Genomic DNA, 444,374 nt, shown 5'->3' with positions numbered 1-444,374 from the left:
TGAGGGAGTCAGCAAACCCGGGGGCAGCCAGCAGAAGAGCAGGCCTTTAGTTCCATCTACAATACTCAGCAATGGCCTGGAGGTGCTGGAGGCAGGTGACACCAAAAACACCATGTCACCAGAGAAAACCTTGGGAAAGGAGGCACCTATGCCTCACCCCAGGACAGCTGGGATTCACATAGCCACAGGGTGTGTTTGTAAGCTTCCTGGGTTATTCTGAGGTAGAGTGAGAGTAAAAAACTGTTTGCTCAGTGAGAGAGGCCCTGGGGCCTTACAATTTGAATTACACACACCAGCCTTAGTTTACTGGCCTCCATTCCCTACAGCAGCTCTGTCTCCACGCGGGCTCTGTGGCCCCAGGAAGGCTCTTCACCTCTCAGCCTCATTCTGATCTTTACTCTTTAGCTGTCTGATTAGCGAGCTGCTGTTTTGGTTGGCCTCATTAATCACCATTCCAGGGCAGGGATGGCGATTGGTTGTGAGGAGTTTTGGCAATACAATTGACACCATCTCTGTAGCCTGCAGAGAGCAGTGAAGGGAGGAAAGCAGGCAGGCAGGCATCCATCTCCATGGGACCACAAAGGGGTGGGTACTGGACACAGTCCACCTGCTAAGAAAAACACACGCCTCCTATCCAGGTTACCGTGGTTGCTGAGAACACCTGCCCTGAGAGCCATGGGAGAGGCAGGAGGAGGGAGGACGGGCCATTCTGCTTGGGTGTTTGTGGGGATTGGGAGATGGGAGGTTTTCGGTTCAGTGGCCTATATCATCTAGATCCTAGCTGGCTGTGGTCCCGCCCCGCACAGAAGCTCCTGGCCTCTCCTACAGCAGGATTTTTCAGGTGGTCACATCTGAAGGCTGCAAGCCAGGCCTTCCCCCAGACCACCACTCCCTGTGCCCGTCGTGGGTTCTTTTCTCTCATTGTTTCTGGAACATTCCCTGGTAAAGGGATTTGAATTTTGTTCCCAACTCAGAATCTTCTCCCTGTCCTTCCTTCTCTGCTCCTATGCACGCCACCGTCCAAAGTCAGACCCCCAGCAGGACAGTAGGACCTGAGCTCCTGGTCGGTCCGCCCTCTGTCCCCTCTCCCCCTGCCCACCGGCCAGAGCCCTCCTCCCTGTGCCAGGCTAAACCTTGTTCTCAGGACTGAAAAGCACTCAGGGACAGGCCCACATCAATAAAGAAGGAAGGTGGTCGTTGTTATTACTATTATTATTATTATATTTTGCCAGTCCTGGGCTTGAACTCAGGGCTTGAACACTGTCCTTAGGCTTTTTTCTCAAGGCTATCACTCTGCCACTTGAGCCACAGCACCACTTCCAGCTTTTCCACATATGTGGTACCAAGGAATTGAACCCAGGTCTTTGTGCATGCTTGTTTGTTTTTGTTTTTTGCCAGTCCTGGGCTTGAGCTCAGGGCCTGAGCACTGTCCTTGGACTTTCTCAAAGCTAGAGCTCTACCACTTGAGCCTCAGCATCACTTCCGGCTTTTTTCTATATATGTGGTACCAAGGAATCGAACCCGGGTCTTCATGCATGCTAGGCAAGCACTTTAACCACTAGGCCAGACTCCCCGCCCCTTACTATTTTTATTTTAAAGCCAGTCCTAGGGCTTGAATGGAGAGCCTCAGTGCCGTCCCTGAGCTTTTTTGCTCATGCCTAACACACTAGGCATTGAGCCACAGTTATATATTTTGCTTTTATTGGCTAGATTATTGGAGATAAGAGTTTCAGGGACTTTTCTTTCTGGGCTGGCTTCAAACTTCAGGGTCAGAATTGAGCCTTCTGAGTAGCTGGGATTGCAGGCTCGAGCCCCTGGCAGTGTATGTTATTGGATTTCTAAGCAAAAAAATCCAAATCATGTTTCGAAGTGCCATACACTGAAATTCTGTTCAAGGACACTTTGCTGTCTCTCCTACCTACCTGCTCATCAGTTTCGTGACTATGACAGGGACTGTAAGAGAAGTCAGGGAAGACTAACAGCTACTAGTGTGGCCTATCTCTGAAAATCACTAACCAGTTTGATTCGCTCAACCAAGGCGAGCGGATTGTTTAACTGAATTGCTTTTGTCTTCATATGCCCAAATTACAGCGTGTCCTGTATCTCTCCCTAACATACCCTGGCCCTGGCCCAAGAATTTTTTTTTTTTAATTGCTCAAGAATGCCAGACTTCACTCAAACAATCCATCTCAGCTCTGACCAGCAGGCCAAGATGAAAGCCGCAGCACCTTGGCCATTTTTGCCAGGATCCAGTTTGCTACTATTGTAATTCATTTTTTTTTTCGTAATTCATTTTGCCACGGTACCACTGTTGAGAAATGGTGCTTGCGGTTCAGAGCCCTTGCTTTCTGCACTTCAAGGGATGTTTGATTTTGATGGAGGACAAAAGGACAATCTCCAGCTTGCCAGCTAGGACCACCTACCATTCTGTGCCTCCCCAACCACAACCCTCACTCCCCACAGAACTGGGGAGTCATCAGTCACCCTTAGACATGCAGATGATCTGCCCAAGACAGCCCCCCAGCCAACACCCCACACCATGGATCTTAGCAAAAGGGCTGAGAATAATCAGCCCCCAACTTTACTCCTCATCCAGGTCCCACAGGCCACCCAGGCCTTTGCGGAGCGCCCCCCCCTCGCCCTGTTCTTGCTCCCCAGGGTTCCCTCCCTGCTGGCTTTGAGGTTTAAGGGAATGGTCTACAAAATAACATCTGCTGAGGGGTTCATGCTAATTGGAGTTATTAACAAATTCTTCAAGTTTCCTGCAGAATGGTTTTCCGCTCCAAAGACAGAGAGAGCATAGAGCTTGTTTGGGGAAATGTGTTCCAAAGAGGCAGAAAGTGGTTTTGTTTATTTGTTTTGTTGTTGTTGTTTTACATATCAAGAAACCACATTTGGCTCAGCGGGGTGTGGGCAAATGTTTGTGTGGTTGGGCTCATTCTGTGAGACAGTCAACATTTTGTTTAAAACATTCACTATCACATGTGAGATGACTCTGTCTACTTGTAGGCTAATGGAATGTTCCGGGCAGATAGGCCGGTGAGGCTAAGCCTGGAGATCCAGTAATGGTAGTGGTGTATGTGAGTCCTGATGAACCTCAGTTGAGAGGAGAAGAACGCACATGCACAAAGTGGCTGCCATCTTCTCATCGACCCTCCATGTTACGTAGTGGGCATATTGTCGCCTGTCCATAGATCCCTTTCTCAAGTGGCAGTGTATTAGGCATGCTCTGTAGTTTGTTGTCAATGCAGTTCATTCGTTTATTCATTCGACAGATATTCACTGCGTTTGTTAATTTTGAATTCTGAGACCATGTACCTCTCCTGCTTGGACCCGTGCGTACTAAACATCTTGGTGTGAAGTGCATGAAGGGAAGAAGGGTATATTTGACCTTCCAGTGTCAGTCCATTGCGGTGGAGAGGGGGTGACAGAAGAGAGCCGTTCACATCATGATGACTAGGAAGCAGAAAAAGGGAGAGATGAGGTAGCCAGGGTCAGGACACCCGCAAAAAAGACCTGTTTCCTCCACCTAGACCCGTTTTCCAAGGTTTCCAGAACCTTCCAGAAATAACACCATCGTCTGAGAACCTGGGCTTTAATACACCAGCCATGGGAGATGCCTTATATTTCAATCCCATGACCCTGTATTTCTAGCACACTGATCCAGAGCCTGAGTGATCATCTTAACCTCTGTGCAATGGAAAGCTTGCTTCATTCATTCATTTGTTCATGTATTCATTCAGCGATTTTCCACAGGCATGCCCATACTAATTTCTGTATCCTCAGGCATCCGGAGATGGCTGAGGCCCTACTTTCCAAGAACAGAGAATAAGATGGTAGAAAAGAGCAAGGGACAAATAAGCCGGGCTGTTAGATGGCTTTCCCAAGGTGACTCTTAAATATATGCGAAGAATCTTAGCGGTCTTAATTAATATAACAGATAAGCCAAGACGCTAAATGGTCCTAGGGAATATTTGAATGAACACATTGGTTAATAGATGGCTCTCTTTAATGATGAATTTAACATTATTCATTTATCTTGCTGGCATGCTCCACAATGGAGGTATTTAAGGAATAGGTATACTCAACCCTAGATGATCATTCTTAGGCAGATTTCAGAGTTGCTAGCATGCTTGATTAAAACACGCATAGGTATAAGGTCTTTCGATGGGAGACAAAATTGTGTAATAGTTTAACACATAGCAAAAGAACTCAGAAAATTGTCTTTGTAGCGCCACATCCGCTCATGTCCTCTCTAGAGACTCTCAGACCTCATTCCTGGAAGTGAATTCTTGTAGACCAGGCCTTTGAGAACACAGCCCTCAGGGGACTTGAACAGACATTCACTAGAGTGAGGAGTAAAAACAGGAACACATCTGCCTGTCCTGACGGTAATGAATCAGTGCACCTGTCTCACACATGTCACTGGCATGGTTAGACTTCATGTCACTGAGGAAAACATTTTGTCTGTTCTCCAGAGACTCTCGAGGGGCTCCAGTTGCCATGTGACCATGGAAGAGTTATTACTGAAATGGTCCTTACAGATGATATACATGAACTTGAGTAACACAGGCTCCGTGGACAATGAGACAGAGAGAGGCGGAGGGTACTTCCATCCTCCAGTGATACAATATCACCCCATCATCATTTTATTCTGTCTTGTAAGAAGTTAACCAAGGGGCTGGGAATGTGGCTTAGTGGTAGAGTGCTTGCCTAGCATGCATTGAAGCCCTGGGTTCGATTCCTTAATAACACATACGCAGAAAAAGCCAAAAGTGGAAATATGCAGGGCTTGAGCACAAAGAAGCTCAGGGATAGTGCTCAGGACGTGAGTTCAAGCCCTAGGACCAGCAAAAAAAGAAATTAGTAAAACTTCTTAGAAGAGCAAGACATTTTAAAATGAGTGTAAATTAAGCTGTGTTTAGGGGTGCACTGTGGCATATACTAAAATGCACAGACTGGACCCTGATCAAACTCATCCCTTCTATTATGTTTTTCCATCCCAGAACATTTTCAGACCTCTGTTAACTGGGATGCTAAGGGCATGATATTTAGCTATAGATTTCTCAATAGTATGCATATGGAACTATTTTTTGAGTCCAGGAATTATGTATTGATTTTCCGTTACCCTAGATGAAAATTTAATACCTCTATATTCCCTAGCTCACAAGGACTCTCGCCATCCTACCGCTGTGCTGTTCCACGTTTAGCTAAATCAATAAGCCTATAGATGGTGGTATATTCTTATAAATAATATTCATTGCAAACCCTAGCTTACCTTCAGTTTTCCTTCTTACAAAATGTTGTATTTATTTTCCTGGAGCTATCATTGTTTCATTATGTATTGAGACAATTTTCTTCCATCAGATTATTTATATATGAATCAAAGTTTTAAGTGCTGAAGCATATAAGATAGCTGTTAATGTTATTATTACCTGTGGCTTTTTCGACACAAAAAGATCCAGATTGTCAGCTTTCTAAGTCAGTCTCAATGTTATCCCATTATCCTAGACTTTGCAGGGAACTAGAAGGAAAGGTGGATTGGAGCAATGTAATCAAGAGGTTTTTGTGAGAAAGTTCTTATTAAGTCACTGAAGAACTATAATGAACACGAGATGAAAACTGGATTTGAGAGTCATTATACCTCAGTAACTGAGGGTCAAAGGCACCCTTCATCCTGAAAGCAAGGGTTTGTGGGCTGCCATTAGCCGTGCTAGCTTTCTGGGATCTATCATGCATGCACTTGAGCTGTGAACACATTGACCTGTAATTATGAAGCAAAATATCCAGCAAAAAGCTGGGCTGGAGGCAAAACTCAAGTGGCAGAATACTGGCAGAACAAGCTTGAGACCCTGAATTTAAATCCTAATAGTGGCAAAACAAAAACCCTTCAGGATAAAGATTTTCAGTGTCACGATGATTCAAAGCTAACCAATGTTTATCTGTAGATTTCTCATCGATTTAACATTTTCAAAAGTCCAGACCAGAACAAGTTTTTATTTAAAGTGTCAATGTAGAGGTTGGAAATGAGGATATCAGGACTATTCAAAATATCACAACAATGTCCAGGCACTGGTGACTCTCACCTATGACCCTCACTGCTGAGTAGGCTGAGATCTGAGGATCATGGTTTAAGCTAACTTGGACTGGGAAGTCTGTGAGACTCTTATCTCTAATGCTAGAAGTGGAGCTTTCTCAAGACTAGAGCTCTACCACTTGAGCCTCAGCACCACTTATAGCTTTTTTCTATGTATGTGGCACCAAGGAATCGAACCCGGGTCTTTGTGCATGCTAGGCAAACACTCTACCACTAGGCCAAACTCCCGGCCAGCTTTTAAGTCTTTTGATAGCATGTAAGGGAGACGGACAGGCTTGGTGGGACAATTCTGTTTTTATATATGAGGTTACAGAGAGAGGCTTAATGACTTAACCAAGAGCAAGACACCCTACTTGGCAGTCTCAGTGGTTTGAAGGAGTAGAATTTTTCAACTGTCAGCAGTGTTTAATCTTTTCCTCTCAGAACTTCCTACCTCATTTCCCATTTCAACTCCATTCTTTTTTTCCCCTGTTTCTTTAGCATGAAAAATCTGTAAAACCTATATAGCGGTGCCCCACCAGGGATAGATACAATCCAAAGCCCATCTAAGTGAATTCTTTCCTTGTGGAGTTTTACATGTTCATACCTTGGGCTTATCACTAGGGTCAAATCATTTGATTTTTTTATGTCTCCATTTCCTCATCTGCAAATTAAGGATACTGAAAATAAATATCCCTTGGAACAAAGGGGAATATAAGATGAGTTCATATTTATAAGAATACTTGGAATTGTATTTTGCTTAGAGCAAGCCCTATGGAAAGAGGGTGTTGAATGAAATAGTGAAAGCACTATAAATCTATTCTTACATTAGTCTTTAAGGCAGTGAACTAAACATTTGTCTTCCTTTAATATTCACAGGCTGAGGCAGCCCTAATCACCAATGTACCAATAGCTGGAGATCCAAAGGAAATGATAAAAGTTAAAAATGGGCACAAAGCCAGGCCTAATCTAGTAGGGCTGAGGACAGGCAGAAGCCTCAGGGCTCGCCCTCTGTGGGCACACAAGCACCAAGGCCAGGGCACCTGAGACTGTGGCTTAGCCTTCTAGGTTGAAGGGCGTAGCCTTCTCATCGCTTAGTGGCTTCATGCTGTGTCCACTTGTCTCAAGTAGAACTGCTTTCCAAATCCCCTTACGATATGGTTCTGAGGAAGAGATGGCCGAAAGAAAGTTGTCAACTGAGCATCTTTGAAAAATTGACCCTGAGATGCCAGTTATTTTCTGTTTGTCTTCTGCTTTCCTACTCTGGGCCGGGCTACTAGGCAGCTATGGTAAACAATAGAAACCCTGGGCCACCACTAGAGCCAGGAGCCCGGGATAGATAGCTGTGCACATGGCGCACCACTGTGGCTTCTCACCACTACCTGGAATGCTTGGCCTTGGGTTCTCTGAGATCTCAGGCCCATCATCACCCCCATTACTGTGTGAGCTCTGTTTCCTACAGTACGGCCCTATCCCATAATGCTTATCTCCATCCTCCTTCCTGATGGGACTTTCCCCCACTGTGAAAAAATATGCTCACCCAGTTCCCCCAAATATGGGGGAATGTAGACTAATGCTCTGTGAGCACACACACACACACACACACACACACACACACACACACACACACACGGCAATATTCAGGGCCTGGGCAATGTCCCTTAGCTTTTTCCCCTCAAAGCTGGTGCTCTACCATTTAATCCACAGCTCTACTCCAGGTTTTTGGTCCTTAATCAAATATAAGAGTGTCACAGACTTTCCTGCCCAGGCAGTCTTTGAACCTAAATCCTCAGTTCTCAGTCTCCTCAGTAGCTAAGATCACAGACTCAAGCCACTGGCCTCTGGCTTGTTTTATGGAAATCATTTAAGTAAATACTACATAGTAGAAAATATAACTGACACAGAAATGGATTGTTTTACGGTTGCTGTTAGTATGTTGAAACCAAGTGTCCAGAATGAAGGAAAAAAAGAAGAAGAATTGGAAGGAGAGGCCCATGCTGAGAATGAGAGAGTGACTAGCATTGGGAGCCTCTGCCCAGTCAGTGCTCCTCTACAGCAGGACTCATTTTCCTTGAGTGTTACACAACCAAAGCCAAGGTGGGAGCCGAACACCAACCACACTGGTTTATTCAATGACAAAACAACTTAGCAGCAGGAGTCTAGCTCACACATGGACATCTCAGCCCGGCAGATGTGATGTCATGCATACAGGGTTAAGGTAATAAGAATAAGAGGTGGGGTCAAGCAATAGGGAGAAGGCAAGGAACGTTCTGAACTTGTCTTAAAATAGGCAGAGATTTTTTCCAGGAATTTGGGCACCCTTGCCTTTAAAGCATGCCTTTTTAAATTCTGTCTGTCACCATGGCAATTGTCAACTATCATGAGCTTGGTGATGTGTCATTTAGCAGGCAGATGAATTATAATGGGTCTTGGGGTCCATTAGAAATCATTTAGGTAGCCATCTTGGCTCCAGGCTATTCCCATAGGTTGGTCACAGAAGATTGTTACCCATAAACACTCTGTCTTAAAAATAAGCAGAACCTGGAGCGGGGCAAGAGTTCAGCTAGGCTGAACAATATACTGGGTATAATTTACTGGATAACAATGTAATGAGGAGGGCTCTGACTCAAGAGCCAGGAGACTGCTTGTATCACCTCCTCCACTAGACAGAATGGAAGAGGTAAATGGATATTCCCTTCCCAGAGGGCCCTCCAGCCCCTGCCTGTCTCTGGATCTTTCAAGTGTCTTCTTTTCATCTGGCACAACTCCCCAGTCATCCAGCCCATCTCCAAACATCTGCAATTACTTAAACACTTACTTCTTGCCATGACTAAACTTTCTCTCCCTGACTGGTGACCCTATTACACAAACATTGTCAGCTATCATCCCCTTTCACATCCTTTTTCTTGACTTTCTAAAACTGTATTTGAAGTAGTGATCAAAGAGATCGATGTTCACGATTACCATGAGTAGTTGCTCACTGGAGAAATAGACACAATAAAATGAAATATAAAAGGCAATCCTTGTTCACAGATTACTTTCAGTGAAATGTCCTTTTCCAAGGGAGACCTCTTCTCCAGTTAATGTAGGATCTCCCATGACTTTTTCCCATTTAAATGTTTGCACCGGTGATTAAAAAATAAATAAAATGGATGTTCTATGTTTGCTATTCAAGACATTCCTTTTTTCTATTCATCGATGAATCCTAGATGTTCTATCACACTCTGTACAAGCCAGATAGATAGATATATAAGCCCAAATTACCAGTCAGATAGATAGATAGATAGATAGATAGATAGATAGATAGATAGATAGATGATAGAGGCACTTATTCATCTACTTAAAAAGATGTATAGAATTTTCAAGCATGCTTCTTTCAAAACTGGCTTCTTTTTCTCCCTCCCCACCTTTCTTTCTTTCTTCTGACAGTCTTGGGCCTTGAACTCAGGGCCTGGGAATTGTTCTTGATCTTTTGCTCAAGGTTAGCACTTACTACTTGAGCCACAGCTCCACTTCCTGTGTTTTCTTGTGATTATTGAAGGATAAGAGTCTCATAGACTATTCTGCCTGGCCTTCAAACTGTAATCCTCACAACTCAGCCTCCTGAGTAGCGAGGATTACAGGCATGAGGCACTGGCGACCAGCTTTGAAAAGGCTGGCCTTTAGAAGTCACTGAGCCTTTCATGTGTCTACAGCAAGTCCAAGACTGTCATCAAGCCGCGATGTCTCCATTACAGGTCATGAGTTAACTTCTTTTCTAAGTCTCGGATGCTGCTAATATGTAACATCCTTGGAAGAATTGCAAATATAATGATGTAAGTCATTTTCTACGCTCAATGCTCTGATGAGAACCTCCACTCAAGACTAGATCACAGACCCAACTCTGTTTTTTTTCTCTGCTTTCCATGAGGGTTCACCCAAATCTCAGATGTTCTCCTGGTCATCTCTTCAAAATTATCCTGTGTCCACGTGGCATGTTTGAGGGTGGTATGTCTGAATTTCCTGCAATGCATACCAGGTAGTCTAAATGGTTTCTGATGGGTCACTGCATTTAATGTTATCCCTTATTATTCATGTCAATGATCCCATCAAATTCTTCTGGACACATTTTCTTTGCCATGCTCTCTCAACAACTCCATGAGGCTCACAGAGGTTAAGTTGACCTTTCTATAGTCCCACACCTAGCGAGTGGAGATGATCTGAGAAGTAAACTCCACTGTGCACCAGTGCAGGTGGATTCTAGTTTCCCTACAGACTCACCACCACTGCTGGGCTCAGCTCAGCCAGGAGGGGCTAGAGTGAAGTGCTCTTTCCTGTGTTTCTATTTTGCTGTGCCAAGCAGCCCCAAGGGCTAAAAGACTTGTGCATTATCCATCTTAACTTGTTAGCCCTGAGAAGTCTTTAGTCGCAGCGGGCACTAAATCCACTTGAATGATGACTTGTGCTGCTTTCTAAGTTGACAGCCAGGAGGCCAGGAGTCCAGTACTCCGGTTGTTCAATAAATCCCTTGTCAGGAGCATTGCTAATGGCTGTGTTTCCTTTCCTCTTCTGGACTATTTATAGGCAAACTCATAGCAAGCTCCAAATCAGAATATTCTCCAGGGGTACTTTTTAGATCTTCAAACTATGTGTTGAAAAATTCCATGTCCTGAAAAAAAAATTGCTAGGAGTTTGGATAAGACTCAAATATTGATTTGTAAGTATCTCTCAGAGTGCTCAGGCATGCAGAGTGAATCCTATGTTATTTTTATTCAGTTCTACCACTACTTAAAATGAACTGCTAACAAAGTCAAATACGTTCTGCTAAGATGACTTTTTTAAAAGAATTATTTTAGCAATGAATTCCATTGTATAAAATAAGTTGTTAAATCATTTCAAACTCTTTCAAAATCCAAGGGTGAAATGAGAAACTTAGAAACCACACATTCCAGTACTGTAATTTTCAGAGTAGGGCAGGGATTCTGAGGGATCTGAACTTACATGACAACCTAAAGCTACTCTTATCTGTCTTATGAGCAAACATACAAAATGTAATGGCTATAATAAATGCTTTAAGATGTCACTGTTCTTTATCTGAATTTAGTGATTAATGTTGTAAGTGTACTGCCTGGCAAAATACAAATATGATAAGTGCTCAAAAATGTTTACTGGAAGTGTATCAAAAAGATGATATGCTTTAAATCTAGGTGCCACTGCCTCACACCTATAATCTCAGTTACTTGAGAAGCTGAGAATGGGAGGGTCTAGGCTTGAAGCCAGCCTAGGAAGAAAAGTTCCCTTATCTTAGCTACATGGGATGCTGAATTGAAGTTCCAGACCAACCAGGCAGAAGTTGTGAAACAACATTTCATTAAGATGTAATTTGGTGTGGTGGCATGCACCTGTCATTCTAACTATGACAAGGACGCTCAAGTCAGAAGGTAAGAATCTAGGCATGCATCTGCAAAAGAAGTGAGACCCTACCTCAAAAATAAGTAGCACAGGGGCCGGGAGTTTGGCCTAGTGGTAGAGTGCTTGCCTAGCATGCATGAACACCCGGGTTCGATTCCTCAGTACCACATACATAGCAAAAAGCCAGAAGTGGTGCTGAGGCTCAAGTGGTAGAGCTCTAGCCTTGAGAAAGTCCAAGGAGAGCTCAGGCCCTGAGCCCAAGCCCAGGACTGGAAAAAACAAAAACAAAAACAAAAAAATAAGCAGCTCAAAAAAGGCTGGAGGAGTGCCCCAGTGGCAAAACTCCTGCCTAGCAAGTGCAAGGCCTGAGTTTAAACCCTAGTATCCTCAAAAAAATTACAATGTACTGTATTTTCAGATAAAATGTTTGCTATTATTCTTTAATAATCAATTTTTAAATATAAAAAGAAAACTTAAACTAAAATTAGAGTCAGGGCAGTTCCCATTCAATATTATTACAATAGGGAAAATAGACTGAATTCACTAGTGTGAGCTTCTGGGAAAGCATTGGAAGCCAGAGATGTGTTCATTAATTTGTAGAGTGCATTAATTCATAGAAGAGTCAGCCTTCTATTTCAAAGCCACCATCTTTCCCTGATTATTGCTTTTCAAAGGAAAGCACCCTCGGTCCTTGAGAAAGACATCCATGGGTCATAAAACTGGCCTGATGCTGGTACATGATCCACATTACCACTGGACCAAAACAGATTTTATGATTGCAGAGTTTCTAGAGTAAATGCTCTATAGAAAGAAAACCCAAGTATACAAATCAGGAAGAAATATGAGCAATTTTGTGCCAGCTGAGAGGAATAATAAGACCATCAGCTAGTACCGCTTGGTAAGGAGAAAAGATTAAACACACATAATTACTTTGACTCTGTCCTAAATCCCAATAAACTGATAACAAAAAACACAAAAGCCATGTTTTTATTAAGGCTTAAAATCACAGGGACAAAAAAAACAATAGGAGTGGAGGCAAATAATAATATTTTGGAAACTAGAGAACAGCTAGTACAGCACAAACTAACTCTTGGTAAAGACATTTTACTCGTAATGTGGCCAGGTTAAGCAACAACAAACAAAGAAACAAACAAAACCCAAGAAATCGACCCACCCCAATCCTTACAACCAGGTGTTTGGAATTAATAGCTTCAGGAATCTTGGCATGAAGGGGTAATCCCCAATTTCACCAGTTATCCACATTGTTCTGTAGAATCTCATGTGTGCTACATAAATTAACCATAAGAAGAAGATGCAGGAAACAGAAATGAGGAATTCTGATACAACACAGCGGGGAAATGCAGGTTGGGGAGTTCTAAGGTCACAGGGGTACCTACCCAGAAGGCAAGTCTAGACTGAGACAGAATAAAGGACTGTGAGTACTTTTCCTGATGAAGATGAAAGTGATGAATCCCTGAGAAGATATTTAGATACCTGATGATAATTTAGGACTTACATTTAGGGTAAGGGCATAGAACCCTAAAGAAATGAATAGGCAAGTGGACAATGCCAAGTTCCTATACTAAAAAGAAAAAAAAGAAAAGAAAAGGAAAGGAAAGCAACTTTGACCATAGGCTGCAACAAGTATCTGAGGCAAACAATACATTATCTGCAGGAAAACCCAGGAGGCAAACCAGCTATCTACAACTCAGAAATCAGAATGGTGCAGAAAGGCAAATGTAACCTGAGCAGCCAGAGCCCATGTCAGATAGGACTTGATTGCTAGCTGCCTCAGACTTTGGTTCCTGCTTCCAACTTAGGACCTGTCAGAGAAAGCCAAGTGTGTAACTGCATCGAATGCCCCAGTTCTACTTCACTCACCTACAGCTTCCTGATCCCAGTAGTTTATAGGCTGTGTCCACTTGAAACACATTTTTTACTGCTACAAATCTTTCCCACTCTTCTACTTACCTTTGGGTTTCTGCTAAAGTATAGGTAACAGGACCCAATCCCTTACAAGCTCTATATAATAGCATAGCCAATTTAGTCCCAAGAGAGCCAGGTTTTATTTTCCCAGAATACAAATAATTTTGAATGTTTATTATCAACCCATATAATCTTTTGTCTGTGTTTGTTTTTCTTGATTGGCTTTATTTATTTCCATAAATCTAGTCAAATAACATCAGAAATTTATGGACAGGAAGACCAGTGATGATCTCCCATAGTGTGGAACTGTTACTCACAGCTAAGTCAGATAGTCATTACATCTAAAAATTATCTAGGAGGCATTGATTTTCCAGAGTAAAAATGACTTCTGCTTTATTTACTTCATTTGGTATTTACTGTCCCCACTCCACCTCACCTACCTACTCACCATTTATTTTTGTTTTTCTGTATAATTTTTTTTCTCTTCAAATAGTTGTACAAAGGGGTTCTAATTCAACATGGAAGTTTATCAGCACAGTGCAACTTGATCAGTGTTACCCCTTCTGTTTTCTCCCCTCATCTTTCCCAACCCACCGCCCTTTAACATTAATAATTTTCTAAATATCTAACAGATATTTAATCTTTATAATTTAAGAATATTACTATAATATTATAAACTTATGATTAATACAAAAGTTTCATAAGGAAACAATCATTAACTCCTACCATATGAATAAGCATGAACTTAAACTGCTAACATTTTATATCTGCCCACAGTCAGGTAGATGCTAATAACAGACCTAAGACTTCCAAATACTACGTAATTTATCCACCAGAACACAATCTCATCCTTTCTCTACTCTCTTAGTGAATGGTCAAATTATTTTTCCTCAGCTAGTCTTGCTTTTAGCTGTAATATTTTATACTATTTTGTTGTTGTCATTGCTTATTTCAGAGCTTTTCAAACATGCAGGAATGACAGAAGAAAATTCCTCTAGTTAGCAGAATCCTTTATAAAATAAACATGGATATGTGTTGCTGATGCTTCTCTCTTGATGAGCACGTAAGAATCTTAAAGGTTGTTTGTAATTCTTCTTGTGCATAGTGTTGGATGCCCAACTTTTGAGTCGTTGGTGCATCCCTATCCCTGTAAAATTAATTCCCCTCCTCCACAAAGAACTATGGATATTAGTAGTATTACCTTAGAATATTTCTCTTTCTTGTCTTTCTCCCTACTGCTCCTGCTTTGTACTATTAAGGACATAACATAATTATGTAATTAATAGCGCTACTAAACTAACAAAAAACTCGCAATCTGGCCTACAAATGCACAAATGTTTCCTTTGCACAGGACTTTGATGACCTGTGCTCAGCTGCCAAATTAAACACCCCAGAGCTTCCACGTAAAAATTTGAATTTTCGTACAGTCTTGACAAAAAATTCAGAATATTTTGCCACACTGGAACCCCAATCCCTCCAATAAAAGCTGAGTTTTGGCTGTACCTCATAAGCCCTCATTCCCTATTTCCTTATTTATTTGTTTTACCCAATCTAAGTTAGTGAGACCCAACAACCTATGTCAAAACCAACATGTCTAGGCACAGACCTGCTGCCATCTGTTGGCCAAGTGCAACAAAGATGGTGGACTTTTTCTTTGAAAAATATTGTTCTTATTTACGTATGTGTATGAGGTGAACGTTTGCAACTAGGGAAGCACCTGTAATTATTTGGTATGACTATATAGCAGTGGAATTTCTCTTTTTTCTTTTTCTTTTTTCACCAGTCCTGGGGCTTGAACTCAGGGCCTGGCCACTGTCCTTGGACACTTTTTACTCAAGGCTGGCATTCTGCCACTTGAGCCACAGCACCACTTCTGGCTTTTACTGAGTATGTGGTACCGAGGAATTGAACCCAAAGCTTTGTGCATGCTAGGTGAGCACTCTACCATTAGACTATGCTCCCGGCCCTAGCAGTGGAATTTCTCCTCATGTGTTCCATATCTGTGTACCTGAAAGTAGACCATGGTTCCTTTCCTGACCTTGGCAGGCCTTACAGGAGATTGGTATATGTGTATGTACATGTACACCGTGGGATATGGGGAGAGAAGTTAGTAGCTCACTTACCTTGAAACTCTTTGAAGAGCGGACATTGTAGACATTTCTTCATTTAGCTTTTTGGAAAAGCTTTATTTCTGCCACTTGCTATTTAATCTGAACTTACCAAATACCTATGGCCTTTGGTTCTTCTCATCTAAGAATCTAAGAATCAGGTAGAATCTGGGCAAGTATTTGTGTTATAAACTACAAAAGAGCCTTACATAAAAACCTTGATATACTTGGTCCTAGCACATATTTTTGTTTTGTTTTATTTTTTGTTAGTCATAGGGCTTGAACTCTGGGCCTGGGCACTGTCCCTGAGCATTTCAGCTCAAGGCTAGTGCTCTACCACTTTGAGCCACAGTGCCACTTCCAGTTTCTAGTGCTTAGTTGGAGATAAGAGTCTCATGAACTTTCATGCCTGGGCTGGCTTTGAGCCATGATTTTAATATCTCAGCCTCCTGAGTAGCTAAGATTACGGATCTGAGTCACCAGTGCCTGGCCCTACCGTATTGCTTACCAGAGATAGTAGAAGACCTAAGTTAGTCTCATGTCATGTTTGATTTACCTAGTATTTGGGGCCCAGGGTTTGATACTCATTTCATTAGTTTTGGAAACTAATATTTTTGTATTTAGCAAAACCAATACATTCAAGAAATCGTTCTCGCACAGGGTTTCCTTTAATCAAGTGTGGTTGGGTTTTGTATAGAACTCTGATTCTGTTCTAGCTCTCAGCTCTGCCAGACCTTTTATACCAAATCCAATGATCCTTGTGTGGAAGAGAAAGCATCAGGGACGCTTAACGGGGACCGCTGCCCTTTGTTCATTGCGTCCTCTCTTCCTTGGGCTGGTTCACCATAATTGCGGGCTTAGGGCCACAGTCTTGAAGACAGCTCTTCTTACCTAATAGATTGTCTAAAAAACCATTGGGATGTTCCCTGATCATTTTTTCATTTCTTTTAATCCAGTCATTCCTCTCAGTCAGCAGTGTGGCCATTTTCTCAGTTCTATACCAGGAGCATTCATTCTGTGATATCATGAGACCAGACACTGGGTTGGAACAATATATGCCTTAGTCATCTCAAGTCCTTGTACTCAGACTTGGCAGTTCCTTCCCAAGGTCAGTCCCATCTCTCTTTACCATGAAAGACCCTATCTATCCTATCTAGTCTATCCTGCTTTATATAGACCACTGACCTTGAAATTTACCTCTTTATCCAAACCTCTCAGTGGTTCCTGGTGAACTACCCTAATAAGTCTGAATTCCTCTGTGTATTGTAAGGATTTTCATTTTCTAACCTTGTCTGCATTTGTATCTCATTTCTCACCAGTCAAAACCTCTATTCCTGTGGTCTAATCTGACTATAGATAATTCTTCCTATGTGGCTAGCCACCTCCAACCAGACTGTAGGTCCTTAAGACCTACTGGCTTCCTTTCCTGGTTCCTTTCTCCTAAGCTATGATGGCCACTCTCTGTGCCATGCACTCACTACTCTATCCATTCTCCTTGTGTTGACAATCACTAATGAGTGTCCCTGCACCTTTTCATCTACACTGAACTTCCCAAGGAGAGAGATCACACCATGCTGGCTCTCTACCTCACCAAGATCTCTGTGTTTGCTGGAAAGTGTTGAAGGAAAGATTTAATGCCTTGTTGATTTATTGAAATACACATGAGTTCAGCTGAATATTTGGTTCAATTATGTTTTGCTAAAGCATCATTTATTCTCCTTACATGCATCCTTCTTAGGCAAAACGTATTTTTAATAAGTCTACTAGAGGAAATAACATGACTGATATTTAAAGTAAATACTCAGGAACAATGTGACAAGTACAACATGTACTTTAGAGGGTAATGGCACAGGATATGCAAAATTGGCTCATTCTAGAAAAATCTGAGATATTTGGGGGAAAATATTTCAGATCTCCTAAATTCATTGCCTTTCTAATACTTAAATACCTCTATTTCCCAAGACAGGAAATCGGGGACTAATTGGCTGTAAATTCTGACAATGGGATTGATCGCCTAAAGAAAGTGACAGGAAACCTTCCGCCCACACAAGTACCATGTCATTTTTCCATGAACTGGGCTTGCAGTGATTAAGTAAGTATACTTCAGAATGCTTCCAAAGGTTGAGCAATCCATCTGGCAAAAGCGTCTGACACTATGGGGTTTGTTATTGTGGTGCTGTGCCGGAACCAAGACTTACTCAATTGCCTTAGTCATCAGGAAGCACTGCCACTCATCTTGGATCTTACTGAGGGGTCTCTGGCTCAGGGAGTTGAAAGACCAAACCAACAAAACCCAACAACTCCCGAGTTCTCCCACATAGGACTCTAAGGGCTGTAGATTCTGACCTCAGCTTCCCACCAGCCCTGCGGTAAAGCTGAAAGGGTCACTGCTATACAAAAGAGGCATACACCAAGGGCACAATGACAAGCCATGGAAGCTTCTAGAAAGCTTTGTCCAGGCAGAACACAATCAACCTGTCAAATTGTGCTAAATGTCCTCAAGTTGCCATTGGAGAGATTTCTGTAGTATTTCAACAACCTATCTAAGAAGTCCTAGTTTAAATATATACAGATTACTTGTGTATGTCTGTTACCGATGAAGCCTTTTGTTTTCTATATCCATTCTAGCTGTCTTTCTCAGATTAGATGCAGAGGGAAATGGAGTGCAGTGTGGTTTGACAGATTCATGACTGCAAAGGCTATGACCAAGTGTTCCTTCAGGCCAACCATAATAGGTTCTAGAAGATGCATCCTGATAAAGTAGCCATCATATGACAAAGAAGAGGAGATGGGAGGGGGGAGAGAAAAAAACTTCCTACCTCATGGTTTTCCCTTTAGTTGACCTGCATTCCATGCCTTCTCATGGAAGGTACCAAGTGCCAGCTATCCTTAGACTATAATTCATTCATTATTCTGTGGGACCTTTTAGCTTTGCCAGTTGACACATTAGAAACTTACTCAATATTTCCTCCTGATTCTAAAAGTTCAGCCAAGAATAAAAAGTAGTTGCAAGCAGAGGAGATAAAAAAGAAACAGACATTCTGTTTCAAAGAAAAATCAACTTACTTCTTTCTGTGAAAGTTTCCTTGTCTGAAAAAATGTTGCTGTATTGCTGGAAAGTTGGTCATTCTGTTTGTATAGCCCCTTGGACTCATCCTATCTTCCTTGGGGCTTTTCCGAGAATAAAGTAGTCCAGGGCAACTAAACTTCCTGTGGTCTATAGCAGGAGAGTTTAAATAGCATTTCAGAGTGACTAAGAAAAACTCAAGATGAGACTTCTTTGGGATGAGACTTCCATTGGAGAGGCAAGGTCAGAAACAAGACATGTGGCTCTGACAGGTGAACTTGAGGCAGCAGAGGAGAATGTGCAGGTAACCATAATAAGAGAGACTCTAAAACATGCTCCATACTCACTACTAACTTAGAATCTCTGATTCAAGAAATATATTACACTGTCATCTATTGTTTCAGTTAACTCTAGGCAACACAATAATCCAAACTAAATAATGTAAACTCATCTTCAGGGTATAAAATAGATACCATTTCCTTCTCTTCACTTTTAAACAGCCACTTTCCTTTCTTTTTAAAAATGTATTTATTTTTTATTGTTATTGTAGAGTTGACATACAGAGGGGTAAAGTTATATGAGTCAAGTAATGAGCACATTTTTTTTTTAATGTATAAACAAGGTAAATTTACTGCTATCGTTCTGAAGTTTTGGAGTTTAGCAGGGTTGGTGTCTGGTGAGGGCAGCTCCTTATACAGAGTGCCTCTGGAGCACAATTCTTCTTGAACCATGTCTTTCCTTCTGTTGCTCTCTCCTAGTTTTTCATCCAGTCCCCACCCAAGGATATACAGTTCACTCTTCCACATAGTGTCTCGTGAATTGTATTTGCTCACCTTGTTCCACCTTTTCTGGGTGCTCCTTTCCCCTCCCAAATACAAACAAACAAGACTAAAAGAAAAGAAAACAAAAACAGCAATAATGGCAACTAAAAATGTCTCCTATCTCCTTTTCTTGGCATTCAATCATAGAATATTATTTAATATGATCATGTATACATAGCTACAAAACTGCATTTCCATCAAGGTCTTGAAAGGACTAAGATTCAATACCTATGCAAATTTCAAAAGCAGAAATTAAGGCAGGTTTTATTCATTAGTAAAATAATCCACACACATGCAATTATTTCTCCACAAAAAATAAACTTCCGTTTATGGATGCCCATAAACTTCTGGATGTCCAGATAACAGTAATAGCCAAGAACAGAAAGAGAGAGAAGATGAAGAGAAAGGGAAGAGAGATGAGGAAGAATTACTTTTCAGTTTCTCATCTCATCATTCTCTTGGGTCCCAAGACCCCCACATATTATTTCCATACATGGCTGTCCCGCTTTGGCCTCTACTTGACGTGGAAGGGAGCTGAGAGACTACAGCAGGAATACAAAACAGCCAGTGATGCCTCAGTTCAGAACTCAGGACGAAACAGTCTGAATGTTGAAGGCCTTTTCCTCGATCCCCTACAGCCGTCTCTGTGACCACCCCAAGAAGGTCTTGAGAATATGTTGTGGATGCAGGGAAGTGCTTCCTGTTGCTGCTCATCTGTGTGCTTGGCAGACGCACATCTTCAAGTTCAATTCGGGACTTTCAATGGCCGAGAGAGACTGAGATGAAGTATACTTGGCTCCATTGATCTGGAGTCTGTTCTTGGCCCCAAACCCAGGGCACTGACTTGAGTAGTTAGATTTCCAAAATACCAAAAGGAAACAGCCTGGGGGAAAGGAGAAAGAGAATGGTAAGGTAAGTGAAGAGACAAAGAGCGAACCAACAGATGAGAAGCCATGCCCAACCACTTACATACACTGAATGATCTCTTCTGCCAGGTGCTGGATGCTTCTACTTGTCTTTCCAGGGTCACTTCTTTCCCTTCTCGAAGGTGACCTTTCCCTAGGAAGTGACCCTGACAGATCTTATCACAGTCCTCTCTAGCTTCCTATGGGATTTGCCAGTGGGAGGCACTTGGAGCAGTTTGAAAGCTGGAAGAGAGAGGTCACAGTTTGTAGGAGTTGGTGGTAGGCTTCTCTGAAAGCCTCAACTCCTGCCAAGTGCTGTCCTCTGCACATTCTGACAATTCACCTCCCATTTTAGAATTAAAGGTGATAATGATCACAGGGACCCCTCAGAATTAAAGATGGTAATGATCACAGGGGCTCTTGCGACTGCCACTCTGGGGATTCTGCATTCTTGTTTGTGAGTTCCTCTAAACTCTACCCACAGCTGTGTAAATAAACCTTTCATTTAACTCTCCCCAAGCCAAATGTGCCAGCAAGCCATTGCATTTCCATCAAGAGTTGGATGGATGAAGTCTAACTGCAAGGGATTTTCAAAAGAGGTGATGGAGACTGAACTTGAGAAGGACAGATGGAAAGTATAGTCATTTCAGTCCAGGGTTTTATCCATAGCAACGGAACAAGCCCATCCTGTCTCTAGGCATAAACCCAAAGAAAAGTATCAGTGAACTGGAAGTCGTGTCTTCTCATCTGAGATGTGCCCCTATGACCATAGGACCCCATTTGCTTATTTGCATACTGAAAGTAATGTGCTCTCTTTATTTCAATGTACTGCTAAGAGACTGAAAGGACCACAGTGGTCTGAAAAGGGTGTGGCTTGATATGTACCTGTTGTAAAAATCCAGTAGTGTTTTCCCCGGGCCTTCAAGAAGTATTAACTCCTTTGAAGATTTCTCAAATCTCCCAGGAAAAATGAATTCTTCCTTTGCTTTCACATGGCCTGCTAAAGAAGCAGTCATATCCCTGTTACAGAGTCCATGGAGAGCTTTTACTAATATTGCAAGTTTCAGATTTGAAGTATGCATCCAGTAAAGCAAGCATCTCTCATTTTACAGAGGAGTGTGTGCATATTTATTACTTTAGTTAGATGATATGTTCTTTACTAGTATACTAAAAAACCAAGCTAGCCCCATAAAAAGCTCAACAATGTATCATGTTTCAGTGACTGAGTGCACATATCCTTCTCTTTGATTCTCTTCTTTCTGTCATACTTGTACGTTTCTGTTAGTCTCTCCACCATCTTGGTGGTATGTGTCACGATAGCTTATGTCATGATGCCATTTCATTATTTCTTGAAACTGCAGCCTCAAGTACCATGGGCAGACGGAGCAGCCAGCCAGCCTTATGAAATGTGGTAGGGACAGAGAGATGATTTATCCCAGCCAGAGATTTTCCTCCCAATTTGAGCACTTGTAGAAAGACTTAAAGGGTTTTGAATCAGGGAAGCATTAGAAACCTGGCACTTAAGAGTGGATATTTTGAGAAGGTAAAGTGATGTGGAGGCATATGAGAAGAAAGAGAACAGAGAAGGCCTACCAAGACAGGCAGAGGTGAGAGCCCACCCCACCCCAGATAAATGGAAATTCTATTCTTAGAGTCTTTTCAGACCCTGGGAGTCAGAGACATACATACATACATACATGCATACATACATAATATATATTATGTATGTATGCAAGAGATATATGTGTATATAATACCATGTAATATATAGTAATGTATTATATTTATGTATTATATATTCATATATATTACATTTTTACCAGCCTTAAATTTTTTGGCAGCTCTTCATGTCTGATAAAGTTTCCTTTTCAACTGATTGAGTATCCAAAGTTTTGTGTTCTGGACAATCCAGTAAACTTCAATGGGAAGAATCACTCCAACTCCTCTTTCCTGGTCCTAGTTGCTGACAGTGAGTGACTTAAACCTGGCCAGTTATTGCCAAATCTGCAATTTGAGCGCCTTCTTCCTTGTCAGTGGTTTCTTACGGCTTACCTCAGTTCTTACACCCATAGCTTTCTTCTTCATTCTACAGCTTCCTCAGCTTTGATCATTTACCTCTTCTCCTTTGCCACCAAGTCACACCCATTTCTATGTAGTCAGCTCCTTTATTCTCATGCTTCATTGTTCCTTTTCTCTATAGAGTCCCACACTATACACAAATTCTCATACCCTCAAGGTCTCCAGGAAGCAAATAAGATTAAGAACCAATAAAGAATAGGGCAGGGCTGGGAGTGTAGCCTAGTGGTAGAGTGCTCGCCTAGAATGCAGGAAGCCCTGGGTTCCATTCCTCAGTACCATATAAACAGAAAAAGCTGGAAGTGGCACAGTGGCCCAAGGGGTAGATTGCTAACCTTGAGCCAAGTGTTCAAGGACAGTGTCCCGACCCTGAGTTCAAGCCCCAGGACTGGCAAAAAACAAAACAGAATAGTGCATCCTTAAAGTTAGGGTAGTTCCGATCTTTTCTTCTCTCCCAGCTCTGAATTAGAACCAGTCCCTCTCAAGGCTCTTGGTTGACAGTGATTCCAGAGGACCCAGTCCCACCCCCGCTCCTCGCCCCGCCCCTGCCCCAGCCATGTGACAGAGAGGATTTGATCTATCTCAGGGATTTCCCTCTAGGGGTCAATTGAAGGGAAAAAACCCCTCTCCCAGGGTGGCTAAAGTCATTTAATTCCTCCAAAATTTGGAACCAACCAACCTATTTCCAGTTCTTAGGATGGGAACATTTCCAGGGCTCATTCTAGCAGCTGGAGATGCTCAGAATCAAAACTCATAAGTAAATCCACTCTAAATTTAGCATCCAGTCTCAGAGGTGGTGGTTTGAGAAGGTGTTGAGGCAGGCAGAGCAGGGGAAGCAGGAACCTGAAAGAGGAAAAGGAGAAAAAGCAGCCCTGGGAGTCTGTGTCATTTCTGGGAGAGGTGTTACTTTTCAGTCCATGCCTTCTTTCTGAAGTGGTTTCTGTGAGAGAGAAAAAAAAAATCACAAATGCATTCTGCTTCTAGCAACTTTATGCTCATAGAGTTCACCAAGTAATTACCCACAGTAATAAATTCATTTTATTTTTGATTATTAAAGAAATGAACTCATTTCCTGTTACAGAGTTCACGGAGAGCTTTTTATTAATATTGCAAGTTGCAAACTTCTTTACTTTTGTTTTTCTTCCTGTTTGTTTTTCTTTTGACTTCATAATGGCTTCAATAAAATGGATAGTACAAAAGAAAAATTGACAGTGTGACCAATAGCTTGGCTGTACTCGCAAGGATCCTATCTGATCATCTGATTGGCACATGGAAAGGGGAAAACCAAAACAGGAAACCTAAATTCTTTGTTCAGATGCTCCATGTGTTTCTGCCAGACTCCTTCCACCATCTTTCTCTGTGTCTGGGTTGAGAGGGTCATCGTACCCTTCACCTGTGAACAGAGTTATAAGGAATATTAATTCCTCTCCCAGCTCTGGGAACACAGGGCTTTGTTCTCTGTATCAAAAGGAAAATGCAGACTTAGAAGTTTATTTTAAAAACTTACTGCAAAAGCAGCAGGGGATAAAATGCAATACATATCATGGTTAAAAAGATAGATGGATAGATAGATAGATATAGATAGCTCTAGATATCTTCATTTTAAGCAAAAGGTAATGATAAACTCATTTAACCTGAGCTGTAAATCCAGATCTTGAAATCTGAGAGCCCTTTCCCATATGAACTTTGGCAAAATGGTCTAGAATCACATTCTTCTTGTCACAATTAAGTATTCACTTAAGGTTATTATTTGATATTTCTAAATCTCAGTTCCTTTTATATGAGACAGACAGAAAGTCAAACAGAGGCAGGCTCCTATTTCTCAGTGATATTATGAAAAGTATTTTGTTTAAGACACACCACTGCAGTGAGTGATAATAGGAAGCTGGAAGATGCAGCACCGGGTACATGCCCTTGAGCTCCACACCATCTGAACCACATCCAACTTCCTGTGCTATGAAAGGCAAAGAGCACACTTCCTATCTCTACGCATGGCTTGCTTTTTGTCCTACTGGGAGGCCAGAGGTGACCCCAGCACCATAATCACAGTCTGCCTTGGCTTGGACCATTTGCCTTGGATACTGATTCACTTCCTGAGATCTTTCCTCTTCAGTTTTTCTGTCCTGCTTTTCTGCAGGTATCCCAGCCTGCCTTTTTTTTAAAATATCTTTCCTTCTCTCTTTTTACCCAATATATTTATTACTCTTCAAATTTCTAATAATAATTGTATGCATACAGATACTATTAAGCAGACAGTTCCTAAGAAAGGCTAAATCAAAGGTCAACAAAATAAACACCAGGAAGTGAATACTTGAAAGGGGTCACGATAAGGGCAGTAGACAAAAGAGGGGGAAAATTCAATGTATATCCTACAAAATTAAGAATTAAGTATGGGTTGGGAAGGATTGGAAAGGATTAGTAAGAATGCTGAAAACGGTGAGAGTGATCAAGACACATTGATCTGTGCAAAATGGCAAATCCTTTGCACATTTTAAAAAGAATAATTCTAAGGATGATTTTTCCATATATTTTTATTGTAATTAATAGAAGGGTTACATTATATTCACCAGGTAGAAGGTACATTACTTCACAAATGTTGATACCCTTCTCATGTCTTGGTCCCCATTTCCCTCCCCTCACCCCCGCCCCTCAGCTTGTTTTCCTCCCCTTCCCTATCTGATTTCAAATAACCAAATAAGCATATATAAAATATATCAGATAACAAGGTAAAATACTGTAACAATATGAGATAATCAAGGAACAGCAAAAGAGATGAGAGATAACATAGTATATTAAGGATAACAGTCACTCATTATATGGTTTTTGTTTCTATATCCTGGAGGTCCTTTCATTTAGCATCATCCTATATGGCTTTGTGTATCTAGGTTTTGCTCTATTGTAAATCTGTGCTAGGAGAGCCCAAGGTTTCTACTGATATGACAAATGAGGGAAACCATTGAGCCTATGTTCCTTTGAGTCTGGCTTATTTCACTTAATATGATTTTTTCTAAGTCTTTCCATTTCCTTACAAATGGGGTGATGTCATTCTTTCTGACAGCAGCATAGAATTCCATTGTATATAAATACCACATCTTGTTGATCCACTTATCAACTGAGGGGCATCAGGGTTGGTTCCATATCTTTGCTATGGTAAATAGTGCTGCAATGAACATGGTTGTTCTAGTGTGTTTAGTATATCCTTGTTTCTGGATGATTGGGTAAATGCCAAGTAGTGGAATTGCTGGGTCATAGGGGAGCTTTATGTTTAGTCTTTTGAGGAACTGCCATACTGCTTTCCATAGTGGTTGAACAAGTTTGCACTTCCATCAACAGTGTAGTAGTGATCCCTCCTGGCCACATGCCCTCCAGCATCTGTTGTTATGAGATTTCTTGAATGGATGCTTTTTTTTAAAAAACTAGAAAGCTATATGTGAATATAAAAAGATTCAATATCATCATCCTACATATTTTGTAAACGGGCCTTTTAGGGCAGGTCAAAAGTCTCTTCCTCTATTTTTTTCCCCTCTATTCAATTTTCTCTCTTTTTGTTCTAATCAATATACTTCTATTTTCAAACATCAATGTGCAAAATTAAACACTTAAATATAATTTCTTTTTTTTAAAATTTTTTATTGTAATTAGTTAAGGGGTTACATGATATTTGCCAGATAGAAGGTGCATTAATTCACATACATTGATACCCTTTCACATGTCTTGGTACCCATTTCCCTCCCCCCCCACGCACCCCCCACCCGTCTTGGTTTTCCCCCCTTCTCTATCAAATTTCAAATATCCAAATACAAATAAATTCAATATATCAGATAACAAAGTGAGATACTATACCAATATGAGATAACCAAGGGACAGCAAAGGAGATGAGAGACAACATAGTACATTAAGGACAACAATCATTCATTATATGGCTTTTGTTTCAATATCCTGGAGGTCCTTTCAATTAGCTTCACATTATATGGCCTTATGTATCAAGATTTTGCTCTATTGCAGATCTCTGCTAGTAGAGCCCAAGGTTTCTACTGATTATGACGAATGAGGGAAACCATTGAGCCTAAGTTCCTTTGAGTTTGGCTTACTTCACTTAATATGATTTTTTCTAAGTCTTTCCATTTCCTAACAAATGGGGCGATGTCATTCTTTCTGACAGCAGCATAGAATTCCATTGTGTACAAATACCATAACTTGTTGATCCACTCATCAACTGAGGGACATCTAGGTTGGTTCCATATCTTTGCTATGGTGAGTAGTGCTGCAATGAACATTGTTGTGCTAGTAGATTTAGTATATCCTTGTTTCTGGGTGGTTGGGTAAATGCCAAGTAGTGGAATTGCTGGGTCATAGGGGAGTTCTATGTTTAGCCTTTTGAGGCACTGCCACACTGCTTTCCATAGTGGTTGAACGAGTTTGCACTCCCACCAACAGTGTAGTAGTGATCCCTCCTGGCCACATCCCCTCCAGCATCTGTTATTATTCGTTTTCCTGATCCTGGCCATTCTAACTGGAGTGAGGTGGAATCTTAGAGTTGTTTTGATTTGCATTTCTTTTATGACCAGAGATGTTGAGCATTTCTTCATGTGTCTATAGGCCATTTTTGTTTCTTCTTCAGAGAAGACTCTCTTTAAGTCTTTGGCCCATTTTTTTAATGGGATGGTTGTTACTTTGGAGGTTAGTTTTGGAGTGATTCAATTTTTTGAGTTGTTGATATATTTTAGATATGAGGCCTTTGTCCGTTGTTTGGTTGGTGAAGATCTTCTCCCACTCTGTAGGCTTCCTGATTAGTTTACTAGCTATGTCCTTTGCCATACAAAAGCTCTGCAGTTTAATGCAGTCCCACTTATCCAGCCTTTCTCTGATTTGTTGTGATTCTTGGTCCTTATTAAGAAAGTTTCGACCTGTGCCAAGGAGGCCTAGTGTATCTCCTATTCCTTCCTGTAAAGTTTTCAGTGTGTCAGCTTTTACCTCCAGGTCTTTGATCCATTTGGAGTTAATTCTAGTGCAAGGTGACAAAGAAGGATCCAACTTTAGTTTTCTGCAGATGCTTAACTAGTTCTGCCAGCACAACTTGTTGAAGAGGCTGTCTTTCTTCCATTCTATTTTTTTGGCTCCCTTGTCAAAGATTAGGTGGCCATAGGTCTGTGGTTTAATATCTGGGTCATCAGTTCTATTCCATTGGTCTTCAGGCCTGTTCTTGTGCCAGTACCAAGCTGTTTTCAGAATTATAGCTCTGTAATAGAGTCTAAAGTTTGGAATTGAAATTCCTCCTGCGCTGTTCTTTCTGCTCAGAAGTGTTTTTGCTATACGGGGTCTTTTATTATTCCATATGAAATTTTGGATTGCCTCTTCTATTTCTTTAAAGAATTACATTGGGATGTTGATGGGTATTGCATTGAATTTGTAGATAGCTCTTGGCAAGATTGTCATTTTCACAATGTTGATTCTTCCAATCCAGGAGCATGGGAGGTTTTTCCATTTCCTTAGTTCTGCTTTAATTTCCTTTTTTAGGGTTTTAAAGTTTTCGTCAAAAAGGTCCTTTACATTCTTAGTTAAGCTAATTCCTAGGTACTTTATTTTCTTTGAGGCTATTGTGAAAGGAGTTTCTTTCCTGATTATTGCCTCATTCCTCTCACTGTTGGCGTAAAGGAAGGCAGTTGATTTTTGAGGGTTGATTTTATAGCCTGCTACTCTTCCAAAGCTTTGAAACAGCTCAAGGAGCTTGGGAGTAGAGTCTATAGGATTCTTTAAATACAGAATCATGTCATCTGCAAAGAGGGATAGTTTTATTTCCTCTTTCCCTACTTGGATCCCCTTTATGCTTGCTTCTTGCCTTATTGCACTGGCTAGGAATTCTAGTACTATGTTAAAGAGTAGTGGAGAGAGTGGGCATCCTTGTCTCGTTCCTGATTTTAGAGGGAATGGCTTTAGATTTTCATCATTAAGTGTAATACTAGCAGTAGGTTTCTCATACACAGCCTTTATTACATTGAGGAATGTTCCATGGATTCCTAGTTTCTCCAGAGCTTTTAACATAAAAGGGTGTTGGACCTTGTCAAATGCCTTTTCCGCGTCTATTGAGAGAATCATGTGATTTTTGTCCTTGCTCCTGTTGATGTGTTGAATTATATTAATTGATTTGCGTATGTTGAACCAGCTTTGCTCCCCATGATGAATCCAGTTTGATCATAGTGTACAATTTTTTTGATGAGTTGTTGTAGACGGTTGGCCAGTATTTTGTTGAGAAGTTTTGCATCGATGTTCATCAAAGATATAGGTCTATAGTTCTCTTTCTTTGATGAATCTCTGTCTGGTTTGGGGATGAGGGTTATACTGGCTTCATAGAATGAGTTTGGTAAGGAACCTTCATTTTCAATTTCGTTGAAGAGCTTGAGGAGTATTGGTGTGAGCTCTGCTTTGAAGACCTTATAGAATTCAGCTGTGAATCCATCTGGCCCTGGGCTTTTCTTCGGTGGAAGTTCTCTTATTGCCATTTCTATTTCAGAGCTTGAACTAGGCCTGTTGAGTTGGCTTAGTTCTTGTTGGTTCAGTGTGGGTATGTTAATATTGGCTAGGAACTCATCCATTTCATCTAGATTCTCAAATTTGTTGGCATAAAGGTTTGAGAAGTATTCCCTCATGATATTCTGGATCTTGGTAATTTCTGTCGTGATATTACCATTTTCATCTGCGATTTTGTTTATTTCGATATGCTCTCTTCTTTTTTTGGTAAGATTTGCTAAGGACTTGTCAATTTTGTTAATTCTTTCAAAGAACCAACTCCTTGTTTTGTTGATTCTTTCTATAGTTTTTTTGGATTCCAAATCATTTAATTCTGCTTTGATTTTAATTATTTGCTTTCTTCTACTGGGATTAGGGTTGGTTTGTTGCTCTTTTTCCAGGAGCTTAAGGTGAGACATTAACTTGTTGGTTTGCAATTTTTCCAACTTGTTGTTGTAGGCACTCAGCGCTATAAATTTTCCTCTGAGTACTGCCTTTGCTGTGTCCCAAAGGAGTTGGTATTTTGTGTGCTCCTTACTGTTAAATTTCATAAACTGTTGGATTTCTGTTCTGATCTCTTCGATGACCCATTGGTGATTCAGCAATGTGTTGTTCAGTCTCCATGAGTTACAGGGTTTTCGTTGGTGGAGATGTGTGTTCAGTTCCAGTTTGATGCCTTTGTGGTCTGAGAGTGTGCATGGAATAATTTCAGTGTTTCTGAATCTGTCCAGGTTTGTTTTATGACCTAAGATGTGATCTATTTTGGAAAATATTCCATGTGCTGCTGAGAAAAACGTATATTGTGTTGTTGCTGGGTGGAATATTCTGCAGATGTCTGTTAGATCTAGTTGGTCTATATAGTTGTTCAGTTCTAAGGTTTCTCTGTTGAGTTTTTGCCTTGTTGATCTGTCCATAGGTGAGAGTGGTGTGTTAAAGTCACCGACAATCACTGTATTTCGATCTATGTATGGTTTCAGTGTAAGTAAAGTTTGCTTGATGAAGTTTGGAGCTCCGGGATTGGGTGTGTAAATATTTAGGATCGTTATGTCTTCCTGGAGGAAAGATCCCTTTAGTAGTATGTAGTAACCTTCTTTGTCTTTTCTTACTAATTTTGGTTTGAAGTCTATTTTATCTGATATGAGGATGGCAACTCCAGCCTGTTTATGGGGGCCGTTAGCTTGATAGAGTTTATTCCAACCTCTCACTTTCAAAAGATGATTGTTTTTTTGGGTAAGATGTGTCTCTTGAAGACAGCAGAACGATGGCTCTTGCTTTTTGATCCAACTAGACAGCCTATGCCGTTTAATTGGAGAGTTAAGTCCATTGATATTGAGAGTTAGGATTGAGAGATATTTATTAGGTCCTACCATTTTTAAAAGCTTTTATTTGGGCCTGTGTCTTGACAGTTCTTGTGGTCCTTAGATGGTATGCTGTTTAGGTGCCATTTCTTTCCCTATATTGCATTTATTTTGGTTTTCTATGTATAGAAAATCTTTCAGAATTCTCTATAGTGTTGGTTTTGTTGGGACATATTGTTGCAGCTTTTCCCTGGAATGGAATGTTTTTATTGTTCCCTCAGTTATGAATGAGAGCTTAGCTGGGTACAGTATTCTTGGTTGGTAGTTATTTGACTTAAGGGCATGACATATATGCTTCCAGTCACTTCTTGCTTGCATGGTCTCTGCTGAGTAATCTGGGGTTATTCTGATTGGTTTTCCTTTATAGGTTACTGAACCCTTTTCCCTGGCTGCTTTTAGGATCCTTTTTTTGGTTTCTATTGATCCAGTTCGGATTACGATGTGGCGGTGGGATGTTCTTTTCTGGTCAGGTCTGTTTGGGGTTCTAAAAGCTTCTTGTATCTGGATGGGTCTGCCCTTCTGGATATTTGGGAAATTCTCTGAGATGATTCCCTGAAGTATATTTCCAATACCATTGACCTCTTTCTCCAGACCCTCCTCAATACCAATTAGCCTTAAATTAGGCTTCCTAATTGTATCTTGGACCTCCTGAAGCGCTCTCTCATTTTTCCTAGATTTGGATTGACTCATTTTCTGTTCTTTCTCTATAATAACTAAATTATCTTCAGCCCCGGAAATTCTCTCCTCTGCATTGTCTAACCTGCTATCAAAGCTATCTACTTTATTTTTCATCTCTCTTGCTACTAATTGCTCATTTTTGATGCCTTGCATCTCTTCTTTTAGATCATATATGGATTTCTTTAGCTCCTTGATTTCCATTTGAGTGGTTAGCTCAGTAGCTTTATTTTCTTTGAACATTTGCTGGAGTTCGGTCACCTTTTTATTTGTGGATTCTATGAATTCATCCATTTTTCTTTGAACAACCTTTATTATGGCCTCCTTTATGGCTTCTTCTTTTTCACTTATCACCTTGTTTATGGTTTCCTCTTGTTCAGCTATGGCTTCCTCCCTTATCTCTTTCTTTATATTTTCACATTTTTCATTAATGATGTTTATCAATTGCATTTGTGCAGCACTTGGAAGACTCTCCTCTAGGTTTGCCAGTGACTGTTCTATTGGCTGTTTACATTGGGTGGGGGGGGTGGGGGATGTTGTTTCTTGATTTGACATTTTTTTTGAGTTTCTTGTTCTGCCCATTTGAAAATGGGAGCAAGATTAATACTAAACACGAGTATAGGTTTTCAGATATAATCAACCTAGACCTCTGTAGCTGGCAGACTCTAGATGTTCACAAGTTTTGATTGGTGTTATCACTCTTTCTTTTTGTGTGGTTACCGACTAGTCTAATAATTCACTGATAAGCGATTTATATCCAAAACAATAAGCCTCTCAATCCAATCTCTATTGTCTTTAAGTCCCTCTGAGCCTAGAGAATAATTAAACACCTACATATACAATGTTGCTCAACAGCCATCAAGTGTAGATCCATGCAGTATAAGGGTTGAAAGAGGAACGGAGGTCCAGAGATAGAAAAATAGAATGAGAGAGGTCAGGGGGTAAGTAGGTAGAGTATTTGAGTACAAAGTTTGGAAAGTATTAGAATAAAACTTATGTGTTGCTGCGCGACTAGCTCTTAGCCTCACAGTGGACCATGGGATGGATCTGTGAGCTTCCGTCTGAGTGCGGTTGGCGGACGTTTTCCTGTGCTGTTTCCAGGGGCGGCCCCAAGCCAAGGGTCTGGGGATTGAGAGTTTCAGGAGCTCTCAGCAGGACCAGCAGGAGACCCCTCTGTTCCCAGGGGTGGGGCCCAGCTGGGAACGTGGGCTCCAAGGGCAGAGCCGCGCCTTTTTGGTTCTCAGAAGGGGAGCTTGGCTGCTGGTCGGCCCTTCAGATCCCTGCTGTGTTTCGACTGCTTTGTCAGAGTCTGTGACTGTGGGGGGGGCCCTCGGTGGTGTCTTGCTCAGGATTCCCAGCTGGAGGATGCCCAGCTCAAGAATTGAGGGGGGGCAGATGCAGGCTCCTATTTACCTGCACCCCCTACCCACTGTTGTAAGGCAGGGTCCCAACACCCTCCACTCTCCAGATCCAATGGCTTGGGAGAGGAGCCTGGTGGGCGGGTGGGAGCTGGGACAGCTCCGCCTCCCCTGGTGGGGTGCTGAGTCTTAGGGTCCGCCCGCTTGTCAGTCTCCAGTCAGAGGGCTGGGGGTTGATCCCGTTGGGCGGGTGGGAGTTGGGACAGCCCCGCCTCCCTTGGTGGGGTGCTGGGACTTATGGGTAGCCCGCCTGTCAATCTCCAGTCAATGGCCTGAGGGAGGGGGCTGTTGAGGGGAGGGACAGGATTCTAAATTCCTTGCCCCCCTGCTCCCGCCAGTGTTTCTCGGGCGGGGTGTTGGGGTCTGAGTTAAGTTCTATTGCTTGGCACCCGCTCCGTTTTCCCGATGTGTTTGGGGATGCGCTGTATTACTCACGCCTCTGCGTCCGTCTGCGGGTGCTCCACGGTGGTGGGGAGTCTTTCACTCCCCTCGGGTCTCCGCAGCCGCCTGTGTTCTGCGTCTGGGTTCCGCTGCTTGCTGTTCTGGTTCCGCGTCTGGGTTCAGCTGCTTCCGCCGTTCGCTGGCCCGGTTCTGTGCTGGTTTCTGCAGCCGTTGGGCTTCCAGCCTGGCGCCCTCCACTGCCGCCACTTTTCGTGGATTAGAGCCGGTGCCCGCCCCGCTTTCCCCGCGTGGAGCCGGTGCCCGCTCAAGCCACTGTTCGGGGCTTGGTCAGGCGCGGCTTTCCGCAGCTTTGGGCGAGAGGTGGGGGAGGGGTCCTTGCGTTCCGAATTCTTTGAGAAAGTTGGATGTGAGCTTTATCTGGATTTCTTTTCCGGTTTGAGTCCTTCTCCATTGCTTTTTGAGTTTGTTGTTGTGGATTTCTTTAGAAAGTTGGCTCGTGGGACTCCCTGGTTCTCTCTTTTTGTCAGAGAAAGCTAGGCAGCATCCCTATTGTCTCGGCGCCATCTTCCTTCTCGTCTTACAACTTTCTATAATTAGCTTAAATATAATTTCTTAAAGAATGGATTGGTTTGTCCTATGGTTTATTCTATAGCTTTTACTCTTTGATTCAATAAAAAAAAGTATAATTACAGTCACTAGTGAACCAGGGGAACATCAGTTTGTTACCACTGACCTTGGACTTGGCCATCATGGGAAACTCAAGAGTCGTGTTGGAATAACTGTTAGGGACAATTCAGAATGAAAAGTTAGCACTGCAAAGTAGCAAAGGGCTAACAGACGCCAGACTCACTGTTACTATTTTTATCTTTTTTAAAGTTTCCTTTGAGATAAGCTTTTGAATTCAAAACCAGATGTGAAATGTGAACTAGCTTAGAGAAATGTTAGGTAGTTTTGCAGCTGGCTGGCTAATTAGGCCCCAAGGCTGTGAACGGATAGTCAGGTTTAAGTAAACATATTTCCAGGAGAGAACAACAGGGCTCTGAGGCCTTCTCAAACTCAACTTTTATAGTAATGGTTTAAAATGAAGCCTCAGACCCATAGCCATACACACACACACACACACACACACACACACACACACACACATTCACACACACACTCGAAACAACTAATTCAAACAATGAAGGACTCAGAATTTATAGTGTATTGAGACACTGCAGCAATATAACATATCCAACTTATAAGGAAGAAGAGAAGGTTTAATTTATGATTTGATGATTATTTATTAGAATATACTCATTATGGCCAGGCACTAGTAGCTTACACCTGTAATCCTAGCTACTCAGGAAGCTGAGATCTGAGGATCACAGTTCAAACCCAGTCCAAGCAGGAAAGGCCATGAGACCCTTCGCTTCAGTTAACCACCAGAAAGAAGTGGAGCTGTGGCTCAATGTACTAGAATACTAACCTTACGCAAGAAAGCTCAGGAACAGCGCCCAGGCCTTGAGCACAAGCCCTACAACCAACCCCTCCAAAAAAGAGAAGAGAATGTCCTCATTATGCTCATTATATTAATTTCTCGTACCACAACTGAGAGATTTCAAACTAAGACAACTGATAATGATGGGGTGGGGGTGGGGAGATCTGATACTGAGGATCAGGATCCTGAGTGTTTGCATGGGTCCACGAGAGGAGCAGATTTGGACTTAGCCATGGTCTGCTTTCTCACCATCACAGAGACAAGGGTGGCTCTGTTGGTTAATTTGGTTTTAGATTTAAAATGATAATAATAATAAAACTCAAAACCAGGAAAGTAGGAATCGGGTGTTCTACTTACAAATTCTAGAGATTAAGCCTATTTCTGGCAGAGCTAGAGCCCCAGCACTCAAACTATGTGGGAATCTACCTTTCTCAAAATCTTCATTTTTGTTTCTGAGTGTTATAGTTATCCTTAGGCAGGTTGTCATCGAATGGCAGCCAATATAATCCACATCTGTGGCTTACTTTCTATTAACTTAGCAAAATTCAAGTCTTATCATGACAAAAGCCCTTTCTCATTAGTTTCAGACAACTTGGATCACCTCTAGCTTGATTCATGGCCCTGTCAATCACTGTGCCCAGGTGGAGATATTCCTCCTTTGAGTGTGTTTAGTGTCCTGAAACAGGTTCCCATATGAAAGAGATAGCGCCCAGCAGATACCCACCCTAAGAGTAACGTTCCCATCATTCTTCATGATGACGATACTCTTCATGGATGAGAATGATAAGAAGAGGTATGGGTGAGAAAATGCAAGGGAGGGAGAAAGCTTGTGACAAGTCTTAATGGAGAAGTCTTAATGCAGTCTTTGATTGTTTTTATATTCAGAAGGTGGAAATAAGACAAATTAGAGAAGATTTTTGGAAGCTTATTTTAGTTCAATATGTATAAAAATTTTATAATGACTTAAATTGTCCTATAATGGTCCATGCATTGAACAAGCTGTCTCCAAAGAGAGGAACTGAATGGGATATTTTACTGTAGAACTTCTCACTGAGTAAATATGGCTAGTGATTGTCTATAATCCCAGCTACTCAGGGGACAGAGATGCTAAGATCATAAGTTTGAGGTAAACTTATGCCAACATAGAAAACATTGTCTCAAAAACCATACAAACAAAAGGGCTTGATATATGACTCATGCAATGGAGATCTTGCCTAGTATGTACAAGAAGGCCTGGGTCAACCCTGCCAAACTTAGAATAAAATCAGTAATGACAATGATGATGATTAACACTCCAATATATTGAGCACTTACTCTCTTTAAAAGCTAACATTTAGGCCTGAGATGATGTTGACATCTCTGTATTAACTACTGGGTAAACAGAAATGGGAGAGTTGTAATTCAATGGCAGTTATTGAAATCCTGCTTCAAAAAAAAAAACACTGAAAAATAAAAGGTATATGGCTCAAGTGATAGAGTACTTGCCTATGAACATGAGTTCAAACCCCCATACTAGGGAAAGAAATATAGCTAATATTTATGGCTACTAACAAAAAATAGTTGATACTATGTACCAGAAATGATTTTGTCTTATTTAATGCTTACCACATCCCTCAAAGGGTCATGCCTTGTGATTATTTTCATACTGCAAAGGAGATGATGATGAGTAAGAGTTGAATAACCTTAAGTAGCAGTAAGAGGATATACCCCAAATATTTGCCACATGCATTGCCTTCTTTCAATTTTACAAGCCTATAAAGAAAGTACAAATAATTCTACTTTATAAATGATAAAATTGATATCAATATTTGATTTGCCTGTGTTGCACATAGTGGCATATGCTGTCTAAGGCTGGCCCTGTGCACAAACCAAAACCTTATCAATCATCATCATCATCATCATCATCATCATCATCATCATCCTAAAAAGCAAAGAACTAGAGGTCTGACGGACACAGAAGGCCCTGAGTTCAAATCCTATTCAAATGCAATTAACTGCCTAAGATATCACACAACTAGTAAGTACTGAGTCATAATTTTGGTTACTCTGACTCTAAAACTTGTGTTTTATTGTTCTCACATCTCCAAATACAAGATATCTGATGCCCTACTAATGTGAACTGTTTTCTTTTCTTTGGAGAAGATTCTACCACACTGTCCTCTGCTAGTCTAGGCCACAGCTGAGAGCCTCAAGGAATGGCGGGAAACTCCCCAGTTCCTTAGTCACTTTGTTACCACATTGAAGTTCCTTGGGGACCCATAGTTCTGTTCTTTCGGTCAGTGGGTTTTCAGGGATGCTCCAAGAGTAGCTTTCTTCACTTTCCTGCTTCCAGGGACTGGCTGCAGGAGCTGAGAGTCATGGCGTAGGTGCCATGTGTCCTTTTCCTTGGACATGTGTCTATGTGGCAATTGGCAGAGATCTGGAGAAAGGAGTGAGAAGCCAGTGATGACTAACTCAGTAGCGTGTCTTAGGACTCAAGATAAATTTCCCATTTCACCTCAGGGTAAGTCTTCTGCTGGCTTTGGGTGTTGAGCTGTGTTATGGAAGTCAAGAATCTGAGAAACAAAATCATGTCCCCAGACTTCCACGAGTGAGGCTACAACATTAGAAAGATATACATTTACATATTTCAGATTTCTATTATAAGAACATGTCTTTACTAGTCTCTATTTTTTTGCTCCATGTTTTAGTCTACTTTTCATAAATTTTATAGTGCTGAATACAATGACTTTTTCCTGAAAATAGGCCCAGGTCATCGCTGACATGGTCCAGGGTCCAGGTGGTAATAGCTCAATGGTGGGGAAGTGGTCTCAGGAATGAGAAGGTAGTGGGGCTGGGAGGGGGCTGCGAGGATGGGGGTAAGGGAAGCTAGGAAGCAACAACAGATCCAAAAAATTAGAGAAAAGGCTGTGATGTCATCTCCCAAAGAAACACAAGACCCTTAACAGATGAACAGATTTCCCCAAAACAGCAGTGTTGCCCAAACTAGACTCTATATTTGCATTTTTGTTCAGAGAAAGAGGCAAACAAATAAACCATGTCTGAGCTCTTTATAGAAGCTTCTCCCTGAGTGTCTGTGTTCAGGTGGCTCTTTTCTTTCTTGGCTCATTTCTTCTCCTGACAAGCAATTTTCCCAAAATGAAACTCCATTCAGGACTTCCAAATGATGGCATAAACAAGTGCCCTCAAATTTAGAGACTGGAGGAAAATAGCATCTCAGCCCCTAGGGTTGCTGCCTGAAGCTCAGCTTCCTTTGTGTCTTTTCATCAGTCTTGGCTGTTGTCTTCGGCAAGTGAATGTGCCCAGGTCTTGAAAGCCTAACCCACTGTATTACTTCTGATGCCAGCCAAGAACTAGGAGGGAATGACAAAGGGTAATTATTTGATCCATTGTGGCAAGAAAGAGGGAAAGAAGGAAAAAGAAAGAAAGAAAGAGGGAAACAAAGAACGAGGGAAACAAAGAAAAAATAGTATTCCCAAGAATCATGAAAGAAGATAACTCAAATACCTGCCTATAGTTATTTATCTGGGATTGGTAATCAAGCAGAAAGAGACTCATAGATCCAATGGTGTTAAGTTAGCCAAATTAACAGAGACGAATGATAATTTTATTGATTAATTTAATGTCTCTTTAAATGATCGGCTCTTTGGACAGTATATTCTACATTGGGTTTCTTCATTATGAAAAAGACTTAATGCACTTTTTTTGGCTTTCAGGAGCCAAGGGATTGGTGATATGGCATGAAATTAACCTATTCACTCACATCACTCAAGTACATATAAATGGTTCTGATTGAGACATCTCTTGCAAAGCTTCTTGCTTCCCTGTGTCCTACCACATGAGACAGCACCTCAATGTTTGAGGAACTGCCCCTCCTCCCATTGCCCCATCCAGAACTGACTTGTTGTCTCTTATATGCAATTAGCCAACAGAAAGCTTGAAGTGGAAATATGGCTAAAGTGGTAGAACACCAGCTTTGGAATGAAAAACCTAAATGACCCCCCAGGCTCTCAGTTCAAATCCTAGTATTAGCACACATGTGTGTGTGTGTGTGTGTGTGTGTGTGTGTGTGTGTGTGTGTGTGTGTGTGTGCATGCCTGCATGTACACGCATGCGTGCGAGCCATCACACACACACACGTGCACACATACACATACACACACAGATTAAAAACAAACCTTAGAATGATCCACAACAAATAATTCTCAAAGGACTGGAAAAAATAACTTGAAAGTTAGCTTCCCAACAGAAATTGCTAATAATTTTGTAAATTAAATTAACTTGAGCCATTTGGATAATGTTAAAAAAAGTATTTACCTAAACATGTTTTGAAAGTTCATTTCCTGGAAATGAAGTGTTTAAAATAACTTCACCGTGGTAAACACATGAATGTAATTTTGCTAAAGGGTTTATTTTGGTCAGAAGCCATCCAATTGGTTAATTAGTAAAGGATGATGTAGTCCCTGGGGAGAAAGTATGTCAGTATGACATTTGAAAACCATTTTTAAACATCACTTACAAGCTTGAAAATATTTAGAGATACAAATTGAAGGGTTGAAACAGTACATATGAAATGTGTATGTTTCTTTATCTGAGTACAAAATAATTATCATGTAATTACTAGAATTCATCCAGCTCAGAGATAAAATAATTAGTACAAAATAGATATCATGAATTTGATAAATATAAAATCCCCCTTGGGGTAAATGGATTTATTTTGAAAGCAATTTTAATTGAAGTACTAGCTACGTATAATAAAGGTAAATTTTTGTTGAAGCTATGTTTTTTAAATTTTCTTTTTTGCCCAATATATTTGTGGAACAAGACAATAAAGAAAAATGTACTGGGGCTCACCAAAAATTTTTTTAAAAGAAGCTTGGCCAGGTGCCAGTGACTTAGGTCTATTATGCTACCTACTCCGCAGACTTGAGGATTGCAATTTCATGAGCAGACAACTCTAAGAGACTCTTTTTTTAATTTTTATTTATTTTTATTTTTTATTGTTGGGATAACAAATCTAAGAGACTCTTATCTTCAACTAACCTGCAAAAAGCCATAGTGGAGGAGTGACATAAGTGGTAGGGCAAAAAAACTAAGCAAGAGTGCAATGCCCCTGGGGAGTTTCCTTCCATTCCCTGAGGCTACCAGCTGTGGCCTAGACTAGTGGAGGACACTGTGGTAGAATCTGCTCCAAAGAAGTCTGGATAAGTGGAACTGCATTAAACTGCAGAGCTTCTGTATGGCAAAGGACATAGCTAGCAAATTAACTAGAAAGCCTACAGAGTGGGAGAAGATCTTCACTAACAATACAACAAAGACCTCATATCTAAATATATCAACAGCTCAAAAAATTGAATCAGTCCAAAACTAATCTCTAAAGAAACAACCATCCCATTAAAACATGGGCCAAAGACTTAAAGAGAGTTCTCTGAAGAAGAAATACGAATGGCATATAGACACATGAAGAAATGCTTGACATCTCTGGTCATAAATGCAAATCAAAACAACTCTAAGATTCACCTCACTCCAGTTAGAATGGCCATGATCAAGAAATCTAATAACAACAGATGCTGGAGGGGATGTGGCCAGGAGGGATCACTACTACACTGTTTGGTGGGAGTGCAAACTCATTCAGCCACTATGGAAAGCAATATGGCAGTTCCTCAAAAGACTAAACATAAAGCTCCCCTATGACCCAGCAATTCCACTACTTGGCATTTACCCAATCATCTAGAAACAAGGACATACTAAATCCACTAGAACAACCATGTTCATTGCAGCACTATTTACCATAGCAAAGATATGGAACCAACCCAGATGCCCCTCAGTTAATGAATGGATCAACAAGATGTGGTATTTATATACAATGGAATTCTATGCTACTGTCAGAAAGAATGATATCACCCCATTTGTAAGGAAATGGAAAGACTTAGAAAAAATCATATTAAGTGAAATAAGCCAGACTCAAAGGAACATAGGCTCAATGGTTTCCCTCATTTGTCATATCAGTAGAAACCTTGGGCTCTACTAGCAGAGATTTACAATAGAACAAAACCTAGATATATAAGGCCATATAGGATGATGCTAAATGAAAGGACCTCCAGGATATAGAAACAAAAACCATATAATGAGTGACTGTTATCCTTAATATACTATGTTATCTCTCATCTCTTTTGCTGTTCCTTGATTATCTCATATTGTTACAGTATTTTACCTTGTTATCTGATATATTTTATATATGCTTATTTGGTTATTTGAAATCGGATAGGGAAGGGGGAAAACAAGATTAGGGGAGGGGATTGGGGGAGGGAAATGGGGACCAAGACGTGAGAAAGGGTATCAATGTATGTGAAGTAATGCACCTTCTATCTGGTGAATATAATGTAACCCTTCTATTAATAACAATAAAAAATATGAAGAAAAGAATCTGCTCCAAAGAAAAGAGAATAGTTCACATTAGTAGGGCATTGTATTTGGAGATGTGGGAGCAATAAAACGTAAGTTTTAGAGTCAGAGTGACCAAAATTATGACTCAGTACTTCCTAGTCTGTATCTTGGGCAGGCAATTCTGTTTGAACAGGATTTGAACTAGGGCCTTCTGGGTTGGTCATACCTGTAGTTCTCCTTTGCTTTTTAGGATTATTATTATTATGACCTTCATTAAATCCCTCGCTCCCAAGTTCTTTCAGCTGTATTAAATGGGTAATCATTATTATCATCTAAATAATTTTTGAGGAGTTTGGTAGGTTTTTTTTTTAAGTTTATTGTCATGGTGATGTTTAGAGGGGTTATAGTTATATTCGTAAGATGATGAGTATGTTACTTCTCAAACATTATTACCCCTTCCAGTGTTTTTCTCCCACTTTCCCTCTACCCACTTCTGAGTTGTAAAATTCATAACATATTGTCTTGAGAATGTTGTTGTTACATTAATTCACCCTTTGTCCTTTGTCTCATTATCTTGTTGTTCCACTTCTCTTTCCTAATTCAATAAATAAATAAATGCATATACAATACACTAGGGTACCAAAGTCAGATACAGTAACAACGGGATAAACCACAAGGGGATTAGAAAAAAAGAAGACAAAAGAGAACAAAGTAACTTCACATATTATATTAGAAACAACATCCAGAAAAATAAATCTCTGGATTCCATATCCTGGAGTTCGTTTTGCTTAGCATCATCCAATATGATGATATCCACATAACTGTGGCGCTATTGTGATCCTCTGCTAGGAAAAATATTAACAGAAGGAAAAGCAAGAATGTTTACCCCTCTCATTTCAATCCAGCAATAGTTGTGTTAAATGTCTTTCTAATATGTCCATCCATTTATCCATCCCTCCATCAATCCATTCATCCATCCATTCATCTATCAATCCTTTCATCCATCATCCATCCATCTATCCATTCATTTATCATCAATTTATCTATTCTTCTATCATCTATCCATCCATCCATTCATCTATCCATCTATCCATCCATCCATCCATCCATCCATCCATCTATTCATTTATCTACTCAACCATCCATCCATCTATCCATTCATTCATTCATCCATACATCAATCTATCCATCTACCCACCCATCTATAATTGCACTAAAAACAATGAGAATTTTTGTGGAAAGTATCTCAGATGCGAACAATCAGAGATTATAGGACATGCAAAAGAATATAAACTAAGCATAGATCCAGCCTGAGTCTCCTTACAAGTTTGATGGCATTCCAGAGGCAAATTCTGACATCTTTCTTGTCTCGGGTGTAAGGAATGTACTGATCCTGTACACACAAGAGCAATTGACAAATGCACTGGAGCCCTGTGTTAAACTCAGACCGGGGAAAATGGAGAGAATTGGTGTTAAATATGCATGTGATGTAGATGTCATGCTAGTTTTCTCCATTTAAGAAAAACCTTATATGTGAAGATTCAGACATCTACATGTCTATGACATGCTGGGGAAGTTTATTTCTTCTGCTATACCCAGTAACAAATAATAAGAGCTTTTTCATTTTTGATATTTTTCAGAACACAGCTTATTTTTCAGTGACAGATTATTTTAGGGATAATCTGGATATAACCTGGACATTTTGGGAAGAAGAGGCTTTGCTCCAGAAGAAGAGGGAGAATGGTCTTCTAGAATGTCACAGCATCCTAAGCAGAAATAAAGAGAAGGAGAGCAAGGCACATGTAGGGTAATTTAGCTTTGAAAACTGCCTATCTCAGGACTGTTTTAAAATATGGCCCCAGAAATAAGGTAGTTTATAAAATGACTCCTGCTAAGGAATTGGCTTTAGGGAAGACTTGTTCTTCATCAGTCCTTGCTATTTTATTTCACTCTTTATCTTTCTGAAGAGCATGCTTTAATTAAATCAATTCTGAAGGCCAACATCAGAGTCTAAATGGCCACACAGAAAGTCTTTTATAAAAATCTATTCTTTCTTCACAGAAGGCAACCTTAATTTGCCTGAATGTAATGGTAATTTTTTTCCCTTTTCAGTATGAGTGTGGAGAAAAAAAGTAGTTACCCAACTCTTCTTTTGAAATATGCCTCAGCCAAACTTTAGAATCAAATGAAAATGACCTTTTTACACACAGGCAGCCAAGTAATTCAGTTCTGTTTTAGCAGTGAATCAAGAATATATACTTTGACAGGGTTTATTTTCAAGTTGATAGTAAGAAAGGACAAAGAGAGGCTTTTCTTCTTGACTTCCTGTAGAGCAAATTTGTCACTTTGCTGGACAGATTGTGTCTTTCTAGTGACATTTGGGAAATAAGCTATTACCACACATGGGGGTAGCATCCTTCATGTCTCTGATCAATATAAATGCTAAATGGTTCCCTCTCTCTCTCTGGAAGATTTTAGGACTGCCTAGTAAGAAGAGGTTGTTAAATAGAGTCCAGACCCATGAGAATCCGTTCTCCTAAACCAAAACAGTGCTTGAAGCATGAGTCCCCACATAGATTTCCAGATTGTGGAACATTTGGTAAATTTCCTTGTTGTTACCCAGGAACTTCTATTTACTTTATTGGTTAAAGTAAAGCCAAAAACTTACCAGGGAGCCAGAAACGCTTGGTTTGTAACACAACTCCTCTTCCATTCAGTCACAAATGTTCATCACATTTCTATTGTGTGGAGTCCATTTTGTTAAAGACTGGAGAAGACAAATGATACCAGATCACAAGTCTGCATCCTCAAAGAAAGATTAATTTGTAGGAGAAACAGGCATACATATACATAAATGTAATGAATGCTCAGTGACGACATGTGACATCTGTTCTACCTTTCAACAAATTTTATTTGTTATCTAATGTCAGACGGACACTCGGCCTGTCTTGCTGAAGAGTTGAGGTTTCATCTATGGGCAATGGAAATCACTAATATAATTAAAGAATCAGAAGTTCAAGATTGTGCTTTAGAGTGACCTATCTTTTGCCAAATGGCAAGATTAGAATCAAAGCAACAAAGTTGCTGTTTCCATGATCAAGGTGAGAGTAGATGGGACTGTACTGTGGCAAAGAAGTAAACTATAGAGAAATCTGAGAAAATAGGAAGGGATAGAGGAGAAAACTTCCCCGATGGCAGGGGCCTCATAGAAGAAGCATGAGCACATGTTTGTAGGAGATGTAGAATATGGAAACAGACTTGATGTCCTGTCTCTAGGCAAGGCAGAAGTAGATAAAACTTTCACTACAGTTTAAGCATCTGAGAGACTTTGCTGACAGTACAGTTAGACAATGTTTTTCAAATGGATCATGACCCACTAAAAGTCCAAGAAATTAATTTGGTGGGTTTTGACTGGCACTTTTAATTTTAAAGTAGCATTATTGAGTAATTTAGATATTATATGACTCATTCATTGTAAATGTATATAGAGTTCAGTGGATTTTAGTAAATCTGTGTATAAAACCATTTTTCACAATCCACTATTAGAACAGTTCTTATACCCGCAAAGTTCTAACACCTCCCAAAAGTTTCCTGTGTTCATCATTCACCTCTGTTTCTATCCTCAGCCCTGGGCAACTATGGGTTTGCTTTCTGGATATTTCTGTAAATGCAATTCTACAGTTTGTAGTATTTTTCTGTCTAGCTCCATTTACTTTGCCATGATTGTTTCTTTCATTTTCAATTTTTTTTTGTTGGTCATGGGGCTTGAACTCAGGGCCTGGCCACTGTTACTGAGTTCTTCAGCTCAAGTCGTGTGCTCTGTCACTGTGTCACATTCCCACCAACAAAATGTTTCACTCGTTCCAAACTGCACGGTTGATGGTGTTAGTCTCACTACAGCTCTTACAGTGGCTGTGTTGTGAAATCTCCTTGCGATTCTGCCTGTCCTCATAGCCATATGATCAAGCACATTTCTGTGTGCACATTCACTGATCAAAGAGCATCACATTTTTTCTATATTTTCCCTTGGGTAGTTTACTTTATATTATGGAATTGTGATAGTCTTTGATATATTGTTTTATCTGATGTTTGATGAGAAAAATATCATAGCATGGTCACTAATATATAAAAATGCTCAATATTATTAAGAATCAGGAAAATGCAAATCCAAACTATAAGGAAATATCATCTTCTAGTGATAATGCATGTGTAACATCCATGTTACTAAAAAGAGACACTGGTGAGGATAATGAGAAAGGGAGAGTCCCATAGGCTAAGGGTGAGAGTGGGAGATTTCCAGATATTACTGAAAACAGCATGGATGTTCATCAACAAAATAGAATCCGAACTTCTATCTCAGTAATCCCACTACAAAACAGATTCAAAGGAATTGAAACTAGTATGTTATAGATGTATCCATGTTCTCATCTTTATTACAGTCTTATTCACAATAGGCAAGATATGGTGTCATGGAGGTGGGAATGGAGAAAATGCCTAGTAGGGGACAAGGGGACCATTGGACAGAAAGTATAACTTCTAATTTTCCATAGCACAGTAGAATCAGTGTAGTTGACAACAATTAAATATGTCAATATAACTAGAATAGAGAAGCATGAGGAAATGATATATATCTTAGATGAGAAAGAGAGCCAGATCTGATCACTCTACACCAAGTTGTACTAACCTATTGCTCTGTTGCATAATATGTATAAATTATGATATGCTAATTTAAAAGAAAAATATAAAAAATAAATTGAACAAATGAAATATATGGTGTGATATAAAGATTTAAGTACAACTTATAGAATAAATAGCTGCATTAGTCATCTTTCCATTACTGTAACAAACACCTGATAGAAGTAAGGAGATAAAAGTTTATCTCTACAAATAGTTCTGTTGTTTTCAGTCCCTGGTTTGTTGATCCATTGCTTTGGGTCTGTGGTGGCAGCATGGATCAACTGCTCCCCTCCTGGCTAGGATGTAAAGATATAGACAGGAGGTACCTGCCACCCCAAAATGTCTTTGAAGGGCACACACCCAATGACCTATGATCTCCTACTAGGTTCCACTGCTTCAAGTTTGATCATCTCTCCATAGCACCATGGACAGGGGACCAAACCTTTAAAACACAGGACTTTGAGGGAACACATAGCCAAATGTTGCATATGACATGAAGAAAGACCAGAAGACTATGAAAATGAGTAGGTCAGACAGACAGAAAAGAGTCATTAGCTTTGGGCAGTGTGAGAGGCTCAAAAAGTCAACTAGGAGAAAAATTCCACCAGTGGAAAAAATCTAGGCTTCAAAGTTTATAGAACCCAAACCTTCCATGGGTCTCACTACCCAAGTACAAAAGGACTGATACTTGTATGTTTTCCAATCATCTTTTATTTAAAAGCTTGACTAAAAGTAGCAATGCTTGTTGTACATTTTTTAGGGAATGCAGTTGTATTTTATTAACTATTTAGTCATTCTTTAATTTCTTAATTCTTACTTCTATTCCAACTGACAAGCATCTTTTACGGTAACAACATATTCATGATGTCTCCATGCATTTTTATTGTTATTATAAGGGAGATGTACAAAGGGGTTATAGATATATAAGTCAATGAATGCCGCCCCTTCCCTCCCTCTATACCAGTTTCTCCCTCCATCTCCACCCAGAAGTTACTTAGTTAATTTATGTCTAGTATCACTGCTGCATTTGTCTCACCATTTCTGTGCCCCTCTTAACCTCCTAAAGAAAGATAAATGAACAAAGGAAAAGAAAAAAAAACAGCAACAAAGAAAAAATACCCTCTTGTTTCCATTTCCTGGAGTCCATTTTGATAAATATTATTTTATATGATCAGATGTACATAGCTATTGAGCCTTTATGATCCTCTCCTAAGAATAGCCTCCTTTGGTCTGTGTGAATACCTAGAGACCTGTATAATTTATCATGTCCCATTGTATTAATTTTTTAATATTCAAAGTGTTTACTTGTAGATTTATAAGTACAGTCTGTTACTACAATGAGGGAAACCATGAAACCTACATTTGTTTCTGGCTTGCTTTGCTTAATATATTTTTTTCCAAGTTGTTCCATTTCCTTATGAATGGTACCAATCTTTCTTTCTGATGAATGCATAGAATTCCATTGTGTATACATACCACATTTTCTTGATCCATTCTTTCATTGAGGGGCATCTGGGATGATTCCATATCTTGGCTCTGGTAAATAATTCTGCAATGAACATGGTTGTGCTGGTAGCTTTAGTGTGGCACTGTTTGTGTTCTACTGAATAAAAGCCAGGAGTGGAAATGCTGGGTCATAGGGAAGCTCAGTTTTGTTTAGTGTTTTTATACTGCATATATTCACCTTTAAAAAAAAGAGCACAAGGGGCTAGGAGTTTGGCCTAGTGGTAGAGTGCTTGCCTAACATGCATAAAGACCTGGATTCGATTCCTCAGTACCACATACATAGAAAAAAGCCAGAAGTGGTGCTGAGGCTCAAGTGGTAGAACTCTAGCCTTGAGAAAGTCCAAGGACAGTGCTCAGGCTTGGAGCTCAAGGCCAGGACTGGCAAAAAATAAATAAATAAAATAAAAATTTAAAAAAATTTTAAAAAGAACACACAATATATCCTACAGTATCAGGAGAAGTCTGTCCCTCACTGCTCCCCTTCTTTTTTATTATAATTAATAGAAGGGTTACAATTATATTTGCCAGATAGAATGTACATTACTTCACACACATTGATACCCCTTCTCATGTTTTTGTCCCCATTTCCCTCTCCCCATCCCTTTCCCTCATTCCCCTTCTTTTACTACCCTAATAATCCACTTTGATGCATTACGCCTTCACTTCTAGAACATTCTTTACAAACTGAGGCTGAGCTAATGGTATTTTCCATAAGATCCTTAATCCAGGTATAATTTTAATTCTTTTCTAAGTGTCAATTTCAACTGTAGAAGTTGGAAAAAACAGAGGTGTATGTATTTTTATAGATCATAAATACATTAAAAAGAATTTTACATCAGTAGCAAATACAGACATCTGCAATAATCTTGCTTTTCAACCTTGAACAACTTGAGTTTACCAGGACTTGATTACCTTAATGGTATATTAAGAAACTAACAGCACATTGTTTCTTTTTCTACACTTGAACCACTACTACCTTAGGTATTCATGTCAGTCATGGTCTCCAGCACAAGCCAATGTCCAAAAGAAACACATAAATCCAGTGCACTGAGCAGGGTAGTTAGTAAAAAGAATAGCCACGTATACATATTAATAAGATGCATATTTTGTCATTTTTTACATTTTTAATCTTAAACATAGTTAATACATATTCTTTTGCAACTGGTTTGCAACTGATGAGAATTTTTGCCTTAGGCAGATGCTCTTAGTCATTTTTTTAAATTCAGCAAACATTTATGGATCAGGTAGTCTTTGCCAAGCACTGCTCTGGGTGCTATAACAGGCAAAAACACGAGGAAATGATGTTGTTTGATAGAATCGGAGAGAGAGCTAAAGAAATTGAGCTAGAATGGTATTAGTATGAATGATCAAAGATCTGGGGAGTCATGTAAAAGAAAGGAAGTAATCGGCCGGGAGTTTGGCCTAGTGGTTAAAGTGCCTGCCTAGCATGCACGAAGACCCGGGTTCGATTCCTTGGTAACACATACATAGAAAAAAGCCAGAAGTGGTGCTGAGGCTCAAGTGGTAGAGCTCTAGCCTTGAGAAAGTCCAAGGACAGTGCTCAGGCCCTGAGCTCAAGCCCAGGACTGGCAAAAAAAAAAAAAGAAAGGAAGTAATCATGTCCAAATAGTTTGACAGAACCCAGGGAGAAAATCCTTTTCATCTCAAGCTGCACCTGCTCCAAGAATGACGGGGACCATTGGAAGGTTGGCTCATCTTGGCAAGGAATAACAACATAATTTGTGAGGGTGTGTGCCTGTGAACCCAGACCAGTGGAACTCTGGGTCCATAATCCTTGACAGTGTTCCTCATAAGGTCTCAGGGTGGTGTCTGGAAATGACCCTGGTTTTGGTGTTGCATCTGCTGCCCTACAGTTTACTTTTCTGGCTGTTAGTTTACAGTCAGTGCTATATCACAGAAGTACAGGAAGTTTCTGTAATGTTTACTGCTAATTGGAATAGAACTTAGGAAATAAGAGATATTTTAGAATGTCATTTTAAATATCACACTTCCTCTTTTTTTAACTGGCATAAGTCCTAATTTCTTTGAATGTCTACAAAGTCTGAGTCATAGGTTTCTTCTGATTTATTTTTTACAAGTGATAAAACCCAATTTTGGAAAACAGGTAGAAGCAATATATTATATATGTATATATTATAGCACCAATTATTAAATAGTGCTGTAATGAGAGGCTAGGACTCAGGAGTTAATGTTCAGTTCTTCCATTGACTAGTTGTTAAGGCTTGAGTAAATTCTTAATTTTACTAAAAGGTGTTTTCTCCATTCTATGATTTTCATGGCATCAAGAACTTTTAAATTCTCCTTCAGTTCTTAATAATTTCGCTCTCCATTTGTGATTTATTCTGTGTATTGGCAAATACTCAATGTTTATAGATCACTATTTGTTTTTCCTTTGTGTAAGTACTAAGAAAGTCTCCTTAAGTAGAAGCAGATAAGCCTGAGAGAACGATTGTGGATAAATGTCTGGGAGAGCGGGGCTTAAAGTCCAATGGCATTTTGCTTCTGTGTCAGTATTGTATTAATCAAATGGTTAAATCAGCTCTGAACCCTTTGCAAATCAACCTCACTCATTTACAAATGAGGAAATTCTGAAAGAATAATTGCTTGGCATTTAGTCTGAGAGCTCTAAATATAATGAGTTAATTGCTCAATAATATGAAAATAATAGCTCTCACAAAATTGCCTTTAAAAAACCAAGGCATAAAAAGAAAACTGAGCACCACAAAAGCTTGCAAGTGGTTTCCAGTAGGTGACAACGTTCTTTAACCAATGACATGTTCCTGGGTGACGTGAAGTCAGCCCCCACACAGCTGTCTCTTCTGTCCACTGTTCAAATCTGCTCCTATTTTCCTAAGAATTCTAGCAAATGCTACACCAAAGTTTTTTAACACTAGATAGGCTTTGCAGAAGGGTTTTGTTGCCTTGAGTCTTGACTGAAATATACTAAATTAGGAACATTCCTAGCATTATCCAGTGCCTAAAGAAAGTAAATGGGCATTCTCAAAATGGCCGTTTCCGAATGTGGCCAAGGATGGCTGAGAGCTGCTGGTAGTATCTAGAACATCCCAAACTGGCAGGTGCTTAGAGGGAATGCCCCAGAAACTGTGCTGCTCACGTAATTGAATATGTGCTGACCTGGAGACTGTGAGCAAGCCTGAGACCTGGCCTTACTATCCGGCACAAAAGCCCATCTCATTCTAATGACAGGCCATCTGCCAGTTGAAAATATGGATTGGAGTAGGCAGAGGTACCAGGAGAACAAGTCTCGGTAGAGGAGCTGGAAGGATGAAGGCACAGACGGGAGAGGGGTTCAAAAAACAAGCAATATCAATGACATGCTGTAGTGAATAGAATGCAGACTTGGAAGGTTTTCATCTTTGGCTTCTGTGTCCTAACTACGTAACTATGCTACAGTTTCCTCATCTACAAATTAAAAACAATGACTTCAACCTCCCAAGGCTATGTGAGGTTGAAATAAACTGTGGGATTTCTCAAATGCAACAAGCACTAAATAGCTGCTTTGTCCCTTCCCACCCCTCCTCCGGCACAGCTAGAGGATAGATCATGAAACTCCACTATTAATAGTGTTCACGTGTGGAAGTTTTAACCTCCCCTATCCCAGGAAGTGACAATTGAGCGATAGTGTCTATAAATTCAAATGAGGTCATTAGGGTGAGCCTTGCGTCATGACAGTTTGATGTGGTAGCTTGTGCCTATTGACCAACTACTTGGGAGGCAGAAATTGAGAGGATAGTGCTTGGAGGCCATCTCCCAGCCCCCCCCAAATGAGACCCTACTGGAAAAATAAAGGAAAGGAGTTGTGAGTGTCATGATTCAAGCAATAGACTAGCTTCCTAGAAAGCTTGAAGCTCTAGTATTATCAAAATAAATAAAGGAGGAGGGAAGAGGGAGAAGGAGGAAGAGGAAGATAGAGGACAATGAACATATGAAGAAGGAATATAGGCAGAAAGCCTAGAACCAGCAACTCTCCTGACATTTTCATGTTGGATTTATGAATATGATCAAATAAACATATTTATTCATTTGTTTTTGCCAATCCTGGGGCTTGAACTCAGGGAGTGAGCACTGTCCTTGAATTTTCCTCAAGTCTAGAGCTCTACCACTCAAGGAATCAAACCCAGGTCTTTGTGCATGCTAGGCAGCGCTCTTCCAGTAGGCCAAACTCCCAGTCTTCAAGTAAATTTAATAACATAGTAAATAGTAGGTAAAGAAAAGGGGAAATTAGCTGGGTGGGGTGGCTCATGCCTGTAATCCTAGCTACTCAGGAGGCTGGAATCTGAGAAAGTCAGCCTGGACACTAAAAAGTCTATAAGACTCTTATCTCCAATTAATCACCAGAAAAGCAGAAGTGGCTCTGTGGCTCAAGGGGTAGGGAAGTAGCCTTGACCTGAAGTGCTCAAGGACAGCATCCAGGCCCAGAGTTCAAGTCCCATGACCAACAAAAAGAAAAAAAATGGGGGAGGGAAAGGAGAAATTATTAGAAATACATGCATACTGAAGAGTCCAAAGTCCTTAGTTATTGTTTCAATCAGCATAATGATAACCAATGAGAGAAATTTTAAGTCACTTAAAAATCTGCTTGTGTGTGTTGGTATGCTAGAATGCTTCCATTTACATTGTATAGACTTGGTTAGCCAAATGGAGACTGTATTCCACCAGTTGGACCAACTACCACTGCTCATTCACCTCACCTACTGCTTCCTGGAAGCACAGGGAATCAGAGCTTTCAGCAAAATGTCTACCTATCAAAGACTGCTGTTAGATAATGTTCCACAGGAAGTGCAAACGAGTTTGGAAGGTCTGTGTGGGCTCTTGTTAATTTGATAGAGACCATTTAATCTTAATAATTGTAAACTGGGTCTGGAATAATGCTAATCACATCAGTTTAGCTTAAACTCTTACCAACAAATGTCAGCCCTTAACTCTAGCCTGAATTTAGGAGCATAAAAATAATTGAAGTAAAACCAATGGTAGTATTTTACTATAGTTGCTTCAGAAAAGAAAGAGAAAAGGAAAGAATAAGACAGAAAAAAAATGAAACTTAAGAGAGAGGAAATCATTTCATAGTTCCAATAAGTGCTAGGACGTTATCGCTCCCATTCTCACAAGAAAAATAACTGAACAAGTTGAAACTTGATGATTTTTTTCTTAGATTCTTACATCTTTTCTTAGATTTCTTAGATTAGACCAAGGAATTTCGGTCACAGGGCAAGCCACCTCCACAAAACTGGAGAGACAAGTACATAAAGAAAAGCACAGACAAGATAAGCTTACCTGAACAGGAACTCCTAAAGTCTGTAAGTAAAAAGAACACTTAGACAGTAGTTTGGATAAATTCCAGGAGGCTGCATGTGGCTTATAAAAGTAAGCAGTCATGTTCCTAGATATTTACATGATTGGGTGGAAAAATCTAACTTTTACCCCCAAAGCTGCACATATATATTTATTAGTGGCTTTATTCAGAATCACCAAAAACTAGAAGCAACCATGTCTTTGAACAGAAAAATAGATGAATGAGCTATCACACACCCAAACAGTAGAATACTATTCAGTAATAAAAAATGAATGAGCTACCAGACCACAAAACAAGTCAGAAAACCTAAACCTAAGTCAAAGAAGCTGGTCTCTAAGACCAGCTTGATAACTTGATTTTAACTAGATGACATTCCAGAAAAGACAAAACTACAGAACCAGGCAGAAAAAAAAAATCTGTAGTTTTCATGGGTTCAGGGAAAATGTGGAAGGGAAAAAACATGAAACATAGGGGTTTTAGTGCAATGGAACTGTTCTGTGTGATACTTGATATGTTATTCCTCAAAACTTGTAAAATAATACAGTATCAAAAGTAAACCTAAACATAGATTAGGGATTTTGGTTAATAATAATGTGTTGATATTCATTAATTGATGAATTAATTCATCAATTGGTTCATTAATCATAATTAATGAAGCACAGTAGTGCAAGATGTTTATAATGGATGCTATTAATACTGATTTATACCAGTTATCTGCCCAATTTTTCTATAAATCTAAAAATTTTGTTAAATATAAGATCTATTACAAGAAGGAAGCAAAAGAAGGTAGAAGGAAGAAAGAGGGAGGTAGTGTAAGGAAAGAAGATAACAAGTGCTAGAGAAAATCATTGAGCACTGTTGGTGAGATACAGATTTATGTATCCATTATGGAAAATATGTGGAATTTCTCAAAAAATGAATAATAGAATAAATGCACATAGATAAGCCAGCAGTACTAGAGATATAATCATAAGAAATGAAATCGATAGCTGGGCACGGTGGCTCACGCCTGTCATCCTAGCTACTCAGGAGGCTGAGATCTGAGGATCAAGGTTCAAAGCCAGCCCAGGCACAAAAGGACCTGAGACTCTTATCTCCAATTAACTTCTAGAAAATGGGAAGTGGGGTTTGGCTCAAGGGTAGGGTGGTAGCCTTGAGCTGAAGAGCTCAGGAACAACACCCAGGCCCAGGGGTAAGGCTGAGTTCAAGCCCCATGACCCACAAAAATAAAAAGGAAAAGAAAAGAACGAAAGAGAGAGAGAGAGAGAGAGAGAGAGAGAGAGAGAGAGAGAGAGAGAGAGAGAAAGAAAGAGAGAAAGAAAGAAAGAAAGAAAGAAAGAAAGAAAGAAAGAAAGAAAGAAAGAAAGAAAGAAAGAAATGAAATCAGGATGTTGAAGAGATCTGAAATCCAATTTTCATCACAGCATGACCCACTATGGTCAAAGCATACATCAACAGATGGATAGAGAAATATCATAGCGTGCATGCATGCACACACACACACACTGCACATGGCATTCTATTCTGCATCTCAAATGTAGGAAATCCTGTCATTTGTGACAACATGGATGGATGAACCTGAAGGACATTATAGTAAATGGAATAAGCTAGGAACAGAAAGACAAGTACCACATGATCTAATTTATATATAGAATTAAGCAAATTAAACTCATAGAAGACAGAATACTTGATACTGAGGTGGTTACTCAGTGGTGATATCAGTCAAATGATTCAAATGATTGGTTAGCTAGGAGGTTAATTCAAGAGACATATAGTTAATAACATTAATATATTATTAAGGATTAATAAAAGTAGATTTTTTGTGTGATTTAAACTCAGTGCCTCAAGCTTGCTCAGTGTGCTTGTTCATGGTTTACTCTATATCACTTGAGCTATGCCTTCTGCTTGGCATTTTGTTGGTTATTTTGTAAATAGACTCTCACAGACTTTCCTGCTCAGTCTGGCTTCAAACTTAGGTCTTCCTCAGGGCCGGGAGCATGGTAGAGTGCTTGCCTAGCATGCACAAATCCATGTGCATTCCTCAGTAGCACGTAGACAGAAAAAGCCAGAAGTGGTGCTATGGCTCAAGTGGTAGAGCTCTAGCCTTGAGAAAGCCCAACAACAATGTTCAGGCCCCAAGATCAAGCCCCAGAACTGGAAAAACAAACAAACACGCACCCACAAACACCTGAATCTTCCAGATCTCAGCCTACTGTATAGCTAGGATTTTAGGCATGAGTCCCTGTTACCTAGTTTTAAAATACTGTAAATGTTTTTAGTATAAAAGGTGATAAATATATTAATTAATCTCATTGAGCCATTTCACAGTGTATACATGTTTCAAAGCAATATGTTGTACATGATAAATGTATTCAATTGCTATGTGTGAGTAAAAATAAATCTTACACCTTGAATGGCTATAAATTTCTCAAATTTGATAACCCCTAAAGGCAGTAGTCTCCATACTTAATGAGCTCAGGAAAATGCAAGAATGTTCACATGTAAGTATATCAGAGCTAAAGTTAGAAAGTTGAAAATAAAGAATCTCAATAGTAAGAGGAAAAACAAAAGACTTAACCATGTAGGAAGGAACCTAATAAGGTTAACAACTGAGTTTCCACCAGAAACAATAGGGGTCAGGAGACACTGGGATAACATATTCAAATTCAAAAATAAAAACTATCAAGTATCTTATATCCAGAATTTTTTTCAAAACTAAAAGTGAAATGATGACAATCCAGATAAACAAATTCTTTTAATTCTTTATAAGTATACTTATAAGAAATTGAAAAGATAGATCTTTAAGCTGAGAGTAAGTAATACCAATCAGGAATTTGAATCCATATAAATAACTAGAGTTCCAGTAGGCAATTACATAAGACATTATTTTGTATTTCTTTTCCTTTCTTCCCTTCATGGATTTAAAAGCAATTGCATGAAAAAATATGTATAAAATTATGTCATAAAGAAATACAATATACTTGACAATTATAGAGCAAAAAAGGCAAGTGGGAATAAGGTTCTGTTGCAGTAAGAAGATGGTGCCAGATGGCAAATTGAATTTACAAGAGGAGAGGACAAGGATTAGAAATGGTAAATATGAAGTTTAATACAACAATCTCTATAAATACTATTGAAACATATGATTATATTAAGTATTGACCATGAAAATGGAATATTAGGTTTATATCAAGTCTACCATATGTGTGTATACATGTATGTATATATAATATTGGGATTTTTAAAGGGTGGGAAAGGAGTTAAGTTTCTGTATTTCACTGGAACACATTTTGGCAAGGTAATGTGTATATTGTAGGCAAGGTATGGTGGTTCATGCCTATAATACTATCTATTCAGAAGGTGGAAATTGTGGTACAAGGCCAACGTGGACAAAAGAATTCATGAAACACCTCCACCTCAATGTACGACCTTGGCATGGTAGTATATACCTGCAACCCCAGCTATGAGGGAGATATATGTAGGAGGATCATAATCTGAGGCCAGCCCTGGGCAAAAATGTAAGAGAGAGGCCTTATCTGAATAGGAACTAAAAGCACAAAAGAAACAGGACTCTGTTCAAAGGTATAGCATCTGCTTACCAACCACGAAGGCCTGAATTCAAATTCTGGTGCTACCAAAGATGTTTGTATTAAAAGCCTTAGAACAAAAAAAGGACAATAATTTAAACATAATTCAGGTGAGGGAAAGGGAAAGGAAGGGATAGGAGAAGAGAGAAAGAGGAGGCGGAGAAGAAAGGGAGAGGAAGAGAGGGACAGGGGAAAGGAGGAAAAGGGGAGGAAGGGAGAAGACAGGCAGGATGAAGTTCTGTATCTCACTTCCTCTTTTTGGTCTTCAAGTCAGGAGGAATAGACAAGGTGCTGGGCAGTGTGATTGGCCTGGCCAGCATTTCCGGTCATTGTGGTGGTCTCAGTGTTCCCTACAGTCTACCGTCTGAAGTCTAGAATTCCCCTTAATGATTCTCCTCCTCCTGTCCACATCTCAGGGGCTTCTGCCTGGGAGGCCTGCAATTTTCCTCAGGACTAGAGCTCACAGGAGCGCCAGCACCTATGCAGGCAAATGCAGCCCTGGGCCCGCTGACACACTAATGCTCTCCAGAGCTTTGACCTCTAATGTACTTAATGTGCACTTCATTCATAGCTGCCGGGCATTATGGATGACAAGACCATGCATTCTTGGAAGGCAAAAATGGTCCCCCAGCTACTGTGCATGTTCAGTGACAGAAGGGAAGAGGTATGACAGCCACATTATAAATTCCAGCCCACATCCATCTTCACCAGAATGAGTTACATTATAGAAGCGAAGGAACAGCTACCAGAAGGCTATTGCAGGCTTAAAGAAATTTAGCTCCTTTATTGCAAAAAGGAGGGGAAAAAAAATCCTGATAGGTTGTTCAGGGTAAATGGTCCTTGAAAGCAAGAGCCATAATCGGGAAGACAGACATATCCTGAGAAATGGGCCATGCTGAATACCAGAAATGTTTCCTCCTCTCTCTCTCCTCCTCCTCCTCTTTCTCTTCCTCCTCCTCCTCCTCCTCTTCCTCCACCTCCACACTTTCTTCAAAATTCTGTGTTATAGTTTCCTCTGCTCCAAGTGAGCAAAGATTTCCCTCATTTTTCAGTATCTTCACTCTGTTGGTTGTCTCCTTTACTAGGCAGCGTTTTGGTTTGTTTTTGTTTTGTAATTGGATGCAATGCCACTTGTCAATTCTTGCTTTTATCTCTTGAGTTACTGGTCCCCTATTTAGAATATTAATGCCTATTCTTTTTTCATATATTTTTATTGTAATTAATAGAAGGGTTACATGATATTCGCCAGATGGAAGGTGCATTAATTCACATACATTGATACCCTTGGTACCCATTTCCCTCCCCTTAATGCCTATTCTTATTTGAAGTTTTTCTCCTATGCTTTCCTCTAGTAGTCTCAAAGTTTCAGGTCTTATACTAAGGCTTTAGCATGCTTGGAGTCAGTAAGGACTTGGAATTTAATTACAATCTACTCAGGGCCTTGCACCTTCACAAGGCTATTTTCCCTCACAGCTGGCACAATACCACTTGAGACTCACTTCCAGTTCAGCTTTTTTGCTGGTTAATTTGGAACAGAGTTTCTCAGACTTTTCTGCCAAGATTGGCTTTGAACCTCGCCCCTCAGATCTCAGCCTCATTCTTCATTTTATCTATCTTTTTTTTCCTTGAATAGCTTTTTTTCCTCACATCTTTGTTAGTCAGTTCATTGTTGGTAGATATAAAGGCTGATACTTGTTTTTAAATTTTCCATATATTTTTATTGTAATTAATAGAAGGGTTACATGATATTCACCAGATAGAAGGTGCATTACTTCACATACATTGATACCCTTTCTCATGTCTTGATCCCCATTTCCCTCTCCCCACCCCTACCCCTCATCCTGTTTTCCCCCCTTCCCTATCCGACTTCAAATAACCAAATACGCATATATACAATATATCAGATAACAAGGTGAAATACTGTGATAATATCAGATAGCCAAGGGACAGCAAAAGAAATGAGAGATAACATAGCACATTAAGGACAACACTCACTCATTATATGGCTTTTGTTTCTATATCCTGGAGGTCCTTTCATTTAGCATCATCCTATATGGCCTTACATATCTAGGTTTTGTTCTATTGTAAATCTCTGCTAGGAGAGCCCAAGGTTTCTACTGATTATGACAAATGAGGGAAACCATTGAGCCTATGTTCCTTATGATTTTTTTCTAAGTCTTACCATTTCCTTACAAATGGGGTGATGTCATTCTTTCTGACAGCAGCATAGAATTCCATTGTATATAAATCCACATCTTGTTGATCCATTCATCAACTGAGGCACATCTAGGTTGGTTCCATATCTTTGCTATGGTAAATAGTGCTGCTATGAATGTGGTTGTTCTAGTGGCTTTAGTATGTCCTTGTTTCTGAATGATTGGGTAAATGCTAAGTAGTGGAACTGCTGGGTCATAGGGGAGCTCTTTGTTTAGTCTTTTGAGGAACTGCCATACTGCTTTCCATAGTGGTTGAATGAGTTTGCACTCCCACCAACAGTGTAGTAGTGATTAAAGGCTGATACTCTTATAGACTGATTCTGTAATCTGCTACTTTACTGAAAGCATTCATCACATCTGCAGTCTTTGTGATATTTTAATATAGAATCAAACTACCTGAAAATAGAGGTAGGTTAATTTTCACTTTTCTATTTGTATTTAAAATTTTTTTTTTCCCTTATCTTATTGCTCTGGTAAAATTTCAAGCAATATGTTAAATAAGAGTGATAGCCTATGGCCCTGAGTTCAAGGCCTAGTAAACACATAGACAGACACAGACACAGACATAGACACACATACACACACACACACACACACACACACACACACACACACACACACACACACACAACAATAAATAAAAGGCCTTACAGCAAAAAGGGTTGGAGTCATGGCCAGGATGGTAACGATCCTACCCAACATGCATAGAGTCCCTGTGTTCAAATATCAGTACTATCAAGGGAACGAAAGAAGGAAGGAAGGAAGGAAGGAAGGAAGGAAGGAAGGAAGGAAGGAAGGAAGGAAGGAAGGAAGGAAGGAAAGAAAAAAACAAAGAAAGAAAAGGAAGAAAGAAGGAAAGAAAGAAAGAAAGAAAGAAAGAAAGAAAGAAAGAAAGAAAGAAAGAAAGCAAGCAAGCAAGCAGGCAGGCAGGTATAAATCTTAAATGTACATTTCTAACATTTTTTATTTTTAATTAAATAATAAACTACAGATACATTTATTTAGTGTGTATGATATTTTGAAGTATATATCTATTAAGTCACACACAACACTTTTGTTAGAGAGAGCATTTCAAATCTACTCTCATCGATTTTCAAGTTTATGATATTAGCTCCAGTCCCTATGGTTGTAACATAAAGATCTCTCACTAATTCTTCCTAAATGAAATTTTATTTCCTTTAACCAACATCTTCACAGTGCTTCCTCTTTTTAAATTAGAAATGTTTTGTTTTATTTATTTATTTTTTTGCTTGGTCATGGGGCTTGGACTCTGGGCCTGAGCACTGTCCCTGAGCTCTTCAGCTCTACCACTCTACCTCTTGAGACATAGCATCACTTCTGGTTTTCTGGTGGTTAATTGGAGATAAGAGTCTCACAGATTTTTTTGTACCCGGGCTGACTTTGAATTGTAATCACCAGATCTCAACCTCCTGAGTAGCTAGAATAAGAGGCATGAGCCACCAGCACCTGGCTTTTAGAAGTCTTAAGGAAGAAAAACAAAACAAGGACTGAAATAAGTAAGTTCCATGTAAGAGTATTTTGGAAAATCCACTGGCTAGGAAAGACCACCTTGTAAATATCCTCAAAAGTCAATGCTTGACTGACTGTGGCTTGATTTAATTTTCTCAAGACCTTTGAATGTACTTGCATGGGTCTTATGGGGACATATGACCAAAGCTAGGTCCTCATATTGTAGATATTAAGGCCACTTCTTGCATCCTAGGATGCAGCTGGGTTTGCTGGGCATGGTGGGCTATGCACAATCCATTTGGCTTCTCCCAAAGCTGCCCTGGGGGTGGTGGCTAGCAGATCAAGGCCAATGTTTGATGCTGGGGAAGGGGATGCTTGTAATCATGCTAATCTGCACCTCTGCATTCAATCCAGCAGAGGTCTAAACCAGATGGAAGGAAACCAAAAAGCTGAAGAAAATGGGAGGGCCCATTAGTCTTTCACTTTCCCTGATCATCAGTGTGGATAGACCGGGCATGGCCAGAGAGATCTCTGAGAACTTGAGACTTGGATGGGAACCTACAGTAAGAGGCTTTGCAGTGGCTGGGCACCCACCTTAGCAAGAGGACTTTGGTTTCTGGGGAAAAAAGAATAAGAAACTGTAACTGGGTGTGGGTGGCTCAAGCTGTAATCCTAGCTACTCAGAAGACAGATCTGTAGATCCAAGTTCAAAGCCAGCCTGGGTAGGCAAGCCTGTGGCACTCTTATCTCCAATTAGCCACCTGAAAGCAGGAAGTAGATCTGTGGCTCAAGTACTAGCCTTGAGAAAACAAAAAGGAAAAAGAAAAGAACATTAGGCCCTTACAGCTTGAAAATAGAAATAAACCCTGTACTAACTGAGGAAAATTAGACATGAGAGGGGGATAGAATTTGTTAATAGTGTCTATGAATAAGTTATGTCTTCCATCTCAATACATATTTTATTGCAGAGCTTGGCAAGCATACATATGCCCATTTACATAATTCAGAGTGCTTTATGAAACCATGACCTTGCAGACTGAGAGATTGGTAGTATTATTGCCTCAAATCTTTTCAGATAGTGGAGTGAATTTTTGCTTATCCCATCTGAAGTTACCCTGTTTTCATAGACGACCATGAAATATCACAATGCAATGCCTTTGCTGAGTCTGCAATATGTGTTAGAATAGAATGTGAGTGGGTCTTAGGGCACTAGAAGAAATTGGAGTTTCTATAGTTTTGGTTTATCTACCAGAAATAAAATATAATATAAAATTTCAGCTGCCCTTTAGCACTAATTGCATGAAGCTTAAGCATTACACAATGATACATAAATAAAGGTGTCACATTATGGAAAGTAGTTTAAAGCCCCATATATTTAGCTAAATTTAACTATGACTCAATGTAGTTGAGACTCCTGCTGCTGCTGCTTCATTTCTTCAGGGGAATCTACAGACTTCCTTTGCAAACAGACAGTAACCTCATGATCTCAAGAAATTCTCTACCTAGGATATGTTATAAAAAATATTTTTTTGCAGGTCCTGAAACTTGAACTCAGGACTTGGATGCTATCCCTGAACTTCTTTTTTGCTCAAGGCTAGTACTCTACCACTTGAACCACAGTTCCATTTCAGGCTTTTTTTTTTGGCAGTTTATTGAGGATAAGAATCTCATGCCCTGTCTGGCTTTAAATTGTGATCCTCAGATCTCAGCCTCCTGAGTAGCCAGGATTACAGGCGGGAGCCACTGGCATCCAGAGGAAAAATAAATTTTATGAATAAATTCTTTTCCTGAAACTTAACTTAGAAATTGAAATACAGAAAGTTATCCAATATTATCAGAGTAGTGGTTTTATCTGGAAGTTATTTAGAATAAATTTTCCTTCTAATTATAGTGTACTGGGTTGATAATATAGTATGGATTGACACATCTCTAACTCTTGAAGAGGCTAGAAGGGTTGAGAGAGATGGAAGGCCAACATAGGACAAATCCATCTTTAAAAACTCAAAGTAAAAAGAGACAACAACCATCATCACCAAAAGTACAACCTTACTGTAAGCAATTTGATTAGTTACATCCACACATGTATAACACCATAGCTAAACTACGGTAATATATCTATCCCTTCCCAAAGATTCCTTATGTACCTTATTTTATTTTCTGTGTGTGTGTGTACACACTGAGAATACACTTATGTAGTGTATACACTAAGAATATAGATGAAGCCATACTTAAGTCTTGGGTTTCGATCGCTGGAGACCAGTACCACTAAACATAGTCACAAACTATTTTATTTTGCTCTCTTACCTTTTTCACTCAAATTTTTCCCCCTTACATCTCTTTCCTCTATAATTTTTCTAGTTTGACCTACTGGTAGAGTGTTTGCCTAGCATGCATGAAGACCTGGGTTCAATTCCTTGGTGCCACATACATAGAAAAAGCTAGAAGTGGTACTATGGCTCAAGTGGTAGAACTCTATCCTTGAGAAAATTTCAAGGACAATGCTCAGGCCCTGAGCTCAAGCCCCATGACTGGCACAGAAGGAAAAGAAAAAGAAATAAATAAGCATGTATATATTTTTTTCTTTTTCATTCTTCCATCTTAATTTGAGTGGTCTAAAATAGGCCACTTAGGAGAAATGATGAAATCCCATGTTTTAAGAATGTGTGACCAAACTTTCAGGAAGGCTGTTTCACAACATCATGAAAAGCTTGATGAATATTCGTTCTTTGAACTGGCAGTTCTACCTCTAGAAACATGTCCTAAGGGACAGCTTGTGAGTGATAACAACTAATATTCATTGGGTTCATATCATGGGCCAGTCCTTGGCTCTGCATGTGTCAATGTATTTCATGTCTGCAGCAGTGTGTATGATGTGTCACCCCAGGAGGCAATTGAAGAACAGTGAAATGAAGCAACTTTCCCAAGAGAACCCAGCATGAAGTCCAGCTGTGAAACTAGCACTCTTAATTAGGGCTGTCCTTAAGATATGTGAGCCCTGCCCTCATCATTATTGTGGGACCTCTTTCTACGCAAACAGATTTCTTAAATACAGTTATTCCTAGTTCATAGATTCACGTATGTTCTAGTGCTTTCTCAATGATGACTAATGCACACAAGGAGTGTTTGCCTGTTTATTTTCTAATCAGATTTTGATACCAACACCATCTCTTCTTGTGCAGATCCAGGAATATCTTTATTGACAAAAATTCTATCCTAGGCTAATTAAGAAATCCCCCAGGAGAAGGATTAATAATAGTAATAGAGCAGGTGTGGTGGCTCACACCTATAATCTTAACTATTTAGGAGGCTGAGATCTGAGGGTCAAGGTTCAAAGCCAGAGATTATTTCCAGTTAACCTCTAGAAAATGGGAAGTGGGGCTTGGCTCAAGGGTAGGGCAGTAGCCTTGAGCCGAAGAGCTCAGAGACAACGCCCAGGCCCAGGGTAGGGTGTTAGCTTTGAGCTAAAGAGGTCAGGGACAGTGCCCAGGCCAAGTTCAAGCTCCAAGACCCACAAATAATAATAATAATAATAATAATAATAATAATAAATAGTCACCAATATGACCACAAATAGAGATTGCTAAAATGAAATATGAATGACAATGGTTCTAAAAAAATGCCCCAATGTGTTCTGCCTGAGTAGGCTTGTCCCGTCCAGTATGATACAGGAAGCAGTTTCCTGGATTACTTTGATACAGTTCTCTGATAATGTGAGAAATGGCAAGAAAGTCAAGATTACAAATCTTTTTCAATGACTTTCTTATAGAGGGGTGAAAGGATTTGTTTGTTTTTTAATCTCACCATCTACCTACCCTGCTCTTCCAAATTTTGGGTTATACAGGGATTTTCTCATTGTGAAATCCCTGATGTTACAGAATGTAGAAGACAATTTTAACAAATGGACCCCATTTATAAAAGACTTCTCACTTCAATTATGCTTTAGGATCTTCAATCATGCTTTAGAACCTTTGGTTACCTGAAGGTTGGTAATGATTTTGTGTTATAAACAATCTATAGTGCAACATCAAATAATTCAAAAGAAACATTGCAAAGCTTGTCACATAGAGAAAATTTCATAAAGTCTTTGACAAAAACAGTTAAAGAACTATTATACTCACCTACGATGCCCCTTGTAGATAAGGGGCTAGAAAAGCTACATGGATTGACAAAGAAGATAAATTTGTCAAGAGTTATGATACATGGAAAAGAATAATTTTAATATAGAAGGATTAAGAAAAGACCTTGTGAAATATAACGGAATGCTCGACTATATTTGAATAGAAAAATGAGTCTCTAGTTTGCAGTGGAACTTGGATGTTAAGAATGCCAAGCTATGCTCTCAGCTAACTTTGGTGGAAAAATTATGCCTCTCCAAAAGCAATTACTATTTAATCCCTCTTTTATCCTAAGAAAGAATCATTGCAGATGCAATTATAGCCTTTTTTTAAGGAATGCATCTCGTTTTCATTATTTTAGCTTTCCTTTTCAGGATAAAATTCTAATCAAATTTTACTTTTCATTTTCTATTTACCATTAAATATTGGCTCCCATTTTGTGCAGTCACTCTTAATTGGATCTTTCCCAGAACCAATTATTCTTAGATAATGATTTTCTATACTACTTTTACAGAGTACTGGATTGAACTCAGGGGGTTTTACTAAGCTTTACCACTCCAGCCAGGCTCTTCAGTTCCTTTTGTTTGAGTTTACTTTTCAGATGGGGTCTCGTTCATTTGCCCACCTATTCTCCGACAATGATCCTGCTCCTTCTGTATTCTGATGGCTGAGGTTACAGGCAGCACCACAGTTGAATCACTTTTGCCTTGCTTTACATCCATGAGCTTCTCATGAGCTGCTTTCTTGCCTAGCCCTTGCAGCCTTGCAGAAATAGGCAGATGTTGATAGACTTAGGCTTAGGAGCAACTAAGAAAAAACTCACATCTTCAGTGTAAACCTGGCTGAGGTCAAGTCATAGGCTAGAAACATCTTTCCTTAGAAATTTTAAATGAAATAGTTCACATTTCCATACATAGAAAAAGTACTACATAAACAATACTTGGATAAATTCCTTTTGTCTCTCTCAGAAATACTCCTATTAAGTGCTTAAGAATCTTACAGAAACTGTTGGTAATGTAGTTTACTGACACAAAATAGATATTTTATTTATTCATAGTTGCATCATGGAGTAATTTTCTCACAAATGACTTAATAGCAGGTCATTATTTTTTAAGTGTCCAAAAATGATTTATTGAAAACACAAATCAGCTACCAAGCACTGTCTCTGTCTCCTCAAACACCAGTGCTTCTAGTAGATTTTATCCTGTAACCCAGATATTAACCCACAGACCTATGGCCACCTAATCTTTAATAAGGGAGCCAAAAAAATAGAATGGAAGAAAGACAGCCTCTTCAACAAGTGGTGCTGGCAGAACTGGTTAAGCACCTGCAGAAAACTAAAGTTGGATCCTTCTTTGTTACCCTGCACCAGGATTAACTCCAAATGGATCAAAGACCGCGAGGTAAAAGCAGATACACTGAAAACTTTACAAGAAGGAATTGGAGATACTCTAGGTCTCCTTGGCACAGGTCAAAACTTTCTTTTTTTTTTTTTTTGCCAGTCCTGCGCTTGAGCTCAGTGCCTGAGCACTGTCCTTGGACTTTCTCAAGGCTAGAGCTCTACCACTTGAGCCTTAGCACCACTTCCGGCTTTTTTCTATGTATGTGGTACCGAGGAATCGAACCCGGGTCTTCATGCATGCTAGGCAAGCACTTTAACCACTAGGCCAAACTCCCGGCCCCAAAACTTTCTTAATAAGGACCCAGAAACAACAAATCAGAGAAAAGTCTGGATAAGTGGGATTGCATTAAACCGCAGAGCTTTTGTATGGCAAAGGACATAGCTAGTAAATTAACTAGAAAGCCTACAGAGTAGGAGAAGATCTTCACTAACTGTGCAACAGACAAAGGCCTCATATCTAAAATATATCAACAGCTCAAAAAACTGACTCACTCAAAAACTAATCTCCAAAGCAACAACCATCCCATTAAAACATGGGCCAAAGACTTAAAGAGAGTCTTCTCTGAAGAAGAAATAAGAATGGCCTATAGACACATGAAGAAACGCTTGACATCTCTGGCCATTAAAGAAGTGCAAATCAAAAAAACAACTCTTAAGATTCCACCTCACTCCAGTTAGAATGGCCAGGATTAAGAAATCTAATAACAACAGATGCTGGAGGGGATGTGGCCAGGAGGGATCACTACCACACTGTTGGTATGAGTGCAAACTCATTCAACCACTATGGAAAGCAGTATGGCAGTTCCTCTAAAGACGAAACATAGAGCTCCCCTATGACCCAGCAATTCCACTATTTGGCATTTACCCAATCATCCAGAAACAAGGGCATACTAAATCCACTAGAACAACCATGTTCATTGCAGCACTATTTACCATAGCAAAGATATGGAACCAACCCAGATGCCCCTCAGTTGATGAATGGATCAACAAGATGTGGTATTTATATACAATGGAATTCTATGCTGCTGTCAGAAAGAATGACATCACCCTATTTGTAAGGAAATGGAAAGACTTAGAAAAAATCATATTAAGTGAAATAAGCCAGACTCAAAGGAACATAGGCTCAATGGTTTCTCTCATTTGTCATAATCAGTAGAAACCGTGGGCTCTCCTAGCAGAGATTTACAATAGAACAAAACGTAGATTCACAAGGCCATATAGGATGATGCTAAATGAAAGGGCCTCCAGGATATATAAACAAAGCCATATAATGAGAGATTGTTGCCCTTAATGTACTATGTTATCTCTCATCTCTTTTGCTGTCCCTTGGCTATCTGATATTGTCACAGTATTTCACCTTGTTTTCTGATATATTGTATATATGCGTATTTGGTTATTTGAAATCAGATAGGGAAGGGGAAAACAACATGAGCGGTGGGGGAAATGGGAACCAAGACATGAGAAAGGGTATCAATGTATGAGAAGTAATGCACCTTCTATCTGGTGAATATAATGTAACCCTTCTATTAATTACAATTTTAAAAAGAACAAAAAATGATTTTATCCTGTAAAAACTGTTTAATAATCTTACTTGATGAGGGAGCATATAAGGAAAATGGTAAAAATGAGTCTTTAATTTGGATAGTTTCATACTTGAAGAAATTCCATTGAAACTGAGAAAATTTCTTAAAAAAGTAAAAGGAATAAAAATTTTTTATATATTTACCATGGAAGTTTTTCATAGATGTCTAGGCGGCTTTTTCCTGGGTCAGTTATTCCCCTCTTGGCTGCCAAGATGAAATGTGATGAGTGTCAACATCTCCTTTCCTCAATTTATAACCAAACATGTAATCTTTGGTTCTGCTGGCCTCCAACCATGTGAGCCAGCTTGAGGCTTCTTTAAAGGGCCAAAGTTTGTTCTGGAGAGTCATAATGTCTTTATTTTGTGTTGAAGAAAAGTTATACTGGAAGACCTTATACTACTGGCATTCAAAATAATATCATCTAAAACCAGATCCTCTCTCTTTTTGTATTACATTCTTTTTTTTTTTAACTAGCATCACTATAGCAGGGTTTTATTCTGACGGGTCCCAATATGTACAGAATGTATCTTCATCAGCCTCATCTGAGCTCCCTCTCTCATTCCCTTCCCCCCTTTCCCAAACCAATCTCAGCAAGCTTTATTTAAAACATGATCTTTAATTCAGGAAAAAAAACAGATTAAGATGAAAACAAGTCCAATCAGAGGTAGACAAAATTATTCTTCATCCATACTGGGATGTTATAATACTAGCTTTAGAATATCTCAGTGTAATCTCTCTTAACGCACAGACTTGTCAGTGTGTCTGTTTTCTTATTCTGTTGTCTATTTGACCTTTGGTGTTTCTCCTTCCTAAACACATGGCTCATTCACTAGAGAAGAGAATTATAGGAAGCCAAACTTGAACCCTGGATTCATCCATCTCAATTGTTGTTTGCAATGTTTTCATGCACTTCACTTGGTTGGGTTGTTCCACAATTCCTTTCCTTTTTGAATGGACTCTTGTATCCAGGATTAACAACTAACTAAATTAAAATATATCACTACTTTAAATTTTTTTTTTTTCAAAAACCAAATTGGGTCAAATTCCAACAGAAAACTTACTGGTCGTCCTACTGATGATTTGGTTTTCTCTATCCCTGGTTGGCATCCAGAGGCCTTTGAGGTTTTCTGTGGTCTTAGTGAACAATTGGGAAGTTCCAGGGCTCTGGGGCCAAACTTGAGATTCTCATACATCACAGTTTGTGGAAGAGGCTCCATAGTTTGGGAGCTTCCCTTGCATTAGGGATTTGGTGCCCAGGGTCCAGCTTTGGTTTCTGGTCAGGCAAAAATTTTCATCTCAACCCTTGAGATGAAAACCCTGAGAAGGCCACCAGATGTGGGCCACTTCTCTTACTGTGCTGTACCTTCTCCATCCATTGCTAAAAGGAAAAGTCCACACACAGTATCTCTGTTACCCAGGTGAATCATTTATTTCCTCAGGCTCCCCTTTTCTTCTCTCTCACTCCCAGAACTGGGCACCTGTCTCTTTTTGCTATGTCAAAATCTTCAGATTATTATGATTTCCAAACAAAGCCAGATGAACCCATGCAAATTCCACTTGACTTTGAGAATCATAAAGTACCAGAAAGGAAGATTCCAAAACTCCTCTCTCCTTTTGGGAAAGGAGGAAAGGATAAGCTCCCACAGGGCCAGTTCAGTGTAGAGTGTCTCAGAGACTATTTATAGTGCAGTTTCGAATCAGGTAAACAACAAGAAAGATAAAAATGCAAAACATTGCAATGAGTTCAAGGAGGAAAGAAGGATGTAAAATGGAAATGGCAAAAGATACTGGTAATCACTAAACATGGAGTTGTTTTGATTTAACCTGACCAAGATGATTTGTGTTAACCTGATCCCTCAGTTTCTAGCCTACTGTCTCTTCAATAAGGGGTAAAATATTCAGCTTTGATATTTGAATTTGGGCCTCAAAAATCAATTCCAAGCCTGTACTATGATGCAAATCTGTGATTCACGTCCCGTGGAGCTGAGACAGGAGGATTGAGAACTCAAGGCCAGCCTGGGCTATGGAGTGAGACCTTGTAAAAAACAATCACAACACAAATGATTCAATTCCAGCAGCATTCAGTGCTTTTTCAAGTGTGGGACTATAGGAATAAAATCTGTGCTGTCAAAGCCAGGCAGTGCAGAAACTCTTCTTTGTTTTGTAGTCCACGTACTTTTAGGAACACCACAGACTTTGTCAAAGGCAACTGGTGTATGTGTGTGTGTGTGCGTGTGTGTGTGTGTGTGTGCGTGTGTGTGTGTGTGTGTGCGCGCGCGTGTGTGTGTGTGTGTGTGTGTGTGTGTGTGTCTATACTGAGGTTAGAACTCAGGGCCTTTTTTCTTGCTTAGCTTTTCCACTCATGCTGCTGGTCTACCAACTGAACCACAACTGCACTTCTGGATGTTGAGTGTTTGTGTCACTGACTTTCCTGCTGAGACTTGTCTTCCAACCTTGATTCTCAGATCTCAGCCCCTTGAGTAGCTAGGATTCCAGGTGAGAGCCATACGCATGCAGCTACAACTACTCTTTTAGTCAATGACCAAGTAAGTTTTTTGCGTGTCAACCCTTCTACTCACCTCTCAAGCTCCATTAAACCCCCTTCTTCCATCTCGGCATGTTTCAAGGGGCATGGGAATGCATATCACAGGCAGAGATGGTGAGCTGTATAGGTGATTGGCTCCTGCCTGGCTTGATTATTTTTCAATGCCTGTACTTATTGCTGTAAGAATTGCATCATTGCTGTAAGCAGAGATGTCACTTGTCCCATAAGAAAGTCTGAGTCCTGAACAAAAAAAAAAAAACAAGGAATTCATCCATGGAATCCTTATCTATTAATTCTTAGGTTTGTGAATTTACCTTGAGCACATGCTAGGTGTTACTAAAGCAGAGTAGAGTACCACAGACTGCACAGACTATATAATTAAAACAAAAATAGCTTTTTTCCTTTCAGTTCTAGCGGTGGGAAGGCCAAAGGTTTGATCGGCTCCTGTACAGCGAGGGTCTTCACGTAGCCTCATTGCATGCACAAAGACAGAAGGGCAAGACAGTGTGACGGCATGTGAGGGGTCCAAACACACCTTATAACAACTCCCTTCTCTGATAACTAACCCAGTGTCTTGACTCATTTGTTGAAGCAGAGTCCTCAAGACTCAGTTACATCTTCCTAAGCCCCACCTCCTAACACTGTTGCATTTGGGGGTTACATTTCCAACATGTAACCTTTAGGGGACCCTTTCAAGCTATAGCAGTTAACTGCAGCTTTCCAGCCTTCCACAAGGAGACATCGCAGCTCTACTTTTCTTTCTCTCACTGCTGAGGGCTCACTTCTAGGCCGTGTCTCATTTCTCAATGGTGTAGCTCTATTTTGGCATTCAGGACAGTTGGTTATTTAATGGAATAAAAGCATATGATGGGAATCCCTGGATAAAGCATTTGAAATTGTGTCAGTCATAGCCAGGGTGACCTTGTAATGGTCTATGTGGGATCCCTACTGAGTGAGAAGGAGATGACATTGATTATAGCAGGACATGAGCTGGGCAGAACCACCCCCAGACAGCCTGAGATTATGTGGTGACAGACACTCTTAAGAAGCATGACAATGACCACACATTATTTTTTCTTTGTCTGATTTCAGCTTTCCCTTTTAGCCTCTATTTCTGCTGTGAGCTGAAAAAAACAAAACAAAACACCATAACAATCCCAATAAGACTCAGATGTACAGCTTTCACCTATGGTCTCTGTAGTCTAGTGCTCATTTTCTCCATGCCTCTCTTCTCCCAGTCACATCCAGTGCCCGAGGATTGTGAAATCATGGGGATCCTGGAGACCTGTTGGTCCCAGGGGGCTGTTGGGCAGTCCTTGTTGACTGTATTGTCTTTTAGTTGATGGACAGCTCAATATTCCTAAGTCCTTAGGCCGGGAGCTCTATCTTACCTATATGGCTACAGAGGGGGAGGGTGAATGGGAAGGGTACATACTAGTTGGTTTTCAGCATTATCCAGGTTCTGTGGTCATGTTCCCTGTCACTTTGTCCTCATGGCTTGCAAACCCTGTGTGACATACAGGAATGTCTATACTTCAGTAGGCACCACTCACAGGCTCTGAAGGGAAGGGGTGGGTTAGGAGAGTTGCCTTTGATTTGGCAGACCCACTGCAAGCTTTTATTCTTCTTGCTTTTCTAGCTTCATAGTCTACAGTTCTGTGGGACTTGCTTCATTGAAATCCAGTCTTCACAGTTGTCTTCTAAAGCAGGCATCTCCCTTGTTTTAGGTGAAGATGCAGTCACAAAGCATAATTTGTGTGAGATCCCTCAACAAATGAGGAATAGAGCCAGATTTTGGTCTAGGCAGATGGTACAAGGTGAGTCCTCTGAAACACTCTGCAGGAGAAAGTCTCTCTGGGTTTTAAGATTAGTCTGATAAAGTAATTATTCAAAAGAAAGCAAAGCTAAAGCAAAATTTTCTCTTCTAAATAAAGCCTTTTGGTATAAAGATTTTTTTCTGACATGAGCATTCTTGACAGTGAATAATTTAGAAAATTAAATCAATGTAGAGGGCAGGTCGGCCTCTGCTTTCTGCAAACCTCATTATGATGAACCTTAAAAAAATATCAACATCTCCATTAATCTACTGCTTTTAAATCTCACCGGTATGATTGTGTGATAAATGATTATACTTTATTCAGAATTAAGTTGCTGGGCTCTGGAGTCTTTAACGTTTATTAATTGAATTAACTTCATGTCAATAAATATGGGACTAGGTTTGGGTACATTAAATGTCAATGTGCTTGTGTATAATGCACGTATATGGATAAATGTATATATAAGGTATACAAACATGTGTGTTTACATGTATACACACACATATATATTATAATGTATACACATATATATGGAGTGTGCTTACTGGAGCTTGAGCCCAGAGACTTTGTGCTTGCTAAACAGATACCTTCTTGATTCACATGCCCAGCACTTTGCTTTCATTGCTGAATAGGGTCTCATTTTTTTGCATAGACTAATCTGGATTATTATCCTCCTATTTAAGATTTTTTCACAACGGGAATGATGAGCATATAGTGCTATGCCCAGCTTTTCATCGCTTGACATGGGATCGCACAACCTTTCCTGCACGATTCTCCCAATTGCAGCCTCAGAAGTAGCTAGGATTACAGGCATGTACCACTGTGCCAGGCTTAAATGTATTCTTAAAAAAAATGTTAAGTCTTCTCCTTAAATATTTGTTTTTCCTTTTCTCCCTTTTTTCCTGTCCTTCCTTAACAAGGTCAATGTTGGTTTCAGATACAGAGGAACCACCCACTCTGTTCTCAGCGTTCCCTTCTGTTTACATCTAATTTAACCTGGTACTAATTCCAAAGAGTAGTCCCACCATGTGGCTCTTTGGGAAATTTCTCCTCCCCATTTCCTGCAACTTCAGAAGCACATTTCTCCACAATGTTCCCGGCTCCAAACCTTTTCTCTTTTTGTCACCTCTCTCTCTATTTTTGACTCCAAGTTTGTCTGTCTCCCAAACCTCTACATTTAAAAGCAAGAGGTCAGCCAGACACAGTGGCTAATGTCTGTAATCCTAGCTACTCAGGAAGCTGAGATCTGAGGATCAAGGTTCAAAGCCAGCCCGGCACAAAAGGACCTGAATCTCTTATCTCCAATTAACCTCTAGAAAATGGGAAGTGGGGCTTTGGCTGAAGAGCTCAGGGACAAGGTCCAGGCTGAGTTCAAGCTCCATGATCCACAAAAAAAAAATTAAAAATAAAAATAAAAACAAGAGGTCACTGTCCTTTACCTTATTTTCTAGTGTTTGAGGGAGTTTTATTTCTACCATTTTCTCCCTTTTCCTGGATTCTTTTGATGATTTGGTTTCTGGGTTCCCAATGTACTGTTGCCAGGTTTTGTTTGTTTTACTACCATTGACCATAAAATGATGCCCAGTAACTTGGCTGTGGAAAAGTGAGTGCAAAATTGCTGTAGTTACCTGTCCATGAGTCCCGCTGCAGTCACTGGGGCACAGGGCCCTGCCTGCCTGAGAGCCTGGAGCCCTGAACCCAAGTGATGGGAAGCTGTCACCACGGGGTGCCACTAACCTATTAAATACTGCTAGTTTCCCTTGGTTTGAACTGACATATTGCTCCTACAGAGAGCACACAGAAGGTTTTTTTCTTTTTCTTTTTGGCCAGTCCTGGGCCTTGAACTCAAGGTCTAGGCTTTCTCAAGGCTGGAGCTCTACCACTTGAGCCATGGCAGCCACTTCCAGCTTTTTTCTAAGTATGTGGTACTGCGGAATCGAACCCAGGTCTTCATGGATGCTAGACAAGCACTCCACCTCTAGGCTAAACTCCCAGCCCGAGAAGGTTTTCTTTAAAGTGATTTTTAATTACTTATTTAAGACAACTGAATTTTATTAACAAATCTAAGTGAAATAATCTTATTTGTTACAACTCAGCAATTGATCAACATTAATTTCTTGATGAGTGACGTTTCCTAATTTACTTGCCATAATGTGCGTTGGTATACCAATCTCACACAGGTATCTATGGGATTAGTACTTAGAAACTTCTTTTCTTTCCAAACAAGCAACATCAGCCTACGGAGACTTGGATAGAATGCAGAGAGCTGGTGCCTGAGCAGGGCATGGTAGAAGCATTTCATTAAGAGAGAGGTAGAAGAAGCTACGGCCTGTGCAAGAAACTAAAACAGTGGCTGGGCGTGGTGGCTCGGCCTTGTAATTCCACACAGTTTAGGAGGATTCCTGTTCACGGGGAGCATGTTCACAGGGGGCTAGAAGTTAGTGAGACCCTATTTTAAGATTTTAAGAACAACCTGGGCGTGGCACCTCAGGCCTATACTCCCCGCTATTCAGTAGGTATGCATAGGAGGATTGCCATTCAAAGCTGGCCTAGAACCTCTGAAAATAACTGAAAGCTTGCATAAGGCTCAGAGTTCTGACCTAATACCATACAAAAGAGGAGAGAGAGAGAGAGAGAGGGAGAATGAAAGTTACCCATCTTGGAGCTGACAATCCCAGGAAGATGTGTTAGTCTTCCTGTGCTGCCCTAACAGAATATCCTAGGCTAAGAAAAGAAACATATTTGCTCAGTGATGGAGGCCGAAAGTGCTGGCATGTGGCCAAGGCCTTGTGGCCATATCATAACATAGCGGAAGGAGGTGACAGGACAGCAGGGTTGAACAGAGAGGAGGGATGGGAGAGAGAGCACCCGAGCACACATGAGACAGAACATTCCAGTCCACTGAAGCAACCAACACCAGTCTGGTGGGCAACGCTGGCATAAAATCAGTTAAATTCAACCATGGTGGGAGAAAATGACATAGAAACCAGATCCATTCACAGCTGACGTGCAGGTGCACTTTCTCATCTGAGTCTCATGGCATCATATCTAAAAAGGGACAGAGCTGGAATTTGCCCCCACAGAAGTGTCCAGCGAGCCAATGTCCCAGACAGGAGTGAGTGGATGCATGATTGCTGGGACCATGCCACCACGCCTTGTCTGTTCTATACTCCCAAGATTTTAAAGACCGTGCTCAGATTGGGGCAAAGACCTAGGGACCTCCCCTCAGCCATCAGATTCCACAGAGCATTGTATCGAGAGAAAAAAAAATAAAGGGTTGTTTGTGCTTTTGCTTGTGGCATGATTGCTTAGAATTCTCATCATACTGGGTTATGGTTGTGTTTGGTCTTGTTTTTACTTTGAGTACATCTGTTCTCTTTTCTCTCTAGCTGCAATTCCCTCTCATTTATAGTGTGGTTTGTTTTGCTACAAGAGGCAATGGTCCTAGCATTCACATCCATTCACTAAACTCTCCTTGGGAGTGTTTAGGTGTTTAATGCCAATGCTATGCTTTTGTCTAAAGGCTTATAGTCATATAGTTATATTTCTCCCATTCGTTTTTAAAATAATTTTCCCTTTATTTTGTAAGCTTTTATTTGATAGATGATCTTCTTTTTAGAACTTTTAGGCTTACATTAAAAACTAAACTAAGGGGCCAGGACTTTGGCCTAGTGGTAGAGTGCTTGCCTAGCATGCACGAAGACCCGGGTTCGATTCCTCGGTACCACACACATAGAAAAAAGCCAGAAGTGGTGCTGAGGCTCAAGTGGTAGAGCTCTAACCTTGAGAAAGTCCAAGGACAGTGCTCAGGCCCTGAGCTCAAGCCCAGGACTGGCAAAAATAAATAAATAAATAAATAAATAAATAAAACTAAACAGGAAGTAGAGCCCCCATTCCTTCCCATCAGTGCATACCGTTTGTTGAAAAGACCTCTTTCTTTATGGTAATACTTTGTTCGCTGGTCCAAATGAGTGGACTCGGCTTCCGTGGCTTTATTTGTGGGCTCTTTTGTTCTATTGGTCTCTTTGCCTACCATTTTAACGATGCCAGTAATAATCACAATGTCAGTAATAATCACAGCACAGATTACTGTATCTTTACAGTAATCCTTGAGGTTGGATGGTGTGTCCTCTTTTCAGCTCACATTCAGTGCTCTGTTCTGGATCTTTAGATACTCCATCTACATGTTAGAATCCAGTTTGTCAATGAGGACAAACAAATAAAACTTTTCTGGTTTTTTGACTGACATTGCAGATGTCTAGTTTGAAAGAAGCATTGTTTCACAAAGTTAAATCTTTTCCCTCTTTGCAAATGGATTATCTCTCTATGCATTTCAGTGCTCCTTGATGTTCTTTACCAGGTTTATAACCGCTGTATTTATCCCTAATTCATGTTTCATCTGATGTATACTTAAGTATATATTTTTGCGATCCTAATGTTAGTGGCATTACATTCAAACTTTGTTTTTGCCAGTACTGGGACTTGACTTCAAGGACTGGGCACTGTCCTTGAGCACTTTTGCTGAAGACTAGTTCTCTACCACTTGAGCTGCAGTACTGCTTCTAGCTTTTCCTGTGTATATGATATTCAGGAATCGAACCCAGGCTTCATGCATGCTAGGCAAGCTCTCTATCACTAGGCCATACTCCCAGCCCACATTCAAACCTTTAAATTCCAATTTTGCACATCTGTCATCTATATGAATACAATTTTAAATATTATAAACCTTGGGACCTGAAACATTGATATTAATCCCAGGAAATTATTTTTGTTATTGATCCATTAGAGAATTTTTTTCACATAGACAAATCATATCATCTATATACAAAGAGAGTTTGCTTTCTTTCTTCATCTATATACAAAGACAGTTTGCTTTCTTTCTTCCCAATCAATGTTTCTTTTATTTCCTTTTCCTGTCTTATTGTATGGGGAGGGAATAAAAAGGGTGACAGCAGACATCCTTGCCTCTTTCCTGATATTAGGACATTGTCCATGCTTTCAGCTCTAAGGTTGATGTTGACTGTAAGGTTTTTTTCCATGTTCTCTGGTAATTTGAGCAAGTTCCTCTCTTCCTAATAGGCTGAAAGTTTTTGTGGGAAGTGGTTGTTGGATTTCACCAAGTTCTTTTCTTTCTGTATCTATATTCTGGATCTATATACTGCTTCTTCAGCCAGTTGTTAAGATTGATGACATCAATTAATTTTTCAAATATTGAACCAGACTTGCATATCTGGAATGCATTTCATCTGGTCATGCTATATAATTAATTTGATGCGCTATTGGAGTCAATTTACTAACATTCTGTTGAGAAGTTTTGCATCTGAGAAATCTGTGTGGATTGTTTCCCTTTCATGTTGTGTCTCTGTCTAGTTTGGGTGTTACACTACAGCGGCCTTGAGTTAGACTGGCTTAGGAAGTATTCCTTCTATTTGCATTTCTCCTTGCCTCTCTATACTTAGTTTCACATGAGTCTCAAGAAGGCCAGTAATGTCAAACTCATATATGGTGTGATGTGTGGATGTTGCATTGTGTTTTCTATAGGGGCACAATGACCACAACTAACTTTTAATCATTTTGTAGCCTTAGGTTTTGATACTATGGCTTCTTTTTTATAAAGCTTCTATTCCAGGCACAGATGTCCCACTAGCCACAATCATATAAAGAAACATTTTCTGAAAGTTATCTTTGCTGTATAAATGACCATACACTGTCAATAAATGTCTTTCTATTTGTCTGACATGATTGTAAAGCAAGCAGTGAAGCTTTCAGAAAATGTCCCTTAAGAGAATAATTCTGGACTGAAGAGATATCGCCTTGAAAATAAGCAGCCTTTTATAAGGAAAATTCCTATCGATAAAACTGCTTTCAAAATATTTTGCAACAAAATAAAAAGAACTTCTGCAAAAACAAAACAAAAATGTCTCTAATTCTATAGCCAGTGTCATCACACTGTATGTGATAAACATCCTTTTGTGCAAAAGTGAGAACCTTAAGCAAGGGCGGCATTTATGAGCTATGAGTGATATTGTGGTCGATTGAAGGGAAACAGCAGTCATAGACTGCAATCCAATTTTTCTTCTGTCTAGAAAAATCAATGCACCACAAGCATCTAATAAATTGGTCAATTATATATAGATGCCAGGCTCTACAAAAAGATGTGATATTCGGGTTTGCAAATCAGTGCTGTCTCACTGAGGTTTTATGACAATGAGTTCCACTAATTAGAATGTCAGTATAAAACATGGCCTTTCATTCAAATAGCTGGTTCAGACTTGCCCTCTGTAATGATGGAATGTAATAATTAGATAGCAAGGAGAGCCCACAGGTTTACAGACAACAACCAGAAGCAGACTGCTCCAAGGCAATTAAACAGCTGGTGAAGCACAGCCAAGGTGGTCTTAGGTTCAGCTCCGCACTGCAAACACTGGAGCCCCGCCAGGGCATGTTTCCATGACAGCAAGGAAGACATGGCCTGCCCAGGATTCATCTTCCCCTGGCAGGTAGAGTTAGGGTTTCTCTGAAGAGGAAATAGACGATAAAAATATAGGTAAAAATTTACCTCAAGATTAATACTTTAGACTCTATAATCTCTATATTTTTATTTAACCAAGTATTTTATATTATTAATTTTAACATTAATATTAAATTTTAATACTAATAACTGGTTAATATTTTACATTTCTTCTTTTCCTCCTCCCCCTCCTTCTCCTTTTCGATACACTCTCAGTCCCAGTGTCCCTAATTCTTAAAATTTGGGATCATTATTTATGTATTTACTGGCAGTACTGGGCTTTGAACTCAGGCAGGTACTCTACCACCTGAGCCACATTTCCAACCCTTCTTGCCCTGGCCACCTTTGAGACAGGATCTTGCTTTTTCCTGAGCCAGCCTGGATTGAGATCTACGCATTTATTCTCCCCACTGGAGTTGGGATGACAGGTACACAGCACCACATTTGACTTTGTTGAGATAGTTTCATGAGCATTTTTGGAAGCCTGTCCTGCAATTTTCTTCCTGAGTAGCTAGCATTGTATGTAAGATCCACTGGCATCCAGCTTAGAGATAATTTCTAAAGACTTCAAGTTCTTTCTGAGCCTCATTTCCTAGAATACAATTTCACACATGGCAAATTCCATTTTCTCTTCTACAGTGAGACATTTTACTTGACCAGGCCAGACTTCTGAGCAGGGCTGGCTTACTTGTTATTCCCGGGCCACACAATCATCCACATAACTGGACCGGAGTGAAGACAAGCTTTATTAGGGGAGAGAAGTAGATATTTCCACTGTAATGGACCAGATAAAAACCTTCATGTGGAATTCCTCTGTCCCTGTTATTTTTACTCAGTCCTGGCTCTCTGGGCAATGAAAGATATGTCTCTGTCATTGACCTTTTTCTTTTTTCTGCACATTAGTACTCAGTAGTAAGGTTCATGGTGCTAAAGGCTTGAGTCCAAATTGTAGAGTCACAATGGAAATGTTCCAAATTTTGAGGTCCTTCTCAGATTTGTAATTTGTATTCCTAAATCTCAGTGTGGCTATCATGGCATCTCTAAGGTTTGTCTTGATCTGATAGGATTGGTGTTCTTAGGAGTGTTGAAAACAGAGAACACTCCTACATCTTCTTCCTGGGGCATGAAGAAGAGGCCATGTGAGAACATAGGGAAAAGTGACCATCCACAAGCTAAGAAGTCAGATCTTGCCAAACTTGAGTCCACTCAAAACCTTGATCATAGCCTTCCCGCCTCCAGAACCATCCAATCCAGTATGTTTTGTAGTGGCAGCCCAAACCAACTGATACATTTACCTCACCTTCACTAAAGATGGAAACAGCCATCAGACAAGATCTTGCCTTTTCTACCCACACAACCCATGAACATCAACCTAACATGTTGGAGAGACAGTGTTTTCCCATTCATATGCATGTATCTTGGAAAGCCTGAAATCAAAGCATTTTCAGAGTCACTTCTGGGGACTAACTGCCTGTGTGTTTGTTAGCTCATGTGACTGAGGCTGCTCAAACTTCAGGACATGATTGTTGGACAGATCAAACATAGTCATAACATCTTACAGCTGGAGCACAGATGACAGTGGCTTCTGCCAAAGTTAGACAACCTGATTATGGTCAGGAAGAAACCACAGGGATTCAACATTTCAATCTCTCTGTTTCTCCTGTGCAACCTTTGGCAACAAAATAGAGACATTCTTTTTGGCCTCTTTACCAAAAACAAGGCCCTTGGTTGTTACCAACCTCCCTCTCATTTCTCCATCTGCCACCTGTCCTAAGTTGCTGCTTCTATTGGGCACAGCTCTATGAGAATATTTGCAAGTAGCATGGAGGGAGAGGAATTGGTATACATTGGGCTGGTGAGACTTGTTCATTCTCATAGTTATCAATGGCACAATGAATTCACTCTCACTTGAGTGACCTCATTATTTCTGCTTACCGCTAAGTCATTTCTTCCTCCTGTTCTCTTTCCACATTTTCATCCTTTTGCATGGAACATTCTCTGAAAGATTTTTGGCCCTGAATATGTTCTGTGCTTATTAGGTGTTGCTTAGGCCATACATACTTGTATTAATAAACTGTCAGTGTGGGTTCTGATTTAGCTATTTATTCTCTAGGGAGTTTTGAAGTTCATCCTTCATGACCTGTCAATTGGTAAGTGAACAAGAACAATGAAAAATACCAGGCATAGTAGCTCACGCCTGTAATCCTAGCTACTCAGGAGGCTGAGATCTGAGGATCACCTTTCAAAGCCAGCCTGGACACTAAAGTCCATGAGACTCTTTTATCTCCAATTAACTACCAGAAACCTGGAAGTGACACTGTGGTTCAAGGGGTAAGGCGGTAGCCTTGAGCTGCAGAGCTCAGGAACAGCGCCCAAGCTCGGAGTTCAAGCCCTATGACTGACAAAAAAAGGAAGAAAGAAAAAAGAACAACACAAATTTTGTTTTGCAGTATATGCTTAGGTGTTTTGGGAATGCAGTGTTATGCGCAGACTCCTTTAACTTGCTCTCTAGTAGTTCAGATATAGTACATACCTCCCTGGCAGCAATGCACTGGTAAACATTTAACAGATGATGCCCCCCAAAAGTGTGGCCAGTTCCCACAGTATAAGTACTCCCACACAGCCTATTTTGAACAACCAATATGGCACCACTGAAAGTGGAACTTGAAAATGGTGTATGTCGTTGGTTCTCTGCTACTGCACAGCATGAAGTAGACACTGTGGGAAAGGGGTTAGGCATTCATCTCTGAACTTGAGCTTGGACATGAACCCTATTTTCAGGGACTCCTTGTTCTTCCATATCAGCCTTTGATATATGCACTGGCTTCCTGACATGGTGATAAGAAAATATAACAAGGATTGATGAATACAGCAACAGTTGAATGTATCCATGTTCCTCTTTCGCTCTCCTAGGCCACACATCTCACCTGTTAACGCTTCACTCTAGATAACCACATAACCACATCTGTATGACCAAGGATGTTTGGTAAACATTCTAATGTTTAATTTTCTGACTCAGTGGAAGAGGAAATGGCGTTGGTGAACTAGTGGTATATTCAATTTGGTTGAGGTTTTAAAAAAAGAAGAAAACACGAGACTTTCCTTTGTCTGCTGAGGTTGAACATGAGCAATGCATTTTCTATATGTCATACAAATCAGAGAGGGACAGTGGCTTCTCACCAGGGAATCTGTGCTTTGTGGTTTCAAGGATTCTTCTAGGCTGTCTGGCCTTATGCCTCTTTCTCTAACATCCCTAAAAGTTCAGTGGGTTGCCTACTTTTCTTTGGGAAACACGTTTTCTGCTCAGTTAAATAAAGTTGAGTTTTGCTTACAGCCCAGGTTCTCAGGTTACACAGCTCAAATCCAAATCCCAGAGGCCTAAGCCACTGGCTTCTCCTTAAGTAAATTTCTCTTCATCACTCAGGTTCGTCATTAAAAGAAAGACAGTGCTTGGCATGAAGCTTAAATGAATGAGTGCCTACCAACCCCTTAGGATTGTCCCTGGCATACACAAGCCCTCAGTAACTGGTAGCTATTATCATCATGCCTGGAACATTTGAGTGAAATATGGCTGACGTCAACCAGTTCCAGATACAAAGGAGAAACAAACAGCCACTAAGCCATTGCTTTTTATGGCACATATTTTACATTTTCTCAGATGTAAGAAACCCCTTCATAGTCTAATAGCTTCCAACTTGGTACAGAGCAGTGAATATGTATTTGATTTTTCCATGGTAATCAGCAGTTTACAAGTTGATCACTCCTTAAACCCAGCATCTGTTAATGTTTAAAGCAATTCATACTTTTCCTTCGAGCACATGATTTTGGACAAAGTCAACAACAAATCAAATGCCAAAATGGGCTCCCTCGCTGGGTTCCCTCGCTGGGCTTCAGAATACAAGCTGGTCTAAAGGAAATCTTTATATGGACTAACACATTTCCAGGCTAACAAGACCTTCCATTGTCCTTTTCAAAAATCCTCTGATATCTGCCTTCACAGACTTGAGAAAGGCCACAGTCATTTCAAAGTCAAACTCTTATATCCTTCTTGGCAAAATGTATTGTTTTGCTTTAGTGTTCTGAAAGTGTTTTTTTGTTTCTTAATGCCTCCAACATTTCTAACACATGGGCAATTTTTAAAACTCTGTCCTTTTGCTTTTAAATTTTCTGTTCCCTTTGGTTCATCAAATTTAGGGAGAAGTAAAACCCTTTGCATTTTTCTAAAACATATTAAGTGTTTCTGTTTTTATGAAACTGGTAAATGGTTTTTCTAGAGATAATTCATTTACTTGTTCAAAAAACATAGAGCGCAGTAAGGCATCAGTGGCTCATGTCTATTATCCTAGCTACTCAAGTGGCTGAGATCTGAGGATGGGGGTTCAGAGCCAGCCTGGGCAGGAAGATCTGTAAGACTCTTATTTTCAGAAACTATTCAGAGAAAGCTGAAAGTGTTGATGCAGCTCAAGTGGTAGAGTATTAGCCTTGAGCAAACAAAGCTTAGGGACAGGGCCCAGGCCCTGAGTTCAAGCCCAGGACTGAAAAAAAAAATAGAATACATTTAGGCATCTGATTCATGCCTGTTATCCTAGCTAATCAAAAGGCTGAGATCTGAAGATTGCAGTTCAAAAGTAGCCTGGGCAGAAAAGTCTTCATAGACTCTTAATTCCAATTAGCAGACGCAAAAGCCAGAAGTAGATGTGACTCTCCGTAATAATAGAGCTAGCAAAAAAACCTAAAGGACAGCACCTAAGCTCTAAATTTAAGACTCAGTAGTACCAGCACACACATACACACAAAAAGGAACCCTTAATTTGTGTGGTGCAAGACCAGATGCCAGGGATACCATGATGACTCAGTCATGGCTAGCCCAATCCTCTAAGAACTTAAAAGTTAAGTAAGAAATACAAAATTAATAATATATTTTTTGCCATTCCTGGGGCTTGAACTCATGGCCTGGGCACTGTCCTTGAGCTTTCTCAAGTCTAGTGCTCTACCACTTGAATCACAGCTCCACTTCCTGCTTTTTCTGTGTATATGATTGATTACCGAGGAATTGGCACCAGGCCTTCATGCATGCTAGGCAAGCACGCTACTGCTAAGTCACACTCCCAGCCCCCAAATTAACAATTTTTAAATGTAGTAAGTAGATATCCAGAAATAATATGGATCTTAAAACACACGGGAATAACTACCTTAAAACATAAGGTATAAACATATAGGACAACAGCAAGTTAAAAGTTCCATTGGAGTGATACTTTATGGGCTTGTCTTGGTCAGCTGCTATTAAAAAAAATACCATATATTGAGCACTTAACCAGCAAGTATTTCTTTATTTCCTTCCTTAACTCTGGAGGCCACAGGTCCAAGGGTGGGGCCAACAGAATCAGGTTCCTGCTGAGGGCCAGTCTGGCTTGTGGATAGGCAGGTACCTTCCAGCTACAGCTTTGAATGGAGAAAGGGAGGGGGCAGAGGCAGGAGAGTGAGAGAGAAAGGCAGAGGAAAGAAAGAGGGAAATGGGAAATGAAAGAGAGAGACACACAGAGAGAAGTGCAGAGGGAAAAGGAGAAAGAGCTGTCCAGAGAGGGGAAAAGGCAGAGAAAGAGAGAAGCAGACAAAAGGAGAAAGAGAGTAAGAAGGAGACAGCGAGGGAAAAGAGGGCAGTGGTCTCTCATCCCCCTAAGAGCACCAGCATCGAGGGAATCTCTGTCTTCATTTCCTTGTCCCATCTCAATCCCATCCCGTTGAGGAGTAGGCTTCAGCAAATGGATTTGGGCATGACATCAATATTGAGATCACAGATATTATTCTTGATTATCTAGCCTTTTTCTTACATGTGAAATAACTAAACTCATGTTAGTCTTTACAGTAGTCTAGTAATAAACCAAATGCATTAAGATAAAATGTTGAAATTCCAGCCCAGTGAAAAATTATTACCTTCAAATCAAGTTCCTTAACTCCCACTGGACATTCCTCTATATAATTTAAACTTGGTCCTGCTGTTGTTCAAGATACTTCTGTGATACGTACTTTTAAAGACTCACATCCACGAGGCACAGTTGCATGTAATCTTGTATTGGTTGTGAAACGCGACATTTTTTCAATGCTAGCATACTAAAATATGGTACACCGAGTCTACCCATGCCAACTTTGCTTGCCACCTTCTCAATGCTATTGTATTATAGTGGTTCCGTGGCTAAGCCCCTACACAGCTCAGTCGCACCCTTGCAAATGCTTCAAAAATCCTTTTCACTCGCATGACTATTGACATTTCATGCCCAGCCACAAACCTCCACGAGCACTCCATGTCTCTCAGTAACCCCAAGTTACCCTGGTAACTTTATCCTTCTCCTCTGTGATAACTATTTTAAATCCTCTCCCTTCTGCTTCAACGGCCTACACAGCCTTTCCCTCCCCACTCTGTGCTGGGACTCGGCCTTATGCCCAGTCACTTGGGAAATGGAGATGAGAAGATCAGTTTGTGGCCAGCCTGAGCAAAAAGTTAGCAAGACCTTATCTCGGGCACCTGAGTAGTGGTTTACACTTGTAATAAATGAGAGGTTTCAATAACAAGACCATGGTTCAAGGCCAACCCTGGACAAGAGTGAATCTCTATCTGAAAAATAGCTAAACCAAACAGGACGAGCAGAACAGCTCGAATGGTAGATCCCTTGCTTAGCAAACATAGACCTTAACTTCAAACCCCAGTACAGGCCCCCCAAACAACCAGACAAGGAACAGTAGAAACAACTCTCACAATGAATGTCAGTGTGAAAAACACAATTTATTTCTCTACAACAGTGTCTCCTACAGTTCTCCTTCATGAAGCACAGAACATTGAATTCCACATTTCTTCGGACTTTTTTCCAGCACTTTCAAACTCAGTGCCTTCACCTACACATTTCCTAGAGTGCTTTGAAGGGCTAGGGGCTCTGTGGGTTGTAATGTGGAAGGAGTACATTATTCTAGCTTCAAAAACTGAAAAGTCCTGATAGAATGACCAGCTCACTAACACACAGTATTTTTGCTGAGAGCTGCTAGAGCATCAAGTTCCAGTGCTATGGTCTGGGTGCTCCTTCCTTCCAAAAGTATTATTGAAGATAATGTTCAGTATCATATGTCAGTATTCAGGGGGTACTTGGGAATGGAGTAGAAGAAGTGAAGATAATAGGAGGTGCTGAACAAGAAGGCCTGAAGGAGGGAACCACAAAACTCTGGGACACGATGTATGGGTTGACTTGCTACATGACCGAAAGCATTCTGCTTGATTTGCATCTTATACTAATGTCGTGCTGTATAGCTCACAGCTACCCACAAAGATGTATTTTTAAATGTACTTTAGAGAAACCTGCTATACAACAAAAAAGAACAATGTGAAAAAGAAATGAGCAGGGCGCCACTGGCTCGCACCTATAACCCTAGCTACTCAGGAGGCTGAGATCTGAGGATGGAGGTTCAAAGCTAGCTTAGGCACGCAAGTCGGTGAGACTCAGTTAACTACCAGAAAACCAGAAGTGGCAGTGTGTTTCAATGTTGTAGAGTGGTAGCCTTTAGCTGAAGAGCTCAGGGGCAGCACCCAGGCCAGACCCACCAAAAAAAAAAAAAAAAAAAAAAAAAGAACACTTTTATGTTCAAAGTAAACATAATGAAACTCTAGGAGGTGAGACCCCATTATTGCGTCAGTGACTTTGTAACCGGTGGAAAGGACTCAGGTTAGCCTTCTGCTCTGTCTAGGCCACTCAGGACTCTGCTGTACTTAGCAGTAGGCTGGCTCCTGCCACAGGCTGAGCAGAGGCTGCCACCCTGCTCTCAGATTTCTATAACTGCAAGCTAAACAAACCCCTATTCTTCCAAAACTGCTTAAGCTGTACTTCTCCAGAATAGCAACGAAATACAGTCAAAGCCATCAAGGCAGCAGGAACTCTACTTAGTCCCAGCAATATCAATCTATTCATCCTTCTCTCCACACCACCTGTCCTACTTGTCAGGAACAATTGAGAAGATAAACTCAAATCTCACATAAGTATTGTCTGATTTTATCCTAACTTATAGGAGAAAATAATGTGGGATTAATAATACTAGTGTTTGTGTAGTCTGATTGAGAAAAAATGATTTCTTGAGAGCTCTCCCATTTTGAGGGTTAGTTAAACAATTTTTATATGTTCAGGATGAGATACTTGTTTTTTTCTCCTGTTTCTCAGTCAGTGTTAATTCTCCTTGTAAGTATACATCTAGGGCTCACTACTTATCTTTATGCTTATATTTTTTCTATCATTTTCTCCAGCTTCCATTGACAGCCCCAGAGGAACTGTTTCCTGAGGTGTAGAATTTTAATCACAGTGTGTGTATGGTCTTTAACATCTGATTGTCATTATGGATAGACATAAATCCTTGGCTCACATGTCTTTTTCATTTGAGTCTCGCAAGCATCTTGAATATGTTCTAGATTTCTTCTAGCATAGAGCATTCCTGTCAAAATATTTGAGGATAATCTGCTTTTATTTCTCTCAGGCTATCATCTGATCTTTTTAAAAAAGTATTATTATTATTATTACTACTACTACTATTACTAGTATTTCACTGGTTTGAAATTAGAGTCACTAATTGGACTTAGAGTCTAACACTTACTTGGTTTGCTTACTAACAGCTGGTACTTTACTGTTTAAGCCATGGCTCTATCTTGGATTTTGCTGGTTAGCTTGGAGATGGAGTTTCTCTGATGTTTTTGTCTGAGCTAGCTTTGAACCACAGTTCTTTGTAACTCAGCCGATAGCTAAGATGCTATCAGCAACCAGTTTAAAAACATAAGTAGTGTTTGAGAATTTATTGCCATAATGGTCACCGCAGGTTGGCGCCACTGTGATTTCATTGTGCCTTGTCAACGTGTACCATTGATTTCATTATTTTTACTTTGAACAAAGTGCTCTTCTTTTTATTCTTTTTTATATTGTTCTTTTTTTGTTGGATGGTAGGTTTCTCTAAAATACATTTAAAAATATATCTCTGTGTACGGATGCCAGCCACACAGCATAATGTTATTATAAGTTGCAAATGAAGTAAGTGGTTTCTGTCGTGGAGCAAGTCAACACATGCCAGAGTTTTGTGCTTCCCCCTGTTGGTTCTATTTCGTTCATTCAGGCTTTCTTACTCAGAGCCTCCTATTTTATTTTTGTCTGCTTTCTGTATTAGCACTTTCTTTCTGATCATTGTTACCTCCTTAATTCTTTGATATTTCATGTGAAATAATTGCACTTTTAAATCTTTAATTTCCTTAAAGATGATCTGTTTTATTCATTGTTATGTTTCTTCTGGCTTAGTGCTTCCTTCCTTCCCCCTTCCTTCCCTTTCTTACCTTTCATTCATTCTATTTGTTTCAGAAAGAATCTTGTTAAGTAGACCAGGGTGACTTTGCCATTCTCCTGCCTCAGCTTCCCAATTGCTGGGTTTACCAGCATGTGCAGCCTTGCAAGGGGTGTATTTATTATACAAATTTTAATTATTTCACTTGTCACATTTCCTCCATCATCCTTCAGGTTTTCTTTGGATCTTTTCCTGCTCTTCTATGCATTTTCCTAATTTATCTTCTTTTTGAAAATGGGGATAATGAAAATACTAAGAAAAAAGCCACTGGATAAGTCCTTTGTCATTCTTAAGTGATAAGCATTGTAGAATTTCAAATTAAATAATAAACTAGTATGTAAAGAGTTTAAGTGTCTTGGACAATGAAACCAGGTCATTTGACAGATTCCCTAGCACTGGCATGAGAGGGAGCCCATGAGTATGCACTGAGGGACCTTTCACAGAGTGAGTGGATGAATGAGTCAGAAGTAATGTGGGAACTCTCCTGCTTTGAAATCTATTTAGTTTGCTTGCATACCCCCAAAATTTATGTGCTGGAACTTTGATTTGCAAGTTCATCAGACTGCAATGAATTCACTGGGCGGAACTTGCATGATGGCACTGGTTGGTTTTTAAGAAGAGGAAGACAGACCTAAGCTACCACATGTGCTCTGTCTCACCAGATGAGGCCCTATGCCATGATGCAGCCAGACAACTCCACAAGCAGTGCCATGTTCTTGGGTCTTGCCAGCCTCTAGCAGCAAGGGTCTAGCAAACCTTTATTCTTTTTAAGCTACCATGTCCAAGTATGTTGTTATAGCAACAGAAAACAGCAAGATAATACACATATTAGACACATAAATTGTGGTCATAACATGTATATAGCCCTAGGAGTCTAGGTGGCATTTGTTAGTCCAAATAACAGTGCTACTACAACATTGTAACATTGTTACATGTTAATAGGAGTGTACTGTGTGTGTATATATGTGTACTCACACTCATGCTTCTGTGTGTGCCAGTACAGAGGCTTAAACTCAGGGCCTAAAACTCTCATCAGTGTTTTTGCTCATGATTGGCACATCCCAGCCATTTGCTGGTTAATTGAAAGTAGAGTAGAGGCTTGTGGACTTTGCTGCCTCTGCTAGCTTTGATCCTCAATCCTCAGATCTCAAGTTCCTAAATAAATGGGATTATAGGCATTGGTCATCAGTCACTGGACCCTGGCTGGGATTATATTTACACAAATAGGTATAAAATATATACATTTTTCTAATGACATAAAACAAGTCCTAACTGAAAAGAAAAGATGGATGAAGGCAGCTAGTTATGAAATGAATGGTCACCTTCCTTTTGCCAAAATGCCGTGGCTTAAGTTTTCTGCTTAACTTCTCCATTACTTTTCTTACTTGTTCAGTCCCTGTTAAGTAAGAAACAATAAGACTTGCTTTTGCATAAGAAGGAATGAAAAGCTAAGATAAAGAAGATCAGGGTCTTTTAATAACAGTTTATCTTTTTTTGTGCTGATGTATGCACCTGACTGAGGATAGTCCAGAATTTCTCAATTACAGTTCAGCCTTCTTGAGACTCACAGGAAGCTAAAAGACAATGTCAAGTGCAAGGAAAATCCTTGAAAGAATTTTTTTAATGATGACTATAATTAGTTTTAAAAATCTGCAATTTCAAATTACTCTGATTTTCCTCTTCTCACTTTTCTTACTTTGCTCTGCTTTCACCACCCAAAACAGTCTTGAAGAGAAACTTAAACATTTAGAAAATCAGACATATTAATCAAAACACTATCAATATATCCTTTAAAACTCTGATTTGTTAGGGAGAAAAATGAGACAAAACTTGAGGGTATTTTATACTAATTCCTTTTTTTTTACATAAACTTTAAACACAACCCGGCAAGCACTTTTTGAGCACCCATTTATTTTAGAAGAAATTAAATCTGTCTGTTTTTAAATTGTTTAGCATCCAACAAAACACCACTTTGTGAGATTTAGTTCACATCCAAGGGGGCATGAATCCATTTTATAAGCAATTAGCATTGAGTCACAGGGAGTTAAATACACATTTTAAGGAGTCTAATCCTGGAAGGATTTTTTTTTTGGATCAAATTTCAACTTTTAAACCACAAAATGAAAGTGTGTTAAAAAAAATTAGGGAAATGACCGCTAATTTATAAAAGATGTCAGTAGTTTTCTAAACACTTATAAAAGCCACAGGCCATAATGTTCAAGCATAATGTTCAAACATAATGACTTTCCTGAGTCTTGAGTAATTACATGAGTAGTATCAAAATTGTGGCTCACAAGGTAGAGATTCAGAAGTCCCCACTTGACAGGCATGTCTAACAGGCTGCTTGACTGGGTCTTCCAGAAAGGCAATGATACAAAGCTGGAAGGAAAAAGGACTTTAAGTCTGAACGTTCAAAGAGCAACATTTCCAAGCCCTCCCCCACCGCCACATCCCTGGCAAACCAGAGGCATCATTTCTCTTCTGCATGGTATGTCAGATGAGGACAGGATCACCTCAACAAGAGTACAGGGAGAGACTCAATGCTGAGATTGTTGAGTGTATTTTCATATCACTGATGGTTCGTCCTTTCTGGACCAAGGCTAAAGGGCCAGGTAAGTTTGTAGTATGGTGGCCCTTGGAAAGCCAGTAAAATCAACCTTCCGGTCTTAGTTTCCTCCATGGAAAGAACCTGTGATTCCTGAGACTTCCAGCTTCCATAAAGGCAGAAGCAAATCTGTGAAGTTTGGGACAGAATTGACAAACGAGTCTGCTTTTCTTTTTTTCAGCTTTTCAAGAATTTTACTTTTTTTTTCAAGTAAGATTACATTTATTCTGTAACTGATATCTAAATGTGCAGACATTGTACCAATTAATGGAGATAGATATCATGAGACTTTTTTCAGTGCACATATTCTTTGTATAATAAGGTTAAACATACATCTTGAGGATTTCATCATTTCTTTATGACAACAATGTTAAAAATCCAGTCTTTCAGACAACTTCTCAAATCACTTACTCCTAGAAAGAGAAAGAAAGAAGGAAAGAAAGACAAAAAATGTCCCATTTGGCTTAGTGTGACCTGATTGTTTATGTTGGTTTTCTACTAAATACAAGAGGTAGTTGTCTCTCATATAGACAGAACTTCTTTGCCTCTCTCCTTCAGATTACAGGAAAGTGCACAGAGAAGGCACAGGCAGGAGCTCTGAGTCAGATTTCCCTGGTCCAGTCCTGTCCCCTTGACTGCTAGGCACCCTGCTGGCATTGTAAACTGAGAAGCACAACCGCCAAGCCTAGGAAGTCTCAGGCTGACAAGCTTTCCTTTGACTAGGGGCCAGTACCCCACCCAGGCTCCCATTCTTTGTCGCATACCCTCCAGCCATCCTGGTCTCCAGCTTTCCAGGTGGCCTGACTGTCCACTCCCAGTGTTTATGATGGGAATCACCCTGCTCACCCTCCCAGTAAGTCCCTGGACATCTTACCAGCTTTCCATTCAACATTTGGATTAGTCATAAAAACACAGTGTGATTCTCCTGGCCCGGTGGCTTGGGGTCAGTGGCCAGGCAGCTCATCATGGCAGCTTCTTGTGGTGATCAGGAAGGGAAAAAGAGGACCCAAGGTCTCAGTCTCCCCCATGGGCGCATCTGTAATGACTTAAAAATTCTGAAAGTTTTGACTAATCTCTAGGAGCCTCTGCCTGGAGACTTACCTTCCACAGCTTTTGGGAGACGTTCAGAATCTGAATGGCATGCACGGTGAGTGAGGTAGGAAGAAGCAGAAGATTGGGGGGAGGGAGGAGGAGAGAAAGAGTAAGGGGATAGATCATTCTAGTCCTTGTACACAAGAAAGTTTTAATTTTTCGGTAAATGTGACAGAAAGCCATCACAGTAACTATAAAGTATGAAATAGATTTTTTTTTTTTTGCTTTAAAGCATTGCTGTAGCTGCTGTTTGAGAGACTGAACTTAAGCATAAGTTTGAAATCCTAATTGAAGTAGTCCAGGCTAGGAACAATGGTGGCTTGTGCCTGAAGGACAAAGGTGAAGGTAATGAGAAGTACACTGGTGTGTGTGTGTGTGTGTGTGTGTGTGTGTGTGTAGGACAAACAAATCTCTGAGATATTATGTAGGGGAATGAGAGATGAGGCAAAAACCGGAACCCTAATATTGTCTTAACTTTTTTATTAAGATGACTTTGAGGATCTTTCATCCCACTAAGGTTTTTGAACTAGAAAGCTGACTCTCATCTTCATAGATTAGCAGTTGGCTGTTCTTCAAAAAGTGATTTTAAAGTACTTTACAAAGCTTGAGCAATATTCTTTCATAAGCGAACAGGAAGGTCCATGACACGCTCATTGAACAAGGACTAATGACATTGTTTGGAAAGCAGGAAAAAAGATACCACCTCTACATTGATTTCAGCTCCTATTAACACCAGATGGTGGCCTCTAAAATAAGAACAGCACAAGTTTAACACAGTAAATTGGCAAGGTCCTTGGAAATGAGGAACTAAGGTTGGTTAGACATTTAGCTTGCTCCATAGTTATAAGGCTCACTAAGAACCAACTGAAAAAAAAAACATGAATGCAAGTACAAGTATTCAGCATGAAACCATTATTCAAGCTGATTCTAGCAATGTTTTCTTATGCTTTGCAGAAATAGAGAGACACCCGAGACAATTTCCAACCGAGCTTTTTAGGTGCCCAGTATTGGTACTCCACTCCATCCTTGGAACTAGCTGAGAAGCTCAGCTTTTGGATGAAAATACATGTGTCCTCAGGTGTAAAAGCTTCACTAAAAACAGTTGTATTGTTGAGCCCACACTGCAGTGGCTCATGCCTTCAATCCTCATGCAGATGTACCTTTAGATTGCAGACACTGGCCAGATTTGTTTACAAGAGACATGTCAGGCCAAAGCAGAAACCACAGGTCTGGGACTATTTAGGGGGTATTTTTCTGTTCCTCAAGACCAAACAACTCTCCAGTTATTTTTCCATTATGGGTTGTGTCCTCCAAATTCATGTTGAAATTTGGTTATCCTTGTGGCAGTGTTGACAAGTGGGCCTTTGAGAGCTGGCTGGGTTATTGAATGGCGTTGATGCCGTTCACGCTCCATGGTGTGAATTAGCTCCTAGGAGAGGATTGCTGCTGCTGTATTGGTCAAAGAGCTCATCTGCTTTATGCAGTAGAGTTGCTATGGAATGATATGGCTCTCTAGGAAATCAAGTCAGTCTTCAAAGGATGAAGATCCATTTCTTTCAAGTAACTTAGAGTACCAAAAGGAATTCAGAACCAAAAGGCCTGAAGGTAAAAAAGGAAGATGCTCAGTTTGAATTGTTTCCTTCATTATTTCCCCGATGTTCAAGTTTCTTTCTCAGTAACTCTTGTCAATATTGGGGGGGGACTCCATAAAGACAGGTTATAAGAGGGGAACCTCAGGAACAGTCTGTGTACTTGTAAGAAGAGGAGACAAGAGCTGGCTCTTTTAGCTCTGCCAGGTGAGGATACAAGCCAGAAAAGATCTCATCCCCTGCATCCAGCTCCTTGGAGCTTGTACTTCCCAGCATCCAGTACAGTGAGAAATGAATGGTTATGGCTTTAGCCACTCAGTCTGTGGTATTTTTATGATAGCAGCCGCCACTGAGGAAAGCAAGGATCTTTCAGGAACTGTGAGGTTTATTTGCTCTGCCTTGGAATGGAGAAGATACTCCTGGAGGACCACTGGACTGACCTAGAGCTAACTAGTAGGTCAGTCACTAACTGGCCCAAAGTAGTGATGGGAGAAAGATTCTAAGGAGGAGAGTATAAAGATGGCCAGTCTGCATTGGCTAAGTAGGCATACCAAGTCGCAAATATTTCCAGGCTGAGTGTGTGGCCCAGTGGTAGAGTGCTTGCCCAGCATGTATGTAGCCCCAGGTTTGATTCCTTGGTACCAGATATACACAGAAAAGACGCAGATCATTCCTGGAGTCCTCTGGGTGGGTTAGTGTGCACAAACATGGTTTATTTGGAGCCAGTGGTTATTTCATATTAGTTGAGATTTTTGCATCAAAGGCTATTGAATAAATGGCACTAAACTAGGACCACACCTTAAGAGCCAGAGCATAAATGTGTTTTCTCTAGCTGTGCACTGCAGGGACAGAATGAAGGATGGTATCCACAGTGCCCTGGGTGAGCCACAGCGCCCTCATCTGTCTCTAGGGGGTACTTACACTCTCCCAGCAATGAACCATCTTGGGCAGGGATAGAGAGCAACCTGTGCAGGGAGTTTGCACCTGCAATTTGACTGAATATAATCCCCAAGCAGACGTAAGTGCAATCTGCAAGAGATTGTTTCCAACAGAAAGTACTGAACCAGGTGAATTCGTGCCCTCTGATCCTCTTCAAGAGGAAATAACCTCTGGAATAAGTGTGATCAGTTCCAGGAAGTAAGAAACATTTATAGACTAAGGCAGGACCTTAGGATTCAAAGGAACCTAATTGTTTGAAGGGAACAGCAGTCATTTCGATTATTTATTTTCATTCCATGACTTTGAAGCAAAGATTGAGTCAATCAGATTACTGATCTAATAAGTACTGGCAAAGGAAAAAAAATCATGTGCTAAATGAACAAATTTGAATTCCTACGTGTACTGGACTACATAAATAGCACTAGGCATATTTCCTTATAGGCCGATAATATTACATTGCAGTATAGGAAGTTCACATGGAAAGACAGATGTTCAATGAGTTGTTGGAAATTGGCATTAGAAGCCCAGTGTGAATTTATTCTTTACCAGACTGTTCTTGATGCTCCTTCTCTAATGCCTTTCTTTCCCCCACCAATACTAAGCACAGATACAGTAAGTAAATACCACACCAGGAGATCCTCCTTAGAGAAACCCCACTCCTGGGTCAAAATGAATTCCCATTATTTACTTCATTTGAGATACCAACATATCTTTCAGCTGGGCTTGGTACACCTGTAGTCCCAGCTCTCAGGAGGATGAGGAATAGATGTCATTTCAGCCCCGAGTTCAAGGCAGCCTTGATCATGGGCTGCATAAAGTGAGACGATGCTCTTAAACATTAAAAAAATAGCATTCATTAATTATAACCTGAAAGAGGCTGTGTCATGGTCACATTTCCATACATGCAAAAAGTGTACTCTTATTTCTGTAAATCCCCCCCCACCATGGGCCAGTTCTAGGGCATGAACTTAGGGCCTGGGTGCTGTCCTTTAGCTTCTTTTAATCAAGGCAAGTGCACTACCACTTGAGCCTCAGCTCTACTTCTGGCTTTTTAAAAATTGTTTATTGGAAATTAAAATCTCTCAGACTTTATTGCTCAGGTAGGCTTTGAACTGTGATCCTCAGATCTCAGCCTCCTGAGTAGCTAGGATTCCAGATATGAACCACCAGTGCCTGGCTGCATTTCTACTCTCAAAAGACAAAATTCTGTAAAGCAAGTGGAAAAATGGAAGAGAAATTATTCCTTTTTGTAAATAAATGGAATATTTGGTATATTAGTATTTGCAATGTAGAAAACAAAAACTATAGCATTTAATACACTATTTTCACATTTCTACACTTATGCCAAGTCTTGCTGAAAACGTGAATTTTTGAAGATCTCATGCTTTTTCTGTTTAGCTAAGTGGCACCTACCAAAAAAGGGCTAAATATTTACTTACTACATTATCTCAAGAAAGATAGTGACTTGGTATTAAGAGACATTGATTCTATTAAGGAATTTTTTTTTTGCCAGTCCTGGGCTTGGGTTCAGGTCTTGAGCACTGTCCTTGGGTTTTCTCAAAGCTAGAGCTCTACCACTTGAGCCTCAGCACCACTTCTGGCTTTTTGCTATGTATGTGGGGTACCAAGGAATTGAACCCGGGTCTTCGTTCATGTTAGGCAAGCACTCTACCACTAGGCCAAACTCCCGGCCCCTATTAAGGAATTTTTAAAAAGATAAGCAAAAAATTATATTCAGTTCAGATCCTTTCTTTTGAATATGACAAAGCTAGTAAGCTTTCAAATGTTGGTATTGCTAAGAGACAGAATTGTTGGTCCCAACAATTATATCACTTTGTAAAAGTGTTATATTTCTTACCTATGAAGGTGGTCAACCCTCTGGCATATTAAGAAGACTTTCTTAAAAAACTTTGCTTCAGTAAATTTATATATTAATTGACTAAAGTTTTAAGATAGACTAAATCAAGAGTTTTAAAGAAAATCCACTCTAGAATAAAAGTACCCACTTTGGGCCCTTCCTTTTCTCAGATTGGAAAGATGGCACTAAAGTATAACAATTAGACTTGAGCTGTCTGTTGGGAAAAAATAAATAAAATAAACAGTGCCTGCATTTAATGGTACCTTTTTGAGTAACTGATTTCTTTCTTTTTCTTTTTTTTTTTTTTTTTTTTTTTTGCCAGTCCTGGGCTTGAGCTCAGGGCCTGAGCACTGTCCTTGGACTTTCTCAAGGCTAGAGCTCTACCACTTGAGCCTCAGCACCACTTCCGGCTTTTTTGCTATGTACGTGGGGTACCAAGGAATTGAACCCGGGTCTTCGTGCATGCTAGGCAAGCACTCTACCACTAGGCCAAACTCCCGGCCCCCTTGAGTAACTGATTTCTTTCTTGGCACCCTTTATATGAATTCTATCATCCTTCAGCACCCATTTAATTAAAATATGATCAATCCCTTTGCCCAATGCTTGCTCTATCAGTATATTTTCTGTTGCTCTAACAAGGTATTCAAGGGTGGATGCTTTACAAAGAAGAGGTTTCTTTAGCTCACTGTTTTGGAGCCCTGACGCTCATGATCAAACTGTATCATTGCTTCAGCCTCTGGTGAGACCCTAATGAATGATGGCTTTGTGGTGAGGGTCTATGCCAAAAGGAGAGAGAACTTGATGAGACCCACCTTTACAGGAACTAACTCATTCTATGAGCCCAGCATTAATCTCTGAATGTGGGCTGAGCCCCAGATGAGTTAATTACCTTGTACTAAGCCCCACCTTTTAAAAGTTCTCCACCTTTTAATAGCCCACATTGGGAACTATGCTTGTAGCTCACGAACCCCTGGGGAACAAACCTAATACATAGCACTCAGCTAAGAGCTTAGAGTTCTGTGTGCCTGGCCCTGGGCAGAGAATCACTAAAGAACCCTTGGACAGAACTCCAGTCCTTTCCTAAGGTTGGGGTCCCTTGTCATCAGCAGTGCAGTAGCCTCAGAAATCTCTTCCTTCCTTTTTCTCACAGGTTCTCCATAGTTTTTGTATTGTATCTCCCTCGATTTTGCATTTTTTTTTTTTTGCCATCCTGGGGCTTGAACTCAGGGCTTGGCCATTGTCCTTGAGCTTTCTCAAGGATAATGCTCTACCACTTGAGCCACCACACCACTTCGGGAATGTACCCAGGGCTTCATGGGTGCTAGGCAAGCACTCTCTCTCTAGGCCACATTCCCGGTCTCTTTGCACTCTTTCTCAATCACTCTTGTCCTAGAGACCACTGCCAAGCTATAAATCCTACCCATATTTAAGTATAGTATGGAATCTTCCAGGAAGCCTTCCTCCCATGAATCAGCCATAGAGATTCTCAATAAACTATTATCTATGGACAGTTTCCTTACTTGTAAAATGTGGAAATGTGCTTATAGGATACAATTGTTGTGAGGATCAAATGACTTAGTGTAGGCACATTTAGTAGAACACTCTAGAAACATAGTAATGTAAGCATATGTCACTATGATTCCTCATAAACATTTGAGATCGTAATGTACTCATCCCTGTAATGCTAGCTACTCTAGAGAACCTCAGTTTGAAGCTAACCTGGGCCGAAAAGTTCTTGAGATTTTGCTTCTAAGATAAAAAGGCAAAAAGAAAGACTGTTGGCATGGGTCAAGAGGTTGAACATCAGTTGAGCAAGCATCGTGGGCAAACTCCAGACTCGGAGTTGAAATCCTGGTTACTTACAAAAATAAATAGAAGGATGAGGTAGCTGAGGAAAGAAAAGTCACAGAAAGGGAAAGAATTGAGGATTAGAAATGGCATTAAGTAAAGCATATTTAGTTACAGGACTAGTAACAAAAAGTTGTTCCCAGATTTGTACAATTAGTAGGGTTATTATCTGGTTCAATAAAAGCACTACTTATTATTTTTAAGTTATAACAAAAATTTAAGGAATGTCTTTAGGACTTCTAAGAACATAGCTTAACTAAACATCTAAGTTTTAGTTGGATGAAAACACAAATTTTTTCCACCAATGCGAAACATCTTTGAATCTTGATGTCTTTCTTTTCTTTTTGTGAGGATTTTTTTCTGCTATTGTTGTTATTTTAAAGCGGTCTGTTCACTAACACAACTTTAAAAAATCTGACCTATTTTTCCTCCTAAAATTCTTACTTCTTCTAAGCTGGGCTCTGTCCCTTTGTCCTTTCTTTATGACTTTCCACTACTGATTTTTCTTTAAGTTTTTGTTCTTCTATTTACTTCTTTCCTCTGCTGTTTGTGTATTCCCTTTCTTCCTTCTCTGTCTCTCTGTTCCTCTGATTTCTTTCCCTAGGAGAAAGGCTTGGCTAACTTTCCAAAGTCATGTCTCCCACAGTAGGGCAGCCAGAGGACATAGATGGTTTGGAAAACCATTTTACACCCAGTAAAATCAGAGCTCAGGATCGGGCTTCAGCGCCAGGTCCAATCTGTGAAAGGTGGTCTCCAAAAGGTTACAAAAATTGCTTGGCTACTTCTGTCTCCTAGTCCCACTTTCTAAGCTCAAATTATTAATTGGGGAATCTATTCTGAGCCACTCACTGGACCGAGGAAAATAATTCACATTAATGGCTAATGACTGATGGGCTTAATTCTCTAAGGGGTAGTGACATTTCTAAAATGTGCACAGTAATCCAGATAAACCTCCAACACGTGGAACAAATGTGAAGCAAACCATTAGCATTCTGTTCAAGGGTTCCTGGGATGGAACAAAGGGGAGCTTTCTTCCACCAGGGATCCCATAGTATCTTTCCTTTTCCTTAAGAAAGGGCCAAAATGGGGCAAAATGGGGAGAATTGTGGGCATGTCCTGGGTGGATCTGCTTGCATGGGTGTAGATGTGTATGAGAAGCCACCTGTGTTGATCATCTCTCCCATTATGTTATTGTCACCTGCTGGGTAAGCCATAGTGTTCTTTATTCTTTTCTTTTGAACTCAGTGGCCTGGGTGCTTGTTCCTTAGCTTTTTGGCTCAGGGTTAGTGGCTCTACCACTTGAGCTCAGCTCCAATTATGGCTTTTTGCTGGTTTTAGAGATGTGTGTGAGGAATGTTCCAATCTGAGCTGCCTTAGAACCGTGATCCTCAGATCTCACCCTTTGAGTAGCTAGCAATTGTAAGTGTAATAGGAACTTTTTGCTTTCAGGATCCTCTTCGCTAATATTCCATAGAAAATTCTTTCGAGTTTGATCAAGGTTTTCGGGCGCATGGTCTTGGAACCAGAGAAGTTTTTGGTTTCTGATTTTCCCGTTAATCCGGGGGCTCGTGTATTGGAAAATAAAGAACAAATTGGGAGTCAGAGAGGAGAGGCAGCAGATGGTGAGGTTTCTAATTCCCGGCCTGACCTGCATCCTCCAGTCAGGAATGGGTCTGGAGGGCCCTGGCTTGGGGTTCCAGGGTCAAACCCACCTCATTGCCCATCCCAACCCTCTCCCAGGAGCTGGGTCACCTTGGGCAAGTCACAGAAGCCTCTGGTGGTGCAGGCTCTCTACAGTGATGGGCTATTCTTCAAGCATGGTTGCTGAGCTCTGCTCTTTGTGAATCACCTGCCTGCTGGGCAGGGGATCTGCCTGATGCGCTCCAGGTGGGGGTTCCAGAAGCTTCTCCAGGGAAGGAAGAGAGGCACAACATAAGACTGTGTCTGCTGGAGGAATTACACCCCCCCCCCTCCTCCTCATCCTCCCAGTCCCTGGGCGATGTGCAGTGTTTGGAGGGCCTGCAGGGGAAGGAAGTGTCCTAGCGCTCTTCTCTCCCGGGGTGGGGGGGCGAGCCCATCCCTCCCCCCGCCCGTGTGTGTGTGTGTGTGTGTGTGTGTGTGTGTGTGTGTGTGTGTGTGTGTTGGGGGGGGTATTATGTTAAATCATCTCCCATCCTGCCCATCCTGTCCCCATCCTAGCTCCGTCTTCCCCCAGCATCCCGTCCCCTGATCCGACTTTCGTACCAAGCTCGCATGCGATGTGCAAGAACCGAGTTTTTCACACGAAAGCACAAATCCGGCCCGAGCGCGCGTGTGCGTCGCCGGCTGTGCGCGAGACGGAGCCGGCGGGCCCCAAGAGGTCGCTGGTGGTGCAGGAACGGAGCCCGCCGGGCTGTGGAGAGCGAGGGAAGGAAAGGGAAAAAAAAAAAAAAAAAGGACGACACACACCCAGAAACTTTCTTCCCGGCGGCCGCCCGGGCCCCCGCCCCGGCAGAGGCCGTAACGTGACACCGGGGAGCGGGGCGGGCGGGCGGGGCGGGGCGGGAGGCTGCGGGGCGCCTGGAGGGGAGCCGGGCGGGGAGGGGGGAAACCCCTGGTTGGAGGTGGAGCGAGGGGCCGGTGTCCGCCTCCCGATCCTCCCCGCCGCCGCTGGCTGGCGGAGCCCGGACTGGGACAACACACACCCACACACACGCACCGGGAGAGCAAGGCTCGCCAAGCCCGGGGGGGTCCACGCTGGCGCCCGCGGCGAACCCCGGAGGCCGCGATCGAACCCGGGGCGCGGCGGCAGCGCGCGGGACGCGGGGGCGCTAAGGGGTCGCGGGACGGACGCAGGCAGCGCCCCCGCGAGTCGGGGCCGGGCAGCTCGGCCGCCCGGGCGGCGGCAGGCGTTGGGGACCATGCCGGGGAAAGTCTCCTGAGCCCGGCCACTTGGGGCCCTCCCCGCCCCCACCCGGCGGCCCCCCGGCCCATGTGCAGCCGGCCGGCCGCGCTGTCCCGGCGGCGGATGGGCGCCCTCTTCCTGGCCCGGGCCGGCTGCGCGAGGCGGTGGAGGAGCAGGCGATGAAGAAGCAGCAGCAGCCCCCCAGCCAGCTGCAGCCCCCCGGCGCCGGCGGCGGCGCGGCGCCCCGACCCCATGCGGCCCCCGCGGGGGGCGCCCCTCCGGGCCTGGGCGGCTGGAAGCGCCGGGTCCCGCCGCTGCCTTTCCTGCGCTTCTCCCTCCGGGACTACGCCTTCTGCATGGCCACGCTGCTGGTCTTCTGCCTGGGCTCGCTCCTCTACCAGCTGGGCGGAGGAGCCCCGCGCTTCCTGCTCGACCTGCGGCAGTATTTGGGTAAGGAGGGACGGCAGGCGCCAGGGCGGCGCCCACGGGCCAAGTTGTGCCCCGGGTAAGAGCCGGGCGCGCGGGGATCCCTGGTGCCGTCTCCCCGATCCGAGGCTCCCCGGGTCGGATGCCCGCGAGCAGCCGTCGAGGCAGCCTCCGGGGGGCGCCTGTGACCCCCAAGCAGAGCGCGCGCGTGGAGATGTCCGGGCGCAGCCGGGGTGAGGGGACCCCCGCGTACCCTCCACACCTGCGCTGCATCTGGGGCGGGGTGGTTGCGTGTGTGTGTGTGTGTGTGTGAGAGAGAGAGAGAGAGAGAGAGAGAGAGAGAGAGAGAGAGAGAGAGAGAGAGAGAGAGAGAGAGAGAGAGAGAGAGAGAGAGAGAGAGAGAGAGAGAGAGAGAGAGAGTGTGTGCATGCGCGTCCTCCCGCCTGGCCAGGCAGGGCAGGGCCAACCCCCTCCATCAAATCGTCCCGTCCCGCGCTCTCGGGTCTGTGGTTTAGGAGAGAGGCTAAACCCTCTCCTAGGTCCGTTTTCCGATTCTGTCCCTCCCGTGACCCCCACGGGACTGACTGGCCCCGGGGCAGCCCCTGCGCACCCCTCAGCGCCCTGGACCTGGGCCGTCGAAAGATGCGCCACAGCCAGGCCAGCAGCGTGGATCCGCAGTCCTAAGTCAAATCGTGGTGGGTTGGTTTGCTCGAGACCATCTAGGCTTGGGAGTCCGGGTGCCCGCGCTTGGCAAGCGCACGCGCCAGGTCGGCAGGTCAACGCCGGCGCCTAGGCCAGAAAGGGGTGCAATCCTTGCATGTCTGCAGCCAGGAGAGGTCGTGCAGGGGTTCCGGGAGAGGCGGGGAGAGCTCCAGCTCCTTGAGAATATCTGAAGAGGCGAACCGAGGGAAGGGAACACCTGTCACCCGCAGATTAGGAACCCAAAACGATGGCCTTGGAATCCTGGGGCAGAATGGATGAAGGGATCTAGTCAAATGCAGGCTGCTTCTGTTCCCCAAAGAGGCTGCAAGTCCAGACAAGAGGAGCAAACAACACCAGCCAAGTGTCAGATGTAGAGGATTTGAAACTACAGAGAGATTTAAAAAATGGTTTTTCCCATATAGAAAAGCTCAGATTTCAAACAGTACATTATTCTATCAGTAAAAACTTGGGGGCACTCTTTTTTTTTTTTTTTTTTGGCAAGATGTTTGAGAGAGAAATGTTGCCCAAGTTGAGCCTTTGATCTTTATAAAGGGTGGGAAGGCGGTAACTGTCTCTTTCTTCCCAAGTTCAGTGAAGTTTCTTGTTGCTTCCCCGCTTCCTGACACCTGTTTCTGGCCCAAAGGTAACTTAATTTCTTCCATGAACAGCAGTCACATTAACTTACTCTGGGAGGTAAACGGTGACATTCTGAAGTGTGTCTCTTTGAATCTGATCATAGACTTTGTATTTTCTTTCTTTCAGGGATGAGTTTCTTTTAAGCAGAATATAGAGTAGTAGTACAGGGAAGAGACTGTAGAATGGAGCTCAGAGACAGCTGTGTCCACCGTTCTTAAGAGGTCTTGGCTCTTGGCAAGCTGCCAACTTTACAGATTTTTTTTTTTATCTTGACAAAATTAGTGATTGATTTAAAATATTCCCTCAACTGCTAAAGTTTTGTGATTCCAGTACCCTTCTTGAGGAAGCAAAGGCACTGTGAGGGTTAAATGAAGAAACTTCAAGGACTGGTACTGTGTTTTATAATTGCCATCCCAGCTACTTGGGAGGTGGAAATGAGGAAAGTAGTGGTTCTAGCCATCCTTGGCAAGATCCAATCTCGACAAAGAAACAAGGCACAGTGATATGTTCCTATAATCTTAGCTACACAGGAAGTGGAGCTTGGTCTAGACTCACCAGGGGGAAAATAGAAGAGCCTGTCTGAAAAATAAGTAAAGCAAAAATGACCAGGGTCTAAGTGGTGGAGCACCTGCCTGGCAAATGTGAGGCCTTAAGCTCCAAAAAAAAAGAAAAAGAAAAAGAAAAGAAAACTTCTCCTGAGAGATTGCTGTTTTCTGTGACTTTACTAACTAGGTTTGTGACTGACAGGAAGGTTTGATGAGAGTAACATCTTTGTGCACTGGAAATAGGGTTGTCTTGGCTAAAAGGGTTTGTTGCTCTCTCACATAAAGAAAACAACATTTCTTTTTTGGGGGGAAGGAAGGTTGTGGTCTCTAGCCTGATCTAAAACATGCCCTGCCCGCCAAGGTATCTGCAGAACTATATTCACATTTTCCTCCATTCTGTTATTTTAGTGTCTATCCAAACACAGTTTGTGGTTAAGTAAACATATCCTGACAGTTGCCTTAGCCAATTTTGAAGGCAGGTTCTTCTGATAAGTGTGTGTATAAAGTCAAAATTTTCCACATAAAACTAATACTTATGTCAAATTCTTTTCTTTACTAATCATAGCTTCCATATATCTTGGCAGCATTACACATTTAATACAGAGTAGCCTCTTGATCATGATTGGCTAAATTAATAGGTGAACCTATTGTGTCAAGGGGATAGTATAGTGTTTTCTCAAGGGGAAGCCAAAAGACCTGGGCATACATGCTAAGAGCAGACACTTAGACCTGGGCTTTCATGCTAAGAGCAGACACTTATCATGTCACACCCAGGTAGAATGGAAGCTAATTTTCATATTCACCATATTGGGACATCCTCCTGCCTTTTCCTTTTTTTTTTTTTTTTTTTTTTTTGCCAGTCCTGGGCCTTGAACTCAGGGCCTGAGCACTGTCCTTGGGCTTTCTCAAGGCTAGAGCTGTACCATTTCTAGCTTTTTTTTTTCTTTCTATATTTGTGGTTCCGAAGAATCAAACCTGGGTCTTCGTACATGCTAGGCAAACACTCTTACCACTAAGCCAAACTCCCGGCCACTTTTTTTTTTCCCCATGGGGCTTGAACCCTGGGCCTGGGCACTGTCCCTGAGCTCTTCAGCTCAAGGCTACTGCCCTACTCTGAGCCACAGTCTCACTTCCTGTTTTCTAGTGGTTAATTGGAGATAAGAGTGTAATGTTCTTTAGTGCAGGGCTGGCTTTGAACCTTGATTATCAGATCTCAGCTTCCTGAGATCTAGGATTACAGGTATGAGCTACTGCTCCTGGCTCCTTCTCCATTTCTGATACTGGGAAATGAGGGTAAAAAGGTATGGAGGGGCTGTAGTTAGGATTTTGAATGACTCTCCAAGGCCCAGGTGTGAAGGGTTGACCCTCAGGGTGCTATTGGGAGATGGTGGAAATCTTAAAGAGAGCAGTGCCTATAGGGAGATTTTAGGTCCTTGACTTGTGCCCCTTCTGGAAGGGGATTGTGGGATAGTGGTCTCTTTTCTCTTTCTGGGCAAGCTATGAGGTGAAAGGGGCTCTGCTGCCATGTGTGTGCTCCTGCCACAGACACATTGTGTCACCTCAAGCCCAGAACAATCAAGGGCCAATCACTCATGAATGAAATCTCCAAAACCAGGGATCTAAATGAACTTCTCTCTTTATAACTAGATTCATCCCAGGTATTTGTGGTGGCATTGGAAAGCTGACTAGCACAGGAAGGCATCCTCACAGCAAGTAAAGCAGGCCTTCCACCCAAATGTGTCTAATTCCAGTACCCACTGCAGATCTGCGGGTAATTTTAAGGGAGAAAATGGAATCACTGCCAAGACACAAATGAGAACCTAAAGCTCCTATCATTTAAAAGGTTGGAGTAATTGTTCAGTAATATCACATACTTTCTTGATACTTTGAGCATCTTGAGGGGAGAGCAAAGCAGCTGGTTTATTCTGCCCTACTGTCTCCCTGGATTAGAGACCTGCGTGGTCCAGTTTCATGGCAACTGGCGGTGAGGCTCAATGGAATTTCAACTCCTGGACTGCACCTCTTTCTCTTGCAATCTTTTAGTGTCTGGGCTAGCAGTTCTCGGTCCCTAGACCAGCAGCATCAACATTACCTAGCAGTTTGTTACAAATGCAGTCTCTAAAATATCTTCCGGGACCTGGAAAATGAGTCTGGGCATGAGGCCCTGCTTGGTTGCCTTAGCAAGTCTTCCAACTGACCCTGTTGAAACTAGAGTTGGAGAGTTTTTGTTCTAGAGCAAAGTAATGCTTTCAAGAGGCTTTCTAGGTATTTGAGAGGAAGAAGTAAGATGGATGACTCTGTGTGTGTGTATGTGTGCGCGTGTGTGTGTGTCTGCGCACGCGTGCATGTGCCAGTAGTGGCTGGGGCTTGAACTCAGGGCCTGGGTACTTTCCTTTTAAGATGCAAGTGGAACTCTAAAGCTCTACACTTAAGTCTAGCTAAATCTCTACACTTGATCCATGACTGCACTTGTGACTTTTGGTGATTATTTGGAGTTAAGCATCTCATGGACTTTCCTGCCTGGCTTCGAACCTCAGATCTCATCTTCTTCAGTAGGTAGGATTACAGGTGTGAACCACCACTGCACTTAAGGGCTGAGATCTAAAGTTTAAAGGCCATGTCATGGTTTCATGACATCTGGCTTTTCCAAATGCCTCTGCTTCATTGAGTGCGCCCCTCTCTTTTGAGGGAAGGACCAGCCAGCAGCTGCAGCCTTTCAATTGGCTTTAGCATTCTCAAGGTTTGGGGAGTGAGGAGGTGAAGCAAGTGGACAGCCAGAAAGCCAAGGGTGGAGAGGCAGAGACAAGAGACAATAACAATGTGCTATCTTCTTCCTCACAGCAGTCAAGGCAACTACTTCCTTCTTCCAGGCAGTTTGGGGAAAAGCAGAATATGTTCTCCTAAAGTATATTGCCTACAGTGGCAAATTTGAAAAGAGGAAGGGAGTGAGGGTGGGTAGGAAACTGGACAGAGATAATTGTTGTCTTGATCTAGCTGCCTCTTTCCCCCAACAGGCCAAGGGAGAAGAACAGAAACATTCCAGAAGGTAAAGAATAAACACAGCAAATACTGTGTATGAATGTTGGAGACCTTAGGCTTTCCAATTCAGTGAAATCTTTTTTTTAAAGTGATATTGAACTTTTGCTTTGCTATAGGAAATTAACAAAAAGGAAATAAAAACTCCCGTCTTCTAGCACATCTGTAATCCTAGCTACTCAAGAGGCTGAGATCTGAGGATCAAGATTCAATACAGCTTAGGCAGACAAAATTGGGAAACTCTTATTTTCAATTAACCAGCAACAAACTGAAAGTGAGGGTGTGGATTAAGCACAGAATTTAGTGGAAAAAAAAAACCCAACAAAACTAAGCTACAGTGCAAGAGCCTGAGTTTAAGCACCAGACTGGATACACACGCACACACACACACATATCTCCTTACCCCTCAGAAATTAGGTGAGGAATGGGGAAGGGAAGGAAAATGCAATCAAGAATTTAAATTAAAAAAAAATAAGAGAAGAAGGGGTGGAGCGAAGTGGGGGTGAGAATGCTGAAAGGGTGACACTATAATCAAGATACATTGTGTTCATCAACTGCTTTGGTCTATGGCACCTCCTTTGTATAACTTCTAAAAAGATAATTAAAAAATAAGCAAATAAAGAGAAATTAGGTGATGATGGAGTGTATCTGTCTTATTCCTTCTGGGGCCTGAAAATATAAAAAAAACTTGGACTGACACTGTTTAAATTGACAGAAACAGAATGAGCCAGATGGTTCAGTACTGTTTTATGGAAGACACAGGCTTTAGTGATTTAGCACTGGTGCTGTGATTTAGCCTTTATGAGAGTTCAGTTCATGGGATTCATCTTCAGCTGATAGGCTTTCCATTCCATTTTGAACATACGCTGTTTACATGAGTGCCTTAGTTCTCAGAACTCCCTATCTTTCTGTGTAGTTTATTGATCCTAGACATTTAGAGTCGGAAGGTGAAGGAGTGTCATTCAATTATAAATAATCGAATTTATAATTCTCCAAGTTTACGTACATGTAAGGAAAAAGGGGATTCAGATGTGTTCCAAAAGTTTCTTAAAACCTTAAAAGCCCCGTTTTACTTTCCTTTTTACACACTCTCCTATGTCTCACACAGTTTAACTCTAGTACTTTAGGCTCCACACAGTAATCTAGGAAATCAATGCACAGAATATGATGTTAGCAATAGATGTGGTTGACATAAAAAATGACATTCTTGTTCATAGCTGCAAATTGATCTCAGAGGGTTGGTTGGGGACACAGAAGCACTGTGTTAGAGAAAAGACAGAAAACACATTTTACTCTGGCTGTCTGTCCTGTAAACACGTAGCATGAATGGTAAAAAGCACTCTGCATTGTAAACTGTGGTTAATGTACACTGGTCTTAGTAGGAATTGTTTAAAAGACCAAATAAATATGAATCATTTGGACACTGTTTTTCTTCAAATTCTTTGTAATTGATCCAGGTTTAAGACACTAGTGGGTTTTGTTTTGGAAACACTAGAAATAAAGTGGTCAGGTCTTTTCAGTCTCAAGAGAAATAGTATCTTTAAGCCGAAAGAACAGAAACAGTCCTTTGCCACACAGCTGTACTGATGGGCTTCCGAGATGAACAGTGGAAAAACACCGTATTTGATGGATTGCAACCACTCAGGTTATTAAAGGTTATGGCTTGCCTTTTTGTTTTGTGTTTATGGTATGGGGAGAAGCAAGCACCAACACACTTTGTCATGCCTATTTATTTGTATTAGCAAACCTAACCTCTACCTAGACCTTTGATTTGTTTAAGACAGGACAGAACCAATAACCTTTTACTAAAAAGTATTTGCAAAACTCAGGAACATGCAGTATCTATCGTGCAAGAATACTCCAGATGAAGCTCACTGCAGTATTCTGATTCACTTTCTGAATCAGTTTCACATACTCTCCAATTTACCCATTTAGGGGTTTTAAGTAGTCATCAGTAGTTTTTAGTGTTAGGCATATCTAGCCATTCCCCCAGTCATTTTCATTTCCAGAACACCACACAGAGTGTTTCATTACAAGGAGTAACCAGGTACCCTGAATCTTTTACTCCACTAATAGGCTAATACCGTCACCCCCAGCCCTAAGCAAACAGGAATCTACTTTTGGTCCCACTAGCTTTGACTATTTTTTTTTTTTTTGCCAGTCCTGGGCTTGAGCTTAGGGCCTGAGCACTGTCCTTGGACTTTCTCAAGGCTAGAGCTCTACCACTTGAGTCCAGCACCACTTCCGGCTTTTTTCTATGTATGTGGTACCGAGGAATCGAACCCGGGTCTTCATGCATGCTAGGCAAGCACTTTAACCACTAGACCAAACTCCCGGCCTACCTTTGACTATTTTGACCCGTTGAAAAAAATGAGTCATGTAGTCTTTTTCCCTTTGTCGCTTTTTCACTTGACATAGTGTTTTCAAGGAACATCAGTATTATGGCATGTACTTAATTTACTTTTATAGTTGATAGTAGCAATACTAATTTTTTTTTAGAAAGTGTACCACATTTTCTTTATCTGTTTGTCTATGAATGGGCAGTCAGTTGCATACCTTTTAGTTGCACTGAACATGTGAGGACAGATTTTGGTTGGCAAAGATTTTGTTCTCTTTATTTATTTATGTGTGTGTGTGTGTGTGTGTGCCCATATGGTAATACTGGGGCTTGAACTCAGGGCTTGGGCACTGTCCTTTAGCTTTCTTGCTCAAGGCTAGTGTTCTACAGCTCCACTACCAGCTTTTTTTTTTTTGCTAGTTAATTAAAGAATCTCATGGACTTTTCTTTCTAAGGCTGGTTTTAAACTGTGGTCCTCAGATCTCAGCCTCTTGAACTAGGATTATATGCATAAGTCATCTTTGCCTGGCTCATTTTTTTGTTCTTTTAACTATAAATCAATGAATGGAGTGCTGGATCTCCTGGGATCTGGGTTGAACTTACAGCTGCCAAGCCTTATCCACGGTGGCTGCGTCATTTTCAAACCCCAGCAGCAGTGTATGAGAAATCAGACCTTCTCAGCATCCACTAGTACTTCCTATCTGTCATTTTACACAGTTGTTCTTGCCATCATCCTAATGAGTATGTATCTATTCTTATGGCTGTGTTTTGAATTTTCCTAATGATTGGTGAGAATATCTTTTCATGTGTTTTTGCTGTTTGTGTATTTTTTTTGCCAGTCCTGGGGCTTGTCGTTGGACACTTTTGCTCAAGGCTAGTGCTCTGCCACTTGAGCCATGTGCCACTTCCAGCTTTTTCTGAGTATGTGGTATCAAGGAATTGAACCTAGGGCTTCATGCATGCTAGATTATTATGCCACTAAGTTATGCTTCTGGCCCCATTGTGTATCTTTCTGTTGGGAAAAAATGTCCTATCCTTGCCTAGTTTTTAAATGGATTGTTTGTTTTAGTCATAGAGTTGTAAGCATTCTTTGTATTTTTTTACATACTAAATCTTTACTAGACACACTATGTTGCTGTTACATTGGAGGTTGGAAAGATAATATTGCTATAACATAATACTGTTATGTATTATGTTCATATGATAGATATATACTGTCTTTTATTATTTGTTGTTGGGGTTACAGTAGATACATACTTTTGTAAGGAATAGGAAATTAGTTTTGTACTTTAGTTTTTCAGCTGTGAGATACAGCATCTAGATGTAAAGTGAAGCCTAAATAGCATCCTGATTGATTTTTGTAAACAAGAACCTTTTCCAAAGAATTTTAAGAAGCTTGTTTTAAAGTGTTGGGTTACTTTGAATATAAACAATGGTTGTATGCATTCAGTTCTAATGTATACCTGGGCATTAGCACTTACTAGTTTGGAGCTGCCACAAAGAGAGCAGTAGCTTGCATGTGGCCTGTGAATGTAGCTATTTTTGAATTGCAGATTATGAACAAGGGATGTATTTTGCCTTTGTATTTGCCACTAGAATGGAGCTGATGAGCTCAGCAGGGTAGAAAACTTGGTACATTACTTTCCTTATACAATGTACTGTGAAGTTACAAAAGTAATCTGGGGCATTCTTGGAAGATTGGAATTCCTATGCAATTAACTCACATTGTGTTCTCATCATGTTATATTCTGTAGGATGAGTTTATAGTAGGCATCTTTTTTACATGTGTTTCTAATTAATTTCCTAAATGTGTTAGAAAAAATTAGGTTTCAAAAATATAAATGATCAAAAGAAGGAGATTAAAAGTATATTTAGATGCTGAGCAGTAGAGCCTTGATAAAAATTTTGTGACTCTCTCATACTGAGCAGGCACTTAGCTGTGGAACCATAGCTGTGTAGTACTTCCTGGTCTGATTCAGGTTTTAGGTTGGCAGTCTGTAATTTTCGAAAGATGGCCAGCTTCTCACTGTTGTTGTCTCACTGTCTATCTTAGTTAGTGCAAGCATTCCTGTGCTGTTTGTTACACTGAAACTTATTTGTTAATTGAAGTTAAAGACTCTATTAAGAGCACCAAGTTTCTGTAGGAGTCACTACAGCATCTCTTCTGAAGTTTTGTACCTGGTATTGTGATGAGTCTGAGCTCACTCCTTGTTTGCCATGTAGATTGTCCCTTGCTAAGATTCTAATCACTGATTATTGGATCTATATTAAGTAGAGAATCTGCCAGCAGTGCTGAGCTCAATGGATATCTTCAGAGCCTCGCTCTTCCTTGCCGTTTGAAGATAATGTGGCAACAGATAATAAAATCCCATGTGAAATAGAGCTCTGTAAATATGTCCATCTGTGCTATGGAATAATTGTTTTTAGAGTCCTCTGGAATTCAAAATACATAAGATCAGTTTTGTAATTTAGCTATATACAACTAGAATACCAACTTCTTTCTTGTCATGTTTCTTTGCTCTGTCTGCCTTCCTCTGCTTTGACTTTGTGTACATATTATTTGTTCCTCAGCAGTGGGGAGGGAATATCCTGACTTTCTGGGGAGCTGAATATGCCAGGACTGGAATAGTCATCCCTAAGTTAGACCCGTAAGTTTACAACAATTAATGAGACCAGACCTACACTATGACCAGGCCTAGAACTTTCTTTTGGTGGTATAGCCACCACGTTGAGCACCACAAACACTTTAGTTCCCTAGTTCCCCATGTTGAAGTCCAGGCAAAGGTGACAAGCCATGTAAGGATGACTTCTTTCTCAAGTTCTCATGAACTTGCTTCTGCAAGGGGGAAGGGAGGAGGGAGGTAGGGAGAGAGGAGGAAGGAAGGAAGGAAAGAAGGAAGAAAGGAAGGAAGGAGGGAAGGAAGGAAGGAAGAGAAAATAAGACAAGAAAATAATTTTAATAAAAATTAGTGGCACCATCCCCTGAGTCCACCCGTTTTCCCTAGAATGGACAGTAAGAGGGTAAAATATTGGTTCAGAAAATTCTAGAAGTCAGAATGTCCCTGAGAAGGCAGCGAAAAATAGGAAAAGACGTGATTTTCCAGAATTCAGTGTCAGGATGTGAGAGGGAGAAAAAGTAATAAGCAGGGATGTGTCAGCTGTGCAATTCAGAGACGCTTGCTACATTCTCTGCCTGGCCTCTGCCCATCTTATTCCATGGTGGACAAATCCAGCAGTCAAGGTGATTTCTTGGGGTCTCAGCTCCTTCCTTTAGATTCCATTGACTTCTGCTACTTTGAATATTCTCTTGGACTTGCTAAGTCATCTAAATAGTTGGTGCAAAGTTAACTGTCATTTACTTCTCCATGCACTCATACTGCCTTCTAGTAGTTTCTCTTCTGAACACAGAAGAGACAGAGCAAAGGGGAAGGGAAACCCCAAAACATAAGAGCCAAAGCAAGACAAACACAAGACAAAGCAAAAAACTCAGATTGGAGGCAGGTGTTTCCAAAGGAAATGGGAGTCATCAGGAGATATTTAACAATGAAGTGGTCACAAAAAATCCAGCTCATGAGATAGATGGTCAAATCAGAGGAGCTGACGATTCCCACCTAGAAATGGAAACAAATGGCTTTGTCACTTTTCTCTCTTTCTACGACTCTTCTCTGGCCAGAAGAACTGAGGAAGGTTCCAGATTCCTTAGATTATAAGCCATTTTCCTTGGAGAACTGCTGTACTATGTCCCTGCTGTGTTGCTGAGAGGTGAGCAGACCTGACTTTGCTGGCTGGAGGCTCTGGGGTCTTCCCTGCAGATGTGATCCAGCTCTTCCAGCCACCTTTATGCTGGATGAGCTGCCCCTTGAGATGTCCCCTCTCCCCCCAGAGCCACACTCAGCCAGCCAGATGCAGATGATCAGAGCTAGCATCCCGCCATCGCTCTGTTGACTGATGCTTGGAGCCCAGCATCCTGCCTGGAAGCCATTACTCAGTCTCTCAGAACACAGTGGAACTGACTCAGCTGCTCGGTTTCATAGAAGTATGATTGCCGATCTCTTGTGATTTCATTCTGCTTTAGTGTCAGAATTCAGCCCATGCTATGCCAAAAAAAAAAAGGTATGTAAAATCACATGCAGATTCAGAAACTTCAAGAGGAAGTTATATATATATATATATTTTTATCTTTTTCTTTTTACCATGGAAGAGCGGAGGGGAAGTGAAGAGGGACCACAAAGTGACGATTGGTGGGGAAGCAAAGGCTGGGCTAAAGGGATGTATTTGGGCAGCCAGGGCAGCGCTGCCTGGCCCTGTAGACTGGCCCAGCTTGTGCTAAGGCCACCTGTGAGTGGATGGAGGAAGAAGTTCCCGGGCAGAGGATCACCTGAGGGAGAGAAATGTTGACATAACCTCCAAGAGAGTTGGTTTGAGCACCATGTGGTGACATTGGGTATTCTCTGGAATGTGTGGTGTGGTGACATTGGGTATTCTCTGGAATGTGTGGTGAGCTTTCCAGGCAATCCATAGAAGCTCTTCTGCAACTGATAGCTATGGAAAACACAGAGGACAAGATGGAGGAAGGCACGCCAGGCCACGGCAGAAATGCAAGCTCTAAACTTCACTCTTTAGCAGGTAAAAGACTCGAGCGTAGTTTTTAATTTTTCTTTTTCTTTTTTTGCCAGTCCTGGCCTTGAGCTCAGGGTCTGAGCGATGTCCTTGGGCTTTCTCAAGGCTAGTGCTCTGCCACTTCTGATTTTTTTCTATGTATGTGGTACCAAGCAATTGAACCCAGGCCTTTGTGCATGCTAGGCAAGCACTCTACCACTAGGTCAACTCCCAGCCCAAGTATTTTTTTTTTCTTGTACTTCCTTCTGATCAAAAGGATGTTCTTGTTTGCCTGCTAAGCAGTGATCCAAGGATTCTGAACTATTCATGGTTGTGAGATGAAGAGGTCCCCAGAAAGCAGGAGTTGAAGGAGCTGCGTGTAGCATCTGTGATGTCCCCCCTTGGATTGCCCATTCTCATCTGGGTAAAGTTAACTAGAGCAACACGGAGGGAGGATATTTTGAGTCTTGTACATTTGTTGTATGATAATCAATTTGTGTGTGTGAGAGAGTGTGTGTGTATGTGTGCATCTGCATGCTAGTACTCGGGCTTGAACTCAGGGTCTTGTAGTCTTGCTTTATTTCTTTTTTTTTTTCATTCATGGCTGGTACTCTATCAGTTGAGACATGCTTTACATTCTGGCTTTTTACTGGCCAACTGAAGATAAGAGTCTGCTGGATTTGCAGCCCCAGGCTAGATTTGAACCTCAGTCCTTCAATCTTAGCCTTTGAATTAGCTATGATTATAAGCATGATTACAAGTAGCTGTGATTACAGTGCCCCATGATTGTTCATTTCTCAATATTGTATTTGGTAAGTCCTGGAGGCAAAGACTTGTGTTCTCCGTATGGAGAGAGATGGGCAGTGTGTGCATGTGTGTGTGTGTGTGTGTGTATCGATGAATACAGCTGGAGATGTTCTTTTCCTGACTTGAACTCTAGCCTAGAGCGTATATACAGACATGTTGTTTTGGTTGTCTTGTAGAGAGAACCAACTAAGAGCATGCTTTGATTGCAGGGAAAGCTTCCATTTTGCTGTTTATTTTTGAGCATAATGCATTGCTGATCAAAATCTTCGTCCTTCTTACTGTGCTTTTCATTTCCCTCTGACCACCTTGTGGACATCGTAGGTGATGTTTGGGTTCATTTCGGGCGTATCTTACTCCTAAAGCTTATGTTTCATTGAAGTCTCATATCAGTGAGATGCAAAGGATCAAACACATGTGTTTTCCTATTGCTTTCACATGCTAAAAATCCTCTGCCTTAGGCCTGGCAGCCTTCCACTCTTTTATCTGTTACCGCCTCCTACCTCGCACTATAGCAGTTCCCTCCTTCAACGCATGCTCCATCAAGCCACAGTGAGTGAGGTGCTGGGTGTTGGTGACTCCATATCCCTGTTGAGCCTTTGCCTCATCGATCTCCCCACTCCATCTGTGGCTCCCTTGCTACCCTGCCCTGTAGCTCCTGTCCTCGTGCAGGTTCCCCAGCTTCCCACCCACCCATCATTATTTCTGAAAAGAAGGTACCCCATCAGTGGATCCTATATTGTCTGCTACTCTGTCCACATTGGTAAGTTACCCCAGTGCAGAACTGAGTAGACTTAACTGGCTTCAACTTCCCAATGCTTACTGTGTCATAAGCAAGAATTGAGCCCTCTGATTAGCCACATGCACCTGGCATCTGTGCCCTTCCTTGGGTGAACGTAACTCCAGATTCACTGTTCATATCCTTGGCCCATAGGGCCCTTTGGAGACAGAGAAAGTTCTCATTTTAACATTATTCAAAAAATATCTTATTATAAAGGTGATGTATAGAGGGGTTACAGTTAAATGAGTCAGCTAATGACTACATTTCCTTTTGAACAGTGTCACCCCTTCCCACATTTTCTCCCAGCTTTTCCCCTCCTGACTTCCCTTCCCCCAAAGTTGTATAGTTCATTTCCAACATAATGTCTAGTGGGGTTCATTGCTGAATTGGTTCACTCTATGTCCCACAGTTTCTGGGCTACTTCTTCTCCTCCCCAAATTAGATAAACTTATATACAAGACAAATGGTACTGAAATCAAAAACAGTGACAGAAGGGAATAAACGAAAGAAAAAAGGAAAGAAGAAAAAATAACAGATCTGCAAACCATATAAGAAACCTCCTACTTTCGGTTTTTGGAGTTAATTCCAATCATTTTATATAGTTTTGATCATTTTCTATGATCTTTCGTACATAGCTGTTGAACCCTTGCAATCCTCTCCTAAGAATATCCTCCTTTGTTTTCACTGTGCAAATGTTTAGACTGATACTTCAGTAGTCATGTCCAGATGTAATTATTTGTCTTTTACTTTCCATTGGGTCTACTTAAAGATTTAGAGGGACATTCTTGTTATAACAAAGCAGGTAAAGCATGTAGTCTATGTTTCTTTGGGTGTGGCTTAGTTCACTTAGTATAATATTTTCCAAGTCTATTTCCTTATGAATAGGAGAATGTCATTCTTTCTGATAGAAGCCTAGAATTCCATTGTGTATATGTACCACAGTTGTTATAAGCGACTACATGACCAGATGTTAGATCCCTATGTATGGTAATATTTTTGAATATTCCTAAGACTCCAGGGACCACGACTTGGAAAAATGGACATTTGAAGGCCCACACAATGCACTAGTAAGGCTGCATTTTCGTTTCTAGAAACGAAATTTTCTCCCATGAATTTGCCCCAACAGGCTGTTTAAGATGACCAGAGGCAGTGTAATGATTATAGTACGTTGGACTTCAAATCAGAAGTCCTCTGTCTGGTTCCTGGCATTTACCACCACACAGCTGTGTGACCTTGGGTAATTCACGTCACCTCTCTGAGCCTCTGTTGGAATTTTAGAGGGAGCCATTCTGTTCGAGAACAACCACTATCAGATTATGAAGAGAATGCTATCTTGCATTCTCCTGCCTGGAATGTTGTGAAAAGATGCATTTATAATATCTGCTAGTACACATCTTCAATTTAATCAGGAGTCTGCCTGGAGCAGGTGGCAGATGGTAGTGTAGGAATGTGACAGCCAGTGTGTGTCTCCTCCACTCTCCAATTCTTATCCCCAAAACCAAAAAAGCGATTTTCTGTCTATCTGGAGACCACTGACCGTTTTAATCTGCAAAGAACAGTCTCATCATCAGAAGTTCTATATTGACCCTGTGATCACTTCAGCAAAGAAATGATTGTCAAAACAGTTGTTAGCTTAGCCTCAGATACAGATATATGAATGCATCATTTCACACAGATGTCTTTCTCAGGTCCTGGAAAACATTGAGTAGTACATAGGTTACCATGAAGAAAGCTTCATGGGAGAGATGTTCAAGCATAGATGTGAGTTTGCCAGATGATGTGGGACAGGGCATTCTGAACGGGAGGAACTGCATCTGCAAAGGTGAGCCACTGGCCAGAGTGGTGGCCTTTTTGGAGATGTCAGTGTTGGGAAGGTTGGTAGAAGACTGGAAAGGCAGGCGCAGGGAAGAGTTGCTGCGAGGCAGGCTTCTAAGCAGGTTACATTCTGAGGCTGGGCATGGTGGAATATGCCTGTAATCTCAGCACTTGGGAGGCAAATGCAGGGAGCTAGTCCATTTGTGTCAAGGCACTGTGGCCAAAAAAAAAAAAAAGATTTAAAGGCTGCAGAAACTTCTATTATCTTACTTAGTGTGCAGTAGAGAAGTCCTTGGCCGTTTTCAGACCATAGAACAGCATCCTTTTTATTTAGAGAGGGTCATAAGCATGATCTCAAGAAGCTCCTTCCTTCTGGAGTAGGAGTTGCTGAGCTTCCTCTGCAGATCGGGTTGTACAGACAGCAAGGCCTGGGCAGCTGGGCTGTGGGTGTGGGAAGGCGGGGGTGGGCCGACCCCCAGGAGAGGACCAAGCCATCTCATTCCCACCCCATGCCACAAGGAAGCAAACTTCAAATGTTCTCTTTTGATAGGGTTGGGGTTCAACTCATTTGCCAGGAAGGCACTCCACCACGTTTTTTTCTATTTATTCTTCCCTTATAGCTGGGATGACTGGCGTGTACCACTGCACCCAGCTCCTAAGGAGAATAACTTTATTTCTGGCTAGTACTGAGATTTGAACTCAGGGCTTTGTGTTCACTCTGCTTGCTTGCTCAGGTGTGCCTCTCACACTTCAGTGATGCCTCCAGCTCTGCTTTTTGCTAGTTAACCGGAGCTGGAGTCTCAGACTTTTCCTCCTCCAGCTGACTTTGAACCATTTCCTCCGGATGTCAGCCTCTTGAGTAGCTAGGAATGTAGACATGGCCACCAAGAGGCTTGGGAAGTGACTTTTGAAGTGGCTTTCATCTGGATAAAGTTTATCTGGACCATCAACCCTTCTCCTGCTGATATTTATTAGTATTACTAGAGTCTTGTCAGTTTGCCTCAGTGCTGACACTTGCCTGTTAGGGTAGTAGTTCGAATGTAAGGGGTCATTATTTTCTGTGTAGCTAAAATAGAAAGAAAAAAAATCCCAGTGCCTTTTTATTAGCTTAGGATGTAATATATCTTGAGTTTGTATTTTGGTTAATTCTGTCACTTTGCTGATGACATTTTGTCAGAGCTTTAAGTTAGCATAGAAGCTGTAATTTCTTGCTATTGGAAATGACTGTGCACTGACTATTTGTTTGCTCTGTGGTGTTCTTGAAAATTCCTTGCTAGGGGCTTTAATCACATAGTACTGGAGCGAGCTGGAGACCTGTCATTCTGAGCTGCCTTGAAGCTGATAGCGTCCTGCCCTGCCCTGTGCTGTCAACTGCTCTGATGTCAGCATTCACTTTTGTTTAAACCAGGAACGGCTCTCTCCATCTTCTATTTTGTTCAAATGCAGTTGGAGGGGCTAGGTCACAGAGAATTGAGGTGGGCTCGGTTTCAGGAGGTGGATCATCCTAGAAATGATTCAATGGCAGTTTGAAGATAAAGGTATGTATTGATGTAGGGAAGAGAGGGTACACACCAAAACTTAAATGGAAGCTCCATGCTGGACTTGAGCCTGTGAGAATTTGTACCGGGTTTAGTATTTATTGTTTATTAAAACAATTATAACATGAATCTAAAGTGAGAGTGTTTTTTGCAGCTGAATGTTATGTTTGTGTTTGAATTTTCTGGAAGCCAATGAAAAAAGGGACAAAAAACACACCCAGCTTACTAGGAATAGATGGCCTCTTCTTACCTCTCCCTTTGGAGACATCTGTTAGACCTTAGGGTACTAGTATGATCGCTGTTCTTCACAAGACTGTGTCACATGTTGGCCTTTATACAGGTGGACCAAGTTATCAGAAATCACAGCTTGAAGCAGGGTACTAGAGACTCACACTTGTAGTCTTAGCTACTCAGGAGGCTGCGATCTGAGCCAGCCTAGACATGCAAGTCCGTCAGATTCTCATCCCCAGTTAATCAGCAGAAAAACAGAAGTGGAAGGTGGCTCCAATGGTAGCAACACAACCTCGAGCAGAAAAAGCCCAGTGAGAGTATAAGGCCATGAGTTCAAACCCCCGTACAGTCACAAAAAGAAAAAAAAAAGAGTGATCTCACAGCTTAGCAATGGTGTTTCCTTGGGGAGCTGAGCTTTCTGGGGTCTGATTATGTAGAACAGGAAATATGGTGGTGGTTTCTTCGCCTTTAATCTCGGCAGAAACAGGAGTTGCATGATGCTGAAGTCCCTGGGGGAGAGAAATTGCAGGTGACTGGCACATGAGGTGTGGGTGATGATTTAGCAGCCATGTTCTAGTTAGTTATGGCCCAGTGCCACACAGTCTGCTTGGATCTGGGGTGGCTGGTGTGGACTGTATCTTGAACATGGCTTCAGGAACAAGGACCCAGGCCAGTATCATCCTCAGAAAGAGAAACTCTGGACAAGTGTTCTGTGAATGTGCCAAAACTAGCCCTCTTAGAAGGGTCGGTTGTTATTTCCAATTGGACACTTTCAGTTTTATAGCAGTTGTCAATGCGGGAATGAAATTGATTTACCTGGTTTTCCTTCTATAGCCTTGTTAAATGTGTTTCCATAACCTCGTTTTCCAATCCAGCAACTTTCTGTGTCTTGCCATATTTTAGGCTCTCTTAAGTTTATGATCTAATGAAAATGTGTGAGGAACTTTGTAAAGAAAATTATGAAAAATAAGGTCTCTGGTAAAATCAGTTATAAAATAAGCTATAATTTAGAACTTAATTTTCTTTCCATATCTTTTAGTTTCACTGGAATTTATATGAATTGGAAAATGATGCAGTTTCATGTTTGGAATATGATAACAAATATCTAGAGAGTGTAATTTATTTTTCAAGTGTAATGAACTAAATGGAAGCACCACGAAGTAGAGATATGTGTTTTATTTCTTATACACTTGCCACAGGCAGCACACCTACACCTAGAGACATGCTACACCCACTGGCATACACGGCATACACACACAGTCACACCCCCCCTAAATCACACCCACAGATATACACTTCATCCACACAGAGTTACACACCCCCTAAATTGGTCTCATAGACACTCACCACATCCACACACAATCACAACCCCCCTACATCACACCCAGAGGGACACCACATCCACAAACACAGTCACACACACCCTAAATCACAACTACAGAAGCATACTACATTCACACACAGTCACAACCTCTAAATAACACCCACAGATGTGCACCCCATCCATATACAGTCACAACCCCCCTAAATCACACCCACAGGCAGCACATCCACAAACGCAGTCACATACACCCTAAATCACAACCACAAACACACACCACATCAAAACACACAATCACACATGCCCTAAATCACATTCACAGACACACACAACATCTATACACAGAGTTACACTCTAAATCACCCACAGACCCACAACACATTCACACACAGTCACACCCTCCTAAGTCACACCCATGGACACCACATTTACACACAGTCACAGCTGCCTACACAGACACTTCACATCACATCCACAGACACATACCACCCTCACGCACACACCACAGTTTCTTAGCTCACAATAAAAGGAAAATTTTCATGTTCTCATTGTCAGGTGACATTTTGCCTAGAAATTTCTGTAGAGCATCCATGCTTTGTTTTTCCCTTAAGAAATGGTCAGTGTAAAGGACGCTGTGGGTACATGGGTGGGTATGCACCAGGTGCCAGGTGTGGGGGCAGGCTGGGTGGACCTTTGGGCACACAGAGGCTCTCCAGAGGTCTGGTCTGGGAGGAATCACGTTCCCACTTGTTGGCTGCCAGATTCTTTATTGTAAAAATGATCTCCCTGAGAACTTGGCATGTGGCCTTTCACAGCTCCCCTTCCTGGTGCCCTGCCCCCACTTTATGAAAGGAGCCGATCAGATTATGAACACTTCCAGGTGCCAAAGGGAATTCAGAACACTGGTCTAGAAAGCGAGTGACTCGTGACTGCCAGCTGCTTTTCTGTGGTCAGCTATCTCCATTCTTTGCATTCAGTCCAAATAATAGAGGATCTAATGAAATCACTCTTGGGGTAGATCATCAATGGATCATCGTGGAGTATACATAGACATTGAGTAGCAAATGACATTGCCAGACTTCTTTTCTTTCCATCTCTTATTTTTAGCACACAATTTCTCAGTGCTTACATTTATTAAAATGAAAAATAAGAGGTCTGGGAGCAGGGGCTCAGGCTTGTGACCCAGGTACTCAGGAGGCAGAGATAGAGGAGAACCTTGTGCAAGATTGACATCTCAATTAATAGAAAAAGACATGACTGGGCCGGGAGTTTGGCCTAGAAGTAGAGTGCTTGCCTAGCATGCACAAAGACCTGGGTTAGATTCCTCAGCACCACATATATAGAAAAAAGCCAGAAGTGGTGCTGAGGCTCAAATGGTAGAGTTCTAGCCTTGAGAAAGTCCAAGGACAGTGCTCAGGCCCTAAGCCCAAGCCCAGGACTGGCAAAAAAAAAAAAAAATAAATAAATAAAGACATGAGGCTAGAAGTGTGGCCTAGCAGTAGAGTGCTCACTTGGAGTGCATGAAATCCTGGAAGTGGTGCGGTGGCTCGAATGACAGAGTGCTAAACTTGAGAAAGCTCAAGGACCATGCCAGGTCCTGAGTTCAAGCCCCAGGACTGGCAGAAACAAAGCAAAACAAAACGAACAGACATGGTAGTTCATGCTGTCATCCTAGCTACGCAGGTTGCAGAAGTAGGCAAATCCTGGAAATGGAAATGAGACCCTGTTCAAAAAATAATGAGAGCAAAATGATCTAGGGGAATGACTCAAATGACAGAGTACCTGCCTAGCAAGCAAGACTAAGATCCTGAGTTCAAATACCAATATACTGTTCACACATATACAGAGGAGTGAAGTTGGAATAAGTGAAAGTCAATTGTGTCTGAGTAGAATTTTACACTTGACTGTCAAGTATTTGTTGTTAGTTGTACATCAATGGAAATCTTAATAATTCCACGCACCGTATGTATTTTATTTATTTTTATACCAGAACTCAGGACCTCAAACTCTTGCTTTACTTTTTCTCTCACAGCTGGTGCTCTGCCACTTAAGCCACACCTCCAGTCGACATTTTGCTGGAGACTCTGTCTCCAATTAACAGAATAAAGAGTTCTAGATGTTAAATTGCAAGGTACTAGGGCCTCGAGGTTTTTCAGTGGGCTATGGATGCATAGAAGCTGGAAGGCCGTGTGGTGTAGTCCTCAGGCATCCTGAACAATGGAACTTTGTGGGAAGAGCACAGAGCTGACCGCCTGAGGAGGACGTGGGTCCTCTGGTGTGCTCAGAGGTTTCTGAACGATGGACCCACATGCTCACCGGAAGCTCTGCAGGTCATGGTGCCAGAGCCTGGCTGCACATGGAAACAGGGCAGCTTCTTCCATGCCCTCCCTTCTTCCCTTCGTCTCTGTCCATCTCCACCTCACTTAGGCTGGCACTTCCGTGAGTAACACCTTTGATTAGGAGCAAGTTCGACTGTGCCAGTTTTCATCTTCCATTGTCTGGTCTCCCTTGAAGCTTCTGAACTTTCTCTGAGCCCTTCCACACCCATCCCTCACTCCGCAGAGGAAGGTCATTCAGTTGCCCAGCGTTGAGAGGCAGCAGGACTAATAAATGGCATGACATTTGAACAATATCACCATAGTAAAGCCTTCGTCTCACTTGGTGGCAGGCAGATCTTAACTTGATTCTGCCAGTTTTGCCGTGTGCCACTCGTGTCTTTTACGATTGTCCAGAACGTCAGGAGTTATATCAGTACTGGGTGACTTTCTGATGGATAAGCTGAGCTTAGGGATGTTATGGAATTTGCTAGATAATTGGAGGTACAGGATTTGAACCCAGTCAAAACTACAGACCACAAATTCTTGACAGCTCCATTATTGGTCCTTGAGAATAGACTGGTTTTTGAGCTACATTTTGATTTAATTAGAAAAGAACTGTAAATGTGGGAACTACTTGATAATATCACAGTGTACCTATTGATAAAAAGTGAATTCTATGCTTGGGACTTGAGGAGAATAAGACATAATATCTTTTCTTGTTATTAGTGAGGAAGTCTGGACTGAAAATTTTGGTCCTGGTGTTTTACGTTCTACATTTTTCTTTTGGCAGTATTAGGATTGGAACTCAGGATTTGTTCTCCCTTGGCTTCCTTGCTCACAGCTGGCACTGTATAGTCTAGCATTTCCCCGGTTAATTGGAGTCTCATAGATTTTTTTTTCCTGCCCTAGCTGGCTTCAAACTATGATCTTCTAGGTCCCAGTTTCCTAACAGACACTAGGATTACAGGCTTGAGCCTCTAGTGCCCAGCTTTGTTCAGCATTTTACAAAGAATGTAGGAATTTCTGAGACCTGTTCTTGTTGACCTTAGCTGGATCACTAGAGTACATGGACTCCTGTGAACACATTAAATGCAGAAAGATCTTGTGCTTACCCACCAACACCAAGCTGTTCCAGGTCAGGGCAGTATGACACTGGCTGTAAGCCGGGACTTTTGGTTTCCTGCAGAGGTATGCTTCTAGTTAGCTCTCATTCAGGCACTTTAGGAACCCTTTTCCAAGTTGTTGTTTTTTTTTTTTTAAAGTGAAAGTTAGCTTACATTTTCCAGTGTGTTCAACCCTCTCAGCAGAAAGATTTGTGGTGGAATTTTGAAGGTGAGAATGTGGTTGGTGATGTAACAGAATTTCAGGGACTTGGAAACACAAGCCCTTTCTTCTCTTTCTTTCTTTCTTTCTTTCTCTCTCTCTCTCTCTCTCTCTCTCTCTCTCTCTCTCTCTCTCTCTCTCTCTCTCTCTCTCTCTCTCTCTCTCTCTCTTGTGTGTGTGTGCCTACCATTTTGTGCTGAATTTCGAATTCTTTTATTGACATGGCTAATTTTGAAGCAGAAAAGAGTAATTTAATGAAATAGAGCAATTGAAGGTAGACATTTTTACAGAGGCGAAGAGACACAATCATGAACAAAATGTCAAGATTTAATTATCTACAATACTAAGGAATTGGAATTTTCTAGAAAAGGAAGGTATAGGTCATTAGCTATCATATCCCTTTTTACTTTAATCATTTGGACATGTCTTTAAAACATTTTTGTGCATTCTTTTCTCTCAAATAGGGCTATTGTATTTGTTATCTTGAAGTAGTTGTACGTGCAGTTTCCATTCAACATTCCATACATGTGAATCAATGTTACTCTTCTCATCATTCATAACATTCAGTGTATGTATATGAAAACAGAACGAGGCAAATTGAGGGGATATGTGGGGCTGGGAGAGATGTCTCACAATCATTACTGAAGAATCATTTTCGGACCAGGGATTCTCTGGTTTGAGATTGGAGGGGACTCACCATTCTCCCACCCCTGTCTGAGCTGTCATGTTTTTCAGTTTGGATCTTTTCTGATCTCAGGTGGGAGATCTTAGTCTGTCTTAGTGATTACTTGCTGCTCCTTTTTTTTTTGTCAGTTGTGGGACTTGAACTCATGGCTTCAGTGCTATCTCTAGAGCAATTTTACTCAAGGCTAGTGCTCTACCACTTCGAGCCATTGTTCTACTTCTGATTTTGTGGTGATTAATTGGAGACAAGAGTCTCAGGGGCTGGGAGTTTGGCCTAGTGGTTAAAGTGCTTGCCTAGCATGCATGAAGACCGGGGTTCGATTCCTCGGTACCATATACATAGAAAAAAAAGCCGGAAGTGGTGCTGAGGCTCAAGTGGTAGAGCTCTAGCCTTGAGAAAGTCCAAGGACAGTGCTCAGGCCCTGAGCTCAAGCCCAGGACTGGCAAAAAAAAAAAAAAAAGAGTCTCAGGAGCTTTCCTGCCCAGGCTGGCTTCAAACTGGAATGCTCAGATCTCAGCCTTCTGAGTGGCTAGCATTACAGGTATTTGCCACTGGTACCCAGCCACCTTCTGCTTCTGATGAGCAGCAGACGGCAAATGGTACAACTTACTAGAATGACCTGTGTAATTTGGGAGAAGGGCTCTCCTTCAAGTTCTAAATCCATGATGGAGCCACACCTGGTTTGTTGTTGTGAATTAAGAGACAGCTCAGCACAAGCCTTTTAATTTTTCTTTCTGCTTCGCGGTTTTTGTCTGACTCCCAAGGTAAGCCTGTTGTATAATGGAGGAAGCAACCAAAGCTCCATTGAATTATGCAATTCTGAGTTTTACTCAGATAATAGCAAACCAAACATAAATCTAACCAGAAAGAAAAGTAGAAAAAATCATCTTTTAGATTTATATTGCAACACAATTATAAAAATTAAAAGAATACTGTGATTGTGACAATGCATTGACTTATTTAATTTTCAGCTTGGAAAGAGGAATAAAGGCATTGCCTGGAGTATGAAGTCCCCGTTCCTAATTGTTTTCTTTCCTAAGTAACTTAGGAAGAATTGTTAAACCTTTTCATTTTGTCTTCTAAACAATAATTTCAGAAGTAAAGTAAGATTTTGCTACTAGAGTTTCAGGGCCTGGGCACTGTCCCTCAGCTTTTTTGTTTAAAGTGACACTCTACTACTTGAACCACAGCTCCACTTCTAGCTTTTTGCTGGTTAATTGTGAATAAGAAGCTCATGGACTTTCCTGCCCAAGCATGGCTTTGAGCCATGATCCGAAGATCTCAGCTCTCTGCGTAGTTACGATTAGAGACATGATACATGATCACTTTTTTTTTTTTTTTTTTTTTTTTTTTAGCTCTGGGCCTGGGCTGTCCCTGAGCTCTTCAGCTCAAGACTACCACCCTACCACTGAGCCACAGTGCCACTTTTGGTTTTCTGATGGTTAACTGGTGATAAGAGTCTCACTGTCTTTTGTGCCTGGGCTGGCTTTGAACAAGGATCCCAAGATCTCAGCCTCCTGAGTAGCTGGGATTACAGGTGTGAGCCACTAGTCTAGCATCTTATTTTGTTTTATATCAAGTAATTTTACAAAAGGATGTAGAGTTCTGAGGCCCCTCTGAGGACTGAGTCACGAGGTCTGGACCTGAAGCGCTTCATGTTATAGACCACGTTCCCTCTGGGACTAATTAAAAAGTGGCACCCTCAGGGCCGGGAGTTTGGCCTAGTGGTAGAATGCTTGCCTAGCATGCATGAAGGCCCAGGTTCTGTGCTACTCAAGCACCACCTAGGCCTTTCCTGTCCTGCACAGAAGGCATTGCTCACAGCACAGCCCCCACTCATTCCACTCTGCTCCCCATCCCTGTGGAGGGTAGGTAGGACTCTGGCCCACACCAGCCCCAGAGTTCAGGCCCCCAACCATGGGGATCCTTACCACGCTGGGTCCCCATAGAGAACTTTGTCTTAGAGTGACTAAGCTTTGACTACAAAAAGAATATTCTTTGATGAGTTTTTTTCAAACCATCAAGTGCTACCTAAAGTCTGGAAAATTCCTCTGGGGTTTAAGAAATACCTTTGTCCTTTTATCAACTTAGCACTTTTGAAGCATTTTCAAGTATAGATTTCAGATCTATATCATTTCACTGAGGAAAATGAAATCAAGATTTAAGGTGAAACCATAGGCAATATTAAACTGCATCACAATTCTCTCTACAAGAATACCTTCAGAGTTTCAGGGTATTCTCAAGGAAATCTGTTTTAGTTGAGCTTCTCTTTTTGGCTCCTTACTGACTAATCAGCAAGGAAGTTTCACCTCTGAGAGGATGGGGTTGAAGGCCCTGAGAGTTAGTGAGCTGAGCCTGGAGGAGCAAGCTCTGGTGACAGAGTCTCACCCTGGCCTGGTCCCACTGCTTACCATCCCAGAGAAACTGGATTTCTCGCTCAGCCCATGCTGCAGGGTGTAGCCAGGGAAAAATGAGATGCAATATATGTAAAAGCACTTCAGAAATGCCAAAGTGTCTCCATTACTAGAAATGCTAATCTTTAAGATAATGGAAGGCCTTTATCAGCTAAGTTGAGAAACAGTAAGTTCTTCTTCCCTTGGGGATGTTGCATTTGTTAACATAGTCAAGGCTTCTCTAAGGACTGCAGGCAAGAGTTCTTTAACACCATGAAACTTAGTGTTTCTCAGGGTTTTTCCTTTTATTGTTATCCTGGTCTGTGAACTGCCATGAGTGGAATATTTAGAGGAAACAAGGACTGTCATGGAATGACTCTATATATATATATATGTATATATATTTATTTTTATTTTTACCTGTTTCTCAGGGTTCTTTTAGATAGAAGAGCTCTTCTTCAGAAACTGTGTGATGGATCAGAATGATGCTGTTGTATCTTATATAATGTGTGGATGCGTGAGCAAACACATGTACATACTAACATATTAAAGTATGGTATTTGCAGAGGAGAATTCAAATGATGTATTGTTTCAGAACAACGAACTCACAGTCTGACCAAACAAATAGCAAAACTGGTACTTGAAAGCCGTGTGTGTGGCAAGGTCAAGGGAGTGGGGGGGATAGATGAGTGAAGAGAGGAAGGTGAGAGAATGCAGTCATACTATTCAATGTATATCCTAGGAAACTAGGAAGATTGAGGGGAGAGTTTGGGTTGGGAGGCATGGGGGAGAATGATGAAAGGAGTGTCATGGATCTAGGTACATTGAACTTATAAACACACTTGTTGAATGGTAACCCCTTTGAATAATTACTTAAAGATAACAAAAGTAAGTTTAAAAAAGAACATGCAGGGCCAGAAGTTTGGCCTAGTGGTAGAGTGCTTGCCTAGCATGCATGAAGACCCTGGTTCAAATCCTTGGTACCACATACGTAGAAAAAGTCACAAGTGGTGGTATGGTACAAGTGGTAGAACTCTAACCTTGAGAAGTGCCCAAGGACAGTGCTAAGGCCCTAAGTTCAAGCCCCAGGGCTGGGAAAAAAAAAAAGAACATGCAAATCAAAGCAAAAAATACTTCTAAATATGCATACCTATGTACATACATACACGCCCTCACACATTACATAATAGCGTTCTATAACCAGGTAGTGGTGTTTTCAGCAGATTCATAGGCTTGCTGTTCTTATCTAGTAGATTTTAGCCAACTTCTCAGGAATCTTGCCCATAGATACTTTCCACATTCTTCATCCTTAAGAAAACCACACACTTGTTTTTTTTTCTTACCTTAAATATGCTCAATACCTCTGTAACCCCATTTTGTACAATTAGAGAACAGCACTTCAGGCAGGAAGAGGCATTAGAGTTGATTTCATTGAATGGCTGGTACGCTCAAGCCCTGTCCCAGCATCATGATCAAGAGCATGCACTCTTCTGGATTCCGAAAGTGAAAGCCCAGAGAACTGCAAAAGAATTACATATGTCCTTCTATCTTCCTAACAGCTAGTCTGCCATCCTTGTAGTTCGTAGGTCCCTCTTTCCACAGGCAGTGTGTGGCACATTTAGGGGGATGAGGACAAACATGTTATACCATGGACCACGTCCAGCCCCTTAATTTACCAATGAAGATGATAAGACTGCAAAGTTGGATGACATCTTCAAAGTCACACAGGCCGGCTGGGAGTCGAGCTGCCTATGACTCAGCCCCTGCTTTCATCTCCTAATGCCAGCAATTTCTGTATTATCATAATGTATGCCATATCACCTACTCTCATCTGCCATCGTGCACTTCATAATTTTAAATATAGACTGACTTTTATAGATAAATAATTTATGGAAGAGCCTTCCTATCCCTATTCCATATGGAAAGTTAACACCAGTTTTACATGCTATGAAAAAAAAGGTAATACTGTACTAAAAATAAATGCAATGCAAAGATAAATGAAGTTAGATAGAAGTGCTGTTCAAAGTTTTGAGCTGGAAGATTTCTCTTGGCTAAAATTGGTTTATCAAGTTCTCAGAGATGGTTAAAGTATACTAGTCATCAACAATGGCATTTTTATGTAATAAGAAAGATCAACAGAGCACTATTTCTTCTGAAATAAGTCTGCCCACCACACACACTGTGAGACTCCATAAATTCTCCTGGTGAGTGACCCATGTCTTCTATATTAGGAACTGTCCTCCCGAATAGCAGGCCAGGCCAGGGTAACTCGCCCTTACTCTATATCCAGGCTACTTACAAAAACCATAGACTTATCATCTGACTTGACCACTGGAAAGAAGAGTAAGTAGGATGCTGGGTGCATTTTGGCTGTTTATATTGTGTGTACCCACCAGTGCCACTGGAAAGACTGAAAACACATTGCTTGCTGCATAGTAGATACCCATTAAGTACTTTGGGAATGAGTGGATGAGTGGTAAATGATAGTGTTGTATGGAGTCAGACAGAATTAACACTGGTAATAGCAGGTTGTTGTATTTTGTTTCATGAACCTTGAAATATCTTAGCCATGAAGTGATACTCAGCAGCAATGGTGGAATATTTAACTCATTTGGAAGAACAACAGGAGCATTTGTGCATTAGGGAGTCTTAGCGTATTATCTTTAACAAGTTGGGGCACACTTCATCAAGAGGAGAAAAGCAGTGAAAACCAAGATTCCAGTTGAACTTAGGATAGTTCAAAATAGATTGCTCAACTGAATCCTAGTTTTCCTTACTTTATAAATGGCCTGGCGATTTGGGGAGAAGACGTAAGTTCTTTGGGGCTCTTTATATCTGAAAACAAAGACAATAATCATGCTTAGTCCAAAGACTGTTTTGTGGGTCAAATGAGACAACATACAGGAATGTCGCTTTACAAGGTCTAAAGTACTGTATTTAGCTGTCTTTATTAAAATGACCAAATAAACTACCATTTATGCACAATGGTGGAGTATATGGCATTCTGGTTATTTGAATGTTCTGGAAGATAAAAGTAGAGTATATATATTTCCAGTAAAAAATACAGTAAAATACCTTAAAAATAGAAGTTATGCTCACACAATCATTTAGAATTTAGAATATACCCATATATTGTATAATCAATAGTTGAACAATTGAATAATATTACAATATGCAAAAAGTAAAAGTGTTAACTCTTATTTGGATACTCTAAAACATTGAAAAATGTAGTTTTTAACTCAAGGGAATGGGTGGGGCTGGGTTAAATGAAGGGAAATGATGGAAGGAATGACACTGATCAACATGGATTGTGTGTATTGTGCTCATAAATTGAAATATTGTATTGGATCCCCTCTGTACAACTGTTTATAGATAATCATTTAAAACCTAGCTGCTTAAAATATGTTTTACTGCTCATCATTAATCTTTTAATTACAAAAATACTTGAATTGAGGAGGTAGAATCAGAATTTGTTTTTGATTGTGAGTAGATTCCAACATTTTATGTTCAGACAAAAAAAGTCAACTTTCAGAAATTAATACACTGTAATCAGAATTGTTTCTTTTTTTCCATGTAAGTTCTACTGCTGCAAATTTTGAGAATTTAAGTAATGACCATACTATTAAAATTGTAATCAAACCCACTAATACTACATTCTAAATTATTGTGAATCCTTTCTCCTTATGACATATTTGTAAATAATTTATTTGCTTTCCTGAATTTTAGACTAGTTGGAAAACATAGATTGTTTAACTGAAAACACATACATATTTTCATTTTGTCAATCAGAATAAACTTCATTGAGTATTTAAACAATATAGACACAGATTACTAAAGAAGGATTAGAGTATGGAAAATGCTATGAAGGTACACAAAGAATTTCTTTTAAAAACTCAGTTACTACTCTGGAAAGCAGTGTGGAGGTTTCTTAAAGAACTGAAAATAGATTTTCCCTACGATCCCGCCATACCACTTCTGGGCATCTACCCTGAACATCATAACCCAAGATATGATAAGGACACCTGCTCAGCTATGTTCATCTCTGCACTATTCACAATAGCCAGGCAGTGGAAACAATCCAGATGCCCTACTGTAGATGAATGGATACAGAAAATGTGCTATATACACACAATGGAATTCTACATAGCCAACAGACAAGATAAAATAATGGCATTCGCAGGGAAGTGGATGACTCTAGAGCGAATCATGTTGAGTGAGACAAGTCAAGAGCTAAGGAACAAAAGGTGCATGGTATCCTTAATATGTGGCTATTAAATCCAAAGAGTACAAGAGCGAGGACTCAGTATTTGCATACCCAATGCTATGGACATGGTAATGGAAATATAAACATAACTATATAGACATAAAAACCTATGACTCTATAAAAACAACAACAAAAAACTCGGTTACTATACCGTTACTCATTTCTCGAAGATCTGCTCATGTCCGTAAACTTGAACTGTTCACCAAGATCACACGTCATCCTCATGTAGTGACTTCCTCACATATCCAACCTGGAAGACTCTGAAAAAAATATGATCCAAGATGCTGATTTATTGTATGTCTTGAGAGTGATTTAAAAAACTATTTAAATGCTGACCAGTTTCTAGAAAAAAATGTCCAGAGATGCTCAACTAGTTTGGGCTCTGTCTTTGTCTTATTTTTGTCTACTGTTACTCTTTTGTTAAAAATGTTCAATAACCATCTTTCTTATTGCTGTGTGCTCTGTAACAAATTTGTTTTGCTTAAAGGTTCAGGCCTGACATTCACATTAAAGGGTTGTGCATACTAGTTTGGCCAGGAAAACCCTTGGCTGTAGTCTGGACCATTTTCACATGGTGTAGTGTTACTCGGCTCTTGTTGGGTAGTATTTACTTTGTAAGTAATATGTCCCTCGTGTAAGAAGCCACCTATACCTGCCAGGTAGTGGCACCTACTTTGCCTTGTCTGAGATCCAAAGGCTCAAGTTTAAATGCTGGAGCTTTGGTTCAGGGAAGGTCGCATTTTGCTGTTGAGACATCAGAGCTCAAAGGACTAGATCGTTGGTGTAATATTGTTTGTGTATTTCTTCTTCTTTCCTGCTTACTGTTAATTTCTCCACGTAAGTGTTACCAACCATTTGATCTGAATGATCTAGAAACTCTGCTTGGCGTGTGGTCTGTGAATTAGCAGTGTTGGTATCACTTGTGAATACACATGCGTGGACTTGAGAGTCCACCCCTTGAATGGACTGAATTGGGATGTGCAGCTGATGGAATTGCCTCTATGAAAACTGCATTGTCTCAGCCTTTCCTATGAGTAGCAGAAGTCTAGTCTTTTTACATATTAAGACATACAATGTTTTCAAAATCATTATTGTTGTTATTATCCATGGTACTGAGGATTGAACTCTGGACTTCAGACATTCGAGATAACATATATTCCATCACTTGAGCCATTCACCAATCCTCTTGAGTATTAGTTCATATTTTTCAGATACAAGTCTCTCACTTTTGCCTAGGTTAGCCTCAATCTGCGATTATCCTACCTCTGCCTCCTGAGTACAGGTGTGTGCCACCCTGCCTGGCCTCAGAAGTATTTGACTTGTTTGATTAATGCTTTTGGTCATCCAGTCAGAAGAATATAATGGCAATGGAGGCTCACAAATAAATATTACACATGTTAATTAATTACTATATTTTCAGGGCATATTTAGCATTAAACTGTTGGTTTTTTCTCCAGAACAGCTGATTCCTTCAGTGCTTTCTGTTTTTCTTTCTCTTTTCTTAAATTCACAGTATTGTCTTGCTATGAGTAAATCAGCTATAGGCTTTAGCTTACTAGGGCTCATTCCCTGGCTCATTCCCTGGCTGTGTGCACTCAAAGTCTCTTCCTGGGGCTACCAACCTTTTGCATGGACAGAGAAGTTACCTTAGGCTAACAGTTCCTGTAGTCATCTCACTTCTTGCTTTTCTCTGCCTTTCTCCTAGAGTGAAAGCTTTTGGTAAGTAGAGACAGCTGCATCATTGGTTCTGACACCAGTGTCTATTGGTGCCTGCTGTGGAATAATCTCTCACTGTGCAGCAGCTAGATGGGTCCACAGAAGGAAGGAAGACTCAGATGAGAACAGGCCCAGAGATGGCTTCCTGCCTAGATAATCTGATTACCAGGTCCTTTTTGCTACTCAGTCCCACAGATCTCCTCAAGCCAACTACCACTTCCCCATCTATACTGGGTCCTGGGTGTGCTACCATCTCGAGAGGTACTCCGTGGCCAGCTTCTGCTGTTTTGGCTTCTGGGTGGTGCTTCCATCAACCTACAGGGGAGTGCAGCATCCCATGCCTTCTCCATGGTCATGCTGCTTTCCTGGGGCCAGCCCACATCCAGTGATTGTGAGTGCATAGGGACACAGAAGCCTCTTTCATTGTCTCAGTTGGGGGCAACTCTGAAGGGCCACCCAGCTCCAGAGCCACTGTGGGAGAAGCTAAGAGTCCGGCTGTGGGTGCTCTCTCTACAACTTGTTCTCTCTGTCTCTGTCTCTGTGTGTCTGCTTTTCTCCCTCTCCCCTTCTCCCTCTCCACCCTTCCCTCTCCCTTTCTCCCTCTCCTCCCTCCCTCCCTTCCCCCCTCTCTCTGTCCTGCACTCCCTCATGGTTGTTCCTGAGGAGCACTCTGTGTTGATTGAAAGCTTTTCCGAAGTCATCACACTGAGTCTCTGTGCACTGGCTCCTGATGGGTTATTCCATTCCCCAGATGATGTCGGGCAATGTATTCTGAGGTTTTCCCTGGTGTCTTATGGGTGGGTGCTGCACATACTGCTCCACATCGTAAAGTGCCTAAGGCAGGACCCTACCAAAGAATTATATTATGCCAAATGGCAGTGGCAAGGTTGAGTAATGCTCTCAGTGGATGTGTGAGAGGAAGTAAGGATTAACTATTATACCATCATCCTATTTTCCATGGTACAGAGTTCACATTGTAAACATTTTTTTATCTTAAAACTAGTCTGTGGTTGCATATGTTACCTATATTTTCCATTGTTTGTTTGCTCGAATTTCATTCACAAGAAGTGTGTAGGCTCAACCCCCCATCGGGGTTAAGGCTCATTCAATCCCTGTGGGAAGATGGGTTTCTTTGGTCATCCTGGGGTTCGCAGCAATGCTGATCTGAAGTAGGGTGGAGAACCAGATTTGAATGCAGCACTCCCACCGTCCCAGGTCCCAGGTCTCATGGTGACCTGTCTAGAGTTTCTGTTTTTCTTGGGCTAGAAATAGTAAATCTTTCCTTTTGCTTCTATTCTGAGATACAGTAAGGGAGCATGCTCCAGGAATTCCATACCAGGATCCTGCAGTGTGTTTCCTTGTATTCTTTATACTTGTAAATGTCACTTGGGAGCTTGTATCCAGAAGCAAAAAGCTCAGGAAAAGGATGAATTGAAGCTGGGTGTGGAGACACATGGCTGTAATCCTAGCTACTCCAGAGGTTGAGGTGAGGATCCTGGGTGAAGCCAGCCCAGGAATATTCAATTAACCAGCAGAAGGCCAGAAATGGAGTGATGGCATAAGTGATTGAGTCTCAGCTCGAAGTAAGCAAAGCTCAGGGATAGCACCCAGATCCTGAGTTTAAGATTCAGTACAGGTATTAGAAAAAAAAAATAATAAAAGTAGGCACTGAAGTTTTAGCCATCTGCCCTAGGCTTCTGTAGCTGAGCTTGTAAACTTCCTCTAGGTCGTTTGAAGGAAACCCCATCCTCAAGTGGAAAATTGAAACTCCCTGATGCTGTTAAGCATTAGTGCAAAGGCACGAGCTTGCAGATTCCTCAAAGGCAGAGGTCAAGGCGCCTGAGAAGAGTGACAAGAGCCTGCCAAGTCAGCAGGGAGCAGGAGGGTAGGGGGCTGTCTCTCTACTTTCTTGCAAGCCCTACAGAATTCCAGGACCTGGGGACTAATGTAGATGAGAAACTGTGGGACAATCGGGTTTCCACCAGCATGCTTTTAAAAAACATTTTTGACCTTTGAATGAATTATTCCTTGAAACTAGGCAACCCAAAATATATTCAGATTGTAGGAGTTTCATATGCTGGATAAAAGCAAGTTAACTGTCACTTTGTCCATGACAGACAATCCTAGGCTGATAGGGAAGGCTCAATTTTCCTGCCTCAGGAAGAAATGCCAGGCTAGCCTCAAAGCGCAAGTCCTTTGGTCCTGGTGACATTTGCAGACTCCACAGCCTCTGACTGAAGGGTCAAGACACCTTTGTCATGGCCATCAGAAAGCAAGTGTGAGGGCTGAATGGCTGTCCTCTGTTTCCTGGTGTCCCCTTTTGCTGTTAGCAAAGGACGCTGTCCACAACTGCCTGAACTCACTCTTCAGGCAAAGACTTGTTTGTCCCACAGCAGAGTTTTTCAATTTTATTGGACATTTCATAGTTGAACTTCTTGGACTATCTTTCTGAGATCCATTAAAAAAAATTCCTACACGTGTAGAGAAAAAGCCTAGTGATGGATATAACTTAAACTATGTTTTGCTGTATGGACTCTTCAAAAACTAACTTCCTGTCAACAGGAAGTCTTGAACACATTCTTTAGGGATGTAAATTAGCAACACTTTCCTGGAGGTACTTTTTTATGTACTCATTGGTTATTAAATGCCCTGTAGGGCATTTATCTTAAGGAAATATTCATTCTTGGTGATAAAAGATCTAAAGATGTCTGTTTCTTAACTATGCTGTTTATAATAATTATTAATTGCCAACAACTTAACTGTCTGGCAAAGCAAAGTATAGGTTAAAATAATTCACTGTATATGCATGTTTTGTAATACAGAAATGGACAAAAGATCTGGCAGACTAGTCAATGACCTTCAATTATTTCTGACATCAAGTGGAAAGCAAACCATGAGGATGAGCCTGTGTAGAACTGGTTTTTCTGGGGTGGCAGCTGAATTTTTGTTTATATTTTCTATAGATTCTACATCAACTAACTCGGAGTTACTTTTGTGACAAGCAGAATCATAAAAGTTACTAAAAGTAAAGACAACATACGTCATTTGTTCATATCATAGCATCCTCAAATCATGGGACAGGTGGTCATGCCTGTGTAGACAGTTGCAACTCAAACAGGTCATGCCAGGGCCCCAGAGGCCCTCTGGCCCCTTCTCTTCATTCAGTCCCTTCTCCGCTACCCTCTGTATCTGCAGAGGTTACGGCCTGTGTTGAAACTCTGTCATTGGACTCACAGGGTTCTGTCCTTTGGGGTTCATGACTGCTTCTGCTCACCATTGTTTATGAGTCATCCCTCGGGCGTGTTGGCTCTGGTCCATTCAGTTTCATGCCTCTGAAAGCCGTGCCCTTTTCATTCCTGCCTCCATTGCGGGTGCCCCGAGCTTCTTTGCAGTCCAGCACTGCTCTGTGTTTTGCTGCTAAAGTGTCATTCTGCTAATGACCACATTGAGCATAGCCTAGGGAAGGAAAAGGATGCTAGTTCAGGACCTGGTTCTGTTTTCCAGAGTGCTTTATTTACTTATTTGGGCAGTAGTGTAGTTTGAACTCAGGGCTGTGTGGTTGCTTTGGCAGACACTCCTTCTGCTAGAGCCACACTTCTAGCCCTTTTTCGATCTGGTTATTTTTTTGAGATAGGGTTTCAGTTCCTGCCCACCCCCTCCGGGGCTAACCTGGACAGTGATCCTCCTGTTTATATCTATAACTATAGCTAGGATCACAGATGTGAACCACCATGCCCATTGAACATGGGAGTTGGCTTAGAACTGTGATTCTCCTGATCTCAGCCACCCTAACGTATACTCCATGTCAGGCCAAGCTGAAGTTTTTCTTTTCTTTTTCTTTTTCTTTTTTTTTTTTTTTTTTTGGTAGGGGAAGCTTTGGGTGGGTGTCAGTGTTCTAGCATTTAGAAGTGGAAATAATTGTGGCATTCTGGAAGGCAGCAAACCTACTAGCAGAAATTTCCACTTGGAGATGGCTTGCTTCGACCCAGAGCTCAAGCAACTGCCCACCGCTGCTCGTGCAGAACCCTAGGACATCAGATGAGCGCACAGAGGCTTCATGGAGATCTTTCATTTGAGACCTGAGCTGTGAATGAAGTGTGGAAGTTATGTCTAGTAAGTTCTCTACTTTTTCCTGTGCACATTTCTTGTCCTCTTAAAATGCCCTTCTGTCTCTGCGTGTTCACTATTTAAGAACCCAGGGCTGAGATTCCTTGGAAGTCTGTGTTGTCTTTTCCACATCCCAAGGAAAGGCAGTCAGTCACCCTAAACACAGACCTGACTCATGCTGTTTTTAAATGCTGGAGGCCACTGGTTGTTGATGCAGAGGCCTTACCAAAAAGGTTCTGGATTTCTAGGTCCAGTCAAATGTTCATTTTCTGGGATGTGGTTTGTGACCTTTCTTTAAAAAACAAAACAGTCTGAAAGTTGGAATAAGAGGGATTTGAGTGTGTTGGATGGGGAGGATGGAGAGAGGAAGGGGGGATTTCAGGAAGGAGGGAAAGAATGGGAGGCTGCCCACGCTCTGGTGTCCATGCCAAGTTGAACACAGGCTCAATTCTCAGGTCTAGGGTGCTCCCCTTGTCTGTCACAGACAACCAGAGAGCCTTCTTGCTGGCGATCGTAGCAGCCTGACCTCCGTGCAGCTTTGCGTCTGTGAACTGTGACTGCGCATGCTCCTGAGGCACTTCCAAATTTCCAACACCAAGTTTCTCCTTGTCTGCGTTCTTGAACATGTTTTCTTAAGAGTCAATTTCCCCAAAACTTTGTACTAGGTCTTAGAAAATGTTTTTTTTTTACTCCACCTTACATAGAAAAAAGAATCTACTCAAGGTCTGCTATATCTTACCCAGCTACTTTTGACGAAAATAAAAACAAAACATAGCCTTAGGCAGAATAGTAACGCTTTCAGGTTGAGTTGCAGGTTGAGAGTCGGTGGCTTGTGCTGCTCGAAAATATTCCAACTTTGCTGAGATTCTGGATTTTTGCATTTCAACAGAGCCATAAAACCATGCATGCCCTGGGCTGGATTTGGATGCAGTGTCAGCTGCAATAAATGCAAATGTAATAATATGGATTCATTCATTCTGCTGAATCATTGTGGGCCAGCTACAATGATGCATAGTCATTAGTTTTGCTTTCTGTGCTGAGGTAGTTTCTTAGAAGCAAAACAGAAGATTCTTTTTATTTTTTAAACTATACTAGCATGTGCTATCATTGGGGGAAAATATCTGTGGTTCGATGAGCCTACTGTAGACCTTAGGTAGCTGTGATTTAATTGCTTAGCAACAAGATAGGCAATCTTGGTGGTTAATGGCAGCTATACCTTTCAAGAGATCGAAACCAATGTACGTGTAACTTTCATGACCCAAAACACTGAGCCGTGGTTTAGAATCACCTGCAGGAGAATGAAAATGAGAATGCCCCGTTCTTCACTGTGTCTAGAAGGGAGGCAGGCTTGGAAAGAACCAAAGAGGATCATTTCTCAGGAATTCTAAGTTGATTGAATCAGAGCTGAAGGGCTGGAAAGAGTAGATGATACCCTGTCATTGAAATCCTGCAAGGAAACCTATGCCCTGCTTTTCTATCACACACACACACACACACACACACACACACACACACACACACACACACACACACACACACACACTTATTCCTTGGAAGTAAACTCCCGTCACTGGGTTCTCCTCTCTAGATTGGAGATCAGGACATTGATGTGAATGTGTACACAGCACAACGGGCAAAAGGCTATATGACAGCAACTGCAACCATAGATCAGGCATGGTGGCACTTGCCTGTAATCCCTGCTATGCAAAAGGTAGAATTAGGGGGATCACAGTCCAAGACACTGTATGGCTCAGGTGGTAGGGTATCTGCCTAGAAAGCCAGAGTCCCCGAGTTCAAACTGGAGCAAGTGATGAGGCAGGTCTCCCACATCTTTGACCTCTTGTCTAGGTCATGGTTTAAGTCATGGAATTCAGCATGGCCGTGGGCTAAACTTTCTCTGGTAGGAGTGGAAGGAACCCCTTTGGCACTGCTAGGAAGTGGGAAGGGAGAACCAGTGCTGTTTGGGGCCACTGCATTCTGATCCCTTGTGTAAAATTCATTTCATCTTCACCTTGTCTTCTCTCTGCTTCAGTTGGGAGCTCCCTTTTGCAGCTGTAATTCTTTGCTGGGGTGGGGGAAGGGATGCTGGTCCTGGGGTTGAACTCAGGCCAGGTGCTGTCCCTGAGCTTTGCTTTTCTTTTTCTTTTTTCTTTTTTCCGGTGCCAGGGCTTGAACTCGGGGCTTGGACACTGCCCTGGGGCTTTCTCAAGGCCCCTGCTCTACCACTTGAGCCACAATGCCACTTCTGGCTTTTTCTGTATATGTGGTACCAAGGAATCAAACCCAGGGCAAGCACTTTGACACTAGGCCATGCTCGAGACCCTGTCCTTGAGTTTTCTTTTTCTTTTTCTTTTTTTTGTTTAGGGTTAGCTTTCTGCCTCTTGAGCCACAGCTTCACTTCTGGGATTTTGATGCTTAATTGGAGATAGGAGTCTCCTGCCCAGATTGACTTCAAAACACGATTCTCAGATCTCAGCCTCTGGAGTAGCTAGGACTACAAGTGCGAGCCATGGGTGCTCAGCTCCAGCTGTAACTCTCAGTCCACACTGTTACTAGGACATAGCCCCTGCCCACCTAGTGTGGAGTTGTTTGTGTATAGGCCAGGCTCTCCTCTCCCACTGAACCTCAGCTCTGTGCTGGTAGGAATTCTGTCTCCATGATCTGTGCCAGCTGGGAGAACTGGTGAGTGGGGGGCCACTGGGGACAGAAGCCAACTCCCATTTGTGGTGCTTGTTCAGGAACCACATTATATCCTTCTGTAGAGAGACTATTCCAGAAAAGATTTGCCTCTTATCTTCTCTCCAAGTCCCCTTTATTTCTCTTGCTCTTCTTTCTCCATTCATCTTTTCTTCTTCTTCCTCTTCCTCTTCTCCTTCTTCTTCTTCTTCTTCTTCTTCTTCTTCTTCTCCTTCTCCTTCTTCCTCTTCCTCTTCCTCTTCCTCTTCCTCCTCCTCCTCCTCCTCCTCCTCCTCCTCCTCTTCCTCCTCCTCTTCTTCCTCCTCCTCCTCCTCCTCCTCTTCTTCTTCTTCTTCTTCTTCTTCTTCTTCTTCTTCTTCTTCTTCTTCTTCTTCTTCTCCTCCTCCTCCTCCTCCTCCTCCTCCTTTTTCTACTTGGCTTTCCTCTCTACCTTTTCTCTTTTACTTTGCTCCCTCCATCCTCCTCTTCCTCATTCTTTTTTCCTGTCTCCCCTCTTCCCTCCATTTATCTTCCCCGTCACCACCACTCTCTTTCCTTCCTCCTTTCAGAAAGCACCTCGAAACCCAGAAAGCTCAAACTCAGTCTTTTATTTTGCCTGTGTGGCACTGAGCTGGTCTCCGCTTGATGGATGGAAATTGTTGTTGTGAAATACTTTGGATCTCACGTTGGCCTAGATGTGAAGTAGAATTGGAAGTAGGCAGGCAGAGCCTTTCTCTTTGTCTCTGTCTCTCTCTGACTCTCCATTAGGTGTCCACACAAAGCATTACTGACATGGAGAATGAACCCAAAGCTTCAGCGGCTCACACCTGTAATCCTAGCTACTCAGGAGGCTGAGATCTGAGATCACAATTAGAAACCAGCTTGGCAGGAAAGTCCATGGGACCCTTCAATTAAGGATCAAAAATGCTGAAAGTGGAGCTGTAGCTCAAGTGGCAGAGCTATATAGCCTTGAGCATAAAAGCTCAAGGACAGTGGCCAGGCCCTGATTTCAAGCCCAAGAACGGGCACAAAACAAACAAAAAGAAAAATCTGAATCCCAGAGAAGATGAGAGTTTTCTTCTCCCTGAAGATCCAAAAAGAAAGATCCTTTTCTTCGCTAGCTTCCGTGAACCTTGGATGGAATTGGGATTTTATGAACTGGTTCTCATGAAAACACTGACCTTTGGTGACAGAAAGTTATGGACAACTCTTCCACCAGATAGCTCTGCGGCTGTGTCATGACAGCCATTGAGGCCCTTTCTGGTTGATCCTCATGTGGATGAGGCTGAGAAGCCAACCTCATGTGGACTTGGGGAGGAGCCTGTGGAAAATGGAGCCAGTCTTCTCCCTCCAGTTTCTTCCTCCTGACCTTCGTCCCGAGTACAAAGCATCGAAAAAAATCAGACTAATGATTTTTTTCTGTGCAGGGAAGAATTCCCTTTCCTCTCCTGGGGTCTGGCTTTGACCCTGAATTGGAAGTTGTCTTTCTTCATGGTGGGGGACTTTGGGTTGTTCTGCAGAACAACTATGGCTGTTTACACCAGGCCGTTTTGGATTTCTGCAAGGGATATCTGTGTTATTTGTGATCCACTCTTAGAGGGAGACTGCAAGTATGAAGGAGTTGGGCTTTTCTAGTCTAGTTACTGTTTTGGTTGGCAGGGACTGCAGCCTCCTCACCCACCCTCTTTCTGATTACAGCCAATGATTTTATTTTTTTGAACACAGAGGGAGACACGTGGCTCTAAAGGAATCCTCATGGATGCCTAAAACCTTAAGGGAATTCTAGAAGAAGACTACTGACTTGCCTCTGACTAGATCCATGTTTACATTATGTAAGAGAGAGATTGGTAAGCCCTTGTATTTTAGGAATTAGATGTGTTCACTTAAGAAAATTTGATTTTTGACGATTTAATGTAATACAGTGGGAAACATGCATGTCCATGAACTCAGGACCCAGCCAATATGAAACCGCCTTATCTGCTAAGTCTCCTGAAGATGAACAGGAGACAGCACATTTGACATTGTAAGTGTGAGGTTCTGGCTCTGCTGTGTGTTGTGTCTGTGGTGTATTTATGGTGGGCTTTTCCCGCACTTGGGGGTTTTGTTGTTTTGAGTTGTGGGCGTCTCTTCAGTGGACTGGTGAAAACGATTTCTCTCCGGAGAGGTTTGTATTTGTCTTCGAGTTCTGCTCCAGATGCCTTTGATCAGAGAGCCCTTAAATGAATCGCTTATCATGGGAGTTCTGAGACTCAGCGGTAGTGGAGATTTTACTTTGAAACTCAGACAGAAGTTAGATTACAAGTTCTCTGAAAGGTGCTTTTATGTTTTCCTACTTTTCTCTCCCAGAGCACACATGGAGATAAGCATTCTGGTTCCAGGTTTGTGATGATCGGTCTTTTATACAGTGTCATGTTTGCCATGTGTTCCTCAAAAACAAAATAAAAGCCAGTGATGGAAATAGAATCCTCTGAGCAGCAGTGCTTTTGAGGTAAGGTCTAATGGACGTGCAAGCCATGGCTTTTCCATAGTCATGTACGTGCCATTCGCAACGGGGCCTAAGGCCGCAAGTGCCATCTCCTGCCTTTTCCCTTCTATCTTTGCCCTTCCACCTCCAAGCATGAGATGCAGCCTCACCAGATGTGGTCCCTCAATTTTGGGCTTTTAAGATTCATGAGCTGTCTGTCAAGTGAACTTCTTTTGTTTATGTATCACACAGCCTGTGGCATTCTGTTATAGCAGCACAAATGGATGAGGTAGTCAGTTCTTCCACTATTCTGTAGGGTCTAAAGGTAAACCTCCAGCCATGTTTGGCCATTAAATCTAATTCCTGGGTTTCCTCCCCTTGTCCTTCTGGGCTTCCTGAGCATTGTCACCTAAGGACCACTCACTATCATTGGGTTTTTTGTTTGTTTGTTGGTTTTGTTTTGTTTTTTGTCGGTCATGAGGGTTGAACTCTGGGCCTTGGTGCTGTCCCTGAACTCTTCAGCTCAAGGCTACCACCCTACCCCTGGAGCCACAGTCCCACGTCCCATTTCTAGTGATTAATTGGAGATAAGAGTCTCACATTCTTAAAACCCCGGGCTGGATTTAAGTCTTGATCCTCGAATCTCAACCTTCTGGTAGCTAGGATTGCAGGTGTGAGCCACTGTGCCGGCTCATCCTTCTTTCCTGTCTCTAGGCATATCCTGTTCTCTGTCTTGAGCTTAACCATGATTGTAAAATCAAAGTATACTTTATCCAGCAAGTCAGAAGATTTTATATTTTAGAAAGGTTGACTATGTCATTCAAGTTGAGGAAATGGAAGTTGAAGTTTGAAGATTTCTGTTAATATAGTGGTTCTACCTCTCTTACATTTCTGCTTTCTCAGCAAGCGCCTCATCAGGTACTTTGCATACTGGAAGGTTTTACAAGAAACTAAGTCGGCCTTGTAAACTCTAGCCTGGTGTTCATATTGGCGATACCTGGCCCAGGCCTTCCGTTCTAGTGACTGATGCTGGTAAGGAAACGGCTGCCCTCCACTGGATGAGCACATCCACTCACCATCTCAGACTTGCTCAAGAGCCCAACCAAAGGCATTGACGCTGTGCCTTTACCCCGGCTGTCACAGTGCTTCCAAACATACATGACTTTAAGCTTGCAGATAGGATTTCACAAGCCAGCAAAGCAAGAATAATTACTTGTCATATTTTTGAAGTTATTTCAGTATATCCATATCTTTACTCTTTACCTTTAACAACATACAAGTTTATTTGAAGTTCAATAGAAACAGTCTTTGGTAGGTGTGGACATAAGTGTACAAGTAGAAAAGATTATGGATCTTTAGAACTCAGAACTTTAAGCCACACATTGACATCTTTCTAGATATGCCCTCTGAATTATAGAATTCTACAGGCATTCTCTTCGCCAGACTCAGTATTTAGTGTTAAGTACTGAGGCCTAGGCAAGAAAGAAATGATGATATGTTTTCTCAGGTTTGTTGTTTTTGGTTTTAACTTTTTTTGTGACAAGGTCATGCTGTGTAGCACAAGCTGGCCTAGAATATGGGACCCTCCTGCTTCAACCTTTCAAGAGCTGGGATTACAGGTATATACCCCTGCTCCTGTCCTCCCAGGTCTTAGGCTTGGAAAGTACAAAAAATATTCAGAAACCAAGGTGTTATCAAGGGTGTACATATCCTTTACCCAAAGAAGCAAGGATAATTGTAGAGCTGAAGCCATGAATGGAATCTTAGCGATTCCCGTGTCACAGTAGGTCACCCTGAAACGATTTCTGACCCTTTCCAGACAGTTTTACTCAGGAACTCTTGGTTTCATTTGCTTCATGCATTGAAAGGTAATTGTGTAAAGATTAAACATGCTAGTTCTGCTGCCTACTATGGATGCACTCGGTGCCTGTTTACTAATTGTGTGATCAGTGAAGGGATGGTGTACAATTTTGTCATATTAGCATTCCCATCATTGTCAGAGGCTGTAAGTTTAGCTGTGGGGGCTGCAGTTGTGGGTTTAGAAGCCTGGGAGAGTAACCTAATCCACAGAACACTGAAAGTGCTGGCTTTACTGATGACAAGATTTTATGCTCAAGAAGCACAAGGCTTTGAAGATTCATCCAAAAGAAAAAAGAAATCCCCTGCATCCTCTCCCCTTTTTTCCTCCGTCCATTTCTACTCTCCTCAGAAAGGGGAGAGTCTGCAGCTGAGTACAGGATCTAAGTTCATGCTATTGAACCATTCTTGTGATGTTCTAGAAACTGGTTTTTCCTTGCTAGGTTGGGCATCACATCTAACACAACGTGTCTGTGCAGCCGATCTGCAGTCCTGTCCTGTGGGCTTTACTTCCTAAATCTCTCTCCAGTGCTAGTACCTTGGCTGCTGACAGCATAAGAGAAGCCATGATATTTACTCCCTTAGGCTACCAAAGTAGCTTCCTAACTGGTGTTACCTTGTTACCTGTTATCTATTCAGCTTTCAGGCCAAAAGGTCTCCTCTGTAGAGTCAGAGTACATGTTTTCAAAATGTAAATCTGACCCAGCCTCTCCCATCTCCCTTCTCCCCATCTTCAACCCTCCAATCCTCAGTAGTTTCCTCTGGCCCCTGGAATTCCAACATGGTGGATGAGGTCTTACTTGATCCTGCTGTTTCCATACCCCCCAACCCCCGCGTGGGTGTCCTGTCTCTAGTCATGCTGCCCTTAAATTTTCCCTGCTTTGTTCTGCTATCGGGCCTTTTCATACAAAGTATCTATAATGAGAAAGTACTATTTACTATTTGACTCCCCACTTGTCCAGATCTCAGGGGACATATTCATGGGTGAACAACTGCAGAAATTTGTGTCCTCGTGCTGAAAAATCACAGAACTTTTTCACTTCATTTTTCTGATGAGTGTTGAAGGTATTGTCTTTCATAAGACAGTTATAAAACAGTGTATAGTGGTCAGGAGTGTGGCCTAATGGTAGAGTGCTTGCCCGGAATGCCGAAAGCCCTGGGTTTGATTCCTTGGTATCACATGCACAGAAATAAGCTGGAAGTGGTAATATGGCTCAAGTGGGAGAGTGTTTGCCTTGAGAAAGCTCAAGGACAGTACCCAGGCTCTAAGTTCAAGCTCTAGGACTGGCAAAAAAGTGTGTAAAACAATATTTAATAAGTATTATATGATTGTTTAGTTTGTACTTTATTCCTTGTACTAATTATCATCTATTGTCAACTTATCTGTCTATTCATGTCTATTGGATTCATAAAATGAAAATATGCTTGCAAATATATGAAATTCTAATTTTCATGTGTAGCATTTTTCCAGAGTGATGATTTATTTTATTTTTCATTTTTTTTGTAATTGATAGAAGGGTTACATTATTTTCGCGATAGAAGGTGCATTACTTCACATACATTGATACCCTTTCTCATGTCTTGGTCCCCATTTCCCTCCCCTCACCCCCGCCCTCATCTTGTTTTACCCCCTTCCCTATTCAGTTTCAAATAATCAAATACACATATATACAATATATCAGATAACAAGGTGAAATACTGTCACAATATCAGATAGCCAAGGGACATCAAAAGAGATGAGTGATAACATAGTACATTAAGGACAACAATCACTTATTATATGCCTTTTGTTTCAATATCCTGGAGGTCCTTTCATTTAGCATCATCCTATATGGCTTTGTGTATCTAGGTTTTGCTCTATTGTAAATCTCTGCTAGGAGAGCCCAAGGTTTCTACTGATTATGACAAATGAGGGAAACCATTGAGCCTATGTTCCTTTGAGTCTGGCTTATTTCACTTAATATGATTTTTTTCTAAGTCTTTCCATTTCCTTATTAATGGGGCCATGTTGTTCTTTCTGACAGCAGCATAGAATTCCATTGTGTATAAATACCACATCTTGTTGATCCACTCATCAACTGAGGGGCATCTGGGTTGATTCCATATCTTTGCTATGGTAAATAGTGCTGCAATGAACATTGTTGTGCTGGTGGATTTAGTATGTCCTTGTTTCTGGATGGTTGGGTAAATGCCAAGTAGTGGAATTGCTGGGTCATAGGGGAGCTCTGTGTTTAGTCTTTAGAGGAACTGCCATACTACTTTCCATAGTAGTTGGACAAGTTTGCAGTCCCACCAACAGTGTGGTAGTGATCCCTCCTGGCCACATCCCTTCCAGATTCTGTTGTTATTAGATTTCTTGATCCTGGCCATTCTAACTGGAGTCAAGTGGAATCTTAGAGTTGTTTTGATTTGCATTTCTTTTATGACCAGAGATGTTGAACATTTCTTCATGTGTCCCATAGGCCATTTTTGTTTCTTCTTCAGAGAAGACTCTCTTTAAGTCTTTGGCCCATCTTTTAATGGGATGGTTGTTTCTTTGGAGATTTGTTTTGGAGTGTTTCAATTTTTTGAGCTGTTGATATATTTTAGATATGAGGCCTTCGTCCATTGTATGGGTAGTGAAGATCCTCTCCAGAGGGGTGGTTTATATACTTGTTTGACTTCCACAGGGCCACAGTTGTGGTGTTAGCATGACCATATTCATAACAGACTTTCGGATAGTTGGGACTCAGATTGTTCTCCCCAGATAATCTCGTTCATATCCCATTTCCCTCTTAGAGGATATTGATCAGTATTCCAAAGTCATTATGCAATTTGGTTGCTTGTGTAAATGTCTTCAAGAGATTCTGGAGAGGAAACAGTTCACTGTTTTGCTGGGTAGAACTATTCATGCATCATGTTAATTAGAAAAACAATGGGAAGTGATGGATCTTCCTATGGATTTGATTTCATATCAGCTCTGCAAAGTCAATTGGAAAAAGCCTGAGGTACTAGGAAAATTAGTGAGAAAGATTTGACTTGATGTGTGTGTGTGTGTGTGTGTGTGTGTTTCTTCTAAAAGACATGTAGAAAAGGCATGTCAGGAAGAGGATTTTCTTTTAAAAGCTTAGTATCCTGAAAGTCATTGCATTGTAAGTGAAAATGCTCCAGACTGGTGGAAATAACTAGAATAAGTTTCCTTGAATAGGAAAGAACCTGCTTTCATTTCTAAAACCTCATCACATTTGAAAAGGCAATTTAGAAGTCTTACACTTCTCCAACATGCTGCAGAACACCAGCTTTAAAATTTCTTTTTCTTAAACTGTTTTTTGGTCATAGTGCTTGAACTTAGGACACTGTCCCTGAGCTTTTTTGCTCAAGGCTAGTGCTCTACCACTTTGAGCCAAAGTGCCATTTCCAGGTTTCTGGAGGTTAATTGGTGATAAGTCTCATGGACTTTCCTGCCTAGGCTGGTTTCAAATAGTGATCCTCAGATCTGAGCCTCCTGAGTCATTAGGATTACAGGCATAAGCCATCAGCGTCTACCTTCTTAAAGTTTTTATTTTCTTCCAAATCAAATTTTGAGACTTACTCTGATCTCTTGTAACTGAAGATAGTGATTGCCATATTACCTGGGAGGCCAGAACACAACTGGACTTGAGGATGATTTTTACTTTCCTCTCTGTAAGGAAACTGTGTGGACCCAAGGAAGGGAGACTTTACAGAAGTCCTTACTAGGTGCTTAAGTTAATCTTTTCTATCTTTACCTGATATTCGTAATCAAGAGGCATGGTGAGGGTAAGGATGGCAGTGGAGATGAAGCCTCAGGTTTACTGCAATCAAGAAAATGGTTGCCATGTTGACCTAAGAATACATTTTGAGAAATCAAAGGGATGCATTTTTCCCTCTTGTCTGTGTTTACAGTAAAATTGTTGCCTGGCTTGGAAACAATGCTGCCTTACTGTTTATAATTTGAACCAAATTCATTTCAAGTTCATTTTGCAGCGAATCCTGAGATTGGTTAACTGTTTAGTTTCTGTATTTAATCAGACCAATCTTAGGTATTTTTTCCCATGGCTATGGTACAAGTTATTGCTAGGCAGGCTTAGTCTTGAAATGTAAAGGAGAAAGGCTGACTTCCCCTTATACCTTTTTTTCCCCTGTTAATTTCTATGTGTTGAAAGTAACTTGGGGTTAGATTTTCTAAAGTGGAAAGGAGAGAAGCAATGGAAAGAGCCCCTAAATGAGCGAGTTCCTCCATGGAAGCCTGGAAAATTCTGCTTCTGTACATCTGGCTGGCGCCTTGGCATCTGCCTGGAGTGACTGCATTTAAATGCGCTCATGGATCACCAGACCTGGATGGTATAAGTACAATGCCTTTGCTGCCTTACCTGTTCAAGCCTTCCTGTAATCCATGAGGTACTGGAGGAAACCACAGGGGCCCTGCAATTTGTGGATTTAATCTCAGTCCTCCATTTACCCAATCACATGACCATTGATGAGTTAGCCGAGCCTTTGTTTCTTTGGGGACTTAGTAACTCAGCTAGGAGAATGGACTGTAGTTGTACAAAGAGGATTAGCCCCTTTCTCTTTTCTCTCTGGAAGGTCATGAGGGAGCCTGACGGTGGAGCAATGTGGCCATGGTTTCCTGGGCTGGGATGGCTGGATTGGGTAAAAAGTCGGAAGGAAAGGAGATATTTCTATGTTGTGAGTGGCCTGCTATGACCAGGATGATGTGGTAATATCATCACCTTGCATGACTGCCAGGTACAGGGAGGATGTCAGGTGTGAACGGCAGTGCGGTGGCTTCAACACTTCTGGTGGGACTACGAATAGGCCATTTAAATTAACTTTCTACCTGAGTCTGAACCAAACAGCCAGGGACAGCAAGGCACTTCCAGGTAGCAGTAACACATTTCCAGGTAGGAATAAGACACTTCCGGGTAGCAGTAAGACACTTCTGGGGAGTCTGCTCGAGGTCCTGGTGACACTTTATATCCAGGCAATGGACAGCAGAAGAGTCGAGAGGTAAGGAGAGCAGGGGCTGACTGAGGTCAGAGTTCTCATTCAGGGGACACCACAGGCCAGGATAGGCCGTCTCCTACTACAGCATCAGCAATGTGTGAGAACCAGAGCACAGGACATGTCTTGTGGGGTCAGTGGTGTTCACATGGGGACTGGCACTGTAGCTGCTCCTGCATCTTTCCTTATATTTCAGTGTCAGACTCACATACACAGCCTGTGGTGGCATTCTCACATTGCCTTTTGTTCAGTCTAGTGTGTCCTATGCCCGTGCTCACTCTACCTCTGCTGTATGTATCAATGGATAGTTGTAGCTGTGTACAGAAAAATTGATATCACTTTGACTGGGGAAGTATATTTCCTACTAGAACACGAGGTACATCCTATCTGCTTCTCTCACTCTGTGTGTGTGTGTGTTTGTGTGTGTGTGTGTGTGTGTGTGTGTGTGTGTGTGCACGCCAGTTCTGGGGCATGATCCTAGGGCCTGAGTGCTGCCCCTGAGCCTTTGTTTTCAAAGCCAGCTTGAGCCACAGCTCTACTTCTGGCTCTTTGGTGCTTAATTCGAAGAGTTTCATGGGTGTTTTTGCCCTGGCTGGCTTTGAACCTCTATCCTCAGATTTCTGGTTCCCAGATATTTTAATGTGTTGCCAGAGTCAAATTTTAGGATTCACTTAAGTTACTAGCTGGAAGAAAATCCAGCAACCAGAAGTACCAGACAGTTAAAACTCTTGACCTCTGACCATCGGTTTAAAGGTTAGAAAGAGGGCAGACTAAGTCGCAATGTATTTTTGGCCTGCTTAGAATTATAGTTGCCTTTGGAAATTTTTGGTAAGCTGCCATAGATCAGAATTAGAATGAAGGCCATAAATGTGGCTCCTGAAAAATGTCCTTATGATGCTTCATTATATGGTGTGTTACTGGCTTCAGCTGTGGGACGTTGTCTGAAATGATGTAAATAGCATTTAAACTGATCTTTTCCTCTGCGTAATAAGTATTGTATGTGGAGACTTTCTGCCTCTATTACTTAAATAGATCACCCAGTAGTTTGGTACACAGTTGCTGTAAACATAATTACCTCATGGCTATTATTAGGGAAATCATGTGGGTAAAACCAACCCTGCTATTTGGCTGTGCCGGAACCTTGCGCTCTTCTGGTAAGCAATATGGGGATCAAAATAAGCACCCGGGCCTTTATGGAAATGGGCTCAACTCTGTATTCTCTTCATAGTACCAAAGGCACCATGATAGAAAATGCCAGAGAGGGGGAAAGTAATTTGAAAACCAAATTGCTACTCCCATCATGCATTACCTGAGCCTGGCTCTGAGTTTCAATAATTTCTTTTCAACAAAAAATCCTCTCGTATAGGTCAGTCTGCGTTTCAGATTGTGAGTTAAATTACATAATAATAATTCTTACTGGTGGGAGCATTGTATACGAATTCCTCTTTATGGAGTCACAACAGAAAATCTGACACATGTAATATAATATCATTGAGCACTTACAGGCTATCATTTTCAAGTAATATAAAAGATACATCAGTTTATCAAAGATACCTTTTATATGATTTTTGTATTGGCTCTCTATTACATTAATAATGTCATGTAATAAAAACATCCACAAAAACTTCTTGGCCTACACAACACATGGATTTGTTATTTGCTCAAGATGCGTGGGTTAGCTGGACAGATTTTCTGAGCTGGAGACTCATTTCTGTATTGAGACCTCCCTAACTGGCTGCTCTCCTCCCATCAGCCCAGCCTTTGCATGGCCTTTCATTCTTTTTTTTTTTTTTTTGCCAGTCCTGGGCTTGAGCTCAGGGCCTGAGCACTGTCCTTGGACTTTCTCAAGGCTAGAGCTCTACCACTTGAGCCTCAGCACCACTTCTGGCTTTTTTGTATGTATGTGGTACCAAGGAATCGAACCCAGGTCTTTGTGCATGCTAGGCAAGCACTTTAACCACTACGCCAAACTCCCAGCCCCGGCCTTTCATTCTTAACCAGCGGGTCTTTCAACCCAGCAGCTTGTTCTCAGAACAGTGGCAAGGACTGAAGATATTGGGAGAGCAGGAGGCTGTTTGAAGCCTAAGCAACACACCATTCCTTCTATTGTGTTCTGTGGGCTCACACCAGCCACAGTCCAGACCGGACTCAAAAGGGATGTAAAAGGGCCAGGAGTTGGGCCATTCATGCAACCCACTCAAGAAGAAGAGAATTTTATTCTCTATCTTGGTACAAGGAGTGTCCCAGGACTTTTACATGTGCTTTAGAATCTCCCCACTGCTACCACAGCTATTCTGGGAGCAATGAGTTCCTTCACAGGAAGAAATAAATCAGTTCATTCAATAACTCTTCTGTTCAATTTCCTCCAGACACAGGCTGTATGTCCAGTGCTGTTAGCTTTGTAGTTTTAGCACATTATATGGTGTAGGTATAGTTTTATATATACTTTTAGCTGCTTTTTTTGATAAAGTTCTAATACTTTCAACTAGCCTGAGAAATGATCTTTCAGAAAAATTCACACATGCGTATTTCTATGAAGTTTTAGTTAGTGTATTGTACATATGTGTGTTGTAGGAGTGCTTGCGTGTTTGCTTCAGGCAGGATCTTGCTGTGTCACCCAAGCTGACTTCCATCTTGTGATTCTTGTATCTCAGCCTCTGGAATTCTGGTATTACAAGTATGCATCACCAAGTGGGCCTTATATTTTAGTGGTGTGTGTGTGTGTGTGTGTGTGTGTGTGTACTTACATATCTAGGAAGAACACAGAATTGCTCCTAACTCTTAGATATAATTGCTTTGGCATTCCTCCAAATGAGGTACCATAATTGGCTTGGCAGTTTCTCAACTGGGAACCTCTGTTACTTAACAGTTGTATGCACTTGGTAGTGTTAGGTTGGTTATCTATTACTTTGTAATAAGTGACCGCCACTGAACACCTCCCAGCAATGAGCATCAGTTATTCTAGACAGTTTCCATGAGTCAGGCATGGAGGACTGGCTTGGCTTCTTATTCGGTCTCTCATGAGGGTGCAGAGAAGCTGTGAACTTGGACTACGCAGTCTTGTCTGAGAGCCTTGCTTAGGCTCTTCCATCTTTACTCACAGAAGACAGCAAGGAGGCTCTATTATGGGTACATGAGTCTCTCCATGGGGCTTCTTTGACATGGCCACTGATTTCCCTCAGAGTGAGGAGAGAAAGGGGGAGGGGGCAGGATATCACTTGCACTGAAGCCATATTTTTTTTTAGCTAATCTTGAAAGTGACGTACCTTCGCCCTGCCATGCTCTGCTGGCCACACAGACTGAGCTGGTGAGCTGGCCTGTGGGAGGTGGGAGGGGAAAGCCAGGAGGTGGGAGCCTCTGCTCATTGACTGGGTCATTTTGGAACCTGGAGGCTGCCTATTGCTATAAACAGCTTTCTACAAATGGCCCTTTCTTGGTAAATGGGAAGGCAACACTTCCTTTTGGCCTATCCAGCTAATGTAGAATTACCACAACATAGAGGTGATCAATTTAATAGCTCTTCTTTTTTCATCTTAAGATATTTTTATATAATGTATGTTTATGCATAAGTATTATATATTCTGTATAATGATCCTTACGTTTTAAATGTGTACATAAAATGCTTCAAGACAGTTTATGTGGCTGCTGGTGAATTTCCAGAAAATGCCCTCTGCTGGCCGTGATTTTTAGAGGAGAAAGAGGGTGAATATATGTTAGGGTGAATCCTAACATATATACATATATATATATATGTATATATGTTCATAGTATGTATACATACACACATATACACAGACATATGTCTATATATGTATTTCCTTTTTAATGGATGAGATGTTAACGGTCAAGTGTTCTGACCACTGCAAACAGAAACCCTCATCCTGTTGACACCTGGGGATGCTTATGCCATCCACGTAAGGGAAATGTGCTCACAGCCAGGCACTGAGGGACCTTTCTATGTGCAGCAGTTTTGTAAAGCCTGTATTACGATCTGTGAACTACTTTAATGGGTTATAAATGAGAACTCATACGTTTTTTGAGTTCACACCCTCCCTTTGCCATTTTTATATGAGATAAAATGTAACCAATTCATTCTCATGTTTGTCAAAATCTTGTTTAGCTTTTTGAGAAATCCACCTGGATTCGTTCACACGATGCACTTTCCATCATTGCAAACTTTAATAAGTTTTCTGGCACCTTCCAAGGTGTGGGCCCAGGATACATGGTCATCCTCAAGTTAAATGATGGGGGGGGGTATACGAACAGGACCTGGGTCCTTATAATAACAGGCTTTGCATTTATAATGGTGGCCAGGCCACCAAGAGTGGGCAGAGTCACCTGTATGGGGAGTTTGTGGGGAAGAGTTGCCCTTTACACCAAGCCCTAAGGGTTGTGCTGCACAAATGAACCTCATTGTACATGGGTGGTCCTCTCTAGGCCCCTTGGACTTTGGACGGGGTTAAAGGAGCTGCCAAATCTCCCATAGAAGGTGTTTGATTTAAAAGGCAATTAATTCTCCAGTTCCACCTTGTCCTAGGGCATGTAAGCAAGCAGCAAGGGATAAGAAAAAAAAACTCTAAGCACTTAACAGTGGGGTTTTTTTGTGGGGGGCTGGGTGGTGGGGAGAAGGGGATCACACTAACAGGGCTTTTGAGGGAAAAACAATCCTTGCTGATTCCTACTGCCAGGGGTCTGAACTCAGTGTGCCAGGCCCGAGCTCTGGGAGTGTTTAACCCTGTGGCAGATCTGGTCAACTTCGAGCTGCACTGAGATGATGTTGGCCATGATTGTTTGGAGAACTCAGAAAAAAACTACATGATTATTTGCAGATTTCCAGAATCTCCCCTGAGCTTTGTACTTTCCCTTTTCTTCAAGGAAATTTGCCAAGACTGGCTTTCTCTTCCCCTTGACGTATCTCCTCAGGGGTGGGAGAGTCAGGTCAGCTCCCCTTGCTTCTGTGTAGGGTTTGGAAATGCCCTGCATGTACAAGGTATAAACTAAGTAACTCCAATAGTGAGTAAAAAGTATATGCATATATATATATATGTGGGTATATATAGGTGTGTGTATATGTGTATAAATGTATATATATACCTATTCAAACCAAATTAAATATATATTTACATTCAAACCAAATTAAATGTATATAGTTTAAATGGGCATGTATGAATATATATATGTATATGTGTATGCATCTCTATATATGTATGTATATATTTAAGCCACATTAAATATATATTTACTTAAAGTATATGAATGTTAAACATATGTTCATAGTTTTAAATGAAAATATCAAAATTTGCATAATGGCCTATTAAAGACATTTGTTCAATAAATTACACTATACAATGGAATACCATGCAGCTGTAAACAGAATATACTCAAAGTGAGCTCCAAGACTTACCATTCATGAAAAGTCATGTGTGAAAAGCAAAGTGTAAACCCACAGCGTAGAAATCATATATTTACTTTATTTCAAGAAAGGAAAGAAATAGCATATACTCATTTGCTCAAGAAAAATATAGCATTTGTCTGAAAAGCTATGTAAGCAACTAATACTGGTTATTTTGGAGGAGGGAGATGGGAAATTGGGGTGGGGAGAAATGGGAAATATATTGTTTATTCTATAACCTTTTGTGACTTTAAAAACCTTAAACCAAATAAAATGATATCTACACACACATATATATGCATATACATACATATGCACGCACAAACACACATATGCACACATATGTAGCAACTCTGGACAAGGCTTAGAGTACAAAGACAGGGGGTATAGGCAACTAATAAACACCAAGAGGATCATGATCTAAATTCCTGCCATGCACCCCTTTACTGCTATGTCCGCAAGTACATATGTGACTGGCACATGGTGGATTTACTGCTGTTAGATGGTAAATCTATGTGGTAGATTACTACTGTTTTCATCTGCCCACCTTTCTCTTTTTCTTCTTTTCTGGGGCCACTCCCCATATATTGGCTGCAGACAGATAGATCTTCTGTTTGAGACAATTCTTCTGTGGGTGAGAGGAGGGGCCGTGTCCTGCAGAGAGACCCTCATTCTTCACTGTTTCTGGTTGGGCTGGCTGGGACATAAACAGAGTATGTGAATCGGCTTCCTGTGTCATTTGCCACACTTGGGGTAAAATTCCCAGGAGAGGGCAAGGAAAGTAAGTCAGTACATTGCAAGACCCATGGTTCCTTGAAGAATCCCCAACAATTCATTCTAGCCAAAAGGTTACCATGGAGATGGGAAAGAATGAATGCCAGCACAGCGCAACATGACCTTTCAGGGAAATGGGTGATGGACCGGAAGGGTGTAGCTCAACCTAGGTGAATAATAACTAAATTCCAAATTGAGCAGATGTTATCAAAAGAAGACATAAGCCAGGTGCTGGTGGCTCATACCTGTAACCTTAGCTACTCAGGAGGCTGAGATCTGAGGATCAAGGTTCAAAACCAAGCCAGACCTTGAGACTCTTATCTCTAATTATCCACCAGAACCACCAGGGAAGTAGAATTGTGTCTCAAATAGTAAAACACTAGCCTTGAGCTGAAAAGCTCAGGACAAGACCCAGGCCCAGAGTTCGAGACCCATGACCTGCAAAAAAAAAACACCCCAAACAAAAAACAAAACAACAACAACAAAAAGACATAAAAGTAATAAAAAGGACTTTTGTGACTCCTGGAAAGGGCATTTCTATAAAGCCTAATGCTTTGTGGGAGGTCATGGAACCCTGAATCTGCCCGTGTGTATTCCATTGCTGATTCCAGTGAAAAGTTTTCTAAGCACCACTAGCACCAAACAGAACAGAACAAGAGACTGATGTGCTGTTGTCAAGTCACGCAATACATGTCAGCTTTTAATGCTCCATTAGCTATTCACATACGAGAGAGCCAGAGCCAGGTTTAAGTGCTTTTCTATGAGAGAAACAGAGAACAGGGCTTTTTCCTTGTTGTTTTAATAAGCTAAAGGTTATAGTCATCTTTTGGGTAAATAAACAGTACTCGAGATGAGAAAGCATCTCTCCTTTGAGATTAAGGTTCTACCAGATTATGATTTTATTTCCTATCCTACACATTTAGTAAAGAGTTAACTGGGAAGCTTGTAAACAGCTTCCCACTCCTGGGGATCCTCATTCAGAAAAATGGGATTGGAGCCCAGAAATATGAATAGCCTTCAAACATGCTGGGAGATTCTGATGCAGATCACATGTGATTGCTCTTTTAGAAACTCCATCTTACTGTGATTTGTTTGTTTGTTTGTCTTGGGTTTTGTTTTGCTAAATAATGGCTAACTCTCATTACCTAGCAAAGCCAAGAAATACTCGAGTTGGGGGTCAGTAAACTACAGTTCACAGGCCAAATCTGAATCTGCTTCTGTTTTTGTAAATAAAGTTTTATTAGCACACAGCCATGACCTTGGTTTACTAAAGTCTTTGATTCCTTCCTGTCAGAACCCAGTGGAAGAGATGATTCATTCAGGCAAAGACAGTATGGCCTAAATTATGTACTAGTTAGCCCTTTGAAGGAAGCTTACCAGGCACTTGTTAGAGGATGAGTATTCATCTGATACACTACATACAAAACTTTCAGCAGAGGACTTGATATTTAGCAAGTGAGTAGGAAGTGTTTCCAATTATGACAAAAATAAAAAAGATACAGAATGAAATAAGCTCAGATTTGAAGATTTAAGAAGTATGGAACACAGGAACTGAAGATGTCATAGGCCACTGAAATAAAAAGATTCACTTCAGTTACCAAAGTGACTCTGGTCCCTGGCTGAAGTAAACCCTCTTGTGTTCACAAGACTTGTTCTGCTGTCCCGTTTCTATGTAAGTAGACAGGTGCATTAGGTGATATGGAAAAGGGGGTAAACCATAGGCCTTCAGTTTTCCATGGAAAGAGAACGCTATCCCTAGTTGAGTTGGTGGGAAATGGATTTCTTGGCTTTGATAATTAAGCTGGCAAAGCAAATTCGGTTCCAACATTTTAATGAGCTAGTGTGGGTGGCCAACAAATTACAGGTTCAGGCATAAATGTTTCAAATGTGGGTGGTTGGCTTTTAACCCCAGGGAAAATTCTGTGATTCTGAGGAAGTTTTAGGCTGATATCCAAGTTCAAAGAGTAATTGCTAAATATTAAGAAAAATGTGAACTATTTTAAGCAATATCATATTATTTGAGGACAGGATTACATTGTTCATTGAGTATGAGTGGCATGATCCATTAGCATCATTTTGGCTCAAATTAATTATTTGTAAACATTCATGCTTGTCTATTTGTGTTTGAAGTTCATACAGGAAATTTTCCTGAATGAGTGGGAAAAGTTGGAACAAGTAGAGTTGTTTCCCTTTTTCTACCTTTTGCTTCCTGTCCCACTATTTGTTTGTGTCTTTATTTTCTGGTTGTGGGGCTTGAACTCAGGGTATTGGTGCTGTACCTGAGCTCTTTTTGCTCAAGGTTAGCATTCTACCACTTTTTGAGCCACAGCACCACTTCTGGTTTTCTGCAGGTTAACGGGAAACAATAGTCTAACAGACTTCCCTGCTGAAGCTGGCTTTGATTCACAATCCCCAGATCGCAGCCTCCAGAGTAGCCCACCAGGGCTCAGCTTGCTAGGTATTTAGACCCTCATAATACTCTTTGCCCATCCTTTGGCATTCTATGTTGGGAACAGTGAAAATTTGGGTTCCTACCTACTATATATGCTTCCTCTATTTGGAGTAAAATATAAGTAGGGATTCAAACAAGGAAGGATTCATTCTTGTTGAATTTCTACCATCATAGGGGGTTATATAGACGCACTCTTGTGGCAAACCTCACATCACAAAGGTAGGGTAAGTTTTCTAAAGAAAGTCATAAATTTCAGTATAGGTTACTTTTCAGCCTGAAAATCAGTCTGAATTCTATCACTGGTTCCTGTTAGCAGATAAAATTCAAAGCCAGCATGGTGTAAATGTTAAAAAAAGAAACTGTAAAAATACCGAGGAAGGTTCTTGATTTCCTCTGTCTCATTACCCAGGAGAACAAAAGATGATTTGACATCATGATCACTGACATCGGGGTCAGAAAACTAAGTCTTGTTGCCTCATGCTTCTCACATCTGCAAAAGTAATCAAGACTATGATTTAAATTTAACTGGGAAAATGTATTGACTTAGAGAAGAGAAAGCTACTCAATCTTTTTCTATTACTTTCTCTTATTTACCTACTGACAACTTATAAAGGCTTTGTGAGTTTTCAACTGGAAAGCTATCCAGGAAGAGAACATGTATTCTATACTTCTAATGAAATTAATTATTGGAGTTGTATTTTTTGCATATTGTTTCTTCAAACAAATGTTCACCTACCTTTTAACATAAATGATTATGTGCAGAATCAATTATTTCCTAATGATATTGTGATTTCCAGATTAGTGCCAAGTGGTACTTCTTTTTCTTCTCCCTCTTGCCAGATTTATATCTGGTCTTATGCTGTAAAAATCTATCTTGTTCTTTTCTTTTTTTCTTTCTTTTTTCCTTCCACGTATCCCTCCCTTTTCCTTTTTTCTTCTTTCTTTCCTTTTTCACTTCCTTCTTTCCTTCTCCTTCCCATCTCCTTCTCCCTCTCTTTCTTTTGTCAACATAGAATCATAGAGTGATCCATCCTTCCTTCCTTCCTTCCTTCCTTCCTTCCTTCGTTCCTTCCGTCCGTCCGTCCGTCCGTCCTTCCTTCCTTCCTTCCTTTCTTCCTTCCTTCCTTCTTTTTTTTGTCAACATAGACTCATGGACTCTTATTTGATCCCATGGGCAATAATCTGTCAATTATTAGTTTCTCAGACTTGACTAATGAGGATTCCATCATCCTGGCTTCTGTGTCTTTTTGACATGTCCCCATCATTCCTTTCCATTGTGGTTCAACACGATGGTCCAGATTCATGTGGCACATTCCCTGTGGTACATTCCCTATTTCTCCTATGATATCTGTTTCCTTGTACTAAAGGATACAAGTTTTGGGATTCACTTTGTTACTGAGGGTTGCTGCTCCCAAGACCTCTCACTGAACAGAAAATGTGTGAATGTGCATGCATTCATGTACACACTCTCTCTCTCTCTCTCTGTCTCTCTCTCTCTGTCTCTCTCTCTCTGTCTCTCTCTGTCTCTCTCTCTGTCTCCCTCTCTGTCTCTCTGTCTCTGTCTCTGTCTCTGTCTCTGTCTCTGTCTCTGTCTCTCTCTCTCTCTCTCTCTCTCTCTCTCTCTGTCTCTCTCTCTCTCTCTCTCTTTCTCACAAATCACACCTCTGTATTGATTCCTTATCTATTTGTTTGCTAAATAGCCTTTGCCTATGTTGAAACTCCAATTCCAATCCAATATTCTAGGTTTGCTCAATATCCCTTCTTTCCATACTGATACCTCGCTGATGGAGAATAAATTCCCCCCCCCCCCACTATCTTCAGTGAATTCTCTGCCTTACTCTAGCAGCCCATGCTCCTCCATCATTCTGGCCTAGGGGCCCACGCTGCATAATGGTTCCAGTTCTGTCTTATTGTTAGTTGCTCGTGCTGGTACAGGGCTTGCACTCAGGGACTTGTGTTCGTGCCTGTATTTTTGTTTGTTTTTGTTGTTGGTCAAAGTCAGTGTTCTACCACCTGAGGCACATCTCTGCTTCTAGCATTTTACTTATTTATTAGAGGTGAATCTTTTGGATTTGTCTACCTGGGCTGGCTTTCAACTGAGAGCCTCGGCTCTCAGCTTCCTAGATAACTGGATGACAGACATGAACCACAAGCACTCAACACAAGGGTAGATTAAAAATAAATAAATAACAAGGTAGATAAATAGAAGAAAGAGAGGCAGAGAGAGAATATATATATATGTATGTGTATGTATGTATGTATGTATGTATGTATGTATGTGTAAATGAAGAGTCTGATGTGAGATCTCAAAGCAGGCCTTGACTTCCAGAGCCAAAGTGGAGCAGGAAACTTCTGCATATAGGGGAAAATTTGAGTAATCTTCTATTTAGTAAATGATACAAACAAACCAGATCTCCCTTCCTTTTGGAGGGGGCTTGGAATCTCAGTGGTAAAATCGAAATGTATATGCCTAAAATATTCCTTTTTTATGGGTAGTAAAGTTTGCGGGGGAAGAGGTTAAGGAGGCAAATTATGTGCAATAGGTGGATAGGTACATGATAGTGTCATTGGTACATTTTTTTACATGAAGAATGAATAGGATCTTAATTGTTTAAATTCATAAATTAAATAGCCTTACCATTAAAAAGTGCTCGTAGAGCTGATGCAATGTGTTTCTGGCTCTTTCCTGGCTCTTAAATGACCTGTGTGCGGTTGGGTTGTGGTCAGAAAGGCAAACACTGAAAGTAGTGTGCCTCCATGTGACCAGCGAGGAACAAGAGGCGGTTGGAAGAGATCATTCCTTCGGCTGAAGTCTGTAAAACATCACACAAAATATTGTTGACTTTTGAGGGTGCTTTTCTTGTATCATTGCATGTGTTCTCACACTTGGTAAAGGTTTCCAAGAGAATCTAAAAGAATGGTTGAGGAAGATATTTATCTTCCGTTAAGCCAAAATCGGGATGAGGAGGAAGTTTTCATCACTGACAATGTAAAAGATATCCCTGGGAAGAAAAAAGAAAGTCACCTGTAAATCACTGTGGAGTCCTTTGCTCCAAGAATGCTTCCCACATCTTCACTTAAATCAGACTTTGTGGAACTCGGTCTTGTAATCTGATTATCCAGACAGATCTGTTGCCCTCCTGAAGGTACAAAGGAACTACACGTCATGGGGCTAAACATAAGTTAGAAGAAGGTTGTATTTTCTTCCTTAACGTCTTAACTCCTGGGCCACCTTATCTTTGTACTCACATTTCCTTCCCTTCTTTTCTTGATAGCACCGAGAAAGAAACGCAGCATTACCATTGGTAGGGATGCATCTTAATCTGGAAGGATGGAAAGTAAAATCTGTTCTAAACTTTAAAACAGGGATGATAAGATTGACATATAAATAAAACACTTGGATCAATTGCTAATCCACAGTAAGTAATAAAAGTATTTACTATGATAAAGAATGTTTGTTATTATTATTTCAGTATAATTGAACACCTACAAGCACTGGTCACTTATCAGAACTTATGAATCATTTAATCAGATCAACAGTAAAAACAATTTAATATTATGATAACGTTTTGTGACCAGTAGTACATTGTGGTAAACTTTTTTTTATTAGTGCTCTATTTGAATAAGTCAACTAAAAACAGACTTGCCTATTCCTTAAAACTTTGAAATCAGATGCTATTTGTTTGGAGGGAATAAGTAGTAATGATTCAAAATATACATCGTTTTACCAGAAACACAATGGCTTCAGTTCTTTGGCGAAGCCCGTGTGTATGTGCGCGGCTGTGTTATTACTGAGGCTTTCACTCGGCTTGAGTACTGTTCTTTAGTGTTTTCATTCAAGGCTAGTGCTCTACCACGTGGGCTGTGTTTCCTCTTCTGGCATTTTGGTAGTTAATTGGAGATAAGTGCCTCATGGACTTCCCTGCCTGGGCTGAATTTGAACCACAATCCCCAGATCTCAGCCTTCTGAGTAGCTCGGATTGCGGGCGTGAGTCACTGTTATCTGGCAAGAAGAGAAGTGGAATATAGAAACAAGAGGTTTATCTTTGTGATTATTGTTCTTAAGGTACTATGTGAACCTATTTCTTTTCTTTTCTTTTCCCCTAATGGTTTAATCTCATGTTGTTATTGTATCTGAATGTGGTATCTGGTATATTGAATATACATTTATTTGTTTATTTGAAAAAGGAAAGTAATGGAAAAACAAGATGAGTGGCAGGGAATGGGGACAGGGAAAGTGAGGAGAAAAACAGGGATAACAATATTCAAGAAGTAATGTACCCACTACCTGATGAATGTAACTAACCTCTCTGTACATCACCCCAACAATAAAATAGAGAAAAAGGAAAAAAATAGAGGAAAAAGAAAAAGAAAAGTTGTACCCAATCCAAATTTAGGGGCCCCACAAACAAAATGGAAAATTGCAGTTCAGCTGTGGGATGGATGATGGATGGATGGATCTCACTGGTTAAACTTGAGATCAGGCGGGGCTGTGGCTCAGTGGAGGGTCAATGGTAATGTGCATGGGTAGCAGAAATGTAACTCTGGGTTCGATGCCCAGCTCCCTCTCCCCCCAAAAGAAAAAAATGGTTAGGAAAAGAAAGGGAAGAGAGTCCAGCTCAGACTTCATTTGGGCATGCAGTCTCCTTTCCCAGCCCTTCCTTCCTGCTGGGCCTGGCTCTGCCTCTCCTGGCAGGCTCCGCCCCTCCCAGCAGGCATCTAGCCATCTGTGCACCAGAACATCTGTGTACCTGAGTTTCTCCATCTGAAAAATGCAGGCATTGTCAGCCGTGACCAGACATCACAGCATAACAGAATAATCGGCAATTCCAGATATGATGATTGTTATGTGTTTTCTGGGTTCTTCAGCTACTGCCAAATCCAGCTTGAATCCTCCCTGTTTCTCTACACACCCCTACTCCCACCCCACCTCTTCCTGCCCTTTTTACTTTAGCAGTGCTCTCTGCTGAACCTCGTGTCACTCTCTCCCCCTTGGATCCACCTATACTAGTTATTTTGACTTCACATGTGTTTTGAATGATTTAAGGCTATCCTTCCTTCCTTCCTTCCTTCCTTCCTTCCTTCCTTCCTTCCTTCCTTCCTTCCTTCTTTTCTTCCTTCCTTCCTCTCTCCCTCTCTCCCTCTCTCTTTCCCTCTCTCCCTCTCTCCCTCTCTCCCTTCCTCTCTCCCTCTCTTCCTCTCTCCCTCTCTCCCTCTCTCCCCCCCCTCTCTCTTTCTCTCTTTCTTTCTTTCGCCAAACCTGAGCTTGAACTCTGTGCTGGAGCTTTGCTCCAGACCTCTTTCTTCCACAGGTCTGGTGCTCTGCCAGAGCCACAGCACTACTTCTGGCTTTTCTGAGTAGTTTGCCAGAGATAGGAGTCCCCCAGACTTTCCTGCCTGAGCTGGTTTTGAACCATAGTCCTCAGATCTCAGCCATCTGAGTAGGTAGGATTACAGGCATGTGCCACTAACATCTAGCTGAGGCTAAGCTTAATGGCTTTAAAATAAGGACAGCACCCAGGCCTTGAGTTCAAGCCCTAGGACTGGCAAATCAGTCAATCAACCAATCATAAAAAATTGTCCTAGTTGGGTGCTGGTGGCTCACCCCTGTGACCCTAGCTACTCAGGAGGCTGAGACCTGAGGATTGTGGTCCAAAGCCAGATCAGGGAAAGAAAGTTCAGAAAGCCAGAAGTGGTGCTATGGCTCAAGGAGTAGAGTGATATAGTCCTGAGCTGAAGAGCTCAGGGATAGCACCCAGGCCCAGAGTTCAAGCCCCACGATCGACAAAAAAAAATAAAAAAAAAATAATAATAAATAAATAAATCTTCCAGCCCAGCACCAGTGGCTCATGCCTGTAATCCTCGCTACTCAGGAAGCAGAAATCTGAGGAACACTGTTTAAAGTCAGCTTAAGCCGGGAAAGTCTGTGAGACTCTTATTTCCAATTAACCACTAAACAACTGGAAGTGTGGCTGTGGCTCAAATAGTACAGTACCAGTCTTGAGTTCAAAAGCTAATGGAAGTGCACCAGGCCCTAAGTTCAAGTCCCAGTGCCAGCATAGAACAGTCTTCTTTGCATTCTTCTTTCTAGTAGCAACTCATAGCATAAGGTCCAAAAAAAAGCCATTTGTATTCCACATATCATTATTCATCATTTTATATTTCTTGACTTTACTTTGGTATGCCCTGGAGAATATTGTTCTAAAGGGTTTTGTTGCTAAATTTTAAAATTTATCTCTTAATTAGACGTCTGATGTGCAGTCTTTCTAGTTTAGTAACGTAAGGGTGAAGATTTGCCTATGGTTTTCCCAAACATTCCAAAGCTACCAGCTGTGCACTTAGCAGATATGTAAATAACTGCCGCTTGCAGACTACAAGGTCAGAAACATCCTGTCCTTTAAATTATATAGTCCTTCACGACATGTAAGTAAAAAATAGCAAGACTTGAGATATCTGTCTTCCTAAATAAAGTGACTTACTGAACTGTTCAAAGGGCAGACATGAGGAGATGCTTGGTAAAATTTGCAGGAAACAGGACCACACCCAGCAATTTCATGCCAACCAGTGGCAAGTAGGCCAAGGTTTCGTCTGGCAACCTGAAGTATGTGTTTAAAAAGTTATTTTCCACTTATCCTTTCATTCTTACAGTTCCAATATGTTTAGAGCGTAAGAGAGATATGAGAAGTAATGGGCCATGAGTCATTATGGATGACTGAGAAGCAGCATTTTTGCTGTGTTTGCCCAAGTTCACAGAGCCCCCAAGCACAGCATGCAGGGAGCTGCTGCAAGTCAAACCCTGATGCTGCCCTGAACCTTGGTGGTAGGGTTGCGGTGTATCAGTCTTAGGTGAGACATTAGACATTTTCTAGTCCAGTGGTCTGGGGCTTTTGAAGGAGAAATTACTGAAGAGCTTTACTTGAGTCTATCAAGTAAGAATATTAAAGTAAAGCCCTTCCTTGATGGCATTATATGAAGCAAAATAAGCTAAACACCAAAGGGCAAGTATCACTTGTTCCTGCCTATATGAAGGGTCTAGAGGAGCCAGATTCATAGAAAAGTTGTTGCCAGAGAAAGTGGAGAGGGGAGAATAGGAAATGGTTGTTCAATGGACATGTTATTTCAGGTTGTCCTGATGATAAATTCTGGAACTGGGCAATGTTGATGGCTGAAAATTCATCTGAAAGTGTATAAAACCTCAGAGCAGAACACTTAAAAGTGGTCAATTTTAGGGCCAGGTCTGCTTGCACATGCATGTAATCTCCACTCTGTAGGACGTGGAGAGAGGAGAACTGAAGTCCTAAGGCTAGGGAATTTTTTTTTTTTTTGCCAGTCCTGTCCTTTAGCTCAGGGCTTGAGCACTGTCCTTGGACTTTCTCAAGGTTAGAGCTCTACCACTTGAGCCTCAGCACCACTTCCAGCTTTTTATTCTATGCATGTGGTACCAAGGAATCGAACCCGGGTCTTCGTGCATGCTAGGCAAGCACTCTACCACTAGGCCAAACTCCTGGCCTGGGGAAAAATAACTAATGCAAAAAGATTTTGGGACATGACTCTGGTGATAGAGCCTTTACCTAGTAAGTAGGTGGCCCTAAGTTTGAACCCCAGTTCCACCTAAAAATGTAGTAAATTTTATCATACTAAAAAATTCTACTATCTCCTTTCATGACTATTGCTTAAAAAAAAGGAAAAATTTTCATATTGAAAGTAAAGGAAGAAAGGAAAAGAGATAGAAGGAGACAGGAAAGAGGAAACCAATGAGAATGAAAGGACATTCCTTTAACTTTCATTGATAAATGCAGACTTACGATCTGGTCAGTGATTTACTTTCCTTTGTTTTTTCCCCTTGTCTGCTTGTACCTGTACCCAGGGTAGGTAGGTTGATCCTACTGTGATGCAGCTCTTCCATTTGCAGATGGGAAAAGTCAGGTGCTGAGACCGAAGTCACAGTGTGTATTTATGACGAAGACATGAATTGATGCTTCAAAGAAAGTATCTTTAGATGAATTGGTGCCATTATTATAGGGAACTTGCTTTACAGTTTTACTTTGTTTTATGAAGTTTCTCTCACCTTTGGTTCCATATCTTACTATCATTTATTGAATTCCTTCTATGTGCCAGACATTGTGAGTGTCTTCTGTTTTTACTTGGCAGAAAATTGTCAAGTATTTATTAGAAGCATGGCATTGTTCCAAGTGCCCTATAAATAATCTCATGTAATTCTTGCAAGGACCCTAAAAGATAAGTAGAATTATCACATTTCAAAACTGTGGAAAGTGAGGTTCAAATTGCGTAAGTAACTTGCTCAAAATCAGGAGCTGTTAATAAACACACATTCCCTTTTGACATGTTGCCATTAAATTCATTTACTGATCCTAATTATCAGTTATAGATCTGATTCTTATAACTGTGCTAGATAGCCTTTTAATTAACTTTGGACCAGAACTATAAAATAGTTTTCACCCTTTTACTCTGACTTGTATCTAAAGATACTCTGAGATTGACTGAAATCAGCCAGAATTAACCTGCAAAATTTGGGTAGGGAATTTGGCCGGGAATTTGGCCTAGTGGTTAAAGTGCTTGCCTAGCAAGCACGAAGACCTGGGTTCGATTCCTTGGTACCACATATGTAGAAAAAGCCGGTAGTGGTGCTGAGGCTCAAGTGGTAGAGTTCTAGCCTTGAGAAAGTCCAAGGACAGTGCTCAGGCCCTGAGCTCAAGCCCAGGACTGACAAAAAAAAAATTGGGTAGACATATTCATTTTCTTTACCGTGAAAATATATAAAATGTTGCTAATGCACAGTAAACAGCACGCTCAGTTTATACACAAAGTGCAAAGCCCTTAGGATCTTCATACCTAAACATTTAAGGGTGTAGCTGAAAAACTGGGCGAGGTAGCTCAGACCCATAACATCAGCCACTCATAGGATGCAGAGGTCAGACCAGGAGGATTGTAGTTAGAGGCTAGTTCAGGCAAAACTTTAGCAAGACACCATTTTAACCAGTAAACTGGGGGTGGTGGTGGTGGTGGTGGTGGTGGTACATGTCTGTCACTTGAATGATAAGGGAGGTTCTGAATACAAGGATTTGTGGTCCAAGAATGTTATCTAGAAGTGAATTCAAAGTCTAGTACCGCACACACAAAAAAGTGGACCTAGATGTCTGTCAGCCTTCACAGAGTGAAATGCGCATGTGCAGCAACTCCCTGGACTCCCCCTCTGGCAGGTGGTTGACTGGGGGTGGAGAAATGAGCCAGCCGTGCTGCCAGGACCGCCTCTCTGTGAATTGATAGGAAGGTTCTTGAAGAGTTAGTGGGTGCTGAGAGCCTTTGTCAGAGGCAAGTTCTGGAAAGTGAATTGGAAAAATGCAGTTCCCATGGAATCAGCCTCATTGTATAGGAAGTAGGTCATGAGGGTTGAGATATGCATGGAGCAATGGAGCCTGTGTAGATTAGGAGTCAGATGAGTTTCATTTGATATTCATATTTGTGCAAACAATTCAATCCTCTGAACTATTGGATTCCTTGATCTTTTTTTTTATTGTGATTAATAGAAGGGTTACATTATATTCACCAGATAGAAGTGCATAACTTCATAATGATACCCTTTCTTATGACATGGTCCCCATTTCCCTCCCACCCTCCCCCTGCTTATCTTGATTTCCCTCCTTCCCTATCCAGTTTCAAATAACCAATTAAGCACATATAAAATATATCAGATAACAAGGTGAAATATTGTAACAATATGAGATAACCAAGGGATAGCAAAAGAGATGAGAGATAACATAGTACATTAAGGATCTTTTTCAATCTGCTTCTTCAAACTGGCCAGCAGTATAAATCAGCTTGGCACCTCTCTGTTTTTCAGTGTCCTACCACAGATTAAATCATAGGGAAGAGAGAGAACACCTCGTCATTCTGTGCCTTTGAAGACTAGTAGGTATACGGATTACCTAAGCCAACAGCATCTGATGGAACCACTCTTCTTCCTCTCCTTCTCATCCCCTTTTTGTGATACCAGTGCTTGAACACAGAACCTTATGCTCTCATCTAACTTTTTTTTTTTTGCTCAAGGCTCCCACTCTATCATTTGTGCCACACCTCCACTTTTTACTTTTTGCTGGTTCATTGGAGGCAATAGTCTCCTGGAATTTTATGCCCAGATTGGCTTGGAATTAGGTCCTCAACCTCCTGTGTGGCTAGGGTTGCAGGAATAAGCCACGAGTGTGTAACCATCTTGAACCATTGTCCTTTCGGGAGGCAGCATCAACTCTTTAGTGAACTTCTCCGAACTTTTCCATTTAAGACAATGGCACAGCACCACTAGGTACCACTAGGTACTAGCAATGGTCAGAGTAACTATTGCATTTTTTGTTGTTTCAATATGGAACCCAAGCCAGATGCCAGGGGTTCACTCCTGTAATCCTAGCTACGCAAGAGGCTGAGATCTGATGTTTGTGGCTTGAAACTAGCCCAGACAGGAAAAGGCTGGAAAAGGCTGGAAGTGATGCTATGGCTTAAGTGGTGGAGTTCTATCCTTGAGCAGAAGTTCAGGGGACAGCACCTATGCCAGGACCGGTCAAATAAATAAATAAATAAATAAATAAATAATGTGGAACTCATAGAGAAAACAAAGACTTAACCTTGAAATTTCAAGAGAAAACTAGAATATTCCAGAGAGGAAAAGCATATATCTAAGATGAAAAGGATTCCTGTGGTAAAGGAATTTAGATGGAACACAAACAGGCTGTAGATGATCTAGCCTGCCTGGAAATCTTGTCACCTCTCCAGCTACCCTCTACCCACTTCATAAACTTTCCTCTGTACAGATGGCCAGCTCAGAGAAGCACAGCGGTTAAAATTGAAATTCGGACTCCACAAATCTCAATATTACTTTCTTTAGCCTACATCTTTTAGAACTGAACAAGATGCTTGGGAGGGAGTGAAGAGAGGGAAATGGGGACAAAAATATGACAAGGGATATCAATGTGGGAGAAACAGTGCACCTACGACCTGGCAAATATAACTGTATCCCCTCTATACATTACCCCCAAAATAAAGAATTGAAAAAATTAAAAAGGGAAAAATGTATCTCTCAAGATTTCAACACAATCTTCTGGTTTGCATAAGTCCTTGTGGTTTGAGAGCAATCTCTTCTGCTTATCAATATGAGCATTTTGAGAAATGGATGATTTTCAGATGATTTTCTGTGTTTATCCCTCTCTGCCCTGTCTTGTTTTTGATTCAAAGATGGAAGCAATATGGTTAAGTATCTGTCTTAAACATGTAATTTTTTCTACCTCTGGTCTTTGTGGTTTTATATCATTTCACAGCTTAAAACAGAACCCAAAGAACAGCTCTAATATGCCCAGTGTGGGAAAAACTTTTTTTACATTCAGGTGTAAATTTTTTTCCTATTGGCCATGAGTATATTTGATTAAAAAGAAAATATTCGGGGATAGGGATGTGGCCTAGTGGTAGAGTGCTTGCCTAACATGCATGACGCCCTGGGTTTGATTCCTCAGTACTACATAAACAGAAAAGGCCAAAAGTGGCGCTGTGGCAAAAGAAGCTCAGGGACAGTACCCAGGCTGTCAAAATAAATAAATAACTAAATATTTAAATTAAAAAAAAAGGAAGGAAGGAAGGGTAAAGAAAATATCCACTGTCAACACAATCTTCATTTCTTGATCATCTGAAAAAAAAAAACCATTCAGTCATTTCTTATAGGAAAATATCAGTGGATATTTCTTGGATTTCCTAGGTGAATGCCAGCCATTTTTGAGAAAGTACTATGATGCAAGAGCACAATTTCCAATGGGAAGGGCATGCATTCACTTAGCCATTTAAACACTTGTAAAGGGTGTAGTATGTATGAGCTAGGCATCTTGCCATGAGCAAGGATTCTCAAACAAGTGAGATGTGATTCTTGCAATCCTATACTTTGCACTCCTTTGAAGATAAATTTCATGCAAAATTTGCTAGTAGAAAATAACCGTTTAATATGACTTATTAAGATGCCATAACCCCCACAAATATAAACAAACCTTCAAGTTGGCAGTGTGTGGCTACCAATTTTAAATTTTATTTCATGAAAGTTCAAAGACTGTGTTTGGAACCCTATGAGATGCACAGAAGGAAATCTGTTTACTAGTTAGGAAAAACCAATGGTTTTGCAAGCTTTCTTAGGAAGACTATCTCTTCATCAAAGGCCTCAGAAGTTGGAAATCAGTCTCTGGTCAATCAGCTGTGTCATGATTTCTTAAGGTTTAACTGACTTAGACCAGTGATATTGTCATGAAAGGCACTCCAGTGTCACTGTTTTCTAAGTTTCCAACTTGTTATTTCCTGTGTTGTAAGTGAGCCAGGCATCTCCCTGGCCAGACCACCTGCTAGGGAGGGCTTTAATATTTTCCAGGATAACCTCTTGTTAGCTCATCTGAGACAAGCACTGACATTTGTCTGAACATTTGGGAGTGTGTCATGGTAGGAAGTGCAGAGCAATCAACTGTCCTTGAAAAATATTTTTCCTTTTCAATTTGGTGTCTATTTTCATACAGGGATATTGGGAACATTAGTTGGTTGAAAGATAGGTCAGTGTTTTTTCTGACCTGTTTCAAAAGAAAAAAAAGTCACCCTTTGTGTTGTCTGGCCAATACCTTCACTAAAATGAACCACGCTGGTGCACTGAATGAACGCAGACCTCAGGGAGGCCCCTCTTTCTTCCATTTCATTTAGACTATCTGAGGTCCTCGTGTGCCAGGCAAAGAGTCATGGCAGTTACAGGGGTGGGGGCTAGCAACTGCCAGAGAGCACACTGTCCCTGCAGGTACAGAACTCAGGAGCATGCTCACAATGCTAATGTAATGTGGATGGAAATGATTTACTGTGAATCACGAGTTGCTTTTCTTAGCTCTCATTGTTATTGGTACTGTCCTGACTTGCAGCTGTTCATCATATCTCCCCTATGTCTGGCTCATGTTAGCCTGTGTAAAGTTCATCTCACAAAAACCCAAACATAAGTTTCATAAGATGCACTTGGCATCTAGTAGTAGGTCATAGCTATGCATATGTCTAGTATAACTACACCCTTCCTTCCCTCTCTCCCTCTCTCCCTCCCTCTCTCCCTCTCTCCCTCCCTTCCTTCCTTCTTTCTTGCCCTCGCTCCCTCCTTCCTTCCTTCCCTCCCTCCCCTCCCTCTCCTCCTTTCCCCCTCTTTCCCTTCCCTCCCTCACTCCTTCCCCACCCACCCTCCCTCCTTCCCTTCTTTTCTTTTGGTTAATATAAAGATTTGAACTCAGGATCTCAAGATGGCTTGGATTGCCTGTCTAGTGCTCTACCATTTGAGTCATGCCTCTGGACCTGATTTTTGTTGGTTATTTTGGAGAGAGTCTCATGAACTGTTGTTCTACGTGGGCTAGCCTTAAACCATGGTTCTCCAGGTGCCAGCCTCCTGAGCAGCTAGGATTGCATGAGCCAGCAGCACCTGGCCATTCCATAATTTCTTCACGAAATTCATAGGGCAGATGTGCTATTTTGAGTGGTTACTAGTGTTCGGCTGCTTCCTCATACTTTATCCACACAGAAGTCACCTAGGCATCTGTAATACCTGAGTTGTAATTGATAAATTTTATGAGCGGGCATTGTTTTTAGGGATAGACTTCTGCATTGCCCAAACCAGAATGGAATCATTGGTGTTAAAATGTCATGTATCAGGCTGAACTTCCATTGAGCCAGGTTACAACACAACGGTGGGAAATTTCAGTGAGCTTGAATTAGCCAAAGAAGGAAGTTCCCTCTCTTTCATCCTGTTTCAAAGAAAAGGAATTACACACTTTATTTCTGCTTTGTTTATCCTTTTCTGTCTACCAAGCCAGCCTCATCTGCTTAGGAGTTGCCTCGTTCGACAATGGTGAATCTTCACTACACTCAGTGTACTTTTGCCTTTGGACATGGTGTTTTTGGTGCTGTTTTGCTTCTTGGTATTACTAAGGATAGAACACAAAATGCCTCACACTTGCTAGAGAGCATTCTATCACTGGAACCATGCCCCAGGCCTTTTGCTTCACCCAGGTCACTGGCTAGTTGCTAATTCTGTTGTTCCCAATTCTGTTGTCCCAAAGGCAAAGCAATGTTCCAGAAGTTCAGTGATCAGCAAGTGGTAGAACGGAGACCTCCAACTGAATTTTAACTTACAAGTTAGTGTGTTTGTCAAGGTACCACACTACCACCCTGCTTCCCTATTTGGATCAAAGTACCCTAACCTGACACGTCCCACCGGGGACGTGTAGTAAGTAGAAAGGCTGCCTACATGGATGGCATGAGAGCTAGAGGGATGGAAGGAAGGGATAATTCAGAAGGAACTCTGCTAGGAACCCTGCTAACAGTGCACTCTGGGACCACTGGAACCTCACGTTTCTCAGATTCTTGCCAAGGATCTCCAGCGGAGAGATGGTGCTGGACTTAGATGCTCAGTTTTACTACAGTGAGCAAGAATATTGGGAGGTGCTCTGACTCCCAGGGATGTTGATGAGGCTGAGTTGCCAGAGGGTCGCAAAGGATAGTGAAGAAGAACAGAGTAAAGGTACTTGGGGAAAGCTCTCAGACCCAAGCCTGCGCCCACGGCACGCCTAGGATGCGAGAATTGCCTGCTTGAGCTCCTCCATGTATTTTTTCCTCCTCTTTTGTAGACCCTTAAATCTCGAATCTTCCAGCTTTGATGCTTACAGTTTGTTATGCTCTCCTGAAGTGGAGTTCTGTGCCAGAATTCCTGTTCCTTTGTTTGGTCACAGGGAGTTCAGGTTACTCCCTATCACTATTCCACCATCTTGATTCCTCTGAAAATCCTGGAGATGCTCTGAACCTTGATTTTTGTTAAAGCTATGGGGTCTGGGCTAGTGGTTACATGAGAAGGAAGTAGGTTTTGGTCTGGGGTTGGTAGTACCCATGGTTAGGTAGTAGAACCTGTGCCTTAGTATATATCCCAAACACCAACCACTTCTCTAAATAAAAACAAAGAAGGATGGAAGAGGGGAGAAGGAGGGAGGTAAGAGGAAAAGGAGGGAGGGAGCCAGTTTTGCTTCTAGGCATCCCTGTGTGGCCTCATCCACTGCACGGCCTCCTGTGGAGTCGCATCTGTGGAGTCCCATCTGTGGAACCCCTAGCTCCTCAGCCTCCATCCCATACAGCTGACAATCCGTCCTGGGTGGTCACCACTCTAGGGGGTGGACCGACAGTTCAGCAGGGCATGTCCTCCCCATGCTGTGGCCTGTGGCCTCCAAAGTTTATTCATGGAAACTTGCCTCTGTGCCTGACCTCTTTTTGCCTTAGCAAACTTCATTCCATTTCTTGAATGACAAAGAACATTACAAAAAAAGCGCTAATAAAATTATTATGAAGCCTCTTGATCTTTTGATAAACTTCAAAGAATAGAGACTAGTAAAGTTTAACAGAATAAAATGTATTTCTCATAAAGAAAAAAAAAAAAGAAGCAAAGACCTAGGCACCAATGACTCACGCCTGCAATCCTAGCTATTCAGGAGCCCAAGATCTGAGGATCACACTTTGAATCTGAGGATCAAGTTAGCTTGGACAGAAAAATTGACTCATATGCAATGAACTAGCAAAAGCCCGGAAGCTGAAATGTGGTGTAAGCAGTAGAGTACCAGCCTTGAGTGAGAGTCTAAGAAAGAGTGAGAGACCCTGAATTCAAACCTCAAACAAACAAAAAGATAAGTAAACTAAAAAATAGAGAAAATTAGCTGTACTGGGTAGGTAAATTAAAAAATTATGCTAGAAGTTACAGCATCAGGAATCCAGATCCATAAAACAAATTCCCATACCTTCATGTATTTACATATCTGTTTCTTGTAATCAGTTCAAGACATATGAAGTTATTATGATTTTATTTCTGCCAGCACTTGCCATGTCTTATCTCCCACTTAGAGAAATTGTATTTCTTGGAACTAAGGTGTGAGAAAACCCCAGCTGGTTGATTGCTTTGATTGCTTCCAGTCATATTTTCACTTAACTATTTCATAAATGAAAGCACTTCTTGATTTCTTCCTATCTGTGCTTTGTTACTCCTTTGTCTTTTTTCAGTGGTGCCGTGCTTTGAACGCAGGACCTTGTACTTGCCAGGTAGATGTTCTGCCAGCTTGTTTTGCTTTAGTTCTTTTTCAAATACGTGTCAATTTTGCCTAGGCTATCCTGGAACTTTGATCCTACTCCCTCTATCTCTATGTAGCTGGGATTACAAGTATGCACCATCAAGCTTGTTTATTGAGATAGGAGGCCTTGCTAACTTTTTTCCTAGCCTAACCTTGAATTCTTCCTGATTTCTGTCTTTTGACTATACCATTCCTATTTTTTTGGCTAGTGTACATTAATTATACAAAATAATGAGTTTCATTATGGCATTTCTTAGCATGATTTCATTTTCCCCAGAATGCCCAGTTTTGCTCTGTTCTGTGTTTGACCAGAGAGGAGAGTATGACTAGCATTTCTTGCAGAACACTCATGACCTCTGCCGTGCTGTTTATGAATCTGAGCCATTTGTGAATTATTTATTTGATTCATCCATGGCAAATAACCATCTGGGAAGATAACAGCTTGCTGGGAGGATAAACTTCAAGTTCCTCGCAACATGTACAGGACTTCTCAAAGCACAATGTGGATTTCCACAGCCAACCTGAGGGGCTTCAAGATCTATCGTTAGGGTGGAGAAAATGTCCACGAAATAATGCAGCTTTGTTTGCATTGTTTTCAAGGCAATAAAGAGTAAAACCTCAGTTCATTTGTTATTCTTTTCTTGTCAGACACACACACACACACACACACACAGTCACACATAACTGTCTGGGGATAGCCACGATCTTGTTAACAAAATCTAGGTCTTTGAGAGAATATCACTGAACAGACTGTGATTCTGGCTTCCTGTGTTTTCAGTCTAGAAGACATAATAGAGACACATACTGGGATTCTCAGCAAGTGTGTGTGTGTGTGTGTGTGTGTGTGTGTGTGTGTGTGTGTGTGTGTGTAAGTGAAGGGGTATCCCCTCTGTGCCGAGGACAATGGGGTGCAGTATTCTGAGAGAGCTGAGGTGAGGGGAATAGGCTGGTGGGAGGGGTGGTAAAGGGGCAGATGGCGTGCTCCCCTCTGCGTCTGTGGTTACCTTGGCAATGTAAGAATATTATTTAAACCATGTAGCTCTTTTAGTTTGTTGGAGTATCTGATGTGTTTAAAGAGTGTAAGGCCATTTCCTCATTAGGCACCACTTATGCTTAGCCTTAATTCATACCCTCACATTTAGCCGATGCAGCACGGCGCTCGTCTGTGTATTTTAAGAGGCTTCTTATAACAGGGCTGGTCCGTGGCTTTTCCCGTGAATAGTACTTAGCGGCTTTACAGACCTCTCTGTCAAAGCCATGACATCCTCATGGTGGTTTGGGAAGCTAAATAAAACCTAGGAAAGAGATATTAAATAAAACAAAGAACACACCTATGTAATTATTGCCAGAAACGAAACATATTTGAAAACCCTAAATTGCAATGTGGCCAAGGCACCTCAAGATTGCTGCAGATAAATAAATATCATTTCCCAGGTTAAAATGTCAGGAAAGCATCGTCTATCCAGTGTTTTATTTAGACTTACCGTAAATATTTTGAGAGCGTCTTGACCAAGGTTGGAGGAGAGAGCAGGTAGGCAGTGGAGAGAGCACGAGACCTCCTGCCTTACCCGAGCCATTCCATTCATTATCCTGGCCTGCTGCAAAGCCAGCCAGCCCATTCCAATAACGGCAATTTTCTCCTCGGGGGTTCTTGACACATGCAGAAGATAGTGGTCTTCCCTGTGGGATTATTTTGTTGACTTTGAAAATATTGATCCTTTTAAGCCCTGAAAAAAAATTTTCTCTTTTTCAAAGGACCAGTTGTTTTAATGTCAGCCGTCCAGTTAATACCATTCTCACTTGACAGTAAGGACTCCCTTCTCTCCGGAGTCATACTCTCACTCAAGTTTCTGGACTTTCTCCTAGTCACTTTGATGAGTTGTTCCAGCCTCTGCTCTTCACGTTCCTTTTTCTTTGTTCCCATGCTAGGTGTGTTCAGATAGGTTAATCCTCATAACTTTCCTAGGCATTTTTGAGATGAGGTAATTTTCAGAAAGCCACATGGCAAATAAGTGGTAAATTCCATATTCCAAATCCAGCTGTGTCTACGTACATCTGTATCATCTCCCAAAGGTGGGGTCTCAGTACACAATCCCATGCAAGTCACGTGCAATTAGATTAGGCTTTCCCAGTTTGCTGAAGTTCAATTCACTATCACTTAGCTATTGATGGTTGATGTTTTTGTGACTTTTTGTTTCTCCCTTTTAGAGCCCCTGCCTAATATTCTGTGTATTACACATACTATATGTTCGCTAACTTAACCCATTCCAGATACTTCAACCACTATGCAATCTCTCTAGCATGCAGGGCTCAGAGAGTAACTTTGCTTTTAAAAGATACAGAATCCATTATTTTCACCCTTTTCTTTTTTTAGTATTTTTAAACTTTTATTTTATTGTTGGGGTGATATATAGAGGGGTTACAGGTAGTGGGTACATTATTTCTTGAACATTGTTACTCCTTCCCATGTTTTTCTCCTACTTTCCCTCCTCCCACTCCCCCTTCCCCGGCCAAATAAATATACGATATACCAGGTACCAAGGTCAGATACAGTAACAACATGAGATGAACCTTAAGGGGAAAAGAAGAAAAAAAGAAATAGCTTCACAATAGGACATTAAGAACAACAATCACAAAGATAAATCTCTGGTTTCTATATCTTGGAGTTCATTTCACTTAGCCTCATCATATATGGCTATATGTACATAACTTTTGAGCTATTGTGATCCTGTTGGGAGAATCCTAGATGTATACTAATTATTACAAATGAGGGAAACCATGGAACCTATATTACTTCACTTAATATGATTTTTTTCCAAGTCTCAATTTCCTTACAAATGGGGCAATGTCATTCTTTCTGATGGCAGCCTAGAATTCTATGGATTTTTACCCTTTTGTCCATCTGGTAATTTCCCTATTTTAAGGGTTGATTTGGATCCTCCTCTCCTTTCGGAGCTTTTCAGACTCACTTAGTGAAGCAGAATTACTTCTTCATCTACGTATGACTTAGGATGTTATACCTATTTTCTGGTTGGCCTTCCTTTAACTAAAAAGAATGCTAACTTTCATTTACTGTGTATTGTGCTTGTCACTAAGAAAAAGATTATATACACACTGCTCTTTTTTCAACCCTAGCAACAGCCTAAGGAATGGTACTTATACAGAGGAATTCAAGCATCAGTGGCCAGCAGTCACTTGCTTTGGGTCACACAGTTAGGGAATTTCAGAGGTATACTGAGAATCTAGGTTTAACAGATTCCTAAAGCTGATTTTTAGAAATAACACTTACATTCAATGAAATGCACATGTGTACAGACTGATGAGTTTTGATAAAGAAAATGTCCAATTATCAGACGCAGTCAAGATGTGGGATATTTTCAAGCAAGTTTCTTCTCTCTCCCTCTATCAATCCAGCTAGCTATGCAGATTGGAATTGGCAGCTCATGAACTTCATGGATCAAACTCTTCAGTATGTACATTTCTCATTTCTTTCTCTCAGTGTATTTTTTTTTTGTCAGTGGTGGAGCTTGAACTCTGGGCCTGGGCACTGTCCCTGGGCTCTTTAGCTCAAGGCTACTGCCCTACCCCTTGAGCCACAGCCCCACTTCCCCTTTTCTATTGGTTAATTAGAGATAGGAGTCTCAAAGCCTTTAGTGCCTTGGCTGGCTTTGAGCTGTGACCCTCAGATCTCAGCCTCCTGAACAGCTAGGATTACAGGCTTTCAGGCGTGAGCCACTGCACCTGGCTCAATGTATTATTTTTGATCTGCTATGATGTCTTCCAGAATATTAGTTCGTACATAGATTCTTCTTAGTTGCTGAGTAGGATTCCATCTCATGGAAATACGTTCGGTTCTCCTCCTTTTCTTAAATATATGGACTTTGTCTAGCAATGAAACTCTAGAGCTCTGTGTACCATGGTGGCATGTGGGTAGTTTTCAATTCAGAGTTGGTAATAACCTTTCCAAAATGGGGTGGTAGATTGGTGCTTCCCAAGGGGAAGTGAGGCTTCACCCAGGCCTTGGCTCTCCTATGTGAACAGGCCTGGCCTGTCTCTCTGTTTGTTGGGAAGCTCTGCTTGAACAATGTGTCGGGGCAGCAGTGGTGGACATAGAAGTGTTGGCTGGCCCACACCTGACCTACTATCTTTAGAAAAACGTTCACCTTATCTTTTATCACATAAGAGTCTGACCACACACTTAACAGCTTAAAGCCACACCTATCTCTTGGTTTCCTGTGGATCTCTTTCACGTGGCTACCTTGGTTTGCTGTGGAGTTGAGGCTTATTCTGGGACAGAGCCTCTTCCAAGCTCAAGTGGTTGTTGGCAGAATTGAAGTCCAGGTGGGTTGTTGGACTGAAGACCTCAGTCTCTTGCTGGTCATTGGCCATTGGCCACCTACAGTTCCTTGTTGTCATAAATGAGTGTGGTACAGTTGCTGCGCTGGCTTCTGTTTTGAAGCCTGACATGAGTTGTGTGAAATCCAGTTGTGCACTGTCTTCTTTGGCCTTGTTGAAATGTGTCGGTGTTCCTAATTCTGATCCATTTATTCTTTAACCAAGAACATAGAGAACAATGGGTGAAAAGAGCTAGAAGGTTATCTTGTTCACGGGGTGCCATAGCTGGTTCATGAAAATTCTTTTTAAGAAGTGGAAAATATAGATAGTATGAAGAAAGTAGTTGTTTTGAACCAAATTGGGCATTGAAGTTTTTACTGTTCTAATGAATGGTGTTCCTCCCTAACACAGGGAGGCTATTCTGGATAAATTATCTGCAGTTAATGTCCCCGCTAAGGAAGATTGATAGGAACGCGTGAAGCGATTGCGGATAAACACTGCTCAGTGGGCTCATTCAGTGTCAATGAATTGAGTCTTTTCTATAATCTGCTACAGGACGGCATCATTGCTCTGAATTTTTCCATGGACTGAAGAAGTAGACACTGGCAGAGTGACTCCTATAACCCAAGTGTGGGAAACAAAGCTTTCTGGCAATAAATCTCCTTATCTGAAATGGAAGGATTAGTCCAGACCCCCCCCCCACCCACACACACACCCCTAAGGGTCTTATGAAAGCAGATTGCTTATACTCTTTAGGTAGTCTATTTAATTTTGAAAAGAGTAAGTACAAGAAAAAAAAAAAAGAGCAAGCTACCTATTTTACTTGTTAGAAGACCTGGAAGATATTTAGGGTAGCTGAACCTTCTCCCCATAACCGTAGTATGTTTATTCTATCCTTGGTCACTAAGGATTTTTAAGTGCCCAAACATAAAAATTCACTTATAGACTAGGAAAACTACTATTATAACCATTTGATAGTTTAGAAAGTTTTCATCTAAAGTCTACATAATTGGACATATGTATGTGTGTGTGTGTGTGTGTGTGTGTGTGTGTGTATAAAATTTTATTGTCAGGGTGATGTACAGAGGGGTTACAGTTACATACGTAAGGTAGTGAGCTTATTTCTTCTGGAACATTGTTACCTCCTATATATTTTTTAAAGAGACCCAGTTCTTTAAAAATTCATCTCAGCCGGTAGTTTGGTAGAGTGCTTGCTTAGCATGCACAAAGACCCAGCTTCGATTCCTCGGTACCACATAGGTAGAAAAAAGCCAGAAGTGGTGCTGGGGTTCAAGTGGTAGAGCTCTAGCCTTGAGAAAACCCAAGGACAGTGCTCAGGCCTTGGACTCAAGCCCAGGACTGGCAAAAAAATAAAAATAAAAATAAAAAAATAAAAAAATAAAAATTCATCTCCTGGGCTAGGAAGGTAACTCAGCAGTTCAGCATATGCTTACTAGGCACATGGTTCTGGATCTGATTTTTAGCATCAATTTTTTTATATGATCATCTCAAATAAATGGGAAACAGCACATTTACCACTGCTAGTTAATAAGAAACATTAGCAGATATTAACTAACAGATATTGTGAAATTTCTTTTGTGGTATTTCAGTTCATTCAAGGCTGTTTACTGGAAACAATAGTAACCCTAAGTCACCTCTTTTGATGGGTCCAGATTGAAAGCAATCTCATCTTAGATGCAAAATACTCTTGGTGCTGGCTATGCCATGCTTATGCATCTGGTCCTGCTCTATGCGGTCTATGTGTATGTGTTAATTTAGTCTACATAGCCATCTGCTGAGGAAAAATATCCCTGGACTTGGAAATACATATACACCAGCCCTATGTATTTTCCTTGGAACCAGTGCTTACATCTTGCTCTTTTCCCCTGTTGAGAAGTGAAACGAATATTTGATTCATGTTCTCTTTGTATTTATAGGAGAATAGTGGAATCAGGATTTGAAAGTAATGCTTTAATAAATCCTGTTGATAGAGGTAATATCATCACTCCAATTGAACAGAGGAGGCAGATGAGGCATGAGAAGCAGAATGGCTGCTGGCCTAGGGCTTTGTAGCTCATCCATGGTGAAGCCAGCTGTCATGCTCTTCGCTGTCATGCTATGTCTGGTCTGGAGGAATTTGTTTGCTTTACTTAGGCCACAGCCACCCTTAAGAAACAGAACCAACAAGAATCCAAGACAAACCAGTACATTCCAACTTAAGGAAAACAAATGAACCACAAAAGCAACCCTCTTTCCAGCCTGGCCAAGCCAAACCTGTAAGGTGTAGGACAACCCATACAGGAAAGTCCACACTTCACTGTGTTGAAGTAAAGAAACACTCAGCCAGAATGGCCTAGTTAGGAGTCTAACACCAAATGATTCCCAATGGATAGATAACAGCCCTGAGCGTTGCAGGGCCGATGGAACTCTGGGAAGTGTATCAGGGATATCTTGAAGCGTGCAGTATCTAGATTGGCAGATGGGATTAGAGGAGCCAAGAAAGACCAGAGATGACCTCTGAACAGCATGGATGCTCTTTTGCAACTTGCTCTGGTGAAGTTAGGGGCTCCGGATTCCTTGGCATTATTTAGAGGAGTTGATAGGGAGAAGATGAAGATACAGCCTTTCTGTGTGCACCCTATTGGGCCAGGCTCACTCTTCCCCTGGACATCTTGAACAACAGTAATTATCACGGATATTTGGCCGGGAGCAGTCTAGCCAGCTGCCTCTTTGCCTTAACCTAGTTTGCTTTAGTTTAAAAAACAGAAAAACAAGCTAAGCACCAGTGGCTCATGCCTGTAATCCTAGCTACTCAGGAGGCTGAGATCTGAGGATCACAGTTAGAAGCCAGATCAGGCAGGAAAAGCTGTGAGACTCTTATCTCCAATAAACTACTCAGAAAAAGCTGGAAATGGCATTGTGGCTCAAGTGGTGGAAGTGCTACCCTTGAGCAAGAGAAGGTCAGGGATAGCACACAAGCCTTGAGTTCAAGCCCCAGAACTAATCCCCCCAAAAGTATATATTTATATATATATATATTTATTTTTGCACATGTGTACATATATATTTATGAAAAGTTTTAAATCATAATAAATTATCCCCATTGTAAAAAAGATTAGACAGGGGCCGGGAGTTTGGCCTAGTGGTTAAAGTGCTTGCCTAGCATGCATGAAGACCCGGGTTCGATTCCTCGGTACCACATACATAGAAAAAAGCCAGAAGTGGTGCTGAGGCTCAAGAGGTAGCCTTGAGAAAGTCCAAGGACAGTGCTCAGGCCCTGAGCTCAAGCCCAGGACTGGCAAAAAAAAAAAATTAGACATTACAAAAAAGTCAAGTGTAACCATAAAAGTCTTCTCAAAACCTGGCACCAGTAGCTTGCTGAGGAGGCTGAGATCTGAAGATTGCTATTCAAAGACAGCACAGGCAAAAAAGTCTTTTGTGAGACTCTTACTGCCAATTAACAGCAAAGAGCTCAAAGTAGAGGTGTAACTCAAGCACCAAGCAAGTATAAGAAGCCCTGAGTTCAAGCCCTAGTACTAGTACAAAAATCCCCCCTAATCCAGTTATTCATATATACTCCTTAATTTACTAAGAAGAAAGCAACCAAACCCTCTCATGCAAACCTCTATGCATACCTACCTATGGAATACCTATACAAGGATATGAATATGTAACTCTAAGAAAGGGGCTGGTGGCATACTTGAGACTATTCATGCTTTATATGTGTTGACCCATGTCACCAATTTACTCAGTGGAACAGAATCTATATGCCTGGGCTTTTTCCAGGTAAGAGAGGGCCTGGAATAGAAAGTGTTTATGCCATGTTTTTCCTGAGTCTGCGAAGACTATATGTCCGCGAAGAAGAGAACAGTCGTGTAGGATAAAGCCAGGGACATGGAGGGCATTCCTCAGGTCTTGTTGGTTTCTTAAGGACAGCAGTGATGAAGCTTGAGTGTCATGAGTTGGGATGTTTGCTGTGTCTGCTGCCACCTTGGATTAGGACCAGCAGAGGCCCAAGTAGCATGTGTATGGTTAAGGTTTGGAAAGATGACTTTTTAAACCTTGGTGCATATTACAAGTGTAGAGTCTCACAGCGCAGGCGGTGCTGGTTTAATTGGTAACCCAAGCAATGTGGCAAACCAGTAACCAGGTTCTCTTTGCAAAGAGAATCTGTGAAGAAAATACCCATGTGGTCATTAAAGTCAGGGATCTTTAAGATGTTCAGAAACAAATGTGGATAGAGAGCCCAGCTCTCTCCTTTGGGAAGAAGTGCCAGCCCATGTAAATAGATAAATTACCCTGAATCTATTGAGAACACATGTCGAGTTCGATGAAATGCAAATCTCATATTTACCCTTCTGCTGCCAAGGCCTGCGGTGTGCGTACTGGATGTGGATGTGTTTAAGCTATCACCACACAGGAAGCAAGCTTAGCCTTGTGTATGTTACATGGAGGCTCCGATTCTCAAACTCATTCATTTTCCACAGGAAAATATTTGACAGAAATATATACTGTATTCATGTGCATCAAGACAGAAACCAAATCCATTTTGTCTTGGGTTTTGTTGTGATGGTGGTGGTTCATCCTTTGTGTGAGAAAATACAGGGTTCTAAGTAGGGGAGCATGAAAACAGCTTGAGAAGTGGGGTTCTAATGTCTCACGCTTCTTATACTTGTAGTTAATCAGGGGCCTCAGTTCTAAGAATCAAGGTTTGGAGCTAGCCCAGGGAAGTTAAACCCAAGAGATTCATAGTTGCAAATACCCAGCCAACAGCCAGAAAGGTAAGTGTGGCTCAAGGGGTAGAGCTCTAGCCTTGAAGGGAAAAATCTAGGTGAGAACAAAGTGTTCAAGTCCTACTACCAGCAAACAAAACAAAAAGTACTGTGAGGGTTTATGAAGTAGGAACTGCCTGCCTGTCCCCTTACATTGTACTTCTCTTGTCTTGATCCTGTTATTTTTGTTTTTCTTTTTCATTGATGTCTCTGAGAAGTCTTTGCTGCCTCTCCAAGATTCAGTTGGTTATTGTTTAGCCTCTGGCTTCCTCTGCTTCCCACTTTGTCACAAGGTTGTGCTCACCTGCTTAGCTGTTTTCAAACCTGAGACCATATGACCCGTGAAGGTCAGAACCACACTGTTGTCTCTGGTGTAATCCCCGTCACTGAGGTCAGTGTCTCTCCAAGCCAGTTCTGTACCAAATAATAGAGGATGGAGGATGGAGTATAGAGGGAGACTCTTGTTTCTTGGTTATTTGAGATGAATATGTATGTAGGTGGCAAGAGATTATAGGGTAGGGTAACAGGCATCACAGGCCTAGAAGGCAGAATTAAAGATTTTACAAGTCCCTGTCATAAACAATTATAATTGCCGTTGCCATTCTTTATGGGTGGTCTTTTGAGTTTTCTACGGTACTCCGGAGGGAGTAAAGCCATTTTTTCCTTTTTTTTTTTGCAGCTTGCCCATCTTGCCAGGGATTGATTTAGAATCTCCTTTCATGGTGCCCTGAAAAATTTCTTTTGGTTTCAGTGCATTCTGCTTTAGTCTCAGCACATAAGGGAGGAATTGATGCCCAGAAAGCCACAATGGGTGTCTTTGGCTCAAAGAAGCTCATCACTGATGATAATGGGCCAAAGGAAGGCCAGGGGACAGACAGACGAGAGGGATGAAGGCATCTACAGGCCTGGGGGCGGGGGGACTTGTTTGGGGCTAAGGAGTCTAGGATTATATTCATACTCCAGAAAGAAAGGCAGCTCTTAGGGAGAGGGAGATTGGCTAAGTAGAGTGTGTGTGTGTGTGTGTGTGTGTGTGTGTGTGTGTGTGTGTGTGTGTATGCACACCTGGGGATATGGCTGCTGGTAGGGCCATAGAAGGGAGGCAGTGCCTGCGTGTCTGTGTACACACTTGACCTGACAGTACCTGCAGCCTGACAGACCTCATTTGATATGGGAAAGCATTTTATCCTGGGTGCTTCAGCAAACAGTTCTAACTTGGTACAACTTAACCAAGTTGCTGTCAACTTTGCCAAATTATCTTTTGATTCTTGTTAGATCAGGTGAATGTGGCAAACATTTGTGAAAGCACTTCATGCTCAACCGACAGATGAAAGAAAGTAGCACCTAGCACATTAGCATGGAATTGTGCAATTTCAGGTTGTACCTCAGGATACTGAAGGCCTGTGCACAGGAAGTAGCTACAGGCAAGAATGGACCTGCAAAAGTGCTGTTTACCAAACATATTCCTAACACTGTTTTCTTATTAGTTACATAAGTGCCTGAGGAGAGGCAGTGGCTTCCTTCTCAAGCGATGAGACTAGGGTCTTAGAGCTCCCCCCATAATCTCTATTCTCAGGGGTCTTCTGGGTAAAGATGTCTTTGTACAGAAGCTGTTCAGCATGCTTAGGGACACATGCATTTGAGCTGAATAGAAGAGAATTACAAGTATAAACTCACCCTGTTTAGTTTTTTCAAAAATCATAGAGAATTGGGACCTAAACTGCATCACGTGGAATCACCAGCTTTCCTTTTTTCCTTCTTGACTCATAGAGATAACATTTTTATCACAATTTCTTATCACTGGGTTATCAAAGAATCACAGTGAGAACTTCCTGATGTGTTCACACACACAGGCACATAAAATGCATGTGTATTATAAGGACAGATGTTATTTTAATTTGAAGGAGAGGTGATGCTGAAGCCAGGGCTAAGATTCCAGTTACTCTCAAAGAACTCTTTCCCTTATAAAAGTTTCCAGGTGTTTTGAGTCTGGTCCAGGCTGGCATGGCTGTTGGCAGAAAAAGTCTACGTCACGGATTCTTCTGTCAGTTAATGGAGATAATCACCCCCCACCAACATCTAGAACCTGGGTCAAAATGGAAAAGTCTGAGTGTAGATTGACTGCAATAGGATGGAATGATATTATATGAAACAAACACCCTCTACCCTTCTCAGGCCAGGAGAGCACTCTGTGGGAATTGCTAGGAAAGCTATGCAGTGATGGAATAATTACTAGTTATCCTTGGCCAGCTTCTGGAAACGTTATGACTGTAGTCACAGCGAGAAACAGAATTGTCACTTGAAAAAGGAGTGTGTTTGTAGGTCTAGTGTTGGACTGTGAAGGTGTCCAGTGTTTTTGCCCTGGTTCTTTTTGTTCTCTGGGCCAAACCAGCAGGGGCCAGAAAGGCTGGTGTGTATTTCTTCCGTAATGTTTATAAATTCGGTTTGTATTATGACCACCGTTGCTTTAGTCCTAGGAGATGTAACATTGAAGTACCCCAAATGAAAAGTCCTGGTTTAGATTCTGCAGTGTGTAGACTCGGCACTGGTCTGAATTATGAACCTGATGTTGACGTGGCACCTGTGGACATCATGTGGGCATCTCGACAAAGGGCGGAGTGGCACACAGTGCGCTGTCACTCTGGTGTGACACTTTTGAGACTGATTGCTGGAAAGAGGAACTGGCTCAAAGTACAACTTTCTTGTGACTTGTAGGGCATTGTTGTAGCATTAGCAATCTGAATCGCTGCTCAAAAAGATTCTTGGGGCAGAATTACAAAAGGACTCACTTTTTTTTTTCTTTACATTTTCCAGAATTCATTTCAATAAAGGACTCACTTTTGAAGTAGTCCTTTAAATGCCCTTTGATTCCAGTGTAGGTAGGCTTCTCCTGGGAATGAGTCTCAAGAAAAATAAAATTTTCAGTATGGTGCAGGGAAGAGCTGAGCATTGTCTCCAGCTCTTTGTTCTTTGAAGTCATCTATTTACATTTTACTTTTAGTATAGTCAATGCAAAGAAGAGAACATGCCTGGTGGTTAAACACCCATGTCCATGCCACAGTGGATTCAGCATGCAACTGTCCATTTGAATTATTAGTCTAGGGCTGTATGACCCATTTTGTCCTTCTTGAAATATATTTAGTATATATAATTCAACATGCATGTATGTGTTTATGTATATATAGATGTGTGTGCAGACATATAGCGTCTATCTATAGGAGTTGGAATTCAAAAGAGGAAGCAAATTGGTGTGGTTTAGACCTTTGGAAAATAGATTTAATGAAAAAAGAGAGGCAGGTATAGCTAAAATGAGGGTGGTGAAATCAGGGGATAATTTTTTTTTTGGTCAGTTGTGGGGCTTGAAATTTGTGCTTGGGTGTGGTCCTTGAGCTCTTCAGCTCAAGGCTACCACCTGTTCCTTGAGCTACAGTGCTACTCTGGTTTTCTAGTGGTTAATTGGAGATAAGAATCTCATGGACTTTAGTGCTGGCTTTAAACCGCAATCCTCAGATCTCAGCCTTCTGAGTAGCTAAGATTATAGGCTGGAGCCACCGTGCCTAGTGATAAAAATTCTTTAGATAAGGAATCAACCCTCTTACAACTTGACTGAAATGTTTTAGGAAAAATGCACTGGTTTTAATCAAAAATACAATGAGTCTTTCTGATTGAGAAGGCACATTTTTGTTGAAAAATTGCTCTTGCATATCTGCACAGCTTTATGTGACATTATTATTTATGTATCTTTAGATATATATGTATTGCTGGGTATATATGCATAACTGGGTATGTATGCACACAAAGCAGAGTGTGTATGTGTGTTAGTTTTGTTTTTTTTTTTTTGCCAGTCCTGGGCTTGAGCTCAGGGCCTGAGCACTGTCCTTGGACTTTCTCAAGGCTAGAGCTCTACCACTTGAGCCTCAGCACCACTTCCGGCTTTTTTCTATATGTGGTACCGAGGAATTGAACCCGGGTCTTCATGCATGCTAGGCAAGCACTTTAACCACTAGGCCAAACTCCTGGCCCCGATGTGTGTTAGTTTTAAAATCATTGCCTAAATATACTTTATAAAAGCTATGATAGCCCTAATCCTTATTTCTGCCCCTGACTTGCAAGTCTTACTCAGTGTCTGTTCCTTTATTAAAGTGCATGAGCGGTGTGGGGAGCGAACGGGTGTGACTGAGGGAGCCTGTGTGGGGGCTGCCCCGCTCCGGCTACCCTCTACTTCTCCCTTCCTGGGAAAATGTTTTGAGCTCTCTATGGGTTTGTTTCTTCATCTCTAAGATGAGAAACACATCTCTAAGACTGAGAAAGTGTGATTTCATGAGTAGCCTAATGCATGATTCATGGCAGGTACCTCATCAAGAATGGTTCTTTCCTCTATTTTCCTGAACCTCAGAACAAGATCAAGGGCTCCCTACCTACAAATCCATTTCCCACTGCTTCCAATTTCTATTAGCTAGTATAATTTAATGTTCTTATTTCCAGCTTTCATCATTGCCGTTTCATTAGCATATTCAGTTTCTCATATTATTTATAGCCCTGCATTATTATTTTTATAATCCATACCAGTTATTTTTTGCTCCAGTGCTTCTTGGTATTCTAATGAAATATATTTCCATTGTTGAGTGGTTTCTTCAATTATTCTCTTACATATAAAAGCACTTGTATGCCCTCTTATAACTTATCTTTTTTATGACTTTCACAAAACAGGATCTTTCTTCTTGTTTTATTTTGTTGTTAGAGATGTAATGGCTTTGCTTGATTTCAAAATGGTCAAGGCTTCCAGCTCAGCTGCTTGGTCTGTGGTTTCCATTGTAAGACCTTGGCTGTGAAATCCTTAGCAAGAATCTTTCAAGCCTTCTATGGCAACTCTAACCCCAATCCTTATGATCTCCAGCTAGATACAATACCATCTCCCAACAACACTATCTCCATACAACCCAATTCCTACCACTGCAGCTGGTATATTTTCACATTTGCACTTCACAATAGAAAAAAATTCACCATACTTACATTATTTGCCTGGCAGAAAGTTACTCCTTAAAAGGAGAAAAATCTTGTTTTTGCTTTAGTCAGACTTTCCATTCCTACCTTTGCTTAAGGCAGTGTTAAAATCTATCTATCTTATCTGTCTGTCTATCTATCTATCTATCATTTATCTGTTCAAAGCCACTTCATGTGTCAGATTTTATACTAAAATGAGTCCATAGAAGCTAAACTATTACCTTGATATCAGCCTTGTTCCTATGTTTTATATTATTCACACTTATTTGTGTGATTGACATGTTCATGGCCATAAAGACAGTTTTTGAAAGGGGGTGGTATCTTTGCTTGTTGCCAGAGGGATCTTCAGATCTGACCACAGCTTTGGGCAGTCACTCTCAGCCCGGGTCCACCCAGCCCGGAAGTCTTCTCCTTAATGTGTAGGAGGGAGGCTATTCAGTCCTGGTTCCTCAGTTCCACTGAGATGGCACTGTGAGCTGAGGCTCTGCTCCCAGGCAGGCCACTCCTCTGTCTCTTGGTGAGCTGTGGTGATTTTTGGTAGGACTAGGTTTATCCAATTGCTATTGGAGGATATATATATATATATATACATATATATGCATACATATACATATATTAAGATGTGTTTTCTAACAAACCATTCGTATGATGGCAGTCTGAACATACTGAGAATTTATAGGTATGGTTTTTCCATCCATTCTCTGCAAATCAGGAAATGCTCTGTGTTTTGATACATCGATGAATTCTTATTTTTTTCCAGTCAAGCTTGTGCTGGCCTTTCCTTCAAATCTTAGATTTGCTTTCAACCCCAGACCTCCGGTCTTTATTGTTTCAAAAGTGAGTAACCCACCATGACCTTGAAAGCCATTAACATTTCCAGAGCAATGATGAATTCAAGGTAGCAAGGCTTTTAGAAAGGTCTCTTGCATGCTTTCCCAGCTCATTTTGTTGAAAGGCCGGATTAAGACTTCACTAGAAAATAAATCAATTCATTATGTGCTAAAGAGTATTTCTGATCCACAGTATATCTTATCTTACAGAATAATAATACAAATGCAGGAATACTCACAAGTTCTGCCAGGGCTTAAAAAACTACGTTGCATTTATGCCCGTGTGTACTTCCTCGTCTTAAATCCTATGGAAGAAGCCATTCTAGGGTATAAAATCTAGATGTATCTGGGGTAGGGGAACTGGTGTTTATATGTATGTGATTATTTCACAGACATTTCCTTTATTGCACCATGTTTTATAACTGGTTCTATTTTAAATATAATGGTAAGAGCTACACTTGGTGAGCAAGCTAGGCAATTTGTCGGTGATGATTTTAGCCCATCAGCCCTGAGAAGCAATTTTTATTCTTTCTCTTTTATGTACTACTTTGCTCAAGGTCAAATCTATTCTATATCAGTACCCACATTCTTTCTCTTATATCCTTTCTCTTGAACTTTCAGTTTACTTTTGGCAGGTTCATTCTGGATTTTAAGCACTTATTTATTTGCCCTTTGTCTCTCTTTTTTTTTTTTTGGTCTTTGCTTTTTATTTCTTTCGTGCTGTGCACATTTGCACATGTAGAACCACATGGACGTAACCGATTCTGCTTTAATCTAACAGCATTATAGTTCTAGAAATCATAAAGCTCATCTAAACCCTATTAAATCTGTCACCAAATAGAATGAGAGCAATGAGAGGAAAAGAGACATAATGAAGTTACTGAAACTCAGTCTCTTTTAATACAGAGCATCAAGCTCAGATGTTAGTTAATTTTGTGAGGATTACCGCTCTGGTTTCTTAATTTCTGCTGCACTGTTAAGAGTCCTATCTTATATTTGAAGGCCTCATAAAGAGGAAACCATGATCTCTTTCTGATGTTACTTGAAAGTTTATGTGAAAGCTAATCCCAGATGGGCTAGTTCTCTCTGCACTGTGACATCTGTGTAAGAGCTGCTCAGCCATCACCCCCCCCCCTTTTCATCCACACACTTTCAGGAGCAACTCTTCAAGTGGATTATGTATGTGTATATCTTAGTGCAGTTTATTTGAATCACAGAGTAGAAATAGTCCTTCATATTAAATTTCCCTAAAGCATCTGAACTGACTGAGGATAAAGACATTGCTTTGTCAAACAGATAATCAAGTTATTTAGAATATAAAGATACAGAGTCTCATTAGTAGCCTTAGGCCATTGCCCAAACACCCGCTAAGCAAAAGGCACAACTAGAAATATAAAAGCTCTTGCGTCCATTTCAACCTCTGTACGCATTCAACACCAGCCTTCAAATTGTGATTCACAAGAAGTCACTGGAGCCCACTTATTCTTCCCTGGTTAGTCCTTACACTTTTCTCTGATTCTGAAGTTTGCTTTCCTCCTGTTTTACAGAAGTAATGTTTATGCATAAACTGCCCTCACAGAACCCAACTGACCAGTAGCCCACCATGCACAGGCAGAGCCCTGAGGAAGTATACACTCAGAGTCATAAGTCTCAAGTCATGTGACCTTGGGCCCAGATTCCTTGTCTGTGAAGGAGGTCAGTGGCTCTGCCCTGCTGACCTCGAGGGTATGCATGGCACACTGCGCCCACTTGAGCTCAAGGTCAATATGCCTGGAACCTCTTGAACTTTTGTGTACCTCTTAAATGAAACTAGCCTTCTGATCTTGACTTCAAGGTCATGATGATCTAAACATTCTTGGGCATCCTTTTGCTGCATCTTCTGTAGGTGCCCATACTCTAGGTATGCCCTTTTCTTCTATTCATTGCCCCTCCTTTTTTCTGCCCTTCCTTCTTCATAGCTCAGGAGCACCCCACCATGGAGCTTTGCCCAACTCCATTTCAAGGGAGCATTTTCTCCAGTCTCCTCATAGGGCTTCACATTGCCTGGTTTTCTCCTGACCTGCAACGTCAACACAGACTGCCCAGCTCTTGAGGTGTTCCCCTCCTATCTCCTCTTCTTCTCTTCTGCCTGTGGGCTCTTCTGTTCCTTCTAATCCCTAGAAGGGATTCACCCTTCTAGGATGCTATGCAGTCATAGTTGCTTATTTTGTGTTTATTCTGGTGTGTGTTACCACTTTTCACTGCGGATTTCAGAGAGCCAGTGTTATGGACTGTCCTGTATGTGTGCTCCCCTAAATCCATATGGTAAAGACCCAGTTCCCAGTCTGATGGTGTTTGGAAGTAGAGTGTTTGGGAATTGATTAGGATTTGATGAACTCTTCAGGGGACTATGATGGGAGTGATCCAAGTGCAGTCTGTCTGACTATCTATCTGCCATAATGGGACATAAAAAGAAGGGGGCCATCTGCCAAGCAGAAGAGTGCTTACCTGAACTGGACCATGATAGCACACTGCAGGTGAACTTTTAGCCTGAAGAACTATGAGAAATCAATGTGTGGTGTCCAGCAGAAGAGTACATCATGATAAGTACATTATGGGTAAGATTGCTTCTGACTCCTCCTGCACTTCTCCAGACACTCAGTATATATACATTTCTGTAAAAGGTCCATCACATATGTGCTTGATTCATATATGGAAGTTGATATTCACAAGTATTCTTTCTTTGCAACAAACATGTTAAAAACTTGAATGTCTAAGCAAAGGCTGAAAACTCCCTGTAGCCCTGTGCAGAACGCTTTGGGGACTGACTGTCTGGGAATGGCCTTGGATGTCTGAAGCATATTTTAAAAATAAAATCTCTCAGTGAGGTATTTTTTTTTATCCCTAGAGGAAGAGTTTGATTATGTAAGAGAAGCACACCATTCTACTTCCCATTTACAGAGTAGCTGGGTGATCGAGCTTGATTGATTTTGATCATTTAGGGTCAAAATTGGCATACATTTTTTCTGTTGTGAGCAATAGCTTATTATACCTTATCACCAACTAACCACATGTCTTAGTCCAGTTACTTAACCTCTCTGCTTCTCATTTTCCTTTTCTGAAGTCATATGACATGGATAAACAGGCCTTTGTTCTCAATGGGAGGTGGGTGTTAACACTGCCTCAGGAATGTGTCTAGCTGTTGAGTTCTCTGTGGTGTACACAGAGCTGAGATTCACTCTTATTCTCTGCCTCAGAGAAAATAATTTCTCTTAGCAAACTATGGTCCCCAGTCTAGAATATCTGAGCAAGGCAGAGAATTGGGATGTGAGCAAATTGGTATTAGGGTCAAATGAAGGAGCACCTGCTGCTTACCTGTATGGCATATGCAGGTCTCTTCCCCTTCTAGGCCTTGCTTCTCTACTGTAAAATGGAGTTTTTACCTCCTGGTGTTTCAGAGGAGCTGAAGGCTGTAAAGGCTGTACAGTGCGCTGCTTAGAACAGCATCTGGTTTTTCATGGATGATGACGAGCTTGCTGATTGTCTTCAGCTATCTTGTTTAATTTCTTTTATGAGAGATCCTGAATGGTGACTGTTTTTTGTCCTGTCTGTCTTCCATTATACTAACGAGGGATATGTGATTGCGGTTACATCGTAAAAGGTGTTGGTCCTCATGATAGACGCATGGAGTCTAGGGCCTCTTAAAAGAAGAAGTCTCAGGGCCGGGAGTTTGGCCTAGTGGTAGAGTGCTTGCCTAGCATGCATGAAGACCTGGGTTTGATTCCTTGGTACCACATACAGAGAAAAAAAAGCCAGAAGTAGTGCTGAGGCTCAAGTGGTAGAGCTCTAGCCTTGAGAAAAATCCAAGGATAGTGCTCAGGCCCTGAATTCAAGCCCAGGAGTGGCAAAAAAAATTTTTTTAAAAAAGAAGACTTACCTAGCTGCTAGGTAGAGGCTGGTGTGCAGACTTGGGACTGCCAGGTTAGCGGGTGTTTGAGTTCCACCAGTTGTATTGGTTGACATTCAGAGTATAGAATGACCATTTTTCACAAGAATGTGTTTTTCAGGATATCATCCTTTTTGCTGACTACTTAGAATGAGCATAAGAGATTTGTTTTTAAAGATGCTTTTGTAGAAGTCTTTAAATATTTATAGTTAATAAAGCCATTTGTTTTAAATCAGTGGAAAATAATTTTATATAAACCTTTAAAAGCTAGTGTAGGCCATTTCCCTCCATTACCATGTTTTGGGGCTGTTAATTATGAGGAATGGATCTACAGGAGAGTCTCAGCACACAAGCCCCCCATTGTAAACGAGGGCTGATGTGTGCTGAAAGCAACTGCTTAGAGAAATGCATCCTATGGTGAGCGGTGGAAAGTGTGGCATTAGCATAACTTATTGCAAGGACAAAGCTGGGGTTGTCAGTCCTTCTACAGAAGCTCTTTATGGGGGATATCTTATCAGAAGGCAGACTCCTTGGGGGAGATAAAGCCACATGAGACTGGGGACAGGTAACCAGAATCCTGTACGAATGACGCTCTGAATGAAAAAACGAGAAGATTTTATTCCCTCATGGTTACAACTTAAAAAAAATGACCTATAGAAGTCTTTGAAAAGAATAGCTTGTGTTTGATCAAAATCAACACAATGTAAAGGCAGCTTGTTTTGTTTCATTTCTTGAAATCAACACTAATGCAAATTATGGTTTCTCTGAGGGGAGTGAGAATTAAAGTATTTTTATTCTTTGGGGAGTAATTCAGGGAAAAAATAGCTCTGCTCATGCAAGACTTCGGAGTCCAGAGTAAATTCTATCCACAAATGTTCTCAAGTCCTTTTGCACATTGTGAAAGCTAGTTCAAATAACTGGAGAAAAAAAATTATAAAGTCACAGAAAACATCAAATAATCATTTTATACTAATACTTTTATATGATAAACTAGTTCCCTAACTTTAGGATTCCCTTTGGTTTCCTAAATAAATGATAAGTGCAATTTCTTTGCAGAGGAAATAATATCTGTTGAGGATTTACCAGGTGCTAGACAGGCACTGTGCCAAATGCTTTGTGTACTTAATAGATTAATTTTAAATGTACATTTAAGCCTTGGGGAAATTCAGCAATAGTTACAAGTCCACTCTAGTGAAGGTCAGGTCTGGGATTTGAACTAGGTCCTTTGATTCTGGCTGTTCCCTCTGACTCCGTGGCTACTGTTGTTTGGCCCCAGTAAGCTCTGTTAGTAATTTCTTACCAAAGCCAGTAAATAGGATTCCTGGGGCTCCTTCTTTCTCTCTCACAGAGTGAAGACTGTTTCTATTCAAATGCCACAGCCCCTTCTTTGGGTTATCCATTCCAGCAGTTTCTTCTCTACATGGGTCAGCCATTCTAGCATCTTCTATAGATGAGTGTTTTGATCTCATCTGGATTCACGTAGGTATGGTAATGAGCTCAACTGTGTTGGACAGGTTCCCCTATCTCTTCTGAAGCTAGACACACCGTATGGAAAGGGGATGTCTTTTGGGAAAGAGACCAGAGGGTGCCTTTGCTTGGGATTTTTCAGGAGGCTCTTCCCTTCTGATCCTGTGGGCCCATAAAGTATGTATGGGTATCATATTTGAGGGTCTTCAGAACCCATGGCCTATCCCAAGTTGGTTAAGTGACCTCCAGGTAGATTGAGGATTTGCACTTACCTTTTTGGTTCACCCGTGCATAATAGGTTTAGAAGAAGAAGATACTCTTTGAAATATCTGTGTTCTGAAACTAGAAGCTCTGAAAATGAATTTTGAATGGAATTTTTGGAGTCCCAGAAAGGTATAAGTGGCCCATGTTGTTTTAGAGGTATACTTAAAACCCCAAGGTACCCATTAGCAGAGTCCTCAGAGATCCTATAGCATGCCTAACTCTTTCCAGTTTCCTTAGCCCAAGAGATAACCAGAACAAATGAATTAGCCTCCATGGTCTCAGGAATCTCTGTGGTCAAGCGCACAATCAGAATTGGTTTTTGTCATGACATTTGTGCAGAAATCTCCTGTCACACGTGATAGAGGTGACCCCAGATTAAAAAGAGTCTAGATAAGATACATTTTTTAACATCTTAAAAATTTGGGTCCAGGAGTTTAGCCTTGTGGTAAAGTCCTTGCCTAGCATGCACGAAGATCTGTGTTCAATTTCTCAGTACATGAAAGGGCTATTGGTGTGGCTATGTAGTTCTGTATGTGTTACCACACATACAGAATTGTATATAAAGTATGATTGTTTAGGACAGCAGTAGCAGCATCTCCAGGGCCAGAGTGTGACTTCCAATCAGAAGCCTCCCTGCTCCCAACTTGAGCAGCCTAAACACCTTAAATTCTGGGAAGAGGTAGGACTTTCTCTCTCTGGAAGTTTCCTGGAAGATGGGAGACAGATTGAAGCCTAGACTCAACCCATAGTAGTAGTAGGAATATGGAGGCTATGTATTTTTTTCTATCACTTGACAACATCCTATTTATATAACCAAAGGAAGGCCTTGACATGAACAAGAGACTGGCATCAGAATCCTGAAGGTGTACAGAGTAGATACTTTTTAGAAAGAAATGAAACAAAGTGCTCTTGTGACCACTGAAAGTGCTCCTCTGAAAGTAAGAACAGGCCCAAGATCCAGCTCTGAGAGCAGACTGTTGAGGGTGGAGGCATATAGATGCATGGTGATTCAGGTTGTGTCAGGTGAGGGCTTGTCCTGTCCCAGCACTGTGTCAGCCCTCTGCAGCATCAAGCCCCTCCATCAAGACTTCACATTCAAAGGCCTTAAGGGCCTATCTGTGCTTTGTCCCTCAAGTTAAAATCCTGCACTGAATCTTGTACCTGGCAGGTGGGACCAGTTAGGGCTGCTTTGATGCCTGAGAACCTACTCAGCTGGCTGCTTATTGATAACAGTTCCTCCTTTATATCCCAGCAAGTTACCCTCTATACTTGCAAAAACTCCAGCAGTTTGGTTGGTTTGCTTCCTGAAAACATAAGATCTTGGGATGAAAGGCTGTCCCTAAGTACTAAGGAATCATACAGTTCACCTCTGGAGAAGAATATATTACTCTCTAAGAGCATTATAGCAGCTTAATAGTTTTATTTTTCTATTTTTAACACAGTGCTATTTCATTACTCAGGGAATAATTACCCATCCATTATGTTCTAGCCATTCTCTAACATTTTCAGAAAGCTCAAATAATAGAAAAATGGAAAAATGATAGAACATTAGGACACAACCATAGTATAGTCACTGATCAAAAATCTATTCTGTGTCATCTTATACAGTAGAAACTAGCCAAATGTGGCATCAAACAACTTGAATGATTGTCAGTGCAACTAAGAATGATTTTTACACCTTTTTTTTTCTTTCAACTAATTTAGATCTAAATAGCTCCATGAGCCTTTTATGCTGCTAATAACTTAAGCCTATGGAAATGATTCAGTAGTGAAATAAACTGCCACCCTTACAACACTCTTCAAATTTCCTATTACATTACCCCAATTATTGCATCACTTATCTTTCCAGAAGATAAAAATCAAGAAATCAAGGCTGGAAATGCTATCTTTATTTTACCAGTTTTGCTTGTACCAACTTCAAGGCAGACTGGAGAAAGAGCATAGACTTCTTAAACTGTGATGGAACTGGTTAGAAATGCTCATTTTTAGAGCTACTAAATCAGGACTCTGGGAGTAGAGCCAGGCAATAGGTATTTTAACAAACCCTATGGCTAATTTTAATGAACACTACAGTTTAAGACACTGTACTCCAACATATTAGACGTGGAATAATAGTGCATGATTCTTTCTGTGTGTGTGTGTGTGTGTGTGTGTGTGTGTGTGTGTGTGTGTGTGTGTGTGTGTGTACATGCTCATGCACGGGCATGCATGCATACAGCACATTTATAACTACTGAAACCAGTAAGCCAACATGTAAAACATCGGGAAAAGCTGGTGGTAAGGGACCTATTTTTCTTTGATACAGTTGTCTACAAATGTATGTGAACTACTTATTTGGCACTACATTCATGTGGGGCTTGAACAATTCACTCATCCGCTTTTCTCTTCTCCCCCACTAGGGAATTCCACTTACTTGGATGACCATGGGCCACCTCCTAGTAAGGTAAGGTCTTGTGCTTGTGGCATAAATCCTCCTTTCCTTTCTCAGCACATGCCATCTCTGACTATGGGAGCTCCTGAACCTCCAGTAACAACTGTTCCCTCTGCCTCCCCCCTCAACTCTCAACTTTCCTGGTCCTGGCGTGCTCACAAGATAATAATGGATGACAAAGGACTCAGGCTTCTCATGAGGTGGAAAGGACAGACCATGACATAGCCAAAGTGACAACGGAGGGAGAGCTAATACTTCATTGGTGGCCAGCTGCCAAGGTGTATGGTAGATTCACTTTAGACCTATGTCAGGCCCCCTGAATTTCTGCCTTTCCACCTTGGCCTCAGTGCTGCTGCAGAAGGTGGGATGTGCAGCCCTGCCATCCATGCCTTTGGGTATGGAGGCCAGATTCACTCCATCCCATTCCTCCTGGACTGCTTGGGTTGGATGCTCCACTCAGGGAACAGTCCCGTGGCTAATTCTGATGCACACTAAAGTTTAAGATCTGGTGGTCCAAGGTCATGGTGAAGGGTAATGGTATGTGTTGGTGTGTATGTGTGTGTGTGTCCATCACTGCCTACGAGGCTGTCCTGCTTTGGCCCATGTGCCACTTTCCCTTTTCCTGTCATCTGACCAGTAAGAGAAGAATAGTCCATTAGTATATTTTCTCTACCATTCTCTGCTTTCATGAGCTCCCTGAAAAACCAAATGCCAATCTATGAAAACTGAGAAAGATGGGGCACAATGATCATTGTGTATGAGAAAATATGAAATGTGAGGGATTGACTCTTTTATTATAAAATTAGGTCCTTTGTGCTTTGTTTTGGCATAGTATATATATATATTTTTTTTCTTATTAGAAGTGATGATGATACTTAATCTTTGTTGGGGGAGGATGCATTTGGCAAAATTACAAGCCGGCAGCCCTCTATGTTTCAGATCTACTTTAAGAATTTTCTTTCTGGCTTGTGAAAGCCTAGATCCTCTAGTAGTTGGTTATCTTGGTGTTTGACCACTGGAAGTGAGGTCTACTAGCTGCATTTGTAAGATATGCCTGGTGAGAATGGTAAGAAGATAATTATTAGCTACCTACATCAGAAGTTGGAGACAGTTAAACCCCCGCACTACCCTTTGGCAGGAGATATTTCTGCATCAGATACTGGCACTGCCACTTTTTAGCTCTATGACCTCGGATGAATTCACTTTAAAATTGTGAGCCTCAATTTTTCCTGCAGAGTGGAACTAAAAACACTGTCTATAGCTCAGAATGTCTGGAAGGATTGGACCGACAGACAACCAGTCGTAAGTTAGCAGTGGGCTGTGTGTCTTCAGCTGAGAGACATTAGGGTCGGGGGTGAACTGTACTGTAGAGTTGATCAAAATTCCTCAAGAGACCGGCAGCTTAATACCCTGCAGGCTGATTGAGTGCCTGTGATGCTGCAGTTCCCAGGAACACCAATGAGAACGAAGAACAATAAAAATACATTCTCTTCTAGAGGGGAAAAAGAGTACAGAAATTATGGACCATCCTAAGCTCAGGGACTTATCTAAGCAGATCTTCACGTGGTTGCTTTGGAAGCCTTTTTTTTTTTTTTTTTTTTTTTTTGCCAGTCCTGGGCTCGAGCTCAGGGCCTGAGCACTGTCCTTGGACTTTTTCTAGGCTAGAGCTCTACCACTTGAGCCTCAGCACCACTTCTGGCTTTTTTTCTATGTATGTGGTACTGAGGAATTGAACCCGGGTCTTCGTGCATGCTAGGCAAGCACTCTACCACTAGGCCAAACTCCCGGCCACTTCTTTTTTAAACTTTTTTCCATACTGGGGCTTGGATTTAGGCCCTTGTGCTTACTAGTCAGGAACTCCACCACTCAAGTCCTACCCCTTCTTATTTTTCAGATAGGATCTTGAGTTTATAGCTGGGCTGGTCTAGACTTTGGTTTTCTTATTTATAGTTCCTATAGTAGCTGAGACGACAAGTAGGTACCACCAGACTCAGCCTTCGTTATTGAGATACGTTTTTTTGTTTTTTGCTTTTTGCCTGGGCTAACTTTGAACCATATCCCTCCCAATCTCTGTTTCTCAAGTGTCTAGGATTACAGGCATGAGCCGCTGTGACAGTTACTTGGCCTTCACGCGCTGAGAGGTATATCATGATCCTTTACCCTCATTGACCTGGACCATGGAATTCAGGGCTGGCATCTGAATCAGGATTCCTGGCATCTGTTCAACTTCTTCACACTAGGCACAGACTCTCAATGTTGTGCTTGCCTCAGCACCACCCTAGACACTCACCCCGGAGCTCCTGATTCAATAGATCTGGATGAGGCCTAAGAATCTGAATTTCTGACAAGCTCTAGGGCGACGACACTCACTTTCCCTGTGAATAGTCTATTGAGAGTCACATGGCTCAGTACATAGAGGTGACTTAGGAATGTAAGGGTGACTCACCCTCATTAAGTTTTCTTACAGTGCAAAAGTATTTCCTTTAGCCAATTACTTGCCTACATGGGAAAATGAGAGGGGGCAGGGAATAATGGTGTGGATGGCCCACTGGGTTTTCTCACTACTAGCTGTTCTCTTCTCTCCCATGGGGGTAAGGGGAAGTCTTCCCTACCCATGCCCTTCCCTGATATTGAGAAAGGTCCACTCTGTCTGCCACATTAGCTTGGCATGTTAGGCTTTTACTTTAGGTTCCAGGTTAAGAAAGCAAAGGCCAGTTGGGTATGAAATTTTCCTTTTGATGCTGTCCTGAGCTACCAGCCTCGTAAAGCCAGAGTAGCCATCTTGCCTGCCTTTATGCTAAGATGCTAGGTGTATGGACATGATGTGTGATGAGTTTTGCCCCCAGAGGTCTTCCTCTGTACTGGGGCATTTTCTACTGCCCCTGTGCTCTCCTCTGAAACTTCTATTTCCATCTATATTCTATTATTTTGGGCCACTTTCGGGGAAAATCCTGTTTTTATAAACTCTGTTCAAGTTTGAATGGTGCATATCATTTCTTTAAACCAGCAGAAGTTTTCTCCAATACAAATTCTTTCCCTGGAGCTGTCTGTCTGCTCACTATCTAGGAGTGGAATAGCAAAAGCACTTTCGGTTTTTAAAGCAGAAACCACAATAAGAGGAATGTAAAATGGGGATGGAATCAAACATTGGAGAGTGAAATCTAATTTCATCCTTACCCCTGACTCCTGGCAGGGTAGAATTGAATCCCAGAAGTGATACGCTCAGACTTCCAGATAAAGGTCCCTGCATTGTGCCCTGGACTCTTAAGTCTACAGGCCATGGGCTTATCCAAGCCATGGTGGCATTCAGAGGCTATGGACTCACTCATCCAGCCTCTGGAGGGAACCTAGCCTGGCAGGGGAAAGCAAGCACATGGCCAGACCCATATTTTTCATATTTGTTTAGCACTCAGAAATAGCTTTCTGATGCCAGGGCTGAAAGAGTTGTGTTCTAGATAAAATAAGCCTTCTAAACTCTGAAAATATACTGAGGTTACAGTGAGTTCTCATTTTATTAAAAGTTAAATTCTAAAAGTTTCACATTCCTTGAGTAAGAGTCGTGTGGGGAATGGGGTGTGTCACGAAGCACACCCTAGGTCCACGTCCTCTTTCTCCCTGATGTTTTCATAAGAAAAAAACAAATCCTCTGATTTTTACTTGCTTTTAAAATCAATTTCAAGCTCATAGACTACTTAGTTTTTTTCTTTAAATCAGGGGCTGTTTTCTTCCAATGATCACTTCTGTTGAAACCCTTTTTTCTTCCCACTATGCACATAAAGATTGGAGGCCTACTAAGATTCAACATATAGGCCTCTAGGGAATGCAATGGAAAGCATTTTCTTAAATATAAAATAAGATGCAAAATAAAAAAGATGCTGTAATAGCAATTTTTATTAAAAATATGCATAAGTGTACATGTAAAAATCCTGGAAAATAAAGTAAGTATTTTCTCAGGGTTGTGGGATATCAGGAGATTTTTACCCTTAACAGTATCATTTGAGTTTGTGAAAGTAATGCCTGCTTAATCAGAAAATTGGGGGAAAAGCAATTTCCTGGTATAGGAGAAGACAAAGTTGAGTTTTTAAAGGCAGTGCTATCTACAATCCCCTACTTGCTTTCTTGTCTGCTTTCCTACCTCAGCTTTTCTGCACCTGGGACATGCACTCCTGGTGGAAGCAGCTGTTCTGGGGAGAATAAATGGATACAGGTATCATTTCCCCTGTGTTGGCTTCCTAAATCTGATAAATAAGGAGAGCTGTTCTAAGCCACTCAAGGATAATGAAATCACTATCCATAGCTGATAGATAGCTTCTCCCATGTGCCAAGCAACTGTACTGAGCACTATGCATGGAAATTTTATACTCTATGTATCCCTGTGAAAGAGCAAGTGATTTTTAAATCTTTCTTTTACAGCTGAGGGAACTGGATCTTTGGAAACCTGAGTCATTTGCCAAAGGTCACACATTAAGTACTGAACTTGGGATTCCAGCCCAATGCTATGTAACCTCTAAGACTCTGCTTTTAGCCATTTTAAGATAACAAACTTAGGCAGAAATAACAAACAATAATTACCTTACTTATGGAGTTACACACTTTTAAATAAGAATCTGATATACTGGCTAAGGCCTCAGCTGTCCAGAAAAATATGCTAATCACCATTTACCATTTGGATCCAATGAATACTTATAACTTTAAATAAGTTATTTTACTTCCTTGTTCTATTTTTTGTGTTTGTTTTCCAGTCATCTTGCATACATACCTAGTTTTAGCAATTTTTCTATTTAAAAATTATATGGAAAATGAATCTGGTATCCACACATCTCAAAAAGTGAAAGAAGACTGTCCCATGTTCATTTAGCAAAGCAGGGCAGAAAAATCCTCTTTACAAAATGTCAGTTTATAAGATGAAATCTTCCTGTGACAACTGATCTAGGTTGCCACCATATGAAGATTCACAGCTCAAGGTTTCACATCTATGATCAAGTTCATCCTCTCCCCCCACTTTTCTCTTCCTTCTCCTTCTCCCTCTCTCTCTATTTCTTTTCTTGCCCATCAGATAAGTTTTCTTCTTTAAATTTTCTATTCAATGTAAGTTGAAACAAACTACAGGGCTGGGAGTTTGGCCTAGTGGTAGAGTGCTTGTCTAGCATACACAAAGACCTGGGTACAATTCCTTGGTACTACATACACAGAAAAAAATCAGAAATGGTGCTGTGGCTCAAGTATCAGAGTGCTATTCTTGAGGAAAAAGCCCAAGGACAGTGTTCAGGCCTTGAGTTCAAGCCCCAGGACCAGCAATAAAATGAAAGCAAAATAAAACCCACAAAAAGGCTATGGTTGTAATTCATTGGTTCATTGGAAGAGCACTTGTCTAGTGTGCATGAGGCCCTGGATTTGATAACAAGCACTTGGTTGGGCAGGGGGGTAGTGGGGTCAGGGGTGGGGGGGAGAGGATGATACAGGAGAGTAGAGGAAAACTGGTAAAATAAAGATAGCATTTCCAGCCTTGATTTCTTGATTTTTATCTACTGGAAAGATAAGTGATGCAATAATTGGGGTAATGTAATAGGAAATTTGAAGAGTGTTGTAAGGGTGGCAGTTTATTTCACTACTGAATCATTTCCATAGGCTTAAGTTATTTAGCAGCATAAAAGGCTCATGGAGCTATTTAGATCTAAATTAGTTGAAATAAAAAATATGAAAATCATTCTTAGTTGCACTGACAATCATTCAAGTTGTTTGATGCCACATTTGGCTAGTTTCTACTGTATCGAATTACATAGAATAGAAGATTTTTGATCAGTGACCATACTATGGTTGTATCCTAATGTTCTATCGTTTTTCCATTTTTCTATTATTTCAGTCTTTTGAAAATGTTAGAGAATGGCTAGAACATAATGGATGGGTAATTATTCCCTGAGTAATGAAATAGCACTGTGTTAAAAATAGAAAAATAAAACCATTAAGCTCTTATAATGGCTCTTAGATTTTTTTTTCCTTAGAGGCTTAGTTGCTCTATATTGCGAGGTAAGAATTTATTTTATCCATTCCAAAAAGCTGTATTTTTCTTTGCTCCTTGGGAAAGCTCTAAGAAAATAAACTTATAAAAACATGAATCCAGAAACGAATTTATAGCTATTCAGAAACATATAAAATGTTAACGTGAGGGTTACTGGATCCTGACTGTATATTGAAAGCTAAGATGTAATGCTAATGTTTACCTTTACATACACCTCCCCCCTTTTTTTGTCAGTCCTGGGCTTGAGCTCATGGCCTAAGCACTGTCCTTGGGATTTCTCAAGGCTAGAGCTCTACCACTTGAGCCTCAGCACCACTTTCGGCTTTTTTCTATGTATGTGGTACTGAGGAATCGATCCCAGGTCTTTGTGCATGCTAGGCAAGCACTCTACTACTAGGCCAAACTTCTGGCCCCCCAAAACACTTTTAACATGAAATAATATCGACTACCTTTGAATATAAAGTAATGTGCTAGGTAGTATTAGTATTTAAGTTTCTTTAAACGAGTGGAGACCCACATTTGTCATCTCAGCTACCCAGGAGGCAGTGACTAGAAAGACTGAAATTCAAGGCCAACCCTTGGCAAAAACTTTAGTGAGACCCTCACCCTCCCCCCCCCATTTCACTCAATAAAGTGAGTAGTGGTGGTGAGTACCTATGGTTCCAGCTACTCAGGACTCTGTAAGCAGGCAGATTGAGGTCTGAAGTTGTATTAGGGAAAGAATATAACACCTCATTTGACAAACAAGTAAACTGAACAGGACTCAGTAGATTTCTCAATTAGTAGAACACTTGCTTGGCAAGTATGGGGCCCGAGTTAAAACCCCAATACTGGCAAAAAAGAAGAAAGAAAGAAAGAAAGACCAAAAAAGAAAGGAAGGAAGAAATGGAGAAAAGATGAAAAGAAAGGGGCTATGAAAGAAGTCTTATAATTCATTGCTGAGCAATCCTTTTATAAATGAATGAAAAGTGATAAAATTAATTAAGGTACTATTTCTATGGCATCTAACCATCTGTGACAGTAGATGGTTGCTTGGTAATTCCCATTCCTTCCTATCCATTCCCTTGATGTTAATTTCCTGATGGTTGGGTGCCTGCTTGGTCCAAGGGATCAGGAAGGCACAGAAAGTTGAAGATAACGTCTCTTATCTGATAGAATAATAGTCATGTTATCAGTTTGTTGTCTGCTTGGTTACTTCCTTAGTCTAAATGGCTCCATGCAGATAACTGGTCATTCAGTTAAAAACATTTCTGTGCCCTAGGCTGTGTTGGACTCTACTAGGTGCTGAGGCTGTAAGGCTGCAGAAGACAGGATCTTTACTTCAGGGAGTTTAAAGTCAAGGTAGAGGCTGGCTGGTAAACAGGGTGCTGCAATGCCCTCAGGAGGCTGCCAGATGCTGAAATAAGGATGAACACAGGCAAACTCCAGAAGTTCACCTGATGTCTACTCAGGGTGCCTCTTGAAGGCCAAACAGGAGGAATTAACAAGGCCAGAGTCTAGGAAGGAAGAGAGAGGATATCTTTCCTGGATAATCATTACAGCTGGGTTAATGAGCTGTAGATGGGAAATAGGGATCAGAACTATTTTTGTGAAGCTTACATTTGCCAGGAAAGAGAAAAGGAAGTATTAGGAAATGAGGACCATATTCATGTGATGGTTGCTGAGCAGGGAAAATTATAGAGAATAGAGAGGAATGGTCATTCACAAGTACACTTTTGAATATTTGGTCCACTGAAATTATGCCCTCCTCCCATAAAGTTATGTTGAATCCTATCCTCAGAACCTGTGAATATGTCCTGCCTTGGAAAGAGGCTGTTTGCTAAGATCCTAAAGTTATGGTAGGGCCATATTGGAGTAGGGTGGACCCTAAACACACACACACACACACACACACACACACACACACACACACACAATAGGACATTGGACACAAGGACTTAAGCACATGAAGAAAATGCTCTTATGTTGCCATAACCCAAGATTTTTCAGGCTGGCTTGCCACCATTAGAACCTAGATTGGAAGATGGAGTAGACGCTCTTTGTGCTAAGCCCTTGTACATCTTGATTCAGACTTCCAGCATCCTGCACAACGAATAAGAGCACACATTTCTCTTGGTTTTGAAGCCATCCAGTTTGTGGTAGTTTGTTTCAGCACTCATGGGAAGTAGTACAAGTGCTTTGTTTATTGACTTAAGTTGCCATGACAAGCATTTATTGTCAAGGCCATTAGGCAGATTTGGTTTGATTTAATAAAAACAATGAGACCATCCTTAGAAGCTTTTCATTGGAATAATGTGGTTTTTTAAAATTTTGTTCATATTTTCATCATTTTTTTCTACCCTTCTCCTTTTTTGTTGTTTTTACTTTTCCTCATACTTTTTGTATCTATAGCTGTGTAACTATCCCCAGGATTCTCTCTAGTTTCTTCTATTTGAGATTCATTTCTGTTGTTCAAATAGATACCTGAAATACAAAGAAATCATTATATCATATTTTTGTTTGTAAAGGACCTTGGTGACAATTAGTTTATGAGACAGTTACTGCCCTGCCACAGAATGAGGACCTATGCAGGTAACAGAAACCCAGAATGAGGGCCTATGCAGGTAACAGAAGCACAGAATGAGGCCTGTGCATGTAATAGAAACACAGAATGAGGTCCTGTACAGGTAACAGAAACACAGAATGGGGACCTGTGCAGGTAACAGAAACACAACACAGTCACCAAGTCTATTGCCTTTTGCCAACTAATCTTGATTTCTAAAAAGGACTTGTCAACCTAACATTTAACAGAGTTAACCCCAGATCACCAGAACTATTGTATTTTGCTTCAATTTTGTTAATTTCCCTTTGAACAACTCCTTTAAGTTTGATTACCTCATTAAAAGATTAAAAAAACATATTCTATATGTATAAGAAAGAAACAGGGTTTCCAATTTTTGTTTGCATCTGAAGAGGAAAACGCAGATATTTCTTTATCAGACTAGGTGAATTACTTATGAAAGGCACTGAGAAACAATTACTTTCAGGTCCTGGGTCAAGCATCAGTCAACTGGAGGTTTCTCCATGCAGCCACCCTCCTTTCCTGAGGGCAGGATTACTAGATTTTATATTCACACAATCTGCTTTGATCAAAACCATTTGTTACTTGGAAGAGTAGGGCTGAGACTCAAGAGAATGATGATTTTCTTATTTCTAGTCATCCAAATCTTCCAATGTGTTATTTTTTCCAGGACATGGATGTAGCCATCCACCTTGTCTTTGAGTACCTGGAAAACAAGAACAACAAATCATTAACCCAGAATTGGGCTGCATGGACCCTCCCTGTCCAGCAGCTTCCTGAGGCCATGGTTGCTGACAGGGGGTGCTCCCGATCTCGTGGCTTCTCAGTCTATCTTAAATAACATCTGCTGAAAGGAACAGAGCTTGTGGTGCAAGTGTCTTGGAAAACACAAACAATCTGGCATTCTCAAGCAATATCTTTTTATCTTTACCTATGGTCAAATACTGAAAAATCCTTAAACTTATTTTAAAAATTAACAAAAATACTTGGCAAACCTAAATTATTTGCAAGACTAATGAAATGCCCAGCTGATATGCTTAACACACCAACCCCATAGATGTAAGATGTCACTGTGTTAATTTTCTAGATTCTCCGCCGTGACGTGGATACTCATTCTTGGCACCCAAGGAGATCAGGACCTTGGAGACTGTAGTCAGACTTCAGCTCCAATCCTGGCTATGTGACTTGTTACCCTGGTTGCTTGTTACTGCACCGTAAGTGCTATCTCTTTGAGCTGCTCCTAGATGAGCCATTCCTAAGTGAGGATAGTAATATCCCCCCTTATATGAGATAACCATCATTACATCCTTAGTACTGTTTAGCCCCCCCCCCCCGTGCCTTTGTTATAACCCTTTTCAGATTCTGAGTGAATCTTGCTCCTAACCCTCCGTTTTCTTTGCTCCACACTATTTTCTTTGGACTTTTTAAAGCAATTGGCATGCCAGTTGCCATAGAGCTGCCAGTCTCATAACTTGTATCCCATGGTTATTTGTACTTCTTTTTTCTTCATTTGAGCTAGTGCTGCTCATAGATATAGCCTATAATCTCTTGTCATTTTTTTCCTTAGGCATTTATTGTCCCCTGTGTCCAAATTTGTTTTTATTCCAAAGTCTTCCCTCCACCAAAAAAAAAAAAAACCTACAAAAGTGTTGCTGCTTTTCATTTTGTGGAAGAATCGATTGTACTCACTAATAGGTGTGTGCTTAAGGATTCATGATAAATATATGAGGTTTAGAGATAGAGGAAACTTGCAAGACAGGATGAGGCTGGAAGTTATGAGTCCATTTTGGTCTAATGAGCATGACCCTGAAGGAGTCCTGATAAGCATGGGTGACCTTGACAGAGTCACTTCTGATTTTTCACTCTTTTGATCATTGTTATTGTTACGAAAATGAATGTATTATTTTTATTTCTTATATTATTTTTTTTCAAAGTAGCCATGCCCTGGTGGCAAGCACCTGTAATCCTAGCTACTCAGAAGGCTGAGATTAAGTTAGACTCTTTATCTCCAACTAACTACCAAAAAACTGGAGGTGGAGCTGTGGTAGCTCACAGTGGTACAGCACTAACTAGCCTTGAGCATAAAAGCAAAATAGCTCAGAGACAGTGCCCAGGTCCTGGATTCAAGCCTCACCACAAAGAAAATTTTCAAAGTAGTAATAAAAAGGGTTTCAATTCAACATGTCAATTCATGAGTATACAATGCATCTCATTTAAGAAATTATAAGAGCTGGGAGTCCAAAGCATGCTGTTATAGCCTTGGTGTTTTGGTATCATGTGTATCATAGCTGAGAAAGGAAGGCAGTCTGTAAAAGGGGAAATGGATCGCTGGCAACCCAGTTCCCTTCTTCCCCAAGGTCACCATGTTCCTTTTCCACCCCTCCTTTACACTCCTCCTGGCTCTTGAAGCACAAATATGGAAGTGCTTCACCCCACTAAGCTGCCCCCTGAGATTTCAGCTTTTAGTGGAGATCTGCATCCAAGTTCAGACCCAGTGCTTTTTCTAAATTTAGCAACTTTATGAGGATGTAATGTGTCCTCTCTTTCCAGGGGAGGTCATAATAAATCCATGTTTTCCTCAACACACATTAAGTGTTATTAAACACATCTCCTGTACTACTTATTTTTTTCTCATTTAAGAAATTCTGAGAAGCCACCAGTGTTCAAATGTGTGGTTTATGTAATCATTCTTGTACTGTCTTCCCCGCCCCATTCCCAAAGGGACTCTCACCATTGAGATGCTCTCCAAATCTTACCAACTCAGCCCCAGCCATGATCAGGAGCTTAACTGGTTGTCAGAGTTGGGCTGACTTGAACAAAAACACAGAAGGAACAAAAACATGGAGCTCTAAATGAAGCATGACAAGTTAAAATTGCACACTGTTGTTGAAAAGTACATTTAATTAAGAAATTGCTTCAGTAAATTAAGAGAAATTCATGCCACCATTTCTGGGCAGAGTGACAGTTGCCTTGGGGTTTTCAAAATTGTAGCAACTTAATCATCTTTGTAGCTCCCACTACAACCAGTGTTTCTTTCTTGTTGGCTTTATTTCTTTCTTCTTTGACTTTTCAATCAATTTTCTTAATTTGGTATGTATGGAATATTATAGAGTCAGAGGAAAAAAATAGCCAATGGTTACCTGGCAAGAGCAACTAATCAGAACAAATTTCAGCATCCTGTTTATAGCATATTAAAAATATTAGAGCTTTTGATATCATTGGTTCAAATATTTTGCCATTCCCTTTATGTTTGACGAAAATCATGCACGTACATTATGCTCAGATCTTAGAATTAAATGACTCCTGAACTTGTCAGAGAAAACAATGGCTTCCCAAAATCTTGCTGCACATTGCTTCTGCTCTTCTGAAGTGATAACTTTAATTCTTTTAAATCATTTCCTTTCTATCAACTCTCACATCCCTGGATATCCTGCCAGTATTGCCAATTCCTAACTTTTCTCAGCTTTAGGCAAGGTTGGTGGACACCCTTCTACAGAATAAAAAGATGTAGCTCTTTCACTGCAGCCACCTCCACTGAACCCCAGCAACCAGTTCATGCCCCAGCTTCCTAAGCTGTGTATGCATTAGTGGGCTAAACTGGAATAGAGTGTTTTCATTGTCTCAATCAGTCACAGAGGCATCTGGAACCCTGAGAATATGTTTCCTTTCCTGCTTAATTTTGCCTTTTCTTTATAACAAGCAATTGTCCTGCTTCTGAATTTATTTACAAACTTTTCTACGGTCTCCAATTTACCCTTAACTGTTGTCCCCTCAGTGCCTCTATGTGCATTAAATTCTGAGTTGATGCAGTTGCTCATGGGGCTTTCTCACTTCCTCCTGTTTGGACCAGTTTTTTTCTCATTCACATAACTGTGTCTCTTGCAAACTGTCATTTATCTACATCTCAGATACTAGACATAGTTTTAATCAACAAAGACCAAAAGAGGCATAATGAAGCTGGAGAATATCCAAAAACGAACTAGAATGACCTTGGAAGGTAGAAGAAAAGACTAAATTGATTGCCATTGTTATCCATAAAGGCATTGGCTTGGGAAAAAGATCAAAGAAAATAAAATTAAAATGAGTATGTTTGAGTTAAACAGCACTTTCAACAAGTCCTTGAATGCATCTCCAGTCCAAAATTAAATAGACCAGTGCTCTTCAAACCTCAAGCATGTCCAAGACAAAAGCTGCTCTACTTCTTATGGGATAATAAGTAGCTGAACTTCATTTGTGCAAATGACAGTGAAGGCCAGAACCCATAAATCAGTCCCCATAAAAGTGACTATGTTCATGGGTGACAAGTCCACAACAGAATAGGTAGAAAGCACAGGTATTTGGAAGGACAGTCTAATGTCTCAGAGTTAATGTTCTTAAATCCAAAAGGATCAGGGCCTGCGTGATGGTGGCTCAGGCCTATAATCCTAGCTACTCAGGAGGCTAAAATCTGAGGATAGCAGTTCAAAGCCAAACCAGGCAGGAAAGTCTGTAAGACTCTTATCTACCAGGAAACCAGAAATGGAGCTGTGGCTCAAATGCTAGAGTGCTATCCTTGAGTAAAAGAGCTCAGAACAGTGCCCAGGGCTACTACTGAGTCCCCCAAAATAGGATCATTTTAAATTTTATCCATAATGGAAAATATGACAGCTCTACTTACTTAATATATCTAGCAATTATCAATATAATTTAGTAATTACTCAGTATCATTATTGACCCTTGCTTACAGTTTAGTAATTATTAATGCTTCTATCTGCCTGCTCTTCAGGGCTTTGCTTCCATCTTGAACCTTCTGAGCTCGAAGCTGAATCACGGGATCTAAGAGTGAAGATTCTGGTACAGCCCGTTTCCCACCAATAATTGTTGTTATCTAAGTAATTAATTCATTTAATTAACTGGTCAATTTTGTGGTACTGGGAATTGAGCCCAAGCCCACATGCGAATGCATTGTCTTACCACTGTGCTACATCCCCCAGAAGCTTACTGGTTTTAGATCTAGCAAAGCCTCTTTCTCCACTATTAATAAAAATAATAATATCTTTATTATCTTTAGTTGTGCAAAGGAATTGCCTTCTACCAAAGCAGTTTATGAATACAGTAAGTCTTCATCAATATCCTCACTTTCAACATCCGCACCCACAGCTCTCACGCCAGCTCTCCCCTTACTTAACAGTTCTCTTTGGTATTTAGCAGAGATATTTAGCAAACATCCAAGAAAACAGTAACAGTAACAAAATGGGAAGCCTCTTTCTGAGTTTTCCTGATTTATAATACGGGCAGTAATAATTTTCCCGCTCATACTTCTTTTATGACAAAGAAGAAAACAACCAGTGTTTGTGGAAATGTGTGGAGCGCTCTAAGGTATTGGCGCTGTCAGTGGATGGAAGAAGGTGGGGATGCTTCTGTTCTGAACCTCTGAGTCCTCGTTTTCTTTTAAGGTCCCTGAGGATACACCATGAAATGGACCTCAATGAGGCCACTGGTGCTGAGAGCTAAGATGTCCTTAGCCCCTCAAGTCAAACTTAATGAAAGGCACTTTGAGTGGCTTCCCTGACAAGTCTTTTCCAGCCTCTTGTCACCTTGTACTTTCTTTTGTTTGCTTCTTTGGATTTTTGTTCTTTTGGTCAGTTGGAGGTTTTGAGCACAGTGTCTTCGTGCTGTCTCTGAGCTCTTTTGCTCAAAGATAGTGCTCTACCACTGGGAGCCACAGCACCACTTCTGATTTTCTTGTGGTCAGTTGGAGATAAGAGCCTCATGGACTTTCCTGCCTAACCTGACTTTGAACCACAATCCTCAGATCTCAGCCTCCTGAGTAGCTGAGATTACAGGCATGAGCCACCAGCTCTTTTTGACCTTGAATTTCAACTTAGCTCTATCTCTAGTAATGAGAAGGTACAAGAAGGGAAGCCTCAGAGCATCTAGAAGCACTTAGACATTGTCTGGGTCACATCTAGGCTCTCCCTTTGCTTTTCATTTATTGTTCCCAATAAGGGGAAATTTACCATGTACAGCCGGGAGTTTGGCCTAGTGGTAGAGTGCTTGCCTAGCATGCACGAAGGCCCGGGTTTGATTCCTCAGTACCACATACAAAGAAAAAAGCCAGAAGTGGTGCTGTGGCTCAAGTGATAGAGTTCTCTAGCCTTGAGAAAGCCCAAGGACAGTGCTCAGGCCTTGAGCTCAAGGCCCAGGAATGGCAAAAAAAAAAAAAAAAAAAAAAAAAAAAAAAAAAAAAAATTACCATGTACTAATGGCATTAGCCATGTAAGACTAAGAGAAAAGTGGTAATTGCTAGTCAGTAGTGGGAGACAGCTAAGGACAAAATGACTGTTCTTTGAGTGTGGTTTTCCTATCTACTGTAGTTGTCTTGAGGATATATGATCTTAGGGTTACTCCTTATTGGAGAATGTAAATTGGAGCTCCTGTTACTGATCGTAATATGCAAAATTACAAAGCATTAAGATCACTTCAGATCTTAAAATAATCTCTTAGAGCTGGCATACATCATTATGGATCATATGCTTACTTCTATGTGTGTATTTTTATTTTTCAAACTATATTGTAACCCCTAGAGGATATGGGACATGTTTTAAACATCTCTTTGTGGGTTAACAGATACATGCTAATTTTATATACCCAGATGAAACCTGTTCTCTGGCAGTCAGAGTGCATCCAAAACGAATCTGTTGAGTGTGAATTGGCCATGCATGGCTAGCTACAAGGATTCTAGGGGCTACTAATCCCCAGAGGTATCTAGAGACATCCATACATTCCAATCACAATTACATTTTTCCTTGACTTTGTTTTTCTTTCTTTGTTTTGTACCAACCCTGAGGTTTGAACTTGGGGCCTGGATACTGTTCCTGAGCCTCTTTGTGCCCCAAGGCTAAAGCTCTACCACTTGAGCCACAACACCACTTCTGGCTTTTCCTGAGTAGTTTATTGAGAAAAGAGGCTTTGAGCCTCGATCCTCAGATCTCAGCCTCCTGAGTAGCTAGGATTATAGGTGTGAGCTACTGATGCCCGGCTTCTCTCCCCAACTTTTATCTTCATGCCTAATCTGTTACCTCCTCTCTCTTTAAAACCTGGTGTCTATTTTCCCTTGCTACAAAGAATTTGCCACTAAAGTGATGGCTCAAAGCAATAAAAGCGACATACAGACTTGAATTGGTGAAGATTTCAGGTCCTTTCATTTAGAATATGATTCTGCAGTATAATTTATAAATAAAACTAGCAGAGTGGTCAGAAATAAAACTGATCTAGACTTGCTATTTGTCTACTTCCTAGACAGGATATAAGGGCTAGCTAGTAGATGTTTGTTTGATTTCAGTGTGCACTAAGAAACTCAGTCATCACCAGGACAGATTTCCTTAGAATGACACAATGGTATCCCAGGACAGTTTTCTTAGCATGATTTCGAGAGTAGTATAGTGGTGGCAGCTCAGCTTCCGAGCTTAAGGGACCTTTGGTTTAAGCTTCTGCCTCTTGCTGTGTGAGTTGGCACAGATTTCTGAATACCCATTATTCTCAGTTTCCTTCACACTATAATAGAGACAAAAGATTCTACATGATAGGGTTGTTGAGAGGATTAATTGAAAGAAACTATCTACAATGCTTGGTGTAGTCTATTCAAAATTAATGAATGTTGAGTGGGCTGTCGTTGTGGGATGAGCAAGTGGGCCTGGCATGCATGCCTATGTGTTTGCAAATAGAAAGAGAGCTTTTGAGTGGGAATAATAAGCAGAGTTTTGGGTTTCATGGGCTGGCTTCATCTGTTTTGTGCTATTATAAGAAAACACTATCGACCAGGACATTTCTACAGAATAGAGGCTTATTTCTCACAATTCTGGGGACTGGGAAGCTTAAGATCAAGATGTTGCAGGTTCATTTACTGGGTGAGAGCTAGATTTCCGCAGAGAACTATGTGCTCACATAGTGAGGGGTGAGAAGGCAAGAAGCCAAACTCCCAAGTCTGTTTGAAGGGTCATGAGTTATCCCATTCATGAAGGGAAAAGCCTCCTGGCCTAATTACCTCTGGAAGACCCTACCTTTTAATACTTGTTTCTTGGCGTTTGAATTTCAACATCCTTCTCTCAGAGGCACATTCAGCCCATAGTACAGGCCTTCAATGGTGTCCTTTAAAATGATTGGAAATGCTAAGTATAATCCAGATCTCAGGAAATACAGTTATGAAGATACCACAGGTGAAGGAAGGAAGTGGCCTTTATCTTAATTCTTCTTTGAGGTCCATCACAGAGGAGATTGGCTGACTTAAGTCTTTTTCTCTAAGATGATCAATACCAGGTAGTGTTCTAGGAGCAATTAAATGATCAAAGAGAACCACTTCAATTCAAGGACTTCTTGAAGGTGAAATTTTTTAAGTGAACAATTCTTTGCATGAGCCTTGTCTTTAAATTAGCACTTGTCTTTATTTTAATGCCTCTTGCAGAGTATAGAAATCCTGAATTAGAATACTCTGCATTTTTCCAGCCAGCACAAAGCCCTAGAATGGAAATAGATTACTTAGGAGACAGATCTGAGATCTGAGCATCATTCATTGAAACTAGCACACAAACCTGAGAAACTCATCTTCAGTTAACTTGCAAAAAGCCAGAACTGGAGATGGAACTCAAGTTGTAGAGCACCTTCTGCCATGAGCAAAGTGGAGCTGTGGCTCAGGTGATAGAGTACTCACCTTGAGCATTAAGCAAAATAAGCTCATGGACAGAGCCCATGTCCTGAGTCCAAGCCCCGAGACAGACACTCTCTCTCTCTCTCTCTCTCTCTCTCTCTCTCTCTCTCTCTCTCTCTCTCTCTCTCTCTCTCTCTCTCTCTCTCTCTCTCACACACACACACACACACACACACACACACACACACACACGAAATTTAAAAGGCCAAGTTAGAGTGCAAGACCCTAAGTTCAAGATCCAGTTTTGGAACAAAAGGAAAGATGAAAGGACGGAAGGAAGGAAGGAAGGAAGGAAGGAAGGAAGGAAGGAAGGAAGGAAGGAAGGAAAGAAGGAAGGAATTTTGTGGTCCATGACTCATGACTCTGTTTACATTATCCAATGCTAATAATTTATGTATGACTCTGTTTCCATTACCCAGTGCTACTAATTAATGTATTGTGTTGCACAGAGTCCTGATTTGAATTTACTAGTAGTTACAAATATTTTTTTAGGAACTGTTCATTAATATCTGCCAAGACATTTCAGGTAAATGTTTCAGGGAGATTATGTTTTGTGTATTTTGCTCAAATCAGATCATTTAAAATCTCCTAGGAAAGTTTGTTTTAACTCTAGCAATTTTGTTACTCATTTTACTAGGTACCTGTTTAGATTAATGTTTTATCTACTCAGAAGCCTAAAGAACTGCTTGGTAGGAATATTAGTAATGTTTCCAAGGAAAAGAATCATTTACATTTCACAATCTGGACATTTGGATGATGATGATGATGACGATGACGACGACGAAGATGATGATTTCACTGGGGGCTTGTATTAGAGCTTGAACTGGGAGCCTGCATGCTGTCTCTTAGGAAAAGGCTGGCCTCTCTACTACTTGAGCCACACTTTCACTTTACATTCTGGACATCTGCTGTTACACATCTTATTTATTTATGTATTTATTTATTTCCAATCTTGGGGCTTGAACTCAGGGCCTGAGAGCTGTCCTTGGGCTTTTTTTCCCTCAAGACTAGGGATCTACCACTTGAGCCACCACCGCTTCTAGATTTTTCTATGTATGTGGTACCGCGGAATTGAAACCGGGTCTTTGTGCATGCTAGACAAGTACTCTACCACTAGGCCACACTCCCAGCCCCTACATCTTATTTTTGTGTATGAGAAAGTTAGCCACTGTTATTGCAAATAATAGCAGTTTTTATTTTATTTATTGTGTTTAATTTTCTCATGCTATTTGATTACATATAAGGATTTTGAGCAGATATAAAATAAATTCACAATCTTAATTTTGTATTTCAATTGTAAATATCAACTATCATTCTTAACTACTTAGACATGAGTAAATTGAATTACGGTTATGTGGGTAACACCAAAATGTTACCCACTTAGCCATAATTCAGACTTATATGCGTATAGAGTCCATATAATAATAATAATAATTCAAAAGTGCCAACAGAAGATGGAATTTCTGTCATTTTAATCATCAGATTCTCTTGTAATTAAAATTTGTTTAAAAGAATAAAATATGTTTTACTGTATAATAAAAGGTTTGGGTTTAAAAAGAAAATGGGCACAAGGAAATCATCCCTTGCTTTTTAGAGATCTAAACCTTACATGGTTCTCTTTAAGGTTCCATTCTCTTATACCTTAGGATGAAATATTTGAAATAGTTTACCCTTACTCTTCTAGTTATTTGTGTTGATGTCTTGGTCATATGGCCACTAAACACTGGAGTTCTAACTCAGAGCCATAATTCAGTCAAAATTAAGGAGTATAAGTGCATTTTCAGACTCATCATGTGTACACACTGTGTCTTACCATTTAAAGCTTAAGATCATTTTTATAAAGTTTTTTAAAAATAAAAATAGATTTTATAAAACTTTCTGTAAATTCTATGTGAATGTACTGTTTCTAATATTGTTTTATTGGCAATTATATTGATTTTATTATAATGTTCTCCTTGAAAGTAAATATACTGTAGTTAGTTTTTTTTCTCAATTTTAATCAGAAATTCAAGTTTAATGGAAAACAATCCAAATGTTTCATATTCCAAAAGCACGGTTTTGTTTTTGTTTTTGTGTGGGGGTCGTGGGGCTTGAATTCTGGGCCTGGTTGCTGCCCCTGAAGTCTTCAACTCAAGGCTACCGCCCTACCCCTGAGCCACAGTGCCAGTGCCAAGGCTAGCTTTGAACTAGGAACCTCATGTCTCAGCCTCCTGAGTAGCTCGGATTACAGGTGTGAGCCACCAGTGCCTGGTTGTCCTTTATTTTCATACTGTAGTTGACCTGTTCCTTAGGTCACACCAACAAGCTCATACTTATAAAAATCAACCCAGAACTCGTAAATGAGCTCTTTTCTCTTGCTCTCACCATCAGTCATACATAATGTTTTTCTATTTATATATGAATGCCTATAAATGTGAGGTTGGGATTGCAAAAACACAGCCTTATAGCTTTTTTCTCTACTATAAATAAACCCAGAATAGTAATTAACCATTTCTGTACATGATACAAAAGTACCTCTGTTTCTTCCAGTTTTTCCTCAATCTCTAAGGGTTATCATTTCTCTTTAATTTTCTTCCCTCCTCTTTGGGGACAAGTCCAGATTCCCTGGAGGCTTGTCATGTGGCACCAAGAGTGGGCACTGATGTCTGTTCTAGTTCACTAGGCCTGGTTATTGTTTCAAGCTCATTGCTTCTTTGTCGGAGTTCATTTATCTGTTCCCTCCAGAGCCTCTGGTCAGTAAACCCAGAGTCCCTAAATCCTCCTTGGCTAGACTCCAGACTCCCTGACCATACGTAACACCTTCAGAAAAATTCCATAAGTGTCCTCACAGAGAACCACAGGACCATATGACTCAGGATATCCTCAGCCATTAGCACCCCCCTCCCCCAACCCCACCGTGGCTCAAGCTGTGTTGAGAAACCAGACTTCTCTTTAAGGCTTCGCGACTCAGAGCACATACCTTGTGTCTTGTGACTCTGTTTATTGGCTTTCCCTTCATACCCCTGGCCCCTGGCTCAGGGCAGTAGAGCCGTAGACCTTTTCCTAATGACCTGGACAGCTCCTGAGATCCAGTTCTCCGTCTCTTCATTTTTGTCCTGATGCTCATCAGAACACAGTCTCCTTTTGGGAGGTTGGCTTATCCTTGTACCAGTCTTTGGTTTTGTTGACAAACTTGTTGCCTTTCTCCTTCAGGCTTTGTTTTCTAGGATTTCAAATCACTCTTCTCTCTAAACTCTTGGCCTTGGGAAAATTTGGGCTTTCAAGATGAACGGCTTTTTCTAAGAGATGCAGTCAAAAACTAGGAGCTTAAAAGTGAAAGAGAAAATGAAAAGCACTTTTTTGAAGGAAAAAAACCCTTATTTTCACTTTCAATACATTCTCTTTCCTTATTGTCTCTGAGGTCAAGCCTATAGATTTTGTGCCTTTGAGGAGAGAGGGTGAAGAAAACAGGACAGAGATTCTAACTTAAATATTGATTCAGATCCTCCCAGATGGCACTTTTCGTGCAGGGCCTGAATTTGTGTTGTCCACTGAAAAATATCTGAGTAAAAGTTCCAATTTATGGATTTCTTCTTTTTATGTCAAGGCTGCTTATCAGATGACACTTACCCATAACAGAAGGAAAGACAAAGGAAAAGAAAGCACTTAGCATTGAGTCTATTACTGTCTGCCTTGAGGAGAGTTTGGTGATGTTGATCAATAATTAACCTTGTCATGTATAATTGAAGAGAGCGCAGGATCAAGGAGAAGATACAGTTATCTGCATTCCTTGCCTGATAATGGCTTTCATAACTTACTCACAAGGAGAAAGAGCAACCAGAAGCTGAGCTAGCTGGTCAGACCTGCTTTGAGTAACTTATCAGGTATGGTGGGTCACTCTTAAAAGTTTGTGCTTTTTTTTTTTAATCCTGTGATAAATCACTCTCTGTTAAACATGGAAGCGAGCACTTAAAAAAGAATCTCTTTGGAGAGTTAGTGTTTAGGAATAGCTGCTAGCTGGGCACTAGGGGCTCACGCCTGCAATCCTAGCAACTCAGAAGGCTGAGATCTGAGCATCATGGTTCAAAGTCAGCGCAGGAGGGATAGTTCATGAGACTCTTATCTTCAGATAAGGACCATTAAAGTCAGAAGTAGAGCTAAGGATCAAGTGTTAGAGAGCTAGCTTTGAGCAAAAAAGCTGAGGGTCAGCTCCCAGGCCTTGAGTTCAACCCTCAAACTGGCGTGTGCACGCACACACGCATACATAAATGGCTGATATATGGGCATTGTGCAAGAAACTGTATATTGTTAAGTATTGTAGGGTGGACACTGGCAATACAGAGCCTCTGAACTGTTAATGAAGGAATCAATCACCAAGTGGTAATGTGCATAGGAATCCACTGGAATTACAGTTCTAATGCAGTAGGTCTGGTATGATAGCTAGACTCTACATTCATGATGTATTCCCTTTACACAGTTAGGGAACCATAGCTAGCTGAGCCAGGTCTGGCTTTGAACCATGATCCTCAGAGCTCAGCCTCCTGAGTAGCTAGGATTACAGGCATGAGCCACTGCACCTTTTAAAGTATTGTTTTCTCAGAGACAATAGTAGAGTTTTCTAAAGAATATAAGGCTTTTGTTGAATAAGAAATAAGTTTCTGTTGCGCAAGCAGCCACGTTTATAGCTCTTTACACACTTTTACAAATTCATTTCTCATTCCTTTTGGCTTCATTTCCTTCTGGCTTCATTCCTTCACATCCCAGATACTATGTCGTTTTACCCATAAATACATCAGCATGCTCTACAAGCATATACATACAAATTTGAAAAGTGAAACTGTAACATTATAGCAACTTTAAAAACTAGCAGTACTAACTGTAGTAACACCAGATATCCATGCAGCCTTGGAATTTCCTTAATTCCCTGGTTCTCTTAGTCAGTTGGCAAAGACATTTCTCTAGCTTGCACCTGTTGGTACACCTCAACTCTCATTTGAATCATTAAAGTCCCTCTTCTTTTCCCTCCTTATGTTGCAACTTACATTGCAAGAAACTTGACTAGGGTCCTGCTAGAGCATCTACAGTCAGGGTTTAGGTGAGTGCATGTCTTCGGAATTATGGAAAGTTTCCTATCCTTCTAGTTGATGGCTTGTTATAGAGGTTGCTCGGATCCCAGTGCGATGTTCTGCTAGATAGTCTTAGATGGCGCTGCTTGACTCCCATTGGGTCACATTAGGAAGTATAGAAAGATGGGGAAGTTGGCTGTAATTGTGTTCTCTCATCAGTCCTGAGACAAGGGAAAAGATTGTCTAGGTTTCAACGTTTAATACAAACACGCCCTGTTCCCATATAGCCTATCATCAATTCTGCACTCATCTACACCTCTTAGCCCAGAAAGTCTTAGACCTAGAACTTGTGTCCTCTTCCAGGGCTCTTCTCCTTCCCTCTACCCCTTCATTCTCTCCACCCCTGTGAGCGGCCTTGACATCATATGCCATGACCAGAGATGCAGCCACCTGCTCTGAAGTCTCACCTCCCCCCCTACAGAACCCCAACACCAATGAGTGAAGTTTATAGACCTCAGGTTTCCAACACGGTACCATGTATTTGGCCTGTGATTTGCATTGAGATACACTGATGAATAATTCCAATTTAGCAACACATCATGACCAAACCCTGGGAGGAAATATGGACTAAGACAGAGGTACTTTTATCCTGTTTGTTCATCAAGTTAGATGCTTAGATCAATCATTCCAGCCTTCTCTTCATTGCTTCCCACCTCTTTTTCCCAGTTTTCAATCTTCCTGTCTGTGGCCCTGTGACTGATTAGATGGCATGGCCCCAACTCTTCCAGGGAGTGAAGAAGGAAGAATGTTAAGTTCTGGAAGGCTCAAATAGTGTCTGTCACCTTCAGACTCCAGACTGTGACAGTGGTTGACTGTTTCCTCCTCTCAGGGGCAGCTGCCACCAGCTCCTCCTCCAGTCCCACCACCCTTTGGTGGGTTTTCATTTTGGGGGGGAGGAGGGGCGTCTGTCCGTCTGACCTCTGGCAAGAAGTAGGCATTCACTGTGTATAAAGGCTGTCATACTTACCTTTGCACCAGCATGCAGCCCTTTTGTCTTGTACACAGAAATGTGTGCATTGCAAGACCTCAGTGAACATTAAATGTTATGCTTTGACTTCAGGGCCCTGAACTCCATAAAGCTGAAGTCACAGATATGAATGCACATGTTGTGTATGAACAACTGAGCTTTCCCCCATGACACAGATTTCTTGTGGAGACCTGAGAAATCCAGGTTTTCTGGCTTAGGTTGGGAAATGTGAATTTCAGCACATGTCTTCTAAGGCAAGTAGAGTGTAAAACTCAGCTTGAGACACAACTTAGACCTCCTTGTGGGTCTTTCTTTAACCCCATGGGATGTGCCTGCTTACTGTGGGCTTCCTGATTCCAAAGTATTGGCTCCCTGAGAAGTTTCAGTGTTAGCTACAAAAGAAATTTACGGAGGAACATTGAATAGAAACTGGAAATACAAATAAAATCAATTGAACATTGATTTCTTACTCAGAATCTTCATTTAATATCCTTAAATGAGTTTTAAGAAACCATTTCCATTAAAAAATAAAGCTAATGAAAATTTGTTTTCTTTGAGAATGCACCTGCAAAAGAAATTCATCTACCCTGTCTTATAAATGGTATCAAAATTAATAGCTTTCCCCACTACTCAAACCTTTCTCTGGGATTCTCAGCTATTAAATAGCCATTTGGTTTCATATAGCACCTAATGAGTCCCTCATTCTTCAGAGATTCTTCATCAGCCAACGCCTGCATTTGTCTATAGTCAAGGTGCTTTTCTAAAAAGTTGGCCTGCCTGGTGCCTTTGGTAGAAATTTATGAGGCCATCATTTTTAGATTTTTCTTTGTCAAGCAAAATACTCTCCTTTTTATTATTCTTACTAGCTTTCATATGATGATTAAAGTATCACAGGAAATGTGTGTGATTGAGTCCATATTTCCTAACAATATTGTATGATTAGGCCTAGACAGATGGCTTCTGCCGTACCTAATATAATACCAGAAATAAATCGACCTTTTATGGTATGAATTTTGGCTTTAATTCGTAGTGTCACTTTAGGGCCTAAGCCAAGTCATTTTTTTTCTTTACTTTCTTTTCTTTGTCTTTTTATTTAATTACCAAAATACTTAGTCCTGCATTTAGATTATACTTTTCTTTTTGCATGATATCTTTGTAAGTGAATTTGCATCCTTTATGGAAAAACTAGTTTGCATAATTAAATCCCGGTAATGAACATGATAAGAAAACTAAGGTATTCACTTATATTTATCCAGAAGGTTAGTTCATTAATAATGGTTTCAATCATTGTTTACTTTTTATTATCTTTAAATAGCCTTACCCAGGAGTTTCCATTCAATATGTCCATTTATGCATACAATGCGTCTTGAGCAGTGTCACTCCTTCCATCATTTTCTCCCTATCTGTTTCATCCCCACTCATGTCCTCAAGTTTCCTGTTCCTTCTTCATATATGAACACTGAGGATAAATTATGACTATATTCAGCCACCATCTCTCTCCTTTTGTCTAATTATTATTTTTTTGCATGGATATTGTTAAAGAACCTATGACCCTTCCACTGTAGAACTTTGTTTCCTCAAGAATAATGAAATTCAACTCCCTTCCTTCCCAGCTTCCTACTCACAAACATTCTCCATGGAACAGTACCTTCCCTCAGCCCCACAGGATTCCCTTTCCCTTGGAGACACCCCCGTTATGGGTGAGCGTACCTTTGCCTTTTCCCCAGGAGCCATTGCCTCCTCGTGGTAGTTGATCATCCTCCAACATGGCTGCTGCCAAAGAAGGGGCCTTGATGGCTCCCTAATGTAACCATGTAGCCAAGGAAAATATTAGAGTCAACTTGGAACAGCAAGAGCCCTTTCCCTTTTTCACAAATTGCTTGTTCAATTGGTGTAAGAGTATGAGTGTATACTTCTGTTGCTTAGGGCTTCTAATAAGAAAAAAATTGAGCGTCTGCTTTTATAGCCGTAGTGAGTTCATAGGCCAGCAGCAAAGAAAGTTATATTAGATTTTCTATACAGCAATCAAAATAAGACTAATCCAGTATGCTCCCTCTATCCCATCTGTTTTGCTTTCTTTGGTTTTAGTTATTCATAGTAGCCGTGGTCCAAGAATATTAAATGGAAAATTCAGAAATAGTTTATGTTTTACATCTTATATCCTTCTAAGTAATAAGCTACTTCTTCGCCCCTTTTTCCTGGGCTAGGGTAAGAACTGAACTCAGAGCCTTGAACTCTTCTTTGGCTTTTTCACTGGTTTGTACTCTACCACGTGAGCCACAGCTCCACTTTTGGCTTTATTCTGGTTAACTGGAAATAAGAATCTTATGGACTTTCCTGCCCAGGCTGGCTGCGAACCTCAATCTTCAGATTTCATCCTCCTGAATAGCTAAGATTATAGGCATGAACCACAAGCATCTAGACTGAGATGCAATTTTGTACTGTCCTTCCTGAGCTATGAGGTGTCCCTTTGGCCAGTATATCCCACTGTCCATGCTACCTGCTCTTCTGTCACTTCGAAGCTGTCTTGGATATCAGATTGACTGTCGTACTATGCCCAGTGCTTGCGTTTCACACAGGCTCTGTTGTATCACCTCGTAGATAATTCTCCAGCTATGCCCACTGTTACTTAAGTCACTTCCGTCATCATATGAGCATCACACTCTCTCACGTCAGTTATCCCAACACCAAATGCTGCTTAGTGTGGTATTTGGGGCGAGCACCTTCCGATTGCTTGTATTACAGTATGCTATTAAGATTGTTCCATTTTGCTGCTATTTATTGCTATTTACGGCTTACTGTGCCTCACTGACGAGTTCACTTTGTCATGGGTATGTCTGCATGGGGAAAGGCATGGTACTTACAGACTGCAGTACTGTATGCAGTTTTACAACGTTCACTGGGGTCACAGAACCATCCCTGTGGATAAAGGGACTATTTTACGGTCCCTCAGATAACTGTTGCAAGGATCCATAGGTTTTCTAATATAATTTGTCTTCTAAAGGCAGTTACTCAGAAAAATATCTTTCCTACTATTTACTTTGATGCAACTTTGATGAAACAAGTAATTTATGATCATTAAAACATTTTTGTTGTTGGTTGCTTGCTTTTTGTTCTATTCTTCGGGCTTGAACTCAGGGCCAGAGTATTGCCCTGAACTTTTTGTGCTCAAGGTTAGTGTTCTACCACTTCAGCCATAGCTTTAGTGGCTTTTTTTTAGGGAGTGGGGGATTGTTGTTTGTTTATTTGTAGTTAAGTGGAGATAAGAGTCTTACTTTCTTACCTGGGCTGGTATCCAATTGTTTTCCTCAGCTCTCAGCCTCCTGAGTAGCTAGAATTATAGACATGAGCCACTTACGCCTCATGATCATTGACCTTCTTAAATACACTTTAATTTTTATGGCTTTGGTGTCAATTAAGCCTTTTAGGTTAGGTGATTTGGGGACATCTCAAGCTATTTTCACCCATTACCATATCTTAGTTTGCATTTAACAAATAGAATCAAGCCTATACTTACTTGTTTAAGAAGTTTGGGTGAATTTTAATTTTAACACAATTTATTTGAGCAAAAAATGATTCATGAATTGGACAATATTCAGAAGTTCCAAGAGTTCCACTATGTAACACGGGCAATGTATTTATAGGCAGAGTACGGAAGTGAAGTGCAGAAATAGCTGGGCTGTTTCACACTAGGAAGCTGCCTTGTTTGGATGTGGTCTGATCAGTTGGCAGACCATGATTAGCTGAAGGACAAAGAGACTTGTGATTGGCTGAGCTCAGCTCACTGTTGGAATAGACCCCTAGGTTGGGTTCCTTTACAGACTGAGTTGGGTTACTATTCTTTGTGAAGATCTCAGATGATTCACAGAGCTTCTGGCTAAAGGCTCTGGCATTAGAACATGAACTTGGACTCCTGAAAATTAAGAAATCTCTTGAAAGTTTCCTTACCCACAAATTGAGGGTGGTTATGGCTTCTGCCTCATCAGGCTGGTGTGAAGAGTGGATCCCATCCTGTGTAGATGCTCCAGAGAGGCCAACATCTCAAGCTGGCCCCTTAAGAGCCAACCCCTTACACCCCTTCTTCCCCCTGTCAGTCTGGAAGTCTTTAGGAAATTTTCATCTCACTCATTTGTAGGGAGATAATCACATTCTCAAATAGAGAATGTGTTTCGTTTGTAATGTCTTATGCCTAGAGCACACATTAACATGGCGAACCTCTTCATCTTACTTGCTATGACATTTTGAGAGAGCAAGGGCTGCTTCCTGGATTCCAGTTTCTTTTCTTTGATCTCTCATCCACACTCTCATCAGTCTGGTTTCTTTCTGGATACTGCTGGGTCCTTGGCAACCTATCTTTGACTTGCCCCATAATGAAGAGATCCTAGGGTCTCCACTCCATACCACTGCCATTCTCCTCAACCTAGTGAGCTTTCTCTTGATTGTTTTTCTTAAAACTTGTGTGTGTGTGTGTGTGTGTGTGTGTGTGTGTGTGTGTGTGTGTGTAAGGGAGAGAGAGAATAACACTGGGGATTGAACTCAGGGCCTTGTGTTACAAGCAGACTACTTCTTGAACCACACTAATACTCCTCTTGCTTTTAGTTTATTTTTTTTTTTCAGATAAAGGTAAAGTCTTACACTTTTATTTATGTGACCTCAGACCATGATCATTCTATCTCTACTCTTGAGTAGCTGAGATTACAGACTAGCAAGCTTTCATGGTTATGTCTGCTCCTTTGAAAATAAGCTTTTTTTCTTTTTTTTTTAAGAGAGGGTTATGGGAACTATGTTTTGGGTTGTCATCATTAATCTCTATTACCACCTTGGCTAGGTTGCTATCAGGTATGCCAAATGGACAAACAGGAGCAGAGTGAGGCCTCTGGCCAGGGCTGTCCTCATTTTGTAAGTTTTCCTCATTAGGCATTTTTGGCACCTAAAATAGATAGTGGGAGAGTTGATTAGATGCAGTGATTTGCAGTGTTCTCAGAGGCTTTTCTTGATAGTACAGAAGATAAGTCTATTAATAATTTCTAACAGGGAACAATTAAAGAGCATCAGTTAATGGTCAGTGCCTAGTGGCAGCCAGGTAAATGGAATAAGAATCCCCACCTCCATTTGTAGGCTGATTATTGTCTTTTGCCCTGACCAAAAAAAAAAAAAAAGATCTAAAAATGCAGGGCTGTTGTCCAGTAGATTTGGGAAAATTAAATGGATGGAGAAGAGTAAACTAAAAATAATGTAATGTCCAGCTCTGTACTAATGACTACCAGTCCAATACATAGACAGGAAAATTTCTAAGAGCTGGAGGAGATCTCCAACATAAATCAAAACTTGTTTACCTGACTACTTTACATGTGGTTAGTAGACAGAGCATTCAGCCCCGATGGTGTACCAAATGGTTTTCAAAGAGCTGGCACCATTTTACATTCTACCCGTAATGTAGAAGGGTTCACTGTCTTCTTGTTGTTTTTTATTCCCAACCATTCATGTTTATGTATAATTCCACATGCAAAGACAGGTGCTGCGCCCCAGCCCAGAGTGTTCACTGAAGGCTGGTAGAATTATCTAGGTGAATTATGTTGACACCATGTCACCCTCATATTTTGTTTCCCCCACTTACAAAACATGTATTTCAAGCCTGTTTCTAAGACCTTGAACTGTGTGCTATGAGAAAGACAAATTGATGACTTCTGTCCTGACTTCCTTTCCCCTGAAGAAAGAAAGGACAGAAGAAGGCCAGACAGCCATGTTTCTGGTACAGCCAGCCCGTTAAATTGAACAGCTTATGATTCTTGGGCAAAAAAAAAAGGCAGATGATTTTCAACGTACAAGGAAAATCTTTAATAAGAAAATGACAATTGGTGAGCCCATTTGGCTCACACCTGTCATACTCACTTCTGAAGAGGTTGAAATTTGAGAATTACAGTTTGAGTGCAGCCTGTGCACAAACATCTATGAGATTGATTTCCAATGAATTAACAAAAAGTCAGAAGTAGAGCTGTGGCTCAAGTGGTTGAGCACCAGCCCTGAATAAAAAAGCTAAAGGGGGTGCTGGGAGTTTGGCCTAGTGGTAAAGTGATTGCCTAGCATGCACCAAGACCCTGGTTTGATTCCTTGGTACCTCATACACAGAAAAAAACAGAAGTGGTGCTGAGGCTCAAGTGGTTGAGCTCTAGCCTTGAGAAAGTCCAAGGACAGTGACAATGCTCAGGCCCTGAGTTCAAGTCCAGGACTGGCAAAAAAAAAAAGCTACAGGATAGTGCTCCAACCCTGAGTTCAAGCCCCAGTACTGGCACAACAAAAAAATAAAGGAAGAAAGGAGGAAGAAGGGAGAAAGGGAGGGAGGGATCAGAAGGGGAAGGAAGGGGAGAAAGGAAAGGAGAGGAAGGGAAGGGAAGGGAAAGGAAGGGAAGGGAAGGGAAATGGACAAAAGAATCATTACATCCCATAGTAGATTTTTCTCTAAAGATTTTCAAAATGTAGGCCATTGGCTAATACTGGCAGCTGTGGAGGGTGTTGAGTATAAACAGTTGATACAAAGCTGGCCAGATGTTACTCCTCAGAACTTAGTAGGGGTTGGGGATCTTTCTTTTTTCTGCCAAGGGCTATTGAAATATTTATAACATTGTTTGTGGGCTGTACAAAATGATCAATATAGACCTCTGGACTAGGTAGCCCATGAGAGTATATAGGCTGGGCCCATGTCTAGCTTGTCAGGTGCCAAATGATTTCACTGGCCTTATACTGCTCTTGGGCTTTATGAGAATGCATCAGCCTCTGCAAACAGAGCTTGCATTTTCTTCTTTATATATGTGACCCTCTGGGTAAGGTCATTGTCCATTCATGATATATGAAGAACATATTTTGTCTTGGAGAACAACTCACAAAATTAGGATAAAGATTGCTTCTTGACTACGTAATTTCCATGTATGTTATGCATGGAGTTTATATTTGACGTTCTTGTGCTAAAATTGAGAGGGTGAAGCAGATGGTTGACTGAAAAATTATTCAGTTGTAGTGATGATCAAGTAGTATTGTTTTTTGTTTTTGTTTTTAATTAGGATCATAGCCAGGCTCTGGTAACTCATGCCTCTAACTCGAGCTACTCAGGAGACTGAGGTCTGAGGATCACAATTCAAAATCAGCCTGGGCCAGAAAGTCCACAAGACTCTCATTTCCAGTGAAGTACCCAAAGCCGCAGATGGAGCTGTAGATCAAGTGACTGAGCACTAGCTGTGAGCAAAGAAGCTTAGGGTCGGCAACTAGGCCCCGAACTCAAGCCCCAAGATGGGCACCCACACGTGCAAGTGCACACAATACACACACACACACACACACACACACACACACACGCACACACACACAGAGTTTGAGAGAGATCTCTTTCTATCTAATCTCTCTATATGTATCTATATTATCTATCTGGAAGGCTGTGCATCAGAAATGCTTTAGGTTAAAAGCAATAGAAAACCTGAATGAGCTGGATGAGTTCCCTGTGAGATCCACCATCACCTCTCAAAACCTGTGACTCGTCCCCTCACTTTCCTGCATGTTACACTGGTCTGTTTTATTGTAAACTTTCCTAACAGGCATCTTCTTACTGCCTAGTCAGATCCAAATCCTGAACAGATACATGGCAATAGCCGTGTTACCTCCATCTAATGAATGGGGTGGAGGAAGACTCTCAGGCTGTGAAACAAATCTCACTCTTTTTTTTCTTTCTGTTAGGTGGCAAAAACTCCAGGGATGGAAAAACCTTCAAGCTGTGATTTTATATGTATATTTTTAATGATGTACTAAGTATGGCTTGGTAGACCAAATGTGATGACAATTTGCTATAGGAACTGGGTTTCTTTATATATCTTATTGAAGGTTTTAAAAAATATGTTTACTTAGCCCCAAAGGATAAGGAAAACTAATAAAAATCCAGCACCTCTCGATACTATGGAAAGGACCAACTGTGGTCAGATCCCCACTTGTGGATAGAGTCTAGATTCTGCCACATTTGTTCAAAATTAACTCACTTTTGAAAACGTGTGCTTCTTAAAAGCCCCCAGCATGTAGGCAGCAGTAGGCAGTATGACATTTTTCCATCAGAGAGCAATTTAAATATCTTATTACCATGCCTACCTAAAAATACCTTATGAATTCTGGATTCTGATGTGAAGTTAATTTTCCAGCTCAAGTTCACCTTGTTGCTGATTCTTCATCTCCTTTCAGTGTGTGTGTATGGGGATGTCATTTTTGTATAAAAGGGGAATACATTTCATCTCTTTATGTATGGGCGTTTTGAATTTCATCTCTGCCCCTCTCTAGCAATCATCATACCAGTAGTAGGGGAAGGGGAAAGTTGTGGAGATACATAAAGGACATCCCCAGAAATTAGAGTCTTGTTCCAGGTTTGCAGATCTCAAGCAGTCTGCCACACGTTCCCTTTCCTGTGGACAGAACCAAGAGTAAATAATTACAATAGGCCTGTGAGGGTTAGGATAGAGCAGACCCCATTTCTGTCTTACCCTGTATCCATGCCCAAAGAAAAGTCAATGCCCTCTACAGCTCAAGGGTGAATTCGGATGCATCTCAGCCTGTCTTGGTTATTTCATTTCCTTTGTCATTAGAGTAGAATAGCCAAGGGAACCTCAGGGTAGGATTTCCCACAGAGCCTTGTAGTTATGACTTTCAATCTTCAAGGAGACACCCAGGAAAGAGCCCATTTCCTTCCTCTGACTTCTCTCATTAGACTCACAGTGGCTGGCGTTGCAGCCACCAGCAAGGGAAGCAGGTGTGAGAACAGTTGACATTATAGGATGGCAGAGCAAGCAGGATGAGAAGCAAAAACAAAAGCAAAAGGTGGGGAATGATTGCTAAATCCTAAGTTCTGTTTTGTATGACAATATTTTCCTTTTATTTATTTCTATGTGGGAGAATATGTGTTCCTTATTGTTTCAGTTGGGTTGTATTTTCTGTTACCTAGAGACCAGTGCATCCTCTAGTTGATATATGAAGATCAAGTATAAAGCCATCCTGGAAGTTCATTAGCCATGATTTTTAAGCCGATTGTTCTTTCAGATGTCCAATTTCCCTGCTCTGTGTTTGTATGCCTGGTGGGTATAAGGAGTAATACTAGCCCAGAAAGTTTATTAATTTTGAATGCTGCATTTTCCTTGTATCTCACACCTGTAGTACACACACACACACACACACACACACACACACACACACACACACACACAAACTCTCAATTCTGAGGAGCCAGTTCTACATAGCCAGATCAAACATGGAGAAAAGTCCCTTTTTCAAGTCAATGAGAATCAGGTAGTAGTACTTCGGCAGAGGGAAAGTCATTTCCTAAGTGCTATCTACAGGGTTCATAAGACCTCCAGGATTAAACATGGAAGGAATAAAAGAGGAGGCAAGAAGCCTGTGTCTGGTTGTTCAGATCCAGTTCAGCGGATCCCTACTGTACCAGAGGAGGCAAGGCCTGCTAGGCCCATTGTGCCTGGGATGAAGTAAGCTGAGGAGGAGAAGTGTCTCTGAGAGGACAACATGGGGTTTGTAGGAGCAATGACTGATACTCCCTCAGTTATTTAGGACAATAACTGACAACCTTTAAATGCTTCCCTGATAGTCTGGGACAGGATGCTGCAAAAGCTGACAGTTGAAAATCCTTCAACCAAAATGTCTCTGTAAACCTTGAAAATATCTTATTTGCCCCTATTTTGGTGTCTTTAGCATTGGAGGGGAGAGATAGCGAGGAGATAGGGTAGATTTAGGGCTATGCAAGAATGCATTATGAGTTTTGAGATGACTGCTCTTTAAGTGATTAGCAGCATGTGCACGTGTAGAGTTGAGCAAGAATCTGATACAAATATATCAAAAGAAATCAGGTGCAACATGTGGGCACAAGTGTCAACTCCTGTCCTGGTCTTGGTTATCCATCTGACACCCGAAGGCCCAAGTGAAGAGTCTGTGCATTCAGTAAAAGCAACCTCTCCCTGTTAGGATACCAAGATATAGCTCAGTGCCATTTTCTCTGTGCATGCTCATCCTCTCTGGGTTCCCAAGGCTAAGTTCATCACTCCTGATTTCACATTCTGCATTCATATCTGTAGTGGGGTGCTGATCACAGACTGTCAGAGCTCGTGCTGCCCTAGTTCTGGTTCTGTGGTTGTGTTGTGACTTCAAGCAGGATAAGAGGCTTCTTATAATCGTGACTGTGTTCATGCATTCACCAACTATTTTATGGGGTGTCTGTGATGTGCCAGATCTTCAGTGAGGCACTATAATAGGGAGGAAAAACAGATGTAGCCCTTGCAGCCATAGAATTTGGAATGTAGTTGGAGATACAGCATCCTCAAGAATCAGACTGTGATCGGCTAGACCACAATTTGACCACACATCATGGAAACTGGAGTCATGGAATTTGGAGTCATGGAACTCAGAGGGGAGCTGGTTAGTTGCCACTAACCAAAGGGCTGGCATTTAGTAAGAGCTCAATCCCATTCCCTTGAATTTGGTCTCTATGTTCTTGCCAGTTAACCTAAATTCATTTGGTGCAGAAAGGCTTTTAGAGGCACGACAAGTTGAGCCTCAGCCTGCTTCATGCTTACTAATACCTCATTGGTCAAAACAAGTTATATGACCTGATTGGCAGGCCTTGTAGGAGGGGTTTACATTGCACATGAATATAGAGAGATGCAGCTGGTGAGAATCATTCTGCCACACGGTTTTAAATTGTGGGTTAAACTATAAAAAATAAAAATTTAAAAAACCTTAAGGAATTTAAATAATTGTCAGTTGAACCCAAGAATGTTTCTATTGCAAATTCTCGTTCAAGAAGCTAAAATTTGATTCAGATTTTTCAAGTAGAATGTAATCCCATGGTTTACAATGGATCCACTCAGCTTTTGTTCTAAAAAAATCTTTACACAGAGCTTTGATAGGAGTGGGGAGTTAGCAGCCAGGTGCCTGGTCCCCTAGTTCTGGGTCACTTGTAGTGAGAGCAGTCTTCTCTTGTGAAGTTTGTTATGAGAATAACGGACTCTACATTAACACCCAGAGATCATTCTAACTAAATGATTAGCTCATGCCAACAATAACTGCTAAAAATTTTGAAACTTCTGATCAATAATCAACACTTCTCCATTCTATGATAGTAAATGAGCTTTTAGATGGGGTTCAGCATATAAATTCATAACTAAAACAAGAAATAAAGAAATAAAGCTTAATGTTAAGAGCAGATCCTTCAACTGCAAAAGTATGGTATTATTTTTAGATAAGTTTTATTTGCATATGTGTGTAATTAAGAAAAGATGGTAGAGATCTGAATGAAGAGTCAAACTTAACATGTGGCTCTCATGAAAAGATTCTGTCCAAGCTTATTTTCATAATTCCTTATCCTGGTCCAAAAGCCAGTTGAGAGAAGAGTGAGGCAGAAATCAGGAAAGCAACTCCTTTTGCAATAGCCTCAAAGAAAATAAAGTACTTAGAAATTAATTTAACTAAGAATGTAAAGAACCTTTAGGATGAAAGCTTTTAAAAACCTAAAAAAGGAAATTAAAGCAGAACTGAGGAAGTAGAAAAAACCTCTCATGCTCATTGGAAGAATTAACATCGTGAAAATGGCAATTTTGTCAAGAGCTATCTACAAATTTAGTGTAATACCCATCAATATCCCAGTGTCATTCTTTACAGAAATAGAAGAAGCAATCCAGAATTTCATATGTAATAATAAAAGACTTCATATACCAAAAACAATCCTTAGCAGAAAGAACAACACTGGAACAATATTAATACCAAACTTTAGATTCAATACAGAGCTATAGTAATCAAAACAGCTTGGTTCTGGCACAAGAACAGGCCTGAGGACCAATGGAATGCAACTGAAAACCCAGAAATCAACCCACAGATCTATGGCCACCTAATCTCTGAAAAGGGAACCAAAAAATTAGGATGGAAGAAAGACAGCCTCTTCAACAAGTGGTGCTGGAAGAATTGGTTAAGTACCTGCAGAAAACGAAAGTTGGATCCTTCTATGTCACCCTGCACCAGGATTAATTCCAAATGGATCAAAGACCTTGAGGTAAAAGCAGATACCCTGAAAAGTTTACAAGAAGGAATAGGAGATACACTAGATTTGCTTGGCACGGGTCAAAATTTTCTTAATAAAGACCAGAAACACAACAAATTAAAGTTTGGACAAATGGGACTGCATTGAACTTCAGAGCTTCTGTATAGCAAAGGACATAGCTGGCAAGTTAAATAGAAAGTCCACAAGCTGGGAGAAGATCTTCATTAGCCATACAACAGACAAAGGCCTCATATTTAAAGTATATCTACAGCTAAAAAAAAATTGAATCACTCTAAAACTAAAAGAAACAACCATCCAATTAAAAGGTGGGCTAGACTTAAAGGACGTCTTCTCTGAAGAAGAAATAAGAATCGCCTATAGACACGTGAGGAAATGCTGGACATCTCTGGCCATAAAAGAAATGCAAATCAAAACAACTCTAAGAATCCACCTCACTCCAGTTAGAATGGTCATGATCAAGAAATCTGATAACAACAGATGCTGGAGGGGATGTGGCCAGGAGTGATCACTACTACACTGTTGGTAGGAGTATAAACTCATTCAACCAGTCTGGAAAGCAGTATGGTGATTCCTCAAAAGACTAACCATAGAGCTCCCCTATGACCCAGCAATTCCACTCCTTAGCATTTATACAAATGTCCAGAATCGAGGACATACTAAATCCACTAGCACAACCATTTTCATTGCAGCACTATTTACCATAGCAAAGATATGGAACCAATCCACATGCCCCTCAGTAGATGAGTGGATCAAGAAAATGTGGTACTTATACACAATGGAATCCTATTCTGTCATCAGAAAGAATGACATCTCCCCATTCATAAAGAAACGGAAAGACTTGGAAAAAAATCATACTAAGTGAAATAAGCCAGACCAAAGGAACATAGGCTCAATGGTTTCCCTCATTTGTCATAATTAGTACACATATAGGACTCTCCTGGCAGAAGATTACAATAGCGCAAAACCTAGGTACATAAAGTCATATAGGATGAGACTAAATGAAAGGATCTCTAGAATATGGAAACAAGAGCTTTATCTTGTGTGATTGTTGTTCTAAAAGTACCATATTATTTCTCTTCTCTTTTTTGCCCTTTGGTTAATCTCATATTGTTACCATATCTGACTTTGTTAGCTGGTATATTATATATGCATTTATTTGTTTATTTGAAATAGGAAAGGGATGGGAGGAAACAAGCTCATTGGGAGGGAGTGGGGAAGGGAAATAGGGGCACAAACACAAGGAGTGTCAATGTGTGTGAGAACCAATGCACCTACTACCTAATGAATGTAACTGTAACCCCTCTATACATTACCCTGATTATAAAAAAATTAAAAACAGAAAAAAGAAAAAGAACATACCCCCAAAAACCAGCTGAATACTATAAGTGAAAAATTTCAAATTTAAAACTAATAATAATGACCCTGCTGCCACCAGGAATTATATAGTTCTAGCTCCAGAATTATATTTAATCAGGATTTCTGGACAACTGAATACATATCATAGAAGAAAAATTCAAGAAATGATGAGAATTTATACTTACTACAAGAGAATCACTTGATGATTTTGAGCTCATCTGAAACACACAATGCATACAAACTTAGATGTAATCACACATTATATGCAAGGAGATGAGATTAAACATGACTACTAAAGCCGTATGGCTTTCTACATTTAATGCTAATAATAAGAGCCTTGAGAAGAGTTTGAGGGCTCTGAGAAGAGTGAACGGAAACTCCCACTCACAAGTGTAATAGGGTTACCATAGCAAGACTGAGTGCTATGGAAGTTCTTGGAAATCCTCCTCGGGATGGTTTGTTTCACTTCTGATGTCTGCACTGCCCCCTCTGCTCCCCATTTTCTCAGGTGTGGTCTTTATTCCTCTGATGAGTCCATGGACTCAGTTTCCTATGACTGAACTGAGATTTGAATTTTAGAAACTGTGACATTCTTTGACAATGAGACACACAGGTTGTAGACATTTTTGTCTCTGATGTATGCTGACCAAGGAAGGATGCCTGAAGAGTGATGTGCAATTAAAAGTGGATCTAATAATATATATTATTCATGTTTGTTAATTTGTAGTTTGGAAATATACATCTTCTTAACAGCATTTAGATAGTATCTCCTGAGACATGTGTTTTCCATCAAATTTATCCTTTTCCTCCTGCTTAGAAAATTCTTCAGAACTTTAATGATAGCAGTTTAATCATCATATCCCAGTAATTACTTTTGGCTCCTTGTGAAGATTGCCTCTTTGTTTTGAGTATGCCAATACAACCTGTGGGATATTACGGTCCTAAAAAGAGTGTAGTAATGTATATTATTGAGATAAGGGCCTTGGATCAGAATACAAGGGATATTTAGAAGTATGAGATGGCATTCATTCAAACATCACCCCATTTGTAAGGAAATGGAAAGACTTAGAAAAAATCATAGTAAGTGAAGTAAGCCAGACCCAAAGGAACATAGGCTCAATGGTTTTCCTCATTTGTCATAATCAGTAGAAACCTTGGGCTCTCCTAGCAGAGATTTACAATAGAACAAAAACTAGAGACATAAGGCCAAATAGTACGACACTAAATGTAAGGAAACAAAAGCCATATAATGAGTGCCTGTTGTCCTTAATGTACTATGTTATCACTCAACTTCGTAAATTATCTAAGTATGGCGTAGTCCACCGTTAACACCAAAGACCATGAGCAGCGTGGGACCCTTATAACCAAGTTCATTCCGATCGTTTTACACTTGAGGAAACTTTGGTTCAAAGAAGTTTTTCTAAGCCACACAGCTCCTCAGTGGGCTTCAGCCAAGGGGATATCAAAGTTTCATGACTTTTAACCTTCTAGGGAACTTTCTGTTTCCATACATTTTTCCACAACATTGTTTTAAATATATATGTATATAATTCAATATATATTGAGTTTTGAGACAACCAGAAGAGCATACTTTATAATAGTATTCCCATTCCAGTAGTTATTGATAATCAAATAGTCTACCAATTATCTTCTATACATAACAGACCTAAGATCAACCTATAAAGGATTTATAGCTATAGTTATCTTTCTGTAGATAGCATTGGACATGGAAGGGCTTCAAATCAGAAGCAGGGGGAAAAAGAGAAGCACAAGGCTCAGATTTGGCATGCCATCTGGGGAGGATGCATTCAATTAGAAGAGTATACAAAGATGTCATGCATAAGTTGAGGATTGGAACATCATTCTACTTAGAGGCCTAGCTGTGAGGGAGAGTTGGATTCTTAGATGTGTCCTGTTTGTTCCTCCCTTAGAAGGGAAGAAAGGAGTCTGAGGAGCAGGAATACTTAGTGGTCACAAAAAAAGATGTATGTAAGACAGGGGACACAGATGGTCTGATAGGCAAAAAACAGGGAGTCTCAGTCCTGAGTTTTAGGAGCTGGTAGTTCATACCCATAATCCTAGCTTCTCAGGAGGCTGAGATCTGGAGAATTCAGATTTAAAGCTAGCCTGGGCAGAAAACTCTGTGAGATTTCATCTAAAAAATAACCAACAAAAGGCAGGGCTGGAGGAATGGCTTAAGTGTCAGAATGCCAACCTTGAGCAAGCAAACCGAGTCAATGGAGAGCCTAAATTTGGGCCATAATACCAGTGTGTGTGTGTGTGTGTGTGTGTGTGTGCAATTAAAATTATGAAACAAAGAGAAAGAATATGTAGGTTTATTACTTTATTGCATGTGCAAATAAGAATAGCACTGTTACAAAAATCCCAAAGTGCCAGGCACTATAATCCTAGCTACTGAGGATTGTGATTCAAGCCAGCCCAGGCAGAAAAGTCTCTGTGAGACTCTTGTCCCAATAAACTATTCAAAAAAAAAAACCAGAAGTAGTTTTGTGGCTTAAATGCTAGCCTTTAGCACAAAGCAGTTCAAGAACAGTATCCCAGTTCAAACCCCAGGACTGGAAAAGAGAAAAGAAGAAGAGGAAGAAGAAGAGGAAGAGGAAGAGGAAGAAGAAGAGGAAGAGGAAGAAGAAGGAGAAGAAGAAGAAGAAGAAGAAGAAGAAGAAGAAGAAGAAGAAGAAGAAGAAGAAGAAGAAGAGGAAGAAGAGGAGGAAGAGGAGGAAGAAGAAGAAGAAGAAGAAGAAGAAGAAGAAGAAGAAGAAGAAGAAGAAGAAGAAGAAGAAGAAGAAGAAGAAGAAGAAGAAGGGGAAGGGGAAGGGGAAAGGGAAGGGGAAGGGGAAGGGGAAGGGGAAGAGGAAGAGGAAGAAGAAGAAAGAGGAGGAGGAGGAGGAGGACAAGGAGGACGAGGATGAGGACGAGGACGAGGAGAAAAAGAAATCCTAAAGTTTTCCAACTATAATTGTGCACATTTGTGAGTGGCGCCCCACATTCTCTGCACAAATCAATGTAACATTTACTTTTCTTCTATTTTATGTATATATTTATATATATATACATTTCATAAGAAAACATGGCAGGTATATAGTGTCAACTATAAAGGAAGTTGTAGTCTATACCTTGGTGGAAATGCAGATAGAAATGATGTTCAACAGTGAACATCACTAGTGCAGTTGTAACCCTTCCTTCCTCTTTTCCAGATGAGGAAATCAAGTCTACATATGTGAAGTCACCCACTCCTTGTGCCATAATGTTCTGGAAAACATGAACATGAGCAGTACCTAGGGGGATTTGAACTTCTCTGAGAGGTGTACGGACAATGAGAGCTGAATCCGGGCTGTGCAGAGCCTTAGCCATGACTGTTCTTACTGTCATTAATGAGGAAATGCTTGGAAATCACCAAGTATAATCTTATTCATTAAAATAGCCCAGTTCCTATTCAGTATAATATCTGCCTAATGCTTTGTCCATATTTGATATGAATTTCTGTTAACCTACACATGTGGTGAAGCATCAAACCTGTTCCCTGCAGGCAGTCATCAGACACACAGCTCTCCAGGCTCTCCAGGGTCTTGAAGGCAGCCCTCTTCTCTCACTTTCATTCCTCAAGAATCCACAGAGAATGTATCAGAATGCATCAGAATTAGTATGTATCAGAATGGGCTCCAGATTCCTGCATGTTTAAAAGCTCCCCCAAGGAATTGAAATATGTAACCATTTGAAGACCTCATTCTATCCAGGCGCCAATGGCCCTCACCTGTTGTAATTCTAGCTACTCAGGAACATGAGATCTAAGGATCATAATTCTAAGACAGCCAGGCCATGAAAACTCCATGAGAATCCTATATCTAATTAATCTAAAAAGCTGGATATGAAGCTGTAGCTCAAATGGTAGAGTGCCAGACTTGAGCAAAAGAGCTAAGGGGCAATGTCTAGACTCTGAATTGAAGAAAGGAAGGAAACTGCAGCTCATGCCTCTTTTAAGTGTCATTTTGCAAAGACTTAAAGCAGCACTGATGATTGTACAAATGGTCCCAACCCCAGCAAAGTGTTGTGTAAGCACGCTCCGTGAAAGTTGTGTCCAGGACACTTATTCTTTTTTCTTGATTAGTTTTGGTTTCATTTTTTTAACCTAAGAAGTCTTCTTTTGCCTGACTCCTTTTCAAACAGGCATAAGCCATTGGACTTGAGACTGTCATTCGGTGCACTCAGGGTTCTGGATAGACATTTGTTTATTTGGCACGCTCCACACAGGCCTGTAAGGCTCTGGGGATTTGTAGCATTTGCAGAACTTACCAGGCAGACAACATAACAATCTATAATTCATAGAGTGAAATATTTTGGAGCCCCCCTCACTTTTACAAATTGGCCATAAAATAGAAACCACAGACATAACATTCATACAACCCTGGTTGCCAAGAATGAAGAAGCATTTGGGGTGGGGCTGATGGAGGCTCGGAGTGTGTGCTTTTCTATAGAGCACCCAAAGACAGAGTTAGGATTCACAACTTGGATGTAAATTGTAATAGGATCCTGAGATAGGGAAGGGAGACAGTTCCTTACTCACCAGTCCGCTAATATCTACTGAAGAAAGTATGCAAAGTATACTTTAGACTCGAGGCTCTTGTCTGATACATAGCTGATTAAAAAAAAAATCTCCCATCCTGTGGACTTTCTAAAGTTATCTTATTAGCTATGTCTGTGAGACCAGAGGATATTCTTAGGAGAGGAACAGAAAGGCACAATGGAAATGAGAGGTGTTTTCTTGGTTGCTGATTTTCTGTTTTGTTCTGTTTTGTTTTTTCTTTTCTCTTTTTATTTGTCTGTCTTTGAGAGAGTAAGGAGGAGCACAAAAAAGGAGGGACAAAAGGTGAACAGATGTAGCAGTGGTACTCACTAGACACTATGTTGAAAATGAACTATATAACTTGTGGGTGGGGAAGGGAGGGAAAAACTGGGAGAGAGAGAGGGAAGGGATGGTATTATCCAAAGGAAATGTGTTCTTTACCACTTAACATTAACTATAACCCATTTATAACAATAATAATAATAATAATAATAATAATAATAATAATAATAATAATAATGCACAAAGAGGGCCAGGAGTTTGGCCTAGTGGTAGTGTGTTTATTTAGTGGGCACAAAGACCCAGGTTCAATTCCTCAGTACCACATACACAGAAAAGGCCAGAAGTGGTGCTGTGGTTCAAGTGGTAGAGCCCTACCCTTAAGAAAGCTCAAGGACAGTGCTCAGACCCTGGGCTCAAGCACAGGACTGCCAAAAAAAAAAACACAAAGTGCATGAAAAAAAGCAAATGAGAAAGTGTAGCTTTTAGGTTGATGTTTTTCCATAATCACAGAGTTTTATCATTTGAAGGCATTTGTTTGTGCCAAATCAATTTAGGCTTTCCTCCATATTTTCCTATAACTGGCTGCTTTCTATTTTCCCCATTCATGGTAGCAGTGACTCACCATACCCAAAGCACTCTGTCCTGCTGCTGACCAGAAGATGAGGCGGGTGAGCAGAGGGCCAGAGCATCCATCCCGCTACTTTCAGCTCTCATTTGTGGAGTTGACATGCTGAGCTTTCATTAACTTACGAGGACAAGTCCTCAAGATGGGAGGAGAGGCTAATCTGCTCCCATCAGTTCCACTTGAGCATGCAGAGATTTGGTAATAACTGACCCATATTGGCCGTAATTGCTGATTGTTGAAAAGTAACACAGAAGCCACAAGAAAACTAACAGTATCTCTGTTCCAGAAGTCCACTAAAATTCCTTTTCATCTTTTGATTTTGTTGTATGTTAAAGAGAGCATCATCTTAGGGGTCAGGAAAGCAGGAAATTGGACTCCAGCTGTCAAGTGCCATGTTTTATTTGGGTGACCTTAAAAGTGTCAAATGGTCAGGCCATGGTGGATAACACCTGTAATCTTAACTACTGAGGAGGCTGAGATTTGAGGGTCACAATTTGAAGCCATCCCAGGCAATATACACAGCATAGGACTTAGGACAGGTTAAGCCCTATACAACAATTTGCCCTTCTTTTACCATCTTTCCAAAAAGTGCACTTCAAACAAAAGATGACTTACTTAATTAAAGTATTGGGATTCAAACTCTGGCCCTTTCCTTGTTGAGCAATTTCTCTACCCCTGGAATCATGTCCCTAGCGCTTTAACTACTGTAATCTTAACTACTGAGGAGGCTGAGATTTGAGGGTCACAATTTGAAGCCATCCCAGGCAATATACACAGCATAGGACTTAGGACAGGTTAAGCCCTATACAACAATTTGCCCTTCTTTTACCATCTTTCCAAAAAGTGCACTTCAAACAAAAGATGACTTACTTAATTAAAGTATTGGGATTCAAACTCTGGCCCTTTCCTTGTTGAGCAATTTCTCTACCCCTGGAATCATGTCCCTAGCGCTTTCTGCTCTACTTCTCAAATAGAATTTCCCATTTTTGCTGAGATGTTTTCTCAGCACAGTCCCCCTCACTATGCCTTTAGCAAGGCTAGGATTAGAGGACTGACCCTCCCTTCTCAATGTCATTTGTTGAGATGGAGGTCTCACCTAACTTTTGGCCTGAGTTGATCCTGATCTACAGTCCTGACGTCTACTGCCCAAGCAGCTAGGATTCCAGGGGCCAAGCCTAACTGCACACGGTTAAGCACGAAGCCTGGCTCACCCTCCCCGGGCTTGTTCATAGCTGTGAACATGAGTAATTTTTTGAATATCTGAGTTGTGCTAGTTGCCGAAAAAACAGACTCCTGACAATATCTTGAGTGAAAGTGCCCTGTTACAATGGCGTTCTTTTACCCTGATGATTTCTGCCAGCATTTGCTTAGAAACAGCAGCTGTGTTTGAAGACTCTCTTCATTTCAAATTTTAGTGGAATCATTGTTACTTTAATGTCCCATTAAATTTCCTCAGATCAGTCATAGCCTGATCAGAATCTATTGAGGCTTTTTGCATACAAGGCACTCTCTAGGCTCTATGAATATTCACTGTAGGCAATGCTGACTCTCCTGAAGAAAGGAGGTATGAATTACAGGGAACAAAACATGGAGGAGAAGGAAGAGCAATTGGCTACGATTGAAGTACAGTATGTATATGCACCGAAATGTCACATGGAACTCCCTTATTTTGTAGTTAATTTTCGTGTTGAAAGAAAAAGCATAAAGTAGAAGAACTGTACCAAAATGGCAATGACCGCTTCCTAAGCAAGAGCTATAGGCATTATGTTTTACTCCAATGACATATCCAAACTTAGAAAATGCCACACTACATATTTCAGCAAAGTGAGTGAAACCAAAATTACAAAGGCACAAGTTTAATGGCATACATACTGGCAGGTATTGTCTGTATTTGTATATGTCCTTATTCTTCATTATATTGCTTACCTCTTATGATCTCTTGTTTGAACTTGCTGAATGAGAAAAATACTTGTATTATCCTTTATCAGGTATTGCTCTGAGCATTCAAGATGGAAATAATATCTTTTTAAAAAATATAAATATTTAATCATAGATTAATCATAGATGCTTTTTTATAATGGCTCCTGGAATCTATCAAAACCATGGTCCTGGGGCAACTGGGAAAGAAAAATAACTAAAGGAATACATATGGGAAAGAAAAATGTAGAACTGTTTCTTTTTTTTGTATATTTTTTATTGTAATTAATAGAAGGGTTACATTATATTCACCAAATAGAAGGTGCATTACTTCACAAATATTGAAATCCTTTCTCATGTCATGGTCCCCATTTCCCTCCCCACCTCCCCCCACACAACTTGATTTCCCCCCTACCCTCTCCTATTTCAAATAACCAATTAAGCATATATAAAATATATCAGATAACAAGGTGAAATATTGTAACAACATGAGATAACCAAGGGACAGTAAAAGAGATGAGAGATAACATAGTATGTTAAGGACAACAATCATTCATTATATGGCTTTTGTTTCTTTATCCTGGAGGTCCTCACATTTAGTGTCATACCATATGGCCTTATTTATCTAGATTTTGTTCTATTGTGAATCTCTGCTAGTAGAGCCCAGGGTTTCTACTGATTATGACAAATGAGAGAAACCATTGAGCCTATGTTCCTTTGAGTCTGGCTTACTTCACTTAATATGATTTTTTCTAAGTCTTTCCATTTCCTTACAAATGGAGCGAGGTCATTCTTTCTGAGAGCCACATAGAATTCCGTTGTGTATAAATACCACATCTTGTGATCCACTCATCAACTGAGGGGCATCTGGGTTGGTTCCATATCTTTGCTATGGTAAATAGTACTGCAATGAACATCCTTGTGCTAGTGGATTTAGTATGTCCTTGTTTCTGGACAATTGGGTAAATGCCAAGTAGTGGAATTGCTGGGCCATAGGGGAGCTCTATGTTTAGTCTTTTACTGCTTTCCATAATGGTTGGACGAGTTTGCACTCCCACCAACAGTGTAGTAGTGATCCCTCCTGGCCACATCCCCACCGGCATGTGTTGTTATTAGATTTCTTGATCCTGGCCATTCTAACTGGAGTGAGGTGGAATCTTAGAATTGTTTTAATTTGCATTTCTTTTATGGCCAGAGATGTCGAGCATTTCTTCACGTGTCTATAGGTGATTCTTATTTCTTCTTCAGAGTAATCTCTCTTTAAGTCTTTGGCCCATCTTTTAATGGGATAGTTGTTTTTTTGGAGATTAGTTTTGGAGTGATTCAATTTTTTGAGCTGTTGATATATTTTAGATATGAGGCCTTTGTCTGTTGTATGGTTAGTGAAGATCTTCTCTCACTCTGTAGGCTTTCTAGTTAATTTGCTAGCTATGTCCTTTGCCATACAGAAGCTCTGTAGTTTAATGCAGTCCCACTTAGCCAGCCTTTCTCTGATTTGTTGTGTTTCTTGGTCCTTATTAAGAAAGTTTCAACCTGTGCAAAGGAGACCTAGAGTATTTCCAATTCCTTCTTGTAAAGTTTTCAGTGTATCGGCTTTTACTTCGAGGAGAAAAATGTAGAACTATTTCTATTTACAGATGATATGATGATCATGCACAGTGAAAATCCTGAAGAATTCCCCTACACACACACACACGCACACACACACACACACACACACACACACGTGCACACAAAAGTTGTTAGAGCCCACAAATGAGTTTAATAAGGTAGTAGTAAAATATGAAACCAATATGCAAAAATCAGTTGTATTCATACTCACGCACAACCAATGCTAAAATAAAAGAGCAATTTCATTTATAATGTCAAAAATAATAACTCCAGCAAAAGGAATGTAAAGTGTGCGAAGGGATATACACTAAAGAAGTAGAAAGAAATCTCGGGTTCATGGAGTGGACGACTTCCCATGATTAAAATGGCTGGGATCCCTAACTTGATCTACACATCAAGTACAATTCCTTTCAAAACTTCAGTTGCCACCAGGGACCAGGAGTGGTGACAATTTGATACTAAAAATGCAAGAGTCTCAAAACTATTTTGAACAATCAAGAAGAACAAAGTGTTTGTGGTAGGGGGGAGGCTCATCCTTCTTAAATTCAAAACTTAACCAAGATTATCCTAATGATAAAATTGTGTGATACTGGCCTAAGTATATATACATATAGATTAATGGAATAGAATTAAGAATCAAAAAATAAGTGCTTGAGAGTATGGTGAGTGGATTGTAGAGAAGTATGCCAAGCAATTAGGTGAGGAAAGAATAATGCTTCCAACAAATAAATGGTACTGGAATAATTAGATTTCCACATGCAAAAGAATGAAGTTACACTACCATCTCATATATGTATGTATATTTTAAAACATGGCAAGAAAGCAATTCAGTTTCATATGTGCATTTCTTCAAAGACAAATGCAGTGACCCAAAACCACATGAAGAGATATTTAACGTTATTAGTTATTGGGGAAATCCACATGAAAACCACGTGACATGCCACCACCCATTCACTAGGATGGCTGGATTTCTTTCTTTTAAGAAAAGAAAGGAAATGTTTGTATTCGGTTATTTGAAACTGGATAGGGAAGGGGGGAAATCAAGTTGTGCGAGGGGAGGAGGGGAGGGAAATGGGGACCATGACATGAGAAAGGGTTATGATATTTGTGAAGCAATGTACCTTCTATCTGGTGAATATAATGTAACCCTTCTATTAATTACAATAAAAAAATATGAAAAAAAGAAAAGAAAGGAAGAAAGAAAGGCAGTAACAAGTGTTGGCAAGGATGCAGAAAAATTGGAACTCTCACATATTCCTGATGAGAATATAAATTGATGCAGCTGTATTGAGAAGTTTGGCAGCTCCTTAAAAAAAAAAGTTAGACATTGAGTTACCATAGACCCAGCAGTTCCCTTGGCATATACATAAGAGAATTGAAAACATATGTCTGTGCAAACACTTGTACACAAGTGCACGTAATAGCATTACTCATAATGGTCACAACGTGGAACTCATTGCTGTGTCCATCAGCTGAAGGATGCATAAACCAAACACAGTACATCATATAATGTAATGTCACTCCGCCAGCTGAAAGAATGAAGCACTGAGTCAGATCCCGACACAGGAACCTTGAAAATGTTCTCCTGCGTGAAAGCCAGGCATGAAAGGGCCACATGCGTGATGGGTTCAGCTCTGTGATGGTAAAGAATACTGCAACAAAACCAGAAAGCAGGAAACGGATAAATGATTTCCAGGGGCCTGGCGTATGAAGGGGAAGGAAAATGATTGCTAACAGGTACAGAAGTTCTTTTGGTGATGATGGAAATATTCTGGCATTTAATGGTGGTGACACTTCCATAGCCTATTGAGTATTCTAACCCCTACCCTCCTAAACGATACGCTTGCTCTCAGCAAGCAGCTCTCATACGCCTACCCAGCATCCCTTGCTCTGAGATGGAGGGAAGCATCCCAAACGTCTCATGATTGCTGTCTTCTCTTCTCACAGGTCCTTCCTTTCCCCAGCCAGGTGGTGTACAACCGAGTAGGCAAGTGTGGCAGCCGCACAGTGGTCTTGCTTCTGAGAATTCTGTCAGAGAAGCATGGATTCAATCTGGTCACCTCGGACATTCACAACAAAACCAGGCTCACTAAAAATGAACAAGTAAGTTGACTTTTCCCATTGTCCGGTCGTATTTGGATTTCCATCCATTCGTGTAGTTATTGGGTGCCTTACAGGACATTCTTCAAACTCCTCTGGGCAAAGGAATTCTTGCTGCATTCTTGCCAGATAGTAGAAGGGAGTTGAGGAACTCTGAAATCTGTGAAATCTCCGTAGATGAACACTTTCATTAGGGCTGGTGGACAATATACATTAGTGACCATTTACTCAGCTAAAATAACACGTCATCTCTGAACAGTAAAATCCACCAATGTATAAATAACCTGACATTCTCATAGCCCAAATGAGAAAATTTTCTCCTAGCATTTCTTCCTTGACATTTTCTCTCTGTGGTATGGCCAGCAATCTGGTTGATTGATGGGGAATCTGGACTTTCAGAGCAGGCTTTGGGGTATTCAGAAGCCACAAAAGAATTCCCCAAATGTGCAGGATCGATCTCCACCAAGTAGAGCTGAGCCACACAGGTGGCCGTGCTAGTGTCAGGGGATCCTCTGCTTGGATCCTGTGAAGCCAAATTTGTAAACCTCTCTGTAGGGTAAGAGCAATGGGCTCACAGAGATGCTGGCTAAAGGAAAGCAGTTGGGCACAGTACACTGAATAATCATTTTTTCAGGGTCAAGTTTGTCAGCCTGGTCTCCAGAAGTTGTTTCTGTCCTCTTAGAAACTTAGGATTCACAGCTCCCACCCCCTGCCCCCCACCACTGTACAGAGCATGGTTTGTGGAATAAATAGCACATGTTTTATTGTCAAGATGGGTTCACCAGTATGGAATTTCTGCCTGATTCTATTTCATAGAGATAATCTTCACCTTAGATCTCACTTAATGACTTACTCGACCCTATTTTCGTCTGTTTATCTGGAGGCAAGGTAAAACTGGTGTAAGATGATCACAGACAGCTATATTTTCTCAAACACCAATATGTTTAATGATGTCTACAAAATAAAGACCAAAATGCCCATTATTTTGAAAGCTCTCATAAGCAGGGAACTGATAGCTCATGCCTGAAATCCTAGCTACTCAGGAGGCTAAGATCTGAGGATCATGGTTCAAAGCCAGCCCAGACAGAGAAATAGATTCTCTTTTTTGCCAGTCCTAGAGCTTGAACTCGGGCATGGGCACTGTCCTTGAGCTTTCTCAAGGCTAGCACTCTGCTACTTGAATCACAGCACCACTTCTGACTTTTTTCTGTATATGTGGTACTGAGGAATTGAACCCAGGGCTTCATGCATGCTAAGCAAGCACTCTACCTCTAGGCCACACTCCTAACCTGAAAATCAACTCTTATCTCCAATTAAGCACAAAAGTAAAAAGAGACAGAGAGAGGGAGAAGGAGAGGGAGAGGGAGAGGGGGGGAGGAGACAGACACAGAGATAGACAGACAGACTGACAGACAGACAGACAGACAGAAAGAGACAAAGAGACAGAGGCAGAGGTGGAGAAGAAAAAGCTGTAACTAGAGCTATGGCTCAAGTAGTAGAACACTAGCCTTCAGTGCAAAGGCTCAGGAACAGCACCCAGGCCCTGAGTTCAAGCCCCAAGACTGGCAACAAAAGAATAGGGTCTAAGTATCAAGTTTAAATAGTCATTACCAATCTAACAAATAAATAAGCATTGCCAATAAGTAGAATATATTTTGGGGTTACCTCCACAAAAATAGATTCCATTTAAATTATATTTTATGGCATTTAGAAGTATTACATTTTTAGGTATATAACTTTAATAGGGATAGATTCTGTTTGATTCCCTCACTTGATTAATGAGTAAAGAAGATTTGGTCCTTTAACTACCTTAAAGTATAAATGAATAGCCTATGCTCTTGTAACTTTATTATGATGATTATATTTGCTTTTCCTTTGGTTCTAAGTCTTAGGAACTACCCACTGCATTTGAGGATTTCTGTGTTTGGAAATCATGTTCAGTTCTCAGGTGACTCATAAAACACACTTGCTAGATTGTCATTGCCACTGCTGATAAAGATAAAGATCATCCAGAGAGTACAAGATAGAGATCACTAAAGGCTTAGACATGAAGATGTTCAGGAATGCACTAGCACAGAGAACACAAAATACGGTATATCTATTCTAGGCTCTTGTGGCTCGGCCTGTACTGTTCATGAGTCTAAGCCCTGGAGGATCAAGGTTGGAAAACTAGCCTACACAGTAAAGTCTATGAGGTGCTTCTCTAACTAATCAGCAAAACTTCAGACTGCAGGTGTGATTCAAGTGGTAGAGTGCCATCCATGACCAAGCATGCTGAGCAAGCAGGAAGCTTGGAGTTTAAGCCATAGCACTAGCAAAATGAATTATGCTGTGGGATTTTACACAGATAAACCTACCTTGTTCCTTATTTTAAGTAAAAATTAGAATACATTTGTAACTGTCATTTCAGTGAAAAGTTAATCATTTCCTGACAGTGTATACAGATTACTAGGTCCAGAAAGGGTTAAAGACAAAGTCATCTTTTGCTCTAAAATATAGGTTAGCTCTCATCTGTTTGGAATGGTTGGCTTGTCTGGAAGTCAGGGAATGGACTAGACAATCTTTTTAGGTTCTTTCCAGCCCTGTGATTTTGTGATGTATTTATACTACTTCTAGCATAATCTGTGTCTGTGCGTTACATAACTGAGACATTTCTGATTCCTGTGTTCAGTGCTACCTAGGATGTATTCCATTCGTTATTATGGATCCCTGTTGAATTAGAAAGCACGTTTTCACAACCTAAGGTGAAGGTAGAAATCAGGTAGCAAAACAAATGCACAATTTTGTTATTACAAACACTTAAGCCTAATAGTGACAGTGGCCTCTCTGGAGCCAGTTGATCTGACTGGCTTGTGAGGAGGCTAGAAACAGCCAGATGAACAACTGATGGCCATCAATAATGTTGAGAAAACGTGTCCTTCATCTCACACATTCCTTTCACTAAGGTAGCAAAGCAAATAAAACAAGCAGAGGAAGAAATGTTATTTGAACTTAATCTAGTCAGGAAATATTTTATGGTATGAATATCTCCTCTTCTTTCTGATTCATGGAAGCATGAAGAAGGAGTGATTAGGTAGCTACTTAAAATTTTGTAGTTGGAGCCAGGTACCGTGGCTCACGCCTATAATCCTAGCTACTCAGGAGGCTGAGATCTGAAGATCACAGTTCACAGCCATCCCGGGCGCTAATGATGGTGAGACTCTTATCTCCAATTAACCACCAGAAGACCGGAAGTGGTACTGTGGCCCAAGTGGTAGGGTGATAGCCTTGAGTGAGGAGCTCCCAGGCCCAGCATTCAAGCCCCACAACTGAACACAAGAACAAAAAAAATTGTAGTTGGTCTCACCTTTAAACCACGAAACTGAGAAAATGAGTTCATATGAAAACATTGTTTTAAAAAGGTAAATATATTGTGTTTCTGCCTCAGATGCATCTGGAGTCTCCTCACCTTCAAAACCACTATACCATTCCAATCATACATGAAGGCTAGGGTCAAATTCAGATGTGCATTACAGTTCTTCCTGTAGACAGAAAGACAGACAGACAGACAGACGCGCGTGCGCGCGCACACACACACACACACACACACACACACACGCAATATAAAATGTCAAAAATCTATTTAATGGAATAAGACACTGAAAGGATTAGTAAGGAGAAAGAAAATATGGAGACACCGAACGTTAGGATGGTTATAAAAATCCTGTTACATCTGCTCTTGGAGAAATAGAAATAGCTCTGGTGTTTGCATTTAGACCAACTCCTCCTCCATGAAGGGGCGTGGAGCTGCTTCTGGCCAATGCTGGCCCTTTGCAGGGCAGTTGGTACATGCCCACATTGATGTCATTTCCCAGGCGTCCTAACCCAGTTTTCTGTCATCTCTTAGAAAGTGGAGACTGTGTACAGCTTGAACGAAAGGAGCCTTGTTTCTAAAAGACATAGGATGTGGTTGTCAAGGGTCTACCATCTCGTTGGTGGGCCCTGCTCTTCCCAACTCAGTGCAGTGGAGCTTAAATTGTCACCACATATCCCATACCTAAAGATCCATGGTTATCTGATTGTTGGTAGAGATGCAAAGATAGGAAGCACAGAATCATCACAGAGTCAGTAAAGAAAATTACCATTTGTGTTTCTACTGAGCATTCCAAGTTGGAAACAATCCCTACAGCATGCTTATTGTCTTACTATATTGTTTAATTCATCTCCTTTGGACCAGAAAAGTAAGCAAGTCTGATTCTCTATGTTATTAGTGAATAAACTAAGACCTGCCTCAGTGGTAAAGTACTTTCCTAGCAAGTGTAACACCCTGGCTTTGCTTCCCAGTACAAAATAAAGGAAGAAGGAAGGAAAGAAGGAAAGGAAGAAAGGAAGGAAGAAAGGAAGGAAGGAAGGAAGGAAGGAAGGAAGGAAGGAAGGAAGGAAGGAAGAAAGGAAGGAAGGAAGGATAAGAAACCCTAAGGCGGAAGGGGGGAAAACCAAGACGGGTGGGGGAGATGGGGGGAGGGTAATGGGTACCAAGACATGAGAAAGGGTATCAATGTATGTGAATTAATGCACTTTCTATCTGGCAAATATCATGTAACCCTTTTATTAATTACAATAAAAAATATTTTTAAAAAACCCTAAGGCCACCTAATTAAGTTATTTTGAGAAATACTGTGAGACAGTGACTAAGTGTGGTAGTGGACCTTGAACCTGGACTCTCGTGAGTCCCGAGGCCATTCTGAACAGCATAATTTTATGGGGGTTCGTTTTATTTTTGTTTGGATGGGTTTTTCCCCCTAGTACTAAGGCTTGAACTGAACACTCCGACTTTAGCCACATCTCCCACCTGTGGTTTTACATGCTCTCTTAGGGATGGAGTCTCGTGGACTTTTCTGCTTGCATTGTCATCCAGTTGGATCCTCCAGGTCTCTTCTCTGGGGTAGCTGGGAGTAGGTGTGAGTCACTGTCACCTAGTTCCAGCAAAGTTTTGTAAAACCTAGATTTCCAGTGGCTCTTCTACTCAAGATCCAGGCAGTCCAGAGAGCTTTTTCCCGCCCAAATTGAAATGCCACAGGGTACTCTATAGTCGTCTAGGATCAAAGAGCCTGCTCAAAAGCCTCATGTCTGCACTTCTCTACACTTGTGCCTGCACATCCTACTTCCCTAAGACAATGAAAATTGGAAAACACACACACACACACACACACACACACACACACACACACACACACACACACATATATCTGGGGTTTACTACTTAGTCCAACCAGCCTGGCCTTAGTGGACTTTTCATGAGTATTTGAAAGTCTCCTCTGAACCCCACAGAATTGGTAATTCATTTGGGGGAATTATGGACTCGTTTCCTTCCTTCACAGTCATGCCAGCAAAGGCAACTGTTTGACTCTTCACCTCCTGTCTGCACTAAGTCCACTCACCAGCTCTTCATATGGTCTCAGCCTTGCAGTGTTCAGGAAGGTGGGAGAGACAGCCATGCTGTGCCCAAGGGCTCTGGCACGTGTCTGCCTCCAGCTCACCAACAGTACACACAGTATTCCTGTGCAAAGTGGGGAACCCCCATTGCCAGTGCAAGTTCCAAATCTGAACTATGGCTATAAAGAAAGAAAATAGAAAAAAAAATCTTACCTCAATAAATCCTGTTCAGTTTCGAAGCGTCCAAAGGCTACAGAGATTCCTCCTAGGCTTCCCAGGCTGTTTAATCAAAAAGGTTCACTGAGGGTTGGGTGTTGTAGTGCATGCCTATAAATCAAGCTACTTTGGAAATGGACATAAGAGAATCATGATTTGAAGATAGCCTCAGTGTTAGCACAACCCTGTTTTTAAAAACAATCCAGGCACAGTGGGACACAGCTGGCATCCCAGCTATAAGGGCCATAGAGTTAGGAAATCAAGGTCTGAGACCAGCCAGGTAAAAACACAAGACTGAAAAGCAAACTAAAACAAAAAAGGCTGGGGTTGCGATTTAACTGGTAGTGCCTTGCTGAGTCTATGCAAATATGCTTATTTGCATAGTACTGGTGGGAAAAAGAAAAGAAAGTTCACTGTTCTTTTTGATGTTGTTGTTTTTAGACTGGATCTTCTTACTCCAATATAGGCTATCTTTAAACTCCTAACTTTTCCCCCTCAACCTCCAGAATGCTGGGATTACAGACAGACCTGTGCACTGTACCACCACACTTGTTAATTTTTTTTTAATTTTTTGGGGGCTTGAACTCAGAGCCTGTTCACTGTTCTTGGGCTTTTCTCAAGGCTGTGCTCTACCACTTGTGCCATAGCGCCACTTCCAGCTTTTTCTGTTTATGTGGTACCAAGGGATTGAACCCAAAGCTTCATGCATGCTAGGCAAGCACTGTACCACTAGGCCACGCTCCTGACCCCACACTTGTTAATTTTTTAATGTGATTGTTCCCTTGCTCATTCACTCATTTAATGAGAATCCATTGTGAATGCTACTTACAGAGCATTTGATACCAACTTGTGCAGCTGACTTCTGATCCTTAAAGCAACATCTTTAGAAAGTGTTATCTTCCTCTACTTTTGTAGGGACCTATAAGAAAGCACAGGAAACTACGGAAAATATGTAAATCAAGAAAAATGTGTAGAAGAGTCAAAAGAAATAGAAAGCCCAGTCCTAGAGACTTTTGCATGCTAAGCTAAGACAGTGGGGAATCATTAGAAAACAGTTCTTCAGGATTAGGAGCAGGGATAGTCTTTTTCACAATATATTTCCTGCTCCTCCCACAAATGCATTAAGACAGACCCATAGAGCCACATACTGTGTCTCTGGAGGTGAGGGGCTACTTAGAAGAGCCACAGATACAGCTCTGGGGAAGGATTTTTGCAAAGAAGGCCATTATCATATTGAGAAAGTTTTACCTTTATTACAGTGCATTATCCACTATGAAAGGAAAGTTTCTCGTGCATGAGATTGATTCACACCAGGAATCCCTCAACCAGCAAAGAGACCACATCTCCCTGAAGTTGTTTTTTTCTTTGTTTTTTGGTTTTTTACTATTTTTTGTTTTGTTTTGTTTTGGAGCCTTGCAGTGTAGCCCAGTCTGGCCTTGAACTACCAGTCCTCCAGTCTTGCTGTTTACAGTAGCTGGGATTATGTTATGATATGCCACCACAAATGACTTTTCCCTCAAGTTTCAGGGGATATTTTCCTGATGTCCAGAGTCCTTACCCTAGCTTACAATGGCCTCTTAAAATGACCCTCGGACTTTCTTGCCTTCACAAAGGAAAGAGGGAGCTTCTCCAACCACACCTGGAGATCAACCCAAAAGCTGAGCCTAGTTTATCTCTGAGCCATAGGAACACACTCATCTGCGAACCCCGTCTTCTTATCTTGGGTTTCTGTACACAAACATGGAGTTCTCTTTGTGAAATTTTAGAGGAGAGAAAAAAGGGAGTAAGACAGAGATAGAAGCAGCCAAGCCTGAGAAAAATAGTTTCCCTTCTTCCAATTATATCTGTCAGATGGACTTCCTCGACTCTTCAGACTTTCTTTGCCTTGGTCATGCCATTGCTCCCCCTGGTGGATTTCCTCTGCATTGCAGGCATGCATTCAGCTTTGCCAGAATACTTCTATTGGAAGGCCTTCCCTGCCTCCCCCCTCTCCCTCCCCCCAAGGAAGTGGACAGGTAACCCAAGCCTCCAGCCATCCTTCTAGCCTTTGAAGTTAACGGTGCGGTGCTGCTGTTCTCCTCTGAGTTATGCTTTCTTTGGTGTGTTAATAAGCACACATTCTTTCTTTTCAGATGCTTTGCCAAATTATAGGGTATCTATTTGCTCATGAGTGACATGAGAATTCACAGCAAAGTGGGGTTGGATACCTTGCTGCTGACAAGCATTTCCTAAGGAAATCAGGAGTCAAGTCTGTCTTTGTCTGCGTTTTCAGGTGAAAAGTTTGCTATTCTCCTATCCTAGCCAGTTAGAAAGCAGATAGAACCTGCTGCCTGCTACCCGCTCTGGATCTCTGGATCGTAAGCCTGTGTGATTCTTGCCTCTTTTTTTCTTCCTTTTTCTTTTAACCTCAATTCCATTTCAATGTTATGTACACTGTGATCTAACTTATTCCTCTAGATATACCCTGTGACATGTTCATCCTTTTTTAGAAGCATTTAAAATTCACATCACCTTGCTAGAATGTACTTGGTTTTCCCTCACTAGAACGTGTAGAAAGTTGTCTCTCTGGTATTTAACGCTTACATTTTTTATGCATATATGTACTGCTTTCAAGAGAACCCACAACCTCATTTGTGTAGGCAAGCACTATACTACTTTATACTTTAGATTTCTCAGTGCTTTTCTTCTTCAGCTTTTCCAACACATCCTGTGTAAGATGGAACCTTTGTACCTATCCCAAGAACCCACTCATTCTCCAGAGTTGTGCATCCATGTGAAAAGGCAGATAGAGTCAACCATTATGGAAATTATTCATGGGTTACACAAATACATGGGTTACAATTCAGGAATAGAAACCAGATGAATCTTGTATTTGAGAGCTATTGCAGCAGACTTGGATTGGAAATCTAGTTCTACCTTTGTGTGTCAGTACAACTTCAAGCAATCTATGTAGCTGTTCTGTGCTTTGGTGCCTTAATTTGCAAAGTATGAGTAATAATGTATAAGCAACAGGTTAATTGGTCCTTTAATCTTTAAAGGTTTAAGCAGATGTAGAGAGAATGTCTTGGTACGGTATATACCTGAAGCCCTCAGAAAGTGAGACTTTACCTGGCACGTGATTTTCTTTTCTTATTAATGCTGATATCAGGGCTTGAACATAGATAGCCTCATGCTCTCACTTGGCTTCCTTGCTCATGTCTGGTGCTCTACCACCTGAGCCATTCCTCCAGTCTAGCATTGTGCTATCTTAGCTATTGTAATGAGAATGCTGTGAACTCCACATGCCACCTAAATAAAGAATGTACCAGGATAAGAAAGGGCTGAATTCATTCATTGAATGAATTGTGTAAGTGATAGACCAGTTAGCTACACATTTCTTTGAATGCCTTCACCATGAGGCATTATGCCTGTGCTGTGCACCACAAATTGAAATCATTGAGATGCAAGGGGGTGAGGGAAGTGTTCTCTGTTCCCTCTGCACTCATGCATAAACATGGGCATTAGCACCTTTCTTCTATGTTTAAAGATACATCTAGAAACAGTTCTCCCTCATCACTGCTAATCCATTTTCCTTGAGAAGTAGACAGCTTTATGACTGTTATGACATTTCTCAAAAGACTAACTGTTGCTGTTCTTTTATTAAATTTAGCACATTGACACGCATTTAGAGAATGTAATAGTATGTTGAATGTATGTAAGAAAGTATATTTTTTTCTGACCTGTTTTTCCAGTCTTCTTGTATAATTGTAGCGGCTTTAGGATTTTAATGTGTGCAGAGAGATATTTGAATGTAAATAATATGAAGATAAATGCATGGATAGTCTTTATGCCAAACACATGCATAGACAAGCATTCTTTTTCTAAGAAGGCATCCTAGAAGATAAATTGCCTATGGTTATGCTTCTCAATCAACAATTCTATTGGTTAACCTCTCAACACTCTGAATTAATAATGGGTCCACATTTACTAACAGAAGGGAGCTGTGCAGACTGAAGGTGAGCAGGAACGAGCCAGGCAGGCTCCAATTTCCTTTGAGCTTCCATCTGAAGGAGGGCAAACCATTATTCACTCAATTCTGTCCTTAATGAACACAAAGTCTAGGAGCTCAGAGTCATTCACTTTCAAAATCTCAGTTTCTCTTCCTCAATCACTGCGAGCATGAATGAGTAATGAGAGGGTTTAGCCATGGAGATAGGGTCACTGTCTATAACATAGGTACTAACTGGGGTTAATTCACAGAGCAAATATTCATTGGTCACGTATGTGTGTATCCATCAGCCCTGGGGTTAGGTATTAGACAAGAAAGGGAACCCAGGAGTCTTGTCACGTGGAAGACAAATGGAGATGTAGCCTTTCCTTACAGTTCCATTTCCTGTTGGGCCAAACAACAACTTTTGTGCCCAGTTTTCAGCTAGAATTAGTTCATAAAATATGAAAACAGCACATGCCTGACATTCATCTAAGCTTATAATCTTCGATGTGCTTTTTACCAACTTCCCGTGTCCATTTTGATGGAATCAATAAGCAATTCTATGGAAAAGATAATTCCGGAAGTGAGGGCGTCCTAAGAATGCTTGGAATCTCTAACAGACTTCATTAAACATTTTCTGTATCATGACACGCTCCAGAAGACCATAAAAGTTAGTTTATATGAACATAAACTACTTCTTGCCTTACTGATAACTGTACATAAATAATTTGGCGACCACCCACCAAAAACCCAAGATGTCTGGCTAGGGCTCTGGGAGTTTCCCATGAAATACTTTCTTGATAAATTTTTGTAATCAAAGAGAAAAATAACGAGACAGTGTCTCATTTTATTCCTATCTTTCAAGTCTGCAGCACTAATTGCAAATGTTTCTGTAAATCCTAATAATGTCTTTATAAAAATAGAAAACAATAATTAACCCTTTTTCTGGTTTGACTTTAAGTGAGATTAACCTCATTCTTTTACTTATATTTCCAGTACTACCTCACGCTCATTTCCCTGGGTGAAATTATTTAACCCATCTTGTTTTCATGGTCTCAATTAACTGAATTAGATTAAGGACTATAAATCTGGAAAATTCTATTTTTATGCACTAAGGAGCATTATGCAGAAGTTTATAAATGTCACCCAAAACCGAACTCTTGGGCTCTGGTCTACCAGAAATAAGAAGATATTATAGGAGTTAGATAGGTAACCTTTAGCTTAATATGGCTTGGTAAATTAGACCCTATATATGCTAATTTTGTACTTTTTTTAATAGATGGAACTGATTAAAAATATAAGCACTGCCGAACAGCCCTATTTATTCACTCGGCACGTTCATTTCCTCAACTTCTCAAGGTAAGCCGCGTTCCGGTTTCATGCTTACTTCATTTCTAATGAATAATTACTCTACAAATCTACCGTTATTTGCAAGGAAGTACAATTGCCCTTGAAAAAGACACTTTTAATCTAGTTATCTTTGCTGCAGATGAATCAAGATTTGAAATATTTGGATAGCAATAGCATTTCTTCTTAGAAATAGTATAAAAATGTGGAATTTTATTTAATGAGAAATTAGTTTGTCCTGACAATTCTTGAACCCAAAAAAGTCAGGATTTTGTATGGAAACAAACAAGAAGGCAGGATATTAGTGTTTTAATATGAATACTATATTGTACAGTTTTGCACAATTTAAACCTAGATATAGCCTGGTGGTGGACTATATCAACCTTTCTCCCTTCCCCCATTTCCTCTCTCCTTCCCTCCCATTCCCTTTTTCCTCAGTGCCTGGAATTGAACCCTGAGCTTTGTGCCTGCGAGGCAAGTGTTCCATCATTGAGCTATACCCACAGCCCTCTATGTAGCTTTTTAATACTCCATTTTATTTTTCTGAGCCTTAAACATTTGATGTTGGACAGGCATTTCAGAATTCTGTGTTTTCAGCCTCTGCACCTTTTTGATACTAATATAACTCTGTAGATTCAGCTGTCTTGACCCTCTGTTGATTAAAAACACTAACTTCAAGTTCAAGCGGCCCATTGTTAGCCTTGCTTTCTGTCACAGTGAGCCACACCTACACAGGTAGTCCGTAAAGGCCTGCTCTGCCTGCTGACCCTGGCCTCTGCTCACCGCCAGCACTGGCAACTGGTAGACCACAGCAGATCTGCTGAGCAGTCCCGGACCTCTGAGTCTTCCTGGTCAACAGTTTGACAGCACTTTAACCTGGGGAACAGTGTCTCACAGACCTAGAGTGCCGGGACACTCTGCCCTGACCTAGTAGACACTGCTGTAAGTTGATGCTCACTTAGTTTGCCCCTGAGGGCTGGCTGCTCTCCCCAGGAGGCTTGCTGTAAGGAGCCAGAGGCTCAGAGGGCTGTACTGCCAAGAACAGGATGCTGGGAAAAGGGGTTAGCTTTCAAAGGACTTTCCTGCTGGGCCACAGGCCCCATACCAATTAAAAGCAAAGAAAGAAATTCCAAAAGCCCATTATGAAGCAGAAAAGAGGAGTGACTCCTCATCTTGACAAGTGAGTGTCCTAGACCTGAGGTTTTCCATGCTCCCTATTATGTGGCCTCCCTGTGAGGTGGGCAGGACACCTGCCCATTATCCACCCTGACTCCGTGCCAGGTCCTGGACAGCTTGGACTGAGTTTCAGCCATTTGTATAAAATGACTCATGATGAGATGTATACCCCCTCCTCTTTCCTCCAGAAGCAGATTGGCACACTACTGGCCTGCTAGGTCTTTCACACCCTGTGTTGTATGAGTACAGCCCCACCTCCCTGCCCCCTGAGATTCCCGAGAGCTTCACCCCTCATACCTTCAAAGCCCAATCATCAACTCCTCGTGCTTCCCACACCAACTGCAATATCACAGATTTCAGTAGGTATTTTAGGACAGTGTAAAAGTTTAATGAGAAGCCAAACTTACTATCTTAATTGGATCAGCATCACACAGTCCAGCAGCCATCCTTCATCATGGCCCTCTACCATCCAATATATACACAAGAAAGTAATCTTTTTTTAAATTAATTTTGTTGTCGAGGTGATGTACACAGGGCTTATAGTTACATATGTAAGGTAGTGAGTACATTTCTTTTTTTCATATATTTTTATGTAATTAATAGAAGGGTTACATGATATTTGCCAGATAGAAGGTGCATTAATTCACATACATTGATACCCTTCCACCTGTCTTGGTCCCCATTTCCCTCCCCCCCACTCCCACCCCTCATCTTGTTTTCCCCCTTCCCTATCCAATTTCAAATAGCCAAATACAAATATATCGGATATATCAGGTAACAAAGTTAGATACTGTAACAATATGAGATAACCAAGGGACAGCAAAAGAGATGAGAGATAACATAGTACCTTAAGGACAACAGTCATTTCATTATATGGCTTATGTTTCTATATCCTAGAGATCCTTTCATTTAGGGTCATACTATATGGCCTTTTGTATCAAGGTTTTACTCTATTGCAAATCTCTGCGAGGAGAGCCCAAGATTTCTACTGATTATGACAAATGAGGGAAACCATTGAGCCTAAGTTCCTTTGAGTCTGGCTTACTGGTAGTGAGTACATTTCTTGTCGAACATTGTTATCCCCTCCCTTGTTTTTCTCCCACTTTCTCTCCCTTCCCATCCACCCCCAACCAAGTTATAAAGCTCATTTCCAACATATTGTCCAGTGAGTATTGCTGTTACATTGGCTTGTTCTTTGTCTCACCATTTTGTCATTCCCCTTCTCTTCCCCAGTTCAGATCAATGTACATACAAGACACAAGGTACTAACACTAAATGCAGTGACAACAGGGGATAAGCCAAAGGAAAGGTGACACCCGCCCCTCATCAGAGGGAGGGGGAAATGAGAGCAAAAAAGAAAAAAAAAAACTTCACACAGTGTATTAAAAGCAACAACAAAGGGCTGGGAGTTTGGCCTAGTGGTTAAAGTGCTTGCCTAGCATGCATGAAGACCCGGGTTCGATTCCTCGGTACCACATACATAGAAAAAAGCCGGAAGTGGTGCTGAGGCTCAAGTGGTAGAGCTCTAGCCTTGAGAAAGTCCAAGGACAGTGCTCAGGCCCTGAGCTCAAGCCCAGGACTAGCAAAAAAAAAAAAAAAGCAACAACAAAGAGAAACTTCCTGTTTCCCTATTGTGGAGTTCATATCACTTAGCATCCTCTTCTGTGGTCACATGTACATAGCTACTGAGCTATTGTGATCCTCCCTAGGACTTTCTTACACATAGACTAATGATTGCCAATGGGAGAAACCATATTGATTGCTGGAACTTTGCAAGCCTGGATACACACACCTCATCGAGGACAGCCCGTATGCTGGCCAGAAGGGTTAGGGCACGTTAATTCAGCCTCTGCACTCAAAGTGGGACTTCAAGAGGCGTTTCTGTGGAGATCTCATGCAGTTCCACTAGTGCAGGTGTAGGAATTCATCCTATTGGATTCATCGGGTGTTTTTCTGGCTGCCTTGAAGGAAGCTTCCAGGCTTTGGTCTAGGTTCCCAGAAAGTCCACCCTGCTGGTTTTCCATGTCATTTCTAAAGTCTCATAATTGGAGCCAGAATTTTGAACACATTTTCCTTGAACAACTAGAGATTGTGGCTAAACCACCTTGGCCTAGAAGGCCCTGCTCTGTGGTGGGATGTTCGAGTTTAGTCTTCTATTTTTGTGTATTGTGATCTCATCTTTTTTTTATTTTATCTAGCTGTTGAAAGAACTTTAGGATATAATTATGTGTGAGTGTGTGTGTGTGTGTGTGTGTGTGTGTGTGTGTGTGTACGCATGCATGCATGTAAGACCTGGGCCTTGAACTCAGGATCTAGATGCTGTCCCTGAGCTTTTGTGCTCAAGGCTAACACTCAACCACTTGAGCCACAGCTCCACTTGAAGCTAACTGGAGATAGAGCGTCATAGGCTTTCCTGCCCAGGCTGAGTTTGAACTATTATCCTCAAATCTCAGCCTCCTATAGAGTTATAATTTTAGGTATGAATCAATTGTGTCCAGCCTAGGACATAATTTTTGAAAAGCTTAACTTTCCAACATGAACAACAGTATCTGAAAGAGTATCTGACTGAGAAGAGTCATGACAGATGCACAGCCCCTTCCGTTGTGCCATCATGTGTTGTTTGCATTTTTCTTTGAGAGGGAGGGGTTAAGCTGCTTCTTTTCACTGCTTAACTGGGCTCTGGTTGGGAAAATCTTATGAAGCCTTATACTGGGGCCTGATGCTGTCAAAATAGTCCAAGAGAACATAGGTGTGGTATTTTCACTCCTCTAGCCTTTTCCCTGTGCCCCTTCCTTTTCATTCATGCTCCCCCTTCCCTGCTTCTGCTTGTGTTTTTTTCATCTCAGATGAGAAGCCCTAATGCCAAGACTAACTTGTTAAAATGAAACACATGAAAAGTCAATCACCGGGAAGCAGTCAGGGCGCCATGTCTAAGGAGAGGTGTTTTGATCCTTTCTCTCCTTTCAAGTGAAGCTCTAATTCCTGACATGAACTAAGTTGCCCTCTTTTGGGGTTATTTAAGCAAACAAATCAGGTCTGGTCATTTGCGTAACTCATTTTAGTTTCCACATCTCATTTCGAACTGTGGACTTGCTTTGGGAGTCTCATTAGCAAAGGGGTGCTTTTGATTCTGTGCCCTTCGATTCTTTCAGACTTGAGACAGATCCCTCAAACTTGGAAGTGGATGCTACAATAAAAATGAGATTAGTAGTTACTTAATGCCGCTTTTGAAATAAGGATACTGGATACGGGTGCCATCTTGGCATCATGATGGATAGTGGAGACTTGCTGAGAACAATTAGAGGTGAAATCCACTCCCCTAGACTCTTGAATGGGGACTTGGGCGGTAGGTTCCCAGACCTTCCAGATGGTACCATGAACTGGGGGGAGACCCTTTAAACTCCTGAGCTTCCCATCACCCTGCATCTTCACCATGATCCTCTGTAGACCCCGCCAGGTCTGCCGCTGTTGTACTGTGTGCCCTGTCTCCTGACTTCTCAGGTCACAGTGGCATGCCTCTTCAACTCTCTGCTAGAGCTGATCTGGTTTATTGGAATCATTTTTCTGCTCTTTCCCCTCACCCCAGCTCAGTTTTCTAACAGTATTAAGTGCATTGCAGGCAACAAGTTTTAAGGGGGATATGTGTCTGCTTACAGTCGCTGGCTTTCTAGTAAAGAATCCCATTCAACCTCTCAAAATGTGGCTTCTCTGTAGCTTGTAATTGAATTCCCTTATACCACTTTCACTTTCTTCAGCAGAGCTGAGAACTTTGATTTCAAGATGAGAGCTTTTCTTCTCAGTTTACCCTTTTGATTGCTACTGCACTATGCTTCCCACAGGGATGCTCCCTTCTGAGGGTTGCTGTAACCATAGGATCCAGCCATGTGGATGGCCTATCAGAGAGGAGAATTATCTAGAAACTCTCTTTAAGTACTGGGCTGTTTATTTTCTGTACTCATCATCAGTGCTTACTTCCTGCTATACCTCCATCTTCCTCTCTGATCAGGCACCATAACTGCAATGGGCTAGCCATCTATTCCTTTTGCCTCGTTTACCTGTTTCTCCCCTCACATGCTGCTACCCTCACCTCAGGACTCACCAGAGACCTGAATTTGGTTCTGCCTCCTGTGCTTGTGTCTTGTGAGCCATCCTGGTCCCATCTCATTGCTCAGTATCTGAGAATGGAAGACGACTTCCATACGTGTCTGGCCCCTGCCGGTGCCCAACAGTTTCAAAGCTCCAGTTACTGCCATTGGCTTTTAGCCAAAGACCATTCATAAACTACCCCTACCTTTCTCCTTCATGCAGCTCCTCACTTGCTCCCAAACTACCACACCCTCCTCCAGGACGGCCCTGCCCTCACTTCAGAGTGTCTTCCTCCTTCACTGATAAAGATCAAAGCTTTAGGCCTCCAGATCGTCATACTTTTCATCCTGTAACATGGGTTAGCTGCATCCATGAGGGCATAGTAATGGAAACATGGAGATGGATGGGGTAGGGGATATTTGCACAACAGTGTCTGGTGTTGTCCCAGTGGAATCCTGGCATCTGCAGTGGCATTGGCATGCACCGGGATTCTGCCAGTTCTTGAGGAAGCTATGTATACCAAAATGACCAAGGGTCCATAGCCTGAGTGCATTATGAAAAAGGAATCAGATTAGCCACTTCCAGAAGGATTAACCTTCCAGAAAAGGAAAGGATGAGGCACTTCTTTCATGGCTAGAAATTTCTCCAGAGAGGCTCTTACACCATCTGATCTTCACAGTGAGTTTATAAGCCATCTAAAACTTTTATTAGAGGAAAATTTTCCGGTACCTCTTGTACTTGATTTTGATATAATTAAGTAGAAGCAAGTCAAGTCCTCGAGGCCTGTCATCCCTCGTGTCTGTAGTTTCATGGCAGTGGACAAGCTGAGAATCATCTCCTGGTGGGGGTGGGGGGGATCATGTGGAGGTTTCCATGACCCGGAAGTTCCACTGGTCTTTACTGGTGATGATTCTTTGCACATAGAAATACAGTTGAGGTCTGTGAAAGCATGTGACTTTTGAGAACAGAACTAGGACTCATATTTGGCATGCATGTTTTGTTTTTCTAGGCCCAGTATTACTACTTTACTTGCTGTTTATCATAGTTATAAAACACCATTTAATTAAGAGAGGATGCTTAATCTAGGATGCATACAGTGGTTAAGGGTAGTTGATACTGCTACCTTGGAAGACTGCATTTACTCATCCCATAGCCTGAGTGTCACTTTATACACATCTGGGGACTGACAAGATTCACAGGGGTAAGGCTGCTGTGACTCACAAGCACTGTGTCTTCCTGGAGCAGAAAACTATGCACATGGCCCAGTACCTGAAATCCATGCACAAGTCATTCCTTTAGAATCTGCTCTCCAGATCCTCTTTCAAAAATGCAATAAACTGGGTACCACATTATATAGATTCATACACAAAAAGCATTGGTGGCTTGCTGTGTTGACTTTGCTCTGACAGCACAGCCCCTGATTCAGGCAGAAACATGACAACTAGACACATCCCCCAGCCCCCTTTCTGCATCTGTTCACCACTTGTCAAGCACCTACTGTGGGCCTCACATAATGTGCTGGAAAACATAGTTCCTGGCACCTGAAAAGGGTACAATGAGAGTTGTCAACACAATATGGAGGAAGAAGGGGTCAGGGCACAGAGGAAGAAAGGACAGGCAGAATGCTACAATTGATTGTTGAAGTGACTGCGACTCAGAGCTGGATCTTGAAAGGTGAACAGTCTTCCAAGTAGACAGATAGGCATTGGGTCCCATCCATCTGTTTTTTCCTAAGCATATTCTGACCTCCACATCAGATAAGCAGAGGATTCTAGGGTGCACTGGGGCAGGGGTCACACTCATGACCTCTGCTCTGTCCCCCAAGACTCCTTGCTGCTTTCAAGGAGAAAAATCAAAAAGGGAAGGTCCCCTCTAGAAGCTCAGGCAGTTTGTTCAGTATGGCTGGCTGTTGCCAACCTACTCACAGCACCTTAGCTGGGACTGTGTCACCAATTGACTAGACAGTTGACGCGCTCACCGACGGTCACCCACCCACAAGGTCCAGCACTATAGTCCTTCCCTAAGCAAACCTATACCTGGTAAGAAAACCAAGACAACCTATATACCTTCATGCTGACATGTATCCCACTCGGTGAGCCTGTCCTCATGGCCTCTCGAGGGTGCCCGGGTCAAGGGTCACTACTTCCTCTTCCTACGTGATCATAACAAAATTCCCACCAGGAAACAATGCTATTCATTCATTGCAGTGCTCATGGACACTGCAGCCAACAGCGTGATGCTAGAATAGCTTAAGACCTAGTGTGAACCCTCGTCAAGCAGGCCTTCTTTTCCTCAAGAAGTGCCGCATTGTAATGAAATCCTCTGTCTGTGCGCCTGTGCGTTAGGTTTGGAGGAGACCAGCCTGTCTATATCAACATCATCAGAGACCCCGTCAGCCGGTTCCTCTCGAACTACTTTTTCCGTCGCTTTGGAGACTGGAGAGGGGAACAGAATCACATGATCCGGACCCCCAGCATGAGGCAGGAGGAGCGCTACCTGGTAAGTCCTATTGCGTGACACAGGTGGTCTCTCCAGAGATCCAGATTGGTAAATCGAGTCTAAGGAGCCTACGCCCACCTGCTGCGTATAAAAAACTTGGTTTAGATGACCTAGAACACTTTCTCAAATGATTTCCTGATGTGCTTTGCTCAGTTTGTCTTTAGTGCTGTTTCCAGGCTCCAGAGAAGAAGTGATGGTTCCTTAGAAACTATGCTCAGCACAATCATGGTTAAGAGACAGTTGAGCTGGGAGTGGTGGCACATGCCTGCAACCAATCCCAGCATCTGACAGCTCGTAAGGCAACTGGTTTTGAGATGAGGACCTTTAGATTCTAGAAGGACCCTGGACTATCACTCAAGTCTGCTGGTGCCTGAAATTCCACCCTAAGTGTCACCACGACCCATTGTTTCTGGTCCTCTGAGCTCAAGTTTAGGGTTTTCATCTTGGTGGTGATAGTCTGCTCCTCTGAACCTTGTTTTGAGACTCTCAGATCCATAAGAGCATTTCATCGTAACCCAAGTCATTCCCATTTCTCATGGCTTTGCTCAGTAGCCAGGAGCTCTGTGCTTAGGAGAGCGCCTGGAAGGTTCTCTGGATCCTCCTGGGCTGTGAGACACAAGCAAGATGGGAAGAAAGAGCTGAGAGTTTTCTTCACAAGGCAGTTTCCACAGCAACTGCACCCCTGCAGCTGGCACTGGCCATCAGCCTTGTCTCTGAAAAGATGTCACTGTAGTCATAGTGCCTAAACCACTGTCCTTACCTCCTTCTTAAAAATATGATCAAAGTACATGTTAGGTACTGACTGGGAACGCATTACGGTCACCTCGGTATCCCTTTCGTGTCTTAAGATCTGTGATTTAGAGTTGAGAAATCTGAGCATCTCATCCATCTCTGGGCACCTAAGTAGTGATAGGTTAAGACCAGATGCAAAACTCCTCCTTTCCTGTTCAGCACAGGTGAGCCTGAAACCTGAACCCTGGTATGCCTGCCCCAAGATGAAAACTGGTACTAATATGGAACCCTGCCTGACCTTATGGGACAGGCCTCAAGCACAGTGCAGGCCAACTAAAAATCTTGTATAATCTGACCAGTGTGCAGATGAAACTGAAATAAACACCATTCTTAGACTTGAGTTATAGCTCTAAGGTACAAATATTCCCAAAGCTGAAAGAAGCAGAAAAAGTCTCAGTTCAAGCATTTTCTTTTAGATAAAGGAAATGCAAGCTGACTTTGTTCAGCTACCTTCAGTGAAATATTTTAATGATGTCTTATAAGTAACTTTTACTTTTATTTATTTTTAAGTATTTGATGTCCAAAGCTCTCACCTTTGTCTTTAGCTTACATAATGAATGTGAATATATACTTTCCATTTAGTGACAAGTGGGTCTCACCAGAGCAGAGATCCATTTACTAGAGGAACCATTTTGTCCTAAATGACCTTCATTGTTGTAGTTGGTCTGGGTTACTATATGCATATGTTCTTTTAAAAACAGAAGATAGGGGCCAGGAGTTTGGCCTAGTGGTAGAGTGCTTGCCTAGCATGCACGAAGACCCGGATTCGATTCCTCGGTACCCCACATACATAGCAAAAAGCCAGAAGTGGTGCTGAGGCTCAAGTGGTAGAGTGCTAGCCTTGAGAAAGTCCAAGCAGAGTGCTCAGGCCCTGAGCTCAAGCCCAGGACTGGCAAAAAAAAAAAACAAAAAACAGAAGATAATCTCTCTAGTCTGAGCTGTATCTTGAGGTTCTGATTGGATCCTAATACTAAGAAACCAACTGAGATCAGAAAATGCTGAGAAACCAGTTAGGGAGCTAAGTTTTAGGAATTCTGCTCTTTAAAGAGGCTGGAGGATGCGTGAGTTCTGTCAACTTCTTTTGACATTCACTAAATCATTCTACATCACAGGCTTCCCACATCCACACAAACAATAACCTATAGTCATGAGAGAGAGGAAGTACCAACTGCAAAAGAAAAAAAGGGGGGGCTTCATTTTTTTCTTTTTTTTTTCCTTTTTCTTTTTATTATGTTTGTGGCTCAAACCTAAGACTTTGTGCATGCTCAGCAAGTGTTCTGCCACTGAGCTATTATCATCATCATCATCATCATCATCATCATCATCATCATCATTTGACAATACTAGGGGTTAAATTCAGAGCCTCATCCTTGAAAGCAGGGGCTCTGCCACTTCAATCATGTCTCCAACTTCCTCTGTTTTTACTTAAAAAATCATTTCTGGGGCTTGAATTCTGAGCCTGACTTCCCCTGACTTCTCCTGACTTCCCCTGACTTCCCCTGTGATAGCACATGCCCATAATCCCAGCCACTGAAATTCAAGGATCTTAAATTTGAGGACATCTTAGGATACAAAGCAAACTAACATCTCAAAACAAAACCAAACTAAAAGTGTTTAAAATTGGTAGTGGGGACAAGTCTTACATTTTTGAAGCACTGGCCACTGCAGAGATTATGGGACCAGAGAGATTGCTGGGAGATTTTCCTGCTGGAATTGTACCCCACGAGAGGAAGGAGAATCTTCTCCAGGCTCCAGCACTGTGCTGCCAGAGGAACCCACCAGATGGCTTCTTGGTCACGTTCTAGCAGCAGAGCACCCAACTCCCCAGCATGATAGAGGGGAACTGGGGGCCCAAGCAAGTCTGACTCAAGTCCTTCATGATCCTGCAGCATTCTGAGTAGGAGAGAAGACTGTGTTCTTGTTCACAGGATAGTTTGTAGATTTGGAAGATAGCCTGCAGTCATATATATATATATATATATATATATATATATATATGAAACATTTGATTCCATCTCCTTGGTCTGAATAAATAAAATTGCCCCTGTCCCAGCCTTCCTCATTTTGGCAGGCCTGGAGGACTGGCCACATGACTCAGAAGAGGGTGTTGTTAGCATTTCCCTGGCCTGCAGGCAGCTGTGAGGAGCCAGCATCCTAGGGCCCGGGCTGATGGGGTGCTGACCTGTCTGGGACTGGCTACCCCCTCCAGGCTTGTGTACCAGGTCCTCCTCTGCATACCTCCTGTACCCAGCACAATGTAACCTGGAATTGGGGTGCTTTGTCATCATCACAGACCCCCAAAGCCTGTGGTTTTATCCAGTTGCCAAAAATCAAAAGTCAGTGTTTGGCTGGGATCCCTGCAGAGCTGCTTAGCATACAGCTGAGCCAGCAGCACCCAGGGCCCAGGGCGGGTGGGCAGGGCTGGCATCCTGCGCTGCACAGCCTGGGGGTGGGGGAAAGATGGGACGGGGGAAAGGGGGCAGGCCTCCACAGGGCTGGTGGGGGTTGAGGAGGACCGTCCATTCCCCCACGGGGCAGGCCAGTTGTGGGTGGGGACAGCCCACGTCCCATTGGAATTAGAACTCAGGACACTCAGTGCCTGCTTGGACCTCCATAGGTCACTTCTGATGGAAAAGAAGAGAGCTGGACTGAGTTCTGTGCTTTTTCTCAGGGTCGCCTTCAGTAACCGCACTGGCACTGTGAACGCCATTGGCTTCCAGATAGTTAAGCATCTTAGAGCTGTCCTCCGTATTTTCTGCCCACAGCTGGGTTCTCTCACACTCGCTGTTTCTTTCCAAGCCATTCTTCATGGGCGTTTAACCAGCCCGTAGATTTATAACTCAATCAGTGGGAGCAAAGGAACATAGTGGACTGATAGCAGCCACCCCCGGGAAAGGCGTGGCTCCTTCTGCGTGTCCAGTGCCACTATGTCTTCCCCACCACGGAGCAAGGGGCTGGGGCGAAGGCTCCACCTTTTCAGGACTGCCAGTCTTCTGGGAGCCCAGGCAAGCTCAGGCTCCTCCTCTCTTGTCCAGCTGGATGCAGGCGGCTTTACCTCCAGAGTAGAGAATGTCTGCACATAGGATGTCCATCCTCACAGCGAATGGTCCAGAAGGAGAAGCAACTATGATTTGCAGGAGAGGACTCCATTCTTGTCCAAGCCCTTCCCCCACACCGCAGCCTCTGAGCCTCCATGGAAAAGAGTTCTCACATTGTTTTTCTCAGTCCTCTACTTGCACACGTGTGACTTGTGTAAGGCCAAAAAGCCTGGGCTCAGGAAATATCCTGCACAGACACCACTCTGCATGTTCAAACTCCAGGCTGCCAAGCCAAGCAGATTTCCCAGCCATGCCTGCCACCTCCCAAAGCCACCTTCCCCTGAAGAGCAGAGACTGGTGGCCTCTTCCCAAGGAGAAAACTGCCTCTGTCATTGTCTTCATCTGGCTTGGCCAAAAAAAAAAAAAAAGCATGGAAAGTCATGCATGTTTCAAAGACAAGGTATGTAATTTACAGCTTCTTAATTCATAAGGAATTCAGTGAATCATGTTGGCTCGACTCAGTTCGGGAGAAGCCTGAAAATGAGCCAGAGGCCGCAGACGTTTCCAGAGAGTTCTGTCTTTGAATCTGCCTGAACACTTTGGACCCTGGATGTCCCTTTCGTTTTGGAAGTAGCCATGGGAAATACCACTGTGTGGAAATTTCCACCGGCTTCATCAGTTAAAGCCATCCTGCGAACGAGGCCTGGGGACTCTGCTTTCATCCTTAATGTGTCCTGTTTCTAAACAAAGAAAAAAATGGGGCTTTAGCTCTAGCTCAGATGTGGCTTCTGATTGATTGCAGTCTGTGTGACAGGCTGTACAGACCAGGACTTGGGGTATGCACCCCTCTCCCTTCTCAAATGGACCAGCTGATGACTTACTTCCCTGTCTTTCTCATCTCTCCATGGGGACTGTGTTACTCTCCTTGCCTGGGCCACTGGAATTGCAGAAGTGCTTTAGCAAATTTGTACCCTGAAAATCCATTTAAATACTGGTGCTTCCACCCCCTGGGCTCTGTGGTTGGCTTGGTATGACCTGAAAATAGTCCTTGTGCTGCTGGTGGCTGCTGGGGAAGGGAGGCTTTCCTGTTCTAGGAGCTCATGAGGTGAGAGATGGCTGCTGTCTGGACCCAGGGGCTGTGCCCTGACCCCGCCAAGGTCTCAGGTGACCTCAGGAGACCCCATCCCAGATGAACATGTTTCTCTTTAGGTTTCCATTAGGTGGAGATGGGTTTCCAGACATTCATTATCATTATTATTAAGTAGTTGTACAAAGACGTTTCAATTCCAGAAGTCAGGTTATAGGTGTGAAGCATCTCGATCAATGTCAACTCTTCCATCCTTCTCCCTCCTTTCCACTCCAGCCTGCTGGAGTGGCAATCTGTGGCTTGTTTATCCACTGGAGTGCCTGTAGGCACCGAGTTGTAAAGTCATGCAAACACCATGCTATCTCCATCCAGAGGCCTAGAGGACCAGCCACAGGAATGGGTGTGACCAGAGGTACAGGGGACAAAGGAGCCCTAATTCTTTCACATCTGCTCGCTACTGGTGGTTTTAAGACTAAAGTCCAGTTCTGGAGGCTAGCTGCTGTCTAGTGGCCCCAAGAGTTGCTGCAGGCAAACAGAAAGGAAAAGCCGGGTACCCAGTGGCTCAAGCCTGTAATCCTAGATATTCAGAAGGCTGGGACTTGGAGAAATGAGGTTCAGATCCAGGGAAGAAAAGTCCCGGAGATTCCATCTTTAACTAACCTAGCAAAATGCTGGACTGGGGGTGTGGCACAAGTAAGCAAGAAAGCTGAGTGAGAGTGAAAATCCTGAGTTCAGGCCCCAGTACTGGAGAAATGAGAGAAAAGGAGGGAGGGAGAGAGGGAGGGAAGCAAGGGAGTGTCCTCATAGGGGCCCTTCTTGGACGTTTGGGAGGGGGCGTGAAGTGGCGATGGAAAACAGGAATAATCCCGGGAACACAGACTCTGGAGACCAGACTCAAGGTGCAGATCTAACTTTATTTTTTAAAAATGTGCTTACATACAGCACATCATCCAGTGGCAGCCACTCAGACCATCAGCCGCAAATAGGGCCTTTCTATGGCAACCATCAGCCAAAGGTGTCCTGAGACACTCGCCCTTACCTGAGACAGGAAGAATCGCAACGGACGTGGGAAAAGAACCAGCTCAATGATGTGGGCAAGCTAAGAGTTTTGCAGAATCTGTTTAGGAAAAAAATAGGAATTTAAAGCAAGGTAAACCTAATTCCATGAGATCCTAACACTTTTTTGTTTGGAGAAGAAAACAGTTATCTTTTGCTTCAGCATAAAGAAGAGCTCCAAGCAGATGTGGAGAAACCAGTGAATGAGTGAGAACATTAGCCAGGCATGAGGATGAGGGAAAAGTGACATTGCCATCCCGTGCCCCACACACTTGCAATTGCTGATGTCTGGTCAGCCATAGATGTCCCAAAGCTTCTCAGCTTAAGTAATAAGGAGAGCCAGCGGGTCCTGCAGCTGGATGCAGTAAAGCAGGGGTGAGGCCTCTGGCTGGAGGAGGTACTGCTTTAGATGAGGTGCTACCCCAGGAAATGTGCACGCGCCCGCAGGCTTACACTGAGCCACTCATTTGACTGTAGGGGGAGGTGAGGAGTATGGGGGAGGGCGAATCACTCTCCAGATGTTCCCTTTGGGGACAGCATATTGCTCCCTCTGATGGCCGCCCAGGCATGTGTGTCTGACCTCCTTTCTGTGTGGACGGTCCCTTCGGGACCATCCACCAGCCATGATTGCTGCTCGGATGCATCCTGCTGGCCACCTGTCAGCTGAACTCGCGTGCTCTAGTCCCTGCCCTCCTCCTCACAGCTAGCAGCTGCCTCCTCCTCCTCCTCCTTCTCCTCCTCCTCCTCCTCCTCCCAGCCTCAGGCTCTGCACTGTGCCCCAGCCTGGCAGGTGGCTGGTGGTTGACCAGGGCACAGACTCTGTGTGGCTACTTGAAAAACCACTGAAGCCCTAGCGTCACTCCAGAAAAATCTTTTTTCATTGGTCTGGGTTGCAGCCTAGGCTTTGGGATTTTGTTGTTGTTGTTTTTTTCTTTTTATTCCAAAAAGCCTTTAAAGCTATAGTAACTTGCAGGGAAGGCTGAGAACTACTGGGGAATAAATCATATGCCCAGTTGTTGCTGAATCCCTAGGAGCTGGTTCCAAGGAGAGAAACACACACACACACACACACACACACACACACACACACACACACACACACACACTAGAAACTTACCTTCTTAGCCTCTGCCCATTTGGAAAAGGCTGTCATTCCCTTTCCTCTAGAACATTTTCTGTGTTCCAGGCTTTTCATTAGCCCAAGCAAATGTCATTCAAGAAGTTTAAGGAGGCTTGCAAGTTCAAGGCCAGCCCCATTTAAAAAAAAAAAAAACAGCCAGGCACCATTGTCTTATGCATGTGATCTGAGGGTCACAGTGTGAAGCCAGCCTGGGCGGGAAAGTCTGCAAAACTCTTATCTCCAGTTAACCACTATAAAGCTAGAAAGTGGAGCTGTGGCTCAAGTGGTAGAGGAAGGAAAGAAGAGAGGGAGAGAGGGAGGGAGGGAGGGAAGGGAGGAAGGAAGGGAGGGAGGGAGGGAGGAAGGAAGGAAGGAAGGAAGGAAGGAAGGAAGGAAGGAAGGAAGGAAGGAAAAGGGAAGGAAAGGAAAGGGAAGGAAGGAGGGAGTTCGAGAATGTAGTATAATATCAGTATCTGTTGTGTTTATGAATACCTTATGCATTTTCAGTCAGGCATTTTTCTGAGATTGAAACATTTCTTACCCAGAAGCCAAAGAAAGAGCCTGTCACATGGCACATTAATGATCTCACTTCAGAAAGCCTCAGCAATAAAACAGATCCAGCACTGTGGTGAGGAAAGTATTTCAGCATGTGGACATCCTTTTGTTTGGGGTGACAAGGCATTTGGAATCCACTGCTGTCTCTTCCGGGGACATGTGACATCCATCATGGCCAACTCATACCAAGACAGAAATGCTAATAAAAAGGCATGGCTAACAGAATTAAACTATTGGAAGAAACCTATAGTGAAAAGTGAACATACCTTAATCGGTGTTAAAATTTTGTATTTCACTTCTTCACCTTATTTTAAAGAGGCTGGCACCCACTACAGTTGTCTCCATTTGCTTTGCCATCTCTCTGCGCAGCTGTTTATGTACAGAGTATAAATTCCCCCAAAGGGTAAATGACCTCCAAACATGGTCTTAAAAATATTTTTGCAAAGTCTGAAAGAGAGGCAAAGTAAGTGTAAAACATCTAAAAGATTTATTGGAATCTCAGCTTGAATTCTAATTAGGAGTACTTATGAAAATGTCAATATTAACATGAAATAGCTGGCAGTTTCTCTAATAAATGTAAATTGAATTAGATAGTGCATAATTGGAAAAATACCTGCTATGCTCAAAGTCTCCCAAAACAAGTCTGTGAGTCGGTTGGCTGAAACAGTTTTGATGCAATGGCTGGAAACTGTAGGACAAGACCAAGGAACATAGAAACTAGACCAGGAGCCGGCCGGCTGTCCCCATGTGTACATCAAAGCATAGGACACAATGTCCATGTTAACACTAGTGTATTATTAAACCAGGTGGCCAAGTATGGGTGGAAGGACAGAAAGCCCAGAACCCTCAGTTGTCTTTGAGCTGTGGGCTGATCTTCATGTGTGAGCTACTGAAATGCAATTGAAAATCAAGCTTGCTTTCAGTGTAGAGAATAGAAAATGTGCCAGGCATTAGTGGTCCACCCCTCAGGATTCTGAGGTCCAGAGGATTATGATTCAAGGTCAGCCTGGGCAAATTAGTCCAGCAAAAAACTATATGGGAGGTAGGGTTCAAATGAAAGAGCACCAGCTGAGCAAGTGTGAAGTTCAGACTTCAAACTCCTCTACTGGCAAGGAAGAAAGGAAGAAAGAAAGGAAGGAAGGAAGAAAGGAAGGAAGGAAGGAAGGAAGGAAGGAAGGAAGGAAGGAAGGAAGGAAGGAAGGAAGGAAGGGAAGGAAGAAAGAAAGAAAGAAAGAAAGAAAGAAAGAAAGAAAGAAAGAAAGAAAGAAAGGAAAAGAAGAAAATCAAAGGAGGAAAAGAAGAAAATCAAATGTTTGGGGAAGTTACAGAATAAGTAATTGCGCTTGGAAATTCTGATGGCTCCAGTTCATGCTCAGTGACATTCTCAGAGTATAAGTTAGTAAACTATTTCTGTTCTCCTTTATGACAGGTCACAGATAAGAGTAGGACTGGTACCTGTAAATGAAGTTGGTGGGAACGCTGTAGGAAGTTTGATTTTTTTTTTTTATCCTGCATTTCTCTTCCTCTTTGAGAAAAGCAGCTGAGTCTCTATGGAGCAGACACTGGCACTGTGGAGCTTATCTGTCCTGGAGAATACATGTGCTTTCTCTGCCTCAACCCAGGCAATCACTGCTGAATATAAGACCTCAGTTGGAGCCTACTCAATTTCACACAAACACAACTATTATAAAAGAAAAAGGGAAACAGTGTGCAAGAAGCTCCGGTTGCCTAATATATAAATTCTGGTCTGTATTTCATATTACAAAGTAGAAACACAATGGAATTGTATCAGCATCCAACCACACATAGCAAAACTTAGCTCTACTTGCTGGAAAAAACAAAGTAACTCTGGCATAGCTTGTATAGTCCTATCATGACTTTATGGTGTAAATCACTCTCTCCATTTTTTTTAATGAATACACTTCTGGCCGAGCTTGTAAGAAAAAGTCTTCAGATTGAGTGCCAAAGTGGAACAGGCCTACAATCCTCGCTACTCAGGGGGCTGAGAGGTGATGACCACAGTTTGAAGCAAGACCAAGCAAGGATATCTGTGAGACTTTAGCACTAATTAACCACAAAGAGCCAAAACTGGAGATGTGGCTCAAGTTGTAAAATACTAGCCTTGAGCAAACAAGCTGAGGGACAGTACCCAAAATCTGAGTTCAAGTCCCAGGACTAAAGTGTACACACACACACACACACACACACACACACACACACACACACACACACACCTGTCTATAAGGTGGCTGTCTTATTTGATGGCCCATGGACTCCAGAATGTCTGCGTTTGCAATAGTCTGCTGCCAGCGTGAATTCAGGGTTGCTGCCTTCCCCTGAGATCTCCGGGTTTTCATGTGACCTTGGTTCTTCTCCCATGGGTGTGGTTTTTCCAAGCAGTCACTTCTTCCTCGTGCTACAATTTGATAAATTGTAATAAATGCAAACTAATTCATCATTTACAATTTTGCAATACCAAAGAGAGTTGAAAAACAAGTTGCCAGCCAAATCTCAAGTGAGGTCCAATTTTACTCTGTTTTTAGTTAGGAGAGCAAAGGCAAACATGAATCGGTCGATGACAAGGTGGTTTGAGGTTGGGGCTGGCCCATTTCTGACATGGAGCCCTCATTCACCCTCTTTACTATGAAGCCTTCCTTGACTTCCTCTGCTCCTTTGGTTTTGTCATTGTTGTTAGGTTTTTTGGTTTTACAAGTTTTGTTTGGTTGGTTGGTTAGTTGATTGGTTTTGATGATGGATGGATGGATGGATGGATGGATGGATGGATGGATGGATGGATGGATGGGTCAGTGGGTTGGTGGGTAAAGGGATGGGTGGGTGGGTTTTTGAGATAGAGTCTCAATGTTGTCCTCACACTCATGATCTTCCTGCCTCAGTCTCCCACCTGTGGGATTACAGGCTTGTACCACCATGCCCTGCCTTTCTGTGACATTCTGAGAGGCTGTTACAAAAGGCTGGGAAGGTCTAAGAAGTCACCTTGAACAAACCTGTGTTTTTTGGTAAAATGGCTTATATTTCTCACTGAGGGTTGCCACACTTACACCTAGCTCTGCAGGCCAGCACGCTCAAACCCTTCTTTTCATTTTACTTGTGAGACTCAGTTGACACGAGGCAGTCTTGCCTCTCTATCGTGTAACACTGTTGCTCATGGCTGGAGAGAATGGTTGTGCTATATTTCCTGTGTTCCTGCACAGCTCATAAATATGAACTGTAGCAGGTGATACTGACAGACATCCTTCCCCTGATGATGGTGGACAGATGGAAACAGCTGTGGAATATGAGGAGCAGCGAGGCTTGAAGCAGTTGTATCTGCTCCTGCCACTCACCACTGGTAAATGTGTTTTGAGTAGACCATGACCTTGTAAGAGGTCATTGCACCGTCCATTACATCCCAGGGTGTGCCTTTGCTTCCTGCCGACTTCCACTCACAAACTAGGAGACAGAGACATCTATTACTTGCTTCCGTGGCCATTCATGGTTTGCTGGGAAGCTGTTTATCTTCCCAACGCTTGCCAGCCTGCTGGTGAATTATGCACATTTCCTGGAAGCTTCCAGATCCCAGACTGTTCTCATGCACTCCAGTGTCTAAGAGCTGGACTCAGCAAAGCCGTCCGGGGAAGAGAAGAATGAACGACACTACTCACGAAGCCTATGGCTATTGTACAAAGGGCTGTGCCCCAAGCAGCCTTGAGACCTCAAAAGGCTCTGGACTTCTTAGGGTTCTCATCAAACATTATACTAATTTATGGAAAATAAACATTATTTCTAGTGAACCCAAGATGCTGTGGGAGGAAGCACACTTTCAGGAGAAAAAGTAGGTTCCTGAGCCAGATCTGGTAGTATATACCTATAATCTCAGCACTCAGAAAGTTGAAGCAAGAGGATCACAATCACGAGAACAGCCTAAGCAAAGTAATGAGACTGTCTGAAGAAAATACAAGGCTCATGAGAATAGTCCTTACCTCCAAAAACGCTTTTTTGGGAGGCCGATGGCCCGGCAAAAGAATGTGTAAACTATTCCTTCCCACAACATGTCTCCTGGATTTACTTATTTTCAATTTTGGGGTATTTGGTATATAATAGGTGCTTCCTCCAGGATTTGGGAGACATCAGTGATTAGAACCAAAGTGACTGTTGCTGTGGAGCATTCATTCTAGTTTGGCCTCTTGTTTCAAAGATCTTGGTCATCTTCATTGTGTTTCCACTCATCAGACTTATCTTCATCCAGTGCCATGCACTGGGCGTCGACGTCATGCCAACTGTGGCTATATGGCTAAGGCCTCTGGAAAGAAGACATAGGCTCGATCTCAAGGAGCTCAGGTAAAAGGGAGAGTCTGACCAAATCAAAATTTTAACCTTAAGGTATTTCACTGGAGGTGTGGGGACATGAGACAATCCAGAGGAGGTGACAGCTGAGCTGTTCCCTGTGGGATGAATACAAGAAAATCAGGCAAAGAAGGGCCACTTAGCTTGCCACAGGGGAAGAATGAAAGGCAGAGAGAGTGCTGGGATGATAAATGTGAGGCTGGAAATAGAAAGAACCAAAAACTGAGGTTGAACAGCCAGATAGAACCTAAATCATATGTCAATTCTCTGTTGTATACCATTTATTTAAAAACCAGTTGCAATACCCACAGCCATCTTTCTTCTGGTGTTCTCTAAAGGTAGACAGGAAGCAGTTTTCCTGACCTCTGATCTGAAGTTGTAGATACCTATGAACTGCAGGCCCCACACTGTGTGTTATTCCGCTGTGCTCCTTCCTCTTTTTGAACCTGCTTCACCTCATTCCACCTCACCATTTCCACTTGGCCTCCAGCTTACCTCCTCTTGCTACCCTCTAACTACCCTGCCCTGTCCTGTCCTCTGCATCCAGCAATTAGCCAGATGCCGGAGGTAGCTGAGGGCCAGTGATTCTCTCCACCCACATCACAGCGATGAGAGCACACAGCAATGAGCTTCACAGTCATATCTGCTCCTTCTGGAATGGCCTATCCTACATGTGGGAACCTCATCAGTCCCCCAGTAAAAATGGGATGCTAGCTTTCAAAGGCTTTAGTGGACATGAAACTGGGGTCTGGAGCTCTGAAGAAGCAATTTCTAACCCCTGTGGGCTTTCAGAGGAGGTGGAATTCTTCTCTTCAGTATGTACCCCATAATAAAAACTCTGGTGGAAAAGTTGAACTGGTTCAAAAGGAATTTGGAAGAAAGAACTGATAATGAACGGTGAACTGATCAGAAACATTAGCGCCTTTTTGCTGAAGGCTGTGTCCAAACCATAGCTATACATGTCCTGAATCTCTATTGCTTTTTACAAATGCTAATGCAAGTGACAAATATTTCTTATTTGACTTTATAGAAAGCCAAAGCATTACACTGAAGAAGAAAAAAGTGAAGGTCACAGAGTTCAAGAAAAAATATGACCCATGAGCCTGTTACTAAAACATGGCCTTGGTCCATATGCAGATAAAGGAGAAAGAAGCTGGAGTGCAATACAGTGATCCCTGTACTGGAGATGGCACTCTTGCAAGGGGGAGTATGACAGCAGCTGAGAGAGGGAAGCCATCACCCCAGCTCTTCCAGGTGTCCTTCAGGCCAGCAGAGCCCTTGTTGATTTAAGGCAACTGCATCCATTCTTCCATGAAAGGGTCCTATAAAACTCAACAACCAAGCCATAGGCATCGCTCATTCTAACCTCAGAGACTGAGCACCTGTCTGATCTGGTACCTTCCAGTCTTTGCCCCTAATCCTCAAAGTTCATATGATAAAGAACAAGATTTCCTGAGTTCTTTAGAAATTCAGTGGTTTTGATTTTTAAAAATCACCCTTCTTATTTATAATTTAGATAGAAGAAGGTCTAAGTCAATGACAATCCAACTTGAAAAAAAAAATAAACCCTATACAGTTTGTGGTAATATCTCACATTTAGATATAAAAAAATAAGTATATAGAGAAAGCAAGTTCAAAGACATTTTCACCTTTGTTCTTCTTACTATTATATTTAGAGTTTGCCATTACAGTTAAGGCAACCCCCCAGTGAGAAATATAAGCCATTTTACCAAAAAACACAGAAAGGGGATATATGCCAGGATATTGTTCTATCCATTCTATCTTTATAGCCTCTATATCTTATATTGTGAAGTGTGATGGCATTTTTTTTTCTTCTTTTTGTTTAACTGTATTTTCTGTAACAAATCAACTGATCTTGTAATGCAATGACTTAAGGAGAAAGAGGACCAAGATTTGATGCTAGTGAGATTTTTCCTGCTTTTAAATTAGAATAATTAAGCAAATTAATGCATGAAGATTGAGCTGCCAAAGAAAACATGTAGTATCAGGCTAACTAGATAGTAAAACGTCCATTTGGCAGCTTAATCTCTTTCACATGATACCAGGGTGTTTTCATGATAAAATTACAATCCCAGATTTTCAGACCTTCAGATTCATATTTTCCATCCAAGCCCTCAAAAGCTTTTACTTTGGGGATTTTGCAGAAAATTTTGGCTTGTGCTTTACTCATTTGCCTCTGCCCTGTGGACGGCAGTAAGAGACAGTACCACATACACCAGCAATCCCCAGACCTGCCAAGGACAGGGTTTAGAAGCTCCATGTTAACTACTTGAGAAGTCCTTTTCTCAAGCACCAACTTCTCAGGTTCCACTTATGAGCCTTACTGTAAAGTACAGCTAGGAAGCATAACTATCAGAAAAGATGGCAATGGAATCTGAAGCATGGGCTAGGAGGAGTAAGAGGCAAGAGGTGGTCCATGTAAACTTAATAGTCATTCACTTAAGAAATGGTCATTGAACTTCTGTTATAGATTCCCAAGCCCTGACACAGCCTTGAGCAAGCCCCACCTCTTATGCAGCTGGCATCCAGTGGGCAGAAACAGTAAACAGACAAGATACAGTGTATAATCCAGGTAAAGGGACTGGAGGCTATTTAAATCAAGACTGTTCTCAAACAAGTATTCCTCAAATGGGTCCTCAGATCCTTTTGAAAAGCTAATGGGTAAATTCTAGCCAACTACAAATTCCAAAGAGAAAAAAAAGTATATTCGAATAGGCCCACTAACTTAGCATTTTTGCCATTTTTGAATGCAGACAGCAGACTACAGCATCATTCACTATGCCTGTAATATCACCAATAGAATAGAAATGTTTTATGCCAGATGCCAGGGGCTCATGCTTATAATCCTAGCTACTCAGGAGGCTGAGATCTGAGGAGCCCAGCTTGAAGCCAGCTCAGGCAGACAAATCTGAGAGGCTAATTAACCAGATGTAGGGGAGACAGGGCTCAAGTAAGGACATGCCAGGCTTGAAAAACAAAAGTCAATCACAAACACAATGCCCTCCATTCAAGCCCCACTACCAACACACACACACACACACACACACACACACACACACACGGAACATAGACATTTTCTACCAGCTACTATTAACGGGAATTATCCTAGAGTAGTTACGCTTACTAACAACTTTTGGATTGATTTTATAGTAGATATTAGAACCACAGAGAAATCTTAATTCACATATGTTACTATGAAAGCTGTTTCCTATTTTTTTTAATTTTTTATTGTAATTAATAAAAGGATTACATGATATTTGCCAGATAGAAGGTGCATTAATTCACATACATTGATACCCTTTCACATGTCTTGGTACCCATTTCCCTCCCCCCCACCCCCCCACCCGCCTTGGTTTTCCCCCCTTCCCTATCAAATTTCAAATAACCAAATACAAATAAATTCAATATATCAGATAACAAAGTGAGATACTGTAACAATATGAGATACCCAAGGGACAGCAAAGGAGATGAGAGACATCACAGTACATTGAAGACAACAATCATTCGTTATATGGCTTTTGTTTCAATATCCTGGAGGTCCTTTCAATTAGCTTCATACTATATGGCCTTATGTATCAAGATTTTGCTCTATTGCATCTCTGCTAGTAGAGCCCAAGTTTTCTACTGATTATGACGAATGAGGGAAACCATTGAGCCTAAGTTCCTTTGAGTCTGGCTTACTTCACTTAATATGATTTTTTCTAAGTCTTTCCATTTCCTAACAAATGGGGCGATGTCATTCTTTCTGACAGCAGCATAGAATTCCATTGTGTACAAATACCACAACTTGCTGATCCACTCATCAACTGAGGGACATCTAGGTTGGTTCCATATCTTTGCTATGGTGAATAGTGCTGCAATGAACATTGTTGTGCTAGTGGATTTAGTATGCCCTTGTTTCTGGATGGTTGGGTAAATGCCAAGTAGTGGAATTGCTGGGTCATAGGGGAGTTCTATGTTTAGTCTTTTGAGGCACTGCCATACTGCTTTCCATAGTGGTTGAACGAGTTTGCACTCCCAAAAACAGTGTAGTAGTGATCCCTCCTGGCCACATCCCCTCCAGCATCTGTTATCATTCATTTTCCTGATCCTGGCCATTCTAACTGGAGTCAAGTGGAATCTTAGAGTTGTTTTGATTTGCATTTCTTTTATGACCAGAGATGTTGAGCATTTCTTCATGTGTCTATAGGCCATTTATGTTTCTTCTTCAGAGAAGACTCTCTTTAAGTCTTTGGCCCATTTTTTAATGGGATGGTTGTTTTTTTGGAGATTAGTTTTGGAGTGATTCAATTTTTTGAGTTGTTGATATATTTTAGATATGAGGCCTTTGTCCGTTGTTTGGTTGGTAAAGATCTTCTCCCACTCTGTAGGCTTCCTAATTAATTTACTAGCTATGTCCTTTGCCATACAAAAGCTCCGCAGTTTAATGCAGTCCCACTTATCCAGCCTTTCTCTGATTTGTTGTGATTCTTGGTCCTTATTAAGAAAGTTTTGACCTGTGCCAAGGAGGCCTAGTGTATCTCCAATTCTTTCCTGTAAAGTTTTCAGTGTGTCAGCTTTTACCTCCAGGTCTTTGATCCATTTGGAGTTAATTATAGTGCAAGGTGACAAGGAAAGATCCAACTTTAGTTTTCTGCAGGTGCTTAACCAGTTCTGCCAGCACAACTTGTTGAAGAGGCTATCTTTCTTCCATTCTATTTTTTTGGCTCCCCTGTCAAAGATTAGGTGGCCATAGGTCTGTGGTTTAATATCTGGGTCCTCAGTTCTATTCCATTGGTCTTCAGGCCTGTTCTTGTGCCAGTACCAAGCTGTTTTGAGAATTATAGTTCTGTAATAGAGTCTAAAGTTTGGAATTGAAATTCCTCCAGCGCTGTTCTTTCTGCTAAGAAGTGTTTTTGCTATACAGGGTCTTTTATTATTCCATATGAAATTTTGAATTGCCTCTTCTATTTCTTTAAAGAATGCCATTGGCATATTGATGGGTATTGCATTGAATTTGTAGATAGCCCTTGGCAAGATTGTCATTTTCACAATGTTGATTCTTCCAATCCAGGAGCATGGGAGGTTTTTCCATTTCCTTAGTTCTGCTTTAATTTCCTTTTTTAGGGTTTTAAAGTTTTCATCAAAAAGGTCCTTTACATTCTTAGTTAAGCTAATTCCTAGGTACTTTATTTTCTTTGAGGCTATTGTGAAAGGAGTTACTTTCCTGATTATTGCCTCGTTCCTGTCACTGTTGGTGTAAAGGAAGGCAGTTGATTTTTGAGGGTTGATTTTATAGCCTGCTACTCTTCCAAAGTTTTGAATCAGCTCAAGGAGCTTGGGAGTAGAGTCTATAGGATTCTTTAAATACAGAATCATGTCATCTGCAAAGAGGGATAGTTTTATTTCCTCTTTCCCTACTTGGATCCCCTTTATGCTTGCTTCTTGCCTTATTGCACTGGCTAGGAATTCTAGTACTATGTTAAAGAGTAGTGGAGAGAGTAGGCATCCTTGTCTCGTTCCTGCTTTTAGAGGGAATGGCTTTAGATTTTCACCATTAAGTGTAATACTAGCAGTGGGTTTCTCATACACAGCCTTTATTACATTGAGGAATGTTCCATGGATTCCTAGTTTCTCCAGAGCTTTTAACATAAAGGGGTGTTGGATCTTGTCAAATGCCTTTTCCGCGTCTATTGAGACAATCATGTGATTTTTGTCCTTGCTCCTGTTGATGTGTTGAATTATATTAATTGATTTGCATATGTTGAACCAGCTTTGCCTCCCTGTGAGGAATCCTATTTGATCATAGTGTATAATTTTTTGATGAGTTGTTGTAGACGGTTGGCCAGTATTTTGTTGAGAAGCTTTGCATCGATGTTCATCAAAGAAATAGGTCTATAGTTCTCTTTCTTTGATGAATCTCTGTCTGGCGCCATCTTCCTTCCTCTCGCTGTTTCCTATTTTAATAAGTAATTCAAGTTCTGTGTCCTTGGTAACCCTAACTATGTTATTTCTTATCATTAGACTTGTTGCTCTGGGAAGTGAGATCTTGGGCCTCACTTGAGGATACGGCCATGCTCTTTGCAAACTTCTCAGAAGCCTTCACCAAAGGGATGTGCTCAAGAATTGAGATTTTATCCAGTCAATAATCTTTACTGTCCCATCCAGAGCTTTCTTAAGAGAAATGAGTGTCTCCTGACCTATTGCACGCCTAGTGGTGAAGGACGGCTTCATTTCCACCAAGGATAGTGACCTTCCTTGATTTCCACTGAGGAGCTGCTTGTTACGCTGCTGTTGCTATGGCTTTGCTCAGTCACCGCCATCATAAGACAAACCCCACCCAGTGTTCTTATGAAAATGATCTTGATGTTGTGAACCCCTGAAAGGGTCTCAGGAGCTGCTTGGGAGTGGTAGACCCCATTTTCTAAGTACTACAGTGCTGGTGCAAGGGGCAAATGTAGAAATGCCTTCAGACACTTAAAACCACCTAGTAGATGGATAGATACTCTTTGAATTTCAAAAAAGAAAGAAAAGAAAAAGTGGTCATTGTTGTAGACTGCTGTTTAGCTCTTTGAAAGGGAAACTTTACCCTTGTGGTGGTGGTGGTGGTCTGTTTTGGGGGGTTTGTTTGTTTGTTTGCTAGTCCTAGTGCTTTAATCACGGGCTAGTTGCTGCCATGAGCCTTACTGTGATCAAGACTAGTGCTCTACCACTTGAGCCACTGAGCCACTTCTGGCTTTTTTTTTCTTTTTTTTTTTTAACTGTATTTTATTGTCAGAATAATGTATAGAGGGGATTTCTGGCTTTCTCTAAGTGGTTTGTTGGAGATGAGAGTCTCACTTTTTTGCCCAGCTTGGCTTCAAACCGTGATCCTCAGATCTCAGCCTGTGAGTAGCTAGGATTTCCAGGCATGAGCCCCTAGTACCCAGCTACCATGCTTTTTAAGGAGAACTTTTACAATCTCAATCAGAAATACTCTTCACTTGACATTTTTGGATGAGCACTGTCGTATAGTGCATAGTGGAGGAAGATCTTGACTTCCTGCTCAAGAAAAAAAAATTCCAAACACCCAGGAGGTTGCTTTTCTTTATAGGATGTACTGGGACTTAAACGGGCCCTCACAGTTTCCCTCGGTGTTTTCTGTTGTTTATTTTTTTTGTTTTTGTTTGCATTTTTGGTTTTTTATTTTTGGTTTTCAGAGATATTTTGCTAGTTAATTGGAAATAAGAACCTTGTGTATTTGTCTGCCTGGGCTGCCTCTAACCAAGCTTTCTCAGATCTCAGCCTCCTGACTAGCTAGAATTATTGGCATGAGCTATGGATTCCCAGTTCCCAAAGGGACATTTGTCTCTTTTATGTCATGAACACCTGAACCTCAACAATTAGCACTGCCTACAAATTTGTTTTCGCAATACTTACAAATACGCTTAACAATATTAAGAATTGCAAAGGAACCAACTTATATTGAAATACAGTTCTAGCCATAGCACCTCACTGGAGAGACTCAACACTTACGGTTGATAACTGTGTCCTTCCCATGGGCATGAGGAAATACCAAGGGAGTTGAAAGGCTGATTTTATTTGTTTGTTTGTTTGGGGATTTTTTTTTTGTGTGTTTTTGCTTCCAGGTCAATCAATACCTTAAATTTCCAAATTCTGTATGTTAATGAGATAGATTTCTAGATCTAACAAGGCTCCTAGCAAGAAAGTGAATGAATTTTTATTCCATCTCCTATTAGATCAAGTGGTTTAGGTTTACTGCTAAATATAGAAATGGCCCGGAACCAAATGTTAGGAAGATCTTGGATGCTATCTGCCTAGCCATCTACAACTGTTGAGTATTCTCCACTGGAATGCTATAAAACTTTGATTGCTCTTTAGAAAAAAAATTATACCAACACCTCCTTTGTTTTCTTGTTTCTTAAATCAAACCATCATCATTAGACTTACTATACATTGAAAAATAATCAAATCCTTAGTGCTAAACTAAGAAATAAAGTATTTGCAGAGTTGTATGACTTCCTAAATGGATAAACTCATAATGACCCTATACTAAACTTTTCTACTCTCCCAGTGAAAGGTTTGGAATTTATTGCAAACCAATTTGTCCACTTTCACAAAGGGAGTGTTGCTTCCATCATGAAAATAACCAATCATGAAAAAAGTCACCCAGAGTCTTGAATTGGCAACAGTTATTCTTTCATTATGATTTACGGCTATGTTTTCCTTGGATTATATTGAAATGAATTCGTATTCTTTGACTTTAGGGTGGAAAGGTAAGTTAGTGGTTTGAAACAATTCCAGGATCAGGAAGTCAACCTGTGATTTCAAGTTTGCCACAAATAGTGCACTAGTGGACATTCACTATTTCATTAGTCAGTAGTCCCTGTCTTTATAGTCCTAGAACTGCTGCCACAAAGAGAGAGACAGAGACAAAGAGAAAGAGAAGGAAAAGGCATATTTTTCTGTTTTTGTTGCCTCTTACTAAACATTCTGGAAATTTTCAAATATTTATTAAAGAATAGTTTGATGACATTCGATCACATAGACAATGATGCTAAGATCTTGAAAATGGACATTCCTTACTAGCCATCAGTGGCTCATCCTTAGAATCCTGACTACTCAGGACACTGAGATCTGAGTATTCCACTTGGAAGCTAACCTGGAATGATTCCCAGAGACACTTATTTCTAATTAATCAACAAAGAGCCAGCACTTCAGGTGTGGCTCAAATGGTAGGGCAAAACAAAGCAAAGTGAGAGCTAAGAGCCCTGAATTCAAGCCCCAGTCCAATAGTGTTAAATACTGATTTTATTCACTTTCAGCATCTTTTCATTAACCTTATTGCGGGTTCAAAATGAGAGGCGGGGGTAGGAAGGGAGACTGTGGCTGAAAATCAATCCACAAACATGTTGTTTATACTCTGGATAACCAGAAGCTGAAAGTGTGATGTTTGTGGTTTGTTTTGAGTTCTTAGGCCAAAACTATCAAACCATTGGATGGAAAAGAAAGAAAAAGAATTCAGAGCCTCTTCCACTGAGAAAGCAAAAATGATCAAAGTTCTACAGTTGCTTTTAGAAATTTGTGTGGCCCAAAGGAGTCATAAATAAGTTTTATGGTATGAAATGCTTAAAGACTATGTATATGATTTCCCAGAATTTTCTTCCATGCTTCTGCTCACAAGTTCCTGTGGGTTGGAAGCCCTGAGTGAGCTTCATTTTCCCATGAGCACAGCTTCCAAGTACTTGTTGAGAATTGGCGTGGGCTGCATTGAACAGGTGAAGTGAACAGATTTGAGGTGAATGATTTGTTTCTCTTGCTGTTAAACGCTTCAGCGTTCCTTCAGTCTCTGACCTAAATTTTCCACATACCTTTCCCTTATGGAATTACATAGAGAGCCATCAAAGCCAGGTACCCAGTGACCTGTAGTACTAGCTATTCAGGACGCTGAGATCTGAGGATCACAGCTCAAAACCAGCCCAGACAGGGAAGTCCATGCATGTCTTACCTTCAGTTAACCAGAAAAGAGCCAGAACTGAAGGCAGTACCAACCTTGGTTGAAAAAGCTGAACAAGAACATGGAGTTCTAAGTTCAAGCCTCAATACTAGCAAAAGATAGAAAAAAGGGAAGAAAGAAAATAGAGAGAAAAGGGAAGGAAGAAAGGGGGAGGAAGGGAAGGAAGGAGGGAGGAAAAAATGGAAGCAATCAAAAAAAGTAGGTCATAATCTAACTACTATACTCCTAGCTACTCAGGAAGCTGATATCTGAGGTTCAAGGCCAGCCTGGGCAGGAAAGTCTGTGAGACTCTTATCTCAGTTACTCTCAGAAAACCAGAAGTAGAGCTGTGACTCAACATAGTAGAGCTCTAGCCTTGAGCAGAAAAGCTCAGGGACAGAGCCTAGGCCCAGAGTTCAAGCCCTACAACCAACCTTCTCTACAAAAATTTTAAAATGTGTTCACACAGTCATAAAAAGAGAGAGAATGGTAAAAGTGGTAGTTTCTACAGGATCTGTGTTTTTTTTTTCTGTCATTCACTGATTATTCTAAGGGTTTCACCAGCATCTCAATATTTATCAATGTTAAAAGACAAATAAGCCCTGGGACTTATGTTCCAAGTGTAATTAGCGCTGCCCCCTGCAGGTCATAGCAAGTGCTGCGGACTTGCTGGTCTGAATGCTCTGACCTGCAAAAGCAGTCGAGCCCAGGGGACTTGGTGCATGCCTAGTAACCAAGGTAACACGGGGAGAAAATCACAGCAGACTGCTGGTGGCAGAGGTCAAAGACAACCAGGATGTAAAACTCCGGTCATTATTCTTTCAAGTGGAGCCAACACCTGGAGTTTGCCTTCTCCAGTGAGAGATGGGTGATAGGTCAGCTAATGGCTTTTCAATGACTTGAAAAATTATGCCGGAAATGAACACCCACTATGCTATATCTTGACCTTCACTCTCATTTAAGCACTTTTTTGTTTAAAATATATTTTGGACTTTTCTCTACTGGTGAATTTTTTATGAACTTATCTACTGAAAATCAGTATTATCGTCTGAAAGTTTTTATCCCATACCCGGGACTCCCATAGTGACTTGCTAAGCATAGCACAAATCAAATAAAATTTTCATCATCTTTGAAGGCTACTTTTATAGGGCATCTGTTTGGCAGTAGGTGAGTGAGTGCCATATTACAGAGAAGAATCTTCCGGAAGTGTAGGCATACTCTTAAGAAAAGATAGAAATTATGATGCTGTTGTGCTTGTGACATACTTCAAATAGTAGGATTAAAAGAAAAGAAAGAACAACATATGACCAAGTCGTAATTATGAAGTGACAAGATCTCTTAAGGCCTCACAGAAGAACTCCAGAATTGCACTTGGTAATAGGCCTCATCTGCACATCTCCCTTGGCTCTGTGACATGAAGCAATAATACATACTGAGGCTTCTGCATGGAGCCCCCTGTACCCATCTTCCTTCCTCTAACTGGACATCAGGCCATGCATCGCTCCAGGCTCAGCTAGGATTCCCTCTGAGAGACTCACTGTAGCTCAGCAGCCCGAATCGCCCATCCTGTTCTCCCTCTAATGTGAAACTCTGCTTACAGGCATTCTGTGTGATAATGCGCCAGATAGCACATTCAGAAAGGAAAATTATACATCGCCAAAAACACTATCATTATAAGAACTAGTGATGACTAATGTGTTTCCACTTTAATCTTTGACAATGTTTGTCCAAACCAGGGTTGGACTCAGTGGTTTTAGATTAGAATCTTTGAGCATTGACTTGCCTATGTTAACCAGAGAGGGAGGAGGGGGAGGGGAGAGATCTGTCAGGATTCTACACCTGGCATCTCTTTTTGCCAAGAAGCCTGGAAGAACACTGTATCTAGTAGGTGTGGCTTCCAGAAAGTTCAGAGAATTTAATAAAGGCAGCCAACCTGGCACTCTTCATGTGTGCAGTGAGCCTTCCTATAAAGGCCAGGCTGGTGGCTCCATCTTTTTAATCGATCAGGGAGCCCTGTTGGTTCATGATAAATAAAAACTGTTGAAATTATCCATGAATTGATGTTTCACTGGGAATATTCAGTAGTGAATGACCCTATAGAAATTAACAAATGCTCAGTAAACACTGCTGTGTGTTTAAAAGGCACTAAGGAGATAGACAGTAGGTAGGGTTTCATGATGTATTTCTGCCCAAGGCTGGCACTGTACTACTTGAGCCTCACCTCTGCTTTTGACATTTTGCTTGTGAATTGGAGATAAGTGCCTCTTGGATTTTTCTGCCTGGGCTGGTTTCTAACTATGATCCTCAGACCTCAGCCTCCTGCATAGCTAAGATTACAGGTGTGAGCCACACTGCCTCCTGAAAAGATGCTTATTATTATTTTTAAGTAGTTGCCATTCAACAAAGCAGTTTATGAATACACTGGGTCTTGATCAGTGTCTCCCAATCCACCCCTTCTCTCACTGTTCTTGGTTTTGTAGAATGTGCATTGCAAGGTGCTTTTTCACCAGGAGCCTGCAGGCATGATCTCCTCACCACCAGAACCACCTGCCGCTGTGGGGGAGGGGAGGCTACTGTGCAGGGTTCAGATTGGAGCAGCAGACACATGTCAGTGGGTAGACTGAAGCACACAGGATGAAGCTCCAGTGATGCCCAGGGCCTGGAGATGGCATCAGTGACACCCATGCTCAGAACCCAGCCTGGTTATGCTGCTGCCCGTGACTGATGTGATACTCAGGGTACAGATTCTGTTCCTGTGGAGGCAAGCTAGTGGGCAATCCAAAAGCCCTTCTTCTAGAATCTAGAGGAACTGGAGGACTGAAGACAGCTGAGAATAAAATATAAAAGACACAGAGAATAAAATATGATCTCAGTTGCCAGAAGTGGGGAGCCGAGCAGACCTGCACCTCAAAAGCAGGGTGAGGAATCGATCAAGCTGAGCTCTCAAATGGGCTTGAACACAGCTTGCTGGCTAAGAGCCAGGATTTTCAGATTTAGAACCTTTCCTTCAAGTCATTCCTCAGTTAAGATACGCCCCTTTGTGCTTTGTGAGCGCTCTGTCCAGGTGGCATTCCCTGGACCACCAAGGGCCCTGTGTGTGTCTCAACTTTCTTTGCACTAGAGCTCCCTAGGGCCCTGCTTTCTAGCCCGCTGGTTTACTGTTGGTTTGGAGAGCCATATCTACACCTCTGTGTGCATTAATTGAAGCCAGTCAGAGCAAGAGGACTTTGAATGCCACTGGACAAGTAGAAGATGCTCAGGGTGGGTGAGGGGGTGAGTGAGGATGAGTTTCACACGAACACAGTAAGGTGGCATATTAGAAGAAGGATTTATCTCTATTGTTCCCCTGCCATTAATATGGAATGAGCCCTCTGTCTCCAGTCTTCCCCACCCCACACGCCTGTTCAGGGCATACTCCTTTGTTTGTCTTCTGTCTGTGCTGTCCTTTTGATTATTAACCTACAGCCTTGTCTGGTCATTGTGAAGAGCTCTGAGATCAGTAGAGGGAAGGCCTATCCCAATGTGATGGCTACTTACATGTTTGGCAGGTATATTTTAAACATTTCAAACAGTGATCCGCATGGTATTCCAGGTTCTATTTACACAGGAGGTGAGAAGTTTTATCTTGTCTATGAGGGAGCTGTCATCGGTGTCTCAGCCCTCAAGAGAGAACTGGCAGCTCCACGGGCCAGACGCAGCTCCTCTCTTCCTCCCTGCATTTTTGAATTGTGTTGCCTTTTGTAAGGTACAGTGAGAGCCCCAAACCATCTATTTGCGCCTTGTGTGTTGCTGTCACTCTGAACTTCTGTTTAAATTTGCTGAGAGCTGGGCTGTGGATGCAGCCAGGTTCCTGCTGGTAAGGCGGCTGTGCTCTGCACTCTGTGAGCTGACATCTAGTCAAAGGCAAAGATTTATGTTTCTTTTTTTAAAAAAAAAGCATGTTTCATATTTATAGACATTTTAACGTTCAAAACTGTTGCATTAATATTTGGCTCAAAACGTAAGATGCTATCTTAAAATAACAGGAATTTTAGAGGACTATTTCTGAGGTCTTTGGTATTTCCTGTTGACTTCTATTTTTCTTTCTGCCTCCCCTCCCTGTCTCCCTCTTCTCTTCTTCCCCTCTCCCTCTTCCCTTCCTCTATCTTTTCCTCCCTCCCTTTTGTGAGGCAGAACCTCACTGTTTCCTACACTAGGCTTACTGTCCTGTCTCTTTGGGGAAAGAAACCATTTATCACCAGAAACAACTACGCAAAGAGTCTGAATGTTCTCAGGGATAGAAAAAAGAAGGAAAGGGGCGGGGAGGGAGGGAGGGAAATTCTTAGACATTGAAACGCAATTGTCATGACAAAAAATTCAAATCAACATGGAAGATCAACTGATCTCAAAAGTGAGTAAATGTCATAAAAGATTAATCACTTAATCTTTTTTTTTCGAAACTGATTCTTAAAGGGACCATTTTTATGTGTGTGTGTATGCCAATCTTGAAATTTGAACTCAGGGCCTGAGTTCTATCCCTGAGCTTTTATAGTCAAGGCTGGCACCCTCCCCACTTGAGCCTCAGCTTCACTTCCTGGCTTTTTGAGTGGTTAATTGGAGATACAAGTCTCATGGACTTTTCTACCTGGGCTGGCTTTGAACTATGATCCTGAGATCCCAGCCTCCTGAGTAGCTAAGATTATGGGCATGAGCCGCCAGCACCCAGCTTTAAAAAGACTATTTTTATTGGAATGTATTCTAGACCATAGGTTTAAAAAAAAACTTCTAAAACTTACAACAACTTCCAATAGAGGTAATATAATTTTTAATAGTTTGGGGCAATTTAAAAAATGTTTATCTCGGAGTCTTCACCGACGCCGGCCACGGAGGCGGCACCAAGGGCGTGGGGTAGAGGGGCCAGTCGACCACCGGGTGGTAGGAGAGCCTCTCTGGGGAAGGGGACAGGTGGGGGGAGGGAGGGATGGGCAGCAGGCATCACTGGTGGAGGAGGGACAAACACAGACCCACCAGGGAGCTGCCTCTACTGGCCCAGGCATGGAACCCCAGACCACAGCCACCACTATTCTAGCCTCCTCGGAGGAGCAGGAGCTTCCCTGTCAGCGACTCACCCGAGAAGTGGAAGTGGAAAGGCAGATGGTTGCCGGTCAGCTAGAAAGATGTAAGCTTGGAGCAGAATCACCAAGTTGTCGCCAACACCAGCCCAGCTGAGAAGTCATTTCCTTGGAGATCAACAGATGTGCCCAATACTGCTATAAACAAGCCTAGAGTTTCTGACGCTGGCCAACCCAACAACTATCTCATCAGGACCAAGCCAGAACAAGGAATCCTCTATTCACCAGAACAGACATCTCTTCATGAAGGTGGGGGCTCACCGGGTTATTCAAGAAGTTCAACATGAATGAATTCGTATTCTGACAGTGGATACCAAGAAGTAGGGAGTTTCCACAACAACCAAACTCTGAGCAAGGCAGAGAGCAGGCAACAGCACTCATTCATGGGATCAAACCCTAGTTCAGCCATCAGTAAGCCAACCGGGCCATGAGAAGAGTTAGTTCAGTTCCACCCAGAGCACAGGCTCCTTCTTATGTGGTCAACACAGGCGTGTCTCCTTCACGGGGGTCACTGAGAACTTCTATGGGCAGTGGCTTTGGCTCTCTGTCAGTGATCCACCCCCAGCCTCTGAACCCCAGTGCATACTCCTCCACACGTGTGTGAACACATCTGACTACGACAGCAAGACCATGGAGAACCCTGGGGAACCTGTCCTATCAGCTGGAGCTCGAGGTCCCTTGCTCGACGACCTGCCAGGGAAAGAATCTCCCAGCAAAGACTCCGAACCCAGCTCTGGGGGGAGAAGAAGAAGAAGAAAAAGAAAAAGAGGATGCCACAAGAGGGTCTGTGGAATGGACTTGGCCCTATTCCGGGACTGTCCAAATCTCCCAAAGGAGTTGAGATGCTATGGCATCCGTCAGTGGTAAAACCATCTCTGACTCTTCCAACCCTGCCACCTTGGAAGGCTCTGCTGGATCTCTCCAGAACCTTTCTGCTGGCAACGGGGAGTTTGCAGCATACATCGGGGCAGCTGTCCGGAAGGGAAAAGGGCTCCCCATCCTTGTAGAGCTTCTGAGGATGGGTAACAATAGAGTGGTCTCTTCTGTGGCAACCTCCCTGAGGAATATGGCACTGGATGTGCACAACAAAGAGCTTATAGGTAAATATGCCATGTGAGACCTAGTGAACCGGCTCCCAGGTGGCAACAGCCCCAGCGTACTGTCAGACGAGACCATGGCAGCCATTTGCTGTGCCCTGCACGAGGTCACCAGCAAAAACATGGAGAATGCCAAGGCGCTGTCTGACTCAGGTGGCATCGAGAAGCTGGTGAACATAACCAAAGGCAGGGGAGACAGGTCGTCTCTGGAAAGTGGTGAAGGTGGCAGCACAGGTCTTGAATACATTGTCCCAGTATAGGGACCTCCGGAACATTTACAGAAAGGATGGGTGGAACCAGAACCACTTTATTACACCTGTGTCGACGTTAGAGTGAGACTGATTCAAATCACCCCCTTCCTTGTCTACCACCAACCAACAAATGTCACCCATCCTTCAGTCAGGCTCCAGCAAACCTTCACCAATTCACATCAGTTCCTGTTCCTCACCAGCAAGAGAACAAAATAGACGGCTACAGCATCGACAACTGTACTATAGTCAAGATGACCCCAACAGAATGAATCTTGATGCATATAGGTTGTAGTATTTGCAGTCTCCTCGGATCTGTGAAGATCCTTCTTTGATGACCGAGTTCCCTTTCCAGCTTCTACTGATTATTCAACACAGTATGGAGTGAAATCAACCACAAATTATGTAGACTTTTATTCTACTAAACGACCTTCTTGTAGAGCAGAACAGGGTCCCCAGACTTGTGGGTGCAGCATCGAGACACTGGGCAAAGGAACTCTTTCTTTCTAACCTTGTTTGGATTGAGGTGAAAAGTCCAACTTGCTGATTTGATGATGACATATGAAAGTGAAATGGAAGGAATGAGTGAAGAGCATATTTTATTTTCTTTTGAGGAATTTTCAGGGAAGTGAGGACACGGGAGAGGACTTCCTAAGCTTTATCTAGGTGTTAGATCTAACTACTTGTAGGTTCTGTAGTCTGGTGAAGGTGTGGGTGATGCGACAAGAGGTTTGAGAGATGGGTGAAATGAGATGGGGTAATTCAAGATGATTTTTTATGTGAATAAAGTTATATTCTGATAGTTTGTACGAAAAAGACGGATGCCCTTCATGTTTTATTGCAATTACTAAATGTCAAGATTGCTTGCTATTATGTCTTGTAAATTTCTTTTATTGGTGTAAATATGGAAATGCCACATTGGTTAAGTGCCATCATTTGTAATGCAGTGTGTCATTTGAAAAGAGATGAAGAAAATGACAGCTTAAAACCAAATGGGTAACTCGAGGAACGGTTAACAGTTTAAGACAAGTGCGGACATCCTTTGTTTAAACAAAGAATAGTGTACTTTGGAAGCACAAAGTCTAGGCTGGTATCGCAGCGCCATGCCCATACCCTGCCTCTTTCACAGGACACGTCACTGCCATTTTCTATGCACATGAAAGAAAAATAAATGTGGACATTTCATCCTTGAAAAAAAATGTTTATCATTACCAGCAGTGTTTCTCATCTCTTAGAAGGACGAGCTGGCCCTTTCCCTAGTGACATTTGGGCTCCTGCATGGAGTACGTCTTGCCCAGGCCAGAGAGGCCCTTGTAGAGATACACATGGTATATGGCAAGATCTAAGGGCCAGGGAGAAAATCGGATTGGCTCATTTATGTTACCACCATTATAATAGCATTTGCAGAGAAAGTCTTAAAGTATTAAACTTTCTTTTTCTTAAAGCAGTCTTACCTTAGAAGCTTAAAGAAAAGAATGCATAATCATTTCACAATATCTCTGATGTTTACTGTAAAGAAGTGACCTGAGTGACCTTGAGTTTGAAGACAGCCCAGGCAAAGGCAGCAAGACCTTGATCTCCACAGCAGAACAACCCAAGGGCTGGGGCGTGGTGGGGGCGTGGCTCCGCTGGTCTAGTGCTTGCCTGGCACTCATGAAGCCCTGGCTTCATTCAGTTCCCAGGACTGATGGTAATAAAGGCTCCTCCCAAACATAAAAATCATTACCACTAGGTGGGGGGGAACCTTATGATTCTGAATGGTCCCCAGAGTCTGAGAGGCACTTGCAGAATGAAACACTGTAAAAAAAACAGCTGCATTGAGACTCGTCAGGAAAATAAAATGATTCTGTCGGTTCATCCTGTGGTCTGTTCTGACAGCTCAGGTCCTCGAGTTGCTATGAAGCCATGGGTCTATATGGACAGCGGAAGCTCACGCCTGCCTCCGCCTGCCCTTTTACCCAAATAATCACTGTCTCTTCCCGTAGTGTTCTCATAGCATGGCATGCTGAACCCCATTCATTTGCCCGACATTCTGAACCAAGCTCTCCGTCCATGGGGCGTTGCTCTAGTCTCAGAGAAGACTTGCTCAAGGGTACTTTTTTAAGTGAAGAATGTCTGTCTTCCCATAAATTGACCTTGTGGAATTATTGTGGATTCCTATAAGGAAATGGCCTTCTAAAGCTTCTGAGCCTCCTAGCTTTCCTCCTTCACAGCTAGCTGGGCTCCTCGGCCGGCCACAGCAAGAGTCCAGACCAGTGGACCAACAGGCTTAGCAAGTCCAAGTTTGGCTCCTTCCTTTCTGGGGGTTCCTGACTTTTTGCTTCTGCCTATCATTTGCTCATTCACCAATTTCTCCGTTATTTGTGTCCCTGCTTCCTGCAATGAACTCAACGTTTAAATGTACTCAGGAGGGTTTGGTGCTATTCTCATTGATTTCATTATGGTAATTGTATAAGTTAACTGTTGTATAGATGGAAGAGGAATGAGAGGAAATAGAAAATGTTTTTTTTCTAATGCAATAATTATAATGAAAGTTCAGCCAGGCTCAGTGACTCACCCATGTCATATACCTGAGGCTAAAATCAGAAAAGTCTGTGTTCTAAGCCAGCCCAAGTAATCCTGAGATGACACCATTCCACAGAAAAAGCTGGATGTGGTGGTGTACACTTATTGTCACTATTATGGATGGATTGGATGGAAGGGTAGATTTTAAGAGGAGCACAGTCCAGGACAGTCAGGGAAAATAGCAAGACCTTATCTCAAAATAACCTGAGCAAAAAAAAAAAGGTGTAGAGCACTAGCCTTGAGCCGAAGAAGCTTAAGATATGGTTGGATATGTGGATTCATAGGAAAATTCCCAACATTGTCATCTATGTAAGTGTACATTTTCCTCATGTGGCATTTGCCTGCTCCCTGCAGAGACCAGGAAGGGCTCACTGCCATGTTATCTCTCCTAGGATATCAACGAGTGCATTCTTGAAAACTACCCCGAATGTTCCAACCCCAGGCTATTCTACATCATTCCCTACTTCTGTGGACAGCATCCCCGATGCAGGTAAAGCCTTCCCCAACCTCCTGGCATGCCAGTGAACCTGCCTGATGGCAATTTTCTGTCCCAGGTCTCCTGACCTTGTAGAATTCAATTTATATTTACCTTTCTTTCTAAGATACTGTTTACCACTGTGCACTAAGGAAGGCAGTGAGGAAGCCAGCATCTGACAGGGGCTTCTGGGGACCACTCTGCAGAGCCATATATGTGACATGCCTCCTGAACTCTTTCTTATTCACCACTCAGCTTCTGACAACCACTGGGGATCATGGAGACTATAGAGTAAAAGCAGCTGGTAGCCTGTGCCTTCATACTACTTGGAGGTTTCCCACAGGACAGCTGTCCCTGCCTGGCACACTTCCTTGGGTCTGAGAGGCTGGAGGGCCATATCCAGATTCCTTAGTGGTTCAGATGCCAAACACACCTAAATGCGTGAGTCTTCTTTCTATAGTGACTTAGCTCACACCTGGGTGTCCCCAGAGTGTGGGGTAGAGAACCCCAGCTAATCACAGTGCTAGACATGACCAGAGTTGGCATCACAACCTTTGAAATCCTGTCCTAGACACAACTCTAGTTCACGGAAGAAATGATAAGGATGATGAATGGCCATCTTGGCTTGGTGGAACACAAAGGTGGTTAATCAAAAATGGCAGCCCCTCTCCCTCCACACCCAGGAACATGGAGAAGAAAGGGGTTGTGCGTTCCTGAGGAGACAGAGGGGAAGGGCTGGCTCTGGACTGCAATGCATTTGGGACGCTTTTTTGCTCTGCTGTCATTTCTATTTGAGTATTAGGTTGTTTGAAAGTGTAGTCTTCCTTAGCTTGCTTCCAAGAGTTTGCTTATGGGGGCCAGGGTTTGGCCTAGTGGTAGAGTGCTTGCCTAACATGCATGAAAATTCTGGTTCCATGCCTCAATACCACATATGTAGAAAAAGTGGAAGTGGTGCTGTGGCTCAAGTGGTAGAGCTCTAGCCTTGAGAAAACCCAAGGACAGTGCTCAGGCCCTGAGCTCAAGGCCCAGGACTGCCAAAAAAAAGAGTTTGCTTATGGTCCAAGCTCTGTGCATCATAAACACCCAGAGTTCAAGGGTCCTTCCCTGCCCTGGTCACCACCACCTCCAGCGCCCAGCAGTGCCTCCCATCACCTCCCTTACCAGCCATGTCCTCTAAGAGGCAGTTCCCAAATTCCCATTCTATTCACCATGCACAACAATAATCTTCACCCCACCTTCAAGTGACCCTGCTTCCACCTTTACAATGATGCTATGGGCCCAGCAAAGGTTATTACGACCATTTTTCAAAGGGGAACCCTAGCTTGTCTTATGTTCCTCTAGTGGTAACTGACAGTCCAGATCCAGAGCCTGCGCCTTTCTTCTGTACGTAAAGATGGTTCCACAAAGAGCCCACAGATGAGATGCTGCTCTCCTCCCTGTCCCTTTTATGTCAATGCTGTGACTGGACATGGTTGTGATTTCTACAAAACTCCTGTGTAGTGAGTCTACTATTTCAAAACTTCTAGTTTCAGACAAGTGTCAGTAGTTCATACACCCCCATAATGCTACCTAACGCAGCAGACTGAGATTTAGAATCACAGATTCTTATTTCCATTTGCCAGCAAAAGGCCGGGTGTAGAGGCATGGCTTAAGTGATAGAGTGCTGGTGGTGTGCAAAAAACAGCTGAGTGAGAGTACAAGACCCTGAGTTCAAGCCCTACTTCTGGCATTAGAAAGGAGGGAGGGAGGGAGAATGAGAGGGAGGGAAGGAGGGAGGGAGGGAGGGAGGGAGGGAGGGAGGGAGGGAGGGAGAAAGGAAGGAAGGAAGGAAAGAAGAAAAAACTCTTACAATTGTATTGAATTCACTTTGGTTCCCCTATTTATAAGCCATTCTGATTCTCCTCTTTGGCATCTGTAAGGACCTGTGCCTGTGTTTGAATTTCAACAATATTTAGGTATGAATTTCTACGTTTTCAAGACCCCAGACCTTATACATAAGTGACAGCAACCTAGCTGGAAAGGTCCATGGCCCCGGCTGCATGCTGGCGGATCCTGCAAGGCCATAGGGTTCGAGTTTCCATGGTTGTTGCTGCATTTCCAATGATTTGAAATGATTTTTCTCCCCACCAAGGGAGCCTGGGGAGTGGGCCCTTGAACGTGCCAAGCTGAACGTGAATGAAAACTTCCTGCTCGTGGGCATTCTTGAGGAGTTGGAAGATGTGCTGCTTTTACTGGAAAGATTTTTACCTCATTACTTCAAGGGTGTGCTCAGTATCTACAAGGACCCAGGTAAGCGGCAGACTCCCCCAGAGGCTGCGCCCGGGCTTAGTCACCTTGACAAGGACTCTGAAAACGAAGAAGGGACCTGACCCCTTATGCTCATGAAATATAGTTTTTTTCTGCCTTGCAAAGAAAGGCCATGAGAATGTGGGTTCCAAAACCTTGAGGTTGCCATATTGAGTCTTGATGGTTCTGTCTGTCCTGATCCTCATGGAAACTGAGATTTGCAACAATGTCCATTAATGAATGAATGCATTCTGAGCATGGCGTCCATGCCTGTGTGTGTGAGAGAGAGTGTGAGAGAGTCACTCTGGCCTCATTGTCACTTGACCAAAACACCATAGCATGTAAAATCAAATCATGTCACAAATTGAAAATACACCAAAAATTTTATTCTAAGTGATCTCCAAATAGAAACAAGAAATAGAACCTGGCAAAACAATGCCAAGGGCAGCCCACTGGGTTGTTGTAAGTATAATTCCATTCAGAAATTGTTTGGGTTTTTTTTCTCATTATTATTTTTACTTCAAAGAGATTTGCATGGCATTATCTGATGTTACTGGTCCTGTCTTCTTTGGTCTACCGCAGCCTCCCATACTAACTTGTTGACTGGTTTGTAATTTTGATTTGTTGTCCTGAGAGGAGAGAAGGTATTTTGCCTTACCAGAAAGGATCAGACAGGGCCATCAGCCTGAACCACACCTGCTGTATGGGCAGATGGCAAGGCTCAAGCAAGCTGTTGTCTGGGTATTTCCTAGAGACTGTGTTTTCTCCATTTAAATGCATGATGACTGAAGCCAAGGGGTGTGGCTCATGCCTGTAATCCTACCTACCCAGGATGCTGAGATCTGATGATCAAGGTTCAAAGCCAGCCTTGGCAGGAAAGTCCATGAGACTCTTACCTCCAGTTAACCAGCAAGAAGCTGGAAGTTGAGCTGTGACTCAAGTGGTAGAACAGCAGAGTTGAGCAGAAAAGCAAAGTGAGAATTCAAGGCTTTGAGTTCAAGCCCCGGTACTGGTACTGACCAACAAACAACAACAACAAAAAGCAAACTCTTGGAAATTGTGGGTCTGTTTTTCAGCCAGTGAACAGAGGACAGTCTCCCAAGGTCCAAACAAGCGTGATTAGGGAAGAGCCATTTCACTGATTCAATTTATACTGATTACTCTCCATTGCATTTGCTTATGATTCATCCCATTTCAAGAGTGGGAAACTAGGTTCTCAGGAGTGCAGTGGGAGCCAGCCCAGGCAGGAAAGAAAGTCCATGAGATTCTTATTTCCAATTAACCACTAGAAAACCGGAAGTGGTACTGTGGCTCAAAGTGGTAGAGCACAAAAACTCAGGGACAGCACCCATGCCTTGAGTTCAAGCACCATGACTGACCAAAAAAAAGTAAATCTGAGATGAGATGTTGAGAGACTAATCTAGTCTTCTTCCAAAAGATGAAAGTAAGAAGAGAAGGCTATCTCTGAGCCGTGGACATTCATGTATTTGTGGATTTTCTCCTCTTCTTCACTTTTGAAAGCTGACATGTTGGGCTGAGTATGTGAGTAATAAAATGCTTGCCTAGCACGTACAAGGCTCTAAGTTTCATCTCTGGCATTTGATGCAAAATAAAGCAAGCTGTCAGAATTTTCCTAAGTCATAATCTTGAGAAGATAAAACTTCAGTGGTGATAAATGCCAAAGTAAACAAGCAAATTAATTAAGGGCAGGAACATGTGAGTATTTGTGATTGGAGCAGACATATAAAAGCTTGAGACCTGGCCAATTACCAAACTGTTCTTGTTCAATAGTGCCACCTAGCCACACAGACAAGGAACTACACAATCTAGTATTATCCCGTGAAAGGTCTTTCTTCCTTGTTTTCAATCATTTCACCATGTATTTTGAGTATCTGCAGTCATCAGTATTGCGTTAGAGTTCACTACCTGTGTTTCTAGTTCAGTTTGAACACTGGTATCCCAGAAGGGAGTTCACTAGACATTTACAAGCCATCTTGAGAATGTTATTGCCAACTATGACAAAGGAAAACTGTAATAAGCTCTAAGTAAGGGACTTACATTACATACTTAAATTCATATATTCAGTGAATGTCTCTTTTAAATTGTCTTTTACTTAAATATTTTCTAGGCTGCAATGATAGAATACCAATCAAATATTGGGGAAAGGGCTTTTTGTTAGCTAGTTTACTTACCATCATGACATTATACTCTGAGTCCATTTGTCTTGTAGCATTCAAATCTGAGGACATTTGCTAGGAAATAATAGCAAATATGTAGAAGAAGAATTTAAACAGTATGCTACAAGGGAAAAAACTCAAGTTTTCATCATTATTTTGATTTTAAAAAATCAAACAGTTAAAATAAACAGTAATGGACACTGGCCTTCATTACAGTAAAGGTAGATATTCTACACCAAAAGAGCAGTAAGATGAGTCAAGAGAATCTTCTAGTTTGCTTTTTCCATGGATCTGCTTATGTGATTGAGGCAGATCTAGTTTCCAGCAGATTCTCTTCAAGATCCATGTCATTGTGAGATAATGTTTTGTTGGGAGATTGTCTGTTCTGCCATTTGTTAATAAGCACAATTGTGGCATATTTGCCTCCCTCCCCCCAAAATAAACCTGGACACTAACCCTTGCCTAAGGCTGGTGATAGAGAGAACCGCCCCCTAGGGGACAGGCAGAATTACAATTTAAACTTAAGCGACACCCACAAGATTCAGTATTTGAAAAACAGTTTGTTTTCCATTGCATTATGTGAGACTGTTGAGCTGAGGTAGGGTCAACCTTTGTCCAGCAGGTGGCAGTAGCTCTCCATTTTCCCAAGGAAATACCTATGGTTTCCTAATACAAACTCAGCAGAAGCAAGCAAAAATTAACATTTGAATACAAATGTACTCAATTAAGGTCCTAAAAATGATAACTTGAGTTTCAAGAGGATCTTAAGTTCATTAATTACATGAGTTTATTGAATTTTAAGAGCGCTTTTGGCCATTGGAGGGGTTGGAGCAGGGTTTAGCAGTCAAATAAGTTTATGTGTTAAACACACACACACACACACACACACACACACACACACACCAAGCTCATTTTTTTTCATTTTTTTATTCTTACTTCCCACTTCCTATTGCTTTTACACTGACACCAAAACACAAGTTCCTGAAAGAACTCCATTATCAATGCAGTGCATTATCAATTCACTATTGATTCATCTACTGTTCATATTCTCCATCAAGGTTCTTCTTACACAAGCCCCATCCAGAGTATAAACTCTGATCACATTAGCACTATGTATGTATACACACACACACACACACACACACACACACACACTCCTCTATGGTCAAACAAACATTTATACAACAATCACATATGAGTAAATAGTTCTACATTACAAAGCCAGAAAGTAATCATTCCTTACCAGGTAATTGGCAATTTATGAGGCATGGGTAGAGATGACCTTGTTTGATTCTTAACTGAATCCTCTGAAGTTTTCTCATTTTGTGAACAAAGAAGCCAGGCTTGGAAGAGGGGAACAACTTTCTGACACTTAACAAGCCTCCTCTGATACCACCATTGTCCTAAGTGACAAAAGCCATTTCAAGCCTTATTCCCAACATCACACAAAACACCATAAACCTGGGACTCTAAAACTACTCTTCATGTTTAAGCAAGAAGTCAGAGGTATGTGTGATGAAGCATTCACATTGTATATTGCAGTTGAAGTTGAAAGCTTAAAGAGAAATGGTCTCTGTTTGACATAAGATCTGTGCACCAAGAAATGATATCCAGATATGATCTGAGACTGGAGGTGTAGTTCAGTGGAACCAAACTTGCCTGGCAAGTGGGAGGCACTGGTTACAATCTTCTGCATTGGAAAAAAGAAGTCAGTATAGTTTTCTAGCCTATTATGCTAAGCCAGTGTGTGGTAATCCCCACAGAAGAGCCTGGAGAATTTGGTCTGTTTCTCTAGCAGTGATAGAGAAGGAGAAAACAGCAGAGCTAGAGTCTAAAATAGCACCCAGCCATTTAGGCTGATAGTATATAAGTTCAACTAAAGCTACTGGACAGTAGTTAAGTGTAACCCAGAATGTAATCACTTCTCTCTTTTAACTCTGAAGCGTTCCTGAAGGAAACTGTAATCCCAGGCTGACAGCCTTATTCACCTTCCAGATCTCTCTCACGAGGGTGTAGCCCCTAGATGTGTTTACTTTGTGAAAGCTTAAATCACCACATAATAAATACGTCTTCTATAGCGGGTCCCGTTGTCATGTCTCATGCCTGTAATCCCAGCCCAGGTAGAAGGACAATCTCAAGCAAAAATGCAAGATCCTATCTGAAAAAAAGATTAAAGCAAAAAAGGACTGGCTTCACTGGTAGAGTGCCTATCTAGCAATCTGAAGCTTCTAAATTAAAACCCTACTACCGGGGCCGGGAGTCTGGCCTAGTGGTTAAAGTGCTTGCCTAGCATGCATGAAGACCCGGATTCGATTCCTCGGTACCACATACATAGAAAAAAGTCGGAAGTGGTGCTGAGGCTCAAGTGGTAGAGCTCTAGCCTTGAGAAAGTCCAAGGACAGTGCTCAGGCCCTGAGCTCAAGACCAGGACTGGCAAAAAAAAAAAACAAAAACAAACAACCCTACTACCACCAAAACCAGAGTGTGTGTGTGTGTGTGTGTGTGTGTGTGTGTGTGTGTGTACAGAGAGAAAGAATAGACAATAGAGACAGGCAGATATTTAGATCCATTTCCTCTGTTGTTGCTTGTTATTACTAGAAATAATGCTTTACGTGTATTATTTTTATTTTTTTCACTTGCCTTGACAATGTTCCTCCTCTAGGAGACAACATTCCAAATTTATTGTGTAAGATGAATAGAAAGGACTTGATTTATAGATGTTGATTTTTCTAGTTAGTAACTTTCAAAACTGTTTTTGTTCTTCTGTGAAAATTAATATGTAGTCCAGTAAGCAAGAGTAAATATGTATGTGAGTGTCTAAACTCTGTTCACTCTGGGCAGAGTTAGAACAGGATCTGGCCAGAGAGTCTGCATAACCAGGGCTAGCCAGGTACGTCCTACTTAGTGGAGACATTTGTGCTGGGCCTTGGAGGGTGCATAGGAGTTTGCCAGATGGCTAAGGAAAGACTCCCGTTAGGACATGGAGGTCAGGAGTGGAGCTGCGAGGACTGCATTGCTGCATGCCTCTGACTCTCACTCTCTGCTGGACTCTAATTTCTGGTAAGCTCTGTCAAAATGTTGCCCGTGGCTGCAGTGGCAGCAGCAGCTCTCTGTGTTTTGCAATCTAGAACTAGATCACTCATACCAACCACAGAGCCACTGGCCAAGCCACAGCTGCTAGCACCCCACATGTCCCCTCCCCCTTTCCTGCCTTCTCCCCATCCTGACTCTTACTGCTAGCAGCAGGTCCATACCACCCCCCCCCCCGGCCCGCCCAGGACCCCACTGCCCTGCTTGGGTTCTTCTTCCTAGCTTTCTTCACAGCCTCCCTACCTGGGACCCAGCCAGCCTGTAGAGAGCGGGACACCCAGGGCCTGGGCCAGCCCTGTGTGTCTTGCCCTGAACCCCAGGGTCCCAGCTCACTTCTCCAACTGCCCCCCACGCCTTGCCTGATTCTACCCACCATCATAGATGCCTCACCAGTTCCCTGATACCACCTGACCCGACCCTGAGCTGCCTCGGGCCCTCACACTCATCACACATCATCCACCCAGACCCCTTGGTCTCTTCTGGGTCTCATCCTCTCCCCCAGCCCCTCTCCAGTGCTCCCTGTGTCGCCAGACTTCACAGTCTGGCCACATCTGGGGAGCCATGTGGCTTTCTCTCCAGATTCATTTCCCCGGGTGGCATGCAGGGCGGGCAGGCGAGGAGGCGGCGTGGAGCGTGGAGAGGTGAGTCTCCTCCGCTTTAGAATTCCTGCTTGCAGTCGTTTTTATTCGTGCTGACAGCAGTGTCCTTCACATCCAGCAAGAAGAGTATGACTGGGGGTGGAATTAGTCATCATAGACTTCAATGTTTAGACTTTGCTGCTACATGTCGCTACTTCCAAAACTTGACCTCAGAAACCCATGGTTGGCGTGTAAGAATCATTTCCTGTGGTTTTGTGCCTACAACGGTGGATGTCCTGTGCACCCAGGAACTGATGTGGCAATGTAGGGAGAGCTGGAGACGAAGGCTGGGATTGCCCTGCGCCCTCTGGCTGGGGCCCTGCCTTCCTACCACATTCTCTTAGGAAATGCACCCCGCGAGGCTGCCTCACCATTTCTATGACTCAACACTTTGTAATGGGAGCTTCTATTTTTATCCAACTCAGGCTTTTTCAAGTAGGAATATCATTTCAGTGTGTGTGTGTGTGTGTGTGTGTGTGTGTGTGTGTGTGTACTTTCTCATTCAATGTCTCAATTTTATCAACCTACAATACCCAGACTTTTCCAATCTTGCAGACATCGCTGCACCATGTCTCGGTGGTAGAGAACTCACCTAGCAGGCTGCCATGATGAGTTTCATTCCTCATGGCGCTGTGGCTCCACTGGTAGAGTACTAGCCTTGAGTAAAAGAAGCTCAGGGACCATGCCCAGGCCCTGAATTCAAGTCCCGGGACTGATGAGCAAGACAGAGGAGGGGGGGGAGGGAGGGAATGAGGTTGGTAGGGAGGGAAAGGAAGGAGCGTCAGTTATGTACGTAAGAGCTTACAGTTCTGGAGGCTTGTAGGCCATGTCGAGGAGGCCACATCCAGGGAAGCCTTCCAGCTGCATCAGAGCACAGATGGCGGCATGACGCAGTAATGGCTTGGGAAGGGGAGAACAAGGCTGATTTCTCCCCATCATCAATAACCTTCTGCCAAGATCATGTATGCACTCACAGCGTAATGACCCCAGTCTACGATTAGCAGACCGGCCTCTTTAGCTATTATCCATTTAGTTATTCACTACTCATCTCTTAAGTGCCCCCACTACACGATAGGGGGTACAGCAGTTACAATGGTAATTACATTTCAAGGTGAGTTGAACTCAGGCCCCCCTCTCTCGTGTGGCTTTTTGGCAGGAGGTGGTCATGTGGCCTGAGCGATATGTGCATTCCTTTACCTTCTACCACCGCACTGGCTAGCCAGTCTTGGCTGACCAGTTGGATTTTTCCATAGGTGCTTAGCATTTCTGGCTCCCCTTTCTCCTACCCCTCCACATCCACTTGTTTATTTTTGGTGCCAGTCCTGGGTCTTGAACTCTGGGCCTGGGCTCTGTCCCTGAGCTTTTGTGCTCAAGATTGGCATTCTGTCCCTTGGAACACTTCACTTCCAGCTGTTTTGGTGCTTAATTGAAGAGTTTGTGGGCTTTCCTGCTGGGCTGACTTTGAACCAAGCTCCACAGAATGCCAATCTTGAGCACAAAAGCTCAAACTAGGCCAAACTCCCCGGCCCCTCCCTAGCATCTTGTTCTTGAGTCTTGGATGCGATGTTCCCTTAAAGCTCTGAAAAGTGGGGGCGATTGCTTTGCAAGCATTCCCGGAGTCCTGCATTCAACAGCATGAGGTCGGTGTGGGCTCTTCTGAAACATTCTGTAAGCCTTTCCCTGGAGCCCCTGGTGAGCCTTTGGTGTGGAGGGCGGGGCCGGGCTGGCAGGCAGGGCTGCGTGGTGAGGAGTCTTTCTCACTAGGGGACCAAAGGAAGGGGAAGGAACAGTAGGGTTGTATTGGCTGGTGGTTGCTGGGCTGGTGGTAATTGGACTTTTCCCTTTGGCGTGGGGTCAGCATTCCTCCAGCCATGGGTGCTGAGGATAGGAGAGGGGGTGGTGGGGAGACCCCACATCTGGCTGCTGTTCTAGACACAGAGCAGTGCACATGCACTCGTCACTGGCTTGCTCTTACTCTAGCTTGGGCCAATCCTTATCTTTATTTTCCTTTCCTGTGAGGTAGTAGCTACCTCCAAAGCCTCTACTGTGATTCTCTGGAGCCATCCTAAGATTGCCTGCCCCAGGCCAGGGTCAAAAGAGCTTATTATAACATACCAGGCAGCATAAAGAAATCCACCAAACACTACTTGAAGAGGAGGAGCAGAGAAAAGAGAATGTCATAGAGGGGTTCCACTTATTCAAAGAGACCATATGCAGTATGTGGAATCTCACAACAAAACTCCTTGGCATTATTAATAGGTGCTAATTCAAAAATAAAGTGAAACTGAGTATCAGTAGCTCATGTCTGTAATCCTAACTACTAAGGAGACTGAGAGCTGGAGGATCATAGTTCGAGACAAGCAAAGGCAGAAAAGTTTACTTGACTTCATTTCTAATATAACCAGTTAAGAAGCCAGGTAGGAGGCATAGCTCAAGTGGTATACAACCAGTTGAAAAAGCAAGTTGAGCAACCATGAGGCCTGAATTAGAGCAAAAAGCTCAAATGTCGAAGTGCCATCACTTGAAGCCTGGGCTGGCTTTGAACCATGATCCTTGATCTCAGTTGCTGAGTAGCTAGAATTATAAGCATGAGCCACTAATGCCAGGTTCAAATACGGTTTGTTGGTTTTCAAATCCCTTGGAAGCCTTATCAGTGCTGGACTGGCATTCTCTTCTTGGAGAGGATTTCAGGAACTGATCAGAAGATTCAGTGACACCAGATTGGAGACACAGTGTAGGATCATTAGAGACAGCAGGAACTGGCGTCTCCATTTCCTGTGATGTCTGGGGTCCCTTTTGGTGAAGATGCTTTGCAGATTTTTGCAAGACAGTGTTGAAGGCTGCAGGCAGAAGAGTGGTGAGGCCCCTGCCTGGTGAGTGCTGTCAGTCAGCTGATGCGCTGGAGAAAGAGATCATGGAAGGGGCTAGGCCGAGCTGCTTGAGTAGCAGTAGCAGCAGCTCGTATAACAAATGTGTCATGACGAATGCACACAAAAGCCAGCGCTGAAATTCCAGCCACGCTGTGTCCAAGCCAGTTCAAAAATCATATAACCACTCCATTGGAGGGTTTTTTCCCCTGTCTAAATACATTCCATATGAGCCGTGGCGCTGGGCAGCCACGGCTCCTGCCTTTGCTAACAGAGCTGTTTTTAAAGAGCCCAGACTAAAAGGAAAAGAGCTCAAAGAAAACCCCCAGGCACAGATGGAGGAGGGAATGGGACATTTTCCCTAGCAAGGGATACCCCAGGGATGAAGCGGGTGGCCGACGCTCTGTCACCTCTCCTAGGAGGCACAGAGGAGTGGCGTTCTTGTCTGAGAATGGTGCCAGAGAGCTTCCAGTGGTGTCTTCGGTGGTCCTGGCTACCTCTGAGCAGCCCCACTCAAACTGGGGTCTCCAGATCAGCACCAGTCCAAAAGTTGTTGCTTTATAAGCCCATAATAAAGTAAAGGCAGAAATCTAGAATAAGCATTTGGAGCCATATAGAGACATCAGACGTGGCCATGACCATTTCCCCAATAATTTGGTTTTCTTGTAGTTTGCAAACTTAGTGGACATAGGTTTATGGGAGAACAAAGAGCTCATTTGCTGTTGCTTCTCCCACTGGCCTAGGTTGCCTGCTGGCCTGGTGAGGTCCAAAGCCATCCAGCTGGCAAGGCTACTGTCCAGGCCTGCGGGGTCCAGGAGACTCCATGACACTTCCCTAAGCTTGCCTTCTTTGAAGCTTTGGAGCTCACACCCAGCAGGGACCAGACCTAGACACTCAGGAAGAGAGAACTCCTTTCTCACCTTGATCCCTGTGGGATCCTAAACCTGTCAAAGGGGCCGCTTCCAGGAGGACTACCCCTGGACACTGACCCACAACTGCTAGGTAGCCTTGAGGGCTCTGTTTTGTCTTCCTCAGAAGATGATGAAAAGCCCTCATGTCCTGTCCTGATGAACCTGACCTGACTTTGGAAATGAGGCCCTTCAGATGTCAGGAAGTGAAGATGAAGTCACTTTAGACGAAGGAGGGCCTAAAAACTGGTCATTCTAAAGGGACACAGAACTTGAAAGACACAGAAAAGAAAGCCCCATGAAGATGGAAGTGGGTACTAGAACTGGGCTGCCTGCCTTAAGCCCAGAAATACCACGGAAGGTCAGAAACTGCTAAAAGCCAAAAAAAAAAAAAAAAAAAAAGATAGGGAGAAAGGGTTCTTTCCTAGAGGGGATGTGGCCCTGCACAGGATTTTGTTTTGTTCCAGCCACCTGGCACGATGGCGTATTAGAGCCCTAAAAAAATGCAGGTCAAGTCCTCTTCCCCTAGTTCCAGGTGGTGACCTGGACATGCAGAGGTAATGAGATCAACTCATATTTATAGCTGCTGACGTGAAGCACAACATGGATTTGAACCAAAAGCCTTAGACTTCAGAGATAAACCTTACCCTCTTGATAGATTTCCCTTCCTGGTTGGAGGCGGCAACTGGAAGAAGTGATCTCACATTTGAGAAAGCTGAGAAAGTGATTTCATAGTCATATAGTACAATTTAGGGAAGCCACTGATGTTTTATTGTGAAACCTTAATCGCGCTAGAAAACACTAAAGATAAATATTGTGTGTACATTTATGGTATAGAAATTAGATACCTTTTTGTACTGTAGACACATGCAGGGCCTGTTTCGAACAAACTGGAAGGAAAGACAGCCAATGAGCAGCAATTGTTCATTGTGATAATGAATTGTGATGGGTTTGTATTCTCCCATAGATTTATCAGTATCATCCACCTTTATTGTGAACAGCATGTATTACAGCCAGCCAGCCCTACCCTGGCCCTGTGCTCTGTGAACTATGTGGCAATTCCTGATGGCACAGCCAATGAGGCGACAGCCAAGGAGAAAACACACCAACGAGCAGTCAGAGGGCGACACCCGAGTCTCACAGCTGTGAGGCAGAGCCTGTCTGGCTCCAGGCCCACTGTGTTTCCTCCCATGTTCTGTGGGGTTTGCTATTTTTGTGATCAGAGAGAAAGGACAGTGAGAAGGGTCACCCTTCAATAAGAAGGGACTGGCCCTGGCCCCTCAGAGTTGTTTGTATGAAACAGGAAAATCGTTTTTCTTCTCTGTGTGGGGGGGGGTGCATGCATGTTTCTATTCTATTTTTTATTTCATTTTTATTATCTCTAAGTAATGACACAGAGAGGTTTCAATTCAACATGTCAGTTTGTGAGTACAGTTGCATCTTGAGGAAGAAATCTTTTCTAGCATCTCCCCAGAAGCTTCTGGAAGATGGGGGATGTTTCTGCTACCCCACAACATCCCCTATCCTTAGAGGTCAGGGCTGGCTCTTCTTCTGCCTCTGATTTCTGACTCCTTTCTTGCTTCTGAGGAGTTCTGAGTCCACCATGTAAAGCACAGTTTCTCACTGGGTTGTGTGGAGCAAACCCTGGGGTTTGACACCACTGGGGTGTCGTATTTAACCCCCTGCTTCGAATAATACAGCCATTGATTGAAGCAAAGCTAACTACCTTTTCAAACAATGCATTGGAGCTAATTTTAGTCTAGAGGAATAACCTCTGAAACACAGCTTCCACTATTGTCATCTGCTTTTTGTAGGTACCATTGACATGTTTCCCACATACTGTCTCCAGTACCAGCAGATAAGCATTGTGAAAATAAAATCCTATTCAGTAGTTCAATGAAAAGCCTTCAGCTGGGTCTCCTCTTAGGTATGTGGCAGGCTAGTGAGCCACTTCTCTGAGTACTTATTTTAGATCGTAGTTCTTCATTTGCTTGTTTTGTGCCAGTAGTGGGGTATGAACTCAGGGCCGCATGCCCTGTCTTAGCCTGTTCCACACTGACCACTGACAGCGTGTTACCCAGCTGAGTTGGGAACCCTCACATAGGCAAGGAAGGTTCCTGGCTCTACCTTCACATGGCCAGGCCTGACCACACAGAATGACCAGGGAGAATCTAAGGCTGCTCTCAATTGAGAGAACTGCCTCAATGAACTGGAGGCCAACTACCTTCTTTGAGCCAGAATATAGTGCTGGCACTCCCAAGTGGCAATGAAGTCTTGTGTTTGTGCAGGGCGATTTTTGGCTCCACTGCACTGGGAGATTTCCACATTATAGCATAGGATATTGTTTGCCTACGTATAATAGGGCGTATGAGCTGGTTCCTGGCACGCACTACGGAAGATTAACTTACTTTCACCAACTTAAAACCAGCCCCAATGGCTATCACAAAAGACCACACAACTCCCAGATTGTCTATAAGTAGATACCAAACCACATGTGTTATTAGTCTTGATCTTAAACCATATTATTATTAACACTGCTTGGGTTGAAAGCGAGCCCCATCGTATTGTTAAAATAGAGTTTCACAGCCTTTATGCAACCAGGGTACGTCACTTGTAAGATGTTTTTCCAAAAAAAATCTTAAATCCCAAATACATTTTTGGCAGAATGGTTGGTTTCTATGGTCTAGAGTTAAAAACTTGTAATTTAATTCCTCATAAAACTTCAATCAATTTCACGAAGGTTCTGCTAAGCAGTTCCCTCTGTTCTGCTTGAGATTTCCACTAGTCATCAAGAACTATTAGCGTATTCTTTTAAAATATTGATATTTTTCCATCTCAAAAAATAGAAAATAAGGGCTGGGAGTTTGGCCTAGTGGTAGAGTGCTTGCCTAGCATGAACAAAGACCCGAGTTCAATTCCTCAGTACCACATACATAGAAAAGGCCAGAAGTGGTGCTGTGGCTCAAGTGGTAGAGCTCTAGCCTTGAGAAAGCCCAAGGACAGTGCCCAGGCCCTGAGTTCAAGCCCTGGGACTAGCAAAAAAAAAAAAAGAGAGAGAGAGAGAGAAAAAAATACTCCTCAGTATCTGACTTTGTTGACATACAGTAGCTTGATTGTGGCCTGAATGATGTTCAGTTAGTGTCTCCTTCCCTTCTTCCTTCTCTCCTTCTCTTCATTCTTCCCTCTCTCCCTTCTGTTTCACATCAGTGCAGAAATAGCATCTAAATGCTCAGAACCACTGGATTTGTATGGATGAATATTGTATGTACAGTTTCCTACAACTTTATACTTTGCCTGTCAAAGGTGATAAAGGTCAAGCAGGACTGCTCAGACATTCAAACCCATAGGCCTCATTTAATATTAAATATGACTGATGCCATCCATCGCTTGTTCAACCACTGGACTTATGGATGACATGGCATCTGCCACATGCCTGTGGCACCAGCTTAAAACCACCAGAGACAACAATGCTAGGCCCAGATGAAAAGAAATAACACATCTGGAGAGTTCCTTAAACAAATGCAAGTTGTTTTCAAGTTTGCTTCATAATGGACTCAGTAGACTAATGTTTTAGACACAAACAGCCAAAACCTCTTCCAATAACACGTGCTTTGGATATCAGGTTGATCTGGGGCAGGAAACACTTGCAAAAGAATGAAAGAGGCCAATTTGCCACCTTCAAAGACCTCATGTTTGTTTTGCTTCTCCAGATGGAAAAGTAGCTTACCCCATAATGAATATGCATTGCCTAAATAATCAGTGTGCCAACTCTGTGCCAAATTCTGTAAATTGATAAGGACTGGTTTTTATTGGGTATGTAACTATCCTGGCACTGCTTCAGAGCCTAGTACAATTTTCAGACTGGGAGAGGTTTAGAAATTCTGAGATTGTGTCCCAGCACAGGATCTTTAGACCAAGTGTGAATGTGTGGACATTGGCTATTGTAAGCTATTATTAGCTCCTTGAGGTTCAGAAACCTGTGTATTTGAAGTTATCATTTCCTATGAAACTGATGTGTTTTTAGAAGTACCCCTGTGCTTCTTGTTTTCCTCCAAACATTTTAGTATGTTTCTTTTTTGTTTGTTTTCTTTTTTCATACTAATAATGTGATGTTACAGATATAGGGAAAGGATCTATTTGGTTTACAAACTCAATTTAGTGTAACTATTTGTTTTAGAGCATTGATAGTGTAGTCAACCCTGCTGAGCACAGGAAGGACAAATGGATAAGAAAACACTCACCCAGAAGTGCTGGTGGGGGTCCGGAGGGCCTTTGCTGTACCACCTTGGGAACCAGGAGGTGTCAGGAAGCCCCACCTAGGTCTGAGGAAATGTCATCCTCTCTCAGACTGGCAAAATCTACACTGGGTCGAAAAACTGACTTCTAAGAGAATGTGTTGGGGTCACAGGAACAAGGAACCCCATCTAATTCTATCTATTTCTCTTTTCTTTAATTGTCCTCACTAGATTCCATGTTTTATTTATTTGGAGGGATACAGATTCCTCTACATCCCTACCCTTTTACCAGTTACCCAAATTAAGACATGCCTTCCATTATTCCTAAAAGAAACTACCTTCCAGAAAATCTTCATGGGAACGGTTCTGGAAAGAGTCCCAGCTCACCACACATAGTACAGATACCAGATTGTTGTGTGCCAGATACGTGGCTGTCAATAACTTGTTTCCTACAGGCTATGATACAGAAATATACAACCGGAAATTAGAAAATATTTTCTTCTCTTCATGTGTTTATAATGTGCACACTCTGGAATATATTATGGAGCACAGAGTATTATTTAGGGGATAAAAATCTACCATGAGCTGGCTCTAGGCTAGAAGGTTAACAAAAATAGGCTCCTTTGGGTCACATAGTGGCAATACCTTGTCCCAAGCCAGCCTTTGTTAGTTTATTCTCACAGTGACAAAAATCCCCATAAAAACAACTTAGAAGAATAAGGGCTTTGTTAGACCTGTGGTTTCAGAAGTTTAAGTCTGTGTTGGGCAAGCTTTGTTGATGGTGAGTTGAACATGGAGGCAAGAGCTAGAAGCAGAGGAGAATACTCTCATCTCATGGTGGCCAGGAAGAAGAGGTGATCACGTGTGTACTTCCTCCTTCCCCTTTCATTCCACCCATACCTCCAGTCTATTGAATGGTGCTGCCCAGTTAGGGCATCCTCTCTGATTTGCCCTTGAAGACAATCTAGAAGTGGGCTATCCTATTTGCCTAGGTGTTTCTCCATCCAATCAACTTGACAATGAAGTTAATCATCGAGTTTACTGACTAGAGATCAAGGCTGTCACTGCTCTTTAGCAGGCCTAGGGCATTAGCCTATCCTCTGAGACTTCCATTCACTTTGTTCTTGGCACTCTAGTAGGATATTAAAAGCTTCTTTTTCATTAAGTGTGTCTTCTACTACTGCTATTTTCTTCTTTCCTGGGATAGAAGAAAATGCTATGGCACTGCAGTCAGTCATAGGTTTCAGAGACAATAGATGTGTTTAGTCTCAACTCCAGTTTATTTAACCTTGGGCAAATTTCTGAACCTTTCTGAGCACCTGTTTCCTCATTTGAAAGCAAAGGATGGAAACCTCACAGAGCTGTTCACAGGACTAATTGAGATGATGTTTTTGTGTATAAACATATACTTGCTAAGGCATTTTTTTTTTTGCTGGTCCTGGGCTTACACTCCGGGCCTGAGCGCTATCCTTGGATTTTCACAAGATTAGAGCTCTACCACTTGACCCTCAGTACCACTTTCGGCTTTTTTCTGTGTATGTGGTACCGAGGAATTGAACCTGGGTCTTTGTGCATGCTAGGCAAGCACTCTACCACTAGGCCAAACTCCCAACCCTGCTAAGGCATTTTTGAGGCTTCCTTTCTGATTCCTCATTTTTCCATAGCTGATAAGACGAGGCTTCAGCAGTGCTCCAATTAGTCCAGTATCTGAGTTCTAAGACTAGAAGAACACCAAAACTACTCCAGGTGTACTTGTCATAGCATGAGTTCAGGAGCCCCTGTGCGGTGTGGCATGAGGTCTCTGCTACCTTCAGCTTCTCTGCTGGTGATGGATTTATCCATGAAGTGCCTACTGATATATAAGCAGCTTGACTTCTTAGATGTGTGTCTATTTACATATAGAACAAATCTTTTTTTCTTCTATATTATTTCAGAAATGAGCTTTTGGAATCAGTGTTTGGAGTTGTTTTTTGATGCAAATGTTGAGGTCACAGGAACTTGAGGAACCACATCCTGTGGTACATTCCCACTTGCTCTAGTTTATTTTTAATTCAAACCAAGAGCAAAAATAAATACACACCTCATCTCAGATGCAAATTGAAGTCAGATTTTCTTTCCACACATTGGAGAAATAGGGCAAGTAAGCCAATGGAGAGAAAAGCAATGCTTAGTGCACAGGCATATTTTACTAGTTGTTGCTAATGTTGAATCCATGTGTACTCAAGGGATATATATAGAATGGGGCGGTGATTGTTTAATGTTCTAGAGCTAGGACTTTGCAGACTAAGTCTTACTAGAGTGAGGGAAACATGGTTTCATTGTCACCATAAAATGTGTCACCATCAAAACGTGTAAGTCTTCTTGGTTTTCAGAAATGTAATATTTTGTGCTCTCCCATCCCAAAGTCAAAATTTTTCACTAATATTACTAGTCCTTAAGAGAAATTCTAGTCTAAACTTTCTGCTTGAATATAGGCACCAAATTTCGCATAAGAAACACTAACCATTACAGAAATACAAACCAAAAGACCATATTCATGCAGGTGATAGATATGGAAAACATTGCCACTTCTCAAATTAACAGATAATTCTTTTTTTTTTTTTTTGCCAGTCCTGGGCTTCAGCTCAGGGCCTGTGCACTGTCCTTGGACTTTCTCAAGGCTAGAGCTCTACCACTTGAGCTTCAGCACCATTTCTAGCTTTTTTTTCTATGTATGTGATACCAAGGAATTGAACCTGGGTCTTCATGCATGCAAGGCAAGCACTCTACCACTAGGCCAAACTCCCGGCGCCATAACAGATAATTCTAAGACTTTTAAACTTAGAGTGATTCCCAAGCTTATCAGAAAAAAAATAAACATGTGATAGGACCAGCAATCTTTTTTTTTAAGAAATGAAAAGAAATTTGCCCTAGATAATTCTAAATGCTAGGAGGCTCCTGTTTTAAAATAATGATATAAAGGCTGGAGGTGCGGTCTGCCAAGCACCAGTCTCTGTGTTTAATTCCTATCATAGTCCAAAATAAATAAGAGCTACGCATCAGTGGGTCACATGTGCAATCCTAACTGTTGAAGAGGCTGAGATCTGAGAATCACAGTGCAATACCAACCTAAGTAGACAAATCTCTGAAACTCTTTATCATCAGTTAACTAGCATAAAGCCAGAAGTGAAGATGGGCCTTAAGTGGTTAAGAGTATGAACTGTGAGTGAAAAAAGCCAAGCAAGAACACCAAGTCCTGAGGTCAAGCACAGATAGATGAGTGGATGGATGAGTAGGTGAATGAATGGATGGATGGAGAGTAAATAAATAAATGATAGTGCAAAGACACAAGGTCACACAGTAAGTAGAACAAAAGCAAAAGTGACATGTCCCAAGCTGAAGACTACTAAGAAGAAACGAATATTTTTTTTAAAAAAGGAGAAAAATAGTTGGCTAAATGTGAGAGAAAAATAGCCTTATCTTATGCCATGGCAGTAATAAAGTTCATATTGTCTAGAGAGCTAGATACTTTTAATGGAAATGTAAAAGAAATACACGATAGTGTAAGTAAGTATACTTTTGTTCAGATGAGACTTTACTAGGCACAAAAGCAATAAAATGTAGAGAATAAAATGTAGAGCTGCTTAACTAAAAGTCTTAAACGTGTTTGACATTTACTTAACTCGTCAATATGAACAGAGAGTATACAGTTGATATTGCATTATTGTCATATGAAAAGGTTTTTGTAAGAGTAATTAGAAAAGCACTAATAGAAAATAAATGGAGAGAAATAACCACAAGTATATCAATAAATATAGTTTAAACTAAGCCAAACCTCAGTAATAATCTAGGAGATTATGTTAGTTGGGTTAATATTACTATCATAAATACTTAAAATAATCAGCTTCTAAAGAGGAGAAAAGGTTTATTTTGGTTCACAATTTGGAGATTTCAGTCCATGACCAAGCAGACCCATTGCTTTTAGGCCTTTAAGGGAGTGCAAGAGGAGGCAGCACATTTTGGTGAGGGCTCAAGCAGTTCAAAATCAGCCCACCTCATAGTCAGAAAGTAAGAGGCGGGAAGAGACCAGGGTCTCACAACCCACTCTGCGGGATGCTGCCAGAGGCTCAGAAACCTCCGACTAGGCCCCTACCTCTTAAAGTTTCCACTGTCTCCCAACAGCACCAAGCTGGGGACCAAACTTCTTGCAGGACTTTGGAAGGCCCTTTATGAGGCTGCTGGTGAAAGGACATAACAGCCTGGGGAAAGAGCACCTCAGTGATATCTAGAAAGAGTGATTCTCGCCACCACATAGTCAGGGCCTGCGAAATGCCAGCAGCTTGGGGACTAACAGGAAAACACTATCCACCGTCTTGATAGTGATAGTGCAAGTACCTGTCAACTCCCATCCAATCATACCTTTAAATGGTTGTGCTTATTACGTGTAAATTCTTCCATGGTTTCTTAAAGAGGAAAAGTTATCTATAGACACTGAACCATTTCAAATCCTAGAATAAAAATTCCTACAAGTGCATAAAAGTACTCTAATGATGCTCTCTACATTATAACTTAGAGTTGCAAAAAAAAAAGCCTACTTTTTTTGTTTTGTTTTAAATTTTGTGTATGTGTGTGTGTGTGTGTGTGTGTGAGAGAGAGAGAGAGAGAGAGAGAAAGACAGACAGACAGACAGACAGACAGACAGACAGACAGACAGACAAACAGATACAAAGAGAGAAAAGGAAAAGAAGAGAAAGAAAGGCAAAGGCACAGACTTGCTATGTAGCCCAGGCCAGTTTCAAACTTTTCATATTCCTGCCTCAGCCTCACAAATGTAGGCATTTACCACTATGCCTGGCAGATTTAACTGTTTAAACTGGGATTTATCTGTCTTAAATGTTTGCTTTCAAACATTGAATGATAGTGGTGATGAAATCATATGTGACATGAATTAGGATTGAGAAAAAGTGTTTTGAAATATGATACCAACATGTTCATAGTATTTGTCATCTGTCTGGATGATGGGCTTACTAGTGGGTTTTTTTTACATTTTCCAGCGATTCTATATTAAGCAGGTAGGATTTTTAAGTTTTTGAAAAGTATTAAATTTACAAAAGTAATCAAGCAGTCAGATTAGCATTACACAGGCGGAGAGCCTTCCGGATCGCTTGAGCATTGCTAGAATCACACAGCACTTTTCTTTAAAAACAAATTCATGCTCACGTGTGATTGCATTCATAATTTTAACAGCTGTGTAATATCCCACAGTTACATGGACACTGTTTCCAAATATCCTCCTTTTTCTGTGATGGTACTCAGGGCCTTCCACTATCACTTGGCTTGGTTTTGCTCTGCCACTTAAACTACCCTCCAGGCTCCATTCAGCATTTCTGTCCTCTGTCTTCCCTGTAAGTCCCTGGTGAGTGAGAAGAGTCAGCACACAGCACCATTCTCTAGGGGCCAGAACAGAATTCTACACACATGCTCCTGGGTTCCACTTCTTATCCATTGCTAGTTCCCCTCACTAAAGATTTCTAACCTCTATTCTGCAACTTGCCTTTGGATTTCATCAGCATGGCTTGCCAAATTTTAAGACAATGGCTCTTTAAAAACCCACTATGAAACACAAAAAGCACACATACAGAGCCCTTTCTAGGTCCATAAGGAGCTATAAAATAGGTAGGTATACAAAAATACAAAAATTCTACGATTGTACTAACTTCTTCATAGTCTTGACATTTTTAATGTATTTCATTATCTTTAAATAGCTGTACAAAAGACTTGCCATTTATCAAAGTTTATAAATACAGTGCATGTTGATCAATGTCTTCCCTTTCAACATGCTTACCCCTTCCCTCACGTATCTTAATTTTAGGTTACATACTGATTTTCTTTGCCATTTTAACAAAGCAGTTTATGTTCACAATGCATCTTGATCTGAGTCATCCCTTCATCATCTCTACCACCACCCCCCCCCCAACTCACCTCCTTCCTTCCCTTATATTTCTCAGTTCTGTGGCATAGACACTGAATTCTTGCTTGCATTCTACTCATTTCCCCAATTCATTCTTCTACCCCTCTTCCCTGGGCCCCACTCTCCCCTCCTCCAAGTACCCATTTCCTGATACTTGTTTTGTTGGGCTTTGACTTAGTCATGTGTGTGTGTGTGTGTGTGTGTGTGTGTGTGTGTGTGTGTGTGTGTTGGTCATGGAGCTTGAACTCTGGGCCTAGTTCTGTCCCTGAGCTCAAGGCTAGTGTTCTACCATTTAAGCCACAACACCACTTCTGGCTTTCTCTGTGTATGTGGTACTGAGGTATTGAACTCAAGGCTTCATGCATGCTAGACAAGTGGGGGCTGGCCACACTCCCAGCCCAATTTAGTCTTTTTAAACAATTGTGTGTTCTCCATAGAATCTATTGTACTTCTTTATTTGTAGCCCCTTGCTTACCATCCAGTGTCTTTCCTTGATGATTTATTTACAGACACATTCTAGCTACCACAGCCTATGTTTCTCTGGGTCTGGTTTATTTCCCTTAATTTTTTCCCCAAGTCTTGCATGAAGGCATGATTTGGTTTCACAAGTTTGAACGTTTGGTCACTCTGAGTGACTAGGCAGATAGATCCTGTGGTTTACTTCCACAAGAGGAGCTCTCTGATCTTTTCCATTGCCATGTAACAGTCCTTGGCCTGAGAACACATTGCCTTAACTCTGCAGCAGCTGACAGGCTCCCCTTCCCACAAGGCATTGCAGTGGGGAGGTTAAAAACTACAGTAAGGACTTAGCCAAACCAGATGTGAACACTGCAACCGTTTGGTTGTCAGGGACCGTGGCTTAAATATGCATCCTGTGTTTGTTTTTAATTGGGTGATTACAGATGGCACCTAATAAAGTCTTCACACGGTGATATCTGGAGGTCAGTGATTTATTAGACTGGGTAGGTGTGGACAGTCCCGCTCACGCTCTACCTCCCTCACCTTCCATAGCACAACTCTAAAGGAATGTTGGAATGGCACTTGCCTGTTTACCTTTCCTGGAAACCAGTGAAGATCCTCAGAGGCAAACTCCATTGGGATTCAGGAGCCAAGTTTAGGCTTTGATGACATTTTTCAGTAAAATGTATTTTCAAAATGCCTTCAACATTAAGTGATAAAATGTTAACAGCTACAAACTTTGCTTTGGATCCATAATAGCCATAACCATTAGACACCCCCTTTAATAAATATAAATGTCAATTCTGAGTTTTTATCAGATAAATGATCCATTTTACTAAGATGCTGAAAGTGATGGAGTGTATGTCTGTGGGGTGCTGGGGCAGGCTGGGTGCCCTCTCTGCCACTGCTGTGGCCAGGGATGTGACCAGTGATTTCCTCACCTCTTCCTAAAGCCTTTCCCCTCCACAATGTCTGCGAAGGCCCACATGCCAACACGAGTTAAGGATCTAAAGCCAAGGCAACAATTGGGCAGGTGGTTTAGCAGGATGGGATGTGGACTGGATCAGAAGGCTGAGACAGCCCTGGGAAAGGTGATGGGACTCTGGCTTCATGGTGAGAGTGAAGGCTCCAGGCCAGTGTAAACTAGAAACTTCCATGGTGGAATACAGATTCTTTGCTCAGGACTCAGTAGACAGGAAACCCCTCATTTCATTGTCAATGAAGTGTCCTTTCACCACGGCCTTGCGCAGCCAAGAGAGCAGCATGCTCACATTCAAAAGTAGAGAACTGCAAAGCAGCCCTGTAGGGCATGCAACTGAACAGGACAGACCCCGAAAGCCAAACAAGCTGTTGGAATGCATTGAAGCTCTGCTATAAACAACTGGGAACATTCTAGAAAAGGAAGTAAGGCCAACATGGAAAGGGAAGACCCTATGAATAGACTTGATTTTCTTTCTTTGGCTTTTGACTAGCAGCGGCAGTACCTGAACCCAGAACTCAGTGACATCTGTGTCCTTTGCCCCTCTGCTCCTCCTCCATGTAAAGAGAAAAAATAGAAAGCATGGCAACCAGGGGAGAATGGGATAATTAACTGAAAACTAGGATTCTAGCAAATTCTATTCTGCTATCATTTAAAGAACTCCATGTTTCTTGTGATTCTGTCTTGACACTATTTGTTATTTGTTCATTTTCTTGTGGAAGGGAGACTTTAAAAGATGGAATCACTGAAATTGACTGCTTTCATAAGTATTTCTAATACCTCAGTCTGGTCAGCAGACCAGCCATTTGTCTGTCATGTCAACAACTTTGGTTTTCATAAGGGTTTGTAATGAATCGAGGAATGAACTTTAAGAAAATAAGCAATCCCAGGAAAGCTGCTTATTTTTCTAAAATAGCAAAGCGAAAATAGCAGCTTTCTCACTGCAAATATCTGCTTGAGTCCCAATTTTTCCTAGACCATGTACCTTATATAGTTGGTGCTTAATGAACACTTTGAAATGTCTTTTTAGTATCATTGTAACTACTAAGATAGAAAAATAACATATATATATATATATACTTGCTGTTCGATTTATAGTGAGTAATATTGATCACCAATAATATTTATTTTTGAGAATGATGCCTTGAAATATATAGGCTACCAGAAATAAATATGCTTACCAACTAGTAAAAGCAAATTAGTATTGATTTGGTCTGCTAGTTCATTAAAAAGAATTATTGGCTCTCATATATTTTCACAAAACCCTCTGCTACTCCCCAGTTGAGTTGACATGCTGGGAGGGTATGCATAGTGATGAGCTTATTAACCTCCCATCCTCAGCTCTGGAACTTCCCCTTAAGATTCTCGAATTCGTATGCTCCCCTTGCTCATCTTTGTGTTTGTAGTCCAAGCTCTCATGTCACCCGGGTTTTACATGACAGTTATGGAAATGACGTATTCATTATCTGCTACTTTAAAGTATGAGCTTGACTGAGTTCACATCTCTTTACCATTTACTGTGCAATCTATCCAGTCTGGACATGAACTCACTGTCCTAGGGAATTGAAAACGTATGCCCTCATATATATTCTAAGTTGGGCTAAATAGGTACGTTGTGGTAACTAAATACAGCAAAAACTGGGATTTAAGTGTTAAAGGATTGCACAAAGTCCTGGTAGTCTTGAACCTTCAAGGAATTCTCCTAGCCAAAAAAGTATAAGGACTGGAGCTTGTGTCTAGTTCTGGAGACTTGGTACTAATAATGTGAGCCACCACCATGAGGATTGGCAGGCGAGAGAGATGGCTAGACTCTGGGAGATCCATGCCCATCCTGGGCTTTGAACAGTAAGAGTGGTGACTCCGTGCCACCACCATCTGTCCCATCTGACTGGGCCATCAGCAAAATTTGAGGGCAATAGTCATTTCCTGTCCTATGCTTGCTCTGTCCCCAGTAGGCCTAACCAATTAATTCCCTCTCTGATCCTTTGGATTTTGTAGGCAAAGAAAGGAACGAAGAAAGTCAAAATTTCTTGGGTTAAAGAGAGGGTGAGATTAAACCTAACCAAAGAAGGTCCAGAGAGAATTCTCATTCCCCCTCAGTTCTGTCCAAGAAGTCTAGTCTTCATTTTCATCATCACACATAAAATCCAAGAAGTAATTATTGAACTAACATTACATTGAATTTAGTTGGGGTGGATATGGTGTGTCAGTTGATGAGGACACACCTACTCCTGATGCATGGTCCACACCACGATATCCTCAGGTCCTTGCTAAAGGAGATTGCCCTGAAATCAAAGTGTCATGCATCTTACATGCTGGGACCGTGGTGCACACTAATAGCTAGTGGGAAAATCAATAATGTCATACAAGTCTGATAAAGAACTTGGCTGTTTCAAAAGGTAGCATTTTGGGTCCGGGTGTTTGGCCTAGTGGTAGAGTGCTTGCCTAGCATGCATGAAGACCCAGGTTCGGTTCTTTGGTACAACATAGATAGAAAAATAAAAGCTGGAAATGGTGCTGTGGCTCAAGTAGTAGAGCTCTAGCCTTGACAGTGCTCAGGCCCTGAGTTCAAGCCCCACGACTGGAAAAAAAAAAGGTAGCATTTTGTAGATTTAATTTTTAAATAGAGGGAACAGAACAGTAAAAAGACCAGAGAGACAGGTGAAGTGGCTCCGTGAAGCTAGCAAATGCTCCACACTGTCACATTTTTCAGTGGATCAGAAATTATCAGCCTTTTCTTTTTTAATTTCTGTACTCCAAAGAGAAATGATCAGCAAGGGAAGATACTTCCAACTTAACTGCAAGAGAATTTACAGCTCTTAAAAAAAGTCTGTTGTGCCAGTGAAGGACTTCAATCTCTTATAATTTCAGGCTGTGAGGATTTCAGACAATCCAGCCAAGAAGTCCCCTCAGCCTAGACCAAGGAAATAAATCACTGAGGAAAAGCCATTTGGCAGGCAAGGTTACTAGAAAGTCATAAATCAACAGACATGTCCATCGTCTTGATGGAATGCAGGCGCAATTTCATTTTTTTAAATTATTTCTTAACCTATGCATGATTTGTAAAAGTAGACTGCAATGGTACATATGTTCTACAATTGTACCAAAATGAGATACAAGGACATTACAGACTTAAAGTCAGTTTACTTACTCTTTTCTGCAGTTGAGTTGTTTTTAGAACATCATGAAATTCCATTTCATGCCCCCAATAAAATCAAAGTGTAACAAGTTACAGCTTTTCCACTTGTTGAATTGTCTCTCTCAAATACCTTTGCTTTTCCATCCTTTAGGTAGATTTTTAAAGAATTCCTTGCATGTCATTCAATCCATCCTTTTTATTCCTGCTTTCTCCACTGTCTTTAGAATCATTTCAAAAGTCAACCCAAGCTGGGCAACTGTAGCTCATGCTTGTAATCCTACTATGCAGGAAGATGAGAACTGAGGATGCTGGCAGCCCGGGCAGGAAAGCCCATGACTCTTCTCTCCAATTAACCACCCAAATGCCAGAAGTGGTGCTGTAGCTCAAGTGACGGCCAGCCTTTGAGCCAAAACACTAAGGGACAATCCTCCTGCCCTGAGATCAAGTCCCAGTATCAGCACGCAGGCACACACACAAAGGTAAACGAATGATGTCTATGAACATTTCAAAGCACATGAACCCCTTTTTCTTGGCTATGTGCCATATGTAGCATGGTCTTCCCAGAAGAAGTAGGTTGTTCTTCTCAGTCCACTGTTGCCCCCATTCTATCAAAGAAGGCTAGGACTCGGGTGTGGCTCACTGGTAGATGCTTGCCTAGCATACATGGGCCCCAGGTTTCACCTCCAGCACTGGCTGGGTGGGTGGAAAGAGAAGAATCACATGCATTACTACAACCTCAGACTGTGTTGCCTCAAAATGCAACCTGGCAGTGTGTTCTCTCCCTTCCACAAACACCATAGACTTTTGCCACTTCTCTTCCTGTTGGCCCTAAAAACTCAACTACAGAAATTCCCCCAACTCATTTATTCATTTATAGCTGGCTGTTCAACTACTGGTTTTCTCCTCCCTTTCTTTTATATTTCAGAAGAATGAAAGAGCTTATTTTTTTCTCATTAGAACAAAGCTACAGGTCCCTATCCAATCCAGATATAAGTACATATTACAACAGAGCTGGAGGCCTGGTCCCAGTGGTAGAATGACTGCTTAGCAATCACTTGGCTGTGAATTCAAACCCTAGAACCACCAAAACAAGTTTCTGCTACAGCAAAACCATTCAAAAATATATGGGGAAAGGGCTGAGCCTGTACCTCAGAGGTAGAGGCCCTGGACTACACAGATCCCCAACACCGCCCAAGAATGTGTGTGTGTGTGTGTGTGTGTGTGTGTGTGTGTGTGTGTGTAAATATGTATATATACATATATATATATGGTAAATTTTTTTTAATTATTTTCTTTCCAGATTACATCTGCAAGCTTCCTGTCTCTGTAACATTTTTCCAGTAGATAAGTGTTCTTGTCAAACATTGGTCACTATATTAAAGACACAGCAACAGCATGCAAGCCTTTCTGACATTCAGTTGGCAATCAGACTTAGCTTAAGTAAACAGATGGGCCTCTCACACAGATAGCAAGATTGTACTTCCTTCCTGAAGGTTTCTCTTAAACCACAACTTGGTGGGCTTGTAATTATGTACACTGTGGTACAGCACAAGCAATTGTAAATCTATTAGCTAACAGCAGGAGAAAGAGGAGATAGGGCTGTTTCTGTACATTCCCCAAGATCGGCTACCTACAGGGGTACAGTTAGCCCAGATAAAGTAAGTTTAACTTGAAAGCAAGATTGCAAGCTCCCCTGGGTGGATTGACAGCATCGCTGCAATTTCATCTCAATGTAGCTGACTTGGGAATGGTTAGTTCTTAAGGCCTGGGCAGGAGGTTAAAGGAGATATCTCACTTATCTACATATTTTCCCTCCATGAACAGCTACTACAGTCACAGCCCTGGAAGGGCTTATCAAAATTTCACTAGGGTTAGTGTTCCAGCAGGATCATCTAGGTTGCTGGGTTTTGGAACTTATTATCGGATCACTCCTCCAGACTAGTGTTCATGATCCTATAATACCAAAACAAAGAAAAAGAAAAGGTACCACAGACTGTATTTTGTTAAAGAAAATACATTTAGTATTATCTAGAAAGAAAAGAAGGAAAACTGCATTTTGTGTTAGTACTATAGGACTAGGCAGTTCATAGTTTGCACAGAAGAGTAAGTATCTCATCCCTATGCTTGTGGTTGACGTGTGGCGTCATTTACTAAGAATTTCTGGTGCACAAAAATGTTTACAGACAGCACTAGTCCACTGTACTTCACTGTTATTGTTCTATTTTCACAGCTGATTAGATATAAGGATGTTTCAAAAATGCCCTGTGCATTTTGAAATGTTAATAAACTAGATGATAGCTTTGTGCAATATTAAGGCAGTAACTAGATATCTTAAAGTTGAAATTGTGTTAGGTAAATTTCTGGATCTTTGAGAGGGTAGAATTAAAGACCTTAACAAAAAAGAATAAAAAACAAAACTCACCAAAGTTTTGTTTGTCTTAGAGAAACAAGAAAATATACCCAAGAATATGGACCTGATCCTGTTTACAATCATAGAAGCTGAGCTTAGTGAGCAACAGTAGCAGTTTGGATATACAATATCAGACGTCAGTGAAATGGAGCCAACCAAGTGCAGGTAGCTCATGCCCAGCGGCTCAGAAGTCTGATCTTGGAGGACTGAGGCAGGAGAGTCTGCAAGACTCCATCTCCACATAATCTCAAAAAAAACTTTAGACTGGAGGAATGGCTGAAGTAGGAATGCCAGGAAGGGAGGGCCTAAATTCAGAGCCCAAATTCCTTAATTCAAACTTAGCAAAAAAAAAAAAAAAAAACCCACTGTGAAATAAGACTTTCAATGATGATATCCAAAAATTCTTGCCATCAGGTTGAATGTCAATAAAACTGAAATGATCTAATATATATCCTATATGTCTTTATAATTCATATATATAAACATATACATTAAGAAAAGACTAGGAAGAAATGCATTACTACACTAATAATGATGGTTTGATTAAAAGTCATTTTCTTTGTCTTTTTCCATGCTTTCCAAACACGTGACCGTCTGTGTTTGTATTTGTATGTGCATATGTAAATGTATATATACACCAACATTTATCTATATTTTGATATATGTAGACCCATAAAGAGGAGGAAAAATGTAAGTTTTAACTTACTCTCTTAATAGTTAAAGCTGAAAGCTTATAAATATTCTGGATGACAGAGAAAGTTGGTTGTAAGTCCTGGGACCTCAGCCTGTGGGTGAAAGGTGCCTGCAGCCCCTCACCCAGGCAGCCATCAATACTACCCGCAAACCACACAGCCCTCACTCAGTCTGTCCACGTGTCAGGCTCCACTGTGATTCATAGCACAAGAAGTGTGTCCAGCACAGTGTTGTTCTCACGGCCTAACAAAAGATAGACATGTGCACCGATCAGCGCCTTTATATCCCTCCTCTGGGGAGTCCTGGCCCCCTCTTAGGCAGGGATTCCTGGATCACACAAGCTCCTCTTATTATCTACTTCTCCTCAATGTGTGACCTGATTTGAGCCTTCAAGAGGTTCCCATTCATTGTTCTTTGGGCTTAGTAGGTGCTCAGTACCTATGAGTTCATGGGTGAATGAGCAAAAGGAGTCCAGGCAAGAAAATAACAAATGAACTTACCCGCTGCCTCTTAGTAGTCTTAGCAGATTCTTGGATAAGTTGTGGAGTTGAGTCACCCAGGCAGTAACCCAGAATTCCTTTGGGCAGGCCACCTTCACCTCCAGATTTGGTGGCGTGAGGACCCGCCCGTGTTATGTTTCAGAAATGCATGCTGGCCCTTGAAGGCTGTGGAATAGTAGGATTCCACCCGGGCCTGTGCGATCTGCCTCACACTGGCCAGTGTTTGTCATCTTGTTTCTTTTAATTGCATTTCTGCTTGCAAAAATCAAAGCAAAGTGGGAGTGTTAGAAAGCTTTTCTCTCCTTCATCAAAGGAACCTAACAGCATTTAAAAAAAAGAAAAATTCTAGAACTTGCACTTGGCTATAGACAGCAAAGGTTCCCTTAAAATTCAAAGGGATCTCTGTTTATTTATCTATTTATTTATTTATTTTTAGCTATTTCTATTTCCCAGGTCTGCAAAGACGCCTGGGGGCGTGGGGAAAGCTTCCCTCTGTTTACTTTACCAACCCTACATTGGGAGGCAGCCATGAAGTACTTTTTGTTCTTTTTTTCCCCCTTAATTGCCATACCTCCAAGAAGCTGATCTTCACATGCCATCCATCACCCGCGTGCACATCAAAGCTGGCCTTGTCAGCCCCTCACATCACGGCGAGCCCAAGTGACACACATTCATTTCCGTGGCAGACAGCTGCAGCGGGCCAGCCTGCCTGCCGTTGTATTTCATGCGTTTGAACTGTGTGGCCTCCCTGCATAATTCAGGAAATGAGTTTACTCTATCTGTGACAAGCATCGTGTTCACACGGTTTCTGGAGAGCCCAGTGTGCTCTGCAGGCACTGCGAACGCTTGCTGGCCCCGTGGAGCAAACCCTGGGGTTTTCTCTCCTGCTGGCTAGTACTCCATCCTGTCACACTTACCACTGTCCCATTACACTATGTCACCTAACAAGGTGTGCCTCTTCCTGTGTGTTGCAAGTCGTCTAACCTGGTACTAGTAAATCACAGATTTGTAGACAGAGAACTTCTTAGAAATATCCGAGCTTCTCCATTAGTATGATGAAACTAAATAATGCTGCTTATTCATTCATTCATTCACTCATAGTAGTCAAATTTGGCCTACTTCTGATGGTTATGAAACTCCTATTTGTAGCACATAGCCTCTGCTGGACAGGTTAAAACAAATCTGGCTGAACAGAAACAGGGGGCCTTGGTCAGTGGGGAGTGTGCATTCATATCTGTGAGGAAAGAAATGCCACAGCCTGGAAATGCAGAGCAAGTATGGGCCAAAGGCTGTTGTTTTGCGTATGGTGAACCATCTCAAAGGTCATAAAGCAAGGCCTCTGTCTCTGAGGCAGCAGCTGGGTTTACACAGTATTTCCAGAATGTTTGTTCTGGCCCAGACCCAGGTTTGACAGATGAAGCGAGGTGGGAGAGGAGGCTGGAAGAGGCAGGTCTGTGATTTCCTTTTTATTTCCATTAAAGAGACTTTCTTAAGAGGACTGAAGGTTATGAACCAATCCAAAGCTAATGTCAGGGCCACAGAGGAGAGGAGCCAAACTCAGCTTTTGCAAAATGTCCCAGCATTTAGGCAGTGGAGGAAAAAAAAATCCAAGCATGGCCTTATCCTGCAAGAAGCAGGCATGCATGTTACCACATAGTCTTGAACACCAACTAGACTGATACTTAGCCTCACAGTGCTTTGGGGGAGAGCCGAGGCCTTTGCAAACCAGAATGTGTCAAGGGCAGAGGCATTCCGTGCAGGGTAGTGTGGTCCTAAGCAGGGCTGTGTTCCCCTGGGTCATGGCAGAACTTTCCATTCCTAGCCCTTGTACTGAGACACCAGCTTGCTCATGATATTTCCTGTGGCCTGCTCCAAAATCATCTGCCAGGAAGTTGTCAAATTTGACTCAAAAGCCACCAGAAATGCTTACAATTCTATCCATGACAGAGCCCTTGGCATGTAAGGCAAGTGGTACAATCAGATGAACGATTTACTTCTAAACAGAACACTTTTGTTTTGATAATGGAAAAATATTTGAAAATATCAAAAACTCTGGCAGATCCAGTCCACTGAAGAGAAGTAGTGTCACAAAATTAAATCACGCTGACACCTTTTTGATCATACGTGCTGTGTGTCTCTAGCTATTGACTGCCGCAAATAACATACCTCAGTGCAAATTCATTAGCTGCAAGGGGGCAGTGACATGTCTGTCTGCATAGGTATTTATGGCCAACAACCCCTGATCGTGGTGTTTCTTAAGCTTTGCTATGTGTGTGAATCTGAGCTGTCACTATAACAGTGTTCTTCAACTAGCTTCCTAGAAGAGCCCAAGAGCCAAACTTTCTCTAACGTCCTAGCCTCAAGAAATTTCCCAAAATGGAACGTTTGTTCAAGGAAGACCCTCAACCAAGAAAAGAGTTTAGGAGGAAAAAAAAAAAAAAGACAAGTAGAGTCCACACTGAAAGTTGCCTTTTGAGTTAATTTGATCTTACACGGATGGATTTAAAATGTAGGCTTCAGGTCAACAAATGTGTACGGAGGGTCGTTAGGTACCAGGCGTGGAGCTGATCACCAACCGGGGAACTAAACTGAAACAGTTTCTTTCATTCTGAAGACGTTTTTGCTGGCCGGCCCGTTTCTCACAGATCACCACAGCATTCCCCTCCAATTAGAACACTTGAGCCCTTCTTTCTGACCAGTCTCTTTGATGCCAGAATACACATCTGGGCTAGGAGAAGTAGGTGGTTATAGATTTCCACTCAATTGGGAAATTAACAGCCTGTGATATACCAATAAGGTGCTAGCGAGCCTGGACTCAGAAAGCCTGCTTTCTAGTCTTGTAATTACTGGCCTTACCACCTGGAGCCAGACTGGTGCCCGCCCTTGGTGCCCATGGTTGAAAATGGGTTGCTGTGAGGATCTTGTGAAGTAGGCGGGGCCTGGCAGAAGTGCAAGAGAGCATGGGGGGAGGGGTTGCTGTCCCACTGGGGGATGGGATGTGATAGGGAAGTAAGCTATTTAGGCCACTATTTGTAAAACTTTAACCTTGTAGAAAGTAGCCCCCTCACCTCACTGACCTAGTTCTATTCTTATTGCATCTTCCATGCGTGGGGGGTGGGGAAGGGGTGCGTACATGTGCACGTGCATGCATGCTGGTCCTGGGGCTTGGACTCCGGGTCTGGGCACTGTCCTGGATCTTTTTTGCTCAAAGGGAATGCTCTACCACTTTAGCCACATCTCCGTTTCTGGAATTTTTGATCACTGAAGATAAGAATCTCACAGACTTTTCTACTGGAGTTGGCTTTGAGCCATGAACTCCAGATTTCAGCCTCCTGAGTAGCTAGTATGACAAGCGTGAACCATCAACTCCCAATTTCTTGTTTTATCCTTTCTTCCATTACCAGCTCTAGGTAACCAGATACAGACTTGTATGTCATTCAGGGTTGATAGATGGAAAGGGCTTGATATTTATGACTATCACAGTTCTCTAGGGTCTCTGTCACCCTCTCCTCAGGGAGGACATAGAACCTGGAAGAATCGATCCCCACACGTGCCTGACTGTGTCTAAATGGACATATTTGCAAAGAAAAAAAATAGAACCTCTATTTTGCTATTCAAATAAAAAGTTCCAAGGTCAGTTTCTCCCTTACTCCACTTTCTGAGCATTTATTTTCCAGTTCAAAACCAGTGCCTATTTTGAAGAAATGTTCTGCAATTCTCATGAACTTATCCAAAGGTGTTATTTAACTAGTCCTTGAAGACCAATGAAAAAAGTGAAATTAGCCAGGTGATGCTTTATGCCTGTACTTTCAGCTTCCAGAAAGAAGTAGAAAGATTAGGTCTTTGACTAGTTGCCTAGACAAAGTGTTAGATCCTGTTTCAACAACAAACATGAACTAAAAGCAAAAGGAATGAGTGTAGCTCAAATGATAGAGCCCTTGTGTAGCAAGCACAAGAACTTGAGTTCAAGCCCTACTGTTAATAGAAAAAGAGACAAGCAAATTTAAAGGAAAAAAAAAAAGAAACATCAAAGACATCCTTAAAAACCACTTCTTTTTGCCAACATGTGCTTATTAGCTAACGGACAGGAACCAGACAGCACTGTCATTCCAAAAAGGCAACTGAACCACAAATCTAAGCACTAGAATTTGCAGACCCCAGTGGGAGCTGAGCGTGGAGCTGGGAGGGGGGACTGCTTCTGCCCATTGTGCCTCCCGCATTCTGACATCCAGGAATGCCTATGTAGCACAATCACACACTGCCTTTGTCCCCACCTCACAGCCAAACCTTCTCCCAGGCCTAAAACACTCTGACCTCTCAACAGAGAGGCATGAGCAAGGGAGTGCTGGACGCACGCCTCCCCAGGGGCCCATGGGAAACAAATGAGGTGTCACCCTGTCCTATTCACCCTTACCCTCATTCAGAACTCACTTAGGTGAGCCACTAAATGAAATCCTTAGTGGATATTAAGAACAAAATCCAGGGACAATTTTCAGAGGTTGAAAGTTTCCCATCCTTTGCTTGAAACAGACACACAGACACACATAGTGTGTCTACTCAGTGTCCTTAGCCTTGCACACATAGAAAATCCCTATGGCCACATAATTTATTGAAGGGCCATTACCATGCAGAGTAGTTAAAACAAGACCATCAGGCCTGGTGCCTCTTGACCAATGAGGGGAAGTGGTTCCATAACTGGTATGGATGCTCTCTTCATTGCCATGGCAACTCTTCCTGCATGGCGGAATCTCCATATAGACTGAGTCTCATTCCACCTTAGATCCTGACTCATTTAGATTCTCCCAGAACCAAGTTCTGATGTCTCACTTCCTAGCTGTGTCTCTTAGCAAGCTTTGAAAGCTAGAGTCTCATGTATAGGTGTTGTTGATGAGAGACCCTCCCACCCTGTGAGTTCCATAAGGGTGAAATGCATGCGTGGGCCTTTCAGAACACCTGTCTGCCACAAAGAAGGCCACCAGCCTGCCTGAGTGGTAGGCAATGGTGTCCCATTCACCACTTGGACTCCTGATGAGCCCAATACATAATTTATTCAATAATTATTTACAGGAAGAAGGAAGATGACAGTGGACAAAGCAAGCAGGCTTAATTGATCCTTAAATTTGACACAAAGCATTTGTTTCCTCGGTTTATGGAACACAGATTTCCAAAGCCTTTAAAACAGAAGCATAAAAGTCAGATTTCTTTTCTTTCTTTGTATGTTCCTTTTCTTTCTTTCTTCCCTTTCTTTCTTCCTCTTTTCTTTTCTTATTTTTTTTTTCAGTTCTTAGGGATTGAACTCAGGGTATCCCACTTTCTAAGCAAGTGCTCTAACACTCAAGCCATAACCTTAATCCCTTTGATTTTAGTTTCTCAGACACGGTCTCATACTTTTCCCTCAATTGGCCTCAGGCTGAGATTCACCACCTCCCACATAGCTGTGATTACAGGTGTGCCTCGCCATGTCCAGCCATAAACTGGCATTTAGAGTTTGCGGCTGCTGGGAAAGTACCAGCCTCTCTCAAGGGAGCAATCATCCTAAGCTCTGTAGCCAGAAATCCAGATTTTCATGTGAAATAGACCATCGTCTAAGTCAGTTTCTTAAAAAAAAAATAATATTCCATGGGCCAAATAACACATTGCCAGTGTGATCTGAAGTTGCCCGCTTACCACCTCCGCCTCGATGGCGAGCTCTCCAGATCTGTCTCTCTTTGGGAAACATTCCTCAGTGAACACAAGAGACAGGTGAAGTCAACTGCAGCTTCTACCAGACTCAAAGGATGGCCACTTCCTGCCACTCCCCTTCTGCAAAACAAGTCCATAGCAAGTATTCATTATTAAAAGCATAATTGTTTTGAGGCTGAAATGAGAATACTACAAAAACACCCAATAACTTCCTCTAGAACAGCCATGATAGTAGTCTGGAGAGAAGCTGGGCCCACAGTTCTTGTAGCTTTGTTTTCTTTGGAGGAAAACTGGCATTTTCCAAAATCATGGAACACTTAGCTTAGAATGACTTTTCCGTAGCTCTGAGAGCCATACAGCAGACACATAACCATATGTCTTCAAAACGTGCGTTTTCAAAAATTCTCTCCTTATTGCACAAGGTAAATGCTTTCTGGTCTTTCCATATGGCAGTGATTATTGTCTACAAGCTCATGGGAGTTTCGCCTAATGTTTACAGTAAGTAGTAGGATTACAGGCTGGAGCCATCAGTGCCTCTTTTCTTCTGTACCTTAATATTCTCTTTACCTAGTATCCCCAACTATTCAATGGCAACATGGAGGTTTTTGAGAAGAAGGAGGAGGAGGAGGAGGAGGAGGAAGAAGAAGAAGAAGAAGAAATAATGAAACAGTTTAACCCAAGTAATTAACTTGTGAGATAACAAATCACTACCCAGTTCTTTGAGGTGAAGTCTCAGTAAGTTGTCCAGGCCTGCTTCCAACTCCTAGCTTGAAGCAATCCTCCCACCTCAGCATCCAATGTAGAGTATTCTGAGAGAAATGGACTGTAGGAAGCTGTAAATGAGTGGACTGTTTTTTCTCCTGCCTCTCAATGGTTTGCTTCAAACTTCTTGTGCTGGGTCTGCCATCCAGGAGGCATTGCTATGTTAAAACTAAAAGGGAGATGTATACTATGACTAGGAACAGGACCGACCAGTGATTCACTTTGTGCAGAGAAGGTAATTCTGAAAAAAAGTTCCATCATGAACCCATTTTAGAAGAGTCTGTGCCAAATTCTTTGAACAAAAATTCTAAAACTGGTTTATTCAAATATTCATTAGGTTTTTCAAGAAAGTTAATTTGAATAGACAATACTTTTAGTTTAATGGGACCCTCACTACCCAGTGAGTTTTCTCTTAACTCCTTTTTAGAATGGCTATTGGAGATTTTAGAAAGTATCCTTGTAACCTGAAATTTGGAAAATATCTGTTCTGGTGAATTTAATTTGGGAAGCAGTTATTTGGAACTGTATGTAGAAAATCATATGCCTACTCAACTGGTTAGCAAAATTTTAGAATAAGAAATTTCAAAAGGCAATGTAAGAGGAAATCTTCATGATCTTCGACCAGGCAGTGGTTCCTTAAAGTAACACCAAAGGCACAGGCAACATCACCAAGAAAAAGATGAATTGATCCTCATTAATATTAAGAACACCATCAACAGAGTGTAAAGACCCCATCCCAAGTCAGGGAAAGTGTTTGTAAATCATATGCCCTCTATCTATCTATCTATCTATCTGAGCAAAATATCCAAAATTTGTAAGGAACTCTTACAATTTAGCAAAAACAACCCAATTCAAAAAGGAACCAAGGACTTAAATGCATCTCTTTCCACAGAACACACAAAGAACCATGAAGCACGTGAAAAAAAAAAAAAAAACAACCATTAATCATTAAAGAAAACATCAGCATAGTATCATTATTCATCAGAGAAATGCAAACCAAAACCACCCGGAACCATTTCTTGCTTACTGGGACGAGTATAAATTAAACAAGAAGCAAGCAAGAGGAAAATAGCAATTGTGAGGGAATTCGGAGCCACAGGAACCTTCACACTGCAATCCTAGGAACGTAGGCTTGAGCAGCCATTAGGGAAGCAGATGAGACCTATAGTAAGAGGCAAAAATTCTGCTCCAAGGTGTGTACACCCATAGTCTTGGAAACAAGAGATGCTTATATGATATGTCCATTATAATAGCCCAAGGATAAAAATAACTGGTGTCTTTCAGTAGATAAGTGGATAAAAGAACTGCAGTATATCCATACAATGAATGTTATTCGGTTATAAAAGGAAATGAAATACTGACCACCTATAAAAATATTGTGCCAAGTGAAATAAGCCAGACACAAAAAGATAACTATTGTATGACTCCAAGTACCTAGAAGAGGCAAATGCATAGAGATGGAAAGCAGATTAGAGATTACCTAGGATGGAGCACAGAGGGAGCTAGTTGGGAGGCACTGTGTAATGAGTACAAAGTTTTTATTTAGACTGATGAAAATATTTGGGGACTATTGGTTGATGGTTGTACAATGCTATGAGTACAATTAATGCTATTATATATACACTTTTGTCCATGGGCTGGTGGCTCGCTCCTGTAATCCTAGTTACTCAAGAGACTGAGATCTGAGGGTTGAGATTCAAAGCCAACCCAGGCAGGAAAAGTCCATGCGATTCTTGTCGCCAATTAATTACCAGAAAACTAGAAGCCAGTGCAGTAGAACACTAACTTTGATCGAAAGAGCATACAGTTCAAACCCTATGACCAAAACAAAACACAAATACATTTACATATATATATATATATATATATGCTTTAGGCTAGTTAAGATCAATAACATTTTGTTCTATTTATTCTTTTTATTCTTATTTAAATTTTATTGTAAATGTGATGTAAAGATGAATTGCAGTTATATGTCAGATTAGTACATTTCTTTTTTTCTTTTTCTTTTTGTGGGTCATGGGACTTGAACGCTGTCCCTGAGCTCTTCAGCTCAAGGCTACCACCCTACCCTTGAGCCAAGCCCCACTTCCCGTTTTCTAAAGGTTAATTGGAGATAAGAGTCTCAGGTTCTTTTGTGCCAACCTCGATTCTCAGATCTAATCCTTTTCAGTAGCTGGGATTACATGTGTGAGCCACTGTCCCTGGCAAGTACATTTCTTTATGAACAGTGTCACTCCCTCCCTCCTTTCTCCCTGGTTTTCCCCACATTGTATAGTTTGTTTTTTTTTTTCAACATAGTATAACATTCTTAAGCATTCGTATAAAATCAAACAGGTTTTATATAACCCCATTTAAAAAACTCAAATCATCAGTTAAAAATGTCATTTTAAAATGTCATTTAAAAAATGTCATTTTTTGGTGAGGACTAAGATGGTTATATAGGGATTGAGCCAGGTCGTATGGACCTGTTTCAGAAGACCAAGCCCTCGTATTCGTATTTCAGGAAAGAGGAGAATCAGGAAGATTTTGGTGTTCCAAAGGATGTGTATTTTAATTACGAGTTAACACCTTAGAATTAAATGTAAGTTGTTAACTGAATTGTGGTCCAGTCATGTGGTTTGCGTTCCATGAGAGGAAATTAGGTATTTGTGTTTGATGCTGACACTAACAGCAAGGGAAATCTTGCCACATGTGTCAGGGCATTTTTCCCCCTTCTTGGGCCTGGATGTCATTTCTTTCTACCTGTGCCAGGCAGAGGCCTGCAGGTAGTCTCCTTTGCTCATTCTAGGCCATAGCATTGCTCATATGCACCCTGGTTCTTTTGCAGAGCATAGGAAACTTGGAAATATGACTGTGACCGTGAGGAAGACTGTCCCTTCTCCCGAGGCTGTGCAGATTCTCTACCAGAGAATGAAGTATGAGTACGACTTCTACCACTATGTCAAAGAGCAGTTCCACCTGCTGAAGCGCAAGTTTGGACTGAAGTCTCGAGTGAGCAAGGCGAGCAAGGCCCCTCCGAGACCACAGTTCTTCATCCCCACACCCCTGGAGACTGAAGAGCCAATTGATGACGAAGAGCAAGACGATGAAAAGTGGCTGGAAGATATTTATAAGAGGTGATACCAGCCCTGTGTTGCCTCCATGGTTTTATTTCCCTTTTCTAGAAAATTCTTTGGGGAAGAAAAAAAAATCCTGAAGGGACTTAAATTAATGCTCAGTGCATTAAAGAAAACAAGACATTTCCCACATGTTGGGGGTCATTGGGAGATACCCGGTTTTGCGGGTTTTGTTGATTTAATTGTATTCTGTATGTGTTTTCTCCTCCTTGATTCCTTGGGGCTTTCCCAAATATAATAGATGGGTCCATCACAAAGCACCTGTTCATAAAATAGCCTTGCCTGGCCCCCATCAACTCCCTCTGGTAATACAAGAGAAAGAAATCGCACAACCCAGTAGTTTATCATTTGTAAAATGACTTGTAAAAATATTGCCTCAGTGGTAGAAGACATCCACACTTGTATGTTTCAGCACCCAAGGAATCTGCTCCAGAAGGATGTAGGAGAAGGGACATCAAAGGAGAATGCCCCTGAGTACCCACCTGGATAGAATTCTCCCTCGGGTCCCTCTTGGGGACACTGGCACCATGAGCAGACAAGTGAAGGACAAGTTGTCTGTGGCACTCACATTCTAGCCAATTAGAGCCTGGAGTATCTTTAAAGGTCAGAGTGCTTGGGAATGCCTGGTGAAAGGTCCCACTTCCAAACAAGATTCTGATGGACTCCAAAATAGTGGACTATGGGCAGAACTGTTCAAATCTAGGGGCCCCGTGCCAGAAGAGAAAGGGCCTAGTCTGTATTCCTTGCATCAGAAGCATCTCTGTCCACAGCACTGCTTCAAGTGGAAGTCCCAGGAATGAATTTAGCTTTGATAATGGTTGCTATCGCAATCAATCATTTGTGACCACAACAAGATTACATTATCTCTCATATCAACCTAAGGTCAAGTTGGTCTTAACAGATGCTAGGTATCTTTAAACTTCTATCCCCCCTGCACAGAACATTTTTTATTTTAAAAGGGTCCTGATTCCTTAACAGAGGCAGCAGAATTTATTCTCTTCCTCATGGAACCTGTTGCTTCTGAGAACTCTTACCAAGGACATCAGAGCTAGAAGCATCAGGACTTGTGAATAAGATGTTGCTTGCCCACCTTTGTGAGCAGGTGGTAGCTCTTGGGAACTTCTGTCACCCCCAGACATCTCTCCCACTCTCTACCAGTTTCTTCCTATCAACCATGCCTTTGTTCAGTCATTAGAAATATGTCCTTTTAAATTCTGAAATGTGTTCACTTTAAAAAAAAAAAAAATCCGGCCAGGAGTTTGGCCTAGTGGTTAAAGTGCTTGCCTAGCATGCATGAAGACCCGGGTTCGATTCCTTGGTACCACATACATAGAAAAAAGCCGGAAGTGGTGCTGAGGCTCAAGTGGTAGAGCTCTAGCCTTGAGAAAGTCCAGGGACAGTGCTCAGGCCCTGAGCTCAAGCCCAGGACTGGCAAAAAAAAAAAAAAAAAAATCCTAGGAGCTGGGAGTTTGGCCTAGTGGTAGAGTGCTTGCCTAGCGTGCACAAAGGCCTGGGCTCAATTCCTCGGTACCACATACAGAGAAAGAAAAAGCTGGAAGTGGTACTGTGGCTCAAGTGATAGAGCTTTAACCTTGAGAAAAGTCCAAGGACAGTGCTCAGGCCCTAAGTTCAAGCCCCATGACTGGCAAATAAAAATAAAAATAAATAAATAAATAAATAAATAAATAAATAAAGATCCTAGAGCCAGGCGCTGGTGGCTCATGCCTGTAATCCTAACTACTAAGGAGGCTGAGATCTGCGAATTGCGGTTCAAAGCCAGCCCGGGCATGAAAGTCCAAGAGACTCTTGTCTCCAATTAATCACCAGAAAACTGGAGGTGGCATTGGGGCTCAAGTGGTATAGCTCTGGCCTTGAGCTGAAGAACTCAGGGACAGTGCCCAGGCCCAGAGTTTAAACCCCCCAACTGCCCCTCCCCAAATCCTAAAAACACATATTCTCCTGGTGCATAAGATAATGTCCAGCTAGCTGAGAAGCTGTGATGTGGTGGGGGGGGGGTCTCAAGAAGGTCACAACAAATATCTGCTCCAACAGGCCTCAAAGAATCCTAGCAAAGCCAGTTCAGAGTATTTGGTAATTAAGACTGACTTTACACGAAAGATACATTTTCTACTTTTCAGTAAGTCTCTAGAAATTTTTGGTTGCTTCTTTCAGTAAAACTGGACAGTAGCCAAGATACAGATCAAGTCCTTCAGAACCTGCCAAGTGGGTGCTGGAGTTCCTTTATCATGAGATGTATTGAAGCTCCAATCTATAAGTCCCCGCAGTCAATGACCACCTCAAAAGAGACCAACACTGGGCTACTCGTAGGCCACCTTTTTGACTTAGAGTAGAGAAATGAATAAGGCAAATATGCACAGAGGGAGAAAAAAATACTCTTTGTTCCATGCAGAGATATCAGGGTTGCTCATTAGGTGTACTTTAAAAGGCAATCTAGAAAACAGCTATCATATTCCAAACCAGCCCAACCACTGCTGCCTGTTATGTTGGGAGTCATTTCTATGACACTGCATATAAACAATTATGATTAGTTTACACACTGTTCAATCTCAGGACCCGAAAACAAAATTGTATTGGCTAGCTTTTCCTCTGCTGTCAGAACATCAGGACAACTGGTCCCTCAAAAAACAAAAACAAAAAAAAAAAAAGTATCCTCTTTCTGCAAGGTCACAGGGGCACGTCTTCCTGTGGGCTCAGAGTCATTTATTTCAGCAGTGATTACTGTCACTTCTCAGCAGGAAATGCCAACCATGTCACCTACAGGGCTTTCCTGTTCTGTCCCCATGAGGTCCTGAAAGTCAAGGCACTTCATCAGCTCATTTTGGCACACATGACGTTCTTTGGCCATTAGCCCAACACAGTTGGTACTTCCATGAAAGATAGTGTACGTTTTACATAGTTTAATTTAAAAAAATGCATTTTAAGCTAGTTGATCTTTGACTGCCTTATTTATTATAACCTTTTAGCACATTCCAAGGTTTTAGTTACTCAGGAAGGAGTTAATTAAAATGATTTTATTTTGGTCTGATGGATGTTTTTACAAAGGAAAATTATTATGAACCCTCAGCCGACTTTTCTTGAGTGCTATAAATGTGCTTGTAAATCTTTTTTTTAGGAATGAAAAAAAATGATGTGTGACATTGATGGAAATCCAAATATATATAGAGAGAACTGAAGCATTAGCTTAGCTAACATAAAAGCAATCTGTGTTTGAGATGAAGTGTTCCCTAATTTATTCATTATTCCTACAAATAAATGAATATAAAGAAGTTGACATTTTTTTCCACTCTCTTAATAGCTGAAAATAATAGTAACTAGAGAGTTCCTCATAGCCTTCTTACTTGTAAAAGCTTGTCGCTTCAAAAGGTGATTCTGGAAAGATGATTGTTTTGAAAATTTATCAACTTTCATTCTTATATAAACTACATGATACTAAAAAAAACTTACTGAAAAAAAGAACTAGTTACTAGTTCATCTAGTTTATAAAATATAAAACATTAAAATATTAAATATTAAACAACTGGCCTTATTGGTATTTCTGCAGATTGGGTTGGTGTCAGATGCTTCATTGAGTATTGTAAGAAAGGAATAGTACTCCATATTGCTCAGTATATAAACTATTCTAATTCACAAACACACAGAGCCCCAAAAACTAGTGCTTCTAGGGCTGGGAGTTTGGCCTTGTGGTAGAGTGCTTGCCTAGCATGCACAAAGACCCGGGTTCAATTCCTCAGTACCACATACATAGAAAAAGGTTGGAAGTGGTGCTGAAGCTCAGTAGTAGAGCTCTAGCATTGAGAAAGTCCAAGAACAGTGCTCAGGCCCTGAGCTCAAACCCAAGACTGGCCAAAAAAAAAAAAAAAAAAACCTAGTGCTTCTAATTCCCAAGTGAGTGGTCTTGATCTAGAAGGTCTTGCCCTGCAAGCACTTAGAGGAAGGAGAGAAGGACAATCCCCATACTTTCTAAATGTTAGGGACCAAGCTCCTACCACTTGTAAACTTTTCATAAAGTAGAATGAAAATCTTGGTAATAAGTGAAAGAAAACCCCTTTTGGGTAATAACATGATTTATTTTGAGGAAAAATCTGACTGTTGTAGGTAGTCACCACTGACTGCTCCTTATCATTTAATGTATTCTTCTATAGCCCAGTCAAGTGGTGAATGAAATTTAAAGTAGGGGGGCAGAAAAAAGCTGAGTTAAGCCCCATCTGATGTTGCTCATCTGATGTTTGCTCAGTTGGCCTAAACTTTTTTTGTGTATTTTGTTTTGTTTTCGTTTGTTTGTTTTTGTGGGTTGTGGGGTTTAGACTCTGGGCCTGGGCGCTGCCCCTGAGTTTCTCAGCAAAAGGCTACTGCCTTAACCCTTGAGCCACAGCCCCACTAGAAAACTTATTCTAGTGGTTAACTAGAGATAAGAGTCTCACAGTCTTTAGTGCCCAGGCTGGCTTTGAACCTCAATCTTCAGATCTCCGCCTCCTAAGTAGCTAGTATTACAGGCATGAGCCACTGCTCCCGGCCTAAAGTTTTTCTTTGTTGTTTTTTTGTTTTTGTTTTTGTTTTTTGTATTTTTCTTTTATAAATGTACCAGTATCCATAAAAAAATAGAGGATTTCTTTTACAAAAACCATTTACTTTGAAAAGAAATCTGTTAAAAATAAAGTCAAATAAAATATTTAGCCTATTCTAGGATAATTATCAGTATTAAAGTTCCATTGAAAAAGAAAAAAAAAGTTACATTGAAGCTGGGTACTGGTGGCTCATGCCTGTAATCCTAACACTTAAGGTTCAAAGCTAGCCCAGGCAGGAACATACAGAGATTCTCATCTCCAATTCACCACCAGAAAACTGAAAGTAGAGCTGTGGCTCAAAGTGGTAGAGTGCTAACCTTGAATGAAAAACCTCAGTGAAAGTATGCAGGCCCTGAGTTCCAGCCCCAGGATGGATCAAAAAAGAGTCACACGGAACTTCCTTCACAGTGTGAAAAGGTGTTCTCATAGAGCCAGTGTTTTAGTCTGCTTGGCCTACTATGACCAAGTGCCACAGGCTTCTACAACAGGAATTTATTTCATTACAGCTCCGGAAGGAAGCTGAAGTCTGAGATTAAAAAAAAAAAATGCCCACACACTTTGGTTTCTTCTGAGGCCTCCCGGCTGGTGGCTGTCTTCTACCTACGTCTTCACATGGTCTTTGTGAAATCACATGTCTGTGTCCAAGTTTCCTCTTCTAAGGACCTCAGACATATAGAATTAGTACCTACCCCTAGAGACTTCCTTTAATCTTTTTAAAGACCCCCTGTCTTCCAAATACCACATTCTACATTGCTGGCTTTGTGTTTTATGTTTTGTTTAATTTAATTTTATTGTCAGGGTGATGTAAAGGGGGTTACAGTTACATACAAAAGGTAATGTGCCCATTTCTTGTCTCACATTGTTACACCCTTCCCATGCTTTTCTCCCACTTTCCCTCCCCCTCCAACCCTTCCCATTGTAAAGTGCATTTCCAAAATATTGTCTTCAACAGTGAGTTTTGAAAGGAACACAATCCATTTCATTATGCCCAGATTTAGCAGAGAAGTTCTCACAAAGGAACTGAGCTCTAGTTAGAGAAAGCATTGCTTCACTCTATACATAAAAAGCCAAGGTTGAGAGGAAAGACATAAGCCAGTGTTTTTCATGGAACTTTTGAACATCTAATGAACTAGAATTTTAAGACAATGACACAGCCACAGTTTATCTACTGACTGATCTAGAACATGAATTGGAAATGACATGGCACAGCCAGCCACACCCAGAATCAAATTGAGGTTTTGTGGGCTCTTTAGGGGAGAAGCTATGATCACCTCCTTTTTTTTTTTGCATTTCTTCCTTTCTTCTTCCCTCTCCTTTCTTCCCTTCTCTTTTTTCTTCTTTTTACTTCCTTCCTTCCTCCCTTCTTTCTTCTATTCTTTCTTATTTTCCTTCCTTCCTTCTTTTTTTCTCTTTCTTTTTGTAGGGTTTGAACTCAAAGCCTAGTCACTGTCCCTTAGCTTTTTCCCTTCAGGCTTTACCACTTGAGCCACACCTCTACTTGCTGTTTAATTGGAGATTAAAAAAAAAACAACTCTGGTTTGTCTGCCTCGACTGGCTTCAAACCTTGATCCTTAGCTCTCTCTTGAAAAGAAACCCTATTGGTTCTCAATCACTTAACTCCTCCAAGACAGACACAATAAACATTTTCTTTTGGAATTGTCTCAGTGCTTAAAAGACACAGAAAGGTTCCCAATTCCTAGTAAATATATTTGATACGATTTGCCTATCTCAGACTGCAAACTTACTTCTCCAAAAGGCAAAATGAAGATTCCAGCCCTACTTCCTGTATAGAGTTACAGATTAACTCACTAACAGTGAAAATGCAGCTCATAAAACTAGTCAAAGCCCAGTGCAGACATGCCTCTGGAACTGGAGATGAACGGGGCCTGAGCCTTCCCAGGCCTTGCTCACTGACTACTTCCCTCACTGGAGAATTCCTTTCTGCCTAGGGCAGGCTTGGCTCACCCCTTCCTTCTCCACCAGTGCCCAGGGAACACCCAGCTCCACAGATGTTCATGGGTCACAGAGCTGTGAACTGACCACTGTGCACTTTGGATTTCAATGTATAAACATGGGGATTCCCTTTAAAAAAAAAAAAAAGTTGGGAGAGGGGCGAAGGAAAGAAAAATCACCATGGAAAGGAAAAATGTGATCTAAGTTTTTCCTCTTGGAATCCTGGCGGATGAGTTTAGCTATCTTCAATCTAGCTTCCACCAGACACTGTATACTTTGAGCAGGCATGGAGCCATCTGCCCTTGACTGTGCTGCCAGAACATTCAGACTTGACCTGTAACACCCCTTTTATTCCAGTCATGAGAAGAGACAGCCTGGAGGATGAGTCCTGCCAAACCCGGCATGCTGGCTGGCTACATTGTAGAGCTCAAACCAAGATTCAGAACAACTGACTATTAAGGGCTGTGTACCGGGGAACAGTCCTGAGTTCCTATCCCAGCTGGTCTGTTGCACCTAGTGTTGGCCTAAATCTCTTGACTTCACATGCTTGGCGTCAATCCAGCTGGGACACACTAGAGTCAAATAGGAGATCCACTGAAATCCAAGAGCTGCTCTGGGGTGGACCTTTCCCACTGTTCACCATGAATGCCAGTGAGGGATCTGTTCTAGCCCCAGAATCCTGCATGTGCCCCTAGCTGGGAAGCATAGAGTACAGACAATTCTGGCTCTATTGATGCCACATCCATCACATCTACAAGTTGCCCCACTAGTCCAGCAGAAACCAACACTTGTGAAATGTGAACTGAGCTGAAAAAGACAGGTACATCCTACTGCACATGAGATACAGTGAAGCCCTGCCCTGAGGAATTGAGTATCCCCACTGCCTACGCAGTCCTCTCCTGTTCTGTTTATCATGCCTTTGTCCATTTTTTGTGAACTTTTCTGGGAAGAAATCAGTTCCACTGAGTGACAGGATTCATCTCTAGATTACAACATGGTCTAGATATACATTTCTCTAACTTCTTTAAAGAACCTTGTGTAAACTGGGTGCCAGTGGCTCAAGCCTGTACTCATGCCAACTCAGGAGGGTGAGACCTGGGGATCACAGTCTGAAGCCAGCCATGGCAGAAAAGTCTGTGAAACTCTTGTTGTTGTTTGAAAAATTGTTCTTATAAAGGTGATATACAGTTTGTATATGAGTACATTTCTTTTTGGACAATGTTATCCCTTCCTTTACTCTTTCCCAGTTTCAGTGAGACTCTTATTTCCAATTAACTACCAGAAAGAAACCAGAAGTGGTGCTGTGGCTCCAATGGTAAAGCAGTAACCTTGAGCAAAAAAGCTTGGGGACAGTGCCCAGGCCCTAAGCTCAAGGACTGACATACCATGAGCGTTGTGTAGTAGTAGTAGTAATAATAATAACAACAAAATAAAGTTATTGTTATTATTAATAATGAGAACAAACAGTTCTGGCTGTCACAAGGAAAGGTTTGGATAAAATGGAAAATTTGGAGGATGAATGCTATCTTTTTAAAGCTTGTCTCCCGTTCTAGGGATTAGCACTGTGACCGAAAAGAAGGGATAATGCAGTAGTGATTTTGTCAGCTGGCAGTTCCTTTGGCATGGTGGCCACTCTGACCTCACCCTAAGACTACCTTGGGCTGCCTTGTTGATTTTCTGTACACTGATTTCCCACGGTTATGATACTAACCAGACACTTCGTTAAAGTCCCTCTATTTATATCAAATCACCCATTTCTCTACTCCTTTCAGCACATTTTCTTTTTGTTCTCTGAGTTTGACTGAAAAGTGCCAAAATCAGACTTGTGATACATATTCCCAAAGGAAACCAAGAAAGAAAGTATGTGAAGTGCGTGTAAGAGAACGCATGTGTACGGCCTTTGTTTGTGTGGTGTATATTCTATCATTTGGTGGTATATTCTGAGCATCCTGAGGTTTCTCAGGCATTCGGAAGTTTAAGAGACACTTTTTCTTTGCCAGATCTCAAATAGTTCAAAATTATTTAACCCAGAATCCTGGTCGAAGGAAAGCCCATTGATAGCATATAGAATTAATGTTCCAGAGATGACGTGCTAGGAAACAGTGCTTCAGTGTCAGATGCCCCCACTGGAAGAGCTTTTGTCCTTCTGCTGTTGTTTTATCTAGGAACTCCCTCATGCCTTTACTATATTCTTCTATCGTAGGAAAAAGGAATTTTATAACTTAGATTTTTTTTAATACTTTTTAATATCACTTGAACACTTCAAGTCTATTAACTTCTCCCATGACTGCCAGTGCTCAAATCCAGAGAAATAAGACCATCTGTCTCCTTTCTTCCCTGACCTGGGATTGGTTAAGCCACAGGAAGGAGGGTAGTAACAGAACAGAGATCTCAAGGGTTCACCAATAAGTTGGCAAGAGGATAAGAACACTCAGCCATTGTGCTCTGGGGCTTGTATTGTTCAGTACACTAGGGGGAGCTGTATTCACAACAATTTACTACAGAATTCCAAAATCTTTCCAAAACTGATCAACCTTCCTTGCTTGAGATCAGCGTAATCCAGAAGGGATTCATGGTTAATAAATTTAAAACACAGTGTACACATAGCTGATCAATTTTCATCTTACCCATTCAGAGTGAGCTGATTGTGTTGCTATTTTATGCACATATATTAATTACCCAAAAGGGATTCATTGAAGTATTTCCACATATGCATGTATGGATGCGCTGTCTGTATATTTATTCTCACATTCCTCCCATCTCCCCTTCTACTCTTTACAGTTTTTTAGTGGCTTCTACTACCCTATTTCATACATACTTACATACCTGGATAACATCCACTCCCTACCCCCTTTCCATCCATTCTGTCCAAAACAGTCTCACCTTTCTATATTAACAATGTAGACATCGACATAGTTGAAGATTCTTCATGAGACAAAAACATGTTAGTATTATTTTAAATTAATGTCCTTTATTTAAAGTCAATCTCTTTGCATTCAAAACTTGAAATCTCCATCATTAATCAATTTCTGGTTTAGATATTTATCCAAGAAAAGGGTTTTCTATGTAAAATGTGGCATCTAAACCCCTGATATACTTAATTTTTTGTTGTTACATTAATGGATGGGAGTTCATAAGTTAAAACTACAAGAGGAAGGCGTAGTGGCTCAAAATGGTAGAACAAAGAGGCCCAGAGACAGCGCCCAAGCCCAGAGTTCAAGCTTCAGGACTGGCAAAAAATAAAAGGAAGGAAGGAAAAATAAAAAGAGTTAATTTAAGAGTTTAGGAATTAGAGGTAAAATTTTATTTCGGCTGAACGCGACTATGCCACACATCTATACAATTCCATATCACATTTCAAAATGCTGTCATGTAAGTTTTATTAAACTTGTAGATAATTGAATTGGTTCGGAAACTGAAGTTCAAAGAGTCAGATTTACATGAGGAATTCTAAACTTTCTAGCATTCTTTTGGCTGAATTATTCTTCCATAGCTAATGTATAGGGAAATGTTTTCATTTTTTTCATTTACTGGCTTTTTATTTTTACATATAACTTTCAAGTTCCCCAATGAGTGAGCAGATGGGAGTGTAGCATATGTATATATAATAAGCTAGCATGAACAGTCCCTGTGTTCAATCTCCAGCATGGAAGTGAGGAAGAAAGGACAGAAGAAAGGAAGGAAGAGAAGGAGGGGGAGAGGTAGAGGAGAGGAGAGTGGAGAAGAGGGAAGAGGAAGAAAGGAAGGGTCTCCTGAACATTTTCTGGAGGCTATAATTCCAAGCACCAATCTAATAAGTACTAAAACATATCATTTACCTGGTGTGATCTTTACTCTATTCTACCTATTACTTTAACACAAATCTCAGTTTCAGAGGAAGTTAAGAGAATAAAACTGTAGCTAGATTAAGACATAGGCTTGCTTAAGCATAAATAAGGGTTGACCCTTCTCCTACTTCTTGCAAATCAGTGACCAAGACTTGGAGGCAGGTGTTGAGTGGGAAGAAGGAAAAGCCATCCAAAGTCAGCTTACCCCACTTACCTCCTTTTGCTCAAAGTCTTGCACTTCATGCCTTTCTGGGAACTTCGTCCTGGAGATAGTCAGGTGAGATGCGAATTATTTGAGGTTTCATTGTAACTTGCATTAGGGCTGTTAGCAAAGCAGGGCCTCTAGCTATGTTCTTGCCTGTTCCGAATACTGCAGAAGAACCACGAGGACAGAAGTAAGTTATGTGGGCCTCTTGCTCTGCACAGAGCCTCACATCCAGCAAACACTCTCAGCTCTCAGGGAGTACAGATATTTCCTCTTCTTGGTGCCTTCTTCTCTTGCTTTGCTTTTTAGAAATAGCCTGTGTTAAAATACAACTCAAAACTCAAATGATATTTATCACCTCAAAATATATTTCTGTGTTCTAATAACTATCGCATTTATTTATATCACACAAGTGAATGCAAATTAGATGAATCTGATTTGGGAATAAGGAAGGACTTTAAACATAAGCACAAAGAGAATGATCACACATACACACACAAGACAGTAGAGATTCTGAAGTTCAAAAAATAACATATACTGACCAACAAGTAAGAGAATATTTGTGTTCCATGTGGCAGATGAAAGATTAATGTTACAAATCTGTAAATGATTTACATAAATCAATATAAAGTAATATGTGCGAAGAACAAACAGATAGTGTAACTTTGCTAAGTGAAAAGAAAGCTAGGGAAAAAAGCTAGGAAACATGAAAAAAAGTTTCTCATTAAAACAGCAAGAAATTCAGATTGAAGCAATGGGACAGGCATGTTTATACTGTAGGTGAAGGTATTAAGGGCTAATGGCTAGAAGACTGTAGAGATCAGTACAGTTCCGAAAAGGAATTTGGGGATTTATATGAAAACACTGAGATTATAACAAGCTTGATAGTGCTTCTGAAAATGCAGGTTGCAGATCCAGAGTATCTGATTCAGAACCTGACACCGGTGGCTTATCCTATCTACTCAGGAAGCTGAGATCTGCAGGTGGTGTTTGGAAACCAGCCCAAGTAGGGCTGGTTTTGGTGATTCATATCCAATTAATCACAAAAAACTCCAGAACTGGGTCCATGATTCAAGTAGTAGAGTGCTAGTCTTGAACAAACAAGTTCATAGTGTCAAAGCCCTGAGTTCAAGCCCCAGTACCAGCACTAATTAATTAATTAAACTATTAGCAATAGCTGTCAACCGCCAAGAAATGTGATCATAGGTTTAACTTGAATTGGGATTTAGACTACAGTATGTTGCTTCAAAGAAACATTTAAGCTAATCTCATTATCTGTTAGCCAGTCTGAATATAAACCTCAGCACTCTTACTGGCCATTCATGCTACTCTCACATTCCCCAGCAAAGAGGCTTTGCTTGCCATGGTTCCTTGACCAGCCATTCTCATCTCAACAAAGTCACATTTTCCAAGCGCAGATACATCTCCACACTTTCAGTATGAAAGTATGTATGGGATTTTCAAATTTCTAACTTTGGTTGGCACTTTCCACTTGTCTCAAGTGAATTCCATTGTAATTAAGGAGAACATTCTACAACTTTTAGATGTCAAATATTCCTAGAATAATTAAGCTACATCACAGTACTAATTTCTTTGCAACTAAAGAATTTGTTGAAATGGATTTGGCCAGGAAGAGTACAAAATTGCACATACAATTATTCCCGTAGACTATCTCATCAACTTGATGAGCTTTTAACAGAGCTCAAGTATCTTCAAGTTGCTCAATAAATGCAGGCATGGGTTTATAGCTCATTTCATCAGAAAATACATGTATCTTTCATATCCTTGTAAATTTGTTATCCTGAACATCACATCCATAAATGAGGATAGAGACTTGCCATTTTTATGGTCATAACCTACATTTGAACAATCCTGTTATTGTCTTTTGGAACCAAGAACAGAGTTCTACTTTAACAAACAGAATGATCTAAAGATCTTGAACCAATGATCCCAACTTTCCTCTGAATTTATATTCTCTCTTTGTCCTGCACAAGACCAGACACCCAAAGTTGGCCATTTTTTATGTCAAGTAATATAAATGATTTCATATACTTCACAACTTATTATATTATGCTCTTATGAATATGCTTTTTGTTAGTTGTGTACTTTCTAGGTCCAGGTGCCAGAAATCCAATTCTAACTAGTTCAGACAAAAAGGAAATTTGTTTGAAAAAAACAGAAAGGTAGCTATAAAATCAGAAGGCACTGAAGAAACAAAATACAAAAAGGATGAGGGTATAGCTTCACAGCCAGGGATTCAACTTGATATCTCTGTTTCTCTCTCTCTCTCTCTCTCTCTCTCTCTCTCTCTCTCTCTCTCTCTCTCTCTCTCTCTCTCTCTCTCTCTCTTCCTCTTCCTCTTCCTCTTCCTCTTCCTCTTCCTCTTCCCCTCCTCTCCCTGTCTTCTCTCTCCGTCTTTCCTCTCCTCTTCTCCTTCTCATAGACCAGCAGAAAATGTGCCTCCCACCAAATGTTCTAAATGCTCATTCTCACAACTTCTGTCCAAAGAGACTCTGGCTCCTTGATAGTTACAGTTCACAATGTCTTGGCAAAACATCAATTGGCTTAACTGGAGTCAGGCCCTTTTCTCTGAACCAATCAAAAAGCTAAGAGGAAGTTCTTATGATCTAAATAACCTGACTAAAAATTGATAATCTGACTAACATCTTTGATCTTTGAAAACTAATGCTCTAGGTATAAATGACACTAAATGAGTAACCAAATAGGCAAGAGAGATGACATTGAGTAATACAATGTGGAAATAAAACAGAATGATATAATGAATGATCAAAGGGTTAGGACCAGCTTTAGAAGGTCAACTAAATCATTTATTTAAATCTTATAATTTCAGGATAAATTTCAATCTAACAATTCCAGAGAAAAGAATGCTTTTAAAGTTCTTTTTTATTTAGATTTTTAACAATCAATTCTTTTCCAAAGTATTAATTGAAAAATATAACACAGTAACAGCTGCTTATATGACATTTCTTGATTTAACTGGAGAAAATTACTCCCATTCTCTCCTCCCTTTAGAGACTGAGAAAACCTTGAAAGACCTTTGACAAAATTTCATGACATCTATATTAACAGAGTAGCTACTGAAGGATATATGGCTTCTTTCTGACTCAGTAGTTAGGAAGACAAAGTTCTAAGTACCATACTGAATTAAAAGTACCTCCTTTCAATTATAAGAAATTGGTATCATGTAAGGAAAGCGCTCCAAGATGGTAGAAACCATAGAGTGTCAGTCAACTCACTCTGAAGTCTCTGAGTTCAGAGACTCTAAATGCATAAGTCCATTCTTATGAAATGGATGGAATCAAAATGGATGCAAGGCATGAAGTGTGGAGTGGAAATAACCAAAGCAAGATCGGTCAGAGTTGACCCTCTACGACATTAAGGAAAGTGGTGACATCTACATATCTTTCAACATGTGAGTGTCAAAACTAAATCAAAATAATGCTCCTTCCTTTACCCTTGTAATCAGATGACAAAAGATGTTATTGATTTGGAAACCAAAGATTCCTAAATTCTTAAATTCCATATTCAGCACTTTCTTTTGACTTTGGAGGAAATCTAGTCAGATGATGTTTAGAATTTCCAAATGTGTTTGTTTGGATAAACACTGGTCTAATTATGAGAAACAACAAATGATCAATGTGTGTTCACATGCCTTCACACACACACACCCACACCTATGAAAGCATACAATGTGAAACATACATTCATAGCACTACTCGTAATTTGTCTTGTTGAGTTATATTAAAACCTGGCAAGAACCCATATAGAACTCCTATTTCTGCCCTGGTAATTCTCTCTCTTTAAAAAAAAAATCTTTTATTATCCCTAGATAGTTGTACAAGGGATTTCAATTCAACATGTTCGTGTGTGTGAGTTCAATGCAACTTGGTCATGCAGTCTGATAATTATTTTTTTTTCCTGTACATCTCTACCAGGTTTTCTACTATTTAACGATGACAAGTTTAGAAGATACATCCCACAAACCAAGCCAGGCAATTGCAGAGCACGCTTGTGCTGGTATTGGACTGATTGCCTGGCTCCCAAAGTCTCATGTCCAGGACTCAGGCTTCGGCTAAGCAGCGAAGATGGCCCTTGCCTCACTGGCTATAATGCACCACAAAGGCCATTTGACCTTGCCTTAACCCCCTGCGAGGACAGCTCCCATGTCTATCTTGTTTGCTGCTGTGTCTGCCACTTACCACTACTCTGAGTGAAAAGGGAAACCAATGGCCGCCAAGGGAATTACATAAGCTATTTCTTTTTTCACTGAGCGAGGGAGGTGGGGAGAATGCAGAGAGGACACAGAGGTCAAAGGAAACCTGAGAGATGAAAACAAAGTGAGGGTCACTGCCCCCCCCTCATTGGGCAACCATCACTGTCAGAACTAGAATTCCACTGGTCTGCTTGTAAGTTACACTGAGGGCATTTTATTTCAACATCTTAAAAAAAATCTGAAAACAAAACAAAAAATTATGACGAGGGGAAATCATTCTCTGTGGGAATCTTCCTCGGGAAGAGCCTGGCTGGTAGGTTTCATAAATCACACTTTCCCTGTCCCATGGTGTATGGAGTGATTTACTGCATCCACAAAGGAAATGAGAAGACTCACGCTGAGGGACACTGTGGACCCTAAAGAGGGGAGGGTGCAGACACAAACCTAGGCTTGGGGATACCGTGCCAGGGCAGTACAGAGCTCATGGCTGCCTTGAGCCCTGGTGATGGGTGACTGTGATCCCCGTGGGTGGCCAGCACAATGACTTGTGGTGGATGAGGGACGCCACTGACCCAGCAGCATCTTTGCACCACTTCTTCACTTGGGAGAAGGGGGCTGCAATACTCCATGAAACAAGACAAAAGTGCTGTCTGAAGAGTATCCGCTGGTAGATTCAAGAAGCCAGAAACTACATTCACAGAACAACCAGCCAGGGAATGGGAAATTCAAAGACTAACAGTCTTCAGCTTAGAGAAGAGATACCTCAACTGAGAAGTTGAATAGGGAATTCTTTTTGTTATTTGTTTGATGCAGATCCTGGGGCTTGAACTTAGGACCTAGGCACTGTCCCTGAGCTTTTTTTTTTTTTCAAGACTAATACTCTACCATAAGTCACACCTCCACTTCCAGCTTCTTAGTAATTAAGTAGAGACGAGAGTCTCACAGACCTTCTTGCCTTGGCTGGCTTTGAATCTCAATTCTCAGATCTCAGCCTCCTGAGTAGATAGGATCACTGGCTCTAGGCTGTGGACATGGAATTCTAAATCAAATTATCAGCTAACTGTGGATATAGATGTGCTCCCTGATCCCAACCTGTCCTTAAATCACAATGAGTTACCTTACAGAAAGCTGAGATCCTTAACTCTGGGATATATGGACCAAGAAAAAAATCTTAATGGAAATATGCAGCCAAAGTAAAATGAATTGGCTCCTTTTCTGCCTTTGGTCAAACAAAAGTATGGAGGAGGATGAGGAAGAGAAAGGTGAGAGGAGAGGAGAGGAGAGGAGAGAAGAGGAGAGGAGAGGAGGAGAGGAGAGGAGAGGAGGAAAGGAGAGGCAGCCTATTAGCTCACATCATGACTTGGTGAAAAAAAATGGATAGTTTAACAGAAAAAAACCAAACCAAAAAAAACCCTGGGAACATAATTTCAAATTAAAAAAATGCATTCATATATGTGGACCTTTGTCCACTCCTTTTAACTTCTTCCTAGGTAGGCTTGAAGGAGCCAACAGATGGCTCAGTAAAGAAGAATATGGTCTTTGTGTAAATTCAGGTTCTGATACCAACGCCACCACCTACTAAATAACCAGGGCGAGTTCCTTCAAGTCCCCGAGGCTTAGCTCTCACATCTATGGAACAAGGTGTGGAAAGAGAAAGAGCCAGGTCCATCTGGCTTAATGAACAGGAGCCTCTCTGTACCTGGAAGTGTCCTCTGGCTCTCCTTTATGTTCAAGTGCACATGTACGTATCTGTGTAGGGTGGAGGAGAGGTGGCTGCCACTCCCATTCCCCCTCTTCAGGACTCAAGCTCCCCTGGCGTGGAATCTTGGCTCCCTCCCCCTACTGAAGATACCAGAAGAGATAGGCTAACAGGCAGGGTCTCTCTGAGTCTCATCCCCCACCCCCCAAATTCTTCTGGCCAGTGCTGTAAGCCCCTAGAAGCTGCTAGAAAAAAAAAATCATTTTGATTTAGGATAAAATTGATTTGTTTGTTGACAAGAAAGGCAGATGGAGTGTATGTTGCCAAAAAAATAGAAGACTTGGCCATGACTGGCTCTTATTTTTATGTGGATGTTTTTTAGTTACAAGATTTATATCAGAGTATAACATGTGGCTGTAAAATGCAAAGAGAGCCAGATTTGATCACACTCCTGCCTGCTCCTCTCCTGGAGGCAATGAGTTGCAGGTCTTAAAGAAAAACTGCTCTGCACTCGAGAATCAGAAATACATTTAGGGACAAAACAATTTAACCTCTGGTCTACGATATGCTGAAATATCATTCTAAATATCAATTTGCTCACAATTAGACTGGAACCTCATTTGAAAGAAAAAAAAAATGGGACTCCCTCAAAATACTTAGTCTTCTCCAAGATCCTTTTGAAAAAGTTGTCTGAACAGGCTTTCATTTCTCATTTCTAGTCTCTGAACTGTGGCTTTATTGTTCATGTATTTGTGCCTCAGTTTCCCAGTAGGATTAGAGCAATAATTCTCATCCTTTCACTTTGACAAGATTTGGAGAAAGATCAAAGAAATCTTCATAGAATATAGTACTAACACAATCTTGTATAATTCAGATTGTAAAATTTTTAGTGAAATTGCAGCTTTATGCTTTCACGAGAGGCATGAAGTTTAAAATAAAGTACACTAAATAAAGCAAGTGCTTATCCAGGTCTTCAGTACTTCAGTGAGAACTGAACTCGCAGCCTTGGTGTCCCTGGAAGCCCCGAGGGTCTCCACCCTAGGACCCAGTACCACAGTGGACCCAGTTCTATGATGGGTGGGCCCTTCAGGTCCTTCTTAGGATCCTCACATTTTTCTGGAGCACCTTATCTTCTTTCCCATGGCCTTCCCTTCCCTGCACTCCTCCTGCACAGAGGGAGAAAGCTGGCTCTACAGCACACCAGCCAACAACAGTCTTCAGATGCACGGTTGGCACCTCATCTTTTCTGGTCCTTTTTCTGCCTCTTGCCTCTTACCCTCTTCATTCATCGCTCTCCTCCTCTTCAACCCAGTGCATTCCTCCCACTATCTCTTGAGAAGCATCTTTCTCTTCCTGGTATCTTGCTACTGGCTGACATCCAAGTCTCACCCTATCCAAACAGCCTCTTCAGAGGCTTTTCCCCCCCAAACAAAAGCAGATCTTTCCCCAAGGAAGGCTTGAATGCCAGATGTTAAGAGAACAGCACCTGATAGAAGAGTGCCGACACCAACTGTTAATGTGAGTAAATAAGTGGCTTTCAAAAAATGTGTGCCCACCTCCACAGCAGTGGTAACCTATTAGAAATACAAATGTAGAGTGGGCAGACTCCCCTAAGTCAGACACTGTGAAGGTGAAAGCCCAGTGATCGGTATTTCAGACAAAGCCTCTTAGAGATTCTGAAATTGCGGAATCCCCGGATTATCTAAGGACAACAACACAGGCACCAGGCTAAGTATTGCACGGCATCCAGTTGTTGCTGGTGAATAGCAAAGGTTTCATCCATGCCTGATAAATGTCTGAACAAACTACTGGTCTCTTGTGAAGAAGAGGAACAACTGATGTTAAGACATGACTTCTGCTCACATGACTTGACATGAGTGACCAGGAGAAAGCAACCCAGGATGAGCTTGAAGTCACAGGAAAGCTTAGATTTTTTCAGCCTGCATTTCTAAAGATGACAATGAGGAAACTGAAACTACATGACCCAACCAAAATGCCAGAAGTGGGGCTGGCCAGGGCCCTGTTCTCAGGCCTCCAGGTTCTGTGGGATTTCCCAGCTCGAGCCCCCTCCTGGGTAAGGAGGATGAATGGCTGAATTTTGTGATTTAGGCCTTGACTCTGAGGGGATTACAGAGAGAACACAGTGTGGGTTGGAGGCGTTGCAGAGCTCATGCTGGGCTCCTTTTCAGAACATGAAAAATCCAGATGAGCAGGGATATATTTTTTTTATCAGTTTTGGTAAAATGACAAAACTGGGGAAGAAAAACACAAGCACAATTTTATTTAGTGGCCGTGCATTGGATCTGCTCAAGGAAGGAAGCCAGAGCCAAGCAACCCAGACAAGGTACACAGTGGCAACCCAAGCTTCACAGGAAATTGCATCTAATATCTTACACCCCTTTGCAGGCAGCTGGGAAAGACTCCTGGTCTCCCTAACCCCTGACTTGCTCTACAATTCAAGTTCACTGTGCTGATGCTTCTGGCTTTTTTGTTTTTGTCATTGTATTCTTGGGTGTGTCTGCTCCTCTTCTCTTGGTCATCCCTCCTCCATACCCAGTCAATTAGTATCAGCCTGGGATCTATCTGCTTATGTGAGATCCCCTCACCACCAAGACTGGTGTAGATGAAGGAGAGTAGGAGGTATAAAAACAAAGCCAAGTGCAATCTTGACAATTTTCCTTGAAAGAAAGTATCCTGGAGCCCAGAGGAGGGCCAGAGAACCATTACTCTTACAGCACCGCTGAGCTTGCAAGTGACATTTACCATAAGATCTTCAGCAGCAAAGCATGTGCACTATTCACTTGAATTAAATAAAAAAGGAAGACAGGGAAAGGGAAAGAAAGGATCAATGGAGTTGGGGGGAGGCGAGTGTGTGTGTGCTTGTGTGTGTGTGTGTGTGTGTGTGTGTGTGTGTATGTGTGTGTGTTAAGAGTCTGGCTGGGTGGCTCACACTAGTAATCCTAGCTACTCAGGAGGCTGAGATCTGAGGATCAAGGTTCAAAGCCACCCTGGGCACAAAAGAATCTGAGACCTCTAGAAAATGGGAAGTGGGTCTTGGCCCAAGGGTAAGGCAGTAGCCTTGAGCTGAAGAGCTCAGGGACAGCACCCAGACCCACAAAAAGGCCCATGACCCACAAAAAAAAAATCTGAAGTGACAGATCCATGCATGAATGAGTTAAAAGTTCTCTTTCAATGGTATTAGAGTTTGGTAAGCTCTAGTGGGGGGGCAGGGTCAGAGTGTTCTTATCAGAGTTTTTGTTAAACTGAAGATAAATACTGAATCTTTAGTTTACTGAGGTGATAACTTGTACCAGATTGCAAAAGAAAAAGTTAAGTAAAGTTGGGAGGAATGTAAATCTAGAATTTATTAAAAACATCACAACTGGGCCTGGAGTTTGGCCTAGTGGTAAGAGTGCTTGCCTAGCATGCACAAAGACCTGGGTTTGATAGCTTGGTACCACATATATAGAAAAGGGCTGGAAATGGTGCTGTGGCTCCAGTGGAAGAGCGCTGGCCTAGAGAAAGCCCAAGGACAGTGCTCAGGCCCTGAGTTCAAGGCCTAGGACCGGAAAAAAAAATCACAAATCAGGAAGCTGAGATCTGAGGATCCAGGTTCAAAGCCAGCCTAAGCACAAAAGAATCTGAGATTCTTATCTCTAATTAAGTTCCAGAAAACGGGAAGTCGGGCAGTAGCCTTGAGCTGAAGAGCTCAGGGACAGTGCCCAGGCTCAGTTCAAGATCCATGATGCCCCCCCTCCCCGCTGCCAAATCACAAATTTAACTGGGTACTTAGCTACTGAGGAGGCTAATACCCAGAGGATCACATAGCTTAAGGCCAGCTTAGGCAAAATGTTAGTAAGACTCCATCTCAATCAACAAGAAATTGGGTGACATGGGAAGAAGAAACAAGATGCTCTTCATCCAGACCAGCAAGATCTTATTTGCAAAATAATTCAAGCAAAAAGAGGCAGGACTGTGGCTCAAGTGTCAGAACACTTCCTTCAACATGCTCAAGGACCTGAGTTCAACTCCTAGTACAACCAAAGGGTTGGGGAGGGGGGACAGACCTAGGATCTATGTCTAGTGATAGACATAAAAGTGATAGATGGAATTTAAGGGGGAGTGAATGAAACACAAAATCAACGACTAAAATAGAAGCTAAAGAACGTAAACAAACATTTCATGTTATGCAAGGAACAAGCCCAAGCAATTACACCGGTCATGTGGTAAATCACTACTGGTGCACTCAGCAAGCACTGTTGCTAGCCATGCCCCTGGAGGAGGGGAAACACTACTGAAGGTCACTGAGCTTCTGATGACTGGCAACTAGATGTGTTTGAGAACTGGGCAGCAACACACTGTCAGTGCTTTCTTCCGTCTATGTCTGTGAAAGCCAGCTTGCTCAGCCTTTTCACGAACCATGTAAGTAGTTCTGGGGAAGTGATCAATGTCCCAGGATATCATGTGATGGCCCCTGGGCAAACAATCTAAAACAAACCTTAGCATTACCTAGAATGGACCAGAAGCTAAGTGTTTCTCCTGTTTGAATAACATCTAACTTGGTTATTCTATGACTAAGAATTATGTATATATAAGAGTAAAAGATATCTTTTTTCTTTTCTTTTTTTTTTGCCAGTCCTGGTTTTAACTCAGGACCTGAACACTGTCCTTGGACTTTCTCAAGGCTAGAGCTCTACCTCTTGAGCCACAGCACCACTTCCAGCTTTTTTTCTATGTAGGTGGTACCAAGGAATCAAACCCTGGTCTTTGTGCATGCTAGGCAAGCATTCTACCACTAGGCCAAACTCCCAGCCCAACTTCCGGCTTTTTCTATGTATGTGGTACCCAGGAATCAAACCCGGGCCTTTGTGCATGCTAGGCAAGCACTCTACCACTAAGTGAAACTCCTGGCCCCCAAAATATTTCATTTTTAACTTTAAGTACTATAGTAGATAGTTCTTTTCAAGCAACAACTTAAATGTTTAGTTGGACTTCATCTATCAAAGCTGGTTGCCAGGAGATTTTAAAGGAAGTTGTACATAAACTCAACAAATAACAGATTAAGCACCTCTCCGTGAGTGGGATAGACTGGATTCAAAGAAGTCCAATAAACCCAAACAGTGCACAGTCAACAGATAAAGACCAGGAGTTCACACAGGAAAGCCACTATGACTTAGGTTGAGATCACACTTCAATGGAAATTATCTGGGGTTTAATCCAAGATAGAAAAAAAAAAGAATTTGTTCTGAAAATGTATTATACCAGCTCAGAGCAAGGGTCAGTGCCCATATGATTGAAAATGCCCTGGCACTGCCCTTGAGCTTTCTCATGGCAAGTGCTCTACCAATTTAAGCACCACTTCTGGCTTTTTTCTCTGTATATGGTACCAAGGAATTGAACCCAGGGCTTTGTTCATACTATTCAGGCACTCTACCACTAGGCCAAACTCCCAGCCCCAGCAAGAGAATTTTTAATCTCACCATAGCAATTATTCAGATTCTTGATAAATGGAAGTTTCCTTAAAGTCATTTCCTAGAAATGACTTTTAAAAAGCCTTTTGAAATGAGGTCTTGTCATGTTGCCCAGGCCAACCTTGAACCTTGAACTTATAATTATCCAATCACATCTTCCTGAGCAGCTGAAACTGCATCTACTATCACTATATTCATTATGAATGCAATATGCAAGCATACTCTTAAAATATTTGCAGTGATTTTATTATTTTTTGTGTGTGAGGGTCATGGGGCTTGAACTCTGGGCCTGGGCAATGTCCCTGAACTCTTCAGCTCAAGGCTACTGCCCTACCCTTAAGCCAAGCCCCACTTCCCATTTTCTAGATGGTAATTGGAGATAAGAGTCCCAGGTCCTTTTGTGCCCGGGCTGGCTTTGAACCTTGATCCTCAGATCTCAGCCTCTTGAGTAGCTAGGATTACAGGGGTGAGCCACCCTCTCCTGCCTTGCAATGATTTTTTTTATTTAAAAGGTTCACTTGAGAAAGCAACTTTTGTGTAATTTTATAGGATGGAATTAATTAGAAACAATGTTCCTGAGGTTGGTTCACACTTGTCAGCCAAACCCAGCAGAAATTGGGGGGAGATGAGGCTAGACTTGGGTCGGGAGTCTCTGCAGCCACATCTTTGAGTTTTTCCTTCACCTCTTTGCCGTGAGCATCAATGTTTTCTAAACATATCTACCTGGCCCTGAAAAGTTGGGTGCTTTGTTATATGAAAATGAATTTTTGTTCTTAGTAATAGCATTTTCAAGTTGGTCCCCCCCAAAAAGATACAGTGACTTCTACTGAGTATGAGAACATTTAAGCTGCATAGGAGAGATGTTGCTGTCAAAGGTTCAGGCAACTGCTTTACAAAACAAGATGTCACCATGCTTACATCACAGCATAGTTCCTTTCTTAACTTTGCAAATGCTGTCAATGCTGATCTAATTTTTGTGACACCCATTGGTACAGAACCCATTGGGTTCTAATGTTTCCACCCTGCTGTCCTCCCAGATCACTCCCACACCTTTGGCAATTTAAAGGGAAGGGCTTAGTTTGCTTTTAAAACTCAGACTATGAGCCTAAAATATGAATGGCTGCCATATACAAAGCAGAATTTGGGCCAAACTGAGTCTCTGCTGAGAGAATTTAGAAACTTAACACACACCATACATGCACACACGCGCACCCATTTGATCATGAATGATGATATGCTGTGGTGTTTTCAAATAACTTACAGAGCTTTTGCAGTTGGGAACTGGCTACCTTGGCTATTTTTTAGGTCCAACTGCAAGTAGAAACTCTTCTAAGAAAGAAAATGCAGCTGTCTGCAGTCCAAAACCATGGAAACCAACTCTCTCTGCAAACAATGAGCCAGCCTCCAGCCAAGACAGCAAGAGATTCTCATTTCTCATGATTTTCTTCCAAATCCCAAACAGCAAATGCTTTTAAAATGCACAAAAGAGCAAGAAGCCTACTGAATTGGCAATTATTCCAGCTCCTTTTCCATAAACATCTGTGTCAAGGATAGGGAGGCAGGAAAGGGTCTTTGGGGTTTCCAAAGACAAGCTAGCCTCAGGACAAGCTAGCTCTCAGTGTGTGTAGGTGCTTAAAGCTATAGAAGGAAGAGAGTTTTGCATTTTCATGGCCAAGGCATGTTTTCTTTTTTCTGCAAAGGCCTTGTTCCAGGGGGAAACTGAAATGCACTAGTTCCAGAATGAAGCCCATAGAAACCACAGTGCTTTTCAACGTGGTTATACTCAGCACATAGTTTCCCAATTATAAACCACCCTCCCCCCATCTCTTTCTCCAGCTCAACAGAGTCCACAATCTGCTTTCCAAATGCAGTCTGCAACAAATAGGGGTAGCTCACATAAACTGTAATTTTTAGTATGCACCGAAATGCAAGTCATGCTAGCAGGGCTTTCTTGCAACTCTTGCCTGTTCACCCAGGGCTGACCCAGCAAAAGGAGAGAGGCAAAGGAGAGCCTGATGCTACTGGGGGCTTTCCAGCACAGCACTGAGGCAGCCCACCTTACATATGGCAGCCCCAAGGCGATGTCTTCAGGACTCTCTTCCCCCAGGAGAACACCATCAGTAAAGTCCAGGATGGCTTGTCACCTCCTCTGTCCTGGAGCAGGACACCCCTATCCTCTCCTATCTCTCCCCATCCAGATCCAACCCTGATGGTAAGTCTTGTTCTTCCTCCTGGGCCACTGGTCATTAGTCCAGGGACTCATATGCAGGCAATACTCAGGAGCTACTGCCTGAGAATTGTTGGAAAGATGATGCCCACAGAGATCCATAGTATCTATCCACCTATTAGGACGAACTCTACTGGTAGAATGAATGAGCTAGCTGGAGCAGAGAGCAACCACTGAAAATCCATCAGATAGCCTACTTTCTTACCAGTCAGGCCTGTCTGCTATATAATGTGATTTGATCTACACCCCTTCCCCAGAAAAAAACAAGTGTGTGAGTGCACACACACATGCATACACACATGCATACATACTGATTCTCCTTGCCTTGCCTTTGATGTACTTACATCCCAATAAACCTGTCATAACTTTAAATTATCATAACAATCATAAAAATCGTAAAATGCATTTGATATTAGTAACCTACTGAGCATCGTAGCTTACCTCGGAAAGGTTTTAAACATTTATACTAGCTTACAACTGAACAAAATTATTTATTTAGTTATTTATTTATGTTTTTAGTCTATTTTATAATAAAGTGTTGGATATTTCATGTCATTTATTCAAAAATGAAATAAGAAGAGGAGGAAAGTATATGGGTACACAACAAAGCTGAAGCAGGAAACGGTGTCTTAGAGTGGAAATATGATCATTGTAGGTCAGACAGGGGAATGTCACACGTGTGTTGTAACGCTGTCTTGGGTGACAGTGCCAAGAGTTTCAAGGGGCTGAGAATCTATTGGGGCACATTCCTGGGGCCTCAGGCTAACAACCTCTATTCTACTATAATCTTCTCCACTTGGACTACCCAGAGAGCAGTGAAAGTTAGGAGGAAAAAGAGTGAGACATTTTAAAAAATAAATAAAATAAAGAATCAAGGTCCACATTAAGAAGAACAAAACCCCAGAATGCCATTACTCCAGGTATATCCTCCTTGGCTGGGAGGGCTGGTGGGAAGGAAAATTTCACAACACCTCCATCAATGGATGGCTTGTTTTCCTGGGAGGAGACTTACAGCTGGACACCAGTAGTCCGAATAGCAATCCTGTTTCTCAGGCAGCCATCCAGAACTGCCAAGTATCACAAGCCCTTTACAGAGCAATGCCTTTTAAAGGTGAATTGAAACTATTTTCAGATCTCTCTTGGGCAGCAGATAGACAGAATGACGAATTATTAGTGCAGTGGACTTGTTTTCATTCCTAGCCAACTGCAGTCCTATGCCCCCTGCACACAGCCCCGTGAGCGCCACAAGAGACTGGTGTGCCTTCCTTTCTCTGCAAAAGACATGCATTCTGGGAAATATGCACAGGAAGAAAGGACTGGAAACAAATGGTAGCTTCTAAGTAAAGCAGAAAAATGTCAATTAGGCTGTAATACAGTTAGGCAAGCAATGTGGAGCTTGCCTTTGATGTTATCTTCGGGATAATTAATAGGGGAAAAGGAGTGGTATGTAGACACATATTATACATTCGGGAGGTTTGTTCACTAAGCCAAAAACTCAGAGACATTTAGAGTGGATCGATACTACCAAATTTTCTGAATTATGTGAAACACAATAGTGAGTTTTAGTGTATAGCTCACTGATTGAGAGTTCTGATCTGTATTACATGGCGTTGACACAAATCCCAGCCTTACAAATTACTTGGTAACTTGGCGCACATTTCTTAACCCTGTTTACATCTCAGTTTCTTCATCCGTAATTAGGGATAATTTTGTTGCTTGCTTCTTTGTCTTTGTAAGTCTGTTGAAAAGAGTTGATAGATACAATGCTTTGGACATTCTCAGCAGGTCCTAATGCTCATCAATGTTGCTCCTAAGAGGTGTTATTGCAAGGTTCCCTTGTCATTTCTCCAGTGAATTTAGCTGTGCTCAACTTGAAGAGCCAAGGGAAACTATTCTCTTCTTGTTTTCCCTCCCAGAGATAAACCGAGTGATAATTTGATAAGGATCCCAGTTTCTCTTCCTTGAGTAGGATGGAAGGGAAAGTTTTTGAAGGAACTGAGCTATTATGAAACAGTTACATGGTTGTATAGCTCTAGGGATCTCCTAGGCTATCCTAATTACAAAACACTGAAGAGAGAGAAGTGATAAGAATTGATAGTAATTAGAAAGAGCTACCACATAGGTAGAACTGGATTGCTTCCATTCCATAAAAGTTGCCTGAGTCTTGGTCATCACAAAGCATTTTCATAGGACTTTTTTATTCTTAAAAAAAAATGTGTAGAATACCCGAGGTTCATTCATTCGCTCATTTATTCCACCAGTCTGTGTGAGTTTGTTGCAGACCAAGAACTGTTGTAAGAGCTAAACACAAAATGACAAATATATTAGGGTTCTAGCTGCAGGATCAGGGGGATGCTAACTAAAAGCAATAATCTGAGAGGTAGGTCAGCAAAGGCTGGGAAATCAGGAAGCCAGAGAAAGGACACTAACCTCAGACACTGAGATGAAGGACAAAGCAATCTCTGCTATTGGCATAGCCAGAGTCTACATTTAAAAACATTTCAGGATAGGCCAGAAGTTTGGTCTAGTGGTTGAGTGCTTGCCTAGCTTGTACAAAGACCCAGATTTGATTCCTTGGTGCCACATACGTAGGAAAAGCCAGAAGTGGTGCTGTGGCTCAAGTGGTAGATCTTTAGCCTTAGGAAGCCTAAGGACAGTGCTCAGGCCATGAGTTCAAGCCCCACAATTGGCAAAAAAATTCAACTTGGTACATGGTATATTGTATATACATTTATTTGTTCATTTGAATCAAGGAAGGGAAGGGTAAAAACAAGATGATGAGACAAAGAACAAAGGATGAACCACTGTGACAGTGATATTCACAAGATAACATGTTGGAAGTGAACTTTACAACTTGGGAGGGGGTACGGGGAGGGAAAGTGGGAGAAAAAATGGAAAGGGATAACAATGTTCCAGAAGTAATGTACTCACTGCCTTACGATTGTAACTGCAGCCCCACTGTACATCACTCTGATAACAAACTTTTAAAAATTTTCAGCAGGGTACTAGTATCTCATGCATGTAATCCTAACTCCTTAGGAATGAGATCGGAGGTTTGTGGTTCAAAGACAGCCCAGGCAGAAAAGTCCACAAGATTCTTCTCTCCAATTAACTATCAAAAAGAATGTTGAAAGAGGGGCCGGGAGTTTGGCCTAGTGGCTAAAGTGCTTGCCTAGCATGCATGAAGACCCGGGTTCGATTCCTCGGTACCACATACATAGAAAAAAGCCAGAAGTGGTGCTGAGGCTCAAGTGGTAGAGCTCTAGCCTTGAGAAAGTCCAAGGACAGTGCTCAGGCCCTGAGCTCAAGCCCAGGACTGGCAAAAAAAAAAAATGTTGAAAGTGGAGCCATGAGTCAAGTTGTAGAACATCAGCCTTGAACAACTAAAAAAAATCTAAGAAACACTGTTCAGGCCCTGAATTCATTTTTATACACAAATACGAATTTCAGAGTGCTTAGTTCTTGATTTGAGTCAGATATTGGGAAATGAAGCTCAAAGTCAGTTTAGTTGAACAGTTAAGGGAAGAAAGATGTATTTGGATGCCATGCACTGGCTCTTTGCTTACACTGTGCCCCACACTATGCTGAGCTCTTGACCACATGTTCAGTGATAATCTAACAAAGTCAGGTTTACTGCTATCTTTTCCTGGATAAGGCACCCAAGGTGCAGAATGATTCAGTGGTTGGTCAAGGTCTCTGGGCCTTTCAGCAGTGGAGGTGAGTTAAACAGGTGGGTGTGGTTTTTCCATTGCCCCTATGGGGTTCAATTCCAGGAAGGTTAGCGGAGTCCATCCAAGATATTGTGGAAGAAAATCAAAAGCATATCATTCCATTTGGTGTGATAGTAATGTATTTAAAATTCATTTTTGCCAGCCATACTGATTTAGCTTCAATGATAAAGAGAATTCAGAGGGCCTGTTTACCTCAAATTCAAGATGTTAGTTTACTTTAGAGGAAGAGAAACTTCCGGTTGATCAGACTGCATGTGAATTCACTCCATAAGATACTCAAGAGCTTGCACAGGTGAGCTCTGGTTGTTCATAAAAGCCCCATCTCCTCCCAAAATGTGCATTCCACCTGGGCCACCTGTCCTGACCCAGTTCTCATTCTCATCTGCCTTGACTGTGTTTGGGGTTTTTCTCCTCCATTTCTAGGACTTTCTTCATCATCACTCCACCCTGTGTCAGAGTTTTTATGAGAAGAAAAATTGTCTACACAATGGTGTCAAACAACACAAATGTTCAGTTTTCCTTTGTGGCAATTGTTAGTGACAGTACAGAAGGGACAAGAAGTGAGTCGCTTGCTTAGATGGAAGGGTAGTTAATGCTGTCTTGGGCCTTGATATTATTATCCACTATCTTACATGGAGGCATTTAGTGTTCATGCCAGCATGTTGATTGTTTCTAGTCGCTGTGCTCCCACTGAGGATTTTAACTCATCCAAATCCCATTGGAAACAATAGAATCTGAAAGATTCCATTGGAACCTTAAGCTTCCTGGGAAGAACAGTTCCTATGGTTAAGCTTGTGACACCTGGGGTAGTTCTATTAGAAACTGTTCAACTAGAGGCTGCATGTCTGAGGGTCACTGTCTTATAAGCCCAGGACATTCTCTAAAGCTCATGACGTGCCAGTATGCTTTGGAAACATTTTCTCTTCAAAGCCTCTGAAGAATTTAGAAAATGCTATTAGTTTAGAGTAGTTTAGGGAAGGACAGCAGTGTAGGAAATGCAAGTAACAGGGTTAGACAACAGTCCCCACTCTATTCCTTGGTTCTGTACATTCTAAGACCTCCAGTGGATTCTTGAAACCTTGGCATAATACTGAATCTGATACATACTTTATGGTCTCCTATACATACATACTTATGAAAAGTTTAATTTATATGCTAGATACCGCAAGAGATTAGCAACAATAATAAAATATAAAGATTGTAACTATACTGCAATAAAATTACTAGTATCACTACACTTGCATTTTGAGGCCATTATTAATTCTAAAAGATTAGTTGAATACAAGTGAACACTGTGATACGAAATGTTGCATTTGAAAACTGAAGCAGATACTAAATAACTAATGGGAAAGTAGGGCATGAATACTGTGGATAAAGGCATTCACTTCCCAGGATGGAACACAGCAGCTCATTATTCCATCACACTAGTTACAACACTGTAAAACTTCAGGTGCGTACATTATTTATTTCTGGAATTTTCTATCTGTTATTTGAAGACTGATTGACTGCATATAGCTGAATCTAAAGACAGTGAAACCACAGATGATGGGAGATGATCATGTGGCCCAGAATAAGACTGTAGTCTATACCAAGTATAGCGCTGACTGTTTCAAACTCTATAGTCTTCCCCATCGCCCTATCCTGATCCCTGAAGGTTCTAAATTGTCCTAGCCAAGGGAGGGGCGGGACAGAACAGAACAGACGATATCTCACAGCACCTGCGATCGGGTCAGGACACCTAAAGGAATTCCCTTGGAGCCTGTAAGTGACCCAGATGAGGAGCGAGATGGTAATAAAGCTGCTAACCCTTCCCTAGAGCCCAAATGTCTACAATGGAGATATCAGGGGTCCCTTAGCCAGACAGATGTTTGATACTGCCTGGAAGAAATCATACACTGATCTCCACTAAAGTTAGGCAGATAAAGTTTTAAAAAAAAAGTTATTTTGCTCCTGGCATGAAGCACACCATCTCCAGGTAGCTGCTGCAGTTATCTTGGGTTAATCAAAAATGATAATTGGGAGGCTCGGTGAGGCAAGGTGGCTCATGCCTGTAATGATCCTAGCTATTCAGGAGGCTGAGATCTGAGGATCAAGGTTCAAAGCCAGCCCAGGCACAAAAGGACCTGAGACTCTTTATCTCTAATTAACTTCTAGAAAATGGGAAGTAGGGCTTGGCTCAAGGATAGGGGTTTGGGGAGCTGAAGAGCTCAGGGACAACACCCAGGGCCAGGGATAGGGCATTAGCCTTGAGCTGAAAAGCTCAGGGATATCGTCCAGGCCAAGTTCAAGTCCCAGGATCCAAAAAAAAGAAAGAAAGAGAGAGAGAGAGAGAGAGTGAGAGAGAGAGAGACAGAGAGAGAGAGAGAGAGAGAGAGAGAGAGAGAGAGAGAGAGAGAGAGAGAGAGAGAGAGAGAGAGAGAGGAGCTTGGCTTAAAAGTAGGGCAGTAGCCTTGACCTGAAGAGCTCAGAGATAGCATCCAGGCTGAGTTCAAGCCCCATGACCCACAAAACAATGATAATTGGTACATAGTTTCTTTCTTTAAAGAGAAAAATCATATTAAGTATATTAAGTGAGGTAAGCCAAGCTCAGAGAGGCAAATGGTTGCATGTTTTCTCTGATATGCAGAAGTTAGAGCTAAAATATGATATGGGATAGGATAAACTATACAGTATGTGAGACACTCACAAGGAGACCAAAAGAAGATACTCAGAGAAGAAACACAAAAGGCACAACACCTACGTGACTCTTTATATTTGTAGAAAATAGCATATACAGTGAAAAGAACTCCAAGATAAAGAAAAAAAAAGATCTCTTTCTTTTGCTTTCATTGTTATTAACAGTACCACTTTCTTTCTTTTCTTTTTTGTTGGTTATGGGGGGTTGAATCCAGGGCCTGTACAATGGCCTGAGCCTTTTTTTGCTCAAGGCTAGTACTCTACTACTTGAGCCACGGCTCCACTTCTGGTTTTTGAGTAGTTAATTGGAGATGAGTCTCATGGGGACTTCTGAGGCTTGTTTTGAACTGTGATCCTCAGATATCAGCCTCTTGAGTAGGTAGGATTACAGGCATGAGCCAAGGGCATCCAGCTGTTTTTCCTTTGGCTATGATTTATTCACATGTGTAACTTTAGGAGGGTTTGGGTGAGGGCAAAAAACTCAAGGGTGAAAAATTGCAGTGGTGGAGCTCACTGGACACTGATGACAGTGAATTATATAATTCATGGGAAGAGACAAGAAGGAGAGACTAGGAGAGAGTGAGGGAAGGGAAGATACTGTAGGAAAGGAAATAGTCATTATCTGACTTATGTGCTTGTAACCGCTCTGTACATCCACTTTACAACAACAATAAGAAAGAAAAATTCAAAAAAAAAGCCTAGAGAAATAAATGCGCATTTAGGGCAGAGAAGGTACAAATCCATGATTCTTACGAGTGGTGCTAAGGCAGAGAGGGCCTCTGGGCCCTCTCAACAGATCCCCCAGCAAGCAATGATTCCCACCGCACAGCTTCCTGTTCTGTTCTGAGAAAGGAGGAAGTGGACAGCAGTTGGTTCTCCTTGTCCATCAGCACAACCCTTTGCTCCCAACCCTTTGTTCTATGGCTTGGGGCAACACCATGGGTCCATAGAACAGGACTGCATGTCTGTAGTGCTCTCAGTCAATGGCTACTGGTGCTCAGTTCTCTCTCTCTCTCTCTCTGTGTGTGTGTGTGTGTGTGTGTGTGTGTGTGTGTGTGTCCATCAAGGCTTTCATTTTTCCATGTCTATCCCAGATCTCAGCTCTCTTGGCAGTGCTTGGCTGAAAAGGCAAATAGGAAGGTGGCTAGACAAGCCATGCCTATTTAGGAAATCATTTTTTTCCGGGAGCTGTAGAGGAAGAGATAATATAATAGCATATATAGTTCAATACACTGAACTTTGAGAAAGGGGCTCAATTAAATCTCAGTGCTTCTGGAGTTTTGAGCAACTGGACTTCTGCTACAACTAGTCCCAGAGGACTTAGTCCTACAACGTGCTTTGCATCCTCTGCTGTCCTGATATATGGAGTATAAGTCCCATATGTCACACAACGGGGCAGTAGGATAAGCTATGGCCATTCATAGTCAGAAGCAAAACACAGAACCTGGATGCTACTCAAACACCTGAAATCTAGGGACCTAACTCTGAGTACAGCGTTGAGGAATTCATACCGTTGGGAGTACAATAGTCAGATGAAAACTCAAAGAATTCCATGATGCTGTCAATTCTGCTTCATTCAAGTGGCCAGAATGTCAACAGCATGTGACAGCAAAGTCATATGGAAGAAGAGAAGTTTTTTCAAGTCATTACTGGGCATTTTGCACTTTGGTAGCATCATGCCTTATTTTGATTTGTGATACCACCATTTAGTCTTACTTCCTGATGCTGTAACAAAATATCTGAGGCTGGGTATTTTATAAAGAAAAGTGTCACTGGGCACCAGTGACTCACGCCTGTAATCCTAGCTACTCAGGAAGTTGAGATCCAAGGATCATGGCTCAAAGCCAGCCTGGCCAAGAAAGTCCATGAGAATCTGATCTCCAGTTAACCACTAGAAAACTGGAAGTGGCACTGGGGCTCAAAGTGATAGAACATTAGCTTTGAACACAAAGAGCTCAGGGACAGTGCCCAGGTCTTGAGTTGAAGCTCCATGACTGACCAAAAAAATGAAGAAGAAAAAGAAGAGTCATGTTTAGTTCACTGTTGTAGAGGCCTTTGATGAGAGCCTCATGGAGATAGTGCCTCAGAAGAAACAAAACCTGGTGCTGGGAGTTTGGCCTAGTGGTAGAGTGCTTGCCTAGCATGCACGAAGACCCAGGTTCGATTCCTCAGCACCACATACATAGAAAAAAAAAAGCCAGAAGTGGTGCTGAAGCTCAAGTGGTAGAGCTCTAGCCTTGAGAAAGTCCAAGGACAGTGCTCAGGCCCTGAGCTCAAGCCCAGGACTGGCAAAAAAAAAAAAATAGAAGAAACAAAACCTGCCAATATCCTCATACAGGACTACCGCCTCCAGAACTGTGATAAAATGCATTTATTTACAAGCCGCCCAGAGGATAGCAATATATTATGGGAGCCCTAAGTGATGAAAATTTTTCTCCTGATTGAAACCACTCACATCCCAACACTTGCTTCCTGACTTCACCTAAGAAATCTGAACTTTATCCTTGATCTGTGTTCAGAGCTCAGTTCCAAAGAAATTTAGCTTTCTGGCCTCAAGACAAATCCTTCAGAAGAAAATCATGTTAGATAAACATATGGTGCCTACACCCCACATCCTGAGAGTAGAAAATAAGAAGGGTAGAGTTTGACAAAGGAAACTCATTATTCTTCCTGATCTGCAGACATTTTTTTAAGAGCTGGGTAATTAAGCAGATGAGGTCGACCATCAAGTATCTTTTTGTTTACATGCAGGTTAAAACCATGCGAGACGGACTTACATTTCCAGAAGATGGGGTATTTGTGCTTTCTCTATTCTTTCTGTTAAGTATAGGGATCCCTGGACTTTATATGTAAATCAGCATAAGGAACTTGTGAAAGTTAGAAACTAAAAGACAAATTAAGACAGAGAACATGAGATCCAAGGTTCCCTGGGCTTCCTTTGCCTCAAACAGCTCAAACTTAAAATCTATGCAACCATCAGCTGGGAAATACCAATGGGTACAGAACAAAAGAAATTCCCAACAAAAGCCTGCTGTCTCTAGATCAGAGAGCCAGGAAAGACACAGCCTAGTAACAATCCCTCCCCTCCAGTCAAATGTCATAGCAAGTAACTGTGGCCTCAACCAGACCAGGAAAGGCCTGGCGGCGAGCTCAGTTTTCCATCTTCACAAACTGCATTGACTACTCTGCTCCCCAGAAATAATGTCAGGCAAACTAAGCAGGGAGCAAGGACTTTCTGGGTGGTAGCAACGCCACCCCACAACATGAACAAACATGAACACACACACACACACACAACAAATCTAACAGATTAAAATCATGAAAAGTATATTATCTGATGATAGTAATATTGAACTATAAAATCACTGATAGATAGGAAGAAGAAAAAATCTCCAGACACTTAAACAACAGTAGATCCTTACTTTTTCTTTGGCTCTTTCATCATTGTAATATTGTTCTTGCATGTCTCGAGTACTGTAGTTGTCTAACTTTTTTCTTATTTATATAGCTACCCCTACTTTCCTTTCATAAAGGCTTTCATGATATATCTTGTTCTATTCATATCTTATTTTCAGTCCATCTATACATTAAAGGGGTTATAATAGATAGTATATAGTAGTCCTATTTTAAATTTTAAATCTACTCTGTTAATCCTTGCTTTTTTTTTTTTTTTTGCCAGTCCTGGGATTAAGCTAAGGGCCTGAGTACTGTCCTTGGATTTTCTCAAGGCTAGAACTCTACTACTTGAGCCTCAGCACTACTTCCAGATTTTTTCTATGCATGTGGTACCAAGGAATCAAACCCAGGTCTTCGTGTATGCTAGGCAAGCACTCTACCACTAGGCCAAACTCCCAGCCCCAATCCTTGCTTTTAACTTGGTGCATTTAGATTATTTGTAAGGGAAAGAATGTCTGAACCAATTGGTCTAGTACCATAAAGCAAGAAAAGAGAGGGAGGGAAGGGGATAGGACAATAGAGGAGATGAAAGGAGGGGAGTGGAAGAGAGAAGATGGAAGGAGGGGAGGAGAAGGGAGAGTGGGAGAGTCTTATCCCTCAACGTTGTTGCATTGAGGATTAAATCCCCAACACAGAATTTTGGACAACACATTCAAAGCCCAGCACCACATATCCAGTAAAGGACTAGATCTAGAACATAAAAAAAAAAATCCCATTTTTAACAATGAAAAACACCCAATCACGTTAGAAAATGGCCCAACTTCTTAAAAGGCATTTCATAAATGAGGATATAAAGATGACAATTAAGCCCACAAAAATGCTATGCTTTGCTATTAGTGACATGCAAATTAAATCTACAGTGAACTATCACCATCACCTAGCAGGGTAATGAGGATATAAAGACTTGATTGTAGATCACCATGAGGGAAATCTTGCGATGATGGAATTGTTCTCTATTTTGATTACACTGATTATATCACAGCAGCATCCTGATTGTGGTACTGAATTACCCTGGGAGAAACTGGGTGAAGAATATGCAGTAGCTCTTTACATTATTTCTTACAACTGTATGAGAATCTTCAGTTAATTTAAAATGAAAAGGTTATTTTTTAAGTTATGTAAATACTACAAAGACTGAATTCCCCAAATAGGATCTGATTCAGCATACTCTTTGCTATCTAGGTGCATTTTTATGAACAATCCTTAGAGTTTTTTTGGTAATAATCCAACATAGAAAGAAAGGGAATGTAACTAATGCCAGCAAAGACAATTTGTTTTGTTAGAATGAACTGACAGTTACTAGCAGGAAACCTCTAGCTAGGGAAGGAGAATGGTGCCAAGGGGTCCTCAAAGCCCACCCACAAGAGGCCTCTGTGAGGGACAATGAAAGAAGACTTAATCAGGGCCCTGATTTTCTGGGCCATTTCTTCCCACTCCCAGAAAAGAGGAAGAGTGCCGGACATATATCAAGAGGAGAAAAGACTAAGTCACATGTTGTGTCTACCCTTGCTTATAAATGGTAGAAGGAGCTCACCTTTTCACTTCTGCCTTATTTTTCTGGTTTTATTGGAAGATACATGAGGCACTTGAGTTCACTTTAGCAGGACATGAACATTGCTTTCGGCTTAGAGTAATGGGAGAGGAGCTGGCAGACCACTCAGAGTCTAGGCAAGGCATGAAAGCTTGATCAATGTCTAAGGGATAGTAACAGGACAGCAAAAGGAAGCAAGAAGCTCCCAAATCACTCATCACCTATGGTCTTACCAAGTTTCCAACAACCAAAACCACGAGTGCAGAACATGGAGGATCCGCTCCATCTACCCATTTCTGACTCTATGGCTATGAATTCATAAAGTGGGAAGATGGCAGAGATTTCCTTCTTGATTTAAGGTGCTTAGATCCTGCATTGCCTCTGTTTCCCAGGAAGTTACATACTTCTTTTCCAAAAGTTCAGGGAGTCCTAAAGCAGAGGAATCCTGACATGGATAAAGGCAACACAGAATCACTGTGGACACGTAGCGTTCAGCCACCATAGAAAGGAAAGGGCTTTGAGGGAGAAAATGAAAAGGTCATACGTACATTATTTAATGACAACAGCTGACAGTTATGAGCCAAGAAAATATCCCAACTGCTTTTTAGATGCTATCTCATTCAGTCCCCACAACAGCCTTTTGTTAATCCAATCATAGAGTTGAGAAACTGTCATCCAGAGGTAGGGAGTTGTTCCAAGTCTGCCAGCTGTCATGCCTCTTTCTCCTCTTCCTCTTTCTCCACTTCCCTTGTTGCTCTTTCCCAGTAAGCTTTTGGTGTAAACTTGGGAAATACCTAAGGAGCCCCAGGAGAGGCAGACAGGAGTGAGATGGTTGGACAAGCCCAGTTTAGGGCACTGAGTTGTAGCAGGGGATGATGATGAAAGTTAATTCCTTTGCTTCTCAGCTACTTCTTCCTCTGCTACTGGAAGAAATAAGGCTTAAAGGCACCCAGATCTGTGGTCACTTTGTCTTCCATTCCTACCACAGTTCATCTTCCTTTTGAGCATCTGCTATAGTCTGAAAACCTTGGTTAACACAGCTCTAGGAAGCCAAAGTAGTCATCAATATGAAACCTTGAAGCTACCCCTGACCTTACACACACCTATTTCCTCCAAAGCTATATGAGACTCACTTATAACTCAATCATAACATACACCATCCCAGCAGAACTGCCCAGTCAGAAGTAATGATGACAACAAAGGTGTGATACCTTTGGTCACACCTCACTCCACTGTATCCTTACTTCTTCAATCCCCCGCTCATCTCCTGACAATGCAAGGTAGAGAACCACATTTTCTGGGTCAGTTAATGACTGATGTTCAGAACTCATTGCCAGAATGGAGGCAGGGACAGAAATCTTGGTCTCTGGCTCGTGTTGAATTTTGTTCTCCATCTGAGGAGAAGTTAGGGTACAGCCCTTAGAGAGTTTTACCAGCCTTATCTCAGTCACACAAGGTCTGAGGACCTTCTCACTAACCAGAAATAAACAGCCCCCACATCAAAGAACTGGTGTTCCCCCCCTTTTATAGGAAATTTGACACCATGAAACCATGCTTGCCTTTAAAGCTTAATCTTCTGCTCTCTTCTTTGCTCCCCAATTTAAAGAAAGAAAAGAACTGAGGGTCAAAGAAACCCAATCCCAGGAAACATGTTCATATAACAATAGCTTTAAATTATTTACAGAAGTAGGGGAGAAGTAATCTTAGACAGTGAAAAGGCAATATTGCACAAGATGGGAATCCAGGAAGAAAGAGAACATAGAAGAAAGAAAATGAGATTGACCTGGCTCTTGGCCACAATAAATATTGTAAGATTCTGCCTTTGTCAACTTTGAAGCAAGTGGAAGTGCCCTTGGAGCTGATGAAGTTTCTCAGGTAGCCAAAGCTGGACATTCATGCTCCCTCCTTTGTCTTCCAATGCCACCCCTCCAGGCAAGATTTGAGCAGACTCATATTTGTGAATTTTCAGTTTTCAAAGTAGCTGGTGAGTCATATATGTCACATATGGGGATTTCATTCCAAACTTACCTGCCCACATGAAGTCCAGCATGGTAACTACAGAGCTTTTCAAGAGAAGAAAAGACTTTTTTCATCACTGAGATGTGATTTAAATAATACTGCAGAAAAGGCTGATGTGGAAGGGAACAGTTACTATGACTCCGACAAGATGGTTAAGCTGAGAAAGAGACCTGGCAGAAGACCTGTACAGGTTGAGGGAGGTAACTAAAGAAGAAGACTAGGATGGTGGAGAATGCCCGAACATTGGAGCCCGCCATCTTTGTTCCTTCATCTATGTCTCCTAATCAGCCTAACTGAGTGAGTCCAAGAGAATTTGGTAGATAAAATGATCAGACACTAACAACTAGTGTCTCAGCACTAACACCCCCCCTCAATTCCACTACGATAAATCAGAAACAAAGGGGAATATTATTCTCATAAATCAGAGAAGATTTTGCTGGGCCAGACACTCTGGAAAGTCAGTGAGAGGACAAAAACCACGTAGAAGTTATGGGGAGATGGGTGCTAGTGGCCCATGTCTGCAATCCTAGCTACTCAGGAAGCTGAGATCTAAGGACGGTAGTTCAAAGCTAGCCTGAGTAGAAAAATGAATGCAATTCTTATCTCCAACTCTCCAGCAAAAAGCAGAACTGGAAGTGAAGCTGTAGCTCAAATGGTAGAGTACCAGCATTGAGCACGAAAGCCAAATGAGAGTGCAAGGCCCTGAGTTCAAGCCCTGAGTACAGGCAAATACACACACACACACACACACACACACACACACACAATTATGGATCTCTAATCAAGGTGAAAAAACATTTTGGTGCTAGCCCTAGGGCTTTCAGAAGGTTTCTGTTTTGAACAGCCCTGGACTTTGAGATAAGTAAAACACAGCTTGCAAAAATAGCCTGATTGTACATCTTACAATTCATGAGTTTTGGTTCATTCCATGCACAAAGCTATTAAAGAGGTCTTGCCATTATCTGAGGGTCTCGGAAATATAAAAAGATTTAGTAATGGTGCTTAGTGGTAGGACAGAGTGGGGAGTTCAGGGATAGGTAATAAAAGCTGAATTTTTAAAATTTACACAGGGGGCTCTTATTATATATATATATATATATATGTACATATGTAATATAAAGATACTGAACCAAGACACTGAGTTTTCCATTCTTCATTTTGTATCTAAAGCAATTAATCAGTAAAAACAAAAAAGCTTGCATAAACAAAACTTTTTTCAGAGTAGTCCATTAAAGAGTATTTAATAACACACACCAACAAACTGAGAATCATTAAAGGGAATGATAAGAGAAAGACCCCAAAGCATGCAAACAAAATAGACCAGGCAAAACGCACTGCAGAAAAATAAGAGAGAGAAGAAAAGCTAAACAATGGCTTTATTGATTTAAGACATGTGGATTTCATTAGAGAAGCAGAATGTATTAAAATGGGTTGTGATATCCACAGCAAGGAGCAAAATCAGGTCACAGAGCTCCTCAGACAAAGGCATGATGAATCTTTACTAGGTAATTGGACTAAGAGGTAGGAGGGAAAAAATGATTCTTTTCTTTACCACCCCCCTTAGAAGTCTTTAAGCCTCCAAAGGTAAATCTACATGTTGAATTGAAGCAGCAAAGCCCAGAGCCTACTCAGTTTGACACAGTGCCTGCACTGCCAAAAATCCCTGAGCCAGAAACTAGAGAATCCCCAGGAAAAGCTCCTGCTGATACAGAAATAAATAATAGACACATCAAAGCAATACATGTAAAATGTCCCAAAGGCTACAACACAAAGCTTCCGCAGAATTCAGAAACAATAAAATAGTAGTAATACTTAGATTTTTTTCACTTGAATAGACATTTCTGTTTGCAGAGTCCATGTAGTTTATAGAAAGCTAATAAGCTAGTCATATGGGAACATCATTTTAAAAATAAGACATATCAAACCAAAAGGAAAGAACAAAGGGAGGAGGGAGGGAAAATGTATACTTCAATGAAAGCACAGAAAGTACAATGAGAGTACATTTGCATAACTTCAATTGATTCTGCTCCTTTGGCTTAATAATCTCTTCAACTCTTACATATTTATTTCTATCTCTTCCCTGTCCTCTTTTCTTCCCTCCCTCCTTCCTTCCTTCCTTCCTTTTTTCCTTCCTTCCTTCCTTCTTTCCCTCTCTCCCTACTTCCCCCCTTTCTTTCTTTCTCTAGGTCTGTCGATTGTGGGGCTTGAACTTGGGGCCTGAGCAATATCTCTGAGCTCTTTAAGCTCAAGGCTAGTGCTCTGCCACTTTGAGCCACAGTACCACTTGTAGTGTTCTGGTGGTTAATTGGAGATAAGAGTCTCATGGGCTTTCCTGCCTGGTGTTAGCTTTGAACCAAGATCCTCAGATATCAGTCTCCTGGGTAGCTTAGGCAATCAATCACTGTTCAAGGCAATCAGCCTCAGAAATGATTACTGACATGGCATTTTATCCCTTTTAGATAACTCGTACTCTTAAATTATTACCTTAAGTATATTTTAATGCATAATCTTATCAATTAACCCAAAGTATTATGGAAGAACTTTGTCAGTAAACAGAAAACCTATAATAACCTTTTTTACAGAGGAAGAAATGATTTTAAAAGCACTTAATACAGCAGAGTATCTTGCTAAACTCTTAGAAACTATATTAAGTACTGCACTTAACCAATCTGTATCCACAGATTTAAGACCTAATGAAGAAAGTAAGTCAAGTGACTTTAACACAAGGTGGCTATATGGCATGCAGGTGACAGTCAGAGGCTTGGAGTTTGGACATGTTTCCCCTAGGGAAAAGGAACGGAGAAAGACACCATAGGATTTGTCTTAGGGTTCATTAGGCATGTTAGAGAGGACATGGGGTAGGTAAGAAAGCTGGAGTAAATGAGAGGAGTGTTAGCCAAGGCTTAGTTAACTGAGACCACCAGGGAAGGATGGGGTGATGGGAAGCCTTGAATGGAGTACTCAGAGAAGGAGGAATCCTAGCTCAGTCTCACTGTCCAGCAGAACTCTCCATTCTGGAACACAACTGCTTCCTACTAGAGGTTATATGAGGAGCAGGAAAGATTTGGAAAACATGGTGGGATTCCATGGGCAGACTCCAAATGCCAAGCAAGGTGTTCAAAATTAATTTCGGGGCGGTAGGAGCCTTAGAGAGTAGAGTCAGAACCTTTCCAGACTGACAAATGCAAGTGTGTGCAGCAGTGTGTGTGTGTGTGTGTGTGTGTGTGTACATGTGTGGTACATGTGTGCATAGGTGTGAGTATATATGAGTGTGTGTATGAGTGTGTGATGTCAATCTGTATGGACATGAGAGCATCTGCACAGATTGGAGAGTGTGTGTTGGGGTAGGTGTGTGGGTTTGTGCGTTGCATGTCTGTGTGTGTTGGTGGGTGGCTACATTCCTACAGGAAAGTATGAATGGAAAAGTGTTTAGTGGCAGTGATTGGCTCATCACTTGATAGATTCTGACATTAGACAAACGTTTGACCTAACTCTGACATAGCCCAGTCTAGGGAGGAAGGGCTGCCTGACACATGGAGGCCTCAGATTCTTGGCCAAAAGCCATGCCTCTGGCATTGACCTCTCCAACATCTGCCTTCATGGCAAGAGGCCCTTTTCCTGTGTACTTCTTCTCTGAGGGAAATTCAGAGTTGCTACTTTTTTTTTTCTTGTACTCTATTTTTTTTTTCTTGCCAATTGTGGGGCTTGAGCTCAGGGCCTGAGCACTGTCCTTGGACTTTCTCCAAGCTAGAGCTCTACCACTTGAGCCTCAGCACCACTTTCAGCTTTTTTCTATGTATGTTGTACCGAGAATCAAACCCAGTCGTCGTGCATGCTAGGCAAGCACTCTACTACTAGGCCAAACTCCCAGCCCCTTGTACTCCATTTTTAAATGTATACGTGCACATGCAGATGTGTACAATAGTGCATATATATCATTTTGTAAACACAAGGAACAAGGACGTTTTTGTTCAGATCCTGTTCTTTGACCTGTCACTTATGAGCACTGTGACCTTGGGTAAGTTATGTAACACATTTCTTCATTCCACAAATGTTTGCTAAATGCCTAATAGACATGCAGTGTTGCGGTGCTCTTTGGTGTGAGTTACTTTTAGGACCATCAGAGGTATAATTTGCTGGGAAGGGGGACCACAAAGAATCACAAAAGATGTGGCCTAAACATCCCTTTGATACATTCCACATTCATATTGCAACTATTGCCAATATTTGAGAAACACCAAGAAAGTAGGAAAAGCAGATCCCACTCAAAAAATAAAAATAGGGGCCAGGAATTTGGCCCAGTGGTGGAGGGCTTGCCTAGCATGCATGAAAACCCGGGTTTGATTTCTCAGTACCACATACACAGAAAAAGCTGGAAGTGGTGCTGCGGCTCAAATGGCAGAGCTCTAGCCTAGAGAAAGCCCACATACAATGCTCAGGCTCTGAGTTCAAGCCCCTGGACTGGAAAAAAATAATACTTAAAACACTTGGAGATGAAACAAAATATCACAGGGTAATTCATGCTCGAAGGTTGCTATTGGAAAATATTTAACACACAATAAGTTTTCAAAGGGAAAAAGAATCCTATTGCACATGTATAGAAGGAATTTCCCCACCACCAAATGAAGAGATGGCTGCTTATCTTTGTAATGCCCATTTTGTCGAAAGATCAATCTCAGTGCAGATTTTACGAACAAAATTCCCTGTACATGTATTAACTTCATCCTGCCAGTCTTCTTTCTCAGTCAGCCATATTATAATTTGATTTTATCATAAAATCTTCCAAAGACTTGTCATTGCCTCCCTCTCCTGTCAACCTGGTCCCTGGGACTTGTGAAGAAAAACCACACTCTCCAAACCTTCAAGCCTGGGTGTCATCAACTGACATCATTTTTGCCATCTCCTCACCCCCATCGCATGAATTGGTTCACTCCACCCCAACTTCTGTTACAAATTTATGCAATAAACTTTGAGTTAGTTCAAAACAAAGATTATCTAACACAGCATCCTTTGGGTTTGTGCAGAGAAAGTCTTAAGTCTTCCTTCTCAGCTAGAAGTCAAGTCCTCTCTCTTTGTCCCTGTTCAGAAACCAAATAACTCTCCACTTCAAGGAGGACTATAATGACAAAGAATTCAATTACTTCAACCTTGCAGAAATTTGTTTCAGAAGCACGGCTTTCTTTTCTGAGAGAGTAGTCATAATTCTCTCTTATCTTAAGCTTTTACTTGGCCCTTTTTGTGCTGAGCTGGCCTGATTAAGGGATTTTTCTGACATGTTTATTCAGGAAGCACATGGAATGCACTCTGACAAGTAAAGCCCACGTCTCATTCTCTACCCAGCCTTTTGTGTTTCTACGTATCAGATAACGCATGCCTTACCCAAGTACTTTATTTGCCAATAACATCTCAAGGCTTCAGCCACAGGGACAGGAAAGGGGAACCATAGAAATTCGTGGAATCCTAGCAAGAAGGGAAATATTTCATGAACTTTTGTTTTTTAAAGCAAGTTTTTGAGGGTTCTAGAAAAGTCCCCCAGAATTGACAACAGTATGCATCAAGTTATGAAAACAGGAAAGGGTGAAAGAGAGGAGGTGCTGTATGATAAGTACTCATCAAGGGAAAGTTTATCTGAGGCAAAGAGTTCTGAGAAAAAGCAATAGTTCCACAGATTTGACTTTTTGAATAGTTTTGATATCTCCAAGTCAAGACTACTAAAAGACTACTATTTCATAGTCTTTAGAACTGTGAAACCCAAGATGAATCAATGGACAATCTTAGGACTTGCAAGAAATGAAATAAAAGATAGGCATAAATGCTTGTGAAAATAACCCATAAATTAATTGAGAGGTGACTGAAGGTAAACCATACAGATATATTTGGATCATTAGAAAGTATTCAAATATATAACATCGATTAGTATCATACTTAATAATTAAATACTAGATTATTGGGGTTATTTAAAAATATATAGATGTAATATTGATTAATATATGTTCATTAGATGCATATGATAAAATTTCTAATTGAACACCAAAAATATATGAACTTCAAACTATACAAGCAGAAAAGCCACACAGAGAATAAAATTTATACCCTTATATTGCCTAACTAATTCTTAGCTTTTCAAATTTTAAGAAGATCCACTTATAGTAAGAAGAAATACAGAAAATACTTAGGAATATATCTAAGCAAGATATGCAATGAAAAATACATAAATGAAAGAACATGCTAATTTCATAGGTCAGAAAGCTCAGTTTCACAAAGTTCCAATACAAATTATGTATTTCCAGTCAAAATTTCCAAATAATTTTTGGAAGTTTACAAACAAATTTTAAAAATTTTATATGGAAAGGCAGAGTGCATGTGATAGTTGAAGCATTACTGAAGAAGCATTACTGAAGAAGTCAGGAGCTTCCCCTGTAAGGTATCAGATTTTACCACAGTATTGTCAAAATTGAGATAATGTGGTCTGTCTTAATAGGACAGAAAAACAGACCAATGCAGTAAGTAGAGTCCAGCGTCAGACCTATGAGCTTATGGGAATTCCTTATTTGCTAGAAAGTAACATTGTAGAGAAAAGATTGGTTTGTTCACAAGTAGAGTCGGATTTTGTTATTTCTACAAAAATTTTATTGAATATCTACCAATAGTGTACTCAGAATTAATTCCTGACGAATCAAGAATTTGATGGGGAAATAAAATTGTTTATACTTTTAGGAGGCTATCCTTGATCATAGAATATATGTCCTTAATTATTTGATGGTAAAAGGCCACAATTTATATCTCATCTTCAGGGAAGATGGCGGAGGCTCAGGGTGAGTCTTTCTGAGCTCTCGCCAAGATACCAGTTTTAGTATTGTAGCGGAAAGTTTATATCTTATTTTTAAATATTTCAGGAGAGAAAGAGAAGGGAAAAGAAAGAAAGAAAAACCTAAGAAGCAAATGAGAGCAAAATGTAAATAGTATGTGAATCTTAGTGTAGGGTAGACGAGGGTTCTCTGGAATACTTTTTATCGTTTCAATTTATCTACAATCTTAAAGCAATTTCAGATTAATAGAGAACAGCCTATTTAGCACTAAAAGATGAAAATAACAAAATAAATTCATTCAGGTGACTTTTGTTCATTGAAAGATAGCAAAAGGAATGAAAAGTACATGCCATCAACTGTGAGAAGTTATTTACTCCAGATGAAATGGACAAAAGTTTAGGAAGACAAGTGCATAAAGAATGCCTATTAAATATAACAAGAAAAGAACAGTGCCTGTGAATTAATGATATGTGTGCATGAGCCAAAATCTACTAAAAAATAACTCACTGGAAAATGAATAAATGAATAACTATCTCGCAAAGGCAGAAACCCCAATATTAATTACATTTAAAGATACTCATCTGGGAAATTCTGGGAAGATGGTGGAGATTCTGGTTGAGTCTATCTGAGCTCTCACCAAGATACCATCAGTTTTCCTTTGGCTTAGTTGGTTTTTCCAGTTTGTTTGAGTGGGTGAGAAAAGTTCAGCCTTTTGTCAGTTTCATTTGGAACAAATACCTTCTCACAGTTGATGGCATATACTTTTCATTCTTTATGCTACCTTTTAACAAACAGAAAATCACCTGAATGCAATTTATTTTGCTAAAACTGCTTTGCATTCTAGCAAAATGCTTGAGGCTAGAGTCACACCAAGTAAGCCATAATAGTACAGAGATCTTAGCCAGAGAGGAAAAAGTCAGGCAGCTTGCTTAAGAAGACAATGTTGAGCCCATCCCAGCAGCAGCTACAGCCCCCAAGAGCAGATGTGCCAAGACAAAGGTGCTGGCGTCTGAGCGCTTAGCATTTCACTTACCTGAAGCTCAGACTGGGTGACTACTAGCAGAAATCTTCATCCTGCACGCTACAAATGGGCGCAGATGGCAGAGGCTCCGAAAACCAAGGGGAAGCATGAGTACCCCACTAAGACATCCTCATTCCTCACAGAACAACACTGGGAAGGAGTCCCTCCCCCACCAGCTGAGAAGAGCACCATCTTGGCTAGTACTGGCAAAGAACCTGCCAGACTCAGCTAGCAGATAACTGGAGCCTGAGAAAACTGTGTCTGCTGCACCGTTTTTCAAAAGGGCAAAGGAATCTGGCCAGTGTCAGCTCAGCCTGGGGATTGGTTCCCTGCCCTGGAGGGAGAAATTCTTCTCAGGGCAGAGCAGCCTTCATTTCCAGGTAAACAAAGTCAGAGGTGGCCCCTCCCCTCGGCCACTCTCAGCTGAGCTGGCAAAACCAATAGTGGCTGTGTCAGAGAGAAGCTGTGAAGCTCACCATTCACTCCAGGTAGGATACAGCTCCACCCACATTCAAGCTACAGAAAATAGCTTTCTGCTGCAGGACACACAAAGCATATCACCCTGCCAGTAAATTAGCCTGGAAGGACAGTCACAAAGACCCCAAGTCTGAAAGGCAGAACTGATTGGAAAAACCAACTAAGCCAAAGGACAACTGATCATCACAAGGAAATCAGAGGCTCCATACAGAGACTGGATCCTGGACGCAAGAAAGACACAAGTTTCTCCAAATAGAACTTTTTTTCCTAATTATAATTTTTAAATTTTTACTACTGTTTTCATTTTTATTTTTTCCTTTTTGCCCATTTTTCTCCATCTTTTTTCCCTTTCTTACTTCATTGTGGTTCTGTTCACTCCTAGAAACGTAATGACTGCAATTAGTAGGCTTTCTCCTTCATTGTGTACATATTTAACTCTGATTATATTTTTATTACTCAATCCCCTATTTTTCAGTCTTAGTGTTTTAATTTTATTATTACTTCTTTAAATTCACATAATTAAAGTGTTTGTTAAATTATTGATCTCTTTTACATATTTTTCTCTTTTTAAATTTTCTTTTTATTTCTTACTTTTATTTTTTTTAATTTTTATTCATTCTTTTTCCCTTACTCTCACCTTAGGTCTTAGTTATCTTCACTCTATTCCCTTCCTTCCCTACATTACTATTCTCTTGTTTTCTCCTCTTGCCTTTCTTTTACCTCTCTATTTCTAATTCTTTGCTCCTTCTTGGATTTCCATGGTTCGTGGATCTACAGTTGATTGTTGTTGATCCACATTGTATGTGTATTTGTTTAATTATACTATAGGTCCAGATCAATTTAAATCTTATAGGGATTGGGTTGTTTTTTGCCTTAAAATTGTATTCAGTGGTGGTATTGGATATGTTCTTAAATGAATAAAAGATATTTTCACTCTTGAAAATACCTAAGATTGTGACCCTCTATAGTCTGTGTTGCTAAAAAGCGCCGAGTTAGTTCTTATCTTAAAATTGAAGTCTTGTGTGGTATTAGTCTTGTTCATTGCCAAATGAGCAGAACAAGAAACTCAAGAAAAATAGTGAGTCAAGGAATCTCATTTCCCACTCATAATAAACAGGCAACAGAGCAGCCTATGAAAAACCTAGAAGAAAGTCCTCAAAATGCTCTACAAATGCTACTGGTAAACATGATAAATGAAAAGTTTGAAGGTATGAATAAGGCTATATGTGAATGTGATTATGAGAGGAATTCATAGAGTCCACAAACAGAAAGCTGAATTCCAAAAAAAGTCCATGAAAAGTATAGTCACTCAGCTAAAGGGCTTCAGGGAGAGCACTCAAAACTAAATCAAAAGGTCCATGTAAGATCTAAAACAAGAGATGCAAGCCATCAAAAACGACCAACTGGAAGGAAGATACAAAGCAAAGTAGAAAGTATTAATAGTAAGTCAGACAATGCAAAAGAGAATTTCCAGAATTGAAGACAGCCTAGATTAAAAAAAAATCAGAAAATTATTAAAAACAAGTCGAAGAAATATAACAGATCTCTTTACAAGCACCAAGATACAATTAGGAAGCCTAATTTAAGGCTAATCAATATTAAGGAGGGTCTGGAGATGGAGGTTAATAGAATTCAAAATATATTTAAGGGAATCATCCTAGAGAACTTCCCAAATATCCAGGAGAGGCTCATATAGATCCAAGACGCTTTTAGAACCCACAGACTAGACCAGAACAGGAAATCCCACCACCACATTTTAACCCAAAGAGGATCAATAAAGAACAAGGAAAGGATCCTTAAAGCTATCAGGGTGAAGAGAACAATCACTTATAAAGGAAAACCAATCCGAATAACCACAGATTTCTCAGCAGAGACCATGCAAGCAAGAAGAGCTTGGAATGATGGATGACATGCCCTAAGACAAATGACTACCAACCAATAATACTATATTCAAATAAGCTATCATTCATAGCTGAGGGAAAAATAAAAACTGCCCATAGCAAGGAAAACTTGAAACAGTATATAGCAACCAAACCAGCATTACAGAAACTTCTCAAAGATATTCTATACATTGAAAATCAACACTAACTTGATATTGACAGAGAAATGGCGCCTGAACAGAATACAGGTAATTGAAGAAAGCATTAACAAGACACAGTCTCTAATGAAATAGATAAAATGGCAGGAATTAACAAGTGTCTTTCAATCCTAACTCTCAATATCAATAGTCTTAACTCTCCAATTAGATGACATATACTGACTAGTTGGATCAAAAAGCAAATTCCATCTTTCTGCTGTCTTCAAGAGACACATCTTGTCCAAAATAAACCAAACATATTCTGAAAATAAGAGGCTGGAATAAAATCTATCAAGCAACTGGCCCTCATAGACAGGCTGGAGTTGTCATCCTTATATCAAATAAAATAGACTTCAAACTAAAATTAGCGAGACGAAACAAAGAAGTTATTACATACTAATAAAGGGATCTTTTCCTCAGGAAGATAAAATCATTCTAAATATCTACACACCAAATGCTGGAAAACCCAACTTCATCAGACTTTACTTACACTAAAAACAGGCATAGATCCAAACACAGTGCTGGTTGGTAACATTAACACACCACTGTCTCCTCCAGGTAGATCAACAAGGCAAACACTCAACCGAGAAAGCTCAGAGCTGAGCAACTGCATACACCAACTAGACCTAATAGACAGCTGCAGATCATTCCACCCAGCAACACCAGAATATACCTTCTTTTCAGCAGCATATGGAACGTTTTCTAAAATAGATCAGACTTTAGGGCACAAAGCAAATCTGTACAAATTCAGATAGCCAGAAATTTTCCCCTGCATTCTTTCAGACCACAAAGGTATAAAACTGGAATTCAACACCAAACACCAACCTAGAAAATCTTGTAACTAACGGAGTTTGAACAACACACTGTTGAATCACCAGAATGTCATTGAAGAGATCAGTTTATGCTATTTAGCAAATAAGAGCCCATAAAATATCAGCTTCTTTGAGCCACAGCAAAGGCAGTACTCAGTGGAGGATTTATAGCTCTGAGTGACTACATTAACAAATTGGAGAAACCCAAATTCAGTAGAAGAAAACAAATTATTAAAATTAAATGATAATTAAATGAATTAGAGTCCAAATAAATTATAGAAAAAAAATCAATAAAACAGGGAGTTGGTCCTTTGAAAGAAACAACAAAATTGACAGAACCTTAGCAAATCTTACCAAAAAAAAGAAGAGAGTGAACAAAATCAGGGATGAGAATGGAAATATCAAGACAGAAATTACCAAGATCCAGAGCATCATCAGGGAATCTTTATGCCAACAAATTTGAGAAGCTGGAAGAAGAAATGCACAAATTACTAGCACATATTCATATACCCAAACTAAACCAAGAAGATCTAAATCAACTGAACAAACCCATTTCAAGTAATGAAATAGAAATGGCAATAAGAAACCTTCCATTCAAGAAAAGCCCAGGACCTAATGGATTCACAGCTGAATTCTATTTTCCAGTTAAAATGGTCATTATCAAGAAATCTAATAGCAGATGCTGGCAGGGATTGCTACACTGTTGGTGTGAGTGTAAACTCATTCAACCACTCTGGAAAGCATTATGGTGATTGCTCAAAAGACTAAACATAGAGCTCCCCTATGACCCAGCAATTCCACTCCTGAACATTTACCCAAATGTCTATAAATAAGGACCTACTAAACTTACTAGCATAACCATGTTCATTGCAGCATTATTTACCACAGCTAAGATATGGAACAAATCCAGATGCCCCTGAATAGATGAGTGGATCAAGAAGATGTGGTATTTATATACAATGGAATTCTATGCTGCCATCAGAAAGAATGACATTGCCCCATTTGTAAGGAAATAGATTTGGAAAAAATCATATTAAGTGAAGTAAGCCAGACACAAAGAAACATAGGCTCTATGATTTCCCTCATTTGTAATAATTAGTACACATCTAAGATTCTCTTAGCAGAGGCTCACAAAAGCTCAAAAGCTATGTACATATGTCCATATAGGATTAGGCTAAGGAAATGAAATCCAGGATATGAAAACAAGAGGTTTATCTTTGTAAATGTTGTAATTAAGGTATTATGTGAAGCTATTTCTTTTTCTTTCCTCTTATAGTTTATCTCATGTTGTCACTGTATCTGACTTTGTTAGCTGGTATATTGTATATATGTTTATTTGTTTATTTTAAATAGGGAAGGGAAGGGGAAAAACAAGAGGCGAGGGAGGGGCTGGGAGAGGGAAAGTGGGAGAAAAATATGGGAAGGGGTATCAATGTTTGAGAAGCAATGTACCCACTACCTGACGAATGTAACTGTAACCCCCTTATATACTCCCCTGACCAAAAAAGAAAAGAAGAGAAGAGAAAAAGAAATGTACTCAAGACCTTCGGTATTTAACTATACCCCTCTATACATCACCTTGAGGGAGAATAAAGATACTCAATTCATTTGTAAACAAATGCAAATTTAAACTACCTTTTAGAGTTGACCCATCAATTCCCCTCCTAGATACAAACATAGCAAAAGTTTTATCCATAAGCCAGGAGACAAGCATGAGATTATTTATAATACCAATTGTCCATAAGAAATTAAAAGACTGCAAATATTCTAACAGTTCCCTCCACAGTGAAATGAGTCACAACAGCTGTCTAATCATAGAATGGAATAGCAAATAGGGACATCAGTAATATGAAAAAGCCTCAGTACTGTTAGAAGAATGAGAAATGAGGCCCTAAAACAGGAATCACTTTAAGCAGTTGCAGAAACGTGAGATTTTGAGAAACATGGCAAGGAGGAAAAGGCCCTGGAGACAAAAGGCAAGTGTGCCCCATTCAGGAAAAGAATAAGGCCTCTTTTTCTGTTGTTTCCTAATATGCAAATTGACTTCTGGACACCTTTTTGTGAACCATGAACAACTCTGGACAACTTAATTTTATACTAGGAATCGTTGTGAGAGAAAGTGGAGTTAAAAATGCTAACACACAAGGTAAAGCAGTGGGAAAGGGACTAGAGATGTGACAAGCCATTCCTCTCTAGGAAGCCAAGTGGGAAAGGAAAGCCAGGACTGACACCTGCTCCTAAGCCATGTCCTCCTGGGAAAAAAGCAAAAACTTATGGAGTGCCTCAAAGTAAGATCACACAGAGAAAGAAGATGCTAAATGGGTTGCCGGGAGGGACTTTCCAACTTAACAAGTGAATTCAAATTTTCCCTGAGCCTTTTCCATCCCAAGTATTTAAGGTACCCCATGTCTCTAAGAGCATGATAGGAATTACCAGTTGAGGTTTTTCAAGTCTCAGAGTTTCTGTGTCCAGAAGAAGGGCTATTACAACCTATAAGGTTATATACACTAAGAATCACCATTTGTATAAATGTTGCCATTCAGTTTGAAAATGTACTTTTTGTGTTTAGAAATTTAGAAACCCTCCAAACACAAAAGACTCATTTTCATGTTCCCTAATGAATATTTAAGTTAGCTCATTTAAAGAAAAAAACTAAATTCTTCTCTATTAAATAACTAATAAAACTTCCTTATACTTTTCAGGCTATCCTTACGTCTTTAACACATCAGAATTTCTCACTCCTAATGACAAATATATTTGACAAATTTAAGAATTACATCCTTTCCCGGGATTCAGCCAACCAGTATAACTCTAAAATCTTTAAAGTTTAGGAAATCGGATGCTTTTAATGTCATGGATATCTTAAAATCAACTTAAGCTTACTCAGACTAACACAATGACAAAACTTAATGTATCCATATGACTCTCATCAGTACCTACCTTATATAGCAATAGCTATATTGCCTTCACCTTTTATTCGCAGCTGAAGAACAGCATTAGCACCTCTGGCTGACCACACCTTGCCACTACACTGGCCACGGCTACCAGGCAGCCACTCTGTGAGCCACAGGCTAACCAGCAGAGCCCTGGCTTAACCTTGGGCGCTGTCTGCTTACCCAATCACACACTGAAATACTTTTATAACATTTTTCTGCATAACCACACTCCCTCCAGTTCCCGGCTCCACCCAGATTGCAACATTTTTTATGACTTTTCACTCATAAAGTTCTGTACTCTTTCGCATCTGTTTTATCATATCTAGAGTCATTTATGTATGCTAACCCAAAGTGGGGAAGTAATGTATGGAATCATAAATTCAGAAAGGCATAGAACAACTTGGCTGGAAGATGTGAGAGAGATGAAGATTATTCTTGGAATATTAAAATACATCTAAAATTAAAAAAGACTTTATAAACATCTTGAAACTATGAGGGAAGGAGTTTCAATTGTTTCTGACAATGACAAGCAGGGGTTGGTTTTTTTAAAAAAAAAAGTACTTCAAGGCCTTTTATTGCTAGCATAGGCTATGTAAAAAAAATCATTACTTTTGTTTTTGTCTAATACAGACCTAAGGAGGAAGTAAAGGAGAGATGATATAGTGTTCTTCCAACAGCATCAATAGTTTGAATATACCCAGTCTTTTCTGGATTTACTATCTCATCTTCTAAGGCAAGAACTTAGGGTCTCTAAGTTCCATCTTCATTTTTAGAGGAGAGCCACAAATACTTCTCAGGTTTTCATAAACAAATTCACTTTTACATCAGAGGCCATGTTGGTTTAAACATTGTTAAGAGACCTTCCAAAAGCTCCTGGAAGACCCCATGTGACTTGATACTCAGCAAAAAGGGCTTGAATATAACACAGCCAGATTCCCCCCACCTCCTCCTCTCCCAACACCCCCCTCCTCCATACACACACATGTAGAGCTTGGAAGGATTCTTTTCAACTTTTTTCTTTTAATTTTTGAGAGACTCAGCCAAGATGAGAGTTGAAAAAGGGCAACAACTGAGAAGGGAAATAGAAAAGGAAACAATGAGATGATAAGACCTAGACTTTACACCCTTTTCTGGCTACTTACGTAGAGGGTAGTAATAGGATTAAGAAAAAGAGTCAGAGGTAAATTAGATGTTCTCAACATTGCCAAGACAGTAAATAAAGGAGGAGGACAGATTCCACACAGGGGAAAAAAAAAAGATAAGGGCTTTTCTCTGGGGTGTGCCTTCCCATCCACATGTTGAGAAATCATGGTTCTTCAGTTAATACTTTCTTATTTTATTTACTTATGTATAGGAAACTCTGTAGCCCTTATGTAGTCAAACAACCAAATCCTATTTTTTTCAGGCTGTATTAAATTCCAAAGTTACACCTCCCACCAATATGAAGGAAACAACATATAGCTGGTACCTTTGGATTCCATAAGCAGTGTTTTCTTTCCTTTGGAATATTGCTTTAACTACTTTCCTAAAAGATATGGATAGTTGTCAATCTGAATGAGGCCCAAAGAAGGAAAGGATACTATACCATTTCCAGGCTGTGGACCAGACAGCCTTGATCTAGCAGCCTATAGTACTGAAGGTCTAAGGCATTAGAAGAAATACTGTGTGGAGTTTATGGAATGTTCTGACAGCACACTTAGGACGTAGCCCCCCTGCAACAGCACAGCCACGCTATCTACAACAGGTAATTATACACCATCCACAAGGCAGCTCTTAATGTGGCAAGGCCTGGTAAACAAAGGTCTGACAGTAAGATGTCAGGTGACCATGTAGCCAGAGGCCCACCTCTATGGGATCGCATATGTTAGAGAGCTGAGCAGGTATCAGCACTATGATAGGATGCAAGTGGTCCAGCGTTTCAATTGGGAAGAGGGTAAAAGAGAAACAACAGCTTCTGTTTATACTCTTGGCTTGTTCCTTACATTTTTTCTGCTACAAGGATCACATCAACCTGTCCTCAGCTACTATTTTTGCTATTCCAAAGTGTAAGTATGGGTGATATGCCCATACTTATAGAAGCTATGTTCTAAGACTCTCAGTGGAACCTAAATATTGTGAATAGTACTTGAGTCAGAACATAGGTAGGTAGATAGGTGGGTAGACAGACATTGGTAGTATCCACAGTTATGGGTATGTATGTGGATATGGACGGGTATGTATGTGTATAAATGTAGACCATGTCGGTTAATCTGACAACCAAGACGGCTGCTACGTGATTGACAGGAGGGCAGTATACGCAGTGTGGAGATATTGCACAAACATAAGTAAGTGTCATGAGCCTATTTCAAGCTTTGCAACTTACAACTCAAATGCTGTTGATTTCTGGTTGATAATGTATCACTGAAATAGGGGGAGGTAAAAATATAGATAAGGGGAGACTAGTGTGAAAAGAAAAGACATTCCAATTTCCCAGGGCTTTGCCTTTGCTTTGCACATACACTATTTAGGCAGTAATGAGCAGAGGCTGTCAGCCACCCAGTCACAAGTCATACTCTTCCATGCACAGAGACCTTCCTCAGCAAACCACGGAGAACTCTGTCCCTACCATGTAACCTTGGAATACATAATAATAGTATTTGGAATGGAATAGTATTTATTTTATTCCCACCCACCATCAGGTTGAAATCATGCCAATCCAGTGTGTAGTTTATCACAACTCTCTTCCCACGGGGTGGGGGAGGGGAAGATACAAATAGTTCCATTGTTTTAAATATATTAAAGCCAGGTTTGGGGGAAGAGACTTCTTTTTTGTTTGCACAATCTGAGAAAGTTAACTAGATCCTTTTTTTCTATTCTCTAGAACAATGAGAGGCATTTGGGTTTTTTTTTTTCATTTTTGCTTTTTTTTCTTCAAATCTCAACTGAGTCATTTGGTGGGAACAAATTCCCATGTCAGCATGTGGTTTGACCAATACGATTTACCCATAGAGGGAGGAAAAAACCATGGCATTTCAAAGTAGGTAATTCAGTAGTTACATATTCTTATTTTAATTTTTTCTTTTTAAAAAATGTATTGACCAAACCCTCAGATATATAGGCACATACCTGTAATTGCTGTGCTAGGAAGACCAATCGCCATCCATTTGTTGTTCTAGTTGGGCAACTTGGTCACGAGGAAGAGAAGTTCATTTTAGCTTGAGTAAAAAGAACTTTCTGAAAGAAGTTCATGAAACTTGTAATATATACATAGGAAATAGACTCTGAGTAAGTGTACATCTGATGCCCTGTCTCCTTTTCTTACTTTCCCTAGGTTACCTCACAGGCTATCATCTCTGCTTTCCTCCATACCTTTGCTCCCACTTCTGCTTCTTCTTTGCAGACTTTTCTTTATTGCAGCCCTCATAGCTCAGATAGGCCGCTACAGGCCAGACTTCTTGCTGAAGCACTGTGATGGAATAACATAATATTGCTGCTTCTTGATTTTTGTGATTTCTATCTGAGTATTTTAGGTTGAGTCTGTTTTCCCAGACTACCTGTTACAAAAAAAATAAAGTTGCCCAACTTTTCAGAATGATAATATGTAACTGAAATAGCCTATGAATATACCTGAGAGTCAGGCTCTTCAAACATATTTACTTAGAGAGATAGATAGATGATAGATAGATAGATAGATAGATAGATAGATAGATAGATAGATAGATAGATCATATATGCATATAGGTATATAGACATGTACACATGTATATGCACAATCTATATACATAACCTTCTTAACCAATTCTATACTGTTCCCTCTGGTAGATAATAAAGTAAAAGAAAATATTCCTCCTCTGTGAGCCTGTACTCACATTGGGTTTTATGTGGAGGTATTCAATAGAGATGAGACTAAGGTTCAAGTGTTCCATTTGTTTTAAAGAAAGAAAAGTCAGTGGTACAGAGATAACTATTATTGTATTTTTATTTTTCACTAGATTAGTAGAGGCATTACTTATTTTTAAACAAACCTATATAAAGTAAAGGCATGAAAATAATCTATTTGTCTTGGGAATTCTACTTTTCTTTTTTTCATATATTTTTATTGTAATTAATAGAAGAGTTACATTATATTCACCAGATAGAAGGTGCATTACTTCACAAATATTGATACCCTTTCTCATGTCTTAGTCCCCATTTTCCTCCTCCCACCCCCGTTCCTTATCTTGTTTCCCCCCTTCCCTATCCTACTTCAAATACCAAATAAACACATATACAATATATCAGGTAACAAGGTAAAATACTGTAACCATATGAGATAACCAAGGAACAGCAAAAGAGATGAGAGATAACATAGTACATTAAGGACAACAATCACTCATTACATGGCTTTTGTTTCTATATCCTGGAGGTCCTTTCATTTAGCATCAGACTATATGGCCTTATGTATCTAGGTTTTGTTCGATTGTAAATCTCTGCTAGGAGAGCCCAAGGTTCATACTGATTATGATAAATGAGGGAAAACATTGAGCCTATGTTTCTGGAATTCTACTTTTCAAAATATACACCAATTAATAAACCGTAATGGCACATAAAACATCATCAAGAAAGATATCTGTTGTAGATGATTGTCTACAATGTGATAAGTGTTGATCAGTAGGGATTTCAGTGTCAAAGTTATGGCCCATGCCTCTAGTTGGCCATCATGCAGTCTTTAAAATTACTTTTCATTGATCAAGATGCATTATACTGCCAGCCACTGGTAGTTCACTCCTATAATAATCCTCTCAAGAGGCTGAGATCTGAAAATCAACATTCAAAGACAGCCAGAGCAGGAAAGTCCATGAGATTCTTATCTGCCATAAACTACTCAGAGAAAACCGGAAGTGGCACTGTGGCTCAGGTGGTACAGCAGTAATCTTGAGCACAAAGAATCTCAGGGACAGCTGCCAGGCCTTGAGTTCAAGCCCCAGGACCCGGGGGCGGGGGGCAAGCATTATACTAGTAAAGTCATTATACTCATATGTTGAATTGAAACCCCTTTGTGCTACTACATAAATATAATTTATAATTTCATTTTTTTCCAAAAATCCTCTTTTTGAAGACTACTAAGATGAGAAACTGATCATGATACACAAAAATAACAAAGTCCAACACACATATTTAACTCCTAATAAAAATATATAATGTAGTTCAAGAAAATTAAAATGAAATACATGAACATTTTAACAGTGTTTATTTCTGAATGAAGAGGATATGGCTATTTTTCGCTTTCTTCTGGATTTGATTTTCAAAACCGGTCAAAGATGGCATATGCATACTGTTTTTATAAAATAGAATATGTTTAAAATACAGATTGCAATGACCCTCTTGCCTGAATTGTTGAGTTCCTTCCTTCTGCCTTCCATCTAAGGAAAAGTATGCCTCATAAGATGATTATTAAAGGGAAGAAGAAAGAAGAAAAGTTGGCTGGGATACAATGAAATGACAAGAGTTAGCTTTTCTTTATTTTTCAGTTCATCTTTTGCTTTTCTGAGAAAGAACTTAATGGGAAACCAGCAGTTTTTATGGATTCACAATCTAAGTAATTCCCCCTGACCGTTTAACATTTGTGATCATCACTTGTCAGTTGACAATGTCTGACTTTGATATGTCTTATGAAAATTATCTCTTCTATCTTCTTCTGTAATAAATCATTAAAGTCATTATTATAGTGATATACTGACAAGCATGGCAGAGACTAAAACATAGCTACTTTTCAAAATAAAAGCTTCAGCATTTTGACTGGCTGAAGATTTGGCAGCAATTTCTTGGTTAGAATTCCCTGAGGTTTGTTTATATGGCTATTTGGGTTCTTTATTTTTAAGTATATCAGCATTTTTCCCAGCTTCATGCTATTCTCAGCTCAGCATGTAGGAAGTTATTATTAGGTAATGCAGAAGCTCATTACTTAATTCCACCAAAAATGTGATTGGTGAGAGACAAGGTACTAACAGTAAGCTCTCCACTCTCCTGAGGGACTGGCAAGCATGGACACAAACTCAAATTCATCACTGCAGCTAGGATCACTGATCCAGGCCAGTGAAGGGACAGACTCCAGTCTACTGACACTAGGAAAATGGAATTAGGACAACTTGGAATTTCAAATTCTTTTAGAAATGAAACAGCAAAAGGTTTGTTTTAGAAAGAACTAGACTTCCATTAAGGTGGCTGCTCATCTAGAATATGTATTTATTCCAGTGGCTCTAACCTTTTCCAAAACATCTGTGGAATTCCTGTTTTTAGAATTGCTCTCACATATAGTTTACAAAATTCATCAGAAAATTAGTCTCCTTGGTTTCTAATCACATATGAATGAGATTAAAAAATGAGATTACTCAACTTATTTACCAGACTAGGCTCCAGATGCCTTTTGCATTTTCTAAATAGCAGATTCTTTTCACAAAAACCAGAGTTTGCCTCCAATAAATCCTTCTAAACCACATGCCTTGGTCTAAGACAGGAATTCCAATAAGAGAATTCCAAAAGGAATTAGAATAAGGGCAGAACCATTGGAATAACTGAATAGCTTTCTAACATAATGACTTCCAACAAAGTACTTAGATTTTATTCAGCCCAGCTCGAGCAGGTGCCAGCTATGTTTTAGAAGATACAGTGGCAAACATGGGCTTGGTTTTGACTTCTTAATATCGAAGTTAATACATCATAGAGAAATAGATAAATGACCAATAAATGGATAGATATGTGAAATAGAGATTAATGGCAATAGTGTAATAAAATCCACTAAGTACTGTCTGAAAAGGAGAATAAGAGAGGTAAGGGAATGTATTAGATGATGTAAACCTATTCAAAAGACACTGTATGCATTTATGGAATTGTCACAATGAAAACCCCCCGTATAATTCATGTACGCTAACAAAAAGAACCAAAAAAAAAAAAAGCTAACTCTCAAAAAACTAGTCTAAAGGAGTGACCTAAAATTCGACTAGAATTATGCTAATTTGAACTATTCCAATCACCAGAATATATAGATAATAGGATGCTTCAAAAGTTAGAAAAGGGGATTTTTTTTTTTTACAGTTCTGGGGATTGAATTTAAGACCTTAAATAATTTGTTATGCAGGCTTTCTACCACTTGTCCTATGCTTCTGGCCTGCAAAAAATTTAAAGTGCTTCTCTCTCCACCCCATGGGACTTTGAAGCAAAGCAGGGAAGTATGCTGGCATTCAGCTAAATGTAAGTGCTAACCTAAGTGCTTACCTAAGCTTCTGTAACAGTGGCTGTTAGGAAATAAAGGACTGGACCCTTTGCTTTCACAGTAACACCAGCCACACTTTCCTATAGGTTTTAAACCACTGTTTTTAAAAAGCAAAAATGGCTCAAGGAGGTCAATAACAGTTAATTCAGATTTTCTAGCCACCAGCAGTAACACCTCAGACAATGGGCATTCTGGGTAGACTTCTTCAGTTACCTAAGGCCATTTAGGTTACCACTAAGGAGGCATAATTTTCCAATCCTCAGCTGGAAGCTCATCGCTCTACCTCCAGTGGTCTAGATATCTGAAAGGTCACCTAGCTGAACATTGTCTTGGGCTCCAGGAAATAAACCTGATTGTGAAATAGTAATAGTTGGGCAATCTGGCAGTATAGTTCTCCAGTGGAGATGACCAGACTCTTAACAAAACAGAATTTTATTATATCCACGTGCCTGTCACATCCAAGGTCATCCTCTCACGTTGATTGGAGCCCTGGTCTCTCCTGGAATTCAAGGGCTACTAGTCAGAGTTTCTTTACTTTTTAAGGCACTCCAGACCCGAGGGTGAAGGTCAGTTAGTTGACTTCCTTGAAGAAGGTCTTTTCTTCGCCCCATCATTTCCCAAGCCACACCCCTCTCTGCTTTAAATCCTCAAAAACTGATTCTGTAAATCTCCAAGACTGGATCTTGCGCAGTCTTTTCTTAAGTGCTGTCATCTAAGGCTAAAATAAAATAAAAGCATCTACCCTCGTTGACTGTGATCTTTATTAATGTTGGGAATCTGAATAGCTTCACTTGGGTGCTGTGTGACAAGTTTTTGTCACTGGGCATGTTTCCACTCACATCCCCAAATTTCCTTGAGAAGTAAGCAGTACATATATATAGAGAGAGATACTCAATCTCAGAAAAAATAATAGAGGAGCGAATCTGATTAAACTATATATTATAGACCTGTATGGAAATAACAGTAAGAAACCCATTCATCTAATGAATATACTCTAATCATATACATATATAGTTACCTTCACAAACCCAAAAATTATTGCTAGCAATCAAACAAAAAGAACTAATATAAAAAGGATTTATGTAAAAAAAAATCCACTTCTCTCTTTAGGCTTGAAAAACTTTTATTTCTTGACTGAAATATAAATCTCTTTGAGTACACAATTCTGCAAATACGCCATCAGGGCATAAATTATCCTTTTAAGTTACTAGTACAGAAAACAGTAGTGGGGATAATCAAAATTGGGAGATATAATTGGTACTGTCAACTTTGTTCACTGAATCATTTTGAAAGAAGAAATATAATGTCAGGAAAAAGTTACTGGACTCCACAGTTCAAGGTGAGTAAGATTTCAGGGAATTTCCTTTCCTGTAGAAAAGTCTTATGAACAACAACAAAAAAAAAGTTATATATATATATATATATATTACTATAGTAATGAAAACAGGAATAAAGTGCTTCAAAAGCACAGATAGTCAAGACTACATTCTTGAAAACACTGAAAATGAACTAAAGCTGCCAACCTTCGGTTTCATCAGGATTTGATGAAGTTGATGGATTGTGTTACCCTTGGTTCCACTGGGAATGTTTGTCTTCTTTCCTGAAGACATCTCTGGGTTCTCTGTGGATTCCTTAGATTGCTAGAAAACACTGTGCCACAGAAGACTTTCATGGCAAACTCTTTGCTTTGCATTAGGAATTGCATCCCTGGTAAAATTAAGCCAAAGTGGATCTCAGGAAGCAAGCTATTTTGTTTGAGCAGAATATAGATCAAAGCTGGAAATGAGGCCTTCCACAGACTCCTGTTACTGAAGTTCTGTGAATTCCATGGCTCGGTCCTTACTTCCAGACCTCAGGAACACAGCTTCAGTGGGTCGGCTGATTCCAAACCCATCTTTCTATTACTTCATTTGGTGGTTTGTAGGCCAAATTTTAACTTTGTGAGGTATTATGAAATTCTACTATAAGGTCACTAAAATTGTCAGCTTTCGACGGTCATCAAGTCATGTAGATGACTAGCCAGTGGTTACAATTTGAATAATCCAGTCCACTGTGTTGATAGTCATCTCCCCACAACTTATAATGAAACCTATTCTCCAGACTGATACTAAGAAGTGTGACTTTGGGCTGTGAGTGTGGCCTAGTGGTAGAGAGCTTGCACAAAGCCCTAGGTTCGATTCCTCAGTATCACATATACAGAAAAAGCCAGAAGTGGTGCTGTGGCTCAAGTGGTAGAGCACCTTGAGAAAACTCAAGGACAGTGCCCAGGCCCTGAGTTCAAGCCCCATGACTGGTGAAGAAAAAAAAGTGTGACCTGTTAAAAGATCATTAAGTCATAAATTAGATTAGTGAGATTAACACTCTGTGGAGTAAGGTTACAGGGAATCCTCTCTTGCCCTTTTGTCCCTTCCACATGTAAGGACATAGCACTCCTTCCCCTCAGAACAAAGCAACAAGACACCATCTTGGAAACAGAGAACATAGGTTGTTTTTTTTTTGGCCAGCCCTAGGACTTGAAATCAGGGCCTGGGCACTGTCCTTGAGCTTTCTCAAGGTTAGAGCTCTACCACTTGAGCCACAGCACCACTTTTGGCTTTTTCTGTGTATGTGGTTTTGGGGGAATCCAACCCAGGGCTTCAAGCATGCTAGGAGAGCACTCCACCGCTAGGCCAAACTCCCTGCTCTGAGAGCATAGAGTCCTACTCAATCTTAACTGTGTACTCCCTGTTCCCAAAATCTGCTCCTTATCTGCACAAATAAAGGAAATGAATCCATAGCGGACCCTATTATGGCCCTTGGTAGGGTTTGTTGCTCTCAGGAATCATGTAAAAAGCCTCAATAATGATCGAGAAATGAAACTATTACACGCTGTGTCTCCAAGAGTGGATGAACCTTCCACAGGTGACAGAGGCCAATGAGGGCTCAAGGCTCTACTTGTAGCTGCATTAACTCACTGTGAGACCTGTGAGACCTTAGTTGACCAATCCATCTATGAAGATGAACTAGAAAAGCTATATTTAATTTTTGAAGTACACAAATGGTATGATGTGAATACAGAAAATTCAATTTTCACCTCATTGAAAAGTTCCCAAACTTTTGCTATGGAAGCTCTGTATTTGGCTATATGATATCTTTACATTTTCTTCCAAGTGTGCATAACACAGATACACACACACACACACACACACACACTAGGGATTGAATTCCGGATCTTGTATTTGCTCAGCTGGCACTCTTTCTGCTGAGCTACTTTTTGCCTTGGTGATTTTCAAAGTAGGTTCTCACTTTGAGCACAGGCTGCCTTAGGCTACATACAGTTCTTCTGCTTGTGCATTACTAGGTCACTGAACAGGAAGTGTTTACCACAACACCAGCCACTGTGCTTCCTCCCTACCCAGGAAACAGGTTCACGCCACAATACCTAGCCATTGGATGGGAATCCCACACTGGCCACTGTCTCTCTCTAGATTCCTTTCAGTCCCAGGAAAGAGGCTGAATGGCTATCTCTGGACTTGAGTACTACCCACTCTAATAAGAGCAATTGGACGTGAAAGTTATTACCTCTTCAAGGGTCTTCACTATATGTTGCCTTTTACTGTAGTTATTTCCATATTTCTTCTACAGCTTGTCCCACAAGACTTAGCAGGAGCTCAGGCTCAGTCATCTAGAATTCTCTCTTCTACAAGCACAGGGTTTTATACATAGCAGGAACCCAATAAATATTTACTGAATTGAAGTTAGTGGAAGTGCCATGTGCTACCTCCCAATAAGTCATCAAGCAAACCATAGGAGCTTTAGAAGGAAAGAAATATGAGAGAAAGGAAATGCTGAAGTTGGCCCAAATCAGCAGTTTTAGAAGTGTTCTCCGTAGAGCACAAATGCTATAAAATACTCCCTGAAGAAAGGGCCCTTGATTAAATAACTTCAGAAATGATCCTTTAATATACTCTCCACCCCACGCAGCCCTTTGGGGATCTTAGCAGTGGTCTGCTGGCTTGGGCTCATTCCAGTCTGGAAGTTAGTTGCTACATTTTAGCAATTTTGTGGGATAATTATTAAACATAGTCGTTACTGAAGATTTAAATAGTATAAACCTATATTAAATGAATTCAATTAAAACAAAGATAATTACTGAAAACAATGACTATATTTTGCTTCTTTGTGGGGGGGGATGACACTGGAGTTTGAACTCTGTGCCTTGATACACTCTTATTACTTATACTTCACCCTAACCCGTTTTTTCTTTTTTTTTTTCAGATAGGATCTTGCCATTTGCCTAGGGTGAGTCTGAGACCTCAATCTTTATCCCTTTAGTGCCTACATAACTGGTATTACAATCATGTACTACCAATCCAGCTTGTACCTTGAGAGAAAAACCTCACTACCTTCTTGCCTAAGTGGGCCTCTAACTGTGGTCCTCTTAGTTCTATCTCCCAAATAGCTGAGATTACAGTATGAGGCACTTGTCCCAGCTCTACATTTTGCTCTTAGATGTTTCTATAATGTCCCCCCAAAATGCTAAGTGGTAAAGGCTTTGTCCTCAATATGGTGTTGTAGGAGAGCGGAGGAATGTTTAAGAGCGGGAGGCTGAAGGAAGCTTTTAGGTCATTGAACACATACCCGGTCAATGGGAAGTGTAGGTCTCTGCTCTCTTCCTTTTGCTTCATTCTTTCCTTCTTAGCCATGAGGGGAGTGGGCTTTCTCTACCACAAGCTCCTGGCATGACGGGACAGCCTCACCACACGCCCCAAAGTGAAGACAGCAAGTGGTCCTGGACTGAAGCTTCCAAAACTCTGAACCAAAATAGGCCTTTTTTTTCCCTTTAAAGCTGATTATTTCTGCTATGTTATCTGTCTCTGTTGTGTCTGTGATGGAAGCCCTGTGTGACAAGCGTGTGGCTGTGCTTCTGACCTTCATCATCTGATGCCATGTTGGCAGCTGGTCATCATGAGAATATGTACAGAAACCAGCAGACGCTTTCTCTTTTGAGAACTCATGGGTAAGCACATAGCAGCATACTATTAAAATTCCTCACAGCCCTATGGTAAACATTCTTTCCTATAGACAGTGCTTAGCTGTCTGAGTCACTCTGTCTGAACTTTATAGTTGATTTGATCAAGATATTTTATTAATGGTTAACATTCATTGAGGCATGGACCTGGTTTCTCCAACATGTAAGTGACAAATGTTCACATATGAACTTGCCCACCTCTGATTTTCTTGCATTCCCAATTTATTGGGGATATGATAAGGTTAACCTACCTTCTGTTTGGTAACAAAGTTAAGATCTACTTCCTAGTTTCAAGCAGTTTAGTTAAGGGCATAATATTTACTTAACAGGTCATCAGTAAGTAAGGAAATCAATGCCTCCAGCTCGCATCTTCTCCATTAGTAAAATAGGCTATCCTGTAGGATTTTAGAGAATGCAGGAGGTGATATGGAGGATAATGAGGAATTAGTAGATTTTCTGTGCAGTGTTTTGGGTGTTGCTTTCTGAAAATTGTATAGCAAATATGGCTCCTGAATAATCAGTAGCTGAATTGCCAGGTCTGTAAAGTTTTCTCCCAAATGCCCATAAAGAGGCCTTGACTGGAACTCAGGGTAGTATAACTTCCCAGAGCTGGGCAGCTCTGATGTGATCGTGAAGAGATTGGCTTCGTAGCCAAGCTCATGAGAAACTGTAGCTAGATTTCCAAAAGGTCAAATCAAAGCCAGTCATCTCCGGACTGATAGCAAGTGTAAATGTAGCTGGATGGTCCCAGGCAGATGGAATTTGTGGTGGGGTGTTTTCAAAAAGGGACCCTTTCCCATAGCAAGCAGTGAGTTCAGAGGCCAAAGGCAATTTTATTTAAGCATAAAGAAACGTGATTTTTCTCTCTCAGATAACATGATACAGATCCATTTTAGAATAATATTTTCATAAACCTAGATACTTTCTAGCTTTCTAAGGGTCTAGAAATGTTAGCCTGACTCTTAACAAGACAGTTCTCAAAGGCTGAGTCTTAGGAGAGATGAGAGGAAGAAAAATGAGGGAAAACTCTAGCCTGCACTCTCTCACTTTGATCCCGTGACACATTAAGGATGGCAAAATGCCTGGCACATGCTTCCTGCTTTGGCTGGCCATCACGCAACAACTGGGGTCCTCGGCTGAATGCAACAGGGCAGCCCTTATGCCTTCGCCTGTGATGGTGATATTCTGGAAGCTTAGCAATCTGAACAGATTAGAGACAGAGTGATCACATGTTCACCAGTCTAGGTCCTTGAACAGCATCCTCAAGGCCTGACTGGGGCCAAGTGTCCCTACAGAGAGAAATGGGTACCTGTCACAACAGGGGCCACTCACTGGGAGGAGGCTGAGAACATCAAACTGCCAGCCATATGAACAAATCTCCATATTTTAACAACTGATTCAAGTGTATCCTAGCATGCTGGCTGCAGTGGTTTGCGTATGTTTAGGAGTTTAGTCTCCAGCATATGGTATGCAGAGGCAGTATATCTTTAATATGCAGAGCCTGAGGAGGCACTGTGGAAGGCGAATGGGCCATGTAAGCACTGCCTCCAGAAGGAACGAATGTTCATCCCTTGAAAGTCAGTTAGGTTCATAGGTCTGGATTAATGGCTGACACAACTGGTTGTTATAGAACCTGGCATCTCTTCTTCATCTCTTTCTTCTGTGCCCCGCCACTGTCACTCTTCCTTCTACTATCTGAAGCCATCTGCCTCAATGCAGCTACCTGATCTTGGATTTTAGCCTCTAAAATACTGAGCTGGATCAACTTCTTTTCTTCAGAATGGAACCAGTCTCAGGAATGGTGTTATAACAACACAAAATGAACTGCCATCAGTTGAATGTCATCACTGGCTGGTTTTGTATACCTCCTCGTATTGATAAATGTTACTCTTATATCAGAGAAGAATAAAGTAGCTACGTGCTATCACCCTCATGCCATACTTGGTCAAGTTAATTATCCAAAGTCACACAACTAACAATTGGTAGAGTCAAAGCTAATGAATGGGTCTGTCCGGTTTCCCACAATAGGGGCTCTAAACAGCACAGTGGTTGAGCAGTCTCTGAAGTTACATTGCTTGGATTCAAATCCTGCATGTGACATCTAGCTAGCTGTGAGACCAGAGATAAGTTCCTTATCAGCTGAGTGCCTAAGTCTCTCTATCTTTCAGATGGAAATAGCATTTTCCTCAGAATTTTGGTGGAGGATTAAATGAGTCACAATGTTCTTGGAACCAACCCCTACCATCTAGTAACAACTAAGAAAATTTTATTTTCATCTCGTTTCTTAAGTCCAGTTCACATGGAGTCTGTATCTTTCTTTAAAAAAAATTCTTTTTGTGAGTCATGAGGCTTGAACTCTGGGCCTGGATGCCATCCCTAAGCTCTTCAGCACAAGGCTAGCATTCTACCACTTGAGCCACAGCGCCATTTCCAGTTTTCTGATGGTTAATTGGAGGTAAGAGTCTCATGCACTTTCATGCCCAGGTTGGCTTTGAACTGCAATCCTTAGATCTCAGCCTCCTGAGTATCTAGGATTACAGGCATGAGCCACCAGTGCCCAGCAAGCCTGTATCTTTCCTTTGGCGGGGGGCGGGGGGCGGGGGGGGACATAGGGCTTAAACTCTGGCCTGGGCACTGTCCCTGAGCTCTTCAGCTCAAGGCTACCACCCTACTCTTAAGGCAAGCTCCACTTCCCATTTTCTAGAGATTAATTGGAGATAAGAGTCTCACAGCTTTGGCTTTGTATTACATTGCCCAGGCTGGCTTTAAACCATGATCCTCAGATCTTAGCCTCCTGAGTAGCTAGGATTACGGGAGTGAGCCACCACGTCCGGCTGAGCCTGAATCTTTCTAAGCCAGTGGATCTCATATCTACTTACTAATTTTGCCTACTTTCTATTCCCAAACGAAACATTAAATGTCTGAGTAAACAGATTTCTCAGAGTTCACATTAGCTTTAAATATGTGATTTCAGAAATAAGCAAATACCTTTGCTACCATTTACTCAGTTACACTGAGCTGAATTTTCCATTTAATTTCATTGTGTTGTCTTACTAGCTGGATGAAGTCTCTAATAAAAAGTGAAATGAAAGAGCTGGTGGCAGCAATGATTAGGAGTATGGGAAACTGACTTGAGTAATGACACCAGCCCATGAGACTATTTTTCTAGAATTGAATAATTTCATAATGCCTGTTGTTATTTTGCTGTTGTGAGACCAATGGGTCATTTGATGATTGCCACAGAAATGATTTTGTCATGTCTCCCAGACTCCCAGGTCCTAAGAGGAGAAGTATTCATTCCATGTCCTAAAAGGTAGCTCTGGTGCCTGCACTGGGAAGGAAAAAGGTCGTTGGCAGAAGATGTGACAGCCAATTCTATAGGAAGACTTGGCAAGGTAGATAAGTGGGTGTGCATTTAATCAATTCAATGGGGTCTGGGCAGGTACCTCTGAGGGAGAGGGGCAGAATCTGGACAAACACAGCTCCATGAGATGGCTACTCGGGTCTTTCAGCCTTAGTCCTCCCTTTCATCTTCACCCTTATCTCCACTGGGGGGATCCTGGCACCCTTGTGCCCCACCCATCCAGCCTTTCCTTCTCCAAGACCTGCCTCTTGCTACTCCTGTTCACCTCTTCCCATCTCCTTCCACAAACACCTGGGTGTCAAGTCTCTAAGCTACTAGAATTAGACCCTGGAAAACACTGCTTCTAATCCCTACTTCCCTAGAGCCAGTAACTCTATCACAGGGCATTCAAATCCTTTCAATCAGCATATACAAACAGGCCTTTCACAGAACACCCACAGGCAGCAAAGGCATATACAGACAGACTCACAATGGATGTATTCAGCAGTCTAAGCGGAACTTCTGGGCATGGGCTTACATTCCATTGGAAAATACTGATCTGTGCCCTCCTGAAAGGGCAAGGCCAAGAAGAGTCTGAAGCTGACTAAGTCAGCTTTGGGGGAAATGCCTCTGGATATAGTTGCACCCCACTGAGTCATCTCTGTTCTCCACAAGTATGAGCTGAAAGTTCTAGAGACTTCGAGGGTAGGTATAACCAACCAAGGCGTTCTACCCCATTTGCAGGGAGAAGGATAGAAGGACAGGTACTCTGAACTCTGGGGCCTGTAAGAAGCCTACATACTGGGAGCTAGCTAGCCAAAGAGTAAAACGCATCCATACTTCACTCCCACCGACCCCAGTAATACCATTGGCATCAAACTATCTACTTTTCTGAGTTACATTCTGAAGTTCTTTCCTGGGGAGGGGGGGGTGAGAGACATTTCCCCAACTAGAAGCTTTCCTTTCAATAAACCAAAGTGCACAGAAGTGAAGCCAAGATGAGTATAATTACATAGTTGTTTTCTGGTGGAGAAATTCCCATTTGAGAGTTATTTCAAACCCCCTCCCCCCCGGGACAAGCCAACATTTCCATCTGAAAGAAAGAAAAAAAGAAAGAAGGAAAGAAAGAAAGAAAGAAAGAAAGAAAGAAAGAAAGAAAGAAAGAAAGAAAGGGTCTGATATAAAAAGCCCTGTCAGAAAAATTACATAAGAATTGGCCTTTGAAATTCTGGTGTTTTTCTAACTTTTATCTCAGTGTACTGTATTCTATTTGATGTCATATAATACATGTATTTAAGTTCTTCAGGGAGCCTAGATTCTCATCAGTTGTTATAAAACCGAAGCTGTGGAGAACAGACATTTTTTTTTTCCGTTTCACTCGTAGTATGTCTAAATTGTAAACATCTCCACACAGCGCCTGCTTTTTCTGCATTGGATATGTTCACTTACCTTCTTTACCCTCTATCTGGAAAGACTCCTCTTTTGCCCCTGTCAGTTTCATTCCCATGTGCTTTGTCTTGACCTATTTCTCTGACCATCCCAGCCTGAAGTAATGGCTTTTCTCTCTCCATACAGAGCAGTTACTGATGATACATAGCTTTGGCAGTTAGCCCAGGATTGCCATAAAACACTTCTCCCTTCAAATGTTACTTAAACACTTTAATATTACTTACCATGCCCCTCCTCCATCCTGTTTTACTTTCCAGGATTTCAGATTCCAGTGGTCATTGGCAGACTGGACATACTCAATGAAGAACCCAGGTTTAAGTTGTCCTCTATTCTGGGTAGCATGATGAACTCTCTGGTCCCATTCATCCCTGCTCTAGCATATGTATGTATATATATATATATATATATATATATACACATATATATATATATTGTATACCCTATCTGCTCATTAGTCATTTAGTAGCCATCTTGACTATCAGAGCAACTAATGAAGTATCACAATGCTTATAGCCTAAAGCTACATCAGACTACCTGTCACTTACCTCACTACACCTCTTTATAGAGTCAATGTATCATGTCAACATCATCATAAGGATACAGATAGATAGGCACATACAATAAAATATTGAGAGAGATCTCATTTATGTAACTTTTATTACTGTAATTGTGATAATCTTACTATAATTATCATCTATTTCTTACTGTGCCTAATTTACAAATTCAACTCTTAAGTGTAGTTTCTGAGCTTCTCTAGGTCACTTGAGATTTTAAATTTTGCAAGCACCTTCTCCCTAAGCACAAAAGACATATTTGCATCCCTCTAGCCCTGTGAATCTCCATCCTGCTTTCCGCAGAGCTGTGGCCAGCAGGAGCCCCAAGGGAAGGCTTGAGAGTGGCCTCTGCTCTCATTTGCAAAATTCTCTGAAATCTGCCCTTTACTGATATACTGTGAAGCAGATCCACGGATTTTCGTTCAACTACACACACCATTTCAAAATAGATCAGCTTGAAAAAGAAAAGGCAGTAAATCATGCACAGAGGGGAAGACAGGACTACGCTTTCACTCACTATTTCACCTTTTCATGCATCTTCTCATCTAGCCTCTGTTTTGCTGTTGTCACTCCTCCTCTGACTCTGGCCCTCTTGGCCTCCTTTGATTAAGACATTATGAGTACACAATGAGAACCCAGAATACTCTTGCTTCTTCCAAATCTTTAACGTAATCAGCCGAGTTCCCTTGCTATGTGTAGCAGCAGCATCACAGGTACTCTACACAACATTGGGGAGCCATTATTCAGCCATCCATAAGGTCTTTATATAGTCCCTATTTATACAGATATATAAATGCATTATTCTGGATTAGAGAAAATAGAATTCTCCTTTAATCAGATAACCCATAACATAGAATCTACTTTCCACATTTATTCTCCCTGTTTTTCTCTTTAAGAGCCTCTGTAATACCCTGTAAGGAGATATAATAATCTGATAACTCCATTAGTCAAACAACACTAATCAGTCACTATAACAAATCTTGTTTGAGCCAATAACATTAGCAAAAATTCTTTGCTACACTTTGCTCCCAGGAGCCCAGGAAACACTGCAGCTCATACAGCATCCACAGTGCCTGAAGCCTGAAGTTTGCACTGCAGTGTTGGGTCATAAAACAAAGGGTTGATTCAGAGAAGAGAGAAAAATAAGTCCCATTGGTTGTTTGACTTTCACGTAGGCAAAACAAGCATTTGACTCTCATTTTTCATGTAGTTATTTCAGCTCCTTATAACTACAAGCTAAGTGTGCCATTTATACAAATGTACAGTAGTCTATTTACAGGGTTATCAAATGCTTTAATTCATCTATGAAATCAACATCTACCAGTCCCAACACTCATGTTTACCTATGGCATGCCAACCCTTACCACTCCCCACCCCCACTTCCACCTCCTGTTTTTCTCTTTCGCCTTGGGCAGAGTTCTCCATCCAATCAGATCAAGGCAACTTTTTTCCCCTCGATTCAACAAATATCCGCTGAATGCCTATTATGTGCCAGGTGCTGAGCTGGGTTCCAAGGCAAAATATGGAGTTGTATACCATGAGGCCAACTTAGCTGTTTCCAGGAGAGAAATGTGGCTGGGAGTTCAGCAGCAGCCATTGAGTGGCATATTAGTGCAAAGGGAAGGTTCAGTGGATCTGGGGAAAGCAGTATTCAATCTGACCATGGTTGTGAAATTCCAGGGTCTCAGAAATTCTTGGGAAAGTATATCTGTTCACTGCGATACAAAGGCCAAATTTCCAATAGCATCTCAGATTTCTTTCCCTTTTGAGACTTCATTTTATTGAGAAGTTATCTAATAGACTGAAAGATCATAACTGAAGTCTGTTGGTAGGAAAGGAGCCCACTGATGCCAAAGTAGAACTGCCCTTAACCACCATTCAAGTTTAGGCTGATAAGCCAGCCTCCACTTCAACAACACAGTGGGTAGAAGTCAAAGGTGGAGAGGATAGGACGGCATACCAGCCATTGTTCACAGGCTGCAAATTCCCTCTCGACATAGCTCTCCCTACACAGAGTTGATTCTGGAATCATATAGTTGAGCATGTGAACATAACTTTATAAACAAAATCTGTATAAAGAATACCATCAAGCCTCTGACACTCCAGATCAGAAAACACATCCTGAAAACATTGGGCAGACATACAAGACTATTTTCAACAGTGATATCACCTAGGAAAGTAAGTGAAACACATTAGAACACAGTATCATAGAGCAGTTAAATTATAAGGAAATTTAACTGTATCATCTTAGATAGCAAAACTGAAATTTAGAAAGATAAAATTATAGTACATTTAACAAAATCTAGGTTGCATTGTAGTTATGCCTGAAAAGATAATTGGCTTGAGTGTTTTTAGAGAGGAAATTATTACTTTCATATTAGCTGCAAAATAGCTTAATAAGACATTATTTTTCTTATCATTTATACCTAGCTTTTGCAATATGGTCATAGAAAAAATAGGAAAAGAATTCTAATATTTTGCTAGATATCCCAGTACATCCCTTAATTCTTTGACAGTCAAGTCACTTTCTGAGTAGGGCTATATCTGACCTTACCTTTACGAGACTGTTCTCTATCAGAGTCTGCTAAACTCAATTGTAAGAACTTTGTGTGATTTCAGCAAAATGTTCTTTAGTTTTATGAGCTTTCTGATGGTTTAGTGTTTCATTCTTTAATGTAGACATCTGACCATCAGCAGAAGACCAGCCACAAAAGGCCTTGGCATGATGAGCTGAGAAATACTTCAGGGTTAAGCTGAGAGTGTTTTCATCTAAGGACTAATTTCCCAAGCGGTTAGACCATTAGTGAATATTTTCAGACTCTGTTGGGTTTTTCTTGCCTCCGATTTTGGCTTGCCTATGCATCCTGTAACCTCATAAACATAGGGACTCTTTAATGAATTGGGGGATAATAAGGACCTCCTAAAGTTTGAAACTCATATTGTCTTAGAAACCAAGTTCCTCATCTACCCAAAAGCTAAATTATCCTCTAATATACACAGACAAGAATAGGATAATTTGCTTGCAACTGTACTTCATCCTCATTTGTGAGTGATTTTTATGGAAAAATGTGTCTTATTTGAGGGCATCAGGAATACTGTCTTCCCTTTCAACCAGAAAGCAACAGCTGTAGCAGCAGCCACCCAGGCACCAAAAGAGCATTAACTCGGAAATAAGTAAATGAGGATACAGACTATGAAATCTCACCATCCCTAAAGATTCATGGTAAGGTAGCTCTCTACATCATCTGAAGACCCCTCTCTAGGCAGATCATCCCACATATCCAAATAGTCAAAGGAATCCTGAAGGAAGAGACAAAAAGATGCTGGAGATATCACAATTTCAGATTTCAAACTATACTACAGAGCCATAGTAACAGTGCACAAAAATAGATTTGAACACCAATGTAACAGACTAGAAGACCCAGAACAACCGTTTGATTTTCTTTTTTTACAAAGGAGCCAAAAATATATGTTGAGAAAAGGATAGCCTCTATAACAAACATAGAAAAACTACCCATGCAGAAGACTAAAACTGTCTCACATCTTGTACTAATATCAGTTCACAGCAGACAAAAGACCTCAATGTAAGACATGAAACTTTGAAACTACTATAGGAAGGGGATGAAAACACTACAACTAATTGGCATAGATAAGAACTTCCTGAAGAGAAATCCAGTGGCGCAGCAAGTAGGAAAGTTCATTAACAAATGGGATTGTACCAAGATAAATAGCTTTTTCACAGCAGCGGGTACTATAGTCACTTAGCTGAAAAAGAAAGCTTAGAAAATGAGATATCTTTGCTAACTTTCCATCTGACAAGAGCCTAATAATGAGAATATACAAAGACCTTAAAAACGAAAGCCTTAATGGCCAGGAGTTTGGCCTAGTGGTACAGTGCTTGCCTAGCATGCACGAAGACCTGGGTTTAATTCCTTGGTACCACATACGTAGAAAAAAGCCGGAAGTGGTGCTGAGGCTCAAGTGGTAGAGCTCTAGCCTTGAGAAAGTCCAAGGACAATGCTCAGGCCCTGAGCTTAAGCCCAGGACTGGCAAAAAAAACCCTAAATCCTTAAGGAATCAATAACCCAATTAATAAATGAGCAAAGGAAATATACACTTTTCAGAAGAAGTAGAATGGCCAATAAATACATGAAGAAACGCTCAACATCTTCAGCCATAAAAGATGCAAATCAAAACAACATTGAGATTCCGTCTCACTCCCATCAGAATGTTCATCATCAAGAATATGAATAACAACAAATACTGATGAGGATGTGGGGAAAAAAGAAACCCTAATACATTGTCGGTAGGAACATAAATTTAAATTAGTGCAACCACTGTGGAAGGTAGGATGGAGTTTTCAAAAAAAATTAACATAGAACAATGTTATAATCCAAGCATGCCACTGCTGGTCATCCATGTGAATGGCTGCAAATCAGGCTACAGCAAAGTCATATGCACACTCAAGTTCACTGCAGCACTATAGAGACATCACAGATGCCCTTCAATTAATACATTAACCATGGTATACATACACAATGGAATTTTATTCATCTATCGAGAAGAATAAGCCATCGGGAAGAAAATGGGCTCAGAAAAGAATAGGAAATATATCTTCTCTCATATGTGGATGTCAGACCCAAAATATAAGCATATATGAAAATAGATGAAGACAGGGGGGTGGAGGGGAGGGTAATGGGGACCAAGACATGTGAAAGGGTACCAATATATATGAATTAATGCACCTTCTATCTGGCAAATATCATGTAACCCTTTTATTAATTACAATAAAAAAAGAAAATAGATGAAGACATATGCATATATACACATAATCAAACAGACTGAACTATGGTATGCATGGAGAATGAGATTCCTAGTATAACCTCTTTGAACAATTTATAGAAACTTTTACAAAATGACTACCAGGAAACTGAAACATGTCTTGATTACAGTACAAGGATGGGAGAGATTCATGACTGGAATGAGTAATGATCGGTAAATACAGTCATGATACTCAGTGTACATATGTGAAAGGAGAAATAGGGAATTTGATGGGACTAATGCAAATGGGATGGATGGGAAGGGGAGGATAGCTGGTAAAGATGCATTGTACACATAAAAGCACTTATTAAGTTAGAACCCCATTTAAATTTTTTAATTACTTCAGATAATAAAAAGTAAATAAATATTTCAAAATAAAACTTCATGTAGTGTTGGGGACCGACTGTGGGGTCAATGACCTTGGACCTCACCTTGGACCTACACAACTGTATACACAAGGAAGTAACTCTTATCAGGATAACTTTAAGCAATGTCAATCAGTTCTTATCAGGATGACTTTAAGCAATGTTAATCCTTTCTCATTTATCCTATATGTGACTTGTTTACTATTTTGTATGAATGTAGCCTCTGGCAGTTCCCTAGTTTTAAGAAGAGTATTTAAGGTCGGAACTTGAAATAAACTGAGCTGCAGTCTTTACCTGGGCTGCAGACCTCCCGAACTCCATCTGTTTGTCTCTCTTTTAATTTTTCCTAGTCCTTGCCCCTATTTCAGGAATCCCAATCTGTGAACCCTGGTTTGCTGCCGGCTGGCCCCGGCAATGTAGAAGTCATGCATAGAAAAATCGGACTCTTTTCCTTATAAATGAGAGAGATAAAACAAGTCCTGTACCACAAATTTTGCCATACAAATCTGTAGTTGATGCAGATTTTCACTTTCCAGACTTCCATCTCTCAACTACTACTCTATTTCCCCCTTTTCCTGCTGTAACTCAGAAATCATCTGCTCTTTTTGCTTCTTCATTCTGCTGTATTATTGAAACAAAACAATCTATGTTTTCCCTGGGACTACCTCTGGCACCTAACATAATGACTGTACAAAGAGTTGAATGAGTGAGTGATCAAATGAATAAACAGCCCTCCATAAGGACGATATAGCCAAATGAAAAAATGGCTACAGAATAACTTAGTCCATTTCTTCCCTTGCCCTAATTGGAATTCACCATCATGATCTAAATTGATACTAATACCATTAAGTAGTAAGTATTTCCTTCAGACATGCCTCACCTTCTTTGTGTGAAAATTAAAGTTGAACTTAAACACATGTACTTGTAAGCCTATCGACCTATATATGAGTTAACAGCACATAACTCCTTCCTAAGTCTGACCTGCGATTGGTACCATCAGAGACCAATGTCTCAGCACCCTTTATGACCAATGAAAGTCCATGTAGTGAATATTCTTTTATTTTGAGAAAGTCATGAAGGGCATTGCATTTCCACGAGGACATGCTGACAGGTGTCTAACTGCATCAAATCTTACCTATACATGCAGCAAATCCCCTTAACCATGGGCCAGAGAAGGGAGTCAGTTTGCTCCACACTACAGTCTGCCAAGGTTCAGTTCTTTGTTACCCAAGAGGTTTCATTTCAGAACTATGTTGACAAAGTAACTCAGATGGTTCAATTCAAGTCCCCAGGAATTTTCATAATAACTCCCTTTAAGCAAGAAAGTAAGAGTCCTACTATAAATTCCCTGGAAAGCCATATAACATCCTGATTCCCTGTGTCCACCCACACCCATTATCAGAGGCTGGCTAATGAGCTTAGAAGATAGACAAACCCCCAAACACATTTCATTCGTGTCAGTGTCACTGAATACAGCCTCCCTCTATTACCCACTTCCTGGTAGATCTTAATGTCAGCTGTGCAGGTGACCTTATAAAGGGAGAAGAAAAAGAACACTGCCAGAAATGTGAGAGAGATTTGTTTTTCAAAGAAGATTTGTCAACTTACATAACTTAACCCCTTTGTGCTTTACCTTTATAATATCAATAAAAACTAAAAAGAAAATAATGTCAAGCTTGTAAAAGAAAATGCAGTGTAAGAAAATTAGAATGTTCCAGAAAATAAGAAGAAAACTTCTGTTGCCACCAAACTTTCCTACTCTTGCAAGTTCAGGGTCAATATGCCCCACCCCAGATGTGCCAGACAGGACACAGATTTGATCTGGAATGAAAGTTCAATCTGTTGTTTTAGAGCTGGACCCCAAAAATATTGATCTTCTAAATAAGCAGACCTGTGGATGTTCACTTAGTTATTTTTGTTCTTTGCTCACCAACCTTGACCTCATTGAAACGCATAAAGAATATAAATAAAATGTGGTAGCCTCATATGCATGTGAGGGGGGGTGGAGGTATGCAAGCGTGGGCAAATTCCCCATGCATGCATATGTGCTCCAATCTTGGGACTTGAACTTTAACCTGTACACTGTCTCTGTGCTTCTTTTGCTCAAGGCTAGCACTCTAAATCTCCATTTCTGGCTTTTTTGGTAGTTTAGTACTGATGAGTCTCACGGACTTTCTTGCCTGGGCTGGCTTCAAACTGTGATTCTCAGTTTTCTACCTTCTGAGTAAGTAGTATTACAGGTATGAGCCACCAGTGCCTAGTTCATAATAGGCATTTTTTAAACCTTAAAATCATGCCTATTGAGGAATATGAAAGAAACATAAGGTTAGTACCTTTTTTAAATCATCCTAAAAATAACTATATATGGTTAAGTATTATTGTCATTATAATAACCCCAAAAGCCAAAAAGAAAGTAATTGGTGAAAAAGAAAATGGCTGATTTACACCAGAGAAGAAAAACGAAAACATCTCCAATCTGCCTAGGGAAAGTTATCACATCTCCCAGAAATCTCCTTGAGTTTGAGATACCTAGAAATAGCTCTTTCTGGGGAAAGTAATCAGGCTGAATCAAGAGCAGCATACTAATTCTAAATCCTCACAATTACGTGTTGAGAGACTGCCTGGATAATTCTGGGTGCTACCTTGCAATAGGCCAGTTATGTCGCTGATAGCTTGGTGCCTCAAGGAAAAGGCACTCTCAGTTGGCGCCTCTTTTAGCCATATAAATCCAACTGAAGTGTAGCTCTGTAACAAAGCCAGTCTATCCCACTGAGGGATACACGGGTTCAATGGAACACAGGTTAGCATGGCTGGGTCTAGCCAAATCAGAGGAAGAGGAACAGAGAAATCAAAGCAGTTAAAGTATCATCTAGTTTTCAGTTAAAGTATCTAGTTTTCAGGCATCAGTAATACTAAAATGACAATGAGACCAGCCTTCAAGGACATAGCCATAGACTACAGAAACAAAATCAGACAAATTCCTAAGGGTGGACAGCAATCTGAAATAAGCTCATTTTAAGTAGAAATCAGGTGGGTTTCAAGACATGCATATTAAATTGTGAATACAGGACAATTAGAGCTGACATAATCAACTAAATGACAGTTTTCACCCTTTCAGAGTGATCACAATAGCAAATATTCATAACTGGATCCAGGAGTTTGGCCTAGTAGTCGAGTGCTTGCCTAACATGGACAAAGATCCAGGTTCAATTCCTTGATGCCACATACATACAAAAAGACAGACGTGGTGCTGAAGCTCAAGTGGTAGAGCTCTAGCCTTGAGAAAGTCCAAGGTCAGTGCTCAGGCCTTGAGTTCAGTCTTCAGGACTGGCAAAAAAAATTAATAACTTGCCTATTTCTCCCAGTCCCAAACCAAATATATAAAAAATTTCAACACAGTCTCCTTCCAGAAGGAAAGGGGTCCAGCTACAGAGGCAAGACAATCGCCAGGAGTATGGTATCACAGTAAGTATGTCTAAATCCCAAAGCCTTAAAAATAAGTGCCAAAACAGTTCTGAAGATGCAGAATTCCTTAAGGATAACCTTGGTACTCAAAGTAAATAATTAAAATTATGAGATAGCCAAATATCTTCTGAAGAAGAAATAGCAGAAATGGTAGATTAAAAAGTTTTTAAGTGAGGTCCGGGAGTTTGGCCTAGTGGTAGAGCGCTTGCCTAGCATGCACAAAGACCCGAGTTCAATTCCTTGGTACCACATACACAGAAAAAGCCAGAAGTGGTACTGTGGCTCAAGTGGTAGAGCTCTAGCCTTGAGAACGCCCGAGGACCTTGCTCAAGCCCTGAGTTCAAGCCCCAGGACTGGAAAAAAAAAATTTAAGTGAGTATTGGCCACTGAAAATACTAAGGAAAAAACTATAAAGACTGGAGATTTACACTTGATAGTTAAACTAGTAATTTCAGAACAAATCCAAAATATCTTATAGAATAATTAGAGAGTTTATGAAACATCTCCCTCTATGCTAGCTACCACTGCATCCTCATCCAAAAAATTCTGCTTGATCTGTTTTATATATTTGTGTTCCACATGAGATTCTTTTTGTTATGAGATTTTTTGTTTTTATTGCTGGTTTTTGTTTTTATTGCTGGGCTTGAACTCAGGAACTGGGCACTGTCCCTGAGCTTTTTTACTCAAGATTAATGCCCTACCACTTTCAGCCATAGTACCATTTCCAGTTTTCTGCTGATTAACTGGAGATAAGAGTCGTATAAATGTTCCTGCCTGGGTTGGCTTTGAACCTTGATCCTCAAACTTTCAGCTTCTTGAGAAGCTAGGACTTACAGACGTGAGCCACTGGCACTTGGCTCCATGTAAGATTTTTGTTTTAAATTAAACTCTTTGGGGAAAGGACTAGATTTTTCTTTAATTATCTTTAAGTAGTTGTCCAAGGGAGGGATCATTTAACAAAGCACTATATGAATATAATTCATCTTGACTTGTGTAAGTTGGTTTTTTAAGGCTTGAAAATATTATAGAAATGTAAATACATAGGCCACAACAAGGTAAAAATCCTACAATGTATTATTCACGATCATACAGATCACTATCTTATTGTAAGTCTGACTCCAAAGATTATGTCCTTTGGGTCGCGTACAGAATTAAACTGTCTTACGCTGAAAAAAAAACCTATCTCTTCTTATCTCTGATCATCTGTAAACTCACCTTAAGAAAGACATGTGACTCTTTGTGTGAACTGTAGCAAGTACCAGCAATTTTGTTGCTTTCCTTCTGAAAAAAAAAACAAACTGAACTTGAGTCATATCAAGCATTTTAGATCTAAGTACCACTTATTGGAAATGCAGTGGGACAGAAATCATTTTAAATGATACCACAATGATGTAACTGGTCAAATCCAGACTGTGGTAAATTCTCTAAGACAAATGACTTGGTTTCCTTAACAAATAAATGGGCATGATTGCAATGGGGAAAGATGGTGGAATACTGTAAATTAAAACAGCTTTAATAAACATACCAACCAAATATAATGTGTATGTTCTATTTGGAGCCTAATCTGAACAACTCAACTGTAAAAAAAAAATATGGTTTTGAGACAATCAGATTATTTCAACACTGGATTAATATGAATAATATATAAGAACCATGAGGATATAAGGAATTTTATTATTTGTGCTAGAAGTAATATACAAAATAGAAAGAGCTTTTATATCTTTTAGAAACATATTATAAAATGTGATGTCTATAATTTGCTTTAAAATATTCCAATGGAGAGAAATGTCAAGAATATAAGTACTAGGCCGAGAAAACTTGTAAAATATGATCATTGTAGAAGCTGGGTAGAGATGCGTGGCCCTCTACTTATGCATATGTTCAAATTTTTTTATGAAAATTATAGAGCTTCAGTGTAAACATTTACCCTATTGTTAACATCTCAACTGCCTGCTTTCCTCATTACTTTCTGACTCACTGTGAAACTATAGTGTCATTCTATGTGTTAGAATGAAATTTATGCTTTCAAATATCCTTATAATTTACACCTAAAGGAATATAGTTGCCTCATCCAGTATAAGTAAACATACAAAAACACTATGAATTCTTAAAATACAATGTGACCATCAGACAAATCACAAAATAAAAACAGATTTTTTAAAATGAAGTTCTTTTAGGACCACACATTTTTCTAAGCTCCAAAATGTGTCCCAGATAGTCTGTAGTCTTTAAACAGAACAAGGGTTAGAAGAGAAAAAGTCTTTTAAGAATGACAATGCCAGTGAGGCAGAGTGGCCCAAGCCTGTAAATACTTAGGAGGAAAGATCAGGGTCACGGTTCAAAGCCAGCTCGGGTTGAGACTCCATCTCAACCAATGTCTGGGCATGATGACATTCATTACAAACCCTAAGAAATGGAGGACATACAAATAGGAGGATTGCAATTCAGGCCAGCCTGGGCATAAAATGAGATCCTTTCTCAAAAAATAATGAATACGACCAGGTATTGGTGGCTCACTTCTGTAATCCCAGCTACACAGGAGGCTGAGATCTGAGGATTGCAGTTTGAAGCCAGTCCAGAGAGAAAAGTCTGAGATTTTTTCCCTTTCCCCATCTGTGAGATTTTTATCTTCAATAAAGTACTCAGAAGAAGTCATAATTGGTGCTGTGGTTCAAGTGGCAAAGTGCTAATCTTGAGCAAAAGAAGATCAAAGATAGTGTCCAGGCCCTGAGTCAAACTCCAGGACTGAAAAACAAACAAACAAACAAACCATTAAAAGGGGATGGGACATTGCTTAAGTAGTAGAGTGTCTACTGGGCAAGTGAAAAGTCCTGAATTCAAATCTCAGTGTGACTCAAAGTGGTAGAGCACTAGTATTGACTGACAAAGTTCAGGGACAGCACTCAGGCCCTGAGTTCAAACCTCATTACCAATCCAAAAAGAAAAAAAAGTATTTTCATTATCCTTTCACTAGGTTCAAGGAAAGGAAGAACTACTAAGAAATCTCTCTTTCTTTCTTCTTTTCTGTTCCTCATGATTCAACTACCCAACACAATAACAATGAGTGTTAATCTGAAGAAGAGGAAGAAAGAGTTTAAGGGAAAAAGATAATCCTGTTCATAAGCATTTGATAGTTTAGAAAGTGTCCATGAGGGCTGGGGGTTTGGCCTAGTGGTAGAGTGCTTGCCTAGCATGCACAAAGACCCAGGTTCAATTCCTCGGTACCACATACATAGAAAAAGCCAAAAGTGGTGCTGTGGCTGAAGAGGTAGAGCTCCAGAGAAAGCCCCAGGGCAGTGCTCAGAGTCTGAGTTCAAGAGGAAAGAAGAAAGGAAGAAAGGAAGGAAGGAAGGAAGGAAGGAAGGAAGGAAGGAAGGAAGGAAGGAAAAGAAAGTGTCCATGAAAATGTATTCTGGCACTTGTTAAATTATAGCTGGGCTATGATGGCATTAGCCTATAATCCCACCATTAAGAGGTTGATAAAGGGCCGGGAGTTTGGCCTAGTGGTTAAAGTGCTTGCCTAGCATGCACGAAGACCCAGGTTCGATTCCTTGGTACCACATACATAGAAAAAAGCCGGAAGTGGTGCTGAGGCTCAAGTGGTAGAGCTCTTGAGAAAGTCCAAGGACAGTGCTCAGGCCCTGAGCACTTGATAAAGGAAAATCATAAATTAAGGCCACTCTGACCAACATAGTGAGGCTTTGTCTTAAAAAGAAAAAAAAAATGTGCCACAAAACAGCACAGAAGACTTAAAAAAAAAAAAAACTATTGCAACAAAAAAGACAGATTGAACTCAACTCTGGATACCACAGGCAGAAGTGGGAATTTATAGCCTATTGGCTATAAGTGGATGAAAATTTACTAAGAGGAAATTGGTTAGAAGTCAAGGCTGTGTGGGAGAAGAAGAGTTTGACTTGCTATCAAGAGTGGGAAGAGTCTAGATAAACTGCTGTGGCAGAATTCTTCCCTAAAATTGAGCCCAGCTGGCCAGCATGAGAGCTAAGGGCCAGGTCTACTTTGCAAAAGAACTAGAGAACCCGACAAAAATTTGGTCAAGAAGAGATTTCTTGTCTGAAAGTAGAAGGGATGTCAAAGTCTGATGATCACAGGAAAGGGAGGGGAGTAGAAGGTAAAAAGTCAGACATTGATAGGCTGTAAGTAAGTAGCCAGTGGATATGCAGAAAATCCATTACCAGGATTTTCAGTGAGATGAGAAGGCACCAGGAATAGGATGAAGAAACACTTGGAGCCAGGCCAAGAGTTGAATGTATGGTTCAGATTCACAATTAAAATGTGTTTTACATGTTTATCCTACACGTTGTATATGCTTGACTGGCTAATGATGGGCCATTTAGCCACTTTCTCTCGTCCACTGCTGGGCTATTACTCTGAATGGCTACTGTATTTTTTCCATCAAGGGCACTCTGACCTCTTTCCAGATCCTTCTCCTTAAAGGTCTGTTTATAACAGATAACAAGAGTCTTCAAAAGCATTCCTGAGTCACAGACAGCATCACATGGAGTGATACAGTCTTCAGATTACAGTAACTGCTTGACCCACACCTAGAGACAGGCTGGATACAATGATAGCTTGCAACTATTGACTCCTGTCTTCCTCTCTGTTACCTTAAAGTTGTCTAACCATCAACAACATCCTCCTAGAAAACTGCTGACAAGCAAATCGCAATGCTTGTGAGTATTGCTGGGTGCTGTTACCCACATAGGTGAAACCACAGTAAACTCTACAAAGTTCTACCTTCCACTCTTCCTCCCTCCCACCACCACCAATAACAAAAACAAACAAGCTATCAAGCAACAAACTGCAGGTTAAGGCCTTTCTTTTCCATCCAATTACTTGAAGTTTGTCAAAGTATATGTCATAGTGGTAAATTAGAATACCCCCCACCTTCTAACTTCATTGAAACAGGTTTTTATTTGCTAGCAATAGTGCTTTTCAGCCAGTAAATTGATGAGAGACTAGACTAAAGTGAGTATTGAATCAGTCTGAATAAAGTGGAGAGGTTTCCAGCTGATGTTTTCATGTTTGATGAAACCTTAACTTGCTAGCAAGACAGATAAAGGCCTGGTTCCAATGCTTTCCCCCAAATGCCCTTTGTTACTCGAGTTTCCAGAGCTGTACAGAGAAGCTTCAAGGGAATGAAAACCTCCAGCTTCCTACTGTGTTGTTGTCTTTCAAAACAGCAGAACTGCCAAGATCAGCAGTTTGAAAGCTTCCTTTGAAGTGTTCCTTATGTCTTTCACTGGTCTCAGCAAAACAAGCACCTAGACTGTGTGCCCAGTCCAGAGGGGATACCCAGAAGCCAAGCAACCAGTGCAGCCTAATGCACCATGGTGTCGTGAAGTATTTATTGTAGCGTAGTGGAAAGGCAGAATTACCAGAAAGCAACCCTTTGGGAAATGATTAGATAAATGTATACGTACACTACAAAATACCATGTAAACATTAAATTCATGAGGTAGATGTTTCTCTGATGGGAAAGAAATCAGAGGTGCTGACTCTAATATAATTCTGTCTCTATTAAAGTGGGTCATGTGGCCACTGCAAGCCATAAAAGAGGGTAGAGAAACAAATATTTTGGCTTTGCCAATATCCATGTTGGAGAAAGAAGAAAAGCAATTTAGGACTGGGTACTGAATTACCCAAACAAGTGTCCTCCTTGTCCCATAGGAATTATGACATGTTTCTTGGTAAGTCTCCATAAGCTTTAGCAAAGAACATGCACTCTCTAGGTGATTCTGGATTGAATGATTAAGAAAGCAATAGACGTGGCTTCTTGAGCAACTTGTCAAGGAAGACTCTAAAGAAGTATGCTAGACAAACTGAATCAGATGCTTAGCTAGGGAGAGTCTGACCTGTGACTTCCAGATGACTGTGACCAGCACATGCACTGGGTTTGGGGTGAATCAGGAGCCCTGCTTGTGGAACACTGCTTTTGTTTTGGTTCCAGTTCTGGAGCTTGAACTTAGGGTCTGGGTGCTATCCCTTAACTTTTTTTTTTTTTTTTTTTTTGCCAGTTCTGGGCTTGGGCTCAGGGCTTGAGCACTGTATTACAGGCTTCAAGGTACTTTAGAAGCCAGATAATGATTCGCATTCCTGTGAAACACATAAGGACTGTAAAGATTACAACTTCAAAGAAGATCTTGCCAGCTTAAACCTTAGAAAAGAGTAGGATTATCTCACCAAAACAAATACATGCTGCATGGGCAAAGAAAATAAATGAATGTGTGCAGTACCATCTTGGATCACAACATGGATGATCTTTAAAATAACTTGCAGCTTTCTCCCTCTCCCACCTGGGAGTCAGGAGAAGAATGAACCTTTGCAAGCTGGATTTCCTCTGGAAGTCGTTTACTATTGTGAAGATAGAAAAAAAATATTTAAAACAGATTTTCAAAGTAGGGATCTCCTTTTCTTTTCTTTTTTTCTTTGTTCTTTCTTTCTTTTCTGCTAGTCTGGGCTTGAACTCAGGGCCTGGGCACTGCTTGGAACTTTTGCTCAATGCTAGAACTCTGCCACTTGAGCCACAGTGTGACTTCCAGCCTTTTCTGTGTATGTAGTACCAGGGAATGGAACCCAGGGCTCCATGCATGCTAGGCAAACACTCTATGCCACTAAGCCACACTCCTGGACCCCCTTTTTCTTCTTTCAGATTTTATAAACCATACACTTGACTACCGTATCAATGCTACCCTTAATAATGACTTAACATTCTCTAATTCTTTGGGATTAGTCTTTTGATAATATCATATATGAGATCTTAAATTATATTATCTTAAGTCAATTACTAAACAGCTGATTCCATGCCCATGATAAAACTAATAAAGGAAATTTTAAAATTTTGTTTGGCCTAATGGCTCCTTCCTTCCTTTCTTCTTTCCTTCCCTTCCTCCCTCCCTCCCTCCTTCCTTTTTGTATTTATTAATAGACACTAGTCAATGTGGATTAAAGTCCCTCCTTCTTCCAATATGGTGTTGTCTTATCTAATTACATCTTCAATGGCCCTATTTCCAACTAAGGTCACATTCTGATTCATTAGGAAATTAGAACCTCAGCATATCTTTGTGGGGGACACAGCTCAGTACATAGTGCTACCATTCACCTCTGGATAATTTTCCTGTTGTTTCTCTGCTTTTTCTGTCTCACAAGCCCAACCCCTACAATCTGCTTTTCTTAGACTCTGTCAAACTGGCTGTGTCAGCCAATGGGAGGCACTGGCAAGAGACTATAAAAGTGAGGAAAGAAAAAACAAGGATATTGCTCCTCTCTTTCTCTAGTCATAGCTACATGGACTCCATCATTCCACCTTTTACTAGGGGACTTGCTCTAGCTAGGAGACCCTGCTCAGGGCACCAATTCCAAGCTTCCAGAAGTCAAAACTGCTGCACTTTGGAAACATCGTCCCCTAAGTGCTGCTTCTAAAACAAGTTGCTTCATCATTTTATTTGCTCTGTCAGCTTCTCCACTCTCCAAGGCCTTTATAACTAACTCCCCTAATTAAACACTCTCCACTGAACTTCTTGGCACAAGTTCAGATTTTCTGACAGGACTCCTGATTGGCACAAGGTCTGAGACAACCCATGGAGAACAGAAATGGGCCAGGACAGACACTGGGGCAGTTATTGAATGGATCACCAATGGGCATGAGCATGGGCATGAGCATAGCCATCAGTACCCATTCCTCCCAACAAATGCAGCTCAAGAAGTAGAAGTGGTACGTATGGAAAACTATAGTCATAAATGTGCAAAAGCCAATGAGCTGTAACCTAAGGTTGACAAATTAACAGAAATGGATAAAGTCTATTTCCAGTGAAATGCCAGTTGCCAGCAAAAGAAGTTGGCTAACATGCAGAAAACTGAAGCTACATCCATATACATATGTGTGTGTGTGTGTGTGTGTGTGTGTGTGTGTGTGTGTGTGTGTGTATTATCCTGCACCAGAATCAATTCTAAATGGACCAAAGACCTCGATATAAGACCAAAAACCCTTAAAATAGGACAGGGATGGTTCAAAACTTCCTAAGTAAGGATGTGAATCATAACAAATCAAAGAAAGGAATGGAATTGCATCAAACTTAAAGAGTTTCTGCATGACAAAGGACATAGCTAACAAGATAAATAGAATGTCCACAAAATGAGAGAAGATTTTTACTAGCTATGCATCAGACAAAGGCCTCATCTCTAAAATATACTTGGAGTTCAAAGCAAGTAAACCCTCCCCAAAATAAATCCTCAAAGAAACAACAACCCAATTGACAAATGGGCTAAAAAGCTTAAAGAGAAACTTCTCAGAAGATGCAAGAAGGTCCAGTAGATTCATAACAAATACCCAACATCTCTGGCCATAAAAGAAATGCAAATCAAAACAACATTGAGATTTCACCCTACTCCAGTTAGAATGGCCATTATCAAGAAAACTAATAATAACAGATGCTGGCAGGGTTGTGGCCAAAAAGGAACACTACACTGCTGGTAGGAATGTAAACTTTTTCAGCCATTCTGGAAAGCAATATGGAGGTTCATCAAAAGACTAAACATAGAGACTCCCTATGACTCAGCAATTCCACTCCAATAGACCACAAACCAGGCCACACTAAAGCTGCCAGCACAACCATGTTCATTGCAGTATTGTTTACCATAGCTAAGATACAGAATCAATCCAGACACCCCTCTGCAGGCAAATGGATCAAGAAAATGTGGTATTTATACACATGGAATTCTATATTTTCACCAAAAAGAATGATATCATTTGTAAGGAAATGGAAAGAATTGGTAAAAATTATATTAAGCAAAGTAAGTCAGACCCAAAGGAACATAGGATGCACGTTGTCTCTCATTTGTTGTAACTAGAAAGGATTTATAAACCTACAAGTAAACACACTGGAAAATAAAAGACAAAAAAATACATTTGGACATGATGAATTATACAGGACTCTAGACATGCACACAGTGAGACTAAAGGAGGCTATTCTTAGGAGAGGATCACAAAGGCTCAATAGCTAGGGACATATGATCATACAAAAAATGTTGATAGAAATGGACTCCAAGAAATGGAAACAAGAGGTTTTATGCTATTTTGCTTACCTCTTTTCTCCTTTGTCTCTATTTTTTATTTCTGTACCATTTGTCTCTTGCAAGTAAGTTTATTTATTTGGGAGAGGGATCACAGAAATGGTGGGATAAAGGTTGAACAAATGCAGCAGTGATACTCCCTAGACACTATGTTGAAAATGAACCATACAACTTACAGGGGAGTGGGAATGGAAAGAAAAAACTAGGAGAAAACAAGAGAAGAGGTAATGTACTTATTATCTGACTTATGTAACTATAACCCCTTTGTACATCACCTTGACAATAACAATAAAAATAAAAATGTCAATAAATTGCTTATAGATAAGTAGTTATCTACTGAAACAGACATTGGATATGAGTAGGAATAAGCTTCTTTGATTTATTTTTTGCCTTAGTGCTATTTAAATTTTATAACCTTAAAATTTCTATTACTTCTTTAATTTTTAAGGCACTGATTTCGAAGATTTGGTTAATATATGCTAACACATGGCTGCCAAGGTCACTGGGAAAGGAAAAGAAAGCTGGAGAATCCATGGAATGGTTTTGAGTGCTGGGTCTATGATGGCTTTGTCATTTCTGCCCATTTTGCCCTGTCTAGAGTAAAGCCATCATCCTCTTAGCCCTGAAGGCTGAGGTCAAGGGAGTACCTGCCCAGTGGGTTAGCTCTAGGTACTTCTGCCACAGCTTTTATTTAGATGACTTGTTTCTCCATTTGCTTCATTTAAGTTGCTGTTGTTGCATACATATATTTGTGACTGAGTTCACTAAGCATTGTATTAACTAGCATTATTAAGCACGTATCAACTAAAATTAAAAGCAGAAGCATTAAAACTGAGTACCAGATGTGTCTTTTTCTGAGGCATCTCAGTTTGATTTATCTGACAAGGAGTTAAAAGCTTGCTGCATATTTACCACAGACAAAGACAGAGCCGTCATTATGTACTCAGCAACAGCCTCGACAACTGCCAACATTAGAACCTATTTGTTTTATTGAGAAGAGCAATTGTTGGCTGAAACACCAGGGCTCTCCATTACTCTTTCTGGAAAGAGCAATGGGAACTTTAACTTTTCTCTGGAAAACTACCAACAACTATCAGAAGAAACAAGGGTTTCACATCTCTCGCTGAAGGGCACTTGAATGACAAACAGGCCTGCAGCCTCCAGTGGTGTCAACAATGGACAGAAGTCCAAATCTGAACCCTTTAGTATTTCATGGAAGTGTGATTCAATCCTGGAAACTGAAAACACCCAACTGGCCTGATGCGGAAACTATAGAGTCTGGGCTCAAGAACCAGAGCTGAGATGAGTTCTGAGTCCAGTCACTCTGTGATTTCTGGTAGAAAGACTACCTTCCTATAATTCAGTGAACTCATGCTCATACTCAAGCTTCTTAGACAGAGAGATTTTTTTCTCTGAAGTTCAATTCTAGAAATCAAGGTAAGCTAGAAATGAAGATAGCAGTCATCTTCTCAAAGTTAAGTTTTCTAAAACTATCCTTTAAATTCACCACTGGTTTTAAAATTTCCCTATGGTTTCTTCCAGTTTCTAGTCATAGAGGACACAGAAGAGAGTGAGAAATCTTACAGCTCTACCTATAAGGACCCCAAGTGTATCAGGTGAGTATACCCTACTTCCTGTCTTGTTTGTCTCTCCACCTTCATTTCCTGGTTCCCACCTTCCCAATGCCACCGGAAGTGCTACTGATAATACTCCCATCCAAAGCCTTGTAAGCCCTCATCTCATTGATCTCCTCTTGGTGAGTAATGCTGCTAACCAACATTCCCTTGCTTAGAGCTCTGCTAGCTTCTCCTTTCTATGATTTCTGTTCTCCTGCCATCTAAATGCTACACACACACACACACACACACACACACACACACACACACACACACACACACACACAAAGCTAATTTACTGAATGAGTTCTTGAAAAAAGAATCCTTTAGAAGTAATGTTAAAGCCCATGAGAATGAAAATAGGCCCAGGAAAAATGAGAATAAATGAAATCCACACCTGATCTCAATGCCCTGGACTCTGCCTCTCATTCTAAAGGTCCACCATCTACCCAGGTTGAAATCCAAATTAAGAAGGATTTCTTTCTGGTGCTCACAGCCAGAGACTACCACATACAGTCAAACTGCCTTTTGAAGATCTTTTCAATTTGTTCCTTCTTCTCCCCTTCTGTCACCAGTTAAGTTTCAGCTTTCACTATCTCTCACTTGTATTATTGGTAACAATTCTCCATTGCTTATCCCCACTCACTGTTCCAGCCTCATCCCTACCTACTCTCTCCTGTATCTTGCTTTTGCCCAATGCGGTCAATTTATTCCCCACTTGAATCCTTCAGTCGTCCACCACCTCCTTACAAGGCCTTTCATTAGCCAGCTTTTGCCAGCCTTTCCTCTGTGCATCTTACTATTCTACCACACAAGCCTTAGGTTCCCAAATTGGGTCCTGCCCCAGAAAATCTATCCTCCTGACTGCAACCAACATTCTTTGAAAACATAAGTCAGCTCATGTCACTCTCCATTTAACATTCCAGTGGCTTCCTTGAAACTTATAGGAAACTTCAAAAGCTTTCAAAGCCTGATGTGAATCATTTGTCCTCTCTCTTCTTCAATCTTCTGTGTGTACATGTCTCTCCCTCACCACACTGGACTTCTTCCCATGTCTCAAGTGCGGATCCAACTTCACATCCTTCTTTCAACCTCAGATCCTTCAAAGTCGCTGTCCCTCTTCATGTAATGCCATGTGGTTCGTCGGTGGCTCAGACCTATAATCACAACCACTCAGGAGCCTGAGATCTGAGAATTATAGTTTCAAGTCAGCTTGACACACACACCAAAAAAAAAAACCCTTAATATTTCATCTGAAAAAGCCAGAAAGGGAAAAACATCCAGAATGGAGCATGGCTTTTGTACAGAGCATCTGTTCCCTTCCTGATATTAGGACCCAGCTTAACTATTACCTCTCTACAAAGGCCTTACCTGATGACCACACCTGAACTGTGTCCAGCAAATTTCCCTGTCTTATTTATGTGATGGCTCATCACTACCTGATTTTTTTATTAGTTGAATTTCGAAATGCATTCTCTCCTCTCATGAAAGCGTAAGACTCACTATGACAAAAACTTGAAGTGGTGATGCAAAAAGCAGTATGTATGGCATGGATGCCAACCTATGAAATCAGATTCTGATTTTTAAATATTTATGTAGCTCTACTTAGAAGGAGTAACTGGGTAGGAGACTTTTTATACCTAACATCTTGGCAGAGCACAGTTCTCAACAAGTCAGAAGGTACAGATGAATGCATTGCAGTGTATCTGTTTTAATTTCATTGGTCTACCATGAACATAGGTCCATATAACAATGAAGAGTTCATTAGGCATCTACACAGGGTCCTGGTCCTGTTTAGAGCCCTTATTGCACTGGATTTCCTTCACAGGTTAATTGCGCTTGGATACTGTTGTTCTTTTTATACTTGTTTGACTCATATTCTGGAATTTGGGTACAATCTGTTTTTCTCCAAAGTCCTCAACGTCGACATTGCCATGTGGTCTAGATGAGAGGGGTACTGACATGACTTCCAAAGACTGAGCTCCTGTTTCAATAGTAGGACATCAATTACTGAGTTGTTGAGTCCCGGCAAACCAACCTCTCCGAGTCTGCTGCTTCTTTTGTAATGTTGCTCAAACTTGCCTCCTGGAATGGGCTGAAGAATATTACAGATACTGTAGGCAGAGTCTCAGCCAGTCTAAACATCTGATTTACCCCTTACCATCTAAGCCTCTATGAAGAGTAAGATAATACATACGCAACTGCTGTGTGAACCCAGTGCATTGTTCAGATTATTATTCCATTGATAATGAGCTACCTTCATCCAATCATGCAGTTGGCTTTCCAGGAGTCAGAGAGGGCTAGAAAGGCATTCTAGGCATCAAGACAACAGTGCTAATGGAATTCTATGCTGCTGTCAGAAAAAACGACATCGACCCATTTGTTAGGAAATGGAAAGACTTAGAAAAGATCATATTAAGTGAAGTAAGCCAGACTCAAAGGAACTTAGGCTCAATGGTTTCCCTCATTTGTCATAATCAGTAGAAACCTTGGGCTCTACTAGCAGAGATCTGCAATAGAGCAAAACCTTGATACATAAGGCCATATAGTATGAAGCTAATTGAAAGGACCTCCAGGATATTGAAACAAAAGCCATATAACGAATGATTGTTGTCCTTAATGTACTATGTTATCTCTCATCTCCTTTGCTGTCCCTTGGGTATCTCATATTGTTACAGTACCTCGCTTTGTTATCTGATATATTGAATTTATTTGTATTTGGTTATTTGAAATTTGATAGGGAAGGGGGGAAAACCAAGATGGGGGGTGGTGGGGGGGAGGGTAAAGGGTACCAAGACATGTGAAAGGGTATCAATGTATGTGAATTAATGCACCTTCTATATGGCAAATATCATGTAACCCTTTTATTAATTACAATAAAAAATATATTTAAAAAAAAAGACAACAGTGCTGTAGCTGTGGAAGTGTGTGTTTTGCTTTGCTGCATGGTTTTCCTTAGAGATCGCAGTAGTCCAGAGACATTTGTTTAGGTGCCATATAGGACTACAAGAGGCAAAAAAGTAGACTTGTTAGTTACCTACCAGAAGGTAGGTTTTCTACCTGGATCAAAATTGCCCTGACAGATAGAACTAGATCATTTTTCCCTTAATCTCTCATCACAAATAAATCTCCATTTATTTGAGAACAAAACTCATATGAGCTCTGTCTTCCACTGACTTTGTTTGTCTCATCGATCCATCTGAGTTAGATCTTTCCCAGTTCCTGACAGTCGGCCTCTTTTGCCTTTGCCCAGCACAGGCCTACTTCACATGAAGGAGCAGATTGTGTCCCAAAAAGCCCTCTGAGGAGTAGCAGGCTCTCATCACACATACGCAATGACCTGGCCAGCTGGCACCTGCCTACACTTGTGCCCACCGCCCTTCAGGAACCTCACCAGCTGTAATCAATTTTCAGGTGCTCAAAACATGAAAGTCATTTTTAAGTTTTTAAGATCTTGGGTAGAGCTTCTGTCATGAGAGCCCTGCTACTCACATAATCTCTCCCAAAGAATAGCTCTCCTCCATTTCCCAAAGGTTGCCGTCCTCCACAACTGAGCATGAAGCTTCCCAAAGGAGGAAGGCCAACCCTGCCTGGCTATCATTTCTATCTAGGTACTAAACTTTCAACTCTTTAAGTCTTTTGTACCCTCTGAATTCGTGGCCCCATAAAAAAAATCTCTTGTCATAGACTCTGGCTTCTCAAACTTCTTGGGGATCAGGGTACAACCCATTCAAAAGCCATCTGTGCCGGGCACCAGTGACTCACTCCTGTAATCCTAGCTACTCAGGAGCCTGATATCTGAGGATCACAGTTCAAAGCCAGCCTGGGAAGGAAAGTCCGTGAGACTATTATCTCCAATTAACCACCAATCATTCAATTAACTGGAAGTGGTGTTGTGGTTCAATGAGTAGCACCGTAGCCTTATGCTGAAGAGCTCAGGGACAGCACCTGGGCCCAGCGTTCAATTCCCCGGGACCTAAAGAAAAATCTGTATTTACAAGCTCTGGAACCTTGACAAAGTTATCTAAACTCTCCAAGTCAAAGTTTTCTCACACATAAGACAGAAGATGATGAAACCTTTATAGAGAAGAGTTCAATTAATGCCTGAGCACAGGAACAGGAAGCAGAGAACCTCTGGTTACTTTAGCATCTATATCACTGTTTAGCCTGAGGCCCAAATGCCAAATCCAGGTGAACACACTGATTTTCATACCATCTATGGCTGTTTCTTGTTTTGTTTTGTTTGGTACCACAGTTGCCAAGAATGTATGACTACAGTGCCTAAAATATTTTTGCTTCTCTTTACAGAGAAAGTTTGACCACCTCTGGTTTAGTCTATTGCACCTCCCCTCCCAACAAGGTAATTGTCCCCTCTGGAAACAGAGGCTACTAATGGCTTCCCAATACCTGATTTTCATTTCTATCAAAAACTTAATTATCCCCACCTTTCAGCTTGCACATAGCTTTTTGGAATAAGGACTATATTTCCCAGGCTAGCTTGCTATAGGGTGTAGCCATGTGACTGAGTCCTAGCTAATAGGATATAATTTGGAGTGTTTGTCTTCTGGAAGGGAAAAAAATCCTTCTAGGATTTCTCTGCCCTTCTTCCTGAAGCCTAAAATCTAAGTGTGGAGACCAAAGCTAAAGCAACACCTCAGAACATGACAGGACCTTGGAAATAGAACCTGTTTACATCAGAGCTACAAGACCAAAGGCATCTTTGTTCCTGAGCTACAGAACTGCATAGGAACCTGGTAGTTATCTTTCTTAGATGCTTATTTGGGCTTTTTTACGTTCAGAAATGAAACTAGAAACAGTAGAAAAATCCACTTTGCCTAGAAAAATCCACTTCGAAGTGTAAAAATCTTTATATAGCTCTTAGTGACTTCTGTTTAATACTAAAAAACCTCTTTGTGGTGGATTTGGTCCTTGGATAAATTGGCTTTTGGAAGAATAAAACCAATTATTCTTCCAGAAGACCAAAAGAATACTGCACATGTTTTATATTTATTCAGGAAAAAGGACTAATATTCAGGAAAAAAATTATTAAAATGCTTATGTCAGAAAAAAAGATTGATTTGGGTTAAGGATTAAAAGAAAATGAAAGAATACTTAAATGAAAAGTGGCCTTCACCTCAAAAGAGCATTCAAACCTTGAACTGATACTCATTCTAGCGGGGTTCATGGTCCATGCTCCACATCAGTGGTTATGCTCCACATAATACTCAAGCTGAGAGTTGGTAGAAGAGTGGGAAGATGAGGAGACTGCACCTCAGAGAAATTAACTAGGTCCAGGTCATGCAGCAGAGCAGATCTAAGTCCTGTCTGATCCCACACACAAAAGCATAGTCTCCTTCTAGATCAAGATGGACCCAAGACAGAGCCATTGAGAATGCACAGAAGGCAGGAAATAGCCAATGTTTCTGCAAAAAAGGATTCTGGCTGTGCTTTAAGTCTGTTTGCTGGGCATTTGTAGAGAGATCTGGAAAATGCTCATTAGTGAGTAGAGAATAGAAACCTAGGGCATTTTAGAAAGTCAGTAAAAATCCCTGACTACAAAGAAACAGATTGCTAGAATCCTGCCAGCAGAAACCAGATTTAGAAATTATTGTGTCCAGGAAACTTGTGGAGTTTCTCTTTGGTTCGGATATCTTTCCTTTATGAACTTTGTTTCATTGTCACTAACTGCAATTGTCTCTGGAAAGGATGAAGGAGGGGGAATCAGTGAGGCCAAAAATTCAAAGGGGCCACATTGATCCTTTTCCAGAATCTAAATCACCAAAATTCAGAAGTTTCACCATTACGAAGACTCTATTCTAAGTTAAGGCAGGGCTAATATTCACTATAGTTAGACCTGTTTTCTATATTAACTTTTGTTTTTCTAAGTATTTTATAATTTGATATTGTTATTGCATGCATATACATACATGCACATATGTTTGATTCATCTGCTCACATATATTGACAACTTACTATATGCCAGGCACTGAATCAAACATATATAATACCACAGTTCACATCTAACCATTGTATATATTATTATTTTATTCTATAGATAAGGACATTGATGTAACCATTAAGAGATAAATAATTTACTCAAATTACACAGCTAATGAAGTATACTTGCTGACAATACAACTGAGTTTGTTCATTTCAAATCTGTTCTTTAAGCCATATAATGTCTGATTGTTGTTCTTAATCTACTATGTTATTTCTCATAGCTTTTGTTGTCCCTTGATTATCTCATATTGTTACAGTATCTTACCTTGTTATCTGGTATATTGTATATATGTTTATTTGTTTATTTGAAATAGAATAGGGAAGGGGGAAATAAGATGAGGGGAAGGGTGAAGGGAAGGAAATAGGGACAAAAACATGAGAAGAGGTATCAATGTTTGGGAAGTAATGCACTTTCTATCTGGTGAATATATAATATAACCCTTGTATTAATTACAATAAAAAATCTGTTCTTTAAATTCTTACTCTTTTTTAGGAATGGATATCTGGAAAATATATTTGATATAAATAAATTAATTGGAAAAGAGCTGGTACAAAGCATCTTTGGTTTTCAAAATTATTCATTATTTTCTGTTGCCTTTATTTTCAGTCTATGGCTCTGATTCACCTCCTACAAGATGTGCATTGCTCTGGTATCCTACAAACAATTTACAACAAGGATAACCCTACCCCATCTCCACATTCCCCACATTCTTCCATTATTTTTGTTATATTCCCAAGAGATCCTTACTTTAACATATACATTAGAAGTTCTCAGTTATTTTAAGATCTTAGGACCTCTCTTTATTCTTCATAATAACTTCATTGTATGTTTACCAAAGTAACATTTTCATGAAGACTAAGCCATGGGTGTTTTTCATTGTCAAGGGATGCACACATATACAAATCTCTTTCATGACTGACTTAATAGAACAGCTAGATTTCTATATATTTCTCTGTATTCAGTCTGTTATGATGTGTTACTTTAGTTGAAATATGTAAAGAAAATCTGGTTGTGTACAGACATGTAGCTGGAAAGAAAGGAATATTTTCATGACTTTTTCAGATATAAGTGGATATTTTCTAATACCACATCCAAACTTAAAAATTCATTATTTCCTATATCAAACTCATGTTCTCAACTAAGATCAAGCCTAATAAAAATTTATTATTTTTGTGTTGAGCAAGAACAAGCATGTAACATATAAATTCTAAAAATTATCTTACAAATATCAAAGGGAATATTATTTCCTCACAGAAAGCCTCTGGGAATGAGGAATCCTCATCTCTGTTTTCTCCCAAACAAAAGAGCCTGTTTGTGTTTCTACTTTCTGACTTAATGAGGACAGCTTCTCAGATAGCATATTCCTGTACCTCCTCTCTCCTTTTGTTTGTTTTAGTTTGTAGAATCTGTACAGCTAGAGAGAAATTGAAAGAACTGGCTTGAAGACCCATCAGGCTCTGGCAGACAATGATGTACAACACTCTGACATCTCTAAATTGGAGCATGTGATTTTCATCATCCATTTACTGTCTTTCCATTCAATGAAGTACAATTCAGATTCCCTGCTCCATCCTAGTCCATTGGAAAACACTTTCAATTTGCAAACTTGGGCCAAGTGAAATGGCAACTCCCTCACCTCAGATCTTATTACTCAAGTTTTCTAGGGCATTAGTGGTTCAAAGTCTAATACAGGTTCTTATTTGGGAATTGATATAATGTTATTTTCAAAGACTGTTTTCCATTTTCTTGACATTTAATTCAATTTTCCATGTACCCCACCTAACTTAAACCATCAAAGCCACACTTTACATGCATTTGTAGCTGAAGTAGAATATAACTATCTCTCCAGTGTAGTTCAAATTACACATCTCCCCTTTTCGGAAACGGCAGGAGGAACAAAAACAACAAACCAACCAACCTGTGGAGACCCTCATAAATAATTTTACTTAAGTGAATGCTGAAATTAGGTACCACATTACTTGGCTCCTGGGAACCTATTTGCAGCCAGATACATAGAGTCCCAGTGGCCAAGCCTTGCCTTTTCAGAAATGGCAAACAGGAAAAACAATACGCTCGTCTTTTAAAGTGGCATATCAGATGTATCCCCAATATTAAATATACACAGACAGTTTTCAGCACCATAACTACAGCTGACCTTGGATGAAAATGATGCTGATGGCAGCCCCTGAGCTGGAAAGGTGATAATGAATGAGATGTAATCATGTATTTCTGGCACATGCTTCAGATAGTACAAGGAGCTAATTGCATTTAAGTATTACATTACAATATGGTGACCCAATTATTTTGGATGGTTGCCAAAGTCTTCCTTAAAGACACCTTATTTTTAGGCAAAATTAATTTGTTTTGTTCTCTGAATTGTCAAAAACCATTTTCCTGGATTAAGTAAAATTGCATGGATTTTTCCCATCATTTCTTCCATCAGTACAAATCAACACCAACGTGTGTATCAGAGGTTGCTGGGGTCTGAACTCTGAATGATGGATCCTGTGTTCCTTTTGCTCTGGGTAATCGCTGGTTTAGAGTAACTTAGAGCCCCACTTGCTGTGATTCTCACTCTGATTACACAAAGGAAATATTCATTCTGCCAGGGTCTGGTGCCTGTCCAGGGAAACATGCCAGCCCACAGTGCCACGAGGGGTAAGAGAGAACACAAATATCTTCAAGAACAAAAGAGTAACAGGAAGAGACCAGTCCTAAAGTGGCAAAGGAAGACTATTCTTTGCATTGCCTTTTAAATTATGGGCAGGTTGATACATAGATTAATGTTGTCCTACATACCTTTACAAGGGAGTTGAACAGATTCTTGAAAAATAAAAAGGAGCACTGACAAAAGAATTAAGGTATTTTCTCCTACACACATATTCTTTAAGAATGTGTCAGTGTAATTGATAGCATGTGTTGCTGCCTGGCTATTTTTCAATTCTGTGTATTGAAAAGATGTTGGGGTTAATTGGTCTATTCTGGAATTTGTGTTTTGGTCAAGTGCTTCTAATGTCTTTTAAATTTTTTAAAAAGCTGACATTTAAGGCTAATATAAATTTAGAACTGTAATTCATGTATACTTGAGCCAAGTAGGACAATAGCAAGATGAAAACATTGTCATTGCATTTAAGGGTTTACATGCCAAACAATAGAAATGGAGAATTTGTAATTATTCCAAAAATAGGCAATAGGGAAATAAATCTTGGAGAAAATCAGAAATATCAACATAAGAATTGCTTCTAGGCCATCTGGTTTTTAAAACTTGGCCATAACTAAATTTATTTTATACATCAGAAAACTGGAAGGGAAAAATATTGATCTGTTAATAAAAAGAAAACACGGATTCAATAGCTAAAAGAAAATATTCAGTAATTGTTGGATTCCAAGTGTAGTCTGAAATTCTTTGATGTGACCCATGGGATAACAGACAGAATAGGAGACAAAGTAAACATCTTCCTGAAGTTTGCAGGAAGACTCAGAGCAGGGTGACAAGACATTTGGGGGGTCTTCCTCAGGGCTTTTGTTCCCATTCGTGTCTCAATCACATTGATAGACTACTAACAGAAATTTTTTTTTGTCCCACAGCCCACAATAAGGGACATCATTTTATTTAAAACTGAATGGGTTCCAAATAAAGTCTAATTCACATTAAAGTTACAAGGACGTCAGCAAAAAGAAGAATATTCTTCCTGTTAAAGCCTGTGAATAAAACAATATGATCGACTGCTAGGTAGTTCCCACTGCTTAAGAACTGAGGGAAAATAGACCACAATATTACAAGTGCTCTAACAAACAAGCAAAACTGAGGAAGCAGAATATTCACAGCTAAGAATCCAAGATCAAAGCATTAAAAGTTCAAGAAGGATAAATAGGGAAAATAAGCAGGCACCAGGCCCAGGCACTGCTTAAGTGAAAAGGGACTAAAGTCTTGTGGAGGCCTCTCCTCTCCTCTCCACAGCCCCAAAGCCAAAATGGAGGCTATGCTGCCAAAATGTACAAAAGCAGTTGGTGAAAGTACAAAACAGCAAAGCAGGAATGTACCAGGATTCTAATTAAATCAGGCTTAGATGTAATAAGACAGATAAGAGGATCCTGTTTCTAGCCATCCAAGATGGCTTCTAGTGCTTTGTATAGCATGGAAACCCGGATTTGAGTCTGGGCCAACCCTTTCCAGGACACAGGAAATAGCTTCAGCTTAGGCATGGCTGTGAGCTGAGAGAAAATCAAAATACAGAGTCAGGGAAGAGTAATCTCCGCTCCATCCTGTCAGTCCTTTGTGTGTGTGTGTGTGTGTGTGTGTGTGTGTGTGTGTGTGTGTGTGTGTGTGCACTCGTGTGTATGGTGGGTGAGGGGTTTGTCCGTCCGTGCATCCATAATTATTTTGAAGCGCTAATCTATGGTCGTTCTCTACTTCATCAGATCACTGATGAATGCACACAACCCCATCAACTTGCCTCTGGTGATTTGTTCTCATGAATCTACACTCATATTTGCTGCCACTCCTAGGTAAAGACTGCTTTGTCCTAACTGAGCCTCCTCTTCAACAAGTCAGAAAGCAACAAGGACAGATCTTTAGATCTTTCTGAGCTCACCAAATACTAATGATGTCTGTTCTCTTAAAACATTCATTAAAAAAAAAAAGACATTAAGCCAGGTCCTGGTGGCTCACACCTATAATCCTAGCTACTCAAGAGGCTGAGATCTAAGGATCATGGTTGAAGTCAGCCAGGGCAGAAAGTTCATGAGACTCTTATCTCCAACTACTCAAAAGTAGTCAGAAGTGGCACTGTGGCTCAAGTGATAGAGTGTTGGTTTTGAGCACAGATTGGTTCAGGGACAGCACCCAAGCCCTAAGTTCAAGCCATAGGACCAGCAAAAAAAAAGAAAAAAACAAAAGGAAAAGGAAAAGAAAAAATGAAAGAAAGAAAAAGAAAAAAGACATTAACTTTAAAAACAGATATAAGAAACTTGTCTTTCCTAATATAATGTGCGTTTAGCCCAGTATAGTTTCCTTCAATTTCTTAGTTCCAGGAAGCCATTGTTAGGAAAAGCAAAATGGGGGCTGAGAGTTTGGCCTAGTGGTAGAGTACTTGCCTAGCATGCCTGAAGACCTGGGTTCGATTCCTCAGTACCACATACATAGAAAAAGCCAGAAGTGGTGCTGTGGCTCAAGTGGTAGAGCTCTAGCCTTGAGAAAGCCCAAGGACAACGCTCAGGCCCTCAGTTCAAGCCCCAGGACTGGCAAAAAATAAAAATAAAATAAGAAAGTTCTTTTCTTTTCAAGCAAATTTACTTCAAAATTCCTTTGGAGAATTACAGATTCGATAGAAATTATACTTCCCCTCAAAAAACAAAAAGGAAGGAAAAAGTAGTAGAACAGTAATAAACAAGTTTGTCCAAAACATAGGTATTATGAAAACAAGAGTCACTTCTTAAAAACAAAGTTAATATTGAAATTAGAAATTTTTCTTGACATGATATCTGAATTTTGAAAGCCAGAAATGCAAACAAGTTCCTGAGCCTTTTCCTATAGGTCTTAAGATGACTACGGATGTCAAGTATACATTTAGTCCAGATATCATTGTTTAAAATTACATTATTTTTTTTCATTCTTTCATTTCTGTTTCAGTAAACTTTGATCACTCTAACTGCAACTTGTAGAGTATACCATGTTTTGAAAACATGAAGAGGAAAGAAGCTTGCTTGTAAAAAGCCAGCTCCTTAATATCCCAGAGCAAGCAAGTCTTTGAGACTGAAACACTTGATAGGACTTGATACCAGCTCTGAGAGAACAAGCATCATCTTACCACCAACACGCAGACATGGCACATTCCCATGATGCCAAGCCACTGGCAAGGGCCAGAGGGGAGCGGAGGCATTTCAGGGCATTCCTTCAAGGGACTGGTTTCCTATGTGATGTCACTGGGGGTGAGGCCACTTTGCAACTTGTCCTCCCTTCCCATGAAACAGTAACTGTCCCTTCCACACAGCCCCAGTGAGGAGCCTTTTCAGAACACGGAGTAAGGCACAGCCATGTTTTCTAAAAGTCAGGAAGAGTTGCCAGCATGCTGAAAGTACTTACAAATGAAATGATTTGTTTCCAAGTAGAATTTAAGGTAATTATGGGATGGCAAAGGATATCTCAAAAATTGTTATGACTGGGTATTGGTACATGAAAATTCTTACATTTGTGTCTCTATTTTATGTGGATATTTAAACCACTCCATAATACATAGTTTTAAATCTGTTAGCATAGTTGAGCTGAGAAGCCAGCCTAACCTCTGAAGAGAACCAACAGAAGGTCTTGTGTGGTAACCTTAGTTCTCAGGGTTAAAAAGCAAATCAGTACCTATTATTGAGTGGAAAATCCCAGACTTAGTCCCACTCTGTCTGTCAGTGCTACAGTACTAAGTCCAGCACCAATGCAGATGAAAGAGCTGAGCAAAGAGCAGCTGCCCCAGCCTTGAAACCTAAGGAAGAGAATAATTTGAAAATTTAAAAACAAAGTCTCTGAAATGAATCCACTTCCTCCTTTCTCAACAACAACTTTTCATTTGAATTATGCATCACTGTGACTATTTGAATTACAAATGAATGAATTATTCATAATTTGCTATGTGACTAAGTGTTTTGGCTCCATGTGTTGAAAGCCAGTGCTGAGCTTGCCCAGGATCTGGTTGGCAAGAAGAGAGTGGCATCTGAGTACCCTGGGGAGACAGGTTGCCCTTCAGAACCCTTAGCCACTGTCATAAAAAGGGTGACAGAGTTTGGAGTACTGTACAGGGTGCTCTGCTCTGACCTTTTTGCACTGTGAAATGTCCCCATGTCTCCTGGCTCCCCTGCCTGGAACAGCTGCTATCCACTAGCATCACCTTCATTTTAAACCAGCTGGAGACAGAGTTCTACGTGATAAGCCTGTTATATTTGCAGAGTAAGCAGGAACACCTAATGGTTTGGCCCCTAATGACTCAGGGACCGGCCCCTGCACAGCCCCAGCAGTGAGCACTGGCAAAGCAGGGGAAAAATATAATTGAAAGAGCCTTTGTTGAAGCTCTCTCTAAATCAGCCTTTTAAATGTGCTCAGTTTAAGAGTCCCAAAGTGCCAATTTAATTGCACTGGCCTCTGACAACCATCAAAACCCCCAGTGTAGCCATGGCCAATTAGTCAAGTAAAAGTTATATGAGGAGGGTGTATGCATGTATATGTGTGTGTCTGTGTGTGTCTGTGTGGTGTGATGTGGGGTGGGTAGACATGCATACATATGCACACACTCATACAGACACACACACACACACACACAAACACACATACACACACACGTGTTCTGAGAATCAATGCAGATACTGGGCAATGGACACAGTGGTTCCCGAACAAAAGTGTTCTTTTCTAGAAACACTCAAAAGGATCAAGTAAAGGGTGACACTCACATAGGAGCCCTTTCAAAGAATGGAATTCCAGCTTGTATTCTTAGTATAATCCACAAGGAAAACCAGGGAGCTAGCTATATGAATCCTAAGGGTAAACTGGGTAAATGACGGGGGTGAGGGGAGCTGGAAAATAGATAAATAGAAGAAAACCTCTGAGATGCCAAAACCGAGGGTGGGGCAGAAGGGAAGAAAAACTACCAGGTGTCAGAAACCCAACACAAAAATATAGGTGAAGCTGTCAACAGTGCAAAGTAAAACCCTGTTCTGAGTGGGTGCTTTTACTAACAAAGAAAGCATGTGCTTCGTGTAGACAGTACCCAGAAAACCTTTAAAGAAAGACTTGTGAGTTGGGGTGTGTGTGTGTGTGTGTGTGTGTGTGTGTGTGTGTGTGTGTGTGTGTGTGTTTAGGGTGGGGGAAAAAGATGTTTGCTATCAGACAGTGTGTACCTTCTGCTACCATCGATCACAGTGGATCATTATTCCCCTGATGTCCACAGACCCACCCTGCGGGAATGAGGCAATTCATCCATGCACAGAAGTTTTGTTTGGTTGCTGGGGACTCCATGAGCCACATCCATGCTGCATGGCTTGGTTCCATGAGAGACGCTGGAGCCTGCACAGTGTCAGCACGACAGGACAAGGAGGCTTGGTGGAGGGTAGCTCAGGAAAAATCAAGGAACAAAAGAGCTTCATGGACAGTATGGACAACTGGGCTTGCCACAAAGAACCCTCCCCTGGACCCTCTCTGCTCTGTAAGACTTTACTATCAAACTTTGTCACTTAAGTTTCATGTTTGTAACACAAGAGACCTCAAATGTGGCCTTTGACTTTTCAACAGCACTTTGCACGTGGTTCAACCTAGCAAGCAGACTACGGTTGCATAGATTTGCTTGTTCTTGGGAATATTTGTGAGTAATTGGATCCAAGCTTATTCCAATTGTAGTTGCTTAAAGCATTGACTGGTTTCACATTCTGGAAATGCCTCTGACAGACATGGGTAAAAAGTTAGAATACTTGGAAAGCTTGGCTATGAATACAATTGTATGTCCAAAGGCTCAAGCTTGACTAAATGGACTTTGGATAATGAAATCCCAACTGCTCTTCCAGGCCAAAGACATTCTGAAAGGAACTAATTAAACAAAGCAAATGGATCTAATCTGCTTTAGTGGCAGTGATTACCTGTTGATAAAAAGCCATGGGTATCTCTGCAATTCTTTCCTGGATGGACTCAGTCTGCCTTCTACCCATATACTCCTATATTCAATCTGTTGACCCCCCCCCCATGCTCATTGTGACCCAGAGAGTAAAGGTAAAGAACTGAATTTCCCTCTGCTCCCCTTGTAGGAGTATTGGCTTTAGGAGCCCCTTATGCTAGACATGGCTAAGAGCTGTGCTTTTTAGTCTACTGGCGATCTTAGTCCCCTGTTCCCTCAGCTGTCAGGACTTGAGTTATTCTATCTTAAAAGGACTAATAAACTAAATTAGATTACTAATAGATATTTTCTAGGTCAAGGGCCTGGGGCAAAGAATATAGAGTTGAAAAATAAATGTATTAATGTCTGTAGATGGGAATTGTAGCAAAGCTCGCTGACCCATGTGCTGCTTGGCTCCATCTCTTGATAGTAAGCTAATACATGTTTCTAACCAAGCACAATCCATACAGCACCAGGAAATATGAGAACAAGATGACTTTAATGGAAGCCTCTTCACTCTACAAGGCCATAAGGATGAGCTGCAGTGAGGCAGAAGGTCTATTTTTGTCCTGCCTCACTGCTGATACACTGCCATTCACAAGGAAAGTTGATAGATTATATTAAATATTTTGTTGATGGTCAAGCAGCTCAGGGGAACTGGAAACAGGCCACATGACTCCCTGGAACTTCTGGGTATTCACTGTGCCTGGTTTTACTGCAAGAGACAGAAATGCTTTGGGGTAGAAACTGGTCTAGCTCACTTACTGGTCATGTCAGCGCACTCCTAACTCAGAGAAGGAAAGCCTTCTGTGTGAACCAGAAGGCAAGTCTCTCAACCATCATGACACCTCGATTCTAATACTAGGCTTCACTAACCTTGAGGCCTTAACAATTCAGTTCTTGTGTTTCTGAACTTTGACATCAGTATTTGGAGGAACAGTAAAAAGAGGAGATGAGATACAAACAACAGTCCTCTTTTACTGCATGTGAATAGGGCAGCTGAGCCAATGATTAACCACCACAGGCTTTGTGAACTTCAACAGCGACCATTAGAATGCCAAGTATTTTATTTCTACTACTGAAAGTGCTGGAAAAAGTAGTAAGAAAATAGGCATGCATTTGTAGTTACATGCTTAATTGCCTTCTGTAAATCATTTATATGAAGGTACTAATCACTCAACAATTTATTCCAATTTTAAACAAATTAAATTTCAAATTTGATTCAGAGGAGAAACACAGTGAGTTAAGTTTAAATCTTTTCTATATAAGACCAGCAGAGCTAAAAAAAAAACTTAAAAAAATTAAAAATAAAAAAACCCTAAACACACAGACCTAAAAACATAGTCTAAAAAAGTACTAGAAGCATAAAGTACAAATGAGTTTCTAATTTATCATAAAAGAAAAAAATCAGTTAGCTAACTTAGATCTCCTATAGCAAAACAACTAAAAAACCCCAAAAATTTTAAAAATGAGTTTGATATTCTATTTTGGAAGTTAAGAAAAATGAGACGATACCAGAACTGTTATGTCTGGTCCTCTGTCAGTAGCTCAGTTAAAGGGAGAGAGAAACCTTCACATCTCTTCTTCCAGCTGAAATTTCACACAACTTTGGAAAAGAAAAGGAAGTATGGAAGCAGGAAATAAGAAAGGTGTGGTTTCTGGACCAGGGCTCATGGCCCAGAGTTACTGGACAGGGTAGAAAGAGTATCCACAGTAGCTTGAGAGAGCATACCGGATGCTAACTCAATTTGGAGGACCATTTGTACAGACAGAAGAAGAGGCAGAAAACTCCCCAATACCACTATGGCAATGATGGAAACAAGAAGTGTGCTGGAGATGGGGGAGGGAGGGAAATGGTGGACAAGCTGACATTAATAAGTGGAAAATGACAGGACAAAAGGAGAAGCACAAGGCTGACATCAGAAGACCATTAGTCTACTGCCAGCCTTGGAAACAAAGAAAGCTTGATATTGTAAAGCCAGGAGGAACTATGGTCTCACAAGAGTCACAGAGACAGGGAGTGAGATCTGGCAGCGATAGATGTGCTTTGTTCAAACAAGAAGTACTGAGAGGAGATCTTTGTAATAATAATAATAATAATAATAATAATAATAATATATTTAGCTCTCACTAAATACCAAACATTGCATACATCTATTCTGTTCGATTACATTACATTTTTATTTTATTCCACTCCACTATGTTCTTTAACCCAAGGATCTAGAATTATATGCTTGGAGAAGCAGGCTTGCTTGCCTAGGGTCTCTCAATTGATAACCACTGAAGTAAAGCCCCTGCTTTCAGTCTCTGCACTAAACTCCCTCCCAAGGAAGGATTTCAGAACATAGCAAGCTCAGGAATGCCTGTCCTCACCCCTGTCCTCCACTGAGGGATGCTGCTCTATTTGTTCTCATCTCCTGGTGGGAACCAGGCAAAAGTCAAAGCCCTAAAGGAAGCACAACTGACATCCCAGCAAATGTTGTTTCTTCCTGTGCCAGCTCATTGAGTAGTTTAGCAACAGCCCTGGGCATTCTTCACACCCCACCCCTAGAGACACAAGTCCTTATGGTAATCTACTAATTGAAGATAGAGATAGTAGGAAGGAGAGTAAGGATAAATGGCAGGAGAAAATAAGCAATAAGATAGTGAACATCACAGGGAGTACCTGGTAAGTTCCAATTGCACTCATTAACATAGTGACTCTCAGTGTTCCAGTGTCCAATGTAAGTCAATTCCTCTCACAGACCCTCCTCTGTGTCTACATGGAGAGACCCTCTGGGTTCCTAGAAAGCAAGATAAAGTTCTACACCCATGACAGCAAACAAGCCCTGCTTCCTGCATTGGCCTAGAACTATCCAATATTAGCAACCTGCTCTTGTCTCTATGTCTAATAAATGTCATTTTAGAGCTATATGTCTGGTTCTTCAATTATACTGATGCTCTTAAAAGATCAAAACTGTTTTTATCCCTATATGAGTGGCCAATATGAGACAACCGTCTAATACAAATACAATGTGATTGTTCATTAAAACAATTTGCATATGGGATATCGTCCAAATGAAACTCCCCCTAAGAAGGACTTTCTCCAGTTTCTCAGCCTGGGTTTCATTTGTACTACTATGGTGCAGTCATTTGTTAGATAATAAATTTCTCAAGGACCACTACAGTTTTGAATTCCCTGTGAGCTGTAGGTTTGGTTTCCAGCCTGCAGCTCTAGCTAGAGGAGGTGAAATCTTTAAGGGGGGGGGCCTATTCTAAGGTAGTTAGGTCACTGCAGGCCTACCCCTGAAAGAGATATTCAGACTCCTCATCTCCTCTCCCCAAGGGAAGAGTTGGTGCCAGAAAGTTTTAGTATCAGGAATTTCTGTACCATCTTTTTTTTTTTTTTTTTTTTTTTTCCTTCCAGTCCTGGGCTTGAGCTCAGGGCCTAAGCACTGTCCTTGGACTTTCTCAAGGCTAGAGCTCTACCACTTGAGCCTCAGCACCACTTCCGGCGTTTTTCTATATGTGGCACGGAGGAATCGAACCCGGGTCTTCATGCATGCTAGGCAAGCACTTTAACCACTAGGCCAAACTCCCGGCCTCTGTACCATCTTATCTGACAGTTCCGCTAAAATAAAAGACTTTCAGCCAGGTCATTGATCCTTGTTATTATTTTTCAAGATTCAAGTCCCAGAAATATATGTTTTATTAAACTTTAAGTAGGCAGACACCTGCCCCTAAGATCAGCCTCACTCAAGATATTCAAGCATATGCTAGTAAAGTCATGTCTAAATTTATTTATAAATATGTGTCTTTTGCTCACTGTTAATAGCCCTGGCACATCCCATGGCACCTAGCAGACACTTGGTAACAAGCTACTGAATAAAGCTAGAAATTAAGTTAGAATGTCTCCCGGGCTTTTTATTTTTCATATCTATGACATCTGAAAAAACTAACATTAGAGGAGGTGTTTCTTATAATTTTGCAATCCTCTCTCCTCCTACTCTATGGGTTTTTTTCCTCCAAACATCCCTATGGAACTAAAAATAATATATTTAAAATCCATCAGTAACCTAAGTACAGATTTCCAATGGGTACCAAGCCCAGAATTCCTCCATTTTTTTCTCATGCAATGTAAGATTCAAATTTACTTAAGACCATATAGACTATTCAAATAAGTGTGTTTCTATTTTATGAAAGTGCTGAGTGCATAACAGGATTCTAAATCTCATTGGCTTTTGGCTGCATAATTCACTTCAAATTTGTAATTTCTCGCTTAATTTTTTAAGCACTCCAATTGATAAATTGATAAAAAGGTGGTGGTGGTAGGGGTGGTGATGATGATAATGATGATGATGATATTTTCTTGTGAAAATATCTAACCACTATAGTTGATAACTTTTATATGCTTATCAATATACGAATATTAAAAAATTAATAAAGATGAACTATGTAACAAGGATATGCATGGGGTTGAGAAAGATGAGGATCAATAATAGAAGAAATGATATTGATCATAATGCATTATATTTATAATCTGATTTGAGAAACTGGAACTACTTTGTACAAGTACTTAATAAATAAAAATTTATGAATATATATTTTTAAGAATATATTCAAGCATACATCATGGGATTCAGTGAAGGAGATTCCAGCCTGAAGTAGAATAAACTTTAAGTTCTAAGATTCTCTATCACTAAGTACTTTTCAACTTGGGGACTTGTCAGGTTCATGTGAGCAGGGATAGTTTTTTTCTCATTGTTCCCAAAGATTCTAATGCCTGTTGTCATTCCTCATCTCCACCTCCAACTGAAAATGACCACATCTGAGGTTTCTGGGCTATTTTCTCAGGGTCTTACGTTAGTGAAATAGCCCAGAAAAAAGAAGACATGATGTTAATTAAATGAGAAAGTTCTTTTTTTATTTAGAAATCTTTTTACATATTAGGAATGTCTATTCTGTAGATTTGGGCAATGTAAAAATATCTGTGAAAAATGAAAAGGGACTTGGTTGAAGAAAATTAATAGTTGGAATTATCTAACAATGCTGCAAATGTTGGCTTCCTTCTGCTACTGTTATTTTCTTTGGAAAACATCCAATTTTCCCCCTTGGATAAGAGGAGACAAGAGCTGTTTGAAGCCATTAACAACACCAATAGGAGGGACATTTGAATTAATAACCCTAGGCCAGTCAGCCAGGAGCAATTCTGAGCATAATCTTTTCCTTTGACTTTTTTCATAAGACAGATATTTTGCTATATTGTACTCGATCCCACATGCCACTATAGAGCCAAATCATTTATCTTCCCAACTCCCTTTGTTTTTTAAATTGACCTAAGTCAAATGTTTCAATTTATGTGCAGGGAGAGCTCTTTTGTGGATTTTGTTGGGTGCTATGAAGCATGATGTCTGAGCATAAAGAATTTCCTTAGAATTCAGCAAGAAATAAGTCATTTAAGGGCACAGGGGAATGTTCTTGAAGTAATGGTAAGAGAAGAGGAGAGTCAGACACAAAACCATGTAATCTTGCTTTTGTTTCATGTGGAGTAAATGTATATAAAAATTTGGTTTTATTCTACTTTTCTTATTCAGTATTGTACAACCCTCCCTTTTGGAAAGTCCTCCTGTAATATGTAGAGGTCTCAAGGGGATGCCCACATGTTTCTTGATCCCCAGGGCTAGTTTTCGCTTCCCCAGCTTCAGCATCCTCCTACCAGGGGCACTGTATCTGCCTGGCACTCCTGCAGCTTGCCTAGCACTTTCCTCACAGAATGAGCATGCACACATTGATCACATAATGGTGAGGCCAAGGTAGGAATCAATCCAGCCCCATCCTGTGTTAGGAGGGAGGCTGGCATGTCTATCCTTCTCACACAGCCTTTGATGGCTCCCAGAGAGGCACTCTATAACAAAGGCCCTCAGCCATCCTCCATGAGGACTGCCTCTGGGCTCAAGGGGTGCACATGAAGGGGGTCCTGTAGGAAAGCACCATGTGCCAGCCCCTAGAAGTCTGAGTTTAGCAGCTATGTCCCTTTCCCAGGGACTCCTGTCAGTCCTTGTGCCCAGCATACACTAGGACCTAGTGATCTAACAAAGATATAATGGAATAATCACATTGAATCCACTTGAAACTTCAAAATATCCAACATCTCTCATGTCTAAAAGTATGCTTCTCTCACCGGCAAGGCATGTGGCTCCTCCTCTGTCTTTCTGGACTTTTTTCTTTTTTTGTCTGTCATGGGGCTTGGACTCTGGGCCTGGGCACTGTCCCTGAGCTCTTCAGCTCTGAAGCCACAGCACCACTTCTTGTTTTCTAGTGGTTAACTGGAGATAAGAGTCCCACGGTCCTTAGTGCCTGGGCTGGATCTGAACCATGATCCTCAGATCACAGCCTCCTGAGTAGCTAGGATTACAGGGATGAGCCACCACGCCCAGCTTTCTGCACCTTTACTCCTACCCAGAGAGATGTCACATGGTGTGCTTAGTTTCTCTCTGGGATTGCAAACCCCGGGCCCATCTGCAAAAGTCAGCCTGAACTGTGAACTTAATGCAGTTAAGACTCATTGCAACTTCTACAGCAGTGACCCAAGCACTGAGCAAGAACAGTGGTCCACTGGCCAGTCAAATGCCAGGTACTCTGGGTTCTATCCACCCACAGTGGCATACTAAGAGATGGTTCCCATCAACTGCTCCACAATACCAAGCAACTCCCACCCACAATAACTCTCACTGTGAGAAGAGGACCTGAAAGACAACACCTGCTCCTCCTGGACAATGTCACAATATCACTTCCTCTTACACTCAGAATTCTCTTTTTGCTACCTTCCACCAGCTATAGAAATGCATCCAGATTTCACGTTCCAAGGAAGCTGTTTCATTTGCTCATGAAGACCATGGTGTTTTAGATGACGCAGCCAAAACTAGCTTTCTTTTAACTTCTTTCATGTTTATATTGAAAATGACCCCACTAGACAGAACTAGGACAGAGGGAATATCTAATCTTAGCAGTAAAACTCACATTTATCATATTCAGATGACCAGTTCAGAAGAGAAGACAGCAGCAGTGGAAATATCTCCAGGACCTCTATAAGGGATTAGCTCAACTAGCTGTGGAATTTCAGTGCCTCACCAACTGATACCCAGCTAGGAACCACTTCTCTGGGTCCAACTCAAGTAGCTCTCAGAAAGGGGTCATTGCAGCTATCACACATGCTCAGTATTTGTGTTTCCATTGAGGTTGGCCTGTCTGACTGTTACCAACACAACTGTCATATGATCACTTGACAGACAAACACACACTAATGCTGGGCCTAGTCTTTTGGTCACCATTACTTTCATCCTCACCCAGAGTTCCAATGGATAGAGCTTACTGAGATTATGGGGTGAGGTCACCTGACCCAGGAACTCAGTCAGGAAGCAGAGGCTAAACTCTTTAATAAGCAAGCCATTGCCCTAGCCATAACATCACTATCAAAACAATGCCACGGACAAGCCTAGAATTTATGGTGCTCTGAGCTGCAGCCCTGTCACAACTCCAGGCTCTCGGTTAGGAAAGCAGCTGTAAAATGTTTTGATTCAGGGCTTTCACTTTAATTTAGTACATTTAGATATTGGTAAGAAAAAAATCACACTACTTTTTTAATCTGCTTCTTCAAATGGCTTTATTTTATTCCTTTATTTATTTTCAGTAGTCCTCACAAGGAGCAGATTGTTTCTTGAACTTAGTTACTTCCTCAAGACTCGGTGTTACAAAGTATGGGTCCCCACTGGATAGCTTGAATTTATTGCAGATCTATTATGTGGCAATCACTGAGCTGCTATCTAGGGACACGACACTGAGCACAACAGAGGTAGCTCCTGTCCTCATGGGACTCATAGCCGAGTGCATAGTAGGTCCAGTAGCTAAACATAGACTATCAACCAGGCTTGGCTGCCTCAGGACAAAACAATTCTATTTAAGTCCTCAGCCATAAAGGTAGAAGTATTACTGAAGGAACAAAAAGCCCCTGTGACAAGCCCAAAAATGACAACTCAGCTATAGACATCCTGAGATTCAAAGTGACAGAAAGCAGCAAGCAATTTTAATGAGAATGTCTCTTCTGACCCCATCTATGCCGTACCACACTCCCTCATGCTATTGTCATCACCATTATGATTGTTCATTTTATTAAAGTCTCTAGGAAATAGTCTTGTTGATAAGGCCGTATACATGTAACCTCCATGTGACCAATGTCCTCCTTACCTGGATTGCTTGGATCTTTCTGCTTAGTTCTACAGGATGAAAAGAAGAATCTCCAAGTTCTGTCTTACAAGTTTAGCCTCACAAGACAACTTCTTAGGCCACAGAAGTTATCTAGATTACTAGTTCTTGGCAGAAAGCAATATTCTGTATATTCACGCGGAGAGTACCATGTTAACCCATCTTGCAAGCACCCATTGCTGTTCAACAGATACGGACCTTCTAGGACAGCTTCTGGAATTACAGTGTAAATAAAATCAGGTAGAGCAAAGTATTTTTTGAGTTGCAATTTGTAGGATACAATTTGTCATAAAAGGATAATGGCAGCACCATGGCCTTGCTGCCTTCAAAGCAAGAGCCATCACCTTTTTCTACTTTTCTAATATCTTTTATTTTTCTATTGTGGCATAATTTACAGGCCATGTAACAGACTTAAGTGT

The 444,374-nt window shown here is 41.2% G+C and overlaps 1 protein-coding gene, 1 long non-coding RNA gene and 1 pseudogene across 3 annotated transcripts; 2 read left to right on the top strand and 1 right to left on the bottom strand.

The window, feature by feature from the left end:
- The first annotated feature begins 99,560 nt into the window (after positions 1–99,560).
- Ust (uronyl 2-sulfotransferase) lies at positions 99,561–334,051 on the top strand. The gene is made up of 8 exons (XM_090337984.1): positions 99,561–99,983; positions 194,884–194,927; positions 242,661–242,816; positions 253,694–253,773; positions 261,369–261,522; positions 292,424–292,521; positions 294,638–294,795; positions 332,109–334,051. The coding sequence occupies exons 1-8, from the start codon at positions 99,713–99,715 to the stop codon at positions 332,399–332,401; spliced, it is 1,254 nt and encodes a 417-aa protein (XP_090194110.1). The 5' UTR covers positions 99,561–99,712; the 3' UTR covers positions 332,402–334,051.
- LOC150059550 (plakophilin-4-like) lies at positions 265,242–290,260 on the top strand (annotated as a pseudogene).
- LOC150059548 (uncharacterized) lies at positions 327,852–387,713 on the bottom strand. 2 transcript variants are annotated; one of them, XR_016536461.1, is made up of 4 exons: positions 387,493–387,713; positions 387,250–387,357; positions 342,978–343,284; positions 327,852–328,639 (listed from the first exon to the last, which is right to left on the bottom strand). It is a non-coding gene; the product is annotated as an uncharacterized LOC150059548 (long non-coding RNA). The 2 variants fall into 2 exon arrangements; XR_016536462.1 differs by lacking the exons at positions 387,250–387,357; positions 387,493–387,713 and adding an exon at positions 384,149–384,304.
- Positions 387,714–444,374: the final 56,661 nt, after the last annotated feature.

This window comes from Megascapheus bottae, chromosome 8, assembly GCF_031878675.1.
Source record: "Megascapheus bottae isolate mThoBot1 chromosome 8, mThoBot2.hap1, whole genome shotgun sequence".
Taxonomy (NCBI): domain Eukaryota; kingdom Metazoa; phylum Chordata; class Mammalia; order Rodentia; family Geomyidae; genus Megascapheus; species Megascapheus bottae.
Note: the sequence above shows the minus strand (reverse complement) of the source record. Positions and strands in the feature narration are given on the sequence as shown.

Coding starts and splice junctions, on each gene's coding strand:
- Ust (XM_090337984.1), top strand. CDS start 99,713: ATGAAGAAGCAGCAGCAGCCCCCCAGCCAGCTGCAGCCCCCCGGCGCC. Junction 99,984..194,883: donor CGACCTGCGGCAGTATTTGG/GTAAGGAGGGAC, acceptor CTCCCCCACTAG/GGAATTCCACTTACTTGGAT. Junction 253,774..261,368: donor CATTTCCTCAACTTCTCAAG/GTAAGCCGCGTT, acceptor CCTGTGCGTTAG/GTTTGGAGGAGACCAGCCTG.